The 576,716-nt window shown below is 33.7% G+C and overlaps 1 pseudogene; it reads right to left on the bottom strand.

Annotated features, from left to right (window-relative positions):
• Positions 1 to 472,203: 472,203 nt before the first annotated feature.
• LOC127548504 (nucleoside diphosphate kinase B-like) lies at positions 472,204 to 472,666 on the bottom strand (annotated as a pseudogene).
• Between the last annotated feature and the right edge of the window lie 104,050 nt (positions 472,667 to 576,716).

The following is a 576,716-nucleotide window of genomic DNA, read 5'->3' as shown; positions in this document are numbered from 1 at the left end:
GTCTTTGTCTCCCCTAGGGCCTAATAGACCTATAATATATGATTAACAAATGTTTATTAATTAAATAATCACCATTTCCTTTTTCCATCTCAGCTATATTTAATTATGGAATAACTTCATTTTCATGATTCTCCTACGATGCAAGACCACTCAAAACAGGGAAAACTACATGATTACTCTGATTTACCTTAGCACAGAATGATAGCTTTGCTGACTGGTATGGGAAAAACAAACAAACAAACTGGCTTTTTCTAAGTGCATATGCAAAAAATGTAACTAGGTTCCAATTATGCTTCTCAGGAAGAAAAGACAGGTGAATGGTGCTAGAAATAGTAAACTAGAGCTAGATATTTGTGAGCAACTACTTAGTCTCATTTTTCTTCCACTTTGCTCTAACATTGGCAGGGCAGTGTATTGGGGGACAGCAGAAGGCATCATCACCTTGTCTTCTGCCCTAAAGACCTAGTTTGTTTTTTTAACTCAGTTTGGGGGGGAGGGTGAAGTCAGGGGTATAGGAATACATACATACATACATACATATGTATATAAAATGCTAAGGTCTTTATTATCCTTTCTAAATTAAAGTCTTAACAATGAAAGTTTCATGGATCCTATTTTTGAATGTAACAGTCACAGGGGCATAATATCCAATTAGTTCTATAGAATTCCATAGAATGCCATAATTGGGAGTGGGGCAGATAGTTTGAAACTCTTACTTTCTTTTGGGTGTTCCCAGTAATTAAAACTGTTCTCTAGTGTTCCTCAGACTGGCAGGTAGGTGGTTGTGTAGCATTATGAAATGGACTCTCAGTTAGGAGTCAAGAGGTCCAGGGTCTACTTGGGGTTGGCTATTAATCCATGTGATTTAGGTCCCCTTATTGTGTTTCTAATTGAACAGGACTAGGGTCAACTGACCTAGAACACAATGGGAATTTGCCCAAGGACCCAAGAATTATCTTTATTTTTATTGGTTTATTTACTTAGGTGCACATTTTAAAGGAAAACCTGGATTGGAGGGCTGGATTGAGGAACCGTAACCATATACCCTATTCGACCTGAAGACTACTTCCCTGATTTTGTATTTTAAAATTTTTTTTTTGACACTTGACTTTATGAAGGTTATCTGAACCTTAACAAACTGACTCTCTAAAATTGGTTCCAGGCAATGCCGCCTTTTTTTCATTTGGGAAAGAAACAGTCTTTAAAAAGACACGGGTGGCAATTAAGCTCAAAACAGAATCCTCCAGAATATATTGCACTGAAAGGACAACAGAATGCTTAATCATAACCACAAATAGTAAGCATGTATTTGCTTATTTCAGTTGGGTCCTAGCCTTAGCAATCTTCTCTTTAGAAATGATTGCTCCTCTAAGAGTCACAGTATAATGCAGAGCAGTTCCCAGAACAAATTAAATGTAGAACACACAGTTTGGAATGTGTTATTATGATGCTTTCCTAAGTAAGAATGGCCCCATGCTTTCCCAAACTAATCTGTCATAGAAGTAGAGGTCAGAATCAGGATGGCACAAGATTTATGGCTGGCACAGTATTATCTCTGGCACTGTGCTTACAGCTGGCCTGAGGCCCCAATGGTAAAGCTCAATCAAAAGGCACCAAAGGGGGATGGGAATCAAGGGAAATTCCAGCAAAGCCTTTCTTTAAAAGGCAGAAATTCATTTTACCTTTGTCAATGATTGTGGTTTGCAAGGATCAAGATCAAAGTAATAACCGTGGGCAGAGCTATGACAAATGCAAAGTTCAGTCTGTTGAAACCTAGCATTAGCACCACAGTTAGGCTGGCGTCTAGACTGGAAGTGGGTGCCCATGCCAGGTTTGGGTAACTGTGAAGCTGGGGTGCTTGCTTCACAGCCCTGGTAAATGCCAGAGTTTATCTAAATACAAGGTAGGGATTAGAATAGATGTGGTAAATGAATATAGAATACATTGGAGGGGAAAAAAGAAGAGAGGAAAGTAGAAGAAAATAGAGTAGAAAGGCTTTTACTTCTGACCCTCCTAGGTCAGGTACAAATCACAAAGGGAAGCATAGTCTAATGAAACATATCCTGAATTTTCCTAGCTCTTTTACTTACTACCTGTGTGACCTTAGTCAAGTCATATATTGCACTTCATTTTCCTGATGTGTAAAATTGAAGGGATTGTGCTAAATGACTAAGATCCTTTCCAGCTCTAACTCTGATCCTGTGAGTATTTCTTTGTCAGAGAGAATAAGCAGGCTTGGATTAGGCTTCCTCCTACTCTGAAGCCTTTTATGTGGCAATTAGGTGGTATTGATGAGGCTATTCATAAACTCCATGAATTTAGTGCATTGCTTGCCTGAGTATCTGATACATGTCTGGGTCTAAGCACCAAGACACACCTAGGGGAGAGTCAATTACAATTACCACAGGAAATTTTAGATTTTTCATAATGACTCCAAGATTTTTCAAGATCCAAATAAAATCCTTTCAAGTTAATTATCTTTGATTTTCTACCATCATTATCTGATTTCATAGAAGCTGTGAATTAAATCAATTAATCTCAATCAATGAACAGGCATTTGTGAAACACCTATGTTGTGGGCACAATGCTCAGTGTTAGGAAACAAAAATGAGCCGTCACTGCCCTTAAGAACCTTACTCTGTAAGAGAAAACAAAATGTATGTATGAAATATGTGTAAAATATATTTTAAATATAAAATTATTGGTGGATGCTAGTAGCTGGAGGTAATCAGGAAAGGCTTCATGTAGGAGAGATGCAAAAGTGGGAGCTAGACTTGGAGGGGAAACTAGGAATATTAAGAGATGAAGCATTCCAAGACCAAGTCTCTTTTCACTATGTTCATGTTGTTTCTATAGGAGGTTTGAGAAATATTCAAAAATCCTGAAAAGATAGATTGAATTCAGCCTATAAAGGTCTTTAAATTCTAAACAATGGCTTTGTGATATAGTAAAAACATACTAGACTCAGAAGGGACCTGGATTCAGATCTCTTCTTTGTTATTTCTTGTGTGTAATTATGTATAGTGTGATCAAATCACTTAACTTCTATGATCTCCAATTTCTTCATCTGAAAAACAGGGATAATATCTGTTTATATAACAAAATTGTAAAGATGATATTTGTAACCTAAAAAGCTTATATATATATAAAGCTTAAATAAGTGAATTATTATAATTAAAAAAGAGATGTAAGCATATTAGGAATACTTTCCAGGCAAGAGGATTGCATTATACAAAGGCTTGTATATAAGAATTTTATGAGTTGAAAATGGTAAGAACATTAATTTGGTTAGGTTGTTGAGGAGTTGTAGGGGTCAATGAGCTAGCCTCCTTGCTTCTATGCAACATAAAATCATAGAATTGTACATGTAGATCTGGAATAGCCTTAAAGATCATCTAGTGCAGTCCCTTAAATTTATAATTAAAAAAGATAAAGAAACTGAAGGCTAGAGAAGAAAAGTGAGAGATCATTTCAAAAGAAGATTTGAACCCTGGCCTCTAACTCTAATTTCAATACTATTTTTCTTTCATTGCTCTACATAGCTTTTCATCTCTGACAGTGTTTGTCTAGTCCTTCACTTGGCAATCTCTTTGAAGTTCAAAGTCCATCATAACTTGCTCTTTCCCAGACCTTGCTTCTCTAATCTCTTATACCTGATTCCCTCCACCAATTCTGCCCTCTAGTAATGTTGGCCTCCTTAGTGTCTCCTGGCTTCCTTTAAGTTACTGATAAAAGTTCACCTCTCATAATAAACCTTTTCCAAGCCCCTTAAAGTTAGCATCTTCTTCCCTCTGTCAATATCTTCATTTTGTCTTGTATACATCTTATTTGTTTGTTGTTGGCCCAATAAAATTTGTGAGCTCTATCACTGTGAGGGCTGTAATTTGCCTTTCTCTTTTATCTTTAGCACAAAGAAAGTACTTAATGTTTATTGACTGACCACTTTCAGTGTTTCTAACTGGTTAGCTCAATCTGTGTTCAATTCATACATGAGACCTTAAACTACATTAATGTCAGCAGAGGTCAGTCTTTATTAAGCACCTACTATGCCGCAGGAACTATACTAAGTGCAAAGTACAAGAAAGGCACAAACAAACAAACAAACAAAACAAAAAAAAAAAAAATAGCCATTCCTCTCAAGGACCTTCCAAGTCTACAGAAGTTAATAGTATACAACTCACTCTGTATAAATTAGAAATACAATGAAAAAATTAGAAGCAATCAACAAAGGGAAGACATTAACATTACAGTTGATTAGAAAAGGCTTCTTAAAGTAGGCAAGTTTTTAGCTGGATCTTATAAGTAAAAGCAGGAGACAGAGACAAGCCCTTGAAAATGCCCAATGTCAAGATAAAGAGCCTTATTTGAAGAACCTTAAGAAAATCAGTATCATACTGTAAGTTTACCACACAGGAGAAGAATTTAACAAGTGTTTGATGAGTTAGTATTAAAAAAAAAGTAATTCCATTTCCAAGGACTTCAAATTTCTCAAGCTGTTCCTTAATTGAATCAAAATTTTCTCCACTCTGAATTCTACAAATTAATCTTAGTCCTGCCCTCTGAGAAAAAAAATACTAATCTTTTTTTTATATTATTCTTTAAAAAAGTCTATTCTAGAAATTGAGATTGAAACTTTCTTCTTCTCTGAAAGAATTATTTGTCCAGAGAAAAATAGTGTTTCAGGGATACAGAATAGAAAAGCAGAAAAAAAAGAGATTGGTGAAGAAAGGGCATGAAGCACTAGATAGTAAAGCAAAGGAATTGGGTTCATTTCTTACTGTTGCTATTTACTACCCATGTTATCTTGGACAAATTGTTGAGTTTTTGAGGAACTCAATTTCTCATCTGTAAAATGAGTAAGTTGGACTAGCTAGTTTCTAACATTCCTTTCAGATTTATGAATGTGATCTTATCAAGCTTTTTTGATCTAAGTTTTCTCAATTGTAAAAAGTGGAGATGACTTATAAGACTAGGGTACTTGTAAGGCTCCTTCCCATTCTAAAATTATATTGAAAATATCATGCCAATTTTGTGACTTTATAAGTGGTGTGACATTTTTTGATCAAATCACTTTTCTCCCTGGATTTCAGTTACCTTATTAACTGAGGTCAGTCAGAGAACTTTTTAGGTCCCTTTCAGCTTCAGATTTATGATGCTATGAAATTTCTTTTTATGCTTGAGCACCGGACTGGCCTACTGAGCCATGCTGTGATCCAAAGGAAAAAAATCACATAAGTGAGTAATTGTCAATTCTCTTCTTATCCTGAATTATATTCAGAAATATTAATCTCTGACTAAAGAAAAGCATGAATGTTTTTAATTTACCAATGATTTTTCAAATGTATGGAATTCAGGAAAAGTTCAAATATACTTTGCCTAAATTTCCCTCCTTCCTTAGAGCCTTTCTCTTAAAAGAAAGGGAAAAAATGCAAGAAAAAACAACAGCAAATGGTATATAACTCCATGTTTTGGTGACTGGCAGGGATGCAAAATAGGAGGGAAGGTTTAGAATCCACATATTTCTGATTCCTTCTCTCTCAAAATGCTGTTTTGTATAAATAATTTTGAACCCAAAGAGCCTTGAGAGTCCTTTAAAAATGGAATTTTATGAGACTTTTCTTTCCCTATTCACTCCCACACACCACAGAAATAGGATACTAAAATTTTGTGAATCTAACTCAACACCAAAAGGTGTAAGTTCAATTTAGATCTCCAAACCCACAGGGTTATGGCTAGGTTTTTGGCAACCTTATCTTTTTACTTAGAAAGAGACAAAAACATTGCTGACCTTTCTCTTCATTGCACTGGGATTCATAGAACTTTAGTCTATTAGTATCTCTAACCTTACTATGTGTGGCCTTGGATAAATCATTTAATCCTTCTGGACCTCTACTTCTTTCCCTGTAAAATAAAGTCTGAGCAAATAACTCTTCAAGTTTGCCTCAAACACTGGTTTTCAGGAAAATCTGGGTCTACATCTTATTTGACATCAGGTATGTGCTTATGATGAGTCAGTTCATCTCTCTCAGCACAGAGGTTTTTGGCTAGCATAAAACTAGCATGGGTCATGGATTCTCCTTCCCCCTCCATCTCTCTCTCTCTCTCTCTTTTTTTTTTTCTCTCTGTCTGTCTCTCTCTGTTTCTGTGTCTGTCTCTGTCTCTCTCTTCCTCCTTCCCCCTCTCCTGACTGACTTTCTGACTCCCTTCTCCCTTTTTCCTTCCCTCTCTCCTCTGCTTTTGTATCTGTCTCTCTGTGTTTGTCTCTCATTCCCTTCCTCCTCCTCATCCTCCTTTTCCTTCTTCCTCCTCCTCCTCCTCTTCCTCCTCCTCCTCCTCCTCCTCCTCTTCCTCTTCCTCCTCCTTTTTCTTCTTTTCCTTCTTCTTCTTCTTTCTTCTCTCCACTCCCCTTTTTCCTTCAGTAGCATTTAAATGCTTGGGAACAGCAACACAAGGATCTATTTCTCTAGCTTCTCTTTCATAGACATTTCTTAGGGTATAAGTTTCAAAACAGGAGAAAGTAAGCAATGAATTTGAGGCTATGGATCAGAAGTAACACCGATAGACTGAATGGATAGTAAGGAATGGAGAGCTTGAAGCACATGATAAGATTGAGAAAAAAGTATGAATCAGGATATGGAAGAAGTAGAAGCTCAGGAGATTGTTATCAGAGAGGATAACTTCAGAGTTATCCGACTGGTTCTGACTGGTGATAATATATAGAATGCAACCACTTTATCAACCTAGATAATGAACTATCCAAGGACAACTGAAACCTTTGTCTTATTGGTTCATATTCTTACTCTTTTCTTTCTTATCTTGTGTCACAGACAATTAATCCCATACATTGGTTTATAGAATCTAAGAACTAACTTAGAAATTGGCCTTTTTTTTTTTCTAATGAGGGACATAGATTAGAGATTTCACTCTCATTTCAGTACTTCTGTATTTTTCTCCCTCCTTTAAACTGTTAAATCACCCATTTCTTTCTTTCCAACTAAATAAAGCAGGTGTTGGCAACCTTTCAAAAGTTGTGTGCCTCATCTTCATTTATTCCTTCTAATTTAAGGTTTCTTGTGCCAGCAATACCCTTTCCCTCCAAAACATTGGAGAGAGATGACCTAGGGCTAAGGGATTTAAAGCATAATTACATTTTAAATACACTGATTTTTTTTAGCATATTTTCCCAATGATACCTGGAAAACATACAATTACTTCCAAATTTCTAGAATGGATAATTAAAGCAATGGTTTGGGGAAAAGTAGAAAAGGAAGTAGTGATGACAAAGAACCAGCATTGCTTCATCAAGAACAGATCAGTGTAACTCACCTCATTTCCTTTTTTGATAGGTTTACTAGACAACTAGATGAGAGAAATATTGTGGATTTACTTTACCTTGATTTTAGCAAAGCTTTTGAAAAAAATTATTTTGTATTGTTCTTTTAGGGAAGAAGTAGGGATTGGTAGGGATGATAACATAATCAGATGTATTTGGAACTAGTTGGATATAGTCAGAGTGGTTGTTAACAGTTCAATTTCAAAGAGTAGAAAGTTTCCTTTGGAGTGCTTTAGAGATCTCTGATTGATTCAGTGCTATTTTGCATGTCTATCAATGATTTGGATAAAAGCAGAGATTGTAAACTAATCAAATTGTCAGAGGACATAGGACTGGGACAGCTAACACTGTGGATAACAGTCAAAATCTGAAAGAATCTTGAAGGCTCTCAGAACCTTGGGCTGATCTACTAAAATGAAATTCAAAAAGGATTAATGCAAATTCATCCACTTGGTTATACCCACACACAATGAAACATCTTCCTAAATAGAAGTTGGAGAATGCATAGATAGATTACAGTTGTTCTGAAAAAAGATTATAGAATTTTCTGAACTCCAACTTTAATAAAACTCAGTTTTACATGGCAAGCAAAAAACTAATATAATAATAAAATAAAATAAATAAAATAAACTAATGTGATCTAAGTATCTCTACTTCTTCCCTACCAGAAAAAAAAATATGAACTTCATGTCTGCAACTTCCTTGGACTTTTATAATTCATTTCTAGCAGTATCCTCAGTGCAGGCCTCCAAATGACTCCTAGGACATTTCCAACTCTGCCAACAACTCTGCCCCCACCAGTTCCAAATTCCCTTCATATACTATCAACTCTCCATTAGAATATATGCTCTTGAAGGGTTTTATTTATATTTTCAGTGCTTCTTGTGATGTTTGGCATATATTAAATACTTGATAAATGTTCTGCCCATACAATTATCCATCTATCCAAGCATCTATCTATCCACTGATCTATCAGTCTATATGTCATCTACCTATTATCTATCCATGTATCTAACATAGGGCTTTAAAGAACATACAAAGATCTCCCTCTCTGAATGGCAAGACATAATCCCTGCCTTCAAGCTAGTTGATGAGGTAACTTATAGACATAAAATACATATAATTATAATATGAATTTTGGTAGATGGATAGATAAATGGAAAGATAGATAGATAGATGGATTTGTAAATGAATGGATGGACTATGTAAGTGCTTATCATATACCAAGAATTGTGTTAAACAGGAAGCAAAGATTGTCTCTGCCCTTGAGAATCAGGGAAGATAAAGAAGTATTAGAAAAAGAAGGTGGGGGGGAGGAGAAAAGGAAGAAGACATCTAATTTGATTCATAGTAAGTGAGTAGGAAGAAAGTAAATATAGGAAGTAAAATGAAGATCTAGTTTAAAGCAATACATACATAATGGTCATTTATTGGGGATGAGAGTGGGGTGCAAAGTTAAGAATGGAGTTTAAGTTTCTATTGTAAGTTAGTTATTATAAAAACATAAGATCTTTTGTGATTTTTTCCTGGACTTCTATTGGGGTTACACTTCACAATCTTCTCTCCAGCTAATTATGTGGTAGGTGTTAGCTCCTGAATTAAAATGAATTAACATCAGAGGTTCCTACCCCTCTTAAAACATTAAATCTCAAAAAGAATAAATGTATTATCCACCTGAAAGCAATTCAATAGCCTTAGATACTTATTTAAATGGAATTAGCAGCCTAAACCAACAAGTTCAAGAAACTTACTCTTATTTTCTTATGAAATATTTTATTTTTAAGTTAAATTTAATTTTTAAGGAAATATTAGAGTTTGAAAAATTGAAATATTAAAGTCATGACTTTTAGCTAGTAGACTTCTTTCAAGCTCTTATCGGAAGGTAAAGATCTAAGTATACTTGAAAGCAGGGAAAATTTTGCTTTGAACTTGTCACAATTCTTTTCACTTAAGATGCATTTCAAAAACATTAATTAAGTCTTCCAACACCTCTTTGAAGTAATGGAGAAAATAAGTAAAGGTGGGTAAACTGAGGTCCCAAGATCTGAAATAATTGTACAAGGTTATATAACAAGGCAATTCTTATGTATGAAATGTTATGTCAGACCTCTTGAAGCCTGAATAAATCTTGTTCACTTGAATTTGTCTTCCTGTCTTTTCTGAACTAGTCAAGATGGCTCTGGTTTTACTTCTGACCTCTATTTATTGGTCATTGCACTTAACAATTATAAGGGGAGAATCTTAGAAAACTGAAGATCATTAATCATTCTACTGGAACCTGATCTGATTAAGATAGTAAATGATGTTGGCGTTGGATTAAGGAGTATTTGGATTTGAATCCAGTTTCAGATACATATTAGCTATATGTTTTAGTTAAATCACAAACTTTTTTTCTTCAATTTCCTCATCTCTAAAATCATGTTGTTGAAATTGTTGATTGCTAAGATCACTAATTTTGGACTTTCATTTTCTCCACTCTGCTATCAATAAAGTGATCTTTGGAAAATCTCATCTTCTTGTAAGATCCAAAGCAGTCTTATTACTCACATCTCTTCAGGAACTTCTGTCTTTCAGATTAGAGGACAGGGTCATAAATGCTTGCATTTAAAGAGGGGAATAAAACTGAGATTTCCTGAGAAATCTATCCAGCGGCATTCATTTCAGGATTTTTAGATTCTCTATCATGCTACCATGCCAGAACTGTCTTTCTTTTTTTTATGATTGTTTCTTTTCTGCAATTGTATATTTATCTCTAGAAGTTAGCACAGTGCCTGGTTCAAGTAGACACATAATAAATGCTTATTGCCAATTGATTTGTGTATTAATTGGCATTGTTGAAAATATTTTTCTTTTTAATCTTTATTACAACCCCTAATGGTTTAGATATAGTTGAGAAAGGGGCATACATGTAGAGATAAAGATGATGTAAAAACAAAAGTAATAAAATAAAATTAAAGTTGCATGCAGCTACTTGTGTCAAATAGCTAGAATTTTATCCTAAAGTGTTTTAATATTTTAAGGAGCCATAATTTTATGGATGATGGTGACATCTCTTCACCAAGGCAGATAACAATCCTTTCAGAACATTGTAGATAACTTTTGAAAGTTGTTGTGATGGAAAAACTCAGTTAATTTGTTAATTGATGAGCTTATAGTTACTTGTTCTTTTTCCTAAGACTTACTAGAATTTACATTATACTGTTATAGTTCTCAAGAATCCAGGTTCCCATTTGAGCAAGATTAGCTCCTTAGTGGAGGGCCTTTCGGGTCTTTTAATAAAATGATTCATTAAAAAAAAATAGAAAGTTGAAAAACAGAATCTTTCTTGAAACTTGTCTTTACAAAAAAATTGAAAGCTGTATTCTCCTTTGAGTTGGCATGATTTAAATAAATTTCATAATGTATTTATGCTTCCCTTCAGCAAGGGAAGACAGAAGATTTAAAATAGAATTATCCAGTCAGAAAAGGAATTTACTTGTATTCGTAAAGTAACAACCACAGCTACTTTTGAGAAGATCTGGATTTTGTCAGAAGAATGTAAAAACACTCAATATTTTACAAATGGGATGAAAGGTTGCCTTTTATCAGAATCTTAGAACATATCTATGAAAGAAGTCTCCTCTTCTCTTTTCTCTTCCTTTATGCCCCTTTCTCCAAATATTTAAAATAACTTTGTTACTTCACAAGCATTTTCCCCTCTCCTTTGACCCAATGTTAGGTTTAGCTTTAAATTCTAATTTTGTATTCATACTTTGATTTTGTTTTTGCATTCTGAGTTTATGGTCTTTCTCCTAACATTTTTTTTGGGGGGGTGAAATGGGAAAGTTTTCAAATCTCTGATTAGAATAATTTATTCTAAATTTTTATTTTGTAAAGCCCAGAGGTTTTTGTTTTTGTTTTTGTTGCTGTTGTTGTTGTTGTTTGTTTGTTTTTAAATTCTGAATTCTGTCAATCCCCTTTTCTCCTCTCTCACCCAATGGGACGACAAGAAAAAGAAAACCTATTATATATATATATATATATATATATATATATATATATATATATATATATTCATACAAAATAAATCTCCACATTAACCCTGTTCTCAAGGTGAAAAAATGGAAAAATATAAGCTTCAATTTATACTCTATATCCATGCATTCTCTATCTGGAGGAAAATAACATGCTTCATCTTGAGATGTGTTTTTTTTTTTTTTTTAATTGTAGTAGGTCATTGAGTTGATCAGAATTGCTAAGTATGTCAAAGTTGATTATGTTTATAATATTGCTCTTACTATGTAGATTGTTCTTCTGCTTCAACTCACTTCATTTTGCACCAATTTATACAGATCTTCCCAGTTATTTTTTTTTAAAAACTATTTCCTTCATCATTTCTTATAGCACAATAGTCTTTCCTCACATTTATATATAACTTTTTCAGCTAATCCCCAATTAATGGGTATCCCCTCAGTTTCCAATTCTTTGCCAACACAAAAAGAGCCGATCTATCTACCTATCTATCTGTCTATATCTGTATGTGTTAGTCCTGTGTCTGTATGTGTTTTTATGTGTATATGTATATATGTACTTATTTCCTCTTTTTTTTTTTTTTTTTGATCTCGTTGGGATATAACCCTAGTAATGATTTTGCTGGATCAAAGGTTTAATAGACTTTTTGGAATAGTTCCAAATTGTTTTCCAGAATAGCTGGACTAGTTCATAGCTCCACTAACAGCTCATTAGTGTACTTGATTTCCTTTGTCACCTTTAACATTTGTCATTTTCCTTTTTGTCATCTTGGTAAAGGTGATGAATGTGAGGTGATATCTCAGAGTTGTTTTAATTTGAATTTCTTTAATTATTAGTTAGAACTTTTTTCATATGATTATTGATAGCTGTGCACGTTCATGTCCTTCAATCATTTATCAATTGAGTAAAAGCTCATTCTTGTAAATTTGCCTTGTTTCCCTGTATATTTGAGAAATGATACTTTTATGAGAGAAATTTCTTACAAAAATTTTCCCCAGTTTCCTTCTTTTTTATACTTTTTAGCTTCATTGGTTTTGTTTTGCAAAATCTTTTTAATTGTATACAAACAAAATATCAATTTTACCTCTCACAAATCTCTGTTTTTTGTTTGGTCGTGAACTCTTTTACCTTCCAGTCTAAATCATGCCTCTATTTTGATCTCATTTTTCTATATGGTGTAAGATGCTGGTCTCTGCCCAATTTCTACCAGATTGTTTTCCATTCTTCCCCAAAGTTTTTTTTCCAGATAGTGAGTTCATGGACACAATTTATATTCTATAACCATAAACAGAAAATTAGATTGAGAAAGCTTCTGTCTTGCACAATTAATATGAAGGAGATATGTACCATGAGTAGCCCTTAGTGTATTACCTCAAAATGGAGTCATGGGTGTAATACAATATTTTTTTGGGTGGGAGTTTAAAGAGTCCAACTTGGGATGACCTATATTCTTATTATGGCCACTGTAGTGTTGACTCATTAACATATCTGATTCATGTTATGAGATAGATTACTACTTGCCCCAGGTGAGCTAGCTAGCAGGGTATTATGATCAGCTGTGTCAGTTATTTGTTTCAAAGCAATTTAACACAACCATTTAGCACAACCAACTCCATTTTATATATATCAATTTCAAAATGACAATTTTGTTTCTTCTTTGCCCATGCTTATTCCTTTACTTCCTTTTTTTCCCTGTCTTATTGCTGATTCTAGTGTTTCTAGTATAATTTTGAATAATAATGGTGACAACAGATGTACTTACTTTATACCTGATTGTATCAGAAAAATTACATGCTTATTCCTATTACAAAAATGGTTGTTCTTGATTTTAGATAGACACTATTTTTAAGAAAAGCTCCATTTATTCATATTCATTGTAGCATTGTTGTCACTGTTTTAAACAGGAATGGGTATTTTATTTAGTTAAAAGATTTTTCTGAATCTATTGTTTTGATTTATTTGATTGATTTTTTGATTGAACTGGCTTTTAAAATAGTAGCTGAAAAAATCCTGAAACCTGGAAAATATCCTTCCCAATCTCAGGTGACCACATGCTAACTTTAACATAAAATTCAAAATCAAGAAAATAGGCTAGACAAATGAACAACAATAACAAAAAAGAACATTTGACCATAAAAAGCTATTACAGTGGCAAGAAGACCAAAACAAACTCAAAATTGAAAACATCTACAAACAAAGCCTCAAAGAAAAAATGCTAATTGACTCCAATTCCATTTCTGGGAAAAATTAAAGAAAAAGATAAGAGTAATAGAGGAAAAATAGGGGAAATGAGTGATGCAAGAAAATTATGAAAATGCAATTAACAAATTGGTAAAACAGGCAAAAATATTAAAGAAAGTATCTTTAAAAACAGAGTTGGCATAATAAAAAAAAGCCACAAAAATTCATGGAGAAAAAAATTCTTTAAAAAGCAGATTAGCCAAATTAAAAAAAAAAAGAAAAAAAAGAATGAAGAAAAAGTTTGTTTCAAACATAAAATTCAAGAAAAGCATAAAAATGTAAACAAAGAAGAGAACTCATAAGGGATTCAGTGTTTTTAAACTAGTTACATTATTATATGAGAAAATGACCCTTTTAACTCCTAAGAAATTTATCATCATTAGAATAGTTAAAAGCAAATGCAGAGACAAGGGGCATGAATATGAATCAATTATTTTGGAATGATTATTTAAAAAAGGAGATGGGAAGATAAGAAATAGTGTAAAAGAAGGATACACTGAGAGAAGGAGAAAACAAGAAGTTTAATTGGAAAGTAATACTTGAACCTCAGTCTCATTGGAATTGGTTCAAAGAGAGAATATACACATACATTTGGTTGGGCATGGAAATCTATCTGAATCATTAGGGAAATAGGAGGGAAGGGGGATAAGAAATATGTGGAAGGAATGATAAAAAGGAGAAGTGATAAAGGGAGGTAATTCAGCAAAACAAACTTTTGAGTAAGGACAGGATGAAAAGACACACACACACACACACACACACACACACACAGATACAGAGAAGAGACACAAAGACAGAGAAAGAAAGATAAACATAAGAAAATAGTATGGAGGCAAATACACAGTAAATAATTATAACCAACTATGACTGAGATGAGTTCTTCCCTGTGAATAGAAATACATAGCAGAATAGATTAGAAACTATAATAAAAATATATATTTTTATAAGAGACATACTTGAAATAGAAAGGCACAAACAGAGGTAAAATAAAGGACTGGAGAATTTATTATTTTTCAGTTGATATAAAATGGCAGAAGTAAATAATCATGATTTCAGAGAAAGCAAAAACAAAAATAGTCCTAATTAAAAGAGATAATCAGGAAATTTATATTTTGCTAAAAACAATTTGCTAAATAAAACCCACAGATAATGAAGTAATTTCATAAAAAAATACAGTAAGTTTCTCTCATAAAGGCTTTGTTTCTCAAACATATATATATATATAAATAAGAGAAATCAAAAGCAAAGGAAGAGGACATGCATGTACAAAAATATTTATAGTAGGCCTTAAAGGCCTTAAGGTAGGTGTTAAAAAATTGAATATTAAAGTGATGTTCACCAATTGGGGAACAGATGAATAAGTAAACAAGTTGTGGCATGTAAATATGATAACATAAATACTATGTGTATAACTGACATAATTTGCTTACCTTATCAGTTGTGGGGGGGGGCAGAAGGAGAGATAGAGAGTATTTAGGACTCAAAATAAAAAAAAAAGAATATTTAAAAATAATAACAAAAAACCCAAAATATATATGTTTGGTAGAATTTGCTTATAAATCTATCTGCTCCTATATTTGTTTATTTTTTTAAACCTTAAAAAGCTTTTTTTCTAAGATAGTGTTTCTAAGATGATAAGTGTTATTTAAAAATCTGATTTCCTATATTATTAATCTGGGAAATTTATATTTTTTGAAAATATATAACTATTTCATTAGATTGTCAGTTTTTTAAAATAACTTTTTATTGACAGAACCCATGCCAGGGTAATTTTTTACAACATTATCCCTTGCACTCTCTTCTGTTCCGATTTTTCGCTTCCCTCTCTCCACTCCCTCCCCCAGATGGCAAGCAGTCCTATGTTAAATAGGTTACAGTATATCCTAGATACAATATATGTGTGCAGAACCGAACAGTTCTCTTGTTGCACAGGGAGAATTGGATTCAGAAGGTAAAAATAACCCAGGAAGAAAAACAAAAATGCAAGCAGTTTATATTCGTTTCCCAGTGTCCTTTCTTTGGGTATAACTGCTTCTGTCCATTCTTGATCAGTTGAAACTGAGTTAGATCTCTTTGTTGAAGAGATCCACTTCCATCAGAATACATGCTCAAACTATATTGTTGTTGAGGTATATAATGATCTCCTGGTTCTACTGATTTCACTTAGCATCAGTTCATGTAAGTCTCGCCAGTCCTCTCTGTATTCATCCTGCTGGTCATTTCTTACAGAACAATAATATTCCATAACATGCATATACCACAATTTACCCAGCCATTCTCCAATTGATGGGCATCCATTCATTTTCCAGCTTCTAGCCACTACAAACAGGGCTGCCACAAACATTTTGGCACATACAGGTCCCTTTCCCTTCTTTAGTATCTCTTTGGGGTATAAGCCCAGTAGAAACACTGCTGGATCAAAGGATATGCACAGTTTGATAACTTTTTGATTGTCAGTTTTGTTGACATAGTTGGACAAAATAGCTCCCAACAATTCTTTTATTTCTTCTTCATGAATTGTGAATTTACTTTTTTCATTTCAGATAACTGGTAATTTAGTTTTCTTTTTTTGTTGTTTTTTTCTTTAAAAAACCCCCCATCAAATTAGCCAATGGTTTAGCTATTTTATTATTTCCATTTTAAAATCTCCTAGTTTTGCTTATTTTGTTTTTCAATTTTTGTTAATTTCTTTGATTTTCAGGATTTCTATTTTGCTATTTAATTGGAGGTTTTTAATTTGTTGTTTTCTCTAGTTTGTGTTTTTTCAGTTGTGTGATCATTTTGTTGATCCATTTTTTTCTCATTACTTTTTATATGAGTTTAGAGATATATATTTTCCTCTAAGTAATGCTTCATCTGCATCCCATAATGGTGTGTTATTTCATTTTTTTGTCAATATCTTCAATAAATTTTTGGCTCACTTTGACTTTATCTTGGATTTTCTGATCAGAATTCAACCTAACATTTTTTCCTAGGATGCTGTAGAGCACAAATGGTAACTCTAACTCTGCCATCTTCACTCCACCCTGTAATCTTACTGAAATGACACCATGAAAAAATGTTTCTGTTTGGTTTATAGCTAAAGAACTTTACAGAAATAAATATTACTTAAGCGATTTTATTTTTAATTTGGTTTCACCAATAGTTTCATATTTTATTTTCTGTAGTTTCCTTACTGTCTATAATTCAGCTTTCCAAACAATTAAAAAGAGACTAAAGTACATATGTCTTTGAAGTTTCTTATGATTTATAGATATAGTGCTCATGATTCATGTCTCAAGTGGTCATGTTAATGGATTTTTTTATTATGTTCTTGAATTATGAGAAATAGATAAATACATGGATCATTTGAAATAAGGGTGTTTGTGTTTGGAATGGGAAGGAAAAAGATAGGATGGATTTAAATGCATAACTTACTCCTTATTGGTCCTAATGGGATTTGCACAAGGAAAGCTCCTGTATTCTGAATTTAAAAACTCCCTTTATTTTAAAATGTGCTTAGGAACATATTATTGATATCACAATTTTAATTTTCAAGCTGCAGTGAAGCATACATAGGTTTCAAATATCTTCTTGAAAGACTGAAAGTAGATAAAAACACAATATTTTGTTGTTGTTAGAAAGTACCTTCTACATTTAAAGGTAATTTATTTCACTTAAAATATAAGTTGCTTGAAGTTGCTTGAGTTCATTCCTAAAATTTTTGAAAAGCAATGTTTAATTAATATTTGCCACCAAACCCAACAGATCAACTAAAGAATTTGGTTTATGATAGCATGTAAAAACAATAGCCTTAATCTAGGTTCTCAAAGTCATACAAGTTAGAGCTCCCTCACAAATGAAGAAAGCAACTTTAATCTTGTCGTGAGAAAAGGATTTCTATGAGATTAAAAAAATAAGATAAGTAAACAAACAAACAAACAAAAAAACCCAACCAAACCAATAAGTATTATTTCTTCCCTTATTATAACCAAGGGAACAACTCTGCTAATAAAATTGTGTTCAACAGTTCCCCTATAAACTGCCTCCCACATCCTAGCTCCACCTGGTATAATATAAAATGCAATATACTTTGGGAGGCATTTTTATTAAAAGTTTTTCAGATGACTGTATGTGGCAACACAATGCATTTATGATTTCCTATTGGCTTACCTCTTATGGAGGTTACAATCTTTCCCATATCATGGGACATGAAGAGTGAATTTTTTTGACAGCCTTTGGGTATTTCTGATTGTCTCTGTCTCTCCAAATATATCAGTTTCTTATTCTTTCACAAATAAAATTAGAGGACTGCTTGTTTTTTTTATTCTCATCATGTGTATCATATCAAGGGCCAAATTTTGCTGTGACCCTAGCTTGGCCTTTCTCTGTGTGTTTTTTTTAGAATTGTATAGCACTGTATTAAATTCATACTTCATGGGAAAATGATTGGCCACACCTGACATTATTAAAGAGGCCCTAAGATTGCAGTTATCTTCAGGGACAAATTTTGGAGGCCTCCAAAGAATATTACTCTTTAGAAATTAATCTATAGGAATGTAAAGTAATTGTTGTAGAGAGGAATTGGGAATGATTTTAGAGAAAAAAAAAAAAAGCTCTGTTGAAATATGGTATTAATGGGAAAGAATGAAGGTAGGGAAACAACCCAGTTGGGAGGAGTTCTTCAGACAATTCATGTAATCTTTTGGTAAACATATGTGAATTCTTACTACAAATATTTTGAGGTTATCTGGTCTCTATTCTTTGTGTATAAGTTTATAAAATATTCTGACAATAAATACACTAAATAAAGGAAACTGGAAACAAAAAGAAGAGACACCAGAACTCAAATTGGATGTATGAACCTAAGTTTTTGGAGGTGTTGTCTCCTACTTGTGTGTAGTGCACTTGTGTGAGATGATGAGGACCTGTATCAAGATGGTGGCAGTATCAGAGAAGAGAAGATAAAATATATGAGAGATATAATGAAAATAATATTGCAAGATCTTAGCGATAAATTGTGTATGGAGGGTGAGATGGTGAGAAAGTGAGCAGTTAAAGATATCATCTAGTTTACAAGCCGGGGTTACTGGAAGGATGGGTATGGCTTCACCAGTAACAGGGAAAGAAAAAGCTTAGTAAGAAAGATAATAAATTAATGGAAATGTTGAGTTTAAACATTGAGGGACATCTGTCATTTCAGATATCTAACATCTCTCATCCCAGATAACTAGGCAGTTGGAAATGAAAGTCTGGGGGTCAGTAGAGAAGTTAAAGATGAATAAGTAAATTTGGGAATATCCAACAGAAATAAAAATTGAATCCATAGGAGTATATAAGATTACCAAATGAAATAGTATAGGGGCAGAAGAGAAAAAGGAATAGGACATAATCCTGTTGAATATTCATGATCAGTGGTCACGACTTGGATGAAAATGCAATGAAGGAGACAAAGGAGTGGTCAGATAGGAGGCGCAGAGCCAAGAAAGAGCAAAAACCAAGAAAAAAAGAAATATTAAGGATAAGCAGAAATAGTTGGCAATGAAGGTGTGGTTTCCCAGAGTGATAGGTGGAGGAACTAGGTGGGAAGCAGTACCACAAGCCTAATAGGTTTTAAAATAATGTGTATAAAGTTCTTTATAGATTTTAAAACAGGAGTTGTTTCCTTTTTGTTTTTGTATTAAAAAAATTTAGCTTAATGCTTGAAACAAAATGAATGCCAGCTATTAGTATTATTGTTGTTTTTAAAGTACTTTGTACATTAAGAAAGGTAACACGGTAGATAGCCACCTGGATCTGAAGACAGAAAGATCTGAGTTCAAATTTGACCTCAGACACTTAGTAGTTGTGTGATCCCTTAAGATGGTTATTTAATCTCTGGCTGGTTAAAATTAATTGTTATTATTAGTTGTAGTAATTTCAGCATTATACAACGTGTAATTATTGCATGATATAGACTACAGGTGCTATGGGAGTTAAGAAAAGGTAAAGATTGGTTCATGTTGATAAAATTCCCGATCCTGAGATTCTTTTGAAATAAAGATATATATATATATATACACAAAAAAAGTATATATCTACATATATGTGAGTATATATATGTTTGTGTGTTGCAAAATACTTACATACATACATATATGCACACACATACAAACTTATCTCATAAGTGACGTGTAAATTGTATGTTTATTCTCATTTGGTTTTACTAACTTTTCCTTTCTTTAAACAGACATTTTCTCAGAAATTTCTGTCCCTTAGGAACATAATGGTATGTGGGAAGAACTTGCCTAAGGGAATCACGCATTGCTAGAAATTGTGAAATATTCCTCAAGGGTTAATTCCACACAATCTAAATCTTTAGAAGGAATCCTTAATGGATGTTTCAAGTATTTCTCTAAGAATGGCTAAATGTTGCTAGAAACTGAAATTCTTAGAATCCATGTATTTAATTTCTACCTGCCTAAATTTCTTTATTTATAAAAAAAATGAAAGAAAATTTATAAAATAAATAAAATTTATAAAAAAATAAAAAAATATTAATTATATATAAATGGCAATAATAGCCACCTCCCAAAAATTTCTGTGAGGATCAAATTAATTATTTACAAACTTTTAAATGCTATATAAATTCTAAGTATTATTATTATTATTATTATGTAAATCCTCATTAAAGGTGGAAATTTTGTAACATAGATTTTAGCTTTTCATCCTCAGCTATTCAAGTTACTATATCTTTAAAGAATATTTTCTCTTAACCCCATCAGTTTGGTACGTGGGCTTTGTAAGACATGGTATAAACTGGTTAACTAATATGGTTAGAAAAATGAGCCATTGAGAAAAATGAGCCATTCTCTTTACTTGTTGTATAATTACAGATCAGAGTGAATGGAAAGACTTCCCTACCTTCCAAAGAACCTGTGTGCTTTTTATCCATAGCTTTTGGGAGATTGCAGATCAGTCTTTGTCACATACTCTAATGTTGAGAATTTCAGGCCACAAAGAAGGCAGAATGGCTTTTTATCCATGTAGACAGCTGCTTACATGGTTCTTAGGTACCAATATCTCTTCCTATTGAGAAACACAAAATCCCTGTATGAATCCTCTTTAAATCTAAAACCATCTTGTCCACATTTACCTCCCTGAGTAATCAACTTCAACCTCATCTAGATGTCTGTGGCCAATTATTCAGAATACTAGGGATTTCAGGATAGTTCAGTAGTAGTATATGATTGTTGAATAAAATGGCAGTAGATGAGATTAGTAGTAAAATGAACTTGTCCAGTATACTTATAATTTTACAAATTGATTTCCAAAAAGACATTAAGCACAAAAGAAAATTAAACACAACATTTGAGTAGTAAAATTATTACAATTAATGATAATGACTGTGAATCCTTCAAAGATCAATTTATTACTTATGTCATAGGAGATGCAGGGGGAGATACTAAAAAAAGTAGCAAAATGCTAAACATTGATGTATAGAAGAATTTTTGTGTGCTTGTATGGTAACTGCGAAAGTCTGGCAGGAATCCTTAAATACTGGTCAGCTGGACTCTGGTCATATTATTAATTGGATCAGTACCTTGATAAAAACCATCCTTATGAACCAAAAAAACAAACAAACAACAAAAAAAACCCAGCATCCACAAAATTAAAAAAAAATCTCAAAAAGCAATATAAAGAGAAAGATAAGGTTGCAGGTTGGCCCTAATCAGAATTGCCATGATCATCATCTTGACACAGAGTGGAGAGAAGCAAGTGGCATTCTAAGAATGTAGGATTTATCAGAACAAATTAGAAACACCAATATCCAATTTTTGGAAATGTTGAAGTACAGATGGCACTTACTACTAACTCAGGGAAACCATTAGTGTGCACAAAATGGACTGAAGATTTTCTAAATTGATTTTATTTGATTTAATTGATAAAAAATGAAGATTTTTTATAATAAAAACCAAGGTCATGCATTCTTAATGATGGATCTTAGAGCTTGTTTACAAGAGCAGATGCAGAGTAGTTTACAAGAGTAGATATCACCTTGATTCCTTCCTCTAGTTTTCAGAGTACTATGTTACCTAATTAAAGATTGGAACTGCTTCAAATACTTGTGTAAATCCTTGGAGTATAAATGTGAAATTTATTTGGATAGTTTTGTGGAGCTATGATCTCATACCAATGGACATTTCCTCTACTGGTACAGGTCATAACCCCTCCACAACTTCATGTCCTTTGTAATTCACATCCATGTCTTTCTAGAAATCCTCAATTTCTCAAAGATTTTCCTTTAGTTCTTTTATTATATTTTGGATATCTGTGCAGCATTCAGGCCTTCCATCTTTCTTGTTCATCACTTATTCTCTTTATATAATGTTTCTTCTGCTCTGATAGTCTGGCTTGTCCTCCATGAAACCTTTTATCACATTCATTGTATCTTGTGTCTTGACCTTTTTCTTGAGTCTTTTGCATTTTGATTCTTCTGATGTAGGAATGTTCCATGATTCCTAGACATGTACTTTATCAAGAAAAATATCAATGTCAAAAATAAACTTCTATGATAAGGATCATTAAAAGCAATGTGCATTTTCTAAATATGGACCTTCTTTCTGCATGTTATTTAGTTTAGGACCCAAATCATTGTCTATTTGTACTATATAGGTATCTATACCAATCAACTTATTTGTTAGGCTGCACACCCAGCTATATCCTATAATTTGGACACTTTAATGTGCTTTAATTCATTTTGCTTTTCATGTGTGATTTAGTAGGTATCTCTCTTTCAAATGACCAGAGATGTCATTGCTTGATTAATATTATCATATATTTTCAACAAGCATTACATAAAATATCCTAAATAGTAACCCTCCTAAAATTAAAGATCTGATCACTCACTCCTTATTGCTTCTATTATTCTTCACTCTAGACCTAGGCTGAATGTGGACTCAGTCTAGGTGTCAAGGCATATCCTCCTTCTTCCATAATGGCATTTTCAACTTCTCTATCTAATTGTGACCTCTCTTTCAGTTTGTCCCCTGAATTTCTTAGGACACCTCTCCTCTGAACTACACAATTCAAAATTTATTTATCTACTATTTTGTATACTCTTCTAATGATATTGTCATTGTTCAGTTCTTTCAGTTTTGTCCTACTCTTCATGCTCCCATTTGGAATTTTCTTGGCAGAGTTACTGGAGGGATTTGCCATTTCCTTCTTCAACTCATTTTACAGATGAGGAAACTGAGACAAACAGAAATTGAAACTTGCTCAGTATCTCAGCAGTATTGCTCAGCTAAAAAGGGTCTGAGGCCAGATTTTAACTTTAGCCTTCATCCACTGTTCAACTGTTCAACTTCATCCAACTGTTAGTATTCCATCCACTGTTCAACTGTTCAACTTCATCCAACTGTTAGTATTCCATCCACTGTTCAACATAGTTGCCTAAGTTGTTTGATTTGATAATACAATTGTTTTCCTGATTCTTTACACTTCATTTTGCATCAGTTCATATTATTCTTCCCAGGTTTTTTGTAAATCATCCCAATGATCTTTTTTTTTTTTTAATAAGAAAGAGTATTCCATCAAATTTATATATCATAATTTGTTCAGTCATTTCCCAAGTAAAAGTACCCTTTTAAATTCTAATTCTTTATCATATCAAAAGGATATGCAAATGTTTTTGTATATCCTTAGTTATGGTTTGTTTTATGTAAGACTAATTCAAGGATGTACTAGAGCCATTTTGAATTGGTTCATGAGAGTCAGTTGTTAATTTTTTTTTTTTTTTTTTTTTTAATAAGAAAGAGTATTCCATCAAATTTATATATCATAATTTGTTCAGTCATTTCCCAAGTAAAAGTACCCTTTTAAATTCTAATTCTTTATCATATCAAAAGGATATGCAAATGTTTTTGTATATCCTTAGTTATGGTTTGTTTTATGTAAGACTAATTCAAGGATGTACTAGAGCCATTTTGAATTGGTTCATGAGAGTCAGTTGTTAATTTTTTTTTTTTTTCATTTAGCTAGGATTTATACCTGGGAAATGGTCAAATCAGGGATTGATCCATTGTTTTGTTGATTACTTAGACAGTAAAATGATAGGGAAAATGTTAGTTATTTAGATTAAATTTAAAAGTGTGGAAAGTTGGTTGTAAATCAATAAATATTTATTTAGTACTTATTATGTCTTGGGTGCTGTGCTAAGCACTTTGGATATGTATATCTTTGTCTTTTCATCAAGAAAGCTTGAAATTCCTATTTCATTAAAAATCGTTTTTTCTTCCTGGAAAGGAAGAATATTGTTTTTGGCGTATAATTTACTTTTGGTTTTAAGCCTATATATCCTTTTCCTCTGAAGCTAGTCCATAAAAATTTTACTAAACCTTTACTATGTGCCAAGCATTGTACAAACACTGCTAACTCTTCTGATTTCTAGTTTTAGTACTGATTTCACCTACCCTTCTTAATAACTCATCCAAATTCACACATTCAAACCCAGGCCTTTTGCCTTCAAATTCAGTGCTCTTTCCTCTGCCCTTTAGTGCTCTTCTACATGATAGAATTAAAGAACTTAAACAATTGCTCATTATAAATGTGAGAGAGTTTCCTATGGAAACCATGGGAAATAAGTAGAGGAAGAAGACACAAGGTTATATAACATGTAAAAAAAAAGTCCTCTGCCTAACTTATGCTCATTTTTGGTGATTTCTTTGAGAAATTGAAGAGCCATTAAAACACTGGGCTCTAGCAATTTACAGGAAGCATAAGCTTTCCCCAAAGGTGGCAAGCCCAGTTTATTCAGCCCATTGGGTTGATCTACATGCATCTCAATCTCATAGAATAACATTTTAACTGAAAAGTAGGGGCCACCTGCCATTCAGCAGTATTTACATTGCCTCTTTGTATAAGCAGATCCATTTAAGTAATCTCTAGTCTGAAGCTCCTTTCAGTAATAAAAACCAAGGTCATGCATTCTTAATGATGGATCTTAGAGCTTGTTTACAAGAGCAGATGCAGAGTAGTTTACAAGAGTAGATATCACCTTGATTCCTTCCTCTAGTTTTCAGAGTACTATGTTACCTAATTAAAGATTGGAACTGCTTCAAATACTTGTGTAAATCCTTGGAGTATAAATGTGAAATTTATTTGGATAGTTTTGTGGAGCTATGATCTCATACCAATGGACATTTCCTCTACTGGTACAGGTCATAACCCCTCCACAACTTCATGTCCTTTGTAATTCACATCCATGTCTTTCTAGAAATCCTCAATTTCTCAAAGATTTTCCTTTAGTTCTTTTATTATATTTTGGATATCTGTGCAGCATTCAGGCCTTCCATCTTTCTTGTTCATCACTTATTCTCTTTATATAATGTTTCTTCTGCTCTGATAGTCTGGCTTGTCCTCCATGAAACCTTTTATCACATTCATTGTATCTTGTGTCTTGACCTTTTTCTTGAGTCTTTTGCATTTTGATTCTTCTGATGTAGGAATGTTCCATGATTCCTAGACATGTACTTTATCAAGAAAAATATCAATGTCAAAAATAAACTTCTATGATAAGGATCATTAAAAGCAATGTGCATTTTCTAAATATGGACCTTCTTTCTGCATGTTATTTAGTTTAGGACCCAAATCATTGTCTATTTGTACTATATAGGTATCTATACCAATCAACTTATTTGTTAGGCTGCACACCCAGCTATATCCTATAATTTGGACACTTTAATGTGCTTTAATTCATTTTGCTTTTCATGTGTGATTTAGTAGGTATCTCTCTTTCAAATGACCAGAGATGTCATTGCTTGATTAATATTATCATATATTTTCAACAAGCATTACATAAAATATCCTAAATAGTAACCCTCCTAAAATTAAAGATCTGATCACTCACTCCTTATTGCTTCTATTATTCTTCACTCTAGACCTAGGCTGAATGTGGACTCAGTCTAGGTGTCAAGGCATATCCTCCTTCTTCCATAATGGCATTTTCAACTTCTCTATCTAATTGTGACCTCTCTTTCAGTTTGTCCCCTGAATTTCTTAGGACACCTCTCCTCTGAACTACACAATTCAAAATTTATTTATCTACTATTTTGTATACTCTTCTAATGATATTGTCATTGTTCAGTTCTTTCAGTTTTGTCCTACTCTTCATGCTCCCATTTGGAATTTTCTTGGCAGAGTTACTGGAGGGATTTGCCATTTCCTTCTTCAACTCATTTTACAGATGAGGAAACTGAGGCAAACAGGATTAAGTGACTTGCCCAGAGTTACATGGCTATTAAGTGTTTGAGGTTGGATTTAAACTGAAGAAGATAAATTTTCCTGACTTACTGGTTCATCTATTGTGTCAACTAGTTTCCCTGGTATTATAACTAATGGTATTATGTAAATGTCATTCTTCTCTCTTCCATTAGATCTCTGAGGGAAGGAGCTATGTGATAACCATCTGTATCTTCCACAAAAGCTATCATTATTGTTAGTGTTAAAGCTATCATTATTGTTCAGTGATTAAAAAAACCAAACAAATCTTGTATTTCTTTTATGAAATTTTATTTATGGAATAATTTGCCATTTTAATCACCTTTATTTTGGTATATTCTTGGTCACAAATAGGAAAGATATTCGATTTAAATCAAGTATCATGGGCATGAAGTTCACTATTAGGTTTGTCATTATAAGTGCAATTGCTACTTTCCATGACAATTTCATATTATGTGTTCATAGTAATATCTATAGTTCCCTGTTTCTTCTTTATATGTGAACTCTTGTTTAAATAATGCATGGGGAGAAAAAATGTGTTGGAATAAAATATTGGACTTCACTATAAAATAGGACATAAGTAACCTCTTGAGAAAGGTGGAGAACTTAGAAAAAATTCCATTTTTAAAGGTGGTGGTAGAAGAATTTCTAGTCCAACCAGAAGTAGGAAGCAAGGCTAGTCTTTGGCATGTGTGTTTAAAGTATATCAGTTTCCTTCACAGGCTAATAGAACACTATTTCAAAGTCTGATTCTTTCTGTACAGCAAAATAATTGTTAAGTTATATATATACTTATATTGTATTTAATTTATACTTAAACATATTTAACATGTATTGGTCAACCTTCCATTGGGGGGGGGAATGAGGGGAAGGAGGGGAAAAAGTGGAACAAAAGGTTTGGCAATTGTCAATGCTGTAAAATTACCCATGCATATAACTTGTAAATAAATAGCTATTAAAAAAAATAAAGTATATCACTATAGAAGACCTTATAAGATAGGAAGATTATCTCTGCCATGAACTCAAGGACCTTACATTCTGTCTAAGGTTTAAGGACCTTAGTTACAGGTAGACAATTAACTTTTTGTCCTTTACCTTTCTAAGCAAACATTAGGAATCTTTTATAGTGGGTCAGGTGGTATAGTAGATAGAGCACTGATATTGGAATCAGGAAAATTAAATTTTATAAGTTCAAATCTAATCTCAGACATTTTCTAGCTATATTACTCTAGACAAGTCATTTAACCTTATTTGCCTTAGTTCCTCTTTTGTAAAATGAAATGGAGAAGGAAATGATAAACTGCTGTAGTATCTTTACTAAGAAAACCTCAAATGAGGTCATGAAGAGACATACATAACTGAAATAGAACTTAAATAAAAAATCACAGAAGATAACAAGTAAAATCCATATTAAAAATGAATTTTAATGTAATATAGCCAACCAGGAGTCAGCCAGTAGTATATAAACCCTTTGACCTAGGGACTATATTCATTTTTTCTTTCTTTCCTCAACCATAGCCAAGTGATTCAAATATAGTAGGCATGTATCAAATACATATTAAATTGAAATCATGATCCAACTTTGGCTTGAGATAGTTCCAGTGAGAAGAAATCTATTGCATTCTAAGGTAGTATACTACATTTTGGGTAACTTTAATTGTTAGGAAATTTTTGTTTTTGTTTTTACATCAAAATAAAATTTTCTTCTTTATAATTTCTATTCATCATTATGCAATCAAATAAAACTAAACTAATCCCTCTTTCACAAAGTTCTGCAAATAATTTAAGAATTTTTATGATACCTCCCCCCATTACCCATACCCACACTGAATTTTCTGTTCTTTGAGCTAAGGATGCCTACTTCTGCAACAGATACTTCCATGGCACATGGCACAAGAGCACAGAAGGTTCTTAACCAACTTCATTGCTCCCTTAAGAAACCTCTCTAGTTCATAAAACTCCTTCTAAAAATGTGGTGCTATCACCTATACTTACTCTTTAATCACTGATGGAGTGCCCTACCATCAAATATCATTTTGATCCTCTCACAATTAAAAAGTGTCCTTATTGTATTTAAGGCCCTTCTTTTTGTTTTAGTTGTCAGAGGTACCACGTCAAACTGACATCTAAATATTTTGGGATATTCTTTCCTTTAAGAAGTGAAAAATCCAGTCCTAGATTCTGACATCTAGAGCATTAAGTTATATTTCAGATGAGCATGTAGACTTATTATGTATTAAGCTTGTGGGCTTTCCAATATCATATCTAAAGAATAACTGCAGCATACTGCAGTTAAGGTTAATATTCTGTCTCAAGTCTAAGTTACTTCTCATTCTAGGTTGTGTACTGGCAAACTGAATTACAATTTTTTTTTGTTGTTGTTCTTGTTTTTACTTGGAATTATAGAAGAACTAAAAATATTGGGGCAATGATTTTTGGGAAAGGAAGTCAAGGGATTTGATCTTTTTTTGCTGGGATTGGAATGACTCCTCTAGAGTGAACCTTTAAGCAAGCATATATATATATATGCATACACACACACACACACATACACACACACATATATATATGCCCTGAAGTGCCTCCTCAGAAAGAGATTTTAGTGTTTTTTTTTTTTTTTAAACTTGAATTACAGGAATAATCTTTGGGTTCATGACTCAATGTATATAGAACACCTGAATTCCTCAGAAGAAAAGGGCTATGACCAGGTAGAAAAGGGAGGGGGACAGGGGCAGCAGTTATGCTTTGAAGCACTTCTAAAGTACTTTGCATTTTCCCCCAGCTCACGAAAAGGTAGGCAAACCTCTTTAAAGTCATTAGCACAGCTTTGCAAATAGGTTTGGAAAGTCATTAGGCCAATAAAAATTCAATTCAGCTGGGGGCAAAATTTGCATTATCCCTGACCCCATTTACCTGGGACCCAGTCTTCCTTTAGTGGCCACCTGCACTTTGAGAGCTTCCAACAGCTCTAGGCTAAAAAGAACTAAGCATCTGCCTACAGCAGACATACATTCCTACAAATCGGCACCACAAAGGGAAAGGGAAGCCTAGGCAGACAGAAGAGTGCATTTTAGGCCATACAACTTGACTGACAATCAGCTCCTCTCTTTCTTTCTCCTTATGCTGCCAAGATCTCTTTGAGTTCTAAGGAAACTTGAGTTCATTTCTGCAGGGTCATTAGTGTACCTTATACACATCTCAAAGAGATTATAGTTGTGGTTCTGGGAAGGATCATTTGTTGTGATAGTTTTATTCTATAGATAAATAATTTCAGCTCCAGAATCCAGGTCTCATGATTCTTAGACTCTCTGTTTTTGTTTGTTTGTCTTGTTATTTGTTTGTTTGTTTTACAAGGCCTAAGCTTGCGACTGTTTCCTTTTTGTTTGTTTGGAGGTGAGATTCCAATGAAGAAGTAAGGGCCAAGGGGATACAGTGTGTTAAATACTTAAGATTATGAGCTAAACTCATGTCTAAGCTAACTATTTTATCTTCATAAATATTGGTTTGCTTTTTTCCAGAGAAAAATACTACATAGTTCTAGATTGCACATTTAACTAAGTCCAGCCAGGACACCACTATGTATTCATTTATTCATAAAGTCTAAAAGTGAAAGAATATGGATGCTTACAGAAAGAATATCACTTCCTTTCATATTTTAATGGCTCTCTAATCTCATCAAATGTAAACTCTTACAGAACCTAATTTTTTTTTTCAATCTCAATTTTCTACTATAGTATTATACACATAGAAGACATTTAATAAGTACTTGCACACTAGTTTGGATGTAGTAATTTCTTTCCATTGAAGGAGATTGTAGCACATCTGCCAGTCAGTTGGTCAAGAAATATTTATTAAATTCCTTCTATGGATCAAGTACTGTGTTAACTGCTGAGGACACAAAAAAATGCAAAAGATAAACCCTGCCTCAAGCAGCTTGTAATCTAGTGGATAAAGATAACTATTATTAATAGTTAACAATGATAATCTACTAGCATTTATATGGTACTTCAAGATTTGTAAATTGCTTTATAATATTGAGTTATTTTATATATTTTGACTATCTATATCAGTCTGCTTGTTTTCCCAAAAATCCTCCACAGAGAAGACAGCTCAGTAATACAGTGGATAGAACACTAGACCTGAGTTCAAATCCTACCTCATACATATACTAGCTGGGCAAAGTATTTAAATTGTACTTGCCTCAGTTTTCTCAGTTGTAAAATGGGGATAATAATAGCACCTATCTCACAGAATTGTGAAAATCAAATGAGATAATATTTGTAAAGTGCTTTTTATTGCGAACTATATAAAGGACTATTCCCTTCCCTTCCCCAAGGGATTCACTTAACATTTTGAGGATCTTCTTCTAGCTCTTGTGATATTGCACAGATACTAATCATATACCTGATGCCCACTGGCTATCTCTTGCTCTTATGTGACCAGCTCCTTTTTTTTTTTTTTTTTTTTTTCTTTTCTGTACTACAAATCTCTGATGGCATCTTTATGCAAACCTGTTACCAGGGCCAAGAAAATAACAAAGTTGTTGTGTTAATAGATGTTTATTGATTAATTGATTGATTTAGGGCTGATATTACTTTGAAATGAAATAAACAATGGCCTTCCTGCATGTGTGTGTCTTGTGTGTGTTTGTGTGTGTGTGTGTGTGTGTGTGTGTGTGTGTGTGTGTGTGTTTTGAGCAATGAAGAACTTCTTTGGCTTCATTGCTCCCCATTCTCCTAATAGTTCATATCAGCCTGAAATACAGCAATAGAGGCTTTATTCTTTTCCTATTAGGTTTGATATATTTGTTAAAATGACAATGAATTCATTCAATGTTTTGTTGGTGAAACTCTGGAAGAAATAATACGTGAAGTTATGAACATTCATAATTTAATAAGGTTGATCTTCAGACTTTCTCTTGTGAATAGGTAGTGTGATGGCCACATTAACACCTTGGATACCTTAGAATCAGTTGGAGTCAGGATAAGGAAAAGTCCTTAGTCTTTATTCTTGGTCTTTAGGGGTAGGATTAAATTGGATGGAAGCAGAATTTTTGCAACCTTCCTTCTTTGTCCCCGTCCAAGAAGTGATCCTGGCTAGTCTTACTCCACCCCCTAGTCCCTCCTACAATTCTCTGTATACATCAGTTATTGAGCCAGTTCAGGATAGTGCGAAGGGCCATTCCCCAAGCACATGTCCATAGAGTATTGTCCAATCAGTAGTTAGCCTCAAATGCTTGGCTGTCCTGACCTCAGTGCATGGACTCAAGAGTTTCAGCCCTCTACAGGTAGAAAGAGAGCAAGAAGATGATGACTCCGGCAGTTAAAAAAAATAATGAACTCTAAGAGCAAATATTGCCTATTTTACAATTTTGCTTCAAGTGCCTAGGAGTACTAAATATTACTCATGTAGAGTTTGAGCCTTGAAGAGTCTTGGTGAATAAAATTTTCTCTAGGTATCAATGATTCCTACTGAGATATAGCTTAATCACTTCAATGCAGAAAGGAAGAAAATCTTCTAGATTGATGTTTTCCCTGAAAAACTTGATTTCACAAAGCTAGTTTGATTTAAAATACAACAGTGACAATAATGTCAAACTAGTCAAAAATTATGCTTCCAAAATATAATTGCTGAATTTATATTATGAATTTATAATTTGGTCTCTGTCATAAGATGGTAAACTCCTTGAATGCAGTAAATGTCTTTTCCTTCTTTTTCTAATTAGCACAATGCCCGGCATATAGAAAGTGCTTAATAAATGCTTACTGATTGATTGATTGATTGATAATGGGGATGGATGGGAATGGAGCTAGGTTGCTTTTCTGTTCTTTAAATATCTTTTGTAGACTTTCTATGGAAAGCAAACAGCAAAGTATTGATTTTTTAAATATTGGTCCTAGTAATTGTTTTGGTCACTATGTGGCCTACTGCAAAGCTAGTAGATTTAATATTTTGGCTGTTGAGAAAAAAAAAACCCAACACATTCCAAACAAATAAAAATATATAAGATGTTGACTGATGTGATGATGGATATATGGCATCATTATAATATAAATCATAACAGGACACTTGAATAGCTCCTTTGCATGTCTATTTCTTAGAGCAGTATCCAGGATCTGGGATTGTTTTGGCTACCATTTTAAAATAAGTTGAATTCAAATATTCATTTGGTTTGTGATCTCATTGCTTTGGGATTTCTCTCTGACAATGCAAATAGTAACTCATCCATGCCAGCTCAATGTGACTCTTGTTTATGTTGTTGTCCCCAAAGTTTGTCCCAGGGGATCCACCAATCATACTAGGGGGGTTCCTGGCTGAAGTGTGACATCACAAGGTATCAATGAAAGGAAGACTCTGGCTGTCTACCCTTCATTCATTGTTCTTATGATATGATCAGCTCCTATTCATCTCCATGTCATTTGGTTCCTTGATCACATCCTTTTGCTCAAGCAGTATGCCTTTGCAGGCTATTCCAGCCTGCTTTTACCTACCACATACGTTTTCAAGGGCCCCTGTATAATATTCATATTCAGCACTCCAGAGTCAGTAGTGTTCTATGTTTTGCTGCCTTACAATAACCGTGGGAAAAAATATTAGCATCAAATAGATTTGACTTCATCCATCATTTTTGGCCATGGCAACTCATAAAAGAGAAAACTACATAAATGTCCAAAATTAAAAAAAAAAAAAACAACTATAATCAAGAATGGATTAAGAAGTTACATTTTGAGGAATGAAAAAATACCTGGTCTCAGTTTAGGCCACTAACTGGCTCTTTGCTTGTCATAACTGATTGCTAACAGCACAATGTACCTCATTAAATGATGTGGTGATCTTATTCAGCAGGCATCTAACTGAATAGTAGATACCATGCAGCAGGCATGCAGAGATTTTCAATAACCAAGAGAATAAAGACAACATATGAAGTACATCAAGGTAGAGAAATCCAGTCTTTAACTTACTGAGTAGTTATGTTCATTTTCAAACCCATAGTAACTTTTTTTTCCATCTTTCAGCCAAGATTATATACTGTTTTATAAATGAAACAAAAGACAGATTCCCAAATGCTATTCAGGGATTATTTGGCTGAGCTGATAGCTTTGTTAATACTTATGCATGTGAAAATAGCGAATGATAATAATAAGCATTTATTTAGCACTTTAAGTCTAGTCTCAAATACATACCAGATATATGATCCTGGACAAGTCACTTACACCTATTTGCCTTAGTTTCTTTATGTGTAAAATGAGCCAGAGAAGGAAATGGCAAATACTTCAATTCCTTTGCTAAGGAAATCCCCAAAGAGATTGAAAAGAGTAGCATTTGACTGAAAATAACAAAAAAGCACTTTAAGATCTGAGAAACCCTATATGTGGTCATTTCATTTGGTTCCCACCACAATCCTAGGAAGTAGGTGCTACAATTATCTCCATTTTACAGATGAGAAAGATGGGGGAGACCAAGGGTTCAACTTACATAGTGAGCAAATGTCACAGGCAAGATGGAAAATCACTTCATCCCTCATTTTAAGCCCAACAATTTTACCCATTGTGCAACCAACCTGCTGAGGTGACCAAACAAATCTCATTATTTAAGTATATTTTATACTTTTAATCTTGATGTATAAGGGGATTAAAAGGCAGCTAGGGATAATTGCTAGAAAGGTGACTTTAGAAACAGGAAGAGGCTCAAATCTCACTCCTGATACATAATAACTATATGATACTGACCAAATCATTGAACCTCTTCTTGCATTTCTCTTGGCAAATCTCTAATTTCCTTGGTGGAGGGAATTTCTTTATTAGAGTTCCTTCTATTCATGAAATGATGTCATTTACTGCTTCCCCTCAAAAAAAAAAAAAAAAAAACCTCAACAAAAACAGTAATTTTAACAGGCTATATAAAATATTTTAATTTTTTAAAATAATTAAGCATTGATTTTACAGTAATTGGCATTTGTCTTTTTTTGTATTACCAGAGCTTAGCATAAACACTTAAAATATTTGTTTATTGATTTTTTTGTCTTACATAGATATCTTTTAAACAAAAAAGTTTTTGGAATTTTGGTTGGAATTTGGTCTTTTTAAACTGTGCTGCAGATCCAAAGTGCTTCTCTCCATCTCCCCTTCTCTCTATTTTATTTTGCTTTAATTTTTGTTTCTTTTCTGACCTTCCCCCATTTAGTTTCCCCACACCCATCCACTTGAGGGAAATGAGGCAACAATAACTTTGTTCCTTCTGTATTTCACCTGGCCCACCCAGAGAAAAGCTATTCCTAGACAAATGTGGAAAACCCAAGGCTTGCGGAACTACACTGGCCCTTTAATCTACCATCCTCTGTGTGCTGCTAAGCCTAATGTTTAATTTGAAAAACACTGAAAATAGCATGAAAGGAAATGTGGAATTTGAATAGCTATATATATGTTTAAGATGTCTTTCTGAAAAACACTGTATTTGTAAGTCGATCCTTCAACCAAACTACATAGACTTCCTATGAGATAAGACTAGTAATTTCAAATTAAGGAATGATTTTTTCAAAAACACTTTCTGTATTAAGAGGTTAAATATACTTATCATACGGAAGATGTATACCACTATGAACTCTCTGATCAGTATGAACTTTGCAAAATGCTTAGATACAGCCAATGAAAAAAGGATAATGAAAGTTAATTTTATAAATTTATTTTTAGAGGCAATATAGTGGACAGAGTGGGGCCTAGTTTGAATGGTTTGAATCATGCTTCAGACAATTATTAGAATTGCTAGTGATATGACCTTGGGTCAATCCTTTATGGTTCTTAGAATTAGTTTCCTCCTCAGAAAAGTGGGGATAATAATACCCATATCAGTATTATTATGAAGATCACAAAGCTCTCTCTTTCTACCCCTCCTTACATATATACATATACATATAAATGTACTATTTATGTGTATATATAGTATATACACAGTATATTATATATACACATATATATAGTGTGCATATACATACATATACGTGTGTGTATGTATATATAATATGTTTACCTATATAGGCTTGTAAAGCTCTATCTAGTGCTTTGCAAACCTTAATCTGAGCTATAAAAGTGAACTTGTTGTTATTTTTCACTTATGCTCGGAGCATAAAACCAGAGGATCTTGATTTCAGAATATTAATGAACTTGAGAGGTAAAATTGCAGAGTGGATACTGGACTGGCCCTGGAGTCAGGAAGACCTCTATCTTTTCTTTGCCTGACACATGTTAGCCTTGTTGATTCTGGGCAAATTATTGGATTGTCCAATGCCCCAGCTAGTTCACTAAGACTGTGAGTTGCAGAAGAGTTACTAAAGGTCATTAATGAAGAAAGCTTCCACATTAGGAAATCCTTGCCCAACAATAAAATCATAATTTTAGGCTCTCCAGTCTTCCAAAAAAGAATGCTATTACAATAAAGGTTTTTTGTCTTTCTTGTTCATTTCATTTCTTTCTTTTTCTTTCTTTCTCTCTTTGTTTCTTCTTTCCTCCCTCCCTCCCTTCCCCCCTCTCTCTCTTTCTCTCTTTCTTTCTTTCTTTCTTTCTTTCTTTCTTTCTTTCTTTCTTTCTTTCTTTCTTTCTTTCTTTCTTTCTTTCTTTCTTTCTTTCTTTTTTCTTTCTTTCTTCTTTCTTTCTTTCTTTCTTTCTTTCTTCTTTCTTTCTTTCTTTCTTTCTTTCTTTCTCTTTCTTTCTTTCTTTCTTTCTTTCTTTCTTTCTTTCTTTCTTTCTTTCTTTCTTTCTTTCTTTCTTTCTTTCTCTCTCTCTTTTTTTCTTTTCTTTATTTCTCTCTTTCTCTCTCTCCCTTCCTTCCTTTTTCTTTCTTTCTTCTCCTCCTCCACCTTCTTTTCCTCTTTTACTTCCTCTAACTTCTTTTATTTTATTTTATTTATTGTCTATTTTATTTGTTTTACTTCCATTATGGGCTAGATATCCTAATCTGATTTGGAAAATAGATGAAGATTCTTTTCAAAACCATGGCTTTCAATTGTAAATCAGTCAATGGTGACTATTTTTGTTGTTTGGAATTTATGTTATCTTATTTAGGACATATAATATATATGGTCATTTTTCAAATTTACAGGCATGAGAACTGAGTGATCTGAGGCAATTGTATCAGACTAAATAGAAATAAGATCATTAAATTGTACATCGGGATCCTGTGCGTGCATACTGACTTAGAAAACCACATATTAACATGTCTTATATTATATTGTTAAATATTCCCAAAATATATTATAGTCTGGTTCTAGAGTAAACCCTTCTTTCCTCTTATCTGTTTGTTGTTTTCCTAGAGATTGGAGGAAGAATAGTAAATTGGTATGAATAAGACAAATTGATAGGAAAAATGACAAAGGTTCAAAAGTGGTTGACAGCAGGTATAGTACATCTATCTGCTGTTTGCCTAGCTGGAGATTTCCAATCTAACTCAGTCTCAGGAGCGGGTAATGTGTGAGGGGTAGAAGTGAGGGTGGGAAAGACTCATAGACCTGGATATTCTCTACTATTTTACTGCTTCTCTGCCAAGTGCTGAGAATCAGCTATTTAGTCAGCATAAGGATAGAATAAATATTAAAGCACATAATAAGGATTTTATGTGTTTTTTTTTTTTTTTGCTTGTTTGTTTTCTCTGTATACCTATGATTTCTTTGGTGTAGGAGGTCACTGGGAGTAATACTATCTTCTGCATTGTCTTACAGAGCTACTTAAAGAAATGAAAAGTTAAATGACTTGCTTAGGTTCACACAGTCAAACTGTGTCAGAGAGATGGACTAGAATTCATGCCTTCCTGATTACAAAGCCAGTTCTCAATTGGAAATATCTTGTGTGTATATGCATGGATGCACACATACACACATATGCATAACAAAATGTACAGACACATACCTATGGTTATTATATACTTATTAATCACATAAACATATAAGCACAATATGCTAACACATATAGACACAGATTGTAATGAACATACATGTAATTGATACAGACATGTAATGTGATTAAATAGCTCTCATGCATAACATATAGAGACAGAACTATATACATGCACATGACACACATGTCCATGTGTGCACTACATATACAGACCATATAGCTATATTATGTATGTGTTATATATTACATACATTATAATACCTGCATATATATATAAATTATATCTACATGCATATATATGTATACAGTGCAATATAATATGCATATGCACACAATAGAATTACACAGTAAAATTTTCACATTTGCATGTGTGTACACATAACACAGACACACATGTATCAATAATACATATATATAACCATATACACACATATATACATACTTATACATATTTTACTACATGTGAATATATTATGTATGTGTATGTGTTTATTATCTATATTCCTAAGGTTAAAATGCTAGAGGCATTTAAGGAAAAGTAATGCTTTATTACACAGTATCAAAGGAGAATCTGTTTTGATGTAACTCTTACCTGGCCTAGCAGGACTTCCCAGTGTCAGCTCACCATCTCTCCTGTTGGTTTCTGTGGAAGTCAGAAACTTTTAAGACACACTAAAAGTGGTGCCATGACTAATGTCTGCAGGGAGCTAATTATCTTGGTCTTATCTCTTGTCTTTGGTTAATAACACAGAGCAAAGTTGCCTTAGGTTCTATGGGATACCCCTTCCCCCACTTTTAAATGCTTACTTGTACTTAGCAATGATTTACAAAGGCTCTCAACAATAACAAAAGGCAGCTTTCTTCCAGTGGTCTGGTTTTACCCATGAGGAAGTCCTATTATTTATGTGGCCTGAGTTGGGCTAGGTATAGGAGCATATACTGTTGTTCAGGATGCTAGGATGCAGACCCCAGGCAGTTTGACAGTTGAGTTAACCTCAACTTCTATTCTCCAACTAAAACACAAACCTTCTGATCAGATGGGCAGCCTTGAGCAATTTAAGTTAACTTTCCTTCTCTCTGTGAGCCATGGCATAGTGAAACAGACCTTTTAAGTCAGTTTAAATAACTTTACTCCTAGAGGACTGACACAAAATTCAGCTTTGGGCACTTTGGATACATGTCATATAATGTCTGTGGAACTGAATAAGATAATTCTAGTACCTCCTCTCCACTGAATCCTATCAGTGCATCATCATTATCATATAATAAACAGATTTACCTCTGTTTATCACAGAGTCTGAATGGTCCATTTTACTTAGATTTTTAACCCTTCTTAGGAGGGGTTAACAACCTACTCCAGGTCGTCAGCAATGTATTTTGAGCCACAATAGCATTTATTGACAGCTTCTTAAATAACCTATTTCCAAGGTCTATTATTGCACATTTTGAGCCACAATAGCATTTATTGAGTTCAATTGAAATTTATACAGAATTTGATTTGGAATCAAACTCAGAGACCATCTAGCCTAAATTGTGCACAAAAATTCATTTCTTACAATATTTAATTCCTTTCAATAAATAGATACTAAACACCATCTATGTATAAGAGATAGAAGAATGACTGGCCTTGAGGATCACAGAAGTTAAGTACAATTTCCAAGGAGTTTGTATTTTACTGTCCTCTTAACAACCTGCTTCAAGAACAAGTTTCTTAAAATCTTGGGAGCATACTAAGGGAAGGGGAAATGGATAGGACATTTGATGATAATAGAATAAAGCCTAAATTTAAACCTATACTAAAATCTTGGTCCTGTGATATATTACCCATTTGACCCAAGGTCAAAATAATAATTTAACCTTACTGGACTTATTCCTTTATTTATAAAATGGTGAAGTTGGATTCCAGGACTTTTGAAGTTTCTTCCAGTACAAACACACACACACAACACACACACACACACACACACAACACACACACACACACACACAAATCTATGTCTTAAAATTCCTAAATCCTTGGAAGAGTTAGCAATGGAGAAGAAGGGTTACTACTCACTGTGCTTCTCCCATCCCTGTGATTCCCAGCAAAGTTGGAAGTAGAATAGGATATTGAGACAACAATTAGTTTGGACATCAATCACTAGATTCCAGTCTGCTCTTATAGATCTAGGGTAGTAACCAAGGTAGGCACTCTAAGAACATTATTATTCATGTTATTTAATAATTTACAATCTAGTTCTCCTCTGCAAAGAAGGAATAATAATAGACATCTATTTGCACCATGGTTAGGATTAACTAATATGTATATCTAGTTTTAGTCCTTCCCAAAGTAAGATAACTATACCCATAGCACTACTCCCTAGGACTGAGGGTGTGACCATATTAAGATAAAAATAGAGATGTATATCTCTGTTAAAGTTTTTCCCATGTAACACTCTTCTAATTAGTGTTTTTAAAATATATCATTATTATGCTTTATAAAAAAGTGCTCCTAGGGTGCTTTGCTATTTATTATTATATTTAGTGAACATTTAGGACTGAAGAGCTCTCTGGGATCAGAGTAAGGAGAACTGAATTTTACTCTTGGTTCTCTCATGTCATCTTAGGCCAGTCTTTGGGATTTTCTTCATCTTTCAAAATGAGCCTGTAAGATCAGAATGATCCCCATGTCAGATCCAATTTAATATTGTTTCTTTGTTCCTGACACAAAGAAGGATTTTATGGAAAATTGTTGTCTTCCATGATATTAAGATTAAAAAATTGTTTGTTGGCTTGTTTTTTTTTTCCTGGGGTGTGTTGATTTTCTCCAAAATTCACAGATTATCACTAATAACAATAGGAATTCTTCATTTTTGGAATTCTTGTTTGTTGGAATTCTTCATTTTAAAACTGCATAGGTTTTGACGATTTAAAAAAAATGGGGAAAAAAAGGCTTTTGTCAGGGATTTTATTCCAATTCCTAACTGCTAAAGATTTATATCATCATAATTTATCTAGAAATTAACTTAGATGATGAGACGTCTTTCTAATGAAGCACTATGGCTGTAAGAATTCTCTTTACATAATCAGATGCCTCTCTGATTTCGATTCAAGGGCTTCGAGCATTGTTCAATGCTGATTACAACTTATCTTCCATGCCAGTTCCATGCAATTTTTATCTAAGTCCTCCCAAAAATTCATCATAGAGGATAGCTACTGGGAGGGTCCCTTTCCTTTATCTTACTGTAAAGATATGAGTCCAACATTCATATTTTCTACTCATCAATTCTCACTCTTTTCAGGAATGCAATCCATATTATCTTTCTATTAAATTCTTTCTTAATGTCTTTTATTCCTTTTTGAGAGTGTTTCATTGATCATCTTTTATGTTTTTGCTTAGCCCTACACTAACTTTTCTATTGCTCTCTGTGTGACACTTAAGTTATTTTTTTGAAGGCAGTGATTTTCAAAGTCTTATAACAATGGAACAATGTCCATAAAATGTTTGGATTGAAAAAAATGGGTCTTTGCTCTTATATAAATAGTTTTAATTTCTAGATAATATTATTATAGCCAGTCCTGATATAATTTTTCGATTTTCAATAATTTGTTTAAATAATGTGGAATTAAATTTAACAGGGCAATTAGGTGGCACAGTGGTTAGAGTGCTAGATCTGGAGTCAGAAAGATACCATCAAATCTGGCCTCAGAAACATGCTACCTGTGGGACCCTGGATAAATCACATAATCCATTTCCCTTTAGTTTCTTAATCTGACAAATTAGCTAGAGAAGGAAATGGCATACCACTCCACTATTTTTGCCAAGAAAATACTAAATGGGGTCACAAAGAGTAGGACATGACTGAATCATAGAACAACAACAGATATTTCCATTCTATAATTGTTATTCTTTTTGGTAATTATAAATTATGGTCCTAGCCTATTGAATCTGGAATCTCACTATGCATAGTCAGATGATACAAGGATAACAATCACATCCATTATAAATTTTATTCTGTTAGTAAAAATATAGTCAATTTCATTTTTTCTGATGCTATTTAGTATTATTGATATCCAGTAACTATCTTTTTTCTTTTATTTTTAAGACAGAGTTTATGATACAAATGCATGAGGCTTTTGAATAATTTGTCTTTATTTCCCTTTAATTCTTTATCCTGAACCAACTTTCTCATATATTTCTTCTCATCCTTACCTTTTTCCACCTTTCACTTGAAGCCATCAAACATTAGAGTATATATTAATTTGATTTAGAAGGTCTTAGCAAGTTCTTTATACAATTACTCTAACACTTTATCCTCAGTAATTATGGCTGATGCATAAGCTAAACTTACTTTATGGTATTCTTTTTGCATATACTTATCATTAATACTCTGATAAATAAGTCCCATAAATAATGTTTTGGTAACTTTTTGTCATACCATAAAACCTATTTGCCCAACTCCTTTCCCTCATTTTGATCTCATTAAGAAATGTTTGCAACAGTCTTGATATATCTGTAAATTCATATTTTTTGATTTTATTTATGTTAAGAATATCAAGATTGATAGTATTAATTTTTTAAGCAAAATATTCAGTTGTTGGTCATTGGACAAGAATTCAATATTCAGAATTCTAGCAATCAAATAGAAGTTTGTTGATAACTTCATAACTATATGATTCTTAGAATCCTCTATTCCTTTCCCTCTCATTATGCCATCATTAATGAAGAAACAGAAAAGATCCATACTGGACAGAGGGCCACTTAAAAATATTTTCTTCTTTTTTTCATGGGTTGCCATGGTCAAAAATACTTTATTTTTTAAATAAAAGTACATTAAAACAAAGAATATTATGAACTCACTAATTGTTTGTAGTAATATATAGCTGAAGCAATTGGATTTTAATTGAACATAAGTGATTCCCTGGTTACCTATTAGGTAGATAGATCAATAGATCAATAAATATAGATATATTGATGTATCTATTTATCTATCTATATGTGCATGTGTGTATGTGTATGCACACACACACACACACACACATACACACACACACACACAAGTGTTTATTGTTGCTAGAAAAATTCATTCTTACTACTGCCTAGGGGGCATTCTGTAAAATATGTAGCTAGTCCAGATGACTGGCTGAAGTTTTAGTTGCTGAAGTAACATGTTTGAGTGTCTCTTGATATTCCCACTCTTTCCTCTTCACATTGCAAATAGTTCATCATTGTTTATTTTTCTAGTATTATTAATAACTGTCATGATGATGATGAAGAAGAAAAGATATTTATTTTGAAGAGTCCAGATGTAAACGGATGTATGTATCCTTAAAATAGTTCAGAATAAGGTTTCAGTGGCCAAGTTCACAAACCACAGCCATTTACAGAATCAGTGGCCAATATCCAGCTTTGGTTTGTAGATCACACTCAAGGGAGGAGAGACTAATTTTTCCCCACACTTCACAAGAACAATTGAAAGATCACAAATGGTAAATCACTACAACTTAATCCAGATTTGACTATACATTTTGAGATTAGTTTACATAAAATAGAGAGTTTCTAGCTTTTTTGTGTCTAGATTTGACCATTTTCCTCTGGTTAGGGTGTAATGTCTTATGCTGTGACCAATCAACCACAACATAAATAGGTTAAAAGACTAGGAAAATACCAGGGTAAGAAAAATGAGGAGTGCAACTGGGAGCAGCTAAGCCAAGGCACAAAGGATGAATCTGACACTAAGGCGTGCCAGAGAAGTTTTCTAAACTGTATGATGGCAATGTATAAAAATGCCTGAAGCAGGGGCTGAGCGGCTATTCCCTCGGTAAAAAACAAAACAATTTCATACCCAAATTTATGGAGGGGTATGATATTAGTGAAAGAGATAAAGTTACACTAATCAAGATAAAGAACATTCATCCTATAATAAAAGCATCATTTATCCAGAGCTCAAACATTCCAGAGTTGCAGATCTATAGATTGCAGGAACAACTTTGACATGTAGAGTATGTGCAATGTAGGTAGTTTGCATATGTAACAGCAATGAATTTGATGGCACTGAAAACTGCACTGTGAAAGATGTATGTTTCTGATCTGTTCTGATTATGGTACTGGAATTAAGCTTTGAGAAAAATAAAAGCCTCCCAAGAGTCCTCCTGGATGTTTTCAGTGGCTTATGACATTAAAGACAGGCATTTATTGAGCTATTTGTAGTTGAGGGAACGTACTAGACTTGGAGTAAGGAAGACATGATTTAATTCCTCCTCTGATACTTAACTGGCTGTATGACTCTGAGAAAATCACTTAAAGTCTTCAAGCCTGAGTTTTCTCATATGCAAAATGGAGATAATAATAGCAGCTACTTCACAGAATTGTCCCAAGGATCAAAGGAGATAATATAAATAAAGCATTTTATAAACTTTAAAGTGTTTTGTAAATGCTATTTACTACTACTACTACTACTCCTACTACTACTACTACTACTACTACTACTACTATTACTACTGTTACTACTAGTATATATATATATATTTATCTTGATTTGATGTTGATGTTTCAATCCCATATAATATGAATGCAGGAGGTCTCTAATTGTTTAGAGGATGAAAAGAAATGAAAACTGGACAAAGACATTAAAATTAATTTAGAAATACAGAAGAACTTCCTGACAAGGTAACAAAGATTGTTGTACAATCTTAAGTTCAGGATTTCTTTGGGAAGTGGACATAAAGCCATTTTACGAGTTTTGCCTAAAAATGGAAAAGTAGATAGCATTAGGTAGGCATGAGGATATGAGGGAAATCATGGAATCTATTCTCAGAAATTTACAAAAAGATAAGTGAAAAGCTATTTTCCTGAATGGTCCAGACATTTACTTTCCTGGAAGGTAATAATCTTACAATATCTTCCAGGTTTTCTGAAAAAATGATGGAGATAAGGAAATTACACATAGAATTAAGCAACAAATATCAAAAAGAAATATATATATAGTCTAAAATCCTGTTGTTTTCCAATTCTGAGGTGTAAATATTACATTTAGTATTTTGAGGCAAAGCATTTGGACTTGGAATTTTTTAAATTAAAAAATAAACTTTCATTTTGATTTTCATCATAGTTTAGTTATAGCCATAGGATGATGGAGCCTGCAAATAGATATTCTATTCCATCTTTTAGTCCTTACAGTGAAAGTGATATTCATTTTGTAAAATTTGTAATATTTCTTTAAAAAATAAGTAAATATCTCATGAAAGCTTAAAGGAAAAAATAATGTTGATGAAAGTCTCTGCTACAATGTTAGTGTTTCCATTTGAATGTAGGAATATAATGATATCACCACCACATTTTTCAAACAAAAGAATCCAATCTTTACAATATTTGTGCAATATGCATGACTCGAGAATATAACTATTCAAATTTGAGTATGGAGCCAATTAGTTTTAAAATATATGCCAATGTTTCCAATGCTATGAATAAGAAGGGGGAGGAGAACCTGAAATATTTTTTATAATCTATTTCTTCTCTTCTATTTATAGAAAGGATGTTGCCTCATCACCTGGGTGCAGGTACAGAACAAATATACTATGATGGGAATTATAAAGGACACTGAAAAGTGAGTCAGGAACTCCCCTCTGGCAAACAAAACAAAACAAAAACAATAAAACAAACAAACAAACAAAAACTGACTGAATAGATGGGCACATTGTGAAGGAGCATACTTAAGCTTTGTCAGAACATGAAGTCAGAAGAATTTGGGAGTCTTGGCATTACTTATAGAATGTTCACCTTTATTCCTTCAATGATTTAAACCAGAGGACCAAAATGGAGATGGTTACATTTAATTTAAATAGGCACAATGGATAAGGACTTATTCTTTGCTTTTGTAAAAAGAAATTGGAAAGCACTATTTCCAAAGTCAATGTCTAATCCAATTTAATACACTCTGGTCCAACAATCATTTATTAAGCATTTACCATTTATAAGGCTTAGCACTGTACACTGGGATTATGAAGACAGAAGAAACAAACAAAAACCCAGTTATTGATCTCATGGAATTTATATGACATAGTGAGACATAATATATAAACAAATAAATATTGAAATGACAATTTGAGGAAGAAGTAAGGAAGCAATCATTAATAACTAAAAGCATTAAGCAAGGTTTCCCATGACATATAAGATGAGTCTTGAAGAGACCTAGGGATTCCAAAAGTGGAGAAAGGAGAGAAAACATTATAGGTAAGAGAAATTGATTAATGCCCATTGAAAATTTATGACATAGATTATAGGCAAAGGAAAACAAGAAAAAAAAAAGAAGAGGGGAGGGAATAAGAATAAGTTGTTGGGAGAATAGGGGGAAACAGAAAAAAATGATAGAGAAGGAGGAAAGAAAGAAAAGAAATATATAATTGAGGCATAGCAAAAAATATTATCAGATGCACTTCAATGGCTTTATAGTAGAGTTTATTCCTAGGTCCATTCATTGTTCCTTAAATTTCCTTAGATCAGTCAATCACTTAACATTTATTAAGAGCCTGATCTGTGCCAGGCACTATGCCTAGGTGCTGGGCATACAAAGAAAGCCAAAAGACAATCCCTGCTCCAGCATTCACAGTCTATTTAGGAGGAGACAACATGCTAACAAGCTATGTACAAATAAAAGGAGTACAGTTTACACTGAAGATAATCAATGGAGAGAAGGCACTCAGGTTAGTAGAGATCTAGAAATGATATGCTAAGAATAAGATAAGAATATTTATGACTATTATAAGCATGAATCCTGAAACATGTTTTTTATACTAGAGGACTTTAACTTACATGTTGACTTTTCTTTAAGAACAACATACTCCCTCAGAACTTCAGCCTACAGATTTTCCAATACTTATTCTTCTTCTCCACATCAGCCACACACAAATATAGCCATGTCTTTGATCTTGCTGTCACCCACAAATGCACTATTTCCAGAGTCAAGAACTTGGAAATAACTTCATCTAACTTTCACTTTTCCCTACACCTCCCCATACCAAATGCTATTCTTTGTCTGTGCTATTACTACACATCTCTCAAGCCCCCAGGCCACCATTTTTGCACTAGTTAATATACTCCTTTTCCCCATCTTTGCTCTTTGATAAAACAGTTCAACTCTATATTAGTCCTGTTGACAATTGTACACTGTTGAAATTTAGCCCTTGATCATAGTCCCCATCCTCTGATTTTGAGGAGAGGATGCTATGTATTCTATACATATGTGCTGAATGAAATTGGAGAAAATCTTGCAACATTCTGTCTGAATCTACTACATATTTATGTTTATACAACTTCAACCAGATACTCAGTGCTTCTAGGCAATCTTTTAAAATCTTCCTTATCAACTTACCATCCCATTCTCCGCAGTGGTTCTTACAAACTTTTTCACCCCTACTCAAAACTCCCAGTTTTTTTTTTTTTACATTGATTACAGACAAACATACTTAATCTAGTTCTCCTTTTAAAAAGGAATCAGTGTTAAAAAAAATCTTTTGCCTAAGTTGCATAGTACTATTAATGAATCACTCCATAGTTATAGAATAACAAGGTAGTATAGTGATCTTGGATTCAAAAGGACTTGAAATTAAATCCTGTTTCTCACATACTGACTAAGTATATAATCCACCTTCATTTTCACCATCTGTAAAAATAATAATACTTACATTAAAGGGTTTTCATTAGAATCAATGTATATTAGATAGATGGATCAATAGATAAATGATGTGTTAATTAGAACAGTAGGGATAAAAGTTGTGGTTTTTAAACAAAAAGAGGGACACAAGGAAAATGCTGACCACAATGTTTTCAATTATTTCTATCATCTGTTTCTTAGAAGGAATCCAGTTTTTCAACACAGCATCTCATTTCTATAGTACTTTACTTATTTCATAGGAAAGGCATAAATATATATTAAAGCCTAGAAGTTTCAGGAAGTATCTCAGTCATTTTTGTGCAAAGCACTAAAGATCTAATATATTTGCCTAGTGGAATCCACTTACTTGATTCCAGGAATGGGTTCAGCTTCATGCTGATAAGTATTACTTAAGCCACCTTTATGGGAGAACAAGTTTCTGGGAAAGGGAGTACAGAACCAGCATTGTGGGTTGAACCACCAGAAGATTTAACTAAAAAACCTGTATCTTGTCTTAAACAGAAGGTTTTGCACAAGATGGTATACATACAAATAGGTAATTATAAAATTATGTACAGAAGAGTATGGATAGAACACTTCATGGGAAAATTTGATTTTGAAATGGGGAATAAGATCCCTGATGAGATGCCTAGCATACACAGTCATTGCTATAGAGAAATTATGAGATGTAATTGCACTCAAAGTGGATTAAATAAAATAAATAAAAAGAAGAGAGGCAAAGTTCATTTATATTGGCAAATAACCTTATGTGAGCTCCTCTTTCAGTGGCTCATTTGTAAATTTTCAATGATTTCTAAGTCTCATAACTAACTTCCATTTGTTCAGTTTGTCCCCAAACTCAGCAGTTCATTGATGGCATGGCCTATTATGCTTGATCCTGATAATAAAGGTAAACTGTATGAGTTATCAGTGAGTGTAGAATGGCACCACTTTGCTTATCTAATCTTCTGCTAAACTAGTGGGAATTGTAATCTTGCTTTTGATCAACTTTCAAAATTTCATTGAAATGATGAAACTACTGTCAGACACTGTTGATTATAGAAATGTGTTGGGTAAATCCATGTTCTCCTTGGACAGGAGTTGACAGAAAGTTCTGACGGTGCTAAAGATCAGAAATGTTAGTGGCCATTCTTATATATAGTTCCATAGATGTAAATGTTATTTTCCTTTAGGTTAAGTGTTAGAGCTAAAAGTAGAAAACAGAAATTCTGCCCTAGGGAACTGAGAGGGAAAAGGAGACTTGCACAAGATAGTACACATACAAGTAGGTAATTATAAAGTTAAGAACAGCAGAGTGTGGGTAGAAGTATTTCATGGGAAAATTTGATTTTGAAATTGGGAATAGAGACCTGATGAGATACTGGTAATCTAAACACAATGGTCTCCAAACTATTTTGGTCATGTATCCCTATAAGTAATAATAATGAGAATAATGATGTTGATCAAGATTAATATGATGATAAAACACATGCCCAAATATGTATATAACTGTAAAATTATGTAATGTACTACTAGGTCACTCATTCTGTCCCATTCAAAACAAAAGCAGAGTGCAAAAAGAAGCTGTGAGGAACTTTCTTTCACTGGTCACTTCCCTAGAGTTCACATTCTTTGGCAGCCTGCCTGAGCCAAGGCTGGTATGGGGATAGTTAGTTTGGGGGTGATGAGATTTTCCCAGTGGTACTTACATAATTATTTCTGGATATTGGGTAGATTATAATTGTCTCAAGGGTTCATTGTCTAGGCAGAAATTGGGAAGACTGAGAGCTTCTACAGCAGTAAGCTCTGAGGAGATGGGAGAATATTAGGGGCTAATGAGTAAAAAGGAGTTGTAGTTTTGTTAGAGATAAAACCTATGATAGGCTATTCCAGGGGTATTTGGGATTTGACCCTTCTTCTAACCTTAGGTCACAGCTTGCCTAGACAATGAAACCCTAAGGATTACTTTTGCTAGTTAAAGAAAGGGAAAGGATAGAAAAAATGGGGAAGTACTTCATAGAATTTTGATGTGTATAAAAGAATAAAGGATCAAGGTAGGAGATCTGAATAGCAAGGCTAGGGAACATGAAAGAATTAGAGCAAAAATTGAAAGGAACCCCAAATTCACTTCCATTTCTGGAAGCAAAAATGTATGGATTTTGTACAAAAAAAGGGAGGGGAAAATGGGTTTAAATTTGGAGAGATTATATAGCTCCACCATGAAAATGGACATCAGAGTATTATTTTTCGTTTTCTATTTGCACTCTCTGGGCCTTGGGGAATTTATTTATTTATTTATATTCTTAGTAAAAACCTTGTCTATCACTTCCATCAAAGCAGATTGGTAACTCTTCTGTGATTTGTTTTTGTGCTTGGACTAATGAGACTATAATGGCTTACTTGCCCATGGTATCATAGCTAATATATATCAGGAGGTCTTGAATCTAGGTAATGCTTTTTCCAAGGTTGGTGCTTATTTGCTATAAATCATGGCCTATTATATTTCACAAATGTTGTTCAATCATTTTCAGTAGTGGCTAATTCTTCAAGATTTCATTTGGAGATCATGAAAACTCATTTGGAGTTTTCTTGGCAAAGATACTAGTGAAGTTTGTCATTTCTTTCTTCAGATCATAAGATGAGCAAACAAGGTTTAGTGACATACGGGATCTGAGGCTAGATGTCAACTCAGGAAGATGAGTTCTTCTGACTCTGGGCCTTCCTGGAACTCTATCCAGTGTACCACTTAAGTATTGTATATATATGCATATATATATGCACATAAACATGCACATGCATATATTTATAATTAGATATACTAAGTAAATATTTGTTGAATTGAATTGACTCATACCTTCAGGGCATAAATGAAACTTTGGCAACTGGCCTAGAACCAAATGATAATAGTAATGGAAAGATGATGAAATTAAAAGGTCACTGGACTTTGGAATCAGAAGATTTGGGTTCATGATCATCAATGAATCAATCAGCAAACATAATTAGTAAGATCGTAAAAATTCAGTGATCTTATACATGCCACTAAACTTCTCTCTCAGACTCCATTTTCTGATTTGTAAAATGAGTACAATACTATAGATACTGAATCACAAAGTTATTGGAAGGAAAGTACCTTTCTTAAACAATAAGGCTTGGTTTAAAATTTTAGAGATAAAGGAAGCTTACAAATTATCTAGTCCAAGCCCCTCATATATGAGGAACACTTGCAAACTTAAACTGATATTATTGAGTAGTAAGGAGGATTCAAACTTTGTCCTCTACCTAAAAATCCATTTAAACTTCTGTTGCTCAAATACGATATTTTGTTGTTTTCATTATCTTTTAACTACATCTGTGATTTAATAAGTATGAGGAGCTAGGGCAGTGTGTGTGTATGTGTGTGTGTGTGTGTGTGTGTGTGTGTGTGTGACAGAGACACAGAGACACAGAGAAATAGAGAAACAGAGAGACAGAGAGATGGAGAGGTGATATGTTCCTCCACACTATAGACAAGTTCCGTCTTTACAATTTAGAGATGTGCAGTTTTTTTTTTCTAGAAGTACTGAAATATTAAGAGACTTGCCCCAAATCATGCAGTAGATCTATTTCAGAGACTTAAAGTCACTCTTGATCTGAAGCATTTTCTCCATGTACTCAGCTATGCTTTCTCTTACTATTTTATTATTAATCAATGTATCTATCATGCAAATGGACATATATGATCTATCTATCTATATCTATATCTATTTCCTTTTTCCTGAGCTTTCATAGAAATGTGGTGAAGTTGCAATATTTCATTCTTAATCAGATGCTTCTAGTCTTATTCTATGATTTATGAAACTATAGAAAAACATGAAGTGGTAGATAATGTTGTTCAATAATGATAAGAGCAAAACTGATATTTTTAGAGTTTGCCATAATTTCAAAAATTTAAATCACATAAAATTTTAAACAATTTTAAAATGATTTGCAAAGCTGTATCATAAGGAGTTAATTTTCACCATTTTCCATGTTAAGCATTAAGGAAAAAGGTTGGAACTAGGCTCAGTTACCTATTTTATCTTTATGTATTAGCAATTGAGTTAAACAATATTTATGGGCAAGTGAAGCAAAATTCCTCTTACTAATGAACTTATGAGCCTATGAAATGAGGACTCTATCTTTTCATTCAAAGCCTTTTCCAATCAGACTCTGGCCTGCTTTTTAGTTTAATTCATGTTATTCTTTTCCTCATGCTCTGTGTTTGAATAAAACCTGTCAAGTTTTCCCAAAATCTGCTTATCATCCATTTTCCTGTCTATGCAAAGACATTAAAATTCATTTCCTCATGTATAGGAAGTATTTATTCTTCATCTTGCCTCTTAGAATTTCTGTCTTCATTCAATATGATTTTAAAGATAAAATATACTTTTATTTTTGAAAAGTTTTGGAAAGATGAAAGTGCTTTATAAATACAAGGCATGTCATTGCCTATCAAAATTTTCCCCTAATTATTTAGTTGTGGTACTTTCATCATATTTTTAAAAAATAAATATTTTTTAACATGTTATAAATCTCCAAATAAAATGTAAGTTCTTTGGGGATAGGACTTATTTTCCATTTTGTTATTGTTGCTAGTACCTAATGCAATTGTAACCTTGCACATAGTAGGCATTTAATTAGTTCTTTTTGATTTGAATTGCACAAGGAAGAGGGAGCATGAAAATGGTAACAGAAAGTACAGGAATAATAGAGGAGAGAAAGGAAAGAAATTATTTTCTTTGGGAAAGGATTAAGTGCCTCAACAATTAAATACTATTGAGTATTGTCTATGCAGGGAACTACTTATCCTTGAGCTAGAGAACCCTGAGCAATATTAATTAGAATACCTTGCATTTATAAAGCACTTACATCTTTCTAAAACTTTTAAAAATCTTAATGCATTGGGGCAGCTAGGTGGCACAGTGGATAGAGCACCAGCTCTGAAGTTAGGAGGACCTGGGTTCAAATCTGCCCTCAGACACTTAACACTTCCTAGCTATGTGACTTTGCACAAGTCACTTAATCCCAATTGCTTCAGCAAAAAAATGTAAGTACAAAAAAAAATAATAGTGCATCTTATCTTCAAAATCATCTTGTCAAACAGTATAAGAAAAGGATTCTTAACCATTTTTGTTTTGTGAATCTCTTTGACAATGTAGTGAATTTTATGAATCTCTTTTCAGAATAATTTTTAAATGAATAAAATTCATAAGATTATAAAGGAAACTATTTTTTTTTGAAATAAAGATATTTTTCCCCATCCAAGTTCATGGACTTCTTGAAATCTATCCATCTAACTTTTGAGATTCTGAAGACCTTTGGTGAAGAACCCTGATATAGGAAAAATAGGTCCCCAAAATTTGTCTGATTTTTATATATGACCTCTAAACACGGATTTTATGAAGCTAAAAAGGGTCCTTATTCATAGGGGAGTTGCTCTTTTTCATGCACAATTAGAGGGACTAGTAAAAATCATGGAGATGCTTCTGAGTTGCTAGGGAATAAACATATGGATTGAAATGGCTATGCTAGAATGGAAAGAAAAAAATGATGATCCCAGGCAAAGATGACAGCTGAAGACCAGAACTCTTAGGAATGGAAATCAAGAAGCAGTGATGATCATGATTTTTAAGGAATATTTGAGTCTTAAGCATGCTGTAGTAAGCTTGAAAAAGAGGTCAACTAATAAGTCGTTTTTCTCATTAGATTGTTATTTCATGTCTTGTTAGAATTTGTTTCTTTTCATCTTTGTATCACACAAGAAGTCAAGAACAGTGCCTTGTACATAGTAGATGATTAATAAATGTGTTGAATGAATAATTATTATACTTTTAGAGTAATTTTACATATATTATCTTAATTTGATCCTCATAATAACTCTATGTGGTGGTTAGTTGTGTTGATATTATCTGCATTTCAAAAATGTTGCAACTGAAGTAGAGAGGAGTTAAGTTGACTCACCTAAAGTCTGTCTAAGATCTAGAATATTGCTTTTTCTACTATCATCATCCCCACTACTATCATTAATAACAGAAACAAGAGACATTTTATTATTGACTATAACCTGTTCAGTTACATGGTCATTAAGTTCTTCAGATTTGAGTACAGAAGTATTTGTTGGGTGAATGAATCCACTCTTAGAAAGTTAAAGATGTAAATGCATCTGATGGAATTTCTATGCAAACAAAAATTTTTGAATATTGGGATAGGGAATATAGAATGCATTGTGAAAATGTTTGCAGAAACATCTGGTTATTTAGCTAACATTCTCCCAAACAAATGATTATTTTTCCACACTAACCTGAAATGAGCATTTTCACATTGGAAATATTTATAGGTGACACAAAAAGTTTTCTTCTCTTGCTAATACTTGGCATTGAAATTGCTCTTGAAGACAAATTTTATATCTGTGCTAGATATCACATCTTTTTAGCAAATGAAAAGAATTAGGGCTTGGAATGTATTCTTAAGATTAAGCTATCCCTATTCCCTTCTACCAACTCCCACATTCATATCTTAAATGCAGATATTTTCTTTGGTGGGGGGGGGGGAGTATTTTCTGGAGCATATGTAATTCTGAGCGTGTTTGTGTGTAATGATTCCTGAAGAAATTAAATGATTCCTCCCTATGAGTTATGAACATCATAAAATGAAAGTTAAAGAGGTGTTCTGTTGTATGAGAACAGTCGGTATTTGGTTTGGGATACCTGAGAACATTATAAAAATCATGGTAAATCTGATCAAAAGGAATTAGACTTATTTTTTTGAATAGTCATAGAAAAAATATCACATATGCTATGATCTGGTCATTAGGCTTTTCCGGTACTCTGCCTACAATCCAGGGGATTTCCACTTAGCTTATTTGCAATATTATTAATGCAGACTGGGAATGCTGGAGTTGGGGAGAGGAGATTGGAAGGAAGAAATACCCAATCACTTTAAAATGATCCCACAAGAATGTGATTTTTTTTTAAACTGGGCTGTATGGACTTTTAGACTGTAGGCATCATCCATCCTAATTCAATTTTTGCTGTGTACTAATGATTTGAGAATAATGATTCTCAGCTCCACCATAATCAAGTACTAGCTTGTTTGAAAGTTGCGGGGTAGGGGCAAGGATGGCGTAAGGGCAGTTGAGGTTGGGGGAGTCTAAGTGTATTTTTGCCAACACACCTGCAGGAGCCTTGGGTTATATGGGACAGCATATGCACTAATGATATATAACCTTCAGAGGTTGGCTGGCAGTAGACACTGAAGAGAAGTAGACAGTCTTTTACTCCACCCCCACCTCCAGCCCTCAACACTGTGCTGTAGGTAAGTACAGAGACTTAGAAACCAAGCCTTGTTTAATTAGGCACAACTATTAAGGAGCTGCACAACAGGTAACTACTTAATTGTAACATTTTAGATTTATTTGGTTCCTTCCCAAAAGGTGATGGTAGGCACAAGAGCCAAAGGACACACAGAGAAAGAAGAAAATGGTTTTATTTTGCTTTTTAAGGTCTTTCAGTCTGATTTCAGTTAATTTATCTTTTAACTATTCAGTTTGCAGCTGGATCCTAAGGATAATCCATTTTCACATTTGTATGAATTAAAGCTCCCAGATCTTTGCAGTTGCAGAATAGCCAAGGTTTATCTAGTAATTTCATGAGTTACAGAATAACCTCACTACTAGAAGGACATATATGGCTAGAGACTGTATGCTTTTGTATACATGGCCATGTACTTTTGCTTCAGCTCTTATCTGTCCTAGAAGGCAGAGGAGACATAATACTTAAGTCCCCTAACTTTATTCTCATTTAGCATTAAATCTGGCTTATGGAATATATCGTTTTATAGTGAGAATCTTCTGTTCTTCAATATTCCAATACAAAAGTATTCCATACTTTTAATTTGCTAAAAATTGACTAATATATGTATGCTGTTATCTGTTATTAGGATAAAAGAAAAAAGAAATTAGTATTGTACTCATACCACTGACAAATGCTTTCTGTTGGCTTTCTCTACTGCTACCTGAATTCCACTCTCAGAGTTGTCATGTGTCTCCCTCTAGTCTTTTCTAGTATCCCGTTTATAAGTCAATTGAATGGGCTAGTCATGTCAACCCATTGATACCTGGGGAACACTATCACTCACAGAAAGTTATGAATCCTTATATTCTTTGCGCTGCCAAATTTACTGTAATGTTTCCAAGCAATTGCCAAGTAAACCAACTAAGTGATATTTAGAAGAGAGGAATTTAATAATTATTTCCATTGGTATGACATTATTATGATAATCCATAATCAATGCTCCACCAATGTAGTGTCCTATCCTAGTGTATAGCTTGTGAGACAGAAATCAAATAATATCTAAGGACAAGCTAGGAAACTATTTTGGGGTAGTGTTTCCAGAGTTAATGGGACTCAGATTTCCTTTCTTCAATTACTGTCACAAATTTTCTTCTTTGTTCTAGAAAAGCTGCAAGGCCTTAATTTGAAATAGAAAGTCAAGAAACTTGGATCCTAGTCTTTTCTCCACCATTGTTGTGTACGCCTATGTGACTGGGCAGGTCATATAAATTTTTTGTGAAAATGAAGGAACTGAAGATTTCTTGAGGGTTCTTTCTTTCTGATTTCTGATAATTTCTGAGAAAATTCTGATTTCATGATCCTAACAAACCACTAAAATATTTTTATCATTGAGATATTATGAAAATTGACTCAGGGTTTAGAATATTCAAAGAAGGTTTTGCCCAGAGTAACAGAAATGATAATAATGACTAACACATATTGTGCCCTTAAACTTTGCAACACAGCCTATATATGGAATATCATTTGAATTTTATATGAAATGAATCCCATTATTACCTCTTTAACAGATGAGAGAACTAAAGTTTATAGAGGCTAAATTATTTATTCATGGTCACACGGATAACAAATGTCAAGACCAGGATCTGAACCCATGTTTTCACATAAATAAGGCTATGGCTCTAACCAGTGGAGTATCTCTCCTATTTAGAATATGTACTCTTTAAGAATAAGGTCTGTTTTTGTCTTTTTTTGTTTCTTCATGCTTTAGCTGGGTGCACAATGCTCAAAGTAAATGCTTAATTAATGCTTCTAGACATTACTAGATCACACTGCTTTGCTAAAGATTTGAGATCTGAATGAACTGCAATGTAAATCTTAAAGTCACATTCAGAGTTCAAATGAAAGGAAAATGCATTAAAAAAGCTTCAATAGCCAGAACATTGGATGTTAACTTTTAGGCCATGGGAAAAGTTTGGATTTATGTCATTCAGACAACATTGTAGAGGAGATGAGGATTTTTTAAGGAACTTAAAAAAATTGATGATGAGGACAGTCATTTGTAACAATCTTTAGTCACTGAGGTTTATCAGGCACAAGAAGGTTGTATGGCCTACATTTGTTCTCCAGCTCCCCCAACTGGAAATAAGAGTTGAAGTAGAGAAGAATTATTATTTCTTATCTCTTAAATGAAATGAAGAGAAGAAAGGAAGGAGAGGTGAGAGAGTTCCCTAGCAACTCAGCAGGAAGAGACAGGGAGTGGAAGGAAGGAAGAGAAAAATTGGAACAGAAGTGATTGAAAGGGATAATTTTGAAAAAATTACCCATGCATATGCTCTGTCAATAAAAAGCTATAATAAAAAAAATTAAAAGTTTACTAAAAAAAAAAAAAAACAACAACTTATGGTATAATGTGGATTTTGTTAGGCGTAGGAAGAATGCAAAGTTAATATAACATATTATCCCTACCACAGTGTAGATTACAGTCTGGTGAGAGAGCTAAGACACCAATAAAGACAACTATAATAAACACCATTATACCAGTGTTTTAGAAAATTACAAACCAAAGTGCTATGTAAGAGAAGATGGCTACCATCTGAACTCAGAGAAGAATTCCTTGGAGAAGTACTACGTGAAACATTTTTAAAGAATGGAATGGAGTCCAGCAATATTTAAGCTTATCTGAGAGAAGAGAATAGACAGACTTTGTGATGTTGGGTAAGAAGCAGAGAATTTCATTATAAATTATGATACTCATTTGAACTGAATCCCAGACAAGTCCTCTAAGGAGAAGTGGATAATTCTTCTCTTTTCTCAAACTTACCTTGACACTCCTGCTGTGTGCTTTATTGACTTTAATTAGTGAGTGAAGGATAAGATGTCTATCTGCTTAAATCAGTCCAACATATAGGCTGAGAATATCTTGGGGCTTATCAAGCCAGACATAGTGTTTCATTCATCCAAGCCACATTTATTAGTGCCACAGTCCCTTGTTCTTTTCCATAGTACTCATTCTTACAGCCCATCATCTTACAGCCAGCCTCAGACTAAGAGAAAGTAACTGCTTCTATGAGCAAACACCATCAAATTTTCTCTATTTTACAAACTTTTATGACAAGGCATACCTTTTTTAAAAGCCTGGTTTCTTTTAGGCTCAACTTACAATTTTCTTCATTTATGTGCAGATCTTGGCTTCATGTAATTGGTTTGAATGATTTGCTTAGTATGGTACAGTACAAAAAGTATTGGATTTGAAGTCAGAGAACTTGGGTTTGTATCGTCTAAAGACTTCCTGTCTGTTGACTTTTCTTGGCCTTAGATTCCTCATCTGTGAAAAAAATTAGATTGCCTTTAATGGTCTATTCAAATTTAAATTGCTGCTATAAAATTTCTCCTAATGTATTAATCCAAATATTAAGCATTCTTGCATCTCACTGTAGGCCCTGAACTAAAATACATCATAGATAGAAGCATGTGTGAAGTTTTCTACATTCAAGGCTGACATTTCTATATGTGTGTGGCCAAAGTGGGACAAAGTCTCTGCCTCATTCTCCTATATTTCCTCCAGTTCATTGCCTATTCAAACACACCAAATGCAAGAGACAAAATAGAGATAAAGACCTCAGTGGAATAAGATAAGCAGACAAGGCAAAGAAAAAGATAATTAGTAGCTCTTAAGCCCAATGCTGTTTCTCTGGGTTTTATCTTTGCAGCTTTTAGGTAGACTGACGACACTATTATTCAATGACTTTTATATGGCCCTTCTCACACCTGAACTTTTTCCTCTACAGTATTAATGGTAAGGATAAATAGCAAACGGTAACCTCATTGCGGGACACTTGTGTAGGAGGGAGGTTAGTAGGGATAAATTTGGGAAGATAGTCTTTCTGGGTGCTGGAGCAGTGTATATTTGTATTTTATTAACGATGTTTGTTTGATGCCACAGAATAGAAAACAGTGCAAGAGTTGCCTACAATCCAACTGAGAGAAGAGAATAGACAGACTTTGTGATGCTGGGTAAGAAGCAGAGAATTTCATTATAAATTATATGATACTCATTTGAACTGAATCCCAGACAAGGTATGCTAAAGATTCAGACCAAAGTCTTTATGTCTTCTTTTAGAATCTTCCTTGTTTCTCTCCATTACCTTCATTCTTTTATGAAAACTATTCCATTTATGAAAATATTTAATTTTTCCTTCCCTTTAAAAGCTCCTCACCTCTCTGATAGTGTCGAATGCTTCATTGAAGTATTGGGCTACAGGAAATTTTGAGCCCCAAGTTCTCTAGAAGAAATCCACTAATCAATACAATAGAAGCTGCTTTTCTCATACCTGATAGAACTCAGGAACTTTTCAACCCAACAGTAAGCATTACATCTTGGTATCTGGTATTATGTTTCTCTCTTCTCCATTTTTCATCCTCCATTCAGCCACAAATAGGATTTTCCTAAATTATAGGTTCTATTATGTCAACCTTCCTACTCAAAAAACTGCAGGTACTCCCCATCACCTTTAGAAGCAAATGCAAAAACTTCTGTTTAGTGTTCAAAGTCTTTCAAAAGCTGCCTCTTGCACCATTACATATTTTGCTATACCTTACTCTCCAATACTTACTCTTAAATTCAGTAACATTGGTCTCTTGGATGTTCTACCAACAACATTCTTCTTTTTTCAGGTCTTGGTATTTTATCTGACTGTCCCTTATACCTGGAATGTTCTCTCTCTTAACTCTTACCTACTGGCTTCTCTGGCTTCTTTTGATCCCAACTAAAATTCTAATTTTTCCAGGATGACTTTCCTGAACCCTCTTAAGTTTTGTGCCTTCTTTTTTTCAATAGCAAGATGATACAGGCCAGTTCCAATATTCTTATGATGGAGAGAGCCACCTGCACCCGGAGAGAGGAGTATGAGGACTGAATATGGATCACAACATAATATTTTCACTTTTTTTGTTGTTTTTTGTTTGCATTTTGTTTTGTTTCTCACTTTTTCTTTTTTGATCTGATGTTTCTTGTGTAGCATGATAATTATAGAAATATGTATAGAAGAATTGCACATGTTTAACATATTTTGGATTACTTGCCATCTATGGAAGGAGATGGGGGGAAGGAAGGGAGAAAAAAGTTCAACAAAAGGTTTGAAAGGGCAAATGTTGAAAACTATCTATGCTTATGTTTTGAAAATAATAAGAAGAAGAAAAGGACACCTGGAGGACATGAAAGCTGTTTTTAAATATTAGAAAGGCAATCATATGGAAAAGATTTATTCCGCTTTTCCCTAGATATCAGAACTAGCAAGGATGAAGAGAAGTTGTAAGGAGAAAAAAGTCAGCTAGGGTTATCTTAGAAGATAATTAGGTTCTGTTTCATTAGAGGTCTTCAAACAAAGACTGGATGACCATTTGTTGAACATGTTGTAGAAAGGATTTCTATTAAAGGACCTATTCAAGTTCCTTCCAACACTGTGACTCTGAGATTGCCCTAATTTATGAAATAAAAGACCTGACTTTCTATATATAACTGATTATTCTTGTACTGTGTAATGAAAGTCTTATCCCTACTTTTGAATGGTATCTTGAAATCTGATAAACAAATATTTGTTTCTGCAAGGCACTGTATTCAGATGTATATGAGACATCAAGATTAATAGATAAAAAAGTCTTGTGCCTTCAATCTGTCAATTATTTCCGTTTATCTTGTTTATATTTGTTTGTACATTGTATTCCCCCTTTAGATTGTGAACTCCTTGAGCACAGAAAATATTTTTTATTTCTTTTCTGTGTGTTCCTACCATTTGGCAAAGTGCTTGGTACATAGTAGGTACTTAATAGATAGTATGATAAAGTGAAAAGACTAAAGAATAATAGTTATATGGTTAACAAAGTCTGTGATATTAGAAAGAAAATATTGTGTGGGAAAATAGAAAGCATACTAGTCTGGGAGTTACGGGTTCTAAATTCTTGTCTTTGCTTTGTGTAAATCTCACTTTATTCCTGAACAATGATAAATTTAATTAATATCTTCACCCTTGGTTAGTTGATTTAAAAAAGGAATCATGTATACTAGATGATATAACATTATATGCTAAAGCTCCATATTGATGGAAAGAGAAAATCCCTCCTATTGGCTTAGAACATTTTCTATTCATTAATTTTACCTTAACAAATGTCTTCCTTTTAGTGTATGACAACCACATTAATCCTATCCAATTCAATATAGATTTTGTTAATGATTCCATTATTATGTTCCAAGTTCTGTGAAAGGAACTGGTGATAAAACGATGAGACAACAAACCTTTTTTTTAAAGTTTTATTAAAAATATCATAAAATTCAATTCAACATATGCACAAATGGACGTTACTAGTAAGGTAATCCCCTTACCCTGTATAACTACTAGAGGCTTGGAAACAATTTAGACAACTAATTCTTGGTCACAACACTGGAAAATGTCACAGAAGTTTTTAAACCTGGATCTTCCTGACAGGTCTATATTCCAGATATTAAGACACATCGACTCTCTTATATTGTACTCTAAAAATTTGAGGTCAATTAGAAAAAGTGAAATTTTATGGACAATAAGACACCAGAGCTAAAATTTGAAGAAAAAAAGTAGAAATGAGAAAAAAAGTATGTCCAAGGAAAGATGGCTAATTTATGGGAAAGCTGATGAAGAATATATAGGGTGACATTGGGAAATAACTAATAGTCCACTTTAACTAGATTATAAAGTGAATCAAGGGAAGCAATGTGAAATTAGAATCAAAATAAGGCTGGAAAAGTAGATTGCAGTGAAATCATGGAGCATTTAACATATCAGAATAAGAAGCTTGTATTTTATCCTGAGTAATAGAATAGCATACAAGGATTTTTAAGCAAGGGTTGGGGGTTAGGAGGTGATGTGATGAAACCTGTACATTAATAATATGATTTTGTTAAGAATTGGAAAAAATCATCCATATTAAATATATATCATACTGGGAATTACAAGCTGGTAGCAAAAAATAGGTTATAAATAGTCTAGACAAAAAGTGATGAAGAACTATACTTGTATAGAGAGCACTGACACAAAAAAGAAAAAAAAAAGATTTGAACTTTGGTGTCTGGGAGGGAGTTGGTACTATTAGAAAAATGGAGTGTGAGATAAAGAGTAAGTTTGGGGGAAGAAGGAGATTAATTTGATTAAAAATTAAAAATTAAAAAACAGGTGATACTTGGGTTACATGCATGCATAGTTATTTAAAAAGTCAATTAAAAATCAGGGCTAGAGATCAGGGAAAGGATTTGGGCTAGATAGATTTTGGAATCATTAATATAGAAGTGGCAATCAAAATCACTGAGAAAAGAGACTATTGTTTAGAAAAAAGAAGAGTCTCAGAATAGAACCTACAATGATCTTTTCATTCAGAAGATAAACAAAAAAATGCTAAATACATAAAGGAAATCAAGAAGTATTACTTGGACATTCTACCTTGGACAGGTAGAAAAAAAAAAACAGTGAAGAGCAAATTCAGGGAAAGGGAAGTAACAGTTATTAAGCACCTGTTATGTGTTAGGTATTAGGCAAAGCATTTTACTAATTTTAACTCATTTGATTCTCACACTAATCCTGTGAGATAGGTAAATTAGAATTCCTATTTTATAGATGAGGAAACCAAGACAAATAAAAATTAAATGGTTGATCTAGAGTTATACAGCTAGTTATTGCCTAAGACCATATTTGAGCTCATATCTTCACTTTTCCTTTATAAAATCATATAAAATAAAAAAAAGGCTATCTCTATAGACAAACTGTACAATACTATGGCAGTGACAATAGTGATAATCTTGAATTAGAAGATGAAAGTTTGACTCTTAAGTCAATTATTTTGTTCACATGTGACCCTAAGTAAATCTCTTGATCTTTTTGGATTTCGTTTTTTAAATGAGGAGTTGGATTAGAATTTTCTTCAACTATTCCCACTTGCAACCCCTTCTCCTTGAGAATTGTTTATGTGGCCCTGGATATATAGTTATACAAAACAGGTATACAGATCAAATATTTATTCTTAATAAATCCCACTTTCAATTTTGTGATCCCACATTCAATTATGAGAACCTAATTGGGATCTTAAACCACAGTTTAAGAAGCTGCAGACTAGATGACCTTTGATGTCCTTGGCATCTCTAATTTATAGAATGAAATATGCTACAATGAGCAACATAGGTCATTGAGATTTAAAGTTTAAAAACTTGTTGAAAAAGATGGCATAAGTGAAGTGTTAATTTGTTGACCTTTGCACAAGTCCCATTGATATGATGTCTTTCTTCCGGGATCTAACTTCTCCCTCAATATCAGTGCAAGGAACAAATTCTGTCTTTCTCTGTGAGTGTGCTTTTTCATTATTTACAATTGAATTTGCCTTAGGAACAGATATGACTCCAAGTGGTTCCAGGTATGATTATCTCCTTGTTAAAGGTGGGGATAAATGAGGCTTTTTAAAAGTTAAACGATTTATCCAGATAAATTTAATTTTAAAAAGCCCCAGAACCAGGATTGGAATTCCATATATCTCTTGATTTGTTATTTTGTAGTCTTTTCACTTTAGCATATTATCAACTAATCAATAAATATTTATTAAATGCCTTTTTTTTTTTGTCCAAGATCAGTTCTTGTTCCTTTACTCCATACTTCCTTTCTAATAGTTGTTGTTAAGGAAGTATGATGGTCAATTAGTCATAAACAAAAAAAAAGTTAAAGTACTGAGAGTTGTGTTGAGATTAAATAGCATGAAGAACCTTACAAGTACTCAGACAGTACACTTTTGTGGTTTCTCCAGAAACACATACAAGCTTAGGAGTAGGAGTGGAGAAAAGAGATAGTGAGGTTGCTAAGGTTTTGGAGCAAATAATAGAAAGACAAGGGAATGATTAAAAAATAAAATATAATGGATGATTGATATACTTGACTATAGGTCAGTACTGTAAAGAAAGGAAAGATGATCCAAAGCCAAGTTGATGTGCTGGAAAAATAAGATAGAATGAACTTAAGGTCATGATGAGGACAAAGATGAGATTTAACAAAAATGAGGTGGAGACATTTATGGAAAAAAATTTTTTAATAACATAAAATTTCAGAATTCAGAATTTCATGGGTAAAGTAATTTTGATGGATAATGAATGTTCTTGTGGAGTCTAAGATAGAATGAAAACTCAGGCTATAGGAATTAAGGAAGTCGAGAAATTGGGAAACTATTGTTAAAAGGGCCACTGGTGTGAATATTAAAACTTTCAAGGCAAATTATAGGCTCTAGGGAGGAGAAAGATTGTGAACCAGTATTTGAAGTCATTAAAGGAGATGTTGAGGCCAACAAGATTCTGGACTCAAAATATAATAGAATGGAGTGAACTTCAGAGGAGGAAATATTGATGAATAATGGTGACTGAACAAAAAATGTGGAACTATCTGAGAGAAGAAGGAGAATGAGAACTCCTCTTCCTGACTCTCTGAGTCAGAAGCATGAGAAAAGATGTGGCCACCACCCTTAGAGAGAACGGCAAAGGATGTGGTTTCCTTATGGATAAGGCCAGAATTATTGAGTACAGAGAGATTATTAGACTTGCTGGGAGTTTGGGGCCAATTATCTAGAGAATATAATAGTTATGCAATTTTAAATGTGCAAGGCATATTGGAATTATCCTTTTATTCCCAAATGAGAATCTTGATCACAAGAGATGTGACTATTCCAAGGTTATATAACTAGTATATGGCAAAGCTTGGACACAAACCTAGGCTTTCTGACTTCAAATTTAGTATTTTGTCCATTATTCTTATTATTTTCCCTCAACAGTTTTCAATATTCTAAAGAACATAACATGGGACAATAACATGAAAAAATTATTCTTTATTATGATATTGGTTGGTGGGGGGGATTGGAAAAATATTATTGAAATTTACCAGTATCATTTAATTGATTTTCAGAAAACGTTATAATTCTCAAGGTTTTTGAATATTCTTAGTTGTAGCAAAGGCCATTATCCAACATCTTTCACAGGGGGTGGGAAAGTATAAAAAAGTAATAGTAAAATAATAGCAGCTGCTCTAAATATCTTTCACCTGAAGTATTAAAAAAAATTTACCCAAAACAATTCTCCTTTAACCTCTCTCAATTTCTAATATTGTTATTGCTAAGTGGAGAATAGTTTTTTTTGTATCCACAGATGGAGAAAAATTCCCAGCTAATTGCCTATCTTTTTGTTAAATTTTATTGATGTTTTGAATATCCTTCCCAATTTCCAGTGGTTACTTCCCCAGGCTCCCAACAAGAAAACCCTCCTTGTAAGGAATTAGTATGATTGAGTAGCAGAAATCAACACATTTTCACATGTGAAAATGTATGACTCATTCTGTTCTCATTGTCCACTATGTCTTCAGTGATAGGCTTGTGAAATATACATAACCATAAAATACTCTGAAACCAAGATTAGTCAAAACATTGATCAGCATGTGGAAGTCTTTTAAAGGCATTTCCCATTTCATTATGTAAGTATAAGATAGGAAAAGGACCAGAGGCAAAATTGAAGTAGAACAGGACCAGACAGGGAGCTGCTGGGAAACATCATCTTTTGGTGACATTGAGATTAACATGAACTACCTCTATTTTATCTGATCATTCACAAAGTTGATCCCAGCAGGCACCCATACCAGTCCTTTCCCTGATTGTCTTACCTGACTACTGGTTGGGAGAAGGCTTGATAAAATCTGTGATGTAAATATATTTTTTAACATATTTATATTAGACAGAATCTTTACATTGTATTTTAGTAAACCATACATCCATTAAAAAGTTAGTTGTCTGGAATTTGTGAGTGAGGATAGTCAAACAAGAGCCAGTAATTTCCCAAATGCAGAGTTTGAATATAACATCTGAATGATCAATATTGAGATTTTCATAATTCTGAGTGACATTTTACTTCTTTCCTTAAAGACTATATTTCAAATCCATTTAAGTTATCCAAACCTACCAAACCATACATCCAGTTGGAGGGAAAGTAGCCTGAGAATATATAGATGAGAGATCCCTGTTGGGAAGCCATAGGCTACCCCCAACTCCCCATAAAATCCTCTGATAAAACCACCTGCCATAGCCTTGTTGGCTATAACAACACTTGGAGTTATATATTTAACTCCCTTACCCATTAGATAATTAATTGATTGCATGACAACTTGTTTTTTGTTAAGTTTTAGAAGATCCATATGAGTTAGGTAAGGACTGCAATACTGTAGCAACACCTCAAAAGTAGTTTGAGCCACATAACCCACCCAAATGTCACATTAGGTAAGACAGTAATAAATTAGAATCCAGAGAGTGAAGAAGAAAGGTTAAAGTCCTTGAGATTATACCAGATGAAGATCTCTTAAATTAACTGAGGATATTTTATCTGGGGAAGAAGAGGCTTGTGAGGAAAGGCATTTAAAGTATTTGAAGACATATTGTATAGAAGAGAGATTAGATTGGTAGGACAAAATTCAGCATAAAATAGTGGGAATAAAACACTAAATCTAGAATCAAGGAACATGGTTTCAAATTCTATCTTGGATTTATTTCCTCATTTTCAAATGGAGGTTTTGGACAAAATGACCTCTGATTTCTTTTTCAATTCTGTATTTACGAACTTTTGAATCTGAATTAGGAGCAATGAGTAGAAGGTACAAAGAAGGAATTTTATATTGTTGTTAGGGGAAAAAAAAATCTTCCTAATACTTAAAGATATCCAAATGTGTAACAGGCTACTTCATTTTGCCATTTGTTTTTCAATCATGTCTGACTCTTTGTGGCTTTCATGGACTTAAAAGCATGTCAATATTGTGCAGGAGGTTTGCTTGCTAAAGTAGTCCATTATTTCCTTCCATGGTGGATTGAGGCAAATGGAGATGACTTGTCCAATGTCATAATCTATAAGTATTTGAGATTAGATTTGAACTTAGTTTTTTTTCTGACTGTAAGCTCAGAACTCTAGCTACTAAGTCACCTATCTCAGTTCACTAGAGCTCTTCAACAACTTATTGGAGAGGATATGGTGGGGATGCTTTACCATTTAAGGGTGGTTCTAACTATAAAATTATGTACTTCTGTAATCTATGATTCTATAAGCATTAAAATGAATTGACAATAGATAGTCTCATAAGTTCTTTTAAAGGCTAGATATAGTGATATAGTAGAAACGGTCCTAAATCAACTCATTCATTTTTTCAGATAATGAAACATCCTAAAGAGCTTAAGCAGCCTGTTAAAGTCACATAGATACTGAAGGGCAAAACTACAAAGATTAGACTGAGATTTTATGATTCTAGAATTCCTTCCCCCTAGAGGTTTGTAAGATTTGATGCCCTAATTGCTAATTCTCAGGTATTTTAATATCCCCACTGAACAATCAACTTTCATTCCTTTTCTCTCTGAAACTTACTATCTTCAAAGCTTCAAAGATCACTTTCCCTAAAAAAATTTCCAAGATTGTTAATGCTTGACTCATTTTATTTTATTATCATTCTTTCATCACTTAGGCATTTTTACTCATTAAAGATATATATATATATATATATATATATATATATATACACACACATATATATAAAACAATAAGTATCATAAATCATTAGATTTATTATATATTATGCTATTTGTTATAATATACATAATATATTCATAGTCATGTTAATATTTTTAAAGTTATATGCAATTTATTATTTTAATAATATAAGTATATACAAAGATACATATATACATATGAAAAATATTTGTATAGAATAATAATTTTACATCTATATCTAACTGGATTGTATATTCTTTTTGGAAAGACAAGTTCTTTAACTCTTTCAGAATCTTCTTTTTCATCAAGTTCTGATCTCATTGAAGAAGGTAATCATAGGTTCTTATAATCCTAACCAGAGTTTTTAATAAGTTAATGAATTTTAGAGATAGAAGGGAATTTAGAGTTCATCTGGTTCAAAGGTTTCCAACTACTAGATTGGAATCAAAATGCTAGTTTCAAAGCTCTTCATGGTAGCTGTCTATGATGGGTGCTATTACTATGTTTCCTTGTTACCTCTCCCAGATCCTCCTTCTTAATAATTTACAAGCATTTCAAATAGGGGAAAGATGTGGGAATGGAGCAAGGAGTAGTACTTTTTCCTTTACTCTTGATATGTACTATCCTCAAGCATAGGAGAAATTCTTATTAGGCTTAGATTGCTTAGCTCTGTCTGAAGTGATATATTCTTAGTAGGTCTGTGTTACTGGAAGGTGCCTTGGATAAAGAATAAGAAAATACCAGGACCAAAGAAGTGAAATGATTTTCTTCAATTCCTTAAGGTGATTAGTCGTAGAGGCATGATTAGAGTCCCAATAGGGTATGATTCCCTATTTGATTTTTGATTCCCAATAGGGTATCATTTTCATTACACAATGCTTTTACATAATTTGAAAACTTTAAATGATCTAAGAAAGAGAATTTAGACTCCTTCCATATCTTCATCTTCAGTTATATATTTTTTATTGGAAAAAGCAAGAACATGTTTCCTTAGTTTTTCAACAGCTTTCTACCGCTTGTTCTAATTCAATTTAATGCAATTTTTTTCAAAAAGCATTTTTGAATTTTGAATTCAAATTTTGAAATTCAAATAGCACCTTGCCTACTACGTATAGGAATCCTATACTAAGCACAAGACATATGAAGACCAAAAAAATTACCAACCCCAAAACTTAATCAATTATTGTCCTCAAGGAGCTTACATTCTACTCAAAGAATATAGCTTGTGAATGGAGAAGTATATACATGATTATTTGAGAAGAATGCAAGCACAACTGGGAGATCAGGAAAAAAAAACCACTCTATAAGAGGTGACATATAAGCTGATCCTTTGAAGAAAGTTATTTTTAGAGGACAAAATAAAAAGGGAGTGCATTGCAGAAATGGATGACAAATAATTCAAGGCACTAAAGCAGGAGAAGGAAACTGAGTTTGACAAATATCAAATAGCTCTGTTTGGATGTAATGTAAGTGTGTGAAAGGAACTGTTTAATAAGCTGGTAATATGTTAAAGTCATATTATGAAAGATAAATTACCAATGAAATGACATTGTCATCTAGAAAATTAGGGGCTTGAATCTAATAATTGAGATTATCCACTACCATCAGATGCCAAGAAGAGTGTTTTCCCCTCACTTGCTCCAGCCTACCAACAGCTGGCCAGGAAGCAGATCAGCATCATCTGCTACGACAGAGGTGAACAAAAGACAGTCCTCTTCTCAACCCAAACTTTATTGTCCCATTGACTAATTCCCACTGGGCACATCCATTTTCAATTGAATGCTCAATTTCAAAACCCCACTTTTATTGGAGGTATCTTATATCCCTACTCTACTGTCACCTTTAAACCTGCAATTCTCTGAATATTTCTTCCCTGCCATTTCTCCTCAAGTAGGACCCCATAAAATTTTCTGTGCCCAATGGTGCTCTTCAGAGATGAATCTGAAATGTGTTTATGAAAGCCAGTAAATACATAGTAGAAAAAGAATTAAGAAAAGATGGAAATAGAAAGAATTGATTTTGAAAAACCCTATGGAAGCTGATAAATGAAATTAACCTTCAAAACATGAAAGGAAAGAAAACATCAAAGTGGAAGGAAAATGAAATGGGTAAATAGAAAAAATAAGGAACTATAAACAACATATTAATATCAAAGGGGACAGATATCTATGCATTTGTATATGCTTTTAGATACATTTGTATAGAATTTAGTTTTGTTTGAAATATCAGACATTATGAAGACCCAAGAAAATGATTTATTTTATTGCTGAATATCTACCCTGTCATCCCATATGATTGAAGCAGACAGAGGCTAAACATGAATAAAGACTCAGGCTTTCTGGATACAATTCCAAAATGGTTGCTGGGGCTGAGAAACCACATAATATTTTCAAGATGTCAGAGGTTAAACATTGTGTATGTGAATCATTCCATGAACAGATCACCTCTAACTTTGTTGTGTAATTAGATTACAAAGTCAGTTTTTATTGTGGTTTACATTTTTCCCCCTTTTTTTCTTGCTGCTCAGCTGGACATTTTTTTTTTAATCACACTTTGCTAACTTCATGTTTAATTTTGTTTCTCCACTGCTGGGTTAACTTTAAGGGTCACTGAAGTCATGAGTTACTCACCCCTGACTTCCTAATGGGTTCTCACCATTAGTACTTGACCCTAAAGAGTGATGTATACAATAAACCATATTTATGGGTGGGGAGGGAGGCAAGAAGCAGAAACGATTTTACTTGTTGGATTATTTATTTTACTTTGCTGCTCAGATATTAGGAATGTTTGCACAGTCTATTCCTTAGAATCCCAGGAACTTGAGCTCACTGCCTTGTATGGAAACCTTTTCTGTAGCAGCAGATGTTTTAGTGAATGAAGTGACATTCAAAACAGCTCAATGATACTTATGATCTATGACCCCAACCTATCTGAATATTCCAAGTCATTCTGATAATAAATCTCCTTTTTGACCTAGATAATCTAAAACCCACTGCCTATATTTTAATTTTATGTACTTAGAAGAAAAACTAAGATCTTTCTCAAAGACACGTACATCATAATTATTTGAAAGGTTACATTAAATATGTATATATACACATACACATATGTGTATGTATAGATGCCTATAAACATATATAGACAAGCAGACACATAATTTCCTTCTAAATGAGAAATGTGATTTTTTGCAGTGAAGAAATTCATTCTAATATGTCCATCATCACATAGTTTACAAAGTCTTTTTTAAAGAGGTACCCTGGGGAGCATTGTAAGGTTAAGTGACTTTGTGCAGTCATATGTGTTAGAGGTAGAACATCACCAATATAAAATCTTCCTGAATCCAAAGCCACTTCCTCTGTATACTATATGATGTTAACCAGGCCTTGGAGTAAGAAAAACTGGATTTAAGTTCTGCCCCTGAGACAGCCTCAGTACCTTTCTAAGATTATTGGTTGAAGAGGTGATGCCAGCTTGCAATGTCAGAGGGAGTTTCTTCATTGGGAATTCTTTTTATTAAAGTTTACTCTTTATTCCTCTCAGATGGCAATACTTGAGGTAATTTAACATTAGCTAAAAGTCAGTTTGTCATATCTTCTAACTAAAGTAGATCATTATACCAACCATAATGAAAAACAAATCAATGTTAGTTGAATCAAATCTCACTCCTCTCTTCCATAATCATGATTACAATAATTTTATGCTACTAATTTTTCATGGTTGCTCATTCTCTGATTCTTTTGAGATAATTTCTGAAGTAAACTTCCTTTCCTTCCCCAAGCTACATGTCATTTTTTCAATATATTTCAATTCCATAGTTTTTCATATGGTTGTTTTTCAATAAATGTTACTCATTGTAACAGGCCTACTGGCCTGAGTATAAATTAAAGATTTACCTTCCAAGGAATTTCATTAGGTGTCCATATTCCAAATACCCACCAAGTTCTCAAAGGTCAAACAAAACAGTTTCAAAGGGAGGAAAGCAAAACAAAACAAAATGTAATGTTGAGGATTTGTTTTTTCTCTGAAATAAATGTAAATGTGAAATAGAAAAGATTTTTTTTGTCATTAATTAATTCATAGGAACATTTTAATTTTCATCAGATATAGCTTCATTACAGAGTGACTAGACAGAATCTTTTCTTAAACCTAGGTAATTATCTTTGGCAATATACAAGCTATCCAAAAGGAATGTGTGGTGATTAAGGTAAAGAATTTCCCATGGTTTCAGAATGACTGAGAGTCCGGGGCTTATAAAATACTCTATTTCCTCCATTAATTGTGTCCGCGTGGAGTTGTAACCAAGTAGCTGAAACAAATAAAACCTAAGTAATATTGTTTCCTTTTAAAATATTTCACTTAATTTGTGGAAGAGGTTTGAACTCATTAAACATGGACCATCCCCATAGGAGAGATTTTTCCTTCTCCTTTCCCTCCTAGTCTTTCTCAAAATTTCCAGTAATGTGTCTTGTTTGTATTGCTACTTTTTCCTTCCTAGCCTGACAGGGCTGCTTTTGGTCACTTTCTATTTTGAATGCTTAGGTTAAAAGTTAATTAGACCAAATATTTGCAATTAGATGCTGATCATACTCTACAAGTCATTTTTTTAAAAAAAAAAATAGAGTCCTTACTAATAGTTAATATTTCCCCACTCTTCTAGCCAACAAAAGTTCACCCTTTAAATGCTACCAAAAAGTACAGGGAGAACTCTTAACATTTTGCAAATACTATAAGCAACAGAGCATAATTCTTGTTATGGAAGGATGAAACAATTTTATAAGGAGGCTCTGGCATTTCTTCTATGTACTGAAATAAGTAATCAGCCAAGAAAGAAAAACTTAGAGAAAGGCATTCAACAAACAGCCATTCAACACACATTTATTAAATACCTCACTGTGCGTACTGTACTCTGCTAGGCCCTATGGGAGTTTAAAATAAAAAGTGGTCTTCCCTTAATAGGTTTTACAAGTTAGTGGAGGAAGACAGGACATATTAACAGATAACGTGACTCAGACTATAATCAGGGTATAAAAGAAGTAATAAATTGCTGAAAAATGAAGGAGAAAACGTTTCAAGCCAAAGTAAAAGATAGCTAATAAAATTCTCTTTTCCCCTTGTTTTTAATTGTTAAAAAAATCTACATTGTATGATAACATTTATATTTTGATTTGAGTTTTTGGAATTTTTTTAACAAGTATTTCTTTCAATCAGGACAACTCTGAGAGGTATGGCTGTCATTATTTCCATTTTATAGTTTAGGAAACTGAGCTAAAACAGAAATTAGTCCCATAGTATATATGTTTCTTTGTGTTTCTGGAAATAGTTTCTTCTTTATACATATGTCAGAAGATGAGGAATAAGGAGGCTATTTTTATAACTACTATATAAGAAATAAAAATTTTCACATATGTTTTTTGTGAGGATTATTGTGTAACATTTTGAGAATTTTGGCGATTTAATCCTTATTATCATAATGCTTTTGTATTCGGTGATTTAGACATGAATACAATAGCATGAAGAATTGAAACTATCATACAGAGGGCAATGGAAAGGTCAATGGGAGATGTGAAAAGATTCATAAAATAAAATAGATTAAAAGACTCTTCTTTCTGAATTCAAATTTGGCCTTAGATATTCATTGACTATTTGTTGCCGGGTAAGTCATTGAATCTTGTTTTCCTCAGTTTCCCCATCTGTAAAATGAGCTGGAAAAGGCAAAACACTACAGTATCTTTGACGAGAAAACTTTAAATGAGATTACAAGAGTCAGACTTTACTGACATAATTTAACAATGACAGCAACAGATTTACATAATGTTTTAAAGGTTAGATAACATTTTGCACATATCACCTCTTTTTATTCTCACAGTAATTCTGAGGAGTAGCTGGATGGAGCAGTTGATAAAGCACTAACCATGGAGGAGTACCTGAGTTCAAATCCATCCTTAGATACTTTAATACTTCTTAGCTGTGTAACCTTGGGCAAGTCACTTAACCCCAATTACATCAGAAAAAAAAGAAGGGCAAAAAATAAATTGAATTGAATCACAGTAATGCTGGGAAAGTGTTTTGTTTGCTATTATTATTAACTACTATACTTATTAACTCTTATCAGTTATTATTGTCCCCCATTTTACAGAAGGGAAAATAGAACCAGTGTAATAACTTACCCAGGATCACACAACTAGTAATCATCTGTGGCAAGATTTGAATGTGGTCCTAACCAAGGAGAATAAGGATTGTATTCTTTAAATATAGATTTATATAGGCTACATATTATACCTCTACATCCAAATGAAGAGATATAAAATATCTTGTATACATTTTAAATGTCTACATATTCTTTTGCAAATTCTACAAATCAGGAATAATTTTCTAAGCCTCACAGAGTAAAAAAGCATGTCCAATTATAATTATCCCAGTACATTATAAAATGTATTTCTGCACATTTTTTTCAGAAAATTCAAATACCAAATTGTCAAAGCATGCAGAATATTCTTTCCTTCTAAAAACTCTCACTGTGAGCATAAAGCCAAAGGAAACAGAGCAGAAAAGATGCAACACTCAAGGCTGAGGAAAAACGGGATACCTAGTGGAGATGATGTGATGACAAGTCTTTAAAAATTATGGTATGGAGTTAAAAAAAAAACAAAGCAGACTGATATATAATATGTATTTTTAATCTTGCAAGTGCTTTGCAAATCAGTAATAAAAATATTATCAAATTGTGATGACCGAGTTTAGCACCCAGGGTATATTAGAATTGGCTGGAGTTGGAATAAGGGAAAATGCTTGATTGTTATTTTTAGTGGAGGTGAAGGGGGAATGGCGATATGAAATGAGAGCAGTCGCAACATGAATCTGGCCACATGAACACAGATGGTCAAGGGGAGGTGATCACATCCTCCCTGACTTCTCAGGAAAGGAGGTGAAAGCACTAAAAAGGAGATGATCACGCCCTCCCTGACATCTCAGGAATGGAGATGAAAAGCACCAAAGGGAAGTGGGGGGTTGCTAGTGGGTCTCTGGGCTGAAGGGTCTTATTAGAAACAGGTATGCACAAACCCATCAGCATAGGAGGTATTACACAAGCACATAGCAATAACACAGAGGCTATTAGTGATGACTCTCCCCACAGTCGGTACAGGCTCGATGTGGTGTAACAAACATGAATTGTACACGCAAGTAGCGGTATAACAAACAATATAAATCAACATGGTGTTATAAAAGATTTCCAGAAGTCCTAGAAGGAGGTATATAAACAACAGTCACACATACCCCTTCTTCAGCAGCCAAGAGATAGTCCAAAACCAATCTATTGTCCATTGCTTCACATGTCAGGGAATCCAAAGATCCCCCCAAGTTTTTGAAGTCCTGCGACAGTCTTATAATTTCTCAGAAAATCCAATAATTCCTGAGGGCTTTCAAGTCCTACAATAGTCTTATGTCTCAGAGAATCCAATGATTCCTGAGGGTTTTCAAGTCCTACAACAATCTTATGTCTCAGAGAATCCAGTGATTCCTGAGGGTTTTGAAGGCCAACAATTTTCGATGTCCATGAGTCAAACGCCATAACTGCCATGCTCTTTCAGTAGTGGGCACAATCAGCAACGGAACCACCCAATATTTCCTGGGTCTTCTCCTTCGTTTCAAGGGTCTACTCTGTCTCTCTGTGATGGACAAGGCGAATACAGCTTGTTGGCACCCATCTGATTCCTTCTCCACCTGTAGAAATACAAGCAAACCCTCTCCCCCAAGCAGTTAACCTATCTGGTCCCTTCCATTCACCACTTTCTGGGTCTCTCCCCATCACCTGGTGATTACCTAAAGACAGTGGAGCCGCTAGCATTGTACACTGCCCTTCCAGTGGGTTATAAAACCTGTCTGCCAGAACCAGTGCATCTTTGTCAAAAATCAAGAAGTTAATAGTATAAAGGACTAGATTTAGAAGTTCTCTAGGGTTACCTGTGGCTCCCCTTTTCTTTTGTTTTTGGAGCAGCATCTTAATGTCTCTGTTTTCCTCTCTACTATTGTCTCTCCTTGAGGATTAAAAGGTATGCCAGTGGTGTGTAAAATCTTATACTGTACACAAAAGTGTGCAAAATGTTTAGAAGTATATGCAGGACCATTGTCTTTTTATTGCTTGTAGCACACCCATAATTGCAAATGCTTGTGTGAGGAATTCAGTGACCACTCGGGCTGTCTCTTTTGCTGATGGTATTGCAAAAGTGAATCCTGAAAAAATGTCTACCACAACATAGATAAAAGACAGGTGACCAAAAGATTTATAATGGGTCACATCCATTTCCCAAGTTTCACTGGGTCTCAAACCATGAGGGTTCTTCCCTCATGGAGGCAGTGTAGGAGTGTGGAAAGGAAAGGAAGCTATACAGGTTTTTACTGTTCCTAGCTTCCTCTCTTGTTATTCCAGATTGTAAACATAAATCTCAAGCAGCCTGATGATATTTAGAATGAGATTCCGGCATTCTTGAAATAAAGGAGTATTGACCAACATAGTTAGAAGGCTATCTGCCTTTGAATTACCATCGAAATAGGACCTGGAAGTCCACTATGAGAGTGGACATGCAAAACATAAATCTTATCTGGATGCTTTCTCACTTGCTCTTGAAGTTTCTTAAAGAGCTGATATATATTAGAGGCTACAAATTTTATTTGGGTTGTGGCAATTCTTTGTACCACACCTACTAAATAGGCTGAATCAGATATTCTATTTATATCTGCTGGATAATAAGTAAGAACTAGAATGATTATTTACAATTCATTCTGCTGAGTGGACTGAAAAGAAGTTCTGACTCCTTTCTTTATAGTTAAGTCATGAGAGTATACAGTACAAATATTATGTTTGGATGCATCTGTAAAGATAGTTGGTCCTTTAAGAGAAACTTTAGAAACCTTTTCTTCAAGAATCCATCACCAATTATGTAAAAGTCTGGTTATCTTTAATGGAGATCCATGTGTAAAATTTGGAGCCATGGCTAATAAAATTTGCCACTCTGGGATGGTCTCACAGCACACATTAATTTGTGTATTAGTATAAAAGATGTATATCTTGTCAGGTCTTGTCCCAGATAATTGTACTGCTTGCTTAATGATCTTTAATAAAATTCTAGCCACAAGCACTGGGTAAGGAATAAGGTTTTGTTCTGGTTATTCCAGGAGGTTCACCCACTCTGTCGCACTGTCTCCTTGATGAAGGACTGCTGTGGGTGCCTCTTGTGTATCAAAAACACATTCCCAAGGGTTTTTGAGTGACTCTTTCAACCACATTGGATAAAGCCAGTTCAACTTCTCTCAAAGCCTCTTGAGCTTCTTTTGTAAGCTGATGTGGTGAATTTAAAGCACTGTCTCTTCGTAAAATATCATGTAACAGTTGCAATTGATAGGTAGTCAAACCTAACACTGGTCGCATCCATTGGATATCTCCTATCAATTTCTGAAAATCATTTAAGATGTTTAGCTTCTCTTAAGGACAGTTTTTGTACCATAAGCACCCTAGGGTATACTTCATATCCTAAATATTGAAAAGGAACATGTTCTTGAATTTTTTTCTGGAGCTATGTTCAATTTATAATTCCTTAGTGTTTCTATGGTCTTTTGTATACATGCTTCTAACATTTGTTCCTCAGGTGCACATCCCAATATATCATCCATATAATGTAATAGCATAACTTTTGGAAATGCTTTTCTTACTGGAGCAAGAGCAGCAGCAACATACATTTGACACATAGTGGAGGTGTTTTTCATTCCCTGTGGCAAAACTGTCCATTCATATCTTTTATAAGACTCAGCTAAGTTAACACTGGGCACTGAAAAGGCAAATCTTTTCATATCCTCCTTATCCAGAGGGATAGAATAGAAATAATCCTTAATATCTATGACCCAAAGAGGCCATTCTCTAGGCAATTGAGTAGGAGATGGAAGTCCAGGCTGAAGAGTTCCCATAGTTTCCATCTGTTCATTCACTTTTCTTAAATCAGTGAGCATCCTCCATTTTCCAGATTTATTTTTTATAATGAACACTGGGGAATTCCAAAGACTTAGAGAAGGTTGTAAGTGCCCTTGTTCAAGCTGCTTCTGTACCATATCTAATAAGGCCTGAATTTTATCGTTACCTAAGGGCCACTGCTTTATCCACACTGGTATATCAGTTTTCCATTGGATAGGAACAGGTGAAAGTGTTGGCAGGCCTTCAACAGCAGCCCTGTCTAAAAAACTGAAGTACTCATTTTTAACCCTAATTGCTGTAAAACGTCTCTTCCCCACAGACTGATGGGGATTTTTTCAACTATAAAAGGAGTAAAAACTCCTATTTTGCCTTCAGAAGTCCATCAGCACTAACTTCAGCTGCTATTGATCCTCCTATGCCAGGCATGTAGGTGTCTGCTTTAATCTTTGGCCAGTGACTGGGCCAGTTGGCACCTCTAATGATTGTACAATCTGCAACTGTGTCTACCAATCCTTCTAATGGTAGGCCATTTATATAGATTGTGAGCATAGGTCAGTCAGCTGTTACAGCTGCTGTCCAGTATATTCCTGGATTTTGTGGCTTGGAGTCAGAATCTGGGAGAGTATCACCAGATTGCTTATTAGGAGTCTGTATCAGTAAACCTGATGCTTCTCCTGGGTGATAAGTCACACATTGTCTATCTGTATTAGTGACTGGGATATTATCTACACATTCCCCAGTTTCCCACATCAGTGTGTAGATGGACACTGTTTTGTACATACTCTCAGGAAGTGAAATGATCAAGCTTCATTGTGCCTGGAGGCAAGGGATCCATAGGCTGGAGAGGAACAGATTTCACTTCTCCAGGGGAAATCTCAGTTGTCCCAGCAGCGTACAACTCTATTTTCCCAATTGTAATCCCTTTCTCCCATCAGGTTGCTTCCTGGCTGATTGATTGTGTAATCCCTTTTTCCCATCAGATGGCTTCCTGGCTGATTGGTCATGTCTGGGTACTGGACTTCTAGGCACTCTCTGGGTGCACCATCGTCTGCCATCATGCCCCAAGTATTTTTTGTCTTGGGTCCACCAGCCCCTCATCCCGTTTCCCTGAATTAGTCTACATTCTGAGGCCCAATAGAAGCCTCTGTTGCATTTTGGACATGGGGTATTGGGTCTTGTTCTCCCACCCTGTTTTCTTATTCTGTCTCTATACCAACATTGAGCTTTCAGATTCCCTACTTTACCACACTGAAAGCATTGACGAGTATCCCTGGAAGTCCTTTGCCAAAAGGGATCCTGTCTTCCTATGTTGGGATCTTGGGAAGTCTGCATCATAGCCTGGCTATAAAAGGCATTTATGCCCACTGTGGCACAATGTTTTATGAGCTCCTCTAAAGGAGCATCCTTGTGCAGTCATAGTATAATTCTTCTGCAACCCTCATTAGCATTTTCCTTAGCAAGTTGCCTTATCAAAATGTCTGTTACTGTATTTTCACCATTAGTTCTTATGATAGCTGTCTGCAAACGACCCACAAAGTCAGCAAAGGGTTCATTTGGCCCTTGTGTTATTTTTGTGAAGGTCTCACTCTTGTCATCTTTATTGTGGAGAGAAGCCCATGCTTTGATGGCATTAGCAGCAATTTGCTCATATGCTGCTATGGAGTAATTAATCTGTACTGCAACATCTGCATAAGAACCTACACCTGTTAGTTGGTCATAGGTGATTGGAGTATGAACTCCACTTTAACTATTTTGTGGGCTTGTATCCTACAGAGCTCACTATATTCAGAAAGCCACAACAAGTTTTGTCCAGGTTCTAAGCATACCCTTGCTATAGATTTCCAGTCATTAGGGGTTAAGATTTCAAAAGCCAAATTCTGTAATAATATCTTAACATAAGTGGATGTAGGCTCATAAAGAGTGCAAACCTTTTTCAGATCTTTGAGGATTTCTATATCAAAAGCAGCATATTTTCTACTTTCTTGACCTGAAGAGTTAAACTGTTGAATCACAGGAAAAATATGTGGTCGTAACTCATTTACACCTTTCCTGTCTTCCCTGGCTTTGAGTAGTGCCTTTTTCAATCTAGTCATAGGAGCGGCTGGATGCTGGTGGGGAGGTGCTGGTGGTGTCACTGCTCCCCCACTACTCCTCCTCCCTCCATCCTGAAGGTGGGGTTGTGTCAATTATCTGCTTCTTAGGTGGGGTTGAAGCTGCCTGGGATGGAAAGTCACTACACCCTTGAGCCTCACTTAAATCTCCATGCCATGTGGGGATATGGTTATTAATCTGTTCATTGTCTTCCTCTTTTTCCTCAGGCTTCCTCATTTGGCTATTCCTAGAACTTTTCTTTTTTCTATAACTTGTAGGATTCTTTAAGACCAACTGTATTATATTTTATACATAGAATGCTTCAATGGAAATTGAACAAGGACCTTTTTCATTGTAATATTCAAAGAGCTGGTGTCCTATTAATGTCCAATTATCTGGAGAGATTTGCTCTTCCTCTAAGAACCAAGGAGAGGTGCATTTTAATGTACCCAGAAGTCTAGCTATTTGTTCCCAAGTTATAAGTAAACCTTGTCCTTCTATCAACTTAAGCATGCTTTCTATAGCACCACTTTGGAGTGGGGATGGGGGTGGGGGTGGGGGTGGGGATGGAGGAGAATCTTTTCTTAACATCTGTCCCATTTCAGCCAGAAAAGGTTACTAGTTTAGCCCTTAACAAAGTAAGTTCCCTGTTTGTCTATTAAAATACTCACCTAATTTCCTGATCACCAGAGACTTCTTCAGTGAAAGTAGGTCCTTGGTTCCACAATGGGCACCAAATGTGATGACCACGTTTAGCACCCAGGGTATATTAGGGTCAGAATAAGGGAAAATGCTTGATCTTCATTCTTTGCGGAGGTGAAGGGGGAATGGTGATACGAAGTGAGAGCAGTTGCAACACGAATCTGGCCAGCTGTGCCTCTGCCTCTCTCACTCCACCCACCAAATTGTCTCTATGTCATTTCCTATACAACACTTCAAAACTTGCACAGAGAGTGGGCGGGGCCATTCTTTCTCCAAGCATATATTAATAGAGTATTGTCCAATTGCTATTTAGCCTCAAGTACTAAGAGAGACCTCAGTGCAATGAGAGCTTCAAGAGTTTCAGCCCATTACATTAAATGAACATAAATGCAGAAAAAGAGGTGGGTTGATCTGATGGCAAGTCAGATTAGTATTCATGAAATACAGAGGAAGATCCTTCCTTTGAAGATTTATGGAATGATTTGGAGAAGAGTATCCAAGGTCAAGTAGGCATAAAAAGATTAAGATCCACATAAGGTTGAAAACATGTTGACTCACATGGAGGTATTGATGATATTAATCTGTCATTTATATAGTATGTTAAAATTAATAATGCTCTCTCTCTCTCTTTGTGTATATATATATATATGCATATATATATATACACATATATATATGTCTGTATATGTATGTATTTGTATAAACAAATAATCCTAAAATCCTTTGTTCCTTCTAGTAAAGACACTAATTTTATTAGCATGAAATATCTGTATCTTTATCTATCTATCTATCTATCTATCATCCATCTACCTATTTAATTAGTTAGCTAGCATATCCAACCAATCGGATGAGATTTTTTATTTCAGGGCTCTTACTACTATACTACCCTGTCTTTCTCTGATGGGAATTCTTACCTTGTTTCATTCTTCTAGTAATTAGTGTATTGAAGATGTGATCTAAAGTACTTAAATCACTTTTCAAAGGTTTATAATCCTGGAATCTGCTCACTTCCTTTCAACTAAGTAAAATTAACTTTGAATTTCACTGATCATCTTTTTTTTTTTTTTTTTTTTGTTTGTTTTCATTTTTTTTTAAAGCTTTTTATTTTCAAAATATATGCGTGGATAATTTTTAAATATTGACCCTTGCAAAACTTTGTGTTCCAATTTCCCTTCCCTTCTCCCCCACTCTCTCTTAGGTGGCAAATAATCCAATACATGTCAAAATGGTAAAAATGAAAAAAAAATGAGAAAAAATAAAATGGAAGCAAACAACAAAAAGAATGAAAATCTACATTGTGATCCACACTCAGTTCCCAAAGTCCTTTCTCTGAGTGTAGATGGTTCTCTTCATCACAACATTGCATTTATCTTGTTAACTTTTTTCTTATTTATTTTGTGGTTCAATTTATCTAGTTCTGAGAGAGCAAGGTTGAGATTCTCTCCCCCCCACCCCCCAGTACAATTTTGCTGTCTAATTCTTCTTGCAGCTCTCTTAACTTAACTTGTCTAGGAATTTGGATGCTATAACTCTTGGTGCATACAAGTTTAGTATTGATATTACTTCATTATCTATGATATCTTTAAGTAGGATGTTGTTTCCTTCCTTATCTCTTTTAGTTAGATCTATTTTTGCTTTTGCTTGATTCTGAGATCAGGATTGTTGCTTCTGTTTTTTTTTTTTTTTTTTTTTTTTTTTTTACCTCAGCTAAATCATAACAGAATCTATTCTAGCCTTATACCTTTACTCCAAATGTAGCACCCTGCTTTAAATGAGTTTCTTGTAAACAACAAATGTAGCATTCTGTCTTTTAATCCAGTCTGCTATCTGCTTCTCTTTTATGGGAGAGTTTATTTCATTCACATTAGCAGACAAAATTATTAACTTTGTATTTCCTGCCATCTTGTTTATCCCCAGTTATACTTTTCTCTTCTTCCCTTTTCCCCTTTCCCTCCTCCCCAGTAGTTTGTCTCTGATCATCTCCTCCTTTAAATAGCCCTTCTCTTTTTCAGCTCTTCCTTCTTTCTTATATGTTTCCCCTTCTATTTCTGTTCTCTCTTCTATTAGCCTCCCTCCTTTCTTTATCTCTTCCTTTCTTACTTCCCTACTGTATGAGACAAACTTCTCTGTGAAGCTAAATGGCTCTTTGAGCCAAATCTGATGAAAGTAATCTGCTCCCCTCTTTCCCTCAATTGCAATAGGTCTTTTTTGCCTCCTCATGAGATGTAATTTACTTCATTTTAACTCCATTTTCCTCTTCTTTCTGTGGAATCATCTTCCTTCCTCTAGGTTTTTTTTTTTTAAATCATCACAATACAATCAAATTATACAAAAAAGAAAGTTATTTTTTCTTTCCTTTTTATCTTTTTGTGCTTCTCTTGAGTTTTGTATTTGAAGATCAAATTTTCTTTTTAGCTCTATTCTTTTCATCAGAAATAAATGAGATTCACCTGTTTCATTGAATGTCCATCTATTTCCCTGAAAGATGATGCTCAGTTTTGCTGGATAGTTGATTCTTGGCTGCAATCCAAGTTACTTTGCCTTTCAGAATATTAGATTCTATGACCTTTGATCTTTTAAAGTGGAAGCTCCTAGGAACTGCATAATCCTGATTGTGAGGCCCCTATATTTGAATTATTTCCTTCTGGTTGCTTGCAATATTTTCTCCTTGATCTGATAATTCTGAATTTAGCTACAATGTTCTGTGGAGTTTTCATTTTGGGTTTTTTTTTTTTTCAGGAGGTGATTGGTGAATTCTCTCAGTGGCTAATTTACTATCTGGTTATGGGACATAAGGGCAGTTTTCCTTTATGATTTCCTGAAAGATGATGTTTAGGCTCTTTTTTTCATCAATGTTTTCAGGAAGTCCAATAATTCTTAAATTGTCTCTCCTAGATCTATTTTCCAGGTCAGTTGTTTTTTCAGTGTGCTATTTTATATTTTCTTCTATTTTTCTTTCTTTCTTTCTTTCTTTTTTTGTTTTGTGTGACTGATTCTTGGAGTCTCATGGAGTTCTTCACTTCCATTTGTTCAATTATAATTTTTAGTGAATTATTTTCTTTAGTTAGCTTTTTTATTTCCTTTTGCATTTGGCCAATTGAACTTTTAAATGAAGTATTTTGTTCATTGCATTTTTCCATTTCATAAATTCTATTTTTCAACAAATTGTTTTCATTTTCATATCTATTTTGTTAGATGTTATATGCTTTTTCCATTTTATCAAATTTATTTTGTAAGTTTTCTTCAGATAATTTCTATTTTTCCTTTTCCATACCTTCTTGCAAAGATCTCATTTCTTTCCCCCATTTTTCTTCTGTCTTTTAAGACCCTTTCTGACTTCTTTCAAGAGAGCCTTATGAAATGGGGAACAACTCATATCATCCTTTGGTGCTTCATTTGGAGCTGATTTGCCTTTAGGATCCTCAGGGTTTGAAATCTGTTCTTCTCTTTTTTCCATAAAAGTTGTCTATAGTCAGAGTTCTTTTTGCTCATTTTTTAAAGTTTTCAGTATGTTCTTAAGGCAAAGGGGCGACAACCACTTTAGTTTGTCTTGGGGCCCATGTCACTGACTGACTTCCACTGCTGGGTGGTGTGGCCAGCTTCCGTTTTTCTGGGGTTCTGAAGCTCACATTTTGCTTTTTATATTTGCTTTAAATGTCTCACAGAAAACCTGGCTTGTAACCAGTGGAGAGTAATCTATGAGCTTTGCAGTAGATTCCTTGATTGCTGAAACAGCCTATCTTCCCACTCCAGCTCCTTGACCTGGGCTACCTGTGCTATAGTCTGGGCTTGGCAGCCTCTCCCCCATCCCAATTGAAACAAATCTTTTCTGAAATTCTTCCAAAGTATCTTCTTCTAAAAATTTGTTGTACTCCAAAAATTTGTGGATTCTGTTACTGCAAAATCATTTCAAAGGCTTAACCTGCTGGTTAAGGGAAGCTTGGAGGAGCTCAGATAGAGACAGGTCTAGTTTCCACCATTTTGGCATTGCCCTTTGTCACTGATCATCTTTAGAACTTGAGTAACAATATTGTCCCTGGAGTCTTAGCTTTTGCAAGCTAAAGTATGTGTCGAAAGAGTTAGATCTCTGAGTCTTGATTTTTTGTTTCTTATTTGTGAATTACTTTTATGCTTTGTATCTTTATCATGCAGTTTAAAGGTAGAACAATGCTGCAGATATGTAACAAATAGCACACATTGAATGGATTTATTCCTTTTCCTAGAAACATTGTAATTGAAATATAAAGCATAGTAACTGGCACATAGGAATTGCTTAATAAGTGTTTCCTGAAGATAATGAAATTTGATTCTTTGAAAGAAATCAACATTTTGTTATTCAATTAAGAATAAATTCAATATTTTTTGGTCAGATATTATTTAACAAATCAAAGATTTAATTGACTTTTTGTGTCTCCACAAGAATTCTTTGCAAGATGGTGTTTTTGATGGTTGGTCTAGAATCTATGACCTTATTGTACTGCCTTGCAAAATAATGAGTTTCTTTTTACTCAGAGTCTTCAAGCAAAGATGGGGTGATCATTATTACAGATCTGAAAAAGAAGGATTCTATTCAGAAATGAGATGAACTGAATAACCTGTATGTTCTACCCAACATTGAAATGCAGGGATTATTAACTTTGAAATAAATATTTGCTTTTTTATTTCTGAGGTTTCATTTTTTGGAAACTAAACTTATATTAACTTTTTAAAACACCTAATTATGCAAGAAAATGTGTTCAGTATTGGTAATACAATGATGAAAAATGAAGTGGTTCTTGGCCTATGGAAATTTACAATCTAGTACAGGAAATATGATATGTGTGTAGACAATGGTGAAGATGATAAAGAAATAGCTATCATTTATATAGCACTTTACAAATATTATCTCACCTTTATTATCCCTATTTTATAGCTGACAAAACTAAGTCAGGCAGTGGTTATATGACTTATCAATAGTCACATATCTAAAAAAAAATCCAAGATTAGATATGAATTAGGTCATTTCGACTTCAGGCCAGCCCCTTGTCCCACTGTATAATATACAATTCATTGATCAATTACAATGTGTAAAGTCCTACATAAGGGGTTTGGTTACACATCTAAAAATGAAAATACAACAGAAGAATAAAGTGTGGTTGGGTCAAATGAACGATCCAATAAATAATAAAAGGAAATTGGAGCAAAGTAAGCAAACCAACATTTTTAAGTATTCTTGGAGTCTTTTTTAAGATACTCCTGAAAATGACTACTGACGAGATAGAAAAATTGCATATTTTTTTCACTGGTTGACTCTGCCTTGTAGAAATTCATACCTTAATTCTACTTTTGAGAATCATTTCTTTCTCTCAAGATTCAATTCAAATACCAATTTACAATAGTATAGGTGAGAAGTTATGAGAGTCTGAGCTATAATCATGGTAATAGCAAGGTAAAATCAATAGTTTTGATAGGCCTTGCTGATGGATTGCACGTGAGGATCAAGAGAAAGGAAAGTCAAAAATGTCTCAGCTTCCAAGTCTGGATGACTAGGAGTAATGGTGGCATTATTAACAGAAGTGAGAAGTTGTAGGAAGAGATTTATAGGAGGAATCAAAAAAGATGATTTGTCTCCTCCCTCATAAATTCATTAGATTAGAAAGTTTAATCAAGTTTAATTTCATTTTTACATATTAGGAAATTTAACTCAAGGGAGATTGAATGACATATCTAAAGTCACACAGGTCACAAGTATAGTTATGGAATTTTAACTAGGGTCTTCAGATCCCAGAGTTTGTGCTCCTTCCACTGAATTATATTTTCTCAGTTCCTTTTTGGGTCATCTTGAAATTGAGATATACATCAAGAAATTGGAAATTGAGAATTGAAAATCAGGCGAATTTGGTAAACATAAACTTTGAATTTATGCATAGAGGTTATAATTGAATGAGATTGTCAAGGGAGGTAGTATATATAGTAGGGAAGAGATCCAGGACAAAATATTGAGGACTAAGAGAGAGACAAAGTGAATCAGCAAAGACATTTAAAAGGCACAGATTGAAGAGCAGGAGGAGAAGAGGTAGCCAGCAATGTCAAATGCTTTAGAAAAATTAAGGAATAGGAGGATTTAGTATTTTCTTGATACATAGATGCATATGGATGCATAAAGGCTACATATAAAACATATATACTCCCATGTAATATTTTATGTACATGGCACATGTTTATGTGTTCTTTTGTATACTCTGCTAGACAGGTCTATTTTTGTTGTTTTTGTAAGTCAAGAAAAAGCATGTCCAATTATGATTATGCCAGTCCATTATGAAGTATATTTCCAAAATCACAAGATTTCAGAAGAAAATTCAAATCCAGAATTGTCAAAGCATGAAGATTATTCTTCCCTTTTGAAATCTCTTTCTTCCTCAATAAATGAGCATGAGAAATGATCATTTAGTGCATGTAATTGTTTATGATGATATATTTATGACATGTCAAAATGTCATGGAATAAAGTGTTGACAATATATAATGAGATTGTATCATGATTTCTATTTACAATCTGCAATTAATTCTTAATTTCTTATAAAAATACTCAACAGCAATGTGCTTCCCATGTGTATTAAATGTTTGGTATCACAACTCAAACTAAAACAAAATCTTTAAACTGTGAATTCAGAATGAATCGCCTCTGTGCTTGCTCCCAAGAGCTTCTGAATATGCATTCTTGGAATCCCATTAAACAACAGAAATTGAACCTCCTCAGTTCTGCTTCTTTAAGACAATTATGATTTCATCAGAGTTCTTGGAAATTGAAATACATTTAAGAATCCATGATGGGAAGAAGAAGTTTATTTATTTTTTTATTTTTTAATGAGCAATTCTTCCATTCAATGGAACAGCTCTAAAGTAAGTATGCTCCTTTTTGTTACAACTAATTAAAAGGTGTTGATCCTTCATAATATTAACCCATAATAAAGCATAAATACCCCAGCTTCAATATCATTCTTCCAATAGCTGGACACAGTTTGTTGATATCATGTGGAAGATGATTCAATAAAGAACAAAATTTACATGGAAGGGTCTGGAGATATTTAAGTAAAAGAACTTCTTGTTCCAAAACAAAAGATGTTTATTCTACCATGATTGCCAGTGACTATCATTTAGTCATTCAGACTTAGATTTTGGAAAGGAACATTTTACTGCAGAATTGTAGTTGGTACAAACATTCCACCAAAAAGACCATGACACAATCTTTCATAAGTGAATAAAAAGTCTATGTTAACCAGATCCAAGCTTAAAACACATGTTACAAAAGTGAGGGAGGTATGAATAATACCTCCTAGTATTTTTCTCCCTGAGTTACTTAGAATATGCCCTTTAGGTATAGTATATACATATGTACACGCATACATACATGCACATGTCCTTTTAAAATTTTTTGATGAAAGCTTGAATCTGCTTTTCTTATCGCATGGAATCTGTTTTTTCCTCTGAATTTAATCACTGCTCTCAGGTGTTCTGAAAACACTGAGAAGATGAAAAAATCACAAGTTCCCTGAGCCTTTAAATTTCATGAGGTCTTCTTTTCTGAAGTAGAAGGGAGAAGGTTGAAGACAAAGGGACCAATTTATTACTCAGAAGAAAATGGTATCTGTGATGAGATATAGACCTAAAATATGGAAATCTGGAGACCAAAGTTGAAGGAGCTCAAGTTAGTTGTGAAAAAAAAAAAAGCCAAGTATCTGAGAATCAGAAAGTCATTGGTCAAATTATGCAAAGGTCTGAAAATTAGGAAGACAATGGCCCTAAAGCTGAGAAGAATACAGGTATGCATAAAGGACAAGTTATGCTTTAGGATTCCTTTCGTTGGTCTCCAGAAACAGAACATAGTTTGAGAGAATAGACAGACCTTAAGCTGCTAGCACATTAGAAATGTGATTATAATTACAAAGGGGGTGAAGGCAGCAAATAGATTTTAATAATGGACATTGATATATCAGTGACAGAGGAACTACCAAATAGGCCCAAACCATTATGATTTGTTCAATACTTACTAAAACAAGAAGTCATGGTCTGCTACTGAAGTGTCCAGGATTGCTTCAGCCACTCTAGAGTCCTGTGGTTAACATTCTTCATTATTCCAGACAGGCAATTTGACCTTTAGTCTGAAGGAGACAAGGCTTGAACCAAAGGAAATATGTCTGTGAACAAAGGATAATTGTAGTTTAAATGAAACTCATTCATTCATTCAACAAACATTCAATGAATACTACTATTCGTTAGCTGTATATGACATAGAACAGTTACAAGACTTACCAGATGACAGATTTCTGTTCTCAGGGAGCATGAGTTGCTGAAAGAGTTTATAAACTGATGGAATAGAGCAGATTCTGTCTGAAATTAGTCTCAAAGTGTTATAATATAAATGAAGATTTGAAGAAAGATTTACATGAAAAAGATTTAAGTAAAACATATTCAAAGAGCAATATGATGGGTATTGGACCTTAATGGTAGATTGTGTCATAATCCAAGCAAAATTTCATTATGAAGATGCTATCATAAGAAAACCATGATTTAACAGAAAAATTTCCAAGTTTAAAACAAGAGTTCACTTATTTAGAATAAAGCTTAAGCAAGACCATCAGATTTGGAAACCTTGCCACTTCTAGCCTATTCCATTTCATCAGATGATCTTGTCTACTTATTTTATTGGTAAAATAAAGGCCATTCCTAGAGTTGCTTCTTCTTAATCTACTCCACACTTCAGAACCTTTATTATTATTATTATTACTATTATAGTCATTCCATTTCTTTTCTCTTATTCTTGATTATGATTTAAAAAAATGGTCATTTTCCTAATGAAGGATAACCCTACTGCTTGTGTTCTTTATTCCATCTTCCTCTTTCTCCTCAAGGATCTTGCCATCTCAATCATTCCTATTATAGTTTCTTTTCAATCTTTGCATAGACTCTGGTTCCTTCTCCTCATATAAACTATTCACAAGGCTGAAACATCCTTAGAGACCATCATTTGATCCTGTAATTTCTCAGGCCATCATCCTACATGGTTTTTGAACCAAAATACTAGAAAGAGTTGTCAATATTATTGCTTCTGATTTTTCCCTTCCTACTTAATCCTCTAGGAGTGAAACTACTCTTTCTAAGATTAGCAATAATCACCTAATTTCTCAGTCCTCGGATTTCTTAACTAATCTGTATACTTTGACAGGGTTGACCACTCCTTAGTAGCTCTTGGGCAGTCTTTCTTTCCATAGCCTTCTTCCTCTCTAGTAACTACTCCTTTTTAGTTTATATTATTAAATCACCAAAGCTCTGTTACTAGCTCTCTTCTGTTTTCTCTTTATGTATTCTCTAATATTATTTGATCCTACTGATTCAATCATTATTCAGTATAGATGGTATATTTATGTATGCATATACAAATATATGTATATGCATGCATCTACAAATCTGTATATGCACATGCACATATACATGTGCACATATATTTATATGTGCATAAATCATAGCTCCACATTACTAATCATTTGTTGCATTTTCCATCAAATTCAATCACATCCAAGCTTTCCCAATTCTGTTGATAGTAATTCTTTCAGTTATACAGGTTTGAAACTTTGCTATGTTTCTGGACTCTTACCTTCTCTCAACCTCCACATTTACTTAGTTTACTTTTATTTCTATCCTACTTGCACAATATTTCTAGAATCTGCCTTCCTCTCTCCATTTACTCGGTCTCTCTTCCAAATTAGTTATTTACCATTGCTTGCACAGACAACTATATCAGTATATTTGATCATTTTCTCCATTTCTCCATTCTCCACTTTTTCCCTACCATGTCTATCCTTTACAGTAACTTCAAAATTGATATTCCAAAAACAAAGATTAAAATGTTAAACATTATGCCATTACTCAAAAACTTTGATGGTTTCCTATTGCCTACAAGATAAAATTCAAATTTTCACCTTTTAAATATTTTATAACCCTTTATAATTTGGCTTCCTCTTAAAACCTTTTCAGGCTTTCCATATTACTTATTTTCATATTCTGTTCTAGTCAAAGTTTCCTCCTTATTGTTTCCTGTACTCAACATATTTTCATCCTCTGTACCTTCCATTATTATTTTTTGAAATTACTTTGTATAAACTTAATATTTTTTCGTATATACAATATAAGACCTTGATGGAAGAAACTGTTTCTTCTTTGTTTTGCATCCTCAGTGTTCAGAAAAAAAATGACTAATATAAACAGTAGCCACTTAAAAAATGTTTAGTGAATTTAAATAAATAGTACTTCAGTTTCCTTATAATGAGAATCAATTATCTTAGGAAAATTGACCTAGAAATAAAGCAGCTGGGCAATATAGCCTTATCTTCCATTTTCAGTATACTTTGATATCTGTTGATTCACATCTTTCACATAAAAAGGTACCAGATAAGTGGGATAATGACGATACTTATTTTATGGATGAAGAGAACACAGTTTAGGTTCAGTGATTAATTCAATATCACAATACAACTAGCTATATGCAGAAAAGAATACAGATTTTTTTCATGTTTTAATTTAGTACTCTTTCCCATTTACTGTGGTATGGTTGGGGATGGAGGGAGACAACCAAAAAACAATAACACTATTTTATTTATTTATTTGTCTATTTATTTATTTTATTATAGATTTTTATTTACAAGATATATGCATGGGTAATTTTTCAGCATTGACAATTGCAAGACCTTTTGTTCCAACTTTTCCCCTCCTTCCCCCACCCCCTTCCCCTAGATGGCAGGTTGACCAATACATGTTAAATATGTTGAAGTATAAGTTAAATACAATATATGTATACATGTCCAAACAGAATAACACTATTTAAAAAATATCCTCACTTCCTAGTTTATTGCCATAAAGAGAAATTCAATAATCCAAAGTAAAGCAACATAAATGAATGGAAAGCACCCACCCACTAAGATGCCACCAGAAGAGTTGTTGATTATTTTCATTCTGAAAACAGACTAGTTAATACTTAAATATAACAGCAGTTACCAAATGAAAAATGGCTTACCACCAGAAAGGAAATTGGGTGCCAAGGACCTGAGGCAGTAGGCCTCAATCTGTCTCTTCAGTTGGGGTTTCACAGAACAATAGGATATTCATCTTAATGTGGTCATTAAGTCACTTGAAGTCTTGAAATTCAACAACATGAATCTGCACTTCTACATAGTCACAGATTTAATGGATTGCTTTTTGTAGTGTGATTTTTCTCCCATCCTGCAGACCTCCAAGTAGTTTCAAAAGAAACCCTACAGAGATGGGAATGGAAAAGAGAAATAGTATTTGAAGATGAACAAGTTTTGTTCAGCAGAAGAGCACCATGGCAAATCCACATAAACTGAGAACTATCATTTTTCTCTTTATACCATGGGAATTTTTAAAAATCATTCACATCTGGCTAATTTCCAGATACCAGGAGGAGGATTCCCAAAGACTATCTCAGTACCTTTATTCATCAAGTGATATAATTGGATTAAATTACCTCTAAGGTCCTTTAAGCTCTAGTATTTTATGATTCTAAATAAGACTTCATGATAAGATGACAAACACATTCTAGGATAAGTGCCTTTATAGTGAAAGAATTCATCAAATAAGTATATCAATTGTAGAAATCAATATTCCAGGTCCAGTTACAATAAGTTACTGTTACAATAATGATAATAATATTAGATTGTTATCTATCAGGTAGTTGATATATGTCTCCTTATATGTTACCCAGCCCTTACTAGATATTTGACCTTAACTAATAATAATATTAACTTATATTTATATAATGTTTTATAGTTTGCAAAACACTTTCCTGACAAAATGAATATGTGATAGTTACTAAAATATTATTAACCAAATTTAAAAGTGAAAAAACTGAGTCTATTAACTCAGTCATACCTATTTAATAAATGGAAGAGTTAGAGAGTTAGAGATGTTCTATTTCCTTGTCTAGGCAGAGTTCCATTTTATCTTATTGATACAAAGGGTCAAATAAAATTTTAATTGCTGTAATTAAGTTTGATTGAGAAGTCATTGACCAGACAGGGACTTAATAATGACCCCTGAAAATGAGTTTGTCATCCTTTTCAACCTTCATATTATAATTATTTCTTTTGGCAAAAGATAAAATGAAATTAGGTTCAATGACAGAACTAAGCTTCAGAAATAATTTCAAAGGACAGCAGCATAAAATCATCCAGTATTCTAGACCAGTTTATTCACTTTAGTATAGCCTTGGAATTGGAAAGGTCTTTGGAATCTATCTAACCTAACTTCTTTACTTTATAGATGATGAAACTGTAGTCAAAAAGGGGTAAGACTCTGCTGCTAAATGGGAGAAGTAATTCAAGCCCAAGTTGCTTGGCTAAAATTGATGCAGCTAGATTGCAACATTGGACTTGGAAGTAGGAAAATGAGTTTAAATCATAGACATGTATAAGCGTGTGACCTTGGGTAAATCACTTAATTTCTGCCTGTCTCAGTTAATTTCATCAAAATAATGGTAATAGCATCTACCTTCTAGGATTATAGTGAAGATAAAATGCAAAGCACTTAACAGAATGCTTCACACATAATAGCCATATAAACTATGTTGGTTTCCTTTCTTATTGAGTAAACCCATCATTTTCCCCACTGTATTGAATCCTTGTATCTTAAGTTCAATATTGGAAGGCATCTTGGATTATTTTTTGTCTAGTTCCTGAGACCTAGAGAAATTAAGCAATTTGCTCAATGTCACATAGTTCAGTAGTTGGCAGAGCTGTATTTGAATATTTGAAGTCCTCTGAATATGAATCCAGTATTCATTCCAATGTACTAGATCATCACTCTAGCAGGACTGAGGAAAGTGATTAAAGTCTAAACCCTTCTTTGTAACCTTTCTCATATGGCACAGTTTTAATCTCAAATTTGTTTGAATTACATTTGGCAGGTGTTATCCTTTATAGCTTCCATTAGAATAGGGCTGTTCAGGAATAGCTATCAAACCTTGGGGATATTTATCTAGATAATTGTGGAAAAATTAATATGGTCTGTTTCCTAGATTTGTTTATTTTTTTAAGTCTCTAATCAGGTAGATAAGTTCCCAATAGGAAGAAATGTATATCATTTGAGCATGTAAGGGATAAGATTTTGCTTTAACCCAGGCTTCACTGTAATAATTAGATTTACCATAATCAATAAAATGTGTGAGCCAAGTTTATTGAAGTGGCTATTTCCCATTGCATAATTTCCCTAGGGGACTTTTATTTTTAATTCAAAAAGAAAAATGGAATATTTGCTGAACAAATGCCAATGAATGTGTGAGGTTAAGAAAAGCACAAGCCTTCTTGAAGAAATCAAAGAGAAGCTTAAGACAGTCCCCTTATTGCCCTCCCCATAGTCCCTTAGTTGTATGTTAAGTGTGGTATATTGTAAAAGCTGGAAATGTTCATGATCTACATTGAGTAAGACATAGTTGTACGCTGAATATATTTTACTGGGTAATATTTGGTAAGTAAACTCATAGTAGAAGGTAGTCAACTTCACCTCAAGTTTACTAGTGGTCATCAGTCAACAAGCACTTAAGAACCTACTATGAGCCAGGCATTGTGCTAAGCACTAGAGATACCAAAAAAAAAAAAAAAGGCAAAAATATGCCTTATATTCTATGAGCTCACAGTCTAATGGTAGAGACAATATTTAAATAACTATGAACAAGATATATATAGGATAAACTAGAGGTAATTAATATGTTTTTCCCCAGGTCATACATTTATGGATGTCAAACAAAACTGTAGCAAAAAAAAAAAAAGATTCAGTGACAATTCTCATCCCAATGATCCTATTATATTTGTGGTGATTAGATATAGTATGAGAAGGCCCCCCAAAATTGAAATGACTAGGATCTGAAAAAAATTACATAAGTTAACTAAACCCTGAGTTGAATTTTAATATGGATAGGTTTAGAGAATATATTGTATACTTCTGAATTCAGTTCTCCCTGTGCAACAAGAAAACTGTTTGGTTCTGCACATGTATATTGTATCCAGAATATACTGTAACCTATTCAACATGTAAAGGATTGCTTGCCATCTGGGGGAAGAGGTGGAGGGAGGGAGGGGAAAAATCGGAACAGAAGTGAATGCAAGGGATAATGTTGTAAAAAATTACCCTGGCATGAGTTCTATCAATAAAAAGTTATTAAAAAAAACAAAAACAAAAACAAACAAAAAAAGAGAATATATTGTATATAGGAAATGTCTACAGAAGAAAATAGGCTCCTTCTAGAACACTTAGGGGTTAAAGGACTTGTCCAGGGTCAGACAGTCAGGATGTGTCTGAGGTAGGATTTGAATATAGATCTTTCCTAATAAAATAGGCATTTATATGGGACTTTGTAGTTACCAAATATTTTATCCAATTTGACTACATAATGGCTCTGAATGATAGGTAGTACAGATATTTCCTGCTTTCCTGTATATAAGAGTATTGGGCAACAAAAAAGCTCAATGATTTCTTGAAATTTAAGTAACTAGACTATAGAAAATGCAAGGCTATAACTCAAGTATTCTAATTTCAGATTCAATTTTCTTAATGATGTCCTTCAATAGAAAGCATTAGATATATTGCCTGACTTTAAAATACTGACAACACAAGTTACTTTGCTTTCATATTTGACTGCATCAGCATTTAAATGTGAATACATGGATGTACTGTGATGTGAAGGGAGGGATGAAAACCCTATCCTCAAAGCATGCTGCCATACCACATGGGTTCTTTCAGGAGATTTGTAATGTCATGTAAGCAATGTTCTTGTCTCTCCTTTAAATCACGGATAGAGGAATATTATTGTTCTATAAGAAATGACCAGCAGGATATATACAGAAAGGCTTGGAGAGACATACATGAACTTATGCTAAGTGAAATGAGCAGAACCAGGAATCATTATACACTTCAACAATACAACATGATGATTAGTTCTGATGGATATGGCTCTCTTCAACAATGAGAGGATCCCAATCAGTTCCGATCAATTTTTAATGAACAGAACCAGCTACACCCAAAGAAAGAACACTGGGAAATGAGTGTGGACCACAACATAACATTTCTACTCTTTCTCTTACTGTTTGTTTGCACTTTTGTTTTTTTTCTTCTCAGGTTATTTCTACCTGCTTTTTAAATCTCACCTTTCCTGTGCAACAAGATAACTGTATAAATATGTATGCATATATTGTATTTAACATATACTTTAACATATCTAACATGTATGGGACTGCCATCTAGGGGAGGAGATGAGGGGAAAGAGGAGAAAAGTTGGAACATAAGGTTTTGCAAGGGTCAATGTTGAAAAATTGCCCATGCATATGTTTTGTATATAAAAAGCTATAATAAAATTTACTAAATAAATAAATAAATCATGCATACGTATGACTGGTTCTGTTCCTCTTACTATGTGATAAAGAAACAAACATTTGATTGGTTGTTGAATTAGAACTAGGAGAATATGTAAAAACTTGCTCTGAAGGTCACTCAATCCTTTCTTCTTCCCTGGTATCTGGTGAGAAGCATAAATAACACTGGATTTTTGTATAGGGAAAGATCTTAGCACTCTTGTCATTGGGAGGTTGTACCAATGGCTTTACTCATTCTACCAAAATTGAGATGAACCCATGAATGAATTTGTGGTCTTGCTTCTGTTCCCATTGTGCCTAATCTTTCCTGGCTTAGAAGAAGAAATATTAGATGTGGATTTGACTGTGGCTTTTTAAGTTTTGAAATGGTGGGAGAACATCAGAGTCCATATATGCTGAGTTCAGGCCAGAGTTTACCAATTGAAACTAGTTTGTCAGCACAGCCTAGAATCTTTCCCAACAATGAATTGTTCCAACATACAAAATGCCATATCTTTCATAGGAAGGATATTCTTAACTGGCCACACTGTATACAAAAATGAAATTAGTAGATAAATACTTTGTAGTAAATTCTTCAAAATGGAACCTACTTTCCTCAGGGACTGAGGTGATGTAGAAGTGGTATGCCCCCAGTTGTTGAAGGGGAGATATTTATATATGTATTTTGGCTATATTTTCTCAGTAAATACTCCAGAGTGAATTGCTAAGAGATATCAAGCTAGCAAAAAAGTGAGTAAGAGATCTCACTAAAATATGAAATATTGTAAGCCATTTAGCCAAAGTGAAAGTAAGGTCCAATCATAAACTGGACAAGCGAAAATATATATGTTTCAGAGTGATAGCCAGATAGCATGCTTTTTTCTCCTTGATTTTCACTCTAGCATAAAATGGCAAAGCTTTGAAAGCTACATAGGGTGTGAAAAAAAAGTACACAGGTGATCAAACCCCACAGCAAGGGAGAGGTACGATGGATAAGATCAAGAAGTAAGACATTGACAAGGATGTTATGTACATTTCAGGTAAGAGAAAATTGAATTGAAAATATCAAGGTTAAAAATACCAAGCTAGGTGGTGGTAGAGCGCTTTTCACCTTCGAGGCCTGTCATTGTGTTGAATTTGCCCTACTCACTGAACAATAAACTTGCTATAGTGAAAAGAAGTTAGAAATCCTTGCTGAAGATAGTCCACTGAATATTAGAGCTCCTGAAATAAGGCCTTCAGTCTATAGCAAATTCTGAATTCATAGTACATGATATGAATTCTGGGTCCAGAGCCTCTGAATTTTTAATAACTGACTGCAATGGATAGCTTGAGTTGAACAGTTTCTTTCTCAGAACTCTTGTCACAAAGCAGCCTTGGTCTAGGAGATGTACATGCAATTCAGAATTTTAGTATATTAATTTCTTTAACAAAACAAAACAAACTTTTTTATGGGTATCAATGCCATTATGCTGAGGTCAAATGACAAGTGCTTAGTCAAATTCAGCAGATTCAAAGAGAAAGAAAGGCTTATAATAGTATGGGGACTCTGCTAATTATGTTTTAGAAAATTCACCATATTCCTAATAGATGAGATACATAGTCACCAAGGAAAGGTAGAGTTGAAGAATGGAAGGTTGTACACTGAGAAACAAAGAGAAGTTTGTACTTTTCTAGGACTCAAGGTCTTCATAGTGGAATTTTATAACTACTAGAGTAGGCAACCAATTACCAGAGTCTGATCCTTCATACTATATGATCAGGTTAGTGGCTAGCAATAAGATCTAGTAGCTAAAGTTAATATATATGTTGTTTGAGGAGAATATAGTAATGAGGAGACATATTTCTGATTAATATATGGAAAGCTTTTCTAATCATTAGATATGGTCCAACTTATGGCCCATTGCAAATAGAATGGACTGCCTAAGGAACAAGGTATGCATTACTGGATATTTTCATGTGGATTTGTAGAAAGTGCATAATAAGAGTTGAACTGGATGACCTCTGAGGTCCCATAATTATGAAATATAAGAACATTAATGAAAGGTTACCTATATAACTTCAGAGAACATCTAGATCTGTGAGATTATGATTTATTTGTGTACCTGAACAACAAAAGCAAGAATTTTGATTTAAAAAAAAATGATTGTTACTATGTGCATAAAGAAAGCATCTTTTTTTTTTTTTTTTTTTTACAGATCTTAGGGATATCATAACAGTCTAAAATACTTTTGGGGTGAACTCTTGAGAAATCAAGGCATCATTGACACTTCACTGTTTGACTAACATTCTGATATGCAGTTTTAATTCAACTTTAAAATCTAGATGATTTTCTTATTGCTTTCAAAATGCTGTTATTGGTAGATTTCTTGTGTGTTGTTGGCCAGTACTCGAGCCCTGATGTGAGGGAGTGGAAAAAAAAATCTGAAAAATGTCAATTGATGTAGTCATATCATCAACAACATATGTTTCTAAAATAAAAAGAAAACAAGATCTGTATATTAATCATTTTTGTGAGTGTGAATCAATCTCGTTATGCAAATTTCATGGAAATAAGACTATTATTATTTATAATTTATTGGGAGGAAAACCATTCATTCATGTAAAAATTCTGAGTGATACTATTTGAAATTATACTTTTCCCAAATTCATCTTTCACATAAGGACAATGAAAACAAATGAATCGTTAACATAGTATTTACACAGGCCTAACAAAACATTTATTTAATTTTAGAAATGACACTCCTCCTTACTGATGTTAGAAACAGAGTATTGACATGAGGTAAAACACTCATTAAATGCTTTTTAATTGATTGTAGACTTGCTACAAATCCTCTTCAGCTCCCAGACAGTTCAATTTTTTTTTATCTGCCAAATATGTGGTAACCTCTTTCAAGAAGAAAGGCATAAAGAAGGTTCCTGAGGGAAAAAAAGGATACTTGGGCATGAAATAACTTACAAAATAACATTTTGAGGAATTGAATGTAAATGAATTAGAAACATACTGATTGAATTTCCCATCAAATACTTAGTGGATTACTCATTGAAGGAAAAGGCTCTTGGCTGGAGACCTTTTTTCTTTCCTAAAGTATAATTTGTAGAAGAATTACTTTAAGCCTTTAAAACTTCCTCCTCTCTTCTTAGGCTCCTTTATGTAAAAAATAGAATAGAATTGGGGTCAAATTGGCCTTTGATTGTCCTTGACCTAATGCATCAAATCACTCCATTAAGATGATAATCATAATTTAGCAACAACATAACTTTATTCATTCATATTTTTATTTTGGTATACTTTTATTTCATATTTTTGTTTGATCTTTTCTTTTGACAGAAACAGAGTGTTTTAGAGTTTTAGAGTTGGAAAGACCTCAATGGCCATCTAATTCAAGTGTACATGAACCATAATCCCTCTTACAGCAAACAGCAAGAAATCATAATTGCACATCTCCATTAAGTAGGCAAACATTCTTCCTTGTGAGGTAGTCCATTCCTCTGAGGCAAGTCATTCCTATATCTGAGCAACTTCTCCTTCTCCTCACTATAAATCTAAAGCCTCTTCTCTGCAACTTATTCATTGGGTCCTAAGTCTACAGTCTGTACATACTTTTTAACAAGAAAGATAATCTAAAATGAAAACAATAGTTTAGGATTAGAATTAAGTGGAACAAAGATGCAAACTTTGAATGTATGTATGGTCATAAACTATGTATGTATGTCTAGTTTGGGGATTATAATTTGTATCTATGATAAGTCATCAAATCTTTCTCCTCTAAGGTTTACTTAAATCAACTTCATATATATCTTTTATATTTATTTATTTATTTGTTTGTTTGTTTGTTTATTTATTTATTTATATGTTGCTTCCTCATTCGAATATAAGCTTCTTGAGATCAAGGACTAATTTTTCGTTTTGTTTTATTTTTTAACTTTTTCTTTGTATCTTCAAACATAGGAAAAATACCTAAAACATATTGCTAAGTTATTTAGTCATATCTAACTACTTAGGACCCTATTTGGGGTTTTCTTGAGAAAGATGCTGAAATAATTTGCAATACTCCTCCAACTCATTTTATAGATGAGGATACTAAGGCAACAGTATTAAGTGGCTTACTCAGAGTCATACAAGTAGAAAGTATCTGAGGACTGATTTAAACTCAGGGCTGGTGATCTAGCATTGTGCCATCTAACCATGAATGCTTAATAAATGCTTATTGATTGATTAATTATTTTATATAACTGAACAGCTCTTTCTAGATAATCACAATAGTGTAGTGACAGAATACTTACACTCCTTACACAATAATTCATCTTTCTCTTGGATGACTTTGCACAACCTGGTACCTAAACTAGAATATTCTCACTTCTCACACTGACCCTATAGGAATCCTAGATTTCTTCAAACCTCAACTCAGGCTCCACTTTCTTTTACATGAGTTATTTTCTAGTTCTTTTTAGTTACTAGTACATATCTGAGAATTACTTTATGGTTTTTTGTATGTATTATGTATTTTTTTTATCTGTGAATTCCTGGATTTTTCAAATAGGACATTAAATCCCTTGGAAGAAGAAATAGTTTTGTTTTGGTATTTGCATCCCTTTAATTTATTTCTTAGCTATTTTAGATAGTGCAGATATTCTTCAGAACAGGAGTTGTTAATTTTCTTGTGTGTGTGTGTGTGTGTGTGTGTGTGTGTGTGTTTGAGTGTGTATGGTGAAAAGAACACATTTGGCAATTTGGCAATCTGGTAAAACCTGTGAATTCTTTCCCAGAATAATGTTGCTGTTGTTGTTTTAATGCACAAAATAAAATAGCATTACAAAAAAAAACCAATCTTATTAAAATAAAGATGTGATATTTTTCTTTTTAAAGTTCCTTTTTGCTCTGAAATCTGTTCATGGAGAACTCTTGTTTTAGAGCAGAGCTTCTAAAACTTGTTCTGTTTATTACACATTTTTGCCTGAGAAACTTTTACAATATTTGAGTACATAAAAAATCTAGACAAATCAAATATTTATTGATAATAAATCAGAATTTTGCATCTTCCCACATTCAATTATGTGGCCCACATTGTAAGAAGTTTTGCTTTAGAAGATTTATCAATCATCTAAATCTGTGATACTCTAATGATACACTAATAGGGATTGTATGATGACAATTGACACTGTTGAAATGAATGCTCTCAAATAAATTAAAGGGATATACAGAGGAACTGTCTTTGAAGATTATGCATAGGGGAATGGATAAAGAAAAGTGGGCTTGATTCTCTTATTAAAAACAAGGAAAAAAATAGAAAGGAGAAGCAATATAATGGTTCTCATCAAAAAAAATGTATGAGCCCCAAAGATGCACTGGTGATTTAGAAAGAGTAACTATGAATCAGTGAAAAAACTATATGGTCTACTCTCATTCTTTCAATGTCAAGAGAATATGAAAGGATCCCAGTGGATGGCCCCACTAAGATAATTTTATGGAAGGCTATGAACAAAGATCACATAGAATAGGAAGTCATTCAATGTTTGAAATCACATCAATAATATCAAAAATCTATTTTAATATTGAAGAAAGCCTAAAAGGACAAAGATAGGATAATAAGAGCATCAATTACTACAAAAGCACTATTTCATCTATTTAATAACTTGAATCAGTTGACATAGTCATCTTGCAAAAAAAAAACTGATGCAATTCTTTATATTCCTTGGGAAAGGCAAAATAATTATAGTCCGGCAAAATCCTCTGAAATCAGAGGCTCAAAACAGTCAACTGTATCATTTTTGGTAAATTTGAAAATTATATTTGCTCTATTAGAAGAAAGATTGTCTCTCTGATTAAAAGTGAAAGCAAGGTTATGTAACCCTTGTGATTAGTTCACTCTTACAGATAAATGCCCGTTATTTTGTGTTTTGAGTATCTGTGTACATTTTTCAGGGACCTCCTGATTTTCAAGGATGTTTCTTAAGAGCAGTTTAATTTGCTTAAGTGATTAAGTTTAATTGGGATGGATACATGGCTCAGAGATAAGGAGATATGATTGTTTACTAGGCCATGGTTTGTAATTTTCAGGTTTAAACCTTTTGTGAATGCTTGAATGTATCAGTGATTATAATTGTAGCTCACAACCTGAAGAGTTGAAAAGTTCTGAGGAACAATTCATTCATTGTCTTGTTCACATCTGGGATAGTGTTTTCTTCTTGGATTAGTCTGTACCAAGATGTTCCTCTGCTCTTTGCCCCAAGATAGCAATGCCAATTTCTCTCTGTTTACTTAGAAGCTTTTGGAACTGATGTATGGGTGCTAGCCACAAATTAATGGAATTCTTTCCAGATGCAATGTCTTCAGATATTCAAACAATAAGCCAAAATACTGAGCTGTTTTGGCTATTTTTTATTTTAACTATGTTCCTTTTTCAGAGATGACAAAGACACAATTACTGGATACAATGGCCATAACATTTAAGACATTTCAGAGACAAGGATGAGGTTGGTGTTGAAGGTATGAAATTAAAAATAAGAAGCAAAAACAAAATGAAATTCTTAACCTGAAGTCATGGAACACAGAATCCCAGGAATGGAAATTAAAAAGAAAAAGTATATTAATATAAATGGAGCTAAAATTAAAAACGAGGCTGAGCATGTTGGCATTTATTTGTAATGCTACTGAAGATACTAAGGCTGGTGAATTACTTGAACTCAAGACTGTTAAGAAGTAGTTTTCTAAGCCAACAATGCATCCTAAATATGCCTCTAATATGCTGAGTACTTGAGATTTTTGCCAAGTAAAACTCTATATAGGATTCAAAGAACCAGACACAATGAAACAAGAGTTAAGAACTTGTTCTAACATCAAGTCTGATGACTTCTTTGCAATTTCTACCCAGTAGTTCAGTTTTTTTTTTCCTTCTAGAAACTTCATATATGGAACGACTAATAATATATTCCTTTATGACTAAGAATACATTTCCAGTCACAGGATCTAGTTAGTGGTCAGAACACTTTGACACTTGCCATGATCACAAACTGTGTCCTGTAGCTCTCTATTGAATCTAGAACAAAATACAAACTTCTTACCTTGGCATTTAAATCATTCCACAATCTGGCTTCCTCTTACCTTTTTGATTCATTTTACCTTTTTTGCCCTTCATGAACCCTCATGTTCTCACTGCACTCTAGCCAACTCAATATTCTTTAGTCATATCTGTGGATTTGCAAAAGATTTCTACCATGCCTGGTATATATCCATATTGTCCCTTATAATCTTCTTTCAAGGCTTGATTCAGCTATTACCTCCTGCATGATGCCTTGCATTCTAGTTTGTTCTCTGATTCTCACAAGACATGAACTCAAGGATCTCCATTATTGGGGTTACATTGCTCTGAACATGTATCAGTTTATTCGTTGTCTTTTGAAAAATGGGTTATACTGAACAAAAAATATTACAGTAGTGCTCTGATTAGGGTGGCATATATCAGGATCATAATGTCCTTACTGAAAATTTATTATGTTAGAAGCAGTTAAACTTGAGTTAGTTGTATGGATAAAATCAGATGAAGGTCTCTTCAGAGCTAAGAACACAATATATATTATACAAAAAGGAAGAGAAATAATGTGAATATGACATATAATTGATATGGATTTTTAAACTTGGTATTCAAAATGAAAAACAAATGGGAGATGGGAAATGGAAAAAAAAATGACATTGTTAACATCTATAATAATTCCCTCTAGAAGCTAAACCAACGAAAATTAGTTGCTGAAATAAGGAGACCAAAAGAGTAAAAAAATGCCTTAGTTATCAAACTTCAACTTGCTAAATGAAGAGATGACTGCCAAAGGCAATACCAGGTTAAACTATAAACCCATTTAAAAAATCTTATGATGAAGAATGATGATTTAATAATTTCATTTCACAAAGCAGAAAGAAGTTCAAGGGGGAAAAACAGTTAAAAAATAAAGATTGGCAAGATATGGATTCAAGTAAAATCATAGCTAGTGCAAGGGGCAGCTAGGTGGTACAATGGTTAGAATACTGGGTTTGGGTAACATGCTATGTTCACTTATTTTTTTTCTGTTTTTTTTAAAATCTCTCTCCCATGGCTTTTCTCTTTTGCTTTGATTTTTCTCTCTAACATAATTCATAAAGCAATGTGTATTAAAAATAAATAAACTTACTACAGCAAAAAAAGAACACTGGGTTTGGAATCAGATAAACTCAACATTGAGAGTTAAAATCTGGCCTCAGACACTTGCCCTGATGATTCTGCAAAGGAGGGGGTGTCACTTAACTCTGCCTTAGTTTCCCCATCTATAAAATAAGCTGGACTAGAAGTGGTAAACCACTTTAGTATCTCTGCCAAGAAATCCCAAATGGTGTCACAAGGAGTTAAACATGACAGGAAAAAAAAGACTGAACAGAACTGACAAAAAAATCACAAAGGCATTCAAGAATGGAAAGGGAAACAGAATTGTAGAAGGGAAGGAAGGGAAAGAGTTTGTATTTTATTCACTGGGCAAAGCGAATCACTGAATATTTTTTTTAACAAGAAAGTTACTTGTCCAGAAAATGTCAGTAGCAATGGTGTGAGGATGGATTGCAAAAAAGGAAAAACTAGAGGCATAATGGCTAATAGTGAAGATTGGGAAGCTAGGTGAATGTAGTACCAGGCCTGGAAGCAAGAAGAACTGAGTTCAAATTTGACCTCAGATACTTACTAGTGATATGAACCTGGGCAAATCTTTTAACTGTGTTGCCTCATTTTCCTCTTCTATAAAATGAACTGGAGAAATAGCAAATCATTCTAGTATCTTTGCCCAGAAAACCCCAAATGGGGGTCATGAGGAGTTGAGCACAAACTGAAATAACTGAACAAAAATAATAACAACACTACTGTAATATAGAAGAGAGAAAATGGGAAATCTGAATTATGATGGTGGAAATGGGTGGCACAAAAGAAGAGATAGATGTCAAGATCTTGCAAAGATGATAGCATCAGGAAGACTTCACAATGGTTAGGATTTGGCAAGGGTGTGATATAGGAAAGAGAATAGTCAGAATAAAGGAAATTTTATGCTTTGTTGATTAGGAAGATTAAAATGTCTTAAGCAGAAACTGGAAAGTAAGGATAGGAAATAGTCTTGATAAATAAGATAATTTAAATGTTTATAATATATATGTATGTATATGTGTATATATAATTATATTGGGTGTATATATATATATGTGTATGTGTGTGTCTTTGTGTGTGTGTTTGTGTATGTATGCATGCATTTTAGATATTGATTACATAGTCAAGTATAAATATTAAACAGGAAGTTGGAAATGCAGAATTAGAGCTCTGGCCCTATGTTGCAGGTAATGATTTGGGAGACATCCATTCAGAGGTGATAATTAAAGTCATGGAAGGTAGCAGAATCACCATCAATAAAGAATCATGGAACTAGACCTTAATACTTAAGCCAGTTTTTACAGTTCACTTTTAAGGAACTACTTCTCTTTCTGAGGGTTCTGCTCTGGCTATGAATTTTGATCTGCTTGACAAACTAGACCCTAACCTCTTTCCTTCACTGCTGAATTACTAAACCTGTCCTATCCTCCTAACCTCATTCTGGTTTTTGTACCTTTTGTCACTTATATTTACTTTTGAAAAACCCTTTTTAAGAAATCTTATATAGCACTACAAATGTTCTAAAGATACTTGAATTAAAATTGTAAATCTCTTTCTTTGAAAATTATCACTTATTATCTTTTTTTAAAATTTTATTTTATTTAATAATAACTTTATATTGACAGAATTCATGCCAAGGTAATTTTTTACAACATTATCCCTTGCACTCACTTCTGTTTCGATTTTTCCCCTTCCTCCCTCCACCCCCTCCCCTAGATGGCAAGCAGTCCTATATGTGTTAGATATGTTGCAGTATATCCTAGATACAATATATGTTTGCAGAACCGAACAGTTCTCTTGTTGCACAGGGAGAATTGGATTCAGAAAATAAAAAATAATCTGGGAAGAAAAACAAAAATGCAAATAGTTCACATTCATTTCCCAGTGATCTTTCTTTGGATGTAGCTGCTTCTGTCCATCATTTATCAATTGAAACTGAGTTAGGGCTCGTTGTCAAAGAAATCCACTTCCATCAGAATACATCCTCCTACAATATCGTTGTCAAAGTGTATAATGATCTCCTGGTTCTGCTCATTTCACTTAGCATCAGTTCATGTAGGTCTCTCCAAGCCTCTCTGTATTCATCCTGCTGATCATTCCTTACAGAACAATAATATTCCATAATATTCATATACCACAATTTACCCAGCCATTCGCCAATTGATGGACATCCATTCATTTTCCATTTTCTAGCCACTACAAACAGGGCTGCCACAAACATTTTGGCACATACAGGTCCCTTTCCCTTCTTTAGTATCTCTTTGGGGTATAAGCCCAGTAGTAGCACTGCTGGATCAAAGGGTATGCACATTTTGATAACATTTTGGGCATAATTCCAGATTACTCTCCAGAATGGTTAGATTCATTCACAATTCCACCAACAATGCATCAGTGTCCCAGTTTTCCCTCATCCCTTCCAACATTCATCATTATTTTTTCCTGTCATCTTCACTTATTATCTTAAAAGAGGGAAAGGGACCCACATGTGCAAAAATGTTTGTGGCAGCTCTTTTTGTAGTGATAAGAAACTGGAAACTGAATGGATGCCCATCATCTGGAGAATGGTTGAATAAGTTCTTTTATATGAATGTTATGAAATATTATTGTTCTGTAAGAAACAATGAGAAGAATGATTTCAGAGAAACCTAGAGAGACTTACAGGAACTGATGCTAAGTGAAGTGAGCAGAACCAGAAGATCATTGTACATAGCAACAACAAGATCATACAATGATCAATTTTGATGCATGTGACTCTCTTCAACAATGAGATGATTCAGACCAGTTCCAAAGGTCTATACCCCAAGAGAGAACTGTGGGAACTGAATGTGGTTCACGGCATTTTCACTCTTGTTGTTGTTTGTTTGCATTTCATTTCTCTCATGTTTTTCTGATTTGAGTTTTTTGTGCAGCAAGATAATTGTATAACTATGTGTGCATATATTGGATTTAACATATATGTATACAATGTATAACATATATTGGACTACTTGCCATCTGGAGGAGGGGTGGGGGAAAGGAGAGAAAAATTGGAACACAAAGTTCTGCAAGGGTTAATGCTGAAGAATTATCCATGTATATGTTTGAAAAATAAAAAGCTTTAATAAAGAAAACAATTAAAAAAATTAACACTCACTCCTCCAGTGGGAAAAGCAAAATAATAAGATAACTATATAAAAACTATCCTTTAGGTACAGACAAGGTGATGTATATATATATATATATATACACACATATATAATAGCAATTAGGAAGATTTTTATTAAGGATGGGAGTCGGGCAGAGCCTAGGGAGTCAACTGCATTCATAGGGGCTAGATTTTTCTAGGTACAAGTAGAGTTGTGGTAATCAAAAGGCGATGAGAACTATGATTGTTGCTAGGGCAGAGTTGATCAAGAGAGTTAGGATTAGGTTAATCATTTTTCTTTGGTTTTACATAGAACTTAATGATTAGAAATCAGTAGCTCTAATTATACTAGAAAAATGTGAACCTCATCTATATCATATATATGTATATATATATATATATACATATATATGATATAGTATGGCATGTTGATACATAACCTGGACTTGTGTAGGTATGCTCAGTTTAACTAATGGAGTCACAATTGAGGGGCCTTCAGATTATATATCAGAACCTAGTTGACATGATCTCAGTTCCTCTAAAGAAAGTTATATGCGGATTGGTAAACTCAATGTGGATCAGCTTTCTGTTCCAAATAGAAGCCAACTTTATCTTTGCTCTCTTTTTCTTCTGCCTGTGGACTGAGAAAGGAACTATAATTCCTTTCCTATGTTATATCCATTTTATTCCATATTATATCCATAATAAGAATTATTGGTGGCTCAGTGGATAGAGCAAGTCAGTTCAAATTTAATCTCAGACACTTGCTAGCTGTGAGATGATGGGCAGGTCATTTAACCCTATTTGCCTCAGTTTCCTCATCTGTAAAACAAGCTGAAGAAGGAAATGGCAAACTACTTCAGGATCTTTGCCAAGAAAACTTCAAATGAGTCAGACATAATTAAAAGTTACTGAACAACAAAAAAGCAGAGATTTGACAAGCTTTGTAAAATGTTTTAATTTTGTTATTTAGGAAACTCCATGAAATCTTCTTCATTATGTGAATCTTCAGAAATTTGTATCTAGAGATAACTCTTATTTTCCTATGTATAGGTCAAATTGCCTATGATAATGTAACGTGTTGTTTGGAGACTTTAGTATATGGTCCCAGGAAAGCAAATCAAAGTGCTTTGCTTATGCCTCCTCAGAGACCACAGAGAACTATTCTGAATGTAGTTGGGACTATTTAAAAATGTACCTTTGCCTATTTGTCAGGGATGGCAAATTTGAAACAGATAAAAATTTATAATTCAGGTGGGTCTGAGCATGCCAAGTTCATTTAATGGAAGTACCTTTCCAGAAGGGTCTTTGGAGCATTTCCATATTGTCTTCATTCCCTACCATTTGGATAGAGAAATCCTTTTATTATCTCTGTGCATCTTTAAAATTAGAAAGACTTATTCTTTTCACTCTCCTCTCATCCTTTTCTACTATTCTCTTATCAGCTATGTCCAGAAGGTTGAGATCCTGGATCAACCACAGTGAACATGCTATGAACTGGTAGAAGGACATTCTTTCCCTGGTACCCTCTTTTTATCCCATCTGCAAAAAATGAATCTGTCTTTATTCTCTTTAGTTTTAGTTGCCTAATATGATTTCATTAGGACCCAAGAGTTTGAGCCATGGTAACTTGAAATCAGAATTATAGCATGGAGCCTGGAGAAGGCAAGCTTGAGCTTGTGGGGATTTTTGGACATAGAATTGAGACTGTACTCTGTGGAAAATAAGCTATATTTTGAAACTAACACCTTTCCCCTCACCAGAGAATAAAGGAGTGCAAAAACAGGAGGATTATATCTTTCTGGGGGTGGGGAGGGGAGGAAGGGATTGTAAAAGTGCATATTTATGATTATACCCTCTGAATTAAATATTTACTTGCAAAAGCTAATGTGACTACCAGTGATTAAATGGAACTAGAGTGCAGGATACAACCACCTATACTTGGAAGAACACCATCAGTTGTGACGAGAGTCATTGGCAGAAAATCTAAACACTCCAAACCCTCTGAAAGGTACCAGAGAACTCTTAGGAGAAGAGTGCAGTATAATATCCTGGCTTTCATGAAGTGGTATAGTTTGAGGTACCTATACTGTGTTAAAAGTGCAAGTAACTATATTTGGATCAATTTACTTTTGCTTTATTTCTGGCTCTTTCATTTTGGACAAGTTATATAACAATATAGCAAGTTTGGTTTCCTCATGTGTAAAATGAGAATAATAATAATTGTATTATCTGTTTGGCAGTACTGTGGGGAAAATGCTTTGTAAACCTCAGCACACTATATAAATGTGAGATAGTAATAACATTAATAATAATATTAACAACAACGGCAACAATAATGATAGGTTTGAAGGCCAATTGGATCATTTCCCACTTCTTATTAGTAGTCTGCAGAACCCTGAAGGCACTATGAACTCCCTATTTCCAAAAAAAAAATATTACTGAGTACCTGGAGAAAAAAGAAAGGAGTAGAAGTAGCTGTAGCTTGGTAGTATATTAGTGTTTAAAGATCCTCTGTTTTTCATATACTAAATTATGTCAACCAGAAGAGATTCTTTCTTGTTCTTATTAGTCACCAGAATTCAATGCAGGTAAATTTCACAAGCATTTGTGAATGTTTACTAGTGTCAAACACTGTGTAAGTAGTTGGGAACCCAGAGATTTTATGGAAAGGATTTATTGACTTCAATGCATTTATATTCTATAGGGAAAGATTTCTACAACTTTCAATTTTTATCAGTTTCCAGATTTTTTTCCCATCTTTTTGCCACACAACAAGCTCATGTCTTTTTATTTTTTCTTCTGTGTTTTGAGAAAATAGAAATAACTGGTACCTTTTTAATGAAGTCTTCACCATTATCATCAAAATAATAACTTAGATTTTTGCTTTGATATGTTTTTATACCTTCATCACAATTATTTAACCAGAGGAAATGAAATGAATATAATAATTAAAATATTATAGTAAATTAAGCAAAACATTTATTAAGCACTTATTATTTGCCAGACCCATTAAATAACATTATTTAATGTATTTAAATATTATTATTACTATTATTATTATATTGTAGTACTAAAGAATATATTTTAATAATAAATTATTATTGTATGTAATGGTCCAGAATGTAGGGAGACATGATACATAAATGTGATACAAATTTAAAAACACTGAGTGCATAATTTTGAAGGCATTTTAAAGAGGAGAATATACTAAATGACAGGAAAAAATGCGATGTTTTACCAGGAAACAAAGATCAAGAGAACATTAATAACCAGTAAGCTAATCAATAGCCATGTAAAAAAATTCCAAATCACTAATAGAGAAATGAAAATTTAAACATATCTGATTATTATTATTAACATTATCATCATCCTAACATCTATCAGATTAGTTAAGATGAAAGAAAAGAAAAATGACAAATGCTAAAGATGATATTGAAAAATAAGTATACTAATCCTCTACAGTGGAGTTGTCACTGATCAACACATTATAAAGAACTATTTAGAACTATACCCAAAGAACTAAAGTGCATCTATCCTGTGTATACCCTTTGACTCAGCAATACAATAGGAAGATATATTCCAAAGAAATGAAAGAAAAGGGGAAAGTAGCAATCTGTAAAAAAAAAAATTTATAGCAGCCTATTTATTTATGTTGATTTTTTGCACTTAATAATATTTTAATTTTTTCCAATTACATGTTGAGATAGTTTTCAATATTCACTTTTGTAAGATTTTGAGTGGCAATTTTTCTCCCTCCTTCCCTTTCATTCCCCTTCCAAAACAGAGTAAGTAATTGGATATAGGTTATACATACACAATGATGTTAAACATATTTTCATGTTAGTCATATTGTGAAAAAAGAATCAGAATAAAAAAGAAAAAATCAACAGAAAGACAACAGAAACAAATATATATATTTCAGTCAGTATTCAGACACTATAGTTCTTTCTCTGGGTTTGGATAGCATTTTTTATTGAGTCTTTTGGAACATTTTCTATAGAGTCTTTTGGAATTAATATTACTGAGAAGAGCTAAATCTATCACAGTTGATCACTGCATAATTTTACTGTTATTGTGTATAATGGTCTGGTTCTTTTCACTTCTTTTAGCATCAGTTCATGTAAATCTTTCCAGGTTTTTCCATCATTTCTTATGGAATGATAATAATTCCATTCTATCAATATACAAAAACTTATTTAGCTATTCCTCAATTGAAGGGCATGTCTAACAATTTACAACTCTTTGATACCACAAAATTGCTAAAACTTTTTCTGAACATGTAGTTCTTCTTCCTTTTTTAAGTGATTTCTTTGAGATAGAGATCTAGTAGTATTGCTAGATCAAAAAGTGTACAAAGTTTTATAATCCTTTGTTCACAGTTCCAAATTGCTCTCCAGAATGGTTGGATCAGTTGACAGCTTCATCAACAATGTATCAATGTTCCAAATTTTCCAATTTTCTCCAACATTTATCATTTTCCTTGTCTGTCATATTAACCAACCTGATAAGTGTGAGGTGGTACTTTAGAATTCTTTTAATTAGCATTTCTCTAATCAACTGTGATTTAGATAATTTTATATGACTATAAATAGATTTAATTTTTTTATCTGAAAATTGTCTGTTCATATCCCTTGACCATTTACCAAATGGGAAATGACTTGTATTCTTACAAATTTGACTCAGTTCTCTATATATTTTATAAATGAGGCCTTTATCAGAAATAGTGGGTAAAAACTATTTCCTACCTTTCTGCTTATTTTCTAATCTTGGTTGCAAAGCCCTTTTAATTTAATGTAATCAAAATTATACATTTTGTATTTCATAATGTTATCTCTCCCTTGTTTAGTTATGAATTCTTCCATTTCCAGTAAATCTGATAGGTAAATTATTTTTTGTTATTCAAATATGCTTATGGTATTATCCTTTATGTTTAAATTATGTACCCATTTTGATCTTATCTTGGATGTGAGATGTTAGTCTGTGCCTATTTTCTGCCATACAATTTTCCAGTTTTCCCAGTAGTTTTTTGTCAAGTATTTAAGTTCTTATCCCAGAAGCTGGAACAAGGATCTTTGAATTTATCAAGTAGCAAATTACTATAATAATTTACTGCTGTATCTTTTGTATCTACTCTATTCTACTGATCCACTACTCTATTTCTTAGCCAGTACCAAATGGCTACTTTAAAGCCATTAATTTTAAATCTGGTATGGCTAGGCTATACTCCTTTGCATTTTTCATTAATTCCTTAGATATTCTTAACCTTTTATTCTTCGAGATGGATTTTATTATTTTTTCTAGCTCTGTAAAATAGTTTTTGGTAACTTGAATGGTATGGCACTGAATAAGTAAATTTAAATAAAATTGTCATTTTTATATTAGCTCTGCCTGTCCAGGAGCAACTGATATATTTTAAGTTTTCTAGATCCCACTTTATTCTTGTGGAAAATATTTAATAATTGTATTCATATGGCTCCTGGGTTTGTCTTGGTAGGTAGACTCCCAAATATTTTATTTTGTCTACAGTTTTTTTTAATGAAATTTCTCTATCTTTTGTTGCTGAACTTTATTATCTATATACATATATGCATATATGTATATATCTGCTTTATGTGAATTTATTTTATATTTTGCAACTTTACTAAAGTTGTTAGTTGTTTCAGTTAGTTTTTAGTTGATTCTCTAGGGTTTTAGCATCATATCATCAGGAAGATTGATAGTTTTTTTCCTCATTGACAACTTTAAATTTCTTCAAATTCCCTTTCTTCTCTTATTGCTATAACTAACATTTCTAGTACTATATTGAATAATAGTGGTGATAATGGGAATTCTTATTTCACTTGATTTTATTGGGAATATTTCTAGCTTATTCTCATTACATATAAATGCTTGATGATTGTTTTGGATTTTAAATGACTTCTTGTCATTTAAAGGAAGACTCTATTCATTTCTAAGTTATCTAGTAGTTTTTATTAGGAATAGGTGACATTTTGTCAAATTTTTTTTTCATCTATTGAGATGATCATATGACTTATTTTTGTTATTGATATGGTTAATTATGGTGATAATTTTCCAAATATTGAACCAACCCTACATTACTGGTATAAATTCTATATGGTCATAGGATATTATCCTGGTAACAAATTGTTATAATCTCTCTGCTAATATTTTATTTAAAAGTTTGCATTTATATTCAGTAGGGGAATTAGTTTATAATTTTCTTTGTTTTGGTTCTTCCTGGTTTAGATATCAGTACCATAATTGTGTCATAGAATGAATTTGGTAGGATTACAACTCTGTCTATTTTCCCAAATAGTTTATATAGTATTGAAATTAATGGTTATTGGTTTTTTTTTTTTTTTTTGGCAGAATTCATTTGTAAATTCATCCATCCTTGGACATTTTTTTCTTAGAGATTTCCTTGATGCCTGTTCACTTTATCTTTCTAAAATGAGATTAAGTACTTTATTTTCTTTTCTGTTTATCTGAACAATTTATACTTTTGTAAATAGTGATCCATTTCACTTAGATTGTCAGATTTATTGGTATACAATGAAGCAAAATAGCTTTTGTTATTGTTTTATTTTCCTCTTCTTTGGTGGTAAATTCACCCTTTTCGTTTTTCATACTGGTAATTTGGTTTTCTTTCTTTTTTGTAATCAAAATAATGAAAGATTTTTCCATTTTATTGGTTTTCTCATAAAATTAGCTCTTTCTTTTATTCATTAGTTCAATAGTTTTCTTACTTTCAGTTTTGTTAAACTCCCCTTTGATTTTCAGAATTTCCAATTTGGAATTTAATTGTGGACTTTTTCTAGCTTTTTTTAGTTGCATGCCCATTTTTATATTTTAATTACATTTATGTATGTATCCTCTTTATTTTATTCATGTAACCATTTAGAGATAACTCCCCCTAATATCTGTTTTGGCTGCATCCCATAAAATTTGGTATGTTGCCTTATCATTGTTATCATCTTTGATGAAATTATTGTTTCTCTGGTTTATTTGTTTGATCCACTAAGTCTTTAGGATTACATTATTTTGTTTTCCACAATTTTTAATCTATCTTTCCATGGTCCTTTATGACATATAATTTTTATTGCATTATGAACTAAAAAGGATGTATTTTATATTTCTGCCTTTTTGTATTTGATTGTGAGATTTTTGATACCCTAATACATAGTCAATGTTTGTGTAAGCACACATACCACTGAGAAAAACATAATTCCTTTCTATCCCCAGTTTTCTCCAGAAGTCTATCTATCCAAGTTTTCCAAAATTCCATTCACCTTCTTTCTTGTTTATTTTGTGGTTAGATTTATCTAGTTCTGAGGGGTGGCTTATATCCTCCACTAGTATAGTTTTACTATTTATTTCTTCCTGTAACTCACTTTACTTCCCTAGGAATTTGGATACTACACCACTTGATGTATGTTTAGTATTGATATACTTCATTGCCTATGGTGTATGCTCTTTTGAAAGATGTAATTTCCTTTCTGATCTCTTTTAATTAGATCTATTTTTGCTTTTTCCTTTAAGATCAGTATTGCTAGCCATTTTTTTAATTTCAGTTGAAGCATAATATATTCTGCTTTAGCCTTTTACCTTTACTATGTATGTGTCTCTTCTTCAAATGCATTTCTTGTAAACATATTATAGGATTCTGTTTTTTTTAATCCAATCTGCTATTCACTTTTGTTTTATGGGAATCTTCATCCAGTTCACATTCACAGTTATGATTAATTACTGTGTATTTCCCTCAGTCCTATTTTCTTTCTGTTTATACTTTTCTCTCTCCTTTTACTTTGTCCCTTCTCTCCAGTGCTTCTGACTACCAATTTCTTCAATCTGACCCTCCAGCAAACTCCACCCCTCATTTTCCTCTCCTCCCCCTCCTATTTCAGCTCATTCTTCTTTCATTCCCTTTATTTCCCCTTCTCCTCCTACTTCTCGATAGAATAAGATAGATTTCTATACTGTGAGTGTGTATGTTATTTCCTTCTTGAAGCAATTCTGATGAGAATAACTTTCAAACAGTTATCACCCCCATCTTCTTTCCCTTTATTGTAATAGGTTTTATACTTCTTCATGCAATGCATTTTAATCTATTTTGCTTCCCCCTTTCTTCTTTTCCCAGTATAATCCTTTTTTAACCCTTTAATATTTTTCATATCATCATATTAAAGTTTAAGTTACACCTATATTCTCTACCTGTAGTCTTTCTAACTTCCCTAATAGATATATAATTCTCAAGAGTTACAAGTTTCAGCTTCCCATGTAGGGATGGAAACAGTTTAATCTTGAATCACACATTTGTTTCTTTATTCTTTATCTTTTTATGTTTCTCTTGAGTCTTATATTTAAAAAATCAGATTTGCTTTTTAACTGTTATTTTCATCAGGAAAGTTTAAAATCCCCTAATTCACTGAATTTTCATCTTTAGCTCTAAAATACTGTGTTAATATTGTTGGGTAGTTGGTTCATGGTTGTAATCTAAACTCCTTTGCCTTCTGGCATATAACATTCCAAGCTCTCTAATCCTTTAATGTAGAAGCTGCTAAATCCTGTGTAATTTTGACTGGTCCCTTAATATCTGAATTGTTTCTTTCTGGCTGCTTGTAGCATTTTCTCATTGACCTGATAATTTTGGAAATTGGCTACCATATTCCTTGAAGTTTTCATTTTGAGATCTTTTTCAGGAAGTTTGAGAATTCCAGTGCAGTTCTTACCAATAATTTCTTGAAACATGCTGTCCAGATTCTTTTTTTTTTCATCATGAATTTCAGCAAGTTCAATAATTCTTAAATTATCTGTCCTGAACTTATTTTCCAGGTTAGTTGTTTTTCCAATTAGATATTTTATATTTTATTCTATTTTTTCATTCCTTTGATTTTGTTTGTCTGATTCCTGGCATCTCATAGAGTCATTAACATCCAATTGGTCAATTCTAATTTTTAAGGAATAATTTTCTTCAGTTAACTGTTATGTTTCATTTTCCATTTGGCCAATTCTACTTTTGGGGTAATTGTTTCCTTAATGGACTTTTATATTGGGGGGGTTATTTTCTTTAGTGAATTTTTGTGCTTTCTTCTCCAAACTATTGACTTATTTCATAATTATCTTACATAATTTTCATTTTTCATGATTTTTTTCTTCCTTTCTTGCTTGATTTTTAAAATCCTTTTTGAACTCTTTTAAAAGGACTTTTTGGACATAAGACCAATTTTCATTCTCTTTTGAGGCATTTTGACATTGTTGTCCTCTTCTAAATTTGTATTTTAATCTTCTTTATTACCATAGTACCTTTCTATAGTCAGGTCTCTTTGCTTTTGCACTTATTTTTTAAAAAGTTGAGCTTTGCTCCTAGGACACACAGAGAACTAGCCTAAGCTTCTTGTGACAGAGGCCAGAGGACCTAATCACTGATTTTCTGTGCCAGGGCCTCAGGTACTAGCAGTTTGTCCATTGTGCTGTTATGACCTGGATTAATTTCCCTTGTTGTACTTGAGTTTCAGAGCTGGCAATTTACCTTCTGCACTGCGGCTGGAGGCTTTATGTGCCACTAGACTGCTGAGGCAGGACTAAGGGGCTTCAGTTGCTGATTTGTGCTGTGACTGAGAATCTCTTGCTAGCTTGCCCAGACTACATCTGTTCTGACTACACTCCACTTTCACACAAGTTAAACATATCTTTTTCTGAAGTCCTTCTAAGTTATCTTAAACTGGAAAATTGTTTTACTCCATCTTCTTGTGGGTTCAGCTTCTCCAGAATCTATTAAGAGGATTAATTGAACATTGGTTCTTTTTTTTTTAATTTTTATTTAATAATTACTTTATATTGACAGAATTCATGCCAGGGTAATTTTTTTTACAACATTATCCCTTGCACTCATTTCTGTTCTGATTTTTCCCCTCCCTCCCTCCACTCCCTTCCCTAGATGGCAAGCAGTCCTATATATGTTGGATATGTTGCAGTATATCCTAGATACAATATATGTTTGCAGAACCGAACAGTTCTCTTGTTGCACAAGGAGAATTGGATTCAGAAGGTATAAATAATGTGGGAAGAAAAACAAAAATGCAGATAGTTCACATTTGTTTCCCAGTGTTCTTTCTTTGGGTGTAGCTGCTTCTGTCCGTCATTTATCAATTGAAACTCAGGTCTCTTTGTCAAAGAAATCCACTTCCATCAAAATATGTCCTCATACAATATCGTTGTTGAAGTGTATAATGATCTCCTAGTTCTGCTCATTTCACTTAGCATCAGTTCATGTAAGTCTCGCCAGTTGAACATTGGTTCTTAGGGAAACTGAGGAGAGCTCAGGAAACCTCCTGGCTTATCTCTACATCTTGGTTATGTATTTTTCTATTAGTTTTTTTTTAGTGGTGGCAAAAAATTGGAAATTGAGGAGATACCTATAGTATTACTGAACTGAATTGTGGTATGATTTTGATGGAATAATAATGTACTGTGTGAAATGATAGGGAAGAATGTTTCAAGAAAATTTGAAAAGTCTTATATGAATCGATGCAGAAGGAAGTGAGCAGAATGAGGAGAACATTATGTATAATAACAATAATATTGTGATGATGAACTGCTATGAAAACTGCTCTGATAATAAAATTCATCATTCCAAAAGAATCACCTACCTCCAGAGATAGATCTGATAAACTTTGACTTTAAGTTGAAGCTGAAGCATATTTTTTTCACTTTTTTTTCTTTTTTACAACATGAGAAATTTGGAAATATGCTTTGTATGACCCCACATGTATAATGAGCAACCAATTGGTTGCCTTCTCAATGGCTGAGGAAAAGGCTAGATGGAGGAAGAGAATTTAGAAACCCTCAGGAATTAAAGTTAAAAAAAAGAAATTACTGTGTATGATTTTAATGTGATATATACTTATACTCACCTCCCCCCAATGGAATGTAAACTCCTTGAGGACAGGAGTTGTTTTTTGTTTGTTTGCTTTATTTTGTTTTGTTTTTGTCTTTGTATGTGGTAGATAAGTTCTTAGTATATAGTGGATAATAAATGTTTGTTAAACTTAAAACACATTCACAAAACAAAATGTCTACTAAGTTATATCTATCTTATCATCTCTATAAAATGAGGTAATACTGGGAACAATTTAAATAAAAAATAAACCAGTGAATGATTTTCTACATCAGATGAAATTTTCCATCATACAATTGACTGGGAGGTACAGAGAAGACTGTCTTGCTATGAAATTACTGGCTTTTTCCTCCTCTTAAAGGTTGGCTTAGTTGAATAAATAAGGTTGACTTAGTTGAGTAGAATGTAGCCTTATTGGCTTTTCTCCTTTTAAAGTTTGACTTAGTAAAACAAAATATAGTCTTAAAAACTCCCTTATAATGAAGTAGAAGTATTTATTCAGTAAAATTGCTTGATAACAGATTATAAGTAATAAACAAAACCTAAGCCCAAGAGATATATTTACCAATGGTATTTACCACTCTTATAGAAACTATCCTATCCAGAATCCTATTGGAGGAGAGATTCCCAATAGGTCCTCCAGAAGATAACTTCGAAATCACAACTTTTATACTTTCAAAATTGCATCATAAACATTCACTTTCTATGAATATTTACATATTAAGCTGTTGAATGTCTTTTCCATTAAACATTATACTATCTCTTAGGTAGTAATAAAATCAAATTTTGATTATCTTTATGATAATCAGGTTTTAACTTCTTTACAATACTGGAGTTGGGGAAAAGACTATGCATGTTGTTTTAAAAATGTCCCACTTGTAATTGTTAAATTTATAGAAGCAGTGTGATGTAGTGAAAAATCACCTTAGATTCTAGGGACCTGATTTTGAATCCTGTCTTTGGTGCTTACTATCAAGGGAACATTGGTGAAGTCATTTAATCAGTCAACATACCTTTACTATCTGCCAGACACTGTAATCATTTTCTGGGGATTCAAAGAAAATCAAAAATAGTTCCTGACCTCAAGAAGCATTTATTCTCTTTAATTTCCTTGGCCTTAATTTCCTTATCTATAAAGTGAGGCCTTTTAAGATCCCTTCCAGTTATAATGAACGGTTTTTATACATATTACTTTTGGATAATAATAAAAATGGTTTGTTATAGATGTAACATATATATTATAATAATAAAGATTTATGATTGCAAATTACTTGTAAATAATATAGTGGTCAGCCTGGAATTAGGAAGACAACTTCCTGAATACAAATCTGGACACTTATCAGCTATGTGACCCTGGGCAAATCACTTAACACTGCATCAGTTTCCTCATCTATTATATGAGCTGGAGAAGGAAATGGCAAGCCACTTTAGTACCTCTTCAAAAATGAAGTCACAGTGAGTTGAGCACAACTAAAATGACTGAACAACAACAGCATTATCAGCCACATTTTTTCTTAGATAAAGAAATTTGGATTGTTCATTTATTTGTCCAAGATAAAACAGATGGGAAATATCAGACCCAGAATCTAGAATCATGGCTTTAACTCTCTAGTCTGCACTCTTTCAACTATGATCTATTGTCTCTGAAAAAAAAAGTCCAGATTTGTTTGTTAAGATCACTATTGTTTTCTCAGTCTTTTCTTATATGTACTGAACAGTTCTACTTCTTTTAAATATTCTCTCATTAAGTGATACAATGCTTTTAATATAAAATTCTGATTTCATTAATTTCATCCATTTTATAGCTAGTAGGAGTCATTCAGTAGGTCATCTGGACACCCATTCCTTGAAACCATTTTAGTAAGTAACTAAGTATATCATCTACTCTCATTCCCAGTCCAGCCTCTTTGACCTGTGAAACATTAGAATTTGAAGTGTTTGAGTTTTATAAATTTATTTAAAGTAGAATAAGTGATCAAAAATCTCAGGACAACAACAGCCTTTTTTATTTGCAAAGGGAAGAATGTATATGCCTGTCAGAGAGAAGGAGAAATAGGTGAATTTCAGATTTTAGCAGTTTCCGAATAGAAGCAAGTATGAATCATATCAATATTAGAGAAATGTCTTTAACAATTAATCGAGACCCTAAAGAAGGAGGATTCTAAGAACATTAATGTAAGAGAAAAATTTTAGTAAATTAAAAAAAAAATGAAATGGTTAGAATGAATGACATTTTAATTTGTTTACAACTCTAGATTAATGATCTTTTGATTAAGCATACTGAGATCAAAATTAACAGGCTTGTCTGATTATTTAGCTAAAGGTAATTCAAACACTCCAATCCAACAACTTGACTCCTAGTCCAGGACATTTCTTACTACATTTGCTAAATGATAGATTTTTATTTTGAATTTCCTTCTCTCTTCTCTAGGACTAAAATCTAATTTTACTATTTTTAAAGGGCACTATTTATTGCACCCCATTGTAAACTCATTGTTGGAAACCAATGGCTGATTCACACACACACACACACACACACACACACACACACACACAAAACAAAAATGTCAAGCATAAATAATTCAAAGGTGGCTTCAGTGAAAAAAAAAATCTTCATTTGTTTTCTATTTAAATGATGTTTTTTACTGAGATCTTTACTTAATCCAAATAGATGCATATTCCTATGGGGGGGGGGGTAACTTGGATAAAATTACAATACTAATGAATATGTTCCCAGACATAAGAGCTTGAAAAGGAAGTAACTTCATTTAATTCTAGTTGTATGCCTACATAACATTGTTTAAAACTAAAAGAATTTTGTGAACAGAGTACATTAATCAGTATTATTTTAAATACTGAATATCTTTGACTGATAACATTGATAATTGGATTCTGAAAGATAGACTCTTTTAAAAAGAAATTTATCCTGAGAAGATGTTGGACCTAGGGGGACTTCTTCCTCCACCATCCTAAATAAACAAGTCAGCAGTCCTGCTAAAACAAAATCAGCAGTGATAGGATAATTTAAAGAAGCTTCCAAAAGGCAGCTCTCACAGGGAAAAAAATCAATATAAAACTTTATAGACTTTTATAATTAACCTTCTAGCAGTGTTCCAGGTACTACCAAGATAGCTAGGAGGCACAGTGGATACAGTTCTGAGTCTGGAATAAGCATTTCCTGTGTTCAAATTTAAACATGTCACTTAACTTCTATCTGCCTTTAACTATTAACTAACTCTCTTTAACTGTTAGATGGGGATAATAACAATACCTGCCTTTATAAAGCTCTTAGCACAATGCCTGGTTACTATGTATTAGACCCTTTATAAATGCATAGTCTCCTTCCCTCCCCCTTTTAAGGGAATCTATTTCGTGCAAGTTGAAGAGCATTAGGCTCTCCTGGCTTCTCTTCCATATCTAGCCCATTGAATGAGTTACTAGATTGGTATTTGTGGGCTCTGCTTTTCTCTCTCTCTTTTTTTAAAATTTTATAATAACTTTTTATTGACAGAATCCATGCCAGGGTAATTTTTTTTTACAACATTATCTCTTGCACTCGCTTCTGTTCCGATTTTTCCCCTCCCTCCCTCCACCCCCCCTCCCCAAGATGGCAAGCAGTCCTATATATGTTAAATATGTTGCAGTATATCCTAGATACAATATATGTTTGCAGAACCGAACAGTTCTCTTGTTGCACAGGGAAAATTGGATTCAGAAGGTGGCTCTGCTTTTCTCAATGTGGCTACCTATAAGTTTTGACAAAGATATTGACAGATAATTCCTTAGCCATATTGAGGGTAAGGACACTAAGAGATTCTATGTCACACTCAAGGCAGTTTGAAATGAAGAACTTGAATCAGATTAGACCTGATACTCAAAAATAAGGAAAGGTGGCAACTGTGGAGAGTAGAGGTCCAGGAAGAGTTTGAAGAAGAGGGAAAAGACCAGTTTTTGTCATAATGTATTTGATATAGTACAGAAAGAGATAGCAGATAGCAGAATGAGTGAGAGACAGTGAGCCAAAAAAACAAACAAACAAAAAAACAAAACACTTGCAAAGACTTCTTGTATATTCTTGGATATTGACTCTTAATTCTTTGGAGATAATTATGGAGATATTTGAGGTCATTAAAATGGTATTTTTAAAAAATAATATCCATAAAGCAATATAGCTTTCTCTCTGTCTCCCATTTAATTCTGTGACTAGTTTATTGTCTAATTGTACTATCTCTTTCAAATTTACATACTGATAAATAAATAATATAGACTATCCCATTCAATTGCATGTCAAAATTTGGACAGTGGACATTCTTCATCCACTTGACTTGTGTAAATGGACAAACTCTTTTGAATGAAATTCTCTTGCAAAATGTTTCATAATGTTCTGAGGCTACATACAAAGAACACAGCATTTTCTATAACGAGCATTTGAAAGATCTCATTATCTTTCTTCAATTTGCCTTTAGCTCTGAATTTCTTCTATGATAGTACTGAACAGTGTTGACAGGCATATATTTTTATTCTTCACTCAATGTATATTTCAATGGACAGTTTTTTTTCCTATTATAGTTTTATATTTCAAAGGATTTTGAATAATCTTGACCTATAGATGAAAGACAACTTACTGGAAGAGACCCTTTAATAACATTTTTGATTTACATATTCAAAATAATTAAAAAAATAATCACAGATATACCTACCTCAATTGAATCTTTGATTCTCTATATGTTTCAGTCTTTTGTATAATGATAAAGATCTCATCTATCATGGAATATTTCCTAATGAGTGATTACTAGTTACTAATATCTTCATTGAAAAGCAATTTGGAAGTGTACCCAAGATACCTACTCTGCTTGGCTCTAAAAGTGTGCTTAAGACCCAGGCTCGACTTCCAGCCAAGATGGCGGAGAGGACACCGGCATCTATCTAAGCTCTTCCTTGTCCTCAGACTACTTTTTTCATGATATGGCCTTGGAATTAGCGCTTGACTAAAAAAACCCATGAATACATCACCAAGAGAAGATAGCCTCAAAATTTGCCAGAAAAAGGTCTGTTTTTGCTCATGGGTGGGGATGATTAGATCAGGCACAAACTGCAGGCAGGCAGGTAGCCAGAGCACAGAAGACAGCTCACTGAGCAGACCAGAAGGAGGTGGGGTGTGGTTTCAGCCATCAGAAAATTTGTGGGGAGTACTTTACCTAGTGTGAACTACTTGCTCTGGCAGCAAGCCAGTAAATCAGCAGAGAAGCTATAAACACACGGGGTAAAGACTTCAACCTCTAAACACTGGGGTCTCTGAGGACCTGACCACACCCACCCAACACCCAGGGTGACTCAGCATGCTCTCAGAGTCTCAAAGAATGGCTGTTGTGCAGGCAGCGCAGCCATTGCTGTTCCACTACTGTTTCACTGCTACTTCCTGTAGTCTGTAGAGGAAGGTTGGTAATACCATACTGCTGAAAAAGCAGACCACATTTGCTTTTTTATTTATTTAGTTTTCTTTGTTTCTTTTTTGTCAAAATGAGTAAAAAGTTAAAGTGAGCTCTAATTATAGACAGTTTCTATACAGAAAGAGAGAAGACTTCAAACCCTAAGGAGACTAAAAACAGTTTGGATCCAGATGAATCCCTAAAGGGGAATATGATCTGGTCCCCACCAACACAAGACTCTCATAGAAGAAAGGCTCTTACAAGAGAGCTAGAAGAAAAATGGAGAAAGGAAAGGGGAGCTTGGCAAGAGGGTCTGGATAAGTCATTCCACTCATTTAAAGATAGAGTGGATAAAGAAATCAAATCCCTGAAAAACAAAATTAGTGAACTGGAAAAGGCAAACAATTCCAAGAAAACAGAATTAGTGAATTGGAAAAAGAAAATAGCTCTCTAAAAAATAAAATTGGTGAAAAAAAATTCCATAGAACAAAACTCATTTAAAAACAAAATTGGACAATTACAAAAAGAAATAAAAAAGTAAATTAAGAAAATAATTAATTAAAAATCAGACTTGAACAAATGGAAATGAATGACTAGAGGAGACACCAAGAATCAATTAAGCAAAACCAAAAAAAAAAAAAAAAAAATTGAAAAAAATTGTTAAATACCTACTTGGGAAAAAAACAAACAAACTGGAAAATAAATCTAGGAGAGAGAATCTGAGAATTATTAGACCTGAAAATTATGATGAAAAAAGAGCCTAGACACTATTTTTCAGGAAATCATCGACGAGAACTGTCCAAATGTTATAGAAACAGAGGGTAAAATAGATATTGAAAGACTTCATTGGTCACTTACTGAAATACATCCCAAAATCAAAACTCCAAGACATATTATGGTTAAATTCCAGAATTATCAGACCAAGGAAAAAATACTATAAGCAGCTAGGGAAAAAAAAATCAAATACAGAGGAGCCACAATAAGGATTACTCAGGATCTAGCAGTGTCCAATTAAAGGATTGAAGGGCCTGGAATCTGATATTCTTAAAGGCTAAGGAACTTGGTATGCAACTAAGAATAACTTACCCAGCCAAAATGAGCATTTTTTTTCCCAGGGAAAAAGATGGACATTCAATGAAATAGGTTCATCTATTTATTATTATTTTTAATTATATAGATTTTTATTTACAAGTTATATGCATGGGTAATTTTACAGCATTGACAATTGCCAAACCCTTTGTTCCATTTTTTTCCCCTCCTTTCCCCCACTCCCTCCCCCAGATGGCAGGTTGACCAATACATGTTAAATATGTTAAAGTATAAATTAAATACAATATAAGTATACATGTCCAAACAGTTATTTTGCTGTACAAAAAGAATTGGACTTTGAAATAGTGTACAATTAGCCTGGCCTTTCTGAAATCATTCTGTTGGTCATTTCTTACAAAACAATAATATTCCATAATATTCATATACCACAACTTATTCAGCCATTCTCCAATTGCTGGGCATCCACTCAGTTTCTAGTTTCTGGCCACTACAAAGAGGTCTGCCACAAACATTTTTACACATACAGGTCTTTTTCCCTTGGTGTCATCTATTTCTGATGAAAACACCAGAACTAAAGAAAAAGTTTGATCTCCAAATATAGGACTCAAGAGAAACATAAAAAGGTAAAAAGAAATTTTGGGAACTATATTTCTATTATGAGTATACATAAAGAATACATGTATAATTTGGTTTTACAGTTATAACATAAAAAAGAAACTAGAGGTGGAAAGGAAATTGTGCCAGAAAAAGGGTAAAGTGGGGGATACTGCATCTCATGAAGAGGCAAAGGGAACTTATTATACCTGAGGGAAAGAAGGGAGGGGGATGAACATAATGTGTATCTTACTCTCATCAGAACTGGCTTAAAGAGAAAAATATTAGACATATTCAATTTACAGAGAAACTTCTTTCACCTCATTGAAAAGAAGGAGGGGAAAAGTGAAAAGAGAAGGAGTAAGCTAAATGGAAGGTTGTACAGAAATTGTGAGGAAAAAGGTAAGAAAAGGGGAGAAATTCTAAGATGGGGGGAGGTATCCTCCAAAGGGAGGGCTGTGAGAGGCAAGTGGTGCTCACAAATTTAATACTGGGGAAAGGGGTAAGAGGGAAGGAAAGGAGAAAAGCATAAGCAGGGGTTAACAAGATGGAAAGAAATACAGAATTAATAATTTTAACATAAATGTAAATGGGGTAAACTCCCCCATTAAGAGGAGGCAGATAGCAGACTGGATTAAAGCCAGAATCCTACAATATGTTATTTACAGGAAACACACTTGAAGCAGGGCAATATATACAGAGTAAAGGTAAAAGGCTGGACCAGAATCTATTATGCTTCAGGTAAAGTTAAAAAAAAAAACCCAAAAAACAACAACAAAAAAAAAACAGAGGTAGCCATTCTGATCTTAGATCAAGCAAAAGCAAAAATTGATCTAATTAAAAGAGATAAGGAAGGTCATTATATTTTGCTAAAGGGTAGCATAAATAATAAAGCAATATCAATATTAAACATATATGCACCAAGTGGTATATAGCATCTAATTTCCTAAAGGAGAAGTGAAGAGAGCTGCAAGAAGAAATAGACAGCAAGACTATAATAGTGGGAGATCTCAACCTTGCACTCTCAGAATTAAATAAATCAAACCACAAAATAAATAAGAAAGAAGTAAAAGAGGTAACTAGAATACTAGAAAAGTTAGGTATGATAGATCTTTGGAGAAAACTAAATGGAGACAGAAAGGAGTACACAACTTCTCAGTAGTTCATGGAACCTACACAAAAAATTGACCATATATTAATACATAAAAACCTCAAATTCAAATGCAGAAAGGCAGAAATAGTAAATGCATACTTTTCAGATCATAATGCAATGAAAATTATATTCAATAAAAAAACAAGGGGAAAATAGACCAAAGAATAATTGGAAACTAAATAATCTCATCCTAAAGAATGATGGGGTAATAAAGGGAAATTTTATATCCCTAGAAGCCTACTTGTATAAAATAGAGAAAGAGAAGGTTAAAGAATTGGCCTTGCAACTCAAAAAGCTAGAAAAGGAACAAATTAACCCCCTCCCCCAGTCAAACATTAAACTTGAAATTCTAAAAATAAAAGGAGAGATTAATAAAATTTAAAATAAAAAAATATTGAATTAATAAATAAAACTGAGTTGGTTCTATTAAAAAAAAAACAACAAAAAATAGATAAACCTGTAGTAAATTTGATTAGAAAAAGAAAAGAGGAAAATAAAATTATTAGTTTTAAAACTGAAAAGGGAGAAATCACTACTAATGAAGAGGAAATTAGAGCAATAATTAGGAATTACTTTGCCCAATTTTATGCCAATGAATTTGATAGCTTAAATGAAATGAAAGAATATCTTCAAAAATACAGCTTACCCAGATTGATAGAGGAAGAAGTAAATTGGTTAAACAGTCCCATTTTAGAAAAAAGTAATAGAACAGGTTACTAATCAACTCCCTAAGAAAAAAACCCCAGGACCAGATGGATTTACATGTGGATGCTACCAAACATTTAAAGAACAATTAACTCCAATGCTATATAAACTATTTGAAAAAATAAGGATTGAAGGAGTCCTAGCAAATTCCTTTTATGTCACACACAGAGTACTGATACCGACACCAGGTAGGTTGGAAACAGAGAAAGAAAATTATAGACCAATCTCCCTAATAAATATTGATGCAAAAATCTTAAGCAAAATATTTTCAAAAAGATTACAGAAAATATTAGATTAAAAAAGTACAGAAAATTATCCCCAGGATAATACACCATGACCAAGTAGGATTTATACCAAGAATGCAGGATTGGTTCAATATTAGGAAAACTATCAGCATAACTGACTATATCAATCACCAAATTAACAAAAGCCATATGATCATCTCAATAGATGCAGAAAAAGCATTTGATAAAATCCAAAATCCATTCCTAGTAAAAACACTTGAGAGTATAGGAATAAATGGATTTTTCCTTATAATAGTCAGGAGCATCTATTTAAAACCATCAGTAAGTATCATATGTAATGGGGATAAACTGGAACCATTCTCAACAAGATCAGGAGTGAAACAAGGTTGCCCACTATCACCATTACTATTCAATATTGTATTAGAAACAATAGCTTTAAAGGGCAATAAGAATAAGGAATTAGAGTAGATAATGAGGAAAGCAAATTATCACTGTTTGCAGATGATATGATAGTATATTTAGAGAATCCCAGAGATTCTACTAAAAAGCTTTTAGAAATAATCTACAACTTTAGCAAAGATGCAGGATACAAAATAAATCCACATAAATCCTCAGCATTTTTATACAATACCAACAAAATCCAACAGCAAGAGATACAAAGAGAAATTCAATTTAAAATAACTATCAATAGCATAAAACATTTGGGAATCTATCTGCCAAAGAAACTATATGAGCAAAACTACAAAACACTTTCCACACAAATAAAGTCAGATTTAAACAATTGGAAAAATATTAAGTGCTCTTAGATAGGCTCAGAGAATATAATAAAGATGACAATACTAACTAAACTAATCTATTTATTTAGTGCTTTACCAATCAGACTCCCAAGAAACTATTTTAATGACTTAGAAAAAATAACAAGAAAATTCATATGAAAGGACAAAAGGTCAACAATTTCAAGAGAACTAATGAAAAGAAATCAAATGAAGATGGCCTAGCTATACCTGATCTAAAACTATATTATAAAGCAGCAGTCACCAAAACCATTTGGTATTGGCTAAGAAATAGACTAGTTGATCAGTGGAATAAGTTAGGTTCACAGGACAAAATAGTCAATAACTATAGCAATCTAGTATTTGACAAAACCAAAGATCCCAATTTTTGCAATAAGGATTCACTATTTGACAAAAAGTGCTAGGAAAACTGGAAATTAGTATGGCAGAAACTGGGCATGGATCTACACTTAACACTGTACGCCAAGATAAGATCAAAATGGGTTCATGATTTAGGCATAAAGAATGAGATTATAAATAAATTAGAGGAATATAGGATAGTTTACCTCTCACACTTGTGGAGGAGGAAGGGATTTGTGACCAAAGAAGAACTAGTAATCATTATTGATCACAAAATAGAAAATTTTGATTATATCCAGTTAAAAAGCCTAGATCTCCCCCATTAGGCTTCTTATTTTATCTTTGGTTCAGATTTCTGGGTTTTTGTTTTAATTTGTTTAATTTGTTAAATTAATTTAATTTAATTTAATTTAATCTTTTGTTGTTGTTGTTGTTGTTGTTGTTGTTGTTCCTGTAAGTATTATTTCTACTTCCCATGTAAGCATATATGGTACAGTGATACTAGTGTCTAAATGTCTTTTCTCTATTGATTTTGATGACAAAAGCAATTTGTTATAAAAATAACTACTGATATATTTCTTCTTTTTGTTAATTTCCTTCCATTTGATTTTTAAAAGAGCTGAGAAAAGACAAACACGTTAAATACCTACTGTTTGCTAGGCATTGTGCTTAGCTTCTTATAAATATTATTTATTTGATTGTTCCACCCCTTTATCGTGTAGGTCATTATCTTGTGCTAACTTGGTGGAGTTTTTCTCCATATTTTCTTCCAAATGCTTTCAAATTCCACTGTTTTCTCTTGTTTATGAAGTGATACCTCTACAAATTTCTATCATCTTAAGATTTAATCATTGAGTTTATATTCTAAATTTACATTGACTATGATTGATTTCTTTCCTCTTTGCAAATAAGTGAATTATTGTCTAAGACACATCTCCTATGACAATTGACATATCCCTTAAACATCTACACAATGGCATTATAATTGATAATAATTATCCATCCTTTATCTTTTTTTCTCATCAATATCTTACTTAAATAAGTCCAGATCAATTATTTTAATTGTATGTTATATTTTTCTTATCATTCTTTTTTTCTAGTTTTATACAAATTATTATCTTTGCTATAAGATGATGGTGACTTGGCTATGGACTGCTGAGTCAGGTATAAATCCCACATTAATGACTCTTTTCCTGCCAGTAAACTAAATTATCTATTGGGCAGGGAAACCACCACTCATAAAATTCTGGCTTCATGCAGATTCGGCTTCAGTCATGGAGTAGCCTGACATCTAGAAAGAAGGAAAAAGGAAGAGAGTCAAGTTTTTAAAAAAGACTCCTGACTTTTTTGCTCATTGTTGCTATAACCCAAAGACTAAAAACATAAAATGAAAAAAACAACACCTGAGGAATGACTCACATTTACTGATCTAAATTTACATTTTCTAAGTGCTTCCTTCTTTTCTCCTAGGGAATCAACTTTTATAACAAAAAAATGAAAAGGAAGGGAACATGACAGTTTAGTAAAACTTATCAGTATTTTAAATTCCATTATAAACATAATATTCCACACCCATAGTTCCCTATTTATGCAAAGATGAAGACCGTGCCTTTTCTCTCTCTCTCTCTCTCTCTCTCTCTCTCTCTCTCTCTCTCTCTCTGTCTCTCTCTGTCTCTCTCTCTTTCTCTCTCTCTCTCTCTCTCTCTCTCTCTCTCTCTCTCTCTTTCTCTCTCACATACACAAATCTATATATTTGCAAACATACACACATATGCACACACTCACACACACACAAACATATATATCAGCAAGGGCAAGAATGTATGTGGCCATCCCAATGGAGCCAAAGTGTGAATGCCCAACTTCATGAGAAGTCATTTCACTGCTACGAAAATCATGACTTTCTTTGTTTTTGCTTTGTTATTTGATATATATCATTGAAAAGTGCTTACACATTATTTTGAAGACAGTATTCATGAAGTGGAAGCATAAAGCTTTTGTGTAGTTTACATATTTTATTCTTTCTCATTTCTTATTCCAGACCCATGTTTTCAAATGTATATTTCATTTGATTGTTCTACCCCTTAAATAGTCCCATCATTTCACTGAAATTACAATTATTATGATTATATAATATATATGATTATTTAATGTGGAGTGTTGCATTGACTTTTCAAAGACTTTCTTTACTTCATCCTTTGCAAGCAATGTTAGTGCATAAACTACCTTATTTTCATACTGTTCTTTTTGCATATATTTATAATTAGCTCTCAGTATGAGATGACATAATGTATCACCCCCCAAAAAACATTTTAAATATTAAAAATTCAGTTTCTTAATAAAGTAAGTACTTGAAAGGAAAACTTATTTACTCACATTGATTGAATTTATTTACAGGAATCACATTTTTATAGATCAAAATACATGAACTGCTCATGAATGTCTTAAGAAAAACAAAGTTTTTATCAATTAAATATCATGAAGTGTATTAGAGAAAGGGGAAGCACACTTCTCCATTGGTGGTTATAAGGAATTTTACTCTCTGATGCATTTCAAATCCATGTACCAATGCCCATGTCAAGCTTTTTCAAAACTCCACATAAAAATAATTAGATTTTATAGCTTTTTGTGGAATATTATGAAATACTAATTTTACAGGTGCATTATAGCAAACTACAGTTACAAATATCAGAATGCCATTAAACATAATGCACTCCTTATGCTAGGGTAGTTAATTTAATATTAAATCAATAAAACATTTACTAGGCTGGTCATAGACTTGCTTGTTGACAGCAGGCTGGGTTACTGCAAGCAATACTCTCTTTCCATTTGCAGACCAATTTCAGGCAGCTGCACTCTTTTGGAAGTCATGCCTTGTTGAATCCTGCTTGACTTATGACAAATAGCCTCTCTAAGCCTTAGTGACTTTGGAAAAACTAAAAACATTTAGGAGCATTTATTAGCAAGAATATGTAAAAGATTTAGTTTAACCACAGCTCTTGACAGTGTTGATGGTAAGTTATGGTTGGAATTGTTTTTCACTGGGTTGTCATTATTACTTATCCTTGCTGCAATACATGGTATAAGAGAAATAGCCCAAGGATATTTGTAGAATTTAATTATATAGAAATTTTCATTTTGTTCCATAAAGATAATGACACAAAATCATTTTCTTCTTCTATGTTCATGTATTAAGTGTTATCATGCAGTTTTTATTTAGTATTTTAATGTGTAAGATTCTATACTATACTCTGAAGGTATGTAAAGGCATCATAAGACATGTATTTGCCTTCCAGGGAATTGGGATCTTATTAATGAGACAAGTCACATATGTGTGTTTGTGTATGAAAATGTATACACACACACACATATATACAAACAATGCAGTGTAATTCACTATAGCATATATTAAATACAAAATGGGTGGCATAAGTTATATTTACAAAAGCAGGAAAAAGGAAGAAGAGATCTCTGTGCATTGAGAAAATCAGGAAAGCATTCTCAAATAAAATGGAAATGATTCAGACTATTAATCCTATAGAGGCCTTAGAAAATGGGGGTGAGTAAACAGTGTAAAAATGAACATTTTACTTATGTGCCATTACTCATAGATGACAGAGGAAAAGGAAAAAGTGAATATGAAATCAATTTAACTGAATAATTTGACAAATATTTATCAATATATGCTATGTATAATATTGAATGCTACTAGCTTGTAATATAGTACAAGCAAAGAATTATGAAGATGAATCCTAATGAAGGACATTATCCATGAAATGTCTGAGCATATAAGAAAATGGTCTGGTCATGTGTCTAGAGTGAGGGATAACTAATGAAAACTCCATTGGTGTTCTTACGATAAAACAAAAGAGGCCTAGAGCATAATGAGTGATATCCCACATAATACATTTATGGTAGAATATAGAACAGAGTTACATAGAATAGATAAGGATGAATGGGTTGTATTCTATATCAGTGAAGGAGATACCTCCATATTGATAAGATCATAGATCTATGTGACTATTGGGGCATAAGGCTTAAAATAATAGTGGCAATTTATACAGCTCTTTGAGCTTTGCAAAGTTCTTTACGGTGACACCATTTTAAACATTTTCTTCCCACAAGAATATTACCAATTTTCAGGAAATGGAGGTAGAGGAAGGATAGGTAATTTCCTCAAATTTTCACAGTTACTAAGTATCTGAGATCAGAATTGAACTCAATTTTTTCTAATTCCAGATCTGATGCTGTATCTATATCTACCTATCTCTTTATCTATTTATCTATCTACATTTATATTTAGATGTATATCTATATAACATATAATGATCTACCATACTAGGGGAAAATATGAAAAATAGTACATCAAGAGTACAGTATTAAGAGGTTTAAAGTTTTGTAGGGAGATGAGATATGTATACAAGTCTAGCCAACAAGTATTTTTAAGTGCCTATTGTGTGCCAGACACTGTGGTAACTATTAAGGTTACAAAGAAAGGCAGAAAAAGAGCTCTTCCCCTCAAAAAATTCACAATCTAATGAGAGGAGACAGTGTTTAAACAACTATGCACATACACAATATATAACATATAAATTGGAGGCTTCTTGTAGAAAGTAGGATTTTTTTGCTGAAACTTGAAGAAGATAAGGAATCCAAGAGGTAATAGTGGTGCGGGGGAGGATTTCAGGCATGGGGAACACCTAATGAAAAGGAAAGATGTGAAATTGTGTGAGGAATAGCAAACGATCTATCACAAGACCTAGGAATATCTGGAAGTGAGAAAGATGTAAAAAAAAAAAAAACTGGAAATGTAGAAAAGAGCCATTTTGTAAAGGGTTTTGAACACCCAAAATGGGATTTTATATTGGATTAGAGAAGAAATAAGGTGCCACTGGAGTTTATTGAAGTCAAATCTATGCTTAGGAAGATTACTTTGATAAATGCATGAAAATAAGTTATTCAGAATATTGTTGTAATAGTCCAGGTGTGAGGTAATGAGGGCTTATTCTAGGGTAGTGATAATGTTAGAAAAGACAATATACACAAATAAGCACTAAGACAAATGAAACAATGATTAAGGGCATTGGATAAGCCAGAATGGCATTAAAAGTTCAAGAAGGGAAGAATCACTTTTAAGTGGGAGAATTTATATAAAAGGTGGCAACTAAGTTTGACCTTAAAACAAAGGAACTGAAGAAGTTCAATTGAAGAAGTGATGAGGTAGGGAGGAGACATTTCAGGCAAAGAGAAAAGATGAAGCCATCAGAGGACAGACAGCAAACGATCCAGAAATGTTTAATAGTTCAAGTGGTCTGGAACAGAGTACAAAAAAGGAAATACTATGAAATAAGTATTAGAAAGAGAGATTGGAGCCAGGCTTTAGAGGCCCTTGAATGCACATTTGTATTCAGGAAACAGCAAGAACAAAGAGTATTTTTTGATCAGGGGGATGACCTGATTAATTAGAAAGATTGCTTGGGTAGCATTATAAAGGATTTTGACAACTGATTAGACATAGCCTATTCACAGGCAACGAACAGGCTAATATACTTTAGAATTGGAAAGTTCATAAAGGGAATTAATTTAATGGGAGATTGAAGAAGTTCTCAGTAAAGGAGAGCGTTAAATAAAACTAAACTCATCGTTTTGTCCCAAATATCCAAATTAAGGAATGTGGACTTTTTGTTCTTTAGGCTATGAAAAGACACTGAAGTTTTTTTTTTTTTTAATAATGTATGCAACTAGGGTATTTTAGGAAGATTTAACTGAAAGTCCTATACTAAGGACCTCTTTGCCTCTTTCTGATATGAAATTGACTGTGGGTTCTCAAATATTGACTGCAGAAGACAAACTCTTAAAAAAGTCAAAAACCCATAGAATATGAAAGTTCAACCACTTCAGTAGCCATATAATTCAAGCTATATATGAAAAGAATCCCTATTGTATAAAAGACAATTCAATATCCAGATGTAACTTGAATGAGAAAGAACTCATTACCTTCTGGAGCAGTCCAAAGTGTCCACCTTTTGGCTAACTCGAAATATTGGGAAGATTTCCTGATGCTGAGCCTAAATTTATCTCATTGCAGCTTACCAAGATCTTAATGGGCTGCAAAAAATAAAACAAAATAAACCTCAGAGCTTTAGGACTCTATCAGGCTTTCTGTTACCAGATTAATTCGATTTAAGGAGATTTGTGATCTGGTGAGAAAAAAAAAATTGGCCACAGAAATTCATGAAAATCATTTGTAAAATTGGGAGTTATTGTGACCTGTTTCAGTGATTATGTCTCCATTGAGGAAATCATGGATCTCTCAAAGTTTCAAAATAAATAATTTGTCAGCAGTGTATATATTGAAGGTAGAAGTGTCTATATTTTGGGAGAACAGCTAGGATATTTTAAAAATAGTCTAGGTATGAAGTGATGAAGGCAATATAATTTAAAAAGGAGAAATTGAAAGTAAAGGTTGAATGGGAAAATATTATTAATGAAGAGTCAATATGATTTGGCAATTTATTCAATATATCTGATTATACATATATATGTATATACATATATAGACATGCATCAAAAATGACTCAAAAGTTTTATTTTCAGATGGGTCCAGTTCTTATAATATCATTGCTTCTGCTAAATTGGAAATACATTTTAATCTGTCTTTCAACCAAGACATTGATTTTCATTGGGTCCTTTGAAAGTAAGGAGAGAAAGAATAAATCCTTATTCCTTTAAATCTCCAAATAGTTCATTGAAATTGGCAGTTAATATTTTCTTCCCCTTACCCCAACACACACACACACACACACACACACACACACACACACACACTCCTCTTTTTCCAAATTAACTAATGCTTTAATCTATTTCTCATATGCTGTGATTTTCAGATTCCATGCTTTTTTTTTTTTTTTAAACAATACCTTTCTAATGTCCTTGTCAAATTGGGTACTTGCCACTAAAGTTATAAATATTTCATTCTCAAGTTTACCAAGGTGGAGTGTAATTAAATTATCTTCTTTTAATGGACAAAATCCATAAAAATATGAACCTCTTTTCCCTTCATGCCCTCTCCCCACCATTATTTGATTATATGTATATTTTTAAAAATTTTTTGACTTTTCAGTTTTTTACATTACATTTCATTTTGTAGGTTCTGTTAGATCAAAAAGCATTTAGTAAGAATTTAATCTGAGTTAATCAAAGGTGCTAAATCCTTTGGATACAGAGGCAAAAATAATCTCTTCCTTTAGGGAGTTTACATTTCAACGGGGGAGACTATGTAACCAAGCTACATACAAGATAAATTGGAAGCAATCTCAGAGAAATAATACTAGCATTGAAAAGATCAAGAAAGAACTTTTCAGGAAAGAGAATTTGAAATGAAGGGAGCTAGCGAAGCTAGGTAGAAGAGGGCACCAGAGAGAGAATAGAGAAGACATAAGGAATAACTATTGAAATTTGGGAGATGGTACATCATTTTGGAGGAGCAGCAAAAAGGCTAATTGCTGAATCATAGATTATATGATGAAGTAAAAAGAAGACTTCAAAGGTAGGAAGAGGCCACCTTGTGAAGAAATTTAAGTGCCAAGCAAATGTCTTTCTATATGATCCTGGGAGTAGTATGGAGACAGTGAAATTTACTGTGTAGCATGCTTTGTTGATGGAATTGTGAACTCATCCAGCTACTCTAGAGAGAAATTTGGAACTATGCTTAAAGGGCCATAAAACTGTGTACACCCTTTGATCCAACAGTGTATCTACCGGACTATATTCCAAATAGATCATAAAAGAGGGAAAGTCCCTATATATGCAAACATGCTTGTAGCAGTTTTTGTGTGTGTGTGTGTGTTGGCAAGGAAATTTAAATTAAATGTCTATCATTTGGAGAATGGCTGAATAAATTATGGCATATTGGTGTAAGATAAGTCTGATTTCAGAAAAGCCTGGAAAGATTTGCATGGACTGATGCTGACTGAAGTGAACAGAACCAAAAGAACATTGTATATAGTAATAGCAAGATTATGTGGTAACCAATCTAATAGTTCTTAGCAATGCAGTTTTCCAATAGACTTTGGATGGAAAATGCCATATGCATTCAAAGGGAGAACTGTGGAGACTGAATGTGGATTGAAGCATATAATTTTCACCTTTTCATTTGGTGGTTTGCTTGCTTTTTATTTCTCATTTTCCCTCTTTTGTTCTGATTTTTCTCTTTTGAAGCATGATTAACATGGAAGCATGTAAAAATGTTTGTACATGTATGACCTATATCAGATTGCTTGTTATCTTGGGGAGGATAGAGGCAAAAGAGGGAGGGAAGAAAAAAAAATTTGAAACTCAAAATCTCATGACAATGAATGTTGAAAATTACCTTTACATGTAATTGGAAAAATAAAATACTATTGAAAAATTAAAAAAAAAGAAATTTATTGTGTAGGTGAGTAACAGTCAGAAAATATCTTGGCAACTATTGAGACAGGGAAAACAAATGAAAAGCTATTATTTCAACCTATTAATGTATTTTTAACAAATGAAAAATATATTACCACTTATTATGGAATATGCTAAGCCAGCCCTGGTGATACCAACATGAAAAATGAGTCAATCTGTGACTTAGAAATGCTTAAATTCTTATTCTTTAAGTGACTTGCTCAAGTTAAGTGACTTGTCTGTGTGACACAGATAGGAAGTGTTAAGTGTCTGGGATTTGAACTTAGATCCTCTTAACTTGAGGGTTGGTACTCTCCTCACTGCACCACCTAGCTGCCCTAAAGTTTAAATTCTAAGAAGAGACACACATTCTTGCATGGAGGTGGGGAATTTGAAGGAAACTGATAGGAGATACATATTTTAATCTATGAAATCACTAAAGAAGTTTTGTAGAACAATTAAGCAAACTATTGATATACTCCTTTCAGAGATAGGTTTGATTTAATTATAATTCTCATAGGAAGAGATTAAAAAGAGATTATGAAGGTGGAGGAGTAAATGAGGGGAGGGTACCTGCTTAGCAGCAGGATGAAAATATTCTGGGTGAAGATAAAGACATAGAACTCAAGGAAGTATAGAAATGAATAAGTTTAGTTCATCTTAGTGATGGTCTCTGGTGCAGACTAGAGATAGAATAGGAGTCATAGCAATAGTACTTTAATGGTACTTTAAAACCTTTAAAAATTAGAGGATTCAAATTCTGCTTCTGAACACATTAACTATTCCTCTGAGATTTTATTCATCTACAAATTTGGTAAGTTGCATAATAGTATTTTAGGAAGAAGATCTAGACTAAATCCATTTGGAGGCTAATCACATAAAGGTAGGTAAATTTGAAACTTTGAGAATGGTCAAGAAATCTTGGAAAGAGGGTAGAAAGGAAAACTGAGCCTTGAAGAATTATTTTACTGAGAAAAAGGGACTGGCATAATTAATGAAGACAAAGAAATGTGATCAGACTATCAATAGAAAAAGTAGAAGGCACTCTAAAAAAGGAGAGAGTTTCAAGAATAAAGAGGTCAATATAATTAAATGATGAATTAAAATGAAAGAAAATAAATATATTGTATTGAAAGAAAATAAGTATATTTATGGGAAGGAATATGGTTGTGGTAAAGTATATTGGACTTTAAAGTTATGTATTTAAATTCTGCTCTCCTATATGCTGGGTGACATTGGAAAAATCCCTAACCTTTTGAAGCTTTATTTTCTTCATCTGTAAAAGGAAGTATTTGAAAGACCTGCCTCTCAGGATTATTGTAAAGGAAGCACTTTCTAAACATGGACTAAAAATGTGAGCCATTATTCTTCTTACTCATGTAAAGAGATGAGGTCTAATTTTTTTTTTCCTACTGCCTTCTTTCTCTGAATCCAACTACTCCAACTTTCTTGGATAGAACAATTTGATTAGGAAATAAACTAAATTACAAAATAATTGTATGGACATGCATACATATTTGGTATTTAACTTATACTTTAACATATTTAACATGTATTGGTCAACCTGCCATCTGGGGGAGGGAGTGGGGGAAAGAAAGGGGAAAGTTGGAACAAAAGGGTTTATAACTGTCAATGCTGAAAAATTATTCATGCATATATCTTGTAAATAAAAAGCTATAATAAAAAAAAAGAAAGGAAAAAAAGAAATAAGCTAAATTGTATGAATTTTAAGTTGATAGGGAGAAAATGAAAGTAGCAAATGAAAACTACACTGTTGATAACTTTGGAGGCAAAAGGGAGAATAAAATGATGGTATTTTGATAGGATAGATTAAAAATACTCTCACTTGTGGTATCTTTAGCTCTGTTTTTATTCAATATTTTTTTTCACTAAACCTTACTCTTCATGATTCCATTTGGGATTTTCTTGGCAAAGATACTGGAGTATTGTGCTCTATTTCCTTCTCTAGTTCATTTTACAGATGAGGGAACTGAGACAAACAGGGTTAGATATCTTGCCCAGGGTCACACAGCCAATAAATGTCTGAAGTCCGATTTAAATTCAGAAAGATGAGACTTCCTTATTCTAGATCAAACACTCTATGTGCTGTACCACTAATCTAATTCTATCTCTGTCTCTAGCTATCCATCATCTATCTGTACCTGCTTCTACACTTACATCTATTCTTATAGCTAATAGATATAGATGTATATTTGGTAATGGTAGACATTTATGTAATATAGATAGACATAGATATATACATATGTGTGCATAAATAAATATATCTCAATTTGAATATCTTTAGCAAATCATTTATATTTATATCTTTGTAGCAATAGAGATAGTCATTATATATAATACATATAAAGATGCATATATCAGTCACTGTATTTATAGATATATGAAATACTTATTTATAAATATTATTAGTTTGTATATATATCTATATCTTTGTTTTTATACAAATGTAGATATAGAAAATGACCTAGATTATATTTATATAAATATATTTATTTGGTGACAGAGTCTATCTCTATATAAATATTAATATAGATATGAATATGGATAGCCATCTATATAGAAATAAAGATACACATAGACATTTTGTATACACACACACACACTATATATATATATACAAACATATATGTATATTGCCATCTCTCTACATAGATACAGATATAAACATCTAAATGGAAGTAGAAATAGGCAAAAATGAACACATTTCTATTTTATATCTGTATATTTTATATAACATCAGTATATCTATCTATCTATATATAAGCAGATATTTATTTGTATATATATACATACATATACACACTCATATATATATATGTATATATATATATGTATATATATATATATATATATATATATATATATATATATATCAGACATACATGGACATAAATCTTATTTACTCCCTTGATCTCAGCAATCCCCTCTATGCTGAGGACTCCAATATCTCTAATATTTTTTCTATGTTCCTATCCCATATATACAGACAAAAGCCTACAGTAAAATTTATCATTCTCCAATGTACAGTAAGCATTTAAAATTTCATATGTTCAAAATATATCTTCTTCCACAAACCACTGTTCTTCTAGTTTAAAAGGGTTTTAAAAACATGGTGGGTTTTACAGTTTTGTTTATTGTCCTATCTCCATTGCTTTTCACATTTAGTCGGTTATCTTAATGATTGATAGCTCTTACAGCAGCCCCATTATGTCCATTTCCAGTGCTATCATAACAATTCAGGCAGCCATTTCTTTTTCCCTTCCCATCAATTAAAAAAACAAATAAACAAACAAACATTTAATGTCTAATGTATGAAAGGTATTTTAAAGTAAAAAATCTCGGACTTCCAGCCAAGGTGGGGGAGAGGAGGCACACAACTGTGTAAGCTCCGCGTTTTCTCTCAAAATCCATTTCATTACAAGCCTCTGAATTAATGCTTGACTGAAAAAAACCCCACAAATAGTTACCAAAAAAAGACATCCTTGAGATTCACCAGGAAAGGTCTGTTTTTGCTCGAGGGCGGGGACGGTTTTAGATAGGGCGCAGGCTGAGGGCAGGCAGTAGCAGTGAGAGCACGGGAGGCAGCTCACAGCCGAGCAGACCGGAGAGGGGGTGGGGTGTGATCTCAGCCGTCTGCGAGGAGAGCTTTGCTATGGGATTGAATACTTTGCCCTGGCAGCAAGTCAGTAGCCCAGCAGAGAAGCTAAAAACACCAGGGGTGCAGAATACAACCCCAAATAGCTGGGGTCTCTCGGGACCTGGCCACCCCTCCCCCACAGTGTCTCAGCATGCTCTCTGAGTCTCAGAGCGCAGCTGCAGCAGTCCTGCTAGTGCCTCGCTACTGCCCCCGCAGTCTGTAGAGGAAGCTCAGTAACACCACCCAGCCCCTCCCCCCAAAAAAGCAGACTCCATTTAGGGTTTTTTTCTTTTTTTCTTTTTGCTTATTTGTCTTTGATTCTTCTCTAACAAAATGAGCAAAAAAATTGAAAAGGACCTTAACCCTTGACAGCTTCTATACGGATAGAGAGCATACTCTAAACACTGAGGAGACTAAAAACAGACTGTCTCCAGGTGAATCCCCAAAGGAGGAGATCATCTGTTCCTCAGCACAGATGAATCTCATAGAAGAAATTAAAAAGGCTCTCACAAGAGAGCTAGAAGAAAAATGGGAAAAGGAGAGGGAAGCTTGGCAAGAGAGTCTGGAGAAGTCATCCCACTCATTTAAAGACAGAGTGGATAAAGAAATAAAATCCTTGAAAAATAGGATTAGTGAATTGGAAACAGAAAACAGCTCTCTAAAAACAAAATTGGTGAAATGGAAAAAAAAAATTCCATAGAACAAAAGAATTCAATTGGACTATTAGAAAAATATATTAAAAAAGTGAGTGAAGAAAGTACTTCATTGAAAATCAGAATTGAACAAATGGAATTGAATGACTCGAGGAGACAAGAATAATCAGTCAAGCAAATCCAAAAAAAATCAAACAATGGAAAAGAATGTGAAATACCTTCTGGGGAAAACAACAGACCTGGAAAACAGATCCAGGAGAGACAATCTGAGAATCATTGGACTCCCAGAAAAGTATGATGAAAAAAAGAGCCTGGACACTATTTTCCAGGAAATTATCAAAGAGAACTGCCCAGAAGTCATAGAAACAGAAGGTAAAATAGATACTGAAAGAGTTCATCGATCACCTACTGAAAGGGATCCTAAAATCAAAACACCAAGAAATATAGTGGCCAAATGCCAGAACCCTCAGATGAAGGGAAAAAAAATACTGCAACTGGCTAGAAAAACCCAATTCACATATCGAGGATCCACAATAAGGATCACTCAGGATCTAGCAGCATCCACATTAAAGGAATGAAGGGCCTGGAATATGATATTCCAAAAGGCTAAGGAACTTGGTATGCAACCAAAACTAACTTACCCAGCGAGAATGAGCATCTTTTTCCAGGGAAGAAGATGGACATTCAACGAAGTAAGCGAATTTCACCTATTTTTGATGAAAAAGCCAGAACTTAACAAAAAGTTTGATCTACAAAGATAGAACTCAAGAGAAATCTAAAAAGGTAAAGATTAATTTTGGGAACTATTTTTCTGCTATAAAGATGTATTAAGAATACATGTATACCTTGTTCTAGAAACTAGATGTGGAAAGGACATTGTACCAGAAAAAGGGTAAAGTGGGGCAAAGGAAACCTATTATATCTGAGAGAAAGAATGGAGGGGGATGAATATAGTGGGTATCTTACTGCCTTTAGAATTGGCTTTGAGGGAAAAATTTTAGACATATTCAATTTATGGTGAAACTTCTCCCACCTCATTGAAAAGTGAGAAGGGAAAAGTGAAAAGGGAAGGAATAAGCTAAGCAGAAGGGAATACGGAAACTAGGAGGGAAAGGGGTAAGATAGGGAGAGGAACTCTAAGGCAGGGGGAGAGATACTAAAAAGGGAGGGCTGTGAGAAACAAGTGGTGCTCACAAGCTTAATACTGGGAAAGGGGGTAAGGGAGAAACAAGGGAGAAAAGCATAAACCGGGGTTAACAAGATGGCAAGTAATACAGAATTGGTCATTTTAACCATAAATGTGAATGGGGTAAACTCCCCCATAAAGAGGAAGCGGTTAGCAGAATGGATTAAAAGCCAGAATCCTACAATATGTTGTTTATAGGAAACACACCTGAACCAGGGAGATACATGCAGGTTAAAGGTAAATGGTTGGAGCAAAATCTAGTATGCTTCAGGTGAAGTCAAAAAAGCAGGGATAGCCATCCTGATCTCAGATCAAGCAAAAGCAAAAATTGATCTAATTAAAAGAGATAAGGAAGGGCACTATATCTTGCTAAAGGGTAGCATGGATAATGAAGCAATATCAATATTAAACATATATGCACCAAGTGGTGTAGCATCTAAATTCTTAAAAGAGAAATTAAGAGAGTGACAAGAAGAAATAGACAGCAAAACTATAATAATGGGAGATCTCAACCTTGCACTCTCAGAATTAGATAAATCAAACCACAAAATAAATAAGAAAGAAGTCAAAGAGGTAAACAGAATACTAGAAAAATTAGATATGATAGATCTCTGGAGAAAATGAAATGCAGACAGAAAGGAGTATACTTTCTTTTCAACAGTTCATGGAACCTATACAAAAATTGACCATATATTAGGACATAAAAACCTCCAACTCAAATGCAGTAAGGCAGAAATAGTAAATGCATCCTTTTCAGACCACAATGCAATGAAAATTACATTCAACAAAAAGCCAGGGGAAAGTAGACCAAAAAATAATTGGAAACGAAATAATCTCATACTAAAGAATGATTGATTGAAACAGCAAATCATAGACATAATTAATAACTTCACCCAAGAAAATGATAATAATGAGACATCATACCAAAATGTATGGGATGCAGCCAAAGCGGTAATAAGGGGAAATTTCATATCTCTAGAGGCCTAGTTGCATAAAATAGAGAAAGCAAAGGTCAATGAATTGGGCTTGCAATTAAAAATGCTAGAAAAGGAACAAATTAAAAACCCCCAGTCAAATACTAAACTTGAAATTCTAAAAATAAAAGGAGAGATCAATAAAATTAAAAGTAAAAAAACTATTGAATTAATTAATAAAACTAAGAGTTGGTTCTATGAAAAAACCAACAAAATAGACAAAACCTTAGTAAATCTGATTTAAAAAAGGAAAGAGGAAAATAAAATTGTTAGTCTTAAAAATGACAAGGGAGAACTCGCCACTAACGAAGAGGAAATTAGATCAATAATTAGGAGTTACTTTGCCCAACTTTATGGCAATAAATTTGACAACTCAAATGAAATACAAGAATATCTCCAAAAATATAGCTTGCCCAAACTAACAGAGAAAGAAGTAAATATCCTAAACAGTCCCATCTCAGAAAAAAGAAATAGAACAAACTATCAACCAACTCCCTAAGAAAAAAATCCCCAGGACCAGATGGATTTACATGTGAATTCTACCAAACATTTAAAGAACAATTAACTCCAATGCTAAATAAACTATTTGAAAAAATAGGGATTGAAGGAGTCCTACCAAACTCCTTTTGTGACACAGACATGGTACTGATACCTAAACCAGGTAGGCTAAAAACAGAGAAAGAAAATTATACACCAATCTCCCTAATGAATATTGATGCTAAAATCTTAAATAAAATATTAGCAAAAAGATTACAGAAAATCATCCCCAGGATAATACACTCTGACCAAGTAGGATTTATACCAGGAATGCAAGGCTGGTTCAATATTAGGAAAACTATGAACATACTTGACTATATCAATAACCAACCAAACAAAAACCATATGATCATCTCAATAGATGCAAAAAAAGCATTTGATAAAATTCAACATCCATTCCTAATAAAAACACTTGAGAGCATAGGAATAAATGGACTTTTCCTTAAAATAGTCAGGAGCATATATTTAAAACCGTCAGTAAGCATCATATGCAATGGGGAAAAACTGGAACCTTTCCCAGTAAGATCTGGAGTCAAGCAAGGTTGCCCACTATCACCATCATTATTCAATATTGTATTAGAAACACTAGCCTCTGCAATAAGAGTCGAGAAAGAGATTAAAGGAATTAGAGTAGGCAATGAGGAAACCAAACTATCACTCTTTGCAGATAATATGATGGTATATCTAGAGAACCCCAGAGAGTCTACTAAAAAGCTATTAGAAATAATTCATAATTTTAGCAAAGTAGCTGGATACAAAATAAATCCCCATAAATCCTCAGCATTTTTATACATCACCAACAAAATTCAACAGCAAGAGATACAAAGAGAAATTCCATTCAAAATAACTGTTGATGGCATAAAATACTTGGGAATCTATCTACCAAAGGAAAGTCAGGAATTATATGAGCAAAATTACAAAAAAACTTTCCACACAAATAAAGTCAGACTTAAATAATTGGAAAAATATTAAGTGCTCTTGTATAGGCCAAGCGAATATATAAAGATGACAATACTCCCTAACTAATCTATTTATTTAGTGCTATACCAGTCAGACTTCCAAGAAAATATTTTAAGGATCTAGAAAAAATAATAACAAAATTCATATGGAACAATAAAAAGTCAAGAATCTCAAGGGAATTAGTGAAAAAAAAAATCAAATGAAGGTGGCCTAGCTGTACCTGATCTAAAATTATATTATAAAGCAGCAGTCACCAAAACAGAATAGTCAATTATAGCAATCTAGTGTTTGGCAAACCCAAAGATCCTAACTTTTGGGATAAGAATTCATTATTTGATAAAAACTGCTGGGATAACTGGAAATTAGTATGGCAGAAATTAGTAATGGACCCACACTTAACACCATATACCAAGATAAGATTAAAATGGGTCCATGACCTAGGCATAAAGAACGAGATTATAAATAAATTAGAGGAACATAGGATACTTTATCTCTCAGCCTTGTGGAGGAGAAAGAAATTTGTGACCAAAGATGAACTAGAGACCATTACTGATCACAAAATAGAAAAAAATGACTATATCAAATTAAAAAGCCTTTGTACAAACAAAACTAATGCAAACAAGATTAGAAGGGAAGCAACAAACTGGGAAAACATCTTCACAGTTAAAGGTTCTGATAAAGGCCTCATTTCCAAAATATATAGAGAACTGACTCAAATTTATAAGAAATCAAGCCATTCTCCAATTGATAAATGGTCAAAGGATATGAACAGACAATTTTCAGATGATGAAATTAAAACTATTACCACTCATATGAAAGAGTTTCAAATCATTATTGATCAGAGAAATGCAAATTAAGACAACTCTGAGATACCACTACACACCTGTCAGATTGGCTAAGATGACAGAAAAAAATAATGATGAATGTTGGTGGGGATGCGGGAAAACTGGTGCATTGTTGGTGGAGTTGTGAACGAATCCAACCATTCTGGAGAGCAATCTGGAATTATGCCCAAAAAGTTATCAAACTTTGATCCAGCAGTGCTACTTCTCGGCTTATACCCCAAAGAAAAACTAAAGAAGGGAAAGGGACCTGTATGTGCCAAAATATTTGTGGCAAGCCTGTTTGTAGTGGCTAGAAACTGGAAAATGAATGGATGCCCATCAATTGGAGAATGGCTGGATAAATTGTGGTATATGAATGTTATGGAATATTATTGTTCTGTAAGAAATGACCAGCAGGATGAATACAGAGAGGACTGGCGAGACTTACATGAACTGATGCTAAGTGAAATGAGCAGAACCAGGAGATCATTATACACTTTGACAACGATATTGTATGAGGACATATTTTGATGGAAGTGGATTTCTTTGACAAAGAGACCTAACTGAGTTTCAATTGATAAATGACGGACAAAAGCAGCTACACCCAAAGAAAGAACACTGGGAAACGAATGTGAACTATCTGCATTTTTGTTTTTCTTCCCACATTATTTATACCTTCTGAATCCAATTCTCCCTATGCAACAAGAGAACTGTTCGGTTCTGGAAACATATATTGTATCTAGGATATACTGCAACATATCCAACGTATAAAGTACTGCTTGCCATCTAGGGGAGGGGGTGGAGGGAGGGAGGGGAAAAAAATTGGAACAGAAACGAGTGCAAAGGATAATGTTGTAAAAAAAAAAATTACCCTGGCATGGATTCTGTCAATATAAAGTAATTATTAAATAAAAATTAAAAAAAAAAGAAATGACCAGGAGGATGAATATAGAGAGGCTTGGAGAGACTTACATGAACTGATGCTAAGTGAAATGAGCAGAATCAGGAGATCATTATACACTTCAACAGCGATATTTTATGAAGATGTATTCTGATGGAAGTGGATTTCTTTGACAAAGAAACCTAACTCAGTTTCAATCGATAAATGATGGACAGAAGCAGCTACATCCAAAGAAAGAATACTGGGAAATGAATGTGAACTATTTGCATTTTTGTTTTTCTTCCTGGGTTATTCTTACCTTCTGAATCCAATTCTCCCTATGCAACAAGAGAACTGTTCGGTTCTGCAAACATATATTGTATCTAGGATATACTGCAACATATCTAACATATATAGGACTGCTTGCCATCTAGGGGAAGGGGTGGAGGGAGGGAGGGAAAAAATTGGAACAGAAGCAAGTGCAAGGGATAATGTTATAAAAAAATTACCCTGGCATGGATTCTGTCAATATAAAGTTATTATAAAATAAAATAAAAAAAAATCTTCTTCCCCCTTCCCTTATGTGATATGTTTATTTTTACTGTTCATAAAATCAAAGATTTACAGGTAGATAGGACCAAAATATTTGTTAAGTTTTACCAATAATGGAATGAAATGATGTGCTCAAAAGTCATCATACATTTACAAAGAGATGTTTACTTTGTCCTAAATATAAGTATAAACATGCCTATACTTTAGCCTTGGGTCTTTGGTAAGTCTTTTGCCACCAAAGAGATACACATTGGAGTTCATGCCAACCCCTTGAACACTTGACTCAAAATTCATAACCCAGGTTTTATCATAAGGAGCATGCTTGTCAAGCAGAGGCTTTCAGCAGAATAAAAGCAAGAACCATTATGAGCTGCCTAGGAGACTGCACACCAGCAGTCCCTACCCACGCTGAGCATGCAGACTTTCTTTTCCTTCTAACTAAACAATTAGATTGTGGATATTTTCTAAAACAGTAAGAGGAGGAGATGTACTTTATACCTTTTCTTTTTCTTTTTTGAGACAGAGAGAGAGATACAAAGAGAGACAGGCAGAGAGAGAGAAAGAGAGAGAGAGAGAGAGAGAGAGAGAGAGAGAGAGAGAGAAGAGAGAGAGAGAGAGAGACAGAGAGACAGAGAGAGAGAGAAAGAGAGACAGAGAGAGAGAAAGAGAGAGAGAAAGAGACAGAGAGAGAGACAGAGAGATTGAGAAACGAGAGAGACAGAGATAGAGAGACAGACACACAGAGAGAGATAGAGATGAGATAGAAAGAGACATACAGAGAAAAAGAGAGACAGACAGACAGACAGAGAGACAGAGAGAGAAAGAGAGAGACAGACAGACAGACCGATAGACACAGACACAGAGACAGAGACAGAGACAGAGACAGAGACACAGAGATGGAAAGAATGAGTTGACTTTGGACAATATTTCCACACTTTTCATAGTTTTATTTGCACAGATATTTTCTGCCAAGCCCTGTCATCAAGAAATGACTGCATTTAGTTTTCTTTTTTTTTCTTTTCTTTCCTTTTTTTTCCCTTTTTGCTTAAGACCAAACAAATCAAAGAAATTATAAACAATATCTGGTGAACTGAAGGCTAAGCCCAGTGAATTGTAGAGGTTGTACTTTTCTAGTCTGATGCAACGATATTACAATTTTTTACTTATTTTAACCTTTTCACGAAAGCAGTCTTAAAAGGAAAGCAGTTCCATCAAATCTTTATCTATCTATCTATCTATCTATCTATCTATCTATCTATCTATATGTCTGCTTGTCTGTCTGTCTATCTATCTGTCTGTCTATCAGTCTATTTATCTATCATCTATCTTTTGGGGGCTTTATTATGGATCTTTTTTTCATTTTATTGGAAAAACTGTGTATCCTCAAAGTCACAATAAGCTATTGATTTTTCTCTGGAAAACAATCTCCCCATTGAAAGGTTAAGTTACTGGGCCCAAAGATAATGTTTCTTGAGTTAGAAAGACTTCAGGAAACTCCAGTGCTTCCCACTGATACTGCACCCCATGTGTCAATGTCAGATGAACCTTCAGTTTTCTGCTTTTGGAGTAAGAATTCACTTGATATCTATTGAAACCAAATTCTGAGACCAGACTGAATCACATTTATCATTGGAAGGTATAAATCCTAGAATAGTCTGTCAGCCCTCAGTTAGGTTAGTAAGTGGCTTGCAGTCAGTATTTTTTTGTGTATTATATATAAACCAAGGAAGTCTAAGATTAGAAAAAGGATGTTGCCTCATGATAGTTGTTTACACAGTCTTAACTTAGGGCTTATGGAGATGTTTACTTTTCAGCCTTTGGTGTTGTTCTCCCTAGGCACATATAGTCACCTCTGTACCCTCTCCCCTGTACTGCACTGAAGTACCCAAAACATTCTTCCCACCCATGGTTCTAAATGGATTCATGTTCTAACTTCTCCTAGAACTTTCCTTCCCACACTTGGAGCTCTCAGTCCTTGCAGAGTAGCTCACAGATGTACGTTGGGCAATTAGTCACATATAATTTTCTTTTTTATTATAGCTTTTTATTTACAACATATATGCATAGGTAATTTTTCAGCATTGACAATTGCAAAACCTTTTGTTCCAACTTTTCCCCTCCTTCCTCCCACCTCCTCCCCCAGATAGCAGGTTGACCAATACATGTTAAATATGTTAAAGTATAAATTAAATACAATAACATATAATTTTCTTAAGTATAGGTTAAGCTCTGACATGTGTCTATCGAATAAAGGTTATGTTTTTATTTATTTATTTAGTCCTTAAACCTAAGGTAGGAGATGATATTAGGCACAACCAAAGTTTTCTGTTTCATATAACCCTATTGTTTCACATAAAAGCAATATCATTTTTAGTAAATGTTTTCTGAAATCTGAAGTTTGGGCTTCTAACTGGTTTGGGGAGCACTTTAAGAATAAATGTGTATGTTTTTGTGTCTGTTTAGTGTTAGGATTCTTACAAGGTGCGAAGTCAGTGGAATTAGTAGAGACGATGGTTGTTTATCAGGGTGCTTAACAGTTCTCTAGATGTACTTAGTACTTACTATAGTTCCACAAGATTCACACCTTTAAGAGAGCATATATAAAGAGGAGCCCACTAGAGGACAAGCCCACTAGAAGGTCTCGGAGGAGGAGACAGATTCATTCCATTTTCCACCTCTGTGCTGGCTGGAGACATTCAGAGGGAGCTAGAGGCAGAAACCGGAAGAGACAAAGGACTAGCGGCAAGAGCTCTCTGAACCAAGGAGAGAGATAGGCCTCTAAGAGAGATAACAGAGCTATTTTGAAGGAAACAATAAAGGATCTGGACTTTAACTCCTGGCTGCATTTGAGGTGATTATTACTTTGAGCTGAAACTAAGGCTGCCTCCAGACGACCCTCAAGAAACCTGCTCCCAGAGAACATTATAATTTAGAAAAAAACATTACAGTTAGCTCCTTAAAGTCTATAAAATGTTTTGCTTACTGAATTTCATCCCAAACCTACTATCACCCATTGAATTAGGTACTGTAGGTATTATCTCTATGGTTTTGATGAAGAAACTGCTGCTAGTAAAGGTTAGAGGTGATTTGAAGCCAAGTTTTGACTAATTCCAAGTCTAACATTCTTACCAATATACCAATATACTGCTTTTCAAGTAAATGGTCCAATGAGACTTTCCCTTTATTATGATCACAATTGGTGTTTTTCAGAAAAGATTTCAAAATTGCCTCTTTCAAAAAACAGGTTAACCAATGTATGATAGGGAAGGTAAAGACTAGTTGATATGTAAGCAGACTTATAATGATTTGTCTTTAGCATATTTTAATGTACAGGAAATAAATCACTCTTCTTTCCCTACTCTCATTAAAATTTACCGATCCTCTATACCCTTCCTTTAGGACTCTGTTCAATAATAGGTACATAAAAGGTCAATCAGAATAATGTCTATCAAGATATATTTTGATATATCTGTGACATCATAAATGAAATAACTCCACCCTCTAATGCAGATTGCAACCCACTCATACCTTTTCATCTTGTCTAATTCTTTTCTATGAATCATTCACTCTGAGAGGATTTACCGAATATACTAGAAGAATTCTTTTAGTTTTTAAAAATATTTTATGGCTTTAGCATATCTGCCTAACTACAAACCCTATTTCTTGATTGTGAACAAATTTTTCAAAATCAAATAGAAATGGGGGCCATTAAATCATACATCACTGGTCACATATGGATTTAGGAAACCACATATTAATGTTATATATGTTCTCTATTTACTAATTATATTTTACTGTTACAAGCTGCAGTGCATTCCATATTTGACACATCTGTCCTAGATGATACATTTTGTGCTATATTTTAAATATAAATTATCACTACTAAAAGCTTGTACTTATTTAGATCCCTCATGCATCTTTTCATTTGTAGTTTCAGTTATCTGCAATGCACATAAAAGAGATAAACCATTCTCTTAGAGTAATAATATGTTGTACAAATGGTAGAAGTTTCATATAGCAATTAGAGATATATTTAAAATTAGATGGGTCCTAAAATTATTTCATTCAATTAGTGTTCTACTTTGCCTAAATGAAGGCCTAATCATTCTTAGAAATGTCCATAGTTTCCTGAGCTACTAACTTAGAAGCATGAATTAATCTATTTCCAGAAATGCCTATGGTTCTTAATTGTACAGATAGCTCTAGTTAGATGATATACTGAAAGAATGAAATGACATGAATGAAACTAAAAAATACATTTAGCATATTTTTAAATTTTGATTTTTATTGAGTAAAAAAACTGTGCTAAGAGCCAGAGATAAAAAAAAAATGTCTGTTCCTACTCTCAAGGAACTTATATTCTAAGGGGAGACAAACCCAAAAGGTCTAATAGTAGCAATCCAGGGAGTAACATTTTGGTTCAGAAAATTACAAGTGTTGTAAGTGAGGCCATGGGTCATTAGTCAGACAAATCACAACCAGAGAAAAGGTCAGAGTGAATTTTATCAAGGTTCATGGTTCCAGAATTGGGAGAAGAGGAGGAAAAGATAAATGGTAGTGGCAAGGCAGTTGGCAAGGAGGAGATGGCCAGGAATTTGTTAGAGAAGTGATAACTACACAAAGTAGCAGCTCGGGGCTTCCTTGAAATAATGGTCAAGGAGAGGAAATCACCTATCAAGAAGAGTGGAGAAGTTTCTCCAAAGTATTGAAGGGGAAATGGTTAGGGAGCAGGGAGAACAGGGAAAGTTTCCTTCTTTTAAAAATATTTATTGAACATTTCTAATACAAATTACATTGTGTTAGGCACATCAAAATTTGGTCATCCAAATGCATGGACAGTTGGAAAATAAAGGCAGTATCTTTATATAAAAAGAGCAAAGATTATATCCTACCTAATACACTATGAGACGTGAAGACAGCACATAATGGTACACATATCAGAAGCTTTGAGTTCTTGTTTCAGCTACTTGATCTTAGGCAAAATATTCCTCCTTCTCACCTCAGTATCCTGATCCATGAAAAGAGATTGAACTTAATGATCTCTACATTTCTAGTATTCTTAGCATGATGGAAAGGTGTTATAACATTAAAGGACCTATATTCCTTTCATCCTATTCTTGCAGATTAGATATCCACTTACTCTATGATATAATTGACCATATTTTTTGTTTATCTATGGCATATTACAGAATAAAACAGTCAAGAACACCCGAGGAGATTTACTTTTACTGGCAGAATATCCTAGTTGCATTAATGTATGATGCATAATAACATGATACTAAGGAAAGAAAATGCTTTACCATATGGTTTTTGCCACATTATTGCATCTCTCATACTGTGAACAAGATTTTTTTCTTAAAAAAATTGGAGGGGAAAAAAGAGCAATCTATTGCTCTCCTGTACTAACTGATATTTACTCTCTTTTCACTTTCCCCATGTTACAATCTTTTGCCAGTTCAGATATTTATGATCACAGTTTATATCAATGCATTTTGGTTCCACCTCCTCTTTCTTGTCTGTCTCTTATGGAAAACAATCACTCTTTATTGTGTATTAAGATGATCATATCTCCTCATTTGGCCTCAACAATATCCTCTATGCAGATGTTCCAAGATCTGTATTTCTAATATTTCTTCTATTCTCCAATCCCCAATTTCCAAATATCTGCAATGGTATTCATTCTTTCAAAACATCTTGTCAACAAGACAAAAAAAAATTGATGCGTTGAAAATAGATCTAATCATCTTCCCCTACAAACTTGCTCCTCCTAACTTCCTTATATCTTTTAATAGTATCACAATTCTTACAATTATCAATGCTTAAAAACTTGGAATAGTTTTTGACTATTCTGTCTTCTTAACTTTCCACATTCAATAAGCTGTCCCAGGGTTAGTATCTATGATAACAACTCCATTATTTTCATGTATACTACCATCACTTCAGCTTATTCTATCATTTCTTCCTCTCCCCTACCCCATTCAAGAAACAATTATTAAATACCTATTATATACAAGGTATCTGAAAGACCTTTTTGTCTCCTACATTATGAGATGTCATTATTAGTTTGTAATTCATAGAAACAAATAGAACTATATAAGACTCAAGAAATTATTTAGTCTTATTCACTCATTTTATGGATGAGAAAGTTGAAGCCCATGAAGATTAAAATCAACGTACTTGGTTACTAAATCCAGTGTTCTTTCCATTGTACTATGCTTGCCTCTCCCAAATAGCAAATGTCAAAATATAATATTGTTTTAGTGTATATTATTTATAATAATTTATGCTATTATGTGCAAACATAAGACAACAGAAGTCCAATTGCTCTTTCTAATTAGAACATACTATAAATGGCCTTAGAGATCACAGATATATGTGAAGAAAAGTTACCACTATATTGTTGTTTCTTGCCTATACTTGTAATGTCCAGTCTTCTCTGTGTCTGTGTCTGTGTCTGAGACTGAGCTTGAGCACACACACACACTCGAGTCTGCCTATTTCAAGTCCTCTCAGCCCTTAAATACTTTAGTACAATCACTGAGCATGTGCCAACTGTAGAATCATTACATCACACTAAGTATTAAGTATATGTGAACTAGAGAACCATTATCTCATCAATCATACAGAATAAACACCCTGCTGAAAGTATCCTTGCTTCAAGTAAAACACAGGTGGTCATGCCCTCCTTGATGTCTCAGGAAACAATCTGAACACCAAGGGAAATGGGGATCCAAACCAGATATTGTCAGTGGGTTTCCTCTGGGCTAAAGGGTTTTATACCTTACTCAGAGTTCCCCCACTATATATATATATATATATATATATATATATATATATATATATATATACACACACATACATACATATATATACACACACATACATATATATATACACACATATATATATATTTATATATATATATATATACATGACATGCTCTTGTTTAATTGTATTTTAGCATTTTCTCTATTAGTTTCTTTAGTCTAGACAAATAAGAATAACTCAAGACCTAATTTGTTTCATTTGCTAATTGTGAAAATATAAATTTTCACCCTAAAAATTCAACAATTAATCTTCTCAATATGTTTTAAGCTATCTTTAGCACATTACTGATATATAATACATACAACACTGCCAACTGAAAATTGCAAAAAAAAAATAGCCAAAACAAAACCCTTCTCTGTGGTAAAGTAAAGTAAAAATCTATTGAACTATACTAAGGAGATTTCCCCTAAGAGACCAGGAAATTTGTTTCCCTGCACATTTGAAGACAGAGGTAGCAAATCTTCAAGATATTTGATTGTTCCTGGTTTCATAGCATTCAAGTTAGAGTCTATCTCTTATTCTCTTTTTTGATCTTTTTTAGAATGCCCAGTCATAATTTGTTGACTAGATTATATGAATCTTGACTGTTTTCACTAGTTCTGATTTATCTTCCATAATACTCTGTGGTACACTTCATAAAAGTTTATTTTATAAAGGAATAGCCTTAAGTTGCCATGTATATAGTAAAGCCCTCTCTTTTCCTTATCAGGAGACACCTAGTAAGCATGCCATTTTTCTTGTCATGGTCACCACTTCCCTATTTGTGTCCATACTTTCCACAAGAAGCTAATAGCCCCATTACTTATTGTCAGTATCTTACCATCTTCAGCAAAATATTGGAAAAAACTACCTGTACTGGATACCTATACTTCCTGTCCTTTTATTCTCTTTTAATTCACCTATAGTCTGTTTTTTGATCTTATCATTAAACTAAAATTGCTTTCTCCAAACTAGCCAATGGACTCAATTGGCAAGTTTACTCTCATGCTTGCTGATTTCTTTAACATCCATGGGATCATTTATTATCACTATGAAGATGAATCCTAGATCAATATGCACAGCCCTAGTTTTTCTCTTCTGAGCTCTGGACCCACTTTACCTATTGCCTACTGGTCTTTCAAAATCTGATGCTCATAAGAATCTCAAACTCAATATGGTCAAAAAAGAATTACCTCTCCCACTTTATACTTCTCCTTTTGAACTCTCCTATAACTACTGATAGCATCATGCTTGTCTGAGGCCTTTTGACAGCCTTGTATCCCCCCAAAGCAGCTGTCATCCTTTTAATATCCATCCTAAAATATGATATTTGAGAGTAAACAGAATATTTCAGGTATGGTCATACCAGGATAGAGTAAAGCAGGACTATTACTTCCTTAATCCTTTTTAAAAAAAATGTAGCCTAAGATAAATGTCTACACTTGGATTTGACCCCAGACCCTTCCTTCTACTCTATTCCTAGAAAACATCCATGAATTTTGTTTTCAAAGACAATGTTGAATGAAAGATAACTTGAATGCTATATAAATGCAGAAATATAAGTTGCTTCTGATATTGGACATACTTGATGCCATATTCCTGATACATATTCAACTATTTTTCTCTCCCAATTTCTGCTTGCTAGATCTTGAATCAAACACTATATATCTTACATTTTCTTCTGGAAGTAACTAATTGCCTTTTTCTAACATGTTTTCAACATGTTAAAGAGATGAAGTCATATTGGGTAATGATGATAATTTATATTTATATAATAACATTTGACTGGATAGGTACAAGGTAGAACACAAGGAAGATAAAATGTCTTATCTTTAAAAGTTATTATTTTTAATATTTTTTAAATGTGAGTTTCAAGATTCCTTCCCTCCTTTCCATAACTCCCTATCCACTGAAAAGGCAATCAATATATCATATACATAAGGGAAATCATGCAAAACATGTTTCCATATTAGACATATTAGGGAAAAAAGAAAGCAACAGTTTATCCAGTTTTCTCTCTGGAGATGGAGAGTATGTTTTTCATCATGAGTCATTTAAAACTATCCTGGATCACTGTATTGATCAGAGCAGCCAAGTCTTTCACAGTAGATCATCTTTACATTGCTATTACTAAGACAATGATCTAGTTTTTTTCACCTCACTTTGCATCCATTTATATAGAACTTGTAATTTTTTTTTCTCTGAAAATACCTTTCTTATTTAATATATGTATGACATTTCAATCATATATGTCACAATTTGTCCAGCCATTCCCCAATTGATGAGCATCTCTTCAAGGTCCAATTCTCTGACACCAGAAAAACAGCTGCTACAAATATTTTTGTACATTTGGGTAGTTTTTCTTTTTCTTCTTTTGGGTATAGACCTGGATTGAAAGGTATAGTCAGTTTTACAATGCTTTAAGCATATTTCCAAATTGTTCTACAGAATGGTTGGATCAGTTCACTACTTCACCAACAGTTTATTAATATACACATTTTTCCTCATTGCCTCCACCATTTGTCATTTTTGATAGATGTGACATGGTATTGCTGAAATGTTTTAATTCACCTTTCTCTAATCAATAGTGATTTAGAGATCTTTTATATGATTATAGATAATTTTGATTTCTTTAAAAAAGTTCCTGTTCATATCCTTTGATCATCAATTGGAGAATGACTATTCATTTTAAAAAAATGACTTTGTTTCCTATACATTTGAGAAATGAGGGATTTCTTGGAGAAACTTGCTAAAATTTTTTTGATATTGCTTCATTAATTTTAGCAAAATATAATTTCCCTGATGATTTCTTTCACTTAGATATATTTTTATTTTTGGTTTGTCTGAGATCATTATTGTTACTCTTGCCTTCTTTATTTCAGCTGAAGCAGAAAAGACTCTGCTTTAGCCCTTCACTTCAACTCCTTTTGTGGCTTTCTGTCCTAATTGTGTTTCTTATACACAAGACATTGTTGGGTTCTGTATTCCGATTCAATCTCCTATCCATTTCTTTTCTATGACTTAGCTTATTCCATTCACATTCATTTTTATGACAACTAACTGTTCATTTATCTCCATCCCATTTCCCTCTTTATCCTTTTCTCTCTCTTTATCCTGCCCTCCTCCAAAGTCTGTCTTGCTTTCAGCCCTTATATCCCTCAATCCTCCTTTCCCTTCATTATGCCTCCCATATATCTTATTCCCTTCCCCTTCTATCTCCTTATTAGGTAAGATAGATTTCTATACTCAACAAAATGTGTTTATATATTTTTTTCTCTTTGAACTAATTCTGATGAAAGTGAGGTTCAAGCATTGCCTGCCACTCTTATTATCTTCTCCACTATAAAAGCTCTTCCTTATGTATCTCCTTAATTGAGAACATTTACCCAATTCTACTTGTCTCTTTCCTCTTCTTCCAGTTAATTTTTATTTCTTTCCTCTATATTCCTTTCCAGAAATCATCCCAACATAATGGACTCACACGAGCATCCTCTATCTATATAGACTCCTTCTAACTGCCCTAATAATTATAAAGTTCTGAGGAGTTACATGGATAATGTCTCCTTATAGAAATGTAATTAATTCCATTGAGACCTTTTGATTAATTTTTTGGGTTTACTTTCTAAACTTCTGTTTTGTATATTTGAATAACAATTCTTATATTCAGCTCTATATTTTTAATAGGAATGCTTAGAAGTCCTTTATTTTATTTAATATCCATTACCCTCACCTCTGAGGATTATATTCAGTTTTTCTGGATAGGTCTATGCTTGGTTGTAGTAGTAGCTACTTTGCACTCTGCAACATCATATTGCAAGCTCTTTTACTTTTTTATGTGTAAACTGCCCAATCTTACATGAGCCTGATTGTGGCCCCATGATATTAAATTATTTCTTTTTGGCTACTTCTTCATTTGAGAGCCTTGGAAATTGACTATAATATTCCTGTAAGTTTCCATTATGGGATCTTTTTCAGGTGGTGATTTTCAATTATTTCAATTTCTATTTAACCCTCTGGATCTAAGGTATCAGGTCAATTTTCTTTTATAATTCTGTGAAACATGATGTTTAAGCTGTTTTTTGTTGTTTTATTTCATTTTATTTGTTTTGGGTTTTTTTGATCTAGGCTTTTCATGGGTCTGTTATTCTTCAGGTCAATTATTGTTGTTTTTTGATTAGATATTTTATATTTTCCTTTTTTTTTCATTCATTTGGCTTTATTTTATTGTTTCTTGAAGTCTTATGGAGTCATTATTTTCTCCAGTGAACTTTTGTATCTCTATTTTTCTTATTTGGCCAATTCTGCTTTGAAAGTAGTCCTTTTCTTCAGTGAATTTTTGTGCCTCTTTTACCATTAGGCCATTTTTGATTTTTCAAGGTATTATTTTCTTTATTATTGTGTGTGTGTGTGTGTGTGTGTATGTGTGCACATGTGCCTCTTTTTACCAAAGTGTAATTTTTTTCATGAATCTTGCAACACTCATTTCTTTTCCCAATTTTATTCCTATTACTCTTACCTCCTTCTTTAACTCTTCAAGGAATTATTGTTGGCACCAACTCCAATTAGCATTTTTCTTTAAAGCTTTGTTATAGGTGTTTTCACATCATTGTTTTCTTTTATTCAGGTTTATGTCTTGGTCTTTCCTGAAACTGTAGTACTTTTTTATAGTTAAGTTCCCTTTTTTGTTCTTCACTCATTTCTCCAGACTGTTTCTTTAGTTTGAATTCTATGCTAAAATTGGATTCTGCTCACCTGGAGTGGGTAAATTCTGTGCCAAGGTTCAGGCTTTTTTTGTGTTACTTTCTCTAGAGCCATTTCTAGAGACCTAAAAATATTCAGTACTTCCATGGCACTGGGAGATATGCAGTCACTCTTCTTCTTGTCTGTTTTCTTTTCTGTACATGGAGAGACTCCTGCTTCCCTACAGCTACAAGGACTAGTAGTAATCCTGGCCCTGGAATTCTGTTGACAGAAAAGGAGCTATGCTAAATATGCTATAGGAACAAAGGACATTAAATGGTCTATCAATAAAGGAAGATTTCCAGCAATATCTTTTGAGAATATATGGGAAAATGTAGGCAAGAGCTACATGAGATAAAAACCATATTTTACAATATTTGTATTGTTGAAGGAATTGATCACTTTAAAGACATTCATCTGTGCCTTTACTTTCCTGGTTTTCTAGAAGAAACCTTTTCCCCCCAGCATTTACCTTACTTCAACTAATTTTTCTTTGGATATTATCTTCTATCTAGTTGTTATATTTCATTATGGACAATTTTATTTTTGCATTTTATAGACCTTATTTGAAGGTAAACGTTTGAAGGTCAGATACAACATTTTTGCCTTGCTATGTATCTCTAGCATTTAAAACATGACAAGGACATTACTTAATAAGTGCTTGTTGATTTACTGATTCATCTGAATATCCAGTTTTATAATGTTTTAAAATTTGCAATCTCTTCCTTAAAATAAACAAGTGAGGTAGGTAGCACAAGTACTATTATCTCCATTTTGCAGATATAGAAACTTAGGCTCTAAGGAGTTGAATGGATTTCCTATTATTATCAGTAAATACTTGAGGAAAGATTAAAATTCAGATTTTTTATATCTAAGATAAGATTTCTTTTCACTAGTATAAATTATCTCTTAGGAAAAAAATGATCTTTGATATTTATGAAATAAAATAGTGGCTATATTACAATCACAGAATCTAATTTATCATCTGGTCTAATTCTTACTGTTGGATCTCATAGATGAATAAGAGAAAATTGGAGGAGAATGAAGTGAGGTTTAAAGTACTGAGTACCAGGAAGTGTGAACATGCTTCTCAGTGTAATGTTCAGACTTGCTTTCTGGAGGATTTTCGGAATGCCCTTGATCTCAGTAGAGGAGTGCAAAAGGCAGGAGAGCCACCAGGGGGATGGTCAAAGATAGAATCTCTCTTCCAGTCCTTCTTAGCCCTTATATGGCCTATTACAATTACATCATTACAGCACACTATGTATGTGTGAAGTAGGGAATCATTACATTACCATACTAAGTACTAAGTATATATGTGACTTTGAGAACCATCATCTCATCAGTTCCACTGAGTTAACACTTTGTTTCAAATACACTTCTCCAGAGTTCTGGTACTCTACACCTCAGAAAATATAAGATGCTTCTTTATTTTTTTTATAACCCGAGTATCTAGCATATTTCAGGGTAAGTCAAGAGAGGTGCAGAATATTTGAACTCTTGGGAACAATAAAAGAAATATAGAACACACACACACACTTCTCCCTCTAAAAATGCAGATGTTAGTTGGTCAATAAACATTTAAGAAATACTTATTAATTGCTTTGCATTCTGCTAAAGAAAAGAATAAAAAGGCAGTCATCCTACAATATATTACATTAGAGAATTGTCTGAACCACTAGTTAAATGAATGAATTTCCCAAATACAAAAGTACATTTCTGAATCTTAAAGTTAAGACTTTCTTTCTTGGAAACTTCACTAGGCTATGTGCATGTCCATTAAAGAATATTATTCCAGGCATATATGACCTGAACAAGGCTACACAATGAGAAATAGTGTGTTCTTTGAGAGAAATAAAGAGAAGGCCAAATTTGGCTGGGCTGAAGTTCAAGTTTGTAGGGAGCCTAGAAATGAAGGTTGAGGTCAGGATGTGAAGGTCTTTAAAAGCTAAAGAGAGGAGTTTATATTTTATTCTAACGTCAATCACAGAGTTTATTGAATAGGGTAGTGTCAAGATCTGTTCTGAGCTCAACTAAAATTAATTTGCCATCTTGTCAAGAATAGACTGGAAAAGGAACAAACTTGAGGCAGGAGACCATTTTAAACCTTGTTGGAATAATTTAGGTGAATGGTGATGCAGGTTTGGACAAAACTTATGCCTGTGTGAGTAGAGAAAAAAGAATTGAATAGAAAAGATATAGAGGTAGAAATGGGAAGATCTACCAACTGATTAGATAGCTGGGGTAAAGAGAAAAAAGGAATAAACATTTATTAAGGACAGCTATGTGCCAAATGTTGTGCTAAATGCTAATAACTATTACCTCATTTGAGTGAAAGAGTTAGGAGTCATGGATAATGCTGAGATTGGAGTATAGAATGGTGCTTCCTTTGGAAGTAAAAGGAAAGTTTGGAAGATGGATGGGCTGATGAGAAAAGATAAGTTCTGATCACAAAAGTAAATAAATGATAAGAGTTGGAACTTGAATATAAATTCTATGAGATAAACATAGATCTCTTTTCCTTGGTATCACATAACCTTGGATAGTTGATATATTTGTGAAGAACAAAGAGAGTATATTTACTTGGTAAGTTGTGTTTATCAGAAACAAGAGAATGGTAAGAACACTATCAACTTAGATAGCTAGAAAGGGAGTCCTGAAAGTTCAGGTTGTGTTTGCCATAACAAACAACAGATTGGTTTAGTCCAATACCTCCATGGCAACAAAGCTCTAAGATTAAGCTGCTTCTGAACCTTTATTTAAGCCTGGAGAGAACTTTAGCTATTTTATTTTATTTTCTTCTGAGGTAATTGGGGTTCAGCGACTTGCCCAAAGTCACACAGCTAGGAAGTGTTAAGTGTCTGAGACCAGATTTGAATTCAAGTCCTGCTGACTTCAGGGTTGGTGCTCTATCTATTGCACTACCTAGCTGTTCCTAGATAGTTTATTTTTAAGATTTCTTGAAAGTAGTTTAAACAGTTTTGTCATTTATCTAAAGAACTGGAAATGTATAGGAAATGGAGCATCACTCAAAGAAAGATGGGTTTATAGGTTTTCAAATTCTCCTGTTTCAATTAATGGCATAGGAAAACAGTTGATAGTCAATTGGTAACCTTAAATCAAAAGGGGAACATTATTAAAGGTAAATTTTTCTACCTGGTGAATTTTCCCAAGGGTTTAATGTCCCCCACAATGTATGCCTGGAGAAATAAGTAATGCATTCTAACTTAGAGGACAAGAAATTGATTCTTTGCTGAATGTCAATCAGTTCAGAAAATCACTAAGGACATGGAAAGCTTGATTTACAAGGATTTGTAGATATTGATTTCATGTAGAAAGCTAAAATGAGAATTTCCCCTTCCTAGTATGGTAGACATTTGAAAATAATCTAGATGAATAAAGCAAGTTATAATTTTGGTAGATTCCCTCCCAGACAGTAAAGGAACATGTGCTTTTTTTGGTGGGAGTGATGATGGTATTTGTCTTATTTTTCAAAACATCTCTTGATTCTTATCTCCCAAATTTATTACTTTTAATTTGATCATTATCCTGGTAGTTTCTTATCTTTCTTATATGTATATTCTTGATTTTGTATCTTTGGTAGAGGCAATTCCTATGCTATTTGTCATTGATGAAAAACATAAGACAATTAAAAACTATGGGTATCTCTGTTACATTTAGATTCAAGATTCATGTAAAGGGCAGAGTCCAAATCAGACCTCAGATACTTACTAGCTGTGTGATCCTGGGTAGTTAACCTCTTGACTATATACAACTGGAGAAGGAAATGGGAAACTACTTCAGTATCCCTGCCAAAAAACTCACACTCCACAACAGCAATCCCACGGGTAATTGGGCCATGAGATCATCAACAGTTGGATACAACTGAATTACTGTACAACAACAACAACAACAACAAGAAGATATTTCTGTGAGAAACAATGAATATGTATAATCCAAGACACTTGGGTATGCTTAATGTAAATTTATGTTCAGGGAAATAGTAAGAACTGAAATCAATGTAGATAAGGCAAATGGGAAAATGAAATAAAATTAAATAAAATAAAAAGAAAGGGAATGGTAATTCATTAAAGTGGCAAACTTGTCACTATAAAGACATAAGAAATGCTCAGTCTCCTTTTTATTGGAAAGGTGGCAAACTATTAGTATGGATTATAAAGCATCAGGTTCATTTGATGTGCTGGTCCGTTTTGTTGACTATCTTTTAAATGTTTTGGTCACAGAAATAATTCCTAGAGAGGTGAGGGAGAATATATTCTGAAATAAATTGATAAAAAGCAAAATACTTCAATACAAATTAAAATAGTGAACATTTTAACATGCTCAGAAAATGATGAGTAATCAAGTTTGGTTACACAATAAAGTGAATGTAAGGGAGTACTGATAGATATGATTAGAAAGAAAATCTTGGATCTGAATGTAAGGAACTTTGCTAAACTAAGAAATCTGGATTTTATTAGTAGACAATAGGAAACAGTTGAAAGTAAAATGCCTAGAAGTGTGTTAGAAAGATAAATATGGTGGGACTATATAGTATAGATAAAAGGAGGGAGAGATTAGAGATGGTGAAAACAAGAAAAAGAAAGCAAGAAATATTTGTACAAGATTTCATGGATATAGTATTAACTAGATTTAGTGACCAGAAGGAAAAGGAAGGGATTTCATATAGTTCAAAGCTTTCCAGTGTAGATCAGTGGTTAATATTTTCAGAAACATATAATTCCAGAGATCAATTCCAGGGGACAAAGAGGAAAATAAATTCAATTTTAGTTATATTGAGTTTGAACTAATGTCAGAACATCTAAATGAGAGATGCAAGTCAAACAGAGAGCTAGAACCAGAATTCAGAAAATGTATAAAGATTTCCTAGCCTAGGATCAATAGATCTCAGGGAGTCTGCTACCTTTGATTAAGAACAACAACAATAAAACCGTGCATCTATATTTTCACTAAATTCTAGCTGAAATCTAGCATATTCTCCCATTGTTATTTTTTAATATAACCCCCTGACAAGGGATCCACAGATTTCACTAGGCTGTCAAAAATCTCCACAATACAAAGAAATTAAGAATCTTTGACCTAGCCCAATTCCCTTATTTTGAAAGTGAGGACACTACCAAAAATAACTAATTGTTTTTGTTTATTCAATTGTACAAAATAGATTTCCATGAATATTCTTTCTTAAGTAGATCTCAAAATATTCTTCTAACCATACCCATAGTTTGCTCTCTATTCATTTTTGTAAGACAGATGGCAATGATTATTTGAATTTTGTAGATCATTAATTTTGTATGAATTTTTTAGATAATTCAGAAATGAAAGAATGAATTGAATGGAAATCATAAGAATATTGGTATGGTTACAAAAGACCTCAGAAGATACAGCTTATTTTGCAGTTGCCAAACCATTATTACATTTTTTTTCTTTGATCTAAAAATATTATTTGCAAATTGGAACATAGTCATCATAGGGCCATTGATAATTTGGACATTTTTATTATTCCCCTGTGAATTATTCATCAAATAAATTAACAATAGCACATTTTAAATTTCATATGAACTTTCCCTTCACACTTTGTTCAATTTCAGGGATTCTAGAAGTTCAGAAGTGTGTAGAGTTGCAAGAAAAGGCAAGATTAGATTTCAGATAGATTAGAAATCAAAGATCATCTTGATTCTCCATTGTTATATATACAAAAAGAAAGCACGATGTAAATGCAGGCTTAAACAAATCAGGACTACAGAGTGGATAAAGTTCTGGATTTGGAATCAAGAAAATTTGATTTCAAATTACACCTCTGACTTATTATCTTTGTGAATATGGACAAATCTTTATTCTTGGTAAGCTTCAGTTTCATATATATTAATTACATTAGATTTCTGTGAAACTCAAACAAGATGAGCTATGCAACATGCTTTTTAAATTTTACAAACATGATTATCATTCTCATCTTTCCCATAAAGGTTCAGATAGAAACAGCCAATATGATAAACTATTTTTGCCATTATTCTTATATCTTTAGAGTTCTGAAGAGGTAAATAAAATAATTTTTTAGATAAATGAAATATTCGCTTTCTGTAGTTCAAAGCAAAATTAGGATGTAACTATTTTATGTATATTTACTGAAAAGATCCTCAGTGTGACTAGTAATAGTCATGACAACAGGATTGAAATGCATTTCTATTCTTAACTTTGACTTCTTTCAGGTCTCTATTTTTAGAAACCCATCCACTGCATGCTATTTGAAAAATGAATAATTTGGTATGGCAATAGCTATTTAAATATTGTTCCTATTTTTTTTTTTTATACATAAGTACTATGTTTGGCAGATTGTGGGCAACAATGCAATCTATGATCATAGTCCATTTCCAGGACACTTAGCTGGTTGAGTTCTCAAAGGTTTTTTGAAACCTCTACTTTTAACATAAGATTTTTCTATTAATTTATGAAAGTTCTTGATACATAATTCCAGCCCCAAATTATGTTTTGCTAGGTATTCAGCAAATAGTGAATTTTTATAGCCTATATAGCAATTTGTTGTATAGTTTCTGCCATTTTCTAGGATGATGTTCATTGACCACTACATTGACATTTACGATTGTCCAGTCTCTTTAAAGATAATTTTTCTCTGGCTATTGGAGTAAATGAAACCCTGAACTTCTTAGTTTCCCTAAACAAATCTACATGACTCAGTCATTTAGCTGATGATTTTATCAATATATCTTTGACTGCATTCATGTGACTGTTTTCCATAAAGGAACTTTTTATTCCGTTATTGAATCTTTGCTCTGAAGATAAACCACTTTTAGATATCTTTGCCAAATGCATTGACTCATAGTAGTTATCAGATTTTACTATCACTTTGCAAAGTTACATTTATTTCTTTCAACAATAATGCCCTCTAATATTGATTAATCCTTTTCTTCTTTCTTAATCATGACATGCTTATTTTCCTGTTACTTTTTAAGAGTTATAAACCCCATGTTACTATTATATGGGTTTTTGGTAAGTTACTTTTTGCAACTCCTATGGTCTGAATTCTAAAAGCATGGAGTAGAAATGACTATATATATATATTATATATGTATATATATAATATATATGTATATAATTTGTATATATTTATATAGTATTATATAGTTATATAAACATATTTATATATCATGTATTTATATACACTTATAAATGTATATTTATATAATATTTTATATATTATATATACATATTACATTTAAATATAATATATTTATATATGTTTATATATAAATACAAATATATGTTAGGATTCTTACAAGGTGCTAAGTAAATGGAATTGAGGAGACAGTGGTTAAATCTAGTTTAGCATTGACTTAATCCTACAACAAATAATGATTTCCTAGTGATATAATGATTGGTGTATACTTGGTGTGGGGCATATAAGGAGGAGCTGTCAGGACCAAAGAGGAGAAGCCCATTAGAAACTCATTTGGAGGGAGCTAGAAGCAGAAACTGGCAGAGGAAAAAGACTAGTGAAAGAAGCTCTCAAAACCAAGGAGAAATAGGCCTCTATTAAAGTTAGCCAAGCACCAAGTGAAGGAGACACGACTTTGAAGGAGACAATAAAGAATTTGGACTTTAACTCCTGGCTGCATTTGGGGTGATTATACTGAACTGAAACTAAAGCAGCTTCCAGAAACCCCCTAAGAAACCTGCTCCCAGAGAATATTATAATTTAGAGAAGAATATTACAGTTTGGTGTCTGACCATGGGACCAAGTACGTTCATCTGTGACCCATAAATTAGGGTGAGTACAACAAGAAACTTTGTTAAGGGCTAAAGTACTATTTCATCTAAAATGGGACAGATGTTTAGAAAAGAGCCTTCTTTTCCAATTCAAGGAAAATGTGTAGAGAGCATTGTCAGATTTATGAAAAGCCAAGGTTTGATTATAATTTGGGATCAGATCATTGATCTTTTAAAAACTGTACAGTACACATCTCCTTGGTTCTCTATGAAAAAAAAAATTGGATCTAGAGGAGTAGAAATTAGTAGGAGAGCAACTATGTCAATTCTATAATGAAAATGGACCTGACTCAATTTCGAAAGATACACTGTATACATACAATTTAATACAACTTTAGGAAATTATATAAGTTATAAGGTGAAAAAGCAAGAGAGGGAGAAGCCAAATAAACTAGGTGAAAAGGATGAAGAATCAGATAAGAATGGAGTTAAGTACAATTTTGAGTGTGAAGCTTCATAGCAGGAGAAATTAGGTCATTCTCCATCCCCCGACCTACTTTCCTCAATTAACCCTTCATGGGTGGAGGGAGGAGGAAGGGGAGAGGCAGTAACACGTTCAGCACCATTTATGAAATAGCCTATGACAAAATTACAAAAAGCATTGGTTAAGGCAAAAAAATGAAGGACAGGATATATCTGATTTAAAAATAAATGCATGTCCTGTGATTAAAGAGCTTGACTCTTCAGATCAAAAAAGGAGAAGATACACTCCATTTGATTTGGAAAAAAATCATGGATTTGAAAAAAGGTTACACTCTTTATGGGGCGACATTATTGTCTTATGTTAAGATGTTACTAGATAATTTGGGTTATGAAATCTTAACTCCTTGTGGCTGGAAATCCATAGCAAGGACATGTTTAGAGTCTGGACAAAACTTGTTGTGGCTTTCAGAGTATCATGAATTACGTAGGATTCAAGCCCAATGCAATAAGCAAACTGGAGTTAATGTACAAACACTTTTGACCAACTAACAGGTGAAGGTCAGTATGGAGAGAATTCAGCACAGATTAATTACCTCATAGGAGCATATGAACAAATTGCTACTGCTGCTATAAAAGCTTGGGGTACCCTTGCAGGGAAAGATTGGGGGGAAGCCTTCACAAAAGTAGAGAAAGGTCCCAATGAATCTTTTGCTGATTTTGTGGGATGTTTGCAAACAGTTGTCACAAGAACTATTGGAGAAAATGCAGCTACAGAAATAATGATAAGACAACTGGTCAAGGAAAATGCCAATGAGGTTTGAAGAAGAATTATATGGGGAGTACACAAAAATGCTCTTTTAAAGGAGATCATAAGACTCTGTGCCACAGTGGGCACAAATGTTTATTATACACAAGCTGTTGGAATCCTTACTAACTGCTAACTAATTAGAGTTGATCTAATCTTACAAGAAGATGTTTTGGGCAGAACCTGAAACAAGGTACTAAGTAGAACTAATTAATACAAGGCTTGTGTTCACACCTTTACTCATTGGAGTTCAATGAGTTCACACCTCCCTTGAAGCTCTTTGGGAGCATAAATAGAGCTTCAATGGGCCAGTCAAGGAAGTTCTTCAGAGGAAGAAGCTACAAGTCGAGATTTCACCGGAATGACATGAAGAGCGGTGCTGGCTCTGGAGGCTGAAGAAAGCAGAGGCAGAAGCAAAGGACAAAGTGGCAAGAGCTCTTGGAACCAAGCAGAGAGATAGGCCTCTAAGCTAACCGGGCTATATTGGAGATAATAAAAGATCTGAACTTTTATCACCTGGCTGCGTTTTGAGAAGAAAAAGCTCACCACAACAAGCTATGATGAACATGGAAAGACAGGATCCCTCTTGGCAAGGAACTTCTAGAGAAACTTGTTGATGTTTTCAGTGTGGAAAAATTGGACATCTAAGAGCTCAGTATAGGTAAAGAGATAGAGTGAGAGGACAGGGTGAGAGAATAAAACCCAAAACCCCATGTCCAAAATGCCACAAGGGCTTCTACTGGGCCTCAAAATGTAGATTGACCCAGGGAAATGAGAGGCAGGTCCCAGCTCCAAGATATACAAAAGACAGGTGGGGCATAATGGCAGCTAAGTTTATACCCAGAGAGTCTTTAGAAGTTCAGGGCTCATCAAAAGAGCAATCAGATAGAAGAAAGGGATTACAATTGGGGAGAATCAGGCTTTTTTTTAACCCAACAGAAGGGCAGTGTCCAGTGTAAACAGCTCCAATGTAATTGCCAGGTGATGAGGAGAAATCTAGAAAGTGACAAATGGAAGGGACTAGATAGGTTAACTGATTGGGAGAAAGGGTTTGCTTGTATTTCTACAGATGGAGAAGGAATCAGATGGATGCCAATGAGCCGTATTCATTTTGTCCATCAGAGAGAGACAGAAAAAGAGAAAAATCTGGAAACAAAGGAGAAGAACTAAGAACAAAATTTATAGGAATCATTGGATTCCCTAACACAAGATGAGACTGGTTTCAAGACTTGAAAACCAACAGGAATCATTGGATTCCTTAAGATGAAAAATTGTTGATGAGACTATTGCAGGACTTCAAAACTTACAGGAATTATTGGATTCCTGGCACATGAAGTAATGGACAATAGATTCCTTGTGGACTATTTCTAGGACTTATGGACATGTATAAATTCTCATGTTGATTCATGTTTTGTTACATCACTACTAGCCTGTGTTACTATGTGCTTATGTAATTTATGTAATTATGTCTAATACCTCCCATATTGATGGATTTATGTATACCTGTTTTAAGAGTGAGCCCCTTTAGAAACCTAATAATCTGATTTGATTTCCTATTTCCTTTGGTGTTTTCATCTCCCTTCCTGAGCAGTCAGGGAGGGTGTGATCACCTCTTTTATGGTGTTTTCACCCCTTTTTTGATCAATCAGGGAAGGCATGATCACCTCCTTTTTGGGGGTTCTCACCTCTTTGAGAAGTCAGGGAGGTCATGACCCTCTATAATCTAAAAATCAAAAGAAAGCAGGAGATGTTAGGATTCTTACAAAGTGCTAAGTAAGTGGAATTGAGGAGACAGTGGTTAAATCTAATTTAGCATTGATTTAATCCTACAACAAATAATGTTTCCTAGTGATATAATGATTGGTGTATACTCAGTGTGGGTGATATAAAGAGGAGGTGTCAGGGCCAGAGAGGAGAAGCCCACTAAAAGCTCATTCAGAGGGAGTTTGGATAGAATTGACTGTAGGCCAACTTATATAATTCTTTTATGTTTAGCATTGAGCATAGAAAATATTTGTGCAGGTGGACAAAATAACTTTTTTGTTATTTTCAAGCTAAAGTAGAAAATTCTCTGGCTTTCTATGGCCTTCATAACTTGATAATCTTCCTACATTTCTAATCTTGTTATATCTTCCTTTCATTTATTCTATGATCAAAAAATACTGGTTTTCTTACTGTTGTTAGAATATGACTCTCTATATCTTAGTTTCAACCATTTTCCCTTGGATTTTATCCCTGGAATGTTCTCTCTTCTTATCTTGCAGTTTAGCTTCCTTAGTTTCCTTTAAATTTTACTTACTTAAATCACTTACTTTAATCTTTAAATCCTTAATCTGACTACTTTTTCTCTGAAACTTCTCATAATTTAACTTATATATTCTTTATTTGTACATAGCTGTTTCCATGTTTATTTTTTTCTGAGAGAAGGGACTATTATCTCCAGTGTTTAATAGTCACCAGGATATCGGAGATACTAGTTGACTAGACTAATTGAATGAAAGTTTTAGTATATAAGCTTATCATCAGATTCTCACTGAAAGCATCCATGGGACAGCTCTAGTAACAGATAAGACAATGGGAAATATACACACTTCCTTTTACAAATTATTTTGGTTATTTCCATTTGGTTTCTATATTTTATACCTTTTCATTCTAGATATTATAGATGCTATGAGTGATCAATATGACAAAATTAATCAAAATATAATTTATATATGTTGGGGGTTGGTGTTATATTGAGGGCATTGAGGGCAACAGATTTGTCTGTAATAACATTTTTATCTTAGTACAGTGTTTTTGTTAAATCCTCAGTAATATTTTAAGGTATGTATTTGTAATATGGAGATATCAGTTTATGGAGAGTACCCAATATTTAACGTATAATTCTAATTTCTGTGTCTAGATATATAGGTAATCACTGTGTGATATATTTTTGCAACTTGCACGGAAATCAGTTTTTACCACTTCCTTGCAGAACTGACACCTAACAATACTTTCAGTATGAAAATGATGTTCTTTAGTCTTTAGTCTTGTACAGTTCTTTGTGACTCCATTTGGGATTTTCTTGGCAAAGATGTGGGAGTGATTTGCCATTTCTTTCTCCAGCTCATTTTACAGATGAGTAAGTTAAGGTAAAAAGGGTTAAGTGACTTGCCCATTATCATACAGTTAATAAGTGTTTGAGACCAGATTTAAACTCAGGAAGAGAAGTCTCCCTAACCTTCAGCTTGAAACTGTTTAAGACTGATGAAATAATTTGCATAATCAATACAGGTGATGATGAGATGAAAGGTAGGTAGAACAGCCACCCACTGCTTGAGTCCTATAAGTTGATAATTTTATTTGGTCAAAATCCAAAACATCCAAATGATCGTTGGCCAACAAAAAGGTTCCCCACTACTGCTAAACAAATCTGCTTGATTTAGTCATTTGATTAGCACTTTATATAGTTTTTTTTTGGTTCAGCTTCCCTAGATGTTGCCCATGAAGGGCCTTTTGGTTCCATTCTTGCATTTTTGCTGTTTCTATAAGCATGCACGTGGGATATACTGGATGCATTCTGTAATTCTCTATTGTTTCAAAAAATATTTTGATGAATAAAAATGTTCCTTAAAATTAAATAATATAGGGACAGTTAGGTGCCACAGTGGATAGAGCACCAATCTTAAAGTCAGTATGACTTGAGTTCAAATCTATTCTCAGACATTTAACACTTCCTAGCTGTGTGACCCTGGGCAAGTCACTTTGCCTCAGCAAAACAAATAAATACATAAACAATATTCCCTGTATACATACCCTAATGAAGCAAGTTTTACACACACATACATACATATACAAATATACATACATATATATATATATATATATATATATATATATACACACACATGTACTTCACTGTTTCCATCTGGTGGTATACCAATAATATTTTTATATTTGATAGATCCTGGGACATATGACTATTGGTATTACTCTGAGAAATTGCATCTGAATGTTTAGGAAATATTTTCATTAAATTTTAACTTAAAAAAAACATGCCATTTGTGAATATAAGTCAGTTCTTTCTCCTTATTATTAGGGAAACGATAATTCTTTAAAGTAGCCTTGTAGTGGTTGGATCTGCATTTTGTTAATATTATTATTTTTTAAAATGAACTCTACCATGAACTTCTACCATGTTTAACATATACTGGACTACTTGCCATCTAGAGGGTTGTGGAGGAAGCGGGGGGTGGGGGTGGGATTGAAACACAAAGTTTTGCAAGGGATAATACTGAAGAATTTTCCATGCATATGTTTTGTAAAATAAAAAAAAAAAAGCTTTAATGAAGAAAAGAAAAGAAAAAAAAACTGTGTAATTAACTTGCCTGCTAAATGTATTTTAAAAAATTCTTAACGTGATAAACAGTCAGCCAATAAGCATTAATGAAGCATCTATTACATACTGAATACTCTGCTAAGTATTGAGAGTACCATACTAAGTGTTTACCTTTTGGGATTATCCCTTATATAGGTCTCCATATACATGAACAAATGAATGTTATGTACAGTTAGCTAAGAAAAATCAATGGAATCTCACAAAGATAGTTTCATTTGGCAAATGATACACCTAAAAATCTTTTTCTAGGTGAAAATCCTCTCAATTTAGCTACAGGAGAAAAAAAATTTAAGCCTTTTTTTCTGTTGAAAGACTAGATTTCAGGATCTCCTCACACCTCCTCCCAAGAGTACCCCCATGTCATTTCCTCTTGCTTTCTTCCCAATATATCAGGTTTCTATTTTGAGATCTGTATACCCATGATTGTTTAAAAAGCAGCTCAGACTTCCAACTCATAAACATCACTTCCTCTGTCTCCTGAATTTATTTTAATGGCTGATATTTGAGCCCAGGGGATTGTTTAAACTAACACCATTGAGTCAGAAGGAATCACTTTTTCCCAAAGCTACCCTTAGGTCAATAGCATGAGGCAAGACCCCTCAAATTTCATTACCTCAGGATCAGATCTCAAGTCTCAATCAATCACTTCCCAACCCCTATTCTCTTGCCCCTCGTAGTCTCTCACAGATGATTCATACAGTGCCAAATCAATAGTATATTTGCTTTTCCCCTAGCTCATTGTTTTCATTTGCTTACATGTTCTCTGTCATCATACAAATCAAAAATTGGCATTGATTTATTTTTTTGAAAGTTTGGGTCCTTTTCCCACTGCAAAGAAAGGCTCCCAGTCCTATGTACCTTTAACAGGTGGAAAATGTCTTGAGTACATGTTAGCTGGGACTATTTTTTTCCTAACTTTGAGACAAAGCACTATTTATTTATGGCTTAAACTAATTCCAAAACAAAGTAAATAGTCCCTGCACTGAATTATCTCCTTATGATACTCTGCCTATAACAGATGGTTTTATTATTTAAGTTGAAAATGTAACATTGAAACCATTTCTAACTATTAAACTCATGCAACCGATTATGGAGGAAAAATGTTCTCTCGACCATTTATTTTTAACAGACCTTTTCCTCTCACAGACTAACCCAATCCCTGTCAAAACTAATTTCTACTTAGAAAACATTAAGTTCATCTACTTTTATACAGAGAGCTGAAGGATTGCTGGATTCAGTATGGCATATAACCACCAGCAGGGTCCTAGAGAAGAAGGAGGCTTTATGTTAAAAGAAACTCAGAATCAGCCACTTTTAAGTTTAATGACACTATAGACACCATCTGGCCAATATCCTAATTTTGCAGATGAGGAAATAGAGTCACAAAGAAGTTAGGTGACTAGTTTATGGGAACCTAGCTAAGCCAATGAAATTAGGACCTTGACTCCTCTCTTTATGTATTATGATGTTTCTCTTGTTTTACATCCTTCTTCTCTTATCTCCAGGAGAAAAAATAATTTTATCTTCAAGTATTCTGTGCTCCCTTAGTACAACTGAGATATTCACACTGTCATCCTTTCACCTGCATTTTTTTTTAAATTCTGGGTTATTTTATTTTCAATTTCATTTTTTCTCCTTTTCAACTCTTCATCCTTTACCCATTGAGAAAACAGGAAAAACAAACCCTATTACAAATATGTATAGACATGCAAGACAAGTTCCTCCATTTGTCATATACTCTCAAAAAAAAAAAAAGAGCAAAGAAAAGGAAGGAAAATGAGAAAAAAAGGAGAGAAAAGAAGAGAAGAGGAAAGGAGAGGGTAAAAGGAGAAAAATGAGGATAGCAGAGGAGAGAGGGAGAAGAATGAGGGGAAGATAAGATAGAAATAAAAAAAGGAGAGAAAGTAAGAAAAAAAAGAGAAGAGATGCTTCTTTTGGGACAATGAGTATATCTATTTTCTTTCTGGAGGTGGGAAATATACTTTGTTTTGAATCCTGTCAAATCATACATGGTCATTATGTTGATTAGAGTTACTAAGTCTTTCAGTATTAATTGTCTTTACAATATTGTTGTTATTGTATAAATTGTTCTCCTGGTTCTGCTCACTTCATTTGGAAACAGCTAATATCTTTCCAAATTTTCTTTTGTCTTCTTTGAAACTATTCCATTTATCATTTCTTTTTTTTTAAATTTAAATTTTATTTTATTTAATAATAACTTTGTATTGACAGAATCCATGCCAGGGTAATTTTTTACAACATTATCCCTTGCATTTGCTTATGTTTCGATTTTTTTCCCCTCCCTCCTTCCACCTCCCCCCCCCCCCGAGATGGCAAGCAGTCCTATAAATGTTAAATATGTTGCAGTATATCCTAGATACAATACATATTTGCAGAACTGAACAGTTCTCCTGTTGCACAGGGAGAATTGGATTCAGAAGGTAAAAATAACTCGGGAAGAAAATGAAAAATGCAAATAGTTCACATTCGTTTCCCAGTGTTCCTTCTTTGGGTGTAGCTGTTTCTGTCCATCATTTATCCATTGAAACTCAGTTAGGTCTCTTTGTCATAGAAATCAACTTCCATCAGAATACATCCTCATACAGTATCGTTGTCGAAGTGAACAATGATCTCCTGGTTCTGCTCATCTCACTTAGCATCAGTCCATGTAGGTCTCTCCAAGCCTCTCTGTATTCATCCTGCTGGTCATTCCTTACAGAGCAATAATATTCCATAACATTCATATACCACAATTTACCCAGCCATTCTCCAGTTGATGGGCATCCATTCATTTTCCAGTTTCTAGCCACTACAAACAGGGCTGCCACAAACATTTTGGCATATACAAGTCCCTTTCCCTTCTTTAGTATTTCTTTGGGGTATAAGCCCAGAAGTAGCACTGCTGGATCAAAGTTTGATAACTTTTGGGGCATAATTCCAGATTGCTCTCCAGAATGGTTGGATTCGTTCACAACTCAACCAACAATGCATCAGTGTCCCCGTTTTCCCACATCCCCTCCAACATTCATCATTATTTTTTTCCTGTCATCTTAGCCAATCTGACAGGTGTGTAGTGATATCTCAGAGTTGTCTTAATTTGCCTTTCTCTGATCAATAGTGATTTGGAACACTCTTTCATGTGAGTGGTAATAGTTTCAATTTCATCACCTTAAAATTGTCTGTTCATATCCTTTGACCATTTATCAATTGGAGAATGGTTTGATTTCTTATAAATTTGAGTTCAGTTCTCTATATATTTTGGAAATGAGGCCTTTATAACCTTTAACTGTAAATTCGTTTTCCCAGTTTGTTGCTTCCCTACTAATGTTGTTTGCATTCGTTCTGTTTGTACAAAGGCTTTTTAATTTGATATAATCAAAATTTTCTATTTTGTGATCAGTAATGATCTCTAGTTCATCTTTGGTCACAAATTTCTTTCTCCTCCACAAGTCTGAGAGATAAAGTATACTATGTTCCTCTAATTTATTTATAATCTCGTTCTTTATGCCTAGGTCATGGACCCATTTTGATCTTATCTTGGTATATGGTGTTAAGTGTGGGTCCTTGCCTAATTTCTGCCATACTAATTTCCAGTTATCCCAGCAGTTTTTATCAAATAATGAATTCTTATCCCAAAAGTTAGAATCTTTGGGTTTGTCAAACACTAGATTGCTATAGTTGACTATTCTGTCTTGTGAACCTAACCTTTTCCACTGATCAACTAATCTATTTCTTAGCCAATACCAAATGGTTTTGGTGATTGCTGCTTTATAATATAATTTTAGATCAGGTACATCTAGACCACCTTCATTTGATTTATTTTTCATTAATTCCCTTGAGATTCTCGACTTTTTATTGTTCCATATGAATTTTGTTGTTATTTTTTCTAGATCATTAAAATATTTTCTTGGAAGTCTGGTTGGTATAGCACTAAATAAATAGATTAGTTTAGGCAGTATTGTCATCTTTATTATATTTGCTCGGCCTATCCAAGAGCACTTAATATTTTTCCAATTATTTAAGTCTAACTTTATTTGTGTGAAAACTTTTTTTGTAATTTTGCTCAAATAATTCCTGACTTTCCCTTGGTAGGTAGATTCCTAAATATTTTATGCTATCAACAGTTATTTTGAATGGAATTTCTCTTTGTATCTCTTGCTCTTGGATTTTGTTGGTGGTGTATAAAAATGCTGAGGATTTATGGGGATTTATTTTGTATCCTGCTACTTTGCTAAAATTATGAATTATTTTCTAATAGCTTTTTTAGTAGAATCTCTGGGGTTCTCTAGGTATACCATCATATCATCTGCAAAGAGTGATAGTTTGGTTTCCTCATTGCCTACTCTAATTCCTTTAATCTCTTTCTCGATATTGCAGAGGCTAGTGTTTCTAATACAATATTGAATAATAATGGTGATAGTTGGCAACCTTGCTTCACTCCAGATCTTACTGGGAAAGGTTCCAGTTTTTCCCCATTGCATATGATGCTTACTAAAGGTTTTAAATATATGCTCCTAACTATTTTAAGGAAAAGTCCTCTTATTCCTATGCTCTCAAGTGTTTTTATTAGGAATGGCTATTGGATTTTATCAAATGCTTTTTCTGCATCTATTGAAATGATCATATGATTTTTGTTTGGTTGGTTGTTGATATAGTCAATTATGTTAATAGTTTTCCTAATATTGAACCAGCCCTGCATTCCTGGTATAAATCCTACTTGGTCATAGTGTATTATCCTGGGGATGATTTTCTGTAATCTTTTTGCTAATATTTTATTTAAGATTTTAGCATCAATATTCATTAGGGAGATTGGTCTATAATTTTCTTTCTCTGTTTTCAGCCTACCTGGTTTAGGTATCAGTACCATGTCTGTGTCATAAAAGGAGTTTGGTAGGACGCCTTCAATCCCTATTTTTTCAAATAGTTTATTTAGCATTGGAGTTAATTGTTCTTTAAATGTTTGGTAGAATTCACATGTAAATCCATCTGGTCCTGGGGATTTTTTCTTAGGGAGTTGATTGATAGTTTGTTCTATTTCTTTTTCTGAGATGGGACTGTTTAGGATATTTACTTCTTCCTCTGTTAGTTTGGGCAAGCTATATTTTTGGAGGTATTTTTCTATTTCATTTAAGTTGTCGAATTTATTGGCATAAAGTTGGGCAAAGTAACTCCTAATTATTGCTCTAATTTCCTCTTCGTTAGTGGCGAGTTCTCCCTTTTCATTTTTAAGATTAACAATTTGATTTTCCTCTTTCCTTTTTTAAATCAGATTTACTAAGGGTTTGTCTATTTTGTTGGTTTTTTCATAGAACCAAGTCTTAGTTTTATTAATCAATTCAATAGTTTTTTTACTTTCAATTTTATTGATCTCACCTTTTATTTTTAGAATTTCAAGTTTAGTGTTTGACTGGGGGTTTTTAATTTGTTCCTTTTCTAGCATTTTTAATTGCAAACCCAATTCATTGATCTTCTCTTTCTCTGTTTTATACAAATAGGCCTCTAGAGATATGAAATTTCCCCTTATTACCGCTTTGGCTGCATCCCATACATTTTGGTATGATGTCTCATTATTATCGTTTTCTTGGGTGAAGTTATTAATTATGTCTATGATTTGCTGTTTCACCCAATCATTCTTTAGTATGGGATTATTTAGTTTCCAATTATTTTTTGGTCTACTTCCCCCTGGTTTTTTGTTGAATGTAATTTTCATTGCATCGTGGTCTGAAAAGGATGCATTTACTATTTCTGCCTTACTGCATTTGAGTTTGAGGTTTTTATGTCCTAATATATGGTCAATTTTTGTATAGGTTCCATGAACTGCTGAAAAGAAAGTGTATTCCTTTCTGTCTCCATTACATTTTCTCCAGAGATCTATCATATCTAACTTTTCTAGTATTCTATTTACCTCTTTGACTTCTTTCTTATTTATTTTGTGGTTTGATTTATCTAATTCTGAGAGTGCAAGGTTGAGATCTCCTACTATTATAGTTTTACTGTCTATTTCTTCTTGCAGCTCTCTTAGTTTCTCTTTTAAGAATTTAGATGCTACCCCACTTGGTGCATATATGTTTAATATAGACAGTGCTTCATTATCCATGCTACCCTTTAGCAAGATATAGTGTCCTTCCTTATCTCTTTTAATTAGATCAATTTTTGCTTTCGCTTGATCTGAGATCAGGATGGCTACCCCTGCTTTTTTGACTTCACCTGAAGCATAGTAGATTTTGCTCCAACCTTTTACCTTTAACCTGCATGTATCTCCCCGCTTCAGGTGTGTTTCCTGTAAACAACATATTGTAGGATTCTGGCTTTTAATCCATTCTGCTAACCGCTTCCTCTTTATGGGGGAGTTTACCCCATTCACATTTATGGTTAGAATGACCAATTCTGTATTACTTGCCATCTTGTTAACCCCGGTTTATGCTTTTCTCCCTTCTTTCCCCTTTCCCCCCCTTCCCAGTATTAAGCTTGTGAGCACCACTTGCTTCTCACAGCCCTCCCTTTTTAGTATCCCTCCCCCCCCCTTAGAGTTCCTCCCCCTATCTTACCCCTTTCCCTCCCAGTTCCCGTATTCCCTTCCGCTTAGCTTATTCCTTCCCTTTTCACTTTTCCCTTCTCACTTTTCAATGAGGTGGGAGAAGTTTCACCATAGATTGAATATGTCTTAAGATTTTTCACTTAAAGCCAATTCTGAAGGCAGTAAGATACCCACTATATTCATCCCCCTCCATTCTTTCTCTCAGATATAATAGGTTTCCTATGCCTCTTCATGAGATGTACTACCCCCACTTTACCCTTTTTCTGGTACAATGTCCTTTCCACATCAATTTCTAGAACAAGGTATACATGTATTCTTTATACATCTATATAGTCAAAATATAGTTCCCAAGATTAATCTTTACCTTTTTAGATTTCTCTTGAGTTCTGTACTTGTAGATCAAACTTTTTGTTAAGTTCTGGTTTTTTCATCAGAAATAGATGAAATTCGCTTACTTCGTTGAATGTCCATCTTCTTCCCTGGAAAAAGATGCTCATTCTCGCTGGGTAAGTTATTTTTGGTTGCATACCAAGTTCCTTAGCCTTTCGGAATATCATATTCCAGGCCCTTCGATCTTTTAATGTGGATGCTGCCAGATCCTGGGTGATCCTTATTGTGGCTCCTTGATACTTGAATTGGGTTTTTCTAGCCGCTTGCAATATTTTTTCCTTCATCTGAGGGTTCTGGCATTTGGCCACTATATTCCTTGGTGTTTTGATTTTAGGATCCCTTTCAGTGGGTGATCGATGAATCCTTTCAATGTTTATTTTTTCCTCTGTTCCTATGACTTCTGGGCAGTTCTCTTTGATAATTTCCTGGAAAATAGTGTCCAGGCTCTTTTTTTCATCATGTTTTTCTGGAAGTCCAATGATTCTCAGATTGTCTCTCCTGGATCTGTTTTCCAGGTCTGTTGTCTTCCCCAGAAGGTATTTCACATTTTCCTCCATTGTTTGATTTTTTTGGATTTGCTTGACTGATTCTTCTTGTCTCCTCGAGTCATTCAATTCCACTTGTTCAAGTCTGATTTTCAGTGAAGTATTCTCTTCACTCACTTTTTAAAAATCTTTTTCTAATTGTCCAATTGAGTTCTTTTGTTCTGTGGAATTTTTTTCCATTTCGCCAATTTTGTTTTCCAGTTCACCAATCTTATTTTTCAAGGATTTTACTTCTTTATCCACTCTCTCTTTAACTTTCTCCAGGCTCTTTTGCCAAGCCTCCCTCTCCTTTTCCCAAGCTTCCCTCTCCTTTTGCCAAGCCTCACTCTGCTTTCCCCATTTTTCTTCTAGCTCCCTTGTGAGAGCCTTTTTAATCACTTCTATGAGGTTCATCTGTGCTGAGGAACAGCTGATCTGCTTTGGGGATTCACCTGGGTACTGCCTGTTTTTAGTCTCCTCAGGATTTAGAGTCTGCTCTCTATCTGTATAGAAGCTGTCAAGGGTTAAAGTCCTCTTCAGCTTCTTGCTCATTCTGTCTATTAATCACAGACAAACTACCAAAGAAAAACAGAAAAAACTGGAGTCTTTCTTTGGGGGAGGGGTTGGGTATGTTATCGAGCTTCCTCTCCAGACTGCAGGGGGCAGCAGTGAGGCACTAGCAGGACTGTGCTGCGCCTGTGCTCTGAGATCCCAGAGCGTGCTGAGTCACTATGTGGGGGGAAGGGGAGGACGGCCAGGTCCCGAGAGACTCCAGCTGTTTGGGGTTGTATTCTTCAGCCCCGGTGTTTTTAGCTTCTCTGCTGGGCTGCTGACTTGCTGCTGGAGCAAAGTATCCAAACCTGTAGTGAAGCTCTCCCCGCAGAGACGGCTGCAATCACTCCCCACCCCCTCTCCAGTCTGCTCCCGTGCTCTCACTGCCGCTGCCCTCAGCCTGCGCCCGATCTAAAACCGTCCCAGCCCTCCAGTATAGACAGACCTTTCTTGGCGGATCTCAAGGATGGCTTCTCTTGGTAACTATATGTGGGTTTTTTTCAGTCAAGCATTGATTCAGAGGCTTGTAATGAAGTGGATAGTGAGAGAAAGTGTGGAGCTTATGCAGCTGTGAGCCTCCCCTCCGCCATCTTAACCAGAAGTCCTCTTTCTCGATTCTTATTGCAGAGGCTAGTGTTTCTAATACAATATTGAATAATAATGGTGATAGTGGGCAACCTTGCTTGACTTCAGATCTTACTGGGAAAGGTTCCAGTTTTTCCCCATTGCATATGATGCTTACTGAAGGATTTAAATATATGCTCCTGACTATTTTAAGGAAAAGTCCATTTATTCCTATGCTCTCAAGTGTTTTTATTAGGAATGGATGTTGGATTTTATCAAATGCTTTTTCTGCATCTATTGAGATGATCATATGGTTTTTGTTTGGTTGGTTATTGATATAGTCAATTATGTTGATAGTTTTCCTAATATTGAACCAGCCCTGCATTCCTGGTATAAATCCTACTTGGTCATAGTGTATTATCCTGGGGATGATTTTCTGTAATCTTTTTGCTAATATTTTATTTAAGATTTTAGCATCAATATTCATTAGGGAGATTGGTCTATAATTTTCTTTCTCTGTTTTCAGCCTACCTGGTTTAGGTATCAGTACCATGTCTGTGTCATAAAAGGAGTTTGGTAGGACTCCTTCAATCCCTACTTTTTCAAATAGTTTATTTAGCATTGGAGTTAATTGATCTTTAAATCTTTGATAGAATTCACAGGTAAATCCATCTGGTCCTGGGGATTTTTTCTTAGGAAGTTGATTGATAGTTTGTTCTATTTCTTTTTCTGAGATGGGAGTGTTTAAGATATTTACTTCTTCCTCTGTTAGTTTAGGCAAGCTATATTTTTGGAGGTATTCTTCTATTTCATTTAAGTTGTCAAATTTATTGGCGTAAAGTTGGGCAAAGTAAGTCCTAATTATTGCTCTAATTTCCTCTTCATTAGTGGTGAGTTCTCCCTTTTCATTTTTAAGACTAACAATTTGATTTTCCTCTTTCCTTTTTTTAATCAGATTTACTAAGGGTTTGTCTATTTTGTTGTTTTTTTCATAGAACCAACTCTTAGTTTTATTAATTAATTCAGTAGTTTTTTTTACTTTCAATTTTGTTGATCTCTCCTTTTATTTTTTGGATTTCAAGTTTAGTGTTTGACTGGGGGTTTTTAATTTGTTCCTTTTCTACCATTTTTAGTTGCAAGCCCAATTCATTGACCTCTTTCTCTATTTTATACAAATAGGCCTCTAGAGATATGAGATTTTCCCCTTATCACCGCTTTGGCTGCATCCCATACATTTTGGTATGATGTCTCATTATTTTCGTTTTCTTGGATGAAGTTATTAATTATGTCTATAATTTGCTGTTTCACCCAATCATTCTTTAGTATGAGATTATTTCGTTTCCAATTATTTTTTGGTCTACTTTCCCGTGGCTTTTTATTGAATGTAATTTTCAATGCATCATGGTCTGAAAAGGATGCATTTACTATTTCTGCCTTACTGCATTTGAGTTTGAGGTTTTTATGTCCTAGTATATGGTCAATTTTTGTATAAGTTCCATGAACTGCTGAAAAGAAGCTGTACTCCTTTCTGTCTCCATTACATTTTCTCCAGAAATCTATCATATCTAATTTTTCTAGTATTCTATTTATCTCTTTGACTTCTTTCTTATTTATTTTGTGGTTTGATTTATCTAATTTTGAGAGTGAAAGGTTGAGATCTCCCACTATTATAGTTTTGCTGTCTATTTCTTCTTGCAGCTCTCTTAATTTCTCTTTTAAGAATTTAGATGTTACACCACTTGGTGCATATATGTTTAATATAGATACTGTTTCATTATTCATTCTACCCTTTAGCAAGATATAATGCCCTTCCTAATCTCTTTTGATTAGATCAATTTTTGCTTTAGCTTGATCTGAGATCAGGATGGCTACCCCTGATTTTTTGACTTCACCTGAAGCATAGTAGATTTTGCTCCAGCCTTTTACCTTTAACCTGAATGTATCTCCCCGCTTCAGGTGCGTTTCCTGTAAACAACATATTGTAGGATTCTGGCTTTTAATCCATTCTGCTAACAGCTTCCTCTTTATGGAGGAGTTTACCCCGTTCACATTTATGGTTAAAATGGCCAATTCTGTATTACTTGCCATCTTGTTAACCCCTGTTTATGCTTTTCTCCCTTGTTTCCCTCTCACCCCCCTTCCCAGTATTAAGCTTGTGAGCACCACTTGCTTCTCACAACCCTCCCTTTTTAGTATCCCTGCCCCCACCTTAGAGTTCCTCCTCCTATCTTACTCCTTTCCCTCACACTTTCTGTATTCCCTTCCACTTAGCTTATTCCTCCCCTTTTCACTTTTCCCTTCTCACTTTTCAATGAGGTGGGAGAAGTTTCACCATAGATTGAATATTTCTAAAATTTTTCTCTTAAAGCCAATTCTGAAAGCAGTAAAATACTCACTATATTCATCCCTCTCCATTCTTTCTCTCAGATATAATAGGTTTCCTATGCCTCTTCATGAGATGTACTACCCCCATTTTACCCTTTTTCTGGTACAATGTCCTTTCCACATCTAATTTCTAGAACAAGGTATACATGTATTCTTTATACATCTTTATAGCAGAAATATAGTTCCCAAGATTAATCTTTACCTTTTTAGATTTCTCTTGAGTTCTGTACTTGTAGATCAAACTTTTTGTTAAGTTCTGGCTTTTTCATCAAAACTAGGTGAAATTCACTTACTTCATTGAATGTCCATTTTCTTCCCTGGAAAAAAGATGCTCATTCTAGCTGGGTAAGTTATTTTTGGTTGCATACCAAGTTCCTTAGCCTTTCGGAATATCATATTCCAGGCCCTTTGATCCTTTAATGTGGATGCTGCCAGATCTTGGGTGATCCTTATTGTGGCTCCTTGATACTTGAATTGGGTTTTTCTAGCTGCTTGCAGTATTGTTTCCTTCATCTGAGGGTTCTGGCATTTGGCCACTATATTTCTTGGTGTTTTGATTTTAGGATCCCTTTCAGTAGGTGATTGATGAATTCTTTCAATGTCTATTTTACCCTCTGTTTCCATGACTTCTGGGCAGTTCTCTTTGATAATTTCCTGGAAAATAGTGTCCAGGTTCTTTTTTTCATCATGCTTTTCTGGGAGTCCGATGATTCTCAGGTTGTCTCTCCTGGATCTGTTTTCCAGGTCTGTTGTCTTCCCCAGAAGGTATTTCACATTCTTTTCCATTGTTTGATTTTTTTGGATTTGCTTGACTGATTCTTCTTGTCTCCTCGAGTCATTCAATTCCATTTGTTCGACCCTGATTTTCAGTGAAGTATTTTCTTCACTCACTTTTTAAAAATCTTTTTCTAATTGTCCCATTGAGTTCTTTTGTTCTGTGGAATTTTTTTCCATTTCGCCAATTTTGTTTTTTAGAGAGCTGTTTTCTGTTTCCAGTTCACCAATCCTATTTTTCAAGGATTTGATTTCTTTATCCACTCTCTCTTTAACTGACTTCTCCAGGCTCTTTTGCCAAGCCTCCCTCTCCTTTTCCCATTTTTCTTCTAGCTCTCTTGTGAGAGTCTTTTTAATTTCCTCCATGAGATTCATCTGTGCTGAGGAACAGATGATCTCCTCCTTTGGGGATTCACCTGGAGACTGTTTGTTTTTAGTCTCCTCAGGATTTAGAGTCTGCTCTCTATCTGTATAGAAGCTGTCAAGGGTTAAAGTCTTTTTCAGTTTCTTGCTCATTCTGTCTAATAATCAAAGACAAACTATCAAAGAAACAGAAGAAAAAACCCTTGAATGGAGGCTGCTTTCTTTGGGGGAGGGGCTGGGTGGTGTTACCAAGCTTCCTCTACAGACTGTGGGGCAGCAGTGAGACACTAGCCCGACTGTGCTGCACCTGCGCTCTGAGATCCCAGAGCATGCTGAGACTCTGTGGAGGGGAGAGGGGGGTGGCCAGGTCCAGAGAGACTCCAGCTGTTTGGGCTTATATTCTTCACCCCTGATGTTTTTAGCTTCTCTGCTGGGCTGCTGACTTGCTGCCGGAGCAAAGTATCTAATCCTGTAGCAAAGCTCTCCCCGCAGAGACGGTTGCGATCACATCCCACCCCTTCTCCACTCTGCTTGGCTCTGAGCCGCCTTCCGTGCTCTTGCTGCTGCTGCTGCCCGCAGCCTGTTTCTGATCTAATAACTGTCCCCGCCCTCCCGCAAAAACAGAGCTTTCTTGGCGAATCTCAAGGATGGCTTCTCTTGGTAACTAATTGTATGTTTTTTTTCAGTCGAGCAGTAATTCAGAGGCATGAAATGAAATGGATTTTGAGAGGAAGACGCGGAGGTTACACAGCTGTGTGCCTCCTCTCCGCCATCTTGCCCGGAAGTCCCCATTTATCATTTCTTACAACCTAGTAATATTCCATCATATTCATATACTATAACATCTTTAGTTACTTACTAATTGATGGAAATCTCCTCAGTTTCCAATTATTTCCCATAACAAAAAGAATTGTTATAATTTTTTTTTGTACCATGAATAATTTCTTTTTTCTTTTATCTCTTAGGGGCTTAGACCTAGTAATCATATCACTTGGCCAAGTGATACTTTAATAGTATTTTGGATAAAGTTGCAAATTGCTTTACAGAATAGCTGGACCAGTTCATAGGTCCACTAACAGAGCATTTAAGTAGCTATTTGCCAATGGCCCTTCCAGCATTTGTCACTTTTGCTTTTGTTCACTAATGCTACATTTTATGCATATGAGGTGGTAACTCAGTGTTGTTTTAATTTATCTTTCCTTATTTGTGATTTAAAACATTTTTTAAAAATATGGTTATTGATGATAGTTTGGATTTCTTTCTCTGAAAACTGTATCCCTTTTTAACAGATTTTAGGTACATTTCCACCACTTAGAACAGTGCAATAAGACATTAATAAATGCATGATAATGATGATGATTATGATGTTGATGATGATGATGGTGGTGGGGTGGTAGTGATGATAGTGGAGGGGGTTTTCTATTGGATATTCATTGGAGGAACTAAGTTCCTTGAGTGAAAATGGACTCAGAAGAATTAAAAATGAATATCATTCAAAAGGCAAAAGATAATATATGGGAGGCTAGAGCAAGAAGCAACATATAACACATGAGCAATTAAAAAAAAAAACTAAAGTTAAGAAAAATGTATCATACTATTAGTAATAATAACATGTGGTACTTTAAGATTTTCAAGGCATTTTATATATATATATATATATATATTTATTTTCAAAAAGTCCCAGGGAGCTAGGTGCTATGATTACCACTTTTTATATGAGGAAACTGACACTGAATTAGATTAAGTGATTTGACTAGATTGACATAATATCTGAGATAGATTTGAACTCAGAACTTCTTGACTTCAAGGCCAGAAGTCTATAACTACTATTGCATCTTTCTCATAGTACAAAATGGTGACTGGTGATTTGGTAAGGGCAAGCAATGACAAGTGATCAATCACAGTCTTCTATTTATATGCTTGTGATTTCTGGTGAAATTTAAGAGAGCCCCCACCATATTAGCTAAGTTAAGGAAGGAAGGAAAGAATCCTTTATTAAGTATCTACTATTTGCCAAGTACTCTGTCTTTATAAATATTGTCTTATTTGAGAAAGGAAGAAGACCTATGATGAACTTATGGAATGTGACAAGAGTCACATAGAATGAATAGGCATTCATGAGTTATAACAAGGGTCTTTGGAGAAAAACATCCCAGCTGATGAGATCAGAGATGTATCTGATTGTTTAAATGTGGAATACTATTTGGGAAATGGGACCAATTTTATCATAAAGCAAAATAATGATCAATTTTCCTATTTCATACACACGCATGTACACATACATACACATATGTATATATACTTATTTAGCACAAACTGTAAAAAAGAAAGAGTTCCCAGTAGTACAAATGACCTTTTGAAGAACTCTAAAGCCATGAGCTACTTTAGCTACTCAGCTACTGTGGGAAAGCCAGAAGTCTTGCTCACAGTGAAGCACATATCTACTTATTACATAGTATGTAGTCAGTGAGTACTTTGCCAAACTGCCCAATTATAGAACCTATTGGTTTAGCCATAGATCAATGCCTATGAACAGTTGCTTAAAATGTCATTTCTTTCATCACTGCTTTTTAGAGTCTTACAATCAATTTCTCAACAAGAATTTAATAAATACTCATAATACCTTAAATTGAAAATCCAGTAAAATTTTACTTCAGATTTTATTAATTTTGTCAGGATTTTTGTTTGCTCAAAGGATTAAGAACTGAAAAGATACTGACAGGTCATCTCATCCAGTTCTCCCTCATTTCACAGATGCAGAAACTGGGTCTCAGAACAGGTAAGCGACTTGTCCAAAGTTATACTGCAGAATCGTGGGTTTGACTGCAGGCCCAATAACTCCCAATCCAATGTTTTGTTTTGTTTTGTTTTCCCATTGTAATAGCTCTTTTTTTGTTCTGCTTTGGCTTATTTAATGATGGTTTGCTAAATACGGAAAAGTGTGGGAAAGACCACCAAAGAGTAGATTTTCTCATTGTTCTATGACTGAAATCTAGAAATATATCATTGCTTCCATTTGAATGACCTTAGAAAGATTCTGAAGTTTGACTGATAAATAGGATACCAAAAAAGGAGGTCCTTTCTCAAGTTGAACTGTCAAGTATTCAAACTCTGTTGTAGAGGGTGCAACTCTTTTGGGTTGGCCACATTATTTGGATATCAAATAGTATTTCCTAAAAGAAACGTTCTACAGCTAACTTACAAAAAATAAGTGATCATATGAAGGTAAAAAGAAGCAAAACAAAGACTCTTTTAAGGTCTCTTGAAGAACTCTGAAATCAATTGTGAGACGTGGAAGACACTGCCACAGGACTACCCAGCATGGTGTACTCACATCAAAGAAAGTGCTTCACTTTATAAGCAAAGTAAAATTTCAGTAACTCAAAAGAAATGTGAGAAGTGCAAATTTATGTGTCTACTCCAAATTTTCAAATATGGACAATTTGTGCTTGAAATATGGTAGAAGCTTTTGAATTTATATTTGTCTGATCTGCCATAATCACATATACAATACCTTGACCTTAACAAAGTGATTTCATTTTGGTCCTTTACAATAACCATTAAACTGATTTATATAGTGTACTATGATGTGAACTACTTCTAAATAAAATTGTTTTTCTCTTGTACCCAATTAATTATTTAAAGAACATTTCCTATCATTTGTCTTTTGAAGTACTAAGAGGTTTTTTGGACTAGAAGTAAGGAAACCTTGAATAAAATATTTCATGCTTCTGTGCCTCAATCTCCCTTCTGGATCAAATATACTGATTCCCTGAGTGCACAAAGAAGTTTCCAAAGGACTTAGTCAACAAAAGGTATTTCAAGTTTTTGTCCTGAAAATTTTCTAAAAACTCTTTCAATCTTACAGATGTGTGTGTGCATATGTGCAAATGTACATAATTTAAAGAGTCAATAATATTGCTGGTTTGGGGAGCAGATAAATATTATCATCACTCTCTCATGTGGTATTGTTTATAGTTTGCCAGCAAGAAGACTCTGTCTTAAAATTTAAGATTATTTCCAATTTATCTCATCTCTATTTTATTGATTTCTATAGTTATTCGCATATTGTCTCCTACATTCAATTGTGATCTCCCTAAGAGTGGGGAGTTTTCTTTTTTTGTTTTCAATTTGTTTTCCATCTTTCTTTGTGTCACTAGAACTGAGGACAGAACTAGATGCATAATAGATATTTAATAGATGCTTATTGACTTCACTAAAATATTGCCCCTAAATCTTATTAAATTAAGCCTCAAACTCTGTCAATAGAAAATCATCCCTTCAGGTTAAAGTATGCTTCCCTGATTAAATGTAAATATCCATGGGCAGAATATTGCATTAAGCCTTATCAGCCATTTACATCAGGCTAGTGGTTTACCCTACTTATACACTAAGTGCTTAAAGAGGAAACAAACATTCCATTTTGAAAGTTGAAATAGTTTATTAAATATGACAGAGAGCAGGTATGAAGTTTGGGGGAAAAAAGTATTCTAGAGAGCTTGAAAAGTATTAGGTCTGTGGAAGGCTATATGAGCATCCTAGAGAATGGTAAGTCTCTGGAGGTAGATTTTTTTTTTACTTTTTGTCATAGTATCCTTAGGCTTTTCTACATAGTTGGCACTTTATAATTATTGAATTAAACTAAGATTGGTTACCAATATTATAGAAAACATTTTGCAAACTTTTTGGTGCTGTATCCATGTGTAGTAATGATATTTGTATAATCATCATTGTTGATGCTATTGGTATTAGCAGTGGTAGTTGTAATTGCCTTCATTATCCTGGTAATGGCAGTATTTGTAGTTTGAGTTGTGATAATTGGACCCTGAAAAGTACTAAAGACAAATATGGCTGGTTTCACCAAATCGGGAAGTTGTTTAATTTTTCTTAACATTGACTCCAAGGTTTCCACCACTGCTTTGAATTGTGTGATATATCTTTTCCATTGGGAAAAAAAAATCTTGTAATGAATATGCATAGTCAATCAAAATAATTTAACCTGATGGGAATTATACACAAATATGAGTTACTCTTTATCCCAAATCAAATCTCCATATTCATTTGAAAGCACATTTCCATCACTGGTCTTCTGAAATTATGAAAGGTAAATCAACTTTGTATAAAGTATGAAGTACTGGTTTAAATTTAATTTCTCCCATTCTGCTTATCCATTTTACTAGCATTTTTTAAATCAAATATTGACTCCTTACCCCAACAGCTGGGAGAGCATTATTTATATTTTCTACATATTGTGTGCAACTGATTGATTTTTCTAGTTTTTAACCAATACTAGGTTGTGTTAATAATTGCTTTGTAGTATAGTTTGAGATCCACTCAAACTATAGGTTTATGAAAAAGGTCCTCTTAATTCCCATTTATTTTCATTATTTTTCTTGAGATTCTTCATCTTTTTCAGCCACCATAAGAATTTTTTTTCTAGTTCTGTACAAGAATCCTCTGGTAATTTCCCTGGTGTGACACTAAGTAAAATAATTTTTGTAACATTGTCATTTTTATCAAATTGACTTGTCTTATCTATCCATGAAGACCTATTATTTTTTCTAATTATGGGGATCTTTGTTTCTGTAAATATTTTTGTAGTTGTATTTACATACATCTTATACATCATATATCTTAAAAGGGAGAGTCTCAAGTACTATATACATTATGTGATAATTTTAAATGGAATCTCTCTTATTATTTTTTATATTATTGCATGATTTATTTTACATTTTGAAAGTTTACTAAAATTATTCATTGTTTCAATTAATTTTATTTGATTCTTTAGATTTTTAAAGTGTATCATATCATCTACAACAAACGAACATTTTGTTTCTTTTTTACATGTTTCTTTACTCATTGTTTTGTCTTATTGCTATAGTAAGAATTTGTAGTACCATGTCAAACAAAACTGATAATAAATATCCTAGTTTCACTCCTGAATTTATTGGAATGAATTTTAGTTTACCTCCTTTAAAACTAACTAATATTAATGATCTAATGATCTTGGTTTTAAATATAATTTTAATGAAAGCTTCACTTACTCTTATATTGTTTAGTGTTTTACATTTTAACAGAAATTGACATTTCATTTTGTCAAAAGTTTTTTTTTGGGGGGGGTTACAAATAAGATTAATTAAATTTGTAACATTCCTAAAATTAAGTCAATTTTGCATTCCTGTTATAAATCCAATCTGGCTATGATGTATAAGTTGTATGATATGATCATTATTCATATTGGTCATATACATATTTTTAATTTTTCTTGTTTATAGGTCGACTACATTTTTATCTCAGAAGAAATTGGATATGACTTCTTCTTCTTTTCTTTTTGCAAACCTTTTATATAATGTTGTAATTAATTATTCTTTGGAATGTTTAATAAAATTCACTTGTGAATCCATATGGTATGATTTTTTTTTCCTGGAAGTTCATTTGTTTAATTTCATCTGAAAGAGCGTTTTAAAAGTCTTCATGTCTTGTTCGGTTTGTTTGCTTATTTTATGTTTGTAGCTATTTATTAAGTTTAAATTGCCTTTTATTGGCATAGAGTTAGGCAAAATAATTTCCAGTAATATCTTTTCTCCCCTTCATTTGTTGAGAATTCTCCCCTTTTTTCCATTTGGATTTCAGTAATTCAGTTTTCCCTCTTATTTTTAATCAAATTAGTTAGGGGTGTGTCTCTTTTTTTTTTTCCTAAAATGATTTTCCTCCTTATCCTAATAATTTATTGGCAAAATGACCTCTACTTTTGAATTTTATCTCATTCTTATCTCTGAATTTTTTCATAATTTCTATAATTTGTTTTTTGACTCAATTCTTTAGGATAGATTTTCGGTTATCTTAATATATATATATGTATATATACATATACATATATATATATGTATATGTATATATACATATTGCATTGTGATAAAAAGGATGCATTTTGGGGCATTGATTTGTAAAGCTTTTGTGTCCTAAGACACAAACAATATCTAATATAATGACAATACATATTCTGCTTTTTATTTCCATTCAGTCATTACTAGTGACCTAATATCTAGTATAATTTTCCTGAAATCTATTCAGATCTATAATTACTTTCTTATTTTGGAATGGTGATGGTGATAGTGTTAGACTTATCTAGTCCTGATGAGGCAATTTGAATATCCCCTTATTATAGATTTATTCACTATTTCTCCTTGTACTTAATTAAAAGTCTTTCATTTATTTAGCAGTATTTAGTTACATATATGTTAAGTATTGAAATAAATTCATATTATTTGTTAGATTCAATAAAAAGTAGTTTTCCTCTCTTTTAAGTGTGTTTTGTTTTTACTTTGCCTCAAAGTATAATTGATGTTCCTGATTTTTATTGTGTTTAGCTGAGATGTAATTGATTTTGCTCCAACCAAATATATTAATGCTGTATAAGTCTAATATTGCAAGGATGTTTCTGGGAAAGATCACATAACTACCATAGGGTTATCTGAAATCCATAATTAAAAGGAGACAGATTTTTAATTTCCTTTCATTACTTATGTCACTGTCTTATAACACACACAATTAAAAAATATTTTTCTGATTATGCATGTACATTCATTTAAAATCAGTAAATCATCTAAATCATTCAAAAATTACTCAGACATAAAAACAAAAAGACAATCTGAATATAGAGAAATCCATCGATCACCTTGTGGTGTGCATATATCTCCAACTTCCACACCCTTTTGATGAGAAACACCTTGCATCTTGCCATCTACAATGGCATACAGACTTAAGACTTGTTATCATTGTTGTTTTAAATAAAAGTATTTAATTCATGGAAGTCGAAGCAGGCAAAACCATGTTATGTGCACATTAACCATAACAATGTACAACCAAAATTGAAAGGAAATAATTTATTTATTTAATTTAATATTATGAAAAGTTTAACTTTAAAGAAAAGATATAAAAATATATTTCTAACCTGGTTTATTAAAAGGTAAACTAAGAAGCTTGTGGAATACTGATTATAACTTCAACTTTTTTTGTACATTGGTTAGTTTTGCTTAATTTCATTTTTATAATAAAGGTAGAACACATAGAAAAGCTAGGTGACATAAAAAAAGGATAACAACTTTTTTAAAAAAATAACAAATGAATGTGGATTGAATTGAATTGTTTTGCTTAATAAGGAATCTTCAAGATTCAAAACCTTCTGAGTCACCTAGAAGTTGCTAGATATTACTATTGAAATAGATTCTTTTCATTGCTTATGTCATTCTCATAACACATGATTTTAAAAAAAATTTTTTTCTGATTATACATGTACATTCATTTAAAAAATACATTTCCTTATGAATCATGTTGGGAGAGAAAAACAGAACAAAAGGAAAAAAAACACAAGAAAAAATAGTTATCGTAGCATGTATTGATTTACATTCATTGGGCATTATTCTCTTTCTCTATACAGATGGTATTTTCCATCCAAAGTTTATTGAGATTGACTTTGATTACTGAACTGCTGAGAAGAACCAAGTCTGTTATAGTTTGATCATTGAACAATCTTGCTGTTACTAAAATCATACATTTTAACCTACTCTGGTATCAGTTAGTGTAATACATTAGGAAAATAATGTCATTACCTTTGACTTAATTTATCAATGCAATATTATCAGATTATCATAAACATTAATTTTTTTTGACTTTTCATCTTGACTATTTTATAGTCACCACAGATAACTACATAAATCAATTATCTGAAGCTAGAATTTATATTTTACATATAAGGCCATATTGAGGTCTTATATCTAATTTCTTAGCTAATATTAGTAATGCATGATCAATTAAATATTCATGAATGTTTTCAAAGTGATAATTAATTATGGAGAAGTATATGTTATATAGTTATATGAAATTTTTAAATGTTATTTAGAGGATATATATCACAAACACAAATTTATAGAAGTTAAGAAGATACCACTTATATAGGTAAAATGCTTATCTGTAGCATACAAGCACAACTCCAGATACATATTCTACTTCAAGTGTGTGCTATGTACACATGTGCCATTCTCATTACCAGGAACTTATTAGAAAATGCTCATAAATCTCTTTGGAAAGAATTCGATCTTTCAAATTTTAATCAATAAGGTACCAAGTTATACATGCACACACAGAGAGATATATATGTACATATTAACTGTCCATGGAGTCAAGAAGGTCAAGGTTCAACTCCTATTGTTTACTACTTGTATAAATTTGAAAAAAAAATTATTAATCTCCCTATGCCTTACTTTTCTCATCTGTGAATTCAGAGGGTTAACCCACAGAATAAATTCTAAGGTCCCTTCTGTTTCGAAAAGTATGGTCTTTTATCTATGAAGTTTTTATTCTTGGGAAGCTTTTGTTTGTTTGTTTTGTTTTTATGTTGAATTTAATTCTCTCTCTACAATTGCTTCTAATTCTGCTTTCTGGGAGTCAGCAGAACAAGTCTAATGTTCTTCTACATTACAACAATTAAAATACTTCCCCCTCCCTCACAAAAAAGGTAGCTCCCCATTTAGAACTAATTTCTTTCCCTTACCTTTTAACTTACTATAAAGTAAGTTTCATTTGAAGCTTACTAAAGCAAATGGGAGATGGGACAGTTTGGCCTACGGAGGTGAAGACTTAGAAAACACATTATAACATTTACCAAATGTGAATGTTAAAAACTCAGTAATTTTTTATATGAAATGAAATTATTTTCCTTTTATTATTGCTTACAATGGTGGAAACTGAACCAATGAATGGAAATGCATAGAAAGGTAGAATAAATGTAGGATAGTAGAAACAAACTTGAATATTAGGCCAGATTCAATACAATAACACTGAACAAAGATAAAAAAAGTTTTATATTTGGATTAAAAAAATGAAATTCCCAAGTATCAAATGGGTTAGTTGTGTCTAAGAGTAGTTTACAGGAAAAAATATTTTAAGGTTTTACGAATCAGTATAGGTCAAAAATATGTTAGTCAGAAAATTAATTAGTCAGAAAAACCAATGTGATTAAGACAGGAATAATGCATAGACAAAGGAGGGCAATAGTTCTGCTAGAGCAACCAATCTTGAGTACTGTGATTAATTTTTGCATGTTTTGAGGGAAAAACCACCACCATGGATTAATTAAATAACATCCATGAAATGACAAGAAAAATTATGAAAGTCATCAAAATCTTCCTATATAAGTATGAATTGAAGCAGCTGGGGATTTAATGTTGATAAAAATGAATAAACAAGAAGTAAGGACTTATTGGGATCGCAGTAGACAACTTCCAAGTATTTTAATTGTTGTAATGTAGAAGAACATTAGACTTGTTCTGCTGACTCCCAGAAAGCAGAATTAGAAGCAATTGTAGAGAGAGAATTAAATTCAACATAAAAACAAAACAAACAAACAAAACCTTCCCAACAATAAGAATTGTTCTAAAATAGAAAGTTCTATGTTAGGAGATAATAGAGCCTTTATTAGTAGAGCTTGAAGCAAAGACTGGATGGCTTTTCATAAGCTTTGCTGTAGAAGGGATTTTTGTTTAGGTTAAGGTTAGATGAGATGACACCTAAATTCCCCTTCAACTCTGTGATTCTGTGGATTCACAAGAAAGTGGACTAAAGCTTCCTCATGAAATACAGATACCATTGTCTTTGAAGGTCTTTAAAATGGAAGCTGGATGAACTCTTCTTTTGCAGAAAGAATTGATACTTTAAGTACAGAATTGACCAGATAGTCTCTAAGGAACTTCTGTTGAAATTCTGCAAATTTTCACATTTTGATGAAAAGACATCAATGACAATGTCTTTTCACACTTAGAATGCTTAAAGACCTTTCCTAAGTTAATGTATTTCAGAACACTAGACATGTTGAATATATCTTAATTACAGCCTTTCTAATTAAGCATTAAATTGTAAGAGAGCTCTTTTCTATTTGGAACATGCTTATTCACCTCGGCGTGCTCCTGCAAATCCTTCAACAGAACTGAGAGCATTGCCAAGAAATTCCATTTAATTAATTGTTTCCTCAAAACTTTTAATGTTAAGCATGCATTTTAGTGACCCTTTGATTCTTTTGGAGATGTATGTTGGCAATCTAGTAATAACCAAATAGACAAATTTTGAAGTGTGACCATATGGGATAGTTATACTTGGCTGATGAAAATCTTGCATTGTAGCATTCCAATAAATAAGAAATGATTGGATTCATTCCCAGGGAAAGGGTAAAACAAACTTTTCACTGATGTGTTGTAGGATACAGGGAATGGAAACTTTAAACATAGGTTTGTTGCTTGTCTGGACCCTTTATTTCTGTATAGAAGCAGGGATAATTTAGATGTCTGGTGAGCTTCTTGTTCCCTTTCAGTTTATAAGACTGAAATTATCACATTGAAGACAAGTTGTTAAAAGAGCATTGCATTCTCAATTTGAATTGATGTCCAATTGACAGATGGCCTTGAGGATTATACTTAACCTCTCTGTATCTCTATTTATCCATCTGTAAATGAAGTTACTAAAATCTGCCTACCTACTTCATTGGTTATTGTTGGGAACAAAAGACATGTATGATGGGAATTTTATTATGAAAACATTGTGCATTTTAAAACTTTATTTTAAATTACTTATTATTTCAAGTATTTAGTCATTTCTACAATGTTTTCAAGAATCCATGGTGGTTTTTAGGTTAATTTTTTGGAAGATGACTTTTTTCAGCATTTCCTTCAATGACCAGTACAAATGATCAGTGTGGGTTTTCTGGAAGCAAAAGAATCCCTATTGCTCTCCACAAGCTTCTTGTCAGATTCAGACAGGAAAATCTGGACACTAAGGCAAAATACCAGATGTGTGGTTGCTTAAAAAATGTAAATTTGGTAAACCATCGATTTGGTTTCAAGCTTCCTGTTATTGAAATAGTGTTACCAGCTATTTCGCATCAGAATAACAGCTGTCTCTCCTTGGGTGCCAGCACTAAATCCCAGGTGTCTTGTTGGGGATGGTTAAATGTAGTCCTTTTTATACACAGGCAAAATGAGTTAAATGACTTTCCAAAGACCTTTACAACTTTATGGTTGAGTGATTATCTCCTGTATATTTGAGAAAAGTCACATGACTCTTACTGGAATGACCTCTTATCAGCGTAATACATTTAATTTCTATACTCCAAATAAACATATTGGAAAAGACAACTGACATTTACAGAGCACTTAAAGATTTTGCTCTATTTCTTTATTTGTGTTTCATAGCCTTGTGAGATACTAGTGAAATTATTTGTCAAGGTAACATACATGATTGAAGTATAATTTGAATCCACTTCTCAGACATAAAAACATAGAATTTAAGAATGGGAAAACAATTCAAGGTCCACATAGTGCAAATCATATCCAAATAAGGAATCCTCTACAATATACCTTACAAGTAATGATTTAGCCTTTCCTCAAAGACCTCCACTGAGAGTGAAACAACTATTTTGTAAAGGAACCTTCCACTTTAGGAAACCTCCAATTTATCAGGGTGGTTTTCCTTGTCTCATGCTTCAATCTACTTTGTAACTGCTCTCAGTTCTATCCTTAGAAGCAAAGGACAATATTTCTTCTCTTCCATCTTGTTCTTTCAAATGTTTTATGATTGCTCTGATGTTTGCTCCAGACAAAACATGTTTTAATCCTTTAACTGATTATAGAAGATCTCTAGGATGTTCACAGACTTAGTCATCCTTCTCTGGAAGTTTTGCTTATTTCTTATTCATGTCCTTTCTAATCTGTGATGGTCACAGTTCAGTACAATGTTCCAGATCACTTCTTTAGTCCTAAATCTCATGCCTTTTTAAATGCATTCTAAGATCACAAGGACATATTGAATTTGTAATCTGCTAAGCCCAACAGCCTCTACTTTTTAAACTGATCTTTAGTTTTTCCACACTTTCTTCATATTAGTATGTGGCATTGACTTTTTAAAGCAAAGTAAAATACTTTATATGGATTCTTATTTAATTACATCTTGTAGAGGGCTGAAACTCTTGAGTCAATTCACTGAAGTCAGAACAGCCAAGCACTTGAGGCTAACTACTGATTGGACAATACTCTAGGGTCATATGCTTGGAAAATTGCCCTTCCCACTCTCCTGTGCTGGCTTGATGATTGGTGTATACAGAGGACTGTAGGAGGGACTAGGGGGTGGAGTAGGACTAGCAGAGTCACTTTGGCCATGGATGAGGAAGAAGATGGTTGCAGAGATCCTCCTTCCATGCCCTTCATTCTACCCCTAAAGACTAAGAATAAAGACTAAGGACTTTTGTTTATCCTGATTCTGGCTGATTCTAAGGTATCCTGGGTGCTAGAGCAGTCATTACAACATCTTATCAGATGCAGTCCCAAATGTTGAACAATCAAGCAAAATCTTTATGAATCCTTTCTCTGAAATCTAACATATTAACTATTCTTTGTAAGTATGATGAACATATCATCTATATCTTTACTCAATCCATTAATAAAAATGTAAACTAGGGCTAATCTCAGATCCATGGGGCACTATATTAGAGATGCTTTTCCAAGGTCTTAGACATCAAGAAAATAATAAATATTCCTTAGTTCAATTAATCAATTAATAGCTATAAATATACATGTATGCAACATATATGTATATGTTGCATATGTTGCATACATGTATATTTATAGCTATTAATTTATATATATATATATATATGTAAAATACATACACATATACCTAGTTTACATTTGTTATCATTTGTTGTATGTAATCTTTATGACCCTGATTGGGATTTTCTTGACAAAGTAGAATGATCTTCTATTTCCTTCTGTAGCTCATTTTACAAATGAATTTTACAAATTCAAAAAATTACCATCCTAAAAGAACTCATTTTTATCAGGTGATACAATATGTATAAATAATATAAATGTCTGAGGCCAGATTTGAACTTGAGTTTTAATCTATCTAGTCATGTGATATATGGGTATTAAAAACATTATATTAAACAGTGCTTTAAGATTTGCAAAGAGACATACATATATTATCTTAGTAGATTTTCACAGATTATGTGAAATCAGTGCTATTATTATTCCCATTATGCAGATAAAGAAATTGAAACTAAGGAAAAAACTGTGAGTTGCTGAGTTAATGAGTTTCTCAGATAGGATTTTAACTAGGCTTCTTAACTCCACCTACAACTGCATTACCTATATGTCTCATTTAGTCAATCAATTAATCAATAAATATTTATTAAGCCCCTATTATTGCCTTGCAAAAATATATAAAAAAATTACCATCCTAAAAGGACTCATTTTTATCAGGTGATCCAATATGTATAAAAATAAAGAATATAGAATATATTAAAATTAATTATAATGCACCAACATCTGTGGGCAGGGAAAGAAAAAGGTGTAATGTGGGATGAAGTATTTGAGCTAACGTTTGAAGGGAGCTATGAATTCCTAGTAGAGATGAGACAAGAATGCAAAAATATTGAAATCAGGAATGTAATGATGTGTGTGAGAAATAGCAAATAAATCAATTTTGCCAGACAGAAGAGTGTGTTAAGAGGAATAATGTATAATAAAATTTGGATCTAGATCATGAGGCATTGTTGCTGCCAGAGAAGAATTGGGCAAGTGGGAGGTACTGAAATTTTTTGATTCAGGGGAATGAAATGATCAGACTTGTGCTTGAGTAATAATATCACTTTTCCAGTTTGTGGAGAATATATTGGAAAGGGGGAAATAACTGGAGGCAGGGAGACAAATTAGGAACATAATTCAATAACAAGCAACATGTGCTGAATGTTTCAATTAAAGTGGTGGCCATTTGAATGTTGAGAAGGGAACATATATTAAAAATGTTGTAGAGGCAGAATTGATGACTCTTGTCAATGATGGGTTATGGGAGAGAGATAGGGAAAGGGAAGCGTTTAATATAATCCCAACATCACCAACTAGGTGACCGCAGAAATTAGGAAGATGGGAGAGTCAGGAAGAGAACTGATTTCAGAGATGTGAAATCAAAGATGCCCTTAGGTCTAGAAAAGCATTATGTTTCTGAATTTACCTATTCATCTATTGACACATCTTTTAAGAAGAATAAGAAGAGAGCTTAACAAATGCTTGGCTAACTCTTTTAAATGTAGGCAAATAAAATAATAGTATTTCCTTGACCCACCAGTCTAAGAATCCCCTTAAAAAAAGAAATAAAGTTAGTTTGGTCTTACCTATTCTTAATGCTGACTCTTTGTCATTATTCCTTCCTTTGCCAGATATTGACCAATAGTCTCTTTAATAATATATTTGATGATTTTTCTAATAATCAGTATAGTTCACTTGCCTATGTTTTGCAGACTTCACTGCCTTTGCTAGCATCCAATGTTTTTATGATAACATCATCTATTATATAATATTATTCTTTTATAGAAAATTGATCACCTTCCTTTGAGATCTTTTTTTGCTTGTTTTTGTTCCCATCCAGTAATATAATGGCTTCTTAAGTATTAAGGTATACTCTTCTTCATGGGTTTAACTTAGAAGAGCCTGAAAGGAATTCAGATAACACCACCAATGTGAGAAGAACATAATAACAGTTATAATAACATTTCATGGTTATATACAACTTCATCGTTTTAAAGGCACTTTTCTTACAGCTTCATGAAAAGATAGAAACATGTTTTTATAAGCATTACATATACATACATTGAAATTTTGAGGACATTGGGTTCAGAATTCTTAATATGCTCTAAAATCATTACTAATGATTTAAAAAAAATACATTTCTTCAAGTAACCTGATCTCTCGATATCATTTCTTAATCAAAAACCATTCAGTAAGTATTTGCCAGAAACTAGCTAAGTAGCATAATGTATATAGAATTGGATTTGGAATAAGAAAGACATGAATTTGAATTCTCCTGTCGACATTTGCCAATAGCATGATCCTGTGCAAATCAATTAAATTTTCCTAGCTTCAGTTTCTGTATCTGTAGATAAAAGGAAATAACTTCTATCTCTCAGGGTTGTAAAGATCAAATGAAATATATGCAAAATCTTTTTCAATCCTTAAATCACTATATAAAAATTAGCTATTACTTCTACCATGAGTAAGGTTCACATTTATGGGGAATACAAGGGCCTTATAGAATTTTTAGCTCTTTTAATGTTAAAAAAATCAGAATCATATACAAGTCAGTTAGAGGACAATTGTGTTCATCAACATATGGTGATCTCAGTTCAATAAAAATTTATATGATTATAAGGTAAATTAGTTAAAGGAGGCCATAAGGAAGTCCAGAAAGAAAAGGTGGGGTTAGGATTTAGGTTGAGAGAAGAGTAGAAATACTATAAGCAAAGTAAATGGAACAAAAAATATATATATATATATATATATATATATAGGTATAGAGCATCCAGGACACAGTGAATTGATTTACTTTGATGGAACACAGATTTTGTCTTAGGGGAGCAGTGACATGTAAAGTCAAACAGTAGTAATCAGCAGGTTGTAAAGGATGCTGAGTACTCATCAAAAAGTTTGAATTTGATACAATAGAAAATCATTGTGGATTCTTGAGCTGGGAAGTATCATTATAAAATCAGTGTTTTTAAAAAGTGTATTCAGTAGGTAGGAAGCAAAGGAAACATCATAAATTAGAGTGTAAAGGAGTCTTATAGTCTACTGAGTGCATTCCACTCATTTTAACATGAAGAAACTGAAGCAAACGGATATTAATTGATTTGTTCAAGGTCATACTATTGTCACTGCATGCTATTTCTTAAAGGAAGATTTAAGTCAGAGAGTCTAATCAAAAACCATTTAGAAATTTGAGGAAATCAGGAACTGGAATAGCATGGAGACAAATGGAATAAAGAAGAAAGGATGAAATCTGAAATTATTTTACAAAGGAAGAAACTGTGGGACTTAATCACTTTTGCTAGTGCTCTTAACTGTTGATGCAGAAGAAATTCTACTTGTCAAATTGAGGCATTGATTGTGAAACTGCAAATCTCTTGAAGCTGCAAATAGACTAAACATCAACATGGTTTTCTTATAGTTAGAGAAGAAGAGAATCTAATGAGTTGGGACTATCCCAAAAGGTAATTAAGGAAAGTTATATAGGCTTCCAGGGCTTTCCTTATACTTTACTGATCTAAATAGCAGCAGAGGCTATCTAACACAGAAAACAGGCTAGTAACTTGACAATGGAGATATTCTTTGGCTTTCTTTGTGAAAGACTTCAGCTGGCTATCTGCTTCACAAAAAAATGGGGACTAAGGGACATACATTTAGAGCTATGTTTCTGTCTTCCTATTCTTAGATGTGGTTAAACAGTGTTTATGTGTATCCAGTTGTGTCATGCTCATAATTTGGGGTTTGGATCCAATGGTAATGAGTGGCAATAATTAATTCTTTTTTTTTTTTTTTTTTTACTTTGCCTAGGAGATATTGGAGATTTTGAATTCTTCAACTGGATATGGAGATTTATTCAATTAATATGTAAATTACTATGTTGCTCCAAATCCCTCCTTTTTCTGAAGAGTATTAAAGAACTGGTTCAGAGAATTATACCATCACCACTGACCCTCATTGGCATTTATGGTCCTGGAGTTAAAACCGGGTTTTTTTGTTGCTTTAGAAGAAGTTGTAGAGGGAAAGTTCTTCGTCTAAATGTTAGCCTGTCACCCTTTGCATTGATAGTCCTCTGTTACTCCTTAGCTCAAGTGCAAGTAGTTTCATTACAGTATCATTCTATCCATGAAAAAGCCTACATTGAATGGAACTGTGAACACTCAGATAGCTTCAAGAAAAAATAAACAAAAAAGTGAAGGGATACAAAGGAATCATTGGATTCCTTCAAAAGAAGAGCAGAGTGAAGGATTTCTGTATTCTCTGATATGACACTTAAAAAAAAATAAAAATAATTTTGGCTGAGCTATTGCCAAACATCCACTTTTAAAATTTAGCTCAAATCATTTTCAGCTAAGCAATCTTGGCATGAAATGATGGTTGCCTATGGACAGAGTTTATAGTATGGGATGTTTGCCAAAATCCTATTACAACTTGCTTTGAGTTTAGAATTCTTACCTTCTCACTCTCCAAAGCGGGAAAAAATGTTAAGTAAACTTTAAGCATATAGCACCTGACTTGCTTCTCTTCTCTCAGATTGTGCTGTGTACTATGTTGTATGACCTACTGGGATTCGACTATAATAAGACCAGGCACAGAAATTTTAAAATGTGATAATTCCTTTAAAAATGATGAGAACATGAGTTGTGTTTTGTATTTCCCCTCTCTCTTGTTCTTGCTTCCCAATGAAATAGGGGTTTTGACTCCAGGACATTTCCCTTTATAGGCTTTCAGTCTATCATTACTGAAAACCTGATTTATACCAAAATTAAATGAGTCAGACAAAAAGAGAACTGAGCTTATGTTGGTTTAGACTGGGGAACATAAGATGCAGGGAAGTATTGTAACAAATCCCAGTGAAATAGCTTTCTGTTCACCACACCAAATGAAGACAGGGTGAAATAGGTCAATGCTTACCTCACCTCTTTTCACCTCCCTTTCCTTCTTTCTGCATTTGTGTTTAAAAGTAGTGGAATTGTGGGTGGGAGAATCAAGAACTGCCCTGTGAGCTATAAATATGCAAAGCCAAGAAGTAAGAAAAGGAAAAAAAAAGAATTTTTTCTCATTAAATCCTATGCTTGGCTTCTGCCACATATTAAGAACATCGAGTCAATATGTGGCAGGCCTCAAACCAAACCCCCAAAACCTAAAAAAAAAAGGACCATAATAGAGATGTTCCTTGATAGATAGTCTCCTCCTTTAAATTTCCGGAAAAAAATAGTTATAGTCAGTACTAACGTGAACCAAAAAAACCATGGAAAGATTGATGGAAATTCATTAAAAAGCCACACACATGAAAATAATTTTCACAGGAGGCCTCCTGCCCCACAGCTGTTCTGCATATTTACTTTGGATCTACTTTTTATAAAATGTGCTATGCAAAATGGCCTCAACTTTCTTGATAAGCTTTATGTAACCAAATAATTTCCCAACATAATACTCCTCTCCCTTATAGGTTGCCGTGGGGGTAAAAGGTAGATCATCCTCAGTCTTTCTTTTTTCTTTAAAATTTATTTTAAGAACAGGCCTCCCTTCCATCATTCATCTTCTCCAATTTACGTAACTGTTGGGCCTAACTCCACACCACAGAGATATATCTATGGCAATCACAGATGGAAGAAGGAAACTGAGAACAGTCAGGGTCATTGCTTACACATTACATTCAAACATACGTTTATTTGGGGGGAAAGACATTTAAAAAATTAAAAAAAAACACTAGCCAAGCTCATTCCTTGGTAGAAATATAGATGGATGAAAGTCATAAAATTGCATTCTGCAAAGAAAGGTTGCCAAGCCTCAGACCACAGAAATCACAGGATGGACTTACAGCTGCCTTGATCCTCAGTGATTTTCCTATAAAACACTAGAGCCAATATTAGCCAAGTGGTTTATGTGTGTTCCAATGCACCTTGCAGAGTGGGCTCTCTGTCCCACCTTTAAATGTTGTGAAGCTTCATGCTTCACAGGCAGCCAACACATGTGCAAGGGCGAAACATTTCTTTAATGAATTTGGAACCTAATGCCATTTAAGGATGTAATAAGGAGTTTCTGGAGTTAGAATCATTGAAATATACCCTGGCAGAGAAATAGTAGGGGACTAAAACAGAAGAGCTAAGCTAACTATTATGAAAGGCATGTGCTCATGAAGGTTTGATCCATTACTTAGTTGTTAATTTTAATAATTTTCAAGGCCAGACTCTCTTTTTTATATATAACTGAGGAGTTGCTGGGGTACTTCTGACTAGTGAAGGAGTTTGGTTCTTTGTGGGAAATGAATTATTATTACTTTTTCTTTTTTGGTCATGGCTGATATTGAATCTTCTTTCAAGTATGGCTCACTTTCAACTCCCAAAACTTACAAATTACTGGACCTGAAAAAGCTTGAGGGAAGCCTGATTGGGAAGGATGTACTGCTGACATGATTTCCCAGGTTTTAACATAGTCCCATGCACATAGTATTCAATAAATATTATTTAAAGATTTATCCAAATTCTATCATTATGAATAATTAAAATATTAGAAACAAATAATTAGAGTATTAATGATTTGAATCATTCAAGCTTTATTCTCTATCTCCTTCACAGACACAAATGTACAAGAACATACAGAAGTCATAGGTTCTGAGTTTAAATTTTGTTTGAAATATTGGATAATTCTTTTTACCTCTTTGAGGATCATTTATTTATTTATAAAGAGATGACTTATGTGATGACCACATTAGCACCCTGGATACTTTAAAATCAGCCAGAGTCAAGATAAGCAAAAGTCCTTGATCTTTATTCTTTGTGGAATGGCCGCACAAATCTAGCAAGGAGTTACTCTGGCTTTTTTACTCCATCCTTTTTCCCCTCTTCCTCATCTCTCTATACACCAACAGATGGAGCCTGCACAGAATGGTGGGGCAGGCTATTTTCCAAGCAAATGCTATTAGAGTATTGTCCAATTGGTAATTAGCCTTAAGTCCTTGTTTGTCTGAACCTCAGTGCAGCCTATCACAGACTTGGAAATAAGGTCTCTAGAATATTATGAAGTCCTTTCTCACTCTAAATCTTTGATACCAAGAGTAATAACAATTTTTTCTTCTTGCTAAATATGTTGAAAATGGGTCTGTATTTTAGGGAATCAATGATCCTTCAAATGATTCATTATACTGATTGCAGAGGAACTAGAAGTAATACTTTCCATTTGCATAACTTATATTTAACTAAGTTAAATGTTTTAAAATTATTTATGAAGGGGCAGAGCCAAGATGGTGAAGAAGGCACACATGACTTTCTAAGCTCCTCTCATACGCTCATTACCAATTTTTAAAATCAGCCTCAAAATTAGCACTTGACTGGTAAAATTCACAAAGACTGGAAGTACAACAACTTACCAGTGGAAGATAATCTAGAAGTTTGCCAGAAAAAGTTTGTCCTGAGGGGCGGGATCAGACCAGCACAGTCAGGGGCAGAATTGGGAGCAGGGATGGCCTCCGTGGTTGGAAGGTTTACAGAGAGCTCTCTACCATAGCCTGACTGCTTTGCTTTGATTGCAAAGTAGTGGACCAGCAGAACAATTAGAGCCTTGAGTAGAGTGTACTCTGAAGGACTCCAGAGCCTAATAGGATCTGGAAGTGACTCAGCACAGGCCATAATACAGCCCTGCAGTGGCATTCTGCAGCAGGGTCTTTTGTGGTGGGTGGGAGGGTGGAGAAAGGCAGTCATAAATCTTAATGGCAGGGAGTATAGCCTGGGGCAGCCTCTAATCTACACAGTGCAGGGGTTGGCCTAGGGCAGGGGAATTTCCCCAGCTCAACTATGCTCCCCAGGCAGAGATACTTCTGGAGCTGTGAGGGGTAGAGCAACTGCTAATACTCAAAGTTGGCTATTGGGGGAGGGGGGAAGTGATACATTCACTGCTCAACCTCTAATCCCAAGGCAGTTGCTAATCCATACAATGGGGCTCCTTGCAGGGAACTTCTGCAGCTCCACCTGTGATACCCAGGCCTAGTCACTTCCAGTGTGGAACTTTTCCCATAGCACCCCTGCAACTCAGCCACTCTTTGCAGCCCATTGACAGGACAGCTACTGTCATATACCTATCCCTGCTCTGCAGAGGAAGCTGGCATCCTCCTTAACTTGAAGGCAGACCCTAAAGGCTTTTAAAAAAATGAGTAAAAATATCAAAAAGACAACCAGGAGCTTCTATGCAGAAAGAGAGCAAGTTTTCAACCCCAAAGAGACTAAGAGTAGACAGTCTCCAGACAATATCCCAAAGAGGGATGTGACCTGGTCCACAATGCAAAAGGCTCTCCTAGAAGAAACTATTAAAAAAAAATCTTGAAAGAGAACTAGAAGAAAAATGGAGAAAGCAAAGAGAAGCTATGCAAGAGAGTAACTACTTTGTGAAATGTGAATTAGAAAAGGGAAAGAACTCCCAGGAAGTGCAGGGAAACAGAATTTATGAATTGGAAAAGATAAAGAACTCCCAGGAAAGCAAGATTTGTGAATTGGAAAAAATAAAGACCTCCCAAGAAAAATAACTCAGTAAAAAAAAAAATAGTGAAATGGAAAAAAAAAATTCTTTAGAGAAAAAGAACTCATTTAAAAACGCAATTGGACATATACAAAAAGAAGTAAAAAAAAAAATCTAATGGAGAAAATAAATCATTAAAAATCAGAATTGAACAAATAGAAATGAATAAGTCATTGAGACATCAAGAATCATTCAAGCAAAACCAAAACAAAAAGAGAAAAACTAGAAAAAAAGTTAAATATTTACTTGGAAAACTATCAGATCTGGAAAATAGATCCAGGAGAGAGACAGTCTGAGAATTATTGGACTCCCAGAAAAGTATGATCAAAAAAGAGCCTGGACACTATTTTCCAGGAAATTATCAAAGAGAACTGCCCAGAAGTCATAGAAACAGAGGGTAAAATAGACATTGAAAGAATTCATTGATCACCTACTGAAAGGGATCCTAAAATCAAAACACCAAGAAATATAATGGCCAAATGCCAGAACCCTCAGATGAAGGAAAAAATACTGCAAGCAACTGGAAAAACCCAATTCAAATATAGAGGAGCCACAATAAGGATTACCCAGGACCTAGAGAATCATCCACATTAAAAGATCAAAGGGCCTGGAATATGATATTTTGAAAGGCTAGGGAACTCGGTATTCAACTAAAAATAACTTACCCAGCCAAAATGAGCATCTTTTTCCAGGGAAGAAGATGGTCATTCAATGAAATAAGCAAATTTCACCTATTTTTGATGAAAAAACCAGAACTTAACAAAAAGTTTGATCTACAAATACAGAACTCAAGAGAAACCTAAAAAGGTAAAAAGAAATCTTGGGAACTATATTTTTGTTATGAAGATATATAAAGAATACATGTATACCTTGTCCTAGAAACTAGATGTGGAAAGGACATTGTACCAGAAAAAGGGTAAAGTCGGGGTACTACATCTCAGGAAGAGGCAAAGGAAACCTATTATATCTGAGAGAAAGAATGGAAGGGTATGGATATAGTGAGTTTCTTACTGCCATCAGAATTGGCTTTAAGAGAAAAATTTTAGACATATTCAATTTATGGTGAAACTTCTCCCACCATTGAAAAGTGAGAAGGGAAAAGTGAAAAGGGAAGGAATAAGCTAAGTGGAAGGGAATACAGAAAGTGTGAGGGAAAGGAGTAAGATAGGGGCAGGGATACTAAAAAGGGAAGGTTGTGAGAAGCAAGTGGTGCTCACAAGCTTAATACTGGGAAGGGGGGTAAGAGGGAAACAAGGGAGAAAAGCATAAACAGGAGTTAACAAGATGGCAAGTAATACAGAATTGGCCATTTTAACCATAAATGTGAATGGGGTAAACTCCCCCATAAAGAGGAAGTGGTTAGCAGAATGGATTAAAAGCCAGAATCCTACAATATGTTGTTTACAGGAAACACACCTGAAGCAGGGAGATACATGCAGAGTAAAGGTAAAAGGTTGGAGCAAAATCTACTATGCTTCAGGTGAAGTCAAAAAAGCAGGGGTAGCCATCCTGATCTCAGATCAAGCTAAAGCAAAAATTGATCTAATTAAAAGAGATAAGGAAGGGCACTATATCTTGCTAAAGGGTAGCATAGATAATGAAGCAATATCAATATTAAACATATATAAACCAAGTGGTGTAGCATCTAAGTTCTTAAAAGAGAAATTAAGAGAGCTGCAAGAAGAAATAGACAGCAAAACTATAATAGTGGGAGATCTCAACCTTGCACTCTTAAATCAAACCACAAAATATATAAGAAAGAAGTCAAAGAGGTAAATAGAATACTAGAAAAGTTAGATATAATAAATCTCTGGAGAAAATGAAATGGAGACAGAAAGGAGTACACTTTCTTTTCAGCAGTTCATGGAACCTATACTAAAATCGACCATATATTAGGACATAAAAACCTCCAACTCAAATGCAGTAAGGCAGAAATAGTAAAGGCATTCTGTTCAGACCACGATGCAATGAAAATTACATTCAACAAAAAGCCAGGGGAAAGTAGACCAAAAAATAATTGGAAACTAAATAATCTCATACTAAGGAATGATTGGGTGAAACAGCAAATCATAGACATAATTAATAACTTCACCCAAAAAAACGACAAGAATGAGACATCATACCAAAATGTATGGGATGCAGCCAAAGTGGTAATAAGGGGAAATTTCATATTTCTAGAGGCTTACTTGCATAAAATAGAGAAAGAGAAGGTCAATGAATTGGGCTTGCAACTAAAAATGCTAGAAAAGGAATTAAAAACCCCCAGTGAAACACTAAACTTGAAATTCAAAAACTAAAAGGAGAGATCAATGAAATTGAAAGTAAAAAAAAAAAAAAATCAACAACAACAAAAAAAACCAATTGAATTAATTAATAAAACCAAGAGTTGGTTCTATGAAAAACCAACAAAATAGGCAAACCCTTAGTAAATCTGATTAAAAAAAGGAAAGAGGAAAATCAAATTGTTATTCTTAAAAATGAAAAGGGAGAACTCGCTACTAACGAAGAGGAAATTAGAGCAATAATTAGGAGTTACTTTGCCCAACTTTATGCCAATAAATTTGACAATTTAAATGAAATGGAAGAATACCTTCAAAAATATAGCTTGCCCAAACTAACAGAGGAAGAAGTAAATAGCCTAAACAGTCCTATCTCAGAAAAAGAAATAGAACAAGCTATTAACCAACTCCCTAAGAAAAAGTCCCCAGAACCAGATGGATTTACATGTGAATTGTACCAAACATTTAAAGAACAATTAACTCCAATGCTATATAAATTATTTGAAAAAATAGTGATTGAAAGAATCCTACCAAACTCCTTTTTCGACACAGACATGGTACTGATACCTAAACCAGGTAGGCTGAAAACAGAGAAAGAAAATTATAGACCAATCTCCCTAATGAATACTGATGCTAAAATCTTAAATAAAATATTAGCAAAAAGATTACATAAAATCATCCCCAGGATAATACACTATGACCAAGTAGGATTTATACCAGGAATGCAGGCGGCTGGTTCAATATTAGGAAAACTATTAGCATGATTGACTAGATCAATAACCAAATTAACAAAAACCATATGATCATCTCAATAGCTGCAGAAAAAGCATTTGATAAAATGCAACATCCATTCCTAATAAAAACACTTGAGAATATAGGAATAAATGGACTTCTCCTTAAAAGAGTCGGGTGCATATATTTAAAATATCAGTAACATCATATGCAGTGGAAAAAAACTGAAACCTTTCCCAGTAAGATCTGGAGTCAAGCAAGGTTGCCCACTATCACCATCATTATTCAATATCGTGTTAGAAACACTAGCCTCTGCAATAAGAGTCGAGAAAGAGATTAAAGGAATTAGAGTAGGCAATGAGGAAACCAAACTATCACTCTTTGCAGATGATATGATGGTATACCTAGAGAACCCTAGAGATTCTACTAAAAAGTTATTAGTAATAATTCATAACTTTAGCAAAGTAGCAGGATACAAAATAAATCCCCATAAATCCTCAGCATTTTTATACATCACCAACAAAATCACACAGCAAGAGATACAAAAAGAAATTCTATTCAAAATAACTATTGACAGCATAAAATATTTGGGAATTTACCTACCAAAGGAAAGTAAGGAATTAGATGAGCAAAATTACAAAAAAAAACTTTCCACACAAATAAAGTCAGACTTAAATAATTGGAAAAATAATAAGTGCTCTTGAATAGGCCAAGCGAATATAATAAAGATGACAATATTCCCTAAACTAATCTATTTATTTAGTGCTATACCAATCAGACTTCCAAGAAAATATTTTAATGATCTAGAAAAAAATAACAAAATTCATATGGAATAATAAAAGGTCAAGAATCTCAAGGGAATTAATCAAACAAAATCAAATTAAGGTGGCATAGCTGTACCTGATCTAAAACTATATTATAAGGCAGCAGTCACCAAAACCATTTGGTATTGGCTAAGAAATAGATTAGTTGATCAGTGGAATAGGTTAGGTTCACACGACAAAATAGTCAACTATAGCAATTTAATGTTTGACAAACACAAAGATCCTAACTTTTGGGATAAGAATTCATTATTTGATAAAAACTGCTGGGATAACTGGAAATTAGTATGGCAGGAAGTAGGTATGGACCCATACTTCACACCGTATACCAAGATAAGATCAAAATGGATCCATGATTTAGGCATAAAGAACGAGATTATAAATAAGTTAGAGGAACATAGGATAGTTTATCTCTCAGACTTATGAAGGAGAAAGAAATTTGTGACCAAAGATGAACTAGATGATCACGTGATCACGTGAACAAAGATGATCACGAAATAGAAAATTTTGATTATATCAAATTAAAAAGCCTTTGTACAAACAAAACTAATGCAAATAAGATTAGAAGGGAAGCAACAAAGTGGGAAAACATCTTCACAGTTAAAGGTTCTGATAAAGGCCTTATTCCCAAAATATATAGAGAAGTGACTCTAATTTATAAGAAATTAAGCCATTCTCCAATTGATAAATGGTCAAAGGATATGAACAGACAATTTTCAGATGATGAAATTGAAACTATTACCACTTATTTGAAAGAGTGTTCCAAATCATTGATCAGAGAAATGCAAATTAAAGCAACTCTGAGATACCACTACACACCTGTCAGATTGGCTAAGATGACAGGAAAAAATAATGATGAATGTTGGAGGGGATGAGGGAAAACTGGACACTGATGCATTGTTGGTGGAGTTGTGAACGAATCCAACCATTCTGGAGAGCAATCTGGAATTATGCCCAAAAAGTTATCAAACTGTGCATACCCTTTGATTCAGCAGTGTTCCTTCTGGGCTTATATCCCAAAGAAATATTAAAGAAAGGAAAGGGACCTGTATGTGCCAAAATGTTTGTGGCAGCCCTGTTTGTAGTGGCTAGAAGCTGGAAAATGAATGGATGCCCATCAATGGGAGAATGGTTGGGTAAATTATTGTATATAAATGATATGGAATATTATTGTTCTGTAAGAAATGACCAGCAGGATGAATGCAGAGAGGCTTGGAGAGACTTACATGAATTGATGCTAAGTGAAATGAGCAGAACCAGGAGATCATTATATACAACAACGATACCGTATGAAGATGTATTCTGATGGAAGTGGATTTCTTCGACAAAGAGATCTAACTCAGTTTCAATTGATCAAGGATGGACAGAAGCAGCTACACCCAAAGAAAGAACACTGGGAAAAAATGTGAACTATTTGCATTTTTGTTTTTCTTTCTGGGTTATTTTTACCTTCTGAATCCAATTCTCCCTGTGCAACAAGAAAACTGTTCAGTTCTACACACATATATTGTATCTAGGATATACTGCAACATATTTAACATATATAGGACTGCTTGCCATCTAGGGGAGGGGGTGGAGGGAGGGAGGGGAAAAATAGGAACAGAAGTGAGTGCAAGGGATAATGTTGTAAAAAAAAAAATTACCCTGGCATTGGTTTTGTCAATAAAAAGTTATTATAAAATAAATTTTAAAAAAAGAATTAGAAGGCAAAATAGGTATTGAAAGAATTCAATGAACACCTTTTGAAAAAGACCCTAAAATAAAAACATCAAGGAATATTGTGGCAAAATTTCAGAAGTATCAAACAAAGTAAAAATTATTACAAGCAGCCAGGAAAAAAATTCAAATACTGAGGTGCCACAATAAGGATCACTCAAGATCTGGCTGCTTCCACATTAAAGTATTGAAGGGCCTAGAATTTGATATTCAGAAAGGCAAAATAACTTGGAGTGAAGCCAAGAATAAACTACCCAGCTAAGCTGAGCATTTTCTTCCATGGAAGAAGATGGACATTTGATGAAATAGATGAATTCCATTTGTTTCTAAGGGAAAAAAAAAAAACAGATCTAGACAAAAAATTGATCTCTAGCCATAGGACTCAAGAGATGCAGAAAAAGGCAAAAGGAACTCTTGAGAACTGTATTTCTGTTGTGGATATATATAAAAAGTACATGTATAATTTGGTTTTTCTTATATAACATAAAAAAGGGAAGTAGAATGGAAAGGGGGGTAGTGTCAGAAAAAGGGAAAAGGAAAGATAAAAATAGGGAAACATTCCACGAAGAGGCAAAGGAAACCTATCATATCTGATGAAATTTAGAGAGGGAGAGGAACATTGTGTGAATCTTACTCTCATCCAAGTTAGTTCAAAGAGAAAACAATTTACATTTTTGTTTTACAGAGAAACTTCTCTCACTCCATTAAAAAGTGGGAGAGGAAAAGGGAAAAGGAAAAGAGTAATAAGGGAAAGGTACAAAAAAGGGTAAAGGATTCAAAGGGGGAAGGGAGGGATCCGAAAGAGGGAGAGCTGTGTGATGCAAGTGGTGCCCATAAGTTTAATACTGGGAAAGGGGGTAAGGGGAGCAAGAAAAAGAAAAGCATAATATGGGGATAATAAGATGGCAGGAAATACAGAATTAGTAATTTTAACTATATATGTGAATGGGATGAACTCTCCCATAAAGTGCAAGATAGCAGACTGAATCAAAAGTCAGAACCCTACAATATGTTGTTTACAGGAAATACATTTAAAGCATGGAGATATATACAGAGCATCTGGCTGGAGCCAGGCTGGAGGCTGGAGCAGAATCTATTATGCCTCAGATGAAGTCAAAAAAGCAGGGGTAGTCATACTTAGATCAAGAAAAAGCAAAAAAAATGATCTAATTAAAAGAGATAAGGAAGGAAACTATATCTTGCTAAAGGGTAGCATAGATAATGAAGCAATATTAATACCAAACATATATGCATCAAGAGTTATAGCATCTAATCTTCCTAAAGAAGTTAAGAGAATTGCAAGAAGAAACAGCAAAGATATAATAGTGGGAAATCTCAACCTTGCCCTCTCAGAATTAGATAAATCAAACCACAAAACAAATAAGAAAGAAATCAAGGAGGTAAATAGAATATTAGAAAAATTATGTATTATAGATTTTTGGAGATAACTGAATGTTGACAGAAAGGAGTATACTTTCTTCTCAGCAGTTCATGGAACCTATACAAAAATTGACCATGTATTAGGACATAAAGATCTCAAAATTAAATGCAGGAAGGCAGAAATAGTAAATTCTTTATTTTCAGATCATGATGCAATAAAAACTACATTCAATGAAAAATTAGGAGTAAATAGACCAAAAAGTAATTGGAAACTAAATAATCTCATCTTAAAGAATGATTGGGTGAAATAGCAAGTTATAGACACAATTAGTAATTTCACTCAAGATAATGGTAACGATGAGACATCATACCAAAATTTGTGGGATGCAGCCAAAGAGGTAATAAGGAGAAATTTTATATTTTTAGAGGCTTGCTTGAATAAAACAGAGAGGGAAGATTAATGAATTGGGCTTGCAACTTAAAAAGCTAGGAAAAGACCAAATTAAAACCTCAATCAAATACTAAACTTGAAATTCTAAAATTAAAAAGAGAAATTTATTATATTGAAAGTAAAAAAAAAACTATTGAATTAATAAATAAAACTAAGAGTTGGTTTTATGACAAAACCAATAAAATAGATAAACCTTTGGTAAATCTGATTATAAAAAGGAAATAGGAACATCAAATTGGTAGTCTTAAAAATGAAGAGGGAGAACTTTCCACCAATGAAGAGGGAATTGGAATAATAATGAATTACTTTGCCCAACTTTATGCCAAGAAATTTAATAACCTAAGTGAAATGGATGACTACCTTCAAAAATATAGGCTTCCCAGATTAACAGAGGAGGAAGTAAATTGCTTAAATAGCCCTGTTTCAGAAAATGAAATAGAACAAACTATTAATCAACTTCCTAAGAGAAAATCCTCAGGAACAGATGGATTTACATGTGAATTGTACCAAACATTTAAAGAACAATTAGCCCCAATGCTATATAAACTATTTGGAAAAAAATAGGGAAGGAAGGACTCCTACCAAATTCCTTTTATGACACAAACATAGTTCTGATACCTAAACCAGGTAGAGTGAAAACAGAGAAAGAAAATTATAGACCAATCTTTCTAATGAACATTGATACTAAAATATTTTTTCCTCCTTAATATATTTTTGTTTTGTTAAAGATTTCCTATTTACATATAAAGGTGAAGCCATGCAAAACCGATTTCCATATTAGTCATGTTGCAAAACATGCCAAAAAAAATAAACTAGAAATCTGCATTCAGAGTTCAGTTTTTTCTCTGAAGATCTCATCATGGATTCTTTGGAATTGTCTTGGATCATTGCTTTGATCCCACTATCTAAGTCTTTCACAGTTGAGCACACAGAGTATTGTTATTGTTGTTTACAGTGATTTAGTTCTTTTCACTTCATTTTCATCAGTTAAATCTTCCCAGGTTTTTCTGAAGCCATCCTGTTCATCATTTCTTATAGTACAAATCTATTCCATCACCATCCTACATCACAATTTGTTCCACATCCTGCAATTGATGGGCATTCCCTTGGTTTCCAATTCATTGGCAATACAAAAAAAAAGCTATAATAAGTACTTTTGTACAAATAAGTCCTTTTCCCTTTTCTTAAGTCTCTTAAGGATACAGATGTAGATGTGGTTCAAAGGATATGCACGGTTTTATACATCTTTGGGTGTATTTCCATATTGTCTTCTAGGAATGGTTGAACTAGTTTCCAAGTCCATCAACAGTGCATTAGGGTGCCAATTTTTTTAGTATCTCCTTTGGCAGTATCATTTTCCTTTTCTGTCAGATTAGTCAATTTTAAATGTGTGAGGTGATTATTTCATGTTTTATTTTCCTTTTTCTAATCAGTAGTCATTTAGAACACTTTTCATGTAACTATCAATAGCTTTCATTTTTTCTTCTGAAAACTACCTGTTAATATCCTTTTACTTTATCAACTGAGAAATAGCTCTTTTTAAATTTTCTGCTCAACTTCATATATATATATATATATATATATATATGTGTGTGTGTGTGTGTGTGTGTGTGTGTGTGTGTGTGTGTATGTATGTATGTATGTATTTGAAAATAAGCCCTGTGTCAGATAAACTTCCTAATTTTTCCCTAGGTTCCTATTTTTCTTTAGATGTGGCACAGAAGTTATAATGCTTGACCTAGAATCAGAAAGACTCATCTTTTCAAGTTTAATTCTGGCCTCAAATACTTATTCCTATGACCTTAGGCAAGTCTTTGGATACTATTTACCACAATTCCCTTATCTGTAAAACCAGTTGGAGAAGGAATGGTAAACCACTCCAGCATGTTTGCTAAGAAAATCCCAAATGAGGTCCCAAAAGGTTGGACATGACTGGAAAATGCCTGAACAGATGCTAAAATCTTAAATAAGATATTAGCAAAAAGATGACAGAAAACCATCCTCAGGATAATACACCATGATCAAGTAGGATTTATACCAGGAATGCAGGGCTGGTTCAATATTAGGAAAACTATTAGTATAATTGACCATATTAATAAACAAATTAACAAAAACCATATGATCATCTCAATATATGCAGAAAAAACATTTGATAAAATTCAACATCCATTCCTATTAAAAACATTTGAGAGTATAGGAATAAATGGACTTTTCCATAAAATAATCAGTAGCATCTATTTAAAACCATCAGTAAGCATCATATGTAATAGGGATAAACTGGAACCATTCCTAATAAGACCAGGAATGAAACAAGGTTGCCCACTATCACCATTACTATTCAATATTGTATTAGAAATGCTAGCTTTGGTAATAAGAGTTGAGGAAGAGATTAAAGGAATTAGAGTAGGTAATGAGAAAATCAAATTATCACTCTTTGCTGATGATATGATGATATACTTAGAGAATCCCAGAGATTCTACCAAAAAGCTATTAGAAATAATCCACACCTTTAGCAAAGTTGCAGGATAAAAAATAAACTCACATAAGTCATCAGCATTCTTATATATTACTAACAAAATCCAACAGTTAGAGTTACAAAGAGAAATTCCTTTTAAAATAACTACCAGTAGTATAAAATATTTAGGAATCTATCGGCGAAGGGAAAATCAGAAACTATATGAACAAAACTACAAAACACTTTCCACACAAATAAAGTCAGATGTACCCAACTGGAAAATATTAAATGTTCTTGGATAGGGTGAGCAAATATAATAAAGATGGCAATACTACCTAACCTAATGTATTTAGTGTTATACCAATCAGATTCCCCCCCCCCAAATATTTTAATGACATAGAAAAAATAACAACAAAGTTTACATGGAAAAACAAAAGATCAAGAATTTCAAGGGAATTAATAAAAAAAATCAAATGAAGGTGGCCTAGCTGTACCAGATCTAAAATTATATTAGAAAGCAGCAGTTACCAAACCATTTGGTATTGGCTAAAAAATAGACTAGTTGATCAATGGAATAGGTTAGGTTCAAAGGACAAAACAGTCAATAACTTTAATAATCTATTGTTTGACAAATGCAAAGACCCCAGCTTTTGGGATAAGAACTCACTGTTTGACAAAAATTGCTGGGAAAATTGGAAATTAATATGGCAGAAACTACGCATTGACCTACACTTAACACTGTACACCAAGATAAGGTCAAAATGGGTTCGTGACTTAGGCATAAAAATGAGATTATAAATAAATTAGAAGAACATAGGATAGTTTACCTCTCAGACCTGTGGAAGAAGAAGAGATTTATGACCAAAAAGGAACTAAAGATCATTGTTGATCACAAAATAGAAAAGTTTTATTATATCAAATTGAAAAGTTTTTGTACAAACAAAACTAATGCAGACAAGATTAGAAGGGAAGCAATAAACTTGGAAAACATTTTTATAGTCAAAGGTTCTGATAAAGGTCTCATTTCCAAAATATACAGAAAATTGATTCTAATTTATAAGAAATCAAGCCATTCTCCAATAGATAAATGGTCAAAGGATATGAACACATAATTCTCAGATAAAGAGATTGAAACTGTTTCTAGCTATATGAAAAGATGCTCCAAGTCATTATTAATCAGAGAAATGCAAATTAAGACAATTTTGAGATACTATTATACACCTGTCAGATTGGCTAGAAAGACAGGGAAAGATAATGCAGAATGTTGGAGGGAATGTAGGAAAACAAGGTCACTGATACATTGTTGGTGGTATTGTGAATACATCCAGCCATTCTGGAGAGCAATTTTGAATTATGTTCAAAAAGTTTTCTAACTGTGCATACCCTTTGATCCAGAAGTGTTATTACTGGGCTTATCTCTCAAAGAGATTTTAAAGAAGGGAAAGGGACCTGTATGTGCAAGAATGTTTGTGGCAGCCCTCTTTGTAGTGACCAGAAACTGGAAACTCAATTGGAGAATGGCTGAATAAATTGTGGTATATGAATATCATGAAATATTATTGTTCTATGAGAAATGACCAGCAGGATGATTTCACAAATGCCTGGAGAGACTTACATGAACAGATGCTGAGTGAAATGAGCAGGAGCAGGAGATCATTATATACTTGAACAACTATACTATATGATGAACAATTCTGATGGACATGGCCCTCTTCAACAAAGAGATGAACCAAATCAGTTTCAATAGAGCAGTAATGAATTGAACCAGCAACACTCAGTGAAAGAACTCTGGGAGATGACTATGAACCACTACATAGAATTCCCAATCCCTATTTTTGTCCTTCTGCATTTTTGATGTCCTTCACAGGCTAATTGTACACTATTTTAAAGTCTGATTCTTTTTGTCCAGCAAAATAATTGTGTGGACATGTAAATATATATATATATATATATATATATATATATGTGTGTGTGTGTGTGTGTGTGTGTGTGTGTGTGTGTGTGTGTATAGTATTTAACTTATACTCTAACATATTTAACATGTATTGGTCAACTTGCCATCTCAAGTAAGGGAAGGAGAGGAAAAGTTGGAACAAAAAGTTTTGCAATTGTCAATGTTGAAAAATTACCCATGCATATATCTTGTAAATAAAAAGCTATAATTAAAAAAAACTTATTTATGAAGAAGTCAGTAAAATATTTATAAAAATCTTCACAAGAATATTTATATATCAGTCCAAACATTACAGAGGACTTTGGAATTATCACCATCCCAAAAAAGATTAAAGAAAGTTCACACACACACACACACACACACACACACACACGTATAAAATACATATGATTATGATTATATGTATGTACACACATGCATATTTACTTACATCCATCAAAATTAGAACTTTGTTGAGAGCAAAAAACTGGAAACAAAATAGTTAACCATGGATTGGAAAATGACTAAACAAATAGCCGTGGTAAATATAGTATTGTAAGAAATAAGGAATTTAAAGAATCATAGAGATATTGGAAAAAAGTATATATACTGATACAATTTTAAAAGTAAGAAGAACCCATAAAAACACATTAATTCATTGCAAGGAAATTAATGAAAATAACAACAAAAGCACAGAAACAATTCTACATGATTATAACAGCTTAGTTCCAAAGAGGAAATGAAAACATATAACTTTTTTAAATTTTATTTTTTAGTTTATTTATTTTTAATACACATTTTTGTTTTGATGAATTATGTTGGGAGAGAAAAATCAGAGCAAAAGGGAAAAACCAGAGGAGGGGGAAAAAGAAAGAAAAATGAAGTGAACATAGCATGTGTTTATTTACATTCAGTCTCCTCAGTTCTTTTTCTGATTATAGATGACTTTTTCTTCCCCAAGTCTATTGGATTGCTTTGAGTCACTGAACTATTAAGAACCAAGACTTTCATAGTTCATCATCACACATTCTTGCTGTTATTGTGTATAATGTATTCCTGGTTCTGCTTATTTCACTCAACATCAGTTCATGTAAATCTTTCCAGGTCTTTCTATGATAACCTTGTTCATCATTTTTAAACAATAATATTCCAATACCTTCACATACCACAACTTATTCAGCTATTTCCCAATTTATGGGCAGCTATTCCTTTTCCAGTTCTTTGCTACAATAAAAAGAGCTGCTACAAACATTTTTTGCACAAATGGGTTCTTTTCCCTCCTTTATGTTTTCTTGGGATATAGATTCAGTAATGTCACAGCTGGGTCAAAGAGTATGCACAGTTTTATGTCCTTTGAGCATAGTTCTAGATTACTCTCTAGAATGATTTGATCATTTCACATTTCCAACAGCAATGCATTAGTGACCCAGTTTTCCCACATTCCCTCCAACATTAACCATTATCTTTTCTTGTCATCTTTGTTGATCTGAGAGATGTGAGGTGGTACTTTAAAGTTGTTTTAATATAAATTTCTCTAATCAAAAGTGATTTACAATATTTTTTCATGTAACTATAAATGGCTTTAATTTTAAAATCTGAAAATTGTTCATATCGTTTGACCATTTATCAATTGGGGAATGACATGTATTCTTATAAATTTAACACAGTTCTTGATATATTTTAAAAAATGAGACCTTTATCAGAAATGTTGACTTTAAAGATTTTTTCCCAGCTTTGAACTTCTTTTTTAAGCTTGCTTCTCTTGATTTTGTTTATGCAAAAACTTTTTAATTTAATGTAATCAAAGTTGTTCATTTTGTCTTTCATAGTGTGTTCTAGTTCATCTTGGTCATAAATTTTTCCCTTCTCCAAAGATCTGATAGGTAAATTATCCCTCGTTCTCCTAATTTGTTTCTGATGACATGCTTTATGCCCAAATTATCTATCCATTTTGACCTTATTTTGTTATGAGGTATTAAATGTAGCCTATGCCAAGTTTCTGATATATTATTTTCCAGTTTTTCCAGCAATTTTTGTCAAATAGTGAGTTCTTATTCCAGAAGCTGGAGTTTGGGGGGTTTATCAAATACTAGATTGCTATAGACCTTGATTATTGTGTCATGTGAATCTGATTCACCACTCTATTTCTTAGTCAGTACAATATAGTTTTGATGACTGCTGCCTTATAATATAGTTTTAGGTTTGATATTTGCTAAGCTACCATCCTTTGTATTTTTTTTTTAATTAATTTCCTTACTATTCTTTACCTTTAGTTCTTCCAGGTAAATTTTATTATTATTTTATTTTTTAGTTTTATAAAATAACATTTTAACAGTTTGATTGATATAACACTGATCAAGTAGTCCAATTTAGGCAGAATTATCATTTTTATTATATTAGCTTGATCTAGCCATGAACAATTGATATTTTTTCCAATTGTTTAGACCTGATTTTATTTGTGTGAGAAGTGCTTTGTAATTGTGTTCATATAATTCTTGGGTTTCTCTTGGCAGATAGATCCCCAAGTATTTTACTTTGTCTACAGTAATTTTAAATGGAATTTCTCTTTCAATTTCTTGCTGTTAGTAATATATAGAAACAATGATGATTGTGAGGGTTTATTTTATATACTGCAACTTTGCTAAAGCTGTGAATTGTTTCCAGATCTTTGGATTATTTTCTAGGATTCTCTAAGTATATCCTCATATTATCTGCAAAAAGGGCTAATTTTATTTCCTCATTGCCTATTCTAATTTTGTTAATTTATTTTTCTTTTTTTATTGCTAAAGCCAACATTTCTAGTACAATATTAAATAATAGTGGTGATACTGGGCATCTTTGTTTCATCCCCGATCTTATTGGGAATGCTTCCAGCTTCTCTCTATTACAAATAATACTTTCTGTAAGTTTTAAATAGATACTGCTTAATTATTTAAGGAAAACATCATTTCTTTTTCTATGTAGCCATTTAGTGATATTAAATTTCCCCTAGGAACTGCTTTGGCTGCATCTCATAGGTTTTGGTATGGTATATCATTATTGTCATTTTCTTGGATGAAACTATATATTATTTCAGTGATTTATTGTTAGATTATTTAATTTACATTTAGTTTTTAGTCTATCTTTCCCTAGCCCTTTATTGAATACAATTTTTTATTGCATTGTGGTCTGAAAAGGAAGCATTCAATATTTCTGTCTTTTCTCATTTGATTGTGAGGTTATTATGCTCTAATATGTAGTCAATTTTTGTACAGATGACATATAATGCTGAGAAAAAAGGATATTCCTTTCTGTCCCTATTCAGTTTTCTCCAGAGGTCCATCATATCTAGATTTTCTAGGATCCTATTAACCTTCCTTGTTTATTCCTCGTTTATTTTGTGGTTAGATTTTCTGATTCTGAGGAAGGAAGGTTGAGGTCTCCCAGCATATTCATTTTGCTCTCTATTTCTTCCTATGACTGACTTAAAATTTTCTCTAAGAATTTGCTGCTCTACCACTTGATGCATACACATTTAGTATCTTTACTACTTCATTATTCACAGTACCCTTTATCAAGATGTACTTTCTCTCCTTATCTCTTTTAATAAGATATATTTTTATTTTTGCTTTATCTGAGATCAGAATTGCTACCTCTGCTTTTTTTTTTTTACTTCAGCTAAAACATAATAAATTCTGTCCCAGCCTTTTACCTTTATTCTATGTCTCTCTGTGTCAAGTGTGTTTCCTTGTAAACAATATATTGTAGAATTCTATTTTTTAATTCACTCTATTTGCTTCTATTTTATGGTAGAGTTCATCCCATTTGCATTCACAGTTATGATTACCAATTCTGTATTTCCCTACATGCTATTTTCTCCCCTGTATATACTTTTATTTTCTCTTTCTATCCTGTCCTTAGTCCTTTGTTTTTTTTTAACCCACCTCATCCACTACTTTATCTCTTATTACCCTTTCCCCCTTATCTTAATAATGTTTTTTTTTAAGCCCATTCCACTTACTACCTTATCTTCTATCAATCTTCCCTCCCTTCTCTTCCTTTTTCCCATAGTGTTTCTATCATCCCTTCTATCCTTTCCCTCCCTTTTCTTTTCCTCTTTCTCCTCCTATTTCTTTATAGGATTAGATAAATCTCTATCTCCAACTGAATGATTGTTATTCCCTCTTAAAGCCAAAACTGATGAGATCAAGTTTTAGACAATGTTCACCCCTCCTTCCTTCTTTCCCTCCATTATAATAGTTCTTTTGCTCCTCTTCATGTGAATTAATTGTCCACTATACCTCCCCTTTTCTTTTTTTTCCAGCACAGACTATTTCCCACCCCTTAAAGTCTTTTTTCTTTCATATAATCACATCAGAGTCCATTTCCCACCAAACCCTCAGTCCATGTGATGCTCCCTTTGTCTATCCTTGTGTCAGATACAGTTTGCAAGAGTTATAGATACTGTTTTCCTCTCTAGGGATGCAAACAGCTTACCCTTTAAATTTATATACATTCCCCTGTTTATCTTTCTCAAGTTCTCTTGAATTCTGTTTTTATAGATTAAATCTCTTTAGTTCTGTTTTTTTTTTCCTATAGAAATGTTTGAAAGTTTCTTACTTCATTGAAGATTCATCTTCTCCTCTGAAAGATGATGCTGAGTCTCACTGAGTAGTCAATTATTGGTTGTAACCCCAGATCCTTTGTTTTCCAGAATATAGTATTCCAGGCCATCAGATCCTTTATTATAGAAGTTGACAGATGCTAGGTAATCCTTGGTGTTGCTCCTTGATATTTGAATTGCTTCTGTCTAGCAGCTGCAGTATTTTTGCTTTGAGATTATAATTCTGGAGTTTCACAACAACATCCCTTGGCATTTTCCTTGTGGGATCTCTTTGCAGAGTTGATGAATGGTTTCTTTTAATGAGAATTTTTCCTTCTGTTTCTAGAATACCGGGACAGTTTTTCTTAATGACCTCTTGTAGAACATTATCCAGACTCTTTTTTTGGTCATGGCCTAATAATTTTTAGTTTGTCTCTTCTGGATCTATTTTCCAAGTCAGCTGCTTTGCCAATAAGATATTTCACATTTTCTTCCATTTTTTTCATTTTTTTTTAGTTTGATTAATTCTTGCTCTCATTAGCTTTAAGTTGCCCTGTTTAGTTTTTAATGTGTAATTTTCTTCAGTTATCTTTTGCTTGGTTTATTCTACTTTTTAAGGAGTTGTTTGCTTCAGACTTTTTTTTTTTCATTCCTTTTCCAAATTGTTGACTCTATCATGCATACCTCTCATTTCTTTTCTCATTTTTCTTCTACCTCAAAGCCTCTTTGGGCTTGAAATCAACTTATCTTATTCTTTGAGATTTCTTCTGTGGTCATTCTGTCCTCATCTCAGTTTGTGTTTTGGTCTGCCCTGTCATTATAGTAATTTTCTTTGGTTAAGATCCTTTTTTGTTCTTTCCTCATTTTCTTTCCTTTTCTTTTGGTATTTCCTCTTTTTTTTACTTTTAAGATGGAAGTCTGTTCCTGGGGTAAAGATGGCACTGTTCCAAACTTCCTGTGTAGCTTTGAGCCTTAGCTTTGAACACAAGGGTCTTGTGTTTGCAGGGGTATCTTTGCCTGTTCTACTCAGGAAACAGCCTGGCTTTCCAAAGTTTACTTTCTGAAGTAGTACTGGAAGCTGAGCCCCTGATTTGCTCTTCTACTGACCCAGAATTGAGGAGCTTAGTTGCTTATTTGCTAGATTTAAGAGCCTCTTACCAGCTGTCCCAGAGTCTATCTGACCTGGGTTGAACACCCTTTTCACCCAAGTGAGACTGACCTTTCTTGAAGTTTTTTCAGTTTATCTTGAGCTGAAGAGTGATTTCATTATGTCAGATTCAGTTCAGAAGCTTGGTTTCCTATGGTTTTCCAGGAAAACTGGGAGAGCTCGATCAGGTTCGTGGCTTTATTCTGCCATTTTGTCTTTACCCCTGAAACTCCAACTCTTCTATTAATGACGAATGCAGGATAGATTTCATTCAAGAGTCAGTCAAGGAGCAGCTAGGTGATGCAATGGATAGAATACCAGCACTGAAGTCAGAAGGATCTGAGTTCAAATGTGGTCTCAGACACTTAACACTTCCTAGCTGTGTGACCCTGTACAACTCACCTAACCCCAAATGCCTCAGCAAATAATAATAATAAAAGAATTAGTTAACCAATATTTATTAATTACCCACTGTATATATATATAACTGCTCAAAGAGATAACAGCGATTCAGGAGAAATAACTTTGAACACATGGAAACAGAATAACTGAATTAAAATCATGGCTCTAACTGATACTAACTGGTTAATTGATTATATGAAAATTGGAGAGGTCAAGCAACTTCTTGACTTTACAATTTTGGCTCCACCCCTATAACTTAACCATATAACACCTTTCTTAACAAAGGTATGGAGCATGCAATATACTTTTGGACTTGATTAATATGCTTACAATTTTGGTTGAAATATTCTTGTTTTTCCTTTTAAAATCCATAAGAAACAGTTTTGTAGATGGTAAGAGGAGGAAGAATGTAAGAATATAATGGGAAATTAGGTTTACAAAATATGGATTTTATTTTTATTTTCAACAACAACAACAACAACAACCTTTAATTGAATTCACAGGTACTATAATGCATTTTACCAACAGTATTCAGAAAGGCACAATGCAAAACTAGCTGAAAAATAAGGTTGCTTTTTGTTTCTAAAGGATTCTTAATTGAATTTTATTTTGCTTCATTTAGCATTACAACAATTATAGTAAAAATTGTTTGCATTGCAAATGAAGGTTTGGCATGCTTCATGTATATTTTCTCCTTTAATCCTCACAATTGTGTGAAATAGATGCTATTATGAAGAACTTGACTTTGAAAGAGGCTAATTGACTTTCATAAGATCACAATAGAGTCTGGGGTAGAATTTGAATGGAGATCTTCCTGATGCCAAACCAGAAACCTGCAATTCACTATGTAATGTAGTTTTCATTTATAAAATTAGGATTTGCTTTTTTTAGCCTGCATAAAATATATTTTAAATACATTTTCTAAAGAAAAAAAAAAGTTGACTTGATATGATCCTGAACAAATTGTCTTCTCCAAGCAAGATAGAATAGTGAGCAAGTCTTATTCCTTTTTATGAATAAATTCATAATTTTATTTTCATAAATAAAACTTAGACTGCCAACATTTAGAAAAAATATCTAAGTGAACCAATTTTTTTTTTTTGGTTTTTTACTTCAAAAGGAAACACATTTGTTGAAAATGTTATTTTTCTAAACAACGAAAATGTGTCCATTAGCCAAAATAAATAATATATAACTCACTTAGTTTTCGATGACTTTTTTTTTAAAGGAAACACATTGTGCCTATGTTCTACATGGTTTATGATTGATCTGATATAAAAGTGCTATGGAAATAAGTCACCTCTGAGGTCCAGAGCAAAAAAAGAATCAAGTTACGCTGCCACCAAGTGGCAGTAGATTCTTTGGGGTTGATAAGGGATGCCAAAGATAATGGGTATGGCAGAGTTTGATAATGCTTCCCCTCTCTTTCCCATTCCTTTTTATGAATTTCATGGGATTGTTTGACACATGAAAAATTTTCAGTGTATGAAGTTTAAGAGGATGTTATTTTAATAAGCAAAATTGATATTTTATGGGATTTAAGGTCAGTTTTCTTAGAAAATTATGCTCATGATTGTTAACTAAGAAAAATTTAATGAATACTCTGTAAATGATTTTCAAGATCATAAGGAAAAAATAACTTAAATGTTCTTGTCCTTTATTAATTACTCTCTAGAGCTACTTTTTCCATTCCTACTCAGATTGTTGTCCTCTGTCCCTGGTAATCTCCCCATTGATGAAATGAATTAATCTTACAGATTATCCAGACTGAAACAGAAGATCTACCAACTATCAATAGCATCTTTCAATACATTTAAAACATGTCTGTTGAATGCTGAAATATCAACAGCACCCTCAGATAGATCTTTTTTTAAAGGTCTCACTGATCACCATTGACTTGAACTATTCTTTTCCAAATTGTTTGGGTCCTAAAGGGTATGGTAGTCACTATGGAAATCTCACAGACCCTAAGTATTAATTTAATGATGTGTGTGGCCAGTTCAGGTTTCAATTCAGCTGTTTGACTATACTCTTCCCTGTAGCTGGACACTTGGGGCTTCTGTCAGCCACTGACCTTGTGTAAGTTGGTGATCTCACTCCATAAATAAATCTAATAACAAGATTTAAGTCTTGCTGTCAGTTTGGAGTAAAAGGAAAAATGTCCTTTATTATTATTGGATAGATCAATGAGGGGATCTTCTTACTTCAGGCAGAACCAAGTGACCCTTTAAATACCTCAAAGAGTCTACCAAATGATTATTTCTGATTGCTTCTTTGTAAATCAGCAAGAATGGCAGAACTGTAATCAAGACATTCTAGGTTTCCTTGGGTGCTAAACTCTCAAGCTATTCCCTTTCTCTAGAAACTTTGCAAATTAAACTTTTTTAATCTGTCCTTATTTAAGAAATTGATCAGCTGGTGCTGGTGGTGTCATTTCAATGGTCATGATTCACATTCTAGTTATGGGAAACACATGAAAACAGATATTCTAAGAAGAATCCACCAATGGGGAATCACCTTTTAAAAATGAAGAAACATGAATTTCTTTCCCAAGTCAAACCTGAGCTATTATACACTTTTTAATATTGTCTTCGAATTTATCTTCTGAAATACTATGGGAAAATGCCAGTAAATAAAAGAGAAATTAGTAGTGAGACTAACTAGCAAATATTATTTATTGAAGTATTCTTAAGGATCATATGAAGATATATAGGAAAACATTCATTCAGAAAATGTCACCACTTTCTCAGGTATTATTTTTTAACTGTGGCAATCACAGGGCAATCAAAACATGTGTGGTTCTTTAAGCAAACGATGAATACTGAGTACATTCAATGACTCCTTCAAAAAATGCAGAATAAAGAAGTCACTGAAGCATTCAATTGAATCTATCTTCTCACATCACCCCCTCCCTATTTCTTTTTTTAGAGTTAAAATGTAGATTAAGGATCCTAATGGCAATTACTATTTGTTAGCTGTTAGGTGTTTTGTATTAAATCTAGGAAGACCTATGATTCAGTCTCTAAGAGGACTTAGATAAATACCAATTGTACAAAAATTAAACAAAGAGAAAAGGAACATTACATTTTCTTCATTAAAGAATTAAATATTCTTCTGTGAAGATGCTCAGCTAGAGAAATTAAAATTCATAGATTTATTCTTTGCAAGAATAGAATAGTCATTCAGGACCTGGTAACTTCCTCTAGGTTAACTTTTTCATGTTAATTCATGTGCTATGTAGGGAATAGATGTGAACAGAATGCTCCTCCAGTCTTCCTATTATCTACTCAATTCAAATTTGTGGAATTTATGTAGAGAATTCCAAAACTAAACCCTGGAAAAACACAATATTCTAAATTTATCTAGATATTTCTTCTACATGCTGCTGAACATATGGTATGTTTGACTAAAGACACTCCATATTATAATTATGACTTGGGAAAATGGAATGCTCAGAAAAAAGAAACTGATTCTATTTTCAATTATCAACCCATATGGATGATTCTTTTAGTATATTAAAAATTAATGTACTATCCAATATGATCCAAAACATCATGTGAAGCTTGCAAATTCTGTTATCAAATCAATTTTATTTTTAGCTAAAACAAATAGGCGCAGATTTGAAAGTGAAAGGGACCTTATAAATCATCAATCCTACATTTTCATTTTATAGATGAGGAAATTGTACCATAGATAAGGTAAGTATGCTACCCAATGTTATATAGATAGTAAGTAGAAGAACTAGCATATAAATCCAGGCTTTCTTTATAAAAACTCAAATTTGAGTACACTTTGTATTAAACAATGATGCCTCCTTTCTTTTGCCAATAATGTTATTCATTTGTAGAAACTAATGTTGGCCCTAATTGAAATAACTATTTTTTTTTACTTATAAGAAACCAGAAATATATATTTTCTTCAGAATATCCAATATCCTAATGCACAGAAATATGAAAAGACATTCACTAAATGTTCAATATATGTCCAGGAAAAGATATACAGAGATGGTAAATGAAGTCATAAGGGATTATGAGAAAACATATTTACCAGGAACAATGACAGTTGATTTCCTTAAATTTTTAGACCTTATAGGCAAACAGTAATCCTGCTAGCTCTACAGTTATTATGGGATATTTATAATGAATTCTTGTAAGTGACACAGTAGATAGAGTACTAGGAATAGAATTAGGAAGACTATTCATTATGAGTTTGAATCTTATCTCAGACACTTATTAGCTGTGCGACTCTGGGCAAGTCATTTAATCTTGTTTGCCTCAGTTCCCTTATCTGTAAAATGAGTTGGAAAAAGAAATAATAAAGCACTCTAGCATTTTTGCCAAGAAAATCCCAAATGCCATCATGAAGAGTTGAACATGACTGAAAAAGTACTGAACTAAGGAGAACACTCCCAACATTTTATTCCAAGAAATAGGGAATAACTTCACAAGGAAGATATGTTCATACTTCCTTCATAAAGAGATATGTATAAAATATAGAAAATAAGTTTATTTTCAAATCTCTGTAAAATGTTCATTGGTGTAAAGCAAGCTCTTGTGGAAAGATATGAAAGAGAAAATGTAATCTCTCACCTCAGGAATTTTACAATCATACTTTATGAAGAACCTATCAATCCTTCTCTTCTAGTATTCCCTTCATCTTTAAAACATAATAAAATGTGGACTAATTTAAAACCATAATCACATATATATCTATGTATGCATACATGTACTCAATCATATAGGCAGTTAATAAATGGATATATATGTATATGATATGCATATGTACATAGTATGCATAAATATGCATGCACATAGCCTAACATAAGCCATCACTGAATTAATCTCTGTTATAGTTCATAACAGAATTGGTTAAGAACCAATTGGCTTAGAATATTGAACTAACAAAGCAGTTTATTATCTCTTGCTAATGACTAATTAGGAAAAAAATATGACTTCTATGCTGAAAGGGTCTTTCCCTCACTTTTTTCTACTCTCAGTATATTTCAGCACTAAATTGAGCAATGGCTGTTTGAAGTGCTAAAAGAAGACTAGGTATTGGTTTTCAATTTTGAAATATACCTTGTTCTTGAAAGGCTTTACTTGTAGCTGGCCTACCTCTGAGCTTTCATATGTAAGAGTTTGTTTCCTTATTAAAGGGGGTTTAGAGTAGGCATGGCTTGTAGAGTAGTTCTGAATATCTTTCCCTGCCTAAGTTCAAAGCATCCTATGATTTAGGGCTGGAAGGTATCATAGAGATCACAATCCAATTTCAACACACAGAAAAGAAAAATGAAGCCTTTTAGTGGTAAATTGACTTTCCCAAAAGTAAGCAGCAGAGTCTAGAACTATTAATTGTTGCAATAACAAAGATTGAATAACTTTAACATGTCAATGGGTCTCATTTCTTCTTCAATAAAATGTTGGGTTGGAGTAGATAATTTCAAATGTCCTTTCCAGTTTTCAAAATCCATAGAATGGACCAACCTGCACTCAGATCCCAACGTCCATCTTTCTTCTGAGACTTAAGCAATTTACTTCAACAACCACATCATAAGCACTTATTCTGTACCAGGCACTATGATAATCATTTGGTATACAAAAACAAAGTGAAATAGTTCCTGCCTTTATGAATCTTACATTCTATTATTCTAATTGGAGGATCTAACATGAATAAAAATAAGTAAATTCCAATTAGCTGCAAAATGAAGATAGCAATCATGACAATTACATACCAATTTATCCTTTATTGTAAATAATGAAGCTAATGGGTGAAAGCATATGGTTAGGGAAATGTTTCCAATTCATAAAGATGAACAAACTTTCTCTTGGCTTGACATTATTCAAAATAATAGTTTGGGAATCAGAAAATTAATTTCTTTTTCTCCTTTAAAACACAACTTAAAACTTCTTTGGTCCCAAAGAAGAACTAGAGATCACTATTGACTACAAAATAGAAAATTTTGATTATATCAAATTGAAAAGTTTTTGTACAAACAAAATTAATGCAGACAAGATTAGAAGGGAAACAATAAACTGGGAAAACATTTTTATAGTCAAAGGTTCTGATAATGGCCTCATCTCCAAAATATATAGAGAATTGACTCTAATTTATAAGAAATCAAGCCATTCTCCAATTTGAAAATGGTCAAAGGATATGAACAGACAATTCTCAAAGAAATTAAAACTATTTATAGCCATATGAAAATATGCTCCAAATCATTATTAATCAGAGAAAAGCAAATTAAGACAACTCTGAGATACCACTACACACCTGTCAGATTGTCTAGAATGACAGGGAAAGATAATGTGGAATGTTGGAAGGGATGTGGGAAAACAGGGACACTGATACATTGTTGGAATTGTGAACACATCCAGCCATTCTGGAGAGTGATTTGGAACTATGCTCAGAAAGTTATCAAACTGTGCATACCCTTTGATCCAGCAGTGTTTCTACTGGGCTTATACCCCAAAGAGATACTAAAGAAGGGAAAGTGACCTGTATGTGCCAAAATGTTTGTGGCAGCCCTGTTTGTAGTGTCTAGAAGCTGGAAAATGAATGGATGCCCATCAATTGGAGAATGGTTGAGTAAATTGTGGTATATGAATGTTATGGAATATTATTGTTCTGTAAGAAATGACCAGCAGGATGAATACAGAGAGGCTTGGCGAAACTTACATGAACTGATGCTAAGTGAAATGAGCAGAACCAGGAGATCATTATATACCTCAACAACAATACTGTATGAGGATGTATTCTAATGGAAGTGGATTTCTTTGACAAAGAGATCTAATTCAGTTTCAATTGATCAAGGATGGACAGAAGCAGCTACACCCAAAGAAAGAACACTGGGAAATGAATGTAAACTGCTTGCATTTTTGTTTTTCTCCCAGGGTTATTTATACCTTCAGAATCCAATTCTCCCTGTGCAACAAGAGAACTGTTCAGTTCTGCACATATATATTGTATCTAGGATATACTGTAACCTATTTAACATGTATAGGACTGCCTGCCATCTGGGGGAGGAGGTGGGGGGAGGGAGAGGAAAAATTGGAACAGAAGTGAGTGCAAGAAATAATGTTGTAAAAAATTACCCTGGCTTGGGTTCTGTCAATGAAAAGTTATTAAAAAAACAAAACAAAACAACTTCCTTGGTCCTCTGATGTTTCCTGATAAATCTTACTTTCTTCTCTACACATCTTCACTCCCTTACTGGTTAGAATTGTCTGCTTGATTTCAATTAATAAAATATTCTTAGTAAATAAATGTTATTATTTGATGTCATCATAAGATATATCCTTTCTTCAAAAGATCATTGATTTTTTATAACTATTGGTACTTCCTTTGTTATTACAGATTGTAATTCCTTCATAGCTTGACAGACTTTTTTTTTTTTTTTTTTGGTCCAGATAATTGGGGTTAAGTGATTTGCACAGGATTACATAGGTAGTAAGTGTTGAGTGTCTGAGGAAAGATTCCAACTCCAGTTTTCCTGACTCTAGGATTGGTGCTCTATCCACCACACAATCTGTTTTTTTCTAGCTGATGTTTTGATGAGCCCCTCTGATATCTTTCTTTTGATAAGCTTTTCTGAACTGATGTAGTTTAGGCCTCAGCTCACGTGTGATATTGATGTCTCTCTAATTTGGTAAGAATTGCCACTCTGATCTATCTATGGAAAATCCAAGATTAGCCACACACCACAGTAAGACACAGGAGAAAGATTTTCGGGGAAGAGGGTTTATAAAATGCCTTGGAAATATCTTTGAATAGTTGAAGAAGTTTAAACACAGTGGTCAGCTCTGGAGGTATTTCCAAGCCAATTTTGTTCCGTTTTTTTCCTTGGATATTGGAATGAATTGTATTAAATGGTTAATAGATAATTTTTTTCCTTAAAAAGTAGGATTTATGGTATTGGAGAGGAGTGGAGGATTAGAATATCTTCTAAGTTCTACATTCACACATTTATGTAAATTTTATCACAGTATGATGAATTAAAAAAATCAATAAGGAATTTATTCAATGATGATAGAATTACTGAGTTTGAATCTGTCCTCAATTTGGGAAATTAGATCTTACTGACTTGGAAAAAGGAATTGGTAATGGAAATGCAGACAAACTTAAAATATTAAAGCTTTGGAGAGATCCCTGCTTCTTTACTGCCCATAGAAGTCCCACTGAAGTCACAGGGAGTTTCCTGAACACAGCTGGACAGTAGCAGTCTATAGTCTTCAGTGAGGACATCAGTTTTGATGACTGTAGAGTAGGACTAGTGAACTCATTCCTAATAAGTAATGAACTCCTTTTATTTTCTTTTCCAGGGCAAGATTACATCATTTTGGAAATGTTCACCAAATAATCCCGTAAAAAGAGATGAACTCACTTCTAATTTTCATCAGAAAATTTTGTTTCAGAAACAAAAAAAATTCTAGTATCCCTCCCCAAGCTACTAGAAACCAATTTGCATTGGATTCTTATATACATAAACATTTCTAGGCAAACTTCTACCGGGAGAATGTTCTTGTTCATTCTTCCCTCTAAGGAAGTTCACCTTGTTACTTGATCAGTAGAGACCATAATACCTTGCAGGCCAGAGGAGTATAAAGAGGACCATATATGATGAATTAATTTTTCTATCCCCCCCCCCCAAAAAAAAGACTATGGACTGAGAGAGGTTTTTCTCTATGTTTATTCTTCACAAGTGAAATGATTTGTTTATTTTGTACATCATGTATCCAAAGACAGAGAACATTGAAGGTACTTTTCCTTTAAAAAAAATCCATTTTACTGCAATAAAAATTTTATTGGAAGGTGGAGTATCATTTACCAAGAACAATAAGCTCTGTCATTGTAAAGAGGTCAGATTGCATGGTTGTAACTTCATTGTCCCTTTCTGAATCTTTTGAAATGATTTATGACTTGCAATGAAAAATAAATCCATACCATGGTCTATAGATAAGGGTTGAAGCCAATTCTAACCAGCTAGGAAAACAGATTGTTAAATTTTCTATATGAACATTTACACCTTGGACATTAACAAACATTACAAGTCAGGAATTAAATTTTTGCTTTGTCTAAATTTAAGGAAATGATGACAAAAGTGTTAATAATATAAATTAAATTTAAAAGTATGTCATGTCAAAGTTTTTCAGCCCCTAGGAGAATTGTTAAATATTTACTATCACCCTATTATCCAAAAGGCTTTTATATTGTGTTTTCTAGATAATTTCTGATCCCACATTGCAAATGATGGTATTTTCTTGACCAAAGGAGAACAGGACCCTAATATCACTGCCAAAAAATTCTGAGAAAAAGATTTCTTGGCCTGAACTATCTAGATAATTACCTCAATAATATACTTTACTTTGGCTTTTAATAGAGGGCCTGTTGTATCAAACTACTTTGATGGAAGTTTGACCCTCATTTTTTAAAACTGTGAAATAGTTGAGGCTTAAAATATTTCCTAAATGTACTGAACCTCAGTATTCTAGTCATTAACCTTTAATGAAGAAGCTACTTTTTGAATGCAGAAGTTCTCCTATGAAAAATAATTTGTTTTCAGACTACCACAAATAATATGTAGTAAATCATTGTTGCAGGGAGCTAATGATGTAAAGGAACAAAGAAAGGAGATAAAATGACAGAGTAATAAAGAACCTGGAGGTATCATTCAACTAGCATCAGTTTCCACACAGGCAAACCCAAATTCAAGGAAGTACAAAGTGCAGCTCACAAACTTGTATCAATGTTTTAAATTTTCTTCAATCAACCAGAAGACATATTTCATTAAAAGCAAAGCCGTTTAATGGAATATAGTAAGAAAAACATGTGGCATAGAATACATATAGGTGACATGTATAGAGCAGAGACATATAGGAAACAGATGTAGCCAAAGTAGAGATATGGAGAAATACATTTCTTGGGAATATCCTTAGGATTAGAGTTCACAATTAAAAAGTGAGTCTGTGTGCCTGGTGGAAAGAATGCTAGAATTGAAGTCAGAAGTTATTATTCAGTTACAGCTCTGTTCAAATCTCATTACTCCAATTGGTGTTTTCTTGGCAAGGATATTGGTGTGGATTGCTATTTTATTCTTCAGTTTATTTTATAGATGAAGAAACTGAGGCAAGCAGGGTCAAATGATTTGTCCAGCGTCACACAGATAATGAGCATTTGAGGCTATTCTACACACTATTTCATCTAGAGTCCAAATCCAAATTCTGCTTCTTATTAACTGTGTCACCTCAAGCAAGTCACTTAACCTCTGAGTTAAATGTTGTACCATAATAATAAAAATATTAACATTTATGCTTACTATGTTCTAGCACTATGCTAAGTATTTTACAGTTATTATCTTATGTGATCCTTACAATTAATTTGGGAGTAAAGAATCTATTATTTTACCCATTTGAAAGGCCAAGATAATAAAGCTGGTAAATATCTGAGGCCTGTTTGAATTCAGGTCTTCTTGAGTGTAGGCCCAATGTTTATATCCTGAGTTTCCTCTATGGGCTTCAGATCACCAATGCCTTTTATGGTTATGTCATAACATTGCTTCTACTGTCTCTGCTATATTATGTGGTATACATGTAGGAAAAATATGTAGCTATGTAGCATGTAGAGTCTGTGAGTTTTTGTGGTATGTAATTTTTTTCCATGGATAATTCCATGAGTCTCATGGATTATTCTTGGATTGTGTTTTGTTAGGTCTTTGGTCACTACTGATTGCTAGCTAATGTAAGTCAACCTTCTGGTATATACCTATTTCTACAACAACTACTTTTACTACTTTGCAAAAAAAAAAAAAAAAAAAAAAAAGCAAATACACTTTTAAAAGTATATACATGGGATAAAGGATAAATTTATTACTATTTGAATTATTTCAACAAATATTTACTCCTATACCTAGTACTGATAACAATAATGATGATGATTGTTGTTGTTGGTGGTGATGATGATGATAAATAGATAAATGGATGGATGGAAGGATGGATGAATAGCTAGCAGTTAGGTAGTATGTACAATGTTCTAGGCACTGAATTAAGCTCTCCAATATTTTCTTGTTTTTTATGCAATCTTTTAACCAAGATGATCCTGAAGCTCCTCAAATAACATTTCTTCTCTTTCCTTGCTTTTGTACACTGGCTGATTCTCTTACTTAAAATGTACTCTTGATTTACCTGTATTTCTCAGAATTCTTTATTTTCCTTCATATCCGACTCAGTTACCAAGTTCCACAAGAAACCTTTCTTTTTTCTTCCAGTTACTACTACTGTTCCCCATTCTCTTTCAGATTATTTTTATTTATTTTGAATCAATTTATACATCTACTGTTTTCCTCGAGTATGGGCTCCTACAGAGCAGGGATTATTTATTTCCTTTTCATCTTTTTATCTTTAGAGTGTAGCACATAGTAGATGCTAAGTAAATGTTTATTGTTTGATCATAAATTTAGAGCTGGGAGAGACCTCAAAGGTCTAAAATAATGCTCTTCATCTAACTAAAAACCCCTTAAGTAATGGGAATAAACTAGAAGTATTCCCAGTAAGATTGGGGTGAAACAAGGTTGTCCATTATCACTACTTTTATTCAATATTGTACTAGAAATTCTAGCTTTAGCAATAAGAGAAAAATAAGAAAAAAAGGAAGGAATTAGAGTAGATAATGAGAAAAATTATCACTCTTTGCAGATGATATGACAATATACTTAGAGAATCTTAGAGATCTAACTAAAAAACAACTTGAAACAAGAACTTTATCAAAGTTGCAGGATATGAAATAAACACACACAAATTATTGGCCTTTCAATATATTACCAATGAAGTCCAGCAGCAAGAGACAGAAAGAGCAATCCCATTTTAAATAATGATAGATAATATAGAATATCTGAGAATCTAACTGCCAAGACATAGCTAGGAACTATATGAACACAATTACAAAACACTTTTCACACAAATGAAGTTAAATCTAAACAATGCTCTTGTTTTACTAATAAGAAAATTAACTGATTTACCAAAGTGTCAGAGATGGGATTGTAATCCAAGACTTCCAACTCTAGAACCAGAATTTCTTTCTCCTGTACTACACTGCCTCTTATATTTTAGTACTTACTCACAAGCAATCTTATAAACTATCCAATGAGATGAAAAATTCCTTTCAGAGAGAGAACCAATATATGGTAGTTCTCTTATACTTACTTAAATGGTTTGAGTCATATAGGAATTGCACATTAAATATTTGTTGAAATAATTCAAAAACTGATCAATTATTCCCACCATCCCTCCCATTTTGGTCATTGTTTATGAGTTATTGATACTTTATGGCCCCAGTTGAGGTTTTCTTGGCAAGGATACTGGAATGGTTTGCCATTTTTTTCCAGTTTGTGTATTCTCATACATAAGTATTCTCATGTATTCTATCCACTATGCCACTGTGAAGTCCGGGTTACCTCCTTGAAGGCTTCAGAATCAGCTGGATTCAGGATAAGCAAGTCCTTTGTCTTTAGGGGAACAGATGAAGGGGATGAATAAAACTGCCATGAGCTCTCCACTAACCTCCCTTCTCCTCATCCTTCTCCAAAGTGACTCTGGCTTGTCTCACTCTGTCCTCTAATCCTTCCTACAATTATCTGTATACACCAAAAGATTGACCCAGCATGGAATAGCAAGAAGGGCCATTTTTCCAAGCGTATGCTAATAGAGTTATTGTCCAACAGGTAATTAGCCTTAAGTGCTCCGTTTTCTGATTCCAGTGCATAGTTTCAGCCCTTTACTTGCCACAAAGTAATTTTTCAGATCATGTTAGAAAAATGATTCCCTAGATTAAAAGATTGAGAAAGCTGAAAGAAACCTTAGATTTCATACTAGTCCAAATCTCTCATTTTACAAATGAGGAAGACAAATCCTCAACAGAGGAAATAGCTTGTCCAAAATCAAAAAAGAAGATCTAACTTCAAATTTGTGTCTTCATGTCAAATATCTTGACCTCCCTAATGCAACATTGTACTTTCCTAGACTAGTATTTTCAGAAAGCAAGTTTTAATGTTTTTTTCATTGTTTTTCAGATGATTTCTTAGAGTCCTTTGATTTTAACTTCTATTAAGTCCTGATCACCTGCATATGTCTCCATGAGTCATAATTAAAGGCATAATTCTTGATCACAGAATTATGGAATTTTAGCATTAGAAGCTAACCATATGGTCCAATCCATACATCCAAGGAATGTCTACTTTAACACATCAAGTGCCTAGTTATTCTGTCATAACTCAAAGACCTCCAAAAAGGAAGAATCCACTCCTATTCTCTCAAGGTAGCCACTTTTGGATAGCTATAATTGTTAGGATTTTTTTTCTGCCATTAAGCCTAAATCAAAGTTTTTGCAACTTCTACCCATTGTTCCAGAAACAATGTTTGAGGTCTGGAGGCAAACAAACTAAATAAAATCTCTTCTGTACATCATTTCTTTTCAAATACTTGAAGAGAGTTATCATGTACCTTCTCCCTACACATACCACCTATCTTTTCTTCAGTAAGGTAAATATCTAGCTATTTTTTAAATGTCTAATTTTTAAATGAATTATTTTGTTCTATGGATTTGTTTTTCATTTCACAAAGTTTGTTTTTTAAGTAGTTATTTTCTTTTTCTGTTTCACAAATTCTGTTTTTATGAGAGTTGCTTTCTTTTATTCATTTTATCAAATCTATTTTTTAATAAGTTATATGCCTTTTCCAAACCCTCTTGCAAAGTTTTCATTTCCTTTCTGCATTTTTCTTCTAGCTCTCATTTAAGATCCTTTTAAATTTCTTCCAGGAGAGCTTTGTGTGATGAGGACAAGGTTATATCACTTTGGAGGCTTTATCTGGAGACAATTTGCCTTTAGTCTCCTCAGGATTTGAAATCTGTTCTTCTCTTTCACCATAAAAGCTATCTATCATCAGAGTGCTCTTTACTTTTTTACACATTTTTTTTAAAGTTCAGGTCTGCTTTTAGAGAAGGAGAAGTTTTCCAAGCTTCCTAGACAAGCAGCAGCTTAAGTTGCCATGGTTTGCACTGGTCAGTGCTGGTTCACTCCCAGTGCTGGATGGGACTGGCCAGGTCCCATGAGATTCTGATTATTCAGGGTTCACTATTTACCTTTTGTGCTTGTGTTAGATGTTTTATATCTCCTCTGCTGATCTACTGGCTTGCAACCAGGGCAAAGTGGCCAAGACTGCTGTAGATTCCTGTAGATTCTCCACCACATAGACTGTACCACTCTGTAGAGTCCACAACTCTCATGGAGTCTGCACCACCTTGAGATGCTGTCTGCACTTGGTTTTGTGTTCAGCTGGTTGTGCTTGGCTGCCTCCCTCCCATTTCTAATTGAAACAGACCTTTTCTGGTTAGCTTCAAAAGTATCTTCTGCTGATAATTTGTTGCACTCCCAATATTTGTGGGTTCTACCTGTCCAGAGCTACCTGTTCAGAGGCTGAATTTGCTAATTAGTCTGAAGGTTGTAAGAGAAGGTCAGGAAAAAATGTGTGTTGACTCTACCATCTTGTCTCTGCCCCCAGAAGTCCTCCAAGATTGAAATTCTTAAATTATGGTAAAATTATCTGTGTCTTATAATTTTACTGAGATACTGATGGGATATATATATATATACATATATGTGTATATAAGATTCATATTTACTTTAGGAGAAAAATTTTCTGTGGGAAGATTTCTTCACATGGAATAAATCATGAAATTTAGACTAGATATCTGTCATATGGTCTAATAATTTGCTACCATTATTCAAAGGGAAACAAAGCAGGTATTCATAATAATGTGTAGTTTTAGAATTTGAAGCTTAGGAAGAATATCTAAAAATTTTCAAGTCTATCTATTTAGCCCAGTCTCTCACACATTTTATATACATTCCAACATGAAATTTTGTAAGAATAAGAAATTCATTTGAGGAATTTTCCCCTGCAAACAAAGCCTTGTAGTTTATAGTTATCAAGTGTTGATAGGAACAAAGAGATCAATCCTCCCCCTCAGAGTCATTCAGCCAATATGCTTCTAAACTGCTTGAATTCAGGATCTTTTTTGATTCTGCACCTTACTTTCAATCCACTATGCCACACTTCCTTTCTTATAACAATCAACACCTAATAATTACTGCTGAATTAATTTGACTTTTATACAGGAGATCCAGAGAGGTTAGAGGATTTATCCAGAATAACACTTCAGATGAGTATGAAAATGAAAAATGTAAGATGTGAATCAGGAACCATCAGACATTTGCCTTATGTAAGTTTTGAAGAGTTGTAACCCCAACTTTTTTATTTCTACATGTTTTCATGCTTCCTTCAGGGAATAATGTAATATGATTTTGATTAGAGTTTTACATGAAAAGACTTCAAGGGATTATTTTGCCAAGCCACAAATAACATGTTAAAACTTTTCTTAAAAGAGTTTAATATAGCAATCAGTCTTCCTGGAAAAATAGCATATTTCCCCCCATCACTTGCTTCTTCACTTGGACTTATGGTAAACATAATCAAATGGAATAAATCATATTTAACTGCATGATTGACATTCTATATTTCATGTTAATGAAATGTTTTCTAGTTATATAGGTGTCTCTCACCTTATATAATCATGGTTTCTGAGAATCTCTGTACAAAATATAAATTATTTGGAAATATAATTGTTTTATGCTATTATTGAAGTTTATTGTGTGATCCTAAGATGCATAATTTTTATATGAAATCATTGCTGCTTGATTTTTTTTTCCTTTAACATCTGGGTTTTCATCAATAAGGGTTTATCACTACTTTAATTGGACCACCATCATCACCACCACCATCAACAGCAATAACAACAAATGAGCTTATCAAAAGTTTCCTAGGAAGCTTTATTATGGAATAAAGGTCCCTTTCTCAACAGTGATCTACATTGATCAATTTATTATTTCAAACTGGAATAGGTTAAAATAGGTAACACTACATATATATTATAAAGGGTATAGTACCCTCCAAAATCTATTAAGAATTAAGAGGAGAAGGATGACTGGATGGGGAAATCAAGCATGTGGGAAGAAGACAATAAAGAGATCTGTGGGTTGGGGGGCGGTTAAGTAATGGCAAGGCAAGTTCGGAACAGAATTAAAACAAAGAGTCAGCAGGGATAGGAAAGATATGTGTGTGTATATATATAGGTGTGTGTGTATGTATATGTATATATAAATATATCATTTAAGTATAACCTACTTGGGAGCTGTGGAGGGATGAAAGGGGAAAAAATAATAAAGTAAACAAGTTATGCAGCAGAGAACCAAAAGAAAAACTTATAAGAAAATAAAGAAAAGATAGGTCCCTGTGAATATAATTTCTTCTACTCATGGATACACACACACACACACACACACACACACACTTTCTTGAACTAGTATTTGTTTTATGTATTTTGAATCTTTCCTGATGTTCTGCTGGATACATGATAGTGTTCTCTCTCTCTTTTTTTTTATTTCACTTTTTTTTGTATTCCTTTTCTGTTTTTCTTTTTTCTTATTCTTTCTCTTTAAATAAAATAAAATAAAAATATATATTCATGTTGCATGAATGTTAAGTAAAACATGAAACCATTTTCCTTTTTTCAGGGATTGATTTTTTTTCTTAGTCCCCAAAATAATGACATTTTAATTGTTAAGTATGAAGTTTTGATTTCCTAATGGTTCTTCCATATTATATTAGTTACCAAAGTTTTGTCTGTAATTGAATATTACATATTCATCTGTGAGCTGACTTCCAGTAATGTGCTTAAAAGTTATATATCAAAATGGACACAGATAATTTAATGGCGTTTTAACCGTTCAACAATTCATTCAGTCTCATAATATTGTTGTTTTCTTTATACATACATACATACATACACATACACACATATATATAAATGAATATATATACATATATATATTAATTATTTCTTATACTAATAGATGAGATTCATTACCCAATCAATTTGAACGAATGACTTTTTATGTCAAATACATCAAAAATATCAGGAACCACATAGAAATACTTAGAGATAATAATTTGCTTCTAGTAAAGGGAGGAGAGAAAGAGAACATTCTTGAATCAATTTCTGAAAAAGCTATGAAATAATCTACAATTCTCTTCAAATTATTCTTCAAAGATATATTTGAAATATGTCCAAAGAAGCCATCTGAATTATGAGACAGTGTTCCTTCACCTTCTACTTTCTCATAGCAAATATAATGAATGAGTTATAAAGACAAATAAAATACTTGAATAGTATACAATGATACTTTATCATGTGAGATCTCATGTGTTTTGTTACTATGTTAGCTTAAACAATGTGGTACAGTTATCAGGTTCTTTATGTGATGATCTCTTTTGTTCTTTGTGGGACAGGAAGCATCAACATCCACATTTATAATTGAGGGAAATGAGACTATAGTATCAAATGACTTGTCTAAAGTTGGGTTAATACTCATTTCACTATGCAGTATACTATATACTATGGATTAAAAATGCTTTTTCTTTTTCTTTCTCCTTGGCATTGTACTTTTAAAATATACATGCTGGAGATCAGGTAAATAATTTTCTAATATAGTATTATTTGTTTGAGAGAATCATATTCAATTTTATCATTTAGATTTATATACTTTTTCGAGGAACTTCTCTCTCCAAATTTCTTCAAAAATTTATGATGCTCTTTAGGGTGGCCTAATGAATAAAAAATCTAGCCTAGGAACCAAGAAGATCCAAATTCAAATATCATGTCTGGTACACACTGACTGTGTGATCCCAGACAAATCATTTAACCTCTCATTACACTAACCATTTGGTGTCAATCTTAAATAGAAATGGGGGTAAGTAATTGATTCCTAAAGGCCATGTATTTTTTATTTTAAAATATAATATTATCAGTATTTCATTATATTTTTATTTATTTTGCTAAATAATTCCCAATTACATTTTATTATATCTAGGTGGGACCACACTTAGAAGTTTTATGGATCTCATGTTTAACACTTCAGTTCTAGTCAATTCTCTAACATGATGAGCAAGAGAGAAAGTGCTTACTTACATTGATAGAGATAATATATTTTTCTGGGAGTTGTTTATGTGAATGAAATCTAAAATCTTGACCCCTATCTCTTTGATTGTTGTTTTTACCCTACAATTATTTATCCTTAAACACTCCCTTTTTACCCGTAAGCCATCTTTTGTAACAAAGGAAAACATCTCATCAAAACCAAAAGATGTAATTACAATGTCTGTTAGCATATGGCCTCCTTCACATGAACAGTTGCCCATCTCTCTACAAACAGGAAAAAAAATGGTATATTTCATTATTAGCTTTTTGGACCTGATTGGTCAATACAGTAAATCAGAGGTTGATTGTCTTTTAGTGTTGTTTTAATTTGCATTATTGCAATCATTGTGTAAACTGTTTTCTCGTCTACTTTCTTCACTCTATTACTTCAAACAAGTCTTTCTATGTTTCTATGAATTCCTCATATTTGTTGTTTCTTAAGGCACAATACTATTTCATTGCATTCATACAACACAACTTGTTTAGTCATCCCTCAACTGATGGATGCCTGTTCTATTTACCTTATATTGCCATCACAAAAAAAAAAAAAAAAGCCTTAGCCTTCTGTAAGAATGAGTACTTCTTTCACTATAGCTCAGATTCATGGCTGAGCTTGAATTGTGGTCTGATCTATTTAAGGTAGATATAAGGAAGCATTGGCCTTAAGTGAGGTGTTCCTATGAATCAGTAAATTAGTCAATCATCCAGTTCTTCTTTCTTTCCTTCCCAATCAAACAGGCAATAAGTCCTTATTATATGCTTACTCCATGACAGCATGACAAGTATGCATAGGATTCTGAACACAACACAAAAATTAACGTTGTTGCTTGCAATTTAAAAGTGGAGCATAGCTTTCAGTAGGGAAGAAAATACATACACATACATGTATATACAAAGTACATAAACCATGAACAAAATAAATAGTGATTTTGGGGATGCACCAGCAGTAGAGGGTTAGTAAAAACCTTGTACAGGAATTAACAGCTGAGCTTCAAAGGAAACCAGAAATTCTGAAAGGCAGAGGTAAGGAATGGATTCTAAGCATGGGGTAGAAGTAATTTGGTCAATAAAGGTACAAAAGTGGAAAATGGTAAAATAGAGAAGGTAAGAATACCAGATTGGCTGGATTAGAGTATGTGAAGTATAATAATATGCAAAATGGTTTTAAATGTCAAAAGAAGGAGATCATATTTGATTCTAGAAATAATATGGGCACACTGGAATAGAGTAAATATAATAAAGATGTTTCTAGACTTGTTCTTTGGAAATTTCACTTTGGTAGTTCTATATAGGATTGACAAAAGAGACCTGAGATAAGGGTACCAATCAAAAAGCTAATGGAATAATCAAAAAGATAAAGATAAAGACCTGAAGAAAGGAGAAAGCTTTGTGAATGAACAAAGAGACAATGAAAAAATTCTACAAATTTAGAATCAATAAAATTTGGTAATTGATTATGAAGGGTAAGGAAAGATTAGAAATCAAGGATGATTTCAAGATTGCAAACTTAGGTGATGTTCTTCAACAGAGAGTGTACAGAAAAAAGAGAAATACTCACATTTAGAGAGTGATGAATGGATGTGATACTGTAAAAAAAAAATTGAAAAGGGAGCAATCAACCAGTTGAAGGAAATAAGAGAGACGGGATGGGGCCAAAGAGAGAGGAAAAAAGACAGAGAGAGAGACACACACACAGAGATAGAGACAAAGATACAAAGATGAGACACAAAGAGAAAGAGAGACAGAGACAGAGACACAAAGAGACAGAGATAGAGACAGAGAAAGGAAGACCGAAAGAGAGAGACACAGAAAGAGAGAGAGAAAAAAGAATGAGAGAGAGCAAGATGGAGGGGAGAAAAACAGAGATACAGAGACACAGAAAAAGAGTGACACAGAAAGAGACACATAGCCCCAAACACTGAGAGAGACAGAGACAGAAACAGACAGACAGACAGAGAGAAAAGAGAGAGAGAAGAGAGAGAGAAAAAAGACAAGAGAGAGAAAGAGAGAGAGAAAAGAGAGAGAAGAGAGAGAAAAGAGAGAGAGAAAAGAGAGAGAAGAGAGAAAGAAAGAGAGAGAGAGAGAGAGAGAGAGAGAGAGAGAGAGAGACTATGTAATTTCTTCACTGCTAAAGTTTACAAGACTACTGGGGACATAGGCTGTATGCATAAAGAGATTAATAACATGAAAACATATTAGGGTTTTATATCAAGTGAGAGCTATAAGACTTATAATAGTTCAGAAAAGAGATATAACTGTGGTTTGTGACAATTAGAATAGACATCATAGAAAGGCTGAGACTGAAGACAGGTATTAGAGGAAGTATAATAGTTAAGTAGAGGAAAGAGCAAAAACCTTTAAGTCAGGGAGAATTGGACATGGAAAAATGCTTAGATTGGAATGCTATTAATATGATATAGAAACAAATAATTCTGTTTAGCCTAACCAGAGGTTTCCTAAAGAAGTTCTAAAAGAGGATTAGTAGAGAGAAAATTGTCAAAGCAGATAAAGATCAGGTTGTGTATGATGTTTAATGCTGGACTAAAGTATTCAGATATCAACCCAGAAGAAATATGGGGTACTTTCTTCCCCTCCTCCCACACTCAGTCAGTTGATGTGCAGAAAGTACTTTTTTTTTTTTTACAAGACTTAATCTGGTGCAGTTTTCAGATATATGGCAGGCTATAGAAGGTATTATAATGGGGAAGTTCAAACAGCCAAGGTTGAAACTTGATCATTGAAAGGAATATGAAAACTAGAGATGCCAAAGACCAACTTGACCCACTAAGTACTTTTTATAATCATTAAGCATAGTAATGAACTAATACGATCTTACATCAAGATGAGGAAGAATGGAACAGGAGAAGGAAAAGTGGAAGAGAGAATCAGAAATTCAGGATTGCAATTGAGCTCAGAAGCCATTTTGACAATAGCATGCTTTTATGTTCATCATGTTCCTAAAGAGGACTAATAATTGTATGGAGTGGTGTCTTGCATGTTAATTGCATTTAAATGAAGTAGAGTTGTACACTCATCAGCCTCAATCTCTCTTCCAGAATCATCAAATTCCAGTGGCAAGACAAAAGTCAGGATGGCTAGTAGATGACCCAGGAGGCAGTTAATGGCCTTAGTATCTTGGACATTTCCCCAAGCTCTTGCTTTAGGCTGCTTCATGGCAGTTAGAACAAATTGTTCTCAACCACTCATTCTACTGGGGTAAATCTTCACATATTTGGGGTAGATACCCCTCAACTCCAACTCACTGACAGTTTCAGTTGCTTTCAACCTACTTTAGCTTGTCTGTCAAGACAATTTTATCAGAATGTGATCACTGCATATGTCATTACTTCTTGAAGGAACAAGATAGTTTAGTGAGAGTTGGACACCAAAGACAGATGAGCAGCCCTGAAAAGGGAGAGGCCAGTCTTCACAACAGAGATGCTAGTCCTTTTAAACATCCCATACACCTTAACATTCTTTTCTAATCATAACTGAAATGTGCTAATGCAGTTTTACTTAAAGATTTAACAGGGAGAGAAAACTCATTATCTTCCAGGAAACCCTTTCTACTTTCAGAGAACTCTAGATGAATCTTTCTGAATCTTCCAATTATTGCTCCTGGTCTTATCTTCTGAGGAAAAGCAGAATAAATTTAACTGCTCCTTTCCCTGTTTCTCTCTAAAACATTCCTTCAAATATTTGAAGACATCATTTATGCTCCTACAAATTCTTCTCTTTCCTAAGCTAAACATTCTAAATTTCTTAACCTAAAAGTCTTGTATCATGATCTTAAAGCCCTTCACCAAACCTGGTTAACCATCTTTTGATACTTACCAATTAATTAGCACACCTCTGAAAATGTTGACAAGGACAGAGAATGTCAAGGACAGAGAATGTCACTTAGTTTTATAAATTATAATTATTCAGTGTAAAGAAAATGGAACTTGGAATCAAAACAATTGCATTTGATTCCTATTATTACATACAGTGCTTGTGTGACCTTGACCAATACACTTTCCCTTTCTGTGCTTCAGTTTCTTTATTATGAAAAGTAGAAGATTTGACTATATGATACCAAAATTATCTTCCATCTTGAAACATATCATTATATATTATATAATATAATAAATATATATTTATCCTCATATCATTAAGAGGAGATGGAAAGCTCCATGTTATACAGGTTGCTTTTTTGTGACTTGTTTCTTGTACCTCTATTCATTTTAGCCTGAGTTACCCTGTAATAAATTGTATATGTAGGAAAGAGGTGCCTGAGAGAACACAAACTCAAAATATAATGTAAGTTCTTTGAGAATAAGAATTATTTCTTTTTTTTTTCTCTGCATATCTTCAGCAATTAGTACAATTCCTGAAACATAAAGGTTTGTGCATTGACTGAAGAGAGAGATATGAGGAGCTCATAATATTTTGCACCCCACTTGTAAAGGCACAACATTTATAATGACTTAGGATAACTGCCCTTACTAAATAAAAAATGTAATTTTACCTATAATTTGTTTGTGTACTTACGAAAAAGCCAATAGAAAGCATGAGATCCTTGAGCTACAAAAATAAGTAAACAATTACTGAAGAGTAGTCTACTTTGACAGCAGTGGCACAGCTGTAGCATGTTTTTGCTGTCAAGCTCCAAAGGTCCCAGGTGGCAGTGTTGGAAGCAGACCTCAGATTGTGTTAAGTCCACATTAATCATCAAGGAAAGGGAATATATTTTATTCTTTGTTATGACTTTTCATGAGCAGCATGCAAATGCCTTAATAACGAAAAGAAATACAGAATATGGAGTATGTCCAATGCTGATGCAGCAATTGAATCCTTGACCAAGATAAAATGAAATTATCTATTATTCAACCTGGTAAGTGAATATAGAGAGAAAGAAAGGGATGAGATTCCAATTAATCATGTAACTATGTGAACCATATATGGATTCCTTATTAGAATTAAATATACTAGCCTAAGAAAGAATGTAATTTTTCTTTGTTGATTTAAGAGAGCACATCAGGACTCTGCAGGTCAATTGGCTATCATAATAAACCTTGATTATTGTTATGCTGTAGATGTGGATAACTGCCCCACAATCTCTAATTGATGAACTTTCAATACAACTTGACTTGTTACTTTTTTTTTTTTTAAAAAAAGCATGTTTTTTTTAAACACTTTAAAGTTTTCAATTCTAAATTCAAACCTTTTCTTTCTTTCCTCTCCTCTCCCCCTTCATTAAGATGGCAATCAATCAGTTATAGGTTATACATGTGAAACTATGCAAAACATTTCATTTTAGTCACTTTGTAGAAGACTAGAATGAAAGAAAAGAGGGAAAAAAAAGAAAAAAGAAAGGAAAAAAAAGAATTAAAGAAAAAAATAAAAGAGAGTGAAAAATAGCATGCTTCACCCTGCATTTAATCAATATCAATTCTTTGTCTGGAGGTGGGTAGTATGTTTCTTTCTTAGTTTTTTGGAATTGTTTTGAATCATTGCAATGTTTAGAATAATTCATTCACAATTCTTCATTGAATAATATTGCTGTTATTGTGCACAATATTTTCCTGGTTCATTTCACTATTCATCAGTTAATGTAAGTTTTTTAAAAGTTTTTTTTTCCCCTGAAATAATCCAACTTGTCATTTCTTACAGCACAATGATATACCATCACAATCATATACTACAGCTTGGTTAGCCATTTACCAATTGAAGGGTATCACTTTGATTTCCAATTCTTAGCCACCATAAAAAGAGCTGCTATAAATATCTTTGTTCGAAGAAGTCCTCCATCCCCCTACATTTTTGGGAATATCTTTAGAATATGGATCTAGCAGTGGAATTACTGGATCAAAGGGTATGTACAGTTTTATTGCCCTTTGCATAGTTCCAAATTGCTCTTCAAAAATGGTTGGATCAATTCACAACTCCATCAAAAATTTATTAGTTGCAGTTTTCTCATATCACCTTGAATACTCAACATTTTCTTTTTTTTTTTTTTCACATATTAGTCAATCCGACAGGCATGATATGGAACCTCAGAATTACTTTAATTTGCATTTTTCTAAGTAAGTTATTTAGAACATTTTTTTCACATGACTATAGATAGCTTTGATTTATTTGTCTGTAAGCTGCCTGTTTGCATTCTTTGACCATAATCAATTAGGGAATGACTTGTATTCTTATAAATTTGACCCAATTCTCTATACATTTGAGAAATGAAGTTTATTAGAGATAGTTGTAATTTTTCCCAGTTTTGCTGTTTCCTTTATTAATTTGGTTGCATTATTTTTTTCCATAAAACTTTTCAATTTTATATAATCAAAATAATCTATTTCATGTTTTATAATCTTTTTCATATGTTCTTTGGTCCTAAATTATTTCCTTATCCATAAATCTAAGAGATCAACTATTTCATGCTCATGTACCCATTTTGAATTTATCTTTGTACACAGTGTAAGATACTTACCCATGACTAATTTCTGCTACATTGTTTTAAAATTTTTGCCTGATAATGAGTTTTTTTTTTTTCAAAAAAGCTTGGATCTTTGGGTTTGTCATTTACTAGATTGTTACAGTCATTTACTATAAGGTAATCTATACCTAATCTATTCCACTGATTCTCTATTCTATTTCCTAGTCAGTACCAGATACTAGTAATAGTCAGTACACAACTGACTAGGAAGTTGTGTTATAATCACAACTTTTAAATACAGGTTGAAATCTGGTATGACTAAACCACCTTCTTTAGTATTTTTCCCCTTGATATCTTTGATATCCGTGACCTTTTGTTCTTCCAGATGATTTTTTTCTCCAAAAATCATATTTTAATGATTTGATTGATACTGCATAGATTAATTTAGATATTTGTCATTTTTATTATTTTAGCTTAGTCTACCCATGAACAATTAATATTTTTCTGATTGTTAAATCTGGCTTTATTTGTGTGAATTTACTAGTTTTCATACTTCCTCAGTTTATCTTGGGAAGTAGACTCTCAAGTATTTTATATTATTTAAAATTTTTTTAAATGGAATTTCTCTTTCTATCTCTTGCTGATGAACTTTGTTGATAATATATAGAAATGTTGGTGATTTATGTGGGTTTGTTTTGTATTCTGCAACTTTACTAAATTTGTTAATAATTTGAATTACTTTTTTAGTTGATTTTCTAGGATTTTCTAAGTATAAAATCATGTCATGTGTAAAGAATGATAGCTTTGCTTCCTTATTGTTTATTAATTCCTTTAATTACTTTTCCTTTTCTTATTACTATAGCTAAAATTTCTAGCATAACATTAAATAATAGAGATAGTAATGGGTATCTTTGTTTCACCCCTATTTTTTATATTGGGAAGGCTTATAGCTCATCCCCATTACAGGTAATTTTTATTGAAAGTTTTAGATAAACATAATTTATTATATTAAGGTAAGCTCCATTTAATCCATTTGTTCTCTGGTATTTTTAATAAGAATGGGTGTTGTATTTGCCAAAGCCTTTTTTTCTGTTGTTTTTGTTTCTATTGATTTTATTGTTGATATGGCCAATTAATGCTAATAATTTTTCAATATTGAACTGGTCCTACATTCTTAGTATATATTTCATTGGTTCATAGTATATGATCCTTGTGAAATATTTCTATGATATCTTTGCAAGTATTTTAATTATTTTTTGCATTAATATTCAATACAGAAACTGTTCTATAATTTTCTTTCTCTGTTTTGACTCTTCCTCATTTGGGTAACAGCACCATACTTGCATCAAAAAAAGAATTTGGTATTTCTCCTCCTTCACCTATTTATTCCCAAATACTTTATGTAGTATTAAGACAAATTATTCTTTAAATTTTTGGTATAATTCATTTGTGAATTGATGTGGTTGGGATTATTTTCTTAGGAAGTTAATTAGAAGCCTGTTCAAGTTGTTTTTCTAAAAGTGTTTTTTAAAAAAAAAACATATATTTTTTTCTTCTTCTGTTAATTTGGATTATATATATATATGTGTGTGTGTGTGTATAATATGTAGATATAGATATTTAGATTTCACATATATTTGCATCTTATTGGGAAAAATTGCCCCTAACAGATGTCTTAATTTCTTCTTCTTTATTGGTTGTGTTAACTATTTTCAATGTTTGATACCAGTAATTTGGTTTTCTTTCCTTGTTTAAATCAAATGCAATGATTATTTACTTATTTTATTGTTTTTTCCCCATAATAGCTTGTAGTTTTATTTATTAGTTCAATGATTTTATTACATTTAGTTTTTAAAAATCTCTTTGATTTTCAGGATTTCCTATTTGATTTTAATTGGGGGGCTTTCTTTTAATTTTAATGTAGACTTTTTATTTGATTGTTTCATGCCCAATTCATTCATTTACTTTTCAACTATTTTCTTGATGTAAGTTATTAAAGATATAAAAGTAGTGCTTTGATTGCTTCCCATAAATTTTGGTATGTTGTCTTCCTTGTCATTTTCTTTAATAAAATTATTCAATGTTTGTCTGATTTTTTTTTTCAACCCACTTGGGTTTTTTTTAGGATTATATTATTTAATTTCTAATTAGTTTTTAAATCTCTCTTTCTATTACTTATTATTGAATTTTATTGTATTATAATATGTGAAGACCAAGTTAGAATTGTGGATACCTTAGAATCAGCTGGAGTCAGGATAAGCAAAAATCCTTGATCTTTATTCTTGGTCTTTAGAAGTAGAAGTGAAGGGAATGGACACAACCTCTCCACAACGTCCTTTCCCCTCATCTGCTGCAAAAGTGACTCTGGCTCGTCTTACTCCAGCCCCTAATCCCTCCTACAATTATCTGTATGCACCAAAAGATCAAGCCAGTACAGAATAGTGGGAAGGGCCATTTTCCAAGCATATGCTAATAAAATATTGTCCAATGGATAATTAACCTCAAGTGCTGGGTGTGATGACTGTGTATTTAAAATCAGCCGGAGTCAGGAATTCAGGTTAAGGGAAAAATCTTCAATCTTTATTCTCAGTAGAGAGAATCTGTGGTGAAGAAGGATTTTGATAGCAATATGGGCAGACAGGAAACCAGCTAGCAGAGGGGGATCAGAGGTGAAGGATGGTCAAGATAGCAATGCGAGCAGCTGTGTCAAGATGCCAGCCAGCAGTGTCTCTTTCTGCTTCCCTTTCCACTCCCCTGCCTCCACCCACCAAAATCATCATTTCCTATACAACACATCAGGACTTGCACAAAGAGTGGGCAGGGACCATTCTCTCTCCAAGCTTATATATTAATAGAGTATGGTCCAATTACTATTTAGTCTCACGTGCTTGCGACCTCAGTGCATCAACTTGAGCCTCAGCCCATTAAATCTCCCGCTTTCTTTTGTTTTAGAACACAGGTGGTCATGCCATCCCTGACTCCTCAGGGAGGTCAGAGCCCCCCCAGGGGAGGTGATCACACTCTCCCTGACTTCTCAAGAAAGGAGGTGATCATGACCCCCCTGACTTCTCAGGAAGGGAGGTGAAAGCACTAAAAAAGAGATGATCATGCCTTCCCTGACATCTCAGAAAGGAAGATGAAAAGCACCAAAAGGAAGTGGAGGGTTGCTAGCGGGTCTCTGGGCTGAAGGGTCTTATTAGAAACAGGTATGCACAAACCCATCAGCATAGGAGGTATTACACAAGCACATAGCAATAACTCAGAGGCTATTAGTGATGACGCTCCCTACAGTCAGTGCAGGCTTGATGTGGTGTAACAAACATGAAGTATACACCCAAATAACGGTATAACAAACAATATAAATCAACATTGTGTTGTAAAAGATTGCCAGAAGTCCTAGAAGGAAGGTATATAAACAACAGTCACACATACCCCTTCTTCAGCAGCCAAGAGATAGTCCAAAATCAATCTATCGTCCATTGCTTCACATATCAGGGAATCCAATAATTCCCCCAAGTTTTTGAAGTCCTGCAAAAGTCTTTTTATGTATTAAGGAATCCAATGATTCCAGCAGATTTTGAAGTCCTATAAAAGTCTTATCATTTCTCAGAAAATCCAATGATTCCTGAGGGTTTTCAAGTCCTACAACAATCTTATGTCTCAGAGAATCCAATGATTCCTGAGGGTTTTCAAGTCCTACAACAATCTTATCATGTCTCAGAAAATCCAATGATGCCTGAGGGTTTTGAAATCCAACAATTTTCTATGTCCATGAGTCAAATGCCATAACTGCCATGCTCTTTCAATGGTAAGCACAATCAGCAACCGAACCACCCAATATTTCTTGGGTCTTCTCCTTCATTTCAAGGGTCTGCTCTGTCTCTCTGTGATGGACAAGGCGAATATGGCTCGTTGGCACCCATCCGATTCCTTCTCCACCTGTAGAGATACAAGCAAACCCTCTCCCCTAAGCAATTAGCCTATCTGGTCCCTTCCATTCACCACTTTCTGGGTCTCTCCATATCACCTAGCCATTATCTAAAGATAGTGGAGCTGCTTGCACTGAACACTGCCCTTCCAGTGGGTTATAAAACTTGTCTGCCAGAGCCAGTGCATCTTTGTCAAAATTCAAGATGTTAATAGTATAAAGGGCTAGATTGAGAAGTTCTCTAGGGTTACCTGTGGCTCCCCCTTTCTTTTGTTTTTGGAGCAGCATCTTAATATCTCTGTTTCTCCTCTCTACTATTGTGTGTCTTCGAGGATTAAAGGGTATGCCAATGGTGTGTAAAATCTTATACTGTGTAGAAAAGTGTGCAAAATGTTTGGAGGTATATGCAGGACCATTGTCTGTTTTTATTGTTTGTGGCATACCCATAATGGCAAATGCTTGTATGAGGAATTCAGTGACTACTTGGGCTGTCTCTTTTGCTGCTGGTATTGCAAAAGTGAATCCTGAAAAAGTGTCTACCACAATGTGGATAAAAGACAGACGACCAAAAGATTTATAATGGGTCACATCCATTTGCTAGATTTCATTGGGTCTCAAACCATGAGGGTTCTTCCCTGGACAGAGCGTAGGAGGGTGGAAAAGAAGGCAAGCTGGACAGCTTTTTACTATGATCCTAGCTTCCTCTTTTGTTATCCCAAATTGTAAACGCAAAGCTCGAGCAGCCTGATGGTATTTAGACTGGGATTCCTGGGACTCCTGAAATAAAGGTGTACTGACTAACATAGTTAAAAGGCTATCTGCCTTTGAATTTCCATCAAAAATAGGACCTGGAAGTCCACTATGTGAGTGGACATGCAAGATATAAATCTTTCCTGGATGCTCTCTCACTTGCTCCTGAAGTTCTTTAAAGAGCTGATATATATTAGAAGCTGCAAATTTTATTTGGGCTGTGGCAATTCTTTGTACCACACCTACTGAATAGGCTGAATCGATATTATATTTATGTCTCCTGGGTAATAAGTGAGAGCTAGCTTGATCGCATATAATTCGTTCTGCTGAGTGGATTGAAAAGGAGTTCTAACTATTCTTTTTGTGGTTAAATCATGAGAGTATACAGCACAAATATTATGTTTGGATGCATCTGTAAAGATAGTTGGTCCTTTAAGAGGAACTTTAGAAACTTTTTCTTCAAGAATCCATCACCAATTATGTAAAAGTCGGGTTATCTTTAATGGAGACCCATGTGTAAAATTTGGAGCCATGGCTAATAAAATTTGCCACTCTGGGATGGTCTCACAGCACACATTAATTTGTGTATTGGTGTAAAAGGTGTATATCTTATCAAGTCTTGTCCCAGATAATTGTACTGCTCACTTAATGGCCTTTGATAAAATTCTAGCCACAAACACTAGGTAAGGAGTAAGGCTTTGTTCTGGTTGTGCCGGGAGGTTCACCCACTCTATCACACTGTCTCCTTGAAGAAGGACTGCTGTGGGTGTCTTTTGTGTGGCAAAAACTGATATTTCCAAGGGTTTTTGAGTGACTCTTCAATCACATTGGATAAAGCCAGTTCAACTTTTCTCAAAGCCTCTTGAACTTCTTTTGTAAGCTGGCGTGGTGAATTTAAAGTACTATCTCCCCTTAAAATGTCATATAATGGTTGTAACTGATAGGTAGTCAAGCCTAACACTGGTCGCATCCACTGGATATTCCCTATCAATTTCTGAAAATCATTTAAGGTGTTTAGCTTCTCTGTTCTTAAGGACAGTTTTTGTACTGTAAGCATCTTAGGGTATACTTCATATCCTAAATATTGAAAAGGAGCATGTCTTTGAATTTTCTCTTCAGCTATGTACAATTTGTAATATCTTAGTGTTTCTATGGTCTTTTGTAGACATGCTTCTAGCATTTGTTCCTCAGGTCCCAATATATCATCCATATAATGTAATAGCATAATTTTTGGAAATGCTTTTCTTACTGGAGCAAGAGCAGCAGCAACATACATTTGACACATAGTGGGGCTGTTTTTCATTCCCTGTGTCAAAACTGTCCATTCATATTTTTTATAAGGCTCAGCTAAGTTAATGTTGGGCACTGAAAAGGCAAATCTTTTCATATCCTCCTTATCCAGAAGGATAGAATAGAAACAATCCTTAATATCTATGACTCAAAGAGGCCATTATCTAGGCAACTGGAGTGGGAGATGGAAGTCCAGGCTGAAGAGTTCCCATAGTTTCCATCTGTTCATTCACTTTTCTTAAATCAGTGAGCATCCTCCATTTTCCAGATTTCTTTTTTACAACGAACACTGGGGAATTCCAAGGACTTAGAGAAGGTTGTAAGTGCCCTTATTCAAGTTGCTCCTGTACTATATCTAATAAGGCCTGAATTTTATTGCTACCTAAGGGCCACTGTTCTAACCATACTGGTGTATCAGTTTTCCATTGGATAGGAACAGGTGAAAGTGTTGGCAGGCCTTCAACAGCAGCCCTGCTTAAAAAACCGAAGTACTCATTTTTAACCCTAATTGCTGTAAAACGTCTCTTCCCCACAGATTGATGGGTACTTTTTCAACTATAAAAGGAGTAAAAACTCCTGTTTTGCCTTCAAAAGTCCATCTCATAGGGGCAGCACTAACTTCAGTTGCTATTGATCCTCCTACTCCAGGCATGTAGGTGTCTGCTTTAATCTTTGGCCAGTGACTGGGCCAATTGGCACTTCTAATGACTGTATGATCTGCACCTGTGTCTACCAATCCTTTTAATGGTAGGCCATTTATATAGATTGTGAGCATAGGTCGGTCAGCTGTTACAGCTGCTGTCCAGTATATTTCTGGATTTTATGGTCTTGAGTCAGAATCTGGGTGACTATCACCAGGTTGCTTATTAGGATTCTATATGAGTAAACCTGATGCTACTTCTTCTCCTGGGTGATAAGTCTTACATTGTCTACCTGTATTAGTGACTGGGATATTATCTACACATTCCCCAGTTTCCCACATCAGTGTGTGGATGGACACTGTTTTGTACTTACAAAAAGGAGGTGAAATGGCCAAGCCTACTGCGCCTGGAAGCAAGGGATCCATAAGCTGGAGAGGAACAGATTTCACCTCTCCAGGGGATATCTTAATTGCCCCAGCTGCATACAGCTCTATTCTTCCCAATTATAATTCCTTTCTCCCATCAGGTTGCTTCCTGGCTGGTTGATTGTGTAATCCCCTTCTCCCATCATAGGGCTTTCTGGTTGATTGGTCGTGTCTGGGTACTGGACTTCTAGGCACTCTCTGGGTGCACCATTGGCTGCCATCGTCCCAAGTGTTTTTTGCCTTGGGCCCTCGGGCTGGGCCCCTCATCCTGTTTCCCTGAATCTGTCTACATTCAGAGGCTCAGTGGAAGCCTCTGTTGCATTTTGGACATGGGGTATTGGGTCTTGTTCTCCCACCTTGTTTTCTCATTCTGTCTCTATACCAACATTGAGCTTTCAGATGCCCTACACTGAAATCATCTATGAGCCTCTCTGGAAGTCCCTTGTCAGGAGGGACCCTGTCTTCCCATGTTGGGATTTTGGGAAGTCTGCTTCATAGCCTGGCTATAAAAGGCATTTGTGCTCACTGTGGCATAGCGTCTTATGAGCTCCTCTAAAGGAGCATCCTTGTGCAGTCCTAGTATAATTTTTCTGCAAACCTCATTAGCATTTTCCTTAGCAAGTTGCCTTATCAAAATGTCTGTTACTGCATTTTCCCCATTTGTTCTTGTGATAGCTGTCTGCAAACGTCCCACAAAGTCAGCAAAGGGTTCATTTGGACCTTGTGTTATTTTTGTGAAGGCCCCACCCTTGTCATCTTTATTGTGGAGAGAAGCCCATGCTTTGATAGCATTAGCACCAATTTGCTCATATGCTGCTATAGAATGATTAATCTGTACTGTGACGTATGTATAGGAACCTACACCTGCTAGTAGGTCACAGGTGATTGCAGCATGAACTCCACTTTGACTATTTTGTTGGGCTTGTATCCTACAGAGCTCATTATATTCAGAAAGCCACAAGTAGTTTTGTCCAGGTTCTAGCCATACCCTTGCTTTGGATTTCCAGTCATTAGGGGTCAAGATTTCAAAAGCCAAATTCTGTAATAACATCTTAACATAAGCTGATGTAGCCCCATAAAGAGTGCAAGCCTTTTCCAGGTCTTTGAGGATTTCTATATCAAAAGGAGCATATCTTCTACTTTCTTGACCTGAAGAATTAAACTGTTGGATTACAGGAAAAATGTGGTGTTGAAATTCCAATACATTTCTCCCTTCTGCTTTGGCCTTAATTAGTCCCTTTTACAATCTAGTCATAGGAGCGGCTGCATGCTGGGGGGGAGGTGCTGGTGCTGTCACTGTCCCCCCCACTAACCCTCCTCCCTCCATCCTGGAGGATGGAGTTGATGGAGGAGAGCCAATTACCTGCTTTTTAGGTGGGGCTGAAGCTGCCTCAGATTCACCACACCCTTGAGCCTCACTTAAGTCTCTATGCCCTGTGGGGATGGTCATTAATCTGTTCTTTGTCTTCCTCCTTTATCTCAGGCTTCCCCATTTGGCTATTGCTAGAGTTTTTTTTTTCCTTTTCTTCTAGAACTTACAAGGTTTTTTAAGGCCAACTGTATTATATTATATAAATAGAATGCTTCAATGGATATTGAATGAGGACCATTTTCATTGTAATATGTGGAGAGCTGTTGTCCAATTAATGCCCAATTATCTGGGGAGATTTGCTCTTCCTCTAAGAACCAAGGGGAGGTGTGTTTTAATGTACCCAGAAGTCTAGCTGTCTGTTCCCAAGTTATATGTAGCCCTTGATCTTCTATCAGTGGTGGGGGGGGGGGTGGAGAATCTTTAGCTAGGATCTGTCCCATTTCAGCCAAAAAAGGTTACTAGTTTAGTCTTTAAGAAAATAAGTTCCCTGTTTGTCTATTATACTCACCTAAGTTTCTGGTCCCTAGAGATTAGATTATGAGGTCTGGAGTCAGAATCTGGGTGACTATCACCAGGTTGCTTATTAGTGAAAGTAGGATCCTTGGTTCCTACACTTGGGCATCAAATGTGATGACCGCGTATTTAAAATCAGCCAGAGTCAGGAATTCAGGTTAAGGGAAAAATCTTCAATCTTTATTCTCAGTAGAGGTGAATCAGAGGTGAAGAAGGATTGTGATAACAATATGGGCAGACAGGAAGCCAGCTAGCAGAGGGGGATCAGAGGTGAAGGATGGTCGAGATAGCAATGCGAGCAGCTGTGTCAAGACACCAGCCGGCAGTCTCTCTTTCTGCTTCCCTTTCCACTCCCCTGCCTCCAACGACTTGCACAAAGAGTGGGCAGGGGCCATTCTTTCTCCAAGCTTATATATTAATAGAGTATAGTCCAATTACTATTTAGCCTCACATGCTTGGGACCTTAGTGCATCAACTCGATCCTCAGCCCATTACAGCTGGGTTGTCTGATTTCAGTATACCTACTCAGAGTTTCTGCCCTTTACAATGATATGAAAAGGATTTAGTTATTACTTCACTTCCCTGCAGATTTTTATGTCCTAATACATGGTCAATTTTTGTGTAAGTGTCATATACTGTGAGAGAAAAGAATATTCCTTTCTATTTCTATTCAGTTTTCTCCAGATTTCTCTTTTCCAGGATTCTATTCATCTCCTTGACTTCTTTCTTGCTTTTTGTTTTAATTGCTGTTGTTGTTCTGGGTTAGTTTTATCTAGTTCTGACAGAGGAAAATTGAGGTCCCCCAGTAATATAATTTTATTATCCATTTTTTTCTGTAACTTCTTCAACTTATTTTAAAAAATTATATGCTATACCTTTATTACATATATATCTAGTATTTATATGACTTCATTGTTTATAATATCATTCCACACTGCTTAACAATGGGATCAAGACCTTGTTCCTGGTTTTGTGCTGGAGTAGGGCCTTGCTATTCTACATAGACTTCATACTTGCCCAGGGATTGTGAATTTGCTGCATGATTGGGCCTTGTTGGTGAAATTCCTCACACTTGGAGACTTGCTGCTGGCCCCCTGCTATGAAGCTGGCTGTTGTTGCTGCTGCTACTGCTCTTCAACATAGTTACACTCCTATCTCAGTAAGACAGACCTTTCCTACAAGACTGGTAAGTTGCTTCCTTGCTCCTAGACCAATTAAGAAGTGGCTTTTAAGTTATTTGGAAAGGAATTTGGGAGGATTTCAGAGGATTCCTTCCTCATAATCTTGGTACCAGAAGTTCCCTATGTGATTTCTTAAGAGCATTTGTCTCTTCTATTTCCCTTGGTGTCTGAGAAATGAAGTTAAAGGAGTAGGGGCAGTCAGAAAAAGAGTAGTTGGCAGACATATTTTTCTCTGTCTCACCTTTTTTGCCAAGTGTTGCTTTAAGGGCCCTTCCCTTTGTGAGAAAAAGCAGGGCTTTCCTTTCCTAATGTAATGCTCTCCATCCCCTAAGAATGAGAGTACTACCTTGAAACAAGCCAGGCAATTTAACATTGCCAAGTAATTGGCAATGTATCAAGGGCAAGGGTATAGAAAGGCCCTATTCCATCACATATAATATATTTCCACCTGAAGCCAGCTATTCATTCAGAGCCCAGAACACTTAATTGTACTTCTGGGGAAGAAAATGGCTGAGTCTTTATAGACCTTTTTTCATCACTGTACGACCCCCCAACTTCATCATCCCTTAACTCACATCTCCTTTATCCTTTATATTCTAGCCCATTTCTAAATGTGTTTTGTCATACTCTTGATTCAATCCCTTTTGTTCAGAGCTAGTGACTGCAATGCAACTGCTTTTGTATCTTATAAAAATCCTAGTCATACTTCAGATATAAATTTGTATCATCGATTAATAAGTTATTAGTATTTTGAAAATATTGTTTCTCTATCAATATACTATTCTCCTAATGTCCTTTATGGCTTCCTAAATTAAGATATCTATTTTAATTAATTGTGAAGGTAGTTGTTAATAAATTGAATAGCAATGCTGAAATAATTCAATTCATCTTTCAAACTAAATATTGCTTTATTGACAAATATATTTTGGAAAACAAAGCTGAATGCCTGACCTGATAGGTTATATTTATTGATAGATTGGTAATTAAACTACATTTGTTTATTTCTACATTGATTTTTTTTATTTTTTTTAAACAAATTCCATCTTAGACCCCCCCTTAATCAGGAAAATTTTAATAGTTATGTTAAACATCTGATTTTTAATGTGATTTTCTATTTTATTAGTTGAAAAAAACATTAAAACCCAGAAATTAATTTAAAAAATTATTAAACACCTACTACTTACCAAGGTAGAATATTAAGTGCTGATGACAACAAAGAAAACAAGGGAAGCATTATATTTTCTCTAAGAACTTATCATCAATTGGAAAAACAGAGCAATTATTAATTGGTTAGGGAAGCAAAGAAAGACTAGAATAGCCAATTTGCTTCCAATGAAAAATAATTCAAATTTAAGTAAAACTCAGTTCTTGCCTTCATGGAACTTGCAACTTAGTAGAGGGTAAGATTCAAGTACCTAGGATTCAATGTAGAGAGTATGGCCAAGAGTCCCTGAAAATCCTCCTTTTTTCTCCGACAGGTATATCCTCAAATTTGATTGTCTTTATGAATATACTGTATCCTCAAGTACAATATAAACTATTTGAAGATAAGAACTTTTTTGTTTTTATCTTTCTATCCTCAGCTCCTAGCATAGAAACTTTCTCATCTGTTTAATATTTATTGATGATCTTGTCCTGTTATTAGATTTCCCAGTAAGTCTTTTTCTCTCTGCTGGAGGCTTGTTTTAAGACTTTTCTATTGCATCTTTACTTTCAGTTGCTTCTGTCTCTCAAGCCACATAGTTCCTTCTTCTTCTAGATATATTCTTCATCTAGGAACTCCTACTCTTTGCTCTTTTCCCTTCACTCCAACTATCCTGAGGCTGGGAAGCTATAGAGATGGTGGTGGGAACTGTGTGAATAAGCAGATCCTCATAGTCTACCAACAAAGTAACCTAATTCCACCCCATGAAGAACTGTCCCTCTTCTATTTATATGTATAAATAGATAGATAGACAGATTGATATATAGATATAGTTATACATACATATTAATATGTATGTATAATATCCCATTTTTCATCCAAACAAATGAAATAATGCAAGCAAATTTTGCTTTGAAAAATTTGAAGTTACATAAATACTTGCTACCATATCTTTAGTTATTCCTATTATCTATCAACTTTGATTTATAGTCTATCCTCATTGGTAGATTAAATAGAAAATGTAACCAGTTATAAATTCAATTATGAATTGATATCTTTCCATGATATTTTCAGGGATTAAACCATTTAGATATAATATTAAGTATCAAATTTTCAATAGCGTTCAATACTGCTTATCTGTAGGGAGCCTATAGAATTATTGAAAACAAATTGGAATTTGTTGACTCTGGTCAGCAAATTAGAATATTCTCATAATGTCCTGAGTTGGATATTTTGATAGAAAGCTACAATTAACTCCTTTGTTAAAATGTATACATATATCTTAATAGTACCAATAGAAATAGTACTATCTCAAAAGTACATTTATTATCATGGAAACATAGTCTCAGAAGATTTCTAAATGTCTGACTTCTCCTTTATAATTCCCTCAATCCTATGAAAAATGATAGATTCAAAAAAATCTGTTATTTAAATGAAAATCTGAACTCTTTATGTGTTCTGTATTGGATTAGTGTGAAAGTCTCAGGAGAAAGGATCAGATTTCTATTTCTGTACCTGACAAATGCTAAAAAATGCACTACATGTCCAGACAAAAAGGTAACTAAGGCTTCTCTTTTGCTTTAGGAATGTAAAAAACAAAACAAAATAAACAAACAAAAACAACCTAATACCAACCAACCAAAGTCACAAAATAACAACATCAGGTTTATTCAGATAGCTTTTGAAGTATTCTGCTTTGACCTTTAACAGTCGTTTTCTCAAATCTGGGACTTTGCAAAAGAGAGATAGATCTCTTAATCATTCACCATAATCAAATGCCAGTGTTTTATTGGTGGTTTTGCTCATTCCCTCTCTCCTTCCCTTTTCCTCTACTATGCATATTCTTTTTTTTAAATCCATCTTATTCTGTTAGACTATTGTGATAATGATAGAGGATTGATCTAAATCAAGCTTGTTTAGAAAACCTAATTTGTGAAAATTTAAGAAAAGACATTATATCAGCTAACACTGTATACAAAAGCATTCCACTCAAATCAGAATTATCCTACTGCAGACATAATAATAGGTATTCAGTGTCTGCCCAGAGTTGTTTTTCAAACAGATGAGCCTTAATTTTATGAATTCTCCTAAGTTACTTAAATACTCAGTTTCCTTAATTCTTTAAGCATTTTAATGAGTAACTTGATATGAACTTCAGAGTTTATGGACATATAATTCATCTCAATTCTAAATGGGGGACATTTGTTCCTGTTTGACTTTTCAATGTCCTCTCCACAGAGACAATTACATAATTATTTAACAGCCAGTTGAATTCCCAGTTCAAACTATCCAGGTCTAGCTCTCTAATTGCCTAAAATGTTTTCCAACATGCCACTTTGGGGCATCTTGCTGGGTCAAGTTCAGTTGAAAAAGATCATAGATCTAGCCTAAAGAAATTTTCAATTGGGGAATGTAAGATGGAAAAAGAGAGAAACACGTGGGCATCTGAAAATAATGGAATCTAATCTAACCTACTGAGAAAGTTCCAAATTCGTAGAGGAAGAGTTGTTGAAGTAGCTTGTTTTTTAGTAGGGCTAAAATTTCAAGTAGCTAGGTTGTACATAGTTACTTCAGTGGCAAGTAAAAACTCATTTCCTTGGCCATAAAATAGATAATTATGGAGTTTCTGTAACAACCTCAGCCATTAAAAAGAATATTGGCAACATTGCTATTCACTCATTTTATGTTTTCTATAGACTCAAAAATCATACATTCTTAGATTTAAGTCTAGAAGGAACCCCCAGAAGCCATATTATCCTGCAGTATATCTTATGGCAACTTAGCCTTTTGAAACATGCAATTTAATACCAATAAGTGATTAAGATTTGGCGATTCCAGGGGGTCCCTTTTGCTATAATCTAGTATGTAAACTAGTACTAAATAAATAGGTAAATAGTAGTAAGTAAATTAGTATTAAGACAATGTAAAGGAATTAAATCTATTTTACTTTTTTGGGGATAAGAATTCATGAGGTCTATTGCAAGTGTCCTGACCTAGCTGGCATAATTCTCAGATAGAGTACAAGTTACACTTTGTACTTTGCTCTATCTATATCAATGTAATAATGGCAAAAATGGAAAACGGCAAAAATGGAAGACAGCAAAATCTCAGCATTTGAGAAGGCTAGAAGCTTTGCAAAGTTGGCATCTGGCTTTATCAGAAGCTGACTTACCAGCATATTCTTCTCTGCAAACACTGCAGCTTCAAGACAATGGTTCTTGATTGTCTGTCTGTGATTACTGAGATGGCTATTGTTTTCTATTTTATGTTATGAAAGAAAACCCCAAGTGAAGTGCATGCCTCTACTTCTTTCCACAAGAGAGAACATGTTAATAAAACTAAAGAAAAAATAAGTTTCTCCCCTCCTTTCTCCTCTCTCACCATTAAAAAAAAATAAGTGTATTCTGCCTTCCCAAAGATATTGTTCATAATTCATTATGAAGACACACTTTTCTCAGGAAGAAGTCTTTGTAGTGTTAGGAATAAGTGTCAGAAAGGAATAGTGCCAAAAAAAGAACAAAAGCATGAAAGAGAGAGGGAGAGAGAGAGAGAGAGCACACACAGAGAGAGACAGAGAAAATAAAGAGAAACACACATAGAAACAGAGAGAGAGAGAGGGAGAAAGAAAGAGAAAACTGAGAAAGAAAGAAAGAAAAGAAATTAATTTGTGAAAACTTATAGGGATATATTGACAAAAGTTTTGATTTGAGACAGCTGGTTTACTATTTGCATACTTTTGAAATATCTTTCTTAGAAACTTTGTGATGTATTTATGAGTGACTTCCTAAAGAAAATGATATAATCATAGAATTTTAAAGCTAGAAAGAAGCTGAGCTATCTCCTATTAAATAATAAATAAGGTCCTTGGAGGGCAGGAATATTCTTTACCTCTTTTTGTATTCCCAGTATTTAGCAAAATGCCTAGCACATAGTAAGTATTTAATAACTGTTCACTGATGGACTGACTTACTGTTAATCAGCTATAATTATTTCTTCAACAGTCATTCCCTCCTCCCTTCTTCTCATATATATTGTAAATCAGGACTAAATATAAGAAGCATATTTTTCAATTGATAAAGTACCATAGAATGATTTCATGTGAAATTATAATGCCAGAGAAACTGAGGCAAGATAGAGATTTGAGAGTATTTAATAATTTATTTAAAAAGGAGAGATTTACTGAGACCAAAGGGATCAATGGTTTGGTCCCAGGGCTGAATAAGACTATCATTTCCAAGAATCCAGTAAACAATCTGAGTTCTCAAGGCCCTATATACATGTGGCTCAGACTCAGGGAGTAGACTGAGGCAGGGGCAGAGTCAGGGTGCTGAGCGCAGGAATGGGACTCTGACAGATGGGGTGATCCATCAGAGATGGGATGACATAATGGGGGGAGGATCCCCAGAGCTGGGGAGGCATCTTAATAAGCGGGTATCTGATATTCTGATAACTTGGGATTAGAAGAGACATTCTCATATTCTAAAATGTAAGATCTTTTATCCTTATCAAATATTCTCATTAAGAGGGAGGGGTGGTTTTGCAGGAATGAGCAGAACAATTATAAACTGAGGCAGAACAATTAGGGAAACTGAGTCAGGACAACACAAGAGAACTGTGGTGTAACAAAATGTAATGGTTTCCTTTGGGGAGGGGGCAATCAGAAATAAGGTTTAATTGATTTGTTCTCTAAAGGATTACATTTGAGGAGAAGAGACACACAGCTATGAAATTATTACAAGTCTTTCATTTCCTTGTCTTCAGAGGGGCAAATTTAGGCTTTATTAAATTGGTCTTTAGGGAACCAACATTTGTCCTAAGATATGACTTGTCAAAATACAGAGTTATCAACTCTAGAAAGTAATCAAGTTTTCTTCTGAAAGGGGTAGACACTTTCCAAATGAAAGCCCAAAATGAATGAGGGACCTGCATAATGTCATTTAGTTATCCTTTAATGTGGGAAGAAAGCCAAAATAGCATATATAAACCTATTTTGAAATCACTTAGCCAAGAGACTCAAAGGCTAGAAGTTGGGAGTTCTAATTCTAGAGCCAACACAGATTTCCTCTATAGTCTTGAACAAACTTCTTTGCTTCTATCCAAACTTGTGTAATGAAGATAATTAGTCATTGTTTCTTCCTGTAGTCCTTGAAGTGATTGATTAGCTAATTGTTTCTAGAGAACATTTGATTTAAAAGTTGAAACTATATTCTTTAAGGCATTGCTTCTGATCTTTATATTTCAGAGCATTTGCTTTCAATTCAATTAATAGTCTAACAATATTGGCTTTGTATGAAAAAAGTGATGAAATCTACTGGCTGAATCTTGGCTTGGGGAGTCATTCAGAATTGTTTCCCAGAACTTTCCATGACTCCCTATGGAACTTAATTTCCTCATCTTTGACCATATCATATTCATATTGTTAATAGCCTTCAATAGTAATTAATGATAGAGTCCCTGGGCTGATGCAGATATAATACTCTGTATTCTATTATAAATATTCAAATTAACCATAAAGGGCATATGAAGCAAGTCTATTTACATCCAGGGAAAGAACTGACTAAGAAAAGTATATGCAGAATAATTTTGTGCACACGCACGCACACACACACACACACATACACCTACACCTACACCTATTTCTGTCTAAAGGTAGCCATCTCTGGAATGAGGGCTGGAGGCAAAGGGAAAAAAAAAGAAATTTACATAATTTTGTCATGTATTTGAAAGGAACAGAAAATTGTGCATAGTAGACTTATAGTTTCATGTTCAATCATCTTTTTATTGTACTACATTGTGGAAGTGCTTGTTTTATTCCATAAATTAAAAATAAAATGAAATGAAATAATATCCTAGTGATCTGAAAGAGTAAACTTACCTACAAACTGAGGAACTGACTTGGCAGTTAAACCATTACCCTAGGTCTAGGTCCAAAAGAAAAGTTTTTGTTGCTATTGTTTTGTTATTTGTTTTGGCCAGAATTCCCAAGGATCTTTCCTTCCCCATCTATTCATTAATATAGTTATTGACTAGGTGAAAGAGATTTTTTGCTTCAATTGCTGCCTAGGCTTAAACACTTAATTGGTGTAGCCAAAGTTAAACAGACTTGTTGAAGACTTTAGCTTAAAAAGTCAAGATCTCCCACTGCATTCCCAGTCATTTCTAGTTGTCTTGATCTATATCTGGCCACTGGACCTAGATGACTCTGAAGGGGAAAGTGAGGCAGGTGACCTTGCATAATACTCCCTTACTTAAATCTAATTCACCTGCATGTCATGGCATCACTTCTCTGGTGTCATAGGCCTCTTTGAGAATGAAGGACAAACAATAACAACAGAGCTAAATCACTCTCAATTTGCAAACATTTATTTAATACTTACTTAAATATAGAAGTAACAGAATAGATTCGGTGCAGAACAGAGACTCAAGGGAAAAAAAAATTGACTTTGAATATCTTTTCTGGTGCTGAGTAATCCCAACACCAAAGTGCCTGAGGCACCTAAAATTTGTTTAAGTCACAGAGGGGTTGTAATTATGCTAGTAGAAGATGTTCTCCTAATGGGCAGTTGCCTACATTGATGCTAGACTGAAGAAAAGCAGTTTCATCACTTATCAAGAAGCCAACAGAAAGTCCAGGTGTATAGAATATTATGTTGATACTCCCAATTTTGGTATGAATATATGGAACCTAGTTTCTGATATGTAATTTTATTAGTGAAGAACCTAATTCCTAGCCTCACTTGGATTTCCTTTTATTCCTTCACCCTCCAGTCTAGTGTAAAGTAGAAACTGTATTCCTTTGCAAAGTCAATCAAGTTATCACAGATGGTGGAAGCAAGGTTGGTTGATGTCTTAAGTATGGCCAGAACGAATTTCTGGGCTCTAATTTCTGCATACATTATTAAGACAGGTCAATTATATTTTCATGTCATGTTTCCCTTTTCTGCGAAAACCAATTCTAGGTGATGTAATTTCTAAGGGTCTTGCTGCAGCGGTCTGCAGGCCAGACTTTTATTTCTTATAGCAAACCAGCCAGAGATGCCAAGTGAAACCTTGAGATGACTCCTCTAATTCAGTGGGCTGGTATTAACAAGATAAATACAGAATCTACAGGTATTCTTCTTGTTGAATTTAATAGTCTTTTCCTTCTGCATTGTTGTTCTTGTGGGCTGGGTTAGAAAAGAGTCAGAAGTTGTATGTGAGGTAGACTGGAATAGAATATTTAAAGCAACATATGTTCGTATGCAAAAATCAGCTCAATTATAATAGAATTCAGGGAAACTTTACTAAGGAGAGAAATACTACTTTTAGTCACTAGGTTCTAGACTGCTGCATTTTTTTTTCTTTTTACTTCTATCACCAGTTTCTGAGCATAACAACCAAATCTGGTTTTTCAAAACTATTTTAAGAGACAAATTACTCTCTTCTAGTCAATAAAAGGAGATATTTTGTTTGGCTGTTTAAAAAAAAAAATCAAACTACCAAAGAATAAAACAAATAAGGCACTGATCTCCCACTAGTGAGGGCAATTTTAGTTCAAGACAGCAAAAATGATGGTGTCCATTATTGCTACATGGAATGGGAGTCATTTATTGTAGGATTTATTGTATCTGCTAATTACAATGAGAAATCTATTTTCTCTCTCAATAGAAACATTTTGATATAGTTTCCCATATCTGTATGCATGTATACATGTTTATATAATTAGCTATACCTGTGAATAACTATATGAAATTCTACATAGTTTTCTATTGAAAAATGATTATCACATGATATATAAATATTGTATTATGAATGTTTATGTTATATGGTGTGTGTATGAAATACATATGTAATATTGATATTGGTCAGCATTTTATTTTCATTAGTATGTCTAATTGAAGCCTAGAACTCATTTCTCCTGATTCTTAATGCAGAACTTTTGAAATAATAATAGCTAGCTTTTACATAGACTTTTAAGGTTTGCAAACAACTTTACAAATCTTTATCTTGTTTTTTTTTTCTCCTGATAACCTTGGAAGATAGGTCCTATTTTTAATCTCCATTTTAGAGATGAAGAAACTGAGACTGAGAGAGATCAATAGAATATGGTTCTACAAATATGTGCCTAGAGTCGCATAGAAAATCTCTAAGGTTTGATTTGGATTCAGGTCTCTCTGATTCGGTTTATTGCCTTTATTTGATGAAGTACCAATACTTGCTTAAAATTATGTGACTTTGATTGTAATTATGAGATTTAGGAATAGCCTTATTATAAAATATATGTTATTAAAATTTAAAAAAAATATGAGAAATAAATTGTCTAGAATTATTAATGAACATTATAATCAAGTAACTCTGAAGTCTGTCCCAGTATATTTCAAGGATAGAAAAAGCATTCTAATTTCCTCTTATTGGAAATATTAGGGGAAGCTAGGTGGTGCAGTGGATGGAGCACCAGTCCTTAAGTCAGGAGGACCTGAGCTCAAATCTGGCCTCAGACATTTAACACTTCCTAGCTCTGTGATCCTGGGCAAGTCACTTAATACCAATTCCCAGGAGGAAAAAAAAAAAACAAAAATATTGGTAGGTATGCTAACTAGAACAATAAAACAAAAAAGGAAACTATTGGAATAAACATCAAGAATTGTGAAGAATTATCTATTACACATTATTCTTTTTCATATATCCTGTATTCTAGACATATTGGCTTACTTATGTTCTATATAACCAACATCACTCCTTTCTTTTTCCATACTGGTAAAAACAAAACAAAACAAAACAAAAAAAATTATATCTCATGTCTGTTATGAACACCTGTTACCTCGTAGCACCTTTAGCTTTCTTCAAGCACATTTCAGCTATCATTTCTCATAAGAAACTTATACATAATATTGTATATACAAGCAGCTAGATGGGGCAAGGGAAAGAGCACTGGACCTGAAATCAGAAAAAAACAAAACAAACAAACAAACAAAACCTTAGCTCATATTTGTCCTCAGAAGTTTATTAGTTGCCTGATTCTAGGCAAATCAATTAATGTTGGTGTCCCTCAATTTCCTCACCTGAAAATGGAGTTAATAATACCTCTTACCTCCCAAAGTTACAGCGAGGATAAAATTAGATATTACTAAAGTTCTTTGAAAATTTTAAAGAGCTATATAAATGTTATTTATTAGTAGTAGTTATAATCATTCTTGCAGATGTACACTCATCTTTTTCTCAAAATATAGGTAGATACTTCAGGGCAGAAATTGTTTTATTTTTGTCTTTTTCTGTCCATAATCTAGTAGATATTTGGCACTTAAAAATAAGCTTTTAATCCAGTATTTAGAACATAGCATGCACTTAATAAATGTTTATTGACTTATTGGATGTGTGTGTGTGTTTATGTGTGTGTGTGTTTATATGTGTGTGTGTGTGCGCATGTGTGTGTATGTGTCAAATTGAACTGAATTGTTTTTTTTTTTAACAAATCTTAGAAAATCTATCAAGACAAATGAGAGCTTCACTAAAGTTGCAAGATGTAAAATAAATCCACAAAATCATCAGTTTTTTATGTACTACTGTCATAAAAAGAGGGATACGGAAGAATATACTCAATTAAGAGTAGGCTATAATACATCAAGAAATCTATGAATTATTACCAATTACAAGTACAAATTGATTTTTATAAAAATATGATACATAAAGGGTCAGAGAGATATTTAATCCTGATATATATCAAAGATATATTTTATCATGTTGTCAAGGTACAACTTTACAACTTTAAAGTTGTAAAGTTGTACCTTGACAACATGATAAAATGACAATATTACTGATTTTGCCAATTACACATTATTCTACAACTTTAATACTTAATACTAGCTAACATTTAATATTAATAAAAATTATACCTTATAGAATGAGAAAAATTAATAAAATTCGTTTGGTAAAATTAAAAGTCATGGCTACCAAGAGACAGAATGAAAAAGTAGGAATAAGAAGGAGCTTAAAGTTATCAGAATTCAAATAATATTAAAAGTGGTGATAATAAAATCTATCAACACTAAGTAAAAATAGAAAAATAGAAGATTGGTTTGCATAAAAACCTGTAAATGACTGTTGGGCAATAGCTTTATAAAGTGCTTTAAATATATTAAATCATTTTATTCACACAACAATCCTGAAATTTTTTAAAATTAATTTTTATTGATGTCATTTTTTCATTTAAAAATTTTTATTACTTTGTTTTATTAATGTTATTTTTACCAAAGAGGGAACTGAGGCAGAAAGAAGTTAAGTGATGATCATAAAGCTAGTATAAGTATCTTTCATTGATCTCATCCTTTTCTATTTTATGCAAGTAATCATCTGGAGAGATAAAAGCACTTGTAAGAACTTCTTTGGCTGCATCCCATAAATTTTAGTATGTTGTTTTATTATTATCATTTTCTTGGATGAAATTATCAATTTTGTCCATGATTTGTTGTTTTACCCACTTATTCCTTAGGATTAGATTATTTAATTTTCAATTAACATTTAGTCTTTTTTTTTCCTGGCCCTTTGTTGCATATATTTTTTATTGCATCATGATCTGAAAAAAAGATGCATTTACTATTTTTGCCTTTCTGCATTTGATTTTGAAGTATTTATGGTCAATTTTTGTGTTGTTCTGTGTATCATCAAGAAAAAAAAATATTATATATAATATTCCTTTCTATCTCTATTCACTTTTGTCCAAAGGTCTATGATACCTAACATTTCTAAAATTCTATTTATCTCCTTAACTTCTTTCTAATTTATTTTGTGGTTTGATTTTATCTAGTTCTGATAGAGAAAGGTTGAACTCTCCACTAGTATAGTTTTGCTGTGTATTTCTTTTTGTAGCACTCTTAACTTCTCTAGGAACTTGGATGTTATACCACTTGGTGCATATATATTTAGTATTGCTATCACTTCATTATCTATAGTATTCTTTAGCAAAATGTAGTTTCCTTTCTTATCTCTTTTAATTAGGTTTATTTTTGCTTTTGTTTGACCTGACATCAGGATTGCTACCCCTGATTTATTTATTTATTTATTCATTTTTACTTCTGCTGAATCATAATAGGTTCCTCCAGCTTTTTACCTTTACCCTGTATGCATCACTCTGTTTTAAATGTGCTTCTTGTAAACAATATATTGTAGTATTCTAGTTTTTAATTCAATTTACTATCTACTTCTGTTTTATGGGAGAGTTCATCTCATTCACATTTACAGATAAAATTAGTAACTCTGTATTTCCCATTATCTTATTTTCTCCAAGTTATATTTTAGTCTTTCCCCCTTCTCCTTCTCACTAATGTTTTGCTTCTGTCAGCAACATTCCTCAGTCTGCCCTCCCCTTTTGCAACTCCTCCTTCTTTCTTATCCTTTCCCCCTTCTACTTCTATTCTCCCTTCTATTATCTCTCCCTGTCCTTTTCTGTATCTTCTCCTAATTCCTTATAGGATGAGACAAGTTTTTATATTAAATTAAATCTGTCTGATATTCACTCTTTGAGCCAAATCTGATGAAATTATGGTTCACACAATATTGATCCTCCACTCTTCTTTTTTTCAGCTATAATAATCTTTTTTGCCTCTTCATGTGATATAATTTATTCCATTTTACCTTCCTTTTCCTCTTCTTCCAGTACAGTTCCTTTTCCATCCCATAGCTTCTTTTTTATAACATCACAGTAAAGGCAAGTTATATCTAACCATTCCATGCATATCCCCACAAATATATAGTTCTCAAGAATTAAATGCCTTCTTTTCATATAAGAATATAAACATTTTAACCTTTATAAAATAAAGTGTTTTTTCCTTCCCTTTTTTGTGCTTCTCTTGAGTTCTGTATTTGAAGATCAAATTTTCTGTTCAGCTCTTGTCTTTTCATTAAAAAAAATGAAAATCCTCATTTCATCAAATGTCTAACATTTCCCCTGAAAGATAATGCTTAATTTTACTGGATAGTTTATTATTGGGCTGCAGTCCAAGTTCCTTAGCCCTTTTGAATATTACATTCAGGTCCTTCTATCCTTTAAAATGAAAGTGAGGTCCTGGGTAATCCTGATTATGGTTCCTTTACATTTGAATTGTTCCTTTATGGACTCTTGCAGTATTTTCTCCCTGATCTGATAATTCTGAAATTTAGCTACAATGTTTCTTGAAGTTTTAATTTTCGGGCCTCTTTGTGGAGGTGATTGGTGAGTTCTTTCAATGGCTATTTTACCCTCTGGTTCTAGGCTATTAGGGCAGTTTTCCTTGATAATATCTTGAAAGATGTTGTCTAGGCTCTTTTTTTTTTCATTGTGGTTTTCAGGTAGTCTAATAATTCTTAGATTGTTTCTCCTGGATCTATTTTCTAACTCAGTTATTTTTCTGATAAGGTATTTTATGTTTTCTTTTATTTTTTCTTTTCTTTTCTTTTCTTTTCTTTTTTTTTTTTTTTGATTTTGTTTGACTGATTTTTGATGTCTCATTGAGTCATTGTTTTATTTGTTCAATTCTCATTTACAGTGAATGATTTTCTTCAGTTACTTTTTTTTAACTCATTTTGTATTTAGCCAATTGAGTTTTAAATGAGTAGTTTTGTTTATTGTTTTTGTTCCATTTCAGAAATTCTGCTTGAAATTTGTTACTCTCCAAATATTTGTGAGTTCTTTCACTCCAAAACCTGTTCAGAGGCTTGATTTATTGTTGATCTGAGGGAAGCCCAGAACTCAGACAAAAACTTGCCTACTTTCTGTTATCTTGGCTCCACTCACTCCAGTGTAAGTATCTTTATTAAGCTTCAGTTTGTCTTTTTTTGGTACTTCCATGTGGGGCTCAAGTCCACAAACTCCACTTGGAGCAATGGTCCCCAGAAAAGGCAACTTCTCCCTTTAGGAATTTAGGGGTAAGATAGAGGGATTGGAGAGAGTTTTTAGTATTATATTTGAGGGGCTCCCACTGATATGATTTCCTTCTCTTTATTATTTATTCAATTATATATTTAATTAATTTTTAGAAATTAGTATTAACTAAGATCACATAATAAAGGTGTTTAAGCCAAAACTCCTTATGAACAAAGGATATATATATATTTTTTTCTGTCACTCAATGATATTCAAAGGGAAAGTAGGTTCAAGGTCGACTTTCTGGCCAAAATGGCAGAGAGGCAGCACACATCTTCTTAAGCTCTGTGTTTTCTCTCAGAATTTAATTCATGACAAGCCTCGGAATTAGTGCTTGACTGAAAAACAAACACACACACACACACACACACACACACACACACACACACACACAAATAATTACCAAGAGAAGCCATTCTTGAAATTAAGCAGGTCTGTTAATATATATATATATATATATATATATATATATATATATATACACATACACACACACATATACACATGTACACACACACACACACACACACACACACACACACATATATATATATATATAATTTTATGTTTTTATTATAACTTTTTATTGACAAAGCCCATGCCTGGGTATTTTTTTTTACAACATTGTCCCTTGCACTCACTTTTGTTCTGACTTTTCCCCTCATTTCCTTCAACCCCTCCCCCAGATGGCAAGCAGTCCTATACAAGTTAAATATGTCACAGTGTATCCTAGATACACTATATGTGTGAAGAACCGAACAGTTGTCTTGTTGCACAGGAAGAATTGGGTTCAGAAGGTAAAAATTACCTGGGAAGAAAAACAAAAATGCAAGCAGTTTACATTCATTTCCCAGTGTTCTTTCTTTGGGTGTAGCTGCTTCTGTCAATCCTTGATCAATTGAAACTGAGTTAGATCTCTTTGTTGAAGCAATCCACTTCCATCAGAATACATCCTCATACAGTATTGTTGTTGAGGTATATAATGATCTCCTGATTCTACTCATTTCACTTAGCATCAGTTCATGTAAGTCTCACTAATCCCCTCTATATTCATCCTGCTGGTCATTTCTTACAGAGCAATAATATACCATAACATTCATATACCACAATTTACCCAACCATTTTCCAATTGATGGGCAGCCATTCATTTTCCAGTTTCTAGCCACTATAAACAGGGCTGCCACAAACATTTTGGCACATACAGGTCCCTTTCCCTTCTTTAGTATGTCTTTGGGATATAAGCCCAGTAGAAACACTGCTGGATCAAAGGGTATGCACAATTTGATAACTCTATGAACATAGTTCCAAATCACTCTCCAGAATGGCTGGATGTATTCACAATTCCACCAACAATGTATCAGTGTCCCTGTTTTCTCATATCTCCTCCAACATTCTGCATTATTTTTTCCTGTCATTCTAACCAATCCGACAGGTGTGTAGTGATATCTCAGAGTTGTCTTAATTTGCATTTCTCTGATTAATAATGACTTGGAGCATCTTTTCGTATGGCTAGAAATAGTTTCAATTTCTTCAGCTGAGAATTGTCTTTTCATATCCTTTGACCATTTATCAATTGGAGAATGGCTTGATTTCTTATAAATTAGAGTCAATTCTGTATATATTTTGGAAATGAGCCCTTTATCAGAACTTTTGACTGTAAAAATGTTTTGCCAGTTCATTGTTTCCCTTGTAATCTTGTCTGCATTAGTTTTGTTTGTACACAAACTTTTCAATTTGATATAATCAAAATTTTCTGTTTTGTAGTCAATAGTGATCTCTAGTTCTTCTTTGGTCATAAATTCCTTCCTCTTCCACAGGTCTGAGAGGTAAACTATCCTATGCTCTTTATTTATTTATAATTTCATTCTTTATGCCTAAGTTATGAACCCATTTTGACCTTATCTTGGTGTATGGTGTTAAGTGTGGGTCAATACCTAGTTTCTGCGATACTAATTTCCAATTTTTCCAGCAATTTTTGTCGAATAGTGAGTTCTTATCCCAGAAACTGGGGTCTTTGGGCTTGTCAAACTGTAGATTATTAAAGTTATTGGCTGTTTTGTCCTTTGAACCTAACTTATTCCATTGATCAATTAGTCTATTTCTTAGCCAATACCAGATGGTTTTGGTAAACCACTGCTTTATAATATAATTTTAGATCTGGTACAGCTAGGCCACCTCCATTTCATTAATTCCCTTGAAATTCTTGACCTTTTGTTTTTCCATATGAACTTTGTTGTTATTTTTTTCGAGGTCATTAAAATAGTTTTTTGGGAGTCTGATTGGTATAGCACTAAATAGATTAGTTTAGGTAGTATTGTCATCTTTATTATATTTGCTCATCCAATCCAAGAGCATTTAATATTTTTCCAGTTGGTTAGATCAGACTTAATTTGTGTGGAAAGTGTATTGTAATTTTGCTCATAAAGTTTCAGATTTTCCCTTGGCAGATAGATTCCTAAATATTTTATGCAATCTGTAGTTACTTTAAATGAAATGTCTCTTTCTAACTCTAAATGTTGAGTTTTGTTAGTGATATATAAGAATGCTGATGACTTATGTGGGTTTATTTTGTTATCCTGCAACTTTGCTAAAGGTGTAGACTGTTTCTAATAACTTAAAAAGTTATTACTAAAAGTAGAATCTCTGGGGTTCTCTAAATTTACCATCATATCATCAGCAAAGAGTGATAATTTGGTTTCCTCATTGCCTATTCTTATTCCTTTAATCTCTTTCTCAATTCTTATTGCCAAAACTAGTATTTCTTATACAATATTAAATAGTAATGGTGATAGTGGGCAACCTTGTTTCACTCCTGATCTTATTGGGAATGGTTGCAATTTGTCTCCATTACATATGATGCTTACTGTTGGTTTTAAATAGATGCTATATTTGAGAGTATAGGAATGAATGTTGGATTTTATCAAATGCTTTTTCTGCATCTATTGAGATGATCATATGGTTTTTGTTAATTTGGTTATTAATATGGCCAATTATACTGATAGTTTTTCGTAATATTGAACCAGCCCTGCATTCCTGGTATAAATCATACTTGATGTGGTGTATTATCCTGGGGATGATTTTCTGTAGTCTTTTTGCTAATATCTTATTTAAGATTTTAGCATCAATATACATAAGGAAGATTGGTTTATAATTTTCTTTCTCTGTTTTCCATCTACCTGGTTTAGGTATCAGAATCATATCTGTGTCATAAAAGGAATTTGGTAGGACTCCTTCATTCCCTATTTTTTCAATTAGTTTATAAAGTGTTGGGGCTAATTGTTCTTTGAATGTTTGGTAGAATTCACATGTAAATCCATCTGGTCCTGGGGATTTTTTTTTAGGGAGTTGATTAATAGCTTGTTCTATTTCTTTTTCTGAAATGGGACTATTTAAGCAATTTACTTCCTTCTCTGTTAATCTGGGAAGCTTATATTTTTGGAGGTAGTCATCCATTTTGCTTAGGTTATCAAATTTATTGGCATAAAGTTGGGCAAATAACCTCTTATTAATTCTTTAATTTCTTCTTCATTGTTTGAAAGTTCTCCCTTTTCATTTTTAAGACTACTAATTTGATTTTCCTTTCTCCTTTTTTCTAATCAGATTCACCAAAGGTTTATCAATTTTATTGTTTTTTTGATAAAACCAACTCTTAGTTTTATTTATTAGTTCAATAGTTTTGTTTTTGTTTTTGTTTTTACTTTCAATATTATTAATTTCTCCTTGTAATTTTAGAATTTCAAGTTTAGTAATTGATTGGGGATTTTTAGTATGGTCTTTTTTTTTTTTTTTTTTTAGCTTTTTAAGTTACAAGCCCAATTCATTGATCTTCTCTTTCTCTATTTTATTCAAGTATCTAAGGATAAAAAATTTCCCCTTATTACCACTTTGGCTGCATCCCACAAATTTTGGTATGATGTCTCATCGTTGTCATTATCTTGAGTGAAATTATTAATTGTGTCTATAATTTGCTATTTCACCCAATCATTCTTTAAGATGAGATTATTTAGTTTCCAATTACTTTTTGGTCTATTTACACCTAACTTTTTGTTGAATGTAGTTTTTATTGCATTGTGATCTGAAAAGAAAGCATTTACTATTTCTGCCTTCCTGCATTTAATTTTGAGGTCTTTATGTCCTAATATATGGTCAGTTTTTGTGTAGGTTCCATGAACTGCTGAGAAGAAAGTATACTCCTTTCTGTCACCATTCAGTTTTCTCAGAGATCTATTATACCTATTTTTCCTGATATTAGATTAACCTCTTTAATTTCTTTCTTATTTGTTTTGCGATTTGATTTATCTAAATCTGAGAGTGCAAGATTGAGCTCTCCTGGTATTATAGTTTTGCTGTCTATTTCTTCTTGCAATTCTCTTAACTTCTCCTTTAGGAAGTTAGATGTTATACCACTTGGTGCATATCTATTTAATATTGATATTGCTTCATTGTCTATAGTACTCTTTAGCAAGATATAGTTTCCTTCCTTATCTCTTTTAATTAGGTCAATTTTTGCTTTTGCTTGATTTGAGATCAGGATGGCTACCCCTGCTTTTTTGACTTCACCTGAAGCATAATAGATTCTGCTCCAGCCTTTTATCTTTACTCTGTATGTATCCCTCTGTTTTAAGTGTATTTCCTGTAAACAACATATTGTAGGGTTCTGACTTTTGATCCAGTCTGCTATCTGCCTTTTCTTTATGGGAAAGTTCATCCACTCTCCCATAAAGAGGAGGCAGATAACATCCCATGCACATTTACAGTTAAAATTACTAATTGTGCATTTCCTGCCATCCTAATATCCCCAGATTATGCTTTTCTTTTTCTTGCTCTCTTTCCCCCATTCCCTAGTATTAAACTTATTGGTCCCACTTACGTCACAAAGCTCTCCCTCTTTAGGATCCTTCTCTCCTCCCTTTAAATCCCTCCCCCTTTCTTGTATCCTTCCCTTATTACTCTTTTTTTTTCTTTTTCCTTTTTCTCTCCCACTTTTTAATGAGGTGAGAGAAGACTCTCTGTAAAACAAATATGTCAATTGCTTCCTCTTTGAACCAACTCTGATGAGAGTAGGATTCACACAATGTTCCTCCCTCTCTCTAAGTTCTCTCAGATATGATAGGTTTCCTTTGCTTCATTGTCGCATGTAGTTTCCCTCTTTTTATCTCCCCTTTTCCCCCCCTTTTTTTAACACTATTCCCTTTCCATTTCTATTTCCCTTTTTTATGTTATATCAGTAAAATCAAATTATACATGTGGTTTTTATGTATATCCACAACAGAAATACAGTTTTCGAAAGTTCTTTTACTTTTTTCTACTTCTCTTGAGTCCTGTTGTTGGAGATCAAATTTTTTGTTTAAGTCTGTTTTTTTTTTTTTTCCTTAGAAACAAATGGAATTCCTCTGTTTCATTAAATGTCCATCTTCTTCCATGGAAAAAAAATGCTCAGCTTATCTGGGTAGTTTATTCTTGGCTGCATTCCAAGTTCTTTTACCTTTCAGAATAACAGATTCCAGGCCCTTCAATCCTTTAATATTGAGGCAGCCAGATCTTGTGTGACCCTTATTGTGGCACCTTGGTATTTGAATTGTTTTTTTTCCTGGCTGCTTGTAATATTTTTTCTTTAGTCTGAAAATTCTGAAATTTGGCCACCATATTCCTCGGAGTCTTTATTTTAGGGTCTTTTTCAGAAGGTGTTCGATGAATTCTTTCTATACCTATTTTACCTTCCAGTTCTATTACTTCTGGGCAGTTCTCTTTGATGATTTCCTGTAAAATAGAATCTAGGATCTTTTTTTCATTTTAATTTTCAGGTAGTCCAATGATCCTCAGGTTATCTCCCCTAGATCTGTTTTCCAGGTCTCTTGTTTTTCCAAGTAAATATTTGACATTTTTTTTCCAATCTTTCATTTTTTTTTTTTTTTTTGGTTTTGCTTGACTGATTCTTGATGTTTCGATGAATCAGTCATTTCTATTTGTTCAGTTCTGATTTTTAGTGAGCTATTTTCTTCATTAGCTTTTTTTACTTTTTTTGTATATGTCCAATTGAGTTTTTAAATGAGTTATTTTGCTCTATGGAATTTTTTTCCATTTCACTATTTTTTTTTTAGTGAGTTATTTTCTTTTTCCAATTCACAAATTCTGTTTCCCTGCACTTCTTGGGAGTTTTTTACCTTTTCCAATTCACATTTCAGGAAGTTGTTGCTCTCTTGCATAGCTTCTCTTTCTTTTCCCCATTTTTCTTTTAGTTCTCTTGTAAGGTTTTTAATAGTCTCTTCTAGGAGAGCCTTTTGTATTGGGGACCAACAATTGTCTGGAGACTGTCTGCTATTAATCTCTTCAGGGTTGAAAAGCTGCTCTCTTTCTGTATAGAAACTTTCACTCGTCCTTTTGATTTTTTTTTAACTCATTTTGTTAAAGCCTGTAGGGTCTTCTTTCAGAGCCAGGAGGTTACCAGCTTTCTCTTCGGGCAGTGAAAGGTATATGGACTGGTAGCTGTCCTGCCAGCCGACTACAAAAAGCAGGGAGGTACTGGAGTGTTCTGGGAAAGAGTTCCCCACACGGAAGTAACTCAGGCCAGGAGGGCTGAGCTGGGAAAGTGCCCTGCAAAGAATCCCCGATGTGTGGGATAACAACTGCCCTGGGGCTAAATGCTGAGCAGTGAGAGTTTCACTCCCCCAAGCCAAAGCCTGTCCTGGGGCTGTGGATATTCGTAGCTGAGCAGTGAATGGCCCTGTAGGGACTGGATGTGTCTCTGCCCCAGGAAGCACAGTCTGTTACGGAAGTTCTATTGCCCCAGGCCAAGCCCCCCCACTGTGGAGATTAGAGGCTGCCCAGACTATGCCCCCTTGCCTTGAAGATTTGTAAATGTCCTGCAAAAGCCCTGAACTGCAGGGTGTGGCTGCAGGTCTGTGTTAAGGGTCTGCCTGAGTCACTTCCAGGTTTGAGTGGTTACAGCCAGATCTTGTTAAGTTCTGGCATTTTTTAGAATACCCTTTGTTTTAGGTTTTAATTTCTCTGCCAATTTACTGCTTTGTAACCAAGGCAGAACAGTTAGCCTATAGCAGAGTCGTCTCTATAACTTCTCTAGCCACAGAGATCACCCCCATCCCTGGTCTGCTCAGGATGCTAGTCTTTCGCTGCCTGAGCTAGTCTGTTCCTGTCCCCTCAGGACAAACCTTTCCTGGCGATCTTCCAGATTATCTTCTGCTGGTAAATTGTGTGCTTCTAATCTTCATGAATTTAAGCAGAGCTATTTTTGAGGCTGAATTTAATAGTTGGTTGTGAGGGAGATGAGAGGAGCTTAGGAAGTCGCATGTGCCTTCTCCGCCATCTTGGCTCTCCTCACCCCTCCAGCAAAAGTCTGTTTTTGCTGAAGGGTGGGGATGGTTTTAGATCAGGCACAGGCTGAGGGCAGGCAGCAGCAGAGAGAGCAGGGCAGCCAGCTCACAGCTGAGCAGACCAGAGGAGGGTGAGGTGTGATCTCAGCCATCTCTGTGGGGAGAGCTTTACTACAGTAGTGGACATTTTGCCCTGGCAGCAAGCCAATAGACAAGCAGAGAAGCTAAAAACACAGGGGGTGAAGAATACAGCCCCAAAAAGCTAGGGTCTCTCAGGAACTGGCCACCCTCCCACAGTGCCTCAGCAGGTTCTCAGAGTCTCAGAGCACAGGTGCAGCACAGCCATTGCTGTCCTACTAGTACATCACGCTACCCCCTCCCCGCTCCGGTCTGTAGAGAAAGCTTGGTAACACTCTCCCTACCCTCACCCCCCCAAAAAAAAGCAGATTCCATTTTTTTTTTGCTAGTTTGTCTTCTTTCATTCTTCTCTGACAAAATGAGCAAAAAATTTAAACGGACCTTAATTATTGATAGCTTCTAAATGGATAGAGAGCAGACTTTAAACCCTGAGGAGAGCAAAAATAGACTGTCGCCAGATGAATCCCCAAAGGAGGATATCATCTGGTCCGCAGCACAGATGACTCTCATAGAAGAAATTTAAAAGGGTCTGACAACAGAGCTAGAAGAAAAATGGGAAAAGGAAAAGGAGGCTTGGCAAGAGAGTCTGGATAAGTCATCCCACTCATTTAAAGACAGAGTGGATAAAGAAATCAAATCCTTGAAAAACAGAATTAGTGAAATGGAAAAAGAAAATAGCTCTCTAAAAACTAAAATTGGAGAAATGGAAAAAAAATTCCATAGAATAAAACAACTCACTTAAAAATTCAAATGGACAATTAGAAAAAGATATTTAAAAAGTGAGTGAAGAAAATACTTCATTGAAAATGAGAATCCAACAAATGAAATTGAATGACTTGAGGAGATACCAAGAATCAGTCAAGCAAAAACAAAAAAAATGAAACAAAGGAAAAAAAAATGTCAAATACCATCTTGGGAAAACAATAGACCTGGAAAATAGATCTAGGAGAGATAATTTAAGAATTATTGGTATCCCTGAAAAATATGATGACAAAAAAAAAAAAAAGCCTGGACACTATTTTCCAGGAAATTATCAAAGAGAACTGCCCAGAAGTTATAGAAACAGAGGGTAAAATAGACATTGAAAGAATTCCTCGATTGCCTACTGAAAGGGATCTTAAAATCAAAACACCAAGAAATAAAGTGGCCAAATGCCAGAATTATCAGATGAAGGAAAAAAATACTGCAAGCAGTTAGAAAAAAACAATTCAAATATAGAAGAGCCACAGTAAGGATTACTCAGGATCTAGCAGCATCCACATTAAAAGATCAAAGGACCTGGAGTATGATATTCTGAAAGGCTAAGGAACTTGGTATGCAACCAAAAATAACTTACCCAGCCAAAATGAGCATTTTTTTCCAAGGAAGAAGGTGGGCATTCAACGAAATAAGGGAATTTCACTTATTTTTAATGAAAAAACTGTAACTTAACAAAAAGTTTGATCTACAAATATAGAACTCAAGAGAAATCTAAAAAGGTAAAGATTAATCTTGGGAACTATATTTTGGCTATAAAGATATATAAAGAATACATGTATACCTTGTTCTAGAAACTAGAGATGGAAAGGAAATTGTACCAGTAAAAGGGTAAAGTGGGGGTACTACATCTCATGAATAAGCAAAGGAAACCTATTATATCCGAGAGAAAGAATGGAGGGGGATGAATATAGTGTGTATCTTACTGCCATCAGAATTGGCTTAAAGAGAAAAAAAATTAGATATTCAATTTATGATGAAACTTCTCCCACCTCATTGAAAAGTGGGAAGAGAACAATGAAAAGGTAAAGAACAAGCTAAATGGAAAGAAATACAGAAATTATGAGGAAAAGGAGTAAGATAAGGGGAGGAACTCTAAGGTGAGGAGAGGGATACTAAAAAGGGAGAGCTGTGAGAAGCAAGTGGTGCTCACAAGTTTAATACTGGGGAGGAGATAAGGGGGAAGAAAGAGAGAAAGGTATAAACAGGGGTTAACAATATGGCAAGTAATACAGAATTGGTAATTTTAACCATAAATATGAATGGGGTAAACTCCCCATAAAGAGGAAGCGGTTAGCAGAATGGATTAAAAGCCAGAATCCTACAATATGTTGTTTACAGGAAACACATCTGAAGCAGGGAGATACATACAGAGTCAAGGTAAAAGGTTGGAGCAGAATCTACTATGCTTCAGGTGAAGTCAAAAAAAAAAAAAAAAAAAAACAGGGGTAGCCATCCTGATCTCACATCAAGCAAAAACAAAAATTAATCTAATTAAGAGATAAGGAAGGGCACTATGTCTTGCTAAAGGGCAGCATAGATAACGAAGCAATATCAATATTAAACATATATGCACCAAGTGTGTAGCATCTAAATTCTTAAAAGAGAAATTAAGAGTGCTGCAAAAAAGAAATAGACAGCAAAACTATAATAGTGGGAGATCTCAACCTTGCACTCTCAGAATTAGATAAATCAAACCACAAAATAAATAAGAAAGAAGTCAAAGAGGTAAATAGAATACTGGAAAAGTTAGATATGATAGATACCTGGAGAAAACTAAATAGAGATAGAAAGGAATACAGTTTCTTCTCAGCAGTTCATGGAATCTATACAAAAATTGACCATATATTAGGACATAAAAACCTAAAACTCAAATGCAGTAAGGCAGAAATTGTAAATGCATCCTTTTCAGACCACAATGCAATGACAATTACATTCAATAAAAAGCCAGGAGAAAATAGACCAAAAAATAATTGGAAACTAAATAATCTCATACTAAGGAATGATTGGGTGAAACAGCAAATCATAGAAATAATTAATAACTTCACCCAAGAAAATTACAATAAGGAGATGTCATACCAAAATATATGGGATGCAGACAAAGCGTTAATAAGGGGAAATTTCATATCTCTAGAGGCCTACTTACATAAAATAGAGAAAGAGAAGGTTAATGAATTGAGCTTGCAACTAAAAATGCTAGAAAAGCAACAAATTAAAAACCTCCAGTCAAACACTAAACTTGAAATTCTAAAAATAAAAGGAGAGATCAATGAAATTGAAAGTAAAAAATCTATTGAATTAATAAAACTAAGAGTTGATTCTATGAAAAAACCAACAAAATAGAAAAACCCATAGTAAATCTGATTAAAAAAAAAAAAAGAAAAATCACATTGTTAGTCACAATGAAAAGGGAGAACTCACCACTAATGAAGAGTAAATTAGAGCAATAATTGCTCAACTTTATGCCAATAAATCTGACAACTTAAATGAAATGGAAGTATACCTTCAAAAATATACCTGGCCCAGATGAACAGAGGAAGAAGTAAATAGACTAAACAGTCCCATTTTAGAAAAAAAAAAAATAGAACAAGCTATTAACCAACTCCCTAAGAAAAAATCCCCAGGACCAGATGGATTTACATGTGAATTCTACCAAATATTTAAAGAACAATTAACTCCAATTAACTCCAACTATATAAACTATTTGAAAAAAATAGGGTTTGAAGGAGTCCTACCAAATTCCTTTTATAACACAGACATGATACTGTTACCTAAACCAGGTAGGTTGAAAACAGAGAAAGAAAATTATAGACCAATCTCCCTAATAATATTGATGCTAAAATCTTAAATAAAATATTAGCAAAAAGATTACAGAAAATCATTCCTAAGATAATACACTCTGACTAAGTAGGATTTCTACGAGGAATGCAGGGCTGGTTCAATATCAGGAAAACTATTAGCTTAATTGACTATATCAATAACCAAATTAACAAAAAACATATGATCATCTCAATAGATGCAGAAAAAGCATTTGATAAAATCCCAACATCCATTCCTAATAAAAACACTTGAGAGCATAGGAATAAATGGACTTTTCCTTAAAATAGTCAGGAGCATATATTTAAAACTGTCAATAAGTATCATATGCAATGGGGAAAAACTGGAACCTTTCCCAGTAAGATCTGGAGTGAAGCAAGGTTGCCCACTATCACCATTATTATTTAATATTGCATTAGAAACACTAGCCTCAGCAATAAGAATCAAGACAAAGATTAGAGGAATTAAAGTAGGTAATGAGGAAACCAAACTATCACTCTTTGCAGATGATATAATGGTATACTTAGAGAACCCAAGAGATCCTATCAAAAAGCGATTAGAAATAATTCATAACTTTAGCAAAGTTGCAGGATATAAAATAAATCCCCATAAATCCTCAGCATTTTTATACATCACCAACAAAATCCAATAGCAAGAGATACAAAGAGAAATTTTATTCAAAATAATTGTCGATAGCATAAAATATTTGGGGATCTATCTACCAAAGAAAAGTCAGAAATCATATGAGCAAAATTACAAAACACTTTCCACACATAAAGTCAGATTTAAATAATTGGAAAAATATTAAGTGCTCTTAGACAGGCCGAGCAAATATAATAAAGATGACAATACTCTTTAAACTAATCTATTTATTTAGTGCTACACCAATCAGACTTCCAAGAAAATATATTAATGATCTAGAAAAAATAACAAAAAAAATTCATATGGAAGAACAAAAGGTCGAGAATCTCAAGGGAATTAATGAAAAAAAAAATCAAATGAAATTGGCTGAGCAGTACCTGATCTAAAACTATATATAAAGCAGCAATCACCAAAACCATTTGGTATTGGCTAAGAAATAGATTAGTTGATCAATGGAACAGGTTAGGTTCACAAGACAAAACAGTCAACTATAGCAATCTAGTGTTTGACAAACCCAAAGATCCTAAATTTTGGGATAAGAATTCATTATTTGACAAAAACTGCTGGGAAAAGTGGAAATTAGTATGGCAGAAATTAGGTATGGATCTACACTTAACACCGTATACCAAGATAAGATCAAAATGGGTCCATGATTTAGGCATAAAGAATGAGATTATAAATAAATTAGAGGAACATAGGATAGTTTATCTCTCAGAGTTGTGGAGGAGGAAGAAATTTGTGACCAAAGATGAACTAGAGATCAATATTGATCACAAAATAGAAAATTTTGATTACATCAAATTAAAAAGCCTTTGTACAAACAAAACTAATGCAAACAAGATTGGAAGGGAAGCAACAAACTGGGAAAACACCTTCACGCTTAAAGGTTCTGATAAAGGCCTCATTTCCAAAATATTTAGAGAATTGACTCAAATTTATAAGAAATCAAGCCATTCTTCAATTGATAAATGGTGAAAGGATATGAACAGACAATTTTTAGATGATGAAATCGAAACTATTACCACTCATATGAAAGAGTGTTCCAAATCACTATTGATCAGAGAAATGCAAATTAAGACAACTCTGAGATACCACTACACACCTGTCAGATTGATTAAGATGACAGTAAAAAATCATGATAAATGTTGGACAGGATGCAGGAAAACCGGAACACTGATGCATTGTTGGTGGACTTGCGAATAAATCCAACCATTCTGGAGAGCAATCTGGAATTATGCCCCAAAAGTGATAAAGCTGTGCATACCCTTTGATCCAGCAGTGCTACTACAAAATACTATTTTGGACTTATACCCCAAAGAGATACTAAAGAAGGGAAAGGGACCTGTATGTGCCAAAATGTTTTGGCAACCCTGTTTGTAGTGCATAGAAACTGGAAAATGAATGGATGCCCATCAGTTGGAGAATGGTTGGATAAATTGTGGTGTATGAATGTTATGGAATATTATTGGTTTTTTTTTTTTTTTTGAGATTTATTTTTATTTATTTATTTTTATTTTTTTAAATAACTTTTTATTGATAGCACGCATGCCAGGTTAATTTTTTACAGCATTATCCCTTGCATTCATTTCTGTTCCGATTTTTCCCCTCCCTCCCTCCACCCCTTCCCCCAGATGGCAAGCAGTCCTTTACATGTTGAATGGGTTACAGGATATCCTATATACAATATATGTGTGCAGAACCAAACAGTTTTCTTGTTGCACAGGGAGAATTGAATTCAGAAGGTATAAATAACCCGGGAAGAAAAACCAAAATGCAAGCAGTTTATATTCATTTCCCAGTTTTCTTTCTCTGGGTGTAGTTGCTTCTGTCCATCTTTGATCAATTAAAGCTCTCTTTATCGAAGAGATCCACTTCCATCAGAATACATCTTCAAACAGTATCGTTGTTGAGGTATATAATGATCTCCTGGTTCTGCTCATTTCACTTAGCATCAGTTCATATAAGTCTTGCCAGTCCTCTCTGTATTCATCCTGCTGGTCATGCCTTATAGAATAATAATATTCCATAACATTCATATACCACAATTTACTCAACCATTCTCCAATTAATGGACATCCTTTCATTTTCCAGCTTCTAGCCACTACAAACAGGGCTGCCACAAACATTTTGGCACATACAGGTCCCTTTCCTTTCTTTAATATCTCTTTGGGGTATAAGCCCAGTAGAAACACTGCTGGATCAAAGGGTATGCACAGTTTGATAACTTTTTGAGCATAGTTCCAAATTGCTCTCCAGAATGACTGGATGTGTTCACAATTCCACCAACAATGTATCAGTGTCCCTGTTTTCCCACATCCCCTCCAACATTCCAAATTATCTTTCCCTGTCATTCTAGCCAATCTGACAGGTGTGTAGTGGTATCTCAGAGTTGTCTTAATTTGCATTTCTCTGATTAATAATGACTTGGAGCATATTTTCATATGTCTATAAATAGTTTCAATTTCTTCATCTGAGAATTGTCTGTTCATATCCTTTGACCATTTATCAATTGGAGAATGGTTTGATTTCTTATAGATTAGAGTAATTGACTCTAATCTATAAGAAATCAAACCATTCTCCAATATAGAGAATTCTCTATATATTTTGGAAATGAGGCCTTTATCAGAACCTTTGATTATAAAAATATTTTCCCAGTTTATTGTTTCCCTTCTAATCTTGTCTGCATTTGTTTTGTTTGTACACAAACTTTTCAATTTGATATAATCAAAATTTTCTATATTGTGGTCAATAGTGATCTCTAGTTATATTATTGTTCTGTAAGAAATGACCAGCAGGATGAATACAGAGAGGCTTGGAGAGACTTACATGAACTGATGCTAAGTGAAATGAACAGAACCAGGAGATCATTATATACCTCAACAACAATACTGTATGAGGATGTATTCTGCTGGATGACAAGGATGACAAAGAGAAGATCTAACTCAGTTTCAATTGATCAAGGATGGACAGAACCAGTTACACCCAAAGAAAGAACACTGGGAAATGAATGGAAACTGCTTGCATTTTTATTTTTCTCCCTGGGTTATTTTTACCTTCTGAATCCAATTCTTCCTGTGCAACAAGAGAACTGTTTGGTTCTACACGCATATATTGTACCTAGGATATACTGTGACATATTTAACATGTATAGGACTGCTTGCTATCTAGGGGAGCGGGTGGAGAAAGGGAGGGGAAAAGTCAGAACAGAAGTGAGTGAAATGGATAATGTTGTTAAAAATTATCCAGGCATGGATTCTGTCAATAAAAATTTATAATTATTTTTTAAAAAGTAGGTTCAAGGTCAGACAGAGCACACGACAGAAAATGAATAATTTATAATTCTTGAAATCCTCTCATTGCAAATTTTTTTCCCTCATGATGATGGAATTCTTATGACATCCCTTTTGATATGGTATAGCTTTTTTCTGAGCCCAAGATTTGGATCATTATAGAATTCTACTTCTATCTTTTTTTTTAAAAAATGTCATCAGCTTGTCATTGGCTCATGATTTAGATACTGCCCTTAGTTATTACTATTCTAGGGACAATGCTAGGTTGAAAATGAGAAGTCTAAGTCAGATCTATCTCTGGTCAAATAGTGAGGAGAAGACAGGCTTTCTTTTTCATAAAAAAATCCATATTTTAAATTATTAAGTAATAAATCAAGACCAGAAAAAAATAGATGTATGATATTAGATTGCAGGTAGAATTTAAATAAGCTTTTATTAAATATATTGCAGAAATATTTTATAAGTACATATTTTGTCAGTCCATATATAACTTTGTGTCATTAATTTCCAGTTTCTTTTTTTTTAATAATAGCTTTTTATTTTTAAAATATATGCAAAGGTAGATTTTTAACATTTATCCTAACAAAACCTTGTGTTCTAAATTTTTTCTTCCTCTCTTCCCTCTACCCCCTCTACTAAAATGCAAGTAATCCAATAAATGTTGAACATGTGAAATTCTTCTAAACATATTTCCACATTTATCATGATACACAAGAAAAATCAGATCCAAAAGGAAAGAAAATAAGAAAGAAAAAAGCAAGTACACAACAACAAAAAAGTCTATGTCCAGTCCCCACAGTTTTCTTTTTGGATACAGATGTCTCTCTCCATCACAAGTCTATTGGAATTGGCCTGAATGACCTTACTGTTGAAAAGAGCCACATCCATCAGAGTTGACCATCACATAACAAGAAGATTGCTGTTTATAATGTTTTTTTTGGTTCTACTCATTTCACTTAGCATAAATTCATTCACATCTCTCCAGGCCTTTCTGAAATTATTCTGCTGATTGTGAAACTATTTTCTCACATCCCCTCTAATATTTATCATAATCTTTTCCTGAGAAGATCACCTTTTTACCTCTTCACAAGCAATTCTCTATCAGGCCATGGCTGGAGTAGCTCTTACCACCTTGCTGATCTGCTATTTAAATCTTACTTTCTGATTTGACCTGCTATTTTAAATATTACTCACAGAGTATGACTAAGTTTCTTCAAACAATATCAATATACCTCCTATGTAAAGATATTTCATTTTATCTGGTGGGTTTTCACTCCTTCCAAAATGATTTTGGATTTTTTTATATCTAGTTTAATGCTTTTGATGGATTCAATGACTCATTAAAGATATTCTCATATATTTAAACTAGTTCCATTTGGTAGGCATGGGGTGATTGATTGATTCATATTCCTAATTTTTCTTTCTGGAGTAAAACAATACAAATATAATTTTTTAAAACAATAATGAATTTTCAGATATGTGAAATGAACTATTGATACCCAGGTCTTCTCTTCTGTAGGAAAAAATCCCTAATGATTTCAGCCAATCTTCTTATGACTTGAACTGAGGTGCTTGTACAATGGGGATTGCCTTCTTCATGGTGAAGTTAGATAGCCAATTCACCAAGTATTTAGGGTACAGAATGAGTATCAGAAAGATTTGAGTTCATGGACTACCTCAAACACTCCTAAGCAGAGAGTAGAACTCAACCTCTTTGGGCCTTGATTTCCTCATCTGTCATCTGGGAATAATTATAATACCTATTTCACAGAGCTGATGTAAAGATGCTATGAGTTAATATAGATGAAAACATTGTAATCATTAAAACACTATATAAATCCAAGATATTGTTTTCATTACTAGTACTATTATTATTACCCTTCTCTGAATATTCTTTAGCCTATCAATATCCTACCAGATCAAGATATGTTGTATTAATTACATGAAATCTTATATTATTGTGAATTTCTTTAATGAAGAACCCAAACTATTTTTCTTAAAGATCTGAAAATTCACATAGGATAAAAAACACATTAATAAATATTTAGTACTCTGTGAAACAAGTTGGAATGACAGTCATTTGAGTTAATTTGTCAGTACTTGTAGATGCTGTCCTTGGATACTTGCTTTGAGATCAGAATTGAATAAAGCAAAGATAGAGAGCTAAGTTGCTTTGGGGAAATTGTTTGAAATTTTCACTGATTCTAAGTTGTTCCCTTCAGTGTTTTTTTTTTTTTCTTTTTAAGATAAGTGTTCTTTTGATACTGCTACACAATTATAGCATAGCAGATAGAGCACAAGGCCTGAATGCAGAATTCAGAATTCATTAAAAAAAAAAAAAAAACTTGACTTCAAAATGAAGCCTCAAATATTTACTAGAAATGTAATCCTGAGTAAAGCACAAAAAAAAAAAAGTGTCTCAGTTGAAGTGGCAGATTGAATAAAATACCAGGCCTATAGTAAGGAAGATTCATTTCCTGGATTCAAATCTGGTCTTAAACACTTACTAGCTGAGTGACACTGAAAAAAATCACAATCCTGTTTGTCTCAGTTTTCTCATCTGCAAAATGAGCTGGAGTAGAAAATAGCAAACCATTTCAGGACCTCTTCCAAGAAAATCTAAAATGGAGTCATGAAGAGTCATATATTATTAAAACCAACTGAATAACAAATATAATTACATTCTTGAGATTACTCCAATCTTGCTTGAGAGAATTAAAAATATTGAAGACCCAAAGATAAATGAGAAATATATGTTGAAACATAAATTGCAATGCACAACTGTAATGACCGCGTATTTAAAATCAGCCAGAGTCAGGAATTCAGGTTAAGGGAAAAATCTTCAATATTTATTGAAATGAAGAGGTGAATAAAGATTGCGATAGCAAATATAGGCAAGAAAGGTTGAGATAGCAATATGGACAGTTGTGACAGGAAGCCAGCTAACAGAGAGAGATGTGAGCTGAGCAAACCGTGACAAGGCAATCCCAAAAGTCTCTCCTTCCCCTTCCTTTTCCACTCCCCTGCCTCCACCCACCAAAATCGTCATTTCCTATACAACACATCAGGACTTGCACAAAGAGTGGGCGGGGGCCATTCTTTCTCCAAGCTTATATGTTAATAGAGTATGGTCCAATTACTATTTAGCCTCATGTGCTTGGGACCTCAGTGCATCAACTCAAGCCTCAGCCCATTACACACAACTGTTATCAATACCATCATACATGATATATATATGACATATATGTTATATGTCATATGCTTATGAAAACAAAAGAAATTAGGGGTGGGGAGGTTTCTACTTATTCCCATAAAATTTTTTAAATGGCAGCCATTATATCACGTAAATCCTATTGCAAAAGACAAGGTTGAACATGGACAAATCACTGAAAGGATGAATACACACGGATGGGCTGCAATCTCCTTTGTTGGAGGAAGTACCTGTAGCAATGAACCTACAATACCATTGAAGTTCTCAAGTCATCCGCTTTCTATCACAATCCATATTGTCTAACTATTCATCTTTGAGAAGGAATTAATAGTGTGAAGGCCTGAGGCTTTTCAAGAAAGTCTAAGTGCTGAGCTTGTTTCAACTCATGTTGTATTTCCCCAGTGAATGTGTGTTGCCCTACCTTGAGTTCCTTTTTGATCTGAAGTATCTGGGCATTAAGTTAAATATAAACTTAATTTGGAGGATCTTTAAAAATTCTTAATTTTTTATTGTTCTGTAAGAAATGACCAGCAGGATGAATACAGAGAGGCTTGGAGAGACTTACATGAACTGATGCTAAGTGAAATGAGCAGAACCAGGAGATCATTATACACTTTGACAACGATATTGTAGGAGGATGTATTCTGATGGAAGTGGATTTCTTTGACAAAGAGACCTAACTGAGTTTCAATTGATAAATGATGGACAGAAGCAGCTACATCCAAAGAAAGAACACTGGGAAATGAATGTAAACTATTTGCATTTTTGTTTTTCTTCCCGGGTTATTTTTTACCTTCTGAATCCAATTCTCCCTGTGCAACAAGAGAACTGTTTGGTTCTGCAAACATATATTGTATCAAGGATATACTGCAACATATCTAACATATATAGGACTGCTTGCCATCTAGGGGAGGGGGTGGAGGGAGGGAGGGACTCGGAATGAAATGAGTGCAAGGGATAATGTTGCAAAAAAAATTAGAATCCTGGCATGGATTCTGTCAATATAAAGTTATTATAAAATAAAATAAAATATTAAAAAAATTCTTAATTTTTGTCCATTTTTGTGGACAAAGGTGAATCCTGAACTTCAGTTATTTTCATAATGTCGACTTGTTTTTAACTGTGAAACTTGATCAAGTTGATGTAGAAATGTTTCTTATTATCTTTGAGCAAAAAAAGGGATTTCATCAAGCAACTTTTAAAAAACCCTATTTATCTTATTTTTAAAAAATTTTTATTTAATAATTACTTTATATTGACAGAATCCATGCCAGGGTAATTATTTTTTTTACAACATTATCCCTTGCACTCGTTTCTGTTCCGATTTTTTTCCCCTCCCTCCCTCCACCCCTTCCCCTAGATGGCAAGCAGTCCTTTATATGTTGGATATGTTGCAGTATATCCTAGATACAATATGTGTTTGCAGAACCGAACAGTTCTCTTGTTGCATAGGGAGAATTGGATTCAGAAGGTATAAATAACGTGGGAAGAAAAACAAAAATGCAGATAGTTCACATTTGTTTCCCAGTGTTCTTTCTTTGGGTGTAGCTGCTTTTCTCCGTCATTTATCAATTGAAACTCAGTTAGGTCTCTTTGTCAAAGAAATCCACTTCCATCAAAATATGTCCTCATACAATATCATTGTCGAAGTGTATAATGATCTCCTGGTTCTGCTCATTTCACTTAGCATCAGTTCATGTAAAGTCTCGCCAGTCCTCTCTGTATTCATCCTGCTGGTCATTTCTTACAGAACAATAATATTCCATAACATTCATATACCACAATTTACCCAGCCATTCTCCAATTGATGGGCATCCATTCATTTTCCAGTTTCTAGCCACTACAAATAGGGCTGCTACAAACATTTTGGCACATACAGGTCCCTTTCCCTTCTTTAGTATTTCTTTGGGATATAAGCCCAATAGAAACACTGCTGGATGAAAGGGTATGCACAATTTGATAATTTTTGGGGCATAATTCCAGATTGCTCTCCAGAATGATTGGATTCGTTCACAACTCCACCAACAATGCATTAGTGTCCCAGTTTTCCCGCATCCCCTCCAACATTCATCATTATTTTTTCCTGTCATCTTAGCCAATCTGACAGGTGTGTAGTGGTATCTCAAAGTTGTCTTAATTTGCATTTCTCTGATCAATGATGATTTGGAACACTCTTTCATATGAGTAGTAATAGTTTCAATTTCATCCTCTGAAAATTGTCTGTTCATATCCTTTGACCATTTATCAATTGGAGAATGGCTTGATTTCTTATAAATTTGAGTCAGTTCTCTATATATTTTGGAAATGAGGCCTTTATCAGAACCTTTAACTGTGAAGATGTTTTCCCAGTTTGTTGCTTCCCTTCTAATCTTGTTTGCATTAGTTTTGTTTGTACAAAGGCTTTTTAATTTGATATAATCAAAATTTTCTATTTTGTGATCAGTAATGGTCTCTAGTTCATCTTTGGTCACAAATTTCTTTCTCCTCCACAAGTCTGAGAGATAAACTATTCTATGTTCCTCTAATTTATTTATAATCTCATTCTTTATGCCTAGGTCATGGACCCATTTTGATTTTATCTTGGTATATGGTGTTAAGTGTGGGTCCATGCCTAATTTCTGCCATACTAATTTCCAATTATCCCAGCAGTTTTTATCAAATAATGAATTCTTTTCCCAGAAATTAGGGACTTTGGGTTTGTCAAACACTAGATTGCTATAGTTGACTATTCTGTCTTGTGAACCTAACTTTTTCCACTGATCCACTAATCTATTTCTTAGCCAATACCAAATGGTTTTGGTGACTGCTGCTTTATAATATAATTTTAGATCAGGTACAGCTAGGCCACCTTCATTTGATTTTTTTTTCATTAATTCCCTTGAAATTCTCGACTTTTTATTGTTCCATATGAATTTTGTTGTTATTTTTTCTAGATCATTGAAATATTTTCTTGGAAGTCTGATTGGTATAGCACTAAATAAATAGATTAGTTTAGGGAGTATTGTCATCTTTATTATGTTCGCTCGGCCGATCCAAGAGCACTTAATATTTTTCCAATTATTTAAGTCTGACTTTATTTGTGTGGAGACTTTTTTATAATTTTGCTCATATAATTCCTGATGTTCCTTTGGTAGATAGATAGATTCCCAAATATTTTATGGTATCAACAGTTATTCTGGATGGAATTTCTCTTTGTATCTCTTGCTGTTGGGTTTTGTTGGTGATGTATAAAAATGCTGAGGATTTATGGGGATTTATTTTGTAGCCAGCTACTTTGCTAAAATTATGAATTATTTCTAATAGCTTTTTAGTAGAATCTCTGGGGTTCTCTAGGTATACCATCATATCATCTGCAAAGAGTGATAGTTTGGTTTCCTCATTGCCTACTCTAATTCCTTTAATTTCTTTCTCGACTCTTATTGCTGAGGCTAGTGTTTCTAATATGATATTAAATAATAATGGTGATAGTGGGCAACCTTGCTTCACTCCAGATCTTACTGGGAAAGGTTCCAGTTTTTCCCCATTGCATATGATGCTTACTGATGGTTTTAAATATATGCTCCTGACTATTTTAAGGAAAAGTCCATTTATTCCTATGCTCTCAAGTGTTTTTATTAGGAATGGATGTTGGATTTTATCAAATGCTTTTTCTGCTTCTATTGAGATGATCATATGGTTTTTGTTTGGTTGGTTATTGATATAGTCAATTATGCTAATAGTTTTCCTAATATTGAACCAGCCCTGCATTCCTGGTATAAATCCTACTTGGTCATAGTGTATTTTCCTGGGGATGATTTTCTGTAATCTTTTTGCTAATATTTTATTTAAGATTTTAGCATCAATATTCATTAGGGAGATTGGTCTATAATTTTCTTTCTCTGTTTTCAGCCTACCTGGTTTAGGTATCAGTACCATGTCTGTGTCATAAAAGGAGTTTGGTAGGACGCCTTCAATCCCTATTTTTTCAAATAGTTTATTTAGCATTGGAGTTAATTGTTCTTTAAATGTTTGGTAGAATTCACATGTAAATCCATCTGGTCCTGGGGATTTTTTCTTAGGGAGTTGATTGATAGTTTGTTCTATTTCTTTTTCTGAGATGGGACTGTTTAGGATATTTACTTCTTCCTCTGTTAGTTTGGGCAAGCTATATTTTTGGAGGTATTTTTCTATTTCATTTAAGTTGTCGAATTTATTGGCATAAAGTTGGGCAAAGTAACTCCTAATTATTGCTCTAATTTCTTCTTCGTTAGTGGCGAGTTCTCTCTTTTCATTTTTAAGACTAACAATTTGATTTTCCTCTTTCCTTTTTTTAATCAGATTTACTAAGGGTTTGTCTATTGTGTTGGTTTTTTCATAGAACCAACTCTTAGTTTTATTAATTAATTCAATAGTTTTTTTACTTTCAATTTTATTGATCAACCCTATTTATCTTATTATATTTTATTTTATTGATTTTCCATTTCTCTATAACTTCTTTATTTCTCCTTGTACAGTATAAAATTTTTTCAATGTCGATATTTTAATCTGTTCTGATAGCATTATTAACTAGTTAGATGTTAGACAAAGAATGTATCTAAAAAGCATTGACAATGTTTTCAGGTGCTCTGAGAAATTAGCACCTTCTATCCCTTTTCCTTCACTCTTTTTTACAATAAAAAATGTAAGGGGACCATACATTATATAGCTTTAATTTTTTTTATCATTTTATGGATTGCCAAAGCAAAATGAAAACATAATAAAACGCAACAAAATAAGCTATAACTCAGTTTATAATAGTTGTCTTTTAGAGTTAGCTGGGTCATTAGAAAGATGATAAAATCAGTAGCTATGCACATTGGTGGTAAAAACTTCTAGAAATTACTGTCCTCTCTTACAGCCTTTAAATTTAAAAAAAAATCTTTTTTTTTTTTTTTTTTTTTTTTTTTTTTTTTTTTTACATCTAGATGAGGCATCAAAATGAATCTTTTGCAGAGATGGGAGAATTGAGTTAAATAATATATTTTAAACTTCTCTGAGAACTCTAAAGTACTTGAGAGATGTAATTTATACTAATCTGTCTTTGAAATAATTTATCCAACTATTCCATTTGCCCTGTTCTAATTTTTAATGTGTGATATTCTTTAGTTATCTTTTTAACATCTTCTTCCATTTGATTTATTATACTTTTTAAGGAGTTGTTTTCTTTGGGCAATTTTTTCCCCTTCCTTTTCTAAACTGTTGATTCTTTTGTGCATACCTCATTTATTTTCTCATTTTTCCTTCTACCTCTCTCATTTGCCTTTTGAAGTCTTTTATGAGCATTTCCAAGAAGCTTCTTTAGGCTTGAGAAAAATTTATCTCAATTTTTGTGATTTCTTCTGTGGACATTCTGACCTTGTTTTGAGTTTGTGTTAGGGGTCTGCCCTTCAGCATAGTAACTTTCTATGGTCAAGATTCTCATTTGTTTCTTGCTCTTTTTTTTTTTTGCCTTTTATTTTGGTATTTCTCCTTTTTTACTTTTACAGTTCAGCTCTGCTCTTGGGGCAAAAGGGGTGCTGTTCCAAGCTTCTTATGCAGCTCTGATACTTGGCTTTGAGTACAAGTGTCCCTTGTGTTTGCAGGGGGCAGCTTTACCAGTCTTTTCAGGAAACAGGCCGGTTTTCCAGAGTTTGCTTTCTGAGCTGGGACTGGAAGCTGCCCCCTAATGTGCTCTTCTACTGACATAGGATTGAGAGTTTTAGTTGCTGTGATTAAGACCCTCTCTTTGGCTTTCCCAGAGTCTACTTGAGCTGGGCTGAACAACCTTTTCACCCTAGTGAGACTGACCTTTCTTGAAGTTTTTTCAGTCTATCTTGAGGTGGAGAGTGCCTTCATTCCATCAGACTCTATTCAGAGGCTTGGTTTCCAGTGGTTTTCCAAGGAAACTGCGAGAGCTTGAGCAGCTTCCTGGCTTTACTCTGCCATTTTGTCTTTACCCCTGAAATCTAAATATTCTATTAATGATGAATGCAGGATAGATTTCATTCAAGAGACAGTCAACAAATATTAATTAAGTACCTACTGTATATGTGAAACTGCTCAAAGAGGTAACAGTGATTCAGGGGAAAGAACTTTGAACACATGGAAACAGAATAGCTGACTTAAAATCATGGCTCTGGTACTAACCAGCTGATTGATTGTGCGACTTTGAACAAGCCACTTCATGTTTCTAAGTTTAATTTTCTTTTTTTTTCTTTTTTCTTTTTGTTATGTCAATGACTTTCAATTATAGCTTGTCTTTTACTTGTTTTATTTCTACTTTTACAGTATTAGAGGCAAACAGTTTAATTTATTTTTGCTTTTCCTACTCTTCATCCTTACAGAACTAGAACAAAACAGATATTTACCCTCTGGCTTACCCATCTGGGGTCTGTTCTACCACCACAAAAGTTTCCTGGTCCCTTAGAGAAAACTCTACCCTGAGAATTTAATGACTGGTGATTCCCTGCCTGAATTTATCATCTCATTAGAAGGTCCAGCCACATTGCTTACTTCTCACTTCCAACACATTTTCTAGGTTGCTCCAGGATCAAATGTTTTCAAACCTTTTACTAACTATCAGGCATGGATCCTCTTTCCTTTTGTGTAAGTTCCTTGTAAATAAAATGATTTCATCTTCTTGTTTTTGTATCTTAAATAGAAAAAACTTAATGCTTTATCTATCGATTTATCTAGCCTCCAATAAATATTTATTTAATGGAATGTTTAAAATATTTCCACTATTCTTTCATGATTTCAAGAGTCTTTCAAGAGTCATTTTCATTCACAGCAAATGTTGATTCCTTTTACTAGAATAAATGAAACTGGTTTAGTAAGTTAAAATTTTAGAAATATTGCACTTAGATACATAGGTGGATAAATTATTCCTTATGTACCAGTACATGTCAGGCACTGTGCTAATTGCTGAAAATATAAATATAAGTAAACAAGGTGAATCTGGCTCTTAAGGAGCTCATTAGGCCTGAAGTCAGGAAGAATTGAATTTGAATTAGCTGTGCAACTCTGGGCTAGTCAATCTTTTTTTCCCCCCTTCAGTTTTCTCACCTATAAAATGGGAATAAAAATTGCTCCATCTCCCAAAGTTTTTATGAGGATAAATTGAGATAAATTTCTAGTCTAGTGGTATGGGAAGGGAAACAAAAGATGGACAGTTGTAAAAGGGAAGAACTTAAATTTCAGACCTGGTTTAGAGTTGGAGGTCAGAAAGTTCCTGGGAAGATAAGGGAAAATGCATCTATCAGAGGAGTTTGGTATCAAGCATAAAGTACAAGGTTTCTATATGAATGCTGGATAGGATGGATAGGAGGCAGCATAGTTTGTAATTGATGGTTCAGAAGAAATGTTTATCTAAAATACATATAATCTTATGGTTAAACATCAAAAAATATTATGCCAATTTAAAAGTCAGAATTCTCCCATGGATTAGAGATACCAACCTTTTCTACCTCTCATTGCATGCCATAACTTTGAGTTCCAAGAAGCACTTTTGAAATAGTTGGTCACCATGAATGGTGTAGTTTAGGGAAAGAATTTTCATACAATATTGTATTATGTATTGAATATATTGTAAACCATATTTCTGCCAGGACACTGACTAGTTTTTGCTGCAAGGGCTTTTTTTTTGTTTGTTTGCTTGCTTTGTTTTGTTTTGTTTTTGCAAAGTTGATGCACTTCTGTTTGATGGATACCAAGTCACTTTGTTGAATTTTTTCTGGACCATTCCACTTGTCATCATTAAAATGGGAAGATAATTAGGGAATTCTTGGGTTGGTGCCCAGACTATTATTAGTTTATGTATTATGTATTAGTAATATTTTGGAAAGTGTGTTGGACTTGTCACCAGAAGCCATAGGTTCAAATCCTAATTTTATTGCTTGCCAGCTCGATATGTCACTTTATCTATTATTATTATTATTATTATTATTATTATTTCCTTATCTACAAAATAAGGATCCCAGAGGTTGTGTTTAGCTGTGTTTAGGATTCTAAATCCATTACTTTGGCATGAATCACTTGAGTTGGTCAAACCAAACTAGTCATTCCTTCTTCCTTTAATTACCTGGACCATTAGAGTACTTTGATAAGTGTGTGTGTGTGTGTGTGTGTGTGTGTGTGTGTGTGTAGGAGATAGAGTAGGGGGGAGTTTACCCTACCCCCAGCTTCCTTTATTTTAAACTAAAGTCAGAGAAATGACCAGAGTCTGATCCTCTCTAGCTGAGGCAACATTTATTTAAGGGGAAATTAGTTTAAAACACTGAGGATCAAATAACAGGGTTCAGGGTCTTCAGTGCTGCTATTGTTTGAGCTTTGTGTTCTGCTCATTTTTCTTTTTCTTTTCTTCTTTTTGGTGATCATATAAATGTTAGGGGAGTAGAGAAGGATAAAGATATCTAAAGAAATATATTCCAAATAGATTGTTATTTCACATGTTTTCCAAATAGTACATCATTTAACTGTTTATATTGAATAATATTTTAGGTGTACTGGCTTGTTTGCTCCTAAGTTTTCTAATATATACCCATATGCATACAAATACACACATACATGCATACACATTTGTATAGGTAGGTTCTAATATATTCATATGACATGCACATCTATATCTATATCTATATGCACAAGTTATGTAAGATATGTTTATGCACACATGCATGTGTGTCTATGTATATATCTATTGTTTTAAAATATTACTGTGCAGAATTTCTAATCTAAAGAACTCTACAAGGTAATGTACAAAACACAACATTTCAAGACTGTGACTTTCATTCCTTCTCTATTGCCCTTTCTTTCTGTACTTTATAATGGCAATATTTGTACTCTATCCTGTTAGAGCAGATGCTGTAAATCAGTTGCTTTTAACAATGAATTAGACAAATAGATCATCTCCCAAGGGATTGGTTTTTTTGTCACTTCATCTTTTGTCACTTTCATCAGATAGAAAGCTCTTTAATATATAAACCAAGTCTGTCCCAAATTTGATCAGTTTGGAGTTTAATTCCCTACTTCCCAAGACTCTGTAACTTCTCAGAATTTATTTGCATAGTAGACAAGGTATTAATTTGAACTTGTTTATGCTTCCTTGTGTTTTTAGACTATTTTTATATGTGTTTGTCCTGTCTCTCTCATTAAGTTGTAAACTCCTCAGGGGCTTTGGCATCTCCTCTCAGCACCTAGTACCAGCCTCTGTACTCAGAAGGGACTGCTTCAATAAATGGTGTTGATTGACAGGGAATAGGGTTTTCTACCACAACAATGAATTCCAGAAGGCAAGTCTAATGTGTGTGATCTGCCTCTCCTAAATACTCTCCTCCCTACCTTTCTTGGAGTGGAACAGGATACACAGAGCTAAGAGAAGAAGCCAAGGAATGCCAGGGCATCAGGAAGGGCAAAATGAAAATGGGTAAAGATGTTGTCACTTGTTCTGATGGAGAAAATATTGAGATGGAAAGATAGAAGAGAAAGTATGTTTAGTAGAAGGCAAAGATCCAGAGTCTTTTTTTGGTCAATATATAATTTCTATGGGATTTTTGTGGTCAGTCAGCTTGTAAGTCAAAAAAAAAAAAAAAAAAGAACTAATATATGAATCCCCACATAGGATTCTCTTGGAAATGATTTGTCATTTCCAGTTTTATGCAGAAAGAGGTTAAATGACTTGCACAAGATCACATAGCAAGTGAATGTCTGAGACTGCATTTGAACTCAAGTTTTCCAACTCTAGCCCTGATGCTGTATCCATTGAGCCGTATAGCTACCTCCCAATGGAGATGAGGGTTCCCTATTTATGTTTTCCAAGTCAACTCAATGTTTTGATAGTATAAACAGTACTTTCATATATATATATATATATATATATATATATATATATATATATATATGTATATATATAAAACAACAACAGCCAACAGCAAGAACTAAGTTGTGGAAGAAGCAGAGTGTGGGGTTTAAACTAGCTAAAGAGAATAAGCAGGGCACTGAATTAGAAATAGGAACATCTGAGTTCCAATCCTGGCTGTTTGGCCCTCTTTGTCACAATCTCTCTGAACCTCATTTTTGACTTTAAAATGAAAGGGCCAGGACAATGACCTCTGAGATCTCTTTGACTCTACGATCTGTGATTCCATGAATGATAAGGGAAAATAGTAGGAACATAAAGATTTCTTATTTTAAAGTGAGTGGATCAAAATTAATGAATTTCATGGTCATTTTCAATAATTGAAATATTAACAGAATAATCTTGTCTATGGTTAAAACATACAGAAGTTCCAGTAGATGCTTTTATAGTTAGGGGCTTCTTACATTTACTTCCCCCACTAAAATCTGTGTTTGTTTGCAGTCTTTATTTCCTAGAATTCCTATATTTTGTAGCAAGTAATAGCCTGGTTAACCAACACTCTTAGTCCAAGAGGCATAGCTCCAATAGGAAGCATTTCCAGACTGGGTCAGAAAAAAGACAAAATGAGGAAAGGAGACAACTGGCTCAGCAACTTTTTGGCTGCTCATATTGGAAGCAGCACTCACACTTAATTTACGGCTTCACAAAGTTCAGGTTTCAAGGCAATTGCCCCCTTCCCAGCCTATTAGTAAGGTTTGCAACTGAACTTCAATGCACAAATTAGGGAGTACAGGCAGTAAGAATATAAGGTGCTGAAATCTTAGATTAGCACAACATTTAAAAGGAATTTTAAACTCTTTTAATTGCTTCTGCCTAATTTGTAAATGCCCCTTGTCTGCTCTCTTGGTCAATGACATTCTAATAGAAAGCGTATGGAAACTTAGTCTGCAAGGAGGTTATTTTGTAGACTAAGGGTGAGGGCAAAGCTCAGCATTAAAAGTTTTTTTTTTTTTTTTGATGGTCCAAGAGGGCAAATACTATCTTCTGAACCCCAAAATGGACTAAAATATAATTTAAGATATGTTAATTTGGGGAGAAAAAGAGACTGTTTTGATGATAAGGTTTCATTGTGAATTTGGGGTGGATGGTAGCATAATGACACTGAACCACGATCCAAATACATTCATCTTGCAACCAGAGACATGAGTCTTTGGTGTAAGAATCATTAATGGAAAACTAAAAATCAAACCGATTTCCTCTTCTTTTAGGTCACCACCTTATGTTCTATTCTTTAAAGAGAACAAAACAATACCAAAACTCTTTCAAGGACATATTTCTTGGGATTTTAAATAGTTAACAGAGTTTGGAAAACTTCCATACCTAGGGAAAGAGCAAACATTGAGATCTGTGTTTATGCATGTTTGTATATGTATGTTTTCTAGCAAGACATATACAGGTCATTGAAGACTTTCTTTCTACTTTCTATACTTTCTATACTTTCCTCCCCTAGTGTTCCAGTGTCTACCATATGCAAAAAAAAAAAAAAAAAAAAAAAAAGATGGATGTGCCTTCAAAAGGAAAATAATACCTGTTCCCTATTCCCATAATATTTATGGGGGCCTCTGCTCCAATGATTTTGGCTTTATGAGGTTCTTCTCTGTGGGTTGCCTTTTAATTGCCCACCGTCTCTAGTTCTTGAGGTAAGAGTCTTTTTCTCAAGTGTCCATCCTAGCCCACTGAGAAGCCAGTTCCCTTAGTCAAAGCAGTAGTAAAATTGGCATGCTTAAATACTTCAGGAATGCTAACATCTCAGATCTGAGAGAGTTAATTTGGTCCAAAATGCACTCTAGTAATGTTTATGTTTCAGATAAAGTGCCTACAATGTTGCAGCTTGCCCTTTTGACCCCCATTTCCTTGTTCGTGTGCTTCTAGGAGAAAGTGATACTTAAGTCCCAATCTTTACTTTTATTAGCTCCCAGAGTAGAATAGGATTTCAGCCCAGTCTTATCTTTGCTATAAACATCCTGTTACCATTCATATCTTAAAGATATCTTGGGGAAAATGATTAAATACCTTCCACCAAATGGAAGGAAGCTCATCACAGTTTCCCCCCCACAACCCTTTAACTTTGGCTGGAGTGAATTTAGGCAAGTGAATGATACTTTGTTATGAATTGTTTAACGTTAATATATATATATATATACATATATATATATAAGTCTATAAGACAGGATAGGAGGATTTCTATAGTATGTAGAAACAGAATGGAAAACCCTCTCCTAATAAACTGGAAGAGAAAAAAGTTGGTGGAGAGAGGAGGGGAAGGGGAAAGAGAGAAGTGAAGGAAGAGACAGAGACAAGGGTGGGGGGGGGAGGGCGCGGAGAGGGAGAGAGAGAGAGCAAGCATTGGGAAGGTGCTATCCAAGCCATGCATTCAGGGTCTTCCTGGGTTGGGGCTTCCTAGAGAGATGGCATATTCATTGAGCCATAAAGAAGAGAAAATAAGACTTTAACCTATTGTAAAGAGGCCCAGAGAAAATTCAAGAATTCTCTTAAAAACAAGTCCTATCTGAACTTTTCAAGATTTATGACCACAGATAAGCAAGGATCACACTTCCTGTCATTTGGTCTGTTCCCAGGAATCAAGAACTGGGGGGAAAAAAAAAGAAAAGTGAGATCTGGGGAAGTTAGTGAGACACCCTTTATCCAGTATAATTACTACAGGTTGTATTCAAAACAGCAGGTTCAAATTGGAATAAGAGGGAAGTTTAATATCATGAAGGCCAGGCAAGTTGTTGAAAAATTAGGTACTTTATTTGAGGAAAAAAAACAAAAACAAAAACATTTTGGACAAAGAGATTAGATGGCTCATTGACAGAAGGATTTTATGTTAAATATTTCCATTTCCTAACAATACATGTAATCATCTCTATTCCTTCCTTCATTCATCTTATTTGAAAGACATTTAGTGCCACATTGGGCTTGTTTCTGTAAGAGAGACAAAGTTAGATAATATAGCCCCTGTGTTCATGGAGCTTATGATTTTGATGGGGTGGTGATGGTGGTGGTGAAGAAATAACCCAGCAAGAAATGCATAGATAACTTCAATATATATAATATAACTGTTAAGTTTATTAGAGAGCTGAAAAACAAACAGTTATATGAGATCAAAGGAGAAAATTAATTTCCAGGTAAGAGTAAAACAAAGGGCTTTATAGAGAAAGCAGAATCTGAGTTGAGTAGTGACTCAAAAAAGAGGACATTACAGTACTTCAGAAACACATTAATGAAAACATGAAGGTGGGAAAGTGTAAAGCATTTTCAGAGATGAGAGGGGGTAGTCTTTTCTGGAAAGTCAAGGTGACATATAGAAGAATAATATTAAATCAATCTAGAAAGGTAGTGTTGGGTCAGATTGAAGAAAGCCTTTATTGCCCACCTCCCCCTTGCTAGTTCCTTTAAAAACTTCTGACTAATCTTTCTTTTCCATTGTATATATCTTGTACAATTTATTGCATGCTCTTACCCCTATTGGAATGTATTCTCCTGGATGACAGACTGTGTTTTTATCTTTCTATTTTCACTGTCTTGTACTAGATCTGACATTTATTGTTGACAGATTGACAATTTGAAGAGTGAATGTTATATTGGAAGCAAGAGAATCCCTAAAAACTTTTGAGCCAACATAGACATGTCCAGATCTATAAACATGAAAAGCTTATAATGGAAGCAGTATTTAGGATAGGTTAAAAGGAGAAGAGGGCATCAAGGTAGCAGGATCTCTTAGGAGGCAAAACAATTGGAATTCTGAAGATTTCAAAAATAAAGTGGGGAGTTGCCTAAAAAAGATAACTCAATTAATAACATTAAGTATTTATTTTGTGTATAGTATTCTAAAACTAGTGATACAAAGAAAACAAAAACAAAGATAGCCATACCTTTTATGAAGTTTCCATTTTAATGGGGAGACAATAGGCATCTTGAATATATAGAGGACACACAGAGATCAATCAGAAAGTGATCTCACAGGGGAACTAGAAAAGGCCACCTACAGTAAGAAGCATGTGTGCAAAATCTTAAAGGAAGCTAAATATTTTAAGAGGTGATGCTGAGGTATGAAAGAATTCCAGCCTTGAGGGGGAAAGAAGGCCCATAAGTTCCTCAAACACTAGGAGCTCTTCACACCACTTGTATTTTAAAAACACATGTATAAAAGATGAAAGCGTGGGCAGGTGAAAGAGGATGAATATAAAAGCATGGCAATATCCTGTAAGAATAAAGTCATCTATGACTCTTTCAGAACTCCCTCCTCCCACCATGCCCCAGGCCCCAACCCAGCTCCTTGCCAATGGCTTGCCAATTCTTACTGGTTCTACATCAATCCTTTCTCTATCAATCCTCTTTCCTTCTTTTAGACCTCATTCACTAGGCTCTCATTAGTCTTTGCTTCTACTATTGCAATAATTACCTAATCAGTCTCTAAGACTCTAGTTTCTCCCCCTGAGAACCTAACCTCAATGCTACAAGTTGATACTACTAAATAAAACATAGGTCTGATGATGTCACTTTTCTGCCAAGAAATGTCAGTGACTTCATTCAAAGACCTACACAATTTGTCTCTATATTTTTACCAAATTAATTTCACATTATTCCCTTTTTTGTAGATATAGAGCTATTTTGAATCAAAGTGGACTGTTTGTGGTTTCCTCTATTTAATAGTGAATATGTATGACATTTGCATTCATGCCTTTGTATTCTTGATTTGCTCTGCAGACTCATCTCTATCTTTTGGAATTGCTAACTACCTTTAAGGCCCAGGCTTATATTTAATTATCTTGATAGTATTTTTATTGGCACTGTTTTTTTTTCTTTCCTTCCAGTAGAATGTAAACTCTTTGAGAAAAGAAACTGTTGCTTTTTTGCTTTTGTACTTTCAGTCCCTAGCACAGCTCTTTGTGTCACATAGGTGCTTAACAAGTACTCCTTTTGATAAATTAAATTGTCAGAACTAAAGCCCAGAATGAACTGTCTAGTAGTTTTTTTTTTTTTTTTAACATATATAAGGGAACAAAAGGAGGATCAAAGGAGTCATAGGATTATGACTCAGGGACAGGATGATGATAAGAGATACCAGAGAGGATATCAAGCTAGATTCTTCAGGAATTGATTAACTCTTACTTTATATCTATTTTCTTTGACAGGAAGAACAATCTTTACATTGAGGCTAAAAAAAAGTTAAGAGGAGAGTAAAACTAAGATAAGTAGAGAGATTGAAAAATAGTGTTTAGTTATCCAGGGATAATTAAATGAGTTCAAGCCATGAGACCCAAATGAATTGAACTTTGAAAGATGATAGTATATGATGGGAAAATTTCAAAATAAAGGAAGAGGGTGGAGTCAATAAATATTATAACAGTGAACTTCACCCAAAAGACTATAAAACTGTGTGTGCCCTGTGACCCAGCAGTATCATTACTAAGTTTGTACTCGGAGGGGATTAAAAAGGGGGAATGGGGTAGGAGGAGGAAGGACTTTTTTGCATAAAAATATCTATAGTAGCTCTTTTGGGGAGGCAAAGAATTAAAAAATTGGGGGATAACCATCAACTTGAAAATGACTGAGCAAGTTTTAGTATATGATTGTAATAGAATACTATAAAAAAATGCTGAGCAGAATGGTATCAGAAAAACCTAGGAAAATGCATATGAACTGATGCTAAGTGAAGTAAGCAGAAATAGGAGAACATTATTCACAAAACAGCAATATTGTAATGATTTTATGCTGTGAAAGACTTGGCTATTTTGTTCAAGACAATGACTCAAGACAATTCCAAAGGAACAATCTCCAGAGAACTGATGAACTCTGCTTTATTTATTTTTCTTGGTTTTATTTTTGTTTTTCCTTTCTTCTATAATATAATTAATGTAGAAATTTGATTTGTATGATTTCACCTGAATAATCAATATCATATTCCTTGTCCTCCCAAAGGGTTAGGGAGAACATAAGAATACAAGAATTTGAAACACAAAAATTTTTTTTAAAATGATATTTTTTTATGTGTAACTGGGACATATTTAATAAAATGAACTATATTAAAAATAATTTTCTTAACTAAAAGTATCCTGAATCCAATTCCTGTACATGTGGTACTGTACTAGGAGAGTCTGCATAAAACATGGAACATTTTTTAAAGATGATATAAAGATAAAATAAATAATATTGAAAGTTGCAAAAATATTGTTGCACTTGCTAAAAGTTTGTGTGAGAGCTATGTAATTGAATAAACTTTCTTATTTACAAAAACCTTGGTTTACAGCTTATGGATACTATGATTTGAAAGCTTAATTCTAAGTTCATTGGTGAAAACTTGAATATCATGGAGGTCTCTTAACCAGTCATTTTCTGCCATTCTACATTGAAGAGGAGGGATCCCTTTCTGCCAAACCTTTGGGAATACTTCCATCTTGTAGACATTTAGTTCTGGAAAGGGAGTTTATCTTAGACTTGTCTTTATAAGTCTTTCCATGCTCTGGTAGGTGAGCTTTCACCTTTTATTTATTTATTTATTTCCTCTGGAAGGCATTCTCTGGTCATTTCAAAATCATCCCCCCCTGTTTGCATGCTGTCTATTTCCATTAGGAGGTGCCTTCATAACTATTCTGAGTCTATTGGAATGGCTCATTCAGAGGCAAGTGGTTGAAACAATCCTATCTATCTATCTGTTTATTTTATTACATATTTATTTTTTCTTATTTCTGAAAAATACATTTTAACACCCTAACACAGAAATAGTTACTTAAGCAATTAAGCATTTCAAGAAAATAAAACTCAATTGTAGTTGTAGGCATGGTGATAAAAAGCAATTTACATACAACCTTCCACAGCTCTCAGAAGCTCTCTATCAAAATTCTAAAACTATTTTAATACCCTTCTTGCCCAAAGGGCTACAACTAGGGCCCAAACTAATTGTCATGGCAGCAAAGCTAAAACATAATGCTCCTGTCTGAACCACAACTTTTTTTTTGTTTGTTTGTTTTCTATTGATGTTATGGGAAAGTGGGAGTTCAACTTATGCCTCCCCATTCTACCAATATCCTGGCTCACAATCATAGGGACTATTTTGCTTGCTTCTTGTTTTTGAATTTCCAGCATTTAGCACAGGTCATCATGAATAGTAAGTACTTAATTATTTTCTTTTCATATATTCATTTAATTTGTTTCATTCGTTCACAACTAAGTTATCCTTCGATCATCAACAGCTCCTCAGATTTTTAAAGTTCTGAATCTAGTTCCTTGGTCAGGGAACACTGAGGTGGGTGACAAAAAGGAAGTACTTTGAGTAAGTTAGTATGGTAAAAGAGAATTTGCAGGATATCTTTTGCTTTGTGAATTTTAGTGTTAAGAGACTGGATAGGGCTTTGTTACTTTCAAAGACCCTGTCAGACTAATCAGTATTGATCTCACCAAGGAACTAGCTCTCAGAAGCTATTGGTGGCTGGCTGACTTTTATTTTTTCCATGGATAAATAACTCTAATAACTGAGACACCAATAAAGGCCATCCAACTTCAGAGGCCTCAATGTGGAAGACTGGATGATTCTATGCAACTCAGTTAAAATTCCTAGATTTTTCTGAAATCATCCTTTTCATTATTTTTAAACAATAATATTTCGTCACATTTATATGCTACAACTTACTTAGCTTTTACTCAATTAATGGACATTTAGTTTCCACTGTTTTGCTGCCAGAAAGAGTTGTTATAAGTATTTTAAGTCATATAGAATTCCTCTTTTGATGTCTTTGAGGAAAAGACCCAATAAGAGTATTACTATGTCAAGGACTACGCACAGCTGAATAACTTTTAGAGGATAAATCCAAATTGTTTTCTCTAACCTTTGTTTTAATTTGCAGTTCTATCAATAGAGAGAACTTTAAAGTACCTCCTGGTTGTGATTGATCACAACCTAGATAATGGAATAATTTCCCATTATCCATTCAAGATTCTATATTTTTCATTTTTTTTTTTTTTTTTACTTTAGGTAATATGATGAGCATGAGATGATATCTCAGAGTGGTTTTTTAATTTGCATTTCTCCAATTATTTCTGATTTAGTGTAATTATGGCTCAAAGTGATAGCTTAAATTTCTTCCACTGAAAATTTTCTATTCCTATCCTTTGACCACTTATCAGTTGGAGAATGGCTTTTATTCTTATAAATTTGACTATTCCTTTCACAACTTACACATGAGTACTTTATCAGAGATATGTGATAGAAATAACTTCCCCTCCCCCAGTTTTCTACTTTTCTTCTAATTCTGGCTGCATCCGTTTTATTTGTTTGTGTAAAAACTTTTAAAACCAAAATTATATATTTTACTTCCTATTAATTTTATATCTTTTCTCTAGACATGAAGTCTTCCCCATAGATCTAAGAGTCAGTTTCTTACATGATCCTCTAAGTTACTTACGATATTACCTCATCTCACCATTATATACCTTTTTGGAGTTTACCATGATATATTAAGTGAGATTTGCATGTTTCTAGTTTCTGTCAGACTACTTTCAAGTATTTCCAACATTTTTTCATAAACAATAAGTTCTTGCCCTAATATTTGAGCTTAATAAAAAGTAGATTACTGATTTCTATTGCTTTTGTATCTTATATGTTTCATATATTCCATAGGTTAATCTTTATTTCTTATCCAATACCAAATAATTTGATCATCATATCTTTGTAATATAGTTTGAAATAAGATATTAATAAGATACTTCCTTCCCATTATTTTCTATTGATTCCCTTGATGTTATCAATTGTTTTTAAAATTTCAGATGGATTTTATTATTTTTCTAGCTCTATAAAAACAATAATTTAGTAGTTTGCCACTGAATGAGTGAATTAATTTAGATAAAATTATAAATTTTAATTTATTAATTCAGTTTGTTTATGAGCAATGAATATTTCTCCAATTATTTTATTCTTATAGTGTCTTGTATTTATTTCTATGAACATGTAATTGTATTTACAGAATTTCTATGTGTGTCTTGGCAGTTCAATTCCCAAATACAAAAGTTTGTAATTATTTAAATGGAATTAATCCTGTTGCATTTTTTGGTAACATAGAGAAATGCTTATGTTTTGTATGGTTTTATGTCCTACAACTTAGTTGAAGTTGTTAGTTATTTTGATTAGTTTTTTTTTAATTGACTCTATAATTCTTTAAGTAAACCTGTCACCTGCAAAAACATGATAATTTTTGTTTTCTCTTTGTGCTTATTCTGTAATCTATTTTTCTTCAGTTATGGCTATTAAGTATTATTTCTAGTTTTTTAAAAAGCTAAATAATAATTGTAATAATTTATTTCCTTGTTTCACTCTTGTTTTTGTTGGAAACACTTCTAGCTTATCACTATTAGAGATAAAGTTGGCTTTTGCTCTTAGTTACATTCTATTTATCACTTTGAGAAAAGTTAATTCCTGTTTTCTAATCTTTTTTGATAGAAATGGATATTTTGTTTTCTCAAAAATTTTCTGCATCTATTCAAATAAATATTCATTTTATATCATTTGGCCAATTTTCTTTATAATTTTCCTAATATTGAATCAGTTCTGTATTCCTTAAATAAATCTACCTTGTTATAGTGTATGATATTTGTGATCATGAATGTTGTAGTGCAAATACCATACTAGTATTTTATTTAAAATATTTGTATCAATAGTCATTATTAAGGAAATTGATCGATAGTTTTTTCCCCCTATTTTGACTCTGATGAAGATATCAAGACTATATTCATATAAGAAAAAGAAAATGGTAAGATTCCTTGTTCATCTTTTTTTTTTTCACAGTTTAGATAGCATTAAAACTGATTGTTCTTTCAGAGTTTGGCCTAATTAATTTTCTAAATCCATCTGGTTCTGGGTGTGTTTCTTTCCTTTTGTTGACTTATGTCATATTCAATTTATTTTGTCTGTTATTTAATTATATATTTTTTCTATTAATATGGGAAATAAAATACATATAATAAATACTATATAAATGTTAGTTTCTGCTTCCATTGCTACTACTATATGCTGGTCAATATTTATCTAATTCTTTTGTATGTAAGCTTTGTTGGCTTATAATTGACCAGAGTATTTCCTGATAATTGATTTTATTGCTTCTCCATTGGTTATAGATTCATTTATTTTTCTTTTTGATATTAGTAATTTGACTGTTTATTAAAAATCAAATAAGTTAAATGTATATCAATTTAAAAAAAAACAATTATAACTTTTTAATGACAGAACCCATGCCTGGGTAATTTTTTACAACGTTATCCCTTGCACTGTTTCGACTTTTCCCTTCCCTTCCTCCATCCCCTCCCCCAGATGGCAAGCTGTCCTATACATGTTAAATATGTCACAGTATATCCTAAATACGATAAATGTGTGTAGAACCAAACAGTTCTCTTGTTGCACAGGAAGAATTGGATTCAGAAGGTAAAAATAACCCGGGAAGAAAAATAAAAATGCAAACAGTTTACATTCATTTCCCAGTGTTCCTTCTTTGGGTGTAACTGCTTTTGTCCATCCTTGATTAATTGAAATTGAGTTAGATCTTCTCTTTGTCAAAGAAATCCACTTCAATCAGAATACATCCTCATACAGTATTGTCGTTGAGGTATATAATGATCTCCTGGTTCTGCTCATTTCAGTTAGCATTAGCTCATGTAAGTCTCTCTAAGCCTCTCTGTATTCATTCTGCTGGTCATTTCTTACAGAACAATAATATTCCATAACATTCATACATCACAATTTACCCAACCATTCTCCAATTAATGACATCCATTCATTTTCCAGTTTCTATGCACTACAAACAGGGTTGCCACAAACATTTTGGCACATACAGGTCCCTTTCCCTTCTTTAGTATCTCTTTGGGGTATAAGCCGAAAATAGTATTTTGTAGTAGCACTGCTGGATCAAAGGGTATGCACAGTTTGATCACTTTTTGGGCATAATTCCAGATTGCTCTCCAGAATGGTTAGATTTGTTGACAACTCCACCAACAATGCATCAATGTCCCAGTTTTCCCACATCCCCTCCAACATTCATCATTATTTTTCCTGTCATTTTAGCCAATCTGACAGGTATGTAGTGGTATCTCAGAGTTGTCTTAATTTGCATTTCTCTGATCAATAGTGATTTGGAACACTTTCATCTAAGTGGAAATAGTTTCAATTTCATCATCTGAAAATTGTCTGTTCATATCTTTTGACCATTTATCAATTGGAGAATGGATTGATTTCTTATAGAGTCAATTCTCTATATATTTTGGAAATGAGGCCTTTATCAGAACCTGTAAAGGTGAAAATGTTTTCCCAGTTTGTTGCTTTCCTTCTAATCTTATTTGCATTAGTTTTGTTTGTACAAAGGCTTTTTAATTTGATGTAATCAAAATTTTCTATTTTGTGATCAATAATGATCTCTAGTTCATCTTTGGTCACAAATTGCTTCCTCCTCCACAAGTCTGAGATGTAAACTATCCTATGTTCTTCTAATTTATTTATAATCTCATTCTTTATGCCTAAATCATGGACCCATTTTGATCTTATCTTGGTATGCAGTGTTAAGTGTGGGTCCATGCTTAATTTCTGCCATGCTGATTTCCAGTTTTCCCAACAGTTTTTGTCAAATAATATATTATTATCCCAAAAGTTAGGATCTTTGGGTTTGTCAAACACTAGATTGCTATAGTTGACTATTTTGTCTTGTGAACCTAACCTATTCCACTGATCAAATGATCTATTTCTTAGCCAATATCAAATGGTTTTGGTGACTGCTGCTTTATAATACAGTTTTAGATCAGGTACAGCTAGACCACCTTCATTTGATTTTTTCCCCATTAAATCCCTTGAAATTCTCAACCTTTTGTTCTTCCATATGAATTTTGTTGTTATTTTTTCTAGATCATTAAAATATTTTCTTGGGAGTCTGATTGGTATAGTGCTAAATAAATAAATTATTTTAGGGAGTATTGTCATCTTTATTATATTTGCTCGGCCTATTCAAGAGCACTTAATATTTTTCCAATTATTTAAATCTGACTTTATTGGTGGGGAAAGTGTTTTGTAATTTTGTTCATTTAATTCCTGACTTTCCTTTGGTACATAGATTCCCAAATATGTTATGCTATCAACAGTTATTTTGAATGGAATTTCTCTTTGTATCTCTTGCTGTTGGATTTTGTTGGTGATGTATAAAAATGCTGAGGATTTATGGGGATTTATTTTGTATCCTGCGATTTAATGCATATCAATTTTATAGGGACTTTTTTTTTTAAAGTTCTGTGGTTTTTTAGCTTTCAATTTTTAAAATTTCTACTTTGATTTTCAAGATTTTTATTTTGATGTTTAATGGGTAGTTTTAAAGTTTTTTTTTTTTAGTTGCATGCCCAATACATTCAGCTGCTCTTTCTTTCTTTTACCATAATAGTAGTAATAGTTAATATGTATAAATCTTACTATGTACCGGGCATATATTAAGTGCTTTACAATTATTATTTAATTTGCTCCTCACAACAACCATGGGAGGTAGATGCTATTATCTCCACTTTGAAGATAAGGAAACTGAGGCAAACAGGGAGTATGTGACATGTCCAGGGGGTCATATAGTTAGCTAGTGTCTGGTGTTAAACTTAACCTTATATCTTCCTGATTCCCAGCCTTATACATTATTCACTATACTACCTAACAACATCTTTTATCGATGGAATGATTTTGATATAGTAGTTTCCCCCATTTATTGCTTTAACTGTATACTTCAAAATTGGTCTATTGTCTCATTGTTTTTATTACCTTTAATTATTTTTTTTTATTCTTTCTAGATTTTGTTCTTTAACTTGATTATTCTTTAGGATTAGCTATTTGTTTCCTAATTAATTTTATTATTTACTTTCAAGGCACTTTATCAAATGGTTTTAAAAATTATGTCATGGTATTAAAAGATGCACTTAACATTTATTCTTTTCTATATTTGTGAAGATGCCTTATACACTTGATGAATAATTAAATTCCCTTCCTTTCCCATTCATTATTATCTAGAATTCCATTTTGCCTAACTTTTCTAAAATTTTATTTCAGTCCTTAGTTTTTTCTTTTTTTTTTTAAATTAGATTTATCTAGATCTGAGAATGCTAATCTTATAGTCATTTTAAACTTGTATACTATTGTGATCTACTTTACCTGTAATTTGTTTGTTTTCCTTTTAAAATTAGATAGTTTGCTCTACTTCTTTATTTCAATTCTTTCTGTATTTTTCAGTTTTAAATATGTCCCTTATTAAAATGTTTTTATAAGAATAATTTTTCCCTTAATTATTACTCTCCTTTCCCTTATTCCCTTTTCCTTTTGTTTCTCTATTGAATAAGATGTGTTTTTGTACTCAACTGTATGTATATGTATTCTTCTCTCTTTTAATCAGTTCAGAGGAGAGTGAAGTTCCTCTCAGCATTCTGTCTTTGTTGGGTACATTCCTCTGTGTTCACTCCATTATGTGAGATAATTTCTCCTATTCTTCCTCTCCTTTCCTTTATTCCTGATGTATTTTTCTTTGTTAACCTTTCAATTCTTCTTTTGATATAACCCCAAAATACTGAGTAATATTCAAATCATCATCTGTCAAAGCTGACTCCTTCTTAAACTTTGAAAGATGATAAAATTTTGTGAGTCTATGTGTATCACCTCCCTTTAGAAGAATAGTTAACTCTAGACTTCTGGGAGTCAAGATGGTAGAACAAGAAATGAATCATCTTAACTCCCCCATCTCCAAAAAATGATCAACAAGCATTTGAAAACAAATCATGGAATAGTAGAATTAGCAGAAAGACAGAGTGAAACTATTTTTGAGACCAAGAAACTCAGAAGATTTGCAGGAGAGATCTGTGTCACTTGGGTAAAGGGGGAATGCAATCCAGAACAGGAAGCATCCAACAAATTAGCAGCAAGCCCCAACTAAGCAAGCAGATGGTAGAACTTGATCCCCAGTTTAGTGGAGCTGGCAAATACCAAAACAGAATCCCTCATGTACCTCAGCATAGTTAGGGGCTTAGGCATACTCAATTCTGAAATCTGCCACTTGCTTCAGTTTAGCCTCAGTAAACAGGCAGCTGCCAGTGGGCAGACTACTGGGTACTCCAGTGTATCCTGGGGCAAATGCAGAAATATCCCACTGACCTCAGCACATACCAGAGACCACCACTAGGATATAAATGGATAAAAAAAAGGAAAGAAAACATAAGAGATTCAAAAGAGCTAAACTGTTTACATTCCTACAGGGGAAGATGATATTTGTAATTCTTAAAAAAAATGTATCACTAATTTATTATGCTTCAGCTGAAGCTAAAAAAAAAAATCAGGGATAGAAATTCTAATCTCAGAAAAAATAAAAGCAAAAAGAGATTTAATCAAAAGAGATAATGAATGAAATTATGTCCGGCTAAGAGTGCATGACCATACAAAAGGGACAAAACATTATAAAATGTAAAATAAATAATTTTAGTTACATTAAATAAAAAGCTTTTGTATAAACAAAACCAATACAATCAAGATTAGAATGAAAGCAAGAAGCTGGAAAATGATTTTTATAGCAAGTGTCTCTGATAAAATGTCTCATTTCTCAAATAAACAGAGAATAGAGTCAAATTTGTAAGAATATAAGCCATACTTCAATTGTTAAATGATCAAAGGATATGGCAGGCAGTTTTCAGATGAAGAAATTAAAGCTGTCTGCAAGCATATGAAAATGTGGTGTTGTTGTTTTTTTATCATTTTTGATTACAGAAATAAAAATTAAAACATTTCTGAGATAGCACCTTATGCCTACCAGATAGGCTAATCTGACAAAATATTAGTGATGATGTTGGAAAATTGGGATATTAATGCATTGTTGGTGGAGTTGTGAATTGATCTACCATTCTGGAGTGCAATTTGGAATTATGCCAAAAGAGCTATAATGTGCATACATTTTGATCTAGTAATACATCTACTAGGTCGGTGTTCTATTAAGAATCTGATAATAACCTTCAGATAGGTACTTTCTTTTTCTTTTTCTTTTTTTTTCCATTTAATATAAATTTTCCAATTACATGTAAAGATAGTTTTTAGCATTCGTTTTTGTAAGAGTTTTAGTTTAAACTTTTTCTTTCTCTCTTCTTTCCCTTCCCCTTTCCCTTGTCTAAGAGGACAAGCAATCTGATATATTTATGAATTACTCATGTTGTGAAAGAAACAAAAGGAGAAAAAAAAAAGGAATCAGTTTTCTCACATCAAGTGGGAACAATTATCATCTTTTTTTCTGTCATCTTAGTTAATCTGACATGTGAGGGGTGGTCACATAAATACTTTCTGCCTTCAACACCATGAGGAAAGAAAGTAGTGATGGGAAAAATAAGAGCAACCACAAAAAGAAAAAAAAATAAAACAAAAGAAATGAAAAAGTATGTTTCAATATGCATTCATTCTCCAGAGTTCTTTTCCTGATTGTGATTGGCATTTTCCATCCCAAGCCTATTGGAATTATCTTGGATCACTGTATTGCTGTGAAGAACTAAGTTTATCATAGTTTATCATCACACAATGTTGCTGTCATTGTGTAGTGTTCTGCTTCTGCTCACTTCACTCAGCATCAGTTCATACAAGTCTTTTGGGGTATTTCTGAAATCTACCTGCTTCTCATTTCTTATACAACAATAGTGTTCCATTACATTCACAACTTATTAGCTATTTTTTCTGTTGATGAGCATCACCTGAATTTCCAATTCCTTTCCACCCCCAAAAGAGCAGCTAAAAAAGAGCTAGCTATAGATGTGGGTCCTTTTCCATTTCTATTATCTCTGGGATTTAGACCCAGTAGTTATACCACTCATAGTATACACTCATAGTTATACTGCTAGGTCTTAATAAAAAAAAAAAAGGCATGCTGTTTTATAGCCCTTTGGGCATAGTTCCAAATGGCTCTCCAGAATGGTTGGATCATAGTTCATAGTTTCACCAATAGTGCATTAGTATCCCAATGTTCTTACATTACTTCCAACATTTATCATCTTTTTATGTCATCTTAGGCAATCTGACAGGTATGAGATGGTCAGATAGATAGATATTTTCTGACTTCAACACTACAGTATGAGAAAGTAAAAATGGGAAAAATAAGACAAACCAAAGAGATTTAGATTATATAGAAAACTTACACCTAGAGCTATTTTCTCAAAAAGCAGAGAGAAGTAAAGGATAAAGCTAATAGTAAGAGAGCTTGTTAAAATATACAACTAAGAAAAGGGAATTCAAGGATAAAAACAGAAATAGAATTATAAACTAAAAAAAATAAAAGATTTGAAAAGAAGTGATACTACTATTTTCTTCATCAACAATAGTGAAACCACCACATTTAGACCCTAATATCACAAACCCCTATGTGACTACACAAGAAATGGCATTAAATAATGAGAGTGATGGGGAAAAAACTGTTTGATTAGTCAGATATATAGATAATAAATGTGAGCTGGATGCAATACAATACTGAATGAACATTGAGAGTATCATTTAACAAGGTATCTAAAGAAAGGAAGATGCCAAATCATTGGTTGGAACATCTATGACTTTATTCATTAAAAAGAACTGCCTAATCACAAGTCTATTTGGTCATTTCTAGAAAAATCTTTATGAGTCATCTATGAGTCATTTATGGGTCATCTGTGCATATAGTGAGGATATCCCTATTATTGAGAAACAAGCAGGTTTCTCTTTTCTTTCTTTATTAGTATTTTATTTTTCCAAATATATGTAAAGTCATTCTCAACATTCATTTTTGCAAGACTTTGTGTCCCAATTTTCTCTCTTCCCTCGTTTAATTCCTTCCTGCCCAAGACAGCAAACAATCAGATACAGATTAAATATATTCAATCTTTTTAAACACATTCTCACATTTTTCATGTAGCACAAGAAAAAATCAGATTAAAAGGGAAAAAATGAGGAAGAAAAAGCAAACAAACTTTTTTTTTAAAAGGTGAAAATATCCCATGATCCACATTCAGTCTCCATACTTTTTTCTATGAATGTGGATGACATTTTACATAATACATCTACTGGAAATGTTTTAAAGCACTACATTGCTGAGAAGAGCCAAGTCCATCACAATTGATCACCCGAAAATCTTGCTGTTATTGTGTATAATGTTCTTCTGGTTCTGCTCACTTCCCTCAGCATTAGTTCATATAAGTCTTTGTAGGATTTTCTGAAATCAATCTGCACATAACTTCTTTTAGAATAATAGTATTCCATTATATTCAAATACCACAACTCATTCAGCCTTTCCTCAGTTGAAGAATATCTATTCATCTTCCAATTCCTTACCATCACAAAAAGAGCTGCTAAAACACTTTTGTGCACTTTCCCTCTTTTATGATCTCTCTGGGATATGGACCCAGTAGTAATACTGATGGTTCAAAGGGTATACACAGTTCTATAGCCTTTTTGACATACATACAAATTGCTCTCCAGAATGATTGGGTCAGTTCAAAACTCCACAAATAATGTATTGGTGTTCCAGTTTACCCACATCTCTTTTTACATTTATCATCATTTTTCCTGCCATCTTACCCAATTTGAGAAGTATGAAGTACTATCTCAGAGTTGTCTTAATTTGCATTTCTCTAACCAATAGTGATTTAGAACATTTTTTTTTATGTGACTGGAAATATTTTTAATTTTTTCATTTGAAAATCGTCTGTTCATGTCCTTTGACCATTTGTCAACTGAAGAATGACATGTATTTTAATAAATTTGAGTCAGTTTTTAATATATTTTAGAAATGAGGCCTTTATCAGAAACACTGGCTGTAAAAAAAAAAAAGTTTCCTAGATTTCTGTTTCCCTTCTTATGTGTTTATTTGTGCAAATTCTTTTTAATTTAATGTAATTAAAATTATCCATTTTGTACTTCATGTTCTCTAGTTCTCTTCTTTAGCCAAAGATTCTTCCCTTCCCATAGAACAAGATGATTTTTCAATGATATTTAGTAATTTACCACATCTTTAATGTCTTATTATAAACTGAAAGATATAGATCATATAGGATATATGCTTATTCCTTGTTCATTATGAAAAGCCACTTAATTCAGAAGATATAAGATCCAAATTAACCTTGTTTGATGACTTACTGATAATAAGTACTAAGCAATACAAAAGGGAAAAGAATACCTACAAAAAGTATACACCGCTTTGATAGAGGAGATGTAGATCAGTGGCTACATTAAGAAGGGATTCTCTGTGGAGCTTGATTTCCTTTTTATAGATGACCTTTCATTAATTGTACTAAGTCTTAAGGCCTTGTAGAAACTGAACATGGTCTCTAATACTCTAAGAAGGTTGGTTTGTCTTTTACACAGAAAGGAACAAATAAATGAATAATAGCTGCTGCCCAGATTTCATGATACATCAGAATAAACAGACACCTGATAATGTCCAAAAGCATGTGTAATTTGGGATAAGGAATACAGAGGAATACTAGGTTTGCCAAGAGATGGAAAGGAAAATGATAGTATGTGATATTGCTTTTTGGAAATTGAAAAGAATGTTTGTGAACCATCCCTAACCTCCCATGTTTCCTATTACACAGAAAAAAGTCTACCTGTTGATGCAAATATATGATAGATGTTAACAGTATAGCAGGGAGGCAGCTATGTGGTGTAATGAAGAGAGCAGTGGGTTTGGAATCAAATATAATCTCGGACACAAGCTGTGTGATTCTGGACAAATCACTTAATCTTGTTTGCCTCAGGTTTCTCATCTGTAAAATCAATTGAAGAAGAAAATGGCAAATCATTCAAGTATCTTTGCTGAGAAAACCCCAAGTGGAGTCATGAGGACTGTTCATGACCAAAATGACTGAAAATCAACATTATTACCATATAGACCTGCAACATATCTGCCTTCAAAAAACAAATATTGAACATCACAGACTGCAAACTGTAAGGAGCAATAAGGAATACCAAAGAATAATAGAAGGAAAATTTCACAAAAATTTTATTACAGAAAGAGACAGCTAGATGGCTAGTCACATGAATTAATTGATAAATATTTATTAAGCATCTACTATGTTCTAGGAACTGTGCTAAAACCAGAGTATAGGAAAAAAAAAGTCAAACAACTGATCTCAGGGGAGCAATCTAATGTAGGGGAAGGGCCACAATGAACATATATGCAAAAAGATATATACAGGATAAATAGGAAACAAAAAGGGAAGACATTAGAATTAAGAGAGGTTAGGAAAGACTCCGTGTAGAAATTGGACTTAAGTTAGGACTTAAAGAAAGCCACAGAAGCCAATAGGTGGAAAAGAGGAGAGAGAAGATTTTAGGCATGGGAGATAGCCAGATAAAATGCTCAGAACTGATAAATGGAGTATCTTGCTCATGAAACATTAAAGGTAGCAATGTCAATGAATCAAAGAATATGTGGCAGACATAAAAAATATTAAGAAGGAAGAAGTCGTCAAGATTACAAAGATCTCTGAATGTCAAGCAGAGAAATATGTATTTGGAGGAAGAGAAGGAGGAGGAAGGGAAGGGAGATGAGGGGGAGGGGAAAGAGGAAAAAGAGAAAGAAATCAGGAAAGGGAAGATGGGTGACATTTGGAGATATGAGATTGATTAGCAAAGAAGTTGGAGTAGGAAGCTGTTAAAATTGTAAATTAGCAGAACCAGATTGGGGAAGAAATTGAAATTATGCAGATGAAGTTTCTAAAATGCTCAGATTCTCTGATTCCAAGATTATTTTGTTTCTCACAAATATCAAAATATTTATAGCATAACTTTTTATGACAGCAATGGATTTGAAACAAAATAGCTACAATCAATTGGAGGATGGCTAACAAATTATTGTCTATGAATGTAATGAAATATTACCCTACAGCATAAATCTAGTGTATATGTAGAATCATAAAACATGTGAATTAACACAAAACGAAAAAAAAAATATGTAATGATTAAAATAGTATAGGGCAACTAGGTGGAACAATGGATTAGAGCAACCAGACTGAAGACAGGAAGACTTCTCTTCCTGAATTCAAATCTGGCCTCAGACACTTGTTATCTGTGTGACTCTAGGCAAGTCAGTTAACCTTGTTTGTCTCAGGTTTCTCCTCTGTAAAATGATCTGGAGAAAAAAAAATGCAAACAACTTTTATAACTTTGCAGAAAAAAACAAAACAAAATAATAAACAAACATATATCCCAAAGGAGTCACAAAGAGTCAGATAAGACTGAAAAACAATTAAACAAAGCAATAAAAATAGAGGGAACAAAAAGTATAAAATAATAAAAATTAACTGTAAAATGTTAGCAGATAAACTTGTATTCTACTGTGAGGTCCTTGAGAACAATGATTATTATATGCCTTTGTATCCTCAGTGGTAGGTTGCACAGTGAATAGAGCACTGGACTTGAAGTTAAATCCAAAAAAAGACTTGGGGCAAAAAAGGGGTCCTCCTGGGGAAAACCAAAAAGACCTGAAGACCCCAGAACAGGGATTAAACTGTGTGAAGTGTAAACATTTACAGGCTAGTTCCATAGAAACAGTCAGTGGGGAATCCTGGGACTAGCTAGGTTTAGCTGGAACCTCAGCCCAAAACATAGGGACTTTCATCAGGTCTGAATCCAGGAATACTGAGAGAATTTCTGCTGATTAGGAAGGCCAGGGCCAGCTGTGCTGCAGAGTCACCACCCTGGGCAAGAAGAAACCAGCACATGTAGTGGATGCACTGCAGGAGGGTTGAGCTTTTGGTTTGGGGTTCTAGGTCAGAGGGAATAACTGCAGTGAAGCTAGAATCACTATCACTCCCCATGATTAGAGGTGCTTACACTAATGGTCTTTTTTACAAAAATTATGAAAAGCTAGAGAAGAAAAAAACATAGAAACTATCTATTGGAATAGGGAAGATCAGGGTTCGTCTTCAAAGGTGGACAGAGAAGTAAACAAACAAACAAACAACAACAACAACAAAAACTTCTCTCCCAAAGACTAAAGTTAAATGGCTACCTATTCAGAAAGAATTTATAGAACTCAGAAAAGACTTTTAAAATAAACTGAGATAAATAAAAAACTAAAAAAATAAACAAATAAACAAAAACAAACAAAAATCCATCTAAGAAAAACAAGATTATGGAAAATAAGACAACAAACTGAAAAGGAAAAACAGTCTTAAGAAAGAATATAATTCTTCAAGAAATAGAAATCAAAAAAAAAAAATCAATGAAGCTATAAGAGACCAAGAAACAACAAAACAAAATATAAAGAATAAAAAAAAAGAACAGAATGTGAAATATCTCATAAGAAAAACAGGGAATTAATTAAAAAGAGAAAATATAAAAAAGTATTTGAACTACTTGAAATCTGCAACCAAAGAAAGAACCTTGACAGAGTAACACAAGAAATTATCAATTAAAATTATCTTGGAGTAATAAACAGGACAGGAAAGCAGGAATAGAAAGAAAAAAAAAAGTTCACCAACAGCCACTTCAAAGAGATCCTTTGTGGAAAACACATATTGCCAAATTTTGAAACCCCTAGATCAAAGAGAGATTTTTGCAAGAAACAAAAACAAAACAATAATTCAAATAGGCTGAAGGTACAAGCAGAATTGTACAGAACTAACCAGTAGTCAAAATAAAAGACTGCAGATCCTGGAATCAATTAAATAAACTAAGTCTGTGCCCAAAAATATCATATTAAATCAAAATTATCCATAATGTTGAATGGGAAAAAAATGGATATTCAATGAACTTGCAGATTTTCAAGACTTTGTCTCAACCAAATCCAAACTTAATAGAAAGTTTAACATATAAGAACCCAAATCAAAGATTAGTTTCAAGAAACTCAACATAGACAAATTGTTTATGTGGTATTCATGAAAATTTATATTATATATTTAATTTATATCATATAGTTAAGATTGACATCAGTAATTGGGGAAGAATTGAGTGTGATCTGATTCTAAAAAGCAATACTGTCTAGGAAAAAATAAAAATAGTAATTATTATTCAAATGAAATACAAACGAAGAATTGACATAGATGCATTAGAGGAGGGAGGAAGGCTCATAATTCTGAAAACCTATTCAAAAATCAGGAAAAGGGTAAAAGAGGGAACACTATATACCAAGAAGGGTACTTTCCAAAATCTATAAGAAAATAGCTAGGGAAAAAAAAAGGATAAAGTGGGGTATAGAAGATATGGGACAAATGGGACAAAGTATGTTATTAATGTTCCAGGGATAAGGAATAAAGTGAAATATAGAAAGATATAGAAAGTAATGGTAGTGGGACATAGTGTATAGATTAATGGGAAAGGGATGAAGGGGGGGAGGAGTAGGTACAGAAGAGTCTTTAGATTAACAGGAGTGAGATAAGGTATGTAGATTAATGGGAATGTGATAAAGTGGGACAGAAAGGATGGGGGAAGAAAAAAAGGGAGGGATCCATAGTGGAAGGCAGGGTAAGTAATAGCAAGGTAAATTAAAGAGCAAAATTAAAGTAGAAGAGTAATTAGGCATAGGAAATAAGAGATATACAGAAACACTAGAACAATAAAATTTATTATTAGAAAGAAAAAAGAGGGCTATAATAATTGATCTTAGACAAAGTCATACTTAAAGATTTAAAATCCTAAAAGATGATTTTGTAAAATACTGTACTCAATACACCAGCAAATTTGGAAAACACTGGATTTAAAAAGATTAATTTACATCCAAATTCTTAAAAAATGGTAATGACAAAGATTATTCAAATTACTGAACAATCATTCTCATTTCATATACAGCAAGGTTATGCTTAACATTTGGCAAGTTAGGCTTTAATCATTTGTGAATTGAAATTAGCAGAAGAGCAGACTGGTTTTCAAAGAAACAGAGGAACTAGAGACTAAATTGACAAGAACTATTGGATTATGGAGAAAACAAAGGAGTGGAGAAAGCAAGGGAGTTCCAGAAAAAGAAAAAAAAAATCCACTTCTGTTTCACTAACAAATACTAAGCTTTGACTGTGTAGATCACAAAACCTGTGATAAGTCCTCAAAGACATAGAAGTATTAATTCACCTTATTTTTCTGAGGAATTTGTATAGGAGCCAAAAAGCAATAATTAGACCAAAATTGGAACAACTGATTGGTTTAAGATGGGAAGAAGAGTTCAAAAAAGCTACATAGTGTCCTTGTATTTTATTTAACTATATGCAGAGAACGTCATGAAAAAGGTGAGGTATGATAAGATGTAATTAAAGTTGCTGGAAGAAACATCTACAATCACGGAGATGCAGATGATACCATCCTGATGGCAGAAAGTAAAGAGGAATTAAGAAGCCTTTTTTTGAGGGTAAAAGAGTCTCCTCTTTGGAATGAATCTCTCTGGAAAATAGAATGAATCTCTCTTGCCTCCTTCACTTGGGTCTTGGCTAGTTTTCTGGAGAACCTTTCAGACCAGCTGGGTCTCAGTGGGGGAAGTACAGGAGCCCAGCCACCACAGTGGTGTGAGATGAAGTGAATCTGCTTGCGCCTCCAAGAGAGGGCTTGTGGGCTTCTGTATCTCCCAGAGTGCTCCTGGCTCTCAGTCTCCCAAAGTGCTCCTCTCCAACCCCTGGGAATGTTCCCAAGTAAAACTCCTTGCTCTAGCTCAACACCTTAACATCAAAACAAACAAAGAAACAAAAACTGAGATCTTAAAATTTGGTACCATTATTTTATGGCAAACAGAGGAAGAAGAAAGGTAAGCAGTGTAAAGATGTTATATTCCTAGGCTCAAAGATCAATGCTTATGTCAATTATAGCTATACAATTCACTCAACAGCATTCTAAAAAGCAGAGAAACTACTTTGTTGACGAAAGTGCATGTAGTCGAAGCTATGTTTTTTGTAGTAGTAAAATTTGATTAAGAGAGTTGTACTATAAGAATACCTATGGACCTCAGAATTCATGCTTTCAAATTGTGGTTCTGAAGAAAACTTTTAAGAGTCCCTTGGACAAATAGGTCAAATCAGTCAATATTTAAATTTATTTGGGCCATTCACTGGAAGATTAAGTATAAAAGCTAAAACTTAATACTTTGGCCACATAATGAGAAGACAAGATTCACTGAAAAAAAATGCCCTGATGTTGGAAAAGATTGAAGACAACAGAAAAAGATGACAGAGGATGAGATGTATAGATAGTATCGTGGAAACAACTTGGATGGATTTCAAAAGGTAGTAAAAGAAAAAAGGGGTTAGATGTATTATGCTCCATGGAGTCATGAAGAGTTGGATATGACTGAACAATGAATGAGTGATTTTTCTCATTTTTTGCTCTATTTGGTGCTAAAAAGTAGTAATGTTATCACTCTATTAAAGGGTATTCACAGTTTAATGATTTGGAGAGCTTAATTTCAAATTACTTTAAAAAATATTTGGACCAGTTCATTAGCACAACAACCATGAATCAATATAGTATTATTTCTATAGACTCTCTAGAATTTATCAGTTTTCTCTTTTATTTAATTTAGTAATATAAGGATGGAGCCAAGATGGCAGAGAATAGAGATCTTTGTATGAGCTCTTCCTTGCTTCCCTCAAAATCAACATGAGATCAAGCTTATGAACAGCTTTTAGAGTGACAGAACCCACAAATATTTGCCGTGTAACAAATTTCCTTAAGAAGATATTTTGGAAGAAGTTCAGGAAAGGTCTGTCTCAATTAGGCAGGGGGGAGGTAGCCTAGCATAGGTTTAGTTCAGGAAGATCCAGGGTGGGAAGGCCTCCAATGCAGGGGAATCCACTGAGAGTCTCTAACCCAAAATATATTACTATGAATTACTTTGTCCTGATTCAGAAGCCAGTGGATCAGCAGACTAACTGTGAGACCTCCAACACAACTACAGAAGGCAAATAGTGAGCTCTTGAACCCTATAATAATAAGCTGGCTTGGCCATACTCATCCAGCATGAGAAGGAAGCTGACAGCACTGGCTCCAGAGCAGTGTTAAGCCACTGTCACCTGTAGAAAAAGTTTGGAACAATCTCCACTTTGCCCCAAAAGCAGACTTCAACCTTTAAAAAAGAGCAAAAAAGCAAAAAGAATTAAAATTATAGTTTTTATGGACACAGGAAAGAACATTCTTCAAACCCTGAGGATCCTAAAGGCAAAACATCTCCAGATGAATCCTCAAAGGGTGATAAGAGTTTGTCTCCAACTCAAAGGGCTCTCTTAGAAGAATTTAAAAAAAGTATTTTAAAAGAGAATTAGAAGGAAAATGGGAAAAGGAAATGAGAGCTCTGCAGGAGAGTTTGGAAAAGGAAACCCAGAAATTATCTGAAGAAAACTCCTTAAAAATATATTAGGCAAAATGGTAAAAGAATATAATTCTTAAAAATAGATTTAGGAAAATGGAAAAAAGAAAATAGCTCCTTGAAAAACAGAATTGGTGAAATGGAAAAATAGAATAATTCTCTAAAAATACAGTTGGTTGAAATAGAAAAAAAAATCCAATGAACAAAACAACTCATTTAAAAGTTCAATTGGCCCAAAACAAAAGGAGATAAAAAATTAACTGAAGAAAATAATTCATTGAAAATGAGACTTGAACAAATAAAAGCAAATGATTCAATGAGACATCAAGATTTATTCAAACACACTGCCCCCCACCCAAAAAAAAAAGAAAAAGAAAAAGAAAAAAATATTAAAATACCTCGTCAGAAAAATAGCTGACCTGGGGAATAGATCCAGGAGAGACAATCTAAGAATTATTGGAATATCTGAAAACCTTGATGAAAAGGAGTTTAGACAACATCTTTCAAGAAATCATCCAGAAAATTTGTTCTGATTTCCTAGAACTATAGAGGAAAATAGTCATTTAAAGAATCCACTGATCACCTCCTAAAAGAGGCCCCAAAATGAAAACTGCAAGGAACAGAACATTGTAGCTAAATTCCAGAATTATCAGATCAAGGAGAAAATACTGAAAGAAGCCAGAAAGAAACAACTCAAATGTCTTTTTTTTTTTAATAATAACTTTTTATTGACAGAACCCATGCCAGGGTAATTTTTACAACATTATCTCTTGCACTCACTTCTGTTCTGATTTTCCCCTTCCTCCCTCCAACCCTTCCTCTAGATGGCAAGCAGTCCTATATATGTTAAATATGAAACAACTCAAATGTCAAGGAGACACAATCAGGATTATCCAACACCTAGTAGCTTCCACTTTAAAGGATGGAAGAGTCTGGAATATGCTATTTTGAAGGGCAAAAGAGCTTGGACTGCAACCAAGAATCAACCTTCTAGAAAAATTAAGCATTATCTTTCAAGGAAAAAAAAAAAAGGATATTCAGTGAAATAGGGGATTTTGATTTATGGTTGACTAAAAGATCAAGGCTGAATATAAAATTTAATCTTCAAATACAGAATTCAAAAGAAATATAAAAAAGGAAAAAAAAAGAAGAAAAAAACTTTTTCAAGGTTAAAATATTTATATCCCTATATGGGAACATGATGTTTAACTCTTGAGAACTGAATCTTTATTAGGGGTATACTTAGAGTGTGTTGCTATATTTTGACTTTACTGTTACATATAAAAGAAGCTAGCAGTGGAAAAGGAATTGTTCTTAAAGAAGAAGAAAGAGGAAGTAAAATAAGGTAAATTTCATCACATGAAGAAACAAAAAAAAACACCTATTACAATTGAGGGGAAAAAGGAAGGAGCATTGTGTGAAATTTAATCTCATTGGATTTGACTCAAAGAAAGAATATCTGACATATTTACTTTAATATAGAAACTTGTCTCACCCTATACAGAAGTAGGAGGAGAAAGGGGGAAGAAAAGGGGAAAATTAAAAAGGGGGAACAGAAGGAGAAGGGAAAGGGATAAGAAAGAAGGAAGAACTATGTAAGGGGAGGGAAGATTGAGGGAAGTGGTGGTCAGAAGCAAAACATTGGGGAGGAGTGAAAGGGAAAATGGAAAGAGAAAAGTATAACTTGGGGATAATAAGATGGTGGGAAATAGAGTTAGAAATTTTAACTGTGAAGGTGAATGGGATGAACTCTTCCAAAAAATGTAAGTGGAAAAGCCACAATCCTACAAATATGTTGTTTGGAAGAAACACATATAAAGGAGAGTGATTCATACAGTAATGTGTTGTTGGTTTTTTTTTCTTTCAAAAAATTGGCAAATGATTTATCAATTTAAAAACATTCTAGTTTTATTTTCTTTTGCATATTATTTTTAATCTCTAACTTTTAAGGCTCTATATTTTGTTATTTAATTTGTATTTTTCATTTGTTGGGTTAACGTTTTCTTACTTTTAAGTTCAGTGTATTAACCTTTGGTTTCTTTTATTGACCAAAGTGTCAAAACTTGTATATTTTCTTTTAGGAATTGCTTTGACTATATCCCAGAATTTCTTATATGTTATGATATTGCAATTATCATTCCACTGTATGAGATGTGTTTAGAAAGGGAAATAAAGGAAATAAGCATTTATGTAGTGCCTACCATGTGCCAGGCACTAAGCTAAGCACTTTACAGATATTATTTCAGTTGACCTTCACAATATCCCTTCAAGATAAATACTATTATCTCCATTTGACAATTGAATTAATTGAGGCACAGAGGTTAAATAACATTCCCAGGGCCACACAATTGGTAAATATCTGAGAACATTTCATTTCTGCCTGTCTCCACATTCAGTACTCTCTCTGGTATACCACCTAACTGCTTCTAATTAGCCAAATAAGAGATAGAGGGAATTATATTTTGTCCAAAAGTATCATTTGATTACTTGAAATTGAAAAGATTTTGTACAAACAATATGAAGGAAACTAGGATAACAAGGAAAGAGGTTGCATGGAGAAAAGTCTTGGCATCAACTTATTCAATAAGGGTTTGCATGCAAATTATGTAGAAAACTATGAGAAATATATGAGAGCCAAAACTAATGTCTAATAAATAAGTGGTCAAAGAACATGGCCAACTAATTAAAAAAAAACTATTGACCATATGAAAGAATGCAACATAAAAAATGTCAAATCAATAAATTGGGGATTTTAGTGAATTGAAGCTTAATGAATCAACAATGTGACAATAGAATGCAAAAAAAGGATGGTCTATATTGAACATTGAATATAAGAAGATATTTAAGACTAATGTATATTAGGCCATTATTAAACATTACCTGTAATATAGACTCAACACAGTCATGTTTAAAAACTAAAACTAAATCAGAGATAACATCAACTTCATTGCCTTTACTGGATAATGTCAAACATAAGTAAAGTCAATTGTTCTGTGTTGAACAATCTAATGTTGACATCATCTTTTGCTAATGTTTATATTTTCTTGCAAATGTTTGACAAACATTTAATAATTTCTTTTTCTGACTGGCCAATTTGGTTATTGTCAAGGTTTAGATGGCTAATGTCAACATCCTCCAATTTGGGCACTTTCATTAAATTCCACATTCTGATGAAGCAAAACACTCAAATATGAAAATAAGTGAGGTAAAGTCATGTTGTCCTTCAAAAATCTTTAATTAACACTTCTCTGAGTAAATAGTAATTTGAAAGATTGATGTAAAGGGAGGGAGTTAGATAATATAAATTTTGCTCTGTCCAGAAAGAAAATTGTGGCATCACAGAGTGGCCTTTTGAGATGTGTAGAGACATGACAGGGCAAATCCATCTCTAGCAATCCCGTTGTGTACAGTGGGATCAAAGAGGATTGAATGATTATACTCGACTTCTTAAGAGAAAAGGCAAGAAGCAACGGAATGCATGATCCAGAATATCTCTTCCAAGTTACATTTTTTTCTATATTTCATTCTAATAATCTGATGTAGTTAAAGACAGATCATAAGACTATACAATATTTAGTGTTAGGTATTTATAAAGTATGAGCTATTTTCATACAAGTCTATTTAAATTAGTTTACAATTTTAAAAGATATATTTTCTAAACATAATCATCAATAATCATGTTTGAGATAAACTCCTAAATTGCTTTAGAAATTAATCATGATATATTAAATTAAAAATTGTTCTTTCCACCAGCTGATAATGTATTAGATTTTATGAGAAAAAAGTCTTATTCTTATTCTTATGAGAAAACTTCTTCTACTGATAGTAAAGCTGAGAAAACTTCTTCTACTGATAGTAAAGCTGAAGAATTATAGAATGAGCTTAGGGTTATAGGATCATGCACTTAAAATTAGAAAAAAAATAATATTAGTTGAACATCACTTATGTGTGAGATGAAGAAACTGAAGTTCAAAGAGCAGACAAACTGCGTTCAAAGTAACACAGGTATTGACAAAGTTAAGATATGTCAAATCTAGTACCTTTTCCATTTCAAAATGAAATAATTTATCATTGCTACTTCAATGTGATGCAATAGCACATGGGAAGCTCTATCGATGTTTAATATTATTCTTTTGTTTTGTTCTTTGTTGAATTCTGACTAGGGTGGCTCAAGGCAGGGAATAGAAATGGACCTCTGTTGGGTTAATAAGCCATTAAGGTATGGACATCCCAAAGTAAATTGTCCTAAATTGCTGGGCAGGCAAAATACTCTACAGCCACCTAGTGGTATGAGAGTCAGAAATATGGCATCACCGGTGATGGATAAGAATGAAGAGTTTCAAGGAGTTGCCATATGGATATGTAGCAGTTAGGATATAAATATCTCATTCTTTGATTAGAAGTATTCAGTAAAAGAAAACATTTCGCAAACATAAAAGTAGTATAATATGTAAGATACTCTAATTGTAAATCACTCTGGATTCTATTCCTATATCTGACTAATTTCATTATGTAGCACCTTTCTCTTCATTAAGTCTCATATTCCTTTCTAGGACTTTACTGTTATTTCCCCAACTTTTTCACAGGGATATATTGCAGGGATAAATCAAGATAATAAATGTGATAGTTACATAAATACAAAGCATAAATACAAAATCTCATCTTATTTTTTTGTATTACATATCTACAAGGCAATTAATAATGATATTTTCATGATTTCTTAAAATTTGCAAAGTACTTTACAAATATTATCTCATTTTAATTTTATTACAATTCTGGAACATAAGTACTATTATAATTGCCATTTTATATACGGGGAAGGATAATAAAAAAAAGTTAAAAAGACTTGGCCAAAGTCATATATATGATGAATTATTGGGGTTGAATTTGAATCCAGATCTTCCTGATTTTAGGTCTATCCAGTATGCCATGTAGTTGCCCTAAGGATCAATAAATTGATATGTTCTCATAGATATAGCAATATAGCTAACTTAATATAGAAAGAAATTTGATTTTTAAAAAAACTTTCAAAAAGAAAAAAAATGAAATATGTACATTCACACTGTAGGCCAATGAGTTTGATTTTGAGTCCTGGAAAAAGTTATATAATATAGTATTAAAATAATGCTTAAAAATAGAAAAGAAAATGACAAATAGAAAATAAAAGCATGGTTTCATCAAGAACAAGTCATGCCAGAGCTGAATTTCCTTTAAACAACAACAACAACAACAAAATATATTGAGTTAGAATAGATCAGTTACAACTGTAGTCAGCCTAAATTGTAGCAACACATTTGATAAAATCTCTCATGCCATTTTTGTGGAAGAGATGGAAACATGTGGTCAGATGATAGAACAATTATGTGCATTTTGAACCAATTGAATGGCCAGACCAAAGTAGCAGTTATTAGTGGTGCAATGTCACCTTGGAAATATGTCAGCAGGAGAGTGCCATAGGGATCTGTGCATGGCCTCGTGTTATTTAAAATATTTATCACTTACTTGGATAAAGGAGGATGCCATGGGCTTATGAAATTTACAATTGACACAAAAAATAGAAGGAATAACTAACAAATTTAAAAGGACCAGGACTCATGAAAATCTTAATTAGCTTATCCATTGAGCCAAATCAAACAGAATAAATTTAAGAAGAGATATCTCATATTTAGATACAAAAAATTATGTAAATAGAAGATGGGAAAGGGATGACTAGATAGTGGTTTTCCTTAAAAAGAGATCTGAAGACTTTAATAGAAAGCATGCAGCTGGATAACCATTTCGTATGAAATTACTATGTGCAATCCTGGTCACTATGAATCTTTGACTAAACAACCTCTGTACTGGTAGGAAAAATTCTCAGAATGAGCAAACTGTAGATATCTGAAGTGCTGAAGCAGTTGAGAAAGTGTGCTTTATACATGGAATGTAGGAACAAATGATATTGAGGATTTTTCTTACCTGGCTAGCCACTCCTTTGACCCCTCTGAAGATACTGTTCTATGTGTTCTGTTTCATTAGCTCTCTCTCTCTTTTTTTTTTTTCTGTCCTTTAAATTTGATTTATAATAGTGTATGTAAATAAGTTATGGCTTGGGCATATTCGAGAGACTTTTTTTTTTATCCAAACGTCTTCAAGATAGTAGTGCAACTTGCTGAAGATGTGGTAAGACATGATCCAAATTTGTGTTTAAGAGCATTGATGAATGTGCAAACCCACATGTTTCTGCTTTTTTTTTTTTTTAAATAAATAAGAAACATATACAGAGATTTTAATCTGCTCACTAAAAAGGCTTCAGCTGGATATGATACTGATTTAATAAGTACTCATTAAAATGAACTCTCAAAGTTATAATTCTGGAATTTGATTGTTAATGTTCCTGGCTTTTCTCTAAATTAACTTCAATGATAAAAGTAAATAATCACTTAAATTCACTATATTATACTAAAACTAAGATAGAAAAGCAGATCTAATTTAAAGTAGTCCTGCCATTCATCACATGTGATGTCATTTGCCAAATTATTAAAATCCTATTTAATAAAATTCTTATATATTAGCCTCTCTTTGCCCTCTATACCTCATTCCTTTATACCATCCCTCCTACACTACACTATTCCCATAATACACTATTATCTGGCAGAAGACTCTGGTCAGAATGAAGCATAAGGTGAAATGCTTTTTACAATGACATGCTGATTAAAATCAAGAATGCATATGAGTTTCCATAAATGTTCCTTTTGCTAGTTATTTAAAAATGTTTTGACTGTAATATTTTGTCTCTGATCTACCTCCTCCCTCTATTTTTTCAATAAGCATGTTTCTGCTGCTCAAACCAAAGAGCTGTCAGACTGGGTTGGAAGTGCTGAGGCCTGGCATTTCTAGATTAAATGTCAACCAGATGTTTGAGCATTTCCCCTAAAAGACTTCTGAGAAGCTTTCAAATTCAGTGTTGTGTTTCACTGCTAGGGAAAACCTAAGTTTGTCCAATAGGAATTTGGGCAGGGAAGAGGCAGGCAGGGAGAAAAGCTTTCAAGATGGGGGGGGGGGGGGGCGGGGAGGGAGTGTGGAATGAATTATCTGGCTAAAAAAAAGTCAGTTATTTGATCATTGGACATCAATTTGATTGTCACATTCACAGCAATCAGGGATTATGCATTATTCATTAATAATAATAGATGGGTATAAATAAAATTCACCTACTAAAATGAAGATTGCAAAATGTGAAAAATTATACAACCTCCTTCCCTTGAGTGAATGAAAAACTCAAACTGACATATTTGGTTCTTTGCTCCCTGGGCTGCAGTTTTTCTAATATGGATGATAATGATGAATTAAAAACATACATTGACTATGGGGCATATTTTCTTTTGAGAGGTTCATTATGTTTTGTCTTGCTATTAAGGCTTCTATCAAGATTGTTGATGTTGTAGAAGCATATTTGGATAATTCAATTTCCTTTAAAAATGCTGGCAGTTTTCTATTTAAAAGAAAGAGGGAAGGGCAGTCGAGTGGTGACTGAAATAGCAGCTTGGAAATGAGAGTTGTTGTATGACATGAGCAGAAGTTTTTAATCTACTTTATGCCTCAGTTTCCCCTATCAGGAAATCTCTTTAATTAAATAAGTATTTATGGGACAACTAAGATATGCTTAGCACAATTATAGACATTGGAGGATGAAAGAAAGAAAAGACCTAAAATATGCATTGTACCACCTGTCCTAGAAAACATTTATGGTCATGGAATTTGGCATATAGTAATGAGAAGTTAATGAAATCATGCTTATGTTCTCAAACAAATACTGCCTTTAAGTGCTATGAACATTTAGCTAACAGAGAGGTCAAGATAGGCTGGAGTAGTTCAGTAATTTAAGGGAAGTGCCATTTTCATAAAAAAGATGGGACTGGCATTGGCCTTTGAAGAATAGAATCACAAAACCACTTAAGTATAAGACAGAGTGCTTAGTTGATTTGAAATGAAGGTTTAGAAAATGGGAAAAAAGAAAATAAAAGACCTTTCTAAGATAATTATTTTGTGGATGTTCAAAACAAATTTTCACTGGATAACTCATTGCATGTTAAAAATTGAATACTATTAGGTTTAACTATAAATTCAATTCTTAAAAGACTATTTTAAATTTTCAATAATTTCATCAAAGGATGAAATAACTCATTTTTTATTGAATGTGATATGCTTTACAATGCTGTTGGTAGCACAGATGTCATTGTTTCCCTTGTATAGATTAGGAAACTTATCCCTAGAGTAGGTAAGTGACTTGTTCAAAGTCTTACTATATATTTCATTGAAAAAATGCAAGCAATTTGCTAAGAACTCCCTCTTCTCCTGTACTCTTTTCACATCATTCAGACATCTTTATTTAAACACAGTTGCTTTTTCTCAATTATAGTCCAAATTGATTGATATTTCTGCAACATTTGGAATTATTGATCACATTATACTTTCAGAGACTCTTTTCTGGGTTTTTGAGACACTGTTCTCTACTGTTTTTCCTCATACCTATAAGAGGACTCATTCTCAATTACTTTGATAAATTTTCATACAGACTATTCCTACTAATCATGGATTTCCCCCAAGGCCTTTTCTGTACATAACCTTTTTTTACTCCCTCTATACTATCTCACAAGTTTTCATAGGTTCAATTATAAGCTCTTTGAAATAATGCCCAAATCGGTATATCAAACCCTAACCTCTCTCATATCACCACCTGCTCTTTGGATATCAAATTGTATATTTGTAGACATCTCAGAGTCCACATATGCAAAATAGAAATCATTTTCTTTTCATGCAAAATCTTCCTCTTTCCAACTTTTTCTATCATTGTTGAGGGAATCACCATCCTTCTACTTGCACATGAGGATACTCATTCTCAGTTCTGAACTTGTGTTTATTTCACATAGGCAATTTGTTGTCAAATCTTGTCATTTCTACTTTTATAACACATCTCTTCTATTATTTCTACTTATACAGCTGTCACCCGAGTGCAGGTCCTTATCATCTCTCACTTGGATTATTGAAATAGATTTCTAATCAGTCTTCCTAACTCAGGTCTCTTCTCACTCTAATCCATCTTGCTGTTAGGTGCTAGTGATTTTACTAATATGTATGTCCCTATCTATATCCAGAAAAATATATATAAAGTTCTTTGTCATTTCACCCTTTGGCTCCTTCCAACCTTTCTAGTCTTTTTACATATTCATTGTTTTTGTACACTCTAAAATCTAGCTACATTGGCCTACCACCTGTTGGTTATACATGACCCTGTTTCTTCCATCTCTATGTCTATGCACTAACTATTTGCCATGCTTGAAATGCTCTCCCTCCTTACTTCCACCATTTCTTTTCTCTGACTTTCTTCAACATAGCTTAAAATTCTCTTCAATAGTCCTTTCTTAATCTGTCCTTCTCTCAAGATAGTTTGTGGCAATGGGCACAATATCCTAACCCCTTCCTTCATGCAACTTAGGCTTTTTTTTTTCCTTCTTAAAACCTAGTGAAACTTTCCACAAGACTCATTTGGCTCAATAAACTAAAGACTAAAATTGTTCACATCTCTTACCTCAAAGTATCCTTAGTGCTTATCCTTACTTAATATAATTTTTCTAAGCCTAAATAAATCTTTTTTTGCTTAAATATTGAATGATATATATTATATATTATACATATATATTATGTATATCTATCTATCTATCTATCTATCTATCTATCTATCTATCTATCTATCTATTTATCTATCTATCTCTATCTATATCTATATCTATATATCATTTTGTTCCAATGAGATGAGTTAGGCACATCTCAGAAAACCTTCCTTCTACTTTGTATATATCCTCTTTGTACCTAGTTAGTTACATATTGCCCTCCTATTAGAATCTGAGCCCTTTAAGGGCAAGGATTTAAAAAAAAAAAATACTTTTTTGTTTATTTACTTTTGTATCCCCAATATTTAGTAAATTCCTGGAATGTAGCAAACAAGTTAATAAAAGCTTTTTGACTGACTTATTAATATAAACATTGTAATCAGAGAAATGTGCAATCAGAAATGATAAGTTAGTATACTCTAACATATTTAACATGTATTGGTCAACCTGCCAAATGGGGGAGGGGGTGGGGGAAGGAGGGGAAAAGTTGGAACAAAAAGTTTTGCAACTGTAATTGCTGAAAAATTATCCATGCATATATCTTGCAAATAAAAAGCTATTTAAAAAATAATGTTAGTTAACAAAGTTCACCTGGACTCTAAGTAGATCACTAGTCATGAATTTATCAGGTGATACTGATAAGAATATTGCAAAAAAAAAAAAAAAAAAAGACAAATGTGGATAGATTATGATGGGCACATTGAAGAGAGTATTTACATTAATGATAGTACTAATTCATTGAGGAATTGACCTATATTGACTAAATACCTTTTGAATAATCAGCATATTCCAAGTCAAAACTTTGATTTCTTGGTGATTGAAATATAATCTTCTCTTTAAATGGAAAATTCAAAAGAAGACATTGAAAAGAATGCATCCTATTAGAGCAGGAATGAATATTTACATTAAAATGTTATGAAATATGTAACAATTATTCTCTTCTATATTCTGAGTCATTGATTTTATTGCCTATATTCAGATATTTCATTTTTTCACATGAAAATTAAATATTTGGTCTCAATTTCTATAAATTTAATCATTTATGGGTTTTCTCTTATTATCTTCTCCTGTTTTTAATAAGAAGAATTTTACTAACAGCAAATAATAGAACTTAATCTCAGGTTTAAAAATCCATCTGAAATAGGAAATTGTTTTTTCACCATTAGCATTAACTCAGTGTATCTTTGAAAAGGTTGAACACATACTTGGATGTTGCACTTCATTCTCAAAAAGACCAAAAAGACATTGTATTGAATTGTTTTGTACTAAATTTCTTTCATTCATAAAGATCTCTTTTATATATCATCACAAAATTTCTTTACGAGTTATACTAGGTAAAAATTTTCAATCTTTTTCAATTACATAAATTTAATGGTGAATTTTTATTTAATAATTTTAATTTTTACCTTCTCTATTAGATAAGGAATTATCCAGTTAAAATTTCTCTTATTTCAACAAAACTATGTTCAGATTCTTTAATTCTTATTCTTTTGTTTCTTTCATTATTATAATTTTCTATTTGTACTACAGATGTGAAGAAGAGTTAACAATTTTATATTTTATTTTTATCTTTTTTCTTTAGTATTATTTTTGGGCAATTGTGCTCTGGTGGTTATCTCAAATATATGCTAATGAAATATTATTATTAATTCTCCATTCCTCCATTAAAGTCCTACTTTTTTGCTTTATTGAATTAAAAAGACTGTAGATTCTCAAAGGGTAGCTTAATTTTATTGATCTGTATGCCAAATAGTGACCACCACTACCACCCCCACTAATAACAACAATACTAATAAATAAGCAGTTATATGGTGCTTTAAAGTTTTATGAAATACTTTAAAATATCATCTTATTTTATCTTTACAGTAACTCTGGTAGATAAATGCTATTGTTATCTCCATCCTACAGATGCCAAAACTGAGGAAGGAAGAGGTTAAGGTCCTGGTTCAGGGTCAAGTAGATATCTGAGTCAAAATCTGAATTCAAGTCTTCCTGACTCCATGTTTAGCATTCTATCTACTAGGTTACCAAGCTGCCAAATGAGAACATGTACATACATTTTTATTAGGATTAGCCTACTTAAATTTTGAGAGACTCCTTCAAAACTGATTAACAAATGATAAAATTCTTCAGTGAAAACATCAAGAGTGTTTACCACCAAGGCAATGAGTGGTTACAATCTCCACTTATGAAGTGATCAGCTTTGGAAATATAAATCTTTGAATCTTAGACAACAATCTTCATGTGACTATCCTCTATCTAGGATTGCATTAGTTTGATTGGAGGCAGCTGGTGAAATGTGAACAGGATCTACAAAATCTGTTGAATGGAGAATATATCCGTTACAAGCAGCAGCAGGCCAGGAAAGGGTGTTAACTAACTAATGGGATAAATAGGAACACTGGGCTCCTGGAAGTCTCTATGAAGTTTGTCAAAAAAAAATTTTTTTTTCTATGAGTGTATACTTGTTTAAACTGAAGTCGAAAGTGAACCCAGTGCTATCGTACCTCTGACACCTTTTCCTTTTCTGTTCCTATTTTTGCTGCCTCTCAACTAATGGAATTATTTCCAGTGTTTTACTTCTACATAGGGTGACACAATCCAGACCCCAGACTCAGCAGCATGTTAGTCTGGAAATGTTCTGTGCTGACTCTCTTTATGAAGGTCTTAATTGGAATATTAATTCTTTTGAAAGCTTTCAGACCAAAACACCACATATCAAAAGGTTGGATTTCAGAATTTGCTGAAAGAATTGTAGACACACACACATACATGTAGATGAGCATGTTTATATATTTATTTCTATTTATATACACAGAAAAACATATATATCCATAATTGTGTGTGTATAAAATTTATATATACATTCATTTATGTATGGAACAGCTATGTAGTAAAATGGGAGAGCACCAGGTTGGAATGCAGGAAGACTTATCTTCCTGAATTCAAATTTGGTCTTAGACACTTAAGACACTTATTTTTTATGTGACTCTGGGCAAGTCATTTAACCCCATTTGCTACAATTCCCCACCTGGAAAATGAGCTGGAGAAAGAAATAGTAAACTACTCTGCTATCTCTGACAGAAAACCTCAAATGGAATACAAAAGCTTGAATAGGACTGAAAAATAATGACTAAATAGCTACAACACACACACACACACACACACATATACACACAGTGCAATGCACATATATTCATACCCCAAGACACACATAGGTGACTGTAGCTGGACTGTAGACTCAGGTCTTCCTGAGTCTAGTGCTTTATCAGTTGAGTCAGTTAGCTCATATTTACACAGGAGTAGACATGTATTGTGTATATATGTAATATATGTACTTAATGTATGTATTTATAATATATATGTGAACATCTGTATATGTGTATATACTCACATGTGCATATGTGCATTTTGCTGTAGACATGCATTTATATGAACACATATACAAGCAATTTATATGTGTGTACACAGGTCACACAGGTCTACATGAAGGCAGGTATATATTTATGTGTGTGTGTGTGTGTGTGTGTGTGTGTGTGTGTGTGTATACACACACAGGCATGTGCACATTCACATTTTCTTGTGTATGTATATTGACTAGAGCACTGGACTTTGAGTCAGAAAGACCGGAATTCAAGTCTAATTTCAGGCAGTTATTAGCTATATGATACTAAATAAGTCACTTATCAACTTTCTGCTTCTGCTTCCTTTTCTCTAAAATGAGGATTATTATAATACATATCTCCCAGGGTTGTGAGGACAAAATGAAATAGTATTTGTTTTGCAGGCTTTAAAACCCTATATAAATACTAGTTATTGTGTGTATATGTATTTATATGCATATACACATAGATATACATATATATGGAGTGTATGTGCATGTGTACTAATTTATTTTTACTAAATTGCACATTTAGGGTTAGTTTAGAAAGGAAAATTCTCATTAAATGGTCTTAGTTAATACAGTTTATGATAAGTTTACAATTCTAAGATATGGAGAGAGATTGCTCAATTAGAATTTGTCTACATCTGTTCTTTCTCTGGCCAATTTATCTTTTCTATACTTTCCTAATTGAGATACTGAAATTAGCTCACTAATGATGTTAGATACATAAAAATATGCAACTTTGAAAATTAAAGATAATAATATTTCAGTTATCTTAGGTATAATTATAAATAGGCCCAAATGTGAGATAATATCATGATGTGATTATATGTGAAATAATTCAATCAATTCACAAACATTTATGAAGCAGATATTATGTTTCAGGTACTTTGTTAAGTAATAGGGTAACAAAGAGAAAAGTGAAACTGTTCTCTATCTCAGGGAGCTTACATTCCAATAGAGGGAGAGCACATACTTCAATAATTATAGACTATATATATATATACATATATATATATGTGTGTGTGTGTGTGTGTATTATATATATATAGAATTCATTTTAAAAGAGAGGGAACTAGAAACTATGGAGTGGGGATGGTCAGCAAAATCTTCAGGTAGTATTTAAACTCAATTTTGAAGGAAACAAGGGAAATTATTTTAGGAAGTGGTTGATACTAGAAAAGTAAATCTAGTGCTTATAGAGATAGTCATTTATTTTAAAAGTAATATTCTAATAACCCTACTAAAATTTTGCCCATGAAGCACTAGAACATTAGAGACTTAATTTAAGTATCAAAAACTAAAGGGCCAGAGTCCTTGAATTCACATGGAACAGACAGGTTGTTAGAATTTTTTACTTTTCCATTGGTCATGATGGCATTGTGTAGATACAATAACTATTAAGCTAAGACAGATTGTTGGATTTTGTTGAATTCAACTTGGAACAAAACTAATGCTATTTCCCTTGTAGAGACTCAAGCAGACATTCCAAGTTAGGCTCACCTTGGTTTCCAGTTGGGCTTTGTTGTTTTTGTGGCCTGGAAACAGAAAATCTGCTGAAATATGATTTATCTTTTACTCTGCCTGCCTTTTTTCCACCTTTGCTCCCACCCCCCACATCCCATTTAAGTGGTAGAAGTATATTTGAAGTGTGAATGTCACTTCATGCTATTTTTTCCCTTGGGGGAGCTCACATACCACCCATGACCCTTGGCTGTGTCCCTGAGATGTTGTAGTCATTTGCAGTTAAGGGTAATTGGCAGCAGAATACACTTTGTTCTGTACAGTGTTAAAAAATGGGCCACTTTGTTTTGTCAACCTTCATGAACTTCCTTTCACTTCAATGAAGGAGTGCAACATTTGTGTAAGAAAGAAATATTGTCTTCGATGGGAAATGTATTCCATGTGTGTTATAATTTATATTATGACATATCTTTCTTGAGCTTACACTATTTTTATTCACATGGTGGAGACTTTATCAATTCTTTTTTTTTTTTCTTTTTAAAAGGAGGCAGGAATATGTGCTTTGAGAAAACCATAATTTTTATTTGTGGAAATATGTGATAAATGTGAACAATAAATTTATATTTAAAGTCCCATTTGTATGTGATTTCCTTAATAAATCTGGATAAACTGACTGCTCATTTTTTTCATATGTAAAGTATTAGAACAAACATTCCCAGTCTAATTGAAAAATCTGTCTTTACCAGACATATGGAACTAAATTAAAAAAAAAAATGAGGGTTGGAAAGACTTTTTCAGGACCTTTATCCTGACATTGTTAGTGCCTGATGTATACCTTTCCACCAACATCTTCCACTTCCCCTTTAACCTTTGATGTCATTCACCAAGTGACATTAAAGGGCTCCCAGATAGAGTAGCCTCAGAAAGATATTGTTGCTATTGTTGCCTTTGCACTGCAATTTAGACTGCATGCTTTTTGAGGGGCTTCCCTTCCTGCATGGATCTGATTCCCTACTGAGGAAGCCTTCCAGAGATGTGGGATTTGCTACAAAAATACAATTCATTTAATAATAAATGGCCTGGATGGCAGTGGAAAGGGAGAAATCACTCACAAGTAGATAAAACAGCAGCAGTTGTGATAAAAGCAGATAAAATGCAAGGGAAATGAGCAAAGAGTGGAATGCCTGCCGGGGAGAAAGTAAAGAGGTATCTCTGAAAAACTCTGGAACTCGTGTTTTAGTTTACCCTCAGCATTTGATGGCAACTATTCATCAAGTTTACTAGAAGTCCCAAGCTTATCAGGGTTCCCTTATTCTTTCCTGACTTTGTGAAGAGCCGAAGTCCTTCCACTCATTTAAGGTGTCAAAGTCCACCACCGGGAGACTTTATTAAATACTATTAATTCCATTCCCCTAAACCAAAACCCTTTAACGTCTCCCCTGACAGTAATCCATTCCTTGCAGAGCTCAGGGACTTGCTAAGGCCACAGAATGTTTTCATTAGAGAACCATGGGGCTCTTCTCATCTGCTGATTCAGTGCATAAAGAGCATCTAACATGCAGTCTTTGAGATAAAACCAAGACACTATTCAGAAGTTACAATTAAGAGAGATCTAAGGAGTCTTAAATTTGACACCTATTTTTCTGATGTTTCTGATGCTGTTCCTGTTTGTTGGGCTTGGCCAAAATAGTTAAGAAATTCAATGCAGACTGCCCAAAATGGGAGCAAAGAGGAATAGCAATCTTGAGCCATTTAGGTTCCTTACTACTGTCCTGTTGTTTGGTGAGGTCAGTGACTATTGCTGTAAGAGCTTGGTGGCATTCTCTTTTCTGTATCTGAGGCACCTCAAAAGACTGTGTGCACGGTACTGCATTGTGGTTTAAAGATACCTTGTAATTTAGGGAGTACGCAGTTGGTATTTCGGAGCTACTTAGCTCAGGAAATAGTGAAACACTATTTTTATCAAACCCTGATTAACCAGAATGTTCGGGTGTGGGATAATTGAATTTACTGGTTAGCTAAAGTTCTTTAAAACACACAGACACACAAGCAATGACTTTTTTGTTTGTTTGTTTGTGTTAACCCTTGTGGAAAATCTTTCTAAAATTAACTTATTGACTAGACTTTCTTGACTTAGGAAATCAAGTTTATGGAATATGATTTCATGACTATCATAGTGAATGTGGACTCTATTATTTTAAATGTATAAGAAGGCATATAAAGCTAGACAAAGTGATTCACTTGAGGTTTAGAAAAATCTGCATAATTCCAACTCCAAATTATGTGATCCTATGACTTAGGATGTCAAAGTTCTAGTTAAGCAAAGCCTTAATGTTCTTTAGTATTTTCTTACTTTTCTCTGGCTCCCAGACTTGTTCAAAAGCTCATACTGTCATCTTCACCTTTTCTGCTTAAATATCTTCACAACTACATTAAAAGGGCCAAGTTTTTCTTTATCTTAATGATTTTCTTCTAATATAAGCACAATAGCAATCTAGATTAAAGTTGGATACTATTTCATCTGATAAATCCTTTATAATACCAAGATTTTTCTGCAATGTTGAGAGGAAAATTATTGAAGATTTCATTCAATTTCCAAATAAAGCTATGTTTTCACACTAGGGAGTCTTGTTCAGTGTTAAGATCAAAGGTTCATTCTAATTTTTGCAGATCTCAGCTATATGCTGCATGTTCCCTTTTCAATCATGAGCACAGAATTTCCCTAAGTGCCCTACATTTAACAGTGATGCTGCAAGAAAAATAAAGACACCTGGAGCTAACAGACTGAACTGAAGATTTCCTTAAGCAATCTCTATGAGGAGTATGGGCTTCAATTTTGCAAATACACTCTGCATATTTTAGTATCAAGAATGAAATTTAAACCAAATCGTTGCAGCTTTTAACTGATCTCCATCCAACAGTATTCTAAGCCAGATAGTAATATTTCTATCAGCACTTGGTTTCAATGGCCTCATTTCCTATTCTCTGATCTCTTCATCATTTATATTTTTTCTAGGAAAATTATACATATATGTTTTTAAATGACTCTGTTCACATTAGCATTATAGAATAGGACATATTTTACTAGGCTACAAACTGTTTGAACAATAAATGGCAAATGCAACTCTATTAGTGACATGATGCTAAGAAATGTTCTTTGATGGCTCCAACTATATTTTTTACATACTGTTGCTATTGTTAATGTCAAAAAATATAAAACCAAATTATAGTTCGTCCTTTTTTATTATGGGACATTTTTATAGCTGTCAGAAAAAGGCGTATTTCACTGTTCCCATACTCATAAAAATCAAATTGTTACTATCCTTTATAAATTTCTCCTTGAGTTTTTCTTTATTGAATAGAAAATCATCTTTTGTTAAAATGATGACCCTGCACTCAGTGCTATGGAGGAGACAGTGATGATAAAATATCATCACAGCACAACAAGTTTTATCCCCACTTTTGCAAAGTATAAACCTTTTACAAAATGAAACCTGCTAAAGATGAAAGACTAGAAGGAATACCAAGATTCTTCTACATTTGCAAAATGATGTATTAGAATAATTTTTTATTATCCATCTTTATGAAGGTATGTATGTGTATGAGATTTTTGTTGGGAACAGGGGGAAGGTGGAGTTTATATTGTCAATTATCATAGAATCTGGATGAATGAAATTTTCCTATGTTCCTCAAATCTCATTTTGAGTCAACAGTTTCAACAACCTATTCAGAACTATTAACAGGGACCTGTTGATTGATCTGAACACTAACATTTTCATTTGTTCAGTCCTGCTGGGGATAGTGGGGGGAATGAGAGCTATCAAGCTTATTAAAAATAGGAAAAGAAGCAGAGAGGAGAAAGAAAAGAAGAAATGATAGGAGCTTGGAAGAGCTCCTAACTCAGAAAGATAGTCCTTAAATTATTCAGAATTATTTCCAGAAATTCTATTGAATATAAAAGTAATTTCTGGCAGGTAAACCTATTAGGTATACATTATGACTCCAAATTTATTTTTTTCAAATAATTGCTCAATCAAAAAGCATTTGATTAGTCTTATAGTATGTATCAAGTTCTGTGCTAGGCACTAAAAATATAAAGACAAAATATGAAGTAGCACAATTCTCAAGAAGCTTATATTCTATCTGATGAATAATGTGTATACATCAACATAGAAATTCACAATAAATATAAGAATGGGGGCAATAATAGAGTTGGCGGAGGGGATCAAAAAAGGTGTCATGGAAGAGTGATAATTTAAAGCAAAAGATTCTATGAGGTAGAGTGTAATTCAGGTCAATTCAGCTATAACATAGAATTTATGAAGGCAAACTAAACTTGCAAAGGTTATGTTGGACCAAAGTTTGGTCCTGGAAGTAAAAGGAAACTAGCTACTGGACTTTATTGAGGAGAGAAGAGCTGTGATGGGAAGGCATTGGAAAGGCAAGAGATTTGAAAAAGGGAGATGAATTTAGAGCTCTTGCTGTAGACCAGACAAGATGTGAGTCTAAATTAAGATTATGGCCATGTAAGTGAAGAAAGGGGGTTAATTGCATTAGATGTTATAGAATCAGGAACATTTGGTAGCTGATCACATATTTGTGAATGAGGAGGAATGAAGAGTTGAGTAGAATGTCAATGCTGTAAATATCGATGACTAGAAAAATGATAGTGTCCTCAGGAGAAATAGGGAATATCTATGCTTTGCCTAAAAAGCAACTAGAAAAAAATTAAGTCATATTTATAGTACTGCAATTTTTCTTGACTCTTTTTTATTATGCCTGTATTTACATGAGAAATTTAAACTAAAGAATGTATAATTTACTAATCACCCATAAGACAAAATTCAAAATTTCATTAGTATGAAATGTCAAAGTAGATTAAGGTTTTTTTTTTTTTTTTGGTTAAATTTTGTCAGATGACAGATGATCATAAACCAACTTTCTCTCAATCTCTATCTCTGTTTCTGTCTCTGTCTCTCTCTCATTCATTCATTTCAAGCTGCTTTCATTTTTCGGAAAAGGGAACAAACCATTTATATTAAGCAACTCTTTTTTATCACTTAAGAAATGTTGGCTATAACGAATTCCTCATTCAGTTTCTAGAGGCCTCACAGACATTGAAAAAATGGTCAAGGACCTTTGGCCTCCTTAGTTCACATAGAGAGCAAAAGGGCCTGTAAATGAGATTCAATTTCTTGCCTTCAGTTCGAAAAGCAACATGGGAAAGAGAATGAATCCTTTGCAGGTGGGATTTTGGTCATTAATTTGGTCATATCCTTCTCTGCTCACCTGATTTTTAAAGTTACTCATTAAAGAGTGTTAACAAGCAGTAACACAAAGCATTACTACAAAGCTTTAGAAAGAACAAAAGAAGAGAATAAAGGAGGAGGAGGAGGAGGGACATGCAAGAAGAGTCACAGTCAGCCAAACCTAGGACAAACTAAATGAAAATGTTTTTGTAGCAGGTATTTTATTTTATTTTTCTTTACAGTAGAGAATGGTAGTGGTGGTGAGATTAAGGGAAAGGAAAGGAAAAGACAAAACTATAATTATTTTGGAAAATAGTTTACAAAAACTATAGAAATACTAAACATTACACATAATCTATGTTCTACAGCAGCAGCCTTATGCCTTGAATAGATTTTTTAGACCAAAAAAGACCACTATTTGTCAGTCAATAAAAATAAGAAATTTTCTAAAGATTAAAATAATTTCCATATTAGAGAAACAATATATGTGCACAGATCTAGAACCAAAAACAACAAATGTATGGAAATTTTTTTGGGGGGGATTGCTGGTTAATTCAAATGGAGAAAAAAAGATTTTTAAACACTGAACTAAATCAACAAATAATTCACTGATGGAAACAGTGTATGGCCTATCCCATATTTAGGAACGATTCCATATGGCTTTCCCACAAGAATCTCTTAGGGATTCTTGATTCTATAAATTTCTCTACCTCATGCCTGAAATCTCTGGAATTTGATGTTTCTATTCAATTTCAAACCCCTGTGCATAGAAGGCATTTGTGGTTCAGTAGGGGGAAAAAAAAAAAAAACTGGGGGAGACAGGGAAAGGAAGGCAGGATTTGTTTGATGAGACAAGTGCTCTTCCCTGGAGTCAAGCTGATGCTGAAGTTTATGTAGCGACCTGCCTATTAGCTCTCTCTAGTAACTTTTATCTCGGCAGCCAGCCCCAACAGCAATTCAGGTAGAGCTGAATAACGTCTGTCATTGTCTCAGCCGCCATGAGGTTTCTCAGCTCTATGCTGCACTTGAATGACACTCTGTTATTATGCTATATTTAGGCAATGAAAGGTGTAATTAGCTTTGTTCTGCTGCAAACTGATCCTGCCTCCCATGCATTATAAAGGGTAATAAAATAGGCAGGCAGATATAAAAACCTGAATAAGCATATTATGCTGTGGAATTTCATGACCCTCAAACTGTTGAAAGAATCAGGGAAAGGGAGCCTTCTGTGTCTTCAAAAGCCCGATGAGGAAGGTTGTCAGTAGGGGCCATCCAAGTACTCATACCTAGGCAGTCCAGGTTTCAAGAAAACAGATATTTAATCAACTCCCCTGCTGTGGTAGATACTCTATAATTGATGATATTTTCTTGGTGACTGCTTTCCTCTATGATACCTAATTTTGTTTGAAGGCCTGCTGGGAGAAGAGGTTTTATCTCAGTGTCATTCACCATTTAGGTCTTTCTTTGATGGCTGCTGCTGTAGAATATAGGTTATTTGTAATGTTTAGTGTTTCTATAGTTTTTATTAACTATTTTCCAACATAATTATAGTTTTGTCTTTTCCTCTTCTTTGACTGTTTTTTCCAGACATCATTGGGAATTTGAGTTGGCTATTTTTGTCACAATTTATATGATTCTAGGGATGAATGTTGTTGATCAGAATCATCCTTATAATAATAGAAATAATAATAACTTGTTAGCATTTATAGCTAGAATTTTAAGGTTTGCAAAGACATTTACGATTACTATCTCATTTTATCTGCACCAAAAACTCCAGGTCAAAAACCAACCAAACAAACAAAAAAACCAACTTTGGGGGTAGATAGTGTTATCATCCTCATTTTATAAGATAATAATGCCACCTCATTTTATAAATAAGAAAACTGAGACAAACAAGAATTCAGTTTCTTGCCCAAGGTCACATAATTTGTAAGTATGTATGTGAGATTGGATTTAAACCTAGTTCTTCCTTTTAGCAAATCCAATATTCTATCCACTATATCTTACTGCATCTGAGCTGAAGGAGATTTCATAGTTTATGCCATCCAAATCATACAAGGATTCCCTTTGTCACATTACTGTCAAATAGTCAATCAGGTTTTGTGTTAAATCCTCTATTAAAGGGCAACTTACTATCTTCCAGGGCAGTCCATTCTATTATGGTATAGCTGTTACTGTTAAGTAAGTTCTCACAATATCAAGCCTAAATTAGTAGCTTATAAATTCTACTACATTACACCTAGCTTTGCCCTCTAGGACCAAGCAGAACAATTTAATCTTTCTTCAATAATACAGATCTTCAAAGAGTCCTCAAAGGCAGCTATTATGTCTCTTTCCTGAGAACAGAGCCTGTACAACTCCTTGAATCAATCAAAACTATTTTGAAGTAAACTGTCATTTCCTAAAGGGGGAAGAGAAGTTAATAAGCATTAATATAGTCCCTACTATGTGCCAGGTACTATGCTAAACAGTTTGCAAGTATTATCTCATTTGATCCTCACAACAACTCTGCTAGATAAGTATTGTTATTATATTCGTTTTATAGTTGAGGAAACAGGGTAAACAGAAGTGAGAAGTAATTTGTCTAGGGTCACATAACTAAAAATTATTTGAGGCTAGATTTGAACTCGGGTCTTCCTGACTCTACTGAGCCACCTAGTTGTTAATAAAGTTATATTTGTGAAAAAAAAAAAAAAAAGAAAAAAAAAAAAAAGGAAGGTTTCTCCCCCTTTCTTCCCTCCTCCCCCCCACCCCCAAATCAAAAGGAAAGAGTCTGAGGTAATAGGTTCCAGATTTTGGACTATAAGGTTTTCTAGCACAATTTTGAGGTTCAAAGTCAAGTCTGAATCATGATGGAGAAAGATTTTGAGGATTGCAAATTCTACAAGCACCATAAGACAGGAGCTCCAGGATAAGTCCCAAAGAAAGCTATGCTTTTTCTTCAACTTACTCTCTTAATACCTGCCTATATTTAAACATCATAATATAATATTAAATTCCTGTGACATTGCCCAAATGTTTATAGCAAACTGAAATTTTGTGCCAATAGCAAAGAAGGAAGGGGTTGACAAGGAGTAGAATTGCAAAGTTGGGCAGAGAGAACAATCTCTATTTAAATGTTAGAAATTTTCCTAAACAGGAGTGTCTAGCAACTGTGACTGAAACTATAACTTTTCATCTAAAATAGATGTCCTTCTGGTCTGGCCATTCTGGAAAGTAATGTGGAAATATGCCTCCAAAAGCTATTAAATTGCTTGTACTTTGACCTGGTGATGATATCCCTCCTAAGTTTATATGCCAAAGAGATCAAAGGAAGATGAAAAGAAATCATATGTGCAAAAATATTTATAGCAGCTCTTTGTGGTGACAAAGGATTAGAAACTGAGGGGATACCCATTAATTGAGGAACAGTTAAACTAATTATTGTACATGAATGTAAAGAGAATACTATTATACCAAAAAAGGGGGGGGGAGATGAATTCAGAGAAAACTGGAAAGACTTGTAGGAAGTGATGCAAAGTCAAATAAGTAGAACCAGAACACTACATACAATAATAGCACTACTTCAAAGACAAGAAACTATGAAATACTTAGGAACTATAAAAATTACTAACCACAATTCTGGAAGAATTATGATGAAATATTCTATATCTACTTCCAGATAGAGAGGTGATGATAGAATTGGACTGAAGATGGAGGTGTTGGGGATGGGTGGTGAGGGGGGGGGATGTGTTGGATATATGCCAATATAGGAATTTGTTTTGGCTGATTAGACATATTTATAATGAGTTTTTCTCTGAATATGGACAAAAATAACTTTCATAATCTTAATCTATCCTTGCCACCCTAAATTCATTCATTTTAACATTAAAGATGTTATTCTTACAGGATCAGATTATACTTTTGTATTTATTCTCTATTACCTATTTTTGCCCTTGTTTTTTATATGTCTTTTAAAAAATCTAAGTTTGTTGATGTGTCCCCTTGCAGATATATGACTGAGTCATTTCTCTTTTTTCTGCCTATTCATATTTTTCCTCTTTATATCTTAATTATTTCACTTTAATAGATTTCTATTCCTCTTCTTCATATAAGATTTTTATGCAACTATACCACAAAGAAGTCCAACAAAAAAAAGAAATGTTCAATATACAGCAAATTATTGATAGCAACATTTTTGTTTTTGGTAGCAAAGGATTATAAATAAAATATATGTTTATTGACTAGAGAATGGTTAAAAATTCTGCTATATGAATATAATGTAATATTATTGCACTATTAGAAATTATAGGAATTCTTTATGAACTGATGAGGAATATATTGAGTAAAAAGAAAACAATGTACCAAATAATTAGAAGAAAATATAAGAAAATAAAGTATTCTCTGCCTTCAAAGAGTTTACATTATAATAACAGGAGACAACACATAAAGGTAAACTGAGAAGATGGGGGGAGGGGAGGGAAGAAAAGTCTAATTTTCTGGTAAGAAGCAATAAGTAGAACATCAAATGGAGATTGCAAGTTATAAAAACAGGGACTGCTGTGAAAAACCTGAATCTGGTTAAAATGGTCCTAGGTTCTAGGAAAATGGTTTACTTACCAAAGTCCAATGTGATTGTAGTAGTAGAATACTCAAATTTGTGGAAGTAGCTGTACAATATTTTATATAGTGTCAGAAGCAGCTTATAGCTTCTTTTTGCTGACGTAATTTTTTCCCCTCCTTTTTTTTTATTGTTTGTTATAGGGAATGGTATGGTGAGTAAGGGACAGGGGAAAGCGATTAAAAAATGAAGATGACTCAAAAATCAATAAAGGCCAAAGATATGTATAAAATCTATAAAGTAAAATATTGCTCCTTGTATAACTAATCTTCCCATGTATTATTTTTGACTTTTGTCTTGGATTTTGTCTGACAACTTTTGCATATGTGTGTACTATACATGTAATATTTTCTTCCTATATTTTACTACTTTTTATGTATCCACATTATCTTGGTGGACAAGTTTTGTCTGTCCTTTTTCATTTTAAATAGTTTTTTTAAATAAAATTGATCAGATATTGGGAAATACAGTTATATCCTTCTTTATTAAGTATATTCTATCCCTGGCCCATAATCCTTATATTGTAGTCTATGATTCAGAAGTCCAAATTTTGTCCTCAAATACATTTTAACTAACTATTTTCTAAATCAACCTTCCTCTTCTGAAAACATTATTTTTTGGCAGAGGGGACAAAAATATTATCTATTCACTAAATTCTTATCTATTCACTATAGTTGTATGCTCATTACAGACTTTTTTTTTTTTTACAATGATTTCTTGTTTGCCTCCAGAAGTGTTGTTTATGCCAATTTGTATCACCAGAATTTCATTTAGGTCAAAGTTAGTAATAGTCACCTAGTGTGACATTTCTTGAGAGATTTTCTGTTATGACTTGAATACATGATTCAAGAAGATAAGAGACCCTTCTATTGCTATTATCACCTAAAAAATAGATGCCAGTATTCCAAAGCAGGGTATCTTTTATCTTCTTGTTCTGGCCGTGAGTAGAAAAACCTTTCAACTGGCAACATCTGTCAATCCTTATCATCATTGCATGGAGGACAGCAAATGGGAAAGATATGCAGGCTGCATTTAATAAAATCATTAGAGTTACAGAAGACTTTTTCAGTAAGTATAGACTTAAAAAGGACACATGGGAAAATACATGTATTACTAAGGGGAAAATGGATGTTATTAAATAGTTAAGAAATTTTCAGATAAAATCTTCAGAACAAGGTAAAGCTTTAGAAACATGTTTACTGTCTTGGGTAGACTAAACCCATGAAACAAAAACAATACTACTAGATTTATTATTTTGGGCCATATCAGGAAAGCTAACAAAATTACATTAAAGTTCTAGAAAAATAAAATCCATCTGGAAGAAAAATAAAATCCATCCAGAAGAAAAAAATAGAAACACTAAATTTTTTAATAGAAGAAAGGATCCTAGCAGCAACAGATTTTATACTACACTACAAAGCAGTAATCATAAAAATAAGTTGGTACTGGTTGAGAAATCAAAAGGTGAAACAATGGAACAGATTGGGTACAAAAGATTCAGAAGCAAAAGCTCTACCTAGTGTTTTATATCAAATCATAGCTATGGATATATTTGACATATATTTGATAGAACTCAATCAAAAACTTTTTAGGAAAAAAAACAGAAAGCTGTGTAATAAAAACTAGGTATAAATCAACACCTTCTACTACATTCCAAGAAAAGCTTCTAATAGGTACCTGGTTTAGACATAAAAGGTTACATCATAAACTACAGGAATAAGATAGAAATTATTTTACATATAGAGGAAAAGTTTGTGAATAAATTAGGGATATAGAAAATTACAGCAAGTAAAGTGGATAAGTTTGATTATATAATTTTTAATTGTACAAATAAAATGAATATAGCTAAAGTTATTAAGGAAACAATTTAATGAGAAAAAAAATTGTTGCAGATTTCTCTGACAAGTTTATCTTTTTTAAGTCAGAAAGAAATGATTCAAATTTCTAAGAACAAGATGATTTACTCAATTGATAAATGTATAAAAATATGAATAGGCAATTTCTGATGAAGATATACATACTATCAATAACCATATACAGTCCTACAAATCTTTAGTAATTAGAAAAATACAAATGATGCAATTCTGACATTATACCTTATACCTATCTGATTGACAAAAGGGGAAAAAAAAGAAAAAAAATGACAAATGCTGAAGGAGCTGTAGAAAAAGAGGCACTTTAATTTGCTTTTTGTTTTATATGTGAATTATTTCGGCCATTTTGGAAATGAATTTATAACTATCTCCTTTGCCCTACAATAATTAAACTATTACACTTGAACCAAATCATATAAAAGAAAGGGAAAGAAAAAGGAGGTATATGTAAAAACTACTTATAGAAGCACTTTTTGTTTTGGCAAAGAACTAGAAACTAAAGGAGAGTCCATGAATTGATCAATGGATCAACAAGCTATGGTACATGTGTAATAGAACACTATTGTGCTGAAAGAAATGACAAAGGGTCAGAGAAACCTTGAAAGATTTGTAAGTGCTGAAAAATGAAGTGAGCAGAACTAGGAGTACTATTTCTACAATAGCACCAAGTATAAAAAGAATTTTGAAAGACTTAAAAATTCTAATCATCTCAATGATTAACTACAATTCCTGAGGACCTATGATGAAACATGATCTCCATCTCTTAATAGATAAATGATAGACTAAGGCTAACAATTAAGACACATCTTTTTGAATGTGGTTTGCTCCCTATTGAGGAGGTAATGGGAAAGAGAGAAAATAGATTTTTGTTAAGTAAAAAAATTAACAAAAGAAATACTGAGAATAATGAAAAGGACTGTTAAAAATATATTAGAAGGAAGCAATAACAAACATAACAATAACATAAATAACAAATATAAAGGTTGGGGCAGATATTATAATTTTCAGATAAAATGACAAAAATGACTTCCTTGCCTATATTTTATTTCCATCTCTAGTATCACAGAGAATCCTCACCAACCTATAAAATGTAGGAGAAAAACAGATGAGAGGGAAGTGAATCCAAAGATGTAAAAAGTTATTGAAATACTGATAAGAATCTTTGAAAAATCACGATAAATCTAATAGATGATCCAAAGATGAAGAATGGAAATGTTTAAAAATGTTTAGTTTTAAAAAGAGAAACAATAATGCATTGGACAATAACATATTGATATTAATCTCCAGGAAAAATTTAGGCATTTCAAGAAAATTATTTAGCCTTAAGTTGCCTGTTAGATTATAAATGTCTCAGGAATAAAATTTTGTAATTATTAATACTTATCACCATTACCTGAGAGATCAATACTTAATACTTATTAATTAAGTATTAATTATTAATACTTAATAAATAATTGATGAATTGAACTGAACTGTATTCTAAGGAATAAGGTAAAGAGATTTGTCATGTTTGAAAATATAAACTAGGGGAAGATATAGCTCTGTCGTATAAAATATTTTTGTCAGCTACTTAAGGATAAATACATAAGATTGTTGTTATTGTTTAGTCATTTTCTGTTGTGTCTGATTCTTTGTGACTCCCTTGATGTTTTCTTTGCTAAGATGGTAGAATAGTTTGTCATTTTCTTCTCCAGCTCACTTTACAGATGAGAAAACAAAAGCAAAGAAGGTTAAGTGATCCCATAGCTAATGTCTGAGACTGGATATGAACTCAGGTCTTCCTGATTCCACGAGTGCACTCTATTCTTTGTGCCCTAAACATAGAAAACTGCCCTAAACAAAGTATTTTTATGTAATTTAAAAGTAGTACGAAGTTGATAGAGATAACTAATGAACTGAATATATAATTAGATTAGAAAATTTCTTTAGTTATGAGAAAGTAAATTATAATGCAAAAATCATTAAAAAATACTTAAAAGGTAAAACAATGTAAATACAAGATGGGGAAAATGACATAACCTTAATATGAATCTACAGTTTAATGTGGCTGTGATAAAATTTGATGCAATCATAAATATCAGAAATATTATACCTCCCAAATTAGGGAGGTAATTCTCATCTTCTTTGTGGAAACAATATCTGAGAAATAATTTTCAGTTTCTGAGTGCCACATTTTAGGAGAACAATTAATTTGAGAGCATTCAAAGGAGAATATTGAAAGGTAGACTACTAAAAGGTCTGGAGTTCATGGCACATAAAGATAATTTAGAAGAATTGTCATTGTTCAATTAGGAAAAAAAAAGGAGATTGTGGTATGCTTGGAGTGATAGAATATAATAACTGTCTTCAGGTTGTTGAAAGTTATATACAAGATAATTATGGGGGAAAATTGGGTGGTAAGTCTTTTGGGTAGGAAAAAGAAAAAAATGTATTTTAGGTTTAAGGAAACAGAAGCAAAAATTTGGAAGGATTCCTCAAAAAATGAGGAAAGAAAGAAAAATATAATGCAGGGAGCTAAATTGTATAAATATTTTTATCTATGGATTTTTGAAGAGATCTGTATGTAAAAACTGATATGAAAAAAAATGGAATATTAAAGACAAGGAACAATTAAGAAATGGAAAAAGGAAAGGATGAATTGGAGAGTGGGATGTTAGCCAATCAATCAATCCATTAACAATAATTTATGAAGTGACTACTATTCTCTAGTCACTTTGCTAGAAAGTAGAGATACAAAGACCTAAATGAAAGGGCCCCTGACCTCAAGGAATTTATGAGCTATCCAGAGAGAAAATATGTAAGTATACATATATACAAAATAAAAACAAAATATTTTTTTTTTGTTTTGACAGATGGGGATATCAGGAAAGGTCTCATCAAGAAAGTAATACTTGAATTGAGATTTATAAAAATATATTTTTTATTTTAATAAATATTTCTGAATTAAATATGCCCAAAAGGTTATCAAACTGTGCATATACCTTCATCTAGCAGTGTTTCTGCATAGCCTGTATGACAAAGAGATCATAAAAAGGGGAAAGGACCCACAAATGGAAAACATGTTTGTGTAGCAGTCTTTTTTTTATAGTGGCAAGAAACTAGAAATTGAGTGGATGCTCATCAGTTGGAGAATGGCTGAATAAATTATAATGTATGAATGTTATTATTCTATAAGAAATGATCAGCAGAATGATTTCAGAAAGGCCTATTCATCTGCATGAACAGATGCTAAGTGAAGTGAGTAGAACCAAGACAACATTGTACATAGCAACAACAAGGAAATGTGAATATCTCTATCAATTCTGATAGACATGGCTCTTTTCAACAATGCTATGATTCAGGTCAATCAAAATATACACGTGATGGAGAGAGCCATCTGCATCCAGAAAGAGGACTATGGGGACTGAATGTGAATCACAACAATATTTTCACCTTTTTGTTGTTAATTCTTTTTTTTTTCTCCTTTTTTTCCTTTTTGATCTGATTTTTCTTGTGCACTATGATAATTGTGGAAATATGTATAGAATAATTGTACATATTTACATATTGGATTGCTTGCCATCTGGGAAGGAAGGGGGGAGGGAAGGAAAAAAAATGGAACATAAGGTTTTGCAGACATGAATGTTGATAATGTTTTGAAAATAGTTTTAATAAAGTTTTCTTTTTCTATTTTGTTTTTACCAAATTTAGGAATTAAAATATGTCCATGTCATAAAAGGAATTTTAAAAGGTTTCTTTATGTTTCCAAATACCTTATATAGCATTGGGGTTGTTCCCTTAAATGTTTGATAGCTTTCACTTCTAACTCCATTTTTCCTGGGATTTTTTTTTTTTTAATACAGAGTTCATTTATGGCTTACTCAAATTCTTTTTCTAAGGCAGAATTATTGATGTATTCTAGGTTTTCAGTTTTACCTGGATACATTTAGGTAAGATAGTTCCTAATTGCTTAAATTACACCTCTATTAGTAGGAAATTCATCCCTTTCATTTCTTATATAGGCAATTTAGTTTTCTTTCTTTTTATTAAAATTAATAGTTTTTGTATTTTATTGTTTTTTCATAAATTGAGTTCTTAGTTTTATTTATTGATTCAAGCATTATTTATTTTCAATTTTAATATTTTTCTTTGATTTGGGGGATTTTAATTTTTAGTCTAATTAAAGATATTAAATGTATTCTTTTAATATCTATTTTTAAATAAAAAGTTCAGTTCATTGATTTGTATATTCTCACTTTTGTGTGTGTATATATATTTGTATATTCTCACATATATATATATATATAAACTTTTCAACTTTAAATATATATATATTTGTTGAATATATTCATTATCTATGATACTCTTTAGTAAAATATGGTTTCTTTCCTTATATCTTTTGATATAAGTTGAAAGTTGAAGTTACCCTAAATACTATTTTGATTGTATCCCACAAATTTTGGTAAATTGTCTCATTGTCATCATTCTCTTTAATGATCCACTCATTTGTTACAATTAAATTATTTAGTTTCCAACTGATTTTTACTCTTTGTTTCCATAGGACTTTAGTTAAAATAATTTTTATTGCACTTTTGTCAAAAAAGATTTTTCCACATTCAGTTGTGAAGTTTTTAATGCCATGAAACAAGTTGACTTTTTGTGAAGGTTCTATAGATGGAATGCTATCTTTCCATTCATTTTTTCAGAGGTCTAGAATAGTTAATTTGTCTAAAATTGTATTCATCTCTTTGATTTTTTTATTTACTTAATGACTTGATTTATCTAGCTCTAAGAGGGAAAAGCTGAGTTTCCCCCATGGTTATTTTATTTCCTTTAATTCCTATAATTCATTTAATCTTTCCCTTAGAATATAGATGCTTTGCCATTTAGTAGATATATCTTTAAAATTGATATTTTTTCATTGTGTACTTTTTAGCAAAATTTTGTTTCCCTGATTATCCCTTTTAACTAGATCTATTTTTTTTTGCTTTGTCTGAAGTCAAAATGACTATCCCTGTCTTCTTTTTACTTTAGCAGAAGCATAATTTTCCCCAGCTCCTCATTTTACATCTTTGTGTATCTCTCTGTTTTAAATGTATATTTTGAGGGTGAGGGTGTGAAGGTGTTATTGTTGTCTGCAAACAATATATTATTGGGTTCTGGATTTCTAATCCATTTAGTGATCTGCTTCCATTTTACAGTTGGGTTTGTCCCACTCATGTGTCCAATCATAATTGCTAAGTTTACATTTCATTCTAAATTCATATTTTCTTCTACTGACACATCTCTCTCTTTTCATCCTGCTCCTAAAGCCTATATGCTGCTGACTACTGTCTTCCTTTATCAAATCTCTCTTATCACATTGCCTGTCTTTACTTCTCTTTTCCTCTTTCATACTTCTATATTTCTATAGATTTTTATACTCAATTGAGTATGCATATATGTATTTTCCCTCTTTGAACCACTTCTGATGCTAGTGAGAATCACATATTGCACTCCACCACCATTTCCCTCTTCATTATAAAAACTCTTATTTGTATACTTATATGTGAGATAATTTTACCCATTCTTTCTCTCCTTTCCCCCTTTTCCCAGGACATCATTCTTTCTGACTTATCTGCATTTTTTTAGACAATATCCCAAAAATAATTGTTTTACTACTGTGCCTTCTTTTTATGCAGAATTTTTCTAATTGCCTTAATAATGACACAATTATTAGAAATTACATGTATCATCTTCCCATGTAGAAAAATAAAAAGTTTAACCTATTGAACCCCATAAGATTTCTCTTCCATGTTTATCTTTTTATGCTTCTCTTGAATCTTGTATTTTAAAGTACAATTTTATGTTCAGCTTTATTCTTTATATTAAAAATTCTTGAAAGCCTTCTATTCATTAAATATAAATTTTTCCCCAGTTGAAAGATTATACTTAATTTTGCTGGGTAGTTGCTGGGAAGTACAGTTCTTGATTGTAATTTCAGACTAGAACTGAACAACAACAACAAAAAAATGATCTCCAAACACAGAACTCAAGAGAAGCATAAAAAGGTAAAAAGAAAACAACTCTTGAGAACTATATTTCTGTTATGAATATACTTAGAGAGTGTGAATATAATTTGATTTTATTATGATAATATGAAAAATAATTTAGTGGTGGAAAGGGGATCATACTGGAAAAAAGAGAAAAAAGGAAGAAATATATATATATATATATTTCATGAAGAGGCAAAGGAGACCTATTATAATTGAGAGAAAGAAGGGAAAGGGATGAGCATTGTGTGAATCTTACTCTCATCAGAATTGGCTCTAAGAGAGAATATCAGACATATTTGGTATCATAAAGAAACTTGTCTCACCGTATAGTGAAATAAGAGGGAAAGGGGGAAAAGAAAGGGAAAGACTAATAGAAGGGAAACAGGAAAAATTAGGGGAAAGGTGTAAAAAAGAGAGAGAGGCTCTAAAGGGGGAGGACTGTTTAAGGAAGGTGGTCATCAAAAGCAAAATACTGGGGAGGAGGAAAAGGGGATAGGAAACAGAAAAGCATAACTTAGGGTAAATAAGATGGTAAGAAATACAGAATTAGTTATTTTAACTGAGAATGTGAATGGGATGAACTGTTACATAAAATGGAAGCAAATAGCAGACTAAATTAAAAGCCAGAATCCTACAATACACTATTTACAAGAAACACATTTAAAGCTGAGTGATACAGCGTGAAGGTAAAGGGCTAGAGCAGAATCTATTATGTTTCAGGTGTAGTAAAAAAAAAAGTAGGGATACCAATCCTGATGTCAGATCAAGTAAAAACAAAGCTAAATCTAATTAAAAGATATAAGGAATGACACTATATTTTACTAAAGAGTATCAGAGATAATGAAGCAATATCACTACTAATCATATATGCATCAAGTGGTATATCATCCAAATTACTAAAGGTGAAGTTTAGAGAGCTGCAAAAAGAAATAGACAGCAAAATTATACTAATAAGGGATCTCAATTTTTCTTTCTCAGAACAAAATAAATGGATCCACAAAATAAATAAGAAAGAAAGAAGTTAAGGAGGGGAACAGAATGTTAGAAAAGTTAGATATTATAGATCTTTGGAGAAAATTGAATGGAGACAGAAAGCAATTTTTTTTCCTTGATGCTTTATAGAAACTATACAAAAATTGACCATGCATTAGAACATAAACACCTCAAAATCAATTGCAGAAAGGGAGATATAGTAAATACATTTTTTTCAGACCATGCACATCCATTATAAGACCAGGAGGAAGTAGACCAAAAATTAATTGGGAATTAAACAATCTAATCCTAAAGAATGAATGGATGAAACAACAAATCATAGACACAATCAACAACTTCATCCAGGAGCATGACAATAATGAGACAAAATACCAAAATTTGTGGGATATAGCCAAAGCGGTTATAAAGGGAAATTTTATATCTCTAGATGCTTACTTGCAAAAAATAGAAAAAGAGAAGATCAATGACTTGGATTTACAACTAAAAAAAAAATAGAAAAATAACAAATTAAAAACTCTCAATTAAATATCAAATTTCACATTTGGAAATTAAAGGGGAGATTAATAAAATTTAAAAAAAAACTTGAATTAATAAATAAAATTAAGTTGGTGTTATTAAAAAAACAACAAAATAAATATATCTTTAATTAATATGATTAGAAAAAGGAAAGAAGAAAATCAAATTGTTAATCTCAAAAATAGAAAGGGAGAACTGAAGAGGAAATTAGAGCAATGATCAGGAGTCATTTTGCTCAACTATATACCAATAAATTGTATAATCTAAATGAAATGGAGGAACATATACAAAAATATAGATTGCCCAGATTAACAGAAGAGGGAATAAATTATATAAATAGTTCCATTTTTTAAAAAAAGAAATAGAACAAACTATTAATCAACCCCCTGAGAAAAAAATCTACAAGAAAAAAATTTACATGTGAATTCTACCAAAGATTAAAAGAAGAATTAATTTCAATATTATATAAACTATTTGAAAAAAATAGAGACAAAAGGACTCCTACCAAATTCCTTTTATGACACTGCTGATAGCTAAACTGGGGGGGGTGAAACAGAGAAAGAAAATTATAGACCAATTTCACTAATGAATATTGATGCAAAAATCTTAAATAAAATATTAGCAAAGAGATTGCAGAAAGTCATTCCCAGAATAATACACTATGACCAAGTAGGATGTATACCAGGAATACAGGACTGGTTCAATATTAGGAAAACTACTAGCATAATTGACTGTATCAATAAACAAACTAACAAAAAATCATATAATTATCTCAATAGATGTAGAAAAAGCATTTGATAAAATCCCACATCTATTCCAACTGAAAACACTAGCGAGTATAGGAATAAATGGACTTTTCCTTAAAATGATCAGTGGTATCTATTTAAAACCATCAGCAAGCATCATTTGTAATGGGGACCAACCAGAACCATTTCTATAAGATCAGGAGTGAAACAAGGTTGCCTACTATTGCCTACTATCACCACTACCATTCAATATTGTATTAGAAATGTTAGCTTTGGCAATAAGAAAAGAAAAAGAGATTAAAGGAATTAGAGTAGGTCATAAGGAAAACAAATTATCACTGTTTGCAGATGATATGATGGCATACTTAGAGAACCCTAAATAATCAACTAAAAACTACTAGAAACAATCTCCAACTTTAGCAATGTTGCAAGATACAAAATAAGTCCGCACAAATCATCAGCTTTTTAATATATTATCAGCAAAGTCCAGCAGCAAGAGATACAAAAAGAAATTACATAAAAAATAACTATTTTATTTGGAATCATAAATCCAACTAGTATTGGAAGCTACTACGGAAATTAGTAAGGAAGAAATTAGGGCTTGATCCACCCCTAATATCACATACCAATATAAGGTCAAAATGGGTTCATGATTTAGAAAAAAAGAGTGATATTATAAACAAATTAGAAGAACAAAATATAGTTTATCTATCAGATCTATGGAGAAGAAAAGAATTTGTGTCCAAAGAAGAAATGCAACTCATAATTGTATATCAAATAGATAATTTTTATTATATTAAGTTAAAAATTATATAAACAAAACTAATGCAGACACTTTCAGAAGGAAAGCAATAAATTGAGAAATCATTTTTACATTTAACTGTTCTTGTAAAGGCATTACTTCTAAAATATATAGAGAATTGATTAAATTTATAAGAATTCAAGCCATTCTCCAATTGATTAAGTGGTCAAAGGATATGAACAGACAATTTTCAGATGAAGAAATTAAAACTATTTTTAGCCATATGAAAAGATGCTCTAAATCATTATTAATCAGAGAAATACAAATTAAGGCAACTCTGAGAAGTTACTACACATGTCTCATACTGGCTAAGATGTCAGGAAAAAATAATGACAAGTGTTGGAGGAGATGTAGGAAAACTGGGACACTAATACATTTTGATGGAACTGTGAATGGATCCAGCCATTCTGCAGAACAATTTGGAACTGTGTTCAAAAAGTTATCAAACTATGCATACCCTTTGACCCAGCAGTGTACTACTAGGCTTATATCCCAAAGAGATTTTAAAGAAGGAAAAGGGACCTATATGTGCAAGAATGTTTATGGCAGCCCTCTTTGTAATGGCAAGAAAATGGAAACTGAGTGGATGCCCATCAGTTGGAGAATGGCTGAATAAGTTATGGTATATGAATGTTACAGAATATTATTGTTCTATAAGAAATGTTCATGAGGGTGATTTTAGAGAGATCTGGAGAGACTTATATGAACTGATGCTAAGTGAAATGAGCAGAGCTGGGAGGTCATTGTACATGGCAATATCAATATTATATGATGGTCAATTATGATGAATGTGACTTTTTCCAACAATGAATGAATGATGTCAATTCCAATGATCTTGTGACAAAAGAGAGCAATCTACACCCAGAGAGAGAACTGTGGCTACTAAATATGGATCATAACATAATATTCTCACTCTTTTTGTTGTTGTTCTCTTGCATTCTGTTTTCTTACTCATTTACTTTCCTTATTGATCTGATTTTTCTTGTGCAGCAAGAGAATTGTATAAATGTTTACACATATTGGATTTAACATATATTTTGACATATTTGCTTGCCATCTAGGGGAGGGAGTGGGGAGAAGAAAGAGAAAATCTGAAACACAAGGCTATACGAGGGTCAATGCTGACAAATTATCTGTGCATATGTTTTGAAAATAATAAAAAAAAAACTTAAAAAAAAAAAAGGAATCTCAGGGAGTGATTGGTTAATACATTTACTTTGTACTTTATCCTCTGGTTCTAGGATATCAGGACAGTTTTCCTTGATAATTTGTTGAAATGTAATATCTGGTCTCTTTTTTATTATGTTTTTGAGTATGTGTGTGTATACACACACACACACACACACACACACACACACACACACACACATATATGATATGCATACAAAGACATTTAAGGCAATCAGGATTAAATAACTTTCCCAGGGTTACACAGTTAGTAAGTATCTAAGGCCTGACCCTCTTGACTTTAGTACTGGTGCTCAACCACTGTGGCTTCTGGTTGCCCTATAGTGTGATAATTCTTAAATTATCTTTCCTTAAAATATTTTAGATCAGTTTTTTCTAATGAAATATTTCTCATTTTCTTCTATATTTTCATCTTTTTTTTTTTTTTTTTACTTTTTTTGGTTGTTGTCATATAGAGTCATTATCTTCCATTTGTTCAGTTCTACTTTTTAAGCAATTTTTTACTGAGCTTTTGTACTTTTTCATTTGACCAATTCTCCTTTTAATGAGTTGTTTTAATAAATGAAAATTTCTCTCTCTTTTTCCATTTGTTTAACTCTATTTTTAAAGTATTTTTTTCAGTTATGCTGTGCCTCTTTTACTGAGCTGTTGATTGTCTTTCACAAGTTTCTTCCTTTGCTTTCACTTCTTTATCTAATTTTTCTTCTATTGTTTTTATTTGATTTTGATTAACAAAAAAACAAAAAAAGCAATAACTCTTTCAGAAATTCTCATTTGGCATGTTTTTAATTTGCCCTTTTTTTTGAAGATCCACTTTTGTCTTCTCACCATGATAGCTTTTTATGGGCAGTTTTTTTTTTGTTGTTGTTTTGCTGTTGTTAACCCAATTGTCCTTCCTATTTCTTGACTTTGAACTTTTTTCCTAGAGTTGGGCTCTGTTCTTGGATTGGGGGATGGGCACCATCCCAAACTTTAGGCTCTTATGTGCTGCTATTTTCAAAGCTAGTTCTTTTCAGTGTTTCTAAGATCCAGGGATAGGTATGGTCACTGCTGTCCTGGTCTGTGCTTTTATCCTTTATCAGGAATAGCTTCTAATCTTTGAAACTGCAATTGATGTTGCCTTTTAGCACACACCCCCCCCCCCCTTCTTTTGGAGAGAAGTGCTTTTCTTTGTCCTTGGACTATATTCTAGAAGTCAGCATGTATAATGGCGCTTGCCTCCCGTGCTAGCCGGGGGCGGGGGTGTGTGTGGGTTCTCTTTTAATCTTTTTCCGACCAGTTTTTTAGGTTCCTTTTCCATCTTTGACTTAGGAGCTCCTGAAACTGCTGAAAATTTTGGTGCTATTACAATTTTCATCACTGGTGTTCTATTCATGTGGACTCTAGAGCAGCCTCCACAATTCTCCCCTTCTGACCTAGTATGGAATAATGTTTCACCTTTATTTCTTTGTTGGCTTTACCATTCCAGAATTTGATTTGAGGTTTTTAAAAGTTATTTGAAAGGAAATTTTGGGAAAATTTAGCTAAGTGATAATTTTACTCTTCCATCTTGGTTCTATCCCTGAAAGTCCTAGAACTGAGATATGAAAGAGAGAAAAGATTATACAAGGTAGACATGTAGTCTGTACAAGGTCATGGTAATGGGAGTTGCAGTGTAATGACTGAGGAAAAACTAGACCAGTCTGGCTGGATCATAAGAGTGTGGCAAAGGTATATAATATATAAGAAGATTTCAAAGGTGGCATAATTGATAGGGCAGGATTTGGAGTCAGGAAAACTGGTGTTCAAATCCAGTTTCAGACACATACTAGCTATGTGATCCTGGGCAAGTCATTTAGTCCCGTTTACCTCCGTTTTTTTGTCTTCAAAATGAATGAAGACAGAAATAGCAAACCATTTCAGTATCTTTGCCAAGAAAAATCTTAATGAGGTCAGGGGGAGTCAGGAATGACTGACAATGATTATTAAACAAAAACAAAACACAAAGGATCTCATATTTAATTCTAAAAGCAATAAAGAGGAATTAGCATTTAATGTGTGTATGGACCTGACATAGTTAGACCTATATTTAGAAAAATGATTTCAGCAGTTATGTGAAAGATGAACTGTGGTGAGAATAGGTTTAAGCCAAATAAATATTGTACAAGAATTTTAAAGTAAATTTAAAAAAAATTAGGGGAATCTTTGAAATCAGGATTGAAGATCTGAAAGAAACATTTATGAAACATGGTGATAAAAGGTCATGAAAATCACAATGTATTGTCAATATTATAATATTGCCTTGACACTGTCTGATTTAGGAAAACACACTGTTGTGATTAGGCATTATAAATATCTAGTACCTTCATTGTGGCCTCGTGATTTAATATTTTGGGGCTTGAAATTCCTAAAATCGTTGTTTTTTATTATAACTTTTTATTTACAAGATATATACATGGGTAATTTTTCAGCATTGACAATTGCAAAATCTTTTGTTCCAACTTTTTCCCTCCTTCTCCCCACCCCTTCCCCCAGATGGCAGGTTGACCAATACATGTTAAATATATTAAAGTATAAGTTAAATACAAAATATGTATACATGTCTAAACAGTTATTTTGCTGTACAAAAAGAATCAGATTTTGAATTACTGTACAATTAGCCTGTGAAAGAAATAAAAAAATGCAGATGGACAAAAATAGAGGGACTGGGAATTCTATGTAGTGGGTCATAATCATCTCCCAGAGTTCTTTAGCTGGGTATAGCTGATTCAATTCAGTACTGCTCTATTGGAACTGATTTGGTTCATCTCATTGTTGAAGAGGGCCATGTCCATCGGAATTGATCATCATATAGTATTGTTGTTGAAGTATATAATGATCCCCTGGTCCTGCTCATTTCACACAGCATCAATTCATGTAAGTCTCTCCAAGCCTTTATGAAATCATGCTGCCCATCATTTCTTATAGACCAATAATATTCCATAATTCATATACCATGATTTATTCAGCCATTCTCCAATTGGTGGACATTCACTCAGTTTCTAGACACTACAAAGAGGGCTGCCCCAAACATTCTTGCACATACAGGTCCTTTTCCCTTCTTTAAAATCTCTTTGGGATATAAGCCCAGTAGTAACACTGCTGGATCAAAGGGTATGCACAGTTTGATAACTTTTTGAGCATAGTTCCAAATTGCTCTCCAGAATGGCTGGATGTATTCACAATTCCACCAACAATGTGTCAGTGTCCCAGTTTCCCCACATCCCCTCCAGCATTCCACATAATCTTTCCCTGTCATTCTAGCCAATCTGACAGGTGTGTAGTGGTATTTCAGAGTTGTCTGAATTTGCATAAAATCATTGTTAACACTATAATAGTAAGATTTCTTTCCTAACACCAAATAATGTAATCACAAATGCACTAAACACTTTTATTGAATCAATCAAAATTAAAACCTACAGGTGAACAAGACCTTAATAAATTTGAAAACATAAGGTATTTTGATTATTGGATAATGATCAATACTGTCACATAGGGCATATTTTGTGATGGCATAAAAATAGATCAACCAATATCTCTAAGAATACATATAAAAACAGCAAATTAGTTTGGAGCCAAACAGTACATCAATAAAACAGTAAAACTTAATCAAGTGTCTTGAAGAAGAAGAAACTTCCATTTGTAACGTAGGGAAGCAAATGAGCCCAAAGAAAGTGTAATACTTCCTTCCCCTTCTTTCTATTGAGGAGGACCTTACATCAGATATTGCATCAGTATCAAGCCACACATCCAGCTAGTAACACAGATAGAAACTTATTCAGGATACACTGAGGACAAAAACTTTTGTAGTCATTTAAGGAAAGAAATAACTTCAAGGAGCATAGCTCTTTGCACCAGAAATGAACTCCACCCATGAACTCAAGAAATGACTTCCAATAACCAGGACTTGTGATTTAACCTTTTGGACATGCATATTCTTTAGATGTTGTACCTCATCCTAGTACATTAAATTTGTATCTACTCTCCTTACAGGCCCTATGGGTATTTCTGGAGAATGTATCTCAGACTTTTGTGGAGGGGGAGATAGGATATTGGTAGAGTGGTAATGATTATTGTATCTACTATCCTTGTTACACATCTGGCTATTAAGCAATAGGGAACATATCATAGGAGCTTGTGAATGACAATCCTAGAAAACTTAGACATCCATAAAGTTATATATAGAACCGTGGGGGAAGAAGAAGTCAGCTACTCACCAAAGTGGTTCTAAGGGACATAGTTCTGTAACGAGTACTGCACAGGAAAGAATGAAGAAATTGAGAGCTGGTTAGTAGGGAGGTAAAATTTAGAATTGTCCTTTAAACTTGAATACCAAAAATTACTATTTAAATTTGATTTTTTTTGCCAAAATTTTTTAAAATGAGAATTATATTGTTTTGGGTGACATCTCTACGTTCAATTTAAGTAGATTGTTAGGGGATAAATGTTGTATTTGCTTTTGTCTTGGTGTTTAAATTCCTATTCTTAACTTCAGATTTTCTTAGTTTAGGCATTTAATTATGGTTCAGTTTATAGACAAACAGATGAAAAAGAGAAGGAAAAAAGAATATGCTAAGGTTAACTGAGGTCACTCTAGTGAGCTCAGTTTAGAGTCCTGATTTCACCAAGCAGTTCTTTTCTTCATGATAAAACTTTTCATTGAATTATTTTATTACAGTTGCAATGGGAATAGGTTTTTTTGTATTACTTCATTGAGCCATAGCATTTTGATGTAAAGTCCAGGAATAAGTTTTTACTTCACTCAAAGAAATGTTTGCTTTTTTCAATTACTTATAGTAGAACTTCATTTGTTTCTCAAGAATTGACTTTTTCATACCCAAAACCAAGCAAATAAAAGATAGGATATTTTGTTTATTGACTGAAAATGGTTTTTAAAAAATCCTCTTATTTCTCTGCTCTTACAATTCCATCCTAGCTGGAGAGTTTTCTCAGTTTTCAAAAACTTTTTCACCATTATGATAAGACCAATATCAGTAAATTTTAGACTGAGAGGAAATATGTTTTGGAAAGTAATGAGAATGAGGTTGAAGTTAAAATGAAGAGTAGGTGAAATGCTTAACAATGGATTTTTCCTTGTGTAGATGTCAGCTTCGTCCATACCATTCAGTGTAATTCAAACCTAATCAAGCTACCCTAAGTTCACCTCACCAGATTTTAGATAGTGTATGTTTTCTCTTTGAAGAGTTTTAAAGAGGAAGAACAATGCCTTCAATAGACCAAACTGTAACTCATATGTTAAAAAAAAAAAAAAAAAAAAAGTGTAACTGATGAGCAATTTCAGCCAAAATCCAGAGAGGATCCTTTTTAAAATTGTGGGAGGTGCTTAGAAAATGCTATTGTCAAGCCAAAAACAAATAAAATGAGCTTTGAGATTAAATCTTTCTGGAATCATCGCAAACTATAGATTTTTTTGCACAAAAATCTAAACAGATGGTTCTAATTAGATGTAGGTAGTGACAGTGGCCAGTTTGACTAAATCCAGACGCTGGCGAGCAGTAATGGGAAAAGTCTAAGCTTGCCTTCTTTTTAAAAAATCTACATTGATATAGTCCAAGAGAATGAAGCCTAGGGGAGATGTTAAAAACAACAACAACAACAACATGGTTTGAGACCCTTTGTACTTTCCACCTTTTGGAGAAGAAAAAAAACCCACAGTAAATATTAAAAAAAAAAAAAAACCCTATGGCAATGTTCCTTGCTGCCCCATAACAAGTTCTTATTTCCACAAAGAAAGATTGTATTCTCATATCTAATACAGGCTCCACTGAAGCATCTAATAGGAAAAATATACACCATGAAATGTTGTAAATATTTTTCTCTGTGTACTTTTTGGTTTCATGGTCTTTTATATAAGAGGTAGATTTTCATTTTGTAGGTCTGTCAATGAGTTCCCTGAAGAATTTATTTTCCCCTTTTTAAAAAAGCTTATCATATTTATTTGTTATTATTTGGACAAAAATGATGCTGTAACAAGTATTCAGAAATCTTTAGATGAATAAAAGGTATTTTGGCTAGGGGACATGCAACACAGTGGGCAGCTAGATAATTTGGTGGATAAGTTGATGGGTCTGAAATAAGAAAGACCTGAATTCAAATCCAGCATCTGAGATTTAATAATTGTATGGCCTTTGGGAATTCACTTAACATCTGTTTGCCTAATAGGCAACTAGGTGGCTTAGTGAATACAGTGTTAGTCCTGCAGTTAGGGAGAGATGAATTCAAATCTAGCCTCAGAAACTTAGCTCTGTGACTCTAGGCAAGTCACTTAACCAGTGTGTACCTTAATTTACTAGAAAAAGAAATACTAAAACACTCCAGTTTTCTTTTCTATTATTTTGTTTTTGCCAAGAAAACTCTGTGGATAGTATGGTTAATGAGGTCATGAAGAGTTGGATATGACTGAGCAAGTGAACAATACTTAACATAAGGTTAACTTCTTTCTCATAATATAAGCATAACTTCTTTTTCATTTCCACTATTCCCAGTGCATTTATGTTAATGAAGGCAAATCTTTACTAAAAGGGATATGTTTTACTTCTTAAAGCTATGCTATTTTAAATATATCCCACTAAGTCTGCTCAAATTATGCCATGAAGAAAAAGATTTGTATCATTGAATGATCTGAATGCTTTTCAATGAGTAGTTTGTGCCTTCTATTCACCACTGTAACACCATTTGCTATGAAAAAGCAAATGGATAGGATATAAAACAGAGATTAAATACATTTGAATTCTCTTTTTGCCTTGTATCTGATTTTCTTATATTCATGTTGGTTTATTTTGGATTCCAAATACATTTTGATGTGAGCAAGTGCTATAAGAGCATTAAGACTTTTTTTATTAAGAGCATAGACTTTTTTTTCTAGAGTTTTTCTAGAGTTAACTAGAGCATTAACCATTGTATCTCTTTTGATCAATTGAACTTTTGAGATTGGGAGTCACAGATAGAAAGTTATATATTTGATTCAGGAAGACCTAGATTCCAGTTCTACTTAGGATGCTTCATAGCTTTAAGTTCCTAAAGAAGTCACTTAACTTTTTATCTAATTAATCTAATCTCATCTATAAAATGCTAATAGTTTCAGCTGTTCCAGAGGGTTGTTATGACAAGGAGGTGAGATAAACTATATAAAGTGTTTTGCAAAACTGATATAGAAATGAGAATATAGAATATAGAAGTGATATAGAAATAAGTTGATATTAGTTTATTGTTTTGATATAAAATGTTACAATAATTTTAAAGAAAAAATTTTTAGGAAATCCCATCACAAAACTTATATTAAAAAATATGAAGCAATATATACATGTATTATGGGCAGCTAGGTGAATGTTGGCTCTAGAATCAGAAGGACCCAAATCAAATCTAGCCTCAGTCACATACTAGCTGTGTAACATTGGATAAGTCACTTACCCCTGTTTGTCCTAGTTTCCTCATCTGTGCAATGAGCTGGAGAAGGAAATGGCAAACCACTCCAGTGTCTTTGCCAAGAAAACCCCAAATAAGGTCACAAAAGTTAGGACAGGACTAACTAAAAAAAAAATAAAACAGTAACTATATATATATATATATATATCCATAAATACATATATGTATATACATTGTGGTACACAGGGCTTTGCATGTACATATATAAACACACAATCATACAGACATATAAATATACTTTTACATGAGTATGTTCATAGCTAGTGTATTTATATGTGTGTATACATATATATATACATACAATAAATGTATACATATTTATTTCCTTTATACCTATTTAGACGTTTTTATACCTCTAAAAGAAATAAAAACATCAAAGAATAACCAAAGCAGAACATTTACAAGTGATCTACAGAGACCAGTATGATCTAGCTAATTTTTTTTTTATTGTAGCTTCATGGTCAAAGTGGATAGAAAAGGAAATCAAGGAAAAAGTGTTGATCATTGACTTAAAATATACCACATAATCCACTATAATCATTAAAATCTGTTACTTTTTGCCACTTGTTCAAGTAAATCATTTCTTGATAAGGTTGTGTTGAAAGGAGTGATGATTAAAATTGTTTAACCATTATTAGATAATTTGCTGGTATTGTGTGTATTTCTATGTGTGTATTTGAGTGGCTAAGTAGAGAGGAGTATAGTTAGGTGATGAAGTGAACATAAAAATTGACCAGGAGACAGGAAGAGCTGTATACAAATACTATCTCTGACTCTATATCTATGTGAACCTGGATGAATTGTTTCATCTTAGTCTCAGTTTTCTCATCTGTAAAATAAGAATAATCACAGTAACTACCTTGCAGGACTATTGTGAAGATCACATGAGATAACATATGCAAAGTACTTTGAAAACCTTAAAGTTTAATAAAATACTAGCTATTATTATTATTATTACATTTCCCCCCTCTTCTTCCTCTACCTCATGTACTCTTGTTTGTAAAGAGACTTTCCCTAAAGCTGCATTTTCCCATACAGAATGGAATGCTCAGTTCTACTCTTTTAACTGATAGTGACAAGATAGATATTCTCGTTTTACTTGAGCTGGGGAATTCGTTTGATCTTGGCAGGAGATCCACTGGTAATAAGAGGTGTCATAGACAGAAATCAGTCCCAGGGGGGTGGGGTATATTAGCCACTTTCATTAAATGGAACAAAACTTGGTAAAGCTAAAGGCCTTACCCCTTTTCACAAGTGCCCCAAGGACATTTTTACTAATTCCAATGATAATTCTTCAATTCTCCCATTCTAGGGGAGAGAAGAGCTGACTATAACTACAGTGGGCTTATAGAGTATTTTCCATCTTATCAAATTTATCTTCAGTTCTCAGAGAAGTAAGAAAGAAATAAGCTCAGAATAGAATACATCTGGGTTGGGAGGGAAAGTTCTCTCAAGCCCACCAAGGGAGCTAGTGGCTGACCAAGCTATCAACCAACTGGTTGAACCAGATAGGCCACTACTCTTTTCAAGAGCCATGCTTCCCCTTACCTTAATTGATATTCATACTTTTATCTGTTGTGTTATCTATTAGAGCCTGAATTTGTTGATCTTAGCATCTAATGAAACTTATTATCACTTCAGTTGAGTTTTTTCTTCATGTGTTAGAAGCCCTCCTGGGAGTCCCTTCTTTCTTTTGTGGCATTCTCTGTGACTCAAGCATGGAAATGAGTGTCAAGACCTTGAAATTATAATACTAGTTCTCTGCTCTCTCATTTGCTACACGGTGTTAAGCAAGTCACTTAACCTTTTTGTAGGCTCATTCATCATTTCTAAAATAAAGTACAACCTCTCTCTCTCCCAGGGGTTTAGTGTGGATTCACCAGGGATAGATTGCATGTTAAATATTTCTCCCTTTTGAAATAGTAATGTGATTAAAAGAATTTATACTGGAAAGTATTTTAAATGCTAGGTAAATTCCACATGGAGACCACATAAGATATATGATGAGAAGCAAGAATTTTATTCAATACCCTTGACAAAACATTCTGTAATTCATTATATTCATATTTCGGTAATGTGTTTTCTGTTTTAAGTTCCATTCTGCTCTTTTATTGTGTTAGATTTCTTTGGACAATATCAACATAAATTTCCATATATTTTCTTCTTTGGGGCCTCTGTTTCCTTTAAATTCTTGATTTCTCAAACTGTAGAATAAAGCTGTTTTTTTTTTAATTGAAAACCAATTCCTTCTTTTACTTCTTGAGATTTTTGATTTTTCATATTTCTTAATATTTTGGGTTTAGTTTCAATTTTTGAAGTTGAAATTATTGATTACTATAATAGGAATTTTTATGCATTTTTGTATTTCTAATCATTTCATTTTTAATCATCTTTTATTGTCTTTATAGATAAGACATTGAACTTTCTAGTTTGTATTCTAGTAAGATAGTTATGTAATCTCTACCTCATCTACTTTGACAACTTTGATAGATTTCTTAAGTAATTTTGGCCATTTTACTATAGAATCACTTTCCTTAGGAATGTTCTACCTTTTCTCCTATTGTCCCTACCATAGTGATGGCTACAACATATACCTCTTTAGATATATGTACTAGAATGTTTTTACACTTTTTGTCAAATATTTTGGAAGAAAGCCTGTTTTCATGATAGCTGTAACTTTTAAAATATATATATTTAAAAAAAATAATACCTTTTTAAATTATTCTTTTAGAATAATTGATCTCTTAATTGGATTTATCTGAGCAAACAAAAAATAAACACTTTTTTGCACATACCATTTTAAGTATGCTATTTCTTTTTCAAATCTTTCAAGAATATTTGCACTATTTTTTCATCTACTGTGTTTTCATTAAATATAAAGTTTGAATGCTTTTTATTTCTCCATCATTTCATTCTTTGAAGTTATGCCATCCTTCAGTTTCTGCTCTTATTTTGATCTAATCTGGGATCAAAAATGTCTTAATAGTGCTCTTGACCTGCTTTGATCAACATATTGCTGTATGTTATTAGGTAAATTGGAACAAAGGATATCATTGACAGAAAAGTACTGAATTCTGCAAATAAAGTTAAAATGTTTCAAATTTTGCCGTACCAGCATAATTTAAATATTCATATCTTCACTCCATTTCATGGACATTTGTGTTTTACTCCATCTCTAGCAGGTGGGATGTTAATAGCTTTTCTTTGTTTTGTCTAACATTTTTATCATATCGGAACACAAATGATTATAGTTCACTCTACTGTTCTCTAAGTGGGGCCTAAAGCAAACCTATGAAGGCCTTTTTATTCTTGATACTCACAAGAGCAGTTATATGACACTGACTAAGTGTACCACCAAAATCAGTGTTATCACCAGAAATTGACATCTTATGGTCATTCACAGGCCTGCAGAACTACCATTATGTTTTTGGGATACATGAAATCTCTCTTGTATATAGAACACCCTGACACACCTTTTCTTTGAAATGTTACTCCCTCCATAACATAGATGTTGAGTTACATTATTCTTTTAAAAATGACTCTCAACACTACCTGAAAACTTAATAGGACAGAACAGGTACACAGTGAAAGAAAAAGAAAAATAATTTTAAATAATTCAAAGACCTATTACTAATGACTGGCCTGATTAAAAACAGTTCAGAATTATAAAATATATTGCTTATCACTGAACTTGTATCTAATTTTACTGTTTATGAGCACAATTACATGGTTTGTGAGGATCTGCAATGGAAGAAAATGCTAACTGGGTTATGTCTGTGTAATCTTAGCAGGAAAGAGTAACTAATAAGCAGGCACAACAGAAGGAAGACTGATGCAGTGTGGTAAGAGGACTTTGATAATATGAAATAATTCATGATTTTGCACTTGAGTACATCCTCCCTCCAGAGCAAATGACCATCGTCTTTCTCCACCCTCACGCCTAATCTTCTCATCCTGTATAACTCTTGTTCGTGTTTTATTCTAAATTTCTCAAAGAAGATCAATTAGAAGCCCTCCTCTTAAAATTATTATTTGCCCCAAAGAAGCATTGTACCATGTGGATAGCACCTGTCCATCTGTTGTCTCATTCTCACTATGTGACTGTTTCAACTTCTTTTTCCCAAAACAAAAATCATCATGTAAGTTTACTGAGTACTTATAAAAAATATGTGTCATTTGACTTGAAGACTACCCTAATGATTTCACTTTTTAGGTTGTTGGGGAAAAAAATAATCAGTGAATGAACTAAAAAAATATTAAGGATTTATTATGTACAAAGCATTATACTCAGCAGTAGGGATACAAATGGAAAAATAAGATAGTCCCTTATATCAATAGTATTTTACTTTTCCAAATATAAGCAAAGATAGTTTTCAACATATACCACTGCAAAACCTCATGTTCCAAATTAACCCTCCATCCCTTACACACCTTCCCTGACTCCTGCCAAAACAGTATACAATCTGATATAGGTTAAACATGCACAATTGTTCTAAACACATTCATACATTCATCATGCTGAGCAAGAAAAATCAGGTCATGAGGAAAAAAAAATGAGAAAGGAAAAAAAAAAGGCAAGCAAATTACAACCATAACAACAAAGGTAAAAATACTATGCTTTGATTCATATTCATTTTCATAGTTCTTTCTCTGGATGATAATAACACTTTCCATCCTGCCTAATTTTTCTTTTCTCTTTTTTTAAAATAGTATTTTTTTTTCAAATACATGTAAAGATAGTTTCCAACATTCACCTTTGCAAAACTTTCTATTCCAAAAGATAGCCTCTAATCTCAAAGATTTATATTCCAATAATGGGGAAATAACGCATACAGAAAATTTCAGCTATAAAACCAAAGGTCCTATGGTTCTTAGGGTTCAGTGAAAAAGCGTAAAGTAATGCCTCTTCATCAATGTCATTTTCCTTGTTAAAGTTATATAGCTTTCTTTTGTAGAGCCATTTGACAATGCTAAGGACTCCAGTGGCAAGAACTTTCTTCTGAATCTTCTATAGCTGTGGAGATAGCACCCTCAGGAGCCAGGTCTTATCTCTACAGGAATTGCTTTCCAAGATGAAGGTTGCAGGGGTTTTAGCTGAAAGCATTGCAATTTCCAAATCTGTAGAGATCAGGGTCCTAGGCTGTTTCCATCAGCATCTGAGAGATGACTGTCAAAGTTGGTGGTTTAATTTGATTGGCATATGATTCCACAATCTCCCCCCAAGGATGTTTTGCTGTTTCAGTTAGTCTGGTTTGTCTTCTCTGGGTGTGGCAGTTGGTAGATATGGCTAGCCCCTTTTCCACAGGAATTATTTTGCTAGATAATGGTTGTAAAGTCTAAAATGAAAGTAGAACTAGTGGTTTGGTATATACTGAAATTCCCAAGGCTCCTATGTCTATCTTATTTGACTTTTGATGGCACTTGATCATCAGTTATTGCTAGTGGTGATGAAAAAATTCGGCTCCCTTTCACAATCATTTTTCTCTTTTTTATAGGAATCAATAAAAAAATTAATTTTGAAAAACAGTGATGTGTTAGATGATCTCGCATGTCCTCCTAAATCTAAATTTTTGAATTATAGGCAGTATGGAATAGTAAATTTGATGCTAAAATTGTAGCAAGGAAAATTTTATTTCAGATCTTGCTTTAAACATGACTGTGTGACTTTAGGCAAGTCACTAATCTCCTTTACCTCAGTTTTCAACTTTCTAAAATGAGAAATTTGGATTCAGTGTTCTCAAAGGCCCCCTGTAGCCTTAAATTTATGACCTTGTGATCCTTATGCATCCAACATCTCCTTACAGTACACTTACAAAATCCTCAGCACCTGCTGGGCTGGTGGAGTCTTTAATAGGATCAGACAAGAAATTTAATTTATGTTCCTTTCTACATCCAAACTACTCTTTGAGGTTTTTCAATCTGTTTGTAACAAGATATAATCTTTTAAATCTTCATCTGGACAAGCTGTACATCTGGACTATTAACTCCTTCCATATGATTCTTCATTTTCATTCTTATCTTCTAGTCATTATTCTTCTGCATTAATTGCATTGCTATGTTGCCTGACTTGGTCTAGTCATAATGTTTTGCAGCTGGAAACTCTGATGTGTACTTAGCACATCTTGATGCAAGTGAGCAAAGATATAATTTTGATGTATTGGCTGTTTTCTTTTTCAAAATAATTTTTGGCACATCAATATTGTATTTTAGATTGAACTGTAATGATATTCTTCATTCTGGAGCTTAACAAATGTTAGCAGGTTCTGGTATAACTACATTTGCCAATCTCCCCCTCCTCCCCCCTAGTTCTTGAGGTCAAGCAAGGTTCTTGACTTCTTTACAAAAATTACAATCTGCTTTTTATTTTTGGCTGTATCTTTGGTAACTCAAGTCTTTGATATTGTGTGGACCAACAGTTTGACCAGAATCAGCAATATCCAGCACAGTCCCTGCACAATGAAGTAATTAAACAATTAATTAATAAGCATTTATTATTTATTTATTATTAATGAGTATCTACTGTATGTCAGGTATTATGCTGGACACTGAGTATATAATGAAAAAAGTAAGTTTTGACTTGCAGGGAATCTATATTCTATGAGGAATAAATATCTTAACTGAATAATGAAGACACAAAACTGGTGATGGGAAGCTCCACATAAACTTCTGATCACTAGTGGGCCCTCATATAATCATGCTTTTACTTAATTTGGTGGAAGTTCTGATCACAGATTTTCAGACCTTCTATCCCTTTCCCCAACCACTCCATTTTTTATTCCATTCCCATTTGTTATCTGGTGTGGGAACCCTCATCTCATGGAATTACAGATCAAGAGGTGAATGGGACCTCAAAGAATTTCAAGTCCAAGCATTCCCCTAATATTGCAGTTGAAAAAATTAGAGCCCAAGAAAATAAATTACTTTATCCAATTCCCATAGAGTTAGAAAGCATAACAGTTAGGATTTAATTCACAACCACTGAGTCTGAAGCCATTGATCTTTCTTTTCTTTTCCAGCACCCTATCTTTTAAATTTTTAAAATTAGATCTCTGATTTTGGTAGTAAGGGAACTCCTAGTAAAACTTGCATTCCAAAGAAGAATAGTACCCTAATGTCTAAGAGAGCTGCCTACCAACACTGACAGATTAATGCTTTGTTCACATTTATACAGCCAGTGTGTCAGGATGAATAATATATATGTAATGAATTCCTTCCATATCTCTGGCTTTTGAACTTCTCTCTTCAAGGGCCAACTGAAATGCCAAGTCCTCTATGAAGCCTTTCCTACTGGTTCCATACAAAAGCCATCCTTCTCTCTCCTAATCTCTCAACCATCATCTCAACCATATACATATATATGTATGTGTGTGTGTATATATATATATATAATATTTTACAACTAATACTTGCTGCTTTTTATCTTTCTGTCTCTAACATTTAGCATGTTGTCCCTTGCTTAATAAATGTTTGCTGAATTGATTTAAGTAATTTTTATCTTAAAAGAAAAAAAATAAGAGAATTATATCCAGATATACTGTAATCACTGTAAGATAAAAATTAAATTCTGGATCTCAGACTCATTTACACAATGTTAGAATCAGAAAAGATTAAAACTTCATTAATATAGTGCCTCTTTAATTGTTTGGTGTCATGGATCCCACTGTCATTTTCGTGAAGACTATACAATCTTCTCAGAATAATGTTTGTAAATATGTAAAATAAAATAAATGAGATTACAAAGGGAACCAATAATATTGACATGAAGATATCTTTAAGGTATTTCTTCAAGTTCACATACACAAAATTAATAATCTCTGATCTAATCATATTTTTAATTTGTGGATGAGGACACTGAAGTCAAAAGAGATTACCTGACTTTCTTAAGATCATTAGTGATAATTAGTGATAATCAGATCTAGAACATGGATCTTCTCCTTCTCCTCTTTTTTCTACTCCTCTTCCTTCTGTTCTTCATCATCTTCTTCCTCCTTTTCCTTTGTCTCTTTTTATCCCTTCTTCTTGATTCCTCAACCTCTTCTTATTTTGCTTTAAAATTTGTGAAGAACTTAGATATGTTATCTCAGTTAATTTTCTCAATAACTCTCTGAAATAGGTACTATTATTATAACCATGTTAGAACTGAGTAAACTAAATCTAAGAAAGATTAAGCAACATGATCATAGTTATACAACTAATATTTGAGTGATGATTTAAATTGGTTCTTAACAATTCCAAATCTAGTAGACCAATCAGAATTAAATTATTTCCTGAATTACCTGATTCCATTAAGGCTTGTTATGTGCTGCTCTGGATCAATTCAGTGGGTGAACTGAATCACTAAATACAGTGATTTAAGAAACAGAAATATACATGTGAAATAGATTTTTAAAAGGTTTTATTAGCATGATTTCTTTTTGTTACAAACATTGTGAGATATAATAAATTAAAACAAAAAATATTAGTAAATGACTTTCTGAAAGTACATACATCACACACCTATAGCACCTCCTAAATCTCTCTTTTAAAGTGTTTTTTTTTTCCAAAGTAGCAAATCTGTTCTCTTTTCCTCCCAAATTTCATCTGATTAAAAAAAAGAAAACAAATTATCTGTGACAAATATGTAGTTTTTAAGAATATACCTTTCTTAAAGACGAGAGAAGAATTATTTCAGTTTCATTGAAATAAAAGCTACAAACAGAAAGATGTATGTATATATATGTATATATATATACATATATATGTTTATATAACATTACGTGTGTGTGTGTGTGTGTGTGTGTGTGTGTGTGTGTGTGTGTGTGTAATGTTGAATTTGGAATTAGAGGGCCTGGATTAAATATTTTCTTTTTCCACTTATTACATGTGTGAATTTGAATATCATTTTATATCTCTGAGTCTCAGTTTCCTCATATGTAAGCTTCTCTTGGATATCCTCAAGTCCTTTCTAGCTATATTTCTGTGACCCAAGTCCATAGACTTGGATACTTTACCACAGTTTTCTGAGAATGTGAGTCAGAGGAACTTCTGCTTCTTAACTCTGTCCCATCAGCAATTCATCTTGTCTATATTTTACTGGAACTGACAACATTTGAGGCAAAAATAGATGAGTTTAAGTACTACAATGATGCGTCCATGGGCAGACATTGGTTACCCCCATGCCACATGCCTAGAGTCTTGTCTGTGCTGACTTCTCATCATATGTCTTGGTTCGCATCCTTTCTTAGCAGTTACTAACTCTAAATCTAATCACATCTTAGGTTATATTTTTTATTTCTTAGAACAGATATATTTTATTATAAAATAAAAAAAAACTTTCTCTATCTTTATTAAATATGTATGTATGTTTTTTTCCAAATCAAAATTTCTTATATATTTTATTTTTGTATATTATATGTATATATTTAAAAAAGATATTTTTATTTTGCAAAAAAAAAATCAATTTATATGTTATGAGAGAGTATTATATGTTGCATATAAAGCTACTCTTCTAGTCAAGAATAACTAAGAAACATAGTGACTATGGGACCAAAGTGAGCCTGTTAGTGCCTCAGCCAATTCTCCAAGACTATCCATGATGAAGTTACTGGAGTTTATTTATTTTTTATTTATTTTTAAATTTTATTAAAGCTTTTTATTTACAAGATATATGCTTGGATAATTTTTCAGCATTGATCCTTGCAAAACATTCTGTTCCAACTTTTCCCCTCCTTCTCCCCCACTCCCTCCCCTAGATGGCAGATAGACCAATGCATGTTAAATATGTTGAAGTATATATTAAATATAATGTATGTATATATATATACATATATATATATAATTACAGTTATTTTGCTGCACAAGAAAAAAATGGACTTATAAATAAGGTAAAAATAACATGAGAAGGAAATCAAAAAATGCAAGTGGAGGGAGTGGAAATGCTACATTGTGGTCCATATTCATTTCTTTCACTGGGTGTAGCTGGTTCTCTTCATTATTGGACAAGTGGAACTGATTTGGTTCATCTCATTGTTGAAGAGAGCCAGGTACATCAGAATTGAGCTTCATATAGTATTGTTGAAATATATAATGATCTCCTGGTCCTGCTCATTTCACTCAGCATCAATTCATGTAAGTCTCTTCAGGCCTTTCTGAAAATCATCCTGCTGGTCATTTCTAACAGAACAATAATATTCCAACATTCATATACCACAACTTATTCAGCCATTCTCCAATTGATGGGCATCCATTCAATTTCCAGTTTATAGCCACTACATAAAGGACTATCAAAAATATTTTTGCACATACAGCTCCCTTTCACTTCTTTAAAATCTGTTTGGGAGATAAGCCCAGTAGTAACACTGCTGCATCAAAGGGTATGTACACTTTGATAACTTTTTGAGCATAGTTCCAAATTGCTCTCCAAAATGGTTGGATGCATTCTCAATTTCACCAACAATGTATCAGTATCCCAGTTTTCATGCATGCCCTCCAACATTCAGCACTACCTTTTCCTGTTATCCTAGCCAATCTAAGCGGTGGATAGTGGTATCTCAGAGTTGTCTTAATTTACATTTCTCTGATTAATAATGATTTGGAGTATCTTTTCATATGGCTAGAAATAGTTTCTATTTCATCATCTGAAAATTGTCTGTTCATATCCTTTGACCATTTATCAACTGGAGAATGGCTTGATTTCTTATGAATTAGAGTCAATTCTCTATATATTTTGGAAGTGAGGCCTTTATCAGAACCTTTGAATGTAAAAATGTTTTCCCAATTTATTGCTTCCCTTTTAATCTTGTCTGCATTAGTTTTGTTTGTACAAAATCTTTTTAATTTGATATAATCAAAATTTTCTATTTTGTAATCAATAATGATCTCTAGTTCTTCTTTGGTTACAAATTCCTTCCTCTTCCACAGATCTAAAGGTAAACTATCCTATGCTCTTCCATTTTATTTATAATCTCATTCTTTATGCCTAGATCATGAACCCATTTTGACCTTATCTTGATGTATGGTGTTAAGTGTGGGTCAATACCTAGTTTCTGCCATACTAATTTCCAATTTTTCCAGTAGTTTTCATCAAACAGTGAATTCTTATCTCCAAAGCTGAGGTCTTTGGGTTTGTCAAATACTAGATTATTAAAATGTTTCTTAGATAATAACAAATGATTTTGATGACCACTGCTTTATAATATGGTTTTAGATCTGGTACAGCTAGACCACTTTCATTTGATGTTTTTTTTTTTTTTTTCATTAGTTCCCTTAAAAGTCTTGATTCTTTGTTCTTCCAGAAGAATTTTGTTGTTATTTTTTCTAGGTCATTAAAATAGTTTTTTGGGACTCTGATTGGTATAGCACTAAATAAATAGATTAGGTTAGGTAGTATTGTCATCTTTATTATATTTGCTTAACCTATCCAAGAACACTTAATATTTTCTCAGTTGCTTAGATCTGACTTTATTTGTGTGGAAAGTGTTTTGTAGTTTTGCTCATATAGTTCCTGACTTTCCGTTGGCAGATAGATTACCAAATATTTTATAATATTGGCAGTTACTTTTTTTTATTAATAGCTTTTTATTTACAAGTTATATGCATGGGTAATTTTATAGCATTGACAATTTCCAAACTTTTTGTTCTAATTTTTTCCCTCTTTCTCCTCACTCCCTCCCCTAGAAGGCAGGATGATCAATACATGTTAAATATAAAAGTATAAGTTAAATACAATATATGTATACATGCCCAAACAGTTATTTTGCTGTACAAAAAGAATCAGATTTTGAAATAGTGTGCAATTAGCCTGTGAAGGAAATAAAAAAAAATTCAGATGGACAAAAATAGAGAGATTGGGAATTCTATGTAGTGGGTCATAGTAATCTCCCAGAGTTCTTTAGCTGGGTATAGTTTATTCAATTCATTACTGCTCTATTGGAACCAATTTGGTTCATCTCATTGTTGAAGAGGGCCATGTCCATCAGAATTGACCATCATATAGTATTGTTGTTGAAGTATATAATGATCCCCTGGTCCTGCTCATTTCACACAGCATCAGTTCATGTAAGTCTCTCCAAGTCTTTATGAAATCATGCTGCCCATCATTTCTTATAGAACAATAATATTCCATAATATTCATATACCATGATTTATTCAGCCATTCTCCAATTGGTGGGCATCCACTCAGTTTCCAGTTTCTGGACTCTGCAAAGAGGGCTGCCCCAAACATTCTTGCACATGCAGGTCCCTTTCCCTTCTTTAAAATCTCTTTGGGATATAAGCCCAGTAGTAACACTGCTGGATCAAAGAGTATGCATAGTTTGATAACTTTTTGAGCATAGTTCCAAATTGATCTCCAGAATGGTTGGATGTATTCACAATTCCACCATCAATGTATTAGTGTCTCTGTTTTCCCACATCCCCTCCAACATTCCACATTATCTTTCCCTGTCATTCTAGCCAATCTGACAGGTATGTAGTAGTATCTCAGAGTTGTCTTAATTTGCATTTCAATGATTAATAATGACTTGTAGCATCTTTTCATATGGCTAGAAATAGTTTCAATTACTTTGTCTGAGAATGGTCTGTTCATATCCTTTGATCATTTATCAATTGAAGAATGGCTTGATTTCTTATAAATTAGAGTCAATTCTCTATATATTTTGGAAATGACGCTTTTATCAGAACTTTTGAATGTAAAAATGTCTTCCCAATTTATTGCTTTTCCCTTCTAATCTTGTCTGCATTAGTTTTGTTTGTACAAAACTTTTCAATTTGATATAATCAAAATTTTCTATTTTGTGATCAGTAATGATCTCTAGTTCTTTGATCATAAATTCCTTCCTCTTCCACAGGTCTGAGAGGTAAACTATCCTGTGTTCCTCTAATTTATTTATAATCTCATTCTTTATGCCTAGATCATGAAACCATTTTCACCTTATCTTAGTGTACAGTGTTAAGTGTGGGTCAATGCCTAGTTTCTGCCATAGTAGTTTCCAATTTTCCCAGCAATTTTTGTCAAAAAGTGAATTCTTATCCCCAAAGCTGGGGTCTTTGGGTTTATCAAGCACTAGAGTATTAAAGTTACTGACTGTTTTGTCCTTTGAACCTAACCTATTGCACTGATCAACTAATATATTTCTTAGCCAATACCAAATAGTTTTGGTAACTGCTGCTTTATAATATAATTTCAGATCTGGTACGGCTAGGCCACTTTCATTTGATTTTTTTTTTTCATTAATTCCCTTGAAATTCTTGACCTTTTGTTTTTCCATATGAACTTTGTTGTTATTTTTTCTAGGTCATTAAAATAGTTTTTTTGGGAGTCTGATTGGTATAGTGCTAAAGAAATAGATTAGTTTAGGTAACATTGTCATCTTTATTATATTTGCTTACCCTATCCAAGAGCATTTTATATTTTTCCGATTGGTTAGATCAGACTTAATTTGTGTAGAAAGTGTTTTGTTGTTTTGCTCATATAGTTCCTGACTTTCCCTTGGCAGATACTTTACCAAATATTTTATACTATTGGCAGTTACTTTAAATGGAATTTCCCTTTGTATCTCTAACTGTTGGATTTTGTTAGTGATATGTAAAAATCCTGACGATTTATGTGGGTTGATTTTGTATCCTGCAACTTTGCTAAAACTATAGATTATTTCTAATAGCTTTTTAGTAGAATCTCTGGGGTTCTCTATGTATACCATCATATTATCTGCAAAGAGTGATAATTTGGTTTCCTCATTACCTACTCTAATTCCTTTAACCTCTTTCTCAAGTCTTATTGCCAAAGCTAGCATTTCTAATACACTATTGAATAGTAATGGTGATAATGGGCAACCTTGTTTCACTCTTGATCTTATTGGGAATGGTTCCACTTTACCCCCATTACAAATGATGCTCACTGATGGTTTTAAATAGATGTTACTGACTATTTTAGGAAAAGTCCATTTATTCCTATACTCTCAGGTGTTTTTAATAGGAATGGATGTTAGAGTTTATCAAATGCTTTTTCTGCATTGATTGAGACTATCATATGGTTTTTGTTAATTTGGTTATTGATATAGTCAATTATGCTGATAGTTTTTCCTAATACTGAACTAGCCCTGCATTCCTGGTATAAATGCTACTTGGTCATGGTGTATTATCCTGGGGATGATTTTCTGTAGTCTTTTTCCTAATATTTTATATAAGATTTTTGCATCAATATTCGTTAGGGAGATTGGTCTATAATTTTCTTTCTCTGTTTTCAACTTACCTGGTTTAGGTATCAGTACCATGTCTGTGTCATAAAAGGAATTTGGTAAGAGTCAGGAAGGACTTTATTTAAAATACCAAAGAGTAAATGTATGATAGAAAATATTCCTCCAGTAAATTTGACATAGTTTGACATGAAAGTAGTATAGTTTTCCTAAGAAGCACATAGAATTGAAGAAAAATAAAAACCTTTTAAAAGAAGCAAATTTCTGTTTCATTAATTATAATTATTTATAAGAAAAAAGAATGGATGGATGAATAAGAATAGTCTATAGTAATAGCCTCTATGTCTTCATCACATTATTACTCACCAAGAATCTGTGATCTGGCTTGCATTTCCATTATCTTATTGAAGCTATTCTAATCTAAGCCACCAAAGTCACTTATTAAATACCAAATCCAATGAATTGTTTTTAATTATCAAACTCCTTTAGTTTTCCACAGCATGTTAGGATGTTGACCAGTATTCCTTCTTAAAGCTCTCTCCTATTTTGGCTAATGATGATGTTCTCTTTTGCATAATATGACAAATCCTATGATTTCTCTTTCATGTGTTCATCTTTTTCTCCTCTCATGACTATTATTAGACCTCTCCTCTCTTCTTCTCTCTTTTCCTCTCCTCTCCTCTCTTCTCTTTTGTGTTCCCTGTCTTCTCTTTTCTTCCTACAGACTTTTCTAATGCTTTCTTATACAGCACTGGGTTACACAGTGGATAGAAAATTGGGCTTCCTGCAGTCAAAAAGAACTTGTATTCAAGTATTAGCTGTGTGATCCTGAGCAAGTCATTTAACCTCTGCATGCCTCATTTTCCTCAAATGTATAATGAGGATAAAAATAGCACACACTTTCCAGGATTGTTGTAAGATAATAATAAAAAAAAATGTAAAGTAAATGCTCTAAAATTTTATAAAACAGAATGTCTGTCTTTCCCCCACTTCCTTTATTTCCTCCCCTCTCTCTGTGCCCTCATTTTCTTATTCTCTCCCTAGCTCCTTTCATTCCTTCCTCCCTTTTTTTCTTCCATCCTTCCCTCCCTTCTCTTTCTTCTTTTTTTTTCTTTTCTACTTTCCTTAGTTCCCTCCATTCTTCCCCCCCCCTTTTCATTTTCTTTTCTTCCCTTCCTTTCTTCTTTTCATTCTTCCTTCCTTATGAAAATTTATGGATGACTCCATTGCACTGCCATTAAGGTAATGTAGGTATTGAAAAGAGATGGAAATAATAAATTCAGTGATTTTATGAAGCTCAGACTTGCTAGGGTGAGAGAGAAAGACTATCCACAAAAAAAAAAAAAAAAAAAAAAAAAAAAAAAAAAAAAAAAGGCAGTTTACAAGTCACCTTCCAGTTTTAGATTAGTGACCATGGCTTAGTGCTTTCTAAGTTGTGCAACTGATGACTCATTCATGTAAAAGATGCCTTTCTCTTCTGTAATAATAGAAAAGGACTTCAGCTTGGTTTAAAATGAGGAGTTTGAGAAATGAGATTAGGCTGGTGACCCAAGTGCTCACTGTGCTCTAAATGAGAGGCATGATCAAGACAGCTTGCAATCATCCCATTTTTTTATGTCAGTATCTCATAAAAGACTGTCATTAGGCCTCTGTCCTTTAGGATCCCAGTCCCCAATCTAAAGAGGTCTCTTCTGTTCAAAAAGTCTATCTGGGCAGTTTTTGCATGATTCATCAAACAGTTACTATTGACCTTGTTGACAAGGACAGATCTTCAGCATGAGAGATTCATCATCTTCCCCAACATTATCATTATACCAACATATGAAAGGTAGAAGAGGAGGAAAGTGGGTTTTAGGAAGGGTCAATAGTTAAGGAAATGATTAACAAAAGTCAGTAAGTATTTCAAGAAATGTCTGGTTAGTAAAAAATGTACCAAAAAACCCTAAAACAACCTAAGATGTGTATGGGAAAGCAATCTAATTTTTTTTTTAAACTCTAGATTGTGCTTTATCCAGTATAACTATCATGCCTCTCAATAATTTTTAGATAACTTTTGTTAATATTGGGAGTTTTTATTGGAGTGAAAAAAAGAGTTGATCTTACTATATTACTAAGAGATTGAGTATATTTAATGTAGAAAAACTAATATATAGAGAGAAAACTAAAATATGCTGACAAATTATCTGTCTTCAAGCAAACCAATAACTAGGAGTTAGGAGATTCCTATTTTTTTCAATGTATGAATGTTGTATTGAATTATGGGATGGAAAATAATATGTTTTCAATATTATCAAGTTATTTTGAAAGGTTCCCCCTACTGTATAATCTACAATGTGTTATAAATTATTTTTCTGTTTGTAAAAAAATTCTAAAGGTGATAATTTCTTCCCTTTCCTTGTATAAGAACTTTGGATTCTTACCATTATTAATAAGAATAACAACAACAATAATAATTAGTATAGTGTCTACTTTGTGCTAGACACTAAGTGCTAAGCACTTATAGATATTATATTATTTGATTCTCACAATAGCCCTGGGAGGCAGGTACTATTATTATCCCCAAAGGCAAATAGGTTAAATGGCTTGTTCAGGGTCACATACCTAGTATCTGAAACTGGACTTGAATTGAAGTCTTCCTAATTCCAGACCCAATGTATTATCTACTTTACCACCTAGATGCCCCAAACTTAACGATTAGCAAGGATATATTGAGAAAAGGAAACTAGAAATGAAAAACTAGTTTTCATGTTTTCATGTTTATGTAATATAAACTGACAAGAACAAAGATTTATGCCCAGGAGCATCTATGTCTTTTTCTTGACTGACACCTTGTTACCTGTGGCAGTACTTTCTTGTACAAGCTAGTTGTTTGTTTACTTGTTTTCTTTCAACTCTATAGGGATTCTCTCTGGGAGGGATCTGAATTTGTAGATTTTATTCAATTAAAAAATATATTAGCACTCTGTTTTCTCCTCATTGAAACATTAGCTTCAGGGGAAGAAAGTATGTACCCATAATCTCTGAAGAATTTCAACTGTATTAAAAATAAATAAATAAAAGTTCTCTTTCTTTAGATTATCTGATAAAATACCCTGAAGGAATGTCACTCAAAAGGACAGGTAGTCTGGGGCCCAGCTTGTATACCACTTGATAGTGGTATTTGTGAGTCTGGTACTTAGTATCATTCTTCTGAGACAGCTTAGGCTGTGGGTGGTCATCCTTCCCTCTTGTTAAAATCCTTATCATTATCAGCTCTGTGGAGATAAAGTTCATTAGTAACTTCTTAAGGGCTCTGGGCATAGTTGATAAAATAATGTTTATGGAAAAAAAAATACTTCTGCAAGCTATTGGAGATTTCCAACAATTCAGTGTCTAGTCTCAGACCTAAGGATCTCTAGTTAGACAAAATTTCACTAAAATATATATTTGACTTTAGATTATTTTTAAATGGATGTGGCAATGAGATATGTTTTGGATAAGTTAACTTAGATTCATTTTTTCAAATTATTCAAATTCAAATTTATAATGTGAGTACAAAAATTAAAGTGCAGAGGTGTATGTGTATATCTATGTCCATCTATCTGTCTATCTGTCTGTCTTTATATCTATATTTATCTACCAATCATTTATATGCATATATTTTGGGGGAGTGGATCTGTAATTCATTAGTTTGGGATTTTTTTGGTGAAACTGCCATTTCCCCAAAATTGAATCCAGGTCAGCAACTCATCAATAATCTATATTTTTAAGACAGTCTCTCACATCATTTAGAAGTTCAGTGTTTTGTCCATGGTAATAGAATATGTATGAGTCAGACATGGTATTTGAATCTAAATCTTTCTGAGTTCAACATGTGTGTGAATATACACATACACAATATAGACATAAATATGTACATGTATCACATAGGTTAATATCTGTCTATATATGTGAAATATAGCAGTAGAAATAGTTCTCTACTAGGTGATTCAGTAATACAATTTTGTTAAACAAAGATCTTGGAGTATTTGCAATATGAATAAAAAAATCAATGTCTACAAAAGATAAAAAGCAATACATATTGATATAATACATTCAGTCTTACAAACCACTTTTTTTTTTTTCATAACACTGTAAGGCAGATAGTATAAGCACTTTTTATTTCCATTTAGAAACGATAAAACTGAGGCTCAGAAAAGATATGTGACTGACTCAAAACCTTTAAATTGATAAAGAATCAATTCTTAAACACAGATTTTCTGACATTAAATTTAGTTCTAGGTTTCTTTTTACTCAAATACTCTTGGGTACTAGAAATATCTTATTTATACACTAAGTATTTAATAGAATGGGGCCTTGAAGATATAATAAGAAAAGACAATTGATAAAATCTCCCATAAATAGTCAATGGAATTTGAATAATAACACAGTCCTGGAAGCAGCACTTTAAATGAAAAAGAACTAAAGATAGAAGAAATTATCTGTGAATTCTGGAATCACCCCCAAATCAGCAAAACTACATTTGTGGTTAAGTGATTTCAGGCAAAAAGACAGAAAGTAATTCAAGGAAAGGAAAATAAATTAAACTTTCAGGTTTGAATGTGAAGCATTTGGATTGTGAAGAGTTATATGAAGAATTAAAGTCTGGAAGTATTTGCTTCTACACATTTATCTTCCAATACCCCATGAGACATATGGCCCAGCTACCCCAATGAGAAACTATGCAAATCTTTCCTAACATATTTTCATTTTTTCTTAAAAGAAAAGAAAATGCGGCACAGAAAACATTCCAGGGTTTTTGCTTCGCTCCAATGTCAACATCAGAACAAGAAGAATGGGCATCCCCTACTTAAATGAGAAGAGCCAATATGAAGAGCCTGGAACTCATGACAGGAAATCAGTTCTAAAGTGTTGAGATAAACACACCAATTTTCTTCCTTCCACATGCTATTTCTACACAAACTTTAACTTTGAGTTAGACCAGTTTGACCAGAGGAAGAAAAGCATGAAATTATAAACAGTGGTGGCAGATTATCAACATCAGCAGCAATCCAAAAACTTGAGATGCACAACATTTTCTTTGGATGTATGACATTTTTAAGTCATCATTTTCGTCTATGTTTGTAAAAGGAATAATAAGTTTCCTGGGATATATTTTCTGTTGTTAAGAGGAAATATGGAATGTTATTTTTATGGGAAGATATTAGATATTCCTTTAGACAAAGTACAAAATTTCATTAATACCTTTTATTTCTGGGCATGGTGACCTTTGTCATATCAGCTGCAGAGGTTGAGAATTGCAGCTGAAGCTAGCCCTGGTCAGAAATCAAAAGCATATTTGCAGCATTTTCTCTCCCTTGGAGTCACATAGGACTCAAGTGTACAAGATCACCCAAAGTTTACAGCAAAATGAGTAATGAAGGTATCCTGCTGTTGACAGAAATTGAAAGAAAAAATGGGTAAATTTGAAATATATTATTTGGATATGAAAAGATGAAAACCAAAGTCATATGTAGCTAGGGTGTTTTGCAGACAGCTCAGGAATTAGACAAAAGTCGAAGCGTATGTTTTGCAGCTGTCTGAGGTAAGGTTGAAGTTAATTTGAAAAGTAATTAAAGGCACATTATGTGCATATTTTTAAAGTATATTTTAAAATAATATCCATAAACTGAAAAAATTGGGAAAAACTCAGAATGTAGCATAAAGCATCATATATGCAGTCAAAATAATTGTAGCTAATATTGCCATACTAGTTTATGATTACAATGCAGCATTTAGGCATATTTGTATAAATATGCCTTTGGGTGAAATATACACACACACACACACACACACACACACACATATATATATGTATATATATATATATATATATGTATATATATATGTATGTATACACATGTAGATATAGTTGTGAACTTATATGTATTATATATGTATACACGTATGTATATAAGTATGTACATATGTTTGTGTACATGTATACACTGTGATTTGATTCTCATAAGTCTGTGAGGTAAGTAATATACTATGTTTCCTACTTTATAGTTTAGGAAGTTAAAACTCAAAAACACTAAGAAAATTTTCCAAGATCACATAGTAAAAACAAAAAGTTAACTTTAGGTCACATCAAATCAAAAGGCCTTTATTAGATGCATTTCATGTATCAAGCATTGTGCTAAGAAGTGGGGATACATAGAATGGGAGAAAACAACAACAATAATAAATGAACAACAAAAAACAATCCCTGCTTTCAAGTACTCCATCTAAATGGGAAGAAAACAGCAAATAATCATATATAAAAAAAGATATATAGAAATAAATTGAAATTATCTGATAGTGAAAGCACTTGGATAATGCACTGATAGTGAAGCAGCTAGAACTAGCACTTTCCCTTTCCTTATGGAAGAAGGGGAAAAGCTCTTTGTAAAAAGTGGGATTTTAGCTGACACTTGAAAGAAGCCAAGAATCAGAGATGAGTTGGGAAATCCTTTCAGCCATAGAGGACAGCCAGTGAAGATGCATGCCGCCCACAGCTGGGAGATTAAATATTGTGTGGAAAAAAAAAAAAAATAAGGAAGCCACTGTCACCAATCATGTTGACCAATAATGTCAAATTTAAGTTGAAATGGGCTTCTAAACACACAAGAATATGTGTTTAGTCTCATATTGACTTAGATAATCAGATATTAACATACTCTATATTCTATTGAATTTTTATTTATTTTGTTAAATATTTCCCAATTAAATATGATTCACAACATGTTCATGGGGATCATATATGACACCTATTATGCAGATTAGGTGAAAGGACTTAATTGATTTTTCCACCCTCTCATCATTTATAATGAGACTTTTTTTTAGGGGCGAGGATACTCTGGGGGAGAAAAACCAAAAAAAAAAAAACCAAAACCAAAACCAAAAAAACAAAAACAAAAAAACTACTTGTGTTTCAAGCAAACCATGCTTATATCATCGTTTGAATACATCTAACAGTTATATAGCAGCAGGGGAGATAAGCCTTAATTCTTTAATAAAGTCTTTGCTACTAACATCCCATCCATAATGATTTTTCTAGATTCCTATGAGAGTTACAGTGGCACAATTTGCTTAAGTATCTAATATTTTGTAATTGTCACATGCATGTTATCTCTGTCATCCCAGGTAGATATATATAATCATCTACAAGATTAGAGTCACAGAAAGTGTGCTTTACCTGTAGTGAATTTAAGTTGAAAGATGTGGATTGGAATCTAGAGGCTGAGACTTATTAGTTATGTGACCATAACTGAATCATTTTATCTATGAGCCTCAGTTCTCTCATCTGTAAAATTAAAATATTAATATGTATATCATTTACCTCTTAAGGTTGCTTTAAGTGTCAACATGACTGTGAAACCCTTTGCCAATTTCAGTTTCTGAATCGAAATTTGATAATTTGTCAATTTCTTGAAAGCAAAAGCTATTTATTTTTCTTTGAAATCTAACCCCTGATGTAGTGCTTGACACATAGTAGGGATTTAATAAATTCTTCTTGATAGATTGTCTCTATAAGTGACTAAAGTACTTAGAATTCATTATTATAGAATTATAGTACCAAAACTTAGAACTGGAAAGGACCAGGAGGAGCATATAACTATCATTTTACAGATGAAAAAAAATGAAACCTAGAGAGATTTAGCTAGTAAACGACCAAGGCAGAATTTGACCTCAGTTTTTTTCTAACTGTGATATGTTACCTATAGTATGCTCAATAAATACTTGTGTGGCTGATTAATTTTCTTATGATGAAATTCTCTATGCATTGTGTTGTGGGATGTTGGATAAAAAGTTCAATATGGAGTCAGGAGGCATAAGTTCATATCTCTCCTCTGACATGATTATATATCATAATTATGTGATCACAGATCATTAGTAAATCACATTCTCTGATCCTCAGGCAACTCTAAACTTTTCCAAGATGGATGTTTATGATCTTAAGATATATATAAACAACTATGTGTGTAGATGTGTACAATGAATTATTTCAGACATATTTCAGCAGAAATTTCATACTATCCTTTAACAATTGTTGCTTTCTTATTTGCTGCCATTCTCTGATCTTTCACAGAATTACTGCCCTTCATTGTTGGCAAGGGCCTCAGATGCCACATGATCCGATGCATACCCCCTTTTCCCCTGAAAAAAAAAAGAAAAGAAATAAAATTTTCTTTTTCATACAGCCTACAGTAACCACCCAGCTAACACCTAGCTATTCCTCTCAGTTTAGGTGTCACGTTCAAATTTGACAATCATGGCATATATATTTTTATTCAAGTCAGTGATCAAAATGCAAAAGAATACATGATTAAACTCAGATCCCATCACCATTTCCAAAGACATTTTCTTTCAAGTTGACATTGAGTCACTAAATGACTACTCTTTGGGTCTAGCCATTCAGACGATTCTGAAATCATTTAATTTTACTATTGACTAGTCCACAACTACTCATATTTTCTACAAGGATAGCATGAGAGAAGCTTTAATTTGTTAGACTTATAAATTTCTCAGATCTACTATTTTAAAAAAGCAAAATAAAAAGGTAGACAAGTAGTAGGAGTGACACACAAAATGAGTAGAAACACCTAAAAGGGTGACAAGAAATATTTTCCACGTAAGTTATAGTCAAAAATTAAAGACCACTTATTTAGTTATTCTAGTGGTCACTAATGTTGTTAGTGTCTTTCAGGCAGAGAAAGGAAGAAGGAAAAAGAGAGAATACATATATTTATTTTGAATCCTGGAAAAAATTATCCCTCTTTCCAAAGCAATGTCATTATATAAGTACAGGCTCTTAACAGTGTCATTAAGTCTCATTTATTACTCCTGAAAAATAAAGCTAATTTGTAAATGTTTTATCTTTACAGTCAGATGGGTATCTTATTTGTCTCCTGAAGAATTTATATGAAGACTAAGAAGCAATAGTTAGAATCTAACAAGGAACAACTGAATGGTTTAAGATTGAGAAGTTAAATTGGCCAAATGCAGAAAGAGATAAAAAAGCTAGGTGAAGAAAATAATTCACTAAAAATTAGACTTGAAAAATAGAAGCAAATGTCTCAATGAGACATCAAAAATCAGTCAAACAAAACCCAAAAGTGAAAAAAAATATATATATAGAAGAAAATATAAAATACCTCATGTGACCTGAAAAATAGATCCAGGAGAAGCAATCTACAATATGTTCCTTACAAGAAATACATTTAAAGCAGAGTGATACCTACAGAATAAAAGTAAAAGGCTAGGTTAGAACCTATTATGTATCAGCTAAAGTAAAAACAAACAAACAAACAAAGAAAAAAAAAAAACAGGGATAGTAATCCTGATCTCATATCAAGCAAAATCAAAACATATATATCTAATTAAAAGAGATAAGGAAAGAAATTATATTTGCTAAAGAGTACCATAGATAATGAAGTAATATCAGTACTAAACATATGCATCAAATGGTTTAGCATCCAAATTCCTGGAAAAGTTATGAGAGTTGAAAGAATCAGAGGGTTAAACAAAAAATTTGTTTAGACACAATTGATAATTTCATCCAAGAGAATCACAATAATGAGACAACATCATGAAATTTATGGGATGCAGCCAATGCAGTTCTTAGGGGAAGATTTATGTCTCTCCATGCTTACTTGCATAAAATAGAGAAAGAGATCAATAAACATGAAAATAAAAAAGCCAGAAAAAGAACAAATGAAAAAACCTCTAGCAGCTAGGTGGTGCAGTAGATAGAGAACCAGCCCTAAAGTCAGGAAGACTTGAGGTCAAATCTGGCCTTAGACATTTAATACTTCCTAGCTGAGTGACTTCGGGCAAGTCACTTAGCCCAAGTTGCCTCAGGGAAAAAAAAAAAAAAAGGAAAGAAAAAGAAAAACTTCAAGTTAAATACCAAATTTGAAATTCTGAAAGTAAAAGGGGAGATTAATAAAATAAAGTAAGAAAACTATAGAACTAATAAACAAAACTAAGTGTTGGTTTTATGAAAAAAAAATAGATAAATCTTTAGTTAATTTGATTAGAAAAAGAAAGGAAGAAAATCAAATTGTTGGTATCAAAAATGAAAAGGGTAAACTTTCTAATAATGACAAGGGAATTAGAACAATAATTAGGAACTATTTTGCCCAACTGTATGCCAATAAATCTGATCATCTAAATGAAATAGATGAATACTTACAAAAATATAGATTGCCTAGAATAATAGAAGAGGAAATAAATTACTTAAATAGTCCCATTTTAGAAAAAAGAAACTGAACAAGCTATTAATCAACTATCTAAGAAATAATCTCTAGGACCAGATGGATTTACCTGTGAATTATCCCGAACACTTAAAGAACAATTAAGTCCAATACTATGCAACATATTTGGAAAAATAGGGAAAGAAGGAGTCCTGCCAATCAGTATGGCAGAAACTAGGCCTATACCAAGATAAGGTCAAAATGGGTTCATGATTTAGACGTAGAGTGATACATAAACAAATTAGAAGAGTGAAAGATAGTCTATCTCTCAGATCCTTGGAGAAGAAAGGAATTCGTGGTTAAAGAAGAACTAGAGTATATTATGGAATACAAATGAATAATTTTTATTATATTAAGTTTAAATATTCTTGTACAAACAAAACCTATGCAGACAAGATTAAAAGGGAAGCAATAAACTGTGAAAAAAAATTATATCCAAGGATTCTGTTAAAGCTTTTACTTCTAAAATATATAGAGAATTGACTCAAATTTATAAGAATTCAAGCCATTCTCCAATTGATATGGTCAAAGGATATGAACAAATAATTTTCATATGAAGATATTAAGACTGTTTCTAGTCATGTAAAAATAATGCTGTAAATAACTATTGATCAGGGAAATAAAAATTAAGACAACTCTGAGGTATCACTACACACTATATGCCTCTCAGATTGACTAAGATGATAGGAAAAAAATAATGATTAATGTTGAAGGGAATATGAGAAAACTGGGACATTAATATATTGTTGGTGGAATTGTGAAAGGACCCAGCAATTCTGGAGAGCAATACGGATCTATGTCCAAGGAACTATCAAACTGCACATAACCTTTGATCCAGCAGTGTTTTTTACTGGGGCTGTACCCCAAATAGAGCATTTAAAAAGGGAAAAGGACCCATATGTGCAAAAAAGTAGTAGCAAGGGACTAGAGATTCTGTGATGCCCATCAGGTGGAGAATGGCTGAACAAGTTATGGTACATGAATATTATGGAATATTATTCTTCTATAAGAAATGATCAGCAGGATGATTTTAGAGAGGCCTGCACTTATGTGAACTGATACTAAATGAAGTGAGTAGAAGTAGAAGAACATTGTACACAGCAACAACAAAATTATATAATGATTAATTCTGATGTAAATGGCTCTTAAACAGCAAGATGATTCAGGCCAGTTTCAATGGTCTTATGATGAAGAGAGACATCTGTACCCAGAGAGAGAACTGTGGGGATTATGTGTGGATCACAACATATTATTTTCAGTATTTTTTTGTTATTTACTTTCATTTTGTATTCTTTCTCACTTTTTTCTTTCTGATCTGATTTTTCTTTTGCAGCATGATAATTGTGGAAATATGTAAAGAAGAGTTGCACATGTTTAATATATGTTGGATTACTTGCTGTCTAGGGGAGGAGGTAGGGGGAAGGAAGGGAAAAAATTTGGAGCACAAGATTTTGCAAGAGTGAGTATTAAAAATTATCTATGCATATAATTTGAAGGCAAAAGCTTTAATTAAAAAAAAAAGTTTGGCAAATTTGGATACCAAATTAAAAAAAAAAATAGAGACATTGTATCATCAACAAAGTCCATATTGTCAAAGCTATGATTTTTCAGTAGTGATATATGTATATGAGTAGTAATATATGGAGGGAAATGAGAACCATAGAACTGATTCTTTGGGATTGTGGTGCTAGAGAAGCCTTTGACAGTTCCTTGGATGGCAAGGAAGTCAAATCAGTCAGTATATAAATAAATTAATTCATATTTTTGTCTGAATTAATTTGTAAGAACAAATTGTAAGGACAAATATTGAAGCTTCAGGATAAATACTTTGACTACACAATGAGAAGATGGGATTTATTGGGGAAAATCATCTTGATGGAAAAGATTGAAGGCAAAAGAATAAGATAGATAGATATTGTCATAAAAACAAGAAACATAAGCTTGAACAGACTTCAGGAGATAGTGAACGACAGAAGGTCATGATCATTATGTTATGTGGAGTCATGAAAAGTTGGACACAATTAAATGAATGAACAACAACATTCTTTATCTCATATTCATATTCATCTTCTTCAGCAATGTAGATACAATTCTAGATAGTGAAAAAAAAAATTAAATCTGCTACTGGAACAAAATGTTTTAAGAGTTTCTTCCTCTGCTATTACATCCATATAAAATCTGATTCACTGATATTCCTTGTTTTTTATGTTAATCTATTTGGGAAAGGACTTTTAAGAAAAGGTCTACAGTATCAATCAGTCTTAAGGCAATCTCCTCTCCTGAATTCCCACAGGATGAATTGATCATTAGCAGGAAAGATGACTTATAGTCCATTTTGTCCAAAATGCAGCTTACTTGTCTATTTAACTTAAGTCATTCTAGCCAGTCATATCTACCCCAGTGCATTTCTTCATGCGAGTGTACTCTGGTCAAAACAGGGAGCTTTGAGCTTACTCCAACACTATATAATCCTAACCTTCTCAACAAGTATGAAAAGAAAGCCAACGAGGAAAGTACCTTTTTATCCTTAATTGCACAAAATGGAGCTCAGTGGTGCAAATAAGATGAAAAAAGAATATCTCCACTTGAACATGATTATCATCTATACTGGTTGGTTATCACTAGCCCAATTTCAATTCCCTTTAAGGAATATTACAGCAAACTACAAAGTCATTTCTAACCCAACAGAAAATAGATATGGGCTATCCAAGAGCTTGCCAAGTATTGAGTTTTGCTTTTGCTTTTTGTCTTTTGGTCTTAGTTTAATTTGAATGTGATTTTTGATTTACTACTCAAGTTGTTGACCTTAATTAAGAGTAAATATGGATAATTGACATTGAAATCATGCTTTTTGAATTTACAAAGAGTTTTGGAAAAGCCTTGCTCTTTCACTACAACACTTTTGTGAATTAATGCTTAGAAATATTAGCATAATTACAATTTTGTAAATCTGTAAATTTGAGACCAAAAGACATCAGTTGATTTGTACATGGTCATACACCAAGGAATTCAATAAAAAAAAACTGAGTTATTTCTTTATTATTGTCATTTCTATGATGAACCAGGTAGAACCAATTTTTGTGGGTTGGCTTGTATTTGCAAAATACAATATCAAAGAATTTATAGGGGAATGGCTCAAATTATAATTTGGAGATAGGGTCTTTGAGGAAATGCTCAACTTGTTTAATTAGAAAATACTGAACTCTAAACTATCTCCATAATTAAGGAAAGAAGTCATTGTTAAGGGAAAAATATTCTTCTCCAAAATTCTTAGCTCATCCATGCCATTCTTTATGTGAGATGGCAAGTCTCATAAATCTGATTCAGTAGTGGTAAGATGAGCCTGAATAAAAAGAATTGTTTGTAGGAAACTGGAAGAGGTCAATGCGGCAGGCAATAAAAATGCCAAGGATGTCTAGAAGTACAAGATAGGCAGGTGGTAGTTGGGGTATTTTTATGGAAGGTGATGACAGCAGGCAATAGGTAGACAGCAAGAAAGTAGACAGTTAGTGACAGAGAGGTCAAAAGCAGGGAACAGAAGCCTAACTATAAGGGCTCTTGGTCAGAGACCAACTCTAGTTTCTAGAAACACTGGTATGAGTAAGAAGCAGGATCTCTGTCTCAGAGAAATGATGGCACTAGGCAGTGATCATAGTAGAATCTTAAGCACATGAAATAAAACAATAATTAACAATGGAGATAATAAAAACTCTCTCTCTCTCTCTCTCTCTCTCTCTCTCTCTCTATATATATATATATATATATATACATGTAGTTGTGTATTTGTGTGTTTCCACCAAGAAAAATAAATTAATTTTGGACTGGAAGAGACAGAACAAAAAAGTCAATATGGAGTTGAAACCCTAGATAAGTCTAGGAAGAGTAATTGGACACTTAAATGGCCTCCAAGAATTCAAGTCATTAGGCCCAGGAAAAGCACATACTAGGGAACTGAAGGGAATGGCTGGTGTGATTGCTAAATCACTGTTGATATTTAAAATACTGTGGAGAACAAGAGTTCCCAGATTTGGAATGAGGAATTTTATTTGGAAAGTACAGTGAAATTTTAATTCCTATCTTTAAAAGGGTGATTAATGAATGTTTCAACAGGAAGAAATAATCAGGAAGATAGTTTCATCAGTAAAGATCATATCAAACTAACATTTCCAATCTGACAAGACTGTTAGACATGTAGACCAAGAGAAAATTGAAATATAGTTACATTAAATTTTAGCAGTGTGGTTGACCAAAATCTCTCAAATTATACTTTTAGAAAAGATGGAGATGGATTGAATAAAAATGTAGCTAATTGTATTTGGAAGTGGTTGAGTGACTGAACCCAAAGCGTAATTATGAATAAGATATGGGAAGGTAGGAAAAAGTTTCCAGAATAGATGAGTACTTGAATTTCTGTCTTTTAATCTTTTGTCATTGTCTCAAATAAATGTCTATATGGCCGAGAAGTGTTTTCTGGTTAACAAAATCCAAATCCAGAAAGATGTCAACAGACTAAAATTTTAGGAAGATTGTATAAGCAGAAATTTAATATAGATAAATGTTGTCTGACAATTGAAATTTTAACAATCAGTTTCACAAGTTACAAGATGATGGACTCATAGGGAAATGGTTGTTCAACTGTAAAAAGCAAAACAATTAAAAGTTTGAGTGAACTAAAAATTTAGTGGCAATAGTAAGAAAAAAATACCAGTAAAATGTCAAAAATAAAACAAAAACAAAATCTAATGTACCCTTTGTGTCTATTAAATGCTCCATGGTACCCAGAAGAGAGAATATATGATAAATCTGCTGATAAATTCCCCGGTGAGACCATGCCTTTAGTACCATATTTAACTTGGCATAAAACATTTTGTGAAGGATATCGAGAGTCTAGAAAATGTCAGCAAAAAGGCCAGCAGAATGCTTAAAGTCATCAATAAATTCAACATGTTTAACTGGCAGAGAAAGTATAAAGACAAAAAAGATAGTTAAGGATTTGAAGCACTGCCATATAAGAGGACACTTAGATTTGTTACTGTTTGGCCACATTGCCAGAATTAGAAGCAATAAGTAGAAATGGCAAAGAGAAAAATTTAGGCTTGTTGCATGTGTATGTATGTGTATGTTGAGGGAGGAGGGTGAATACAAAATTATCCCATAGTGGATTGGGTTGTCTTTGAGGATAGGTGGATGAACTTCAGTGTATGTCTTCAAAAAAAGTCAGAATGATCACTTCTTGAAAATGTTTTATAGGAATATTATGTTTCTGTGAAGAAATAGATATTGTTCCTGGATTTGGAATACAAGGCTCTACCCTATATACAGAGTAGTCAGGCAAAGGATCAATTTGGAATTTAGGCACAAGAGGATAAATGCATGCTTGACTTGATGGTGAGGATAGAATTGCTTTAATTCTTTTTCTAATTAGGAATGGGATTGGTCACAAAGTCTGGGACTGTGGAACTGTACCCACAGATGGGGGCTAAGTGGTTGCAGCTGCATAGGTTAGAGGATGACAAGGGCAGGGGGCCAGACAAGACATTACAAGCAGAGTATCATCGACTCAGTAGCTGGTAGTTTATGTTTCCTATGCATAGAAACCATGTACAACATCACTTCTTGTAGCCTCAGTCAGGAGCCATGTAGGATCCCTAAAATCCCCTTTCATGCTGTGAGAGTAGAATGTCATGACAGGGCAAAGGCATGTGAAGTTTGTTTCTGAGGGAGGAAATTCCCTTACTGCACATGAACCTGTGGATGGCTTCCCTCTGTGAGTCTCCATACATCTCCCATCTGACCTGTAAGTCAGAAAATGATATTCAATGAAAAGATCTGGTTTTGTAGTTGAAAAGATGATGAATGCCGTATGCCCTTATTTTAAGGGAGCTTTCACCCTGGGATATCTCTCTCTTTAAAGAGTTTGCGAGGAAGGTACCATGTGTTGTCTCTTCAGATGCTGGTCAACCAAGAATGGAATTTTAGTTCAATAAACTTTTCTTACCAATCATCAGTAAGGTTCCCTGTTGTTCCTATAAATTCTCCTCACAGCTATAACATTGATGTAGTCTCTAAAGAAACCAGGCACTAAAAATAGGCCATGTTAATTTATGCTACCTTGCATAAATGTTCCAAAATTCTCTTTCTCTTTAAATCTTTTAACCTGCTACTCTTACAATGAGGAAATTAAAAACAAAAGATGAAATATAACACCAATGTTAGAAGACATGATTCTGCAAGTGCTTACCAACACCATCTACCTGAATCCCAGAGTGGATTAATTTAAACTTCCTTTTGCTTTCATTTACAATCTAAAGCACAACAGCAGTAATAATAATATTTCTCACTCTGGCCACCTAATTGCAAGAGCTTTGAATGAAACTGTTAAGTTAAAATAACTTTATAGTTTCTTTCCAGTTCTTTAAATGAAGTGCATTTGGGGAGAATATTTCCTCTCAGGAGTTCAGATAGAAGACTTATTCCAGACATCCATAATCAGGTATTAAGATATTAAAATGGCAGAGGGGAAAGGATAAAGGAAATAAGTACAGTAAGTTTTTCAAATTCCATCCTTGAGCAGCTAATAAAGCTAATTTAATCAGAAAGCTCAGAGTGTTTTGTTGTGATTTGTTTTTTAAATTTTAATTTGTTTCTCCTTTTGTCTCAGACTAATAAAGCAAGAAAGCCACAGAAAACATTCAAAGAAGATTTGAGCCTTGAAAATGTGCCTGTGTTTTTAAGAGGTCATGAGTAGTATTTTCATACTCCATTATTGTAGGTCATTTGGGCAATTAACTGCCTGCTCATGAACTATCAATTGGTTAGGGCTCGAAACTGACACCATCTGTGTTCTTTTTAAACATTTAAAAGTAAATTACATCTAACAAGTCAATCCTTTTTGTTCAAGAGAACCTAACACAGGGCCATTCAACAAACTATCCAGACATGTTACAAGATTTCCTCCAAAATTCGAAGTGCCATTGAAATCAATCTAATGTAGCAATGTATTGTTATAATTTCCAATAAATATTCCTACCAATAGAAAAAGGGCTTTTTGTTCTCTTAATATTTGCAGTCTAGTTTCTGCAGCATGGGGTCAGCGAAAAGTAGAATTTTTTTTGCCTCCTCAACTTAACAAGAAAAGTTGATGTGATAGGTCATATTATTTAAATAAATCCATTAAATTTATAGCACAGTGTTTATATTTCTATGCACTGATCTTGTTTTAATTTGTATTAACATCATGATTTGAAGGAAAACGGAGTATAGATTTTGTTTCTATTTCATCCTTGACTATAGTCAAGTCTTAATTGGCTTCATGTCTCCAAAGAAAATAGCATGGCACCTTGTGTATAGCAAGTCTTTCAAAAATATATTATTATTTTATTTTCAATTTATGGACTAAAAGTATTCCCATAACATAATATAACCAAAAAATGATTACATGTGAAACTGCATATCTATTATATACAACTTGCTATTACTTTAAAATATATTATAGTTATCATATAAATTTCTTTTCCCTCCTTTTTTCCCTCCCTTCCCTAATCTAGATGTGGTTATCATCAGACACGATATGATTATATATGTAAAATCATTCTATAATACTTTTACTTATCAGTTTTTCTCAGCTTATAGATAGCATATTCCTCCCTATGTCCTTTGTAGTTCATTTGGATATTTCTGGCATCAAAATGATTTATTTTTCCAAAATAGTTTCTTGTACGAATAAATGAATTCATGCAGTTTGTAACAAACTGGGGATGTACATATGAAGGTGGGTTATGTATGTATGGTGTGTGTTTCCTGAAACCTGTCTAGCCTTATCAAAAATGTCAAGAGTAAAGTACATTTGTGAAAGTCACTTATTTTAATGAATCCAAGAAAAACACATTTCCATGAGAATATGTTGAATTATCCAATAAAAATATAAATAGGTACAATTTAATTTAATAAATCTGTATTGATTTCTTTTTTCCTCCTATTGAAGAAATAATAAGTTAAAGAATTTAGGACTCTTTCATGTACATTTTTTTAAGAAATAAATCTCTGCTTTCATTTCTTTAGGAAGTGATAGTTAAATTCTCTCTAGCAAAGCAACATAAGAACAACATTTATATAGCATTTTTAAGTATGCTGCAACTCAAAGTTATTTGGGGCCTTCAACCTAATAAATAACTTAAACCTAGTCAGTATGTTTTGAAGGCAGCATCTGAACACTAATGATTGACTCTATATTTGAATAAATTAAGTGGCACAGTGGATTGAATGTGTTGGAATCAGGAAAACTTGGAATATCAACTCAGACACTGAAGTGAATTGAATTGAGTTATAATAAAGATGAATATGATCACTTTTTAGGTATACTGTAAAGGAGATTCTTGTTTAAATTGGGTTAAATTTGATGACCTTTGAAGTTTCTTCAAACTCAAGACTGAGGTTCTTTAATAGGGATTGTTGTTTATTTTTAGTTATGCCCAACTCTTTATGATCACATTTGAGGTTTTCTTAGCAAAGATATGGTTGTGGTCTGCCATTTCTTTATCTAACTCATTTTACAGAAACTGAGGCAAACAGGATTAAGAAACTTGCCCAGGGTCATACAATTAATAATTCTCTGAGGTCATATTTAAACTCAGGAAGATGAGTCCTTCTGAATCTAGGCACACTACTCTATCCTCTGAGCCACTTAACTGATCTAATATTGAAGGCTGTTTGAATAACAAATGAACTTGCTTCCATATGGTAATGAGATGCTTTCAGCAGTTTGACAGGAATCTCATTAGCATGAATTCCTAATGTTTATATACCACAGGTAGATATGATTTTTAGAAAATATTACAAATAGTTTTTGGCAATGTGGCATTAATTTTCTTTTTCTAAAATAGTTGTCAACTGTATGTTAACATAAACACTATCTGAGATTTTCATAACATATTGGTATGATATATTTTATGTATATAAATATATGTTAACCTAACAATAATTATGTGAAGTCAGTTCTCACAGATTTTATTATTCCAATTTTTATAAATGAGAGGATTAATCTTAAAGATATTTAATGACTTGCACAGGATCACAAAGCTAATTAGTATTTTAGAAATGAGAACTCAACTCAAATCTCCTTAGCTCTAAGTCTAGCATCATAGAGGATAACCTTCGCTTACTTTTTTTTTCTAATTTGATAGTTATTAATACTATTTTATAAAAAAAGAAGAAGCTAAGAAACATAGTAGTTGATTACTGAAATAAGTTAGATTCACAAGACCCAACTATATAGTAATATAGTGTTTGATAAACTCAAAGACTCTAATTTTTAGCATAAGAACTCACTATTTGACAAAAATTGATGGAAAATTGGAAAATAATATGGCAGAAACTAGGTGTTGACCAATACCTAATACCCTATACCAAGATAAGGTCAAAATGGGCTCATGATTTAGACATAAATAGTGATACTAGTATAGTATCAACTATAAGTTGAGGTTCAGTCATGTAAAGAATTCATAATGGCCATTCACTGTAGCAAAAGGTGAATTTATTTAGTGGAATAGTTTACAGACAAAATGAAGGGATACAATAGATACCAGAAATGGTAAATATGAAATAAATTAGGAGAGCATATAAAAGACAAGTTCTTTAGTGGAATTCATAATTACTCAGTAGAAAGGGAGTATCCCATGCATTTGAGGCATGTCCTTAGCTGGAAGGCTCTATCCTGAAACAGACTTAGGACTCCAAAAGAGTTAGTTAGCTATAAAGAGGAGTAATGCTGAGAAGCAAGGTAGAATTAGGAGAGGCACCACATGGCAGAGGCTAGGGGGAAGAAGAAAGACATCATGAGGCAGAGTGCCATGGAGGACTTAACCAAAGGAGGGCAGTGACTATGGGATGAGCCATAAGTAAATTTATAGAGAAAGATTAAAGTCAGGGATAAGACGGTGATTTCTGAGAAGACATGGCAAAGTGAGGCTGCCCAATACCCCCACAGAGGTGGGCCCCAATGATTTGACATCAGTTGGATTTCTGACTGGACAACCTCCCCAGAAAGTGAAAGCACATGGCTAAACTGATTGCTATCAGTGCCTTCTCCCTGCTAGCTTCAGGGATTATTTTTATCAAGTCCTCAGCTTCCCTCTGCCCAATACACAATTTAGGACCTCATCATTACAAACCAAGAATGACCTCAAAAGTTTTCTTAGAAATGATTTATGTCCACCTATCATTGTGTATCATAGAGATTTTCTATTTGACATTTGTCAGGAAGATGTCTTTGTTAATTCTCCTTGTTTCTATCACAAGGTGTTGAATCCTTGTTGAGACATAAATAGATAAATAGATAGGCAGGCAAGGTTTCCCATAAAAAAAAGTAATTTGCTTCTAGGTTATTTCTCACATTCTCTGTTTTAATTTTTTTTTAAAAAAATCTATAGACAGCTAACTGTGAACATAAATATATATAGTTTTTAAACAATTGATTTTTTTCTGGTTAAGCAAATATTCCCAAATAAAATTTGTAAGAAATAAACTCTATGTTGCAAATAGATGAGCAGATCTTATTATTTAGAAACAATATTGAAAAGTCCATTTGCAAAAAAAGAGTGGGCCTTTGCAATTTGAATACTTATTTCTTAAAAGTTGTTCCTTACCAAAAAACTTAGAAGAGAAGAATGTCTACTCCCTTGCCCCATTACATTTCAGCCTGACATTGTCAGTTGTATGGACATTGTTTACCTCCACACACTGCTGACCATTCCTATCTGCCAATAAAATGGGCTTCTGTCATTATGAAGTACAGATAGGTGGATAAGTAGACATGAATCAGGAAGCCATCCTTCCCTTCTCAGTAAGTTGAGTTCTCCTATCAAATAATACTTTCCCTTACCCATTCTGAACAAACTTCCACCCCCAGCTTCTTTAATACTGGGAGATATAGATTCCTTAATGTTTGTTTCTCCTGCTAAACCTTGTCACATTATTTTTACTTTACAATTCAAACTCTGGTCTTACAAACCACTGTTCTCCCCTGACCATCTATATCCTTTGGGCCTCTAGAACATCTACTCTAGCATGAATGAATGAAGCAAAAAAAGGAAAAAAAAAATATTAAGTGGTTTCTATGTCCTGGTATTGTGCTAAACATTAGAGATAAAAAACCAAGAAAAAAGACATCCAATTTCCAATATTCAAAGCTTAATATATATTAATGTATTTCTGTATTGTTTTTTCTATATTGTAATATATTTCTAATGCAATTATTTTGGAAGGCAATACACAAAAGAGAGCTGTCAAGTGGAGATGGGGAGGAAAGTATCCAGTGCAGAGGAAAATCTGGAAGCTCAGAAAGTCAAAAGCATAGTCAGGAAGGGAATAAAGGCTGACAGAATTGGGTCTCTCCCCCAAATGGGCCTCCAGTGGCAGGAAGACGAAGGGGGCTGGGATAGTAGTGGGATGTGCCAGGATAAGAAGGCCATGGGGAATGATATATTTCAGGGAGGAGGTCCTCAGGGATTGAGGGAGATTCCAGAGTGTGACTATAGCTAAATTTGTGAAAGTCAGGAGCATCCAAGAGAGGATTAAAGGCCAGGCACTTCTTTTTATATCTCATTATCAGGTGTTCAAAAAAAAATCTAACTTTTTCTGAAAGATACTTTGTCCTTTGATACCTTTTTTAGGACAGATCATTTCTTTTACAATCTCCTGATGGAGCAGCTATAGGTGGTGCAGTGGATGGAGCCCTAGAATCAGGAAGACCAAAGTTTAGATATGAACTCAGACCCTAGCTGTGTGACCCAGGGCACTTAACCCCAATTACCTGAAAAAAGAAAGCAAGCAAAGAAGGAAGGAAGGAAGGAAGGAAGGAAGGAAGGAAGGAAGGAAGGAAGGAAGGAAGGAAGGAAGGAAGGAAGGAAGGAAGGAAGGAAGGAAGGAAGGAAGGAAGGAAGGAAGGAAGGAAGGGAGGAAGGAAGGAAGGGAGGAAGGAAGGAAAGGAGTAACAGTGGAGAGAAAGAGAGAGAGAGAGAGAGAGAGAGAGAGAGAAAGAGAGAGAGAGAGAGAAAGAATTGATCAGCAAACATTTATTAAGCTTATTGTCACTGTCTTGGGGGCATAAATAAAACTCTTTAATTTCTTCCCTAGATCCACCCCTTCCTCTGAATTTTGCTAACTCTATTAAAAAAACCACCATCCTAATTAGTCAAGTTTGTAACTTGAGATTAATTTTTTGCTCTTCCATTTTTACACCACAAATTTAATCATTTTACATTTTCTGGGGATACCATCTTTACATCTCACATATGGAACCGGTACCCTTTTTTATATTTATATGGTCATTACCCTCAGGCCTTCAATCCCATTCAGCTGGCCTACTTAAATAACTTCCTAACTTGTCTTTCTGTCTCCTATTTCTCTATTCTGGAATCTTTCCCTTGTAGTTAAACAAAATAGTCTTCTATAAGTCTCACCATGGTGTATTTTTCACCCTGACTGATCCCTGTTACTTTAGGACAGGAATTCATCAACCTCTTTGTGTCAGGGACCCCCTCCCAGGTAGTCAAGTGAAATCTATGGATACTACGTGGGTCAGAAACCATTTAATAAAAAAGACTAGAGAGATCTCTAGAAGCAAAGCAAAGTTTATTATACGTTCTCGTGAGAACTGGAGTCCCTCCCATCAAGCAGACAATCGAAGGGAGGAAGCACTGTAGGGGGCAGAGTCAACGCTTTTAATCCCTAATGCAAATTCCCTTCCTCCCCCCCCCCCCCCCCATCACCACTGACCCTCATCCTTATTGGCTGAAAATCTTACATTCTAAACGAGGGAACTACCCAAGAAATTGAACTTGACCAATAAGTACGTAGTTGCCCATATTTGATTGAAATAGGGAGGATAACAAGAAGGGGACTTAAGTATGCCCTTAGGAGAATAGCAGGGAGGGGACACTTTAAGTATGCGCTTGACTTAATGCCTAAAGTCCTTCAGGCCTACTCAAACTTTGAAAAAGATGAATCCTTACTCGGTTTTCACAACTGTCTTGAAAGATCTCACCTTATCTCGTTCAATATCATATTAGAAGAACATTTTTAAATGTATCAAATCAGATATATAGAGCAAAAAACTGGAAACAAAGTAGATTCCTATTGAGTGGAGGAACACTTAAAAATTTTGTAATAGATGAGTGAATATAATATTACTACTATTTCATGATAAACAATGGCTATGATAAAGGGAATCATGGAAAGACTTATGAGATGAGATGTAGTGAAGTAAGAAAAGTCAAGAAAAATATACACAATAACCCCAACAACATAAATGGAAAAAAAAAAAAAAAAAAAAAACAGTCATCATCACCATCACCACCACCACCAAGCAATCAAAAGTTAATATTGCAAAATTACAAGGCCATAGCATGATTCAAAATAGGAGATATGAAAAGAAATAATTACCATTATTTTGCAAAAAATGGGAATTTCAAATGTGTGGAACATTCATATATATTCAGATTTATTTTTATGCATTGATTGGTTTTGCTGGTTTTCTTTTTTCTTTGTCTCCCCTTTTTAAAATATTATTATTATTTTTTAAAATATGGTGCTCACTGGTGGGAAGGGAGGGATTCAAGGGGAAATTTTGTTGATATAAAAATGATATAACTAAAATGTCTAAAAATAAATACATATGATTACAAAAGAAACATTGTATTTTAACAGAATTATCCTTTTTTTTTTTTAAGTTCATAAAACTCAGGTTACAACGCCCTCCTTTAGGATAGAATTGTTGGAGTCCCAGACCAGTGTTGAGGTGTCTTGAAAGAATTTGCAGGCTTGAGCCCATCTCCTTACCCAAAGGGCAAAGCTTTATTGCAAGAGCCATTACAAAGCAGGCTGAAGTAAGGAAAGTCAGCAGAGAAACAGAGGGAAGGAGATACATTTATTCAGCTTCAATCATAGATATGCTAATTCTATAGCTCATAGGTAGGAAGGAGTGGTTTCTCAAAGGAGCATTGACCAGATTATTACTGACAAGATTGCCAGTTAGCAATGAATTGAGGAGTGGTCTTATTCACTATTGTCTCAGGATTTTGATCTGTGGAAGTTTCCTGAGGTCAAAAGCTGCCTGACTAAAGAGTGTCAGAATCAGACAGATTGGTTATGAGGATTTCCTGAGGCAGATTGCAAAGCTAGAAGATTTAGAAATGCTGACTTATTAGAACAGAAGCCTCCCAAGGAAAGGGACCACAAAATCATATTACATCAGAATAAGAATACATATATATTTTTTTTAATCATGGATTTTAAAGTGTTTCACTTTCTGGTTTCAATCTATTTCTTCAATCTTTCTGTACATCTTTACTTTCCTATATTACATATTCTTTTGTAACTATGTTGATGGCTGGTCTCTAAACCTAATATTCCATCTGAGCTGTTAGTTCACTTACAAGACCTGTTTCTGTGCCTGGAATGCACTCTCTCCTCATCTTGGCCTTTCAGAATTTTGTACTTCTTTAAGTACAAACTAAACAGCTATTCTCACTTCACCCTCCTTCTTAGACTCTTACAGTAAGTATACTTATCTATGTAAATATTTTATCCCTCCCCAAAAGCTCAAGAGCTCTTTTACATTTAACAAGCAATTATTAAGTACCTGTCAGGCATTTGATCTTCCCCACCGTCTTGGGAGGCAAGTCCTATTATTATTATCCCCATTTACAGTGGAAGAAACTGAGGCAGAAGTTAAATGACTTGCCCCCAAATTCCAGAAGCCACATTTGAATTCAAAATTTTTTTTCTCTTGAAGTCCAAAAGTCCACTCAGCCTCCTTTTAAGTCATGAATTGTTTTGTTCTATCTGTGTTTATTTATTTTTTTATGTTTATTTTTTTGTTGTTGATTGCAAAACTGAGATCTGCAAATTTCATTATTTTTTTTAACCTTATAGTCATATAATGACACTCTCCTGATGACTGAATACTGATTTTTTTTTTTTTTTTGGTCATAGTGGTCTAGGGTATTTTAGATGAGGAACCTATATTTACCAATACAGATCAACAACAGTTCTACAATTTATAGTCTTAAAAAGTGACTTGAAGAACTGAGTCAGAGTCACACAATAAGTATATGCCAAGAGTGAGTTGTGAATCCCTCACTTTTTGCCTGATCTTTATCCAGCATGCCAATCTAGCTCTTCAAAATAAAAATAAGAATAAACTTGCTCACCTTCATAGACTACTTTAAGGTTTTGCAAGGTACTGGGCTGGGCTCTCAGAACATTCCTATGAAGGAAATCCTATTTAATCCCATTTTATAGTTGGTGAAACTGAGATTTAGGAAAGTTGGAGTTTCAAAACAGTAACTCTCATTGTGGATGTAATACCAGAATAAAAGATTGCAATAAAACACTAAACACTCACAGAAAATTTTCAGCTTAAGGATGGATGTAAAGAAAAACGTTGACTTTTCGTAGATTATCATACAGATTTTAAATTAGAAAGCTATTTAACTAAACATGATTATTTCAGTCTTCTAGGTCATATCTGTAAGTTAAAAAGATAGAGACAACACAACACCTGAACATATCAAATTAGCTTATACAGAGTTTGAAATGGGCACTATTTTTACCCCTCCTTAAATAAAAGTAGTAAAAAAAGTATCTTCTTTAAAGCAACATGTTGAGTAGGTACAAAATAAAATACTTTCATATTTTTAGACTTCTTGAAATGTTTTATGTCGATGGAGAATTTACTGACCTCCTAATTAAACAAACAAACAAACAAACAACAATAACAACAACAACAAAAAAAAAAAACATGTCCACAAAAGGATGAAAAGCCAACTGAAGGAAAGAACAATATCCGCCCAAACACACCCATCTTTCTCTTGTACTCCCTATAGCTTTTACTCAATGACTCTGGCACTTGTGACTATGGAATTTAGGGTGCAGATTAATTTAATGAAAAACAAAACAAACAACAACAACAAAAAAAAAAAAAACCTCTCTTTTTTTGTAATACTTTAAACACAGCATAAAACTGGAAATACGTTTTTTCTTTTTAAAGATACATTTGGCTCCTGTTCTACCAAGTACTTCTGGCAAGTCTGTGTTCAGTCGCTTTGTGCAGCACTTATCCAGCAACCTCAGACTGAGAAGAAGCAGATTCAGTCATTCCCCACAAACCCCCAAAAATGTGCAGTTTTTTTTTTTTTAAAGAGAGATACACCAAAAAAAAAAAAAAAAAAAAAAGTCATCTCCCAAGAACCTGTCAAGGTTTTGAACAATGTACACAATTTGTGACCTGACACAGCTGGGCACCAGTGGCCACTCTTCCTTCTGGCAAAGTTTATCCCCAAGGTAGGGCTCACACTTGGTTAAAATTGCCAACCAGGGCACACTTGGATAAAGAACTAATTTAGCCTCCCGTACACTTGATGAATGAAGAATTTCCTCTTGGGACTAAATTATAGGGCTTGTCAGGGTTGCTCTTTCATGATCTGTTATTTGGAGGTAATTTTCCAACAGAGTTGGAATACATAGCCATGAGCTAGAATAGTATTTGCTGTGAACAGCTGCCACACACCGTCCTGTACATCCCACACCCTGTCTTTCCTCCTCTCCACCATGTTTCTCAACTGGGCCTGCTCTTGCTCTCTGAGCATGTCACACATAGAAAAGGAAGGAGGGTCTACCAGGTGACCCATAGCTTGAGTTGTTTGGACCCTTGCTTTTGTTTAATTAAACCACAAAAATGGCACTTGCCTACCTCTTTCTTCACCCAGATTTCAAGAAATGGGAACATCTTGTTGAAACATGCATGCTCAAAAACAGATGAGAGGGGTTGGATTTTTTTTTTTTTTTCAGATGTGGCTGATTATAACCTTCTGTCAAATTCTCTCTCCTCTCCCTCCCCCTTTTGGCTGGAAGATAGGCTTCTGATCCTCCTTTGGCTTTTTGAACTGTTGGAAGCTGTGTAAACACAAGCTGGAGGTTAGTAAGATTTTGTTTGACCTAGTGCCTGCTGAGTGCAAAGAGATTACATTTAAAAACTCCCCTGCCTAATTAAGAAATGGTGACCTGTTGGGAGGTGGTTTCTGATGAGGTCACATAGTAAAGGACTAAAAGCAGAGCTATTGCAGCTGGTCATTTTCTGATAAAAAAGCCATCAGGGACTGAGGTTGTTGCTGCTGCTGCAGCTTCTGCCACCAGAATCTTCCTTTGGTAAAATCCTCGAACAGGATATTTATCTTTAAATAGCATGTCAGAATATGGCTGCCTGAGATAAGAGTTCAGTGTCTGTAGTGAGAAAGGAGATATTTTACTGTGTGAACCTAAACTCCCTCACTTTTTAGTCACTGGTATTCTGTTAAATGATTTGTGATATGCTGGGCTAAAGGTCCCTCAGAGTACTCTGTATTTTTTCTTTTGTTCTTCTTGTCTCTTGAGACCCCTCTCTCACTTTCACCTCCTAATAGTCAGCTCAGTTCAGGTACTAATAGCTATTTGGACTTTTGTGATTCTTCTAGCCGTTAATTCTCTCCCTCTCCCACAAGTCTCTAGCTCTCCCTTCTTTATAGCAACATAAACTCCTTAAGAGCTAAAACTATTTCTTTCTTTTCTTTTCTTTTTCTTTTTAAATGTTTATGTCTAGGACCCATTACAGTGTCCTACACAAAGGAGAATTGTCAGGTAGAAGAATTTGATTTTTTCTGCTTGGCTCTAGAAGGGTGAACTGGAAGCATTGCATAGGAGTTGAACAGAGAAACATTTAGGCTTTATATGAGAAAAAAAAACCCTTAACAATTTGCTGTTGTTAAGTCTTTTCTATCACGAATGACTCTTTGTGACCATGTTTGTGGTTTTTTTTTTTTGGCAAAGATCCTGGAATGGTTGGCCATTTCTTTCTCCAGCTCATTTGACAGATGAGGAAACTGAGGCAAATAGGGTTAATTTACTTGGCCAGAGTCACACAGCTAGTAAGACTCTGCTATCAGATATGAACAAAGGCAAATGAATATTCCTGGTTCCAGGCCCAACAATATATCCAAAGTGTCACTTAGCTGCCCTTTCCTAAAAATTATAGCTATCCAAAAATGAATGGGTTTGGCTCCTAAGCCTTTTTATGGAAGTCTTCAAGCAGAAATTAGATGGTCACTTACTGGGCATTTAGAGTCAAAAGATCTGGGCTCAAATACTATCTACCTGTGTGATTTTGGACAACATGCTCTTTCTGGACTTCCTTTTCTGTTTTTAAAAGAAAAGATTGGATTAGATAGCCTCTTGGGCAGTGGTTTCCAAAAGGGTAACTGGAAACCCTAGGATCCATGGCTTGACCCTAAGGGGTTTGGGATCATGGGATCAATCAATCTGACAATGGGGAAATGAGTTTTATCTAACCATCCCTATAAGAGCAAATAAGAAAGTTGGTTTACAATACAACTACACCTATTCTTATTACCTGCCAAACTCTTCTTTTTACATTGTACCCTTCTCTCCCTTCCCAAATTACTAACTTAATTCTTCTCTGACCCTCTTCTATCTTCCCCACCACCCACAATGAGTAATTATAGCAGACACCTCCTGTGAAGGTTCAGGACCTGTGGCTAATGATTCTACTACTGCCTCTTTGTCTTATTCTAGGGAAAAGCAGAGGGATGAACAGCCATTGAACAGATCATATATCCCAACTCATTATCTTTCCCCCAAATCCAACCCCTCTTTCATGTATCCCTCTTAGTACTGGAGCCAGAAAAAAATGACCCAGGTTCACAACATTTTTAAATAATCTTTGTCTCCTTACTCTCCCTCAAGCTATAGTTAATTTTTAAATCTTTTTATGTCTACTTCCACATTATTCCCTATTTGTCCCTTCTCTCTATTCACACAATTTCCCCCCAAACTTATTCAGTCCCTTATTGTGTTTCATCCACACCACTGTAATAGTCTCCTAATTGTCCTTACCTCAAATCAATCTCTACACAGTTGGCAAAATGATTCTCCTCATAAAATCTAATGACTTCCTATTGTCTCTAACACAAAACATTGTTATCTTTATTTTTTCATCTTTTAACATTTTAATTTTTACAAGTTTTATGTCATATATAATTATTAATGTGATAATGTATGTGTGTAATTTTGAATTAGTAAATATATACATATTAGGTGTAAAACTTCAAACATGCTTGTCTGGGGTCACATAGTTTGAGATGGAATGTTAACTTAGGCCATCCTGATAACAAGTTCAGCTTGGAATCATACTTTATACTTTGATGCTGTCTAAAAGCTTCAATGATTCTATTTTCTTTGAATAGTTTATTCTGTCTGAACTCTTCAGCCTGGTATTCAAGGCCTCTACATAACAGTATTTATTTAGCGTTCAGATTTCTAATCTTACTACTTTTCTTCACAAACATTCCGTACCAATCACACAAGGTACTCAGTCTGTTACTAGAACAGATCCTATGCCTTCATATATATTTTTCCTCTTACTGTTCTCTTTCTCTGAAATGTTCTCCCTCTATGTTTTTTTTATGTCTGATAATCTTTCAAGAGCCAGCTCAAGTGCAATTTCCATGAAGTTTCCTTTGCTCTTCTCCACATTTTCCCGATAAAATGTTAATTTCTTCTCTCCCTATCTCCCCTAATTTCTCTCTGTCTGAATTTCTACCTCCCCCTCTGTCTTTGTCTCTGAGTTCTCTGTTCTTTCCCTTTTCCTACCCCATCCTTTCCCCTCCTTTCCCCTTCCTTTCCCCTCCTTTCCCCTTCCTCTCCCCTCCCCTCCCTTCTCTTCTCTTCTCTTCTCTTCTCTTCTCTTCTCTTCTCTTCTCTTCTCTTCTCTTCTCTTCTCTTCTCTTCTCTTCTCTTCTCTTCTCTTCTCTTCTCTTCTCTTCTCTTCTCTCTCTTCTCTCTCTCTCTCTCTCTCTGTGTTTCTCTTTCTTTCTCCATGTATACATGTGTGTGATACAGTGCATACCTCTCTTGTAATATGCATTCTTTAGGTTATTTGTTGTTTCTATATGAGTTTTAACTACAAGCAAGTCAGTATGTCCCTGAGCTGCAGTTTTCCCATTCACAAAATAAGAGATGAAAATAACAGTACCAAATATTCAGTGTTCATATGTTACTCAAATTAAATAATGAACAATAGGAATTTTTTTTCTTTAAATTGTATCTTTGATTTCATTGATAAATTGATCTTCTAGGTAGGAAACTACTATATTACAGCAGGTCAGCCTCTATTCTGCAATTTATCATTTCAGAGAGGTATCTTAAAGGGCTATAAAGTGTCATTGAATATTATTTAAGAAAGAAAGTAACATTTTAGATGTGTTTTAGTAATCTCACAGTGATATTAAGGAGGAATTCAAGGAAAGAAGAGATTAGGAGGAGTTATTCTGATAGTTCTGATAAGGGATAAAGAAAGTATGAACTTCCCTTTCTGTTCTCTACCTGATGGTGGTAAAAATTGAAAAATAACAATAAATTGTAGATACATTATAGAAGTAGAACATATGAGGTTTTATAACTTGGTTATGCAGACTGGAAAAGTTAAATATGAAGCTTTGAATATAGATGAGAGTAAGGAGAATGGTAACAAATTTAGAAATTGCTTTGGGGAAGCTGATAAGTTTAGTCATATTCATAATGGCTTTGAGCTACCAGTAGGATAATAAAATGGACATTCAAATATCCATGTGAAAATGTGGAACTGGAGCTCAGGAGAGAAGTTAAATCTAATAATACAATTCAGGGGACAGACAGGATTGTGAAGGAAGAAAGTTTAGGAAGAAGAAAAAAAACAGGGCTAATATCAAAGATATGAGAGAAAAAATATCAAAATAAGACTTGGGGAATGGGAGGAAAAAGTCAATAAAGAAAAAAGAAAATGGGTCAGAAACATAGGAGAAGAGACATAATGGCCCAGTGTGATGGAAACAACAGGAAAAGAAAACTTTGAGAAGGACATAGTGATCAAAAAGGTCAATTTCTTGATTAAAGTTGATGGGGAAAGATAAAAGACCACTTAATTTGGCAACTAAATAGTCAAAAGTAACTTCTGAGGGTTTAGTTTTAGTTTAGTTAGTAGTGACAAAGGCAAGACGGAAGACATAGATGGATTCATACTTTTCTAAGTACTGATACAATCAGAATTAGAAAAGATCCACTAATGTAATGATTACTTGATCCATTGAATACCTGAAAATAATTTCCTCTGACTGGAGGTCCCATAATTTTTGCTTGAAAGTTTCCACTATTGAAGAACTCACTAACTCTTGAGAAAGCCTATTCAATAACTATCCTTATTAAAAAGCTTTTCCTTATATCAAATTTAAATTTGTTCCTTTGAAACTCCCACCCATTTTTAATAGTTCCTTTCTATGGTACTAAGCAGGATTTAATGCTTCTTCATTTGTAAACCTTTCCAAATATTTATGCAGCAATTATGCCCCAACTTACAAGTCTTATCCTTAAAGTTCTCATTTGGATGGAAGAAAGGGCCTTAATCATCCAGATTGCCCTGTGGATACTCTCTAGGTCATAAGTGTCATTTCCAAATTATTTTGTTGTGAATTGAACAAAATTTTCATGATGTGGGAGGATTTGGACTTCAGTGTAAGACTTTACATTATGTCTATTAAATTTTATCTTTTTTAGATTTGTTCCAGTATTTCAGACTGCCAAGATCATTTTGAATACTAATGCTGTCATCTGGGATGTTAGCTACCATTATCATCTTCATATTATCTGCAAATTTGGTAGATATGCTATCTATCCCTTTATTCAAGTCTTCAGTGCAAATGTTGAACAGCACAGGACTAAGCCTTGAAGTTTGAAAGTTTGAAAATTAGGTTAAAAAATCAACTTCACTAAAGGAAAATGGGAGACATGTAGCTAGACAACACTTCATTTGAGGAAGATCTAAAAGTTTTAGTGATTTGCAAGTTTGTAATAATACAATACTGAAACAACAAGCAAAAAAGCTGTCAGGTTACATTAATAAGCATTTATTAAATGCATACTATGTGTTATGCACTGATATGGGCTAAGCACTTGTTATACCAGGTTATGCAATCTTTGTCTGTGTGAAGAGAGGCATATGTACAAGTCTTAGAGGGCCATTAATCCATTGAATTTTGTCTGAATCAGATATGTAGCATATTATATTTATTTCTTAGTGACATATATTAGGAAGGGCAATGATAAAATGAAATCTTTAGAGAAAGGCAAATAGGATTGTGAAGAGGTTTGAGTTCATAAGACTCACGGATGATAGATTAAATGAAATGGAGATGTTTATAAAAGAAGACTTGGAGGGACCATGCTAGTTTGAGTATTTAAAGTGTCATTATGTTAGGATGTGGCAGTTGAACCCCAAAATATATTGGGTGTCATAAGAATTTGTAGGCTAAGATCTTTTTCAAACCAGGACACAAAGATATTATCATTCTGTTGGTAGCAGGCTAAGCTTCAAAAGGGAGTTTAGTGATTGACAAGCGAAAGATGCCATAAGACAGACAAAGTTACTAAAGAACTTGCTGCCACAAGGCAGGCAGTTCCTAATAAATTGGCTATTGTGACACTTAGTAAGCAGGCTAAGTTACTAAAAAGAATTAGTGAAGAAGTAAGATACCAGTACATTTTATAGAAGAAAAATAACCTTAGGGGTTGACATCTATACTTTGGCTTTCTGACTGGATACAGTAACTGTGGAGTCATGATAATTTTGTCAGGGCAAAGAATTCTGTAAGTATCCACTGCAAAGGCCTGCTTAAAGACAATATAATGCTGTCAAATCCTGCTAGCCTCAGGGAATAGTTTGGCCTCCCAATTTTATACTGTAATTCAGACTCTCTTTCTCTTAATGGCTCTCTCTTTGGCCCATCTAGCTACCAAGGACCTGGGGTCTTTTTGCTGGGGTTTTATTCACCCCATCAATCATGTGGTAGAAGGATTGAATTTGTTTGGCTTGGCTAAAAGGGCAGAACTAGAAAAACTGATCAAATTGGCAGAGACAAATTTAAGCTTAATGTAAAAAAAAAAAAAAATCCCAGGAATTAGAGCTTTCCAAAAGAGAAACTTCCTTTGTCAGTAGCTAGTGAGTTGTCCTTCATTGAAGGCCTTCAAAACAAGGATAGATTATTATTTCTTGGGCATCTTGTTCATAGAATTTTTTTTTCAAATAAATGTAGAACTACTTGGTTTCTGAACTCTGACATTCTGTGAGTAATTTGGTGGAGAATTATGTATGGATTCCTCTAGGCTGAAGTTGGTTGTTTATCCTTTTAAAATTCAGTAACTCCTTGCAATGTTTTCTGACCATATTTACCCCTACTAGGAACCACAGGCATTTTGATTTCCTTATCACTTGTTTTCCCCCAAGGCTTAATGTTTAAAACACTTCATTTTTATGCACCAACTATTACTGCATTTACATGTGCAAATCAGATAATTACTTAACCACCCAAATTGTGCATGCAACTAAGATAATTGTGAACTCAGGGGAAAAAATAGCTGTAGCAATCTGACCCTTAAGAACTAACTATCTATCAAGTTAGAAAAAGAATGCTAAAATGGGAATTTATATCAATGCATCACTGTAGTTGTTTGGGAACAAAATACTGGATAGGGGTCTGTGAACCTACTTTTTCACTCCATAATTAACTAATTAAGCAAATCATGTAAAGATTCTTTGCCTCAGAAAAAGCATTTGATAAAATCCAACATTCGTTCCTATTAAAAACAATAGAGAACATAGGATTAAATGGACTTTTCCTTAAAATAGTCAGTAGCATCTATTTAAAACCATCAGTAAACATCATATGTAATGAGGATAAACTGGAATCATTCCCAGTAAGATCAGGAATGAAATAAGGTTGCCCACTGTCACCATTACTATTCAATATTTTATTAGAAATGCTACTTCGGCAATAAGAGTTGAGGAAGAGATTAAAGGAATTAGAGTAGGTAATGAGGAAGCCAAATTATCACTCTTTGCAGATGATATGATGGTATACTTAGAGAACATCAGAGATTCTACTAAAAAGCTAGTAGAAATAATCTACAACTTTAGCAAAGTTGCAGAATACAAAATAAATACACATAAATCCTCAGCATTTTTATACATCACCAACAAAATCCAATAGCAAGAGATACAAAGAGAAATTCCATTTAAAATAACTGTTGATAGTACAAAATATTTGGGAATCTTTCTGCCAAAGGAAAGTCAGGAACTATATGAGCAAAACTACAAAACACTTTCCACACAAATAAAGTCAGATCTAAACAATTGGAAAAGATATTAAGTGCTCTTGTATAGGCTGAACAAATATAATAAAGATGACAATACTATCTAACCTAATCTATTTATTTAGTGCTATACTGATCAGACTCCCAAGTAATATTTTAATGACCTAGAAAAAATAATAACAAAATTCATCTGGAAGAACAAAAGGTTAAGAATTTCAAGGGAACTAATGAAAAAAAAAATGAAGGTGACCTAGCTGTGCTTGATCTAAAACTATATTATAAAGCAGTGACCACCAAAACCAATTGGTATTGGCTAAGAAATAGACTAGTAGATCAGTGGAATAGGTTAGATTCACAGAACAAAAAAGTCAATAATAATAATAATCTAGTGTTCGACAAACCGAAAGATCCCAACTTTTGGGATAAGTATTCACTATTTGACAAAAACTACTGGGAAAACTGGAAATTAGTATGGCAGAAACTAGGCATTGACCCATACTTAACACCATACACCAAGATAAGATCAAAAATGGGTTCATGATTTAGGCATAAAGAATGAGATTATCATTGAATTATAAAAACATAGCATAGTTTACCTCTCAGACTTGTGGAGGAAGAAGGAATTTGTGACCAAAGAAGAATTAGAGATCGTTATTGTTCACAAAATAAAAAATTTTGATTATATCAAGTTAAAAAGCTTTTGTGCAAACAAAAGTAATGTAAACAAGATTAGAAGGGAAGCAATAAATTGGGAAAATATTTTTACAGTCAAAGGTTCTGATACAGGCCTCATTTCCAAAATATATAGAGAATTGACTCTAATTTATAAGAAATCATGTCATTCTACAATTGATAAATGGTCAAAAGATATAAACAAACAATTTTCAAATGATGAAATTGAAACTATTTCTACTCATATTAAAGGATGTTCCAAATCACTATTGATCAGAGAAATGCAAATTAAGACGATCTGAAATACCATCATCACATACTTGTCAGATTCTCTAAAATGACAGGAAAAGATAATGATGAATGTTGGAGGGGATGAGTGAAAACTGGGACACTGATGCATTGTTGGTGGAGTTGTTAATAGATCCAACCATTCTGGGTAGCAATTTGGAACAATGCTCAAAAAGTTATCAAAGTGTATATACCCTTTGATCCAGCAGTGTTACTACTGGGCTTACTTCCCAAAGAGATTCTAAAGAAGGAAAAAGGACCTGTATGTGCAAACATCTTTGTGTCAACCCTTTTTGTAGTGTCAAGAAACTGGAAATTGAATGGATACCCATCAATTGGAGAATGGCTGGGTAAATTGTGTTATATGAATCTTATGGAATATTATTGTTCTGTAAGAAATGACCAGCAGGATGAAAACAGAGAGGCTTGGAGAGATTTACATGAACTGATGCTAAGTGCAATAGCAGAACTAGGAGATCATTATACACTTCAATAACAATACTATATGAGGATCAATTTTGATGGGAGTGGATATCTTCAGCAATGAGAAGATCTAATTCAGTTCCAATTGATCAGTGATGAACAGAACCAGCTGCACCCAGAAAAAGAACACTGGAAAATGAATGTGATCTGCTTGCATTTTTGTTTTTCTTCCCAGTTTATTTTTACCTTTCTAAATCCAATTTTTCTTGTGCAACAAGAGAACTATATAAATATGTTCACATATATTGTATTTAAGACATACTTTAAAATGTTTAACATATATGAGACTGCCTGACATCTAGGGGAAGGGGTGGAGGGAAGTAAGGGAAAAGTTAGAACAGAAGTGATTGCAAGGGACAATGTTGAAAAATTACCCATGCATATGTTCTGTCAATAAAAGCTATAATAAAAAAAATAAAAATAAAAATAAAAACAGTACAGAACCAGAAAAAAAAATTCTTTGCCTCAGTTTCTGTCTCTAAAAATAATAATAATACTTACTGTACAAATCTGTAAAGCCTCTTATGAGAATCATATGAGATAACATTTATAAAGTGATTTGAAAGGTTAAAAAGTATAATAGAAAAGGAAAATATTTTTCTGCATTATTTTAAAAAGTAAGGTTCAATACTTTAATAATATAGGCATGTAAATTAGTCCTGCTTTATAAACTGAGTTTATAGACTTTTTCAGTCATCTCTTGCTAGTCCCATTAGGTATATCATAATTATTAAGAAAACAGTGGAGTTTTGCAAAGAGGTTGCTAAGTGGTTCAGTGGAACATGTTTTGGATTTTTGAGTCAGGAAGATCAGAGTTTTAATCCTGCCTTGGACATTTACTAGCTATGTTGATATGATGTAGGAGATATAACTTAGAAGAGCAATTCCTAGTTCCAAGTGATGTGTTTGGAGTTCAGCACCAAATGATGAGATTGATGTAGACACCAAATGTCCAAATATTGGAGTTTGGTCATATGAAGAATTACAACAGCCATTCTCTTTGGCAAAAGGTAAGTTGATTTAGGAGAAGAGATTTCAGACAAAATGAAGAGATATAAGACACACCTAGAATCGTAAATATAAAATAGAGTTGGGAGAGCACATACCAAGGAAAGGTGTTTTAATAAAGAATGATGAAAAAAAAATTCCTAGTGGAACTCTCAATTAATTAGGAGAAAGAGAACACCCTATGAGATTATAGTATGTGCTTAGCTGACAAGCTAAATTTATAGAGGAAATTAGCACCTTAAAGAGTTAGCTATAAGAAGGAGAAAGACACTATGAGGCATTGTAGGTTGACAGGAACATAATAGGGGAGGATGAGAAGAGAGACAACACATGGAGTGGGAGAGGGGTAAAGAGCAAAGACACCACAAGGCAGAGTGTTGTGACATATTTATTGAGGTTCCAAGGCAATCTCAAAAATGTTGAGATTCCAGAATGGTGTCATGAGGTGTCTCAAAAGAATTTGGAGGCATCTCCAAGGCAGGGGACAAAGTTTATTATAATTGTAATGCCAATTAAGGAAGGCTAAATTCCAAAACAAGTTAGCAAAGAACCAGGAGCAGGGAAAGAAATTTATGTCAGCAATATTTTATGGCTTAGAGATAGTGTTGAGAAGTGGTCTGGTTCTGATTTTGTGCTTAGGTGCAGTACCAAAATCCCAAAATTCTTTGGGCAGAGCTCAGGAGGATAGAAGCAAGTTAAGGGCAGGGGGGAATCTTCTGGAGATGTGTTTTTAGGCCTGAAATGTTACTAAATCACATGGCAGGTACCCATTTTTTTTCTATTCCTGCATCAATTTTAAGCACCTTGTTATTGTTGTCATTAGTCTCAGAAATTCTGTTATCACTGACCAATAGGCTGTCCTTTGATATATTTGTGGCCTAAGCATCCTGGTCATATAGAGTAAACGGGAGCAGGATACCCTAGTAGAAGAAACATCATTTCTAACTATGTCATTATTAAGGACAGGTGGCCTTAGGGTTATTGCTACACCTTCCCCAGGAGCTGTTCCACATAATGCTGACCCAAAAGGGTATCACACAAGATAGCATGAGCCATGGACAGAGTTATAGGGGAAATTTAACCTCAGGAGTTTGATTTAACTTGGATTTCTGACTGGACATAGCAAGATGGGGCAACCCACAACCTTATAAGGTTAAACTCATGCCCATCAGTTCTCATGCCCATCAGTTCTCATGTCCATCAGTTCCTTTCCTGCTTGCCTTAGAAGCAATTCTATCAATGCTTCAGTATTTCTACACCAACTGCAACCAGCAAATCAGGACCTCATGAATGTGATCCTGGACAAGTCTTTGAACTTCCAAATCTGTTCCTTAATCTGTAAAATAAGGATAATATTAACACGAATTTCACTGGATTGTTCTGAGAAGAAATACATTAAAAATATAAAGCACTTTGTAAATGTTTAAAGGAATATATAAAACCTCGCTGCTATTAGCATTTTCTTAAATTTGTGGACCATAGAGCAAAACCCCATTAATTTAGATCCCTCTTCAGATGTGGCATTTGTAGTGTTATGTCTAGGCTTATATCCCAAAGAAATACTAAAGAAGGGAAAGGGACCTGTATGTGCCAAAATGTTTGTGGCAGCCCTGTTTGTAGTGGCTAGAAACAGGAAATTGAATTGATGCCCATCAATTGGAGATGCTGGGTAAATTGTGGTATATGAATGTTATGGAATATTATTGTTCTGTAAGAAATGGCCAGCAGGATTAATACAGAGAGGCTTGGAGAGGCTTACATGAACTGATGCTAAGTGAAATGAGCAAAACTAGAGATCATTATATACTTCAACAACGATACTGTATGAAGATATATTCTGATGGAAGTGGATTTCTTTGACAAAGAGACCTAACTCAATTTCAATTGATCAACGATGGACAGAAGCAGCTACACTCAAAGAAAGAACACTGGGAAATGAATCTAAACCATGTTTTTTCTTCCCAAGTTATTTCTACCTTCTGTATCTAGGATATACCGTGGCATATTTAACATGTATAGGACTGCTTGCCATCTGGGGGAGGGGGTAGAGGGAGGGAGGGGAAAAATTGGAACAGAAATGAGTACAAGGGATAATGTTGTAAAAAATTACCTTGGCATGGGTTCTGTCAATAAGTTATTTAAAAAAATAAACAAACAAACAAACAAACAAAAAACAAAACAAACCCCCCCCCCCAAAAAAAAAAAACAGATTGGCATTTGTTCTGGAATAAATCTCATCCTTGCCCACTTTATTCAAATACTGACCTTGAATCTGAAGCTCTTTTTCCTAAAGTCTGTTTTAAGGTTATATTTTAATAACATATTTTATATGTTTTTAAGGTTATTATCTGAGTGACTCAAGTGGCTTATTCCTCTAGAAGAATGTAGGTTTTTTTAAAATCATGGATTCTTTCATTTTTTTTCTATCTTTATATACATATCATCTAATTTAAGTCAGTTTTTCTATACTGTAGTCATTTCATAAACCATTATCAAGTTGAATGTGATAAAGTTTTACATTATATTAGCTTGGCCTATCCATGAGCAACTGATATTTTTCCAGTTATTTAGATTTGACTTTATTTGTGTGAGAAGTGTTTTGTAATAGTTCTAGGGTTTGTCTTGGCAGGCAGACTCCCCCATATTTTATTTTGTCCACAGTAATTTTAAATGGAATTTCTCTTTCTATCTTTTGCTGATGGGCTTTTTCAGTAATATATAGAAAGGTTGATGACTGGTGTGGGTTGGTTTGAATACCTACAATTTTGTTAAAGCTATTAATTGTTTTCAGCAGGTTTTTGGATGATTTTCTAGGATCTTCTAAATATATCATCACAAGAGTGATAGTTTTATTTCCTCATTGCCTATTCTAATTCCTTTCATTTCTTTTTCTTTTTTTTCTAAATACAACATTTTAAATAAAATATTGAATAATAGTGGTGAAAATGGGCATCCTTGTTTCACCCTGATTTTATTGTGAATGCATTGAGCTTATCCCCATTAAAATAATGCTTGTTATAGGTTTTAGATAAATACTGATTATTATTTTAAGGAAAGCTCACTTTATCCTTATGTTTTCTAGTGTTTTTAAAAGAAATAGATGCTGTATTTTGTCAAAAGCTCTTTTTTTTTTTTGCATCCATTGAGATTATCACATGATTTCTGTTGATTCTGTTATTGATATGGTCAATTATGGCCATAGTTTCCCTAAAATTGAACTAGTCCTACATTCATGAATCCCACTTGGTCATAGTATATTATGCTCCTGAAAAGTTGTTGTGATCTTTTTGCTAATATTTTATTTAATTTTTTTGCATAAATATTCCTTAGGTAGATTAGACTGTGATGTACTTTTTCTGTTTGGCTCTTCCTGTTTTAGGTATCAGTACCATATTTGTGTCATGGAAGGCATTTGGAAGTACTCATTCTTTATCTATGTTCCCAAGTTGTTTGCTTTGTATTGGAATTAATTATTCTTTAAATGTTTGGTAGAATTTACTTGTAAATCCATTGGGCCCTGGAGATTTTTTTCTTAGGGAGTTAATTGAGAGCTTGTTCAATTTCTTTTTCTAAAATAGGATTATTTAAGTAATTTATTTCCTCTTATGTTAATCTGGGCAATTTATAATTTTTGTAGATAGTCATCATTTAGGTAGTCAGACTTGCTATCATAAAGTAGGGCAAAATAGCTCATAGCTATTGCTTTAATTTATTTTTCATTGGTGGTAAGTTCACCCATTTCATTTTTGATGCTGTTAAAGTGATTTTTTTTTTCTTTCCTTTTATCTAATGAAATTAACCAATAGTTTATTTTGTTGGTTTTTTCCCATAAAACCAACTCTTTGTTTTACTAATTAGTTCAAAAGTTTTTTTTTAATGTCGATTTTATCAATTTTTCATTTGAGTTGCAAAATTTTTAATTTTGTATTTAATTGGAGGTTTTTAATATGTTCTTTTTCTAGTTTCATGCCCAATTCATTGATTTCCTCTTTCACTATTTTACTCATGTAACTATCTCTTGAGATAAAAAAATCTCCTCTAAGAACTTCTTTGGCTGCATTCATAGATTTTGATATGTTGTCTCATTATTATCATTCTCTTCGTTGAAATTAATGATTGTTTCTGTGATTTATTTCTGTGATTTGACCCACTCGTTATTTAGAACTAGATTATTTAATTTCCAATTGCTTTTTAGCCTATCTTTCCCTGGCCCTTTATGGGATATAATTTTAATTACATTGTGTTCTGAAAAGAAAGCATTTACTATTTCTGCTTTTCTGCATTTGATTATAAAGTTTTTATGCCTTAATGCATGGTCAATTTTTGTGTAAGTGCCATGAATCATATCTATTCAGTTTTATCTAGAGATTTATTATATGTAAATTTCAAGGATTCTATTAACCTCCCTTCTTGTTTATTTTGTGATTACATTTGTTTAATTCTAAGAGAGGAAAGTTGAATTCCCCTATTCATATAGTTTTTTCTATCTATTTCTTCCTTTAATTGGTTTAATATCTTCCTTAAAAATTTGGATGCTTTATCACTTGGTATATACACATTTAGTATGGTTATTCCTTCATTTTTTATGGCAACCTTTAACAAGATATAGTTTCCTTCTTTATCTCTTTTAATTGAATTATTTTTACTTTTGCTTTATCTGAGATCAGAAATGTTAACTCTGCTTACTTTGCTTCAGCTGAAGCATATTAACTTCTACTCCAATCTTTTACTCTTACTCTGTTTCAATTTTTTTTTTTTTTTTGTAAACAACACATTGTAGGGTTCTGCTTTTTAATCCACTCTGCTATTCACTTCCATTTTATGGAAAGTTCCTCCCCTTCACATTCACAGTTATGATTACCAGCTCTGTATTTCTCTTTATCCTGTTTTCTCCCCTGTATACTTATGTTCTCTCTTTCCACCCTATCTTTCCTTAGTGGTATTAAATTTTTAACACCCCTACCCCAACTTTACCTGCCCTAACTTCTATTACCCCGCCTCTCTTTTCTTTCCCCTTTCTCCTGCTACTTCTTTATTGGGTAATATACATTTCTATACTCAATTGAGTGGTAAATTTATTTCCTCTTTTAGCCCAAACTGATGAAGTTAAGCTTCAGACAATTCTCATCCTCCCTCCCTTCTTTCATTTTATTGTAAGAAGTCTTTTGTGCCTCTTCTTGTGATCTAATTTATCCTGCTATACTTCCCCTTTCCATTTCTACAAGTAAGATCCTTTTCCCACCCCCTCAATGTCTTTTTCTTTGATATTATCACATCAGCGTCAATTCATATCCATAATCCTCTTTCCATGTATACCAGATCTAACTGCCCCAATAATAAATACAGTTCTCAAGAGTTACAGATATCATCTTCCTATGTAAGAATGTAAACAATTTAATCTTTAAATAAGAAATATATTTTCCCTGTTTATCTTTCTATGCTTCTCTTGAGTATTGTGTTTGAAGATTAAAATTTCTGTTTAGTTCTGCTTTTTTTCCCAACAGAAATGATTGAAAGTCTCTTACTTCATTGAAGTAAGATGATTCTCAATCTCTTTGGCTAATTAATTCTTGGTTGTATCCCCGTTTTTTTGCCTTCTGGAATATGGTATTGCAGGCCCTCCAATCTTTTACTGGAGATGCTGCCAGATCTTGACTAATCCTTACTATTGCTCCTTGATATTTGAATTGTTTTTGTTTGGCAGCTTGTTTGGCAAGAAGGTATTTTTACCTTGAGATTATTTTTCTGGAGTTTTTTTAACAATGATCCTTGGGGTTTTACTTGTAAAATCTCTTTCCAGAAGTGATTTGATGGATTTTTTCAATGACTGTTTTGTTCTCTGGTCCTAGTATATCAAGCAGTTTTCCTTTATTATCTCTTGAAGAATGCTATCAGGATCTTTATTTAGTCATGACCTTCAAGAAGACCTAATTTCGAAATTGTTTCTCCTGGATCTATTTTCCAGATTAACTGTTTTTCTAGTGAGATATTTTGCATTTTCTTCTATTTTTTTTTTTCATTTTTTAAAGTTGTTTGACTTATTTGATGTCTCATAGAGACATTAGCTTCTATTAGCCTTATTCTCATTTTTAATATATGATTTTCTTCAGTTAGCTTTTGTATCTCTTTTTCCATTTGATCAATTCTATTTTTCTTGGTGTGATTTTCTTAAGTGGATATTTTGTTTTTGTATTTGGCCTATTGTCTTTTTTAAGGAATTGTTTGCATCAGTCAAATTTTTTCCTTCCTTATCCAAGCTTTTGACTATTTCTTGTATGCCTCTCATTTCTTTTCACATTTTTCCTTTTATCTCTCCTATTTACCTTTTAAAATCTTTTATGAGCATTTCCAAGAAGCTTCTTTGGGCTTGAGACCAATTCATATCACTCTTTGAAATTTCTTCTGTGGTCATTTTGTCCCAATCTGTGTTAGTTCTTTGGTCTTCCCTGTCACCATAGTTGTTTTCTACAGTTAAGATTCTTTTCTGTTTCTTGCTCATTTTTCTTTTCTTTTTGTATTTCCTCTTTTGTTATTTTTTATGGTTGAGCTCTGCTTCTGGGGTAAAGAACTGTTCCAAGCTTCCCAGGAAGCTCTGAGCCTTGGGTTTGAGCACAGGGGCTCTTGTGTTTGTATCTTGCTAACAGCTGCCTGTAGTCCTATCTTCTCTTTTCAGGAAACAACTTGGTTTTCCAGAATTTGCCTTCTGAGCTGGGACTAGAGGCTGTTTTCAGTTTCACTCTTAGTGGTTGATCTGCTGTGTTTAAGACTCTTTTACTGGCTTTTCCAGACTCTGAGATAGATTAAGCACCTCTTTCATCCCATTGAGACTGACCTTTCTTGATGTCCTTCTGATCTATCTTGAGCTGGAGAGTGTTTTCCTTTCATCAGACTCTATTTAAAGACTTGGTTTTATGTGGTTTTTGAGGGAAACTAGGAGGGCTCAAACAGCTTCCTGGCTGCACTTTGACATATTGGCTCCATCCCTGGAACTTCAAAAAGGACTATATCAATTCAATGAACCTTAGTCATTTTAATCACTCTCAATCTAGGTGAGGGAAGGGGGGGAAAAGTTATACTAAGCCTAATGGAAAAATGAGTTTGCAAAAGTCTATGTCAGCTATAAAACTTAAATCCAATTACAGATTATGACAGATTATGTTCACTTATCACTAGACATTGACTCTTCCTTGGATAGTCATAAATATCTAAAAATAAACACATGATATTTTAAAATTAAAGAGGGACCTCAAACCATGTTTTCATAGAGATCACTAAGTCATCTCTATATAAATGACTTGACACCATAAAAATGTTCACTTTTTTAAAAAATTCAAAATTATAAGTTAATTCCAGTAAAATTAGGATTCAAGAGCATGATTCATCTGATGAGCCTTATCCCCACATCTTGAAAGAACACTTTTAGATTCTAGGCATATATTCCATGTCTTTAAGATGAAATATATTTATACTGCTTTAATAATGTGTAGGTATGTTCTCAAAATAGCCTAGATCCATATGACTGTGTCAATAAAGTTGTTTTTAGTATCAATATCATTTCTTTCCTTTCTCTTGAAAAAGAAAAAAAAAAAGAGTTGGGGCAGGTAGATGGTGCAGTGGATAGAGCAGCAGCCCTGGAGGCAGGAGAACCTCAGTTCAGATCTCTGTTTAAATGATCTCAGACCCTTAACATTTACTGTATGATATCAATTGTTTCACCAAAAAAAAAAAAAAAAAAAAAAAAAGGAATTAAACAAAACAAAAAAGAATAGTAAAATTATATGATGTCATAAATAGAATGTTGGAGCCAGAAATCAGAAAGAAAGATTCAAATGAATCACTCAATCTCTGTGTACCTTAGGTAACTCACCCTGAAACTTATCTACTTAATTATAATGAGATTGAAATTTATCTTAGTAATTATATGGTAATAAAGAATACATAAGTCCTATTTGAGAAATGTAAGAAAAATAAAAATTTAACACTATTTTAAATAATATTAATTTTATGAATATTAATTCCACTAGTAATGATAATAGCTAACATTTATTTATGAAGGTCAGAGTGGCCCAAAGAGGCCTAAAGTGGGTCTTGGCGTCAGGAAGAAGCAGATTAGAATACTAAATCAAATACTTAGTTTTGTGACTTAGGGAAGGCATTTAATCTTTATTTATTTATTTATTTATTTTGGTTTCTGTTTCCTCATCTGTAATAATAATAACACTTAACTCACAGGGTTGTGAGGATCAAATGAGTTAACATATATTTGAAGCACTTTGCTACCTTTAAAGCACTGTATATAGTTGCTATTATTATTTCTATTATTATTAAGTACTTCAAGTTTTAGGATTTCCTTTACACATATTTTCTCATCTTCTCTTCATAACAAATATGGGAGATAAATGCTAATATTGTCATTATTTTTCAGATGATAAAACTGAGGAATACACAAGTTAAATGACTTGCCCAGGCTCATACTAATAAGTTTTTAGGCATTAAATTTGATTTGAACTCGGATTTTTCTGACATTTAAAAGAGTTAGAAAAATTCATCCTGATGAATTAAAATATTAAAATAGCATTCTTTTTTTCTATGCATTTTTTTTCATAATTATAACTTTTTATTGACAGAACCTATGTCTGGGTAATTTTTTACATTATCCCTTGCACTCACTTCTGTTCCGACTTTTCCCCTTCCTCCCTCCATCCCTTCCCCCAGATGGCAAGCAGTCCTAAAAATGTTAAATATGTCACAATATATCCTAGATGCAATATATGTGTGCAGAACCAAATTGTTCTCATGTCTCATAGGAAGAATTGGCTTCAGAAGGTAAAAATAACCTGGGAAGAAAAACAATGCAAACAGTTTACATTCATTTCCCAGTGTTCTTTCTTTGGGTGTAGCTGCTTCTGGACATCATTGATCAATTGAAACTGAATTAGATATATTTGTTGGAAAAATGCATTTCCTTCAGAATACATCCTCATATAGTATCTTTGTTAAAGTATATAATGATCTCTTGGTTCTGCTCATTTCACTTAGCATCAGTTTATGTAAGTCTCTCCAAGTCTCTCTGTATTTATCCTGCTGGTCATTTCTTACAGAACAATAATATCCCATAACATTCATATACCACAATTTACTCAACCATTCTCCAATTGATGGACATTCATTCATTTTCCAGTTTCTAGCCTCTACAAATAGGGCTGCCACAAACATTTTGGCACATACAGGTCCCTTTCCCTTCTTTAGTATCTCTTGTGACCTACTTGTCATCTACTGTAAGCCCAGTAGTAGCACTGCTGGATCAAAGGGTATGCACAGTTTGATAACTTTTTGAGCATAGTTCCAAATCACTCTCCAGAATGTCTGGATGTATTCACAATCCCACCAACAATGTATGAGGGTCCCTGTTTTCCCACATCCCCTCCAACATTCCACATTATCTTTCCCTGTCATTCTAGCCAATCTGACAGGTGTGTAGTGGTATCTCAGAGTTGTCTTAATTTGCATTTCTCAGATTAATAATGATTTGGAGCATCTTTTCATATGGCTAGAAATAGTCTCAATTTCTTCAGCTGAGAATTGTCTGTTCATATCCTTTGACCATTTATCAATTGGAGAATGACTTGATTTCTTATAAATTAGAGTCAATTCTCTCTATATATTTTGGAAATGAGGCCTTTATCAGAACCTTTGACTGTAAAAATGTTCTCCCAGTTTATTGTTTTCCTTCTAATATTCTGCATTAGTTTCGTTTGTACAAAACCTTTTCAATTTGATATAATCAAAATTTTCTATTTTTGTAATCAATAATGATCTCTAGTAGTTCTTTGGCCATAAATTCCTTCCTCTTCCACAGGTCTGAGAGGTAAACTATCCTATGCTCTTCCAATTTATTTATAATCTCATTCTTTATGCCTAAGTCATGAACCCATTTTGACCTTATCTTGATGTATGGTGTAAAGTGTGGGTCAATGCCTAGTTTCTGCCATACTAATTTCCAATTTCCCCAGCAATTTTTGTCAAATAGTGAGTTCTTATTCCAGAAACTGGGGTCTTTGGGTTTGTCAAACAGTAGATTATTAAAGTTATTGGCTGTTTTGTCCTTTGAAACTCTCCTATTCCATTGATCAACTAGTCTATTTTTTTAGCCAATACCAAATGGTTTGGTAACTGCTGCTTTGTAATATAATTTTAGATCTGGTGCAGCTAGATCACCTTCATTTGATTTTTTTTTTCATTAATTCCCTTGAAATTCTTGACCTTTTGTTAAAATAGCATTCTTGATACTATTTTAGAACATAGGAAACTAATTAGATATTTTATCATCATACATTTAATATACTAAGATCATAATACATTTGTTCTTGTCATTGTATATGTCTATTATTATATTGTATATGTTGTTTATCTTTTGTTCTTGAAGAGGATCATGATGATCATGATGATCTTGAAGAGGATTAGAAAGATGATGCCAAGTCACTTAACACTGCCTCAGTATCCTCATTTATATAGTAAGAAGAATGAAATGGAAATGGAAATGGAGGAGAAATTGAGAGAAATGGAGGAGAAATAGCACATCCATTCCAGTAACTTTTCCTAGAAAATTCAAAATGAAAAAACCAAAAAATTGGACATAACTGAACAATAAAGATAATATGATAAATATTAGGTCATGGGTTAGCTTGTCTTCTCAAAGGAGATATAAACGAAATATATGGATGCTTATGTAATTAAGGGAAAATGGAAGTACTTTTGCAACAAACCAAAGAAAATCAAGATTCTATAATTACTTGTCTTTTCCCCCTGACATACACACAAGCCTTAATAACCAGACAGTATCAATGTATTACTATTAACCTATTTTTCAACTATAAATGCAATTGGTTTTTAATCAAAGGCCAAAAGACTTAGAAATATTGGGTTTTTAATCAGTCACTAAGCATTTGTCAAAGGCCAACTATGTGTCAGGCACTGCTGTGTTTATTTTGATATTTTGATAGCTAGTATTTGTATGCTACTTAAAGGTGGAACATATGTTATCTCATTTGATCCTCATAAAAATCTTATGAGGTAAATATTATTATCCTTGTTTTATGAATGAAGAAAATGAGGGTGAATAAAAGTAAGTGACTTTCCCAGGATACAGATAATAAGAATTTGGGGTAGAATTTGAATTCAAATCTTGACTTTAAATGCCATGGTTGTTTCCTCTATATGAGCTAGACACAATTGTAAAATTATTATCAAATTCAAATCATGGCTACTTACTACTTATATGACCTTGGACAAATAATTTTACCTTTTTGAAGTTTTACATGTATATGACAAAGTGCTTGATTGTATTACATTATTGCTCCTAAAGTCCCTTAAAATTCTAAATAGCTGAATCACTTTGCATTCAGTTTTCTATATATATACTGTCTTTCTTAATGAATATCAATGGATTAGTTCCATTTTTAAAAATTAATTTTATGTGAGAAATGGTAAACAAAATTGATATTTTAAAGTGGAATGTCTCATAAGAGCTATTAAAAACTAAGGCTTAGTAAAGAAAATACAAAGAAAAATAGATAAGAGTTCCACTTAAAGGGGAAACAAAGAAAGAAAAAAACAATTCCTCCAAAGAATACTTTTATGACTAAAATCATTATTATAATTGGAGATATATGTATATTTTTATATCTCCAATGTTGTATAAAATCACATAATTTGTGAGTTAACTTAATAAACACCCTTAAAGAATCTAAATTCTTAATGTTGCATGATGTCATAGCAATATAAAATATATTTAAATAGTTACGCTAATAATTCATGTCTATAAAGCCAATAAAATGCTGTTAAGGTTGCAATTTTTATTTTCTAAGTACTATGCTTCCTTCACAATGAGAATATTGCTCCTCTCAGATATATGTGACAATATATGAATTTTATGTATTTGCCAAGCATACTCAGAGAAATATTTGTTAAAATAATGTTTTAGAACGATTACTTTTGTAAATATTTGGAGCCATCAGTATTTTCTTTGAATAATAATTTGTAAGCAGACAAGTTTGGTAGCTTTTAATTATGACAATCTAAATCTAAAAAAAAGAATAGAAAAAGAAGATTGAATGATAGGCCTAGAGACTCCAAAAATGCAAATGCATGCCATTATCATTGTTCTTATTGTTATTAATGTAGCAGAATGGTAAAAGAGATAATGCTTGTTACCATATTGTTTCAACTTTCCAGCTATGACTTGTTTAAATGAAGAAAAGGACTCATAACATAGTAAAATGGAGGGTTGAAGATGGGGAACATTGTTATAAATTTCAATGACTCTATTGAAATTTGAGTGTTGCAACAGGTTCAACTATACCATTATATAGTCTATTTCATCATGCTCCTAAAACTCTGCATATGACAAGTTATACTTGAATTTGCCTGCTTCTGCATGTATCTGTTAGCTTGTCAAACTGAACTCAAGCACTTGACATTCAATTATTTCTATTCAATTATTTCTACTAACAAGCCCATTTCATAGAACATTCTTGGCATAATATATTGTAACATATCTCAAATGTTTCAACAATTCAAAGCCCTTTGAAAAATGGCCAGATTGGTAGGCACTACAACAGCCTTGAATAAGAATTGACTAAATTTTGTATTACATTTATATATTCAGGAAAGGAAACTTTTATGGTAAATTATGTTTTCTTTTATCAACCACCTTTGATAAGTCATACTTTGCCAATAAGGCAGCCATAATTCTCTCTGAGTTAAAAACCCCAAAGAAAGAATTCCTAGTTTTCATAAGAAGAAAGTTTTCACTGAGAAGAAAGAAATGGTAAGAAGAAATTAGTTTTTTTTTTAATTTTTTATTTAATAATTACTTTATATTGACACTCGTTTCTGTTCCGATTTTTTTTCCCCTCCCTCCCTCCACCCCCTCCCCTAGATGGCAAGCAGTCCTTTATATGTTGGATATGTTGCAGTATATCCTAGATACAATATATGTTTGCAGAACCGAACAGTTCTCTTGTTGCATAGGGAGAATTGGATTCAGAAGGTATAAATAACCCGGGAAGAAAAACAAAAATGCAGATAGTTCACATTCATTTCCCAGTGTTCTTTCTTTGGGTGTAGCTGCTTTTGTCCGTCATTTATCAATTGAAACTCAGGTCTCTTTGTCAAAGAAATCCACTTCCATCAAAATATGTCCTCATACAATATCGTTGTCGAAGTGTATAATGATCTCCTGGTTCTGCTCATTTCACTTAGCATCAGTTTATGTAAGTCTCGCCAGTCCTCTCTGTATTCATCCTGCTGGTCATTTCTTACAGAACAATAATATTCCATAACATTCATATACCACAATTTACCCAGCCATTCTCCAATTGATGGGCATCCATTCATTTTCCAGTTTCTGGCCACTACAAACAGGGCTGCTACAAACATTTTGGCACGTACAGGTTCCTTTCCCTTCTCTAGTATTTCTTTGGGATATAAGCCCAATAGAAACACTGCTGGATCAAAGGGTATGCACAATTTGATAATTTTTTGGGCATAATTCCAGATTGCTCTCCAGAATGGTTGGATTCGTTCACAACTCCACCAACAATGCATTAGTGTCCCAGTTTTCCCGCATCCCCTCCAACATTCATCATTATTTTTTCCTGTCATCTTAGACAATCTGACAGGTGTGTAGTGGTATCTCAGAGTTGTCTTAATTTGCATTTCTCTGATCAATAATGATTTGGAACACTCTTTCATATGAGTGGTAATAGTTTCAATTTCATCCTCTGAAAATTGTCTGTTCATAGCCTTTGACCATTTATCAATTGGAGAATGGCTTGATTTCTTATAAATTTGAGTCAGTTCTCTATACATTTTGGAAATGAGGCCTTTATCAGAACCTTTAACTGTGAAAATGTTTTCCCAGTTTGTTGCTTCCCTTCTAATCTTGTTTGCATTAGTTTTATTTGTACAAAGGCTTTTTAATTTGATGTAATCTAAATTTTCTATTTTGTGATCAGTAATGGTCTCTAGTTCATCTTTGATCACAAATTTCTTTCTCCTCCACAAGTCTGAGAGATAAACTATTCTATGTTCCTCTAATTTATTTATAATCTCGTTCTTTATGCCTAGGTCATAGACCCATTTTGATCTTATCTTGGTATATGGTGTTAAGTGTGGGTCCATGCCTAATTTCTGCCATACTAATTTCCAATTATCCCAGCAGTTTTTATCAAATAATGAATTCTTTTCCCAGAAGTTAGGGGCTTTGGGTTTGTCAAACACTAGATTGCTATAATTGACTATTCTGTCTTGTGAGCCTAGCCTTTTCCACTGATCCACTAATCTATTTCTTAGCCAATACCAAATGGTTTTGGTGACTGCTGCTTTATAATATAATTTTAGATCAGGTACAGCTAGGCCACCTTCATTTGATTTTTTTTTTCAATAATTCCCTTGAGATTCTCGACTTTTTATTGTTCCATATGAATTTTGTTGTTATTTTTTCTAGATCAATAAAATATTTTCTTGGAAGTCTGATTGGTATAGCACTAAATAAATAGATTAGTTTAGGGAGTATTGTCATCTTTATTATGTTCGCTCGGCCGATCCAAGAACACTTAATATTTTTCCAATTATTTAAGTCTGACTTTATTTGTGTGGAGACTTTTTTATAATTTTGCTCATATAATTCCTGACTTTCCTTTGGTAGATAGATTCCCAAATATTTTATGGTATCAACAGTTATTCTGAATGGAATTTCTCTTTGTATCTCTTGCTGTTGGGTTTTGTTGGTGATGTATAAAAATGCTGAGGATTTATGGGGATTAATTTTGTAGCCAGCTACTTTGCTAAAATTATGAATTATTTCCAATAGCTTTTTGGTAGAATCTCTGGGGTTCTCTAGGTAAACCATCATATCATCTGCAAAGAGTGATAATTTGGTTTCCTCATTGCCTACGGTAAGAAGAAATTAGTAAGAGAAAGAAGGATTTTAGAATGTGAGGAAATTTGTTGAAAATAAAGCTATAATTCTGAAGAACATATTGGAATGAATTAGAAGACTTCATTCATCCATTCACTCTTTTTCTTCAAGAAGAATTTATTAAGTGTTTTGTACTATGCTAAGCATTGAGAATGCAAATGCAAAAGCAAATCTTGATGCTCAAGAATCATGTATTCTATTGGAGGAAAACAACATGTACAAATAAGAAAATGTAAATAAAATTGGTACAATTAGATGTCACAATAAACAGAATTGGGTCTGAAGTCAGGAAGACCTGAGTTCTAATAAAACTATACATACTTGGCAGTTGTGAGAGAAGACAAGTCACTGAATCTCTGTCTCAATTTCCTCATCTATTTAGTGGGGATAGTTACATTATTTCTTTCTGTAGTTTGTTGTGAGATTAATTGATAATAATTGTAAGTTGTTTAATATAGTGCCTGATTGTTAGCTCTTATTATTATTGTTAGCTATTATTGGGGGAACAGGTTGATTTGGAGCCCTTAGGTAACATGAATTCCTCTCTTCCTAAAAAAAAATTCTCTTGATGCAAGAGAAAATATAAGGTCAAAACATTCTGAGCACCTCATTTGTACCTTTTAAAAGTTTCAAGATATTTGTTGATCTAATTGCATATGAAAGGTTCAGTAATCAGGAGTAAAACCCCATTGACTCCAGAGAAGAGAGGCTAACATTGAACTCCTGATGTATTGGATCTTCCTAGATAGTCTTCCTAGATATGCTTTTGCTACTAGCACTCATTTCCTTAGGGGATGGGGATAGAAGAGAGAGAATTCTGCTTGAAGGACTCTATGAGACAAATACTATGAAAAGGTGAAGATCACACTTTTTTTCCTCAGAGCTGTCCTATTAGGGCTTTCTTACCAGGATTGGCTCTCTCACTTTTAAGCTTTCAGTTTAATGAGAAGGAAGAGAGGAAGGAACTTTAAGTCAATTTAAAGATTGAAAATGGAATTCTGAATATAAGGAACATTGAATATAGTTATTTGAATGGACCTTAGGAATTGTGTGAAGGGTGGTGATATACATCTGTATCTGCATAGGCATGTCCATTTGTATATATGCATGCATATAATGAATGAATACATACATATGTCTATGTATATTTATATATGCATACATATATATGCATATATACATTAATATCTATACTTTTTTTTGGTACTTTAGGAGAGAGAGATGGAGAAGAGAAGGGAGAGAAAAGAAGGAAAAGAAGAAGAGAAAGAGAGGGAAAGTTCATATTTCTATTTCTGTGTCCTAACTCTTGATAGTTACATAATCGTTATAATGCATTATTAACTTAATGGACAAGTATGATAAAACTGGAAGATATGCTAGAGACTAATCAGTGCAATCTCTTTGTTTTATAATTGAGAAGCAAAACACAGAGAGGCAAGGTATATTGCTTAAGATAACACAGCTGTTTCATATCAAAGCTAGAAAAAGAATGCATGGATATTAATACCCCAGTTTTTCCCTACACTATGAGTTTGACACATAGCCTACATGTAGGAAGCATTGATACACTAGATTCAGTGGCCTCAGAGAAACTTAAATAACAGATAATTAATTTAAATTATAATGTACTATTCCTTTACTTGTATTTCTTATATATATGATAAAACTCAATGAAAACAATTATACTATTGATATATAGAGTTATCTCTTTGGCTTTATATACAATTCTCAACAATTTATTTTTATTAGATTATAAATAATTGGGAAGTTCTAGTCATAAAGTGGACAGGTAAATAGTTACCTTCAAGGAGGTTGCCTTCATTCTCTGTACCAGTAAGGAGTTTCTAAGATAAGCTCCAGATCTCAAAGAATTAGCAAAAGAATTATACACTGAAATTTTACTGATAATATTTTGATATTTTTTTTGACAATTAACAGTTATATTGTATCAGGACCATTTGTTTCATCAGTTGTTTAATGTGATGAAAGTATAGACAATGAAACTGAGTTCAGTACAATCTAACATATCTTGATGATAACATTTAAAAAATAAATGGTCTATAACACTTTCTTATTGTATGGAGGTAGAAATTGGGCATTTATTTATATGCCCAAAGGTAAATTGCAGAAAGCATTATATATGTTTTGAAAAATCACATTGATGTTATAATGATTTGACTTTACCAGTAGATTGGGTTCTGGATAAATACTGAACTGAATAATTATTGAATTAAGCACTAATTGCTCTTAATGCTATGCTAGGTATTTGATAAACTTTGTTTTTGTTTTGTTATGGTCATCATCATCCATCATCTAAAACTAGTGGGAACCTTCATTTAAAAATTTTAAAAATAGTTCAGATGTTCAGAGGAAACTCCTGTAATGAAAACTGACAGATGGGTCTACAAACATTGTTATGCAACAATGCCTAAAGTTTTTAGGAATTCTTCATTTAAGGTCTCATACAAGGGTCAGGGACTTGATCCAGTTGGATTTTATTGTAATGTCTGGGTTAGCTTTCTGGAGGGCCTCAGTACCAGCCTTGGTCTCAGCAGAACAGACATCATGAGAATGGTCAGGAATAGAGTCCAAAGTCTTTATCATCTGTCTCTTTCACTTGGAGTTGGGCTAGCTTTCTGGGGGACTTTCAGATGGACCTTGGTCTTAGGGGAGAAGTGAAGGAGATAGGACAGTCACCACTAGGGTCTTTAACTTCAAATCTTTCCTCCAGTCCTCCAGTGCTCCAGTCCTCCAGTTCTCCAGTTCTCCAGTCCCCCAATCCTCTTCTGTCTTCTCTGTTAATCTCCAAGCCTATCTTTCCTCTCAGATCTCTTATGTACTCTAAGTACATCATCATAGGTGTCAATCTTGTAGAATAGGTGTCATCTTGTAGAACTATACTAAGTACTAAGTACATGAAAACTAGAGAATCATTATCTCAATTCCACTGAATTAACACCTTGTTGTAAGATTACTTGATTCAAGTACACTTGACCCTCTACACTTTATAAAGGAATTTTTACTAGGATTTCTTTCTGATTCAGGTTCTTAAAGATGGCTGAAACCTTAAAGGTCATTTAGTATAATCTCCTGATTTTCCATATGATTTCCAGGGATGTAAAGTGGTCCAAGACCAAAACTCCGGACTTAAAATTAATTCTTCTAGTGAAATATTTTATTATACTTTTACTGATTAAATTAAGAAGCCTTTTATTCACTTAACATATATATTAAGATGTGAGAAAAGTCTGGTCTTGTGGACAGGGAGCTTGTTGTCTTGGACTTAAGAGAAACTAGTATCAAGTCTTTCTTCTTATATTGTGATGACTGTGTGACTCTCAACATGTCCTTTACCTCTTGGTACCTCAGGAAACTTGATAAGTTTATAAGGTGCCGAAGATATTCTGATCTATTTTGGTAAAGGGAGTTTACTTACAGGAGAGCTCCTTATCAAATGTAATTTATTAAGATATTCTTATATGCATAAAATACAGAGATTTGAAAATTGTAAGATAATTAAAATGACCCCAAACTCATTTATCATATTTACCTTTCCTAGTTTGTTGATTACCAGAATACAAAAAGAATTCATGATTTCACCAGCACGGAATACCTAAGGAAGGAATCTCTCTACCAATTGAAATCACTATCTTTCTCTGAGTACATGCAATGGGATTAGTTAATGAAAACAAAGTTTAGTGCATGATTGGATTTTCCCCTCCTGATGGATTACATAGAGCCCATGGAGCTACTCTATATGGGATCTTGTAACTGAATATGGGGGCTATTAATTTTGATTTATTATCAGTAAATATTTGATCTGTATACCTATTTTATATACCTATATACTAGGGGTCATGTAAAAAATTTCTCAGCTGAAATGCAGTTGGTCATGAATGGGGAAAAAAAAAAAAAAGTTTAACTAATAATATCCCTTGCCAGGCTGACAGCTAGATATGTCAATGAATAGAAATGCTTGGTTAGGAGTCAGGAAGCCCTGAGTTTAATTCTGAGCACTGATAATTACTAGCTATGTGACCCTGGGCAAGTCTATTTATTTCCTCTTACTCTTTATCCACCCAAGGATCTCATTCTATAAGTAGAGGCTTAGCAGGCCTATTTGTGGATAGGAATGAATAGGGAGCTAGTGCTATGTGATAAATTTTTAAGGAAGTAAAAGAATTAATGACTCTAGAGACAAGGAGCTGAGAGTGAATTAATATTTTTAAAATGATAGGTAAGTTCCTTCTTTGGCCTTTTTTTTTTTTTTTTTTTTTGGTATTTTTTCTTCCAGGTAGCCAGGGAAGGTGAACTGTTGTAAGCTGATGACTTGGGTGGGGAAAGGGAAAGGTTGTGGCTACCTTACCCCACTTCTACCCAGTTTTCATAGATTCATGAATGCCTAGTGTGTCCATTTCTTCTGTATTAGTTATTTCCTGATTGTAATGGCATAAATATTACAAAAGAGGGGTATCCAAATGACCAATGAGATTGAGAGATGCATTGAAGCTATCAGACGCCCAATAAGCAAATGGAGCAGCAAAATCAGCAAAATGTGCTGAGGATCCAAAGTAGCAACCAAATACACTTTCTTGACTCTGTTCATGAGGGATTGACCTATTGATCAAAACCTCAAGTTCTGCAGGGAACAAGTCCAACAGAGTGAAGAGGAACAACTCTTGCTTCATCCATTGCTGCTGCCTCACTCTGAAGCAAACAGTGGGAACTTCTTAAAAAGCACAAATATATATATATATATGTGTGTGTGTGTGTGTGTGTGTGTGTGTTTTAGTACTTTGCAGTCTTAAGTTTGAGACCACTATCTCCAAGGATTTGAAGAGAGAGGAGTGAAGGGGAAGGAAGAGGTGGGGGAGAGAAACATAGAGAGAAATAGAGAGACAGAGAGACAGACAGAAGAGGGAGGAAAGGGGGAGGAAGAGACTGGGTGAATTCTTTTGCAATTAAACTCTTCATGTTTTATCAGTATCAATATTAGAATGTACACTAGATGGGAATTTAGGGATAATTGTATTAGAAACCTCAATCCCTTAGAGTTGGCTCTTGTTAGAAACCTTTGAGATGTAAATATTCAATCTCTGAGAGCCCAAACTCATTTGGAGGGGAAATAGAGAGACTGTAGCCAGGGGGCTACAGATAAATCTTAAGAAGTTATTTAAATAGAGGAGAAGTGACTTAGGATCAAATAGCTAGTACAAATTAGAAATATAACTGAACCTAAATTTTCCTTACTCAGTAACCTTATTCACAATAGCATAAAGTAACATTATTGCCTTTATAACTGACTCATTATGGTTCTGAAATTAAAATTGTATAATTTTCTAAATTCCAAATAGGTTTATTCAGAATTTCAACATTTCTGCACATTATTTTATTCTATTTACCCTTTCTGCTTACTCTAATACTTCCTTGGACTTAGGAACATAATTATAAAGCTGAAAGAGACTTTTGAATTCAACTCCCTCATTTCATAAATGAAGAAACTAAGGGTAAAGAAGGTTCAATTATATGTCCAGAGTCAAATAGCTAATAAGTACTGGAAGTGAGGTTTGAACTTGGGTCCAATGATTTTAAAGCCTGTACTTTTTCTACTACATAAGGGTTCTATTTTTTGAGATGGAAAAAGAAATCAGAGCCCATGATTACAACATAAGTCAATTGAAGCCCAAGATCATACTGCTAGTTCTTGTCTTCTCACTTTAGTTCTTATTGTTCTTCTCTGACACACTAAGATACACACTGACACACTAATTCTCTCAGAAGAATGTAAAAAGATGCAGGAATGACAACATGAAACTGTCAGATATTAATTACTTCAATAGGATCTCACATTTTCAATCCCTTCATTCCTTTTGTCCTCCAACACTAAAAATTTTATTATCAAGTTTGTACCTATTATCAAACAAATATGGTGCTTATATCTTTCAGCCCTACCCTGCCCCAAATATCTACAGATAACCAGTAACAAGGTGCATAAATTAAAGTCCTTTTGCAACCAATGGGATTTGGGGAGAGGGGGATGGAAGATTACTACATGAGCTCTCTTGGCAGTTTATTTAATCAACACTTTTGGGTTTCTTCCTGTGGCCCCAAATAGTTTATGAGCATTTCTCTAGCAATAAGACAAACTTCCTTTGCCATGCCTTTTTAACCAGCTCCACCTGCTGGCTCCAGGGAATTAACTTGTGCTCAGACTATGACCTATAACCTTGATTCAGATAATGTAGGAGTTTTCCTGAAAGTAATAGGCCTCCCCCTCCTCCTTTCCCCTGCATATTTTCATACTTCTGCATCAGTTAATCCCTGGCATGGGAAGAGGTAGGGCTAGGTCTGTTTTTAGCATATTTTCCTTGGGTTTTAGAGTTTACTTAATCTGAGTCACATTTAATTGTCCTAAAGCAAACAGATGAATAATCCCAGGGGAATAAAGACCTGGTCAGGGAGGACTGGAGTTGGATAGGGGTAGGGGGAAGTCAGGGTCCAAAATGAAAGAGCTGTAGGGTGCTTTCTTCCTCAATCTCATGGGGTTAATTTAGTGGGGATGGGGAGACTGGACTGTTTGGGAAACAGAGTAATTTTATTTGGGAATTTAGCAGACAGTGACTCAGATTTTTTTTTTTTTTTTTTTTAGTTTTTTGGATCTTATACAATGCTTGACAAGCAGGTATGAGGCCCACACCTGCCTTGAACAGATCAGCTAGAGTTCAGCAGACCATTCTAACAGAAGCTCTCTTGTTCTATTACTGAGGTCAACTCAATGGCTCTGGCCACATTTCTGATAACTTCATTTTCAGACCTCTATCCCACTGGGCTCCATGGACCATTCCTTCTGGAAAGATCCAAATCAAAGCAAAGCAAAAAACACTACCTATTGACAAATCCTATTAGAATGAAAAAGTACAACTTTAGCATGATTTGAAGGGAGTAGAGCTCTTTGGAGATTTGCTTAACCTTTTTAAAAAAAAAACTATTTTATTGATAATAATCAATCATTCACGTTTAGCATCATCTGTGAATTGTAACTCCAGTAGCTGGCTTTGCAATTGATAGTGTTGGCTCAAAGTGATTGAATGAGGTGACATATCAATAGGAAGGTGCCAAATCTCAGATTTGAGGTTGTATTTCCCAATGTTTTTGCTTTGATCTTACTTTTCATGTTCTGAGCACTTTCCTTGCAAAAAAAAAAAAAAAGCCTTCAGTTGTAGTCAATCCAAGACTTCCCCATTGGTCATTTTCCCAGAGTCTTGGCCTCAGAAATTAGCTCTAGACATATTTCTTGGCATATGATTCATTTGTCCAGGCCACATCTGCTGAGGCCATTTAAAACACACACACACACACACACACACACATACACCCCAGAGTTCAACTTTTAGTTCATAATGAATGCCAAGATCATAAATCATACTGAGTTGTGATTATTAACAATTCAGAATGGGCATTTCCTCCTTGTTACTTCTGTTCAGGGTTATTCTAGACTTTTAAATTGGGATTCTTTCGATCACATCAAGAGATTTAAAAAGACCCTCATAAGATGGGTCACATAAATAGATGGTCCCTAAACAAACTGTTGTAAATTATCTTTATGTCTTTATTTCCTATTCTATCCTCAATTACATCCTTAATATAGAAATTACAGCTATTATCTATTAGACTACATTGAAAAATGAAGATTTTCCCCTTTTTTAGACTTTGGGAATTGCTTTTTCAGAATGGACCTTACTTTTAGTTCATTGGAGTCATAAAAAGGGGAGAAAAGGAAAGAAGAAAGGAGGGAAGAAGGAAGGAGAAGAAGCAGATAGAGGAGGCAGAGGGCAAGGAGAAAGAAGAAGAAGAAGAAGAAGAAGAAGAAGAAGAAGAAGAAGAAGAAGAAGAAGAAGAAGAAGAAGAAGAAGAAGAAGAAGAAGAAGAAGAAGAAGAAGAAGAAGAAGAAAGAAGAAGGAGGAGGAGGAGGAGGAGGAGGAAGAGGAGGAGGAGGAGGAGGAGGAGGTGAGGAGGATGAGGAGAAGAAGGGGAAGGGAAGAGGAAAGAGGAGAAGGAGGAGAGAAATCAAGAGTAATTCTTCTCTGTATTCATCCTGTGAAAACATTCAGCTTCTTTTATGATCTTTGATTATCAAAGAAAAGCTGGGATATTAATAGACTTAGGGAAAAAAAAGAAAGGTGTAAGGGCAGCTAGGGTGGTGCAGTGGATAAAGCACCAGCTCTGTTCAGCCTGAGTTCAAATCTGGCTTCAGACATTTGACATTTCCTGGCTGTGTGACTCCAATTGCCTTAGGAAAAAAAACAAAACAAATAAAAACATACACATACACTACAACAAGAAGAAGAAAAGAAAAAAGGAGGGAAAGATTTTTTATTATTATTATTCATTGAAATTAAAATATAGATATTATTAAACAAATTTGAGTGGTTATAGTGATATTTAATATTAAATTTTGAATTAAATATTTGATTTAGAATATAAAATAGACAGAGAGGTTTGATAGTCATAGTGCATGTGAAATTGTCTGTGAGTACATATTAGCAATGACACTAGAAAACTTAACAAGCACTAGTTATCTTCAGTCCTATGTAAGTTCTGTTTGCTCTAGTGATTCATAGGTATAGAAGTTTTATTTTCTAGTTTATGTCTCAATTTGACATGATAAATTCCTGGAAACATCTGGGTTCTTTGAGATCTCCAAATTATGATTTCCTGTTCATCCTGATACTTTCCTACTCCAGACTTTTCAACATTGTTTGTATTTTCTTCCCTTATCCCCTTTTCTTTTCAGTCTTCTCCTCTCTAATAGATAATTATCTACCCACAGACATTCCCTGGTTTTCCAGTTTTTAAAACCCTCCCTTTACAATTTCTGCGTTATAACTCCACACTATTTCTCTTCGCCTTCTTTGTGATAGTTTTACTACATACAGGGTTTATTCATCTTCTGATTATTTTGACTCCATTTTTATATAATCATTATGAAATTTACACCTTGTTAGGATTACTTGGAATTTTAATGCATTTACTTTCCTTGAAGACAGTTACCTAGTTTTATCTAAATCTTATAATGCTATTAGTCTATAAATCAGAATTTTGCATATATAAGTCCTTAATGAACATTTGTTATAGGGTATACAATAGTAATATTTCGTACCCATATAATTTAGACATATAGGATACAGAAAAGACTAGCACCCTTTCCAAATGCAGGAATACCACAGAATTTTATTCTACTACATTGGTTAATAATTTTGTAATGAATCCATAATTACATAATGGTTGGCAAATCCCCTTGGATACAGCTTTAACCAAAATCAAGAGGACTATGTAGGAGAAAAGTAAGAGATTTGGTTCATAGGAATGCTAATAGTAATGTTCTTATCGGATGATAAAACGGCCCAACTAGAGTTTTGGAATTAGTTTTATTGAACATTTACTATATCTACTTTGACCTCCATTAAATTATCAGGAGGGCTTAATGACTTTTAACACAAAGAGATTGGTGCTCCTTATTGCCATGCAAGTTCCAAAATATAATTCTCTAGGACAGTCTCCAAAAAGGGGTATAAGTTTCATATAAACTCCTGCTAATTCTTTATATATTTTTCTTCTTACACTATCTTCTAGCTTTGATTGATAGGTAATATTTATATATTGATTTAAAATTTTGAAAGATCTTTATGTTATACTTATTCAACTATAAATATATTCTTCTTTGATTTTTAAGAAAATAATTGTAGTGACCTACATGAGATGATATCTAGAGAAACTATCAGACTTTAAACAGGTTGTAAATTTAAAACATATTTTTGATGTATGTATACACACACACACACACACACACACACACACACACACACACATAAAACACTCACATATATATTCTTCTCCCTCCAGTCTCCTACTGACATGGTTGGCAAATATCCTTTGAATTTGAATGAAATGTTTTTATAACAAGTCATTAATATTCCCCACCCCCAGATTATTGAATTGAGATAAAAGAGATATGACTTATTTTCAATAAGATAACTCCTCAAACTCTATTTGGGCCATTATATCCTCTACCGAGATCATTAACATAAAAATTTGTAAGTTAGAAATCTCTTTCCTGTCCTATTCATAATCAAAGTCTCCATGACTAAGGATGAAGTGTAGAACCAAAGAAAAATAGTCTTTAAATATCTCCTGGATATGCCTAGAGTTTCCACCTCAGGGTTCCATTTCTGGAAGTGGTCATTGACTTTCATAGCTCACTATTTCAAGAAAGTTTCAGTTCTATTTCACTTCTTTTTCTCTGGTTATTTCCTTTATAACTTTCTGAATCACCTTGCCACCTTCCTCCTTCAGCTCTCAATTCTGAAAAGAAATTTAATTTAATCACATCATTGTTACTGGATAGGGGTATTTCAGTCTACTCCCTTTTCTTCCTACTCATCACCCCAGGGATCTTCTAGACCAAAATATCTCTCCCAGGCTACCATCCCTTAAGTGTATTGTCTTCTCCAATAAATTGTAAGTTCCTAAAGGATCTAGCTGTCTTGTTTTTATATTTGTATTCAAAGTACTTACAGAGTGCTTGACATTTAGTAAATGCTTAATATATGTTTTTTTATTCATTCAATCATTCATTAATTTATTAAATCATTATCTCATAAGAGATTATAATTATGGAAAAGCCAGAGGAGATAAGGATATTATTTACTGTTCCCCCTTGTCTGTCTTCCTGTTCCTGTATATTGTCTCAAGAGAATTTGCATAGTTCCTGGGGAGGACATGGAGTGGGTAAGTAGGTTTGTTTTCAGCTTCAGGGTAAAACGGGAGGAAGTGAGGATGCCATATGATTTAAACTTCCAATAACTTGGGGTGTGCAAGAGAAAGCACAAAATATTTCTCCTACCATAGCTGCTAGTAAAGACTCGGGAGAGAAAAAAGGAACAGAAGAGAGAGAAAGAGATAAAAACAGAAGATGAGGAGTACAATGACCATAGAGAATGAGATGTGATGAGAGTTGATGCCTAAGTAAGTATTGCCTAAGTACCTTCTTTTGGCACAATTTCATCAAAATAATGAAGTATAAAAGATCTGATCCAACTGAAGCTCTATGGCATGGGGCCCTTTCTATTCCCCAAAGAAGGAATTCTGAAACACAAAAACAAGAGCATTAAAATAGCTAGACATATAGCTTGTGAAGTCTAAAATAAAAACATCATTTTTATGAAGCATATATAGCAGAAGGAATCCCAGCAGATTTTATTTGAATAGCAGCAAAGAATTCTGAGGTGATGGCATGGCCTTTGGGATGGAACTTTTATTGTGGAAGTGGGACCAGGTATCACTGATAATGTTTGAGGCAGAGCCTTGCCAAATGACAACCGAGGAACTATCTCAGTTAATATGTACTCACTATGTGCTAAACCCTGTGCTGAATACTGAGGGCACAGAAAGTCCTTGCTCTTAAGGATCTCACAATCTAATGGGGGAGACAATAGGCAAATAAATCTACACAAACTATTTGTAGGATAAATGAAAAATAATGAAGAGAAGGAAGGCATGAAAATTATAAAGGGTTTGAAGAGGGAGAATATCCAGTCATGGGGGGGGGGGGGGGGAGAGGGGCGGGAGGGGCAGCCAACACCAGGGATCAAAAGATGGAAAATGTTTTATTCAAAGAGTGCATAGCAAGTAAGTGTCAAAAGACTGAAAAGATTGAAAGAAAAATGCTAGGGTATGAAGGGCTGGCTAAAGAAAGTTGTTCTAATAGCAATTAAAGATAGCCCTTTTCCCACTCTTTGTAGCTGTTTGGAAACAGGGAGAGTTATCTTAATGTATTTGTCTTTCCAAGTGAGGTCTGAGAAATGGTGATGGTAGAAACAATTTTTCCCTAGTTCATGAAACATTACAAAAGATTTTGTGACATGGGATTTCTTCTAATCTACTTTTTGTATAATACAATTTATTTATTTTGGTTATTTGATTTCTAGTGTTTTGCCTGGTCTATCAAGTAGAGATGGCCCTGAATGGTGTGTGGGGGTTGGGGGTGGGAGGGAGAAACTCAAGCTAAATAGATTTTCATTCTTCCACAACAAACCTGAGCATAGAATGAGAACTAATGCAGAGATGAATGTAACCTCTCCCCACTAGGCAAATATTTACCAAATACCTAAAATATAAGGACATTAAGGAAAATGATAAAAAAGACTTTTTAAAAAGGAAATGTGGGAATAAAAATATTTTACATGATGACAGAATATTAGATTATTTGTAAAAAAAATTACTAAAGATAAAGTATTACAAAAATTTAAAAATAAATTTAACTTTTGAACATACATAACACATAAACTGAAATTACTAAGCATAATACACACACATGCACGCACATGCACACACACACACACACACACACACACATATATTCCTCAAAATCCAATTTAATCCCATAAATATGCCTCAGAATCCATTTCCCCCCATTTTTCTCTGTTCAAACTAGAGATCCATTTTTACTCCAAAATCCCTTTCAGCCAAACACCTCATAAGTTAATATGGTGCCTCAAAAGTTTGAATCAATAGATTAAGTTGGTAGCAATAGTTTCTCCATCCCATTTCTCTAAAGCACTAAGATATCAACCCAATGATTCCATTAATGTTTACTAGAGGCTAAAGCTGCAGGACTTCAATTTCTAAACTTACAAAAAATTTTTTTTCACCCCGAATGAAAATTAGAACCAACACTTAGGAATGAAATAACCAATGCATTGGAGGCATCATTTTATATTTCATCCTATTGACTGGCTCAAAAATATTGCAGTTTATTGTTTAGGTGAGGCAGTAAGAAAAAGCTTGAAATTTTAAACTCCATAAAAAAGACATTTTCATATTTATATAATACTCAAATTAAAGTGTGGATGCTTTATTTCATGTAAGATTCCCCAACCTCCTCTTGCAGCAAAGATTTGGATTTTTATATGATGGTGAATTCAGTAGTACTGTGATAGTCTCTTGCCATGTACAGATTTTAGCATATATACCATTTAGTCCTGAAAGGCTCATTTTATTTTATTTTGTTGCCAATGCCTCTTTTGAATCAAGCCACATCAAGATTCCTTAATTAAATTTATTTGTATTTATTTACATACTGCTCTCTGCTCCAAACAATCTAAACCAAATAAGGGAACTCAGCTTGAATAGCTTCATATTTCACATGGATACATACCAAAGAGAGACTCTTGGTCTTACCCTCTAACTATATGAGCCCTGATTCACACTCTAATTCACCCTAACCCTTTAGAAAGTAGGAAACTTAAATGCATTGAATCAAGACTTCTAGGCTTTCCTTCTTTAGCATTCATTCACTTCTTTGCTCAATTTCTTTACCAACTATTATGGAGCAACACTTAATATAGTACCAGGCAAATAGTAGGTAATAAATGCTTATTAACTGACTAACTATTTGCTTACTGAATTTAAAACCCTATGATAAGTACTATAGATTGTAGAGGGCTGGAACTCTGAAAACGTGTACTTGAATCTAAAGACAGCAAAGTGCTTAAGGCTAAGTACATACTCAATGTGAGATAATGATTCTATAAACATATACTTAGATGATATGATGATGTGATGGCTCTCTTCAAGATTGGTGCTTGCTGAATGTGTTGTGGTGAGATAATCAAAGGCAAGTATTGGAGAGCTGAGGGAGAGAATCAGAGTCTCTCTGCCTTGCACACTCAAGAGAGAAGATTTCAGGCTCTAGACTCCAGAGTCCAGGATTCATCTTTGATAAGTCCATGACAGCTTGTCTGCCTCCTTCACTTTTCCTCCTAAAGACCAAGGACTTTGACTGATCCTGACTCTGATTGATGCTGAGGCCCTCCAGAGAGTTAGCTCAGACATTATAATAGATAATTAAGTAAAAGAAACTACAAATGATATTTATATAACTTTTTCATATATTATTTCATCTGTTATTCAAAAGTCCTTATAAGCTAAGTGCTATAGTTATTTTTATTCTAATTTCATAGAAGAGGAAAGTGAGCATGAAAGAAGTTAAATGACTTGTCAAACATTACAAAAGTACTGTTTGGAGTGGATTTGAGAGTTAGAGAGACCAACAAATATTCCAAGAGAATCCTCAGTATAATGTAACTTTTTATTATGACCACTAAGGGAAGAGGAACCCACCATCTTCTAACACTATTCATTTCACTTTTGGGCAGCTCTAATGATTAAAGTTCATCCTACCCCAATATCAAACCATACTTTGTGTTTTTGCAAAATCCACTTATTCTCCTAGTTCTGCTTCCCAAGATACAAGTAAAAAGTTCAATCTGTCCTTCACATGTATGTTTATTTGATTCCTCCTGAGTTTTCTTCAGTCTAAACGTCACCATTTCTTTCAACTAATACATAAATGACACAAATTCTAGATCTTTCACCATCTGTGTTGACCTTCTTGTACCTTTAGTTTAAAACTCACAAATATCTCTCTTAAACTGATGTGCCCACAACTCATCATAATATTCCATATGAGATCTTTTAAGGGATATAGTGGGACTATCATCCTCCTATCCTGGGAAGCAATTTGTTTCAGCAATTCCAATAAACTTTAATTCAAGGTGTAAAAACCATTTTTAACACACAGGTCATACAACAACCAATGACAGAATAGATTTGGCCCATGGGCTGGAGTTTCCTGATTCCTGCTGTAGTGTATTAGCCATTTCTCCCAGGTTGGGGCCACTTGAAACTTTGATGAGCATGATATATTTGCCTTTATTTCAGTGACTATAAAAATATTAAACTTGAAAGACACATGGTAAAAAGACAGATAATGGTATTTTCCCCTAATGACCTCCTGCAGCACATATCAAAGTAGTAATGAGTATTTTTTGTGCGTGGTTACCAAAGTAGTTGGGAACAGTATGATATTATCAAAATCTTTGCTAAAATTTAATTAAACTATTATCTACATTAGTCATTGCACCTGGGCTACCAGTTTAGTAATCTTATCAGAAAAATATTGTAGGTTAGTTTGGCATAACCTGTTTTTAGTGAATATACATGGATTCTGCTGTCATCTATACTACTTGTTTGCTATCTAGTTTTGTGGATTGTTGTACATGTGTTTGAAGCTATATTTTGCTGTCGATTCTTTTTTTTTTTTGACTTTTTTTCTGTTACATCTTTAGCCAACTGCTCTCATTCTAAATAGATTTTCTTCTTTAAAGACAATAGTGAAGAAAACATATATAATAAAACAGTGAAGAAAAAAGCCTACAATCCTACAGTGCTCAATTTCTTTGTCACAAACGTCTATCAATTACCATATATTTCCTCTCTTATCAAAGAGGAATAAGACACAGCTTCTGTCTTCAAGGAGCTTACAAATCATTATAACAAAACTATATACACATTAGACTATGAAAAGTATCTTCAGAAATGTTCAAAGTTTCTTTGGAATTTAGAGAAAAAGTACTTAATTCAGATAGTTTGGAAGAGATATTAAATGATAAGATCCTTAAAGGATGGATAGCATTTGATCAGATGAAGGTGGGACACCATTGGTAGTGGAAAAGATTATGGGTTTTGAGGTAATGTATGGAATCACTGGGAAAGTTAAAATAGCTATTATTCTATTGATACATTGAAGAGATGAATACTAGAGTGAACCTGAATTTCTAGATTTTCTGTTTTCTCATTGGACCCTTGTTTCGTTTTGTGTTTTCATTTAGAGTGGTCTTTTTCTCCTCTGAATCTTTTTAACAACTCCTGAGCAAGAGAGCCTGTGATACTGAAACTAATAAAGGGCATGATCTGATTGTCTTCCCTCCAATTAACTGTTAGTAACCTTTATTTTAATGGATGATTGGGTAATCTACTAACTCCCCCAGATCCTGGCAATAAGAAAGTGAGTATACTTAGGCAGTCCTAAGTAAAACACTTTTACATAAAATAGCTAAAGACTAGACAAAACAAATAAACCATCATACATACTCTATTGGCAACTTATGAATACATGTTCTATGTTTCTACATGCTAATTAAGTACATACTATAGCTCATTATAAACAATGTCCTGTAATTATTAAAAGTACTAAACACGGTAATAACATTCTTTAACAGTCTTTACTTTTTTCTGTTGTATCTTCAGGAGTTAGAGTCCCTCAGGGGCTACACAACATTTTGAAGATTGAAGATTATGCATTTCCAGGAATTTGAGTTGACTTAAGAATTAACCCAAGGCCCAGTTAAGTCCTGCTTCTCTAAAGACTGAAAACTATAGTTCCACAATTTGAGAGCTGGAAAAGTCTATAGTCTAGATTTGTGTTTACATTGTTATGAGACTTCAAATAAAGTCTTCTTGGCACCAAGGCCATCTCTTTACTTACTAATTCCAGCATGTTGTTCTGAGAAAGTCACATATTGGTTGTATAATAATGATAATGATAATTACTCACATATATGCAGATGTCTATGTATATGTATGTATGAATGAATATCCACACACCTATGTATTTACATATAAATACACATGTGTTTTAAAAATTGAAAAGATACATATTTTCTTAGAACAACATGCAAAATATATAATAGTCAATATTTTTATTTCCATCTTAAAGCTGAAATAGATTTAGAGAGGTGAAGTAATTTGCACATAGTCACATAAAAGAATCATTAGAATCAGAATGTGAATCTAGATATCTGTAAAAGGTCACAGATACTGGGGAACCCTTGGTGAGGTATTAGACCCTTTAGTCCAGTAAAAGTAACCCTGCTGACATGTCTAGTTCAGCACCCCATGACTCTTAGGGGCACCTTGGCCTTCCTTAGAAATCAAGGGGTATGACAACCTGTATTGTATTTAAAGCAGAGTTATATTGGAGTGGCAAGGAAACATCTTTATTTATTTATTTATTTATTCTTATTATAGCTTTTTGTTTACAAGATATCCACATGGATAATTTTTCAGGATTGACCTTTACAAAACATTCTGTTCTAACTTTTCCCCTTCTTCCTCCCACCCTCTACCCCTACATGTATAGGTAGACCAATACATGTCAAATATGTTAACATATATGTTAAGCACAATATATGTATGTATACCTATACAGTTATTTTGCTGCACAAGAAAAATTGGACTTAGAAATAAGATAAAAATAACCTGAGAAGAAAAACAAAAATTCAAGTGGACAAAAATGGAAGGAGTGGAAATGCTATGTTATTGTCCACATTCATTTCCCAGTGTTCCTTCTTGGGTGTAGCTAATTATGTCCATTATTGATCAATTGGAACTGAATTAGAAATTATCTTTGTCGAGGATATCCACTTCCATCAGAATACATCCTCATACAGTATTGTTGTTGAAGTATATAATGATCTCCCGATCCTGCTCGTTTCACTCAGCATCAGTTCATGTAAGTCTCTTCAGGCCTTTCTGAAATCATCCTGCTAGTCATTTCTTAGGGAACTATAATATTCCAAAATATTCATATAAAATAATTTATTTAGCCATTCTCCAATTGATGGCCATTCATTCTATTTCCAATTTCTAGCCACTACAAAAAAGTCTGCCACAAACACTTTTGTACATACAAGTCCCTTTCCCTTATTTAAGATCTCTTTGGGATATAAACCCAGTAGTAGCACTGCTGGATTAAAGGGTATGCACAGTTTGATAATGTTTTGAGCATAGTTCCAAATTGCTCTCCAAAATGGTTGGATATATTCACAATTCCAACAATGTATCAGTTTTCCGACATCCCCTCCAACATTCATCATTAACTTTTCCTGTCATCTTAGCCAATCTGACAGGTATGTAGTGGTATCTCAGAGTTGTCTTAATTTGCATTTCTCTGATCAATAATGATTTGGAATATTTTTTCATATTTCTAGAAATAATTTCCATTCCTTCATCTGAAAATTGTCTGTTCATATCCTTTGACCATTTATCAATTGGAGAATGGCTTGATTTCTTATAAATTAGAGTAAATTCTCTATATGTTTTGGAAATGAGGCCTTTATTGGAACCTTTGACTGTGAAAATGTTTCCTCAGTTTATTGATACCCTTCTAATCTTGTCTGCATTAGTTTTGTTTGTACAAAAACTTTTTAACTTAATATAATCAACATTTTCTAGTTTGTGATCAATAATGATCTCCAATTCTTCTTTGGTCACAAATTCACAAGGAAACATCTACACACAATAACAAGTTGTTCATGTGATCCCTCATGTGTAGTATCCTACAGTTAGCATATGCACAGTGTACTATAGTTATGTAAGTCTATTAGGGTATATAAGGCTGAGAAAATTTTGAATAACTGGAATCCTATTTGACCATCTACATGAATTTTGCCTCTTTACTCCTACCATGATCAGGATTCAGGCTGGTATTCAATCCTCTAGTGAGCAGATCCAAATAGATATCCTAGCTCAAAATTTTCTGCCCCCATCAACTCTCAAACCTTCACCGAAAGATGAAATCTTGAACACTTTTGTCAGATTGTCATTCAGTCTCCCTGAACCAATCTAGTGATGAGAAATTTACTGCTTTTTCAAAGCAGGCATTCTCAGAGTCAAATATTCTAATTATTTAAACAGTTCTCTCATATTGAGTAAAGGGAGTATCTACCTCACTATGATTTTTACCCATATAGTCCCAAGTCCTGTTTTCTCATGTTAAAAAGAATATGTCAACTTTATCTTCTATATGCCAATTCTTCAAATATTTGAAGACAGCAACCATGTTCTATGTCCCCCCTTGTCAAGGTTGAAGTCACTTACTTATTACTATTCATTTTATCTTCCTCCATGAATCTCAGTTAATTAAGATGTAAAAGGACAGGATTGAAATAAATTACTCTCTGGTCCTTTCTAGCACTAAATCTGTGATTCTGTAGTTCTATTGACCTCAGAAAGGAATGAAAGCTAGGTGGTGTATAGACAGAGTATTGTCCCTGGAGTCAGGGAGACATCTTTCTTAGTTCAAATCTGGCTTTAGATATTTACTAGCTGTATAATCTTGGGCAATTCACTTAACCTTGTTTGTCTCAGGTCCTTAGCTACAAAATGCACTGGAAAATGACAAGCCCCTCCAGGGAAGGAATATGGAAGTTTAGTACTTTTAATAATTACACAAAAGTGTTCAAGATTTCATCTTTCGGTGAGGGTCTGAGAGTTGATAGGGGCAGAAAATTTTGAGCTAGGATATCTATTCGGATCTGCTCACTAGAGGATTGAATACCAGCCTGAATCCTGATCATGGTAGGAGTAAAGAGGCAAAAGTCATGTAGATGTATATATGGGATAATACATAATTGGACTCAGCTGAAAATTACTGAACAACAACAAAAAAAAAAGAGAGGTAAAAATGATTCTTAAGATTGTATATGATCATCAGGAGGCCAGGGGACAGTTCTGGATTGCTTTTATTTTCCACCAATTGATTGATAACACAAAAAGCTTCAAGACTAAGAACCGCTAATCTGTCCTAGAACACTGTGATGTAAGCCCATTCCTGAAATTGTTTTATCTCATGTAAGAAAAATTCTAGGGAGATAATCACTTCTAAAGTTGGAAATCCAAGATCACTTTGACTTCAGAAGTTTAATTCATCCATCTAGCAAGCATTTATTCACATACAAGTTATTGTGCTAAGTACTAGAGGTATAAAGCTAGGTCAAGATACATACTGTTCCAGAAATCTTTTAAACAGATAACTTTAGGAGTGAAATAAGTTCAAAAAAAAAAATCAGCAATTTGATTAGCAAGGTAACATTTGCAGTTTGTGTGTGGTGAGGGAAAGAGGGAAGGAATATGGAAGGCAGTTGGGAGCAGAAAACCATCCCAGACATTGGGAATAGCATAAGCAAAGATGCATAGATGAGAAGGTAAAGGATAAGAAGAGAAATTAGAATAGTGGTTTATTAAGTACATGAAAAGAAACTAGAAATAAAATTAGTGCTATAAGTTAAAAATATATTGTGATATCCTCTCTAATGTTTTAACACTGTGTCACTTTATAGCATAAATATTTTTTACTCAGTCGTGTAGTAAGAGAACAAAGGGCCTTAAATCCCAGGCTAAAATATTTTTATTTGGCCATAGAGGAAATAATCACTAAAGGTTTTTGTTGAGGAAAATGACATGATAAGATACAAGCTTTAGGTAGATTATTTAGGATAGTTTTTATAAAAAAAATAGTTTGGGAGAGGAGAAATTTCTTGTAAGAATACTAATATATTTGTAAATTTAGAGATGGAAGATAACATCTAATCTGATTCCTCCATATAATATAAGAAAAATAAACTTATATCCATATATATTAAGTTGATTAATTTAGATAAATTAGAGTTGATTAAGTTAAAATAAAAGACAAGCTTTGAATCTAAGACCTCTGACTCTGAAGCAAGTAGTACTCTGTTGTATCATGATAGCTCTTCGATAATAGCTAAGAGAAGTGAAAGTGAGGGCCTTAGAATAATAGACATATGAATGAGGAAAAGGAGACAGTTGCAAAAGATACTATGAAAATAAAATCAAGAAGGTTTGACAATTGATTGGGAAGAGGATAATAAGAAGAGTGAATGAAAAAATCAAAAAAGAATCCATGAGTATGAGCATGTTAATGAGGAAGATAATAGTATCATCAACCACACACACCAAAAAAAATAGGTTCATAGTCAAAAATAGGTTCAGCACAAAGGGCAGCTTTGGCAGGAATGTAGTACCTGAAGTACTGATGGGACATATAAACAGAGAAGGATGTAATTCCAACAGGAAGTCTAAGATGTAGGATTTGAATCAATAAGAAAAATATGTTTTTTTTGAGATATAATTTCTTTGATGTGAGAACAGAGCAAATGGGAAATAAGATTACCAACAAGAAAAGAGAGGCCAAGATAGAGAATTGTGGAATATCTATGATTTAAAGTTAATAGTTAGATGAGAACTCATCAAAAAAGGTCAAGAAGCACTTATTATATAAGAAGAAAGAGAAACAAGTAAATATTGCAGAATGAAGGGAAAAAAAAAGATTATCCATGAAGGATGGTCAACAGCATCAAAGGGTACAGAGAAGCCACAATGAATTAAGATTAGGGAAAACCTATTGTGGAATGTCTGGGCTAGTTTTCTGGAGGATCTCTGGATGGGTCTTGGTCTTAGCAGGAGAGTCGCTATGAGGATGGTCAGGGATAGAGTCTGGAGTCTGGAGTCTGGAGTCTGAAGTCTGGAGCCTGGAGCCTGGAGCCTGTAGTCTGAGCTCAAGTACACACTCACTCACTCTCTCCATTCTTCTCAGCCCTTAAAATATCTTAGTACAATTACATCAGTACAGCACACTGAGCATGTGCCAACTGTGGAACCACTATATCACCATATCATACTAAGTATATGTGAATTAGAGAACCATTATCTTATCATCACACTGAGTAAACACTCTGCTGTAAGAATCTTTCATACTTCAAGTATACTTTTCTCAGAGTTCTGGCCCTCTACATCATTGGAATTAAAATTGAAAAAAAATGTGACAGAAATGAATTTGTAAAGAGGTTAAATTAGGCTGGTTGTCAGGAGAATAAAAAGTGCTGCAATGAATAGAGTGTTGGCCTTAAAGTTAGGAAGACTTAAATTAGAATTCTGCTATAGATATATATTAACTATGTGATCCTACACAGCTCATTTCCCCACTCTTACTCTCAATTTCCTCATCTCTAAATTGGAGATAATAATAGTACCTAACTTCCAGAGTTATTGTAAGGATCAAAATTTGTAAGAGATTTCCAAATTTTAAAATGATATGTTAATACTAGTCATTAAGACAAACTTCCTAACCATTCACTAATCCAAAATGGCCTGCCTTTCCTTTAGAAATCTTCAAGCAAAATCTAGATGGCAATATGTTGGGTATGTGGAAGTGGGGATTCTTTTGGAATATATGATGCATTAAATGACAACTGAGTTCTCTTTCCACTTTCATATTTGATTGCTCTGTGAACCTCTTGGAGTTACAATATAGAAAAATCTACAAATTTCTTGTTATTCTTAGGTCACTTTTTGGTCCATGTGAGGGAGAATACAATCTACTGTAATGTGCCTTTACTTCTGAGTAGACATTTATTGCCATCTCAGACTAAAAAATGAGATACCAGTTTTGTGATGACCGCATATTTAAATCAGCCGGAGTCAGGAATTCAGGTTAAGGGAAAAATCTTCAGTCTTTATTCTCAATAGAGGTGAAGAAGGATTGTGATAGCAACATGGGCAGCTGCGACAGGAAGCCAGCTAGGAGAGGTGAAGGGGGATTGCAGGTGAAAAGGGGATCGGAGGTGAAGGGGGGTCATTATAGCAGTGGGAGCAGCTATGTCAAGAAACCAGCCAGCAGTCTCTCTTTCCTCTTTCCTCCCCACTCCCTTGCCTCCATCCACCAAAAACTGTCATTTCCAATACAACACCTCAGTACTTGCACAAAGAGTGGGCGGGGGCCATTCTTTCTCCGAGCATATATATTAATAGAGTATGGTCCAATTACTATTTACCTTCACCTGCTTGGGACCTCAGTGCATCAATTCAAGCCTCAGCCCATTACAAGTTTCCCTCAACTCTGCTGCTGTCTGCTTTGTGATTATCAAGATCTCAACAGAAAAAGAGGAGAGGTCAAATAAGGAAAAGACCTGACTGGAACAAGGATCCCCTTTATAGGTAGAACACATAGGAATGACTCAGTTCTCCATCAATTGATCCCCAATACCAGGATATTTCCTTAACTTCTTAATGATGTCAGTGTGAATGTCCAAAATTTTCAATAGGAAGATATATAATCACATTCCCCCAAAAGGTAAGCAAAGACCCATCCCTCAACTTTAATCAGATTAATCCAGGAACTCTTTCTGTCATTTTCCTATAATCATAAAGAGAAAAGGTTCTAGAGCATCTTAATTAAATAAGTATAGATGATATTTAAGAGTTTAGAAAGTTAAAGAGTGGTTGGATGATAGTTTTTTAAAATGGTAGAAATACAGAGAGGTTTTGATTTCATTATCTCTTCTCTTTCTCTCTCTTCCTTGTTTTCATTTTTCTTTATTTCCCTCTTCTTTTATTTATTTTTTTTAGAACAGAAGAAATCTAAACAAAATTCTATATATTTGACATAGAGCTAAAAGTGAAAGAGAAATATATATATATATATATATATATATACTATATATATATACTATATATATATATATATATATATAGAGAGAGAGAGAGAGAGAGAGAGAGAGAGAGAGAGAGACAGACAGACAGACAGACATACAGAGACAGAGAAACAGATAGACCAAGAGACAGAGACAGGGGCACAAAAAGATGCAGAAAGAGACAAAGAAAGAAAGAAACACACACACACACACAAACACACAGAGAGAGAGAGAGAGAGAGAGAGAGAGAGAGAGACAGAAAGAGAGAGAGAGAGAGAGAGAGAGAGAGAGAGAGAGAGAGAGAGAAAGAAGGGGAGAGAGAGAGAGAGAAAGAAGGGGAGAGAGAGAGAGAGAAAGAAGGGGAGAGAGAGAGAGGAGAGAAGAGAGAAATGCACACACAGACAGAGAGACTTTGATAGAACAGTCTTTGGGGAGATGACACAGGTGGACTGGTTCATGTTGACAAGGAAAAGGATCACCATCCTCTGAGACTGAAGAGAAAGGTAGCAATGTCAATTTTTATAGAAAAAATCATGAGATGCTGAATAAGGAAGGTGAGGGAATTGATGGTACCTGGCATCAGTTCTGAAGCAAGATTGTGTCTTATGGTGCAAAATGTTTCCATTGGATTCATGAATGGAAATATGTTTACCTGTCACCATTTGATATGAACTCATATTGTTTCTAGGTTTTAATTCCACAAAAAGTGGTCCTAATAATGTTTTGTTTACATGTAACCTTTTATTTTGTCTTTAAAATTCTTCTGGTATATATGCCCAGTTAAAAGGGCATGAAAATTATAGTAATATTTCCAATGTAATTTCAAATAATTTTCCCATGTTGCCATGATTCCAGGTTATAAAGAAGTAGATGAATTTTGAAAGAAAACCTGGAATACTCTATTCCCTAGGAAATGCCAAAACTTTGTTGTTTTGAAGAAATGGAGTTGAGTTCATAATTGGTTTGTGATAGTATTTTTCTTTTCTGGGCAGGAGGATCTGTATTTTAGAAAATAATAATAAGTTTAGTTCTGATATTCCCTCAAAGGTTTACATTACAATTTTTAAAATTAATTTTGTATAAAGAAAATAGCAGCTTCATTGCACTTTAGACTCATTTTGAGTTTGTGGTCAACTAAATGCTTTCCATATTTTTAATAGAAATATCACATATAAAAGGCATTCACCATCTTTTAAATTTATTTTTAAAAACAAATATATAACTGAAATTATTTTACCTTATTAATTTGGGGTATTAATAATTTTCTGTTTGGATTGTTCAAATCATGATTCTGTTTTTGTACTACTAGATTCAATTTTATTTATATATGGATTTGAAGAATCTATGTCTCTCCAGTCCTTAGAAATATGTTTAATTACATTCCAGGAACAGGGTTAAGTACAGAGAACTATAGTACACTACAACTGATCATTCACCAAATTGATAGCAATGCATTTGTGATTATATTTTGTTATAATTATTCTACTATGCAACTCACTACTTTATTATCATATTCACATCTTGTCATTTACCCACAGAATGAAAGAATCTGTAAAATTCCTCACAAAAAAATTGGCCTTTTTTCTCTTCATATCTGTTGTCCTAACAGTTTTATTTAAACTAGCTAGTTCTTATTAATCTCATGCTACTTCCTCCAGAATCTCAATATTTTAGCTGTCCACAAATAATTTTTTTAAGACTGTATTTAAGAATATTTCTAAGGATCGACATCAAATGCATATACCTATAATTTTGGTCATATATTCTCCATCCCACTACTATTTGAATTTTTTAAAACTTGGAATAAAATAATTCCTCCTCCCAGAAATGATCAACAATGATTCTCTAATAATATTTGTAAACTCTTTCTGAGACTAGTGAATTTACTTTTTTTATATAGCTATTTCTGTTATGTAGAACCATACATGCCTAGGAGCAAAATAAATAAATTAACATGATGTATATTTCCCCTGGTATAGTGGCTTCTAGGATTGGTCCTTATCTGATGACTTTGAGAACTGAGGGGGGAAATGGAGAGAGAGAAGAGGATTGAAGGGAGAAAAATGACAACTCTGATCTAATGTACTAAATGGAAAGTAAGTGTACCCACTGGCATTTCAGTGATACACGTTATTGTTTTTGGCTCCTCTTTACCCTCCTTTCTTAAGGAGAATTTTTCAGATGAACTCCTTCAATCTTACTTTTGATCTGTTTGAAAGATTTATTGCTTCTCAAATGCAGTCATTTTGCAAAGTTGATGTATGGAATTAAGTACATGAGCATATTTCCAATGATGTGCAAATAGATCAAGGGAAAAAACTGAACCAATAAGGTAAATCACTAGGAATGTAAACTGAAAGAAGTTCTTTATGTAAAAGGTGAAAGGTTCCTTTTTTTCTTCAGTATTTTAACATATTGAAAAGCTTGTGTGAAAGCCTACATAGTGAAAGCCTTTTGATAAGCATAGCTTTTTTTTTTTTTTTAAAGCTTCCTTGACTGCTCTCTATATTACTTTATCCTTCTTAAAAATGTTTCTGTTAGAACCTCCAGGCTAAGTGCCTAGTTTTGTATTATAATCTTATTGTTATGAACATAAATATATGAGTACAAATTTCAAATAAGATTTGGGTAAGATATACTTTTAGATTTTTTAGTGTGTGAATTTCAAAGCTGGTTCATGCTTGTATTTCCTTAAATTTGAAACCCCTACAGGTTTCCCTCTTGGTGCAAATATCATAATACATGTTTGAATTATACAAAGAATCTATGTCTTTTGGTTGTAATAAAATCATCTAGCAAGGATTTTTTGCATAATTCTTAAGGATTCATATGTTATTTATGTGTAAAAGAGGAAAAGGGACTTTTCCACATGGCTCTATGCATAAATTACATTTGTGTGTAATTCTCTTATTCTCATTCCTCTACATGAACACTCCCACCTTTTGCTCTCTACATATGTGAAGAAGGCTGTGAGCTAGAGAGAAGAGAAGAAATTATACTTCAGGGATTTTTTTTCCCCTTTCTTTTAACATGAACAGACAAGATACAGTATAATGATTACCTGTCTGTATTCATAAAGGAAAGCAATGTGGAGAGCTTAACAAAATCTGGGTGTGGAACACACACATGATGTACATGGAGAAATATATGTCTGCATATATAATCCAATATTCATTAAATAGGCATGTCATAATGCACATATATAGCAACATATATGTGCATGTATACATACACACAGACACACATATGCATTTATTTAGAGCTAGAAAGATCCTTAGAAGCCATCTAAGCATCTCTTCTTCCTCACTCTGGAAATCATGAAATTGAGACCTGAAGGGGTTAAATGACACCTGCCATAATAAGTAGAAGATAAACTCATTAATAAAAATCTTAATTTAATCCTAATCTTAATATAATGTCTCATTATGATATGGTATTGACTTCTGGTTCTCAAATTTTTAACTGGTTCTTAGCATAGAACACAAACCCTAGAAGATTTTACTAAATTATTCTACCAATTTCAGATTGAAAACTCTCCACAGTAATTTGTGCCCCACTTCTACCCTTTTTTGGTCACAGAATTCAGATAGATAATCTTCTAAACTATTGGTAGATTAGCGTCTGAATATTGAAGGAGGAATAAACACAGTTGATGGACAATTTAGAATAATATTAATAACTAGAATTTAAATAGCATATTAGCGACTAGATGATGCACTATATAGAGATCTTGAAGTAAGGAAGACAAATTCAAATCCAGTCTTCAAAACTAAGTTTGTGACTTAAGGCAAATCATTTGATCCTATTTGCCTCAGTTTCCTCATCTATTAAATAAGCTGGAGAAGGAAATGCTAAACCATTTCAGTTTCTTTGTCAAGAAAAAACCAAATGGGGTTAGAGTCAGAAATGCCTCCACAACAACATAGAGCAGATTAAGGTTTACAAAGGAGTTCTACACTAAAACTTTTGAGGTAGATATTACATATGTTTTTATTCTCTTCTTTCAGATCAACTCACTAAAGCTTAGAAAAGTTAAGTGAATTATTTGCCCAGGGTCGCACAGCTGGGAAGTGCTGGAGATAAGATCTGAAGCTTTTCTGTAACGCTGAGCCAAGGTTAATTTAGAAGTAGTGAAGGCTGGTTTTGAAAGTCAGGAATGCCTATATCTGACATATACTGTTGATTAAATCCCTTAACATTCTTAATGTCCCAGTTGCAAATGATTTGCTGATTTGCAATCTTTTTTGGTGAACATAATTTTCTACACCAGAAGTTCCCTATACTCATAAAAGCACAGGAGAGCTCAGAACCTTGCTTTCATCAGCTAAGAAAACAGTCATATTAAATGCACTTGGGGATGCATGCATACACAGAAAAACACACACACACCCTCTTTTTGGATTAGATTTGTAAATTTATTGATTTAGGGATTTACTGAAGAGAAAACCATGAATGATAATGATCATCCTCTCTGCAATTTATGATCTTGGAGAGTTGTCTGAAGAATCGAGTGGTTGAGTGATTTGTCTAAGGCAGGACTTGAACTTCCTATTTGAAGTTAGCTTCCTTTCCACTAACCCTTGTGGTTTTTCTTTTATATATACATATGGATGATTATATGCTCATATAGGTATACATACATCTGTGCATTTACACAACTGTTTCCCTATATGCAAATGCATAGTGTATATATACATACATCTATATCTATCTATATAAATACACATATATATCTCAAGAAATGGATTTGAATCTCTCCTCAGATACTAATTATATGATTGCATGTGTCATTTAACTTCTGTTTACTTTGATTTCTTCAGCTGTGAAATGGAGATGATAATAATAGTACCAATCTCACAGTAGCTGTAAAGTGCCTGGCAATATAGTTTGTATATGCACACATGAATAGTATACATGCATATGCATATATGTGTTTTAGGCAAATACATGTAATGTAATGCATTATGTATCTATTATCTCTTCATAATGCATATAAATGCACAAATGTGGATATAAATATATATATATATAATATATATATATACACACATACACAAACACACACACACATATATGTCTCTGTATGGTATATATATATCTATATGTGTAGTTAAATGTGTGTTCTCAAAGTCTAGATAAGCACAACTTAAATTATGGAAAATCTTATCCAGGTGGTAAAGCCTCAAATATGTATTTAGGATTGGGCTGTATATCTATCTTTTGAGAACCAGCTGAGCTAAATTTCAAAGATTTATTAATAAAATATATTAAATACCTACTTACTATAAGATAAGCAAGACTCAAATTACAAGACAATCCTTATTCTTAAGAGTTTATGCTCGGTGATGTCCATATGTAAGTATATACAGAATAAATATGAAGAAAATAAATGCAAGCAAACATAAAATAGTTTGGGAACGAGTTGCATGTGTGTGTGTGTGTGTGTGTGTGTGTGTGTGTGTGTGTGTGCTTAGACTGAGAAATGCTTCTTGGTGAAATACAATTTGCCTGCTGAATGAAAATAGGCATTCTATGAGTTAGGGATGAGAGGGAGTTTTCCACTATGCAAAGGCACAAAGATGGGAAACAGAGTCTTAAATAATGTGGTCAATTTTACTCCTAGATGATGATTTTTTCAGAATATTAAAAAAAAAAAACTATTGAAGACTTCACACTAAGTCATAAAGGTGTTTCAATCTGCAATTGTACTATACAATCAATCTAAAATGGTCTCCCTCTCTTTTTTTCTTCATATACTACACACCATTTCCTAATGTAGGGCTTTTCTATTAGCCATTCCCTAAAGCCTGGAATTCACACTCTCTTCATTTATCTCTTAGTATCTTGGTCCTTTTTCAAGATACAATTAAATTACCATCTTGTACATGAAGTATTTCATGATACATATCATAACCCATTATGATTCTCTTCTCAAGTAAGGAATCAAGAGTCCCTCTATGAGAAAAGTAAAATTTCCAGAGAATCTAGAGATTCCCTAGCTAGCAGGGTCTCCCATAATAAACTGTATTTAGACTATCCATTTACATATACTTAACATGCATGGGCAACACATATAACAATCTGACACCCCTTTACAATTCTCTGTTTTTAATGTGTTTCAACATCCTTAACTGTACCATATATCTTTTCATTTTCCTGAATGTGATCTTCAGAGACAGTAGCTTCTATGATTCATAATCATACAAGTCTATTACATACAATAAAATTATTCCAGGAAAATGACATGATATTATGAAGCTATAAAGAAACTAACTCCTGAGGGTTAAATATGAATTTTTAGCCCTGATTAGTAGGTTTTAGTCACTAAATGAATTTCTTTTTAAAAAAAAATAATTTCAGCATTTTTATTAAACATGTTTGACATCATGAAAGTAAAGCATAATCAATGAAAATTAAATATTCACATTGCCAATAACTAAATTTTAGCTTGAGAGTGTGTCCTTCTGCTGTGGTGTGTAATGATTATAAGATCATTATTTTATGTAAAGCCAAAGTGTGAAGGCATTATTAAAGGATCTGCCTTTCAGAGTTTCAGTAGCATTTCTCAGTGTGGCAAAATGAATTGAATTCTGTAAGGGTTTTAGCTAAGGAATAATTTACCTAGTTTTGGAGAACTAAAGGCCATATTAATAGTCAAATATGCCATATGGCATATAAATTGGACCTGAGGTTCAAAGACAGCTCAAGAGTTATCTCTGATATTTCTCCTCTGACTCCCCAGGAAAATCAAGAAAGCAGAAGAGTTATTTCCTGGTTTGTCCTTAACATGATTAAAGAAAAGGATTGGAGTGAAATTTGGATATATTTCGTTCAAAGTACAAGAGTGGTAGCATTGTATATTTGACCTTGGTCAAGTTATTTAAGCTTTCTAGGATTTAGCGTATAGATGTAAAGTATAAGGGTTGAATTGAATGATGTGTAAAATACATTTTATATCTAAAGTTTTACGATTTTTTGATTTGTAGGAGCTATGGAAAAGAAAACTTACTCAGCTCTTTGAATTAGAGTTTTCAGTTGGGTTACAATCATCATAAGTGAAAAAAAACTGTCTAATATTCAAAACCTCTAAGTTACTTTAAGATGAACCATTTCTCAAAGGAATCATCAGAGAATCCACTTGATTGTTCTATTAAATCCATTTATTAATGTTGGATTGGTGAGAACAAATGAAAATATAATGAATAATATATAAATAACATAAGGCATTAAATGTAATGTAATAATATAATTATTTATTGTTATATAATATTATATGATATGTAACCTAACCTAACACAATACAACATGCAATATATAATATTGAATAATATATAAGATTAATATAATATCCTATAGACAAGGATTCTAGATTGTTATCTATCTACATCCCTATCTCTATAATTATATATTAGGTTATCTCCTTTTCTTAGTTTTTAATTTTAAAAACATGAGTGATATTGGGTTTAGGAATGCTCAGTGTATAGATCAGTCCCAAGGTCTTTCCTCTGTGATATGCTATTATAGAGCATTCCAAGCTATCATATGATTAGGCAATTACTTAACCAGTTGAGAAGATTGTAGTATATTGTATTGACACTAGATGGTGCTAAGAGTAGCCTCCTCCCACTATTCCCTACCACTTGGGTTTAGTTCTCATACTAGGGTGTGGCTGAATAGGCTCCCAGGTTCAATAAAGTCCAAAAAATAAGATCTGGAGTATGCCCATTGATTATCAAAAATAATAAATTCTTCTAACATATAGTCTTGGGATCCTATCTTGTGGATCCATGTAAAGTCACAATCCTAATTCATAGATTCAAAATTCACTGGCCATGTGATTTATTAAAACAGTCAAAGGATAATCAAGTTATCCAAATAGAAACTGAAAGACTTTTAAGTAGCAAGTTTCTGTATGTTTGCAGCTAGGGACTACTCTTTTCCTCACCAGCTATTTAGAGGAAACAGACAAAAGGGAAAACATTGATTAAATTTTTAAAATCCAGGAGATTACTTCAGTGAATTCTTTGAGAAAATAAGGTTGGTGTGCAATGGAATTGTATTTTGCTTGATTTACTGAAGTTGGCACTGCTGGAAGGTGCCAGTCTTATTTTGATCCTTTCCATAGGTTTTGACTACTTTTAGTTCCTGAATCCCTTGGAAGTTGTTCTCAGGTTTCTTTGGGGATACAACTACTCTGCTGGGCAAAAGGGGAATTTTGATGATGAAGTATCACAGAGATAGAAATGTGTCATATCTAGAAATATTTGCTTAAATTGAAAGATCTGAGCTTCTGTTAAATACACCAGAAGGATAAATCTTAGACTCTAGACTTATATTTGTTTAATTCAGAGATTCCATTATATGTAAATGCTATACTTATAGCATGACTAAACAATGATATTTTCAAATTAGCTAAGTCCCACCTGAAATTCTACCTTTTATAGGAAGCCTTTCCCATTTAACTTTCATTCTATCATTTTCCCTTTGTTGATTATCTCTATTTAATTCTGTATATGGTTTGTTTGTGTATACTATAATTGTTTGCATGTTGTCTAACCTATTGTGAGTTCCTTAAGAGTAGAGGATATTTTTTGCTTTTCTTTTTTCCCAGTATTTAGCACACAGTTCCTGGCACATAGTTGGCATTGAATAAATGTTCATTGACTAAATCTAGCTAACAAATGAGTGAAGGGAAGAAGACAATTTACAGAACTATGTTTTAACAAGTAGATGGAACATAGATATTCTAGAGACGTGGGCCTAAATTGAAAATAATATACTTAATTATATCACAAGAAAATGTTTTCTTTCTTTTCTCTTCCTTCCTTCCTTCCTTCCTTCCTTCCTTCCTTCCTTCCTTCCTTCCTTCCTTCCTTCCTTCCTTCCTTCCTTCCTTCTTTCCTTCCTCCCGTTTCTCAAATGTAGCTTGGCAATTAGACTATTTGTCACTATGCTGTCTTGCTAAATATAGCAATGTAATGAGATTGGCCAATGAGAGCTCCTTCATTGAAACATATATAACCTGCTCTGTCTACTGACAAACTATGCGAGGAGGGTTGATGTGTTTACTTCTGAGAAATATGAAAATTTGTATCAGAATGTTCTGCTTTCCCTTTCAAAGCATATTCAAATATTGTATAATTGTTATTATTACTAATATTATTGTTCTGTTTGCTTAGTGTAATCCCTTCAAGGAGTTTGTGCTTTTCTTTAACTACTCCTAAAATCTTTTACAAGAACATTATGGACAAAGAATTAATGAAGACATCTTGAACCTATTTCTACATTTTCTTTTCAATTTAAATCATCTCAAGATATTATTCACCTTTTTAATATATATATATATATATATATATACACATAGATATATCTTTATATTTATCTGTGGTATACATATACACATTATTTCATAATATTAAATTATTTGGGGGGGGTTGGCTGCTGAACCAGAGCAGAGAATTCATTAAGTAATCAAAGAAAATCCCTTCATCTCCTTCTGTCTCTTTCTGTATTTGTTTCTGTCTCTGTTTCTCTGTCTATCTCTATTTTTATCTCCGCCTCTCTCTATTCTGTATATCTTCCTTTCTTTCTTGCTAGATTGTATTTGAATCAAGAGGTCAAGCATGCTGCAGGTCTCAGATTGGGGAGAGAGAACTCACTACAGTGACTTACTCTCCCCACCTGTGTGGGCATGAAGCCAGGAGCAAACAGTTATTCTGTAACTTCAGCCTGCCTCTGTTGTGTCTATGCATTTCTGCCTTAGGTGAAGGAGTAATAGAGACAGAACAGACTAGACTACAATTTGTGAGCTTTCAAAATTTTGGAGAATACCATTGGTCCAAATACTGTAATTCATGCCAAATTTTTAGATAGCAGATCTTGGGGGGAAATTGAAGCCCCAAGTGACCTACTTAATCTACTGCAGCAGTGGATTGTCGGAATCTGAGACAGACTGAATTGTTCATTTGTAGTATCATAGCTGGGGAGGTGAGTAGGAGTGAAGAATGAATACTTTGTTGCAATACCATTAAGTTTGAGGTTATACTCCCAGATACAAAAATGGGATAGGGAAGAGTGTGTCCCCAGCTGGAGAACATGGATATTTTGTATTTTGGGCTCTTGCTACTCCCTTCCTTCCTCTCCCAGTAAATAATCTTTTGTAAAAGCTAGTTATTGTGAGTTGATTAATTGAACCAGAGCACTGACCACTGTGAATTATACTGGGGAAAAAAATAAATCAAAATGAGTTTAGATCATTAGAAAGATAATTTCCAAATTCTCAGTGGTACTCACTGAATCCTGAAGGAAAGATATAATCTTGTTCTGGGAGAAATCAGTTATCAGTACAAGTGGTAGATAGGATTCAGTCCCCAGAAATATTACATAAATGAATAAAAATAACATATAAGGTCAGAGGTACAGTGACTATTCAGCCACTGTTGTGTTCCTTACAATGACACCAAGGAAGAAGAAAACAATAGATTTTCATCCAGTCCATCTCATGAGGTTTGTATTTCAGTTCTATTATTTCTAATTTTTTTTTTAAAAAAAGGATACTATGGATCAAGTATCAATGAATTATTATAAGGCCACCTTGAACTTCTGTTTTTTAATCTAAACTATCTCTTAATAAAGTTTCAACCTCTTTGTGAAGTATATGAGTATATATCTTTATATTTTTAATACTAGTTTGATTGAACTTTATATTTTATCTTGTGCTTCTTTCTAAATTGAACCCAATGCTAATTACATTTTTTGTCATTTATAAAATTTTATTTTGATACTTTATTTTAAAATTTCTTTTCTAATTCTTTCACCATTATAATTTTCAAAATTTCAAATAAGAACCAACATATTTTCTATCACTGACAACCAAATGTACCAGAGATTCTGCTAAGAAATTGAATCTTCCTAGAGGATCTCAATGATTTCAAACAAGACCTAAGGTAGGTCTTGACATTAGTGATATTACTATTTGTAATAGGAATAAATTACAATATGACTTTTGATATTGAGACATTATTCCTAAATAAATTTGCATGAGTTCTTTTAAAAATACTTTTAGAAACTAATAGTAAGGGTCATTGAGAATTACCACAAAAAATCATTTTCCATTACTAAATATATATGCTGCCATAGATTTCCATAGGTCCTTGTTTTTAGAAATTCTTCAAGTTAAATGCAGTGCTGAGAAAAAAAAAAATCTGTCTCAGTAGTACTGACCAGATGAAATAAATACCTCTTTTCCAGGTTTTTATATTGTGTGAAACTTACAAATATGAACCAGGAATAACAATTTTGTAATGATTGATATCTGGTACTCAAGCATTGCTGATAATTATCTTGTGGAGTCTCTAATGGGCACATTAGGTGCCTGGCCTTCTCTAGTTCTGAAAATTTGTTATGGTTTTCTTTCTAGAATGCACTTGCCAAGGCAATGTTTATGCCATATGTTTAGTTTTTATACATGTGCTGTCAAATTTGTCTTCTCAACTGCTCTTGGCCCAATTCCTCCCACCCGCACCCCTATCCTTTGGCTCTGATTGCTTCAGAGTTTAGCGTTCAAGAGAAAGATTTATGAGTAGAAAGGGGGTAATCATGGAGCCAGTGACTATTAGAATGACTAATATTAAGATGATTAATATATACATCTAAAAATTTGAAATGAAGATTTTTTGATAAATAATACAGATTGTAATAAGTTTACCATGTCAGATCAATAGATATTATAGAATAATGCTTCACCAAGTGATTCTAAGGCTTTGTGTAGTATCAATGTAAGTAATTCAAGAGATAACAGCTTTCTTCATTTCCCTTAAAGGCTTATTTGTAAATTGCCCCCACATTACTTTTTTTTTTTTCCTTCCTATATAGGGAGTCCTTGCAGTCCACAAAGTAAATAACAGGGATTTAAATTTTTTTCTCATGCATATTTGCACAATAGATGGTTATATGTGCTCCGTTAGAGCATTTTGTGTAACTACATAATTGCAGGCCTTTCACAGTGTACATTATTAACTTGATAGTGCATGACAACTTCAAAGCTGTCACTTTGGACCAGCAAGTAAATATTCACATGATATTTTTCAACTCCTGGTCTTGAGAAAGCCAGGCAGTAAAGGGGCAACTAATATAATCCTGAAGATGAATGGACATGACAAGAAAAAAATATATAAATTGAAAATTTCAAAACATCATTTATTTATTTTTAATAACTAAATTTGAATAACATATAAAGGAAAGATCAAAGTACACTTTTCACTTTCCATGAAATTCCATCAGGAAGAGGAAAATGGGGAATTAATAGTGGTGTTGTGCTTCGAAGAAATAGAGAGATTCTCAGAGAAGATAAGAGAGAGCATTATTCCAGATAGGAAATACAGTTTGTATGAAGAATTAAAGGTGGGAAGTGGAATGCTATTTCAGATGAAGATTTTATAACAGACATTATGGGGAAAGAATTAAGAAGCACACAAAAAGGCAAAATTCCTAAATCTCAGAATTTGAGAGTTGAAATACACCTCAGTGGCTATCTATTCCAACACATACACAAAAGAACCCTGACTATAATATAGCTAATAAGTAGTCATTTAAACTTTCCTTGGAGACAACCAATAAGAGAACTCATCTCTTTAAGGAAAATTATTCTACTTTGGACAGCTCTGAGGAAAAGGACGTTTTCCTAACATAGCACCTAAATCTTATTTGCAACCTCTCCCCATTGCTTCTGATTTCTGCCAAGTGTAACATCTTATCCCTCTATACATGATAGTTTATATAATTGAAGAAAGTTGTTCTCTCTCCTAAGAATCTTCTCTTCTAAGTTATTATTTTTTCATATGATCTTCATATGGCAAACAATCAGCCATCCTTGCTAAAGTTTAGATACAAAAGGACATAAACTGCTTAGAATATTGTGATAATTTTCAATATTAATTTGTAACTTTTGTTTTCACACCTCTACATTTCCCAGTATATCTTTCCATCTCTTCCCTCTTCTAATCAATCAGGTTTGATAATCCTCTTAATATTCTTTAGTTTATCAATATCCTTATTAAAATATGATAATCAAAATGAACACAATACTTCAGAAAAAGGAAGGAAACTATTGCCTCCCTATTCATAGCAGTTATATTTTTATATTTATATTTTTCACTGTAACCCAAGTTCTCATCCCTGTTTTTGGCTGTAAATTCACATTGCCAACTCTTTTGTAACTTCTAATTCACCCCAAACTAGGAGATATTCTTCAAAACAATTTCTAAACATCCTTCTTTCATCTTGAATTTGTGAAGTTGATTTTTGTATTCAAATCTAAGAGTTTACCTTTGTACCTATTAAAGATGTAGTTGGCAAAATAGATGGAGGGTAGGACTTGGAGTTTGAAAGATTTGAATTCAAATTCTACCTCAGAGATCTATTTACTATGTGATCCTGGACAAGTTTCCTCAGCTGCAAAATGGGGATAATAATAGTGCTGATTTCACAGGTTATTATAAGGTTCAAATGAGACAACAAATATAAAATATTTTATTAAAACATATATTAAAGTACTACATAAATACTAAGCACTAAAGTGCTTTTTTGTTACACACTATCAAGCCAAAAATGTTCACTATGAAAGGCCCATAATTATTAATAAATTAATAATGCAACAATCTAAATAGAAAGAATAATGACAAACCAATTGAAAATGGCTTACAAAAAATTATCAAAAACTGATTTTTTGACCATGACCAAAGTACTCCCTTTAAATCTTCAAATCTTCAATCTTCAAATATTAGAAAGCAACTTTCAGAGGAAGGAGACTATTGGGTGTGACAATGTTGTGCAAAAATCAGTTTATACTGGCTTTATAAAAGCTGGTTATTTGATATTATTATATGTATGTGAAATTGACAAATACTGATCAGAACTTAAGTTTTTGATGGTTTAGACTTAAAGAAGTGATTAAAAAAACTATAATACTGATTAAATCTTAAAATATGTCATATATTTTCAGAGCACTAATTGTTAAGTATTTACCAGGACACACATGAAAGTGAATCACTACAGACAATATTAGAGTGTTTTAATGTATTGGTTCTTTATTTATTAACATGAAGATTGGCTCCTCAGGAAAACAATATATTGGGAAATGTAGGTAATATAAAACAAAAACTACTGATAGATTTTTTTTCAAAATTTCCAAGGCTTTATTGAACGGGGTCAGAGTATTTAAGAAAATGATAGTCCAATTCCTTTCAGTTCCCTGGTCATGAATACATGTTATACATGTATTCAGGAATGGAGCTACACACACACACACATACACACTCACAATTAATGATGAAGACAATCATAAGCATACCACAGTTACTAAAAGGATTGAGATCAATCCAGAACCACTTTTAAAATCCTTATTCATAGACCTAGTCATGAGCACAAGATTTATAGTCAACCAGCTATCAGGCTTAAATGTCAGACTAATTTCATCACTTTTTACATAATCACTGTGGTGAATGATGTTCATGCCAGCCTGAATGTAAAAGTCCCCAGTTATGGTGCCTGGCTTGGAATCAGCTGGGTTGGTCTTCCCCAGCATCACTCTGCCTATGTGCACACACACATCACATTAAAGGCATTCCATGGCTACAACAGACCCCGGGCTCATGTATTTCACAAGTCCGGGGGGGGGGGGGGGGGATGGCCTGTCCTTCAGGTCAGCATAGTGCTATTTCAGGTGTTCCTCTAAAGCTCTAAGGAACTTCATGACGAGGAGAAGTAACTCCTTCTGCTCAAAACATTTAATGATGTTCCTGACCAGGCCCACTAGATGCTATTGAGCTTGATGGCAATAAAAGTTTGTTTGGTGTTGTCCATAGTCCAGGGAAGCTTGCGAAGAAGCAGAATCACATGGCTGTGGCTGAAGTGGAGGTAGCAGATGGAGCCCGAGGAGTCTATACTTCACACTGGAACTGATAGGGAAGAGATTGGACCCAGAGACAGAGTCCAGAGCCAAGATCCCAGCTGATTGAATATTTTAAAATATTTCTCCCAAAGCTCTAAGTAGTCAGTATCCTTTGGATCTACACTCTGCTATCTCCTATTATCTATCACTCCTAGCTTTACATTAGTGTTGCCTCAGATAAAACTGAGATTTAGGAAAGACCTTAGATTAAAAAGGCCAGGATCTCCCAATGTAATTGAAGTCATCACCAGTTGTTCTGACTTTTGTCTTCCCACTGGACTCTGAAGACTCTGAAGAAGAAAGAGAAATTAATGAATTTGCACAACTCAACTTAACAGAAATCTAAGTCACTTGCAAGTCAAGACTTTACCTACCTATCATTGATTCTCTTTGAGAATGAAGGGCAAATAAGGTTACTTGCAAATGTGATATTGCATGCCATCTATATGTTTATCCAAGCCAATGAAAAAGATTTTACATAGTACAAATCCCTGCCATATTTCACTGAAGCAGATCTAATTTGTTTACATTGAACCATGAACCATTTTCTGAATGTATCTACCCATGCTGTTCTGAATTCATCTAATTGCATTATCATCTAAACCATATTTTTTCTGTCTTTCCCACAAGAATAGTATAAATTACATTATTTAAAATTTTACTGTAAACTAAGTAAACCATAATTGCCATGTTCCCTTCATCTATTAGTTTAGTAAGCCTGTACAAAAATGAATTTACCTTGGTTTGACATGACCTGTTCTTAATGAAATTTTGCTGTAACTTTGTAATTACTGCCTCTATTTCTAAGAGTTCACCAAATGTTTCTTTAATACTCTGTTGTGGAATTTTCTTAGGAATTCAAGTCAAACTCACTGGCCCATAGTTTACAGACTCTTATATTCCCTTTTCTGAACATCAGGGTATTTGTCCTTCTGCAATCTTACGGTAGTTATAAAGGAATGACACTCCCCCTTTAATCCCATGGCTTCCATTATTTCCATCCTAGCAACCAATTTTTAGATTAGAAACAGATAAGTGATATGTAGCATGCTTTCTAGAGCCCCCAAGTTGGAATGACAAAAAAGTACCATTGTTTTCTAGAGCCTCCATGCTGGGGTGCCAAAATATAGTGTCCAGACTAGCTCTCTGAAGGACCTCAGGACCAGGCCAAGTCCTTGGTCTTAGTGGAGGAGTGGTGAAGGCAGAAGACTCATGAGGATGGTCAAAGATGGAGTCCATTTATTTCAAGTCCTCTCAGCCCTTAAATACCTTAGTAGATTACATCACTATAGCACACTGAGTATGTGTTAACTATAAGCATTCTGTTATTGATATATAAATGCCTCTCTTTACTGTAAGTATCCCTTGCTTCAAGTAGAACACAGGTAGTCATGCCCTTCCTGACTTCTCAGAAAGGGGGAGAACACCAAAGGAGGGTGGGGGTGGTCACGTTCTCCCTGACTTCTCAGGAAGGTCAAGAACTCTTAAAAGAGATGGAGAGCCAAACCAGACATTATCAGCAGGTTCCCTCTGAGTTGAAGGGTCTTATACCTTACCCAGAGCTCCCCCCAACTACTCTGTGGCCCTCTAAAATGATATGTATAGATCATAGCACTTTTTGTCAGAAAAGCATCTGTTCAAATTTAATTTCAGGTATTTACTAGTTATATGATCCTAAAGAAGCTTCATTTTCCTTATAATGGGAATATCAAAAGTAAATACATTCTAGAGTTGTTTTAAGGATAAAATGAGACAATATTTGGATTCAGAATAGAATTTCCTTTTTATTGATTTATTCACTTTTTGGATGATGAAATGAAATTATCACTTAAACAAATCAAAAAAGTAATGAGTTTATTAATCACTCTGTGTGTATGTGTGTGTGAAAGAGAGAGACACAAAGAGAAATAGAGAGAAAGAGATAAAAACAGAGAGACAGAGATAAACAAAGAGACAGAGAGAATTTCTACAGATATCTTGATAAATGATAAATGATAAATAAAGTACTCCATCATCACTGTCCTGGTTTATCCATGATTCCACATCTGTATCCAAAATTCCAAAAACAAAATCTATTTATCTTTATATTCAAGTGATACACACACACACATACACACACACACACACACACACACACACACACACAAACACATATATTATTGATGTTCCATCCAAATATTTTCCTTCATTATTTTCCTCTGGCTCTTGGATTTTTCTCAAATGAGCATAGTATACTAATCTATAATCTTCACTTTTCCCACTTCACCAACTATTATTAGTGATAATGTTTGTCCATCCAGTACCATATTCCAGATATTGTCTCATCCCACCAAATCTCAGGAATACCTATAAGTTCAATTTTCCTCCTTGAGTCAATATCCTGTCTTTTTCAAAAATTTTCCCCATGCAACAAACATCTTTCTTAATTTGTTTCAGCCTCAACTTATCCCATTTACCTTTCCTGACTTATCTTTCCTTACCAACTATCTTTCCTTCAACCCTTTTGTGATTACTTCTTTATTTGCTAACTTCTTTCTTCTCTATAACGATCCTTAAATCTTTTGAATTCTCTTTCATTGTTGCTTTTGATCCTTTTCCTCATTCAATTCAAAAAATAAAATGAGATCATTTCCCAAGTTTTTCTCAATTTCTTCTCAATTTCTCTCATTTTTTCCAATGTTATCTTCATGAAATTCATCTTTTGATATACTTTACAACTTCATCCAAGTCACCTAAAATGTTTTTACTTTATTTAAGTCTTCTCTTTTCCTGCTCATTCTTCTACAATATACCACAAAAACCGTAAGTAGAAGGGTCGTTATTTTCAAAGAACAGACAACCACTCAAGGGAACAGAAAAAAAAAATCATAAAAGCATATTAATAGCTATGCACTCAATACAATCTTGAAGCTAGAAAAGGGTTGTGTTTGAATACCAGCTGACCCTAGCTATATGGCTCTATATGCGTCATATAACATTTTTATTACTTGATTTTTTCAATCCTGAAAAAAAAAAAAGCTACTGATAGGACAACTAAGTGGATGTAGTGGATAGATCACCAGTGCTGAAGTCAGAAGGACCTGAGTTCAAATTTGGCCTCAGACATTTAACACTTCTTAGCTATGTGACCCTGAGTAAGTCACTTAACTCCAACTGCCTCAGTATTAAAAAAAAAAAAAAAGGCACTGATAACACTTGTACAGGTGATCTTTAAATGCCTATTGGGAGGAAGGGGATTTGAATAACTTAAGGTGTGTTTTAAATGTTAATTTACTGTTGTTGCTATTATTCAACCTTACAATTGTACCTAATACAATTTTGTACTAGGGGAAAAGTGATTAAATCACATTAGAAATGAGGGAAATAGTTTAGTCTTCAAATCTTCAAATCTTCAACTAAAGAGGTGTTATTTGAACACTTTTTAAATGTTGCAAAAGACTGAAAGCAGAAAGTTGCCAGAATCAATAAAATCAGTCCAGATTGGATGAGAGAGATTCTAAGCCTCATGAAGAAGACTGTATCAGATTTATTCATTGTGATAATCAAAGCATTTTGTATATAGTAATCTTTTAATAGATTTTAGTAGACATTGAAGAGATTTTGAAATATGAGAGAGGGATGAAGAAAGTCAAAAAGTTAGTCTTTAAGACTTTGTTCAACTGATATTAAAGGATATGCAATAATAGCCCCAATGCCATGTAAAGAAAGAAGAATCTTCATAGTAACATTTAAAGAAAGACTAGAAGTGGTAGCTTAAAGGAAGGTAATATAAGAAAAAAAAAAGACCAGGTATTAGAGGAGACAGTTAGCAATAAGGTTGGAAAGGAAAAATTGAATTGGCTTATGTTTTTGCTCAAAAGTCAGTAATATTTTGTTTTTGTCTTTCATAAGCCTAGATCTACCCTAGTCTAAAATCATTCTCACTTTAAAACTGAATATTTCCTTGATGTTAATGTTTAAAATTACCTTCAATATTCAGATATTTACTTCAATATTTACCCATATCTGCCATTATTTACTTTGAAAAAACTTCCCATTCATTAAATTGCCTTTCTGATTTATACAAACTTCTTTGAATATCAAAAAAGGACTTTTTTTTTTGCTAGTTTATCCACCCTAATTTAGTGCCTTTTCCTTCCTTCCTTCCTTCCTTCCTTCCTTCCTTCCTTCCTTCCTTCCTTCCTTCCTTCCTTCCTTCCTTCCTTCCTTCCCTCCCTCCCTCCTTCCTTCCTTCTGAGATTTGAAAGACTCAAAGATCCATCAAGAATTCCCACAGGACTTAGAGTTGGTAGCAATGCCCCCTGGACTTGCTAGCAGCAGCAGCAGCAAAACCTTATGAGAAGACAACACAATAGGCATACCATATAAGAAACTGGATTGACTAGAAGTTTATTGATTTATCCATCTGAAATACCATACCTTGCAAGGAAAGAAAAAAAAAGGAATCAAAGGGTCAGGTATGTGAGATACCTCTTAACTCCATAGTCTCTTTGTGAGCTTGCCTAATTTGTACTTGAAGCTTGAGATCCAGGAATTTGTACATGCAAAATGTATATGTCCCTATGGGGGTGTAGATGGGGGATGAGTTAAAGGTCTCTGTCCTTATTCTGCTTTTGTAACAAATACAATTTTATAAAAAAAAAAAAAAACAAAAAAAACTAATATTGATTAATATTAGAGGAAACAATTTTATAAAACTAATATCAATTAACATAAGAAGGAAAACAAGAAAAATATAGATGAGATAAAAAAATGATGGCACCATTTATACAATTTGAAAATGCAGGCTTTATGTCAAGGATGCTTAATATCATGTAAGCATCTGTGTAAAGCTTCAAATGATTAATTAGTTCATTCATTAATATAATAAGTATATATTATTTAAATCCCTAGTAACACTGAGATATACAATGTTTCCCACTCTCACCACTGACATAAACATCAACCACTCTCAAATTTCCCTAAAGAAAAATCACACATTATCTAATTCAGGAAATGCTATGGCAAGTTGTAGTCAATTGAATTTAGATTAAGTTTCCTTCTATGCACATTCTACCCCTTCCTCCACAATTTCTTTTGTGACCTGCAATAATGGGCACAATGATTGTTTTTCACATCTGTTAAAGTAATGTTATATTTCTATAGACTCTGAAAATTCCTAGAGATATGGAGTAGTGCTGAGAATTCACTTACATGACATTCTGGTACTAAAAAGAAATCCTTTGGGACATGATAGATAATTGATAAACAGACAGACTGATGACAGATAGACAGACAGATAAATGGATGATAGATAGAATGAACATATTTTTACTTATTTTAAGGATTTATAAATTCATTAGTATGCCTTCTTTCACTTTCATTCTTCATCTCATTGTCTACATAGTACAGTAGAACTTTTTCATGTGCTATCTCTCCAATCAGATTGCAAAGATACAGTTTATTACCAAAACTTTGTCTGAAGTCTTTCTCACTTGATAAGACTTTCCAAAATTTTTCTTCGTTGACAAAATTAGAATCGGGGTTGTTGAGGTCTAGATTTGGGGTACCTAAATGAAATTAGGGTTTAGTTGAGATCTAGTGGCAGGTTTGTGTTAGAATCCTTACAAACTGTTAAGTCATTAGAATTGATAGAGATAATAATTACCTAATTTAGCATGGTTCAGTATGATTGATCTGATCTTACAAGGAGATGTTATGGGCTAGAACTTGAAACAAGATACTGAATGGAACTGATAGAAACAATGCTTGTGTTCACACTTTTAGAGAGCTCATATAAGCAAGAAGTTCTTAGGGCCAAAGAGCACTCTGAGACTAACACAGAAGCACTCTGGGAGATACAGAAGCCCACAAGTCCACTCTCAGAGGTGGAGTCAGATTCATTCCATTTTCCACCTTTGTACTGGATGGAGACTGAAGGACAAACCTTTGGATTTGGAGACATTCAGAGGGAGCTCTTGGAACCAAGCAGAGAGATAGGCCACTAAGAAAAACTAATCGGGCTATTTTGGAGGAAGCAATAGAAGATCTGAACTTTTAACACCTGGCTGCATTTGAAGTGATTATCACTCTGAATTGAAACAAGGCTGCCTCCAGAAAACCTCCCCAAGAAACCTGCTCCCACAGAGAACCATTATATATTATAAAAAAAAAGAAGAAAAACACCACAGGTTTGGGGTACAGGAAGTCAAGCAAAGCTCCCACCCACTTGGGTGGGTGGAGAGAGAGAGATTGGAATTCAGCTAATCTATTCGGAGGTCAAGTGTTGAGATTGAGACATTTTTCTCAAACCCAATGTTTGTCTCTACATTAAGAGACAGTTTAAAGGACAATCTCTAGGGATGGGGAGAGGAAAGCTAATTTGTTGCAAAGCCCAAAAACTTTACCATTCTATAACGTAACCTTTCTAGACATCCCAAGAAAGATGTCACAAACAAACAAACAAACAAACAAAAAAACAGGATTTTGTCCTCACAGCATCCTATGACAGACTAATTTCCTCCAAAGACTCCTGGAGTCTGCCAGCAGCTCAAATTATCCCAGGAATTTGAGCTGCCCCCCGTTTTAGAAGGGTGATGTAGTGGGTTTGCTTCAGTGGAAACCTCCTAGGAGGGCCACCAACATTGAGGGCAGGGTAGTGAAGGAGAGGTTTGGTAGGAGTGGGTGTGCTCTCCATTTCAATAGCTCCTAGCTTAACTCTAGACACTATGCATATTCTATAGCCCCTGGGCTCTTTGAGCGGCAGTATAGAACAGAGAACAAGTCTAGAGATCTTGAGAAAAGGACACAGGAAAGACAGACTTCTTTCCTAAAGGTATTCACTGAATTGAAGTTGAGTTTTAAATGGCTTCAGTTTCTCCCATTAACTCATTTCCTGCTGCAGTCAAGAAATGAGAGAAGCCAAAGAATTCAATTCTAAAGAATTTAATTTGCCTTGACCTGGAATTTTATTCCCCAGCCATCATTCCAAAGGTCTTTCTTGAAGCTGCAACCTGGAGCCCAGAAAAACAAAACAAAACAAAAAAACACTTTAATTGCTGGCAGGGACATAGTATGCCAATCCAGAAAAGAATAGAACTGAGTGTGCTAAGAGGAAAAGATCTTGGAAATGAGAAAATTAGGAGCAAAAGAGTTCCCACCTGTAGGGTTAGGTAGGAAAGTAAGTGAGAGAGAGAGATCTAGCCTGGTTTAGCTAGGTTATCTCTCCACAAGCAGCTGAGAAAAAGTTTTAAGTAGTGCCCTGAGGCTAAGAAAAAAAATTAAGAGCAGTTTAAAATCCCCTGTCTTTGTAGACAGCCTTGTGAGCATGCAAAAGCATAATTCTGAGGCTTTTACAGTTAAAAGGCTGTGACAGGAGGGTTATTGCTTTAACACAGGATGACCAAACCAGGGAAACAGATCCCATTTTAAAATGTATGGGGAGAGAATGCTTCCTGAGGGCTGGAAGCTACGGCTTTTAAGAGCCAGGTAAAAGGTCTGGGAGGGGTGCAGCCCACTTGTCCAGATTGTTAGCAAAGTTCCATTTTAAAAGTTGCTGAAAACCTTTTTGGAGATTTGAGAAGATTAAAATTGAGTCCCCAATTTCCCCACTATATAGTACCCCAAGAAGGGGACAGGATAGAAGCATTTAAATGGCAGGTTTCAAAGTCACACGAGAGAGGTCTGAAACAGGTCTTGAGTTCTACACTCCCCACTCCATGGAAGAAGGGGGAGGAAAGGTCAGAGTGAGGGTGGGGGAGGAAGAGATGCCATCTTACCCAGTGTAGTGCGTCCTGAATGGCGAGGGCTTCTTTGGCAATCCCATGCTGGAACTTGAGGGTAGGGTAGCTCATCTAAGCCCTCAAATCTTGCTGAGAGAGCAAGACCTTTAGGAGAGACCACTTACCCCTGTCCAGGGAGTAGCAGCCATGGGCAGAAACATTCTCTAAACTCACCCCAATTCAGTGACCATTAGAGATTCCATTGCATTTAAGTGGAGTGGGAGAAGGGTTCAAACACAACTCCTCTTAACTTTCTCTGGTTATCTCCCCAGAACAGATCAAAGGGAATGCTGGCCTGAGACCCCCGAGAAGGGTGGGGTCCCCAGAATGGTCTTCTTGGTCTGGGGGGGGGGTGTTAAAAGAGACACTTCCATTTCTGTCTTGGAGTTCCTGCCTGAGAGCAGGGCTTTCTGGTGACAGAGAAAAAAAGATTAGAAATGCATTGAGTTCTGATAAAGGCCTCATTTCCAAAATATATAGAGAATTGACTCTAATCTATAAGAAATCAAACCATTCTCCAATTGATAAATGGTCAAATGATATGAACAGACAATTCTTAGACAAAGAAATTGAAACTATTTATAGACATGAAAATATGCTCCAAATCATTATTAATCAGAGAAATGCAAATTAAGACAACTCTGATTGTGTGATTTCACACAATGTCAGATTGGCTAGAATGACCAAGAAAGATAATGTGGAATGTTGGAGGGGATGTGGGAAAACAGGGATACTGATACATTGTTGATGGAATTGTGAACACATCCAGCCATTCTGGAGAGCAATTTGGAACTATGCTCAAAAAGTTATCAAACTGTGCATACCCTTTGATCCAGCAGTGTTTCTACTGGGCTTATACCCCAAAGAGATACTAAAGAAAGGAAAGGGACCTGTATGTGCCAAAATGTTTGTGGCAGCCATGTTTGTAGTGGCTAGAAGCTGGAAAATGAAAGGATGCCCATCAATTGGAGAATGGTTGAGTAAATTGTGGTATATGAATGTTATGGAATATTATTGTTCAGTAAGGAATGACCAGCAGGATGAATACAGAGAGGACTGGCAAGACTTACATGAACTGATGCTAAGTAAAACGAGCAGAACCAGGAGCTCATTATATACCTCAACAATGATACTGTTTGAGGATGTATTCTGATGGAAGTGGATCTCTTCAATAAAGAGAGCTTTAATTGATCAAAGATGGACAGAAGCAGTGATACCCAAAGAAAGAACACTGGGAAATGAATATAAACTGCTTGCATTTTTGTTTTTCTTCTTGGGTTATTTATACCTTCTGAATTCAATTCTCCCTGTGCAACAAGAAAACTGTTCAGTTCTGCACACATATATTGTGTCTAGGATATACTGTAACCTATTCAACATGTAAAGGACTGCTTGCCATCTGGGGGAGGGGAAAAATCGGAACAGAAGTGAATGCAAAGGATAATGCTGTAAAAAATTACCCTGGCATGGGTTCTATCAATAAAAAGTTATTTAAAAAAAAAAAAAAGAAATGCATACAGATGCAAAGGAAGGTCCTTTGGCTCTGGAAAAGGATTTGGACAAGGGAGTTTCCTCAAGCAAAGCATCTGCTTGAGGAAAGAGGCAGGGGAGTGTCTAGATTGTGGACAGGTAAAAATTTTTAGTTTTCCAAATCCTTGCAGCCTCTCATATCTCTTAGAGACAGAGAGCGGAAAAAAAAGAAGGCCTTTTGTCAATCCACAGCAATTCCTAAAGAATTGTGCCTCAACTTAGAGCTCCAATGACGACCCAAAGCTGACCCAAGTGGCTTGGGTGTCCACTGCAAGGTAAGGAAAGGAAAAAAAAAGTGTTTTCCCTTGTCCAGAGTTACAGATTTCCTGGTAAAAATAGAGGCCTTTTCACCTGAAATGCAAGTAGGGTGAGACAGAATGCAGATATTCTCCCCATTACCTTAGAGATAGAGTGAGACAAAAGAAGGAATGCAGATTCTTCCTGGAAGAATACTGCCTGAACAGCTCAAAACCCAGATTGGTTCTGAGTGCCCTGAGGCTTCTGAGGTTGGGATTTGGTTTGATCGCCAAATTATCTAGCTTCAGGTGTTTGTTTCCTTAGGGAACCAAATGTTGAGGTCTATATTGGGGGTACCTAAGTGAAATTAGGGTTTAGTTGAGGTCTAGTGGCAGGTTTGGAGTACAGGAACTCAAGCAAAGCTCCCCTGCAACCCCATTGGATTTGGCGCAAGGATATGGTGGTAAATGAGGTCTAGTAGCAGTGTGAGTCCCCAGTAAAAGCATTTATTGGCCTAAGAGCTAGATTGATAAAAGAGGTTTATTATTGGGCTTGGAAGTAAGGAGATAGGTGAAGGTAGAGATAAGGAGGGCACTGGACAGAGGGTCCAGTGGACAGAGCTTCCTCACATGGCTAGCATGTTTGGGACCTTTGTAAAGAGGGGGTCCCAGCATGTTCCTTTTATAATGGGAAATTTAGCTGGAGGGGCTTTTGGGTGTAGCCCCAAAGTTGGCTCAGATCTAGGTGGGACTGGGACAGGCCTGGATCTTCTATTGGAATACAAAGGGACCAGGATTTGTGAGTTAAAGAGTAATTACATTAACTGGGGGAGGGGAGGGAGGAGTTGGGAGTCACAAAGAAAGGAATCTTTCCCACATCAGAGATCATTGGTTTCTAGTCAAATATTTTTTCCCCCTCTAAATCTTGCTGCTTTATTTATACTTTTTATCCAAATATGATTTTGTAAGATAGCATGAGAGAGGATTAATCAAATACAGTGAACACACCTAAAGACCCACCAATCATCTATCCAGATGACTAGACATGGCCTGCACTTTTTGGAAACATTTTTGTACTGGACACTCACCTGTTTTTTTAGCCAATGTTTTAAAGAAAACCCTGAATATGGAATGGCAAAACTTGTTTCAGCAGGAAATTGTCAATTTGGCCCTGTTTTATAATATAGATGATAGAATAGTAATCAGTAGCAATATTCTTTAAAAAGAGGTATCATGCTCTCATACCAAGAATAAAATAGGTATGCCATTTTCCCCATTGATCATTGTATGTGGCTCTAGTTTTCTGCAAGTATCTGAATAAGTAATGATCAAATGGTTTATACAGCCCAAAAGATAGAAAATCTTTGATGATATCTTGGGAATGACATGTCAATTAAGTTATATTTCTTCATTCAGCCAACAGGCAACTAATTTTAATAAAGTTCTATTTATTGACCTAGTTTTAAAGCTTCCGTTGAAATTTTTTTATAATTTAAAGGAAGGCAGCTAGTCTTTTAATGTACTTTTTTTTTTTTTTTTTTAATCAGTGAGGTAAGAACAACAATAAGCATCTAGATGGCACAATGGATAGAATTTCAAGTCTGGAGTTAGGAAGACTCATCTTCATGAGTTCAAATCTGGCCTTAGGCACTTACTAGCTATATAAACATTGGGCAAGTCACTTTGCTTCAGTTTCCTCATCTGTAAAATGAGCTTGCAAAGGAAATGGCAATTCATTTCAGTATCTGTCAAGACAATTCCAAATAAAGTAGGACATAACTAAAATGACAGAATAACAACAATAACAAGGGCAATAATATTCCTTAAAAGGTGGTGGTGGTGGGGATTACCTAATGGAATGAAAAGTGCTTAGTGATTTAATATTATAGAGCTAAGAAGTATCTTAGATATCATCTCATGATATATATATATATTTTAATTTCCAGGATATGGAAACAGGAACACAGAAACATTAAATGATTTACTTTAGGCCACATAAGCAAGTTAACATCAGGATTGAGATTGGAACCCAGATCTCTTCACTTCAATGAACACTTCAGTGTACTTTCTTCTCAACCATTCTGCTTCATTTACATGTTTCATCAGACATACTCCACCCTTGGTACAGTACATCCCTTACCATGATAATAACTAGTATGAGGTACACCCTTCTGACACTTTTTGGTCTTCATCCAATCCATTTGGTGTTTGCATTATTCTGGTGCTATTGTAGAGTCCTTCCCCTCCCCTTCCAATCTTTCTGCTCTCTTTTCCTCACCTCTTTCACATTTGCCATGGATATTAGGTAGGCTTGATTTTAGATTTGTTCAGCTTTGGCAAACTTGGAGACTTTCATTTTCATGGCAAGCCACTTGGATTGCTCTATGGCAGGATTTATTTTTAAAGCTCCACATTGCACATTGTGGGCTTTCCAATATCTTCTGGCAGTAAGACGCCACAAGACAGAACATATAAAAAAAGAAAAAGAAAAACACCCAACTTTTTTTTCCCCCATGTTCTTCCCAAGCCAAGGTTGAAATAGCTTAAGGGAGGGGCTTTTTTATTCTTTGACTAGAACTTGCCAGTATGTAGTACCTTTTTGGACTGGAGTTATTTATTTGATGATCTGACTTGGGAGGAGGTGGGGTAACAAAGTACTCTAGGACTGTCTCCAATGTCAAAGAGACCACCAAAATGAGATGGCCTTCAAAGAAGGAACTATAGATCCAATGATTTGGGATCATCTTGATGTAAAAGGTTCAAGCACATCCTTGTTTTATTGTTGAGATCTTTCTTTAACCCAATGTAACCCTGCCTAAGGCCACAAAAAGTGAAAATGTCAAACCTGGGTGTAGCAGTTTGTCATTCAATAAGGTGAATCATAGATAAGTGTTCAGTTTTCTCTTTTTTTTTGTTTTTCTTTTTTTTGGAAAAGCATTTGGGGTTAAGTGACTTGCCTAGGGCCACACTGCTATACTAGCACTAGTGTTAAGTGTTGGATTTGAATTCAGGTTCTGCCTCCAGAAACAGTGTTCTATCCATGGCCCATCTAGCTGCTCCAAGAGTTTAGTCTTTAAAAATGAAGAAGTAGCCATGTTGTACCACTAGTATGGTTATTCCAAGCTTTTGAGTGGTTGACAGCACACAGTCCTCAGGAAAGTATGTATAAAAATACTGATCAGAGAAGTAGCCAAATCATTGGAATTTTATATATATATATATATATATATATATATATATATATTTGTTTCTGATTATCTTTCTTCTGTACAGGTTTCTGAAGTTGTAAATGCATATATGCCCTCACGGCAATTATCCTTAAAATAGAATTTCTATCTATCTATCTAATCTATAATGGGATACCTCTTCCATTATAAAGTGAATGGACTCCATTCCCAAAATGGATCTCACTTTAAATTTTTGTCTGCTTTAGAAATGGAAGGAATAGAGATGTTTTTACACATCCTTTACTTTTTGTAGGAACAAGAGAATGAAGCAAGTATTCTATGCAAGTTAAAGTCCTAACAATTCAGGAATATGTATCAAAAGATCAAAATGTTTATTTGGAACTTAGCTAAGACTTTGGAATCTTGAATTGTTAATTGTTGGCTAGAGATTCAGAAGTGTGTTGAGACCATATCATAAGAGCATGGTCTCCATCTTTAGATGTTTACATTTTTAAGCAATCTTGGTAAATTGAGAAACATGTGAAAGTGAGACAAATAAACAAACAAACTAAAAAGAAATCTGATATGAAAATCACCTGAGCATTTTTATACCCCTTCCCCAAAAGTTTCATTCTTGGAAGTGGAGACTTTGGGGTCAATGCTAGTTATCCCATGTAAGCCAGACTGATGTAAAATGAACCAGGAGCCAACATTCAGTGTTACACAAAGGAAAGATTTATTAGGCTGCCAAAAATCCAGACAGCTAGCAGGTTTGGCATTACTTTGTTCACCACAGTAGAAATTACATGATTTGGTTAATGACTGTTTGGTTGCAAATGTCTCACCACTGCTAATATAGTACCCCATGGGCAACAATTTTCATCTGGGAAGAGCTGTTGGCAAAGCACTATTTTTTTTTTTTCTACAGATTAAACCATTGGGCACAGAAAGCATTTAATACTAAGTATTGATGATGACAGCAAACACAAAATAAAGGGGTTGAAAGCATTTGATAGGTACTCTTTTTTTTTTTTTTTTTTTTTTTTTGCAGATTCAAATGATTTCCATAGACATTTACAGATATTGTTATTTTTATTATTGTACTCCAGAAGGCACCAATTATATTTTTTCTGTTCTAAATAATGTTTCTTAGCATCCAGCTGTTGCATAATTATGTATTCCTGAAGATAGAAGAATTGAGATTTTTGAATGTGGCAGTCAATATTGTTGTTCCATATTATTACTTGAATATTCCTCAACAAGACCTGGGAAAAGAATACCATTTTATTAAATTAGAAACAAAGTTAAAAATAGTTATGATCCTTGAAAACCATGAATATGATAATGTATAAAACCAGTCCCATTGGGGGAAAAATAGATCACATACTGGTGTGATCTGTAAGTAGTAATGTCCTTTCCACTTCTAAAATACTATGATCCTAAAGATCAAAGTTCTTTAAGTTCATGAATATGAACTTAGTTGCATCTCTAAGAAGAATCACAGAGTGTTTTATCAGGAGCTTGCACAATCCTATTGTCTTTATTTCTCACTGCACACATTCTTGACAGGGCTTTAGGGAAACAAAGACCCCTTCAGGGTTTATGTAGGAAGCAGACTCAGGATTGAAAGATGACCACATCAAGAAGACAGATAATATCAGGGGGGCAAATGACTAGAAATGAATTGATGGAAACTCAATATAACATATGATTGTGAATTTGATTAGCTTTGTATATAAAAAGTAATTGCTTATTCTAGGAGATTAGACTCCAGTCAATTATCCTTTCTTCATAGATAAACTGAGTGAAAGTCAGCTCCCAAATTATTTGTTTATGAATGGAATGGAGATGGGAGGGAAACATAATAATTAGTAAGAGCCAAATACCACGTCATCTTCCTTGTCTCATTCATGGCACTTTTGTGGATACTGGTGATGTGTTGTTAAGACCAGAGGAATATGTGTGTGTGTGTGTGTGTGTGTGTGTGTGTGTGTGTTTGTGTGTATGTGTATTGTGTGTTTTGGGGGGGATGGAATTTGGCCCCTTTGCAATAGAGCAGTTGAATTAAATTTTGCTGTTGAAATTGCAGGCAGCATTTTCATTTAATCCAGCAAATCCCCCCCAAAAAATGTTTTGTAGCATTTTCCTCACAGTTTTGGGAACCCAACACATCAGCATTGTTCTGGTGCATGAGAAATAGAAATTAAAACTGACCACAGTTAATAGGAACCTGCACAGGCTCATTTTATGGGCCTCACTGAGTGAAGTGCAAAGGGAAAACAGGCTGAGCAAAGAAAGAAAAATACATCTATTTTTTTTCAGAACATTTTAATAATGTCTAAAGTGCCAGGAAGAAGCATGTAAAAAGAATCATAAATTCTTGTTTTCTTGCCTTTGACCCATTAAGAGTCTGTTAAATGCCCAGCGGCATTTTGGGGCCCTTAACATGTTAATAATTCTCTACTGTGTTTGTTGGAATATAACAGCCAAATGAATATATCCTATCAATAATGAATGGTATGCACATTGGGCTGAATCTTGCCCATGGAGTATTATCCTCATCCAAGAAAAAAAAGGACAGGACAGGTGATTTCCAGGGTCATTCATAGTGACATAATATTCATTTTTCCTTGGTCCTTAATGTAGAATGACACCTGCCAGTAAATCAGAATTTCAGAGATATAAGAAATCATAATAGCCATCTAATCCATTCTATATCTGAAATAAAATTATTTCTACCAAACTGGATATCCAACTGTTCTCTCTTATTCTCCTGAGTGAGTGTTTTACCTCAGTCAAGATTCAGCCTGGAAAAACAAAAGCGAACCATTCATTATTTGTAGAATGTAAATATTCTATTGATATTCCCTAACAGAAGACACTGGAGAACTATTAACATGCTGAGGAACAACAGATACATGATTATCCAAACTTTATATGAAGATCTCTGAGGAGAGAAAACTTAGTATTTCTCAAGGTAGTCCATTTTACTTTAAAATAGTTCTAATTGTTGGAAATGTTTGCTTGTACCAAGCACAGACTTACCTCTTTGCCATATTTATCCATTTTTCCTTAAAAATTCTAGAAGGGCAAAGGATGATCCTCATTCTATAACCTTTTGGGGTTTGGGGATAATTGGAGTATTTATTTAAATATTTTTAGTTATTCGTATCCAATTTATACTATGCATAGGAGTGATACTCCTGTTTTTCAATTTCCTGAGTTCTGCATTTCTAGCCTCCAAACTAATCTTAACGTCCAAATTGGCACCTGGACAATTAAAGAAAATTAAGGCATGAATTGTAGGAACTTCCTACTCCTAAAATATTATGTCTCTTAGATGTAGATGTCTTCCAGGGATTGATACCATGGAGAAAACAATCAGTCAAAGCAACTACAACTAACAATGCTAACACTGAATTTCAGCAGGCAGCTTCTAACATCTCCTTCCAATTCAATATCTATATTCTTATGATCTTACAGAACTATAGCTTACAGCAATTTAAATTATCCCAGAGATTTTCTTAATACTTCATCTTCCATAAAAGACAATATATATTTATTTGTTTGAATACCTCCTATGTAACCATCACCACTCTGTAGTATACAATAGTACAATATAATATATTGTATTATAGTATACAGTATACAATAGTATACAATAAATGATAATGACAATGGACCATGTTTTATAGTATTTTATAGTAGTAAAAAGAGGTAAAATTATAGCATGTCTTCTGCTCTCTAGAGACTTCCAATTTGAGGACTTGCAGAGTTAATCCAGAAGATGATATACCAAAAAAAATTAGATGGATCAGTGATCTCCCTTGAATATTCCCTCCATGTATACAGATCTCAATTCCCTCTTGCCTGTCCCATCTTATGTGACTAAGGCTTCCAACCAATGTGCTTTCTGACTTTTTGAATAATCAAGTCATTTAATGACAAATCCATGGAAGATGAAGTATTAAGAAAATCTCTGGGATAATTTAAATTGCTGTAAGCTATAGTTCTGTAAGATCATAAGAATATAGATATTGAATTGGAAGGAGATGTTAGAAGCTGCCTGCTGAAACATATAGACTTCAGATTACATATGAAGAAAGTGAGTAAATGGGCTCATGTTGAAATGAGTCTAGCTATTGAGGGATCATTTAGTGTTTCTTCTATAAATGACATTTTAAAGTTAATTCTTCAGTCTCTGTCTCCTTTCCCAAACTATTTTAGCATGGAGAGGTCAATATGTCTAATTCTATTTTTCTCTGTGTTTTAGGGCAAGACAGGAGATAATTGTCTGTAATAGAAAGGTCATTACTTACTTCATGTGGGTGTGGTTAACATTTAGGTCAAAGAAAAGAGCAGACTACCTCCTCTCCCCTGACAGTCCTCTTTTGCAGACATACAGAAGAAACACCTAGAAAGGCAGAGGCAGTCAAATTCCCTGGCTTCCAGACTTCTTAAGCCATTAACTGAGAAGGGAAGAGGCAGCCAAATATATTGCAGCTGCATATTCCTGTCTCAGATGTTGGGAGAGTTTGGCCCATCTAGCTGAAGCACCAACTCTATGACTGAATAATAGCAGGGATTGTATGTCTGCAACCCTACTCAGAGTAAGGGTGAGGCTCTCCCCAAAGGTATAAAATTGGCAGGACAAAATGAGGCTTGCTTAATTCCTGCAGGTCAAGAAAGCAGGAACAAATTAAAAATAAAACTAAAATAAAACCTGGAAATTGAGGAGAGGAAGAGCTAAGAAATGAGTTTTAGAATAGTTGTTAGTGAATAGCTTGTGCAAAGAAAAGATAAAATGAATCAATAGCTGAGCATTGGAAGCAAAGGAGATATTGCTTCACCCCTTAACCCCATCCCCATTTCCATCCCTCCACTCTTTTCACTCTTCCCTTCAATCACATGCATGCACTTTCAGATAAGGTCATCAAAGTGTTGGTTTGCTTGTTTTACTTTGTTAGAGAGAGAGAGAGAGAGAGAGAGAGAGAGAGAGAGAGAGAGAGAGAGAGAGAATGTTATCATGAGAAAGGACAAGTAATGAATGTTAGTAATAAACAAATAAAATATGTATTAAATAAATTTTAAAATAAAAACATATGCAGATAGTGCTTGACTTGACTAAAATGATTTTCAGACCTTTGAGATGTGAATGGCAAATCAGGAATAATCATGATTGGAATATGGTTTTTCTCCCAGCTGCCCCAGCTAAGGTTATCCCTCAACACTTCCCTTTTCTATCTGCTTAGAAACATCAGACTTCATTGCAGACTATAGCATTCTATTACCCAATAAACCTTAGTGGTTTCCTATTGTCACTAGGATAAAATACCAACTACTCTATTTTAAAGCTCCTCATATCTTGTCCTCACTTACTTTTTCAGACTCGTTCATTATCTAGTACTTCTGAAGTGACTTTGTCCAGATTTTCCTTTAGCCTTCTCTTTCATCTCCATCTCTGTCTTCACTCCTTTTTACTAACCATGTGTATGTATGGCTATGTCCCTAGAATGTTTTACTGATCACCTCTAAGCATGTAATTCTTTAATTCTTTCAAGACTCAAGTGATATGAAACTTTCCCCAGTCCTTCCAAATGCCAGTGCCTCTCTACCTAAACTACCTTGCATTTCTTTTGTATTTACAGATTTATAACCATACATGTTATCTCCCCTGATAGAACACAAGCTACCTGGAAGTGAGGGCTTTTCCATTTCTGACTTGTTTCTTCAATACTAGAACTGTGTGTAACACATGGTAGCTTCTCAGTATATGCTTCTTGAATAATTTACCTTTTTTATTTCCATTAGTTTTGTCCTCATGTCCTTCATACCTCCATACATCTTTATCTCTACTGTTACATTTCATCCATACCCCAACCCTAATGTGTCTATTCAAACTCTTTAACTTTCTTATTCTGTACTTCATCACAAATCCTCCACAGAGAAGCATTGATAACTGGATGAGAGATAAAAGAGAGAAAAAGAGGGGAAGGAGAGAAGGAGAGAGAGGGAGAGAAGGAAAGAGAGAAAGGGAGAGAGAGAGATATGAATCCATTAAGATTTCTTGAGTACAGGAATGACATGACTAGAACTATGCATATAGATTATTAGATTGATAGAGATATGAAGAATATAATAAAGGGGCAGAGAGTCAAAAGTACTCTTGTCAAAATAACTTTACCACCATATATGTAGATGTACATGTTGTCTCCCTTAATGGTATGCAAGCTGTTTATGGGTTAAGACTATTTCATTTCACTCTATCTTTGCATTCTGAATAAATAGAATAGTATTTAACCTCTATTAGTCATTAGCTTTTAGGAAACCAGATTAAAACTTTATTTTTAAGACTAAAATTCTATGATTATATCAATAATTTGAGAACAGAGCTTTGATGATACCTTAAACCTTCATCACACTCACTTTTTTCATATTTATTTCCCCCCCCTCCCCTTGGTTTCTATTTTCTAAACAATCTTTTAAAAAGTTCTATTCCCAACCTTGACCTATTTGTCTCCATATACAATATTAACTCTGTAATCTGCTCTTTTAATGATTGACTAACCAATTCCATAGGAAGCCATAAACCCCATTTCTCTCCCATTTCCACTTTCTAATTCTCAATCCTGTGGAACAACTCACTATCCACTAAGTGATTTATCTGATCCTATCCACACACTACTCAGTGTCCTAGGAGAAAGTAATTTCATCCATCATAAATTTATGTTGCTTAATCTTGGCTGTTTTATCTTTCCGGATAAACAACTTTCTAATTCACTCATTGATTCATTGTCTTCCTTCCTGAGATAACAGTTTCCAAACTCTTGCTCTCTGCTCAGACTCCTCACCTAGCCTTAAAACAGAAAAGTTAGTATTCCAGGTCACTGAAAAGACTTGGGTAATATGACTGGAGATTTTATATATATATATATATAAAATTTAGAAAATTATTCCATATATTTTAAAAAACTGCCTGAAAAAAATGGAAAATAATCTGAAAGAAATCAAGCTGAGACTGATACTTTACATCATATTCCACAAGTTTAAATGGATACATGATATAAATTGCAAAGATTATGTCATAAAATATTAGAAGAGAAATATCATAACATTTTCACAACTATAAATAGTAAGTAAATTCTAACCAAACAAGAGAGTCAATTACAAAGAATGAAAATAGATCATTTTCATTTTATGAAGCTTAAAAATCATCTGCAGAAACATAATTAATGAATCTTGAATAAAAAGTGAAGTGGTCAATAGAGGAAAAAAATCTTTGTATTAAAAATTTTAGAGAGGGTTGGTGTTTTTAAAAATCAGGTAAATAAATTATATATGTATGTATACATATATACAGATATATATATATATATATATATATATATATATATATAAAACACACATACATACACATATATGTTTATATATGTGTGTGTATGTGTGTGTGTGTGTGTGTGTGTGTGTGTGTATGTGTGTGTATGAATGTGTAATGCCAGAGAACCTGAGACAAGATAGAGATTAGAGAGTTTTTGATATTTTATTTGGATTTCTGAGAGGGAGAGATGTGGGGGCATGTTGCCCCCAGAGTTGATGTCTCAAAGCATCCAGCAGCGAATGTGAGTTCTCAATGACATATATATGATTCTAAGCTTGGGTACATATAGGGGGGTGGAGTACAAATTCTGGTGAGTGGAAATCTCTAGGCAGGGGCCATCAATCTGGTTTTGACAGGTTGGGGGTAAGACAAAAAATTCTAACAAATTGGGAGGACTTAGGAGGTGTCCAACTACAGCCAGGAAGTCTGAAACTTAGAGATATCAATTAGGTATCTGAGATAGGACATCTGGAGTTTTATCTTTTGGAATGCCAGATCTCCACAGCCCTAATTATCTCAGTTTTAATGAGCAGAAAAGAAGGGTTTCAGCTGGGGAAACTGAGGCAGAACAAGTCAGGGAATCTGAGGCAAGACAATTTAGGAAAACTGAAACAGAACAATTTAGGGAAACTGAGGCAGTCAATTAAAGGAAATTGTGGCACAACAAATGCATGCATGTGTGTGTATGTATATATGAATATGTGTAAAAGCAAATAAAAACCTTGAGGAATATATGCCAAAATTTATAACTTTGAGGTCAAAACTATTGCATATGATGAGAAAGAGTTCATGTACAAATAAATCATATAAGGCTATGCTATATAAAATATAAAGAAGAAAAATTGTATGTAGTACTTGATATTCCATTTAGTAAAACATAAAATACTTATAACAAAACAAAACAAAATGAAACAAAACAAAACAAAAAACAACTTACCTTCAAAACCAAGTATAACTCTACAAAGGTAAAAAAAATGATTTTTAATGAAATAAATGACTGTTAATATTTCTGATGAAAAGCAAAATGCTAAAAAGAAACTTTGAAGGATAAAAGCAAAAGTAAAAGAGGAACCTAAAAAGTTAACTACATTTCACCAAATGGAAGTATTAATGATGCAGTGCTTATGTTATAAAAAAGAAAAGATGTGTTCCTTCAGAATCCTAATGTCTTCAAGAGTCACAGAGAATATCAATTAAGACAAACTTGGTGCCTGATGTGAATATTTTTTCTAGTTGGTTCTTAAGAGGCAAAAAAGGGAGGGAGGGTAAGAAGAAGCACATTATGCAAAAAAAAAAAAAAAAAAAAAAAAAAAAGGAAGAATGAAGATTCCATCCCCCCTCCCATTTCACAATGTTTACTTTTTTTTTTTTTTTTTTTTTGGAAAAACATATACTGAATACTAGACATTCTTTTCTTTTTCTTTTTCTTTTTTTTCTTTTTCTTTTTCTTCCTATCATGAGGGGGCAGAGCCAAGACGGCAGAGAGCAAACACAACTTTCTGTGACCTTCTCTGATCTTCTTAGTGTCTTAGATTAAGCCACTTTTGAAGTGGCAAAACCCACAAATGTTTGGAGAACAACACATTTCCAGAAGAAGATACCTTGGAAGAACTTCAGAACAGGACTTTCAAATGATCAGGGAGACAGTCTGCCAAGGCCAGACCACAGCACAGGGAACCCGAGGCAAGGCGCTGGGGTGGGAACTCAGAGAGTTGCAGCTTCCATGCACCTGGGAATCTTCTGTGAGCCTGGTAGGCTATGCTGTCCTAGTTGCTAATGGGTGATTTAGCAGATTTGCTACAAAAGGCAAATTGTAAACTATTGAGCCCAAGAAGAAAGAGGATCCTAGCTGTGATCACCCACCACCAAAAGTCAATTAACAGAATTGCCCCCAGGGAAAACTAAAGCAGCAGTCTCTCCTTTGCATTGAGTAGACCTCAAACATTAAAAAAAAATGAGCAAAAAAACAAAAAAGAACTTTCACCATAGACAGCTTTTATGGAGAAAGAGAGAAGAACATACCTTAAATCCTAAGGTTCCTTAAAGCAAATCAATTCCAGATGAAGCCCCAAAGAACGATATGAGCTTGTCCCCATTTCACAATGCTTTCTTGGAAGACTTCATAAACAATCTTGAAAGAAAAAAGAAAAATGGGGAAAGGAAATAAGATCTTTGAAAGAAGGGATGGGTAAAGCATATAACTCTCTACAAAATAGCTTTGATGAAATGGGAAAAGCATATAACTCCTTACAAAACAGATATGAAAATAATGCTAATTCATTGAAAAAAAAAAAGAATTTGTGAAATGGAAAAATATGCAATGAACAAAAGAATTCAATTGGCCAAATACAAAAGGAGCTATCTTCCTATCTTCCTATTTATTGTCCTATCTTCCAATTTTTCTTCCTTCCTTCTTTCATTCCTTTCTTCCTTCCTTTGTTCCTTTGTTCATTTGTTCATTCCTTTCTTCCTTCTTTTTCCCATATTTTCTCCAGTTACATTTAAAACAATTGCTTTTTATTTGTTTTTAAAATTTTTGAGTTCAAGATTCTATCCCTTTTCCCCACTCACTAAGAAGACATATATGAAGTTATGCAAAACATATCCATAAAAGTTATGTTGTTAAAGAAAACATAGATCTCTCACCCTAATGAAAATAAATAAAAAAAAAAAAACATGAAAAATCAAATTACAAAAATTGAAAGAGAGAGAGAATGCTTTAGTTTGTATTTAGACAGCATCAGTTCCTTCTCTGGGTATGGATAGAATTTTTCATTATAAGCCTTTCAGAGTTGTTGTGGATGATTGTACTACTGAGAATAGCAAAGTCATTTATATCTGATCATTCTAGAACATTGCTGTTACTTTGTATAGAGTATATTTCACTTTGTTCATCAAAAACTTTCCAGATTTTTTTTCCCCTGAGCACATCTTGCTTAACAATTCCCAGAGAATAATAATATTTCAACACAGACCCATACCATAGTTTATTGAACCATTCCCCCAGTGATGGGCATGCTGTCAATTTCCTTTTTTTTTGGGGGGGGGGGGCTGAGAAGAGAGCTTCTGTGAATATTTTTTGTACATATAGGTCATTTTGTTCTGTTTTATTTTGGATTTTTTTCCCCCAAATCTCTTTTGGTATTCATGCTTAGTAGTGGTGCAAAGTTAAATAATATGCAGGAATTTATTGCCCTATGGTTATAGATCAAATCTTTTGATCATTTATGAATCAGGGTGTGACTTTTATTCTTTTATAAATTTGGCTCACTTCCCTTTGTTTGAGATATGAGGGCTTATCAGAGAAAATTGCTTTATAATATTTTTTTCATAGTTATTGTTGCTAATTGTATTCTCCTCCCTAGTTATTCTCTTTCTCCTTTCACTCTGTCCCTCCTCGAAAGTGTTTTGCTACTGAGCACTCTCCCTCCCCCCATATACTCTCTCTTTTATCATCCTCTCCCTTTCCCATATTCCATTCTCCTATTTTCCTGCACGGTAAGATAGATTTCTATACTCCTACTGAGTATATATGTTATTTCCTCTTTAAGCCACTTCTGATGAGAGTAAGGCTTACTCTCTTACCCTATCCTCCCCTTCTTCTTCTCCCTTGTAAAAGCTTTTTCTTGCCTCTTTTTAAGGCAGATAATTTGCACCATTCCACTTCTTCCTTTCCTTTTCCCCAAGTACATTCCTCTCTCAGACTTTAATTTCATCATGTTTTTTTTTTAAAGATATTATCTCTTCATATTAAACTCACACTTGTGCCCTATGTTTATATATATGTCTTCTAATTGCCATAAAAATGAGAATGTTTTAATGAGTTACTAGTATCATCCTCCCATGTAGGAATATAAACAGATAAACTTATTAATTTCCTTATAATATCACTTTCTTGAACACTTCCTTATACTTCTCCAGAGTCCTATATTTAAAAATCAAATTTTCCATTCAGCTCTGGTCTTTTCATCATGAATGCTTGAAAATCCCTTGTTTCAAGGAATGACCACCTTTTCCTCTGAAAGTTTATACTCAGTTTTTCTAGGTAGGTGATTGCAATCCTAGTTCCACTGATCTCCAGAATATATTCCAAACCCTTGGGTCCTTCAATGAAGAAACTGTTAAATCTTGTGTTATCTTGACTGTGGTTCCATTATACTTGAGTTATTATTTTTTTTTTTCTGTCTGCTTGCTATATTTTCTTGTTGATATAGGAGTTTTGGAATTTGACTATAACATTCCTAGGAGTTTGCATTTTGGGAGATCTTTCAGGAGGTGATTGCTGGATTCTTTTAATTTCTATTTTACCTTTTGATTCTAGAATAGTAGGATATTTTTCCTTGATAATTCCTTGAAAGATGATATACAAGCTCTTTTTTTGGTCATGACTTTCAGGTAGACCAATAATTTTTAAATTATCTTTCTTTCTTTTTTTTTTTTTTTTAACAATTTTTTATTGATAGAACGCATGCCAGGGTAATTTTTTACAGCATTATCCCTTGCATTCATTTCTGTTCCAATTTTACCCCTCCCTCCCTCCACCCCTTCCCCAAGATGGCAAGAATCCTTTACATGTTGAATGGGTTGCAGTATATCCTAGATACAATATATGTGTGCAGAACCAAACAGTTTTCTTGTTGCACAGGGAGAATTGGATTCAGAAGGTATAAATAACCCGGGAGGAAAAACATAAATGCAAGCAGTTTATATTCATTTCCAGTGTTCTTTCTCTGGGTGTAGCTGCTTCTGTCCATCTTTGATCAATTAAGGCTCTCTTTATCGAAGAGGTCCACTTCCATCAGAATACATCCTCAAACAGTATCATTGTTGAGGTATATAATGATCTCCTGGTTCTGCTCATTTCACTCAGCATCCGTTCATGTAAGTCTCGCCAGTCCTCTCTGTATTCATCCTGCTGGTCGTTCTTTACAGAACAATAATATTCCATAATGTTCATATACCACAATTTACTCAACCATTCTCCAATTGATGGACATCCTTTCATTTTCCAGCTTCTAGCCACTACAAACAGGGCTGCCACAAACATTTTGGCACATACAGGTCCCTTTCCTTTCTTTAGTATCTCTTTGGGGTATAAGCCCAGTAGAAACACTGCTGGATCAAAGGGTATGCACAGTTTTATAACTTTTTGAGCATAGTTCCAAATTGCTCTCCAGAATGGCTGGATGTGTTCACAATTCCACCAACAACATGTCAGTGTCCCTGTTTTCCCACATCCCCTCCAACATTCCCCATTATCTTTCCCTGTCATTCTATCTCAGAGTTGTCTTAATTTGCATTTCTCTGATTAATAATGATTTGGAGCATATTTTCATATGTCTATAAATAGTTTCAATTTCTTCAGCTGAGAATTGTCTGTTCATATCCTTTAACCATTTATCAATTGGAGAATGGTTTGATTTCTTATAGATTAGGGTCAGTTCTCTATATATTTTGGAAATGAGGCCTTTATCAGAATCTTTGATTGTAAAAATGTTTTCCCAGTTTATTTTTTCCCTTCTAATCTTGTTTGCATTTGTTTTGTTTGTACAAAAACTTTTCAGTTTGATATAATCAAATTTTTCTATGTTGTGGTCAATAGTGATCTCTAGTTCTTCTTTGGTCATAAATTCCTCCCTCTTCCACAGGTCTGACAGGTAAACTATCCTATGCTCTTCCAATTTATTTATCATCTCATTCTTTATGCCTAGATCATGAACCCATTTTGACCTTATCTTGGTGTACGGTGTTAAGTGTGGGTCAATGCCTAGTTTCTGCCATACTGATTTCCAATTTTCCCAGCAATTTTTGTCAAATAATGCATTCTTATCCCAGAAACTGGTGTCTTTGGGTTTGTCAATCACTATATTATTAAAGTTATTGGCTGTTTTGTCCTTTGAACCTATTCCATTGATCAACTAGTCTATTTCTTAGCCAATACCAGATGGTTTTAGTAACTGCTGCTTTATAATATAATTTTAGATCTGGTACAGCTAGGCCACCTTCATTTGATTTTTTTTTTCATAAATTCCCTTGAAATTCTTGACCTTTTGTTTTTCCATATGAATTTTGTTGTTATTTTTTCTAATTCGTCAAAGTAGTTTTTTGGGAGTCTGATTGGTATAGCGCTAAATAAGTAGATTAATTTAGGTAGTATTGTCATCTTTATTATATTTGCTTGCCCAATCCAAGAGCATTTAATATATTTCCAGTTGGTTAGATCAGACTTAATTTGTGTGGAAAGTGTTTTGTAGTTTTGCTCATAAAGTTTCTGATTTTCCCTTGGCAGAAAGATTCCTAAATATTTTATACAATCAGTAGTTACTTTAAATGGGATTTCTTTTTGTATCTCTAACTGTTGGGTTTTGTTAGTGATATATAAGAATGCTGATGACTTATGTGGGGTTTATTTTATATCCTGCAACTTTGTTGAAGGTGTAGATTATTTCTAATAACTTTTTGGTAGAACCTCTGGGGTTTTCTAAGTATACCATCATATCATCAGCAAAGAGTGATAATTTGGTTTCCTCATTGCCTATTCTTATTCCTTTAATCTCTTTCTCAACTCTTATTGCCAAAGCTAGCATTTCTAATACAATATTAAATAGTAACGGTGAGAGTGGGCAACCTTGTTTTACTGATCTTATTGGGAATGGTTGCAGTTTGTCCCTGTTACATATAATGCTTACTGCTGGTTTTAAATAGATGCTACTGATTATTTTAAGGAAAAGTCCATTTATTCCTATACTCTCAAGAGTTTTTAATAGGAATGGATGTTGGATTTTATCAAATGCTTTTTCTGCATCTATTGAGATGATCATATGGTTTTTGTTAATTTGATTATTAATATGGCCAATTATATTGATAGTTTTCCTAATATTGAACCAGCCCTGCATTCCTGGTATAAATCCTACTTGATCATGATGTATTATCCTGGGGATGATTTTCTGTAGTCTTTTTGCTAATATCTTATTTAAGATTTTAGCATCAATATTCATTAGGGAGATTGGTCTATAATTTTCTTTCTCTGTTTTCAACCTACCTGGTTTAGGTATCAGTACCATGTCTGTGTCATAAAAGGAGTTTGGTAGGACTCCTTCATTCCCTATTTTTTCAAATAGTTTATAAAGCATTGGGGCTAATTGTTCTTTGAATGTTTGGTAGAATTCACATGTAAATCCATCTGGTCCCGGGGATTTTTTTTTAGGGAGTTGATTAATAACTTGTTTTATTTCTTTTTCTGAAATGGGACTATTTAAGCAATTTACTTCCTCCTCTGATAATCTTGGAAGCCTATATTTTTGGAAGTAGTCATCCATTTCACTTTAAATTATCTTTCATGGATCTATTTTCCAGGTTAGTTGTTTTTCCAGTGAAATATTTCACATTTTCCCCTATGTTTTCATTTTTATTTTGATTTATTGTAACTTTATTTCTCATAAAGTCATTAACTTCCATGACCTCAGTTCTATGTTTTAGGGAATTATTTTTCTCAGTGAGTTTTTGTACCTCCTTTCCCAATTGGTCAATTTTCCTTTTTAAGGCATTTTTCTCCTCATTAGCTTTTTGTATTTTCTTTTGTACCTTTCTCAATTCTTTCACTAGATATTCCTCTATCTCTCTTATTTGATTGAGCCCAATTCTTATTTTTCTTGGAGACTTTGGAGGTAAGAACTTTGGCTTTGCTGTCGTTGTCTGAGTTTGTGTTTTGATCTTCCTTGTCACCATAATAACTTTCAATGGTCAGAAACTCTTTTTTTTTGTTTGTTTTCTGCTCATTTTCTTAGCCTATTACTCTGCTGTTAACTGTTTGTTATAGTAGATTTCTGTTTCCAGGTTGGAGAGTGCACTGTCTCAAGCTTCAGGGGTTTTGTGCTGCTGTTTTCAGAAATCCTTATAAAATTCTGACCATAACCACTCTTTTCTGCTCTGGAAATATTAGGTGTGTCCCTGCCCCACAGTAGCTGTAAGATCTAGTGTGCTGCTGGGGCAGAGCCAAAATGGCAAAGAAGGCACACATGACTTTCTAAGCTCCTCTCATTCTCCAACTATTTAATTCAGCCTCAAAAAATAGCTCTTCACTCCTTAAAATCATGAATATTAGAAGCACTACAACTTACCAGCCAAAGTCGATCTGGAAGACTGCTAGGAAAGGTTTGTCCTGAAGGGCCAGGAACAGACTAGCACAGGCAGTGAGATACTAGAGTCCTGAGCAGACCAGGGGTGGGGCTGATCTCTGCAGCTAGAGAAATTATAGAGACGACTCTGCTATAGGCTAACTGCTCTGCCTTGACTACAAAGCAGTAAACTGGCAAAGAAATTAAAGCCTAAAACAGAGGATTCTCTAAAAAATGCCAGAACCTAACGAGATCTGGCTGTAACCACTCAAACCTGGAAGTGACTCAGGCAGACTTTAACACAGCCCTGCAGCCACATCCTGTAGTTTGAGGCTTTTGCAGGGGCAGTTACAAATCTGCATGTCAGGGGGTCACAGCCTGAGCAGCTTCTAATTTGCACAGTGTGGGGCTAGGCCTGGGGCAATAGAACTTCCCCAGCAGACTGTGCTTCCTGGGCAGACACTTCCGTCCCTGCAAGTCCATTCACTGCTCAACTGCTAATACCCACAGCCCCAGGGCAGGTTTTGGCTTGGGGTAGAGAAACTCTCACTACTCAGAGTCTAGCCCCAGGGCAGTCCTTATCTCACACAGCGGGGGTCCTTTGCAGGGCACTTTCCCAGCTCAGCCCTGCAGGCCTGAGTTACACCCCGATGGGGAACTCTTTCCCAGAGCACTCCAGTACCTCCCTGCTTTTTGTAGCCAGTTGGCAGGACAGCTACCAGTCCATACACCTTTCACTGCTCTGCAGAGGAAGCTGGCAACCTCCTGGCTCTGAAGGCAGACCCTACAGGCTTTAACAAAATGAGTAAAAAAAAATCAAAAGAATGATTGATAGTTTCTATACAGAAAGAGAACAGCTTTTCAACCCTGAAGAAACTAATAGCAGACAGTCTCCAGACAATTGTTGGTCCCCAATACAAAAGGCTCTCCTAGAAGAGACTATTAAAAATGTTAAAAGAGAACTAGAAGAAAAATGGGGAAAGGAAAGAGAAGCTATGCAAGAGAGTACAGAAAAGGCATATAACTCACTAAAAGAAAAAATTGATAAAGTGGAAAAAGAAGACAACTTCCTGTGAAATGTGAATGGAAAAGGTTAAAAAAAAAAAAAACTCCCAAGAAGTGCAAGGAAACAGAATTTGTGAATTGGAAAAAGAAAATAACTCACTAAAAAAAAAAAATAGTGAAATGGAAAAAAAAAAAATTCCATAGAGCAAAACAACTCAATTGGACATATGCAAAAAGAAGTAAAAAAAAAAAAAAAAAAGCTAATAAAGAAAATAACTCACTAAAAATCAGAACTGAACAAATAGAAATGACTGATCCATTGAGACATCAAGAATTAGTCAAAAAACACCAAAAAATGAAAGATTGAAAAAATATATCAATTATTTACTTGGAAAAACAACAGACCATGAAAATAGATCTAGGAGAGATAACCTGAGGATCATTGGACTACCTGAAAATTATGATGAATAAAAGAGCCTAGATACTATTTTACAGGAAATCATGAAAGAGAACTGCCCAGAAATTAGGCATGGACCCACACTTAACACCATATACCAAGATAAGATCAAAATGGGTCCATGACCTAGCCATAAAGAACGAGATTATAAATAAATTAGAGGAACATAGAATAGTTTATCTCTCAGACTTGTGGAGGAGAAAGAAATTTGTGACCAAAGATGAACTAGAGATCATTACTGATCACAAAATAGAAAATTTTGATTACATCAAATTAAAAAGCCTTTGTACAAACAAAACTAATGCAAACAAGATTAGAAGGGAAGCAACAAACTGGGAAAACATCTTCACAGTTAAAGGTTCTGATAAAGGCCTCATTTCTAAAATATATAGAGAACTGACTCAAATTTATAAGAAATCAAGCCATTCTCCAATTGATAAATGGTCAAAGGATATGAACAGACAATTTTCAGAGGATGAAATTGAAACTATTACCACTCATATGAAAGAGTGTTCCAAATCATTATTGATCAGAGAAATGCAAATTAAGACAACTCTGAGATACCACTACACACCTGTCAGATTGGCTAAGATGACAGGAAAAAATAATGATGAATGTTGGAGGGGATGCGGGAAAAATGGGACACTAATGCATTGTTGGTGGAGTTGTGAACGAATCCAACCATTCTGGAGAGCAATCTGGAATTATGCCCCAAAAATTATCAAATTGTGCATACCCTTTGATCCAGCAGTGTTTCTATTGGGCTTATATCCCAAAGAAATACTAAAGAAGGGAAAGGGACCTGTATGTGCCAAAATGTTTGTAGCAGCCCTATTTGTAGTGGCTAGAAACTGGAAAATGAATGGATGCCTATCAATTGGAGAATGGCTGGGTAAATTGTGGTATATGAATGTTATGGAATATTATTGTTCTGTAAGAAATGACCAGCAGGATGAATACAGAGAGGACTGGCGAGACTTACATGAACTGATGCTAAGTGAAATGAGCAGAACCAGGAGATCATTATACACTTCGACAACGATATTGTATGAGGACATATTTTGATGGAAGTGGATTTCTTTGACAAAGAGACTTAACTGAGTTTCAATTGATAAATGATGGACAAAAGCAGCTACACCCAAAGAACAAACACTGGGAAACGAATATGAACTATCTGCATTTTTGTTTTTCTTCCCGGGTTATTTATACCTTCTGAATCCAATTCTCCCTATGCAACAAGAGAACTGTTCAGTTCTGCAAACATATATTGTATCTAGGATATACTGCACCATATCCAACATATAAAGGACTGCTTGCCATCTAGGGGAGGAGGTGGAGGGAGGGAGGGAAAAAAAATCGGAAAAGAAACAAGTGCAAGGGATAATGTTGTCAATATAAAGTAATCATTAAATAAAAATTAAAAAAAAAAAAAAGAAAGAGAACTGCCCAGAAATAATAGAACCAGAAGGTAAAATAGGTGTTGAAAGAATTCATCAAACACCTTCTGAAAAAGACCCTAAAATAAAGGCTCTGAGGAATATTGTGGCCAAACTTCAGAATTTTCAGACTAAAGAAAAAATTTTACAAGCAGTCATGGAAAAACAGTTCAAATACTGAGGTGCTACAATAAGAGTCACACAAGATCTGGCTGCCTCGACATTAAAGGATCGAAGGGTCTGGAATCAGATATTCTGAAAAGCAAAACAGCTTGGAATGCAGCCAAGAATAAACTATCCAGCTAAGCTGAGCATTTTTTTTTCCCATGGAAAAAGATGGACATTTAATGAAATAGAAGAATTCCACTTGTTTCCAAGGTAAAAACCAGACTTAAACAAAAAATTTGATCTCCAATAACAGGACTCAAGAGAAGTAGAAAAAGGTAAAAGGAACTCTTGAGAACTGTATTTCTGTTGTAGATATACATAAAAACCACATGTATAATTTGATTTTACTGATATAACATAAAAAAGGAAGTAGAAATGGAAAGGGGATAGTGTCAGAAAAAGGGAAGAGGGGAGATAAAAAGGGAAACTACATGCAAAAATGAGGCAAAGGAAACCTATCATATCTGAGGGAACTTAGAGAGGGGGAGGAACATTTTGTGAATCCTACTCTCATCAGAGTTGGCTCAAGGGGAAATAATTGACATATTTGTTTTACAGAGAATCTTCTCTCACTTCATTAAAAAGTGGGAGAGGAAAAGGGAAAAGGAAAAAAGAGTAATAAGGGAAGGGTATAAGAAAGGGGAAGGGATTCAAAGAGAGGAGGGAGGGATACTAAAGAGGGAGAGCTGCATGATGCAAGTGGGACCAATAAGTTTAATACTAGGGAAGAATCGAAGGAGGGTAAGAAAACGAAAAGTATAATCTGTGGATATTAGGATGGCAGGAAATACAGAATTAGTAATTTTAACCATAAAAATGTGAATGGGATGAACTCTCCCATAAAGAGGAGGCGGATAGCAGACTGGATCAAAAGTCAGAACCCTAGAGGGAGGAATTTATGACCCAAGAAGAACTAGAGATCACTATTGACCACAAAATAGAAAATTTTGATTATATCAAATTGAAAAGTTTTTGTACAAACAAAACAAATGCAGACAAGATTAGAAAGGAAACAATAAACTGGGAAAACATTTTTACAATCAAAGGTTCTGATAAAGGCCTCATTTCCAAAATATATAGAGAGAATTGACTCTAATTTATAAGAAATCAAACCATTCCCCAGTTGATAAATGGTCAAAGGATATGAACAGACAAAACTCAGACAAAGAAATTGAAACTATTTATAGGCATATGAAAATATGCTCCAAATCATTATTAATCAGAGAAATGCAAATTAAGACAACTCTGAGATACCACTACATTCCTGTAAGATTGGCTAGAGTGACAGGGAAAGATAATGTGGAATGTTGGAGGGGATGTGGGAAAACAGGGACACTGACATGTTGTTGGTGGAATTGTGAACACATCCAGCCATTCTGGAGAGCAATTTGGAACTATGCTCAAAAAGTTATAAAACTGTGCATACCCTTTGATCCAGCAGTGTTTCTACTGGGCTTATACCCCAAAGAGATATTAAAGAAGGGAAAGGGACCTGTATGTGCCAAAATGTTTGTGGTAGCCCTGTTTGTAGTGGTTAGAAGTTGGAAAATGAATGGATGTCCATCAATTGGAGAATGGTTGAGTAAATTGTGGTATATGAACGTTATGGAATACTATTATTCTGTAAGGAATAACCAGCAGGATGAATACAGAGAGGACTAGTGAGACTTACATGAACTGATGCTGAGTGAAATGAGCAGAACCAGGAGATCATTATATACCAACAATGATATTGTTTGAGGATGTATTCTGATGGAAGTGGATCTCTTCGATAAAAAGAGCTAATTCAGTTTCAATTGATCAAAGATGGACAGAAGCAACTACCCCCAAAGAAAGAACACTGGGAGATGAATATAAACTGCTTGCATTTTTGTTTTTCTTCCCGGATTATTTATACCTTCTGAATTCAACTCTCCCTGTGCAACAAGAAAACTGTTCAGTTCTGCACACATATATTGTATCCAGGATATACTGTAACCTATTCAACATGTAAAGGATTGCTTGCCATCTGGAGGAGGGGGTGGAGGGAGGGAGGAGAAAAATCAGAACAAAAGTGAATGCAAGTGATAATGCTGTAAAAAATTACCCTGGCATGAGTTCTATCAATAAAAAGTTATTAAACACACACACACACACAACACACACACACACACACACTCAAAGTCAGAATCTACAATCTATTGTTTACAGAAAACACATTTAAAACAGGGAGATACATACAGAGTAAAGGTAAAAGGCTGGAGCAGAATCTATTATGCATCAGGTGAAGTCAAAAAAGCTGGGGTAGCCATCCTTATCTCAGATCAAGCAAAAGCAAAGATTGATCTCATTAAAAGAGATAAGGAAGGAAACTATATCTTGCTTAAGGGTACTATAGACAATGAAGCAATATCAGTATTAAACATATACGTACCAAGTTGTATAGCATCCAACTTCCTAAAGGAAAAGTTAAGAGAGTTGTGAGAAGAAATAGACAGCAAAAATATAATAGTGGGAGATCTCAATCTTGCACTCTCAGATTTAGATAAATCAAATCACAAAACAAATAAGAAAGAAATTAAAGAGGTAAATAGAATATTAGAAAAATTAGACACAATAGATACCTGGAGAAAACTGAATGGTGACAGAAAGGAGTATACTTTCTTCTCAGCAGTTCACGGAACTTACACAAAAATTGACCTTATATTAGGACACAAAGACCTCAAAAATAAATGCAGGAAGGCAGAAATAGTAAATGCTTTCTTTTCAGATCACAATGCAATAAAAACTACATTCAATAAAAAGTTGGGTATAAATAGACCAAAGAGTAATTGGAAACTAAATAATCTCATCTTAAAGAATGATTGGGTGAAATAGCAAATTATAGACACAATTAATAATTTCACTCAAGATAATGACAATGATGACACATCATATCAAAATTTAGGGGAGGCAGCCAAAGTGCTAATGAGGGGAAATTTTATATCCTTAGAGGCTTACTTGAATAAAATAGAGAAAGAGAAGATCAATGAATTGGGCCTGCAACTTAAAAAGCTAGAAAAAGACCAAATTAAAAACCCTCAATCAATTACTAAACTTGAAATTCTAAAATTAAAAGGAGAAATTAATAATATAGAAAGTAAAAAAATCTATTGAATTAATAAATAAGAGTTGGTTTAATGAAAAAAAAAACAATAAAACTGATAAACTTTTGGTAAATCTGATTAGAAAAAAGAGAGAGGAAAATCAAATTAGTAGTCTTCAAAATGAAAGGGGAGAACTTTCCACCAATGAAGAGGAAATTAAAGAAATAATAAGGGGTTACTTTGCCCAACTTTATGCCAATAAATTTGATAACCTAAGCGAAATGGATGACTACCCAAAAATATAGGCTTCCCAGATTATCAGAGGAGGAAGTAAATTGCTTAATTAGTCCCATTTCAGAAAAAAAGAAATAGAACAAGCTATTAATCCACTCCCTAAAAAAAAAAAAATCCCCAGGATCAGATGGATTTACATGTGAATTCTACCAAACATTCAAAGAACAATTAGCCCTAATGCTTTATAAACTATTTGAAAAAAAGTAGGCAATAAAAGATTCCTACCAAATTCCTTTTATGACACAGACATGGTACTGATACCTAAACCAGGTAGGTTGAAAACAGAGAAAGAAAATTATAGACCAATCTCCCTAAGGAATATTGATGCTAAAATCTTAAATAAGATATTAGCAAAAAGACTACAGAAAATCATCCCTAGGATAATATACCATGATCAAGTAGGATTTATACCAGGAATGCAGTGCTGGTTCAATATTACGAAAACTATCAGTATAATTGGCCATATTAATAATCAAATTAATAAAAACCATTTGATCATCTCAATAGATGCAGAAAAAGCATTTGATAAAATCCAACATCCATTCCTATTAAAAACTCTTGAGAGTATAGGAATAAATGGACTTTTTTTTTTTTTTTTTTTTTTTTTTTTTTTTTAATAATCAGTAGCATCTACTTAAAACCAGCAGTAAGCATCATATGTAACGGGGACAAACTGCAACCATTCCCAATAAGATCAGAAGTGAAACAAGGTTGCCACTATCACTGTTACTATTTAATATTGTATTAGAAATGTTAGCTTTGGCAATAAGAGTTGAGAAAGAGATTAAAGGAATAAGAATAGGCAATGAGGAAACCAAATTATCACTCTTTGCTGATGATATGATGGTATACTTAGAGAACCCCAGAGAGTCTACTAAAAAGTTATTAGAAACAATCTACACCTTTAGCAAAGTTGCAGGATACAAAATAAACCCACATAAGTCATCAGCATTCTTATATATCACTAACAAAACCCAACAGTTAGAGTTATAAAGAGAAATTCCATTTAAAGTAACTACTGATTGTATAAAATATTTAGGAATCTATCTGTCAAGGGAAAATCAGAGTCTTTATGAGCAAAACTACAAAACACTTTCCATACAAATTAAGTCTGATCCAACCAACTGGAAAAATATTAAATGCTCTTAGATTGGGCAAGCAAATCTAATAAAGATGACAATACTTCCTAAACTAATCTATTTATTTAGCGCTATACCAATCAGCCTCCCAAAAAACTATTTTGATGACCTAGAAAAAATAACAACAAAGTTCATATGGAAAAACAAAAGGTTAAGAATTTCAAGGGAATTAATGAAAAAAAAATCAAATGAAGGTGGCCTAGCTATACCAGATCTAAAATTATATTATAAAGTAGCAGTTACTAAAACCATCTGGTATTGGCTAAGAAATAGACTAGTTGATCAATGGAATAGGTTAGGCTGAAAGGACAAAATAGCCAATAACTTTAATTATCTAGTGTTCAACTAACCCAAAGACCCCAGTTTTTGGGATAAGAACGCATTATTTGACAAAAATTGCTAGGAAAATTGGAAATTAGTATGGAAAAAACTAGGCATTGACCCACACTTAACACCATACACCAAGATAAGGTCAAAATGGGTTCATGACCTAGGCATAAAGAATGAGTTTGTAAATAAATCGGAAGAGCATAGGATAGTTTACCTCTCAGACCTGTGGAAGAGGAAGGAATTTATGACCAAAGAAGAACTAGAGATCACTATTGACCACAAAATAGAAAATTTTGATTATATCAAATTGAAATGTTTTTGTACAAACAAAACAAATGCAGACAAGATCAGAAGGGAAACAATGAACTGGGAAAACATCTTTTACATTCAAAGGTTCTGATAAAGGCCTTGTTTCCAAAATATATAGAGAATTGACTCTAATTTATAAGAAATCAAACCATTCCCCAGTTGATAAATGGTCAAAGGATATGAACAGACAATTCTCAGCTGAAGAAATTGAAACTATTTCTAGTCACATGAAAATATGCTCCAAATCATTATTAATCAGAGAAATCCAAATTAAGACAACTCTGAGATACCACTACACACCTGTCAGATTGGCTAGAATGACAGGGAAAGATAATGTGGAATGTTGGCGGGGATGTGGGAAAACAGGGACACTGATACATTGTTGGTGGAATTGTGAACACATCCAGCCACTCTGGAGAGCAATTTGGAACTATGCTCAAAAAGTTATCAAACTGTGCATACCCTTTGATCCAGCAGTGTTTCTACTGGGCTTATACCTCAAAGAGATACTAAAGAGGGAAAAGGGACCTGTATGTGCCAAAATGTTTATGGCAGCCCTGTTTGTAGTGGCTAGAAGCTGGAAAATGAATGGATGCCCATCAATTGGAGAATGGTTGAGTAAATTGTGGTATATGAACATTATGGAATATGACCAGCAGGATGAATGCAGAGAGGATTGATGAGACTTACACGAACTGATACTAAGTAAAATGAGCAGAACCAGGAGATCATTATATACCTCAACAGCGATATTGTATGAGGATGTATTCTGATGGAAGTGGATCTCTGTCATAAAGAGATCTAATTCAGTTTCAGTTGATCAAGGATGGACAGAAGCAGCTACACCCAAAGAAAGAATACTGGGAAATGAATAAAAACTGCTTACATTTTTGTTTTTCTTCTCGGGTTATTTATACCTTCTGAATCCAATTCTCCCTGTGCAACAAGAAAACTGTTTGTTTCTGCACACATATATTGTATCTAGGATATACTGTAACCTATTTGACATGTATAGGACTGATTGCCATCTAGGAGAGGGAGTGAAGGAAAGGAGGGGAAAAAAATCGAAACAGAAGTGAGTGCAAGGAATAATGCTATAAAAAACTACCCTGGAATGGTTTCTGTCAATAAAAAGTAAAAAAAAAAAGATCTGGTGTGCTGAGGGGCTAGGGCTCTGATGGCTGCACACCAAACTTTGACCTCATTGCCACAGATCCTCTCCACTGACCTTTGGAGTTCTTCCTGGTGTCCCCAGCCTGAGAGATCCAGAAGCCTCCAGCATTGCTGCTGATTCAAAGGTCCTACCTTACTGATGCAAGAGTCTGGGCTCAGGCTGTGGTTTTGTGCATCAGGTTTCCACCCTGGTTCCACAGACTTTTTCTGCTGACCTTCCATGTCCTCTTTGGCTTCTCTGGGCTGAAAAGTCTGGAAGTCACCAGTACTCCTGCTCATTTAGAGGTCAGGCCTAGGCTGGAGTTAAGACTGGGTCTGGGTATGGGGCTGCTGAGATGTCCCACACTGGGCCTGCACATTGGATTCACACCCTAGTGTCACAGATTTTTTTTGCTGAGCTTCTAAGTTATCTTCAGCTGGAAAATGTTCTATTCCATGTTTTTTTTTTTTTTTTTTTGTTTTTGTTTTTTGTTTTTGTTTTTTGTTTTTTTGTATTTTGATCCCCTAAAATTTGTTTAGAGTCATTATTTAAAAGAATTTGGAATGGTTTGTGGGAGATGTTGGGTGAGTTTCGATTTTTATTCTGCCTTCTTGGCTCTTTTCACTCTAGACATCATTTTCAAAGCTACAATGGTCTTCTGTTCTTCCTTTGTTTAATTCTCTGCTATGTACCTTATTTTTTCCCTTCTTCCCTTCCCATCACTAGTGTGTGTGTGTGTGTGTGTGTGTGTGTGCGCGCGCACACATATAGAACCATACCATACATAGTTGTATTTATTCTCTGCATGTGAATAGCATCTTCCTTCATAGGTTCTTCATAATTGATTTGAATATTTTTTGATACTCAAACGACTTAGTCATTCAAAATTGTTCATAGAGCAATATTGATTTTAATGTGCACAATGTTCTTTTGATTCTTCTCATTTCATTCTTTATTAGATCATGCAAGTCTTTTGATGTTTCTTTTATTAAATCAACCAGCTCATCATTTCTTATGGGACAAAATTATTTCATTACAATCATTCATTTGGTTGTTCCCCAATTGATGGCATAAGTTCAATTTCCAGTTCTTTGTCACCACAAAGAGTTGCTCTAAATATTTTAGAACTTATAAGTTCTTTTTTTTTTTCCCTACACACCTTAGGAAACAGGTCTAATAGAGGAATTTCTGAGTTAAAGACTATACAGTTTCATAATTTTGAGGGCATAATTTCTTCAAAATGGTTGAATCCATTTGTAATTGCACAAGTTTTATCCCAATTAATGTCCTAATTTGTCCACATCTCTTCCAACATTTGTTGCTTTCTTTTATTATTTTACCCAATATGAAATTTATAAAATGATATCTCAAAGTTGTTTTAATTTGTATTTCTCTAATCAATAGTGATTTAGAGAATGAATTTACAAATTTTTTTTATTTCTTCATTGAAAAACTTCCTGTTCAGCACATTTAGTGGCACTCCAGAATTTTCTTACTTTAGAAGTCTTTTTTTGTTTGTTTGTTTGTTTAATAAATTTATTTATTTTCATTGCTTTATGGATCATGTTGGGAGAAAAAAAATCACAGCAAAAAAAAAAAAAAAAAACCATAGGAGAGATAAAAAAGTAGAAAAAAAAAAGAAGTGAAATAGCACGTATTGAGTTACATTCAGTCTCCTTAGTTCTTTGCCAAACAAATAGCATTTTCTGTCCTAAGTCTTTTGGGATTGCTTTGAATTACTGTACTACTGAGAACAACCAAGTCTTTTATAGTTGATAATCACACATTATTGCTGTTATATACAATATATTTCTGGTTCTGCTTGTTTCACTCAGCATCAGTTCATGTAAACCTTTTCAGATCTTTCTATGATCAGCTTGTTTATTATTATTTTTTATAGAACAATAATAATCCATTATTTCATCTATTACAACTTGTTCAGCCATTCCCCAATTAATGGACACCCATACCTTTCCCCAATTCTTTTCAACATCCAAAAGAGCTGCCACAAACATTTTTTTTCAAATGTGGGTCTTTTTTCTCCTTTATGATCTCTTTGGGATACAGTCTCAGTAATGGCACTGCAGTGTCAAAGGGTATGCATAATTTGATGGCCTTTTGGGCATAGTTCCAGATTGCTCTGCATAATGGTTGGATAATTTCACAATTTCACCAATTATTTATTAGTGTCCCAGTTTTCCCATATCCCCTCCAATATTTGTCATTATCTTTTCCTATCATCTTAGCCAATATAAGAGGTCTGAGGTGGTATCTCAGAGTTATTTTAATTTGCATTTCTCTAATCAAGAGTGATTTGGAGCATTTTTTCATATAACTATAAATGTCTTTAATTTAATTATCTGAAAATTGTCTGTTCATATCCTTTGACCATTTATCAATTGGGGAAAGCTCCAGAAGTCTTGATTGAAACATTTTATGCAAAAGCCATGGACTGGTGGAAGTCTGTTATGTTTTTATGTAAAATGCCAGTTGGTGAGTCTCCTTTTCCTTATGATGATAGTTTTTTTTTTTTTTTTTACAGTATTGTAAATGATGAAATAAGGTATTCACAATTCTTATCTATGGAAGCCATTTTCACCATGAGAAGCCTACTGAGAAGAAATCCAGAATGATGCCTGGGAACTAGTGAGAAAGATGCAGGGAATATTGAAATACACCCATTTTCCCAGCTAATTGATTTGAATACTTTGCTGGTTAAGAAAGTAAAGCCACCATGTTTTCTTCCATCCTATGATTAGTGTCTTTGTTAATAAATAGCTCTCCTTTGGGTCAAACTTGAATCCTAAATTGAAGTTCTTTTAGATTATCTTTAAGTTTTACTAATATCCTTGCAGAGACAAATGGGAGGGAAGAAGTACTATGGCAAATAGGAAAGAATATGAGAAACAGTTGAAAAGGTTGAGTAGGCATGGATAAGGTGGTAAACTACCTTACTAGGAGGAATGACAACCTCTGAAAAATCACAGATCCATTGAGATCTACCCATTCCAAAGATAGGATTAGGAACTGAATCAATGGGAACTCACTTCAAATCTCATTACAACAATCATCACTAGCATGGTTCCTAATGTTTTCTATGATTTCTTTCTAACAATATTTGAAGTGAGGGTTTAAAAATTCTTTTGTTAGACAGAGATTTGTATGTAATTTTACTTATTACAAGAGTATTTCTTCCACTGAAGTTCTCTTATGTATTACTCTGGTATTTGATTAAACCAGGATTCTTGAAGGCTATGAAAGTGAATCTTGAAAGGTTTTATCAAGTTTTAAGAAAAAAAAAAAAAAACTACAAGATTATAATTCATGTTTATCATGAGAGGATTAGATTTAATTCAGATAGTCTTATATGAGGTTGTTTTAGTCACAGCTACTCATGGAAATAATAAGGCAAATTGGAGTTAATATCTGCTTGAGGTAAAGACATCATTAAAATCATAGCTCTTTGAAATATGGAAAAAAAAAAAAACATTACTGGAACATCATTTGTGATCATGTCCTACCTATGGCATCTCCCTCAAGATTACCTCGGGCTTCCCAATATACTTTATATAAGTGGTCTCATCAGCTCCATGAGTTGAATTACCATTTCTATCCTGATGAGGCTCATATATAGCTATTTTAATTATTCTTTTAAACTACAGACCTATATTACCAACTGCCTATCAATATTTCCAAATGGATATCTTGTAGATACTTCATTAGTAGTATTCAGTACTATTCATACTATAACCCTGTCCAAATCCCATTTATGTGATTCTCTCCTTATTGGTGGAGGTGAATACCCTATTGTAAATGAGAGTAATGTGGACTTGGTGAGAAAGCTTCAGTTCTCAGTGAGTCACTCTGAGATTCTTTAAGGGAGAATCCCTTTTGAATCTCCTTTGGGGATTCTTTTTTTTTTTTTTTAATTTACTTTATAATAACTTTTTATTGACAGAACCAATGCCAAGGTATTTTTTAACAACATTATTCCTTGCACTCACTTCTGTTCCGATTTTTCCCCTCCCTCCTTCCATTCCCCTCCCCTAGATAGCAAACAGTCTTATATATGTTAAATATGTTGCAGTATATCTTAGATACAATATATGTATGCAGAACCGAGCAGTTCTCTTGTTGCATAGGGAGAATTGGATTTAGAAGGTAAAAGTAACTCGGGAAGAAAAACAAAAATGCAAATAGTTTACATTCATTTCCCAGTGTTCTTTCTTTAGGTGTAGCTGTTTCTGTCCATCACTGATCTATTGAAACTGAGTTAGAGGGACTTCCGGCAAAGATGGCGGAGAGGAGGCACACAGCTATGTAAGCTCTGTGTTTTTCTCTCATAATCCATTTCATTACAAGCCTCTGAATTAATGCTTGACTGAAAAAAAAAATAGTTACCAAGAGAAGACATCCTTGAAACTCACCAAGAAAGGTCTGTTTTTGCTCAAGGGTGGGGACAGTTTTAGATTGGGCACAGGCTGGGGGAAGCAGCAGCGAGAGCACAGGAGCAGAGCAGAGAGGGGTTGGGATGTGATTGCAGCTGTCTCTGCGGGGAGAGCTTTGTTACAGATTGGTTACTTTGCCCTGGCAGCAAGTCAGCAGCCCAGCAGAGAAGCTAAAAACACCGGGGGTGAAGAATACAACCCCAAACAGCTGGAGTCTCTCGGGACCTGGCCACCCTTCCCCCACAGTTTCTCAGCACGCTCTCAGAGTCTCAGAGCGCAGGAGCAGCACAGTCGGGCTAGTGCCTCGCTGCTGCCCCGGCAGTCTGTAGAGGAAGCTCGGTAACACCACCCAGCCCCTCCCCCCAAAAAAGCAGACTCCATTTAGGGGTTTATTCTTTTGTTTCTTTGCTAGTTTGTCTTTGATTCTTTGACAAAATGAGCAAAAAATTGAAGAGGACTTTAATCCTTGACAGCTTCTATACAGATAGAGAGCAGACTCTAAACCCTGAGGAGACTAAAAACAGACTGTCTCCAGGTGAATCCCCAAAGGAGATCATCTGTTCCTCAGCACAGACGAATCTCATAGAAGAAATTAAAAAGGCTCTCACAAGAGAGCTAGAAGAAAAATGGGAAAAGGAGAGGGAGGCTTGGCAAGAGAGGCTGGAGAAGTCATCCCACTCATTTAAAGAGAGATTGGATAAAGAAATAAAATCCTTGAAAACTAGGATTAGTGAACTGGAAACAGAAAATAGCTCTCTAAAAAACAAAATTGGCGAAATGGAAAAAAATTCCATAGAACAAAAGAACTCAATTGGACAATTAGAAAAAGATTTTTAAAAAGTGAGTGAAGAAAATACTTCATTGAAAATCAGATTCGAACAAATGGAATTGAATGACTCGAGGAGACAAGAAGAATCAGTCAAGCAAATTCAAAAAAAAAATCAAACAATGGAAAAGAATGTGAAATATCTTCTGGGGAAAATAACAGACCTGGAAAACAGATCCAGGAGAGACAATCTGAGAAACATTGGACTTCCAGAAAAGTATGATGAAAAAAAGAGCCTGGACACTATTTTCCAGGAAATTATCAAAGAGAACTGCCCAGAAGTCATAGAAACAGAGAGTAAAATAGACATTGAAACAATTCATCGGTCACCTACTGAAAGGGATCCTAAAATCAAAACACCAAGAAATATAGTGGCCAAATGCCAGAACCCTCAGATGAAGGAAAAAATACTGCAAGTGGCTAGAAAAACCCAATTCAAGTATTGAGGAGCCACAATAAGGATCACCCAGGATCTAGCAGCATCCACATTAAAGTATTGAAGGGCCTGGAATATGATATTCCGAAAGGCTAAGGAACTTGGTATGCAACCAAAAATAACTTACCCAGCTAGAATGAGCATCTTTTTCCAGGGAAGAAGATGGACATTCAACGAAGTAAGTGAATTTCACCTATTTTTGATGAAAAAGCCAGAACTTAACAAAAAGTTTGATCTACAAATATAGAACTCAAGAGAAATCTAAAAAGGTAAAGATTAATCTTGGGAACTATATTTCGGCTATAAAGATGTATAAAGAATACATGTATACCTTGTTCTAGAAAATAGATGTGGAAAGGACATTGTACCAGAAAAAGGGTAAAGTGGTGGTACTACATCTCACGAAGAGGCAAAGGAAACCTATTATATCTGAGAGAATGAATGGAAGGGAATGAATATAGTGGGTATCTTACTGCCTTCAGAATTGGCTTTAAGAGAAAAAATTTAGATATATTCAATCTATGGTGAAACTTCTCCCACCTCATTGAAAAGTGAGAACAGAAAAGTGAAAAGAGAAGGAATAAGCTAAGCAGAAGGGAATATGGGAACTGGGAGGGAAAGGAGTAAGATAGGGGGAGGAACTCTAAGGTGGGAGGAGGGATACTAAAAAGGGAGGGCTGTGAGAAGCAAGGGGTGCTCACAAGCTTAATACTGGGAAGGGGGGTAAGGGGAAAAGAAGGGAGAAAAGCATAAACCGGGGTTAACAAGATGGCAAGTAATACAGAATTAGTAATTTTAACCATAAATGTGAATGGGGTAAACTCCCCCATAAAGAGGAAGCGGTTAGCAGAATGGATTAAAAGCCAAAATCCTACAATATGTTGTTTACAGGAAATATACCTGAAGTGGGGAAATACATGCAGGTTAAAGGTAAAAGGTTGGAGCAAAATCTACTATGCTTCAGGTGAAGTCAAAAAAGCAGGGGTAGCCATCCTGATCACAGATCAAGCTGAAGCAAAAATTGATCTAATTAAAAGAGATAAGGAAGGGAACTATATCTTGCTAAAGGGTAGCATGGATAATGAAGCAATATCAATATTAAATATATATGCACCAAGTGGTGTAGCATCTAAATTCTTAAAAGAGAAATTAAGCGAGCTTCAAGAAGAAATAGACAGCAAAACTAGAATAGTGGGAGATCTCAACCTTGCACTCTCAGAATTAGATAAATCAAATCACAAAATAAATAAGAAAGAAGTCAAAGAGGTAAATAGAATATCAGAAAAAAAATAGATATGATAGATCTCTGGAGAAAATGTAATGGAGACAAAAAGGAGTACACTTTCTTTTCAGCAGTTCATGGAACCTATACAAAAATTGACCATATATTAGGACATAAAAACCTCCAACTCAAATGCAGTAAGGCAGAAATAGTAAATGCATCCTTTTCAGACCACGATGCAATGAAAATTACATTGAACAAAAAGCCAGGAGAAAGTAGACCAAAAAATAATTGGAAACTAAATAATCTCACACTAAAGAATGATTGGGTGAAACAGCAAATCATAGACATAATTAATAACTTCACCCAAGAAAACGATAATAATGAGACATCATACCAAAATGTATGGGATGCAGCCAAAGCAGTAATAAGGGGGAATTTCATATCTCTAGAGGCCTATTTGTATAAAATAGAGAAAGAGAAAGTCAATGAATTGGGCTTGCAATTAAAAATACTAGAAAAGGAACAGATTAAAAACCCCCAGTCAAACACTGAACTTGAAATTCTAAAAATAAAAGGAGAGATCAATAAAATTGAAAGTAAAAAAAAAAAAAAACTATTGAATTAATTATTAAAACTAAGAGTTGGTTCTATGAAAAAACAAACAAAATAGACAAACCCTTAGTAAATCTGATTAAAAAAAGGAAAGAGGAAAATCAAATTGTTAGTCTTAAAAATGAAAAGGGAGAACTCGCCACTAATGAAGAGGAAATTAGAGCAATAATTAGGAGTTACTTTGCCCAACTTTATGCCAATAAATTCGACAACTTAAATGAAATAGAAGAATACCTCCAAAAATATAGCTTGCCCAAACTAACAGAGGAAGAAGTAAATATCCTAAACAGTCCAATCTCAGAAAAAGAAATAGAACAAACTATCAATCAACTCCCTAAGAAAAAATCCCCAGGACCAGATGGATTTACATGTGAATTCTACCAAGCATTTAAAGAACAATTAATTCCAATGTTATATAAAATATTTGAAAAAATAGGGATTGAAGGAGTCCTACCAAACTCCTTTTATGACACAGACATGGTACTGATACCTAAACCAAGTAGGCTGAAAACAGAGAAAAAAATATAGACCAATCTCCCTAATGAATATTGATGCTAAAATCTTAAATAAAATATTAGCAAAAAGATTACAGAAAATCATCCCCACGATTACACTATGACCAAGTAGGATTTATACCAGGAATGCAGGGCTGGTTCAATATAAGGAAAACTATTAGCATAATTAGCTATATCAATAACCAATCAAACAAACACCATATGATCATCTCAATAGATGCAGAAAAAGCATTTGATAAAATCCAACATCCATTCCTAATAAAAACACTTGAGAGCATAGGAATAAATGGACTTTTCCTTAAAATAGTCAGGAGCATATATTTAAAACCATCAGTAAGCATCATATGCAATGGGGAAAAACTAGAACCTTTCCCAGTAAGATCTGGAGTGAAGCAAGGTTGCCCACTATCACCATTATTATTCAATATTGTATTAGAAACACTAGCCTCTGCAATAAGAGTCGAGAAAGATATTAAAGGAATTAGAGTAGGCAATGAGGAAACCAAACTATCACTCTTTGAAGATGATATGATGGTATACCTAGAGAATCCCAGAGATTCTACTAAAAAGCTATTAGAAATAATTCATAATTTTAGCAAAGTAGCTGGCTACAAAATTAATCCCCATAAATCCTCAGCATTTTTATACATCACCAACAAAACCCAACAGCAAGAGATACAAAGAGAAATTCCATTTAGAATAACTGTTGATAGCATAAAATATTTGGGAATCTGTCTACCAAAGGAAAGTCAGGAATTATATGAACAAAATTACAAAAAAGTCTCCACACAAATAAAGTCAGACTTAAATAATTGGAAAAATATTAAGTGTTCTTGGATAGGCCGAGGAATATAATAAAGATGACAATACTCCCTAAACTAATCTATTTATTTAGTGCTATACCAATCAGACTTCCAAGAAAATATGTTAATGATCCAGAAAAAATAACAACAAAATTCATATGGAACAATAAAAAGTCAAGAATCTCAAGGGAATTAATGAAAAAAAATCAAATGAAGGTGGCCTAGCGGTACCTGATCTAAAATTATATTATAAAGCAGCAGTCACCAAAACCCTTTGGTATTGGCTAAGAAATAGATTAGTTGATCAGTGAAAAAGGTTAGGTTCACAAGACAGAATAGTCAACTATAACAATCTAGTGTTTGACAAACCCAAAGATCCTAACTTTTGGGATAAGAATTCATTATTTGATAAAAACTGCTGGGATAACTGGAAATTAGTATGGCAGAAATTAGGCATTGACCCACACTTAACACCATATACCAAGATAAGATCAAAATGGGTCCATGACCTAGACATAAAGAACAAGATTATAAATAAATTAGAGGAACATAGGATAGTTTATCTCTCAGACTTGTGGAGGAGAAAGAAATTTGTGACCAAAGATGAACTAGAGATCATTACTGATCACAAAATAGAAAATTTTGATTACATCAAATTAAAAAGCCTTTGTACAAACAAAACTAATGCGAACAAGATTAGAAGGGAAGCAACAAACTGGGAAAACATTTTCACAGTTAAAGGTTCTGATAAAGGCCTCATTTCCAAAATATATAGAGAACTGACTCAAATTTATAAGAAATCAAGCCATTCTCCAATTGATAAACGGTCAAAGGATATGAACAGAGAATTTTCAGATGATGAAATTGAAATTATTGCCACTCATATGAAAGAGTGTTCCAAATCATTATTGATCAGAGAAATGCAAATTAAGACAACTCTAAGATCTCACTACACACCTGTCAGATTGGCTAAGATGACAGGAAAAAATAATGATGAATGTTGGAGGGGATGTGGGAAAACCGGGACACTGATGCATTGTTGGTGGAGTTGTGAACAAATCCAACCATTCTGGAGAGCAATCTGGAATTATGCCCCAAAAGTTATCAAACTGTGCATACCCTTTGATCCAGCAGTGCTACTACTGGGCTTATACCCCAAAGAGATACTAAAGAAGGGGAAGTGATCTGTATGTGCCAAAATGTTTGTGGCAGCCCTGTTTGTAGTGGCTAGAAACTGGAAATTGAATGGATGCCCATCAATTGGAGAATGGCTGGATAAATTATGGTATATGAATGTTATGGAATATTATTGTTCTGTAAGAAATGACCAGCAGGATGAATACAGAGAGGCTTGGCAAGACTTACATGAACTGATGCTAAGTGAAATGAGCAGAATCAGGAGATCATTATACACTTCGACAATGATATTGTATGAGAATGTATTCTGATGGAAGTGGATTTCTTTGACAAAGAGACCTACCTGAGTTTCAATTGATAAATGATGGACAGAAGCAGCTACAACCAATGAAAGAACACTGGGAAACGAATATGAACTATCTGCATTTTTGTTTTTCTTCCCGGGTTATTTTTACCTTCTGAATCCAATTCTCCCTGTGCAACAAGAGAACTGTTCGGTTCTGCAAACATATTGTATCTAGAATATACTGCTACATATCTAACACATATAGGACTGCTTGCCATCTAGGGGAGGAGGTGGAGGAGGGAGGGGAAAAATCGGAACAGAAATGAGTGCAAGGGATAATGTTGTAAAAAAATTACCCTGGCATGGATTCTGTCAGTATAAAGTTATTATAAAATAAAAGAAAATATAAAAAAAAAAGAAAAAAAAAAGAAACTGTGTTAGGTCTCTTTGTCGGAGATATCCACTTCTATCAGAATACATCTTCATACAGTATCGTTGTTGAGGTGTATAATGATCTCCTGATTCTGCTATAGATATCAGAAAGATCTTAGATGAATGCACAGGGGTAAGTAGTGGAAATGTTTGGAATACTTTATTCTTACTGCCAAGATAGCTAGAATGCATAGTTCTGCTAACATTACCTCATAATGAAACTTTACTTGTTCTCTTCCTTCAGTTGTGCCTCCCCATTAATTGTATATTTTGTAATTATTTCATATGAACTTTTTAATGTATAAATGTTTCTCCCCCCCAAAAAAAATGTAGCAAATGTTTTGAGAGCAAAGCAGTTTCTTTTTTATCTTTGCATTCTAAAAAACATGCAATGTCTGATACATAGTAGGTATTTGATGTTTGTTGAATGATCAAATGTTAGTATAATGGAATTTATCTTGTAATTGATATTCATTAAATTACCATTAGAATGATGTTGGCTGGAAATGCCTAAGAGGTTAATCAACTCTTAAACCCCATGCTCAGAGTGATTGATAATACTAAATTACTGGATGTAATACCTCCTTCTCAGCCCTTACTATATCACACTGCTTTGCATCACAGTTGTTATATCAAAAATATGTGCCTTTGCACTCTTACCTCTCTCTTCTCCACACATTCTCTGCTTTGTTTCTTGAGGGTAAAAGAGAAAAAATAATTTTAATTTGCCAGCATTTACGGTACTCAGACTTTATGTAACTTTTGGGTTAGCTTCATGAATAAATTTTTAAAAAAACAAAACTGTCTTCTTGTTCTTTAGCTTATCCCATATCTGGAATCATTCCACATTCAAAACTGAATATGAAGTGACCTCGATATTTGTTCCCACAAATATTCAAAAAAGAAACTTACTTTCAGGCCAATTTATGGTTGTTTCTTCATACAAAACAGAACTCTGTTGGAAATTTCTGATCAGAACCAGCTTTGCAAGCAAAGAGAACTCATTTCAATGAAAATAATTCCATGTTACCATGTTTGACATCCATTTGCTTAATTTCTAGTAATTAAATTGCTCTGGTGCAGCAAGAGGATTTCATGTCATCTAAAAATCCCAACTGCACCCATCATAGAGGACAAATGATATCACTCAAATATACTCCATCTACTGAGATTCCTGGAGTATGTTCCATAGTCTCAGAAGGAAAATAAAAAGAAGCCATTGATTATAAGTTGCAGCCAGTGCTCTGGCTTACTCTGACAAATAGGCCTTTAAGGTTTAAAAGCTTTCCTTTCCTCTTGGAGAGGCAAGTCCTCTGGCCTGAGCCTGAATGTGCTTGTAGGCTCATGATGCTGAAGAAGCATAAATTAGAAACAATTACACTGAACAGAACCAAGCCCAGCGGGGCATTCCTCCCTTTAAAGTGTAATGAGAAAAGGAAAAGGCAAAAAACTGAGGAACGTTAGCTGCCCTCTATTCTAGGCTCATCCGCCTTTCATTTAGAACAGCCCATGGCTCTTCTCCCCTGAGAGAGGGTTAGGTGAGGTCCTGTTTGAAGCTGTGCCCATTGGGGGAAGGGAGAAATGACTCAATAGTCTCATTTATACAATAGTAAAACTCTCCTGTGCAAGAGGAACCATGTTTGAACTTGGCAGGGCTCAGCAGTGTTATGGCATGATTCAGGCTTAGAAAGTCAATCTGACTTTTATAGTCTGAGTAATAATACCCCATAGGGATCCACTAAGTGTGTGGGTGTCCAGAATTTTCTACTGGAGATGAGAATTGGAATACAGATAGCAAGAGAAACCATCTTGCCTTGAAAGATATGTGGTAACCCTGGATATCCTTGGATAATCAGGATAAATAAAATGATAGAGAGCTACTGGAGAGAGAATAGAACTAGAAATACTAACTCTTTGCTAGGATTGTGTAAATCACTTTTCTTCTTTGGTTTTTCATAAGAATAAGGAGGATTTGAGTTGTATTTCTACCTAAGTATCTTTCATGGTGTTAGAATAAAAAGAAATAATAATTGGGAATGTTATTGAAAATACATGATCAAATTACATATGGCAACAAGAAAACTATACGACAATCCTGATAGATGTGGCTCTCTTCAACAATAAAATAATTCAAACCAGTTCCAATTGTTCAGTGATGAAGAGAGCTATCTACACCCAGAGAGAGGACTGTGGGAACTGAGTGTGGACCACAACATAGCATTCTCACTCTTTCTGTTGTTGTTTGTTTACATTTTTTCTCAATTTTTTTTCTTCTTGATCCAATTTTTCTTGTGCAGCAAGACAACTCTATAAATATATATACATATATTGGACTTAACATATATTTTAACATATTTAACATGAATTGGATTACTAAGGGTGGGGGATGGGGGGAGGAGGAGATAATTTGGAGGAGAATGCTTTGCAAAGGTCAATGTTGAAAAATCACCCACGCATATGTTTTGTAAATAAAAAAACTTTAATAAATACAAAAATAAAAAGTTTTTTTCCTTTTGATCAAGATCAGTACATGATACTAATTATTTTTATATTTTAAGGGTCCATGGTTTCATCTATTTTCTACTTTTATACAGATTCCTACACCTCTATGATTTGGTGCAGCATTCAGGAGTGCTGTTTGTGATCAATTGTGAATAACCCAGTGTCAGTAGATAAATAGACTTAGTCCTTACTTACATGAACCACTCCCCAACTCTATAACCTTCTGTCCATACTCCTTTTTTTTTTTCCTATAGGGAAGGATAAATTACACTTAACATAGATTATTAAGAAAACTAAATTCAATAATTCATCATGGACTTCAAACTATTTGTTAGAATGATTTGCACTGTATAAGTGATTATTACCAAATACAAAATTGCAAAATCATGAGGTTAGCAGATACCATGAGGTCCTTCTAATCCAATTCATATCTGAAAAAAGGATCTCCCTTATAGCCCCCAAAATGTCCAACACGTCTCAGCTTAAATAACTTCAGTAAAGTATTCTTCCTATTCTTGGTAAACTTGAATTTATTTGCTCTTTGTATCTTCTTCTCAAAGATCCTAATTTTGTTCTGAGGCCAAGCAAAACAAACCTTCTTGCCATAGGAGAGCCTTTTAAATATTTAAAATCATTTATGATATTTCCCTCTACTCAGCCCTCTTCAAAATGATCTCTTAGGGAATAAAGAATGAATATAACTATAAACAAAAAGTCCATAAGTTTTCAGAAATTCATCTCCATAAGACATTCAGCTCCATAATTTAAGCTTTTCATAATCAGAGTAGCTTTTCTTTCTAATCATACCTCTTATTATATTCCTCCACATCTATGTTCTAGGAAACCTGGTTCCTCTTTGTCCCACCCTGGTTCTTTATTCTTTTTCATATCCATGCAAATCAATTCAATTCATTACCCATCTATTGATGTCATTGCTTCTAACCTTTGACCACTGTTTCCAATGGTCAGAATGTTTTGCCCTCTCATCATCACCTACTAAATTCCTAGTCTTCTATTAAAGTTCGAATCAGATGCTATCTCATTCATAAATCAAATGATTTTTATTTGAAACATTTTTTGTACATGATTCTGAACTAATATTTAATTTCTCAGCCTCAATTTCTAGATCTCTTTAATTAGGATAAAACTGTAGCATGTACTTTATTTTGGGGGTAATTTAATCAGTTTATTAATAAGGCCTTATTTACAAAATTTACAGATTTTTAATAAAAGGATGGTAATTTGGTCTTTTCTCTTAGACCAAAGACAATCATGGGAACAAATTCACAGTTAGATACCCTTCTAACAAGAGATTGATGCTACTCCATCATCATATCACTCATATACAGGGAACATATCAGTATACCACACTACTTCCAGCTCTACTTGACTGCTCCCAGCCTTGAGTTATCTAATCAAAAGTATCTGAGTCCACCCAGACTCAAATAGAACAAAATGAGGTCCCAAGCCTTAGATTAAATTCCTTTATTCATTTAAAGATTGGGTGGGGTCTAATCAAGACCAAGTAAAGTTAAAGCAATTTCTTTTTTAGTAATGTCCTTCAGATTGAATGTTTAATCTCTCCCCAAATTATTTATTATTAATAATTTCTCACATTGTTCCATTTGATTCTATTCGAAGATGTGGTCTACCCAGTCAATCACTAACTGATAAGACAGATGCAATTAATCAAGGATTTTAAACTTTGGAACTTAAAATGAGAGGAGAAAATATAAGAGGGAAAAAAAGAGGGACTATTATTTGACAAAATCAAAGAGGACCATCCTCTTTGATAAGGAGGTATTATAGATAAAAGGCACTAAAGGAAAAAAGTAAATTACAAAATAAAATTAGCAGATGTTTCTCTGTTCCTGTGGAAACATCTGATGCAGTCTTGTGGTTTGGGTGCAGCCTCAAAACAGTTTTTCTCCAGCTCAGGTCACTTGTAGAATTTTTCTTCTCTACTAAAAATTTTCTACAAAATAGATCTTTTCCCCAACGTTAGTAAATAGTATTTTATTTTTTTCCAATTACATATAACAATAGTTTTCAACACTCATTTTTAAAAAGTTGTGAATTTACTTTTTCTTCCTTCCTCCTTTCCAACCCTTTTCCCCAAGAAATCAAGCAATCTGATATAGTTACATATTTGTAATCAGATAAACATATTCCCACATTAGTCATGTCTTGAAAGAAGAAACTAAACAAAAGGCAAAGTCACAACTTCCTGCTCAAAACAATAGCAATAACAATAACAAAAGTGGAAACAGGTTTCCTTGATCTGTATTCAGAGTCCATAGTTCTTTCTCTCTGCGTGGCTAGCATTTTTCATCATTGGAATTGTCTTAGATCATTGTATTGCTGCAAAGAGCTGTCAATCAAGTTTATCTTTGTACAACAGTGCTATTACTGTGTACAATATTCTCTTGATTTTGCTTACTTCACTCAGTATAACTTAATGTCTTTCCAAATTTTTCCTGAAATCTCCTTGATGATCATTTCTTATAGATCAATATTATTCCATCATATTCATGTGGTGATCTTCTTCTTCTCAAAACGCAGCCAGGTGATAAAAGTTCAGATCTTTTATTATCTCCAACATAGCCCGGTTAGCTTAGAGGCATATCTCTCTGCTTGGTTCCAAGAGCTCTCTCCAAATGTCTTTAAATCCAAAGGTCTGGTCCTTCAGCCTCTGCCTCTGCTTTCTTCAGCCTCCAGCCAGCTCCAGTCTTCATGTCATTCCGGTGAAATCTCGACTTGTAGCGTCTTCCTCTCAAGAACTCTCCGACTGGCCCATTGGCCTATTTATGCTCCTTCCAGAGAGAGGGATTATGGGTAGTTCTACTTAGTACCTTGTTTCAGGTTCTGCCCAAAACATCTTCTTGTAAGATTAGATCAACTCTAATTAGTTAGCAGTTAGTAAGGATTCCAACATCTCCCCCTTTCTTTTGTTTTAAAACATAGGGGGTTTCTGAGGGGGTACACATAAATCCATCAATATGGGCCAGAACTTTGTAACAGATATACATGGTATACATAAATCCATCAATATGGGAGGCATTATACATAATTTACATAAGTACATAGCAATATAACACAGGCTAGTAGTAATGTAACAACATGAATCAACCTAAAAATTTACACATGTCCATAAGTCCTAGAAACAGTCCAATAGGATTCCATTGTCCTTAGTTCATGTGCCAGGAATCCAATAGTTCCTGTAAGCCCTGAAGTACTGCAAAAGTCTCATCAACAATTTTTCATCTCAGGGAACCCAATGATTCTTTCTGGTTTTTCAAGAAGTAAAACAGTTTCATCTTGTGTTAGGAAATCCAATGATTCCTGAAGCTTTTAAAAGTCTTTTTAACAGTTTCATAGTCAGCCATCTGATTCTTTCTCCATCTGTGGAAATATAAGCAGATCCTCTTCCCCAAGCAGTTAATCTAATTCCCTTCTATTTACCAAATTTGGGATTTCTCCTCATCATCTGGTAATTACATTGGAGTCGTTTGCATTGGATATTGTCTTGTTGTCTTAAAAGGCCTGTATTCTTCCCAACTGTAATCCTGATTGCTTTTCTGTTGGTTGATGACATCAGAGTACTGAATTTCTAAAGTCTCTCTGGGTGTAACCTCAGCTGCTATCATGCCCCACCTGTCCTTTGATTGATACTTTGGAGCTGGGCCTTGCCTCTCCTTCCTCTGGGTCAATATACATTTAGAGGCCCAGTGAAAGCCTCGGTTACATTTTGGACATGGGGTTTTGGGTTTTCTCTCACCCTGTCTTCTCATTGTATCTCTGTATCTACATTGGGCTCTTAGATGTCCAATTTTTCTGCACTGAAAACATCGACGAGTTTCTCTAGAATTCCTCTGCCAAGAAGGACCTTGTCTTTCCATGTTCATCATAGTCTGGGCATAATAAGCATTTGTGCCCACTGTGGCACAGTGTCTTATGATTTCCTCTAAAGGAGCATCTTTGTCTAGCCCCCATATAATTCTCTTGCAAATCTCATTGGCATTTTCTTTAGCCAGATATCTGGTCATTATTTCTGTTGCTGCATTGTCTCCAATGGTTCTTATTACAGCTGTTTGTAAACGTCCCACAAAATCTGCAAAAGGTTCATTGGGACCTTGCTCTATTTTTGTGAAAGCATTATTTCCATCTTTCTGTCCAGGGAGAGAATTCCAAGCTTTTATTGCAGCCTTAGAAATTTGCTCATACACTGTTATGGGATAATAAATCTGTTCTGAACTCTCTGCATACTGACCTTCTCCAGTTAATTGGTCAAAAGCAACTTGTACAATAGCTCCTGTTTGCCTATTGCATTGGGCTTGAATCCTACATAATTCATGAAACTCCGAAAGCCACAATAAATTTTGTCCCGGTTCTAGACATGTTTTAGTGATGGATTTCCAGTCATTCGGGGTTAAGATTTCATAAGACAAATTATCCAGTAACATCTTCACATAAGATGATGTAGCCCCATAAAGAGTGCAACCCTTTTTCAAATCTTTAATTTTTCCCAAATTAAAAGGAGTGTATTTTCTCTCTTTTTGACCTGAGGAGTTGAGCTCTTCAATCACAGGATATGCATTTATAAAATCAGATATATCTTCTCCTTCATTTTTTGCTTTAATTAATGCTTTTTCTAATCTTGTCAAATTCTGCTTTACAGGAGAAGCTGACTGTGTTTCTGTCTCTCTCTCTCCCCCTTGTTCCACCCATGAAGGGTTAATTGTGGGGGGAGGGTCATGAGATGTGGAATCACCTAATTCCTCCTTCTGTGAAGTATCATACTCAGAATTGTAATTAACTCCATTCTCATCTGATTCGTCCTCCTTTTCACCTAGTAAAGTTGGCAATTCTTCCTCCTGTACTTTCCTTTTCATCATTCTATCACTTAAATAACTTCTTATAGCCAATTGTATTACATTATATGTATTAATTATTGAGTTAGGCCCATTTTTATCATAGAATTGACAAAGATCCTCTCCAACCAATTTCCATTCATTTAGATCTAATTCCTTATCAAGAGAGAAACAAGGACATATGTCCTTTACAGTTTGTAAAAATTCAGTGATTTGCTGTAAACTTATAATTAAACCTTGGCTTTCCATAATTTTGACAATGTTCTCTAAACATTTTCCTTGAACAGAAACAGGCTGTTTTCTAAATATCTGTCCCATCTTAGCTGAAATTCTACTTTAACTCTTCTAATAAAATTTCTTTGTTGCACTCACCCTAATTTCTGGGTTGAAGAGTCTTTTCCACTGGATCAGGATCGTAGCTTTTCCACTGAAATCCACTGAGGGGTCTGTTGGCCCCACGTTGGGCGCCAAAATGTGGTGATCTTCTTCTTCTCAAAACGCAGCCAGGTGATAAAAGTTCAGATCTTTTATTATCTCCAACATAGCCCGGTTAGCTTAGAGGCCTATCTCTCTGCTTGGTTCCAAGAGCTCTCTCCAAATGTCTTTAAATCCAAAGGTCTGGTCCTTCAGCCTCTGTCTCTGCTTTCTTCAGCCTCCAGCCAGCTCCAGTCTTCATGTCATTCCGGTGAAATCTCGACTTGTAGCGTCTTCCTCTCAAGAACTCTCCGACTGGCCCATTGGCCTATTTATGCTCCTTCCAGAGAGAGGGATTATGGGTAGTTCTACTTAGTACCTTGTTTCAGGTTCTGCCCAAAACATCTTCTTGTAAGATTAGATCAACTCTAATTAGTTAGCAGTTAGTAAGGATTCCAACATATTCATATAGCACAATTCACTTAGCCATTCCCAATTGATGAGCATTCACTCAATTTTCAATTATTTGTCATCACAAAAAAAGTTACTATAAATATTTTTGTACATGTAAGTTCTTTACCCTGTTTAATGAGTGGTATTGCTGGTTCAAAGAGCATGCACAGTTTTATAACCCTCTGCACATAGTTCCAAATTGTTCTCCAGAATGGTTGGATTAATTCACACTAATAAATCATTAGTATTCCAATTTTCCCACATATTCTCCAACATTTATCATTTTCCTTTTCTTTCATCTTAGCCAATCTGATACATGTGAGATGGTATCTCAAAGATGTTTTTAATTCTCATTTCTCTAATCAATAGTGATTTAGAGCATTCTTTCATAGGATTGTAGATAATTTTAATTTCTTCATTTGAAAACTGCCTGTCTATATCCTTTACCATTTCTTAATTGGGTAATGACTTGCATTCTCACAAATTTAACTCACTTCTCTACATATTTGAGAAATGAGGTTTTTATCAGAAACATTGGCTGTAAAAAAAAACTGTTTCCCATCTTTCTGCTATACTTTTAATGCTGGTTGCATTGGTTCTGTTTGTGCAAAATATTTTCAAGTAGAAATAATCAAAATTATCCATTTTGCATTTCATAATGGTTTCTATCACTTTTTGGTTATAAAATTTTCCCTTCTCCATAGATCTGACAGATATTCCTTCCTCTCCTAATTTGCTCATGGTTTTATTTTTTTATATCTAAACTATGTAACCATTTTGACTTTATCTTGATATATATTGTGCAATGTGGGTCTGTGGCTAGTTTCTGTCACAATATTTCCCAGCAGTTTTTGTAAAATATTGGATTCTTATTCTAGAATTTTCAGTCAATGAGTTTATCAAACAGTAGATCACTATAATAATTTGCTTCTGTTTGTATATGTAATCTATTCCACTGATGAAGCACTCTATTTTAAAGTCAGTACCAAATAATTTGATGATTGCCACTTTATGACAGTTTTAGATCTCATGCAGCTGGGTCACTTTTCTTTGCATTTCTTTTAAACAATTAATTCCATTGATATTCTTGACCTTTGGTTCTTCTAAATGAAGTTTGATATTATTTTTTTCTAGTTTTATAAAATTATTTTTGATAATATGATTAGTATGGCACTGAAAAAGTAAATTCATTTAGGTCAAATAGTCATTTTTAAATTATATTAGCTCAGCCTACTCATGAGCAATTAAAATTTTAGTTGTTTAGATCTGACTTTATTTGTGAAAAGTGTTTTATAATTGTCTTCATATAGTTCATAAGTTTGTCTTGGCAGGTAGCTTCCCAAATATTTTCTATTTTCTATTTTTAATTTAAATGGGATTTCTTTTTATATCTGTTGCTGCTGGGCTTTGTTAGTAACATATAGAAATGCTGAGGAGTTATGTGGGTTTATTTTATCTCCTACAATTTTGCTAAAGTTGTTTATTATTTCAAGTAGTTTTTGTTGATTCTCTAAAATTCTCTAAGTATACTATCATATTATCTGTAAGAGTGATAGTTTTGTTTCCTCATTGCCTATATATATATTTATTTATTTATGCTTATATTTATTTTTATTATTATATTTATTTTCTTTTCCTATTGCTAAAGCTTACAGTTGAGTAGTACAATATTAAATAGTAGTGATGATAATGATCCTTCTTCTTTCAGCCCTGACCTAAGATTTCTGTTAGTTTTCCTATAGATATGATCAATTATGCTGAGAGTTTTGCTAAATTAAACCAATCTTGGATTTCTGATATAAAACTCACCTTGTTATATTGCATTATCCTCATGATAAGTCGCTGTAATCTCTTTGCTCATATTATATGTTAAAATTTTATGCTAATACTCATTAGGGAAATTGGTCTATGATTTTCTTTCTCTGCTTTGGCTTTTCTTCATTTATGTATTAGGACATATTTGTGTAATAAAAGAAATTTGATAGAACTTTTGTTTTTCCCAATGGTTTATATAGTATTGGAATTAATTCTTCTTTAAATGTTTGGTAGAATTTACTACCACTGGAGATCTTTTCTTAAGGAGTTCACTAATATCTTCTTTAGATTTGTGTTTAATTAACATATTTTATTTTTCTATTAATCTGGACAATTTACATTTTTGTAGACATCCATTTATTTCAATTAGATTGTCACATTTATTGGCATTGCAGGAAAAAAATAGCTTCTAGGCATTGTTTTAATTTCTGTACAATATTATTGAATTCACTCTTTTCATTTTTGATAATTTGGCTTTCTTCTTTATTTTTTTTATTTTTTGAGAATTTATTTATATATTTAATATTTTCCGCAGTTATATTTAAAACTTTTTTTTACATTTGTTTTAAAGATTTTTTGAGTTTTAGTTTCTCTCTCTTATATCCATTTACAATTAAGAAGCCGCATATGAAGTTAGGCAAAACATTTCCATAAAAATCAAATTGCAAAAGAAAATATAAGTCTCCCACCCTAAAGGAAAATAAAAATTGTCAAGAAAAATTAAGTTAAAAAGAGAGAGAGAGAGAGAGAGAGAGAGAGAGAGAGAGAGAGAGAGAGAGAGAATGCTTCAATCTGCATGCAGACAAAATTAGTTCCTTCTCTGGGTATGGATAAGATTTTTCAGGGTAGTTGTGAATGATTGTAATACTGAGAATAACAAAATCTTTTTTGGTTGATCATCCCAGAACATTATTATTCACTTTGTTCATGGAGGACTTTCTAGGATTTTTTTTTCCTTAGAGCATCCTGCTCATTATTTTCCAGAAAACAAAAACATTATATCACAAACACCCACCTCAGTTTGTTGAGTCATTCCACAATTGACGGGCATCCCCTCAATTTCTAAATTTTTTGTTCTGAGAAGAGAGCTGCTATGAACATTTTTTTTTTTTTTTTGTATGTATACATTATTTTCCTTTTTGTTTCTGTTTCTTTTTTTTTTTTCCAAATCTCTTTTGGTATTCATGCCTCATAATGGTGATGTTAGATCAAAGAATATGGATGGATTTGTAACCCTTTGGTAACAGATTATAATGTCTTTTGATAATTTATTAAGCGAGGCATGACTATTTTTTTCTTCTTTTTTATTAAAGCTTTTTAATTTTCAAAAGATGGGCATGGATAATTTTTCAACATTAATCTTTGCAAAATCTTGTGTTCCCCTCTTCTCTCCATCCTCTCTCCTAGACAGCAAGTTATCCAATACATGTTAAACGTGGTAAAATATATATGTTAAATCCAATATATAAATACATATTTATACAATTATCTTGCTGCACAAGAAAAATCAGATCAAAAAAGGGAAAAAAATGAGAAAGAACATAAAATGCAAGCAAACAACAATAAAAAAGAATGAAAATGCTATGATGTGATCTACCCTCAGTTCTCACAGTTCTCTCTGGGTTTAGATGGATCTCTTCATTACAAAATTATTGGAACTGGCCTGAATCATCTCTGGTGTAAAGAGTCATGTCCATCAGAATTGATCATCATATATCTTCTTGTTGTGTACAATAATCTCCTGGTTCTGTTCATTTCACTTAGCATCAGTTCATGTAAGTCTCTCTAGGCCTCTCTGAAATGATCCTGCTTATCATTTCTTATAGAACAATACTATACCATAATGTTCATATACCGTAAATTATTCAGCCATTCTTCAACTGATGGGCATCCACTCAGTTTACAGTTTCTTGCCACTACAAAAAGGGCTTCCAGAAAAAAATTTTTGCACATGGGGGTCCCTTTCCCTTCTTTAACATCTCTTTGGAATATAAGCCCAGTAGAAACAGTGCTGAATCAAAGGTATGTGCAGTTTGATAGCCCTTTGGAATAGTTCCAAATTGCTCTCCAGAATGGTTGGATTAGTTCACAACTCCACCACTAATGTGTTAGTATCCCAGTTTTCCCACATCCCCTTCAACATTTGTCATTGTTTTTTTCTGACATCTTAGCCAATCTGACAGGTGTATAGTGATACCTCAGAGTTGTCTTAATTTGAATTTCTCTGATCAATAGTGCTTTTCATAGAACTAGAAATGGTTTTACTTACTTTTTAAATTATATATATATATTTTATTTACAAGGTATATGCATGGGGACTTTCAGAGGTGGAGTCAAGATGGCGGAGAAGGGGAGAAGGCACACACGACTTTCCAAGCTCCTTTCATGCCCCTCATAACCAACTATTTAATTCAGCCTCAAAAATAGCTCTTCACTCCTTAAATTCATGAAGAATAGAAGCACTACAATTTACCAGCCAAAGTCAATCTGGAAGATCACCAGGAAAGGTTTGTCCTGAGGTGCCAGGAACAGACTAGCACAGGCAGCCAGAGACTAGAGTCCTGAGCAAACCAGAGGTGGGGCTGATCTCTGTGGCTAGAGAAATCATAGAGATGACTCTGCTATAAGCTAACTGCTCTGCCTTGACTACAAAGCAGTAAACTGGCAGAGAAATTAAAGCCTAAAACAGAGGGTACTCTAAAAAATGCCAGAACCTAACGAGATCTGGCTGTAACCACTCAAGCCTAGAAGTGACTCAGGCAGACTTTAATGCAGCCCTGCATCCTGCAGTTTGGGGCTTTTGCAGGGGCAGTTACAAATCTTCATGTCAGGGGGGTACAACCTGGGCAGCCTCTAATCTGCACAGTGTGGGGCTCGGCCTGGGGCAATAGAACTTCCCTAGCAGACTGTGCTTCCTGGGCAGACACTTCTGGTCCCTGCAAATCCACTCACCGCTCAACTGCTAATACTCACAGCCCCAGGGCAGGCTTTGACTTGGGGTAGAGAAACTCTCTCTACTCAGAGTCTAGCCCCAGGGCAGTCCTTATCTCACACAGCAGGGGTTCTTTGCAGGGCACTTTCCCAACTTGTCCCTGTAGGCCTGAGTTACTCTTTCCCAGAGCACTCCAGTACCCCCCTGCTTTTTGTAGCCAGTTGGCAGGACAGCTACCAGTCCATACACCTTTCACTGCTCTGCAGAGGAAGCTGGTAACCTCCTGGCTCTGAAGGCAGACCCTACAGGCTTTAACAAAATGAGTAAAAAAAAAAAAAAAAAAAAAAACCAAAAGAACAATTGAAAGTTTCTATACAGAAAGAGAACAGCTTTTCAACCCTGAAGAAACTAATAGCAGACAGTCTCCAGACAATTGTTGGACCCCAATACAAAAGGCTCCCCTAGAAGAGACTATTAAAAACCTTAAAAGAGAACTAGAAGAAAAATGGGGAAAGGAAAGAGCAGCTATGCAAGAAAGTACAGAAAAGGCATATAACTCACTAAAAGAAAAATTTGATAAAGTGGAAAAAGAAGACAACTTCCTGAAATGTGAATTGGAAAAGGTAAAAAACTCCCAAGAAGTGGATGGAAACAGAATTTGTTTAGAACTGGAACTGGAAAAAGAAAATAGCTCACTAAAAAAAAAATAGTGAAATGGAAAAAAGATATATGCATGGGTAATTTTTCAGCAGTGACAATTGCAAAATCTTTTATTCCAACTTTTATCCTCCTTCCCCCCACCCCTTCCCCCAGATGGCAGGTTGACCAATACATGTTAAATATGTTAAAGTATAAGTTAAATACAATATATGTATACATGTTGAAACAGTTATTTTGCTGTACAAAAACAATTGGACGTTGAAATGGTGTATAATTAACCTGTGAAGGAAATCAAAAATGCAGGCAGACAAAAATAGAGGGATTGGGAATTCTATGTAGTGGTCTATAGTCATCTCCCAGAATTCTTTCACTGGGTGTAGCTGATTCAATTCATTATGCTCTATTTTTTTTTAAAGTCAGAATTCTACAATATGTTTATTTTTAATTTTTTAAAAAATTTTAATAGCTATTTATTTAAAAGTTATATGCATGGGTAATTTCACAGCATTGACAATTGCCAAAACTTTTGTTCCAATTTTTCCCCTCCTTCCCCCCACCCCCTCCCCTAGATGGCAGGATGACCAATACATGTTAAACATACTAGAGTATAAATTAAATACAAAATAAGTATACATAACCAAACCATTATTTTGCTGTACAAAAAAGAATTGGACTCCGAAATATTGTACAGTTAGCCTGTGAAGGAAATCAAAAATGCAGGCGGGCAAAAATAGAGGGATTGGGAATTCAATGTGATGGTTCTTAGTCATCTCCCAGAGTTCTTTTGCTGGGTGTAGCTGGTTCAGTTCATTGCTGCTCTATTTTTTTTTTTTTAATTTTGAAAAATCTGGTCCATGCTTTAGCTCTGTGAACTTCAGCTTTTTTTTTTTTTTTTTAATTTTTATTTAATAATTACTTTATATTGACAGAATCCATGCCAGGGTAATTTTTTTTTTTTTTTACAACATTATCCCTTGCACGCGTTTCTGTTCCGATTTTTTTCCTCTCCCTCCCGCCACCCCCTCCCCTAGATGGCAAGCAGTCCTTTATATGTTGGATATGTTGCAGTATATCCTAGATACAATATATGTTTGCAGAACCGAACAGTTCTCTTGTTGCATAGGGAGAATTGGATTCAGAAGGTATAAATAACCCGGGAAGAAAAACAAAAATGCAGATAGTTCACATTCGTTTCCCAGTGTTCTTTCTTTGGTTGTAGCTGCTTTTGTCCATCATTTATCAATTGAAACTCAGTTAAGTCTCTTTGTCAAAGAAATCCACTTCCATCAAAATATGTCCTCATACAATATCGTTGTCGAAGTGTATAATGATCTCCTGGTTCTGCTCATTTCACTTAGCATCAGTTCATGTAAGTCTCGCCAGTCCTCTCTGTATTCATCCTGCTGGTCATTTCTTACAGAACAATAATATTCCATAACATTCATATACCACAATTTACCCAGCCATTCTCCAATTGATAGGCATCCATTCATTTTCCAGTTTCTAGCCACTACAAATAGGGCTGCTACAAACATTTTGGCACATACAGGTCCCTTTCCCTTCTTTAGTATTTCTTTGGGATATAAGCCCAATAGAAACACTGCTGGATCAAAGGGTATGCACAATTTGATAATTTTTTGGGTATAATTCCAGATTGCTCTCCAGAATGGTTGAATTCGTTCACAACTCCACCAACAATGCATCAGTGTCCCAGTTTTCCCGCATCCCCTCCAACATTCATCATTATTTTTTCCTGTCATCTTAGCCAATCTGACAGGTGTGTAGTGGTATCTCAGAGTTGTCTTAATTTGCATTTCTCTGACCAATAATGATTTGGAACACTCTTTCATATGAGTGGTAATAGTTTCAATTTCATCCTCTGAAAATTGTCTGTTCATATCCTTTGACCATTTATCAATTGGAGAATGGCTTGATTTCTTATAAATTTGAGTCAGTTCTCTATATATTTTGGAAATGAGGCCTTTATCAGAACCTTTAACTGTGAAGATGTTTTCCCAGTTTGTTGCTTCCCTTCTAATCTTGTTTGCATTAGTTTTGTTTGTACAAAGGCCTTTTAATTTGATGTAATCAAAATTTTCTATTTTGTGATCAGTAATGGTCTCTAGTTCATCTTTGGTCACAAATTTCTTTCTCCTCCACAAGTCTGAGAGATAAACTATTCTATGTTCCTCTAATTTATTTATAATCTCGTTCTTTATGCCTAGGTCATGGACCCATTTTGATCTTATCTTGGTATATGGTGTTAAGTGTGGGTCCATATTGCTGCTCTATTTGAACTGATTTGGGTCATCTCATTGTTGAACAGGGCCATGTATATCAGAATTGACCATCATATAACATTGTTGTTGAAGTATATAATGATCCCCTGGTCCTGCTCATTTCACACAGCATCAATTCATGTAAGTCTCTCTAGGCCTTTCTGAAATCATCCTGCTGGTCATTTCTTATACAACAATAATATTCCATAATATTTATATACCACAATTTATTCAGCCATTCTCCAATTGGTGGGCATCCACTTAGTTTCCAGTTTCTGGAGACAACAAAGAGAGCTGACACAAAAATTCTTGCACATACAGATCCCTTTCCCTTCTTTAAAATCTCTTTGGAATATAAGCCCAGTAGTAACACTGCTGGATCAAAGGGTATGCACATCTTGATAACTTTTTGAGCATAATTCCAAATTGCTTTCTAGAATGGCTGGATGTATTCACAATTCCACCAACAATGTGTAAGTGTCCCTGTTTTTGCACATCCCTTCTAACATTCCCCATTATCTTTCCCTGTCATTCTAGCCAATCTGACAAGTGTGTAGTGATATCTCCGAGTTGTCTTAATTTGCATTTCTCTGATTAATAATGACTTGGAGTGTCTTTTCATATGGCTAGAAATAGTTTCAATCACTTTGAGAATTGTCTGTTCATATCCTTTGACCATTTATCAATTGAAGAATGGCTTGATTTCTTATAAATTAGAGTCAATTATCTATATATTTTGGAAATGAATTTTTATCAGAACCTTTGAATGTAAAAATGTTTTTTCCAGTTTATTGCTTCCCTTCTAATCTTGTCTGCATTAGTTTTGTTTGTACAAAAACTTTTCAATTTGATATAATCAAAAATTTCCATTTTGTGATCAATAATGATCTCTAGTTCTTCTTTGGTCATGAATTCCTTCTTCTTCCATAGGTCTGAGAAGCAAATTATGCTCATTCTTTAAGTCTAGGTCATGAACACATTTTGACCTTATCTTGGTGTATGGTGTTAAGTGTGGGTCAATGCCTAGTTTCTGCCACACCAATTTCCAATTTTTCCAGCAATTTTTGTCAAACAGTGAGTTATTATCCTCAAAGCTTGGGGTCTTTGGGTTTGTCAAGCATTAGATTATTAAAGTTATTGACTGTTTTGTCCTTTGAACCTAACCTATTTCACTGATCAACTAGTCTATTTCTTAGACAATACCAAATGGTTTTGGTAGCTGCTGCTTTATAATATAATTTAAAATCTGGTACATTTAGGCCACCTTCATTTGATTTTTTTTCATTAATTCCCTTGAAATTCTTGACCTTTTGTTTTTCCATATGAACTTTGTTGTTATTTTTTCTAGGTCATTAAAATAGTTTTTTTGGGAGTCTTATTGGTATACCACTAAATAAATAGATTAGTTTAGGTAATATTTTCATCTTTATTATATTTGTTTACCCTATCCAAGAGCATTTAATATTTTTCCAATTGGTTAGATCAGACTTAATTTGTGTAGAAAGTGTTTTGTAGTTTTGCTCATATAGTTTCTGATTTTCCCTTGGCAGATAGATTCCTAAATATTTTATATTATCAGTAATTACTTTAAATAGAATGTCTCTTTGTAATTCTGTTGGATTTTGTTAATGATATATAAGAATGCTGATGATTTATGTGGGTTTATTTTGTATCCTGCAACTTTGCTAAAGGTGTGAATTATTTATAATAGCTTTTTAGTAGAATATCTGGGTTCTCTAAGTATACCATCATATCATCAGCAAAGAGTGATAGTTTGGTTTCCTCATTACCTACTCTAATTCCTTTAATCTCTTTTTCAATTCTTATTACCAAAGCTAGCATTTCTAATACACTATTGAATAGTAAGGATGATAGTGGGCAACCTTGTGTTACTCCTGATCTTATTGGGAATGGTTCCAGTTTATCCCCATTACATATGATGCTTACTAATGGTTTTAAGTAGATGCTACTGATTATTTTAAGGAAAAGTTCATTTATTCCTATACTCTCAAGTGTTTTTACTAGGAATGGATGTTGGATTTTATCAAATGCTTTTTCTGCATCTATTGAGATGATCATATATTTTTTGTTAATATGTTTATTCATATGGTCGATTACAGTAATAGTTTTCCTAATATTGAATGAGCCCTGCATTCCTGGTAAAAATTCTACTTGATCATGGTATATTATCATGGGGATGATTTTCTGTAGTCTTTTTGCTAATATTTTATTTAAGATAATATTTATTTTTTAGATTACTTACTAATTATTTAATTTATTTTAAATAATTATTTAAGATAATATTCATTAGGGAGATTGGTCTATAATTTTCTTTCTCTTTTTTCAACCTACCTGGTTTAGGTATCAATAGCATGTCTGTGATATAAAAGGAATTTGGTAGGACTCCTTCATTCGCTATTTTTTCAAATAGTTTATATAGCAGTTGGACTAATTGTTCTTTAAACATTTGATAGAATTCACATATAAACCCATCTAGTCTTGGGGATTTTTTTTTTTTTTTTAGGGAGTTGATTATAGCTTGTTCTATTTCTTTTTCTGAAATAGGACTATTTAAGCAATTTACTTTCTCCTCTGTTAATTTGGGAAGCCTATATTTTTGAAGGTAGTCATCCATTTCACTTAGGTTATCAAATTTATTGGCATAAAGTTGGGCAAAGTAACTCCTTATTATTGGTCTGATTTCCTCTTCATTGGTGGAAAGTTCTCCCTTTTCATCTTTAAGACTAACAATTTGATTTTCCTCTTTCCTTTTTCTAATCAGATTTACCAAAGTTTTACTCTTATATATTTTTTTTTCATAAAAACAACTCTTAGTTTTATTTATTAATTCAATGTTTTTTTTTTTTTTTTAGTTTTAATATTATTAATTTCTCCTTTTAATTTTAGAATTTCAAGTTTAGTATTTGATTGCCGGGTTTTAATTTGGTCTTTTTCTAGCTTTTTAAGTTGCAAGCCCAATTCATTGATCTTCTCTTTCTCTAGTTTATTCAAGTAAGTCTCTAAACATATAAAATTTCCCCTTATTACCTCTTTGGCTGCATCCCACAACTTTTGGCATGATGTCTTATCATTGTCATTATCTTGAATGAAATTATTAATTATGCCTATAATTTGCTATTTCACTCAATTACTGTTTAAAATGAGATTATTTAGTTTCCAATTATTTTTTGGTCTATTTACCCCTAACTTTTCATTGAAAGTAGTTTTTATTGCATCGTGATCTGAAAAGAAAGCACTTACTATTTCTGCCTTCCTGCATTTAATTTTGTTCTTTATGTTCTTATATATGATCAATTTTTGTATAGGTTCCATGAACTGCTGAGAAAGAAGTATAGTCCTTTCTGTCACCATTCAGTTTTCTCCAAAGATCTGTCATATCTAACTTTTCTAATATTCTATTAACTCTTTAATTTCTTTCTCATTTGTTTTATGGTTTGATTTATCTAATTCTGACAGTGCAACTTTGAGATCTCCCACTATTACAGTTTTGCTGTCTATTTCTTTTTGCATTGCTTTTAATTTCTCCTTTAGGAAGTTAGATGCTATACCACTTGGTGCATATATGTTTAGTATTAATATTGCTTCATTGTCTATGCTATTATTTAGCAAGATATAGTTTCCTTCTTTATCTCTTTCAATTAGATCAATTTTTGTTTTTGCTCGATCTGAGATAAGGATGGCTACCTTGCTTTTTTGACTTCACCTGAAGCATAATAGATTATGCTCCAGCCTTTTACCTTTACTCTGTATAGATCTCCCTGCTTTAAATGTTTTTCCTGTAAACAACAGATTGCAGTGTTCTGACTTTTGATCTAGTCTATCTGCCTCCGCTTTATGGGAGACTTCATCCCATTCACATTTACAGTTAAAATTACTAATACTTTATTTCCTGCCATCTTATTATCCCTAAATTATTCTTTTCTTTTTCTTCCCCCCCCTTACCCTCTTTCCCAGCATTAAACTTAGGGGCCCCACTTGCGTCACACAACTCTCCCTCTTTTGACTCCCTCCCTCCCTCCTTTGAATTCCTTTTCCTTTCTTTTACCCTTCCCTTATTACTCTTTTTCCTTTTCCCTTTTCCTCTCCCACTTTTTAATGAAGTGAGAGAAAATTCTCTTTAAAAACAATATGACAGTTATTTTCTCTCTGAGCCAACTCTGATGAGAGTAAGATTCACACAATGTTCCTCCCCCTCTCTAAATTCCCTCAGATATGATAGGTTTCCTTTGCCTTATTGTGGGATGTAATTTCCCTCTTTTTCTCCCCCCTTTTCCCTTTTTCTGACACTTTTCCCTTTCCATTTCTACTTCCCTTTTTTACCTTATATCAGTAAACTCAAATTATACATGTAGTCTTTATGTATATCCACAACAGAAATATAGTTCTTAAAAGTTCCTTTTACCTTTTTCTGCTTCTCTTGAGTCCTATGGTTGGAGATCAGGTTTTTTTTTTTTTTTTTTTTTTGTTTGTTTGTTTGTTTTTGTTTAGATCTGGTTTTTTCCTCAGAAACAAATGGACTTCATATGTTTCATTAAATGTCCATCTTTTTCCACGGAAGAAAATGTTCAGCTTAGCTGTGTAGTTTATTCTTGGCTGCATTCCAAGTTCTTTTGACTTTCAGAATATGAGATTTCAGGACCTTTGATACTTTGATGTGGAGGCAACCAGATCTTGAGTGATCCTTATTGTGGCACCTCAGTATTTGAATTGTTTTTTCCTGGCTGCTTATAATATTTTTTCCTTAGTCTGATAGTTCTGAAATTTGGCCACAATATTCCTTGGAGTTTTTATTTTAGGGTGTTTTTCAGAAGGTGTTCAATGACTTCTTTCCATGCCTATTTTACCTTCTGATTCTATTATATTTGGGGAGTTCTTTTTGATGATTTCCTGTAAAATTGTATCTAGGCTCTTTTTCATCATAATTTTTTGGAAAGTCCAATAATCCTAAGATTATCTCTCCTAGATCTATTTTCCAGGTCTGTTGTTTTTCCAAGTAGATATTTAACATTTACTTCTAATTTTTCTTTTTCTTTTTTTTTTCTTTTCTTTGCTTTTGTTTGACTGATTCTTGATGTCTCAATGAATCATTCATTTCTATTTGTTAAGTTCTGATTTTTAGTGAGTTAATTTCTTCATTAGCTTTTTTACTTCTTGTGATATATGTCCAATTGAATTTTTAAATGAGTTGGTTTACTCTATGGAATTTTTTTTCCATTTCACTTTTTTTTTTTTTTTTTTTTTTTTTTTTGTGAGTTATTTTCTTTTTCCAATTCACAAATGCTACTTTCTTGGGAGTTCTTTACTTTTTCTAATTCACAAATTGTACTTTCCTGGAAATTCTTTACCTTTTCCAATTCACAAATTCTGTTTCCTGCACTTCCTGGGAGTTCTTTACCTTTTCCAATTCACATTTCAGGAAGTTGTTACTCTCTTGCATAGCTTCTATTTCCTTTTACCATTTTTCTTCTAGCTCTTTTTTAAGATTTTTAATAATCTCTTCTAGGAGAGGTTTGTATGATGGGGGCTAGATTACATCCCTTTTTGGGGTATTGTCTGAAGATTGTTTGCTATTAGTCTCCCTGGGGTTGACTTTTGTCTGTATAGAAGCTATCAATTGTCCTTTCAATTTTTTTTACTCATTTTTTAAAAGCCTGTAGGATATTTCTTCAGGGCAAGGAGGTTACCAGATTCCTCTGCAGAGCAGGGATAAATATATGGACACTAGGTGTCCTGCAAATGGGCTGCAAAGTGTGTGAGATATGGAAGTGCTCTGGGAAAAAATTCCCCACCGGAAGTGATTCAGGCCTGGGGCTGCCGAGTTGGGGAAGTGTCCAGTGAAGCACCCCACTGTGCAGATTAGCGACTGCCCTGGGGCTTGAGTCTGAGCAGTAAAAGTGTCACTAACCCAAGCCAAAGCCTGCCGTGGGACTGTGAGCATTAGCAGTTGACCATCAAATTGCCCCACACAGACTGGAAGTGTCTCTGCCCAGGGAAGCACAATCACACTGCAGGAGTTCTATTGCCCCAGTCGACACCTCCCTCCTCCCCCCCATGCATATTAGAGGCTGCCCTGGGCTGAGCCCCTCTGCCATGCAGATTTGTGACTGCCCCAGCCTGTGCTGTAGAATGCAGCTGCACAGCTGTGCTGTGGTCTATGCTGAGTCACTTCCAGTTTTGGGTGGGTATAGCCAGATCTTGTTAGGTTCAGGCATTTTTTAGAGTATCCTCTACCTTAGGCTTTAATTTCTCTGCTGGTCTACTGCTTTTCAAACAAGCCAGAGCAGTCACCTATGGCAGAGTCGTCTCTAAATTTTCTAACCATAGAGGCCACCCCCACATGTCTCTGCCCCTTGGTTTTACTTTCTTCATCTGAAAATTGTTCATATTCTTTGACCATTATAGGTTGGAGAATGGTTTGAATTCTTATAAATTTGAATCAATTCTCTATATATTTTAGAAATGAGGTCTTTATCAGATTCTCTGACTGTAAAAATATTTTCCAAGTTTATTGCTTCCCTTCTAATAGTGTCTGCATTAATTTTGTTTGTACAAAAACTTTTTTAATTTAACATAATCAAAATTATCTATTTTATGTTCTGTAATGTTTTTGTGCCAAAATATAATGTTCTCTCTTTTTTTTTTTGGGAGACCTTTGAACAGCCTTGTTTTCAGTAGAATAATCATCACAAGAACAGCCAGATGTTAAAATCCAAAAGTTTTTATTATCTCCTTTGCCTAGTACTCAGCTAGCTTTCTCATGGCCTTCAGAGAGGATTTGGTTTCAGTGGAGAAAATGCAGGAGGACAGGCCAGCTACCATAAAGCTAATGAAGTTGGAAATGAATCTCTCTCTCTCCTTGGCTCCAAGAACTTGAGCTCCTGCCTCCAATCTGCTTGTTTTCTCTCTCTCTGACTCTGGTTGAGTTTGTATTCTCTCATCATAGGTATGAATCTTGTAGAACTATATTAAGTACTAAGTACATGTACTGAATTAGAGAACTATTAAGCACCATGCTATACTAGATAACCGTTGTCTTTATCATTTCCACTGACTTAATACCTTGTAAGGATCTTTGTTTTAAGTACAAGAGTTCTGGCCCATAGCAATGTTCAGTAATGATTTCCAGTTCTTCTTTGGCCACAAATTCTTTCCTTCTCACAGATCTGAGAGGTAAACTATACTTTGTTCATCTAATTTGTATTTATAATGTCATATTATGTCTAAATCATGAACCCATTTCAACCTTATCTTGATATAGGATGTTTGGTGTGAGTCAATGTCTAGTTTCTGCCATACTAGTTTCCAATTTTCCCAACAGTGACAAATAGTGATCTTTTATCCCTAAAGCTGGGATTTGGGGGTTTGTCAAACACTAGATTATATAATATATATTATATACATAATATATAATAATATGTTTCAGCCTATTCAGTAGGTATGGTACAAAGAATTGCCACAGCCCAAATAAAATTCGCAGTTTCTAATATTTATAGCTCTTTAAGGAACTTCAAGAGCAAGTGAGAAAGCATCCAGGTAAGATTTATATCTTGCATGTCCACTCACATAGTGGACTTCCAAGTCCTATTTTTGATGGAAATTCAAAGGCAGATAGCCTTTTAACTATGTTAGCCAGTATTCCTTTATTTCAGGAAGCCCAAGAATCTTCATTCCAAATACCTTCAGGCTGCTCAAGCTTTATGTTTAAAATTTGGGATAACAAAAGAGGAAGATAGGAGCATAATAAAAAGCTGTACAGCTTGCCTTCCTTTCCATGCTCCTACGCTCCCTCCAGGAAAGCACCATCCTGATTTGAGACCCAATGAAATCTGGCAAATGGATATGACCTATTATAAATCTTTTGGTCATCTGTCTTTTATCCATGTTGTAGTAGACACCTTTTCAGGATTCACGTTTGCAATTCCAATAGCAAAAGAGATAGCCCTAGTGGTCACTGAATTCCTCATCTAAGCATTTGCAATTATGGATGTGCCACAAGAAATAAAAAACAGATAATGGATCTGCATATATTTCTAAACATTTTGCACACTTTTGTTCACAGTATAAGTTTTTACACACCACTGGCATACCCTTTAATCCTCAAGGTCAGGCAATTGTAGAGAGAAAAAAAAAAAACAGAGATATTAAGACATTCCTCCAAAAACAAAAGAAAGGGGGAGCCACAGGTAACCCCAGAGAACTTCTAAATTTAGTTCTCTATACCATTAATTTTTAAATTTTTGATAAAGATGCACTGGCTCCAGCAGACAGGGTTTATAACCCACTGGAAGGGCAGTGTCCAGTATGAGCAGCTCTACTTTCTTTAGATAATCACCAGGTGATGTGGAGAGATCCAGAAAGTGGTGAAAGGAAGGGACCAGATAGGCTAACTGCTTGGGGAAGAGGGTTTGCTTGTATTTCTACAGATGGAGAAGAAATCAGATGGGTGCTAATGAGTCGTATTCACCGTGTCCATCAGAGAGAGACAGAAAATGAGAAAAACCTTGAAACAAAGGAGAAGACCTAAGAACAAAATCTGCAGGAATCTTTGGATTCCCTAACACAAGATGAGACTGTTGCAGGACTTCAAAGCTTGCAGGAATTATTGGACTCCTGGAACATGAACTAATGGACAATGGATTACTTTTCGACTATTTCTAGGACTTATGGACATGTATAAATTCTCATGTTGATTCATGTTATTTGTTTCATCCCTACTATCCTGTTTTGTTATTATGTGCTTATGTAATTTATGTAATTATGTGTAATATCTCCCATATTGATGGATTTATGTATACCTGTTTTAAGAGTGAGACCCTTCAGAAACCTGCTAATCTGACTTGATTTCCCATTTCCTTTGGTATTTTTAATCTCCCTTCCTGAGACATCAGGGAAAGGCATGATCACCTCCTTTTATGGTGTTTTCACCCCTTTTTTGAGAAATCAGGGAAGGTGTGATCACCTTCTTTTGGGGGGTTCTCACCTCCTTGAAAAGTCAGGGAGGTCATGACTACCTATGTTCTAAATCAAAAGAAAGTGGGAGATGTTAGGATTCTTACAAGGTACTAAGTCATTGCAATTGATAGGCACTCTGGGAGATTCACAAGTCAGGATTCAGTCAGGAGATTCACAAGTCCAAGTTCAGTGGAGGAGATTCACAAGTGACAGCTCCCACAAGCCCACTCTCTCGGAGGAGAAGTCAGATTCATTCCATCTTTCACCTTTGTCCTGGCTGGAGAGATTGGGAAGAAAAGAGCTAGAGGCTGAAGCTGGCAGAGGCAAAGGACTAGCAACAGGAGCTCTTGGAACAAGGAGAGAGAGAGATAGGCCTCTAAGAAAGCTAACTGGGCTATTTTGGAAGAGACAATAAAGGACTCGACTTTAACTCCTGGCTGCATTTGGGGTGATTATTACATTGAACTGAAAGGAAGACTGCTCCCAGAAGCCCCCCAAGTAACCTGCTCACAGAGAATGTTATATTTTAGAGAAGAGAACATTGCAGTCAATGCATATTTTGTTCTGTGAACCTAATCTATTCCACTGATTAACTACTCTATTTCTTAGCCAGTAACAAATGATTTTTATGAAAGCTACTTTGTAATATAGATTTATATCTGACACAACTAGGTCAACTTCATTTACATTTTTTTAAAATTAATTCCCTTGAAATTCTTGACTTTTTGTTTTTCCAGATGAACTTTGTTAATATTTTTTCAAGATGTGTAAAATAATTATTGGGAGTTTGATTGGTATGGCACTGAATAAGTAGATTGATTTAGATAGTGTAATTTTTATCATACTAACTCGACCTACCCATGAGCATTTGATATTTTTCCAGTTGATTAGATCTGACTTTATTTGAGTGTAAAGTTTTTTTGTAGTTGTGTTCATACATTTTCTGATTTTGCCTTGGCAGGTAGACTCCAAAAAAATTTATGTTATGGACAGTTATTTTAAATAGAATTTCTCTTTGTATCTCTTGCTGTTGGATTTTGTTGCTAATACATAAAAATGCTGATGATTTATGTGTGTTTATTTTGTATCTTGCAACTTTGCTAAAGTTGTGAATTGTTTCTAATAGTTTTTAAGTTGATTCTCTAGGGTTCTCTAAGCATACCATCATATCATCTGCAAAGAAGGATAATTTGGTTTCCTCATTACCTACTCTAATTCCTTTAATCTCTTTTTCTTCTTTTATTGCCAAAGCTAACATTTGTAATATGATATTGAATAGTAATGGTGATAACAGGATATCTTGTTTCACCCCTGATCTTATTGAGAATGATTCTAGTTTGTTCCTATTACCTATGATGTTTGCTGATGGTTTTAAATAACATGCCCTTATTATTTATAAATTTGACTCAATTCCCTTTATGTTTGAGAAATGAGGCCTTATCAGAAAAATTTGCTTCAATCTTTTTTTAACAATTACTATTGCTAATTGCATTTCACCTCATTCTATTCTCTTTCTCTCTCTTTTTACCCTGTCCCTCTCCAAAAGTATTTTTCTACTCCTCCAATATGCCTTCTCCTTTATCACCCTCTTCTCTTCCCATATTCCATATCATTCCTAATTTCCTGCAAGGTAAGATATATTTCTATATACCTACTAAGTATATAGGTTATTTCCTCTCTGAGCCAATTCTGATGAGAGTAAGGTTTACTCTCTTACCCTGTCCTCCCCCTCTTCCTCGCCTCTGTAAAAAGCTTTTTCTTGACTCTTTTTAATGCAGATAATTTGTACCATTCCACTTCTTCCTTTCCCTTTCTCCAAGTACATTCCTCTCTCAGCTATTAATTTCATCATTTTTTAAAAAAAGATATTATCCCTTCATATTAAACTTATTCTTGTGCCCTGTGTCGATATACTCCTTCTAATTGCCATAATGAGAATGTTCTAATGAGTTACTCCCATGTAGGAATGTAAACAGATAAATCTTATTAATTCCCTCATGATATGATTTTCCTAAACACCTCCTTATGCTTTTTCAGAGTTCCGTATTTAAAAATCAAAATTTCTATTCAACTCTGGTCTTTTCATTACTAATGCTTGAAAATCTCTTATTTCCAGGAATGACCACCTTTTCTCTTTTTTTTTTTTAATTTTTATTTAATAATTACTTTATACTGACACTCATTTCTGTTCCGATTTTTTTTCCCTCCCTCCCTCCACCCCCTCCCCTAGATGGCAAGCAGTCCTTTATATGTTGGATATGTTGCAGTATATCCTAGATACAATATATGTTTGCAGAACCAAACAGTTCTCTTGTTGCATAGGGAGAATTGGATTCAGAAGGTATAAATAACCCGGAAAGAAAAACAAAAATGCAGATAGTTCACATTCGTTTCCCAGTGTTCTTTCTTTGGGTGTAGCTGCTTTTGTCCGTCATTTATCAATTGAAACTCAGGGAATGACCACCTTTTCTTCTGAAAGTTTATATTCAGTATTTCTAGGTAGGTGATTGCAATCCTAGTTCCATTGTTCTCCAGAATATATATTTCAAGCCCTCTGCACTTTAACATAGAAACTGCTAAATCTTATGCTATCCTGACTATGGTTCCTTTGTATTTGAATTATTTCTTTCTGGATGCTTGCTACATTTTTTCCTTGATTTGGGAGTTCTTTAATTTGATTATAATATTCCTGGGAGTTTTCATTTTGGGAGATCTTTCAGGAGGTGATTGCAGGATTCTTTCAATTTCTATTTTATTCTTGATTCTAGAAAATCAGGATATTTTCCCTTGATAATTCCTTGAAAGATGATGTCCAACCTCTCTCTCTCTCTCTCTCTCTCTCTCTCTCTCTTTGATCATGACTTTCAGGTAAACCAATATTTTTTTTAAATTATCTCTCCTGAATCTATTTTCCAGGTCAGTTGTTTTTTCCAGTGAGATACTTCACATTTTTTCCTATTTTTTTCTTTCTTTTCTTTTCTTTTTTTTTTTTTTTTTGCTTTATTGTAACTTTTTTTCTCATAAAGTCATTAGTTTCCATGAGCTCAATTCTATGTTTTTGGGAATTATTTTCCTCAGTGAGCATTTGCACCTCTTTCTCCAGAATTGGCCAATCTTCCCTTTTAAGGCATTCCTCTCTTCATTAGCTTCTTCCATTTCCTTTTGTATCTTTCTCAATTGTTTCACTAGATATTCCTCTATTTCTCTTACTTGATTTTCAAAGTCCCTTTTAAACTTTTCCATGGCTTGAGCCCAATTCTTATTTTTTTCTTGGAGACTTTGGAGGTAAGAGCTTTGACTTTGCTGTCATTGTCTGAGTGTGTGTTTTGATCTTCCTTGTCACCATAATAACTTTCAATGGTCAGAGACTTTTTTTTTCTTGTTTTCTGCCATTACTAGCCTATTACTCTGCTTTTAACTCTTTCTTAAAGTAGGCTTCTCTTTCCAGGTGGGAGAGTGCACTGTCTCAAGCTTTAGGGGTTTTGTGCAACTGTTTTCAGAAATCCTTTTAGGAATCTGACCACAACCACTCTTTTCTGCCCTGGAATTGTTGGGTGTGTCCCTGTCCCTCAATAGCTATAAGATTTAGTGTGCTGGAGGGCTGGGGTTCTGATGGCTGCACACCAGACTTTGACCTCATTGCCACAAACCCTTTCCACTAATCTTTGGAATTCTCCCTGGTGTCCCCAGGCTGAGAAATCCAGAAGTTTTCATTTTGGGAGATTTTGGGGAGAGCTGTATCAGCTGAATCAGCATTGCTGATTCAGCGTCCTACCTCACTGATGCAGGGGTATAGGCTCAGGTTGTAGTTTTGTGCACTAGGTCCCCACCTTGGTTCCACAAATTTTTTTATGTTGACCTTCCAAGTCCTCTTTGCTTTCTCTCTAAGGTCTGGAAGCCATCTATATTGCTGCTGATTCAGAGATCAGGCCTAGACTGGGTATAGGGCTGGGGCTGGGACTGAGGGTACTGGTATGTCCTGCACTGGGACTGTACATTGGGTTGCCTTCCTAGTGTCACAGGCCTTTTCTACTGAGTTTCTAAGTTACCATAAGCTGGAAAATGCTCTACTTTGTCTTTTTACATGTTCTAATGCTCTAAAATTTGTTTAGAGCCATTATTTAAAGGAATTTAGAGCAGTTGGCAGAGAGGTTGGTCAAGTTCCTGACTTTACTCTGCCATCTTGGCTCCTTTCTTCTTTTTAAAAGAAATCCAATTTAAACTTTTATCTATTTTATTGTTTTTTTTTTAATAAAACTAATTCTTAGTTTTATTTATTAATCCAATAGCTTTCTTACTTACAAACTGATTTTTCTCTGCTTGAATTTTTAGACTTTCTAATTTGATATTTAATTGGGAATTTTTAATTTGTTCTTTTTCTAATTTTTAAATTCTACATCCAGTTTATTGATTTATTCTCTTTTTATTTTATTCATGTAAGCATTTAGAGATACAAAATGTCTCCTATGTATTGCTTTTGCTGCTTCCCATTAATTTTGGTATGTTATCTCATTATTGTCATGCTCTTGGATGAAATTATTGATTACTTCTATGATTTGTTGTTTGATCTATTCATTCTTTAGTATTAGATTATTTAGCTTCCAATTAAGTTGTAATTGGCATTTACTTGGCCTTTTATTAAATGTATTTTAGCATCATCATCTGAAAATGATGTATTTAATGTTTCTGCTTTTCTGTATTTGTTTGTGAGGATTTAATGCCCTAATACATGATCAGTTTTTGTGTAGGTGTCATGTACCACTGAGAAAAAAGTTGTATTCTTTCCTATCATTATCCAATATTCTCTAAGGGTCTCTCATATTTAAAATATTCACCTCCTTAACTTTTTTCTTTATTTCATTAGATTTATTTAGTTGTAAAAGGGGAAGACTGAGGTCACCACTTGCATAATTTTGATATATTTTTTCCTGATTTCTTGATGTTTCATAGAGTCATTAGTTTCCTGTTATCCAATTCTACTTTTTAAGGAATTATTTTCTTTCATTATCTTTGGTATCTCCTTTTCCATTTGGTCACTTCTGCTTTTAAAGGAGTTGTTTGTTTTCTTCATTCAATTTCTGTACTTCCTTTTCCAAACTATTGACTCTTATTTTAATAACTCTCTGTCATTGCTCTCACTTCTTCTTCTTCTTCTTCTTCTTCTTCTTCTTCTTCTTCTTCTTCTTCTTCTTCTTCTTCTTCTTCTTCTTCTTCTTCTTCTTCTTCTTCTTTTTTGTATTTTTCTTCTACCTCTCTTACTTAGTTTAAAAAATCCTTTTTGAACTCCAAGAGACCAATTCATGTTCCTATTTGAGGCTCCCTTTGTCCACATCTTGATATTTTTTGTTGTATTCTATATTAGTGTCTTGATCTTCTTTCTAAGATCTAGCTTTCTATAGTCAAGGCTTACTTATTTATTTATTTATTTATTTTTGTTCATTTTTTTTAAAGTTAAGCTCTTCTTCTGGAGTACAGGATCACTGTCACAAGCTTCTTGTAGTGAGAGCCAAGAGCTGCTCTGAAGTCTCTAGGCCTTGAGGCTTACCCACTATGTTAGTGTAGCCTGGTCTAGTCAAACTTAATGAGCACTGTATTCATGGGACTGGAAATTTGCCTGTTGCACTGGGTTTGGAGGCCTTACAGATGGACTGATGTACTAATGATCTACTGAACTAGGATTGCAGGGCTTAATTGCTGTTCCAAACTGTGAATAAGAGCCTCCTATTGGTTTGTTCAGATACCAGCTCTAATGGGTTGTGCTCCTCTTTTGCCCAAGTGATAAAGATCTTTCTTGAAATACTTCTAAGTTATCTTTGTCTGTGCATTTGTTTCACTCTATCTTTTTTTGTGGATTCTGTCATTCCAGAATTCTTCTAGAGGCTTGATTAATGCTGTTTCCAAGGACAACTGAGGTGAGCTAAGATAACTTAGTAAGACATTTACAACAATCCTTTCTTCCTCTACATAAGTGAGACAGTCATGTCTACTAAGTGACGGAATCATATCCTTGTTTCATAAATATTTGCATTGTTTGCCTAATTATCCCAAACCATTATGGGAAATTAAAGAACGTTAACTTCCACAGGATTATATAGTTAATAACAGATGCCAAGACTAAACACTTAATTAGTTTTTTGGTATAGAAAGAACAAAAATTCTTGGCCAAATAACTGAAATTTTACACCTAATGCTCCAGTAATGCTTATAAGATGAAGATTCAATATTGGGTTCATGCTGGTCATCTAATATAATTATGTATTTGCCATAAAAAAAGAATAGAGAAAATATATTTTATTTTGATAACAACTTAAGGGAAAAGTTATATAAATGGCTTATTGCATTGTCAGGATTAAAGCAAGCCAGATGTAATATTTTCCACTTAAGAAGTGTCATATTGTGGAAACCAAGTCGGGAGAATCCTACTTCAGCCCATACCAAAAGTCGACCAATTTCCTGTGAGAATTGTACCTGCAGTTCACACATATAAAACCCTGTAATGTTGTTGGCCTCATGGAAAATTGGCTCAATAGCATTTCTTGATGATCATACCTGGAGTCAGATTCAGAATAATATTAGTTAACTTTAAAATAAAGTCTTAAATAGCAAATCCAAATAATCAGTAAAGGGATTTAACTCTCAAGGATCACATATCCAAGATAATGAGTACTGACTATTATCCAATATTGGTAACAGTAAGAAATTCATCACTAATATATATATATATATATATATATATATATATATATAAAACTTATCTTGATATAACAAATACTCATGGTAAGTTGATTTTTTTTATTTCTAAATTCAATATTAAACAAATGATTTTGCTTTAAGACGCTTAATAACAAACAAAACAATGAAAGATTTAGGATTGGTGTAGGAATATAACAGTTCTAAATCATATACAGAAAATAGATTTTGTGAAATATTGCCTATAGCAAAAATAGGCTCAATTATTAATGAATTTTTGAGACATAGTCATGGAATACTGCTCTCAGAATTCCTTTACACAATAGAAACACCTTTTATATGAGTACATAAGGATACATACATGTTCCAATCCTAGATTAAATAGCAATCACAAGTAAAATCAGATCACTAGGGTGACACAAGATAGCTCATAAGTTAATGTTTTGTTTTATTTATTTATTTTTTTTTTTACTAAGATAACTGTATTAAAATATTGTTCCTTAAAATATAAACAAAAAGGATTCCTGATTTTAGCTTCCTGACTTAAAACATTTAAATTTGTTTCACATGCTTATTTACCTTCATCTAATTATGCTCATATCATTCTGAAAGAATGAGATAATTTAGGATTTAAATCATCTATGTATATGTATATATTTATAGTATACACAAATATATGTAATTTATATATAACAAATTCAAATATTTATTTAAATTTTGCTTAGGCCATGGAATGACAGCAAACTCAGATCAAAATCTCAAGATTTTTTCCACTTAACATTTATTATAGGAATTCAGATGTTTTAATACTACTCTAATAATTAATGAATTCAATATTGCAAAGGCAAACTTCTACTTGGCTATCCTAACAAGAGAAACAATATAAGAGTTATAGGCAGAAACATGGTTATAACAGTATCAAAACTGATCTTTACGGTCTATAGCACTATAAATAAGCTAGGCATATAGAATCAGCTGGGAAGAATTCTTGTATGAGAATGTCTAACCTTTCTTAAGATAACCTCCCTAGTTATTTGCAGGGGCAGATATTCACTAGCCTTAGATTTCAGATGTTGCTTCTATGAAGCTGCTGACTGCTGATGTTCTTCTTAAAATGCCCATTTAAGGTTGGTGAAAGTACCCAAAAATGAAACTCAGGAGAAAATTCAGGGTCTCACAGAAATTATATCATCAAACAACAATCTCACTAATCATAATTGTTATCAATATTGTCAAATTATTATTGTAATAAATAAGTTTACAAATAAAATTATTAAACCTTCTAAAAGTCAGCTTAAAATTTATCTTGATCATAAAAGGATAATAACTAAACTTTCATGAAGTAAATTAGTTGTAAACTTTTAAAATTACAGAAAGTTCTCTCATCCAAACTTAAAGCAAAACTAAATCTTTAAAATGGGAGTTTAGCAAAACTTCAGTAGGTATAAATAACATAAAGTAATATAAATAAATCGCAAAAGAATTATAACAAAATAAATTCTTAATTACCACATATTTTTAAGTACTACTCTAGTCAAAAAAAAAAGTTTATAGTAGTGAAAGAGATTCAGTTTTTCAAAATATACCAATTAAATTAGCCTTATCATGATAATAAAGTTTACCACATATCTTCCTTTTGTCTTTAAATATATAATTAAAATTAAGACAATAATTATATTATGGAATCTCACATATACTCTTTCTCTATGTGTATGTGTGTGTATGTAATTATGTTACATAAAAATAGTATATGACATATATTTGTATTTGTTTCTTAGCTAGGTATAATAATTCCACTAAGCATATAAAGTCATGGATTCTTTAAGGATCAAGGTAGGTGGTGTATCTTTAAAAGTCATAAGGGATCATTTTTTTTTTCTAAACTATCTATAGTTTTATCAAAGTTTGAATGTCTTCAGATAAATATGTCCTTTCAGCAGACAATATTCATGAAATCAACAATAAGAATTTAGGTTTTTCACAAATTTGTAGATTATAGAGCTGGAAATAAACTTAGAAGTCATCTAACCCCTCACTTGACATACACCAAGGCTCAAAGATGAAAATTAATGACTTTTAAAAAATTTAATAAGCTCTCACTCTGTGCCAGATACTGTGCTAAATATATCATAAAGATTATCTCATTTGATCCTCAAAATAATCCTATGAAATGGGTGCTATTATGTTTCTTATTTTTACTGTTGAGGAAACTGAGGTAAATAGTGGTTATGTAATTTGCTGTTTATCAAAGCGATAGTTTTTGGATTGCAAGGCTAGCAATCTATGCACTATACTAAAAATGACACTAGTAATAAGTAGCATAGCAAGAAATTGGAGCCTGAAATTATGAATATAAAGTCAAGGTTCTTTTATTAGCAATTACATAAACCTCCATCCATTTCTTTGAGGGATTGATTTCCTCTATTATAGCAATTCTAATATATACCTTTTGAGACAAAGAAGAAAGGTTTTTTCACTTATCTCCATTAATAATACAGGCAGGTCTAGATTAGTGTGAAAAATTAATGTTATGAAGTGATTGCATGAACATTATTTAAAATTATAATTATGTAAAATATGCTCATTGAAATGTTCCAGCCCTGTAGATGTGTGCAACATGAATTCAAATAATGTGACCACTTCAGGGGATTAATCATTCATATTACTCTAGACGTAGTTGTAAATAACTTTCAGGGTTGGAAAACACTTTATTCATAATAACCCAATGAAGAGGGCACTGAAAGTTCAGTTGCTCCTATTTTATAGATAAAGAAACAAAGGCTGAAAGATTGTGACATGGCCAAGTTCATACATCTAAAAAGTAGGAATTAGGTGGGAATAGCTGAATATTTTCTAGGCCTATTACTCAATCTTTTTTGATATACTGTAGGATCATGGATTCATAGAACCAACTGAATTTTAGTGATAGTCCTACCCATTTTTTTTACATATGAAGAATTTGAGACCCAGAGAAGTGACTTGACCAAGGTCACATGAATAGTAAGTTGCAAAGATAAGATCTTTAACTTCAACTCCAGTATTGTTTTCAATGTGTCCTCCAGTAATGCCAGGAATACTGGTTGTGAAGAATGCCAGAAATTGTTGGACCAACCCAGTTTTTTATCATCTAGCCTTTTGGGATAAGGAGATATCTCAGTTTACTTTATATTTATACACACACACACACACACACACACACACACACACACACACACACACATATATTTGTTTGTTTATATGTGTGTATAGATATGGAAGTATGCAGATACATATATGTAAATATGTTTATAATACTGTTTATATGTTAAAACAATTTTAACATTTTTTGTTTCAATTTCTCAACCCTCTTTTCTCTCCTCTCTCCCTGAAATAATAATCAATCAGATATAGACTATATATTTGCAATCATGTAAAAAATTCCCATATTAATCATTTTGTATGAGAAGACATAAAACAAAAACAATGAAATAAAAGTGAAAAATAATATGCTTTAGTTTATATTTAAAACAACATTAGTTTTTTTTTTTCTCTGAAATCCTTTAGGATTGTCTTAAATTGTTGTATTGCTGAAAACAACCAAGTAAATCACAGTTCTTCGTTGTACAATATTACTGTTACCATGTACAATGTTCTCCTGCTTCTCTCACTTTATTTTACATCAATTCATATAAGTAGTCCTATCAATTTTTTTTCTGAAATTGTCTTAAACCTGTTCTTCTTATTGTTCTATCATGTCTGATTTTTATTTTTTTTATTACATAGATATTTATTTTGCTTATATTTTATTTTAGGGCACCTATGTGGGGCAGTAGATAGAATGCCTAGTCTGAAGATAGGGAGACCTATCTTCCTTTTTTTTTTTTTTTAAACTTTTTATTGACAGAACCCATGCCAGGGTAATTTTTTACACTTTATCCCTTGTACTCACTTCTGTTCTGATTTTTCCCCTCCCTCCCTCTACCCCCTCCCCCAGATGGCAAGCAGTCCTTTATATGTTAAATAGGTCATAGTATATCCTAGATACAATATATGTGTGCAGAACCGAATGGTTCTCTTGTTGCAAGGTAGAATTGGATTCAGAAGGTATAAATAACCTGAGAAGAAAAACAGAAATGCAAGCAGTTTATATTCATTTCCCAGTGTTCTTTCTTTGAGTGTAGCTGCTTCTGTCCATCCTTGATCAACTGAAAGTGAATTAGATCTCTTTATCGAAGAGATCCACTTCCATCAGAATACATCCTCAAACAGTATCATTGTTGAGATATATAATGATCTCCTGGTTCTGCTCATTTCACTTAGCATCAGTTCATGTAAGTCTCGCCAGTCCTCTTTGTATTCATCCTGCTGGTCATTCCTTACAGAACAATAATATTCCATAACCTTCATATACCACAATTTACTCAACCATTCTCCAATTGATGGGCATCCATTCATTTTCCAGCTTCTAGCCACTACAAACAGGGCTGCCACAAACATTTTGGCACATACAGGTTCCTTTCCCTTCTTTAGTATCTCTTTGGGGTATAAGCCCAGTAGAAACACTGCTGGATCAAAGGGTATGCACAGTTTGATAACTTTTTGAGCATAGTTCCAAATTGCTTTCCAGAATGGCTGGATGTGTTCACAATTCCACCAACAATATATCAGTGTCCCTGTTTTCCCACATCCCCTCCAACATTCCTCATTGTCTTTCCCTGTCATTCTAGCCAATCTGACAGGTGTATAGTGGTATCTCAGAGTTGTCTTAATTTGTATTTCTCTGATTAATAATGATTTGGAACATATTTTCATATGGCTATAAATAGTTTTAATTTCTTCTATCATGTCTGATTTTTAAAAAAGACAATGAAGTGGTTTGTCATTCTCTTCTCTAACTCATTTCCAAATGAAGAAATTGAAACAAACAAGGTTAAGTGATTTTTTAGAGTCACACAGCTAGTAACTGTCTGAGGCTAGATTTCAATTCAGGTCTTCCTGACTTTAGGATGGATGCTCTAACCACTGTACTACCTAGTTTGCCTTTTCATGTACTTAACCATGTATAAATATTAATTATTCCCCTTCTTAAACATACATATTTTTTTTTAAATTTGTAACAAACATTAGCCTAAATGTTAAGTAATTTGGTCAAAGCAACATATTCAGTGTATATTAGAAACAGGACTTTAATTCATTTTTCTGATTTTTAGATCAGAACGTTTTAGCTAGGACCCCATGCTGCCTCTCATGAATATAAAGATAAAACCAAACCCAAACCAAGCCCCCAAAATGTCCTTAGGAATTTTACATGCCACCTGGAAATCTATAATGTAGAAATAGAATTAAAGATAAATATATACAAAGTAAACAAAAGTTATTTACTTGTGGGGTGAGGGAGAACTAATGATGGAATAGAGACTTGACATGAGAGAGTGGAAGTTCCCTGAAGAAAGCTAGAGATTCCTTTTAAGCATGAGGTCAAGATGAAGAAAGAGAATTCCAAATATGGAGAATGTCTTTTAAAAAATTATTATTGATTCATTTTCCTCTCCCCACCATTAGTTAGTGTGTAAGTTGAGATAATTATCATTTCTCTTTCTTTTTCCTATTATCTCCATTTTCACTGGGAAAAAAATGAAAACAAATTCTAAAAAAACAGATAATTAAGAAGTTTCAGTATAAACAATGCCAATTTAATGCTAAGTTGCAGAGTTTTCCAAAATCAAATCCACTAACTCTTCTGCAAGCCTTTTCATCTTCACAGGAGACAAGGGAAGAACTCATTACTGCAATACTGTAATTATGGATAACTGATGAGTCTTTCATTGGGCTGCTGTTTCCTAAAAATGAACTGTTTGAACTCCAATATGTCTAAACTTTGCAATTTATTTCAAACTTTTAAAAAATGAAACAAAGGAAAACTCATTGTTCTCTTGTTTTTGGATTCAATTTTGCTTGGAACTCAATTACTTTCCCCTGTAATCCTTGAAATGTTCATTTTTGTTGCCTTTGGCTTCTTGATATTCAACATCACAAGGCAATAATGAGCAGATGGTCTGAAAATATTGCTATTCAGTTTTGGATGTTTAATTTTCACTTACAGTTACATTTATATATTTTTTTTCTTCTTTGTCTTTTACAAGTGTAAGTCTTCTGCATTTGTTTTTGTTTTTTCTTCCCTACATTTTGATGATTCTTACTATTCCAATCTTTTTTATTTCTTTGTTTAAATTTATTCTGTTTATTTTCTACATCTTTCCCCTGGACTCTTAAATTTTATATTTTAACTTTTTTCAGTGGTTATTGGAAATGCTAAGGTAAGCCTTAAAAGATGATATATTATCCCTGAGCCATAGAAGTTTTGAATAGCTCACCCTTAACTAAAAATGATCAACCTCATTCCAGAAACTCCCCTTGGGATTCCTATAAATATTTGCCTCTATAACTATTTCAATCCACCCTGGAATTTAAGAAATGTTTTCAGCATCTGATGTAGCCATAAAGGAAAAAAAAAATCACTTTGAGAAAGACCTGTGTCCTACCCCAAAGTAAATAAAAGAAAATGTGTATCTATAATTAGGAATAGGGACTAAATCTTATTATATTTGCTATTGTTATTATTATTATTTATTTTACTAACATTAAGAACTCTCAAAAAAGGAAAACCCTTCCGTTGATACAGATTGACATTATAACTGCAGTCTTAGTTTTATAGAGAAATTTGTTCAGTCACATAGATATTAAAAGTCAGAGCTGGCACATGAACCCATTGAGTTCCCTTGGTAATAATGAGACAAGATCTGGAATGATGATCATTATATGTTTTGTAAAGATAACATTTAAAGCAGCTAGATGATGTAGTGGATAGAGCACCAGCCTTGAAATCAGGAGAACCTGAGTTCAAATCTGGCCTTACACATATAATACTTCTTAGCTGTATGACCCTGGGAAGTCACTTAGCCCCAATTGCCTCAGTAGTAATAATAATAATAATAACATCTGTGGTGTTCTCTCCTTTAAAATATAATGGTTCTCTCTGGGAGCAGATTTCTTAGGGAGATTTTCTGGAGGCAGCCTTAGTTTCAGTTAAAAGTAGTAATCACTCTAAATGCAGACAGGTGATAAAATGCAAATATTTATTTTTTCCTTCCTTGGGTCCAGGTAGCTTTCTTAGAGGTCTATCTTTCTGCTTGGTTCCAAGAGCTCCCTCTGAATGTCTCCAAATCCAAACGTTTGTCCTTCAGCCTCCAGCCAGCACAAAGATGGAACATGGAATGAATCTCTCTTGCCTCCTAGAGAGGGCTTCTGGCTCTCAATCTCCCAGAGTGCTCCTTCCTAGTCTTTTCTCCTTGCCTGGGGCTGGGCAGCTTTTTGGAGAGCCTTTCAGACCAGCCTTGGTCTCAGACCTCTGAACTAGTGAATTCCTTGTATTCCTAGCATATATACCTAAGAAAAAATTCTGTGTAAAACTTTTGATATTTTTGTATTTCTCTGAATTGTTTCCAAAAGATCTGTGAATTACAAATAACTCCATCTAAGGACATGCTAAGGAACCAACTCATGAGCAAAACCATGAATACTTAAAGATCATAAACCTTTAAAGCTAAAACCCAAAAGAAAATGAAAAGAAATATGACTTCATTTCCTCACCAAATAAAATTCTGAGAAGACCAAAGAGGAGCCTTCAGGAAAGGACTAACAGAGAAAGTATCTCTGAAGTAAAAGTCATAGATGGCATAGTTGGATGATTTTTAATCTTTATTTGTCATCAATCAATTCTGCCAAAATTCTTCATAGTTATGGCCAATCCAGGTGGAATAATTAAGTGAAAAACAGCAATAAAAGTCCAACTTTTTGAAGTCCTAACTTGTAGAGAAACTGAGACCTATCAGTATTCATGGTAGAAGTATGTGTGCTGTCAGAATTACAAAGATGAATATTGGAGAAGATTAGTTAAAAAGTATAGATCAGCAACAGCACAGGAAAAGGTAGCATGAGGATGCAAAGTATGTAGAGAATAAGCACGTTGTGGCTATTTTAGAAGTTTGCTTATAAAAAAAAATAGAAAGAAATTGGTGAGAAGAAGAGAAAAAAAGCAGGAGAGATAGGCTGGGTATTGAAGTAGAAATTCCTTCAGGTAAGGTTTTGGTCACTGATACTCCCTTCGGCTCTCAAATCCTGCAATTTTGTGAAATGGATTGTGAAGGTAAGAATGATTAGAGGACATTCTGTAGGAAAAAAATAAGAATAATCGATACCAGTATCAGTAAAAAAATATTTCTCAAAAGGAACAGCTAGATATTTTTTCTTCCTTCTACCACAATTGGATCAGACTACTCAAAAGCATCTCTCAAAAGCCCATCCTTCTCAATGAGTTGAGATTGATCTGCTTACTGAAAGCATGCATAACACTACTGGTTAAATGAAGCTGAGATTCATATATTGAGAACTTTGGCTACAATGTATGAGACAACAGATACTTTAACAAGGAGCATCATATGATGAAAGCTGTGTTTGAATTAAATACTTTTAGAAACTTGTGTCATTACTCTTTCATTAAGACCATTACCAGTCTGGAAATTAAGTACAGTAACAGCACTTCAATACATTTTTAAGTGTTTACTATAGATTGATTAAAAAAGAAATTCAAAAGACTCTTTTTCTACCCTGAGGATGATTGGTTTGTTTTTTTTCCTCCTATCAGTCTACCATCAAGGTTATAATTAAGTCATTGGGTTATGTGGCATGTATTTATAATTACAATATATGATCAAGGATTATAAACAACAGGATAACTGTATTATCACACTGTCTAATTATCACGTTAACTGACTGACAGCATGCTAACTGTTTCATCCCTTACTAGAAAGAAGAAATCTGACAGATCCTAGAATTTCACTTTGATGTTAGATTTGTATATGAAAGTATCAAAGATTGGACTCCTTTGAAACAAGCTTTGAATGTGGTTTTTATTCAGTCAGTCAGTTTTCAACTTCATAACCATACTTTTCTTTGAAGTGCCATATAGCCTAGAGTTTGTTATTATTGCATATTTATTGCAGGCAGAGCAATGATTTTTAGGGTAGTAAAAGAGGAACAGATAAGAAAGCAAGCTCCTGGATATGGCCTGGGATGCTGATAGTTGATTCTTTGGAGTTTGTATAAAGCATCAATTTATATTGCACACTAGAGGACATTATCAGGGTTGACTTTTAGTATTCTATGACTAGTCAGATTCTACCCTTTCACCAACGATCAGCTAAAGTCCCATTTTTTACAATATGATTTTTTTTTTTCATTTCATTTTCACACTTAGTGGACACATACTTGTCAGAATCCAATTTAATACTCAATTAGAGTCTTTCATAATCTCTAGCTTTTTTCATGTGTGTTCCTCCAACTAAAAAGAAGATGACTAGGGGAAGGGATCTTGACATATACTTCTGTATTTCACACAATTCCATAGAATGTCAGAACTGAAAGACACCCCAAAGGTCATCTAGTACCACCCATACCTGGAAAGAACTCTCTCAAACATACTCAAAAGTTGACTGCCATGTTGATGGGTAAAGAAAATGTACTCAATAAATACTTTCTTATAACCAGGAATTAGGAACAGGAAGTTTGATGGCACAATATACAGAGGGCTGGACTTGCCTGTAATCAGGGACACCCAAATTCAAATAATACATTAGCTATATGATCCTGGATAAATCAGGTAACTGTTTTTGCTTCTCAGTTTCTTTATATTTAAAAACAGGAAAAACAAAAATACTGCATTCAAGATGTTGTTTACAAGATCAAATGAATTAACATGAAAAATACTTTGTAAAATGTAAAGTGTTATTATTAACACATCATTAGAATGGATCTCAGAGGAATAGTGGATGGTGAAAAGGTAATTGTGGAGTAAATCATTTACTGTCTTCAGAGAACACACTCCATGTTAAAACAAAACAAAACAAAACAAAACAAAAAATCCTCACTTTGGGTAAGTATCTGAAGGCCTCAACATTTCACTCTCTCTACTTCATCTAATCTGATTGGCATAGTGGATGTTTTCAAAATATGGGACAGTTTCAACTCTTTGTGGGAAGATAGGGTCAGAAGAGATATGTAGTATTGAGCAATCTGATCAAAGTGATGGAGAAGGAAAGGAAGATCCTGAGATGTTCAGTTTGAGAAATATTCTTACTGATGATAGCATTGTTTTTTTTTTCCCCGAAATATCCTCTAATGGGATATAGATGATATAGAGCACCAGCCCTGGAGTTAGGAGGACCTAAGTTCAAATGTAGCCTCAGACACTTAACACTCACTAGCATTTAATGCCAATTGCCTCAAGCAAAACAAAACAAAAGAAGTCTTCTAATCATGAGAGTAGGTGTCATGCCTCCATATATTCTTATATTCACAATCTATTTCATAAAAATCACAGGATTTGAGAGTTATAAAGAGTGTCAATGTCTATGTAGCCCAACGCTTATCTGAAGGAATCCCCATTGCAATAGCTCCTTTGCTTCCTTCCCTGATCACAACAAACTAATTTCTTTTTACTTTTCATAGGGAAACTTCTCAATATGGTCACTGACCTACTGTGTAGTAACACTTAGTCTCTGTCTTTCTGATCAGTTTCTTTACCAATGAAAATTAATCAGAGACTAACGCAAATTCAACTTACTCTCTGACATAATTTTATAGGAGAAAAATATTTAATTTGCGTCTTTAGGGAGCTTTCAAATAAATATCTGATAGCTAAAACCATCAAGTTAAATTTTCCTATACCTAAGTCACTCTTGGGTAATTAATCAATAATGTTCTACAGTCTTTGAGTATAATAGTCACATAGGTGAATTAACTTGATATGGTCTAGAATATCACTGCCACTGCCAAACTGGGACTCAAAATAGTGGATACAATGTTTGGACTTGGAGTCAGGAAAACTGTTTCAACAGTGATTGTGTTATCCTGGATAAATAATTTTAACTTTCTTTAGCCTCAAGTTTGTTATATGTAACAGGCCTATAACCTTTATACTACAGAGTCATGATGAGGATAAAATAAGATAGAAAACTTTGCAAGCTTTAGAATAACTTTATAAATCTAAGTAATTGTAATCACCATTCACCTTATTATTATTTTGCCAATGTACCACTAATGGCAAGAGGGCAATACTGGTTGTTTTGTATACGTTTCACTTTGTCAATCAGTCTATAAGTATACATTAAGTATCCAAACTTATGAACTGATGAAACTTTTTTCTTTAAAATGATAGCTTTTTATTTTCAAAATATATGCAAAGATAATTTTCAACATTCACCCTTGCAAAACCTCATGTTCCATATTTTTTTTCTCTTTCCCTTCCTCTCATTCCCTCCCCTAGACAGCAAGTAATCCCATATATTTTAAATATATGCAATTCTTCTATACATATTTCCACAATTATCATGCTGCACAAGAAAAATCAGATCAAAAAGAAAAAAAAAAATGAGAAAGCAAACAACAACAAAAAGGCAAAAGTGAAGCTAGTATACTCTGTTTAAAAAAAAAAAAAAACTGTCCCCTTTTGATCTGTAAAATTAAATCTCTGAAATCCTGTCCCCTTTGATTTCTGGCCTCCCAGATTCCAGAGAGTCTATGAGAGAGAGCACATGCTTCTGGCTGGCCTTTTCTAAGGCAAATCACCCTTTACCCCCATTGATTAGCTGAATCACCATTTAAATTCAGATTGTGAAAGCCTTCAAAGTAATTTCATTCAATTGAAAAATCCGGGTCTGATTAGTTCAAACTGCTCCCAGCCCCCTGCCAAGACTAGTTCATAAAATAAGTTTCTGCTCACTCATTCTTTGCAGAATATTCAAAGTAGTATATTTAGCCTCTTTGTCATAGCTGCCAGAACTCCTTCCTCTGTGATGACATTCTCTTCTCAGTGCCAGCCTCCCTTTCCCTAATAGGACTTTTCCAGGTCTGACTTCTTATCCAACAATAAACTTCCTTTTTGCCATTCAATATTTTGGGTTCATGAAGGATCTGTGCTGACCAGAAGTAGATTCTACAACTCTCTAAATTGCCACTAACCTCATCAAAAATACTATGTTGTGATTCACATTCATTCAGTCCCCACAGTCTTCTTTCTAGATGCAGATGGATCTCCCCATTATATGTCCATTGGAATTAGTCTAAATCACCTCATTATTGAAAAGATCCATATTCATCAGAATTGATCATTACATAATCTTCTTGTTTCCATGTACAATGTTCTCTTGGTTCTACTTAACTTTACTAAGCATTAGTTCATGCAAGTCTCTCCAGGCCTTTCTGAAGTTATCCTGCTTATCATGAAACTATTTTTTTAAAAGAAAAAAATAAAACAGCTCTTTTTCCTCAAGAGAAGAAAGAGAGACAGCATGTAAATAACTTGATATTCAAGAAATTTTCATAGGAGATGGAAGGAAAACTCAGCTAACAAGGCACTAGCAACTTGGATAACTGGGCAAAGCTTCTTACAGCAGAAGAGGAGACAGATCATTCTAGGCCTTTGACATAGCAGATATAAATGCGTATTGTCAGAAAGATTTCTATATTGACAAAAAGTAATTTTTTGCAAAATTATGACAGAGTGTATTGGAAAGATTCCTAAATTTGGAGTCTGAGAAATGGGAGTTTGAAAATTCTCTCTTCTACTTCCTACCTATATGGCCCTGGGCAAGGCACTTAATCTTTTGGTACCTGGTTTCCTCACCTATAGAATAAGGAATTAGAATGAATGTCCAATAAGTTCCTTACCAGGTATAACTCTATGATGCCAGAAAATGCATAATTTTAAGTTTGAAAATAAGAATCCAGCAAAAATATTCAATGTGCATTTATTAAGCACCTATGATGTGCTAGGTACTGTGCTAAATAATGCAGATACAATTCATAAAAAAGTAGTTCTTGACCTCAAGGAACTCACAATCTGAAGCAGGGAGACAAAGCACAGAAGGAGACAATAAAGGGATAAAAGGGTAGGAATGGAACATAAGGTAATATCTAGAACTGGAGTTATTTGGACCCAGGACAGCAGAGGCACAGTATAGTGATCTGAGAGTGCAGTTTCTGCCCTTTATAAAAAAAGGCATTGGGAAGATTTTGGTATTTTTATCTCCAGCCAAAGGAGAGAGGAAGCTAAGAGAGGTGATATCAATCAAGTAATGAGTTCTCTGAATGGTGATAAGATTATGTGATGAACTCATCTTGGGAAGGTCATTTTATTTCAAGGAGCTGAAAACAGGCAGACAATAGGTTTACAATTGAATTCAGAAAGTGATAGCATCTCATGTCAGAGCTGGATCAGACTTTAAACCTTATTTTACAGATGAGAAAACCAAGACTGACTGTTTAAATTACTTGCCCAAAGTTACATATAATTTGATTCCAGATCTTCTAACTATAAATCCAATAATTTATTTCCACCAAATCATACTATCTTCTATTTTCACATATATATCATATTGTTGTTATTGAATTATTTCAGTTAAATCCAACTTTTCTGAGGTTTTCTTGTCAAAGATATTGGAGTTGTTTGTTATTTCGTTTTCCAAATCATTTTATAGATAAGGAATTGAAGCAGATAGGGTGAAGTGACTTGCCTATGGTCACATAGCTAATAAGTATTCAAGGCCAGTTTTGAACTCATGAAGATAAGTCTTCCTGATTCTAAAGTCAGGGATCTATCCACTATACTACCTAGCTATCCCTATATATCATGGACTTGCTATAAAGTAAAATGGCAGGGATACACTGGGGTCAGTTTATAATTTTCCATGAGAGTTGTTTATTAAATTTTCAGCATGAGCATGTATGTCTTGGAAATTGATAAATGCTACAAATCAGGACTTAATTTATTATTTAATAGATTGTTTAGATGAGGGAGAAAATGTTAATAAGGCAGATTTAACTTTAAAGTGAGTTTTGTATTATTATTTTTTTGGGGGGGGAGAATAGCTAGTTGTTATCTATTTTTTCAGAACAATATTAAACTTGCGTCTTTTGCTTTTGGGAGAACTAGAGGAATATTCTTTGCCTAGGATTTTTTTTTTTTAGTAACCCAAACAATGTGATACTGGAGAAATAAGTACTTTCCCCCCTCTTTAATTCTGTATAATGATTGGTAAGCTAATATTTTAAATTAAGTGTGTGAAAAATTTGGAATGACTAACTTGCAACTAGCTAGCAGAAATGCTCCAATTGGTCTTTTTTTGCCTACTAAATTGCCACCTTTTTGTGAAAGCATAATGTCCTACAACTTTTATGCCTGTACCCTAGTCCATAAATTAGCTACTTCTGATTGAGAGTCTTTTTCTTCTTGTCTTGATGTATGTCTGAAATTCTTTGAAATTTCTGTCTTTGCCAGGATTCAGGGAGGAAGTAGGACTATGACTCCCACTTCTTGTGAGGAGTTTGTGTAAACTGGCTTTGAGCATGTTCATTTTGCTTAACATGGAGCCAGCTGGTTCCCTATACTGCACTAGTCCACCTGTAATCCTGTCTCCAAGGTTTCCATGGTTCTGATTCCTGAGCATTTAAAACTGAGGACACATAAGACAAAACAGAAACAAACAAGCCTAGGCTCATTTATTGTTACCTATTTGTCTAGGCTGGAATCTTCAATTAGATTAAAGCAGAAAAGGTGGCAGAGATTGAAAATTTTGGTCATACTACTTTTAAACACACAGCCAAAAATAAAGAAGCAACCCTCAACTCATAGTAGAGGAAACAGTGAGTTCTACATTAGGCAAACTATGCATACACTAAGGCTTGGGTTCCGCATGCATGCATGCACGTGTGTGTGTGTGTGTGTGTGTGTGTGTGTGCTCGCACACGTGCCCTCGTGAATGACTATGTAAGAGAGTTGGGGCCAGTTACTAAATTATCTTCCAATTCTATTCTTGGAGATAGAACAACATACAGAAAATGGTGACATAGGAACAAACTTTGGGTCATCCAACTCATAAAGGCTTTAAAATGGCTCCAGTAAATTGCCAATCCTGTCTCTTCCAATGTAGGACAGAGAAAAGGCTAAAATCATTATGAAAAAAGATTTCCTCTGATCTGTTAATTCCTTCACGTGCCTCCTCGTATGGAATTCCCTTCACCATTGATGGGAGCAAGTTCTGCTTAATGAACTATTATAGAATGGGCAATAGACATATACTCCCTAGGAAGAAATCTGTAGTGTGGATCTGGGAAGACTTCTCTGTGAGGTCTTGAGAGCTTTTGTTCTATATCAGCTTGAAGAGTGGGGGAGGGGGTGGGTAGGCACACTGTTGTTTTTAAGACATTGTGTTCAGTAGTTATACATTTCAATCAAACTCTATCATCCTGCTTTCATTTGGGGCCCTCCACTCTTTCAGAAGACAGAGTGATGCACAGACAATTCGGAAGAGCCACATCAAAGGAGATGCTGATCAAACCCAGGAGGAGTTTTTGATTATATGAATGAATAAAAGCTACATTTTCAGAAGCAAATGTTTCCTTCCTTGTTGTACAGCAATATTTCGTCAATGGTGGTGGAGCTGGGCTTGGGGTTAAGGAGGGGGAAGAAGTCCTTGGTACCCTCCTCAGGAAGCGGCTGGGTTTCAGCTGGAGGTTCAGTGCTCTCCACAATGTGATGATGGTTTATGAATTTTCTGAATCTTCAGCCCTGTTAAGAGTATCCCATACCCTAAATTCTGTGACCAGACTACCCAACCCCAAGCTAATTGAATTCATCAAAGGATTCTGGGCCTTAGTAGAAGTATCTGTGGGTGGTCTCAGGGTGTGGGGTATGATGGTGGCAGTGAGAACAAGCTTGGGGCTACAGAGTTGGAGTCTGGGATGGTATTTATCACAAAAAGCAGATGGCTTCTGCTCTGCTGAGAGAGAGAGAGAGAGGAGAGAGAGAGAGAGAGAGAGAGAGAGAGAGAGAAAGAGAGAGAGAGAAAGAGAGAGAGAGACAGGAGAGAGAGAGAGAGGAGAGAGAGAGAGAGAGAGAGAGAGAGAGAGAGAGAGAGAAAGAGACAGAGAGAGAGAGAGAGAGACAAAGACAGAGACAGAGAAAGAGACAGAGAGACAGAGACAGAGAGAGACAGAAAGAAAGAGAGAGACAGAGAAAGAGAAGAGGAGAAGGAAGGGGACAATTCAGTGCTTTTTTCATATCGCTATCTACATAAACAAGTGTATTGGGTATGGGAGGGAAAAGTTGGTAAGGAAAATACAAGAAATGGGAATTTCATTGACATCACTGTTCTTCCCTTGGAACTTTTTCTTCATCTAGTACATTTGTACTAGATGTACATGTAGAGGTGTCTAGGTTTCAGTGAGTAGGAGTATTGGAATAGAACTCACAAGTTCAAATCCTGCCTCCAACATTTAGCTATGCAACTCTGAATAAGAATCTCAATTTTCTCTTTTGTAAAATAGGGACAATAATAGTCAATCTCACAAGGTTGTTGAGGATAAAATTAGATGATATGTATCCTTTTTGTAAACCTTTAAGTGCTATATAAATGCTAGCTATTATTATTATTATTATTAATTTTAGAGATTAAGCTAATTAGCAAAAGCAAAATAGATCAGCAGGGAAGGACATTAAGACTCATCTAGCCTAATCTACTCATTTTAGTTATGAGGAAGGACCTCTAGAAAATTCAATGGCTTACCTAAGATTGCACTGCTATTGGTGGCAGAGCTGAAATCTCATGAAAAATCTTCTGCCTCCAAATGCAGTGTTCTTTCCATGGTACTACACTTCCTCCCAGGGATCTCGTTAAACGATTGTTTTACCTATAAGGCAATCTCAGCAGGATTGTTGGTCAAAGGACAAATAGCCACTAGAGAGTTGAATCAAATACAATTTTTACTCCCAGTTCCTTTGTTTCAGGCCTCAATCTATTATCCCAAAATTCACCTGGAAATGCAAATATATTCGATATTTGAGATTTTAGAGTTCAAGAAGAAAGGAAAATATACAGCTAATGAACATTTACAAACAGGTAGGTGGACACATTTTTAATTCATTATAAATATTTGAATTCATCAGAAATAACTTTTACAATATGAAGATATAATGTTATAGACATATATGTGGAAGATTTGTTGGAATAAAATAAACAATGAAAATAGATTATCAGTTCTTCACTAGTTGGTTCCAGTTAATTAAATCAATTGACAAATATTTATTTATTTATATTAAAGCTTTTTATTTTCAAAACAGATGCAAAGATAGTTTTTCAACATTGACTGTTGCAAAATCTTGTGTCCATTTGTTACCCTCTTCCCTTTCCTCAACTCCTTTCCCCTAGATAGCAAACGATCCAATACATTAACAAATATTTATGAAGTACAGACTAAGTGTAAGATATTGTACTTAACAATAGAGATAGAAAAACAATAAAGTATTCCCTATCTTCAGAGTGTATGGATTCTTTTGGAGGAGGGGTTTTGAGAAATACCAGTTCCAAACTAAACAGGAAAGGAAAAACAAAAACAAAAACAAAAACTCTGGTTTCTCTAGTTGTTTTATAATGAAAGAAAGAAATAATAGTCTGTCTTTCCTATCATGTTCTTTCCACAACTTCAGATGTAGTTGCTACTTGCTAAGATTTTTATAGCTTGCTCTTCAGCTCCCCCCTGAGGGTTAAAGACAAAATCATACCTGCTTACCAAGTATCTCCAAATTCTGCCAGTTATAATCCTTTCCCTCCATCAAGGACCACTTGATGGCTTTTCTTGAAAGTTCTCTCTTCCAACTCAATTTTCTCAGAATATTTTGTGTGGAATTTTCCTTTTAAATTATAATAATTTTCCTTGTTTGTTAGTTATTTGTATAAATGCTTTATTAAGCACAACTGCATATTACTTCATCTTTCGACCATGAACATAATATGTACTTATTAAACCTACTGAATTCTGTTAAGCCAAGATATAATAAAATAAAATTCAAGTCTTATCTGAACTGTTTGAGCACTGGCAATTCTCCAAACATCTTTTCACCTGAATTTCTTGATCTGCAAGCTACTTACCTTGGAAGCACTTTCCCATCCATTAGCTAGTCCTTAAGTTTGATATTAAATTTTCCATCTTTGTGTCTATGGAAAAAGTTGTCTCTAGTGCTTAGAATGTAGTCCTATCTCACCTCACTGGTTGGGATTCCTGTTTCCTTCAAAGCTGAATTTAGGTACCACCACCCACATGAAGTCATTACTAATCCTCTTAGCTTCTGTTTTTCTCTTCCTCCTCAATATCCTGCATTTACTTATCTGCATGCATATTGTATCTTCCAGGAGAAGGTAAACTCCTTGAATGCAAAGACTACTTCATTTTTGGATTTGTAACACCAGTATAACACAATTATAATATCTTGAATATTGAGTTAAAATGTGTAAATATATAAGGATCTTCAGGAAAGACTAGTACCTCTGGAAGATCTATCAATCAATTTCTCAGGCCTGCTTTCTACCTTTGGTGTCTACCTACCACACAACTCTCATCTGTGGCTTAAACAACTTCTAGTATGTACACCAGTTATACCCTGGTAAACATGTCAGTGAATGGGCTAAACTAGGCTCGGGGTAATTGAGGGACCTGAAACTCATCAGTAATTGTGGAGGGGTGTCTACAGAAAGCATGTGAAGAATGTCCCCAGAAGAAAAGGGAAATGTGATAAATTTGTTCTAATGGACTATGAAAATAGCAGACAGACACTTAGAAGTTGGCTAATCATCAAAAATACCAGGATTATCTACTAAATCCCAAACTATTGCCAGTTATCTTGACTTTTGTCTTGCCACTAGAATCCAATGACTCTCTTTGGAAGAGAGACTGAGGCCACATTTTTCATGTAATTCTGCATTATTTAAATTCAACTTATGTGTGAGAGAAAAGATATCACTCATATAGTTTTGCCATTTTTACCTACCTCGAAATGATAATGGACAAGTGACAAAGCAGCAGGTGTCACTTTTTACAACCCTGCACACATAGGTGTCCAAGGCCATTGGATCACCTTACTCCACTGAAGTAGCAGTAAGATTTGGAAGGCTCCTGGGTGTCTGAACAGTCTTTTTGAAGGAGCTAATGCTCACATTCTAGTGTGAGAAAGGAGCTAGAAAAAGTACCTAAACATGTCTGTAACACTTAACCTAACTTTATTCTGTTAGGTTAGATGGGAATCTTATCCTGTGGTCAAAACCACAAAAAATATAGGAAAAAAAAAAAAAAAAACTTTTGCAAAGATTATCCTACTTATTATTGGTATACAGAATATGTACATTTTTATTGACAATGTGAAATGTAGAAGATGTGAAAGATAAATAGCTCTTATTGAAAGAGAATTCAGCAGGTATTGCATCCTAATAGCAGCCATAAATGATCCAGGGCTGGCAAATGAAGGCCAATTTGCTGAAATCATAGCCATATACATATTTCTCCAGAGTGGTGGTTGTGAGGAAGGGTGCCATGAAGTTGGAATGGGTTTCACAATCAAATCTAACCAACAAACTAGTAAGCCTTCCAAAATTAATAGAACTCATGAAAATGTTATTACCATTTGCAAGAAAATGTTATACTACCATCATCAATGTGTATACTCTCAGATAAAGCCTGATAAAGTCAGAGAAAAATTTTATGACTACCTGGAGGCCCTCAACATCAGTGTGCCAAAAGAAGATAGGCTTGAGATTCTGGTTGACTTAAATGCTACAATTGGCATAGACTACCAGGTATGGCAGGGTAGAATAGAGTCAGAAAGAGGAACAGCATATGGTAACTTACTAGGGAATGCTCCCATGTTTCATAAGCTTCTTATCATCAACACTTTCTTCCTTTTATCCAAAAGCAATAAAACTTATTTTTGCACCCTTGCAACAAAAATTGGCATTTAATAGACTATGTCATTGTAAGAAGAGAAAGACAGGATGTGATAATGATGAAGGCAATGTGTAATTGGACCAATCATAGACTTATCCTCTTCTAACTAAACATTTATATTTAACAGAAGTTGTGACTGCAGAAAACTGCCAAAAACTTAATGTCAACAGATTAGAATGTTTCTCCATGCATGAACAGTTTGTTGCTAACTTGGAGGGAAATCTGGGTCAACAAAAAGTTCTTAACAGTGGAGCAGAAAAATGGAACATTATATTTACTTATTTAGGCCAGAGGACTCATAAACATCAAGACTGGCTTTACAGAAATAATAGGGAAATTCAGAACTGTTAAGCAAAATATGAAAACATCACAGGATTTAGTAGCCAAATATTTCATCTATCTTTAAGAAGATAGTGTTTAACTCCATCAAAAGTAAAGTGTAAATGAAGTTTAGAGAGATGCATAGTTCTTGGCTTGTAAGATTGCAGATGAATTTTAGTTTTATGCTGATAGTAACAATATAGAGGATTTTTATGATGCCTTAACGGCTGTTTCTGGTCCAGAGATCTATGCTATACCTCGACTATTCTGTGTTAATAGAGCCACAATGATTAGTGATGAAGACATGATTTTTTGGGGAGATGGACTGAATACTTCCATAATATTCTCAACAGACTTTATCAATTAATGCTAAAACCAATGAACATACACTGTGGATTGAAGTTAAGCCCTCTCTATCTGAACTTCAAACTGAAGAAGAGGTTTTAAATACAATTAGGTTCTTTGTGTGCTGGAGCTGGTGCATCTGATGCTGATTCTATTTCTGCGATTTATAAGACAGAGGATCCACTGCTCATACAAAAGTGACTGACTGAAATCTTCCAGATTATTGGCATATGAAAGTTATCCCCCAGTAGTTTAAAGTTGCTTCCATTGTTCATCTGTCTAAAGAAAAAGAAATAGGTTGTCCTGTAACAAAAATGTGTGTGTGTGTGTGTGTGTGTGTGTGTGTGTGTGTGTGTGTGCGATCTCTCTCTTAGTCATTGCCGTCACATGTTTGCCAAAATCCTCCTTAATAGGCTGATCTTTCACTTGGAAGATCATCATCTACCTGAAAATCAGTGTGTCTTTTGAAAGGACTGAGGAATAGTTGATATGATGTCTGCTGTCTGATAACTCCAGGAGAAATGCTTGAAGCAGAATAGATATCTGTACACAATGTTCATCAATCTGATCAAGGCCTTTGTAACTGTCAGTGATGAGGGCTTGTGTAATATCAAAGCAAAATTTGATTGCCCAGAGTTTATCAGTACTCTACATCAGTTCCATGATGGCAGGCTTGTGTGGGTCCTTGATGATGTATTATGGTCTTGGGCTTTCTCAAAAAACAGTGAAATAGGGTTGTGTGCCTATTCCCATACTTTTTAACATGATATATTCAATGATATTGTCAGATGCCTTCAATGAGGATGGAAATGGCATCAAGGTCAGGTTACACACCAATGGTAAATTATTTAACTTCAAAAGGCAACAAGCCAAGAATAAAATGGAGAGAAAGTTGGCATGTGACTTTTTATTTGCAAATGATTATATATTCAAAGCAGTTTCTGAAGCTGAGATGCAACAGAGTTTGATTGATTCTCTGCCATTTGTTTTAATTTTTTGGCCTGACCACACCAATAAATCAAAGGTTTTCCATCAGTGAGCACTTTTTCATCTATATGTGGAGTCATTGGTTATAACAATTGATAGATTTTGAATGATATGGATAAATTCAGTTACCTTAGAAATGTAGTTATAGGGATGCCCAAGTCAATAATAAGATTGATGCATGCATTGCCAGAGCTAACTCAGTGTGTTGGAGACTCCTACCAAATTCAAATTCCACAGAATCATTGTGCTTATCTTCTTATTATTTGCCTATGAAATCTAGAGAGTCTACCAGTGCCATGTTAGGAAATGGAATGGCTTCCATTTGAATTGTCCTAAGAATAACACCTGGGAACTTAATGTACCAAACACTGAGGTCATTCCTTGTGCTAAATTGCCTAGGGTTCAAATTCTGCTGCAAAGAGCATAATTCTGATGGTCCAGCCACATTGTTTAGATATCAAATATATGTTTTCCTAAAATATCATTTAATGGAGAAGATTCATAAGATAAGCACTCACCCAGAGGTCAGAAATAATGCAAGCACACAAAGTTCTGAAGAACTTTGGAACTGAATGTAAGACATGGGAGACACTGACACAGAACCACCTAGTCTTTCATGCTTTTATCAAAGAAGGTACTGTTTCTATGAGCAAAGACAAATTACAGTAACTCATAAAAATATGAAATTTGCAAATTTACAAATAGTTCCACTCCAAATGTTCATCTGGAATATTTATGGCTGCCCTATGGTTTCATCTCCCAAGCTCATATTATTCTGATCAGCCACAGTCTGATCCCAACATATTGATGTCATTTTGTTATTCTTGAAGCACAAAGGACCACAACCAAATAGCTAATAAATATCATATTCTCATAAGAGTTTTATGATATAGATATTTTTAGATGATCTAATGGAGGGTAAAGTTAATAATAAAAGTGGAGGTGGACTTGTAATCATTTGGATAGGAGATTCCCAGTTTAAGAAATCTTTCTTTACCCTTGCTGGCTTATAACTTTGCTATAGCTTATATTCTTAGAGAGTTGTTTAGAGCACCTTTATATTAAATGACTTGACTTCAGTCTCATAACCATAAAGTGACAAGAATTTAACCTGGTTCTTCCTGACTTTAAATCTAGCTATCTATTTACTCCCTTACATCACTTCTTATAATGATACCTCAACTTTGTTGTTAAGGTTTACAAAGCATTTTTCCTCACAACAACCTTATAAGATATGGCACAAATATTATTAATACCATTTCACAAGTAAGAACATAATAGCTGACAGAAATTAAGTGATCTGCCCAAAGTCATGCAACTCATTTCAGAGCTATGTACCCATTCTTTTGATTCCAAAGGTCAATATTCTTTCTGTCACTATGAGCAACTAAAAAACTCTTCTGAGGTAACACAGTTCGTTAAATGACAAAATAAAACTCAAGTTCTCTATTTATTTGGTGCTTTTTGCAGTTAACTATCTCTTCCTACACATCAACAGGAAAATGGTACATATAGTTCCTTCTTAATAAGCAGTATTTGTGAAATATGTGGTGAAGTAATTAATAGCATAGATTGCTAAGGGGGAAAGAAAGAACCAAGAGACCAGTCACAACCTGCTACAAGAATTCAGGACAAAGACAATGACAGTGAGAACAGAGTGAAGGCAAATATCTACTTATTGATGAAATAGCAGAGCTAAGCAGCTGCAGATAAAAGAGTAGAAAGTTTCTAGCTTCAGAAGAGAAAACAGTTGACAGAAATTCAGTGTCTAAGAAATTAAATGTGGGAGTCTTTGGGGGGAGGTAAGGGAGATAATTTAGAGAGTTTAGGCAGGTTGATTCTTTGATATATTATAATAGGGTAAGATTTGGAATCAGGAAGACCTAAGTTAATAAAAATATCTATATGATCCAGGGAAATTCACATACCTGTGATGACTGCATATTTAAAATCAGCCAGAGTCAGGAATTCAGGTTAAGGTAAAAATCTTCAATCTTTATTCTCAGTAGAGGTGAGGGGGGATTGTGATAGCAATATGGGCAGCTGAGACAGGAAGCCAGCTAACAGAGGGGAATTGGAGGTGAAGAGCCCTCGCAATAGCAATGCTAGTAGCTGTGTCAAGATGCCAGCCAGCAGTCTGTCCTTCCGCTTCTCTTTCCGTTCCCCTGCCTCCATCCACCAAAAACGTCATTTCCTATACAACACATCAGAATTTGCACAAAGAGTGGGAGGGGGCCATTCTTTCTCCAAGCATATATATTAATAGAGTATGGTCCAATTACTATTTAGCCTCACGTGCTTGGGACCTCAGTGCATCAACTCGAGCCTCAGCCCATTACACATACCCACTGTGAAACTGAGTTTTTCCATTTGTAAGATAAGGTTAATACTTGAACTTGTAGGATTGTTTAAGGAAGTACTCTATAAACCTTAACAATAAGTAAAGTCATTCATCATTCATCATTATTATTATTTTAATCTTAGTTTCTTCATCCAAAAAATTCCCTGGCAACTTACAGCATTTCAGATTTAAAGCTTTAAAAAATGGAAGAGCTACTGAGTCTGACTCTTATTTTGCAGATGAAGA

The sequence above is a fragment of the Antechinus flavipes genome, chromosome 2 (genome assembly GCF_016432865.1).
Source record: "Antechinus flavipes isolate AdamAnt ecotype Samford, QLD, Australia chromosome 2, AdamAnt_v2, whole genome shotgun sequence".
NCBI lineage: Eukaryota > Metazoa > Chordata > Mammalia > Dasyuromorphia > Dasyuridae > Antechinus > Antechinus flavipes.
The sequence above is the reverse complement of the archived record's forward strand: the minus strand, read 5'-3'. Positions and strand labels throughout refer to the sequence as shown.